Source organism: Pseudophryne corroboree, chromosome 6 (genome assembly GCF_028390025.1).
Source record: "Pseudophryne corroboree isolate aPseCor3 chromosome 6, aPseCor3.hap2, whole genome shotgun sequence".
In the NCBI taxonomy this organism is placed as follows: Eukaryota; Metazoa; Chordata; class Amphibia; order Anura; family Myobatrachidae; genus Pseudophryne; species Pseudophryne corroboree.
Window position 1 is genome coordinate 502776294 of NC_086449.1, and position 576716 is coordinate 503353009.

Consider the following 576716-nt stretch of genomic DNA (forward strand, 5'->3'; position numbering starts at 1 on the left):
AGGAAGTCAGTCAGGAGGAGAAGTCATGGAGAACATGCAGAAGGAATGATTCTTGGGATGGCAATCTTTAACTTGCAAGTATACATTTTATGTTAGCAATTGAAACTGTTTGTGAAACTTATGTCATGTTGTTTTATGTTATGTAACGAAGGAAGCATATATAATTATAATTAGTATATATATCACTACTGTGTATATCTTATTCTGTACGATTTGATCTGCCTGTAAATAAAGAATCATATAAAAAGAGCGGTAATATTCAAGCTTGAACTCTCTTTAAGGAATCTTAACTTCATAATTTCATAAGTCATATATATATATATAAGGACTGCATATATTTATCAGCCAATTAATTTGTAAGCCTGACATAATATATTTGCAGATATATATGATAACGCATATTAATTTAAATATATCCATATATTAATAACCATATATGTTATATTGAATATTAATATTCATAAATATGATTCCATAAAGCAATACTCAACAGATTTGAAATGGTTCCTGATAGAAAGCATCAGATTTATCCTTAGAAATAATTATTTTGTCTTTAACGGGATCTATTATTTGCAGAAGGTGGGTACAGCGATGGGCACCAGGTTCGCCCCGAGTTACGCCAACCTCTTCATGGCCTACTGGGAAGATCTTACAGTATGGCAGGATGGTGTGCTCGGGGCGGGCCTGGTGCTCTGGCGTCGTTATATAGATGACCTCCTTTTTGTTTGGGATAGGAGTCTTGATGAACTTGACTCTTTTTGTGAGCTCCTTAATTCCAATGACTTTAATATTAATCTTGTCATAACCAAAAGTACTAAAGAAATAATTTTTTTAGATCTGTGCATCTATGTGAACGAACAGGGCTTGCAGACTCGACTGTACCGTAAACCCACGGATTCAAATAGCCTTATTCAAAAAACTAGTCAACATCATGCAAATTGGCTAGATGGTATTCCATATAGCCAATTTATACGTTCAAAACGTAACTGCACAGAAGTGGAGATATATGATAAGGAGACAAATGAGATGATGGATCGTTTCCTAGAGAAAGGTTATGATAAAAAATCTCTTATAGAGACACGTGAAAGGGTTGATCTCTTAGACAGAGCAGATTTAATCGCGAATAGAGAGAGTAAACAGAAAAGTAAAGGGGATAACATAAAGTGGGCTTTTGTATCTGAATATAATTCTCAATTCAAGGAAATTGAGAATGTCTTCAGGAGACATTGGAAAATCCTGAAAAAAGACCCCATTTTGGGGAACGATTTACCTGCCAAACCTATATTTATTTATAGGAAATCACGTTCACTTAAAGATAGATTAGTTCATAGTTCTATCGAACCAGTAAAAAGAAGCAGTATAAGAACTAAAGGCTTTCATCGTTGTGCTATGTGCAACATGTGCAGGGCAACAACGGGCATAAGTAAAATAAAAGACTTTGAGGTAAATAAAAACAAACACACAATACATGAGTTCATAACGTGTAACTCGAAGAATGTGATTTATGCAATAGAATGCAAATGTGGGCTTGTTTATGTGGGTAAAACCACTCGTAACCTTAAAGTGAGACTTTCTGAACACTTATATAACATCAAAAAAGGTTTGGAATTTCACTCTCTTTCGGCCCATTTTAAGAGGGTACATGGTTGTAATCCAAATGGTATAAAATCCTTTTGGGGTATCCAATTGATAAACCCAACCTGGCGCAACAAGGATATTGATATATTCCTTGCAAAATCCGAAATGCGCTGGATATACAAATTGGGCACATTAGCACCAGCGGGTTTGAATAGCGATTTTGAACTAAAATGGTTCCTAAAGTTTTAATGTATTTCCTGAGACTCTATGAGGAGCTTTTATCTACATCTCTTCTACCTTTGTTTTATGAAATTGACGCACAGGCATATATACATGTTGGTACAAGCATTAATATGTGTATATACGTATATGCATTTTTACTGTAATTATTCTTATATTATGTATTTTTTATGTTTATGTTCTATGCTGGATATGTCTATATGGGCCTCTTGATCATGATCTGCATTATGGCAACATATTCCGAAAGGAAAAAAGCAATCTTTGGGATAAAAATCGCTGCATTGCAGAGTTACTTCCTGTTGCTGGAACGCAAACAGGAAGCTCGGGAGGTAGCTATGGAACGCATTACGCGTCACTTACGGTGATGTACTTCCGTTTTCGGCATCCGGATTGGCGCCGCTCCACAGCTGTTCTCGATCAGCACACTACACTGTGGTGAGTATATAAGGTGGGATAGGTGCCCTCCTTGCCCCATGCTTCTGAGGAAGGATTGTATAATCCGAAAACGCGTTTAAGCAGGACAAAGGGGACTCTGGGACAATTGGACCTTGCAGCCACAACAGATCCAGGAGTCTCTTCATTGATCTTCCCAGCACTGGGTGTGACATCTGATTCTCTGAGGGGCTCCAAGTACATCTGGACTGACGTGATTGTTGGGGACTTTAGCCAGGGAACTGGTGATATATGCTTTTATGTTATTTCTTTATGTGAGTGCAATGTTATATTAAATATTTATTCTTTATACAAACAGAATTGCACTATATTGCTCTCTTTAAGTTTTAGTCATATAAAGATTGATCTCTTGTCGACCGTATGAGGATAATAAAGACTGATTGATCATCGTGATAAATCTATGAGGGTGATAACCGCTGATTCATCTGTATCCATGTGAGTGGGACCAATAAACAAGCCTTTTTTTCTATGGTGCCATCTCTTATTTGCACTATTGGATTCTCCTTTAATTTTAGGATTAATGATCTACATCAGGATGGATTTCTGATTTGATTTGATAGTGATATTTACTGTCAGTTACCATTGTGTAAGCAATTAACTGCATCTTTCTAAACGGTAGCGCCACGTGTGGCCATTCCATCTATTCCACTGCTTTTTCATGTAGCCTACAAATGCTGGACAACTTAATTTTTTACAGTAATATATCTATTAGCAGGCCCGGCGCATACCGCTCAGCAAAGGGATGCAGTGCAAGTAGGCACCAGGGGGGAGAGGCGCTCTACCCGCTCTGCATCCCTGTGCTGAGTTCCCCTGCCCTGCTGATGCCGGCTGCTGCGCCTGTCAAACTCTATGACAGGCAGCGGCGCTGGCATCATGAAGCCTCCTCTCCTCCTACCCTGACACAGACTCAAAGTGTGCTGGGCGGATCTAAAAGGGGGTGGGGCTTCACAGGAATAAGGGGCGGAGCTACATGGGACCAGGCTGCAGCCTGCATCACAGGAGGATGAGTTTCCAGACTTTTTTATGTAAGTGGCTGGAGAGAGAGTGTGTGTGTGACTGTGTGTATGTACAGTGGGGGTCATTCCGACCCGATCGCATGCTGCACTTCTTCGCAGCCGTACAATCGGGTCGGAACTGCGCAGCGATGCCGCGAACGAAGAAAGCAGTCGCAGCGGCGACCGCAAGATGATTGACAGGAGGAAGGCGTTCCGGGCCGTCGACTGACCGTTTTCTGGGAGTGGTTCGGCGAACGCAGGTGTGTCCAGGCGTTTGGAGGGTGGATGTCTGACGTCAATTCCGGGACCTGCATCGATGGATCGATCGCACAGGGTAAGTAACTATTCCCATGGTCTAGTTCTACACAAACCTTTTTTTGCATAGCAGGGCTGCGCAAGCGATCGCAGCCCTGCTATGCAAAAATACACTTCCCCATAGGCAGCGTCGAGTTGATCGCATGGGCAGCAAAAAGTTGCTATGTGCGATCAACTCGGAATGACCCCCTGTATGTACGTGTGTGTGTGTGTGTATGTATGTGGTGTATGTGTGACTGTGCAGCATGTGTGTAAGCGTTACTGCTTCAGGGGTCGTTGCGTCTTGTATAAGCGTCACTGGTATAGGGGGCATTACGTGTGCAAGCGTTACTGGTACAAGGGGGCGTTACGTGTGCAAGCGTCACTGGTACAGGGGGTGTTACGTGTGCAAGCGTCATTGGTACAGGGGGCGTTGCATGTGTAAGCATCACTGGTATAGGGGGAATTACGTGTGCAAGCGTCACTGGTATAGGTGGCGTTACGTGTGCAAGCGTCACTGGTACAAGGGGCGTTACGTGTGTAAGCTTCACTGGTACAAGGGGCGTTACGTGTGTAAGCGTCACTGGTATAAGGGGCGTTACATGTGTAAGCGTCACTGCTGCAGGGGGTGTTATGTGTGTAAGCATCACTGGTACAGGGGGCGTTTCGCGTGTAAGCGTCACTGGTACAGGGGGCGTTGCGTGTGTAAGCGTCACTGGTACAGGGGGCTTTACGTGTGCAAGCGTCACTGCTACAGGGTGCGTTACGTGTGTAAGCGTCAATGCTGTAGAGGGCGTTACGCGTGTAAGCATCACTGCGTCTTGTATAAACGTCACTGGTACAGGGGGCGTTACGCGTGTAAGCGTCACTGCAGGGTGCTTTACATCTGTAAGCGTCACTGCTTCAGGGGGTGTTACGTGTGTAAGCGTCACTGCATCTTGTATAAGCGTCACTGGTACGAGGGGCCTTACGTGTGTAAGTCCCACTACTACAGGGAGCATTATGTGTATAAGCATTATGTGCGCTGTCCCTTTGTAAAGTACGGGAGGGCTCAAATTTATAGTTTGCAGGGGGGAGCCGAACACCCTAGCACCGGCCCTGTCTATTAGCTACATGAACATGCCTCTCCCAACTTTAAAGTAGGTACATATTAAAACAGCCCCACCTCATTATAACTATTGTACATTGTTTCCATTATAATATGCAGATAACCGTCTTCGACGAAGCAAACCGCTATATATGAATAATTTCAAGAACACAAATGCTATTCAGTTGCACGTTTGATCTGCTCGGGTACTGGAGGTGCCCTGAGCCCCAGCGAGTCGGCAGGTTCCGGGAGAGCGATCCTCACCCCCCTCCGAGCTGCTGAGCTTCGTCACTCTCCGGAATTTCTCGAGAGCTTTCGGCTTCTTCCGGGACTAGAGCGAGTGAGAGGTGACTGAGCAATTACTCGCCGCACCTTGTCCTAGAGGCTGGCAGCCGGGTGACTGACAACTGTGTCCCCACAGTACAGGTAATGGACGCCGCTCACCCGTAAGCCGCGGGACTCGCACTACCTGTGTCTCCTGCGGGAGGGGGGAGGCAGAGTGATGCGGGGGAGAGAGATCGCATGAAATTAGCATCTGAAAGTTTGCGCTGAAGTCGGTAGTGCTTTTCGCCGTAGCTGCGGGAAGGTACAACGGCTGCAGGCTGATCGGTAACCGGTGTACGTGCATGACTGCCTTAATGGCAGCTTGTGGCTCGCTAGGATCGCATAATGGCCAGCGGCACCGCTGATAGGTGATAATGGGCTTGTTACTGCTACACGCTCCATGTACTTACTGCTTGCTATAAAGTGATGGCATCCCCCTAGGGAGAGAGCTGGTCAGGCTCGTCTCAGTGTGACCCGCTTATGGCTCCTATTGTTCCAGCTCTGTGTCCTAGCCTGGCATCTGGGGTTGGCAACTAAAAACTTCAGTACTAACGAGTTGCTACATCAGAGATAGAGCCGGTGCTGTCTGTGTTTGGGAAGCAATCCGGCTGCTTTTTATTTTTTCGAAGTATGTTTGTGTTGTTTATTATTATTATTATTATTATTATTTGTATTACAGCAGAAGCTCTTACATAGCACTTACTGTAGTTTCTGCCCCACTGTAGTTTACATATAATTCTCTCACACAAACACACACACACATACATATTAGTAATCAAACAATATGAATATTTAATAGAAATATTTTTCTAAACTGAAAGCAATTACCATGTATGTGAGATGTGTACTATAGACTATAGAAATGCTGGATGCTATAGGAAGTATACTCTAGTGTACAGTAGTCTGGTCATGTGTTAGTACAGGAGTGATACACTTTGTATTACTGCCACAACTAGCAATGGCCACTTACTGTATTGGTAGCAAGCTGTGCTTTTGATCTAGCGCTCTATTAACCTTTGGCTACTTAGTCCATATTTTTCTTTTTTTTTTGGTTTTCTTTTTGTAGAACATCAAAACATTATGAAGGGAAGGGCTGATCCTGCTGTTGTTTCCTCCTTGTGATTTTGATTTATTTAATCTTTGTTACCAAAGAAGCAAGTAATGTTGTGGGACAGCGCATGCCTGTCTGATCTAGGCAGTGTGTCTGTGAGTGTGTTCACTGACTTATTAAGCAGTCATGTCAGTATATATCAGAGGAAAACTAGAGCTGTCTCTTTAGAAAGGAGATTAGTGCTGTGTGAAAAGCCAAGTTACCATCAGACTCTCTGGCACCAAACAGTGAAGCTTATTGCTGGGTGCCCAGGTGTGTTCAGCCTAGTATGTTACTTGTCAATAATATGTGCTGCTCTTCAGTTGAGTCCTTTTTAATAATGGTGTTATTAGTTGCACATGCGGACAGCTGGACATCTCATAGTTTTATTGTCGCATATTAACTCTGTATATTTCTTTTAGGTTGGAAACTCCATCTGCCTGTCTGTACTTGTAAAGCGCTCATTTCATGTCCTGAACATCTGGAGATCTTTGTGATAGCCACGAGAGAACATGGCGAGCGGTGGTTACAGGTCACATGCCCCGTCTTCGACTAACACCACTGACTTCCTGGAAGAGTGGAAAGCCAAAAGGGAGAAGATGAGAGCAAAGTTGTATGGAGCAGAGTTGGCAGCAGCAGCAGCAGCAGGGACTGCTGGGGGAACTGACATTGCCAATAAACCTAGCAATGAGATGAACAATAATAATAGTAGCAGTAATCCATCAAACAGCAATAACCAAGCATGTGCTTCCTCAACGGTACTTAAAGTCACCGCCTCTAGGAGACCCGATGAAGACCAGCAAGTTAATTCATCTGTTAGCCAGCAAAACAAAAGCCCGGGCCCTGTACAAGATGGTGTAGCAGGAGGAGAAACACTGGATGAATCGTTACCACTTGCATCACAAGACAGCCCAAGCAAGGCAAAAGAAAAAGGGAAAAACTCCAGTGGCCCAAGTGCCAGAAAGGGTAAAGGGCAGATTGAGAAGAGAAAGCTTCGGGAAAAGAGAAGGTCTACAGGAGTGGTCAATATTCCCTCAGCAGAAGTAAGTCAGGATGTCTAACACTTAGGGGGATATTCAATTGTTTGAAAAGTCGGTTGGGTATCTGTTTTTTCCTGTCTATTAGAAACCCAACTGGCTTTTCAAACATTTGATTTCCCCCTTAGTACTTAATTTCTCTTAGCGATTGATTTATATTTTTACCCTCAATTTTTACATATTCCTAAGCACACCAATAACTAGTTACTTGCCTTCCATTAGATAAAGCTGACACATTCCGTACAAACATCAGTGCAAACAAATGCACGCAGCCTGAATAAAGCTGGCCATACATTAGAACGACTCGCAAACGAGCGATGTCGCTAAATATTTCCCTTGATCTCCCCGGTATTCCCGGACCCACAATATAGATGCATACACATAAGATAGATCTTTTAAGATCTTCCAAAAGATCTGAAGAGTAGTTACATCCAGGAGCATGCTGTCGTTGATGATAGCTTCAGATCTTACGTGCAGCAGGTACATCAGGATGACCCGCATCTGATGCAAGTCGTATCGCAATTACCCTTCAACCTACTGGCAGTCCCGGAAACACAAGTGACACACAAAGTGCTAACGACCCGTCGTTAAACAATCGATTGTGTGGCTCACAAAAATATAAGTCCAGGGAAATTCCACTAAAAATCGCACAATGCATCGTATGTGCATAAAACATGGTATGATGTGCATACGATTACGAGGGATAATTTGGACTGCACGTATGATCTGAGGATGCGACATTTAACCCACTGGAACGCGCATCACATCGTAATCGTACCCAGAACATGCACAGTATGCTTCGAATGAGGTGTCAAATCGTACATTCGTATGCGATATCGACCTAGTGTATGGCCAGCATTAGATCCGATGAAACGACAAACGACCTGCGGGACCGCGCATCAGATCATTATCGTTTGTGAAAACAACACAATTTCAAATGAAAATGACAATCGGCTCCTAACTGTCATTTTTCAAACCCAGCCTGCGACATGGCAGTTAGGAGCTGATTGGCTGGTACTTTATCACAGTGAAATTATCACTTTTCTAAGCTTAGTACATCCCGCCCTTATTGTTCTAATGCGTTATAATCATGCAGTTGTCCCTAAAATAATTCTGATGTATGGCCAGCTTAAATCTCCAATAGGAGAGCAGTTGTGTGTGCTATAAGTTAAAATATAGGGCTGTCCTTGTGTAATTTCTGGTATTGAGGCATATATTTGATAGAAATAGAGTTATTACTACCACCTTTCTATGCAGTTGTCCCTAAAGCAGCAGCCAGTGTGGTGGCCAGAAAAGTAGACAGATACACTGTCGCTCAAGTCTCAGCGATTAGCCGCTCTCGACACATTATATCTTGGGCAACTCTGCTGCGATGAGCAGACAGCTGCAGAGAGAGTTACAGGAGGAGCTCCATAGTGATCCAGTCATACCAGCGACCAGTCATACGGTCCCTCGTGTGTTTATTCGCATAAATAACACAAATGAAAGAGACAAAATTACTTTGCTAGATTACACTGATATGTGACATTTGTATATCTGTGTGCGAGTCTGAATCTATGTAAGAAGTGCTCCGACGCAGCGACTGCAGCTTTTTCTCACGCCAAGATCTGTTGTGCTTTATCTGTGACTTTGTAAATGTTTAAAACTTATTTCTGTCCAGTTAAAGTTGTAGCCAAGCGTCTGTTCTACACTGATTGATGTGTTGTTATGTTTGCTATGCTAATAAGATGCACAATTTAAAAAAAGCTATGGTATGCTAATCCTCTCGTAGTATAGTATGATGTACAGATGCTTGGTGTATAAAGACACATCTATGTATGCATTTGTGTATGTAGGCTTAATAAATACAGTCTGCCCCCAGGTCTACTAGCACTGTTACTGAAAAAGATTTTTCCTAGTTTTTAATTCAACAAATTATTCCACACACATTGTCCCCCACTGGGAAAAATGCACACACATTGTCCCCCACTGGGAAAAATGCACACACATTGTCCCCCACTGGGAAAAATGCACACACATTGTCCCCCATAGGGAAAAATGCACACGCATTGTCCCCCACAGGCAAACAATGCACATGCTTTGAGACCTGCAGAATACTGAGTGACCTCATCTATTTGTCGAAGAGAGCTGCAGAGAGAGTTGCAGGAGGAGCTCCATAGTGATCCAGTCAGACCAGCGACCAGTCATACGGTCCCTCGCTTGCCCTCAACCTGCTGTGGCATCAGCATGCAGCAGCAACCTCAGTGACTCAGTCACTGGTTGCATCTGTACTGTGTTTGGGCGAGACCACGTGTGGCTGTGTAACCTATGAAGTCATGCTGACTCCTATAGATCATGTCCAGCCTGGGCCACTTCTGAGCCACTTGGAAGAGAAAAGTGCTGCCTGGGCCAGAAATTTGCATCATGGCAGGCTCCGCCACGGTAGCTGTAATGTGGTCACGGACTCTGGAGGAAGCAGTGGTGTAACAGCCAGCCAGAGTTGTCCCGGTAGGTGCACTGTGTCCCCTATGGGGTGGCTCCCCTGTTTGGCCACTACGCTGGAATGGCCCTCGAGCCAGCCCTGTATAAATATAAAATACAGGTAGATAGATGTAGAGAGCGTTAGCAGCTATTTTTAGGGTCAGAGTCGGTTAAACTGCATGATTGACATGGTAACTGTTGACATTAACAATTCTGACCATGTCCACATTTTGTACCACATGGTTTTCATAAGTTCATTACAATTTTTGTAATAAAATGTTTGTACTCCGTTAAGTAACAACCATTAATGGAGCAATGATGATGGTTCCATTCATGAACAAATTGGTTAACATTTGCCAGTTGTGGTGTCCCATCCCAGTATATGGGACACTGAGCCTGAAAACATCCTTGTTAAGAAATCATAGATGCTATGCATGAAAAGTGCTACCTAACTGGCTTGTATAAAAATGTTTTTTGTTTTGCCCTTTCCCTATAGTCACATGTGTTATTGTGCAATCCACTTATAATTAAGAACAGTTTGTGCCAGCGAAAGAAATACCTTCTAATTGCTGTATCTGAGTGGCTAATTGATTTTTTTTTCTATACAAGAACCAGTTCACAGTGCAGCATCTGTCAAAAATCTGGCAAAGTGTTTATTACTACGACAATGTTTTCTTTGAGGAGTTACAAGCAAAATGCTGCTAACTTACTTTGCTCAATCCTGATTGTAATATCTGTTCTAACAAGATTTGCATAGGTTTATAGTTTCAATACAATTTTCTTTTAGGAACAATACACCAGCTTATTTACTAAGGTTCCTTCTTTCTCTATCGTCCTAGTGGATGCTGGGGTTCCTGAAAGGACCATGGGGAATAGCGGCTCCGCAGGAGACAGGGCACAAAAAGTAAAGCTTTTTCAGATCAGGTGGTGTGCACTGGCTCCTCCCCCTATGACCCTCCTCCAGACTCCAGTTAGATTTTTGTGCCCGGCCGAGAAGGGTGCAATCTAGGTGGCTCTCCTAAAGAGCTGCTTAGACAAAGTTTAGCTAGGTTTTTTATTTTACAGTGATTCCTGCTGGCAACAGGATCACTGCAGCGAGGGACTGAGGGGAGAAGGAGTCAACTCACCTGCGTGCAGGATGGATTGGCTTCTTGGCTACTGGACATCAAGCTCCAGAGGGACGATCACAGGTACAGCCTGGATGGTCACCGGAGCCGCGCCGCCGGCCCCCTTGCAGATGCTGAAGTCAGAAGAGGTCCAGAATCGGCGGCTGAAGACTCCTGCAGTCTTCTAAAGGTAGCGCACAGCACTGCAGCTGTGCGCCATTTTCCTCTCAGCACACTTCACACGGCAGTCACTGAGGGTGCAGGGCGCTGGGAGGGGGGCGCCCTGGGAGGCAAATGAATACCTATAAAGGCTAAAAATACCTCACATATAGCCCCTAGAGGCTATATGGAGATATTTAACCCCTGCCTGATTTTTCTAAATAGCGGGAGACGAGCCCGCCAGAAAAGGGGCGGGGCCTATCTCCTCAGCACACGGCGCCATTTCCTCTCACAGCTCCGCTGGTCAGGACGGCTCCCAAGTCTCTCCCCTGCACTGCACTACAGAAACAGGGTAAAACAGAGAGGGGGGGGCAAATTTATGGCGATATTTTGATATAACAAAGCAGCTATAAGGGAGCACTTATTATAAGGCTATCCCTGATATATATATAGCGCTTTTGGTGTGTGCTGGCAAACTCTCCCTCTGTCTCCCCAAAGGGCTAGTGGGTCCTGTCTTCGTTAGGAGCATTCCCTGTGTGTCTGCTGTGTGTCGGTACGTGTGTGTCGACATGTATGAGGACGATATTGGTGTGGAGGCGGAGCAATTGCCAAATATGAGGATGTCACCCCCTAGGGAGTCGACACCAGAATGGATGCCTTTATTTATGGAACTACGGGATAGTGTCAACACGCTAAAGCAGTCGTTTGACGACATGAGGCGGCCGGACAATCAATTAGTGCCTGTCCAGGCGACTCAAACACCGTCAGGGGCTGTGAAACGCCCTTTGCCTCAGTCGGTCGACACAGACCCAGACGCAGGCACTGACTCCAGTGGTGACGGTGACGATTCAACCGTATTTTCCAGTAGGGCCACACGTTATATGATTTTGGCAATGAAGGAGGCGTTACATTTAGCTGATACTACAGGTACCACTAAACAGGGTATTATGTGGGGTATGAAAAAACTACCTATAGTTTTTCCTGAATCAGAAGAATTAAATGACGTGTGTAATGAAGCGTGGGTTGCCCCTGATAAAAAGCTGATAATTTCAAAGAAATTATTGGCATTATACCCTTTCCCGCCAGAGGTTAGGGAGCGCTGGGAAACACCTCCTAGGGTGGACAAGGCGCTAACACGCTTATCTAAACAAGTGGCGTTACCCTCTCCTGAGACGGCCGCACTTAAAGATCCATCAGATAGGCGGATGGAAAATATCCAAAAAAGTATATACACACATGCAGGTGTTATACTACGACCAGCTGTAGCGACTGCCTGGATGGGCAGTGCTGGGGTAGTTTGGTCAGAGTCCCTGATTGAAAATATTGATACCCTGGACAGGGACAATATTTTACTGTCGTTAGAACAAATAAAGGATGCATTTCTTTATATGCGTGATGCACAGAGGGATATCTGCACACTGGCATCACGGGTAAGTGCTATGTCCATTTCGGCCAGAAGAGCTTTATGGACGCGACAGTGGACAGGCGATGCGGATTCAAAACGGCATATGGAAGTTTTGCCGTATAAAGGGGAGGAGTTATTTGGAGTCGGTCTATCAGATTTGGTGGCCACGGCTACAGCCGGGAAATCCACCTTTCTACCTCAAGTCACTCCCCAACAGAAAAAGGCACCGACTTTTCAACCGCAGCCCTTTCGTTCCTTTAAAAATAAGAGAGCAAAGGGCTATTCATATCTGCCACGAGGCAGAGGTCGAGGGAAGAGACAGCAACACGCAGCTCCTTCCCAGGAACAGAAGCCCTCCCCGGCTTCTACAAAAGCCTCAGCATGACGCTGGGGCTTCTCAAGCGGACTCGGGGACGGTGGGCGGTCGTCTCAAAAATTACAGCGCGCAGTGGGCTCACTCGCAGGTAGATCCCTGGATCCTGCAGATAATATCTCAAGGGTACAGGTTGGAATTAGAGACAGATCCACCTCGCCGTTTCCTGAAGTCTGCTTTACCAACGTCCCCCTCCGAAAGGGAGACGGTTTTGGAAGCCATTCACAAGCTGTACTCTCAGCAGGTGATAGTCAAGGTACCTCTTCTACAACAAGGGAAGGGGTATTATTCCACTCTTTTTGTGGTACCGAAGCCGGATGGCTCGGTAAGGCCTATTCTAAATCTGAAGTCCTTGAACCTGTACATAAAGAAGTTCAAGTTCAAGATGGAGTCACTCAGAGCAGTGATAGCGAACCTGGAAGAGGGGGACTTTATGGTATCCTTGGACATCAAGGATGCGTATCTCCACGTTCCAATTTACCCCTCACACCAGGGGTACCTCAGGTTCGTTGTACAAAACTGTCACTATCAGTTTCAGACGCTGCCGTTCGGATTGTCCACGGCACCTCGGATCTTTACAAAGGTAATGGCCGAGATGATGATTCTTCTTCGAAGAAAAGGCATATTAATTATCCCATACTTGGACGATCTCCTAATAAGGGCGAGGTCCAGAGAACAGCTAGAGATGGGATTAGCACTGTCTCAAGAAGTGCTAAAACAGCACGGGTGGATTCTGAATATTCCAAAATCCCAGTTAATGCCGACAACTCGTCTGCTGTTCCTAGGGATGATTCTGGACACGGTTCAGAAAAAGGTTTTTCTCCCGGAGGAAAAAGCCAAGGAGTTATCCGACCTTGTCAGGAACCTCCTAAAACCAGGAAAGGTGTCTGTACATCAATGCACAAGAGTCCTGGGAAAAATGGTGGCTTCTTACGAAGCAATTCCATTCGGCAGATTCCACGCAAGAATTTTCCAAAGGGATCTGTTGGACAAATGGTCAGGGTCGCATCTTCAGATGCACCTACGGATAACCCTGTCTCCAAGGACAAGGGTGTCTCTTCTGTGGTGGTTGCAGAGTCCTCATCTATTGGAGGGCCGCAGATTCGGCATACAGGATTGGATCCTGGTGACCACGGACGCCAGCCTGAGAGGCTGGGGAGCAGTCACACAAGGAAGAAACTTCCAGGGAGTATGGACGAGCCTGGAAACGTCTCTTCACATAAACATTCTGGAACTAAGAGCAATATACAATGCTCTAAGCCAGGCAGAACCTCTGCTTCAGGGAAAACCGGTGTTGATCCAGTCGGACAACATCACGGCAGTCGCCCATGTGAACAGACAGGGCGGCACAAGAAGCAGGAGTGCAATGGCAGAAGCTGCAAGGATTCTTCGCTGGGCAGAGAATCATGTGATAGCACTGTCAGCAGTGTTCATCCCGGGAGTGGACAACTGGGAAGCAGACTTCCTCAGCAGACACGATCTTCACCCGGGAGAGTGGGGACTTCATCCAGAAGTCTTCCACATGCTGGTAACCCGTTGGGAAAGACCAATGGTGGACATGATGGCGTCTCGCCTCAACAAAAAACTGGACAGGTAATGCGCCAGGTCAAGAGATCCGCAGGCAATAGCTGTGGACGCGCTGGTAACGCCTTGGGTGTACCAGTCGGTGTATGTGTTTCCTCCTCTGCCTCTCATACCAAAAGTATTGAGAATTATACGGCAAAGAGGCGTAAGAACGATACTAGTGGTTCCGGATTGGCCAAGAAGGACTTGGTACCCGGAATTTCAAGAGATGATCACGGAAGATCCGTGGCCTCTACCTCTAAGGAGGGACTTGCTTCAGCAGGGTCCCTGTCTGTTTCAAGACTTACCGCGGCTGCGTTTGACGGCATGGCGGTTGAACGCGGGATCCTAAAGGAAAAAGGCATGCCGGAAGAAGTCATTCCTACTTTGATTAAAGCAAGGAAGGAAGTAACCGTGCAACATTATCACCGAATTTGGCGAAAATATGTTGCGTGGTGCGAAGATCGGAGTGCTCCGACGGAGGAATTTCAACTGGGTCGATTCCTACATTTCCTGCAATCAGGATTGTCTATGGGTCTCAAATTGGGATCTATTAAGGTTCAAATTTCGGCCCTGTCGATTTTCTTTCAAAAAGAATTGGCTTCAGTCCCTGAAGTCCAGACCTTTGTTAAGGGAGTGCTGCATATACAGCCTCCTGTGGTGCCTCCAGTGGCACCGTGGGATCTCAATGTGGTTTTGGACTTTCTAAAATCTCATTGGTTTGAACCACTAAATAAGGTGGATTTGAAATATCTCACTTGGAAAGTGACCATGCTTCTAGCCCTGGCTTCTGCCAGGAGAGTATCAGAATTGGCAGCTTTATCTTACAAAAGCCCATATCTGATTTTCCATTCGGACAGGGCAGAACTGCGGACTCGTCCGCATTTTCTCCCTAAGGTGGTGTCAGCATTTCATCTGAACCAGCCTATTGTAGTGCCTGCGGCTACAAGTGACTTGGAGGACTCCAAGTTACTGGACGTTGTCAGAGCATTAAAAATATATATTGCAAGGACAGCTGGAGTCAGAAAATCTGACTCGTTGTTTATATTGTATGCACCCAACAAGATGGGTGCTCCTGCGTCTAAGCAGACGATTGCTCGTTGGATCTGTAGCACAATCCAACTTGCACATTCTGTGGCAGGCCTGCCACAGCCTAAATCTGTAAAGGCCCACTCCACAAGGAAGGTGGGCTCATCTTGGGCGGCTGCCCGAGGGGTCTCGGCATTACAACTTTGCCGAGCAGCTACGTGGTCAGGGGAGAACACGTTTGTAAAATTTTACAAATTTGATACTCTGGCTAAGGAGGACCTGGAGTTCTCTCATTCGGTGCTGCAGAGTCATCCGCACTCTCCCGCCCGTTTGGGAGCTTTGGTATAATCCCCATGGTCCTTTCAGGAACCCCAGCATCCACTAGGACGATAGAGAAAATAAGATTTTACTTACCGATAAATCTATTTCTCGGAGTCCGTAGTGGATGCTGGGCGCCCATCCCAAGTGCGGATTATCTGCATAAATTGTACATAGTTATTGTTAACTAATTCGGGTTATTGTTGAAGGAAGCCATCTTTCAGAGACTCCGCTGTTATCATACTGTTAACAGGGTTTAGATCACAGGTTGTACGGTGTGATTGGTGTGGTTGGTATGAGTCTTACCCGGGATTCAAAATCCTCCCTTATTGTGTACGCTCGTCCGGGCACAGTACCTAACTGGAGTCTGGAGGAGGGTCATAGGGGGAGGAGCCAGTGCACACCACCTGATCTGAAAAAGCTTTACTTTTTGTGCCCTGTCTCCTGCGGAGCCGCTATTCCCCATGGTCCTTTCAGGAACCCCAGCATCCACTACGGACTCCGAGAAATAGATTTATCGGTAAGTAAAATCTTATTTTTAGTTGAATAACACCACTTACGTTACTGAGATAAATCCTATATTGTCCAAGCCATGATATATTACATAATAATGCTCTACGGCAGTGTTTCCCAAACTTTTTTGTATCGCGGCACCCTAGAGTATCAGAATTATTTTTCACAGCACCCCCCTAGACCAAAAGTTTCTAACTGAGAAATTTAGAAAGAAATATTACAGTAAATGAAGTAAATTGTGTTTATATGTCATCCTTAGGGTCAGTTGTGGGATGAGGGACAAGATTTGCTTCTGTTTGTCCGCATATTTTATGATTGGCAGACACCAGCACTGGTTTTGCCTATTACATTGAACATAAATAATTTGAAGTGGTCCTGGACCACCAACCCAGGACACCCCTGTAAGTGTCCTGAGGCACCCCAGGGAGCCACGTCACACAGTTTGAGAACCACTGCTCTGGTGCCATTTAACCTTCTTTTACAATGAGCAAGAAGCAAGTTCAATATCTCTTTTTATGATTCAGTAGGAGAGAGCAGTTTGACCAACGGTGTTTCTGTTTACTGTTCTTATCCTATTTTGTTATTGTAAAACTTTAAGAGAATTAAGTTTTATGTAAAAAAATAAAATAAAAATCACATAGCCAAAACATGAATTATTGGGATTTCAGTGTGTGTACAGTTTTACTGCAGCAGTGTGTTCTGAGGCTCGTCGCCACTCCTTTGTGTATGCAGGACAATTGTGATCGTGCACGTTGGGCTGTTCTTTCCCTCAGGCAATCCTTTGCAGATTAAACATTTTGTCACGCTTGGACACCAAGCACAGTAGAGGATATTAAAGATCTTTGTTAACTGGTGAATGCAGAGGCTTTTGTATGATGTAATGCAACATTCACATTATTCATGAAATGCTTGAGCCGTACATTTGTGTCTTTACTTTCCTATATAGACATAGTTACAGTGATACAAACTATTATTGTGTAGTTCTAATTTCTGGAGTTTTTTTTTTTTGGACATGTGGAGCAATCAAGTAGACTGAGAAGTCATTAGCTTTCAGGTAAGGGCAGGCTAGGAAAAACAATGGTTGCGTGTCTTGGGTGCATGCAGCAAATATAGTGTTCATTCTAGCACCTTGTTCTTGTCACAACCCATGCAGTTCCTCTTTCCTGCTTGGGGTGTAGCCTTCTGCTCTGGTGCTTCTAGCACACAATGGTCTGTATCTCAGCACGGAGTGTGTGCTAGAAGCAGCGGAGCAGAGAGTGACACCCAGGCAGGAAATAGGAACTGCATGGGTTGTGACATGTGCAGGGTGCTAGAATGGGTATCCGGATGATAGGTTTATAGTTAAAAGGTTGATAACAAATGGTCAACAGCATATGGTCGACTTGGTCAACAGGTTCAAATGTCCGACATGACAATGGTCGACACAGCATATGGTCAACATGAGGTTTTTTTTTTTCCATTTGTTTAATTTGTTTTCAACTTTTTCATACTTTACCATCTATGTGGACTACGATTGGGAATAGTAACCTTGCCGGAAACATGGTGAGCGAACGCTGTACACTAACTGGGGTCCCACGTGCTGCAAGGTAAAATTTGACACCAAAAATCATGAAAAACTCATGGCGACTGTTTCTCTGTCAGCCTTTTGAACCTGCTGACCATGTTGACCTTGTGCATGGCGACCATTTGGTGTCGATCTTTTGACTGTCGACCCATTATACCAGGGGTAGGCAACCTGTGGCTCTCCAGCTGCTGTGGAACTACACATCCCAGCATGCCGTACCACAGGTTTGCTGTTAGAATGTTCTAAAATTGTGGCAGGGCATGCTGGGATGTGTAGTTCCACAGCAGCTGGAGAGCTGCAAGTTGCCTACCCCTGCATTATACCATAACCAGTAGAATGAACACTCACAAATTTCTAGATGGAGCATGCTTGTTTATCCACTTGCCTGACATGGGTGGTCATTCCGAGTTGTTCGCTCGTTGGCGATTTTCGCTATGCTGCGATTTGCTGCTAAATGCGCATGCGCATGGTACGCAGCGCGCATGCGTTAAGTTATTTAACTAAAAACTTAGCAGTTTTGCTGGTGTTCGTACAACGTTTTTCAGTCGCACTGCTGATCGGTAAATGATTGACAGGAAAGAGGCGTTTCTAGGAGGTAACTGAGCGTTTTCCGGGAGTGTGCTAAAAAAACCGCAGGCGTGTCAGGGAAAAACGTGGGAGTGTCTGGAGAAACGGAGGAGTGGCTGGCCGAACGCAGGGCGTGTTTGTGACGTCAAACCAGGAACTAAACGGACTGAGCTGATCGCAATCTGTGAATAGGTCTGGAGCTACTCAGAAACTGCAAAGAATTATTTAGTAGCAGTTCTGCTAATCTTTCGTTCGCTATTCTGCTAAGCTAAGATACACTCCCAGAGGGTGGCGGCCTAGCGTGTGCAATGCTGCTAAAAGCAGCTAGCGAGCGAACAACTCGGAATGAGGGCCCCGGTCGCATCAGATACGACCACACCAGCAAATGCCTTATCTGACCTGGTTGCACAGGATGGGACTGGAAGGACCCTCTACCTCCCTGCACCCTCCCCCAGTGTTTGCCGTTCTGCCGATCACTGCTGGTCGGTCAGCATGGCAGGACCCCCCACCCGGCGGCTGCAGACAAAAGCAGCCGCTTAGGAAGTGTAAATGAACTCCCCTAAACCCCCCCCCCCCCCCCTTTCCTCTGTGTACCTGGTGGCTGTCCGAGCTATCAAAACAAAAGTTGATATGGTATTGATGTTCCTGATGTTCCGATGGTGCCGACCGATGTTCTGATGTTTGAAAAACAAAAACCCAACTATTTCTTTCCAAATATAAAAATAAAATAATTTATTTTAATTTTTTTTTTAACTAAAGTCATTTTGGATAAGTTGAAATATATGTTCTTCGCCAAATTCACTCATAAAAAAAGCACAACAATTTCTGAATGTTTATGGGAAAGAAAATCTGTCAGTTAAGTGGTTAATAGACGTAAAGGCTCTGGAGTGTGCCATATTAACGCCACCCACTAACATATAAATTTATGGCGTAGCTAGAGGTTGTCTTCACAATGGGTACCCACCATGCTGTTTGTCTAAGATAAACTAGCTTTTTGTCCTCAGATAAACATAACATAAATTATTTCATTGTTTTGTCTATTGACTGTACTAATTGATTTCTAAGGGATGCAGTCGTCTATATTGTGTATACATTGTATTTATAGGCCTAGGCATAAGCGTTAGTTGTGTATTTTGCACTAAATTCTACATGTCTTTGCATTGTAGAGCGCCAGTGTTACTCCACCCTCCTACCTCTATATCAGTGAGTTGTCCCGTTCACTGTTCTGTACAGCAATTAGTAAGACGTGTGATTACCAATTGCTTGTAATTTAGGAAGTTTAATATAGACCAAGTGACAGGATAGAGCAATTTATAATTTATTGGAAATGTGATTAAACAGACATGCGGAGGCCATGTACTGATGCAGTAGGCCTGCACTCTGTGCATTCAGATTATAATCAAAAAGAGAAGAATCTGAAATTGCTAGCCTTTCTGTAAAGCTGGGTACACGCTAAAAATAATGCTCCGACGTGGATCAGAACGATATGTCATACACATTGTATAGTGTGTACCCCCAATTCCTCATTCCCGACCATCCAATGAATCCATTGTTTCCACAGCTGACGCAGTGCAGTTACATGCAGCATGTAATGATACATTCAGATCGTATAGTTTGTACGGTGGTGCAGTGTATTGTTGCATTGCTTTGCTGCGTCACTGGGTAACGGGTGTGGGATGATAGATGGACAGTGTCTAATTAGACAGTCAATAGGTAGACACCACATGTTAGACAGACATTAGGTTGACAGTGTCAAAAGGTCGACATGAAAAAGGTAGACAGTACAAAAGGTCAACATGAAAATGGTTGACATAAAAAAGGTATATTCAATTTTTTGGGATTTTTGTTGGTTTGTGTGTATAGTTTTGTCATCTGGGACCCCCAATTGTAGAAAGGCATCCCCTCGCCACACTTCGTGCTCAAGGCTTATAACCAACTCTATGCCGACATGGATAGAGAATTTATGAAATAATCCAAAAATATGTAAAAAAATTTTTAAACGGTCTACCTTTTTTGTCGACCTTTTGACCTTGTTGAGGTTTTGACCCTGTTGACCTAATTGTCTGTCTAACATATGGTGTCTATTTATTGACTGTCTAACTAGACCAGTGATGGCTAACCTTGACACTCCAGCTGTTGTTGAACTACACATCCCAGCATGCCCTGCATCAGTTTTAGCATGGCCAAATAGCAAAACTGTAGCAGGGCATGCTGGGATGTGTAGTTCAACAACAGCTGGAGTGTCAAGGTTAGCCATTACTGAACTAGACACTATCTATCATCCGGATACCCTGGGTGACACCTTTGGAAGATGTGTACCCAGTTTAATAGTGTTCCCAGCAGAATGGTGACAGGGCGCTGACATGCAGGCGGGGCCTCTCTGCGCACGCGCAGAGAGGTGTGGCTGTCCAAGGAGGTCCCCAATTTGTCACTCTTGAGGGTGTGCCCAGCACTTACGAAAATGCTGGGCTTCCCCCAAACTCTCCCCTCTTTGTGAATAGATGCCGCACATATTTGCACGTATCTATTCACCTGTCAGCGATCGGAAACAGCATCTTTTTCCACCTGCGGGACACTGCGGCTCACGGGTGGGGACGGTATCAGGCAGGCTGTTTTAGCAGGTCACCGTGATTAGGGCAGGTTGCATTTGGGCAATTTAAAATCGGGCAGGACATTGCGCTCTGGTAAAACAGCCAAACGTGAACACTAGCTTAAGACAACTTCTCTCTGGAACGATGCCACTTAAACAGTAACGTAACGTGTTACTTTAGTGATCTTTTTCTCCCTTCAGTATGTAAATTGTACTGATACATTACTTTTTATAGAACTGATTGTAGCAGAAGTGATAGAAGCCTTGTCTGCAATACTCTCGTGTAATTAACCTGCTCTGTGTATTTCTCAAATAAACAAAACCAAAATACCTAAATGTATTTATTTGTTTGGTACAGGCACTGCCCTAATTGTTTTATTTTGTGTTTTTTATATAAATAAGATATTTCTCTAACGTCCTAGTGGATGCTGGGGACTCCGAAAGGACCATGGGGAATAGCGGCTCCGCAGGAGACTGGGCACAAAAGTAAAAAGCTTTAGGACTACCTGGTGTGCACTGGCTCCTCCCCCTATGACCCTCCTCCAAGCCTCAGTTAGATTTTTGTGCCCGAACGAGACGGGTGCAGGCTAAGGGGCTCTCCTGAGCTGCTTAGTGTAAAAGTTTAAAGTAGGTTTTTTATTTTCAGTGAGACCTGCTGGCAACAGGCTCACTGCACCGAGGGACTAAGGGGAGAAGAAGCGAACTCACCTGCGTGCAGAGTGGATTGGGCTTCTTAGGCTACTGGACATTAGCTCCAGAGGGACGATCACAGGCCCAGCCATGGATGGGTCCCAGAGCCGCGCCGCCGGCCCCCTTACAGAGCCAGAAGACTGAAGAGGTCCGGAAAATCGGCGGCAGAAGACGTCCTGTCTTCAATAAGGTAGCGCACAGCACCGCAGCTGTGCGCCATTGCTCTCAGCACACTTCACACTCCGGTCACTGAGGGTGCAGGGCGCTGGGGGGGGGCGCCCTGAGACGCAATAAAAACACCTTTTTTGGCAAAAAATACACCACATATAGCTCCTGGGCTATATGGATGCATTTAACCCCTGCCAATTTTTCCATAAAAAAGCGGGAGAAAGGCCGCCGAGAAGGGGGCGGAGCCTATCTCCTCAGCACACTGGCGCCATTTTTTCCTCACAGCTCCGTTGGAGGAAGGCTCCCTGACTCTCCCCTGCAGTCCTGCACTACAGAAACAGGGTAAAACAAGAGAGGGGGGGCACTAAATTGGCATATAAATATATACAGCAGCTATATTAGGGAAAAACACTTATATAAGGTTATCCCTATATATATATATATATATAGCGCTCTGGTGTGTGCTGGCAAACTCTCCCTCCCCAAAGGGCTAGTGGGGTCCTGTCCTCTATCAGAGCATTCCCTGTGTGTGTGCTGTGTGTCGGTACGTTGTGTCGACATGTATGAGGAGGAAAATGGTGTGGAGGCGGAGCAATTGCCTGTGTTAGTGATGTCACCCCCTAGGGAGTCGACACCTGACTGGATGGTCTTATGGAAAGAATTACGTGATAGTGTCAGCACTTTACAAAAGACTGTTGACGACATGAGACAGCCGGCAAATCAGTTAATACCTGTACAGGCGTCTCAAACACCGTCAGGGGCTCTAAAGCGCCCGTTACCTCAGGTCGATACAGACACAGACACGGACACTGACTCCAGTGTCGACGGTGAGGAAACAAACGTATTTTCCAGTAGGGCCACACGTTACATGATCACGGCAATGAAGGAGGTTTTGAACATTTCTGATACTACAAGTACCACAAAAAAGGGTATTATGTGGGGTGTGAAAAAACTACCCGTAGTTTTTCCCGAATCAGATGAATTAAATGAGGTGTGTGATGAAGCGTGGGTTTCCCCCGATAAAAAACTGCTAATTTCTAAAAAGTTATTGGCATTATACCCTTTCCCGCCAGAGGTTAGGGAACGTTGGGAAACACCCCCTAGGGTAGATAAGGCGCTCACACGCTTAACAAAACAAGTGGCGTTACCGTCTCCTGATACGGCCGCCCTCAAGGAACCAGCTGATAGGAAGCTGGAAAATATCCTAAAAAGTATATACACACATACTGGTATTATACGGCGACCAGCAATCGCCTCAGCCTGGATGTGCAGTGCTGGGGTGGCTTGGTCGGATTCCCTGACTGAAAATATTGATACCCTGGACAGGGACAATATATTATTGACTATAGAGCATTTAAAGGATGCATTTCTATATATGCGAGATGCACAGAGGGATATTTGCACTCTGGCATCAAGAGTAAGTGCGATGTCCATTTCTGCCAGAAGAGGATTATGGACGCGACAGTGGTCAGGGGATGCGGATTCCAAACGGCATATGGAAGTAGTGCCGTATAAAGGGGAGGAGTTATTTGGGGTCGGTCTATCGGACCTGGTGGCCACGGCAACGGCTGGGAAATCCACCTTTTTACCCCAAGTCACCTCGCAGCAGAAAAAGATACCGTCTTTTCAGGCTCAGTCCTTTCGTCCCCATAAGGGCAAGCGGGCAAAAGGCCACTCATATCTGCCCCGGGGCAGAGGAAGGGGAAAAAGACTGCAGCAGACAGCCTCTTCCCACGAGCAGAAGCCCTCCCCCGCTTCTGCCAAGTCCTCAGCATGACGCTGGGGCCTTACAAGCGGACTCAGGCACGGTGGGGGCCCGTCTCAAGAATTTCAGCGCGCAGTGGGCTCACTCGCAAGTGGACCCCTGGATCCTGCAGGTAGTATCTCAGGGGTACAAATTGGAATTCGAGACGTCTCCCCCTCGCCGGTTCCTGAAGTCTGCTTTACCAACGTCTCCCCCCGACAGGGAGGCGGTATTGGAAGCCATTCACAAGCTGTATTCCCAGCAGGTGATAATCAAGGTACCCCTCCTACAACAGGGAAAGGGGTATTATTCCACGCTGTTTGTGGTACCGAAGCCGGACGGCTCGGTGAGACCCATTTTAAATCTGAAATCCTTGAACACTTACATAAAAAGGTTCAAGTTCAAGATGGAGTCACTCAGAGCAGTGATAGCGAACCTGGAAGAAGGGGACTATATGGTGTCGCTGGACATCAAGGATGCTTACCTCCATGTCCCAATTTGCCCTTCTCACCAAGGGTACCTCAGGTTTGTGGTACAGAACTGTCACTATCAGTTTCAGACACTGCCGTTTGGATTGTCCACGGCACCCCGGGTCTTTACCAAGGTAATGGCCGAAATGATGATTCTTCTTCGAAGAAAAGGCGTCTTAATTATCCCTTACTTGGACGATCTCCTGATAAGGGCAAGGTCCAGAGAACAGTTAGAGGTCGGAGTAGCACTATCTCAAGTAGTACTACGACAGCACGGATGGATTCTAAATATTCCAAAATCGCAGCTGATTCCGACGACACGTCTGCTGTTCCTAGGGATGATTCTGGACACAGTACAGAAAAAGGTGTTTCTCCCGGAAGAGAAAGCCAGGGAGTTATCCGACCTAGTCAGGAACCTCCTAAGACCAGGCCAAGTGTCAGTACATCAATGCACAAGGGTCCTGGGAAAGATGGTGGCTTCTTACGAAGCGATTCCATTCGGCAGATTCCACGCAAGAACTTTTCAGTGGGATCTGCTGGACAAATGGTCCGGATCGCATCTTCAAATGCATCAGCGGATAACCCTGTCTCCAAGGACAAGGGTGTCTCTCCTGTGGTGGTTACAGAGTGCTCATCTCCTAGAGGGCCGCAGATTCGGCATTCAGGATTGGGTCCTGGTGACCACGGATGCCAGCCTGAGAGGCTGGGGAGCAGTCACACAAGGAAGAAATTTCCAGGGCTTGTGGTCAAGCATGGAAACGTCACTTCACATAAATATCCTGGAACTAAGGGCCATTTACAATGCCCTAAGTCAGGCAAGACCTCTGCTTCAGGGTCAGCCGGTGTTGATACAGTCGGACAACATCACGGCAGTCGCCCACGTAAACAGACAGGGCGGCACAAGAAGCAGGAGGGCAATGATGGAAGTGGCAAGGATTCTTCGCTGGGCGGAAAATCATGTGATAGCACTGTCAGCAGTGTTCATTCCGGGAGTGGACAACTGGGAAGCAGACTTCCTCAGCAGACACGATCTTCACCCGGGGGAGTGGGGACTTCACCCAGAAGTCTTCCACATGATTGTGAACCGTTGGGAAAAACCAAAGGTGGACATGATGGAGTTCCGCCTCAACAAAAAACTGGACAGATATTGCGCCAGGTCAAGGGACACTCAGGCAATAGCTGTGGACGCTCTGGTAACACCGTGGGTGTACCAGTCGGTGTATGTGTTCCCTCCTCTTCCTCTCATACCAAAAGTACTGAGAATCATAAGAAGGAGAGGAGTAAAGACTATACTCGTGGCTCCGGATTGGCCAAGAAGGACTTGGTACCCGGAAATTCAAGAGATGCTCACGGAAGACCCGTGGCCTCTACCTCTAAGAAAGGACCTGCTCCAGCAGGGACCATGTCTGTTCCAAGACTTACCGCGGCTGCGTTTGACGGCATGGCGGTTGAACGCCGGATCCTGAAGGAAAAAGGCATTCCGGATGAAGTCATCCCTACCCTGATCAAAGCCAGGAAGGATGTAACCGTACAACATTATCACCGTATTTGGCGTAAATATGTTGCGTGGTGCGAGGCCAGGAAGGCCCTTACAGAGGAATTTCAACTGGGTCGATTCCTGCATTTCCTGCAAACAGGACTGTCTATGGGCCTCAAATTAGGGTCCATTAAGGTTCAAATTTCGGCCCTGTCAATATTCTTCCAAAAAGAACTAGCTTCTGTTCCTGAAGTTCAGACGTTTGTCAAGGGAGTACTGCATATACAGCCTCCTTTTGTGCCTCCAGTGGCACCTTGGGATCTCAATGTAGTTTTGGGATTCCTAAAATCACATTGGTTTGAACCACTCACCACTGTGGACTTAAAATATCTCACATGGAAAGTGGTAATGCTGTTAGCCCTGGCTTCAGCCAGGCGTGTATCAGAATTGGCGGCTTTATCCTATAAAAGCCCTTACCTAATTTTTCATACGGACAGGGCAGAATTGAGGACTCGTCCTCAATTTCTCCCTAAGGTGGTTTCAGCATTTCACTTAAACCAGCCTATTGTGGTGCCTGCGGCTACTAGGGACTTGGAGGATTCCAAGTTGCTGGACGTAGTCAGGGCCCTGAAAATATATGTTTCCAGGACGGCTGGAGTCAGAAAATCTGACTCGCTGTTTATCCTGTATGCACCCAACAAGCTGGGTGCTCCTGCTTCTAAGCAGACGATTGCTCGTTGGATTTGTAATACAATTCAGCTTGCACATTCTGTGGCAGGCTTGCCACAGCCAAAATCTGTAAAAGCCCATTCCACACGGAAAGTGGGCTCATCTTGGGCGGCTGCCCGAGGGGTCTCGGCTTTACAACTTTGCCGAGCAGCTACTTGGTCAGGGGCAAACACGTTTGCTAAATTCTACAAATTTGATACCCTGGCTGAGGAGGACCTGGAGTTCTCTCATTCGGTGCTGCAGAGTCATCCGCACTCTCCCGCCCGTTTGGGAGCTTTGGTATAATCCCCATGGTCCTTTCGGAGTCCCCAGCATCCACTAGGACGTTAGAGAAAATAAGAATTTACTTACCGATAATTCTATTTCTCATAGTCCGTAGTGGATGCTGGGCGCCCATCCCAAGTGCGGATTGTCTGCATTACTTGTACATAGTTATTGTTACAAAAATCGGGTTATTGTTGTTGTGAGCCATCTTTTCAGAGGCTCCTTCTGTTATCATGCTGTTAACTGGGTTCAGATCACAGTTGTACGGTGTGATTGGTGTGGCTGGTATGAGTCTTACCCGGGATTCAAAATCCTTCCTTATTGTGTACGCTCGTCCGGGCACAGTATCCTAACTGAGGCTTGGAGGAGGGTCATAGGGGGAGGAGCCAGTGCACACCAGGTAGTCCTAAAGCTTTTTACTTTTGTGCCCAGTCTCCTGCGGAGCCGCTATTCCCCATGGTCCTTTCGGAGTCCCCAGCATCCACTACGGACTATGAGAAATAGAATTATCGGTAAGTAAATTCTTATTTTCTCGGCTCTGCAATTGTGACCTCTGCAGATGGAAACAATATGAGATCTCTACTGTGATTGATCAGCCATCATTTGACTGCCCTGCTCTACACACAAATTTGCTATTAAGTGCCTATTAGCATTTTTCTTAAATGCACAAAGTAAAAAACTAAATCTCAGAATTGCTTACTGTATGTTATTATTAACGGCTAAAACTGAACATTAAAGCCAACTAGGAGTAAAATGGAAGAAGGTGAGAAATCAACGGGCTGGGCAGCTTTCCACGCGGAGCTGCTGCTTTTAGAAACCTCTTTGATGTGTGGACAATGCTTACATGAACAAGATGCATATTCCATGTTGCATCCTAAGTAGTACAGGTGCTGTAAAACCTAAATATGTGTATTGGTCGCTGCTTAACATTATTTGCATGTACAATACTCATGCAGTTGGTGGCAAATGCTCTATTCAAATGAACTAAGGATAAACCTTATTATGGTCTTACATTTCCTTAGATTTCTGGTTAGCTCTGGTTAATCAGAAGTTACTTAATGCTGACGGGTCTGTGAGGGCCCATCCCATAACGTTAATGTGGCCACACATGCCTGAGTAGCCCATCATTACTGGTGTCCAGTTTTTCTATACCTGTAGATGGGCACATCAGATGTCATCTATCTGTTCAGGCTGAGTAGCTACAGTAGCTCACTCTCTACTGAAGCCAATTGATGTGATTGGAAGCTAACTGCATACACAGGCTAATAGTGGTCACCTGGTAGCCATTTACCTGCATGCCTGATTATGCTTCAAACTATTTTGTACGCAGATTTTTTTAAAGCACACATGCTGTTACCAATACTGTGCCAATTGGGAGGCATTGGTTGTGATATCAAGGGTCACACAGACATGTTGGTAAAAATATATCCTTCAGTAAACTCCTACCCCCCTTCCCACTCTAAATATGTATGCGTTGTTACAATTCTGTGGTCAGCTGAAACTTTATAGTCGGGGCTACTATTCAGTTTGGACTTGCTTCCTCATTGCTTGAAGATACTTGCATGTAACTTAAGGGAATAGTTGCAAATAAACTATTCTTAACGTGATTCTATGAAACAGAATTCTGATGATGTTTGTTTGCAGTATCTACACAGTAAAGGCTTCATGTATTCTGTCAAAGTAGTATGGGTTGCTGTGCACAAGGAGATGACTCAGTATAAGCATTACACCCTTCTAGTGTACACACACTTTAAAAGCTTATAAGATGTGACTAAGACAAATAGTAATTGAATTCTAATTTATAATTTTTGTTGATTAACCATAAATGTTTTGGCCCGACATCATTTTTAGCAATGTGTTGTGGATACGGTGATGTAGAGTGTGCTGGAGAATGTAAAGTGTTTTCCATGGTAAGATGTTTTTATGCTTGTGATCAGTGATCATGAAGAGATATGAGAAACATTTTGGTGATGTAATTGAAGATTTTTTTGTTTTGTTTCTTGCCTGATTATTTTGCCTTCATTATCCTCATTTATTTGTAAGGTACTCCAAATCTCCACAGTGCCAGACTGTCTGTTACAAATCATACTGAATACAATCATACATAAAACAATAATAAGTACAGAGATTAATTTTGCCTTTAAAGTAAACTGGTGGTTTAAATCCAATGGAACAATTTCCAAAAATCTGCACTTATGGCAAATCAAAACTATTAAACTTGCTCTTTGGCATGGGTGGGTCCTTCTACCCTCTGTCTCAGGTTTGGGAATACATAGCAACCCTGTCTGTACTTGTTTTCATTTTATGTATTATAAGCACTCTTGGCAACTTGGAGGCTATTACATTTGGCGCGTTAAGCCTCACGAGAGAGGACATACTGTAGCTACTTCAGTTGGAGTTATTGGAGTCCAGTGGCATAGCAATGCATGAGGATAAGCGAAAAAAAATAAAATAAATAGGTGCCCCAGGTGTTTCAGAATACAAGTAACTTCTAAAGATATTTGCATTTGGCATTAATATTTACCCATTACATTAATACTCAACACACACATATGCAGTACAGAAACAGTTGATGTCTCAGTTATCATCCACTGCTACTCTAGTGCTGTCCATGGATATTAATAATATTATAAAACACAGTAAAAAGAGTGACAGAGAAAGCAGTTGAGTATATAGAAATACAGAAAGGGCGGATTGATAAAAGTACAGATGTGCAACAAAACATGAACTACAGTATGTGAAACTAGTATAAGGTGAATGAGAGAAAAATGGTGATATACAGAAAGGGGGTCAGTATATAGATAAGGAAATAAGTATGTTTATAAACAAAGTAGGGGTACACAGAAAAAAGTGTAGAAATGGATTGGACCTTTACAAAGAGATGGATGTAATGTGTGTATCTCAAGTGAAGGTGGCTACATGGGCAGGTTTAGTTATAAAGAAAAATAACTGTGATAAGGTATTGTATTGTAGTTCAATAACAGGAATGCCTGGGATCAGATGCAGATGGACAACAATGAGCTGTTCTTGGGTAGAGCATAAGGGGAGAGTTTTAGAAACCCATGATAATGCCTGGGAGGGAGAGGGGTCCCAACCTGCAAGCCCCTGAGTGTTGGTGGGATTGTGTTCTCTCTATCCATGAGTGCTCGGTCCTGCTTCCACCATACGTGTGGGGCCTCGGAAATGCGGCACTGGCCAATTCTCCGCTGTTAAGTGCCATTTTGTATATTTCTTAAGCAGGTACACTTACCCTGCACCTCCCGTGGTTTGCCAGTGGTAGCACCTGGAGTGGACATGCGCTTGGAGCTTGGTGTCACATGCATATAGGCAAGCATCAGATGCATGTAGGGCAAGATACAGTGAAGTAATAGGTTCTCTTGATAGACTGAAAGCTGGGTGAGGGAGTAATAGAATAAGGATTTCTGGTGGTTTTCTTTTTTTTTTTTTTTTAAGGAGAATTATTCCTGTTTTTTAATGTAAATAAAGACTTGTGTTTTTTGGTGGAAATGAAATCTACAATACATTTATAAAATTCTCCATATAATTAAGTGTATATCGTATTTTTATTTTTACTTAATTTTATTTAAAACAAGCTGGGGAGAGATGAGAATCTCCTGAAAGCATAGTGCCAGGGGAAAGGGAATGGTATCAGGGGCATTGATGCAGAAGAAAGGTAAAATTAATGTAATACCAATGGATCTCTGTCTAATATTGTCATTTTTCACCTTTTTACCATTTTTACCTGTATTATCACCTTTAGTTTGTACTATCTCCATGCTTTAGCTCCGTTTCTTCTCGTTCTTCCGATGTGAGTGGCACCATGCTTTCAGCACTATATACTGTATATACGCTGGTGTAAAAGCTATTTCACTGAGGAATCTGAGGTTTTTATTTATGTATTTATTTTTTTCCGGGGTGGGTAAGGGGGTAAATCATAAATGCCAATAAAGCATTCAGTTTTTCCCCCTAGGCCTTTTACTTATATTATATCATATCATATTATATATTTGCTTATGATATGTAGAATTACAATAACAAGTTTTAAAGTAGGATTTGTCCCAAGATATGCGAGTGTGACAGACTGTTCTTAGTAATGGAGAGGCTACAATATCGGTCACAATACCGATGCCGGGATCCTGAACCCTGAATTTTACGCCAGTCGGCATGCCGACCAACAGGGACTATTCACTGTGTTTGCTGCGTGGCACAGTGATCGGTCACACAAACCCAACCCAAATTAAATGCCATTACAACTCCCAGGCCATAATATTGCATTTGCCTGATCTTTCTATATGACTTTTTTGTATTTAGCAACTGCAACATTTGTGAATTGAGCTCCTTGTCCTCTCTTTCTAGAGCTGGTTTGCTTCGACTTATTCTAGATCCAGATCCTCTTAAAATCAGTCTGACCAGATTTGTCTCAAAACAGCTTCCTTCGTTTTTTCTTTCTTTTTTCTTTATTTTGTCATTATGAAGCTTTTTTAGTTCTTATATTTAATATATGAATATAATGACCTTGCATTAATGTCAGAAGATATATATCTGTAACTGCATTGATCTGAAACAAAGTAAACTTGTCATTTTGGGGTTCATTTGATAAAGTATTATGCATAGTGAGTCCCCTAAACTTACTCATCTACGAAATGGGAGGTGATGCTTGATGAGCATGACTTCACCCAGCTATAAGCATCAACCTGCAGGCACAAAGTGTGACCATCGCCAGCTTTACATTATTAACCTTTGACCTTATTTAGCTCATTATTTGGCAGTCAGTATTGTATTTATACTTTACTGCATCTAAAACTTGTAGATCTCAGAAACAAGACCTTTATGCCTGACCAGTAGCTGTTATTTAACAATTTGTTTTGCTTCCTCCTAGATGTACTGTATAAAGTTTACCTTCTTTAATAACATGTTTAAAATTAGGGTGAATATTTACAAGGTGTTTATTGCACCCAGATTTCCCATTAAAAATGCTTGGAAACCATCTACTTTTATTTTTCTTCTATACTTAATAGACCTTTGTGGTCCTTGTTAAGCTATTTTTTTGCTTCTGCCAAAGTATGTATTTATGCCTGCCCTTAACTAGGAGAACCGTCACTAAGTTGCCAAGCTCTGTGATGCTTTATTAAAGAAGTTATTATATTTGTTCACCACTTTCTTTCATAGTTTTTTACAAAACCTTGACATTATTTAAGTTTTACTTATTTTCTTGTCATTACATATAGTATTTTGGGATATAGTAACCTGGGAGGGTGAGCAGACATTTGACATAGCTCACATGACTGCAGCTACATCACACGGGTGTGGTTCATCAAATCGACAGTGTATAGGTCGACAATGTTTAGGTCGACCACTATAGGTCGACAGTCACTAGGTCGACATGGATGGAAGGTCGACAGGGTTTCTAGGTCGACATGTGCTAGGTCGACAGGTCTAAAGGTCGACATGAGGTTTTTTTTTTTGTGTCGTTTTCTTCGTAGAGTGACCGGGATCCCAAATTAGTGCACCGCGTCCCCTCGCATGGCTCTCTTTGCTCGCCATGCTTCGGGGATGGTGCCTTCGCTCCACTACCGCTTCGCTCGGCACACTTTACCGTTCCAATCGTAGTCCACGTGGATCGTTAAGTATGAAGAAATTCAAAAAAAGAAAATAAATTTGAAAAACTCATGTCGACCTTTAGACCTGTCGACCTAGCACATGTCGACCTAGAAACCCTGTCGACCTTCCATCCATGTCGACCTAGTGACTGTCGACCTATAGTGGTCGACCTAAACATTGTCGACCTAGACACTGTCGATCTTCAGACCGGATCCCACATCACACACCTGTTGCCATAGAATGGATGTAACATTAACACTGTATCATGGTGCATAATCAATTATAGGGCATCTCATTGTCTGCATAATCAATGAATTGGCTCACATGGTGAGAAGCTCTAAACAATGTGAGAAAGCTTGACTAGCTATAAATATTTATTTGCGAATATAAAAAAAATAACTGCATGTTTTTTTTCCCCCCTTCTATAATATTTGTAAAATATTAGGTTTCTACTTAATCTTCAAGACTGTGTGCCTCTGACTAATTGACACATGAGATTGTTAGTCTGACGTGTACCTTTTCTTTGGGTCACACGTTGAAAATTATTTCCCTTTAACCAAATCCCTTTTCGTCCCATAAATTTTATTTTCTAATTTTCTTTTATTTACCTTTTTATGTTTATATTAATGACATTAAACTATTCAATACATGGTATAAAGTCTCTGTCCACTGCTTTTCTGCATTGTAGCTGCTGAGCAGACTCTGATATGTACTGTATAGAGTGACCTTTAGTGGAATTATAATGCCTGACATTCCTGAGTCCGCACCTGTGTTTGTCTAGTCTGTTCATAAACATTACATGTAGGCGTTTGGCTTCTCAGTGCACATAGAAGAAAGCAGCAGCACATGCCTTATTGTTATATTACAGTAACTCCACACATTCCACTGCAGCACCGCTCTCATATGACCCTTTGTAAGAAGCTGCTCTTGAAATTGATATATATTAAATATACTCATTGTTTTCAGCATCATCATTTGTTGGTTATGTTTTTTCTTTCAGTTCTTTTTAGTAGCGAATAGTATGTGGTATAAATATCTTTTTCAATGGTGAATACAGATTTGATTCTTTATACTTTTGATAGGGTAGTTTATCAGTTTATTACCCATTGTTGTCAGATAAACTTGTGGTATACAACTTCGCTATGTATGTATGTATGTATGTATATATGTATGTATGTATGGAGTACCTGATCTCTAAAGGAAAGATTCCTATTGGCTATATTAATGAGGTTTCCTCAGTGTATGAAACACTGGCAGTAGGGATCCCGATGGCCAGAATCCCGACACATCCTGGTAAGTATTTTCTCCCTACCTGGTAAGTATAAGCTCCCCACCCCTGCAGCCTAACCCAAATCCTTCTACTAGTGCCTAACCCCAGCCCCTTTACTTACCTTTGGGATGTGTCTAGATTCTGGCCATTGGGATCCCGCTGTCGGTCTCCTGACTGTCAGGCTCCTGACTGCTGATATTTTGACTGCATGTCATTTCGGACACAATCTGTCAGGTGAATATTTTTAAATATGGTATTTTGCATAGAAAAGGTCCTTATTCTGAAGACTTTTGACCAATTAGGTTTAATTAAGCATACAGTGCTCACTGCAGCTGTGCAAAGAGGAACATTAGTAATAGTTTATAGTTCATATATCCAATCTGAAGGAATCACGTCCACATTACCTCCCTGCAAGGCTTAAAAGTAAAATGGATGGAAAAGGGGCTAAGGCTATAGTTACTTTATTGATTGGAAGATAGATCGGCAAGTACTGTTTCTCAAATCTAGTCCTCGGAGACACAAACAATGCATGTTTTCCATATTTCCTTGCTGGAATACTGGTGCAGTCATTAGTGATGGACACATTTTTAAAAGAGCAAAAGATGTTACTAATTATTTCAATTGAGAATTTGTAAAGAGAGCTGGAAAACACATCCTGGGTGTCCCGAGGACTGGATTTGAGCAGATGGGAGATGTACATTCTTGATGCTGAAAGTGGAACATGACACTAGCCGCATTTGTTGGTTAGACTTTGGGAATGTTCTAGAATTGTCCACACATGTTCACTCAGACCCTTTCTCACACATGTTCACTTAGACCCTTACTAAGACCTTCATTCACTCACCAGTCATCCCCAGATTAGACAACTGTAATCTCCTCGTTGGCCTCCCTTACAAACACCTCTTTCCACTTCAGTCTGTCCTCAATGCTGATGCCCGGATCATCTGCCTCTCCGAATGTACTACATCCACCTCTCCTCTCGGGATGTAGTTATGTGACCAGCGGTCAGGAGACCGCCGGTCATAACACCTTCCCCTACATCCCACCCCCTGAGAATCCCGATAGTCGGCATGCCGACTAGCAGTGACTGTTCCCACTCGTGAGTGTCCACACCCATAGTGTGGGAATAGAACCTGTTGTCGCCACCGAGCCCGTAAGGGGCTTATTGCGCTTGCCCCCCCTCACCGGCATTCCGCTGCCCAGGATACCGGCTGAGGTATGCTGACTGGCGGTCTGCTGACAGCCGGTCACGCATACCCAACCCCTCCTCTCTTACAAGCACTACACTGGCTCCCCTTTGCCTTCCGAATCTAATTCAAGCTTCTTATATGCACTTACAAAGCCTTTACCCATTCCTCACCCATTTACATATCTGACCTTATCTCCTTTTACACTCTCACCCACCCTCTTCTCTCCACAAATATATGCCACCTCTCCTGCCAACTAATTACTTCCTCATATTCCTGCCTCCAAGATTTTGTCCGTGTTGCTCCCTATCTCTGGAATTCCCTACCTCTCCCTATCCGACTCTCCTCCTCTCTACAAAACTTCAAAAGGGCTCTCAAAACCCACTTCTTCATCAAAACCAGCTATGTCTCATCCAAACCTCTGCTCCATACTCACTTCTACCCCATGTGTGTCACCACTGTCTGTCTGCCCCGCCCCTTTAGAATGTAAGCTCTCTCTCTCCCCTCATGTGCTTTAGACTATTTTCTACCCCATATTCCCTTCAACTGCACCTAACACTCAGTTTCTACCAGCATGTGGATTATTTACTTGTCCTATTCCCTGATTCAACAATCTTTATCTACCAAGTACTTTTCCACATTATCTTGTACTGTAAGTCATTGTTTTCCTTTTTGGCCTATTTATTTATGTACTTCTTTGTTAGGTGATGCGGAACCCTTGTGGTGCCATATAAATAAACAATAATCAAAATAATAATAATATTAGATAACGTAGTAATACGCTGCACACAGACATTTCCATTTGTATGTTTTTCTCCAAATTATAACCGTGATAGATTAAAGTAGACATTTGGAGCATTAAAAAGGTTCTGTAGCCTGATATGGCAGATATTTTGCTACACGTATACTACATGTTTATTTCTGTATCCAGTGAGGTTCTGACACTACATATGTTTTGGTTCCAAAGCAGAACATACAAACAGTCCAAAGCATTCATCACTGTGACTGAGCTGAATATGCTGTTTGAACTTCTTATCACTTTCAATCACATAACAGTTCAACAAGTTTCCCCTCTGAAATCAACAGCATGATTTGCAGCTAATGTGAGCCAGACTGGCTCTTCAATCTTTCATGGGTTACAAGGGTTCAACCAAAGGCTCATAATTTTGATAGGACCACATTTTTTCAACTCTTAATACATGACTGGTTATATAAAAATGTACTAAACTTTCCCTGTCATTATTTTAATTTTCACAATATACAACAGTTTCTTTCTTGTTTTGGCTGAGCATGGCAAATGCTTAGAACACAAAGCATATTTTCATTTGAGAAACATTTCGCTCTTACATTGAACAAGCATATGAGGTCAGTTATGGTGCCCATACACTTATGAGATAATCGGTGCTATCCTTCGATTTCGATCACATCTGTGAGAGAAATCGAAGGATTGTATGCACATTTTAGGTAACTTGAGACGCGATGCGCGGGCACGCCGCTCGAATATCGCGTCTCAAGATATTATGTGCTGCACTTAATATTTCTCGCATCGCAGTGCGATCGCATGTGATTTTAAACCCACATGAGCTATATTGCACTGCGATGTGCGACGGGCACCCGCCGGGAGCGGCCAGAGGCCGCTCCCACTCAGCAGTGACTTGCCCATCACGTGATTACCATGCAATCTATCGCATGATCGCATGGTAATCACTTTGGCAGTTCAGGTGCGATTTCATCGCACCTGAACTGCCGGTGCGATGTCCCGCGATGTCGCGTCGCAGGGCATCGCACAAGTGTATGGGCAGCATTACACTTATCTCATGAGAAAAGCTATCCCATTGCCATGGGTGTGTCTAGCCATTCTGCTTCCTGATATGGCAATAGATGTCATCCATTATACTACCTTACATATTTGTACATGAGATGTGAGCACTATTAATGTAATCTTTAACAATTGGTAAATCTACCTGCAAGGTAGATAAATATCAGACTGATGCAGAGTTAGCCTTTTTACATCAAGTAAATTATTAAAATGCATTTCCTTCATTTTGCTTCCGTCTAGACTTGCTACAAATTGCTACAGGTTGCTTCATTAATGGCACAGTAAATGTGCCCTGCCTGTGCCATCCCAAGCATTCCCTGCAGTAACTTTGGAAATGGGGAAGTGAAGCTGTTTACAGTGCTTGTGAATTTCTCGGTAATCTACATTGTAAGCTTTTCACCTGTTGCATATTGTTGACCTTTGGCTTGATCTATCAACCATTTAATGTAGTCATACTGTGTATCAGTAACTTTTAGAAAATGTATTATTTTTATCTGTTTGTTCAGAGCAATGTGTATTTATAGATTTTAAGACTAGATGGGCTGAAGGTTGTTGAGTAGAACAAGTACACTGGACATTAACTTTTTCAACCTTAGTTTATTAGTATTACACACACTGGATTTACAGCATATGTTGCAGTATGTATCAGTACATGCACAGATCACCGCACCAGACATGGGGGCATACAGTATGTAACAAAGCTTGCAGAGAGATAAAGTGGAGAGAGATAGGGGGTAATTCCAAGTTGATCGCAGCAGGAAATTTTTTAGCAGTTGAGCAAAACCATGTGCACTGCAGGGGGGGCAGATATAACATTTGCAGAGAGAGTTAGATTTGGTTGGGTTATTTTATTTCTGTGCAGGGTAAATACTGGCTGCTTTATTTTTACACTGCAAATTAGATTGCAGATTGAACACACCACACCCAAATCTATCTCTCTCTGCACATGTTATATCTGCCTCCCCTGCAGTGCACATGGTTTTGCCCAATTGCTAACAGAATTCCTGCTGCGATCAACTTGGAATTACCCCCATAATACGCTCCTGTCAGTTTATAGGCTGTGTTTGAAAAATTACAGTTGGATCCCTCGTCTACAACACGTTTAGGCACCATCCCTCTTTCTCTCCTGGCCAATCACCCCACATGGCTTCTACCTGATCTGCAAGTGGCACTTCCATCATGTTCTCTGTGGCTTCGCGCTGCAGTCTTTCGCTGAACTACGTGAGAGACATCTCCTTCCATAATCCTGTTTTTACCAATACCTACAAATTTGGAATTTCATTACCTTATCTCTTACATTCCCTGACTCTCTCCGTAACATCACGGCTATGGAATGCCTCTGTATTTTCCGTCCCATGGACAGAGACATTATTTCCCAACTTTACCACTATATTTTAATCCTGGACCACCTGCCTCTGGCCACGCAGGATCTCTCCTGGGGATCAGACCTAGGTATTCCTCTGAGGGAGGAAACCAAGGAGGCAATTTGTCTAAACATATCATAATACTCCATTAGTGTCTCCATCAAGGAGAATTGGATATAAAGTGTATACCCACTGGTGCCTCATCCCAGAACAATTGCACCAAATAAATCCTAATGTCTAATTTTTGCTGGTATCACTGTGGACATTTGGTGGACTTGTCCAAAAAATTAAGCCCTTTTGAAAGATGGTTCAATCACTCATCACCTCTGTAGCCCCTTTGAGCCCCTCTCACCCCAGATTCGCTGCTATTGTTTGCCCTGGTCTGCCAGTTACCTAAGCATGTCCACAATTTGATTTTGCACACATCTTATGCTGCAAAGTACCAAATTGTTATATCCTGGAAACAATCTATGGTACTTTATGGCTCTCCAAGCTTTGCTACATGTGCCCCTTGGTAACCTTTTAAAAGAGGTCTGAAATTCAGTGTGATTGTCCTTGTATTACAAGGGAATTAAATAGATATAGTTAATTTTCTAGCCAGGAGTCTAAACTTAGATCACCTGTGACTAGAATTGCCAGATCACCCCTTTAGTAAAGGACTCATATGAATTACACAGGTTCTGTGTATAAGCAGAACTCTGGGAGGCAACGGAGTCAGCTGCCGCCGGGCTCCTGCTTTGAAGGGGGCAACTCTCCTTCTGTTCCATGTGTTCAGCTACATTAATCAATTAAGTTCATTGACAGCAGCCAGTACCTTTTCCGTAGCTGACTTCCCCACTAGTCACTACACCTTACAAATCACACCCTCTTTATTATAGATACACAGGAAGCAGACACCTTACTGATGAAGCTATTTGCTCCTATAAAGGAAGCATGAGAATTCTAACTATATGACGTTATTTCTCTGACAATTACAAGTAACTTCATATAGTTAGAATTCTCATACTTCCTATGCAATAGCAGATATCTCCATCAGTAAGGTGCATGCTTCCAGTGTAATAGGTTGTGGGTTCTAATCCTGGGTATGACACTTGCAAATTAATTGTCAGAGAAATGATCAGCATTGAGATCTATGTAGTGTGTGGCTGGACCCCTACATAGATCTGCCTAGTTGCAACGGTCTTAAAGTAGCTTCATGTAGTTAGAAGGCTTTCTATGTAGGAGCAAATATATATATATATATGCTTTGGACTGGCTCGGAGATAACAATTACTATACAGACTCCACTCTAGACTCACAATTCTGCGCTCCTCTATCGCTCAGTTACATACTGCATGCCAGACCTTCCAAATTGCCCTTAAGTATCACTAATAATTTATTACTATTTCCCATTATACAGTCGTGGAGAATGGCAAGGAAGCCTCTCAAGCTTCAATATTTCTACTCGCTTTCGCTACCTACTACCCTACTCACTTTCGCTAGTCGGCAACCTGGAGTTTCAGGAGGGGAGGGCCTTGAGACCCTTCACTGCCTGGTATTCTTCTGGTATCCGTAATCTACGCGACTTGCTTAATGCTTCCCACCTCTGATTGTCCTTTGCAGAAGCAAGGGATAAATATGGTTTACACCCTCGATAGGAGTTTTCCTACTTCCAGGCAGTCCACTATCTCAAAACTGTTTTGCCTAACTTGACAGCCTATGATTTTCTAGATCCCCTTCTCATACTTCTCCGCTCTGGCTTCTATTCTATCTCGACTATTTATGCACGTATACGCATAGAACTTGACCCTACTATGGATCTTCCAGAACTGTCCCAATGGTCCTCCCGCATTCCATCGGTCACTCCTGACTCCCTCTTAAATCATTTTCAGCTGACTCTGAAACTCATTCCAGCTAGCTCGTACCAAGAAATGGCCTATAAAATGCTCCATAGAGCCTTTATCTCACCTAATCGTCGATGTTTAATGGGCATCTCGGAAGAAGCGAGATGCACCAAATGTTTAACTGATGGGGCGGATCTTTGGCATTGTTTTTGGGATTGTGGTTTAGTTAAAAAGTTTTGGCATGAGGTACACCAATATGGAACTACGACGCTCGGCGTGTCTTTCCGATGCACTATGTCTTGGGCTCTGTTTGGATATTTAGCAGACCAGACAGACATCCCAAGGACCAACAAAAAGCTTCTTGTGATACTGTCATCGGCTAGCAGAAAAGCTATTTTACAACAGTGGATTCATGATTCTACTCCCACTCTCTCAATGGTAACATCCAGACTATTCTTTTTGTTTACCATGGATTGGCTGGAGGCTTCCATCCACAAAGAAAAGCTCACTCCAACTCTATTCCAGTGTTGGGATAACTATATTCGGACATTTCCCATAACCACTAGACAAGCACTTCACAACTGCTTCCAGTCTACTTCATGGTATTTACTTCACTCTATAGATCATCCTAACCCCTTAAGTCTTTGATTACCACACCTTTCTATCTCCTCTTTTAGCGCTTTCTTTTCTTTCTCTCTTTATTCTCCTGTATTACCGGGCTGATTGGGAAACTGATCTCTTAGATTTGTGAATATCTGTATGGATGGATCGACGGCCCGTGACCTCTAGCGGCATTAACTACTTTACATGTTTTCAGTATTTTCTTTTTTTTCTTCTTTTATTTTGTTTTAGTTATTGTGTCTATATCTGGAGAATTAGATATAATATATTGGCGTCAGCGGAAGAAGTCTGTTTTACATATGTTTTCTTCTAGCCATTCTGCATTATGCTCATAAAGGTTATTCTCCGCTATTACTTGTTACACACACGATTTTTTCCATTAGCATGTTTAAATGTTTTATTTGAGGAAAATTTTGAAAATGGGTTCTGGTTTCTCCTTGTTCAGCTATGAGTTTGATTATTCGATTTCTTGCGGCCCTTTGGCAGGGTGGCAATATACCTACACTATAATATCTTATTGTTTCACTACTCAATGTACCAAATTGCTGTTTATGCATTTTCTTCTTTGTACTGTGAGAAATTGGAATAAAAATATTTTGAAAAAAAAAAAACACATTTGTGATATTGTTTCTCCTACACTCAACACATTATTGTTTGGCGGCTAGTTGAATTTAAATAAAGGGCTGTGTAGCAGTAGTTACACGGCGTCCCCCCTAATTTTTATCCAGCACTGGAGTTTTCAGTCTAGTACTACAAAATCGCACACAGAATATAGACATTCTGCATAATCATTTTAATCAGCAGAAACTGCTTGTGCATCTTATTCACAAAGTGAATTGAAAAGAAAAATTAATAAGGAGTATACATGGTATAAACACAGTCTCACATGCACCACATCCTGTTACAATCTCTGCCTCAATAATGTTTCTCTACAGATCAGTCACTTTAAGTTGGGTTCCGTTGCATAATTTAGGCAGAGTCAAATTCTACAAAAGCATGATCGGAACACCAATTTTCAATGCGCCAAGTATCAAGCGTCTAGTTTTTCCTTTATTGCTCTTCTTCCTGATGTCACATCGAAATTATACATACCTCCGTTTCTTTCTAGGTCAGTAAGCTACACAATAGTGAAAACGCGATCCAAATTCATCCAGTAGTTTTTGCGTGGTGCCAGAATGAACAGAGAAAAATTCTGATTTTTTTTTTTTGTCTCCTTAATTCGTAAACGGTCTCTAAAAGTATCTTTCTCAAAAACAAAACAAAAAACCATGTACAGATTAATGTTTCTATTTGGAGCTTAATTATTTTTTAAAATGACTAACTTACCGCTTGTTACATGCATACACGTGTCTCTTACTAATGAGCTTGTTCCCTTAAGCTCATACTCCTATAGTTTAGTTTTCTAAACAGCATTGTAAAAAATTAATGATTGGTCTGGACAAGAATCTTACCTTTATACCATGCAGGTTGTGCAATAAGTGATTAGCACTGATGTTTAGGAGTAGTCTGTGGCCATGCTTTTGTATGCAATGCAGTATGTTATCTTTTTTGCAATGTATTTGAGATTGGAAAAAAATAAGAGTATCCTCAAAAGACTATCTTAAACCACAATGAACAAGCAGATTGAGAGCTTTACCTGATGATCAAGTTACCCATGCAGGGATTCAGACAGCCAATGTTGTTTATACCCCTTTTCCACTTACGAGCACGGGTCGCAGCCGGGAGCCTGACACGGGAGCTGCCCCCTGCTGCGACCCGTGCTCGGCCCCTTTCCCATCAGCAGTCACAACCCGGCATATGCCGGGTTGGTGACGCTTCTAGTGACGCGGCAGGGGCGGCGCAGGGAGATCACATGATCTCCCAGCGCCGCCCTTCCATACAGTGTAAATGGGAGCCGTGTCGCATCGACACGGCTCCCGTTTACACTACAACCCTACCCGTATCAGTCCCGTGTCCTACCCAGGTAAATAGCCGGGTAGGATTCACGGGTCACTTGATCCGGGTTTACCCTTTTCCACTTGCAAAAAACACGGGTAAATGCGCGCCCCCGTGCATTTACCCGTGTTTTTTGAGCTAGTGGAAAAGGGGTATAAGTCTGAACTTGTGACGTTCATTACATAAAACCTAAAATCCATGGTTGCAGGCTAGAGACTCCCCATCCCTCCATGTTTATCATGACTTGTTAGTAGGGATGATAGCATATTGTTGCAAGTGAGTTACCCCAGGTACATATTATGCAATATGTCATTCGATATTTTGTTCCAACATGGATCGTAACAATATATCCTACACCTTAGTGAATACGGGCGATTACACGATCCTGCAGGCCATCCCATCAGGCATGCTGCACGCCCAGTGGTACGACCCAGAGTATAATGGCATGCATTTTAAATGTGAGGAGCAACCATACTTCTAGACCGAATTGTGTAATGTATACAGTGGCACAAGTAATATTACATTGTGTGGCCCATTGGCTGGGATATATATCGTTCTGATGTGTACTCGGCCTTAGGATTTCAAACCACTCAGTGTGACACTTGAGCCACCATTGTCCCTACCTTGCACAGTTTGGGTATACATACTACTATTGTGGACATTATTGGAAGTTTCACCAGCTATTCTGAATATATTTAAGTGCAGTGTTTCAGTTTCCACAGGTAACTCTGTTATGGGAGGTTATCTTTTATATGTTTCAGGGGTCAATTTATTTTCTTTTAAGTAGGGCATTGTGTCTTACATTGTGCTACTTTTATGCTTATTTTCTTAGTTCTTCAATGTTGAGCATGGGATATGGTTAAGGCTATGGAAAAGTATAACTGTAGCAGAGTACTATCCAGGAAAGGAAAATACAGACAGGTGTCTGCATTATACATGATTAGATTGTACTACTCATGAATAATACATTTGTCACTCTATTCTGTGTGCGGTTTTGATATGCATTTTGCTCGTAACTCGCTCTAAAAGCTTTAGTGACAACTTTTTTTTTCTCTGACGTCCTAGTGGATGCTGGGACTTCCGTAAGGACCATGGGGAATAGCGGCTCCGCAGGAGACTGGGCACAAAAAGTAAAAGCTTTAGACTAGCTGGTGTGCACTGGCTCCCCCCCCTATGACCCTCCTCCAAGCCCCAGTTAGATTTTTGTGCCCGAACGAGAAGGGTGCATGCTAGGTGGCTCTCCTGAGCTGCTTAGAAGTAAAAGTTTAAATAGGTTTTTTATTTTCAGTGAGTCCTGCTGGCAACAGGCTCACTGCATCGTGGGACTAAGGGGAGAAGAAGCGAACTCACCTGCGTGCAGAGTGGATTGGGCTTCTTGGCTACTGGACATTAGCTCCAGAGGGACGATCACAGGTTCAGCCTGGATGGGTCCCGGAGCCGCGCCGCCGGCCCCCTTACAGAGCCAGAAGAGCGAAGAGGTCCGGAGAAATCGGCGGCAGAAGACGGTCCTGTCTTCAGATAAGGTAGCGCACAGCACTGCAGCTGTGCGCCATTGCTCTCAGCACACTTCACACTCCGGTCACTGAGGGTGCAGGGCGCTGGGGGGGAGCGCCCTGAGACGCAATAAAACATGTTTAAACCTTATATGGCTAAAGAAATACATCACATATAGCTCCTGGGCTATATGGATGCATTTCACCCCTGCCAGTTTTCCTAAAAAAAAGCGGGAGAAAAGGCCGCCGTGAAGGGGGCGGAGCCTATCTCCTCAGCACACAAGCGCCATTTTCCCTCACAGTTCCGCTGGAAGGAAGGCTCCCAGACTCTCCCCTGCAGTCCTGCTACAGAATCAGGGTAAAACAAGAGAGGGGGGGCACTATTGGCAGCTAATATAAAACAGCAGCTATAAAGGGAGTAACACTTACATAAGGTTATCCCTGTATATATATAGCGCTCTGGTGTGTGCTGGCAAACTCTCCCTCTGTCTCCCCAAAGGGCTCGTGGGGTCCTGTCCTCTTTCAGAGCATTCCCTGTGTGTGTGCTGGGTGTCGGTACGATTGTGTCGACATGTATGAGGAGGAAAATGATGTGGAAGCAGAGCAATTGCCTGTGTTAGTGATGTCACCCCCTAGGGAGTCGACACCTGACTGGATGGTCGTATTTAAAGAATTACGTGACAGTGTCAGCACTTTGCAAAAAACTGTTGACGACATGAGACAGCCGGCAAATCAATTAGTGCCTGTTCAGGCGTCTCAGACACCGTCGGGGGCGCTAAAATGCCCGTTACCTCAGATGGTCGACACAGACCCAGACACGGATACTGAATCCAGTGTCGACGGTGAGGAGACAAACGTAATGTCCAGTAGGGCCACACGTTACATGATCACGGCAATGAAGGAGGCATTGAATATTTCTGACACTACAAGTACCACAAAAAAGGGTATTTTCTCTAACGTCCTAGTGGATGCTGGGAACTCCGTAAGGACCATGGGGAATAGCGGCTCCGCAGGAGACAGGGCACATCTAAAGAAAGCTTTAGGATCACCTGGTGTGCACTGGCTCCTCCCCCTATGACCCTCCTCCAAGCCTCAGTTAGATTTTCTGTGCCCGACGAGAAGGGTGCACACTAGGGGCTCTCCTGAGCTCTTTGTGAAAGTTTTAGTTTAGGTTTATTATTTTCAGTGAGACCTGCTGGCAACAGGCTCACTGCATCGAGGGACTAAGGGGAGAAGAAGCGAACTCACCTGCGTGCAGAGTGGATTGGGCTTCTTAGGCTACTGGACATTAGCTCCAGAGGGACGATCACAGGTTCAGCCTGGATGGGTCACCGGAGCCGCGCCGCCGGCCCCCTTACAGAGCCAGAAGAGCGAAGAGGTCCGGAAAAATCGGCGGCAGAAGACTTTCCTGTCTTCAGATAAAGGTAGGCGCACAGCACCGCAGCTGTGCGCCATTGCTCTCAGCACACTTCACACTCCGGTCACTGAGGGTGCAGGGCGCTGGGGGGGCAGCGCCCTGAGACGCAATAAATCGATAGAAAACCTTTTATGGCTAAAATAAATGCATCACATATAACTCCTGGGCTATATGGATGCATTTAACCCCTGCCAAAACATACAAGAAAACGGATGATAAGGACGCCGAGAAAGGGGCGGAGCCTATCTCCTCAGCACACTGGCGCCATTTTCCCTCACAGCTCAGTTGGAGGGAAGCTCCCTGGCTCTCCCCTGCAGTCACTACACTACAGAAAGGGGTTAAAAAAGAGAGGGGGGCACAAATTAGGCGCAGTATAAACAATACAGCAGCTATAAAGGGAAAAACACTTATATAAGGTTATCCCTGTATATATATAGCGCTCTGGTGTGTGCTGGCAAACTCTCCCTCTGTCTCCCCAAAGGGCTAGTGGGGTCCTGTCCTCTATCAGAGCATTCCCTGTGTGTGTGCTGTGTGTCGGTACGTTTGTGTCGACATGTATGAGGAGAAAAATGATGAGGAGACGGAGTAGAGTGTCTGTAATAGTGTTGTCACCCCCTGGGGGGTCGACACCTGAGTGGATGTACTGTTGAAATTGCGTGACAGTGTCAGCTTTGTATAAAAGACAGTGGTTGACATGAGACAGCCGGCTACTCAGCTTGTGCATGTCCAGACGTCTCATACATGGGCTCTAAAGCGCCCGTTACCTCAGATACAGACGCCGACACGGATACTGACTCCTGTGTCGACGGTGAAGAGACAACCGTGATTTCCAATAGGGCCACACATTGCATGATTGAGGCAATGGAAAAAGTTTACACTCTTCTGATAATATAAATACCACCAAAAAAAAAAAAAAGGGGTATTATGTTTGGTGAGGAAAAACTTCCTGTAGTTTTCCTGAATCTGAGAAATAAAATGAGGTGTGTGATGATGCGTGGGTTTCCCCCCGATAACAATTGATAATTTCTAAAAAGTTATTGGCAGTATACCTTTTCCCGCCAGAGGTTAGGGTGCGTTGGGAAACACCCCCTAGGGGGGATAAGGCGCTCACACGCTTGTAAGAACAAGGGCTCTACCCTCTCTGGAGATGGCCGCCCTTAGGTATCCTGCTGATAGAAAGCAGGAGGGTATCCTAAAATGTATTTACACACATACTGGTGTTATACTGCGACCAGCAATCGCCTCAGCCTGGATGTGCAGTGCTGGGTTGGCGTGGTCGGATTCCCTGACTGGAAATTTGATATCCTAGATAAGGACAGTATATTATTGCCTATAGAGCAATTAAAAGATGCATTTCTATATATGCATGATGCACAGCGGAATATTTGCCGACTGGCATCAAGTATAAGTGCGTTGTCCAATTATACCAGTAAAGTGGTCAGGTGATGCGGATTCCAAACGGCATTTGGAAGTATTGCCTTAACAAAAAAGGGGATGTACCCCAGGTCGCCTCTCAAAATAAGACGCCGTATTATCAGGCGCAGTCCTGGTTGGCAAGCGGACAAAAGGGTTCCTCTTTTCTGCTCGTGACAGAGGGAGAGGAAAATGGCTGCAGAGATCAGCCAGTTCCAAGGAACAGAAACTCTTTTCCGCCTCTGCCAAGCCCTCAGTATGACGCTAGGGCTTTACAAGTTCAGGCACGGTGGGGTCCCGTTCTCAATGAATTTCAGTGCGCAGTGGGCTCACTCGCAAGTAGACCCCTGGATCCTTCAGGTAATATTTCAGGGGTACAAATTGGAATTCGAGACGTATCCCCCTCGCCGTTTCCAAAGGTCTGTTTTACCGACGTCTCCCGCTGACAGGGAGGCAGTTTTGGAAACCATTCACAAGCTGTATTCCCAGCAGGTGATAATCAAGATACCCCTCCTGCAACAGGGAACGGGGTATTATTCCACACTATTGTGGTACCGAAGCCAGACGGCTCGGTGAGACCGATTTTAAAATCTAAAATCTAAAATCTTTGAACACTTGCATACAGAGGTTCAAATTCAAAATTGAGTCACTCAGAGCAGTGATTGCAAACCTGGAAGAAGGGGACTACATGATGTCTCGGGACATCAAGGATGCTTACCTTCATGTCAAAATTTACCCTTCTCACCAAGGGTATTTCAGGTTATGGTACAGAACTGTCACTATCAGTTCGGACGCTGCCGTAGGGATGGTCCACGGCACCCCGGGTCTTTACCAAGGTAATGGCCGAAATGATATCCCTTCGAAGGAAGGAAATTTTAGTTATCCCTTACTTGGACGATTCCCTGATAAGGGTAAGATCCAGGGAACACTTGGAAGTCGGTGTAGCACTATCTCAGGTAGTGTTGCGGCAGCACGATTGGATTCTCAATATTCCAAAATCGCAGCTGGTTCCGACGACTTGTCTTCTGTTCCTAGGGATGATCCTGGACACAGTCCAGAAAGAAGGTGTTTCTCCCGGAGGAGAAAGCCAGGGAGTTATCCGAGCTAGTCAGGAACCTCCTAAAACCGAACCAAGTCTCAGTGCATCAATGCACAAGGGTTCTGGGTAAAAATGGTGGCTTCCTACGAAGCAATCCCATTCGGCAGATTCCACGCAAGACTTTCCAGTGGAACCTACTGGACAAATGGTCCGGGTCGCATCTTCAGATGCTTCAGCGGATAACCCTGTCACCGGGGACAAGGGTATCCCTCCTGTGGTGGTTGCAGAGTGCTCATCTTCTAGAGGGCCGCAGATTCGGGACTGGGTCCTGGTGGCCACGGATGCCAGCCTGCGAGGCTGGGGAGCAGTCACACAGGGAAGGAATTTCCAGGGCTTATGGTCAAGCCTGGAGACATCTCTTCATATAAACATTCTGGAACTAAGGGCCATTTACAATGCCCTAAGTCAAGCGAAACCCCTGCTTCAGGGTCAGGCGGTATTGATCCAATCGGACAACATCACGTCAGTCGCCCACGTAAACAGACAGGGCGGCACGGGAAGCAGGGGGGCAATGGCAGAAGCTGCAAGGATGCTTCGCTGGGCGGAAGATCATGTGATAGCACTGTCAGCAGTGTTCATTCCGGGAGTGGACAACTGGGAAGCAGACCTCCTCAGCAGACACGATCTACACCCGGGAGAGTGGGGACTTCATCCAGAAGTCTTCCACATGATTGTGAACCGTTGGAAAAAACCAAAGGTGGATATGATGGCGTCCCGCCTCAACAAAAAACTGGACAGGTATTGCGCCAGGTCAAGAGACCCTCAGGCAATAGCTGTGGACGCTCTGGTAACACCGTGGGTGTTCCAGTCAGTGTATGTGTTCCCTCCTCTGCCTCTCATACCAAAAGTACTGAGAATTATACGGCAAAGGGGAGTAAGAACGATACTCGTGGCTCCGGATTGGCCAAGAAGAACTTGGTATCCGGAACTTCAAGAGATGCTCACGGACGGACCGTGGCCTCTACCTCTAAGAAAGGACCTGCTCCAGCAGGGGCCTTGTTTGTTCCAAGACTTACCGCGGCTGCGTTTGACGGCTTGGTGGTTGAACGCCGGATCCTGAAGGAAAAAGGCATTCCAGATGAAGTCATCCCTACCCTGGTCAAGGCCAGGAAGGACGTAACCGCAAAACATTATCACCGCATTTGGCGAAAATATGTTGCGTGGTGGGAGGCCAAGAAGGCCCCTACAGAGGAATTTCAACTGGGTCGTTTCCTCCATTTCCTGCAAACAGGACTGTCTATGGGCCTAAAATTAGGGTCCATTAAGGTTCAATTTTCGGCCCTGTCGATTTTCTTCCAAAAGGAACTGGCTTCAGTGCCTGAAGTTCAGACATTTGTAAAAGGGGTACTGCATATACAGCCTCCTTTTGTGCCTCCAGTGGCACCTTGGGATCTCAATGTTGTGTTGAGTTTCCTAAAGTCACATTGGTTTGAACCACTCACCACTGTGGACTTAAAATATCTCACATGGAAGGTGACGATGCTGTTAGCCCTGGCTTCAGCCAGGCGTGTGTCAAAATTGGCGGCTTTATCATATAAAAGCCCTTATTTAATATTTCATTCTGACAGGGCAGAATTGAGGACTTGTCCTCAATTTCTACCTAAGGTGGTTTCTGCATTTCACATGAAGCAACCTATTGTGGTACCTGCGGCTACTAAGGACTTGGAGGATTCCAAGTTGCTTGACGTGGTCAGGGCCCTGTAAATATATGTTTCCAGGACGGCTGGAGTCAGAAAATCTGACTCGCTGTTTATCCTGTATGCACCCAACAAACTGGGTGCTCCTGCTTCTAAGCAGACGATTGCTCGTTGGATTTGTAGTACAATTCAGCTTGCACATTCTGTGGCAGGCCTGCCACAGCCAAAAATCTTAAAATGCCCACTCCACAAGGAAGGTGGGCTCATCTTGGGCAGCTGCCCGAGGGGTCTCGGCTTTACAACTTTGCCGAGCAGTTACTTGGTCAGGAGCAAATACGTTTGTAAAATTCTACAAATTTGATACCCTGGCTGAGGAGGACCTGGAGTTCTCTCATTCGGTGCTGCAGAGTCATCCGCACTCTCCCGCCCGTTTGGGAGCTTTGGTATAATCCCCATGGTCCTTACGGAGTTCCCAGCATCCACTAGGACGTTAGAGAAAATAAGAATTTACTTACCGATAATTCTATTTCTCGTAGTCCGTAGTGGATGCTGGGCGCCCATCCCAAGTGCGGATTGTCTGCAATACTGGTACATAATTATTGTTACCAAAAAATTCGGGTTATTGTTGTAGTGAGCCATCTTTTATAGAGGCTTCTCTATTATCATGCTGTTAACTGGGTTCAGATCACAAGTTGTACAGTGTGATTGGTGTGGCTGGTATGAGTCTTACCCGGGATTCAAAATCCTTCCTTATTGTGTACGCTCGTCCGGGCACAGTATCCTAACTGAGGCTTGGAGGAGGGTCATAGGGGGAGGAGCCAGTGCACACCAGGTGATCCTAAAGCTTTCTTTAGATGTGCCCTGTCTCCTGCGGAGCCGCTATTCCCCATGGTCCTTACGGAGTTCCCAGCATCCACTACGGACTACGAGAAATAGAATTATCGGTAAGTAAATTCTTATTATGTGGGGTGTGAAAAAACTACCAGTAGTTTTTCCTGAATCAGATGAATTAAATGAGGTGTGTGATAAAGCGTGGTTTTCCCCCGATAAAAAACTGCTGATTTCTAATAAATTATTGGCACTATACCCTTTCCCGCCAGAGGTTAGGGCGCGTTGGGAAACACCCCCTAGGGTAGATAAGGCGCTCACACGCTTATCAAAACAAGTGGCGTTACCGTCTCCCGATACGGCCGCCCTTAAGGAACCAGCTGATAGAAGGCTGGAAAATATCCTAAAAGGTATATACACACATACTGGTGTTATACTGCGACCAGCAATCGCCTCAGCCTGGATGTGCAGTGCTGGAGTGGCTTGGTCGGATTCCCTGACTGAAAATATTGATACCCTGGATAGGGACAGTATATTATTAACTATAGAGCATTTAAAGGATGCATTACTATATATGCGAGATGCACAGAGGGATATTTGCACCCTGGCATCTAGAGTGAGTGCGATGTCCATTTCTGCCAGAAGAGCGTTATGGACGCGACAGTGGTCAGGTGATGCGGATTCCAAACGACATATGGAAGTATTGCCGTATAAAGGGGAGGAGTTATTTGGGGTCGGTCTATCAAACCTGGTGGCCACAGCAACGGCTGGAAAATCCACCTTTTTACCCCAGGTCACCTCTCAGCAGAAAAAGACACCGTCTTTTCAAACTCAGTCCTTTCGTTCCCATAAGGGCAAGCGGGCAAAAGGCCACTCATTTCTGCCCCGGGGCAGAGGAAGGGGAAAAAGACTGCACCAGGCAGCCTCTTCCCAGGAGCAGAAGCCCTCCCCCGCTTCTGCCAAGTCTTCAGCATGACGCTGGGGCCTTACAAGCGGACTCAGGCACGGTGGGGGGCCGTCTCAAGAATTTCAGCGCGCAGTGGGCTCACTCGCAAGTGGACCCCTGGATCCTGCAGGTAGTATCACAGGGGAACAAATTGGAATTCGAGACGTCTCCCCCTCGCCGGTTCCTGAAGTCTGCTCTACCAACGTCTCCCTCCGACAGGGAGGCGGTAGTGGAAGCTATTCACAAGCTGTATTCCCAGCAGGTGATAATCAAGGTACCCCTCCTACAACAGGGAAAGGGGTATTATTCCAAGCTGTTTGTGGTACCGAAGCCAGACGGCTCGGTGAGACCTATTTTAAATCTAAAATCCTTGAACACTTACATAAAAAGGTTCAAATTCAAGATGGAGTCACTCAGAGCAGTGATAGCGAACCTGGAAGAAGGGGACTATATGGTGTCTCTGGACATCAAAGATGCTTATCTCCATGTCCCAATCTACCCTTCTCACCAAGGGTACCTCAGGTTTGTGGTACAAAGCTGTCATCAGTTTCAGACGCTGCCGTTTGGATTGTCCACGGCACCACGGGTCTTTACCAAGGTAATGGCCGAAATGATGATTCTTCTTCGAAGAAAAGGCGTCTTAATTATCCCTTACTTGGACGATCTCCTGATAAGGGCAAGGTCCAGGGAACAGTTAGAGGTCGGAGTAGCACTATCTCAGGTAGTGCTACGTCAGCACGGGTGGATCCTAAATATCCCAAAATCACAGCTGATTCCAACAACACGTCTACTGTTCCTGGGGATGATTCTGGACACAGTCCAGAAAAAGGTTTTTCTCCCGGAGGAGAAGGCCAGGGAGTTATCCGAGCTAGTCAGGAAACTCCTAAAACCAGGCCAAGTGTCAGTGCATCAATGCACGAGAGTCCTGGGAAAAATGGTGGCTTCTTACGAAGCGATTCCATTCGGAAAATTCCATGCAAGAACTTTTCAGTGGGATCTGCTGGACAAATGGTCCGGATCGCATCTTCAGATGCATCAGCGGATAACCCTATCTCCAAGGACAAGGGTGTCTCTCCTGTGGTGGTTACAGAGTGCTCATCTTCTAGAGGGCCGCAGATTCGGCATTCAGGATTGGATGCTGGTGACCACCGATGCCAGCCTGAGAGGCTGGGAAGCAGTCACACAGGGAAGAAATTTCCAGGGCTTGTGGTCAAGCATGGAAACGTCTCTTCACATAAATATCCTGGAACTAAGGGCCATTTACAATGCCCTAAGTCAAGCAAGGCCTCTGCTTCAGGGTCAGTCGGTATTGATCCAATCGGACAACATCACGGCAGTCGCCCACGTCAACAGACAGGGCGGCACAAGAAGCAGGAGGGCAATGGCAGAAGCTGCAAGGATTCTTCGCTGGGCGGAAAATCATGTGGTGGCACTGTCAGCAGTGTTCATTCCGGGAGTGGACAACTGGGAAGCAGACTTCCTCAGCAGACACGACCTCCACCCGGGGGAGTGGGGACTTCACCCAGAAGTCTTTCAAGTGATTGTAAACCGTTGGGAAAAACCAAAGGTGGACATGATGGCGTCCCGTCTCAACAAAAAACTGGACAGATATTGCGCCAGGTCAAGGGACCCTCAGGCAATAGCGGTGGACGCTCTGGTAACACCGTGGGTGTACCAGTCGGTGTATGTGTTCCCTCCTCTGCCTCTCATTCCAAAAGTACTGAGAATCATAAGAAGGAGAGGAGTGAAGACTATACTCGTGGCTCCGGATTGGCCAAGAAGAACTTGGTACCCGGAACTGCAAGAGATGCTCACGGAGGACCCGTGGCCTCTACCTCTAAGAAAGGACCTGCTCCAGCAGGGACCTTGTCTGTTCCAAGACTTACCGCGGCTGCGTTTGACGGCATGGCGGTTGAACGCCGGATCCTGATGGAAAAAGGCATTCCAGATGAAGTCATCCCTACCCTGATCAAAGCCAGGAAGGATGTAACTGCGAAACATTATCACCGCATTTGGCGAAAATATGTTTCCTGGTGTGAGGCTAAGAAGGCCCCCCCAGAGGAATTTCAACTGGGTCGTTTCCTGCATTTCCTGCAAGCAGGACTGTCTATGGGCCTAAAATTAGGATCCATTAAGGTTCAAATTTCGGCCCTGTCGATCTTCTTCCAGAAAGAACTGGCTTCATTGCCTGAAGTTCAGACGTTTGTCAAGGGGGTACTGCATATACAACCTCCTTTTGTGCCACCAGTGGCACCTTGGGATCTCAATGTAGTTTTAGGGTTCCTAAAATCACATTGGTTTGAACCACTCACCACTGTGGAATTAAAATATCTCACATGGAAGGTGGTCATGCTGTTAGCTCTGGCGTCAGCCAGGCGTGTCTCAGAAATGGCGGCTTTGTCATATAAAAGCCCTTACCTAATTTTTCATTCAGACAGGGCAGAATTGAGGACTCGTCCTCAATTTCTCCCTAAGGTGGTTTCAGCGTTTCACATGAACCAACCTATTGTGGTGCCTGCGGCTACTAGGGACTTGGAGGACTCCAAGTTGTTGGACGTAGTCAGGGCCCTGAAAATATATGTTTCCAGGACGGCTGGAGTCAGAAAATCTGACTCGCTGTTTATCCTGTATGCACCCAACAAGCTGGGTGCTCCTGCTTCTAAGCAGACGATTGCTCGTTGGATTTGTAGTACAATTCAGCTTGCACATTCTGTGGCAGGACTGCCACAGCCAAAATCTGTTAAAGCCCATTCCACAAGAAAAGTGGGCTCATCTTGGGCGGCTGCCCGAGGGGTCTCGGCTTTACAACTTTGCCGAGCAGCTACTTGGTCAGGGGCAAACACGTTTGCAAAATTTTACAAATTCGATACCCTGGCTGAGGAGGACCTGGAGTTCTCTCATTCGGTGCTGCAGAGTCATCCGCACTCTCCCGCCCGTTTGGGAGCTTTGGTATAATCCCCATGGTCCTTACGGAAGTCCCAGCATCCACTAGGACGTCCGAGAAAATAAGAATTTACTTACCGATAATTCTATTTCTCATAGTCCGTAGTGGATGCTGGGCGCCCATCCCAAGTGCGGATTGTCTGCAATACTTGTATATAGTTATTGTTACAAAAAAATCGGGTTGTTTATTGTTGTGAGCCATCTTTTCAGAGGCTCCTACGTTTATCATACTGTTAACTGGGTTCAGATCACAGGTTGTACAGTGTGATTGGTGTGGTATGAGTCTTACCCGGGATTCAAAATCCTTCCTTATTATGTACGCTCGTCCGGGCACAGTATCCTAACTGAGGCTTGGAGGAGGGTCATAGGGGGAGGAGCCAGTGCACACCAGCTAGTCTAAAGCTTTTACTTTTTGTGCCCAGTCTCCTGCGGAGCCGCTATTCCCCATGGTCCTTACGGAAGTCCCAGCATCCACTACGGACTATGAGAAATAGAATTATCGGTAAGTAAATTCTTATTTTTTCTCCCATGTGATAAGCACTGGGTTGTTTCTTGTAATTCCCTACTAAAGTAGATAATTTTATATTCTTTTTGGTATATTTAAAAATGTGTTACTGTAGGTCATTCCAACTTCGTCTTCCCAAATCAGGCTCCATTGCGCACAAAATAGGGGTGCATTACTGTGGGTGCATACCCAGCACTCTCTGAGATGCTGGGCTGCCTCCTACACTCTCCCTGATCTGTGACTAGATGCCGGCATCTGTTCACATTCTGCTCTGCTATATTCACTCACTGCTCTGCTATCAGCAGTGACAGTGCCCCCCCCCCCACCCCCACCCCCACCCCCAACCTTTCCCACCACACTAATGTTGCACACAGGTGAGACAGTTGGACCGTCCCAAACAAAGGCATAGTTGGCAGGTACAGGTTGTAAAACCTGTAGTCTCTAAACTGCAAAAAGAGATGCTTTATACAGTAATATGCAATCCTCATGAACTAATTTGATAAATTACAATGTTTCTTAACCTCTGGGCTAAACACAGAACATACTGAGCGGCTGAATTCAGTAAAAAGGAAAAAAATTGTAGAACATAGATAAGGAGCAAGAATTTATTACATTTATCTGTCACATCGTTAATAAGGTTAAAAAAAGACAAAAGTCCATAGAGTTCAATGCTTCATAAATTGTAATTGCGTTGATAATGTTGTTAATATTTACATTAGTTAAGGCACATAAAAGCATAAGGTTAATGTGCCTATACATTGTGAAGGGGTGGCACTTGCTATACCGGCTGTTGGGATCCTGGCGCTCACCATACTGACGCAGGAATCCCGACCGCCAGTATACCGACAAGTATTCTCCCTCTTGGGGTATCCATGATACCCCTGGAGGGAGAATAAATAGCATGGCGAGCACAGTGAGCCCGCAAGGGGCTCTTTTGCGCTCGTCCCGCTGCCGGCATTCCGGCGGTTGGGATCCCGGTGGCGGTATGCTAGGCGCCGGGATCCCGAGCGCTGGGGTAACATACCACACCCATTGTGAAGGGTGTGGTATGCGTGATGGTCATCATACCGATGCTGGTATCTTGGCAGCAGAATGCCGGCAGTGGGGCGGGGAAGCGCAGCAAGCTCCTTGCAGGCTCGCTGCGCCCGCCATGCTGTGGGCTCTGCGGCGACCTGAGGTCGTCGCGGGTTCTATTCCCATTCTGTGGGTGTCGAGTGGTAATAGCCCCTATTGGTCGGCATTGTGAGGGGAGGTATTGTGACTGCCGGTTACATAACTACATCCCATTGTGAAAGTATATCATTTTTACCACTTAGGGGTCTATTCATGCAGCAGTGAAAAGCCCTGTTTTGCGTTAAACAGGGCTTTTCTCTGCCTACTGCAATTCACAGAGCCGGTTACCGTGGAGAAGTCTCTGACTTCTCCAGCGGTACCCCCGCTCTGTGCCTGAATTGCATCACCATACCTTTGTATGGTGAGTGCGATTCATGAAGGTGCGGAAAGCTCTGCTTTCCGCTTCTCCATGGAGTTCAAGTTCGCCATCTCAGGACGGCGTAACCTGAACTGTAGTGCGGAGACATCAGGGAAGCTCAATGCTTCCCTGATCGCTGCTCTGCACCTCGCACTGGCTCCGCCCCCCGACCTCCCAGCAACCACTGCGGCCTGCCGGAAGGTCAACACCCTGCGCATGCGCAAAGGGACCCGCCGCTGGACCCCGCGCATCGCTGGGAAGGACCGCTGGAGATGACCTCACCGCAGGAGCCCCAGACACCGCAGCGCATCGTCGGAAGGGTGAGTATACATAAATTGCTACTTATCACAGCTATACATCGCATCGAAGCGATGCGATGTATAGTGATAAGTAGCAATTCTATTTTCGTTTTCTGTATGAATAGACCCCTGAGTATTAAATAATCTTTCTCAGCATTTTCAGCTAATCTGTCTTCTTTTTAACTTTATTTTAAAGACACAATTTACCAAACTATACTATACTTAGAATGGAGTGCATACGGTATGTTTTTTACTGCATAAATTAAGGATGTTTTTACAGATCTGCATAGAAACATGGATTTATGTGTATTGAATGAAGTATGCCCATTTACTGTGTCACTCTTACTTAAAAATAAAGTAATACCGACACCTACATGTAAGGAAGTTCTTTTTTTTTTTTTAACTTGTAGGCGAATCACCATATATGCCTGTTTCTTTTCTACCACAACGGCAGTTCTAGAAATATTTTTCCTGTACTACCAAAAACTGTTAATGACCCTTAAGACAATTGTCAGATGGGCCTCTTAAAGATTAATGAGACACTTGGCCTTTTTATCATTCTTCCTCTTGTGAGAGACTATTTTGTCTCTCTTAAAAGTTTAAAGAGTTGTGGCAGAAAATACAATTTAATAACCTTTATTTTAAAGCACAACATAGTGCCATACTTCAAGATGATGAGGATACAAATAAATGGGATGTAGTTATGTGACCGGCAGTCTCCTGATCGCCGGTCACAATACCTCCCCCTGCATCCCGACCACACACAATACTGACAGTCGGCATGCCGACTGAAAGGGACTATTCCCACTCGTGAATGGTGGGGGGCTTGGTGTATTGTGCTGTAAATTTTGGTGCAAGAGGTGGGACATGAGCTTGGGCTGCTTTGACAGTCTAGAGTCATCGGGACTGGCTCCAACACAAAGGGGGCAGTGACGTGATGGAAGGTGACCAGTATTATTGTGTCTAGGGGCTGCAGGACTCTTCAATTCACTCCTGGTAAATATTCTTGCACGTGAACTTGCTTGTACTGGAAATAATTTCCTTAATTAAGATGAGACTCTTTTCTGTGCAAGCTCTTTCTTTTAGTATGCTTGCTGAAGTCAAGAGTGCTCTGGAGCAGGTTTTCATTCAGGATGTGTCTGTACATTGCTGCATTCATTTTTCCCTTTTTCTTGACTAGTTTCCCAGCTTCTGCCACTGAAAAACATCTCCACAGCTGCAGAGATGGTTGTCCTTTTGGAAGGTTCTCCTCTCTCCACAGAGGAATGCTGTAGCTCTGACAGAGTGACCATTGGGTTCTTCGTCACCTCCCTGACTAGGGTCCTTCTCCCCCAATTGCTCAGTTTAGATGGCCGGCCAGCTCTAGGAAGAGTCCTAGTGGTTCCAAACTTCTTCCATTTCCGGATGATAGAGGCCACTGTGCTCATTGGGACCTTCAAAGCAGCAGATTTTTTTTCTGTACCCTTCCCCAGATTTGTGCCTTGAGACAATCCTGTCTCGGAGGTCTACAGATAATTGCTTTGACTTTATGCTTGGTTTGTGCTCAGACATGCACTGTCAAGTGTGGGACCTTATATAGACAGGTATGTGCTTTTCCAAATCATGTCCAAGCAATGGAATTTACCACAGATGGACTCCAATTAAGCTGTAGGAACATCTCAAGGTTGATCAGTGGCAGTAGGATCCACCTGAGCTCAAGTTTGATCTTCATGGCAAAGGCTGTGAATACTTATGTACATGTGATTTCTTAGTTTTTTATTTTTAAGTAGTGATGAGCGGGTTCGGTTCCTCGGAATCCGAACCCCCCCGAACTTCACCTTTTTTACATGGGTCCGAGGCAGACTCAGATCCTCCACCTTGCTCGGTTAACCCGAGCGCGCCCGAACGTCATCATCCCGCTGTCGGATTTTCGCGAGATTCGGATTCTATATAAGGAGCCGCGCGTCGCCGACATTTTTCACTCGTGCATTGGAAATGATAGTGAGAGGACGTGGCTGGCGTTCTCTCACTTTGTTTCAGGGGGCTGCAGTGCAAATATCTTTATTCTGGGGACCAGCAGTATTATAGGAGGAGTACAGTGCAGAGTTTTGCTGACCAGTGACCACCAGTATTATACGTTGTCTCCCTGAAAAACGCTCCATATCTGTGCTCAGTGTGCTGCATATATCTGTGCTCACACTGCTTTATTGTGGGGACTGGGGACCAGCAGTATTATATAGGAGGAGTACAGTGCAGAGTTTTGCTGACCAGTGACCACCAGTATACGTTGTCCGCTTGAAAAACGCTCCATATCTGTGCTCAGTGTGCTGCATATATCTGTGCTCACACTGCTTTATTGTGGGGACTGGGGACCAGCAGTATTATATAGGAGGAGTACAGTGCAGAGTTTTGCTGACCAGTGACCACCAGTATTATACGTTGTCTGCCTGAAAAACGCTCCATATCTGTGCTCAGTGTGCTGCATATATCTGTGCTCACACTGCTTTATTGTGGGGACTGGGGACCAGCAGTATTATATAGGAGGAGGAGTACAGTGCAGAGTTTTGCTGACCAGTGACCACCAGTATTATACGTTGTCTGCCTGAAAAACGCTCCATATCTGTGCTCAGTGTGCTGCATATATCTGTGCTCACACTGCTTTATTGTGGGGACTGGGGACCAGCAGTATTATATAGGAGGAGTACAGTGCAGAGTTTTGCTGACCAGTGACCACCAGTATTATACGTTCTCTGCCTGAAAAACGCTCCATATCTGTGCTCAGTGTGCTGCATATATTTGTGCTCACACTGCTTTATTGTGGGGACTGGGGACCAGCAGTATTATATAGGAGGAGTACAGTGCAGAGTTTTGCTGACCAGTGACCACCAGTATTATACGTTCTCTGCCTGCAAAACGCTCCATATCTGTGCTCAGTGTGCTGCATATATCTGTGCTCACACTGCTTTATTGTGGGGACTTGGGGACTAGCAGTATTATATAGGAGGAGAACAGTGCAGAGTTTTGCTGACCAGTGACCACCAGTATTATACGTTCTCTGCCTGAAAAACACTCCATATCTGTGCTGCATTGTAGTATATAGTAGGAGTACAGTGCATAATTTTGCTGACCACCAGTATATAATATATAGGAGTACGGTACAGAAGGCCACTGCTCTACCTACCTCTGTGTCGTCAAGTATACTATCCATCCATACCTGTGGTGCATTTCAGTTTTGCACAGTTTGCTGACCACCAGTATATAATATATAGCAGTACGGTACAGTAGGCCACTGCTCTACCTACCTCTGTGTCGTCAAGTATACTATCCATCCATACCTGTGGTGCATTTCAGTTGTGCGCAGTATATATAGTAGTAGGCCATTGCTATTGATACTGGCATATAATTCCACACATTAAAAAATGGACAACAAAAATGTGGAAGGTAAAATAGGGAAAGATCAAGATCCACTTCCACCTCGTGCTGAAGCTGCTACCACTAGTCATGGTCGAGACGATGAAATGCCATCAACGTCGTCTGCCAAGGCCGATGCCCAATGTCATAGTAGAGGGCATGTAAAATCCAAAACACAAAAGTTCAGTAAAATGACCCAAAAATCAAAATTAAAAGCGTCTGAGGAGAAGCGTAAACTTGCCAATATGCCATTTACGACACGGAGTGGCAAGGAACGGCTGAGGCCCTGGCCTATGTTCATGGCTAGTGGTTCAGCTTCACATGAGGATGGAAGCACTCATCCTCTCGCTAGAAAAATGAAAAGACTTAAGCTGGCAAAAGCACAGCAAAGAACTGTGTGTTCTTCTAAATCACAAATCCCCAAGGAGAGTCCAATTGTGTCGGGTGCGATGCCTGACCTTCCCAACACTGGACGGGAAGAGGTGGCGCCTTCCACCATTTGCACGCCCCCTGCAAGTGCTGGAAGGAGCACCCGCAGTCCAGTTCCTGATAGTCAAATTGAAGATGTCACTGTTGAAGTACACCAGGCTGAGGATATGGGTGTTGCTGGCGCTGAGGAGGAAATTGACAAGGAGGATTTTGATGGTGAGGTGGTTTGTTTAAGTCAGGCACCCGGGGAGACACCTGTTGTCCGTGGGACGAATATGGCCATTGACATGCCTGGTCAAATTACAAAAAAAATCACCTCTTCGGTGTGGAATTATTTTAACACAAATGCGGACAACAGGTGTCAAGCCGTGTGTTGCCTTTGTCAAGCTGTAATAAGTAGGGGTAAGGACGTTAACCACCTCGGAACATCCTCCCTTATACGTCACCTGCAGCGCATTCATCATAAGTCAGTGACAAGTTCAAAAACTTTGGATGACAGTGGAAGCAGTCCACTGACCACTAAATCCCTTCCTCTTGTAACCAAGCTCCTGCAAACCACACCACCAACTCCCTCAGTGTCAATTTCCTCCTTACACAGGAAAGCCAATAGTCCTGCAGGCCATGTCACTGTCAAGTCTGACTAGTCCTCTCCTGCCTAGGATTCCTCCGATGCATCCTTGAGTGTAACGCCTCCTGCTGCTGGCGCTGCTGTTGTTGCTGCTGCGAGTCGATCGTCATCCCAAAGGGGAAGTCGGGAGACCACTTGTACTACTTCCAATAAGCAATTGACTGTCCAACAGTCCTTTGCGAGGAAGATGAAATATCACAGCAGTCATTCTGCTGCAAAGCGGATAACTCAGGCCTTGGCAGCCTGGGCGGTGAGAAACGTGTTATCCACCGTTAATTCACAGGCAACTACAGACTTGATGATGTACTGTGTCCCCGGTACCAAATACCATCTAGGTTCCATTTTTCTAGGCAGGCGATACCGAAAATGTACACCGACCTCAGAAAAAGAGTCACCAGTGTCCTAAAAAATGCAGTTGTACCCAATGTCCACTTAACCACGGACATGTGGACAAGTGGAGCAGGGCAGACTCAGGACTATATGACTGTGACAGGCCACTGGGTAGATGTATTGCCTCCCGCAGCAAGAACAGCAGCGGCGGCACCAGTAACAGCATCTTGCAAACGCCAACTCGTTCCTAGGCAGGCTACGCTTTGTATCACCGCTTTCCAGAAGAGGCACACAGCTGACAACCTCTTACGGAAACTGAGGAACATCATCGCAGAATGGCTTACCCCAAATGGACTCTCCTGGGGATTTGTGACATTGGACAACGCCAGCAATATTGTGCGTGCATTACATCTGGGCAAATTCCAGCACGTCCCATGTTTTGCACATACATTGAATTTGGTGGTGCAGAATTATTTGAAAAACGACAGGGGCGTGCAAGAGATGCTATCGGTGGCCCGAAGAATTGCGGGCCACTTTCGGCATTCAGCCACCGCGTGCCGAAGACTGGAGCACCAGCAAACAGTCTTGAACCTGCCCTGCCATCATCTGAAGCAAGAGGTGGTAACGAGGTGGAATTCAACCCTCTATATGCTTCAGAGGATGGAGGAGCAGCAAAAGGCCATTCAAGCCTATACATTTACCTACGATATAGGCAAAGGAGGGGGAATGCACCGGAGAATGATTTCAACGTTGTGCAAGGTTCTGCAACCCTTTGAACTTGCCACACGTGAAGTCAGTTCAGACACTGCCAGCCTGAGTCAGGTCATTCCCCTCATCAGCCTTTTGCAGAAGAAGCTGGAGAGATTGAAGGAGGAGCTAAAACAGAGCGATTCCGCTAGGCATGTGGGACTTGTGGATGGAGCCCTTAATTCGCTTAACCAGGATTCACGGGTGGTCAATCTGTTGAAATCAGAGCACTACATTTTGGCCACCGTGCTCGATCCTAGATTTAAAACCTACGTTGTATCTCTCTTTCCGGCAGACACAAGTCTGCAGAGGTTCAAAGACCTGCTGGTGAGAAAATTGTCAAGTCAAGCGGAACGTGTCCCGTCAACAGCTCCTCCTTCACATTCTCCTGCAACTGGGGGAGCGAGGAAAAGGCTAAGAATTCCGAGCCCACCCGCTGGCGGTGATGCAGGGCAGTCTGGAGCGAGTGCTGACATCTGGTCCGGACTGAAGGACCTGCCAACGATTACTGACATGTCGTCTACTGTCACCGCATATGATTCTCTCACCATTGAAAGAATGGTGGAGGATTATATGAGTGACCGCATCCAAGTAGGCACGTCAGACAGTCCGTACGTATACTGGCAGGAAAAAGAGGCAATTTGGAGGCCCTTGCAGAAACTGCCTTTATTTTACCTAAGTTGCCCACCCTCCAGTGTGTACTCCGAAAGAGTGTTTAGTGCAGCCGAGATGGTGGATTCCAGTGGGGACGAATTAATAATCTGTGAGGAGGGGGGTGTACACAGTGAAAGGGGTGAGGAATCGGACGATGAGGAGGAGGTGAACATCTTGCCTCTGTAGAGCCAGTTTGTGCAAGGAGAGACTGATTGCTTCTTTTTTGGTGGGGGCCCAAACCAACCAGTCATTTCAGTCACAGTCGTGTGGCAGACCCTGTCGCTGAAATGATGGGTTTGTTAAAGTGTGCATGTCCTGTTTATACAACATAAGAGTGGGTGGGAGGGCCCAAGGACAATTCCATCTTGCACCTCTTTTTTCTTTCATTTTTCTTTGCATCATGTGCTGTTTGGGGACTATTTTTTTGAAGTGCCATCCTGCCTGACACTGCAGTGCCACTCCTAGATGGGCCAGGTGTTTGTGTTGGCCACTTGTGTCGCTTAGCTTAGCCATCCAGCGACCTTGGTGCACCTCTTTTTTTCTTTGCATCATGTGCTGTTTGGAGACTATTTTTTTGAAGTGCCATCCTGTCTGACACTGCAGTGCCACTTCTAGATGGGCCAGGTGTTTGTGTCGGTCGCTTAGCTTAGTCATCCAGCGACCTCGGTGCAAATTTTAGGACTAAAAATAATATTGTGAGGTGTTCAGTGTTCAGAATAGACTGAAAATGAGTGGAAATTATGGTTATTGAGGTTAATAATATTATTGACCCCCAAATATTATTGACCCCCAAATTCTATGATTTAAGCTGTTTTTGAGGGTTTTTTGTAAAAAAACACCCGAATCCAAAACACACCCGAATCCGACAAATTTTCAGGGAGGTTTTGCCAAAACGTGTCCGAATCCAAAACACGGCCGCAGAACCGAATCCAAAACCAAAACACAAAACCCGAAAAACGTCCGGTGCACATCACTATTTTTAATACATTTGCAAAAAAATTGTCATTGTCATTATGGTGTACTGTGTGTAGAATATGGAGGGGGAAAAATTAATTAAACATTTTTATTTATTTTTTTTATTTATTCCAGTTTGGAATAAGGCTGTAACATAACAATGCACTGTATGTTGGCTTTATGTTGAACACTATGGGCACCATGATCAAATTGCATGTAATGCTGAATTTTAAATAGAAAATAAATTACCACATCTTCTGCAGGGTATAGACTTAAACATAAATTCTGACACTATTTAATGTATAATTACTTTTTATGTTGAATTTCGCAGATTGAAAACAATAGTTTAGGCACCCTTAAAGTACATTTGTCATATTTTATTTTAATTTTATTAATTACATTTTTTTATGGCATTTAAACTTGATGACTTAAAGTGTTAAGCTTTAAATTAAGCCAGGTAAAGACCGTTCCAGAGTTTAGTAAATACATTGACCCTTCTAATCTCTCAGGATGGAGTGCTTTTTTTGTCCTAGCCATTTTGTAATATGTTGGGGTAATGTTTAAATGTTTATCAGACCTACAGTATTATAGTAGAGCTAAGATCAAGTTTAGGGCTATGCCACCACTTTCATTATTACTTAAGGGAAAAATAATTTGTTGCATCGAATACCCCTTTCACACCACACAAATGACACAGGTCGGTGTGCGGTGTGAAAGGGCTATTGTTGAAATCCCGGGTCCCCTGACCCGGTAATTCAACCCGAGAATAAAGCAGTGTTATTCCTGGGTTGAATATCGGGTCAGTGGCAGCATGAACGGGGTCCCGAATCTATGCGACCCGTGACCCGTTCACTACAATAGGGAGAGGCGGCACGGAGACGAGTTCATCTTCCAGCGCCGCCTCCGCCACGCTGCCGGCACCCCCCCCTGTCGCTATGGCAACTGGCTTAGCATATTGCTGGGTCGGGAAACCAGCTATTAGGGTCCAATGCCGGATCCCACCCGGGAAGGACCCGTTTCCAATTCCCAGGTGGAATCTAGCATTGGCGGTGTGAAAGGGGTATAACCAGTGTTTTATAATAACATATATAACTAGATATGCGATTAAATGAATAGTTTCTGATTTTGTAGCATATCCATTACATGCACATAGGCCACGTGCACTTACCGTGCTTACAGTGTTTATGTTTATGGACTGACGCCAGCATTTTCAGCAGTATGATGCATCTACAACTGTTTCCAGTATAGTTGGGAGCTAGCTATTGTTTCACGTCTTTCTGGTTTTTTTCCCATGAATAATAAATGCATTTATTTATTTTACTGTAATAGTGTTATTTGGATGTAATTAGTTCACATTTTATAACTGAAAAACACATTTCTTATTTAAATTATCTTCATTATTAAAAATAAGAATTTACTTACCGATAATTCTATTTCTCGTAGTCCGTAGTGGATGCTGGGACTTCCGTAAGGACCATGGGGAATAGCGGCTCCGCAGGAGACTGGGCACAAAAGTAAAAGCTTTAGACTAGCTGGTGTGCACTGGCTCCTCCCCCTATGACCCTCCTCCAAGCCTCAGTTAGGATACTGTGCCCGGACGAGCGTACATAATAAAAGAAGAAGATAGATATACACACTCCAACGCTAAGGAGAGTACCACATTCACAAAATATATTCAGAACACTTCATGCAAAAAACTTATCACCAGTGTGGATAATAGGTCAATCGGTAATACTTAACGTTAGGGAAGTAATCCGCACAAATGTAGAATGGTCTTAATCCGTAGATTTCCACAGTTTACCATTTAAAAAGAACAAAAAATATATAATAGTGCAGATTATTTAAAACAAGATTCAAATTTTATTACAGGAATCCACTTACAAACATGAGGTTTGGTTTGAGCCTGATATTATTCCTGTAGTGGCAATTTCAGCATCTAGTAGTTGCATCGATTCCAGGTATACTTTGGATCCTTTTATGTGCTACTGATAAGAAGACCGAATCTCGGAGCTGCGGGAGCTGGCGTACGGCGGGGTTTCCGGTGGGTGTTCCCTTCGCATTACCAGGAAGTGACGTCACTGGTTGCTAGGTAACCTCGGGCGTCCCTGCCACCGCTGTTAGCCCGCTGCTCCTGTGTGATGGCTTCACTGTAGTTGTCTGCAGTTCCAGACTCTGACTCACAGCAAGTCCAGTTATCGGTTTCAATGAGTTTTAGCAGTATTACAAGGGAAAGGCAGAAGCAAATCCAAAATCCAAAATAAACCTTGAATCCAGGACACCTATGCGTACATAATAAGGAAGGATTTTGAATCCCGGGTAAGACTCATACCAGCCACACCAACCACACCAATCACACCGCACAACCTGTGATCTGAACCCAGTTAACAGTATGATAAACGTAGGAGCCTCTGAAAAGATGGCTCACAACAATAAACAACCCGATTTTTTTGTAACAATAACTATATACAAGTACTGCAGACAATCCGCACTTGGGATGGGCGCCCAGCATCCACTACGGACTACGAGAAATAGAATTATCGGTAAGTAAATTCTTATTTTCTCTGACGTCCTAGTGGATGCTGGGACTTCCGTAAGGACCATGGGGATTATACCAAAGCTCCCAAACGGGCGGGAGAGTGCGGATGACTCTGCAGCACCGAATGAGAGAACTCAAGGTCCTCCTCAGCCAGGGTATCAAATTAGTAGAATTTAGCAAACGTGTTTGCCCCTGACCAAGTAGCTGCTCGGCAAAGTTGTAAAGCCGAGACCCCTCGGGCAGCCGCCCAAGATGAGCCCACCTTCCTTGTGGAATGGGCTTTAACAGATTTTGGCTGTGGCAGGCCTGCCACAGAATGTGCAAGCTGAATTGTATTACAAATCCAACGAGCAATCGTCTGCTTAGAAGCAGGAGCACCCAGCTTGTTGGGTGCATACAGTATAAACAGCGAGTCAGATTTTCTGACTCCAGCCGTCCTGGAAACATATATTTTCAGGGCCCTGACTACGTCCAGCAACTTGGAGTCCTCCAAGTCCCTAGTAGCCGCAGGTACCACAATAGGTTGGTTCATGTGAAACGCTGAAACCACCTTAGGGAGAAATTTAGGACGAGTCCTGAATTCCGCCCTATCCGAATGAAATATCAGGTAAGGGCTTTTATAGGATAAAGCCGCCAATTCTGATACGCGCCTGGCTGAAGCCAGGGCTAACAGCATTACCACTTTCCATGTGAGATATTTTAAATCCACTGTGGCAAGTGGTTCGAACCAATGTGATTTTAGGAATCCCAAAACCACATTGAGATCCCAGGGTGCCACTGGAGGCACAAAGGGAGGCTGTATATGCAGTACCCCCTTTACAAAAGTCTGGACTTCAGGAACTGAAGCCAGTTCCTTCTGGAAGAAGATCGACAGGGCCGAAATTTGAACCTTAATGGATCCTAATTTTAGGCCCATAGACAATCCTGCTTGCAGGAAATGCAGGAAACGACCCAGTTGAAATTCCTCTGTAGGGGCCTTCTTGGCCTCACACCACGCAACATATTTCCGCCAAATGCGGTGATAATGTTTTGCGGTTACATCCTTCCTGGCTTTGATCAGGGTAGGGATGACTTCATCTGGAATGCCTTTTTCCTTCAGGATCCGGCGTTCAACCACCATGCCGTCAAACGCAGCCGCGGTAAGTCTTGGAACAGGCAAGGTCCCTGCTGAATCAGGTCCTTTCTTAGAGGTAGAGGCCACGGGTCCTCCGTGAGCATCTCTTGCAGCTCCGGGTACCAAGTTCTTCTTGGCCAATCCGGAGCCACGAGTATAGTTCTTACTCCTCTCCTTCTTATGATTCTCAGTACTTTTGGTATGAGAGGCAGAGGAGGGAACACATACACCGACTGGAACACCCACGGTGTTACCAGAGCGTCCACCTCTATTGCCTGAGGGTCCCTTGACCTGGCGCAATATCTGTCCAGTTTCTTGTTGAGACGGGACGCCATCATGTCCACCTTTGGTTTTTCCCAACGGTTTACAATCACTTGGAAGACTTCAGGATGAAGTCCCCACTCCCCCGGGTGGAGGTCGTGTCTGCTGAGGAAGTCTGCTTCCCAGTTGTCCACTCCCGGATGCTCCCCAGCCTCTCAGGCTGGCATCCGTGGTCACCAGCATCCAATCCTGAATGCCGAATCTGCGGCCCTCTAGAAGATGAGCCCTCTGTAACCACCACAGGAGAGACACCCTTGTCCTTGGAGATAGGGTTATCCGCTGATGCATCTAAAGATGCGATCCGGACCATTTGTCCAGCAGATCCCACTGAAAAGCATGGAATCTTCCGAATGGAATCGCTTCGTAAGAAGCCACCATTTTTCCCAGGACTCTCGTGCATTGATGCACTGACACTTGTCCTGGTTTTTGGAGGTTCCTGACTAGCTCGGATAACTCCCTGGCCTTCTCCTCCGGGAGAAAAACCTTTTTCTGGACTGTGTCCAGAATCATCCCTAGGAACAGTAGACGTGTTGTTGGAATCAGCTGTGATTTTGGGATATTTAGAATCCACCCGTGCTGACGTAGCACTACTTGAGATAGTGCTACTCCGACCTCTAACTGTTCCCTGGACCTTGCCCTTATCAGGAGATCGTCCAAGTAAGGGATAATTAATACGCCTTCTCTTCGAAGAAGAATCATCATTTCGGCCATTACCTTGGTAAAGACCCGTGGTGCCGTGGACAATCCAAACGGCAGCGTCTGAAACTGATAATGACAGTTTTGTATCACAAACCTGAGGTACCCTTGGTGAGAAGGGTAGATTGGGACATGGAGATAAGCATCTTTGATGTCTAGAGATACCATATAGTCCCCTTCTTCCAGGTTCGCTATCACTGCTCTGAGTGACTCCATCTTGAATTTGAACCTTTTTATGTAAGTGTTCAAAGATTTTAGATTTAAAATTGGTCTCACCGAGCCGTCCGGCTTCGGTACCACAAACAGCGTGGAATAATACCCCTTTCCCTGTTGTAGGAGGGGTACCTTGATTATCACCTGCTGGGAATACAGCTTGTGAATAGCTTCCAATACTGCCTCCCTGTCGGAGGGAGACGTTGGTAGAGCAGACTTCAGGAACCGGCGAGGGGGAGACGTCTCGAATTCCAATTTGTACCCCTGTGATACTACCTGCAGGATCCAGGGGTCCACTTGCGAGTGAGCCCACTGCGCGCTGAATTTCTTGAGACGACCCCCCACCGTGCCTGAGTCCGCATGTAGAGCCCCCAGCGTCATGCTGAAGACTTGGCAGAAGCGGGGGAGGGCTTCTGCTCCTGGGAAGAGGCTGCCTGGTGTAGTCTTTTTCCCCTTCCTCTGCCCCGGGGCAGAAATGAGCGGCCTTTTTCCCGCTTGCCCTTATAGGGACGAAAGGACTGAGTTTGAAAAGACTGTGTCTTTTTCTGCTGAGAGGTGACCTGGGGTAAAAAGGTGGATTTTCCAGCCGTTGCCGTGGCCACCAGGTCCGATAGACCGACCCCAAATAACTCCTCCCCTTTATACGGCAATACTTCCATATGTCGTTTGGAATCCGCATCACCTGACCACTGTCGCGTCCATAACGTTCTTCTGGCAGAAATGGACATCGCACTCACTCTAGATGCCAGGGTGCAAATATCCCTCTGTGCATCTCGCATATATAGTAATGCATCCTTTAAATGCTCTATAGTTAATAATATACTGTCCCTATCCAGGGTATCAATATTTTCAGTCAGGGAATCCGACCAAGCCACTCCAGCGCTGCACATCCAGGCTGAGGCGATTGCTGGTCGCAGTATAACACCGGTATGTGTGTATATACCTTTTAGGATATTTTTCAGCCTTCTATCAGCTGGTTCCTTGAGGGCGGCCGTATCAGGAGACGGTAACGCCACTTGTTTTGATAAGCGTGTGAGCGCCTTATCTACCCTATGGGGTGTTTCCCAACGTGCCCTAACCTCTGGCGGGAAAGGGTATAGTGCCAATAATTTATTAGAAATCAGCAGTTTTTTATCGGGGGAAACCCACGCTTTATCACACACCTCATTTAATTCATCTGATTCAGGAAAAACTACTGGTAGTTTTTTCACACCCTACATAATACCCTTTTTTGTGGTACTTGTAGTGTCAGAAATGTTCAATGCCTCCTTCATTGCCGTGATCATGTAACGTGTGGCCCTACTGGACATTACGTTTTTCTCCTCACCGTCGACACTGGATTCAGTATCCGTGTCTGGGTCTGTGTCGATCATCTGAGGTAACGGGCGTTTTAGCGCTCCTGACGGTGTCTGAGACGCCTGAACAGGCACTAATTGGTTTGCCGGCTGTCTCATGTCGTCAACAGTATTTTGCAAAGTGCTGACATTGTCACGTAATTCTTTAAATACGACCATCCAATCAGGTGTCGACTCCCTAGGGGGTGACATCACTAACACAGGCAATTGCTCTGCTTCCACATCATTTTCCTCCTCATACATGTCGACACAATCGTACCGACACCCAGCACACACACAGGGAATGCTCTGATAGAGGACAGGACCCCACGAGCCCTTTGGGGAGACAGAGGGAGAGTTTGCCAGCACACACCAGAGCGCTATATATATATACAGGGATAACCTTTATATTAGTGTTTCTCCCTTTATAGCTGCTGTTTTATATTTGCTGCCAATAGTGCCCCCCCTCTCTTGTTTTACCCTGATTCTTGTAGCAGGACTGCAGGGGAGAGTCAGGGAGCCGTCCTTCCAGCGGAGGCTGTGAAAGAAAATGGCGCTTGTGTGCTGAGGAGAAAGGCTCCGCCCCCTTCACGGCGGCCTTTTCTCCCGCTTTTTTCAGGAAAACTGGCAGGGGTTAAATGCATCCATATAGCCCAGGAGCTATATGTGATGCATTTCTTTAGCCATATAAGGTTTTTATAGTGTTTTATTGCGTCTCAGGGCGCTCCCCCCCAGCGCCCTGCACCCTCAGTGACCGGAGTGTGAAGTGTGCTGAGAGCAATGGCGCACAGCTGCAGTGCTGTGCGCTACCTTATTTGAAGACAGGAACGTCTTCTGCCGCCGCTTTCTCCGGACCTCTTCGCTCTTCTGGCTCTGTAAGGGGGCCGGCGGCGCGGCTCCGGGACCCATCCAGGCTGAACCTGTGATCGTCCCTCTGGAGCTTATGTCCAGTAGCCAAGAAGCCCAATCCACTCTGCACGCAGGTGAGTTCGCTTCTTCTCCCCTTAGTCCCACGATGCAGTGAGCCTGTTGCCAGCAGGACTCACTGAAAATAAAAAACCTATTTAAAACTTTTACTTCTAAGCAGCTCAGGAGAGCCACCTAGCCTGCACCCTTCTCGTTCGGGCACAAAAATCTAACTGAGGCTTGGAGGAGGGTCATAGGGGGAGGAGCCAGTGCACACCAGCTAGTCTAAAGCTTTTACTTTTGTGCCCAGTCTCCTGCGGAGCCGCTATTCCCCATGGTCCTTACGGAAGTCCCAGCATCCACTAGGACGTCAGAGAAAGGTCATTAGTTTTATATTACAGGGGGAGATTTATCAAAGCTTGGAGATAGGTAAAATGGAGAGAGCTAAAGTACTAGACAATCAGCTTCTGTCACTTTACAGGCTGTGTGTTTGAAAAATTATAGAAGCTGATTCTCTCTCCAAGCTTTGATAAATATCCCCATACCGTGATATTTTAGTGAAAGTGTTTTTCTTTCTGTCTTTTTTTTTTTTTTTCCTTTTTCTTTCTTTCTCCATACTGACAGCATTTGATAAGGGCACAGAATTATCTGACTTCAATGTTGATTTTAGTGAAGTGAAAGTTTTTGCCCTCCTTTTTGTTTTGGTTCTGCATTTGTATTCTGCTTGGGCATGGTACAGGAGTGGAATAATAAATGCACAGTGAATGGAGTCCTTGAGTCTTTAGAATAGTCATTTCTTATTTGTCTCAGCCTTCCAAGAAGTAGGGGCCCTCGCTTCCAGGATCTAACATGATTATTCCAGATTAACTCAAAAATATGGTCATTTAACTTGATATTTGAATATATGCAGTTTTAAAATAAAATAACTTTTTAAAGATTTGACGCAGCAAACGTGTTTGTTTTTCTTCAAATATAGTTTTGGATTGAACATCCATAATTAAGATTTTGAAAATTAAGTATTTCACATCAAATGAATTGTTAAAATAATTTTACTCATCGTTAAAATAATTTTACTCATCTATTCTGATCAGAATTAACTCAAATGTTTGCAACATGTTAATTGACATGATTATCTTAACCGTAAAGATTTTTGTATTCTGTACAGGATAAGAGAGATTTTCAGTCCTACATATTCTAGCACTACACTGATGTTCAATGACCACTACTACACCTGATGAATCTGTGATTCTTCTGTATCCTGTCTGTATACAGTAAATTGTATTCCAGTGTTACTTTTTTAAGCAGACCTAGGACCACAGTAAGAGCAGGTCCTTCAAAGAGTATGAATATTATTACACATCTTGGTTTTCTTATGATCCATCTAAAGCAGGATTGCTTCAGTGTTCAGGATGATTTGATTGATCAGACAATGTCACAGAGGCGTGTGCTCTCACCATACCTAGAAGAAACTCCACAGTGTACACATAGATTTGTAGAAAGGAACATATCCTTCAGATATATGTTGTAGTGTTACAATGCATGTGGCATTTTCTTTTCGGTCTATTTTTTATGTATCTCGACATCTGTATCTGGCTTGTTTGGCACTTACATTTTTCTGAGTTTTTATTTTTATGTAGTAACTTGAATGCATAAAATATAGTGAATTATAGAAAAAGTTCTTACTTTACCATTGTCACTGGCATTCTTGGCATACTGTGTTATTCCAGGAAATAATGTTTAAGTTGATGATGATGATGGGGTTTTTTCTCACCGGCACATTGCTTATGCAGGGGTGTATCTAGGGGTCTAAGGAAAGGCGCTCGTGCTGAAAAAGTAGCATGGCCACATAATAGTAACCCCCGATTCATATTACGCGACACACTAGTGCCCCTTACTCTCAGTACACCGCACAGTAGTGTGCATTATTCATGTTACACCACACAGTAGTGCCCCTTACTCACATTACACCCCACAGTAGTGTGCATTATTCATGCTAAGCCACGCAGTAGTGCCCCTCACTCACATTACACCGTACAGTAGTATGCATTATTCATGTTACGCCACACAGTAGTACCCCTTACTCACATTACACCGCACAGTAGTGTGCATTATTCATGTTACACCACACAGTAGTGCCCCATACTCATATTACACCGCACAGTAGTGTGCATTATTCATGTTACACCACACAGTAGTGCCCCATACTCACATTACACCGCACAGTAGTGTGCATTATTCATGTTACGCCACACAGTAGTACCCCTTACTCACATTACACCGTACAGTAGTATGCATTATTCATGTTACGCCACACAGTAGTACCCCTTACTCACATTACACTGCACAGTAGTGTGCATTATTCATGTTACACCACACAGTAGTGCCCCTTACTCACATTACACCGCACAGTAGTGTGCATTATTCATGTTACACCACACAGTAGTGCCCCTTACTCACATTACACCGCACAGTAGTGTGCATTATTCATGTTACACCACACAGTAGTGCCCCATACTCACATTACACCGCACAGTAGTGTGCATTATTCATGTTACGCCACACAGTAGTACCCCTTACTCACATTACACCGTACAGTAGTGTGCATTATTCATGTTATGCCACACAGTAGTGCCCCATACTCATATTACACCGCACAGTAGTGTGCATTATTCATGTTACGCCACACAGTAGTACCCCTTACTCACATTATCTGCACAGTAGTGTGCATTATTCATGTTACGCCACACAGTAGTACCCCTTACTAACATTACCCGCACAGTGTGTGCATTATTCATGTTACGCCACACAGTAGTACCCCTTACTCACATTACACCGCACAGTAGTGTGCATTATTCATGTTATGCCACACAGCAGTGCCCCTTACTCACATTACACCGCACAGTAGTGTGCATTATTCATGTTACACCACACAGTAGTGCCCCTTACTCATATTACACCGCACAGTCGTGTGCATTATTCATGTCATGCCACAAAGTAGTACCCCTTATACAGGTTATGACATTCGCTAGAGCCCCTTTTTAACATTAACAAATATATATATATATGTGTGTATAAACAATTCCAAGAGCACTTCATTGATACAGATGAATAAATCTTTTGATTCAGATATGTATGCTGTCTCTACTACTTCTGAATTGCTCATTATCCATAAAAAACAATTTCCTTAGGGCTTCAGAAATATCCACATAACAGGTTTATTACCTGGTTTTAGTTTATATATAGCTTCTATAAAAATATATGTATGAATATTCTGGTCTCTGATCAGTGATGTTAACTATAATATGTCTTAATGTTGAATTAATCTCTCTTCTAAGATTTATTTGTCCTGAATACAGAATCATATAGGAGGTACAGTACCTCCTGATACAGCGTGCCACTGTTTAATGCAAGGCAAAATATTACTGTTTAGTTTTCGGCATTTGACTTAGAGAACTGTAGACGGTTGTCCCCTACACAGACTGCTATCACCATAAAACCTTGGCAAGCAGAGTTTACAGATTTTAATTGCTGTCAGTGATTATGAATAAGAACTTTGAGCCAGCAGGTTTTGGCTCACATAAATGAAGTGATTGAGTGGCTTTCATCACAAGAGCACGAATGGGATTGCACTGTAAATTTGTGTTACAGATTTCAAACACTGGAGAGACCATTATGCAATGTGTAGTGTCCATGGTGAGCCCAGCATTTAAAGTTCCTTGTTATCATCATTTATCTGTAACATACCACAACGCTCTACAAAGCTGGACATTAAGGAAAAGAGGGTGTAAAACATGTATAAAACAGCAGGTGGGTGCAAGTAGCATATGCACATTCATCTGTCACATATATGCACCTATGTTTTTAATGAAAGTACTATCACAAATCCAGGATTTCTTTGTTTGGGAGAAACCCCAGTAATCTCATTTGAGAAAGGATTGGCTTTGGGTGTAATAAAATACAGCTTGGCTCTCAAACAGTATTGTGCAATGTTAGAGCAGTTGTAATATATTGGATTTCAGTGACGTAAAGCCTGTGTAAATAGCATGTCAAAATACTAGCATAAACTAGATACACTCACTCATAGGGACTCGTTCTGAGATGGGATCAAAGCAAAAAACAAGTCACTTCCACCTGTAGAAACCAAGCTGTAATACAAGGTGTGCAAATATACTACTTTATTTTTTTGCATGCAGGGTAAATACTGGCCGCTTAATGGGAATCTGGTCAGTATCCCGGCAGTTGAAATTCCGACGCCGGAATCCCGTCACTGCACAGAATGCCGGCGCCGGCATCCTAACTAGGAATACAATCCTAGGAGTCTCTGCCGGTCCATAACGGAGGTGGTGGTGGTGGGGGGGTGTTAGGTTTAGGCTGCGGGGAGCGGGGGGTTAGGGTTAGGCACTCCCGGGGAGGGTAAAGGTTAGGCTGGGGGAGGGGGGGAGTGATAAGTTTAGGCTGCAGGAAGGGAGGGTTAGGAGGGCATTAGGAATTCCCAACAGCAGGATGCCACAGTCGTTATTTTGCCTACCGTCATATCGAACCCAACCCATTTATGCATGTAGCCCACAAGTGCTGGTCAGCTTTATTTTTACACTACAATCACTCCTTTCTCAAATCTAAATCTCTCACATATTAAGGGGTGTAGTTATGTGGCCAGAGGTCAGGAGACCGCCGGTCACAATAGCGACGCCTGCATCCTGAACCCCCAAAATCCCGACAGTTGGCATGCCGACTAACGGGGACTATTCCCACTCATGGGTGTCCGTGAACCCATAGAGTGGGAATAGACTTGCTATCGAAACCCCCTCCGCCCACCCGCATTGTTCTCGTGTGTCCTATTGCATTACTGTATGACTAAGATGCATTATCGCGGGAACAATGCAAATAAAAGATGCTTTGCGCTACTGAGTCACACTGCACTCACGCATTATGTGTAACATGACTTGTAACACATGGAGCAAAGATGTAAGAGGAAACATCTCTATGGCAGTTTAAGACTGCACAGCATGAACAGATCTCTAACTTCTTCTCTATAGACCATATAGATGGAACTCATGGAACAGAGTTGGAAAATCAGTTCTCTCATGAGCAGGGTCCTCCCCACCTTTTCTTTTTATGTCTGCATTTATTTTGTCTACCTCCTATGAATTTTTTTTATATATTTTTCTCACCACTGCCCAACACTACTGGGCACTAATGTTACCTTTACACATCAGTGAAAATGACTAACCAGAACTTCTGGGTGCTGCATGATTTCGTTTGGTCAGGCCACGGTTTGAAATTATCATCATGAGTATTCACAGTGCCATCCTTATAGTGCTCTACTAGCTTTGATGTGAGCTCGCACTTTGGTGGTCATTCCGAGTTGTTCGCTCGCTAGCTGCTTTTAGCAGCATTGCACATGCTAGGCCGCCGCCCTCTGGGAGTGTATCTTAGCTTAGCAGAATAGCGACTCCTGCGTTTTTTAGCACACTCCCTAAAAAAATGGCCAGTTGTCGCCCAGAAACACCCACTTCCTGTCAATCACACTACGATCACTCGAGCGTTGAAAAAACGTCGCTTGAGCTTGTGCAAATCTCCAAAGTTTTGTGTTAAATTACTTAGCGCATGTGCACTGCGTACCATGCTCATGCGCATTTTCCACCTAATCGCTGCGTTGCGAACAATTCGGAATGACCCCCTTTGTTCTGTGTCTGGTGAATGCTGCATAAGGTAACACGGACGCACTCTTTTAATCTCGGGAGATTCACTTACTGTTGACTGCAAGTGTTGCGCATTGCTTGCACACAGATTGGACAACAAAGCTGCACATAAGTTTTTTTTTTAGCATCCTCTCTCTCCTTGTGTTGTTTTGACTCCCTCTTCTCTTGCAGGCACTGTAGCTACCAAACTAACTAACTATGGATTCCTTGTTAGACTCACTTTGCTGGGAAATTAATTTGAAAGAAAGGAAGTAGACAAAGTACACAGTTATGTGCAATAAGAGCAACTATCTTGGGAGTGTTTATCAGAACCTCTATATGATATAAAACAAAAGGAAAATTAAATGAAGGAATAGGATAATGATTATTATAGGAAACTAGCCAATAAACAAAACAGAACGGAAATGAACAGTGAGCTGTAAAACAGCGGTGTGTACGTAGCACAGCTATCAGCTTTCCAAACTGCATAGAATGTCTGCCTGATTACACAGGTTAATAATACTTAGTAATGTTAAATTATAAATATATTAACCATTCGTAGAACACTATCCTGATCACGTCCAAAACGCTCGTTCTCCATTTCATAATATGTTATGTTTCTTATTACGCAAAAAGTTTCCATGGAATGTGCTTTTTCAGTCCTTACCACACAGTGCAATTATGTGTTTCTGTTTATTTCTTAACAGTTTCTTATATAGCGCAGCAAATTCCGTTGTGCTTTACAATTGGACACAATGATAAAACAAAACTGGGTAATAAACAGTCATAGGGGTAGGAGGGCCCTGCTCGCAAGCTTACAATCTATAGGTCTATTTTACATGCTGCTTAAGTTAATATGTACAAAATATTTATCGTTAAATTGCACTAAAACTACATTTTCATATATTGTAACACTGATCAATATTCTAGGCATATTTTTTTGCTATAGCTCCCCTCTGTCTATAAGGCGCATTCTTGTGGTTGAGACTAAGGGGTCTATTTACTAAGCCTTGGATGGAGATGAAGTCACTGGAGATAAAGGGGAACATTTACTAAGCAGTGATAAGAGTGGATAAGTGAGCCAGTGGAGAAATTTTCCCATCAACCAATCAGCAGCTCTGTATCATTTTATAGTATGCAAATTATAGATGTTACTTCAGTGCTGATTGGTTGCCATGGGCAACTTCTCCACTGGCTCACTTCTCCGCTCTTATCACTGCTTAGTAAATGTACCCCAAAGTACCAGCCAGTCACCTCCTAACTGTCATTTTTCAAACACAGCCTTTGACATGGGGGGCGTGGCCTGGAGTAGCTGGGGACAGGCAGCATTTTTCCGGCTCTCCCGCTGATATCCTGAAAATATCCTGCTAGAAGCTGTTTTCTCCCTCCAAACACCTTGTGTTTCTGCTGGACCCTCTCCCGCTGCTGCGGAGCTCCTTGGAGTGTCGAAATCTCGGGATCTCCACGTGTGCGTCCTAGAGATCGGCCGGCCGGCCCGGCCTCATCACAGAGTCCCGTTGCCTCTGTTTCTGGTTCCAGCGGCTGCAGTGCGGTGTGCGATACTCACCTGTTACTATCTCCCATTCTTCGGCTGTGTCTCCGGGGATCCTCCGTGCGTCTTCTGCTGTCTGTCTCGCTCCCGGTGCCTGCGGGTGTGTGTGACGCCGACGGCCGCCATTTTGCTGCTAACTTCTCCTCTGACGGCCCTCTGGATATTACTCCTGCTCTGCACATTCTGATGGTGAGGGTGACGCCGGCTGCCTGTTTCTTTGCTCCTGTTTAGCGGGTCTGCTGCTACTAGCTGGCTGCTTTATCCGGGTTCCCTACTGGATGTGACTTGGTGGTGTGTCAGCCGCCGCCATTTTGGTTTATACCTGATGCCCTGAGATTCCTGCAGTCTGTACCATTTGTGGCCATCCCAGCTGGTGCTCGGCTTTGTCTATTGTGCCCACTCTTCTGTCTTGGCGTCTACGTGCCTTTACGATGGCTGGCTCTTTGCGGCACATACTCCAGGCTATTCATGCCTCTACAGAGAGACTTGTTATTCAGCTTACCAAAATGGTGGATGTATCCCCCAGCTCCATGGTTGCCTTCCTTGCGCTTCCTGCATCGAAATATTCTCCGGCTGTCTCCTATTCCGACACTGTGGATTCTATTGTACAGGATGCTGATCTAATCCCTGTATGCCCTGACTCTCTTGCAGTCCAGCCGAAAACCCGTTTGGATATTCTGTTATCCTCCGTTGGAATTTGCTTCTAATATCCTCTTTTGTCTACCTTCTGACTGCCTCGACTATACTGTGTCCTTTACAGTTATTGGTTTTATCTCTCCTGCTGCTATGTGGAGACTGTGTAGCGTGACATACTATGGCTGGATGGAGCTAACGGTGCCCTCTCCGAAAATCCATCCTCTCTCTCTTTGGTTCGCGCCAGGTCTGGGGGATCTGACTTTTGCATTCACTGGACATTCCCCTACTGATTGTTGTCTGTGCTGGACCAGGTTTTTCCTTTTCGACTTATCCTATCAGGGTGCTGAGCCTTGGCCGGACTAATGTAACACTGTATCACCATTTTTTGCTAAGCTTTGCTGGTGGGGATGGTTTCCATCTCCTTGTATTTTATTTTTTTATTTTTCACACGACTGTGCTATAGTGATGTTTTATGTGCAGCGGGAGGGTTGGGTCTCTGATATGGTTGAATCTCCTCCTATCTATGCTATGTATAAGTTTATATACTGCTCAGCACGCTACGTGGGAGGAAAGTTATGTTCTTCTGCGGGAGAGCCGGATTTAGCCTAGCTTAAGGTCATTCGTTTATTGCTCCTATTAGTTTCGAATGGGGGGGGGGGGGGGGGGGGGTTTGCTAGTTAGTGTAGTTAGAGAGGGGGATGGGGGTTTAGGGATCCAAGTATACCTGAGTTGGGGGTAGGCTATACAGGGTGGGGGGTTATAGGGGTGGTTTGTTTTTGTGGGTTTTGTTTTCTTTTTGTGGCTGTTTGGCAGACATTTTAGATCCTATTGGATTATACTTAACGATGATGTGTCTTCACGGTGACATGTGTAGGGACTAGATACTCCCCATTTTATTCTGTGAATAAATTGTGTGGGCCCACATGGCGCCTGTGGGCCTCTGCGTACTATGGTGTGGGGAGTCAATCTACTTATGCTGAATCGTATGCCATGTGTCATCTTGATCTGCAGTTTTTTGATGTATATTCTATATTCTGCCACGAATACCTGCACATGCTACAGCATTTTCAATTTGTTCTGTATTTGTATTTTTACAAAATTTAAAATCTCAATAAAAAGTTATTGAATTTAAAAAAACACAGCCTGTGACATAGCAGTTAGGAGCTGATTGGCTCGTGCTTTATCTCCAGTTACTTTATCTCCATCCAAGGCTTAGTAAATAGACCTCTACTAGGCCATATTGATAGGGAGATTCCCCAGAACTATGTGCTGAGCGGTCTAACACAGACCGCTCAGCACACATCTCTCCCCCCGCTCAGCACAGTGTTATGTGCTGAGCGAGGTAGGGGGAAGGACACGGGGGGCCGCTCATTTCACCCAGCGGTGAAATGAGCGACCTGCTAGATTGTGCCTGCATTCAGGCGAATCTAGCACCGGCAATAGCGATGCGCGGGACGCCAGCACCCCTACACACGAAGCGATGGTCAGCTAATTTCTAAGCAATCTGGTCAGATTGCTTAGAAATTAGCTGAACAATGCTCCATGTGTACCCCCCTTAATCTTCTTCCCTGAGAAATGCAATCTGGTATTGTTACCATTAAATTAAAGGGAGCAGTGCTGAAACTTTGCACCGCTGACATGCATTTAGTAGGAGCAACTAAGGAAATACATTCCAGTTAGTGTGTTTAAAGTGTACAAACATATACTATCAACAATTAAAAAAGTTTGTTTCCACTAAAACCTACTTTAATTCTGCCCAGATACATGTGAAACATGAGTTGGTTATGTTGATTCCTAAAGAAATATAGAATGTGTATGTCATTGAAACGTTATCCGGTCGGGATTCCAGCAGTCAAAATACCTATGCCAGAATGCTGACACCAGCATCCTGAATAGGGTCACAAGCCTGGCACCTGAATCCAGGCAGCCGGGTTCCCGAAAGAGCGTGTGTCGGGACACATGACAGATAAAGGGTCGGTTAGGTTTAGGCTGCGGGGGGAAGGTTAGGGTTAGGCTGCGGGTAGAGGAGGGTTAGGGTTAGGCTGTGATGGAGGGAGGCTTCGGTTTAGGCTGAGGGTTGGGGAGGTTAGGGTTAGGCTGTGGGAAGGGGAGGGTTAGGGGGCCATTGGGAGAAAGTATGCTTACCTTCTCCCTGTCGGGATACTCAATAGTGGGATACTGTGGTCGATATTCTGACTACCGGCTATTCCATCCAACCCGTACTTCCTTCACTTTCCAATGATAAAATTTTTTTACTTTACAACATTAATTATGTGATGTAGAAATAATACTCCTATAGCTTAATCGTTGTTCAGCATACACAATTCTTTCTAGCCCAAAGACTTTTTGTCAGTCTTTTAAGGGTCTATGAACTTGATTAACCCTCTGTGATAATAGGAAAGCTGAGTAAACAAAGCAAGCTGACAGGAAGCATGCCCTTGAAGCATCTACTATATGTTTTCGTCATCAAAACACTTTTCTCTGACGTCCTAGTGGATGCTGGGAACTCCGTAAGGACCATGGGGAATAGCGGCTCCGCAGGAGACAGGGCACATCTAAAGAAAGCTTTAGGATCACCTGGTGTGCACTGGCTCCTCCCCCTATGACCCTCCTCCAAGCCTCAGTTAGATTTTCTGTGCCCGACGAGAAGGGTGCACACTAGGGGCTCTCCTGAGCTCTTTGTGAAAGTTTTAGTTTAGGTTTATTATTTACAGTGAGACCTGCTGGCAACAGGCTCACTGCATCGAGGGACTAAGGGGAGAAGAAGCGAACTCACCTGCGTGCAGAGTGGATTGGGCTTCTTAGGCTACTGGACATTAGCTCCAGAGGGACGATCACAGGTTCAGCCTGGATGGGTCACCGGAGCCGCGCCGCCGGCCCCCTTACAGAGCCAGAAGAGCGAAGAGGTCCGGAAAAATCGTCGGCAGAAGACTTTCCTGTCTTCAGATAAAGGTAGGCGCACAGCACCGCAGCTGTGCGCCATTGCTCTCAGCACACTTCACACTCCGGTCACTGAGGGTGCAGGGCGCTGGGGGGGCAGCGCCCTGAGACGCAATAAATCGATAGAAAACCTTTTATGGCTAAAATAAATGCATCACATATAACTCCTGGGCTATATGGATGCATTTAACCCCTGCCAAAACATACAAGAAAACGGATGATAAGGACGCCGAGAAAGGGGCGGAGCCTATCTCCTCAGCACACTGGCGCCATTTTCCCTCACAGCTCAGTTGGAGGGAAGCTCCCTGGCTCTCCCCTGCAGTCACTACACTACAGAAAGGGGTTAAAAAAGAGAGGGGGGCACAAATTAGGCGCAGTATAAACAATACAGCAGCTATAAAGGGAAAAACACTTATATAAGGTTATCCCTGTATATATATAGCGCTCTGGTGTGTGCTGGCAAACTCTCCCTCTGTCTCCCCAAAGGGCTAGTGGGGTCCTGTCCTCTATCAGAGCATTCCCTGTGTGTGTGCTGTGTGTCGGTACGTTTGTGTCGACATGTATGAGGAGAAAAATGATGAGGAGACGGAGTAGAGTGTCTGTAATAGTGTTGTCACCCCCTGGGGGGTCGACACCTGAGTGGATGTACTGTTGAAATTGCGTGACAGTGTCAGCTTTGTATAAAAGACAGTGGTTGACATGAGACAGCCGGCTACTCAGCTTGTGCATGTCCAGACGTCTCATACAGGGGCTCTAAAGCGCCCGTTACCTCAGATACAGACGCCGACACGGATACTGACTCCTGTGTCGACGGTGAAGAGACAACCGTGATTTCCAATAGGGCCACACATTGCATGATTGAGGCAATGGAAAAAGTTTACACTCTTCTGATAATATAAATACCACCAAAAAAAGGGGTATTATGTTTGGTGAGGAAAAACTTCCTGTAGTTTTCCTGAATCTGAGAAATAAAATGAGGTGTGTGATGATGCGTGGGTTTCCCCCCGATAACAATTGATAATTTCTAAAAAGTTATTGGCAGTATACCTTTTCCCGCCAGAGGTTAGGGTGCGTTGGGAAACACCCCCTAAGGGGGATAAGGCGCTCACACGCTTGTAAGAACAAGGGCTCTACCCTCTCTGGAGATGACCGCCCTTAGGGATCCTGCTGATAGAAAGCAGGAGGGTATCCTAAAATGTATTTACACACATACTGGTGTTATACTGCGACCAGCAATCGCCTCAGCCTGGATGTGCAGTGCTGGGTTGGCGTGGTCGGATTCCCTGACTGGAAATTTGATATCCTAGATAAGGACAGTATATTATTGCCTATAGAGCAATTAAAAGATGCATTTCTATATATGCATGATGCACAGCGGAATATTTGCCGACTGGCATCAAGTATAAGTGCGTTGTCCAATTATACCAGTAAAGTGGTCAGGTGATGCGGATTCCAAACGGCATTTGGAAGTATTGCCTTAAAAAAGGTAGCCTCTCAAAATAAGACGCCGTATTATCAGGCGCAGTCCTGGTTGGCAAGCGGACAAAAGGGTTCCTCTTTTCTGCTCGTGACAGAGGGAGAGGAAAATGGCTGCAGAGATCAGCCAGTTCCCAGGAACAGAAACCCTTTTCCGCCTCTGCCAAGCTCTCAGTATGACGCTAGGGCTTTACAAGTTCAGGCACGGTGGGGGCCCGTTCTCAATGAATTTCAGTGCGCAGTGGGCTCACTCGCAAGTAGACCCCTGGATCCTTCAGGTAATATTTCAGGGGTACAAATTGGAATTCGAGACGTATTCCCCTCGCCGTTTCCAAAAGTCTGTTTTACCGACGTCTCCCGCTGACAGGGAGGCAGTTTTGGAAACCATTCACAAGCTGTATTCCCAGCAGGTGATAATTAAGGTACCCCTCCTGCAACAGGGAACGGGGTATTATTCCACACTATTGTGGTACCGAAGCCAGACGGCTCGGTGAAACCGATTTTAAAATCTAAAATCTAAAATTTTTGAACACTTACATACAGAGGTTCAAATTCAAAATTGAGTCACTCAGAGCAGTGATTGCAAACCTGGAAGAAGGGGACTACATGATGTCTCGGGACATCAAGGATGCTTACCTTCATGTCAAAATTTACCCTTCTCACCAAGGGTATCTCAGGTTATGGTACAGAACTGTCACTATCAGTTCAGACGCTGCCGTAGGGATGGTCCACGGCACCCCGGGTCTTTATTGAAGTAATGACCGTAATGATGATATTCCTTCGAAGGAAGGGAATTTTAGTTATCCTTTACTTGGACGATTCCCTGATAAGGGTGAGATCCAGGGAACAGTTGGAGATCGGTGTAGCACTACCTCAGGTAGTGTTGCGGCAGCACGATTGGATTCTCAATATTCCAAAATCGCAGCTGGTTCCGACGACTTGTCTTCTGTTCCTAGGGATGATCCTGGACACAGTCCAGAAAGAAGGTATTTCTCCCGGAGGAGAAAGCCAGGGAGTTATCCGAGCTAGTCAGGAACCTCCTAAAACCGAACCAAGTCTCAGTGCATCAATGCACAAGGGTTCTGGGTAAAAAAATGGTGGCTTCCTACGAAGCAATCCCATTCGGCAGATTCCACGCAAGACTTTCCAGTGGAACCTACTGGAAAAATGGTCCGGGTCGCATCTTCAGATGCTTCAGCGGATAACCCTGTCACCAGGGACAAGGGTATCCCTCCTGTGGTGGTTGCAGAGTGCTCATCTTCTAGAGGGCCGCAGATTCGGCATGCGGGACTGGGTCCTGGTGGCCACGGATGCCAGCCTGCGAGGCTGGGGAGCAGTCACACAGGGAAGGAATATCCAGGGCTTATGGTCAAGCCTGGAGACATCACTTCACATAAATATCCTGAAGCTAAGGGCCATTTACAATGCTCTAAGCTTAGCAAGACCTCTGCTTCAAGGTCAGCCGGTGTTGATCCAGTCGGACAACATTACGGCAGTCACCCACGTAAACAGACAGGGTGCCACAAGAAGCAGGAGGGCAATGGCAGAAGCTGCAAGGATTCTTCGCGGGGCGAAAAACCATGTGATAGCACTGTCAGCAGTTTTCATTCCGGGAGTGGACAACTGGGAAGCAGTTTTCCTCAGCACGACCTCCACCCGGGAGAGTAAGGACTTCACCAGAAGTCTTCCACATGATTATAAACCGTTGGGAAAAACTCGACAGGTATTGCGCCACGTCAAGGGACCCTCAGGCAATAGCTGTAGATGCTCTGGTAACACCGTGGGTGTACCAATCAGTGTATGGGTTCCCTCCTCTGCCTCTCATACCCAAGGTACTGAGATTGATAAGATGGAGAGGAGTAAGCACTATATTAGTGGCTCCGGATTGGCCAAGAAGGCATTGGTAACCGGAACTTCAAGAGATGCTCACGGAGGATCCGTAGCCTCTACCTCTAAGAAGGGACCTGCTCCAGCAAGGACCTTGTCTGTTCCAAGACTTACCGCGGCTGCGTTGACGGCATGGCGGTTGAACGCCGGATCCTGAAGGAAAAAGGCATTCCGGATGAAGCCATCCCTATCCTGATCAAAGCCAGGAAGGATGTAACCGCAAAACATTATCACCGCATTTGGCAAAAATATGTTGCGTGGTGCGAGGCCAGTAAGGCTCGACGGAGGAAATTCAACTGGGTCGATTCCTACATTTCCTGCAAACAGGAGTATCTATGGGCCTGAAATTGGGGTCCATTAAGGTTCAAATTTCGGCTCTGTCAATTTTCTTCCAAAAAAGAACTAGCTTCAGTCCCTGAAGTTCAGACATTTGTTAAAGGGGTACTGCATATACAGCCTCCTTTTGTGCCTTTAGTGGCACTTTTGGGATCTCCAGGTGGTTTTTGGGTTCCAAAAGTCACATTGTTTTGACACACTTAAATCTGTGGAGTTAAAATATCTCACAGAAAAAGTGGTCATGCTGTTGGCTCTGGCCTGGGCCAGGCGCGTGTCAGAATTGGTGGCTTTATCCTGTAAAAGCCCTTATCTGATTTTCCATTCGGACAGGGCGGAATTTGAGGACTCGTCCTCAGTTTCTCCCTAAGGTGGTTTCAGCGTCTCACCTGAACCAAACCTATTGTGGTGCCTGCGGCTACTAGGGACTTGGAGGACTCCAAGTTGCTAGACGTTGTCAGGACCCGGAAAATATATGTTTCCAGGACGGCTGGAGTCAGGAAATCTGACTCGCTGTTTATCCTCTATGCACCCAACTAGCTGGGTGCTCCTGCTTCTAAGCAGACTATTGCTCGTTGGATTTGTAGTACAATTCAGCTTGCACATTCTGTGGCAGGCCTGCCACAGCCTAAAATCTGTAAATGCCCACTCCACAAGGAAGGTGGGCTCATCTTGGGCAGCTGCCGAGGGGTCTCGGCTTTACAACTTTGCCGAGCAGTTACTTGGTCAGGAGCAAATACGTTTGTAAAATTCTACAAATTTGATACCCTGGCTGAGGAGGACCGGGAGTTCTCTCATTGGGGGCTGCAGAGTCATCCGCACTCTCCCGCCCGTTTGGGAGCTTTGGTATAGTCCCCATGGTCCTTACGGAGTTCCCAGCATCCACTAGGACGTCAGAGAAAATAAGAATTTACTTACCGATAATTCTATTTCTCGTAGTCCGTAGTGGATGCTGGGCGCCCATCCCAAGTGCGGATTGTCTGCAATACTGGTACATAATTATTGTTACCAAAAAATTCGGGTTATTGTTGTAGTGAGCCATCTTTTCGAGAGGCTTCTCTATTATCATGCTGTTAACTGGGTTCAGATCACAAGTTGTACAGTGTGATTGGTGTGGCTGGTATGAGTCTTACCCGGGATTCAAAATCCTTCCTTATTGTGTACGCTCGTCCGGGCACAGTATCCTAACTGAGGCTTGGAGGAGGGTCATAGGGGGAGGAGCCAGTGCACACCAGGTGATCCTAAAGCTTTCTTTAGATGTGCCCTGTCTCCTGCGGAGCCGCTATTCCCCATGGTCCTTACGGAGTTCCCAGCATCCACTACGGACTACGAGAAATAGAATTATCGGTAAGTAAATTCTTATTTTTACCCCCTTGTTTGCATAAAAATGATGAAGTGTCCTGCAAATCATTCTGAGTACATTACCATCTTATTTCAGGCTCTATAGTGACAGCAATGAGTTTCTCCCTGGGGCCTGTTTGATGCCCAGCATTTTTCTTACACAGCCCGGCGCTGTCCAGCAGGGGTAGCCGAGGTGCTCACTGTGCGGGGCCAATCCTGCATGTCTCTCCCACCACTACCTGTAACAGAGTTTCCTGTGTATCTTTCCCACTGACACCAGCCACTCATACCAATTTTCCACTACTGATGCGGGTCGCAGCCGTGAGCCTGACACGGGAGCTACTCGACCCGCATCAGAGCCCCCTTTCCCACTGCACTCACCCAACCCGACAATATGCGCTCTGGTGACGCGGCAGGGGCGGCGCTGGGAGATCACATGATCTCCCAGCGCCGCCCTTCCATACACTTTGAATGGGAGCCGTGTTGCATCGACATGGCTTTCGTTTACACCACAACCTTACCCGGGTCATTCCCGTGTCCTACCCAGGTAGCTACCCGGGTAGGATTCCTGGGTCAATTGATCCGGGTTTATCCTGAGGGAGCCGTTTCCACTAGCAAAAAACACTGGTAAATGCGCGCCCCCTTGCATTTACCCGTGTTTTTTGAGCTAGTGGAAAAGTCTCCTGTGTGTCTTTCCCACAGCTTGTCACTGATTATCTATGTGTCCCTGCCTCTGCTGCCTATCATTGAGACTCTTGAGTGTATCTTCAATCCACCAGTTCCGCCCCCCCCCCTTCTCGATTTAGGCAACGAAGAAAAAAACATGGTAGTTTAGGGATTAGATTGTGTCAGTGTGTTCAGTGGTGTGTGCCCAGATCTGCTGACTGTTTGCATAGACTAGTAAAAGTGCAATTAACTTATCTTTAGTTTTCTGTTATTTGATAGTCAGACCTAGTAGAGTGTGGAAAGAACACATCACAGACATAAATGAATATGTGAATGTCCTGTAGTCATGTGATTTTTTTTTTTTTGTACCTTTTTTATTTTTTGTATATTGATAACTTGTCTGCGTTGCAGTTATTAGGGGCACATGTACTAAGCAGTGATAAGGATGGAGAATTGAGCCAGTGGAGAAGTTGCCCATGGCAACCAATCAGCATTGACGTAACATTTCTAATTTGCAAACTATACAATTATACGGAGCAGCTCATTGGTTGCCATGGGAATTTTTTTCCACTGGCTCACTTCTCCACTTTTATCACTGCTTAGTAGTAAATGTCCCCTTTAGTCTCATATTTCTCATCCTTCTTTTATGTCATTATTTGTATATATTGATGGTATTGTGTTAAACTACACTACAGGGGGCTACACACGTGGAGATGCTTCTGAGCGATCTGTCACAGACCGCTCAGCACACATTGATGTGTGCTGAGGGGGGGGGGGGGATGACGATCACTTCACACAGCTGTGAAGTGAGCAATGTTCTAGATTGTGCCTGCATGCAGGCCAATCTAGTACCGGCAATAGCGATGCATGGGGCCGTGCATCGCTATCGCTGTGGGGCATACACACGGAGAGATCCGTGTTTATTTTCTACGCACTGCATGCAGGCACAATCTAGCACATGCAAAAACAGGGGTTATACCAAGGTATATTTAGGCGCTTATGACGTGAGATGCTTTACTTAGCATCTGCGTCAAAACACAGGGGAAGTCACTCCCACAATAGACATTAAAAACAACAACAGAAGAGAGAAAGATGCTTTGAATAAACTGCCGTGCGCCACAAGAGCAGCCTTCTGGTCTCAAACTGGAGAAAGATAAGAGTGTCACTAGGCAATCTATGTAGATACCGTCACAAAAAGTTCCCAATTGAGTCCACGGCGCTCATACAACAAAAGAAGAAAAGAAAAGAACAACCATAGTGTACTCTATTTTTCCCACATATAATCCAATGAAGTATATAAGTAATTACTCGTACCCCACGGATTGGTCTACCGTTTTACAGGCAGACAAACACACTTTTCATAGGAGCTGGATATCACCAGTCTGGACTCTCTTCTATCAGGATCTCCTTACAGATTATATCCATACCAAAAAAAAGAAAAAATTTCTGATAGTGCAACAGCGTTTTATTACTTTAAAATAAACTTTAAAACAAAATTCTGGGGGATATGAAATGGTCTCTCACCAATAGAAATGGTCTACCACAAGAGCAGACAAAAACAGCATAGGTTGGATGTCAAACACAGGCGTCCCTGGAGCCAGCTGTCCAAATCACATGGAAAGGTATCCACACCGTCTCCCCTCCTACAGTCCTCCTGCCGACGCGTTTCAACACGTATTGTGTCTTTATCAAGGCATCTTGATATATTATATACAAACAAATATAAAACCACAGCTCTTGCCACCTCAGAAGCGGGGTGCAATGTCTGCACTCACCACTCATAGGGTGGGGTGCATGTAGCCCATGGCCACCTACTTAAATATATACAAACAGAAAATTCAGCACTCACCATAGCAAGCTCACTTATCCTCACAACATCAGTAAATAAATGATGGGGGTTTAGTTAGTGAATTGGCCAATTCACTGGTGTAGGACCTGCATGAAGGTGGGGTACCTTGGCGATCGGTTTGCAGGCTTCCGTGCATTGGCCAATTCACTAACTAAACCCCCATCATTTATTTATTGATGTTATGAGGATAAGTGAGCTTGCTATGGTGAGTGCTGAATTTTCTCTTTGTATATATGTATATTATATTATATATCTATATAATATATTTATATATACACATAATAAATAATATATACGTCACTATCTCAGTAGGGGACCCAAAAATGTGATTTTGTTTAAAGGATACTCAACCTGTGTGTGTGTGTGTGTGTGTATATATGTATGCTTTTATATATATATATATATATATATATATATATATATATATATAGTGTTCACTCCAGGAGTGTAAAGGGGCATGGCGCCAGGGTCGCGGCCACGCAAATTAGAGGGCGTGGCCACTCCTACGTCATTTAAGGGGCGGTGCGGCCCACAGATGCTACTATAGAGAGCGTCTGTGGCCGGCGACGTCACTGTTGGGGGCGTGCCCAGCACCTCCGTCGGTGCTGGGCTTCCCCCAGCTCTCTCCCAATGCGTGAATGGATGCCGATCGCATGCGCACGGCATCTATACACGCCGGGAGGGCAGGAAGCGGGCGGCTGTTCTAGCAGGGCGCCGCAAAATGGGCAGGGCGGGTTTTGCCTGCTAAAAAACGGGCAGGGCGCGGCGCCCTGCTAAAACAGCCTAGGGTGAACACTAATATATATATATATATATATATATAATACATATACACTAGCTTGAGTACCCGGCGTTGCCTGGGATTTTAAGAATGTCTGTTTACAAAAATAAATATTAAACACAGTATAAATAACATTGTAGATAGCTGAATACCCGTGCTTCGCTACGAGATCAGGATGGTAAATTAGAATGATAGTTGTTTGTTAATTTACATGGGTTGGAGATCTAGTATATAGGCATATCTTGCCTCCCTGATGCACTTTGTGTAGTAGCCGGACCCCTTTTGGTCCCCCAAGGGACCCTGCTCTTCCCACTATACAACTCTCGTCTGTGGCTTCCTGCTGCCTCCATTCCCCTCCTCACATCATGTCCGTGCCCCTGTGAAATTATAGGTTTATTTACAGTTTCTTATATAGCATAGCACGTTATGTATCTCCTGATATACTCTGTGCTGCTGGGGGACCGTGCTACTTCCACTATATAACTCGGTGTGTGGGTTTGTGCTACCTGCATTCCCCTCCTCACATCATGTCACTGCCCCTGTCACATGCAGCCCTGTCCTCACTGACATATCATGCATTTCCTGATATAGTCTGTGCTACTGGCCCACCCATAGGGGTGCTAGTGGTGTGTTACCCCCACAGTGTTTGTTCCCAGAGTGTAAGTAATATGTGTAGCAAGGTTGGTGTAAAATACTCCAGGCATTCCAGAGTTATGTGGTCTGCTGAATAACTCTGTGCTGCTGCCTCACCCCTAGGGGTTCTAGGGGTGTCTTACCACCACAGTGTTTGTTCCCACCTTGTAAGTCATATGTGTACCAAGTTTGTTGTGAATTGGTCTAGCATTCTGGAGTTATGCTGTCTCCTGAAAAACTCTGTGCTGCTGTCCCACCCCTAGGGGTGTCTAAACCCCACAGAGTTTGTTCACAGATTGTAAGTCAGATGTGTACCAAGTTTGGTGTAAATTGCTCCAGGCCTTCAACAGTTTTGCTGTCTGCTGACATACTCTGTGCTGCTGTCCCATCCCTAGGGTGCTAGGGGTGTCTTCCTCCCACAGTGTTTGTTGCCAGATTGTAAGGCATATGTGTACCAATTTTTGAGTACATTGCTCCAGCATTTCCGGAGTTATAGTGTCTCCTGATATACTCTGTGCTGCTGTCTGCCCCCCTAGGGGTGGTAGTAATTTCAAATTGTTTTAGTTGCCGCCGCTATGTTTTAATACGCTTATCTGTAAAATTTCACGATCTTCACTTGTAAACTGTGGATTTGTATAGAAAGACAGAAGGACAAATTTTCATTTTTATATATTAGATAGACAGATAGATAGATATATGTGTGTATATATACACACCAGATTCTTGGCTAGTCACTGGAGGAGCACATTAGCAGCGATTATGGGTCGAACCCACTTTTGGAACTCTACTTTGACCAGATTGTCCAAGTATCTGATTGAACTCTCTATATAATAACTCAAATAAGAAGCCAGGTTTGTTAAGGTATATATACTGAACCAAACGTCTGTTTAATTGGCTTAAAGTGTCTGCATTAGCTTTACATCTACAAGTGGTGACCAAATCATTGTTCATCTGAAGATACACCCCTGATGAAGTCTTGATAAGAGACAAAATGCGTTGGATTTTTCTTACAGTTATGATCACTGATCTTCATAGCAAGAAGTGGGGAGAAGGATTCTGCACACGGATCCCCTCCTCTCTAGAAACGCCGCTGGTCCCGGGAAATGGTGCAGCTGCCATTTTCCTGGAGTTTTGTGCATTTGCAGTAGGGAAAGTCGTCGGGAAAGTGGCCACCTTGCCATTTTCCCAGAGACCTGCACACCGGGATCCGGTCTGAAGTTTGACACGGTCTAGGTCGACAATGTGTAGGTCGACCACTATAGGTTGACAGTCACTAGGTCGACAGGGTTGGAAGGTTGACAGGGTTTCTAGGTCGACGTGTGCTAGGTCGACAGGTCAAAAGGTCGACATGAGTTTTTCTTTCTTTTTTTGATCTTTATCATACTTAATGATCCACGTGGACTACGATTGGAACGGTAAAGCGGCAGCGGAGCGAGGCACCTTGCCCGAAGCATGGCGAGGGGACACTGTGCACTAATTGGGGTTCCCGGTCACTCTACGAAGAAAACGAAAAAAAAAAAAAAACTCATGTCAACCTTTTGACCTGTCGATCTAGCACCTGTCGACCTTCCAACCCTGTCGACCTATAGTGGTCGACCTAAACATTGTCGACCTAGACACTGTCGATCTAATGATCCACACCCCTGCACACCATCTAGTTGCTCTAGTCGCTGCTGCCGCCTGCTAGAAAGGACGGGGCACGGACGGAGACTACACATTGGCCACCTTCTTTTTTAATACTCCCTTGCAGGGGCATATATACTAATCCTTAGATATAGATAGTGGAGAGAGAAAAAGTACCAGCAGTTGCGCTTCTTACTGCCATGGTAAAGTCTGTATTTGAAAAATGACACTTGGGAGCTGGTTGGTTCGTAGTTTATCTCTCTCCAATTTATCTCTCTCTAAAGCTTAAGCTCGGTACACACTAGACGATATAGTGGACAATGTGCCCAATTCGGACACAACGTTCACAATATCGTCTAATGTGTATGCCTATGTAAATCAGAGATGATAGTTGATGCAAAATGAACAGACTTTTTTTTAACTCTGATATCATACTACTTCTTAAATGTTTTTATAGAACTTGTAAATGTTGTAATCCTGATTAAATCTTCATAATAAAATGAAAACAAATACTTGTATAACTTGTTTAATGTTGACTTTTCCTCAAAATGTATATTTATTTACTTTCCACACACCATATAAAAGTATTTGTGTGTTATGTTTTTAAGGCTACTTAATTGCCTAAGCATGTTTGCTCAGCTATTTCTTTAGTCAGCAATGCTTGGAAATGCTGTGATCTGCTCTTTAGAGATGATTATGATTATAAACAAGATACCTCCAAATTCAATCAGGATCTACCACATTTTTTCTCCCAATACAATAATTCTTCCTCAAAAATTAAGAATATCATTTCTAGTAATTTTTCCATTTTACTAACTGATCCAATTTTAAAAACAGAAATTGGTGAAAAACCTTCCATCATCTTTAAACGCTCTGCTAGTCTGCAACAACAACTTGCCCCCAGTTTTTTTGTAGACAAAAGAACAACGAGTCAATCAAATACCTCTCTGAATGTCTCACAATGGTTAACTAAGACGAAGGGGTGCTTTAAATGCGGCTCCAATCAGTGTATAACTTGCAACTTCATACAGAATAAAATTAAAACCTTTTCTTCAACAGATAACATTTGCTTTAGTATCAATTCCTATATCAATTGTAATAGCGATTTTGTTATATATCTATTAACCTGTAGTTGTCAACTTATGTATGTGGGGCGTACAACCCGAAAATTAAAAATCAGATTTTTGGAGCATAGGCGTAACATACTTAAGGGACATCTCTTGCATAGTGTGTCTAGACACTTTGCCGAATATCATCACAAAAATCCACAGGATATTATTCTCATGGGGATAGAAGTCATTCCATCTACCCCAAGAGGAGGTGATAGGTACAGGAAGCTCTGCCAGCGTGAAAATTTTTGGATCCATAAATTGAGGACTCTTGTCCCCAATGGTCTGAATGAGACTATAGAATTCAACCCCTAAGGTCTGAATAGTTATAAATATAGATAGAGGCCATATTGCTCCTGTCTTAAATACACGATTAATTTATAATATTTCATTTTTAATGTATTTCATTTAGCAAGGCATAAATATAAACAACAATGTTAGACTAATAATACAACACTCAATTTTATCCTATGGTCTCACCACCTCTTTTTCTTCTTAGATCATTACTCATCTTCTTTTTTGTATTTTCTAATTTTATGGACACATATATAAATATAATACAATTTAATTATGGGGAAATAATTAATCCACCATTAGGAAAATTAAGATATTAGGAGCATACAAATAAAATAAAATTAATAATAAAAATCAATTTATATTGGGGTAGGTAATTACCTGGTAATTTAGGTAAAATAAACTTTTTTGGTCTCACTATAATTTTCTGCTATTAAAATTTATATATATTTTTTTTACTCTTATTCTCTATTTTAGAAATCATTAATATAGATCATATAAAAGCAACTGGAGGGGAATAATATAACCTACCATCGGTATATATAGGATATCTATTTAAAATTATTTTGTCATATTGTAGCTACCTATGTTACTATTATAAACATCTAAGGATACTATAGGTCCCATAATATATAACTGCAGCAATCAATTACTGTTGCATCTGTCATTCGACCTTTTCAGCTGTTTTCAGTTTTCACATCTAACTGGTATGTGGTTGTAAAACATAACATATATTCTGTCCCGTTTTCTTTTATATTTCTTTTACTGTCTAATTACTCAATTATAGTATCATTTTTATTACAAAAGGTATCAAAAAAAATATATTATTTTGAGTTTCTATATTATGGAGAGCTGACTATAAACTTTTCTTTTACTAATTATCTATGTATGATATATTATTATCACCTGATTCTAATTATTCGATCACCATAAAAGTAAAGAGACATCAAGGAGGAGATATTCCTTTGAAAAAGTCACGTGATCGTGACGAAACGCGTTAGGCTCCTCCCAATAGCTGACTGCTGACCCATTCTTGCTGTGGCTGCACACCACGGTTCACGGATCACCCCGGCTAGCGCTTCTCATCAAGCGCCTCATCTCGCTGCTGGCGGCGGCTGCCGCATATGGACATTACAGCTGCAGAGAGAGAATCTCTACCACTCTACCTGGAAGCCTAAGCCGATACCTATGCACATCGGGTATAACAGCCTGTTGGTAGCATTTAACGGCGTGGAACGGCTCACTCCCTCTTGCACATTGGTGGGCATAATAAAGGATCTGCACCAGCCCACGGGAGACTCCAGGAATCAGTCTCTCATCCAGAGACACTTGAAAGCGTATACAAACAGTCCCGTCTGGATTAATTTGCTACAGCTGTTTTTTCTTATACAAAAAAGGGCCTCAGTGGATCGCACCGGGGACGCCCGGTTCTGACAACCCAGGAGAGGTAATTCGTTCATTTACTAAATTAAATAACTCATTGCCGGGACTCTCCATATATCTCTAAGTACATGCTGCCTCTGTACTTATAGAGAACGTGCAGCCATAATTTGTTGTGAACATTTACTTTTCAGTAACTAATGACTTGATTGTTACACACTTGTCTATTTAATTTTTCATCTCTCATGAGATTATTGATTATTTAAACATCGTCATCTGTTACATAGTATTTTAGGGTCAGCTCAGAGTATTCTTATACTTATTATCTTTTAAGATATTGTATTTACACTATATTGTTACTTATTATCTTTTAGGATATCATACTTACATCATATTGGTATTTTAAATAAAATATTTTTATTTTTTGTTCATGGATTTGTCAGCTCTCCATTTATAGGATTATTTATACATTGTTTATTAGCATCATAAGCGCAGCCAATCTTTCTTCTTTGGCCTTTAGCAATTATTAAAGCATATACACAGTGCTTTATTGGCAGCGCTCTTGATGCTATTATCAAACTTTAAATTATTTCTGATTAGGCGCTTTTAGCAGATTTTGTTTAGTTTTGTAATAACTTGTTTAATGTTGACTTTTCCTCAAAATGTATATTTATTTACTTTCCACACACCATATAAAAGTATTTGTGTGTTATGTTTTTAAGGCTACTTAATTGCCTAAGCATGTTTGCTCAGCTATTTCTTTAGTCAGCAATGCTTGGAAATGCTGTGATCTGCTCTTTAGAGATGAAAATGTCATCAAACATAATGAAATCTAATTCCTTTTGCTATCCTCCTGTGTGTGAAGTGTAAAACAGCCAGACGATGTTAGAACTTTCAGATGAAAGGCTTTTAATACAGAAATAATAAGACTAATAATTATAGTATACTACTGTAGTATGAAATAAAATGTAACTAAATTGTCTAGCGTCCTTTTCTAAATTAAGCATTAGTCGCCCCTCCATGAGCTGCCATTATTATAAATTAAAGTTAATTTGAGCCAACACTTGCCATCCAGCTGTTAGCAAGTTGCTTGTAATAGAAGTGAGCGTAGCCATCGGATAGATATTATTTAATTCGTTTTGTGTGTATATTCTTCCATGAATGCCTACATTACATGGCCAAAACTATGTGGACACTCAAACATCTCCCCCATACGTGTTTGTTGAACAGCTTTCATTCCATTCCATTTCCAATGAACGGTTCTTTTGCTGACGTTGCTTTCAGTTGCAATTTGTAACTTTGTTGGAAATGTTGCAACCAGTGTCAGATGATTTTGTGCGCTTTACTGTAGCACTCAGTGGTTCAGTTCTGTAACTTTGTTATTTATTACCGTAATTTTTCTATGACTTTGCGGCTGACCTGTTACTGTTCCCAGATGTTTCCACTTAAAACAGCTTTTACAGTTGAATGGGGCAGTTCTAGCAGGCCAGATGTGACAAACTGACAAAATTGACATCCTATGACAGTGCCACGCTGAAAGTCACTAAGCTCTTCAGTCAAAACCAAACTATTGCTAAAGTTTGACTTTGGAGATTGCATGGCTGTGTGCGTGATTTTCTGTACCTTTTAGCGATGGCTGTGGATGAAATGACTAAGCACACTAATTAGTTGTGGAGTCCACTTACTTTTGGCCATGTAGTGTATCTTATACTTTTAGTTCAAATGGAGCCTTTAAAACAGGTATCTATACGATTGTGTCCTCCCACCCACACCAGTCTTATTCATAACTTATGATTTCAGTTTACAGCACTGCCAAACTTTAGTCAGATCGTACAAGTCTTTTAGGCAGTAAAAACCATCCCTTCATTTATTATTTATTACCAGTTTTTTATATAGTGCACACATATTCTGCAGCGCTTTACAGAGAGAGTATTTGGCCATTCACATCAGTTCCTTCCCCAGTGGAGCTTACAATCTATATTCCCTACCCACATGTACATGCACACACATTCACGCTAGGGTTAATTTTGTTAATCCAGTATATTTTTGTATTGGGTTAGTAAATCGTAGTACCAATAGGAGGAAACCCATGCAAGTACAGGGAGAATATACAAACTCTGCACAGTTAGAGCCATGGTGGGAATCGAACCCATGACCTCAGTGCTGTGAGGCAGTAATGCTAACCATTACACCATCCGTACTGCCCGAATTGAAGCTATTTTCTCTATCGTCCTTGTGGATGCTGGGGTTCCTGAAAGGACCATGGGGAATAGCGGCTCCGCAGGAGACAGGGCACAAAAAGTAAAGCTTTCCGATCAGGTGGTGTGCACTGGCTCCTCCCCCTATGACCCTCCTCCAGACTCCAGTTAGATTTTTGTGCCCGGCCGAGAAGGGTGCAATCTAGGTGGCTCTCCTAAAGAGCTGCTTAGAGAAAGTTTAGCTTAGGTTTTTTATTTTACAGTGAGTCCTGCTGGCAACAGGATCACTGCAACGAGGGACGTAGGGGAGAAGGAGTGAACTCACCTGCGTGCAGGATGGATTGGCTTCTTGGCTACTGGACATCAGCTCCAGAGGGACGATCACAGGTACAGCCTGGATGGTCACCGGAGCCGCGCCGCCGGCCCCCTTGCAGATGCTGAAGTAAGAAGAGGTCCAGAATCGGCGGCTGAAGACTCCTGCAGTCTTCTAAAGGTAGCGCACAGCACTGCAGCTGTGCGCCATTTTCCTCTCAGCACACTTCACACGGCAGTCACTGAGGGTGCAGGGCGCTGGGAGGGGGGCGCCCTGGGAGGCAAATGAAAACCTTTTTTGGCGAAAAATACCTCACATATAGCCCCCAGAGGCTATATGGAGATATTTAACCCCTGCCAAGATTCACTAAATAGCGGGAGACGAGCCCGCCGAAAAAGGGGCGGGGCCTATCTCCTCAGCACACAGCGCCATTTTCTCTCACAGAAAGCCTGGAGAGAAGGCTCCCAGGCTCTCCACTGCACTACAGAAACAGGGTTAAAACAGAGAGGGGGGGCACTGATTTTGGCGATATTGAGATATATATAAAGATGCTATAAGGGAAAACACTTATATAAGGTTGTCCCTATATAATTATAGCGTTTTGGTGTGTGCTGGCAAACTCTCCCTCTGTCTCCCCAAAGGGCTAGTGTGGGTCCTGTCCTCTGTCAGAGCATTCCCGGTGTGTGTGCTGTGTGTCGGTACGTGTGTGTCGACATGTATGAGGACGATGTTGGTGAGGAGGCGGAGAAATTGCCTGTAATGGTGATGTCACTCTCTAGGGAGTCGACACCGGAATGGATGGCTTATTTAGGGAATTACGTGAGAATGTCAACACGCTGCAAGGTCGGTTGACGACGTGAGACGACCGACAAACTATTAGTACCGGTCCAGACGTCTCAGAAACACCGTCAGAGGCGTTAAAAACGCCCATTTACCTCAGTCGGTCGACACAGACACAGACACGGACACTGAATCCAGTGTCGACGGTGAATAAACAAACGTATTTCTCATTAGGGCCACACGTTAAGGGCAATGAAGGAGGTGTTGCATATTTCTGATACTACAAGTACCACAAAAAAGGGTATTATGTGGGAGTGAAAAAACTACCTGTAGTTTTTCCTGAATCAGATAAAATAAAATGAAGTGTGTGATGATGCGTGGGGTTACCCCGATAGCAAATATTGGCGTTATACCCTTTCCCGCCAGAAATTAGGGCGCGTTGGGAAACACCCCTTAGGGTGATAAGGCGCTCACACGCTTATCAAGTGGCGTTACCGTCTCCAGATACGGCCGCCCTCAAGGAGCCAGCTGATAGGAAGCTGGAAAGATATCCTAAAAAGTATATACACACATACGGTGGTTATACTGCGACCAGCGATCGCCATCAGCCTGGAGATGCAGTGCTGGGTTGGCTTGGTCGGATTCCCTGACTGAAAATATTTTATTCATATAGAGCATTTAATAGGATGCATTCTATATATATGTACGTGAGATGCACAGAGGGATATTTGCTCTCTGGCATCAAGATAAGTACGTTGTCCATATCACCCAGAAGATGTCATGGACACGACAGTGGTCAGGTGATACAGATCCCATACGGCACATGGAAGTATTGCCGTATAAAGGGAAGGAGTTAGTTGGGGTCGGTCCATCGGACCTGGGGACCACGGCAACAGCTGGGAAATCCAACCTTTTTACCCCAAGTTACATCTCAGCTGAAAAAGACACCGTCTTTTCAGCCTCAATCCTTCCTTTCCCATGAGGGCATGCAGGCAAAAGGCCAGTCATATCTGCCCAGACATAGAGGTAAGGGAAGTAGACTGCAGCAGGCAGCCCCTTCCCAGGAAAAGAAGCCCTCCACCGCGTCTGCCAAGTCCTCAGCATGACGCTGGGGCCATGCAAGCGGACTCAAGGTGGGGGGGTAGTCTCAAGAGTCTCAGCGCGCAGTGGGATCACTCGCAGGTTGACCCCTAGATAGTACAAGTATTATCCCAGGGGTACAGATTGGAGAGTCGAGACATCTTCTCCTCGCAGGTTTCTGAAGTCTGCTTTACCAACGGCTCCCTCCGACAGGGAGGCAGCATTGGAAACAATTCACAAGCTGTATATCCAGCAGGTGATAAATCAAAGTACCCCTCCTACAACAAGGAAAAGGGTATTATTTTTCCACACTATATTGTGGTACTGACGCCAGACGGCTTGGTGAGACATAGTCTAAACTGAAATCTTTGAACACTTGCATAAAAGGTTCAAATCGAGATGGAGTCACTCAGAGCAGTGATAGCGAACCGGAAAAAAGGGGACTATATGGTGTCCCTGGACATCAAGGATTACCTCCATGTCCAAATTTGCCCTTCTCAACAAGGGTACCTCTGGTTCGTGGTACAGAACTGTCAATATCAGTTTCAGACGATGCCGTTTGAATTATCCACGGCACCCCGGGCCTTTTACCAAGGTAATGGCCGAAAAGATGTTTCTTCAAAGAAAAAAGGCATCTAAATTATCCCTTACTTGGACGATATCCTGAAAAGGGCAAGTTCCAGAGAACAGTTGGAGGTCGGAAGAGCACTATCTAAAGTAGTTCTACGACAGCACGACTGGATTCTAAATATTCCAAGAATCGCAGCTGTTTTCCGACGATACGTCTGCTGTTCCTAGGAATGATTCTGGGCATAGTCCAGAAAAAGGTGTTCCTCCGGGAGGAAAAAGCCAAGGAGTTATTCGACCTAGTCAGAAACCTCCTAAAACCAGGCCAAGTATCAGTGCATCAATGCACAGGAGTCCTGGGAAAAATGGTGGCTTCTTACGAAGCGATTCCATTCGGCAGATCTCAGGGGATTTGCTGGACGAATGGTCCAGATCGCATTTTCAGATGCATCAGCGGATAATCCTGTCTCCAAGGACAAGGGTGTCTCTTCTGTGGGGGCTGCAGAGTGCTCATCTTTTAGAGGGCAGCACACTCAGCATTCAGGACTGTGTTCTGGGGACCACGGATACCAGCCTGAGAGGCTGGGGAGTAGTCACACAGGGAAAAAATTTCCAAGGAAGTGTGGTCAAGTCTGGAGACTTCTCTCCACATGAATATACTGGAGCTAAGGGCAATTTACAATGCTCTGAGCCTAGGAAGACTCCTGCTTCAAAGTCAACCGGTGCTGATCCAGTAGGACATCATCATGGCGGTCGCCCACGTTATCAGACGGGGCGACACAAGAAGCAGGAGGGCAATGACAGCAAGGATTCTTCGCTGGGCGGAAAATCATGTGATAACACTGTCAGCAGTGTTCATTCCGGGAGTGGGCAACTGGGAAGATTTCCTCAGCATAAATGAATTCCACCCGGAAAAGTGGAAACTTAATCTGGAAGTTTCCACATGATTGTAAACCGTTGGGAAAGACCAAAGGTGGTTATGATGGCGTCCCACCTGAAGCGCCAGGTCAAGAGACACTCAGGCAATAGCTGGGACGCTCTGGTAACACCGTCGGTGTACCAGTCGGTGTATGTGTTCCATCCTCTGCTTTTCATACCCAATGTATTGAAAATGATAGGAAGGAGAGGAGTAAGAACTATACTCGTGGCTCCGGTTTGGCCAAGAAGGACTTGGTTCCCGGAACTTCAAGAGATACTAAGAAGGGTCTTGATTCGGCAAGAACCGTGTCTGTTCCGGGACTTACCGCAGCTGCGTTGACGCCAAGGCGGGTGAACGCCGGATCCTAAGGGAAGAGGCATTCCGGAAGAGGTCATCCCTACCCTGGTCAGAGCCAGGAAGGAGGTGACCGCACAACATTATCACCACTTAGGTGAAAATATGTGCCAGGGTGTGAGTCCAGGAAGGCTCCACGGAAGAATTTCAACTAGGTTAATTTCTACATTTCCTGCAAACAGGAGTGTCTATGGGTCTCAAATTGGGTCCATTAAGGTTCAAATTTCGGCCTGTTGATTTTCTTCCAGAAAGAAATTGGCTTCAGTTCCTGAAGTCCAGAAGTTGTTAAGGGAGTACTGCATATACAGCCCCTTTGATGTCTCCAGTGGCACTGGGCGATCTCAAAGTAGTTTTGGGATTCCTAAAAAATCACATTGGTTTAAACAACTCAAATCTGTGGATTTGATATATCTCACATGGAAAATGACCATGCTGTTGGTCCTGGCCTCGGCCAGGCGAGTGTCAGAATTGGCGGCTTTATCTCACAAAGCCATATCTGATTGTCCATTCGGACAGAGCAAAGCTGCGGACTCGTCCCCAGTTTCTCCTTAAGGTGGTGTCAGCGTTTCACCTGAACCGGCTTATTGTGGTACCTGCGGCTACTAGGGACTTGGAGGACTCCAAGTTGCTGGATGTTATCAGGGCCCTGAAAATATAGTTTCCAGGTTGGCTGGAGTCAGGAAATCTGACTTGCTGTTTATCCTGTATGCACCCAACAATGCTGGGTGCTTCTGCTTCTAAGCAGTCGATTGCTCGTGGGATTGGTAGCACAATTCAACTTGCACATTCTGTGGCAGGCCTGCCACAGTCTAAATCTGTTAAGGCCCATTCCACAAGGAAGGTGGGCTCATCTTGGGCGGCTGCCCGAGGGGTCTCGGCATTACAACTTTGCCGAGCAGCTACGTGGTCGGGGGAGAACACGTTTGTAAAATTCTACAAATTTGATACCCTGGCAAAAGAGGACCTGGAGTTCTCTCATTCGGTGCTGCAGAGTCATCCGCACTCTCCCGCCCGTTTGGGAGCTTTGGTATAATCCCCATGGTCCTTTCAGGAACCCCAGCATCCACAAGGACGATAGAGAAAATAAGAATTTACTTACCGATAATTCTATTTCTCGGAGTCCGTAGTGGATGCTGGGCGCCCATCCCAAGTGCGGATTATCTGCAATACTTGTACATAGTTATTGCTAACTAAATCGGGTTATTGTTGTTGTGAGCCATCTTTTCAGAGGCTCCGCTGTTATCATACTGTTAACTGGGTTCAGATCACAGGTTGTACAGTGTGATTGGTGTGGCTGGTATGAGTCTTACCCGGGATTCAAAATTCCTCCCTTATTGTGTACGCTCGTCCGGGCACAGTACCTAACTCGAGTCTGGAGGAGGGTCATAGGGGGAGGAGCCAGTGCACACCACCTGATCGGAAAGCTTTACTTTTTGTGCCCTGTCTCCTGCGGAGCCGCTATTCCCCATGGTCCTTTCAGGAACCCCAGCATCCACTACGGACTCCGAGAAATAGAATTATCGGTAAGTAAATTCTTATTTTTATTAATTGACCTTTTTTTTTATTCAATAATATATTAAATACTAGCTAACTTGAAAACAAATCCAGGAACTGTGTGCGACTAAATATCGTCCAAGGATTTTATATGTTTGAAAGTGAAAAGATTACAGTTCTTTTTAATTGTGTATATATATATATATATATATATATATAGGTATGAAAGCATTTTCTCCTGATACCCATATGTCAAGCTAGACAGCAAAGAGTAAGTGAGTTGTATGGCGAATTGTAAGCCTGAGAACAGTTATACCCCAAGATTGGTTGAACGGTGCCACCTTTTAGAATGTTAGGTCTCCCTTCTGATGTTTCGATTGTGGCTAATTATGCTAGTTGACAGCTATAGTATCAGACGGGTGGGGTTTTAGTTTTATATTAGTTGCTGCTATTTAGCAGCGCTGCCTGATGTTTTCTGGAAATCTCCCAGTACACAGGAAAGTGCTGCCTCACAGCTTTAGATTGTATTGTTTTTACCTTTTTATCAGCATCTTGTTCTGAGTCTTTGTTCCTGCAATTTCCAGCTGGAATTATAGTGTGTGTTATACTTTGGTGCACATTGCCTTCCCTGCTATGTGTCACTGTCACTACAAGGTGTTTGTTTCCTTCTTTCTACTCTCCCATTTCCTTCTTTTTCTTTTGTGTCTGTCTTTGCCTCTCTGGGTCTTTCCCCAGCTTCTCATCGGTCTTTCCTGAATTCTCTTCCCTTTTCTTCTCTCATGGCTTCCCTTAAGCTGGGTAAACACCTGTGCGATTTCACGGCTGACCAGGCAACATGACGGCTGACCAGCCGTCATGCTGCCCGAGCGGCCGATTCAGGTAAGTATACACACTTACCGATTGGCTGCTCGATATGTCGTTCTGACATCATAGCTGAACGGGCATTTGAATTTGCCTATCCAGCTTTGACTTCAGTTCCCGCAGCAAGAGTATGGCTGGTTGGCGGATCACCTGAACACATAGCCAGATGTGCCAATATCTCTACAGACATATTAGCCATCGTCTGTGCTGAACATCAGACGCAATATGTCTGTGAACGAAGCAGTTCACAGACATATTGGGTGTACACACCCACCAACCATCCTGCGATGCCATTTGCTTGAACGGCTAATATATCACACAGTGTGTACACAGCTTTACTTCCATCCTTCCCTCTTTTTTTCTTTCAGGCTGTAGGGGTAATTCAGACCTGATCTTAGCAGCAAATTTGTTAGCAGTTGGGCAAAACCATGTGCACTGCTTGGGGGGCAGATAGAACATGTGCAGAGAGAGTAGATTTGGGTGGGGTGTGTTCAAACTGAAATGTAAATTGCTGTGTAAAAATAAAGCAGGCAGTATTTACTCTGCACAGAAACAAAATAACCCACCCAAATCTAACTCTCTCTGCAAATGTTATATCTGCCCCCCCCCCCCCCCCCCCCCCCCTGCAGTGCACATGGGGCCTAATTCAGACCTGATCGCTCTATAGCTATTTTTTGCAGGGCTGCGATCAGATAGTCGCCACCTATAGGGAAGTGTATTTTTCCTTTGCAAGTGTACGAATGCTTGTGCAGCCGAGCGGTACAAAAAAGTTTTGTGCAGTTTCTGAGTAGCCCAGATCTTACTCAGCTGCTGCGATCACTTCAGCCTGTCCGGGACCGGAATTGACGTCCGACACCCTCCCTGCAAACACTTGCACCTGCCTGCGTTTTTCCAAACACTCCCAGAAAACGGTCAGTTGCCACCCACAAACGCCCTCTTTCTGTCAATCTCCTTGCGATCGTCTGTGCGAATGGATTCTTCATAAAATCCATCACACAGCAACGATCCGCTTTGTACCCGTGCGATGCGCCTGTACATTGCGGTGCACATGCATGCGCAGTTCTGACCTGATCGCAGCGCAGCAAAAAAACCTAGCGTGCGATCAGGTCTGAATGACTCCCATGGTTTTGCCCAACTGCTTACAGATTTGCTGCTACGATCATGTCTGAATTACCCCCATAGTTCTTTCCTTACCCATTTTTACCGTACTCATTTTTCATGCTTTACTTTTTATTGTGGCTCACACTTCTGCTCATGGCTGGGTCATTATATTTGTGTGTACTACATTAGCTCCACCGACTGCAAGCTCTTGTCCACCTTGTCCCTGTTTCATACACAATTTTGTTGAGTGGGCACTTAAACCTATACATTTATATGGTTATTGTGCTTTAGATGGATGGCTTAGCAATGACGTTAGTGTGGTTTTAATGCAGATTTCTCTAACGTCCTAGTGGATGCTGGGGACTCCGAAAGGACCATGGGAATAGCGGCTCCGCAGGAGACTGGGCACAAAGTAAAAGCTTTAGGACTAGCTGGTGTGCACTGGCTCCTCCCCCTATGACCCTCCTCCAAGCCTCAGTTAGATTTTGTGCCCGAACGAGAAGGGTGCAATCTAGGTGGCTCTCCTGAGCTGCTTAGAGTAAAAGTTTAAATAGGTTTTTTATTTTCAGTAAGACCTGCTGGCAACAGGCTCACTGCATCGAGGGACTTAGGGGAGAGAAACGAACTCACCTGCGTGCAGAGTGGATTGGGTTTCTTAGGCTACTGGACATTAGCTCCAGAGGGACGATCACAGGCCCAGCCATGGATGGGTCCCCCTTACAGATGCTGAAGCAAGAAGAGGTCCATAAATCGGCGGCAGAAGACTTTCCTGTCTTCATAAGGTAGCGCACAGCACTGCAGCTGTGCGCCATTGCTCTCAGCACACTTCACACTCCGGTCACTGAGGGTGCAGGACGCTGGGGGGGGGCGTCCTGGGAAGCAATGAATTTACCTTAGTTGGCGAAAAATACATCACATATAGCTCCTGGGCTATATGGATGTATTTAACCCCTGCCAGTTTTCCAGTAAAAAGCGGGAGAAGAGCCCGCCGTGAAGGGGGCAGGGCCTATCTCCTCAGCACACAGCGCCATTTTTCCCACACAGCTCCGCTGGTAGGAAGGCTCCCAGAATCTCCCCTGCATCCTGCAACTACAGAAACAGGGTAAAAAAGAGAGGGGGGCACTTATTTGGCAAAATAACAGATATAAGCAGCTATAAGGGATAGACACTTATTGTAAGGTTGTCCCTATACATATATAGCGCTCTGGTGTGTGCTGGCAAACTCTCCCTCTGTCTCCCCAAAGGGCTAAGTGGGTCCTGTCCTCTATCAGAGCATTCCCTGTGTGTGTGCTGGGTGTCTGTACGTGTGTGTCGACATGTATGAGGAGGAAAATGATGTGGAGGCGGAGCAGAGTGTCTGTAACAGTGATGTCACCCCCTAGGGGGTCGACACCTGAGTGGATGTACTGTTGAAAATTACGTGACAGTGTCAGCTCTATATAAAAAAACAGTGGTTGACATGAGACAGCCGGCTACTCAGCTTGTGCCTGTCCAGACGTCTCATAGGCCGTCAGGCAGATGGCAGATACAGACGCCGACACGGATACTGACTCCTGTGTCGACGGTGAAGAGACAACCGTGATTTCCAGTAGGGCCACACGTTACATGATTGAGACAATGGAAAATGTTTTATACATTTCTGATAATACGAGTACCACCAAAAAAGGGGTATTATGTTCGGTGAGGGAAAAACTACCTGTAGTTTTCCTGAATCTGAGAAATAAAATGTGTGCTGATGCGTGGGTTTCCCCCCGATAACAATTAATAATTTCTTAAAAAGTATTGGCTGCATACCCTTTCCCGCCAGAGGTTAGGATGCATTGGGAAACACCCCCTAGGGGGGATAAGGCGCTCACACGCTTGTAAGAACACCTCTCATGAGATGGCCGCCCTTAAGGATCCTGCTGATAGAAAGCAGGAGGGTATCCAAAAAAAGGTATTTACACACATACTGGTGTTATACTGCGACCAGCTATCGCCTCAGCCTGGAGGTGCAGTGCTGGGTTGGCATGGTCGGATTCCCTGACTGGAAATATTGATATCCTAGATAAGGATAGTATATTATTGCCTATAGAGCATTTAAAAGATGCATTTCTATATATGCATGATGCACAGCGGAATAATTGCCGACTGGCATCAAGTATAAGTGCGTTGTCCAATTCTACCAGTAAAATGGTCAGGTGATGCGGATTCCAAACGTCATTTGGAAGTATTGCCTTTGAAAGGGGACATTTGGGGTCGGTCTTTTAGATCTGGTGGCCACGGCAACAGCTGGGAAATCCACGTTTGTACCCCAGGTCGCCTCTCAAAATAAGACGCCGTATTATCAGGCGCAGTCCTTTGTTGGCAAGCGGACAAAAGGTTCCTCTTTTCTGCTCGTGACAGAGGGAGAGGAAAAAGGCTGCAGAGATCAGCCAGTTCCCAGGAACAGAAACCCTTTCCAGCCTCTGCCAAGCCCTCAGTATGACGCTAGGGCTTTACAAGCTCAGGCACGGTGGGGGCCCGTTCTCAATGAATTTCAGTGCGCAGTGGGCTCACTCGCAAGTAGACCCCTGGATCCTTCAGGTAATATCTCAGGGGTACATATTGGAATTCGAGACGTCTCCCCCTCGCCGTTTCCAAAAGTCGACTTTTCCGACGTCTCCCTCTGACAGGGAGGCAGTTTTGGAAGCCATTCACAAGCTGTATTCCCAGCAGGTGATAATCAAGGTACCCCTCCTGCAACAGGGAACGGGGTATTATTCCACACTATTGTGGTACCGAAGCCAGACGGCTCGGTGAGACCGATTCTAAAATCTAAAATCTTTGAACACTTACATACAGAGGTTCAAATTCAAGATTGAGTCACTCAGAGCAGTGATTGCGAACCTGGAAGAAGGGGACTACATGATGTCTCGGGACATCAAGGATGCTTACCTTCATGTCAAAATTTACCCTTCTCACCAAGGGTACCTCAGGTTTATGGTACAGAACTGTCACTATCAGTTCAGACGCTGCCGTAGGGATGGTCCACGGCACCCCGGGTCTTTACCAAGGTAATGGCCGAAATGATGATGTTCCTTCGAAGGAAGGGAATTTTAGTTATCCCTTACTTGGACGATTCCCTGATAAGGGTAAGATCCAGGGAACAGTTGGAGGTCGGTGTAGCACTATCTCAGATAGTGTTGCGGCAGCACGATTGGATTCTCAATATTCCAAAATCGCAGCTGGTTCTGTCGACGTGTCTTCTGTTCCTAGGGATGATCCTGGACACAGTCCAGAAAAAGGTGTTTCTCCCGGAGGAGAAAGCCAGGGAGTTATCCGAGCTAGTCAGGAACCTCCTCAAACCGAGCCAAGTCTCAGTGCATCAATGCACAAGGGTTCTGGGTAAAATGGGGGCTTCCTACGAAGCAATCCCATTTGGCAGATTCCACGCAAGAACTTTCCAGTGGGACCTGCTGGACAAATGGTCCGGGTCGCATCTTCAGATGCATCAGCGGATAACCCTGTCACCAAGGACAAGGGTGTCCCTCCTGTGGTGGTTGCAGAGTGCTCATCTTCTAGAGGGCCGCAGATTCGGCATTCAGGACTGGGTCCTGGTAACCACGGATGCCAGCCTGCGAGGCTGGGGAGCAGTCACACAGGGAAGGAATATCCAGGACTTATGGTCAAGCCTGGAGACATCACTTCACATAAATATCCTGAAGCTAAGGGACATTTACAATGCTCTAAGCTTAGCAAGACCTTTGCTTCAAGGACAGCCGGTGTTGATCCAGTCGGACAACATCACGGCAGTCACCCACGTAAACAGACAGGGTGGCACAAGAAGCAGAAGGGCAATGACAGAAGCTGCAAGGATTTTTCGCTGGGCGGAAAATCATGGGATAGCACTGTCAGCAGTATTCATTCCGGGAGTGGACAACTGGGAAGCAGACTTCCTCAGCACGACCTCCACCCGGGGAGAGTGGGGACTTCACCCAGAAGTCTTCCACAAGATTATAAACCGTTGGGAAAAACTCGACAGGTATTGCGCCAGGTCCAGGGACCCTCAGGCAATAGCTGTAGACGCTCTGGTAACACCGTGGGTGTACCAGTCAGGGTATGTGTTTCCTCCTCTGCCTCTCATACCCAAGGTACTGAGATTGATAAGATGGTGAGGAGTAAGCACTATATTCGTGGCTCCGGATTGGCCAAGAAGGACTTGGTAACCGGAACTTCAAGAGATGCTCACGGAGGATCCGTGGCCTCTACCTCTAAGAAGGGACCTGCTCCAGCAAGGACCCTGTCTGTTCCAAGACTTACCGCGGCTGCGTTTGACGGCATGGCGGTTGAACGCCGGATCCTGAAGGAAAAAGGGCATTCCGGATGAAGTCATCCCTATCCTGATCAAAGCCAGGAAGGATGTAACCGCAAAAACATTATCACCGCAATTGGCGAAAATATGTTGCGTGGTGCGAGGCCAGTAAGGCCCGACGGTGGAAATTCGACTGGGTCGATTCCTACATTTCCTGCAAACAGGAGTGTCTATGGGCCTGAAATTGGCGTCCATTAAGGTTCAAATTTCGGCCCTGTCAATTTTCTTCCAAAAAGAACTAGCTTCAGTCCCTGAAGTTCAGACGTTTGTAAAAGGGGTACTGCATATACAGCCTCCTTTTGTGCCTCCAGTGGCACTTGGGATCTCAATGTAGTTTTTTTTTGGATTCCAAAAGTCACATTGGTTTGAACCACTTAAATCTGTGGAGTTAAAATATCTCACATGGAAAATGGTCATGCTGTTGGCCCTGGCCTGGGCCAGGCGCGTGTCAGAATTGGCGGCTTTATCCTGTAAAAGCCCTTATCTGATTTTCCATTCGGACAGGGCGGAATTGAGGACTCGTCCTCAATTTCTCCCTAAGGTGTTTTCAGCATTTCACTTAAACCAACCTATTGTGGTGCCTGCGGCTACTAGGGACTTGGAGGATTCCAAGTTGCTGGACGTAGTCAGGGCCCTGAAAATATATGTTTCCAGGACGGCTGGAGTCAGAAAATCTGACTCGCTGTTTATCCTGTATGCACCCAACAAGCTGGGTGCTCCTGCTTCTAAGCAGACGATTGCTCGTTGGATTTGCAGTACAATTCAGCTTGCACATTCTGTGGCAGGCCTGCCACAGCCAAAATCTGTAAAAGCCCATTCCACACGGAAAGTGGGCTCATCTTGGGCGGCTGCCCGAGGGGTCTCGGCTTTACAACTTTGCCGAGCAGCTACTTGGTCAGGGGCAAACACGTTTGCTAAATTCTACAAATTTTATATCCTGGCTGAGGAGGACCTGGAGTTCTCTCATTCGGTGCTGCAGAGTCATCCGCACTCTCCCGCCCGTTTGGGAGCTTTGGTATAATCCCCATGGTCCTTTCGGAGTCCCCAGCATCCACTAGGACGTTAGAGAAAATAAGAATTTACTTACCGATAATTCTATTTCTCATAGTCCGTAGTGGATGCTGGGCGCCCATCCCAAGTGCGGATTGTCTGCATTACTTGTACATAGTTATTGTTACAAAAATCGGGTTATTGTAGTTGTGAGCCATCTTTTCAGAGGCTCCTTCTGTTATCATGCTGTTAACTGGGTTCAGATCACAAGTTTTACGGTGTGATTGGTGTGGCTGGTAATGAGTCTTACCCGGGATTCAAAATCCTTCCTTATTGTGTACGCTCGTCCGGGCACAGTATCCTAACTGAGGCTTGGAGGAGGGTCATAGGGGGAGGAGCCAGTGCACACCAGCTAGTCCTAAAGCTTTTACTTTGTGCCCAGTCTCCTGCGGAGCCGCTATTCCCATGGTCCTTTCGGAGTCCCCAGCATCCACTACGGACTATGAGAAATAGAATTATCGGTAAGTAAATTCTTATTTTCTGTAATTTTTCTCCTTTTCAATGTGTGACACCTTCAGTATGTGAACATATCATGGATGACAAATTTTTCAATTGATTGGAGGTGTAGGACAAAATTAAGTAGGATACTAATACTGTCCTATAATTCCAAAGTGTTGGTGGTCAAATGTTCATTGTTTGTTTGATTAGGAATCCATCATGGCTCAGTTTAGATGTAATAAAAAAGAAGAATATACAGAGAATATGAATTGCAAATCCAAAAGGAGTAATCCCCACCAAAAGACGACGGGTATGTGATAACCACTTTGCATGCAAACACTTGGAGCCTGAACACTTGGGGCAGTTTCTCAACCAACAACATCATGGTAATTTACAGTGGGCTAAGTGATACCTCGTGGCTATCCAATAGTACAAAGTCAGCCCAACGCCAGCACTTATCAGATATATATTTTTTGGACCTGCTGTGGTCCCCCCAAAAATCCCAGATAATTACCCTGTTTTCATGCTTCAAAAACAAGGTCGGTGAATTCATCATGGATTCTGTGGGGGAGATCCAATTGTTTTTGGGCATCTTTTTTGATACCCAAACAACAGTCAGTATTTACTTGTTTTAGGGCACCCATGCATATCGCGCATGTCGTGGTCAAACAGTAGTCAGTATTTACTTGTTTTAGGGCACCCATGCATATCGCGCATGTCGTGGTCAAACAGTAGTCAGTATTTACTTGTTTTAGGGCACCCATGCATATTGCGCTTGTCGTGGTCAAACAGTAGTCAGTATTTACTTGTTTTAGGGCACCCATGCATATCGCGCATGTCGTGGTCAAACAGAAAGGGCTTAGCTACATAAAACGGTTAAACCTTTGTAATGTTCCGCTTTGTGCAGACGCTTTGTGCGTTGGGCCTATTCACTATAGAATTCTTAAGTGTGGAAATCGCTATTTGGTGATTTCTGCACTTCTGCGTATGCACACATGCAGCTGTGCGCATTGCGAGGACTTTCTTTCCGTACACTTTGTTGTAACATGAACATAAAAGTGCATTACCTCTACAGTCATTTGGATCGATTTCCACATTGTCTTGTTGATGTAAGCAACGAACAGGGCGAGCGATTTCACCAGGAAATAATGACCATGGAAGAACGGAACCGTGGGTGATGGGGTGCGCATATGATGGTGGTCTACTATTGGAGCATCCACCTCAATTGCCCAGGAACATCTCATTGCAGGAAATCACAGAAATGTGATTTGAGTGACATGTCTCAATGAATTAACTTCTGTATTGTTGTTCGTTTTCTAGGCTTCTTGGAATTGATCTTCGTACCTTCATTTGATTGGCATTCATTACATGTATAATACAGTATGTATAAATATATACATTTGTACGGATATATGTCATATCTTGATAAGCAGACCTTATGGGGGAAAAAACTAATGTCATTTTCTCTAACGTCCTAAGTGGATGCTGGGGACTCCGTAAGGACCATGGGGAATAGCGGCTCCGCAGGAGACTGGGCACATCTAAAGAAAGCTTTAGGACTAACTGGTGTGCACTGGCTCCTCCCCGTATGACCCTCCTCCAAGCCTCAGTTAGATTTCTGTGCCCGACGAGAAGGGTGCACACTAGGGGCTCTCCTGAGCTTCTTAGTGAAAGTTTTAGTTTAGGTTTGTTATTTTCAGTGAGACCTGCTGGCAACAGGCTCACTGCATCGAGGGACTAAGGGGAGAAGAAGCGAACTCACCTGCGTGAAGAGTGGATTGGGCTTCTTGGCTACTGGACATTAGCTCCAGAGGGACGATCACAGGTCCAGCCTGGATGGGTCCCGGAGCCGCGCCGCCGGCCCCCTTACAGAGCCAGAAGAGCGAAGAGGTCCGGAAAAATCGGCGGCAGAAGACGTTCCTGTCTTCAATAAGGTAGCGCACAGCACTGCAGCTGTGCGCCATTGCTCTCAGCACACTTCATACTCCGGTCACTGAGGGTGCAGGGCGCTGGGGGGGGCGCCCTGAGACGCAATAAAACATGACAGAAATACCTTACATGGCAAAAAATACATCACATATAGCTCCTGGGCTATATGGATGCATTTAACCCCTGCCAGAATATACAAAAAACCGGGAGATAAGGCCGCCGAAAAGGGGGCGGAGCCTATCTCCTCAGCACACTGGCGCCATTTTCCCTCACAGCTCAGTTGGAGGGAAGCTCCCTCGCTCTTCCCTGCAGTCACTACACTACAGAAAGGGTTAAAAAAAGAGAGGGGGGCACTAATTAGGCGCAGTATTAAAACATACAGCAGCTATAAGGGGAAAAACACTTATATAAGGTTATCCCTGTATATATATAGCGCTCTGGTGTGTGCTGGCATACTCTCCCTCTGTCTCCCCAAAGGGCTAGTGGGGTCCTGTCCTCTATCAGAGCATTCCCTGTGTGTGTGCTGTGTGTCGGTACGTTTGTGTCGACATGTATGAGGAGAAAAATGATGTGGAGACGGAGCAGAGTGTCTGTAACAGTGATGTCACCCCCTAGGGGGTCGACACCTGAGTGGATGTACTGTTGAAAATTACGTGACAGTGTCAGCTCTATATAAAAAAACAGTGGTTGACATGAGACAGCCGGCTACTCAGCTTGTGCCTGTCCAGACGTCTCATAGGCCGTCAGGGGCTCTAAAGCGGCCGTTACCTCAGATGGCAGATACAGACGCCGACACGGATACTGACTCCTGTGTCGACGGTGAAGAGACAACCGTGATTTCCAGTAGGGCCACACGTTACATGATTGAGACAATGGAAAATGTTTTTATACATTTCTGATAATACGAGTACCACCAAAAAGGGGTATTATGTTCGGTGAGGGAAAAACTACCTGTAGTTTTCCTGAATCTGAGAAATAAAATGAGGTGTGTGATGATGCGTGGGTTTCCCCCCGATAACAATTGATAATTTCTTAAAAAGTATTGGCTGCATACCCTTTCCCGCCAGAGGTTAGGGTGCGTTGGGAAACACCCCCTAGGGGAAAAAAGGCGCTCACACGCTTGTAAGAACAAGGGCTCTACCCTCTCATGAGATGGCCGCCCTTAAGGATCCTGCTGATAGAAAGCAGGAGGGTATCCAAAAAGGTATTTACACACATACTGGTGTTATACTGCGACCAGCTATCGCCTCAGCCTGGAGGTGCAGTGCTGGGTTGGCATGGTCGGATTCCCTGACTGGAAATATTGATATCCTAGATAAGGATAGTATATTATTGCCTATAGAGCATTTAAAAGATGCATTTCTATATATGCATGATGCACAGCGGAATAATTGCCGACTGGCATCAAGTATAAGTGCGTTGTCCAATTCTACCAGTAAAATGGTCAGGTGATGCGGATTCCAAACGGCATTTGGAAGTATTGCCTTTGAAAGGGGACATTTGGGGTCGGTCTTTTAGACCTGGTGGCCACGGCAACAGCTGGGAAATCCACGTTTGTACCCCAGGTCGCCTCTCAAAATAAGACGCCGTATTATCAGGCGCAGTCCTTTGTTGGCAAGCGGACAAAAGGTTCCTCTTTTCTGCTCGTGACAGAGGGAGAGAAAAAAGGCTGCAGAGATCAGCCAGTTCCCAGGAACAGAAACCCTTTCCCGCCTCTGCCAAGCCCTCAGTATGACGCTAGGGCTTTACAAGCTCAGGCACGGTGGGGGCCCGTTCTCAATGAATTTCAGTGCGCAGTGGGCTCACTCGCAAGTAGGCCCCTGGATCCTTCAGGTAATATCTCAGGGATACATATTGGAATTCGAGACGTCTCCCCCTCGCCGTTTCCAAAAGTCGGCTTTACCGACGTCTCCCTCTGACAGGGAGGCAGTTTTGGAAGCCATTCACAAGCTGTATTCCCAGCAGGTGATAATCAAGGTACCCCTCCTGCAACAGGGAACGGGGTATTATTCCACACTATTGTGGTACCGAAGCCAGACGGCTCAGTGAGACCGATTCTAAATCTAAAATCTAAAATCTTTGAACACTTACATACAGAGGTTCAAATTCAAGATTGAGTCACTCAGAGCAGTGATTGCGAACCTGGAAGAAGGGGACTACATGATGTCTCGGGACATCAAGGATGCTTACCTTCATGTCAAAATTTACCCTTCTCACCAAGGGTACCTCAGGTTATGGTACAGAACTGTCACTATCAGTTCAGACGCTGCCGTAGGGATGGTCCACGGCACCCCGGGTCTTTACCAAGGTAATGGACGAAATGATATCCCTTCGAAAGAAGGTAATTTTAGTTATCCCTTACTTGGACGATTCCCTGATAAGGGTAAGATCCAGGGAACAGTTGGAGGTCGGTGTAGCACTATCTCAGGTAGTGTTGCGGCAGCACGATTGGATTCTCAATATTCCAAAATCGCAGCTGGTTCCGACGACTTGTCTTCTGTTTCCTAGGGATGATCCTGGACACAGTCCAGAAAAAAGGTGTTTCTCCCAGATGAGAAAGCCAGGGAGTTATCCGAGCTAATCAGGAACCTCCTAAAACCGAACCAAGTCTCAGTGCATCAATGCACAAGGGTTCTGGGTAAAAATGGTGGCTTCCTACGAAGCAATCCCATTCGTTAGATTCCACGCAAGAACTTTCCAGTGGAACCTACTGGACAAATGGTCCGGGTCGCATTTTCAGATGCATCAGCGGATAACCCTGTCACCAAGGACAAGGGTATCCATCCTGTGGTGGTTGCAGAGTGCTCATCTTCTAGAGGGCCGCAGATTCGGCATTCAGGACTGGGTCCTGGTGACCACGGATGCCAGCCTGCGAGGCTGGGGAGCAGTCACACAGGGAAGGAATATCCAGGGCTTAGGGTCAAGCCTGGATACATCACTTCACATAAATATCCTGAAGCTAAGGGCCATTTACAATGCTCTAAGCTTAGCGAGACCTCTGCTTCAAGGTCAGCCGGTGTTGATCCAGTCGGACAACATCATGGCAGTCACCCACGTAAACAGACAGGGTGGCACAAGAAGCAGGAGGGCAATGGCAGAAGCTGCAAGGATTCTTCGCTGGGCGGAAAATCATGTGATAGCACTGTCAACAGTATTCATTCCGGGAGTGGACAACTGGGAAGCAGACTTCCTCAGCACGACCTCCACCCGGGAGAGTGGGGACTTCACCCAGAAGTCGTCCACATGATTAAAAAACTCGACAGGTATTGCGCCAGGTCAAGAGACCCTCAGGCAATAGTTGTAGACGCTCTGGTAACACCGTGGGTGTACCAGTCAGTGTATGTGTTCCCTCCTCTGCCTCTCATACCCAAGGTACTGAGATTGATAAGATGGAGAGGAGAAAGCACTATATTCGTGGCTCCGGATTGGCCAAGAAGGACTTGGTAACCGGAACTTCAAGAGAGGCTCACGGAGGATCCGTGGCCTCTACCTCTAAGAAGGGACCTGCTCCAGCAAGGACCCTGTCTGTTCCAAGACTTACCGCGGCTGCGTTTGACGGCATGGCGGTTGAACACCGGATCCTGAAGGAAAAAAGGCATTCCGGATGAAGTCATCCCTATCCTGATCAAAAGCCAGGAAGGATGTAACCGCAAAAACATTATCACCACAATTGGCGAAAATATGTTGCGTAGTGCGAGGCCAGTAAGGCCCGACGGAGGAAATTCAACTGGGTCGATTCCTACATTTCCTGAAAACAGGAGTGTCTATGGGCCTGAAATTGGGGTCCATTAAGGTTCAGCCCTGTCAATTTTCTTCCAAAAAAGAACTAGCTTCAGTCCCTGAAGTTTAGACGTTTGTAAAAGGGGTACTGCATATACAGCCTCCTTTTGTGCCTCCAGTGGCAATTTGGGATCTCAATGTAGTTTGGGTTCCAAAAGTCACATTGGTTTGAACCACTTAAATCTGTGGAGTTAAAATATCTCACAGGGAAAGTGGTCATACTGTTGGCCCTGGCCTGGGCCAGGCGCGTGTCAGAATTGGCGGCTTTATCCTGTAAAAGCCCTTATCTGATTTTCCATTCGGACAGGGCGGAATTGAGGACTCGTCCTCAGTTTCTCCCTAAGGTGGTTCCAGCGTTTTCACCTGAACCAACCTATTGTGGGGCCTGCGGCTACTAGGGACTTGGAGGAATCCAAGTTGCTGGATGTTGTCAGGGCCCTGAAAATATGTTTCCAGGACGGCTGGAGTCAGGAAATCTGACTCGCTGTTTATCCTGTATGCACCCAACATGCTGGGTGCTCCTGCTTCTAAGCAGACTATTGCTCGTTGGATTTGTAGTACAATTCAGCTTGCACATTCTGTGGCAGGCCTGCCACAGCTAAAATCTGTAAAAGCCCGTTCCACAAGGAAAGTGGGCTCATCTTGGGCGGCTGCCCGAGGGGTCTCGGCTTTACAACTTTGCCGAGCAGCTACTTGGTCAGGGGCAAACACGTTTGCTAAATTCTACAAATTTGATACCCAGGCTGAGGAGGACCTTGAGTTCTCTCATTTGGTGCTGCAGAGTCATCCGCACTCTCCCGCCCGTTTGGGAGCTTTGGTATAATCCGCATGGTCCTTACGGAGTTCCCAGCATCCACTAGGGCGTCAGAGAAAATAAGAATTTACTTACCGATAATTCTATTTCTCGTAGTCCGTAGTGGATGCTGGGCGCCCATCCCAAGTGCGGATTGTCTGCAATACTTGTACATAGTTATTGTTACAAAAATCGGGTTATTATTGTTGGGAGCCATCTTTTCAGAGGCTCCTCTGTTATCATACTGTTAACTGGGTTCAGATCACAAGTTATACGGTGTGATTGGTGTGGCTGGTATGAGTCTTACCCGGGATTCAAAATCCTTCCTTATTGTGTACGCTCGTCCGGGCACAGTATCCTAACTGAGGCTTGGAGGAGGGTCATAGGGGGAGGAGCCAGTGCACACCAGTTAGTCCTAAAGCTTTCTTTAGATGTGCCCAGTCTCCTGCGGAGCCGCTATTCCCCATGGTCCTTACGGAGTCCCCAGCATCCACTACGGACTATGAGAAATAGAATTATCGGTAAGTAAATTCTTATTTTCAGAATCTACGACCCCAAAATACCCCAAAAAGTGTCTAGCCTCTCTGTCACCAAAAGTTGTGTTCCCCAGTATAATAGCCACTGCCCAGGAAGTCCCGCAGCTTACAGCCACCCAGGTTCAGGATGTGGTGTGCTGGTGCTGGGTCTAGAGAGAAAACATCACACTGCTGTGGGCGGGAAGCAGCATTCAAAGCTTGCCCCTGTGTCTGCCCACAGAGTACAGGAGGCTTTGCAGGGGGGAAAACAAAGTACCAATACCGTCTTGTATCCGGAGTTCAGCATGGTGCTGCAAGTAAGGGCAGGTCGCAATTAGCAGCTTACAGATTGTGCAGGGCACTGCGCCCTGTTAAAACATGCTAGTGTGAATGCTAACTAAATGTAAACAGCTGAAATTCTGTATTATCTCAAGGTGACACATGGAAATTTAGAAATTAATGAGTATATTATGGCATATACAGGGTTACTGGCAGCACAAATATTGAGGGTGCTAAAATGCCCAGAGAGCTGTCTCCTATGGATAATGGGATTTATATGTTGCAGACGTCATATGTGCCAATTTCCCCATGGCTTTAGCAACCGTTCAGTAATTGGATAAGCAGTGAAGGGTTTTAATGGTTGCTATGATTTTAACAGTCTGGTGACTTTTGCCGCTGTTAGTTAATACCTGCATTCATGACATTTTATGTGATGTTATATATGATTATAATATAAAAAAGATCCTAGTAGTTTTTTGTTTTAACCTCCAGTCTGTATACCATGCTTTGTACTATGAGTGAGACAAGGAGGAAGGTCAACTTAGTGGTTGCTTCTTTTTACCTTGTTGCATCATGGAATTGTTGAGGAGCATAGCCGGATGTGTTCGTCTGACACTGGAGTGTTTGTTTTTTGAATCCTTTTATCAAGGTATTTTGGCTTGCTTTAGTGGAAGGAGCCGCTGTACAGTATACTCGATTTGCTATTGATCTACCCGGCAATTGATAATAGGCCAAATGTCCATGCAGGGAGCTGACACCAAAATCAAACACACCGGGTGTGTTTGATTTTGTGGTAGAGGTGAACATTAATGTTTACATTTTGGATGAATGCATTTTGTATTGTCTTTTGTCCGTTCTTATATCCACCACCATGCTAACACAAAATAATATTAATTCTGTTGTCAAAGTGGGATACGGTCGTTAGGTCGACATGTACTAGGTCGACAGGTCAAAAGGTCGACATAAGTTTTTTTAAAAAAAAATAATCAAATTTTTTGGATTTTTCCATACTTGACGATCCACGTGGACTACGATTGGAACGGTAACCTTGCCTGAAGCATTGCGAGCGAAGCGAGCCATGCGAGAGGACACGGTGCACTAATTGGGGACACGGTACACTAATTGGGGTTCCCCATCACTTTACGAAGAAAACGACACCAACATTTTTAAAAAAACCTCATGTTGACCTTTTCACCTTTCGACCTACTACCTTCAGCGGTCGACCTAATGACTGTCGACCTAAGTTGAGTCGACCCAACGACCCATACCAGTCAAAATATGACCTAATTGAAACTCTAACTGCATGTTGTCATGTGTCTTTTTTTTTTTTTATTAGTTATGATATACCTGTGGTTAATCATATTATTATAGGCTATGTGACACTTCAACCATTAGGGTTTTATTCAGTAATAAATGTCAAATACAGACATATTCTGTTAGTATTTGTTCCTACAGTCACTATGAGAGCCTCTAGTCCACTTAATGAGGAGAGGAATGCAAGAGACTGTGTCGGGAGGAACTGGGGCTTTATAGATTTCATACAGTATATTTTAAGTATAGTGTTCCAAACTATGAGCAAATCTCCTTCTATGGACAATGTCCCAAGATTTTATAGATAACAGATCTACTACCTTTCCTCCTTTTAATACATTTTTACCTATATAGTGGAGGTCTCCCTCCTATTCTGCTGGAATGTCTGTGCTATCAATTAAATTTTTTAACTATTGATGTGACTGAGTGCATAAAGATTGCAACAGGATGAATTGGAGGACACTGAGCATTGGGCAATGGATATACAGTAGAATGTTATTTTTTACATACAAATCAGAACATGAGAAAAGGATATTTTATATAAAGTTTACTTTAAATTACAAATTATACTTTGTAAGATGTTGGCCATAGAGGTGACTAATAATAATACGTCGTGTAAAGTTAATTTTTTTTTCTTCATTATAATCATCAACTTCATTCAAGTAGAAGAGCTTTGCAGTAAAGCTGGGTATCATCTGAGATTTGCTAATCTGCCCGATGCTTGTATAGTTGTGTATGCAGGAACATTAGCTGATAATCTGTTTAAAGTTATTCTGCAATGGTGACACTCAAACCTGGTCACCAGCAGGTGTACAGGTGTATTTCCTACTTTCACATTTTAAAGATCATCAGGTGTCCTGGAAAACATGAGTTGAACCATTTCTAGTGTACGGGGGTCTCACCAATCAGATAAACGATCTGAGGATTGGATAATTTATCTGATCTGCCAAGGGATCGGCATAGTGTTTACCTAGCTTTAGTCAGATGTCTTTTGTGGCATCAAGTTGATAAAATTGATAGTTTCTCTTGAATGTACAGGGTGTTAAAGTAACTGATGCTACTCAGCGCCGTTCTAGAAAATGATCTATAAGTCAGATTTTAGCTAAACTTGCAGGATATATAAATGAACGTATGCAGAAGAGACTTGTGAGTGAAAACAGAAACAATTTTTTCAGCGCTATTAAGAATCTCATCTAAGAAATTGGTAGTACTTTATTATGGAATGTTGTAACATTCTTTTCTTCCATAGTAGCATCAGTTTTTTTTTTGTTTTTTTATGAACACGCTGTACATCAGAATATTTTTTATCATAGTGAAAGTTTGTAATAGGTTTGATTTATCAGTGATAGAACATAGGCTAAATAGGTTATGAAAATAACCCAATTAAATTATAAAGAAGTTAATATCTGTGATTTTAAATTAAGACAGTGTTAAATTCTATAATACAGGTTGAGTATCCCATATCCAAATATTCCAAAATACGGAATATTCCGAAATACAGACTTTTTTGAGTGAGAGTGAGATAGTGAAACCTTTGTTTTCTGATGGCTCAATGTACACAAACTTTGTTTATATACACAAACTTATTAAAAATATTGTATTAAATGACCTTCAGGCTGTGTGTATAAGGTGTATATGAAACATAAATGAATTGTGTGGATGTAGACACACTTTGTTTAATGCACAACGTTATAAAAAATACTGGCTAAAATGACCTTCAGGCTGTGTGTATAAGGTGTATATGTAACATAAATGCATTCTATGCTAAGACTTAGGTCCCATCACCATGATATGTCATTATGGTATGCAATTATTCCAAAATACGGAAAAATCCCATATCCAAAATACCTCTGGTCCCAAGCATTTTGGATAAGGGATACTCAACCTGTAATGTAATACCTCAAATAAATGATTAGTTTGTTGCTGGATTCCTGTTTTTTTCCCTATTTTTTCTAGAATTGATATCTTGAACTGGTATCTGTAGTCTGGAAAGTATGGTGAAGCCTCGGAATTGTTAGTTGGCTCTATCTCTGTCTGACAGATATTCTCCTATGTGGAGCTCTTGTTTCCTCTCTTTCAAGAGAATTTTGTCTCCATGTAAGGAAGAATGTGAGCTGGATCCGTGGCATTCTGATTGTGCTTGTGAAAACATTCTTCCTAAACCTCTGTTGCTCACTCAGCCTTCTCTTTTACACACACACCATCATTATGGCTTTTGAAAGTTTCCGAAAAATGGAAAGTGGACTTTAATACATAAGATTGGGCACATTCGTGACTGCTGACTCCTGCGGATTTGTTATGCAGTTCCATAAATAGATTGTTTGTAATGACCTAACTAATTGTGACTCCACTTTTTCCTCTGGGGTTGAATAACTGAATAATTTCTGTTCATCTATATCAAAGAACTCATGTTAAATAGTGTGCCTGAAAATAAAGTTATCTGTGCTGTTACTTGACTAGCTGTAATACCTGGTTTTGCTGGCGTTTTATTTATTTTTTTCTTTTTCTCTGCACCTCTTTTCTCCCCGCCCCCCCCCTCAATTCTCTTTCTCTGTCCTCAACACTTTCCCCCCCTCTCCCCTTCTGCATCCCCCATTGTCTTCTTTAGTGTCAGCACTAAAAGGTGGAATAGCTTTTCCCCTCCCAATAGCCATAATTCATCTGTTGCTTTTGGATCCCGTGGCAACACATGGCACCATGGTAAGCATTGCTGTATTAGTGCTGGGGTCTCAGATTTGATTCCCACCAAATCCCTTTATGTGTGGAGTTTGTTTGTTCTCCAAATGTTCTACCTGCTTTTCTTGTGTGTACTTTGGTCTCCTACTGCAAAGTCTAAAAACAAGTTGGTAGGTTGGCTTCAGACAGAAATGGACCCAGTAAATTTAAACTGTAAGATCCAGTGGGGCAGGGACCAATTTTTCTTATCATATGATCCAGATAAAACCAACTGATGTTGAGGATCTTAGTACATACCTAATTAAAAGTACAGTGGAAGTAAAAATGTAAGGCTTTATTAACAGAAGGCAATATTAATTTTGGAAAAATAAGAAATATTATTGATAAAAACTTTTCTACTGCATACATCTTTATTACATAGGAGCACAAGTAGGGCTTCGTGTTGGAAAGATACTTTGAAATGTTGCATGATACAGAGCACCTGCAGATTTAGGAATGCAGTCTGGGCCACTGCCAAGAATTTCCCACCTGCAACACAGTAGCCGGGTCTTTGCATGACACAGCCACGGATGCTTTTTGCCTGCTTTACATTCCTCTGTCTTCTAAAGCGTGTGAAATGAACTGGTTTATATTTAGAAATACACTAAATCAGTGATTATATTAATGTAAAAAGAGTGCAGAAAGTTGTCTCAATCAGGCCAGCCTTCTGTTTTCAGAAAATCATGAAGATTGTAAGTATTAAAAGTAGCAGAAACTGCTGATCATTATAGCTCAGGATAGCGTCGGAGCAGGACAATTTTCCAGCATGACGTTAACCCAAGGTGGTTGGGGCTGCTGGCACCAAGAATAAGCACTGCCTGGAGCGTCCTTTTAGAATGCTCCAGTGTGGTTCTATGGGCGACAGGGTGCGTGCCCTACTTGCGTTTCAGCAATCCTGCTTGGCAGTTGCTGTATGGAGTGACTGTGCCTCGTCCTCGGTTCTGCGCTTCATACACCACTAGTTATGGTTTCGAAACTAGACTGAGAGACTTATTTAGTTTGCAAGTTATTTTATTATTTTTTCACACTAAACTTGAATTAAAAACTTAAATATCAGATATGATGCTATGAGAAAACCATAGTGTACCATATACTGATTGGCCAAATTATTATAATGACTAGGCAATTTTATGCAAATCAGCTATCATACAGATAATGCTGACATAGGATGTCTGAATCTGCATAAGAAGGTATTGAAGTGTATACGTCATGAAATAATGGGTAAAAAACAAGACATTCTGACACACTTTGAATGTTGAATGATTCTTGGTACTCACAGCAACGGTGTGAGCATTAGCAAAACGGGATGTAGTTGGAATCTCGGCAGACGGAATCTTGACGTCAAAATACCGACGCCGGAATCCCAACCACCAGAATACCGGCAGCGCAGCCACAGCTATCCCATTCCGCCACGTGGCAAGCGTAGCCGGCATTCTGACGGTCGGGATTCTGGCGTCAGTATTTTGACCGCCGGGATTCCGACCGCCGGGATTCTGTACCCAATCCAGCATAACCGCTACACTGGTGAGTTGTTTCAGGAGGGCGATTGTTAAAGTGTACACAGAGTGGATCAGCAAACAAAAGAACTGGCCTGTGGTCATAAACGGCAACAGGATGCTAGAGCAGAACGGAGAGTGGGCAGACTTGTTCAGCCCCGCAGACAGGCAATAGTGCTTTACATTACAGATGATCGGAATTAGGGACCAATTCAGATGGCCTCGTAATGACCATTTGCACATTATATGTGCTACAGAAGCGTAAGGTCTGTCCGTGCGCCATTGCTATTTGCTGCGAACAGGGTGACACACTTTCGGTTTGTTCAGGAACACAGGAATTGGACAGTAAATATTTGCAAAGGGCCATGTAGTCTGCTGAATCATGTTTCTATGACACCATTTAGACGGTAGAGTGTGGATAGGAGACAACAGCACAAAAGCATGGATCCTCCTGCATCATCATGACTCTTCAGGCTAGTGGAAACAACATAATGGTATGGGGCATGTTTTTATGACCAGCCAAAGTTATTTAAATATTCTTGCCGACCAAGTGCACTCAGTGATGCTGATGGTTTTTCTCAATGAAGATGGATGCTTCCAGCAGGACAGTGCTCCATGTCATAGGGCTCACATTGTGCATAAATGGTTTAAGGAGCATGGCAAAGACTTTGCTCTGCTGCAGTGGCCTCCTCAATGCCTAGTTCTTAATCCCATTGAACTTTAATGGGATGAGGTCAAAAGGAGGATCTGACAAATTCATCCCCCGCCATCAAACCTTCAGGAACTCAAAGATGCAGTTCATCGTGTTTGGGCTATTCCCAAATGGTAGTAGAATCCATACCTAGAAGGATTCAAACTGAATTAAGGACAAAACGTAACCCAACAAATTACTAAACAGGTGGGCATAATAATTTGGCCTCTCAGTATACAGTATGTCCCTGTTTTATATAGTGTTTGTTTTCCCCACTGTCCTGCACTGCAGGGTACATTGGCACATTTTACATCAACATCCATAATAATAATAATAATAATAATAATAATAATAATCCCTACTACTTAATTTTACTCTCTGCAGTTTGCCTATGTTTAATTACTGTAGAAGGAAATAATAACTTTCTCTGGAGAATAGGGTTATCACTGCTTTATATATAGACCCTTAGATCATTTCTATGAAGATTAGGGAAAGAGGTATTGGCAGCAAATGTTGTACAATTTCCATGTACTGTAGTTCCACACTGTATAGAGTACAGTATATCCAGTAGCGGATCTTGCCACGGGCAAGCAGGACTTTTGCCCGGGGCACCGCCTTTTGGAGGGCGCCGGCGTTATCCGAAGGGCGCCGCACCATGGCAAGATCCGCTGCTGCTGTGCCGTGTGCCCTCCGCGGCCGCTTCCCCCCTCCGTGAAGGGAACTAGACGCGTAGGAGAGGACCTTTACTGTGCGGTGCGCAATGACGTCATTGCGCACCGCACAGCAAAGGTCCTCTCCACGAAGGGAACTAGACGCGCACCGCACATAATTTTATCCGCGCTACTGCTGTACAGGGGGCGTAACTGACCACGCCCCCTGTATGAAGCCACGCCCTATTGCCCGCCCGTGTCGCTCAAATCCCTCGAGCCGGCCCTGAGTATATCTTACCTTTTCATGTGCAAGGACACGTAGAAATGAAGCAATTGTACATATTCTTGTTTAATCATCTATATTCAAACATTTTCATGCAGAAATGCATTGATGGGGATTGCACATTATTAAACATTTCTTGTATGTTTTATAATCAGACAAAACTACAGCAGCATGCAATGTATAACATCCCCTGACACAGATAACAACAGTATTGCTTACTAAGAGCACAAAGCTTTGACCGTATAAGGATACTGCTTAACCACCAAATCTGAGGAACATTCTTCCAATAGATATGCAAGGAATGCTTTTTCACTTCCTAAAATCTTCTGTATATGACTACCACATGCTTTGTAATTCGAGACAGAACATAAAGTTTGTGGTACATTTAATATCAGGTAATCTCATTTCACATTCTTCTAGTGTCAAAACACATGCAATTGAATGCATATTTATACTTTCATTATTCTCTGTCTTGCAGCAGTGTCTTATACCTCAGTGATCCCGCCATGTCCTATTACCTGTCCCGTATCATGACACTGCCACTGTAGTTAGTAACATCTGGAAGTAGCCGCAGTGCATAAGCACGTGCACACGCATTGCGGCAACGACTAGCTTCACCTATTTCCACTTGCGACCCATCAATGCAATGTGTATGGATCGTGGGAGCAGATATATGCACACGCACGCTGGTGTACGCACGCATGGTGACAACCTAGTTGTGTCCGCAATGATTGTGCCTACATCTCTAGGGCCTGGTTCAGAGATGTACTCAAATGCATTCACAGTTGTGAATTTGTACACAGATGCTTTGCGAAAATATGCAAATGATGCAGCCGCCGGAATATATATTGAGATGTTCACTGACGGCGCCTCAAATCCGCCGCTTGTGTACGAAGACGCAGCTATCGGATGCTCACACTTAATCTGAGTAACACTATGGTGGCGCATACTAGATGGTGGAGGCTTTTTGACTGCATACTAGATTGCAGTCTAAGGCAGTTACATGCCCCCAAAATGGTCACGATACACCTCCCTTTCGGTAGCCTCCCCCTGTTACCATCCACAAAAGGTGCCTGTCAATCACTTTGCGAATGAATAGTCACTGTGACCGTCATTGCAAGACTATGGCGGTCGGTACATGCTCAATGCAACACCACATGCGCAGTGGCACGATTTTGTATGCTCCACTGTGTACAGAATCAACAGAGTCCATCTCTGAATTAGGTCCATAATCATTTCAATTCAGTAGGTCACTGTCTCCCACAAGATGAGCTCACTCATCATCTGAACTAATCTGTGCTGCAGGTCCACATGTCCTGTTAGCCACACATAGGCCCTCATTCCGAGTTGTTCGCTCGCTAGCTGCTTTTAGCAGCATTGCACACGCTAAGCCGCCGCCCTCTGGGAGTGTATTTTAGCATAGCAGAATTGCGAACGAAAGATTAGCAGAATTGTGAATAGAAATTTCTTAGCAGTTTCTGAGTAGCTCCAGACTTACTTCTACACTGCGATCAGTTCAGTCAGTTTCGTTCCTGGTTTGACGTCACAAACACACCCAGCGTTCGCCCAGACACTCCCTCGTTTCTCCAGCCACTCCCGCGTTTTTCCCAGAAACGCCTGCGTTTTTCCGCACACTCCCATAAAACGTCCAGTTTCCGCCCAGAAACACCCACTTCCTGTCAATCACACTCCGATCACCAGAACGATGAAAAATCTTCGTTAGGCCGTGAGTAAAATACCAAACTTTTGTGCTAATTTACTTGGCGCAGGCGCACTGCGAACATTGCGCATGCGCAGTTTGCGACTAATCGCTCCGTTGCGAAAAAATCGAGCGAGCAACTCGGAATGAGGGCCATTGTGTTAGCCCTTGCAAATTCTATACAAGATATATATGGATGAGCACATCTGGTATTGATAACAATTATGTATTGGTTGGCTTTCAGCATACCTGCAAATATACCTAGTATGACCATTTTCTCTGGACATCTATGTGGCACAGTGACACCTTATTTACATTTGTCATTATGTATCACTGAATTTGAAGCACGCATGAAGACCGCCATTTACGGCTCTTTCTTCTACTGTCTGTTACTTATTCTCGGACCTTGACCTTTTAGTTGAATGAAAACCAGCTACAGCGATTGTGCCGCCTAATAATTCATCGCAAATTCACTGTGTGACAGTAGACTGCACTGGAATAGCAAACCATGCTATTTTCAATTGCTTTTTATTGCGGAATTTTCTGAAATGTTTTCAGATGATTCAGAAATCTTAAAGCTTTCAAAATTGGTCTGCTGATTTCAAGATTTGAAAAAAGTATATCTTTTTAATGACAACATGTATGACCTATAGTATTTTCATTCTAACCTTCATTTGTTAAGCTGACAGCTTCTTAGTGTAGGAAATTTTCTCTTGCATTTTTTTGTTTTCTGTTTTTTTGCTTTGAGCCTTTGTCTATGATATTTATTTATTAACAGTTTCTTATATACTGTAGCGCAGCATTTACCGTTGCACTTTACAATTAGAACAACAGTAATAGAACAAAACTGGGTAAAAACAGACAGAGGTAGGAATATGTGATATTTTTTTTTTCTTTTGGACTTGCTGGGAATATAGGCCCTCATTCCAAGTTGATCGCTCGCTAGCTGCTTTTTTTTTTAATTCGACAATTTTTATTGTAGATTTTTGTTTCATTTACAATACAAAAAACAAAACATAACCTAAAACTTCAAGCATTGCTGATGACAACAGTATCATGCAACCTATATCTCACCGTGCAATAGTAAATAAACATAATCGGACGTTATCTGTAAATAGACCTATAAGACATACCACTGCAATCCTATAGATAAAAATAGAATAAAAATAAAAAAAGAAATAAAAAATATACAACGAATTCCAATGTCATTATGTGGATCTGTCGTTATTCAAAAACTGTTGTATACATTCATATCCGGTAAAGAAAGTAGTAACTTGGGTGAGAAACATAGTAAATAACATAATCATGCAAACAGTACAAATTCCTAGCCTCTACAGGTAGCATCGGGAAAAATTATGCAGAAGCTAATCTCGCATCTGCAGATGTAGCAATGTGAGCACCTCTAACATATGGAGATGCCAACCACCTATCCCATATCGCATAATATTTGGTAATGACTTTCCTGGACATGTAGACAAATTTTTCATGTGCCACCGTAGTATTCACTAGGGCAATCCAGGAATCAATATCTGGGCCAGTAGGTGCCATCCACGACCAGGCTATAGATACCTGTGCAAGAGCACACAGGTTGATAACATAACGCCTGGAGGGGGCATCCAGCAACTCCTCATCCACCACCGCCAGTATACACACAGGGGGGGTCAGTACATCAACAGGTATACCAGTGGAAACCATAATCTTAAGTACTTCCCGCCAGAAGGCCTGAACCACCCCACAGGACCAAATCATATGCCAGAAAGTGCCCCCATCCAGAGTACATTTGGGACATCTAGAATCCATTCTTCCTCCGAATCTCATTAACCTCTCAGGAGTAATATAGACTCTGTGTAAAACAAAAAGATGCACCTGTTGGTAACGGACCGCTGTGGTCGCCAGTCTAGAGGCACCCAGTGCATCCTCCCAGGTGTCAGTAGATATGGGCCCTAGATCACTTTCCCATCTAGATTTAAGAGAGAGAAGGGCCTCACCATGATAAGCACGTAGTAGAGCCGAGTAAAATATGGAAATAGTGCAATTTTGGAAATTAACAAATAGTTCCCGAACTGGCGTGTCCCGGAGCACCAAGGGGGTGTCCGCAAATTGAGTTTGGCAAGCATGGCGGAGTTGTAGATATCGATAAAAATAGAAGGTAGGAATATTATAATCCTCCTGCAATTGTTGGAAAGACTTAAATATACCCATATGATATAATTGCCCAAGAGACTGCACTCCCCGGCGGTTCCAGACCTCCCGTATCTGTAACGAAGCAAGCTCGTTAAGAGTATGTGCATAAGCCATAGGCGTTTCCGGGTCCCAACCCTCTCCCTGGAGTAATCTATGCGTCTGTCTCCATACCATAATTGCTTGTTTGACAACGGGGAGGTTAAGTAGCGATACATTGTCACTCAACAGTAGTTGTAATGGGGTGCAATTCTGATCAGTTACATAGAGAATTCGGGAGATCAATTCATCTCTAGCAGGATCATGTAACCACTTACTGATATGTACCATTTGTGCCGCTAGATAATATAAACTGAATTTAGGGAGGGCCAGGCCCCCAGAGTTGCGTGGGCGTGTAAGGGTGTCTAATTTTATTCTGACCCGGCGGTTAGACCATACAATAGAGGAAAGAAGACTATCTATTTTCCGAAAGGTTTTTAATGGGAGATAAACAGGGGAGTGTTGTAGCGCATACAGCAACTTAGGCAGGGCCACCATTTTCACTAAATTAATTCTACCTGTTATAGTTAGAGGTAAAGTCCCCCACACCGCAATACGGGAATGTAAATAATCCATATGAGGTTTTATATTCAAGGAAAAGTATTGAGAAGGATTATTTGTGACCCAGATTCCCAAGTACTTAAATGAGTCCACCCAGCGGAGAGGGAGGGCCACGGGCGGGACATCAGGACAGACGCCACGGAAGGGCAGTATGCAGGACTTATCCCAGTTAATGGACAGGCCAGAGTACCCACCATAGGCGTCAATAACACGCAGCACGTGTGGCATGGTATTGCAGTAGTCTGATATAAACAGCAGAATATCATCCGCGTATAGAGCAATTTTGTCCATGACGGTGCCCACCCGGAACCCCCCCACCTGCAAGTCAGAACGCACCAGACACGCTAAGGGCAGCCCTGCCGTGTACCCCTAGCTAGAGGAAATGCAGAGGAGATAAATCCGTTTATCGAGACCCTGGCTAATGGGGCGGAGTATAGTAGCTTGACCCACCGTATAAAGCGTGGTCCAATGCCAAAGCGGGCCATAGACCCCCACAAGAACGCCCACTCCACTGAATCAAAAGCTTTGGCAGCGTCAAGAGACACTATAACAGAAGTGTCGGCGTCCCTGCGAGGGCCCTGTAAGTGTGTGAACAAGCGCCTAAGGTTAGTTAGAGTGGACCGCCACGGCACGAAACCGGTCTGATCAGGGTGGATAATTTGGGTGATAACAGAGTTTAGTCTGAGTGCCAGGATCTTGGCTAAGACCTTGACATCAGTAGAAAGTAACGAGATAGGTCTATACGAATCTACCCGCTCCGGATCCTTATCTGGTTTTAAAAGCACTATTATCAGAGCCTCTGACATAGAATCTGGCAGTGAACCGAATTCCAACAAGTCATTGAACAGAGTAAGCAATTTGGGGCCATAGAAGTCAATATGTTTTTTATAGAGCTCAATAGGAATTCCGTCTAGCCCTGGTGCCTTGCCTCCAGGAAACGATTTAACGGCTGTTTCAATCTCCGTCAATGACAAGGGGGAATCCAGGAATTCAACCGCCACATTAGAGAGCGAAGGCAAAGGTATACCGGCAAGATAATTATGTATTTCTGTGAAATCAGCCGATAATCTCGTACTATACAGACTTTTATAATAAGCAACAAATTGGTCTGCAATTTCAGGGGTTTTCACATAAGCTACACCATCATCCCCGCATATCGCAAGGACAGTATTAGAAGATTTATCTGTCGCCGCTAAATGTGCTAAATAAGTACCAGGCCTGTCGCCTGTGGCATAGTATGAGTGTTAGGCATAGAGCAAACGGTATTTGGCTTTATCAGGCAGACAGTTCCTCCATTTGGATTGCGCAAGCAACCATGCGTCCTTGGAGGATACCAATCCATCATGTAAATATTGGAGTTCTAGGGACCTACAGGACGTTTCAAGCTCCAATTCTTGGCGTTTGTAGCCAGTTTTTAAAGTAGCAACTTGTCTAATTATGGAACCCCGTATAAAGGCTTTTTAATGCGTCCCAAAGGATTGTTGGGCTAGAAGTACCCCCGTTCAGCTCCAGGAACTCCCACCATGCATGCTCAAGCTCCGCACCTGTACCCATCTGTGAAAGCCAGAATGCGTTAAATTTCCAAAATAATTGCCCCCGGGTACCCCCAGTATCCAAATTCAATAGTAATGGTGAGTGGTCAGAGATACCTCTAGTTGCATACTGGACATCCACAATTTTAGGAAGTAAACAGGGGGAGACCAGGGCCATATCAATCCTAGAAAAGGAGTAATAAGTAGGCGAGAAACAGGAAAACTGGCGGGCAGCTGGATGCCGTGCCCTCCAGACGTCCACCAAACCCATACCCTCCACTAACAGTGCAAATCCACCCGGACGTGGACGAGGCACAGTAGTATTGGTGATGAATCTATCCACACTGAGATCCATAACATTATTAAAGTCCCCCATGCAGACAGTGGGAATGTTAGGGTAAAGGGTCATAAAATCAGCGGCCTTGCGTAGAATCTCCGGAGAGTATGGTGGAGGAATGTAGACAGCTAACAATAATAAAGACATAGAATTTATCTGACATTTAAGAAAAAAATATCTACCCCACTGATCCACCTGAATCTGACCCAAGACAAACGGGACAGACCTGCGAATCAGGATGGAGACACCTCTGGAATGAGAGGTATGTGTGGAGTGGTATGACCACCCGACCCAAGGCCTTTTAAGAGATAAAACATTGGCTCCCTCCAGGTGCGTCTCCATAAGACAAATAATATCTGCGGAATACTGCCTAATTTGCCTAATCACTAAGTCCCTTTTAATTTTATCATTAAGGCCCCGCACATTCCAGGATAAAATTTTTAAACTAAGTGATGCCATAATATATAATAGCGCCAAGTGCTAAATGTGCCCAAAACATTGAAGCTATATGAAAAAGATAGAAAAGCCACCCATTGAAAAAGGTTTCTCTGAACATATCGCAACAGCAATTCTTAAAAAACATCAACAAACTAAATCCCCTGTCCCCCCCCCCATACAACCCCCCACCCTGTATACCGGCCTGAACTGTGGCATACCTAATCCCTAAAAACCTCCCAACAACTAAAAAACTAGTAAAGAGGACAAAAGATACAGTGGCCAAAGGCCGGCATTGCTCCCCCGCCCAGGCCTAACCCCCCCAGGGCCAAACAGGCACCCAATACCGGAAAACACAGGGGCCCAATATCAAGTGTAACATTTAGTATACTAACAAAGTTTATATCGTCCCCCTAGAAGGAAAGAATCAATAGACATCAATACAGCAACTGTATACATATATACTTAATGTCAAATTGTAGCCCGGTCAGTGACCAGCATCAGCATTCAGTCATTTGCCAGAGCGCGCCCTGCCGGGAACTGCCGATCAAGCCACGTCGCCGCCTCCCGCGGGGTCGAGAAGAATTTCGTCTCTCCTCCCGCGACCACCCGCAATTTTGAGGGAAATAGCATAGCATAAGGGATATTAAGTTCCCGGAGGCGTCTCTTAATTGGAAGAAATTGGGCTCTCTCCTTCTGAATATCAACCGCAAAATCAGGAAAAACCGAGATCCGGGTACCATTCCATTTAAGTGGGCCTTTGGTACGTGCCAGGGTAAGAACCATGTCCCGATCTTTGAAGTGAAGGAATTTAGCAATAAATGTACGGGGAGGAGCCCCCGGCGGTAGTGGCCGCATAGGGATTCTATGTGCTCGTTCCACCGCGAAGTGTGATGTAAATGCCTCCGTTCCAAAGAAATCTGTAAGCCACTTCTCCAGAAACTGCTCAGGTGCAACACCCTCCTCCTTCTCAGGCAAGCCCACGAATCGAATGTTATTCCTTCTCAGACGCCCCTCCATATCGGTTAATTTTTTCTGCACTTCCGTCATCTGGGATTCAAGGGTAGTGGTGCGTTGTCCAAGTGGAGCCACAGTATCCTCAACAGTAGAAATGTGGGTTTCCGCTTCCCCCACTCTCTCTCTAACTCGTTGTAGATCCTGATGGATTATAGATAGATCGGATTGCACTTGAGTGATTTTGTCAGCTAGCCTGCCTTCACTGGCATTAACTGCGTCCAGTACCCTTTGGATAGCATCCTCTGAAGCCTCAGGGGGATTGGAGCCAGCACTCGTAGCCGGAGAGGGGGGAGAGGAACCATCCTGTGACCCCTACCCCCGTCCTCTTATTTTGCGCTGGGGGATTTCTAGCGTATTTTTCAAGCTTGGCCGCAGCCTGTTGATTCTACCCCATAGTAATTTATATAATCACCCCTAGAGGGAGTTACAGCACTAAATGTGAAAGTTATGGTAAAACAAGCAGGCAGGCCTCCAGTCGGTGTTATATCAACAAATCAGGAAACACACAGTGGTGGGCAGCAGCCTCCAGCTGGATATATATAATGAAAAGAGAAAGTCACAGTGATATAATCCAAGTAGTGAATATGCAGCCTTTGCACAGGCACACAGGGGTCACCCTACAGAGGATCACCCCAGACTCTAAAGCAGAACAGTAGGCTTTGGAGGGTTGCCCCAATTCAGTAGCTCCAGCAGGGGTTCCAGAGGTTGCAGCTGGGAGCACCAGGGAGGCTTATTGGTGTAGTCCCCCCCCTCACCACCCTATTATGAGGAACAGGAGGATAGAGGTAGCAGGAGCGTGGCCTCTCTGGCAGGAGGCAGCAGACACAAGGGGGAGCAGGGGGCACACTCAGCCCAGCGGATTGAAGTGTTCATCCAGCGCGACCGCTCTGGCCGCGCCTCCCTGCCACCGACCGGAAGTAGCGCGGCCATCCGCGGCCTTAGCAGGGGGGTCCGGAGCCGTCCTCACAGCAGCGGGTCTGGGCGGCAGCAGGAGGCGGGAGGCAAGGAGCACACACAGCGCGACCGCTCCGGCCGCGTTCCCCAGCCGCCGACCGGAAGTAGCGCGGGCGGCCGCAGCAGGGGAGTCCAGAGCCCTCCTCACAGCAGCGGGTCCAGGCGGCAGCAGGAGGGGGGAGGCAAGGAGCACACACAGTCGCGGATCTCTCCCCGGCAGCCCGGCAGAGGAAGCAGATGCAGCGCTCAGCGTCCCACGTGGCACGGCAGCACCCAGGCCGGAATCGTCCCACCGGCCAGTCACCCCCACAGGAGAGCAGATCGGGCAATAAACACTCTGGAGCGTGCACCCAGTAGCAAGGCAAGTCCGGGTCACCTTTTAACCCCGGGGGGGAGCTTGCAGGATAAATTTACAGGAGGTTCGGGCAGGAGAGCTCAGCACAGTACGTGCTACTCCATGCCCATCGTAGCCACGCCCCCGCTCGCTAGCTGCTTTTAGCAGCAGTGCAAACGCTAGGCCGCCGCCCTCTGGGAGTGTATCTTAGTTTAGCAGAACTGCTCAAAAATCTTTTCATGCAGTTTCTGAGCAGCTCCAAACCTACTCCTACCTTGCGATCATTGCAGACAGTTTAGTTCCTGCTTTGATGTCGCAAACACGCCCTGCGTTCGGCCAGCCACTCCCCAGGCATGCCTGCGTTTTTACCTGACACGCCTGCATTTTTTAGCACACTCCCGGAAAACGGCCAGTTACCACCCAGAAACACCCACTTCCTGTCAATCACTCACCGATCAACGGAACGACAGAAAAGCGTCGCTCGACCTTGTGTAAAACTGCATCGTTTTGTGTGAAAGTACTTGGCGCGTGCGTACTGCGGCCCGTACGCATGCGCAGAAATGCCGATTTTTAGCCTGATCGCTGTGCTGCGAACAACGGCAGCTAGCGATCAACTCGGAATGAGGGCCATAAGCTAATGTGAAAGAAGCACCAGTAAAGGGGTAAACTAAAGATATGTTTGTCCCAGGTTTCTGGCCTATGTATTTTTAACCCCCAAGAAATGTCTGTTTCTGCTCGACAGACTTGATGAGAGTTTTGACTTTTAGTAAAAGCTGGATGTGGGTCCTGGGAATGTGGTTGTGAGAGAGAAGGGAGAACTCCACCCATATGAGGCACATTTTGGGTCTTTAGGCCTTCAGCCTGAGAGGGTGTAGTATGGCTGACCGGCGGTCTCCGGACCGCCGGTCAGCTTACCGACGCCGGGATCCCGGCAGCATACTGACGGCGGGATCCCGGTGGGGAGGGGCGAGTGCAGCAAGCCCCTTGCGGGCTCGCTGCGCTCGCCACGCTGCGGGCTCGGTGGCGACCTGCGGTCGCCACAGGTTCTGTTCCCACTCTATGGGTGTCGTGGACACCCAAAAGTGGAAATAGTCCCTGTTGGTCGGCATGCCGACCATCGGGAAAGTGATCCGTCGGGCTCGTGGAGGAGGTCATGTGACTGTCGGTCAGCTGACCGGCGGTCACATGAATACCACCCGCCTGAGAGCATGCTTATTAATGCCTGCACCTGTAGAAGGCTGATATTAGGTGGAGAAACAGTCAGCAGGCCTGTTATGAGACCCTGTGATTTACGGACTGTAAGTACTGTGCATGTGCCTGTTTTTGTTAGGGCCATTGGGTCCTACCACCCTGAGAGAGGGAATCTATTATGTCTTAGTTAGTGCTTAGATGGGCTAGGATTTATGTTTGTTTTGTTTTATGTACCGCACAATAAAACTAGCCACCTCTCGATTGCATGAAAACCCTGGACTGGTGTGCTGTTTACCTGGCTGCTGTGTGTTTGGAGGTGCCCATCTACCCCAGGAGAGGGCACCACTACCCTGATCTTCTTACACTACTTACTGTGTCGGTTGTGGAAATTTCATACATTATTTCAACTCAATATAGATAGACAGATACTGATTCTCAAACAGAATGATAAGTAGCCAGATCGTTTTTCAATGTGCCCACACACAAATGCTGAATGAAACAAAAAATCAGTTTCTGGTGAATTATAAAAATATACAGTGTATGTGGAAAACTGCTTATCCGAGTGTGATACATGTTACTGGCGGTCACATGACCGACAGCGGCATCCCGACAATGAGAATGGCGACAGGGGACGGTTGCCATTCAAATGTCCATTTAAATGTACGAAAATACTATGAAAAATTTCCAGTGAGATGGCAGCACTGGCTTGTAATGGTAGCTGCGAGTTGAAGGAAGGCTTTGCCTAGAAAGATCGTCATGAGGTATCCCAATTTACAAGGAAAACAATGTACTTTTTCAATCATATTTTTGGCAAAATCGTTATGCAAACAGTAATTGGAGTTTCTAGAGTATCAAAATATTGAATTAGAACGAATCAGAATGTTTTGGTGTACGAGCTACGACACAAGCAAACTGTTGTCCTAAAGGATGGACATTGGGTCTAAGTGACTAAACCATTTTTTTGGTAACTTCTACTTTACCAGTGTCCTCACTGGGATACAGTATCCGGTCTCTAGGTCGACCACACTTAGGTCGACAGTCATTAGGTCGACAGGGTTTCTAGGGTGACATGGTCACTAGGTCGACATGTACTAGACCGACATGAGTTTTTCACGGTAACCTGTGGCGAGCACAGCAGTAGCAGAGCAAGGCACCTTGACCGAAGCATGATGAGTGAACACGGTGCACTAATTGGTGTTCCCGGTCACTCTACCAATAAAACGACACCAATAAAATGTAAAAATATAATGTCGACCTTTGTCATGTCGACCTTGCTCATGTCTGCTTAATGCTTGTGTCGACTTATTTTGGGTGTCGACTTAGTTACTGTCGACCTAAACATTATCAACCTAAGTGTGGTCGACCCTATGAACCACACCCCTGGGATACACCAAAAACATGCATTGGGTCATAAAGGGTTAAATCCAAAGAGAACATGTAGTGGGCCCTTCACAGCTGGTCCAATAGGACATCTACTCAGGTCATAATAATCTGTCACCATCACTTAAGGAGTCCTGGTTAATCTATGCAGCATCGGGTTCGTTTTTGCTTTTGGGCAGCAGTACAGTATTTGTAGCCCAGGAATTGTTGGATTGTACAATGATGCCTTGTACTTTTCATGGCACCCAATAGGGACATCACCTAATAAGGTTAGCAGTTACAGTTTCAACTTGGAGAGCAACAAGGTAGGTACTCCCAAGATGACCCATGAACTGAGACTGTTGAACCTCCAACACTACACTCGTCTGTCTGTGTTGCATATCATTTTAGTCAGCAGAAGCTGCTTGTGCACCCTACTACATTACATTACATTACATTGCATCTATATCTATATTACTGTACATTGCATCTAAGACGCATTTTCGCTGAAATAAAATGCAAAAAAGACAATTGTCACTAACGAGTCACATGCACTCACATGTTATGTGTAACACAATTTGTAGCGCCTGGAGCAAAGATGTAAGAGGACACATCTGTAAGTGATTAACTCTAGACATTTGGCAGTTAAGGGGTTTGCATTGTCTGATGTATTTTTCTTATTTCTCTTCCATTTTTCTTACAAATTATAACCAATCTAGCAAAACCAATGTCATAGCAAGGAGGTTTTATCAAAGAGATAAATGATCGGGCGCTTATATGTGTTGTTTCTCTAAGCTGCTGCTATTAATTTGGGGAAGTCACACCCAAAATAACCTACAAACAAAGAAAACCAGATAGCAGCGCTAATGTGAAAATTGATAACATAGAAGGATTGAGTACTGAATTAGTATCATTTAATCAACCATAAAAACAATTCATTAACACAAACATCCATAAAATATAAAATCAGACTATGCTAAAACGAGGTCATATGAATAGCTGCCTTTTTAGTGTGTAGTCCGTTCCTGTATAGTATAGACCGGATAGCAGAAGGGTGAATAGTCGACACCGGACTGACAGCACAGTCATAGGTTTAAAAGTTATTTACCACATTTGGCCGCTGGAGGTAAGAGTCCCTTGAAGTATAATTGTGGGTCCTCACTGCATCGCGGTGTCCTCTTTAGATAGAGAGGAGTAGTGGTGGTCCTGTTGTTTTAACAGTCGACGCAGCAGTTCTGCTTGAACAAATGTCCAGTCCTGGTCCGGGCACACTTAGGCAGTAGATTTTTAAAGGTGGAAACCCCTGTAGATTCCTTCCTGACGCGTTTCGCTGCAGGTCCTGCAGCTTTATCAAAGGTGATTTTATATTTCATGGATGTTTGTGTTAATGAATTGTTTTTATGGTTGATTAAATGATACTAATTCAGTACTCAATCCTTCTATAAAACCAATGTCATATCTGGAATCTGCACCACAACGTTACCCCAAAATTGCTCTAATATTATTAGCAATCAAATGAGTGTAGATCAGCGTAATCAGGGATTGTATCCTACTTCATATGGCCCCATCATTGTCCTTTCTATCATGATGATGCTTAGACTATTGATAATGTATGTCTGCACCCTTTTTCTAGTGGTTTCAGTATGAATTGTCTGACCCATTGATCCAAATGATTGAGCTTGCAATGCTCCCAGAGGTGCTTAACATACTCCAGGTTAGGGAATTGTATTACTTCTAAATTTCCCTTCATAAACAAAATATAACGGCATCCTCTGTTCATACATGGGAGAGAATTCAGTTGATTCTTGTGGCACTTCCTAACAGGTGAAGAGAAACTGCTTCAGAGATCGGTCCCAGTCCATTCCCCTTTATTCCCTTCCTTTGCAAGCTGTTGGAGGGTCCAGCTGACCTTCTTGTACATTACGGGTGGTAGGAAATGGTGCAGAGAGTTCTGGTTCCAAAACTATTCCATTGGTCAGGCATGTCTAAACTGCAGCCCTCCAGCTGTTGTGAAACTACATATCCCAGTATGCCCTGACAGTTTTGCTGTCAGAGAATGCTAAAGCTGTTTTTCTAAACGTTGTTAGTGAAAACCACTAGTGGGTTTATCACTAAAAGAAAGGCTTAGTGTGTGGCGCACTCTTTTGAAATATTAATACAGTATTAATACAATATTAAAACATTTACAACAACTCTATAGACTGGATTTATTTATGTGATGATATATAACATTAATAAGTTGCTATACTATTGTGGTTTTCTTAAAAGCTGATTATTATTGTTGCAGCTTATTGTTCTAGATCTCATATGACACTATAGTTTTTTAAAACATTTTGGAAGTACATCAGATAGGGAGAAAAAACGTAAGATAGAGCCCCTGGTGTGTGGAAACGGATTCCCTTTCTACTAATATTTCATTTACTTTAACCCTATTGTAGAATTATTATCATCATAGTATTTTGATTTTAGGGTTAATATTTTATTACCTTGCACTCTCAGGCTATCAGATGATTTGTTTTGCCTGGCTATAGAGATTTATTTTAAAAGATTGAATAAAAGTTATGTTTTAATATTGTATTAATACTGTATTAATATTTCAAAAGAGTGCGCCACACACTAAGCCTTTCTTTTAGTGATAAACCCACTAGTGGTTTTCACTAACAACGTTTAGAAAAACACTGTATTCTAGCTTAGTGGCGCACCTCCAACCTAGTTCTAATTTGACCAGGGCCCTCTTTCCCTTAGCACTTACTATAGTTCATCTATTGGTTGGTTACTCACAATTACTTCTGTGAATTTTTGCAAAAATACCTGTGCATTATCCTTCAGACATTTTGTCTTTCCTTCAAAAAATGCTAAAGCTGTGTCAGGGCATGCTGGGATGTGTAGTTTCTCAATAGCTGGAGGGCCGCAGTTTGGACCTGCCTGCCATAGGTTGTTATTAGTTCACTCTGAAAGTGTGGCCTGTCACTACTTCCTTGGGAAATCCTACCTAATGTGGACCCAGTGCCAATAATTACGTAATTGAGCGATTATCGTCTCACTGTGCATGTGCCACGGTCACACTGCACACTCACCTAAGTACCTAGCAAAGCCACTTACAGTGAGAATTTCTTTGCAAAGGGATTAACAGTCTGGGACCATGTGGGTTAGTCAACGGTGAATGGTGCAAAAAGTGAGGTGTGTCGCAACTGTTTTCAGGGTGTGTATCAGTTTACATCTGATATGCCATGAAAAAGTATGTCAGCGTCACCTTAAGTGTGGCCATTCTATGCAACCATATGGTTACTCATGGTCGATTATCGAAGGATCTGCAAGGCTGCCAGTGGGTGTCTCAGTACCTTTCCAGACAGCTGTGGCATTAGCATATTTTAGCACAGTAGCTGTATAAAAGCATTGTATTGGCGACCACATCGTAATCAGGTCCTGTGTGTCCCTCATGGTTTACACTACATACTAGGTGCATGTGTGTGTATGTGTATATATATGTATATATATATACATATACACACACACACACACACACACACACACACACACACACACACACAAACTGCATCATGGTACTATGTTGCATAATTGATACTGGTAAGCTTACGCCTGCCTAGTATGTCTGTGATCTTTCAAGAATCCTGTACTATTGACTGTAACCCACATAAAGGCTTCCTCAATAATAGTCAAATAGTTGGAGTACTGCAGGTGCCATTTGTAAAAACACATGTTTCTACATCTCAAGAAATTCCCAACTTGTAGAAATTGCTCTGATGGTTCGGGGGTGGTCATTTCTTTCAGTCTGTGCAACAATAGCATCTTATTTCACACTGTTTTCTCCCCCAGTTGGTGACCCACCTGCTAGGTTTTTCTCTGTGAACTAGCCTTGTAGGAGCTAAGGGCCTGATTCAGAGATGGACGGCATTGCACTGTTGCTGCTATGATTTTCAAAACCAGCAGGAGGCATCTGTATTAGAAATATCCCCACTGCATGCCTTTGTGATCCGCTTCTGCGTCTGAATGCGAAGCATCGGATCGCTCTGCATGAACCTCTGTCCTCTTAGTAACTGTATGGCCGGTATTTTCTTGATGCCGGAGTATAAGACCAGGCCTCACTCCCCATTGATGGCCTCTTCCCGCCTCCAGATGGCTACAGTTGGTCACTCACCTGATGCGTGCTGCCTCACTGCGTCCGATGACGCAGCACCGATCTCCACATGCGCAGTACAGGTCCTGCTCATGTGCAGTAAAACTAACATGAATATGCATGAAAATCAGAAGACTGTCCATCTCTGAATCAGGCCGTGACCCCTGTATATCTCTTAACAGTCTTCGTTACTCGTTGGTAGGCTCAGATGTTTGTGGAGGGCAGATATCCATGTGAGATGGAAGTGGAATGGGAACATCAGGCCATCTGGGCTTAGCTGCTGGTTAAAGCTTCAAAAATCAGCGGACCTGTCCTTGTGCTAGATCATTCTCCAGGAAGGTTGTTCATGGCTCTGACCACTAACATCCCTTGATAGTGAACTAAGGAACTAATTCAGCAAGCCTCGCAGCAGGGCGGAAATCGCTGTTTACCGATTTTCGCACTTCTGTGCATGTGTGCGATAGCAGTTTAAGAGCCGGCGGGGGACAGTGACGGGTGTTCAGTGCTCCGTTTTGTGGGTGTCGATGCAATGTTTGGGAGGCGCGGCCCTGACAACGCAGGTGTGTCCGGACCATTTGCGGCTGCGTAGGCAGGGTGCAACCCTAAACATGCGAGTGCCTTGTTGTATAGCAATGTGCTCACATGTTAGTGGGGGGGTGGGGGGGGGGGGGTGAGGACTTGCCCTGTGCTGGGTTTCCCCCTACATGTTAGTGTAAAGGCTTGTAGTTGTGTAATTTGTCACACAACTACAACCCATGCTGAATCGGGCCCTAGTTCAAGTTTCACACAGGCCGGTCTACAGCCAAGGCAATCTTTGCTTTTGGTAGAATTTGGGATAGAGGCACCAGGTGGATTTTCACATCAGTTAAGGACTATCCAGTCTCTTAGATTCTGTGGCTCTCAATCTCTATTTAGTATCTCCATCCAGTACAGCTTATAAAGTGGTTGTATGTGTTTCCAAGTGCAATAAGCATATGCGTTTTTATATATTTGTAGTTATTACCCTGATCTATTTCAATAAATATGCATTAGAGGACAAGATGACAATTTATATAATTTAAAAGCAAATGTCTTTTTGTGCCAGTTTTGCAAATTTTTATTATAAAAATAGTATTCTAGCTTTCATTTTGCAGTTGTATAATTGCTGATTTTTTTCAGAAGATATTAGTCATTGTTTAATCATTTGGAGTTTAAGGAAATGATGTTCTGGGTAAAGTTTGCTTTGGCAAAGAGATTTTTAAACTTGCTGCTAGGTTCTCACCAATTCCATATCCCGTGTGACCTAACATGTCAATGACTTGAGAAACTGCAGTAGTAGTTTACTACATGTTCACAGCGCAGCTGCTGTCATTAAGTCTAAAGGTTCACAATCTCTTTTTTAATGTGTAATTATTCTGTTCTGGTTCATTGTACTAAAGAACCTTATTACTTGTTGTAAGAAACTGATGACCTATCCTGTAGCCAGTACACAGTTTTCTCATCCTCATCTACAGTAGGTATGCATAAGTACAAATACCATTAAAGTAGACCAGTCAGTGTGATCACAAACTGTCTCTAACATTATAGTCATATATTCGGTGTTTATTCTTTGAGTTGTATACACTGGTTGGGGCTGCATTACCGGCGGCCGGGATCTCGGGCAGCAGAATGGCGATGAAGGTGGGGGGAGGGAGGAGGAGCGCGCTTACCACAGGTTCTATTCCCACTCTATGGGTGTTGTGGACACCCATGAGTGGAAATAGTCCTTTCTAGTCGGCATTGTGTGGCTTCGGGATTCAGGGGGAGTTATATTGCCCGCCGGTCTCCTGACCGTCATTCACATGACTACATTTAATCTAGTATCCTATCAATGGGGGTAATTCCAAGTTGATCGCAGCAGATTTTTGATAGCAGTTGGGCAAAACCATGTGCACGGCAGGGGGGGCAGATATAACATGTGCAGAGAGAGTTAGATTTGGGTGGGGTGTGTTCAATCTGCAATCTAATTTGCAGTGTAAAAATAAAGCAGCCAGTATTTACCCTGCACAGAAATAAATTAACCCACCCAAATCTAACTCTCTGCATATGTTAAATCTGCCTCCCCTGCAGTGCACATGGTTTTGCCCAATTGCTATCAAAAATCCTGCTGCGATCAACTTGGAATTACCCCCAATATTCTAATAATTTTTAAAAAGGAAAATAGTCACTTCTGTTAACATCTACAAAACTGAAAGAATATCAACTGTTTTAAAGGTAATGTCTTCTCATGCAAATTAGTTTATTATGAACTACCACCACTGTTACGTCCTGTTTTTCTCAATACATACAGTATACATTTGAGAAAGGGACACATGGCAGCCATACTGTAATATATAAATGTTTTACTGTGCTTGGGACCAGAAAGGAAGTATGGGGTAAATTTGTTTCCTGAGCAAGACCCAGGTCACATTGCTCAAAGGTCTAATGTACTCCCACCCTCAAATGTATGGTCATCCTAACTGTTTGGTTCCACTACAGACAATTTGAGTGGACATCCCTTTTAATGATATTTGATGGATAGCCAGATTTCGCTGCCAACAAATTTGTGTGAAATGACCCTATTACCACTTAGTTGATACCTCTTACAGTAAGCTTTTCTAACCCAGCTCGATGATACAGTGCAGTAGATGCATGCCAAGCATACTTGCCTACCTGACCCTCTCCATGAGGGAGAACATTCTCTGTTCCTGGACTTTCCTGGTAATGTATGATTGCCATCACCTGTGGTGAAACACCTTACTTATCAATTAACTAGCTCACCACAGGTGATGGCAATCATACATTACCAGGAAAGTCCAGGAGCAGAGCATTTTCTCCCTCATGGAGAGGGTCAGGTAGGCAAGTATGATGCCAAGTGTGATATGTATACATTCATGTTTCAACCCATTCATTGCTAAGAATAAGTGAATCTCCAGGTCCGAATGATGGGGATAATTACTTAAAATGCCTTATAGCTACTGTCGCTTGGACTTTATAGGGAGTGAAGTTTGAGTACCTCCTCACACTTGTAAGGTGATAAAGCCATTAATCGCCAACCCTTCCTAACAAAACACTGCATACGTTTTTTTACAAGCCAGTAAATTTGGGAAAGAAGCATTAAAAGTGCTCTGTATCCACCATCTTGGCATCTACAAACTTAGGTGTACCCTTGTTTGATACACTTACCCCCTCTGATGTCTGGATCTTCAGTGTCGGTATACCACTGTCAATCATGTGATCGCCGGAATACCAACCACCGGGATTTCATATGTATTCCAATAAGGGGCATATGAAGTAATACATTGAAATAAAGGGGCATGTGAATTATACCCCTTTGCCACTGATATGAAAATCCCGGGTTTTTTCACATGGATGCGCACCTGCCTGGGATTTCTGTCAGTGGAAACAGCTACAAGGCATAAATCCTGGGTAAAGTGACCTTGGATTTTTACTCTGGTCACAAGCATGGTTTTTAGCGGGTCTTTCCTGAGCTGCAGTGGAAAGAGGTCTTACCCGGGATTATCGGGCTTGGAATTTCCAAAAAGCCGCTGATTGGTCTCACCTGGGCGCTGGTATCTGATGTCAATGCCCAGGGACCAGAAGAGATGCTGGGAGAGGCTGTTTTCATGGGTCGCTGTTGGGAGAGCTGGGCACATGACAGAGCACAGAGAGGTAGCTGGAGAGGCTGGTTTCACATGCTGGCTGCTGTTAGGAGAGCTGGACACACACAGGCTACATTTTGGGCGCTCGTGACAGAGAGGGCCACAAGGGCAATTTTTTTATAACAACACATGTTTTATTGTGCTTTCCCCAGGTTTTCCCTTATTCAGTGGAAACCGTGTCAACCCGGGAATACAGTGCAGTGGAAACAGGGACATTGGAGAGAGAGACCCGGTTTAAGGGCGGGTAAAAAATCAGGGTCAGACCAAGGATTTTGGTGAAAAAACAGTATTAGAAAGATGGCATATGAGTTTATTTGTAGCCATTTTTAAATGACAGCTTCCATTTGTTTTTTTTATACATTTGGCAGCACAATTCAGAATCCATCCAGAACTTTATCTGCGTGGAGGTTTTATTTTTATAATTATTGCCCATGTTTGTGTGATTTTCCTCTCACTTTCTAAAAAACATACTGGGAGGTTAATTAGCTTCTGACAAAAAGGACCTTTGTTTGTTTTAAGTAGTTTAGGGGTATATTCAATTAGGGTTGGATCCATTCCGACATGCATTTGATCCGACAACCCCTATTCTATCCCATCTCAATTCGACTTTAAAAAGGTTGAATTGAGATGAGGGACTGGAGAGGGGGGAGAACAGCGGGGACAGCAGCGCTGCAGAAGGATGTCTCACAGCCGCCTGACCTCACGGCAGTGTCCATTCCGCTCCAGCAAGCGTGACCTCACTTGCTGGAGCCGGGTGGACGCTGCTATGAGCGGCGCGATTGTGAGACATCCTGCTGCAGCGCTGTGCTGTAGTGCTGCTGTCCCCCGTCTCCCCCTCCCCACCCCCCTCCTCTTCTGGGTCTCGCATCTCAGTCCGACATTTTTTTATGTCGGACTGAGATGGACGGAAACGGGGCCAAATCCTGTAGAATTTGGCCCCATTTCACTCAAAAGTACGTGAATCGGCAGCTTTACCGCCGATTCACGTACTATTCGACAAGTCGAATTCCACGACTTGTCAAATAAAAACTGATGGGATTGAATAGGTCGAATCACTATTCGACCTTAAAAAGTCGAAAACTGCCGTTTTTTCGACAGACGGCAGTTTTCGAACCTAATTGAATATACCCCTTAGTTTGTAAACTCGGGATTGGACTGATTATATATTCAGTATACAGCAGTGCAAATCTTGCTTGGCACTTTAAAAGTAATAACAACAACAATGCTATCTAAATTATATGAATAAATTATATGAGCTTCCTGCTGAAATTATGTTAAAAACTACTTTATCCACTTCTCATAAAACGTTTTATCCACCCCTCAATTATCCACTTCTCATCATAAGATGTTCTATCCACCCAACAACTGTAGAATGATGTGTTTCTGATACAGGGAAATAAAATAACACAAGTCAGTTATGTTTGCTATAACGTCCTTAGAATGCCAGCTTGTGAGGTAATCTACCAATGGGTAATGTATGCAAATCATTAGCTATTTTATACACAAGAAAAACAATCACTCAGTCTCTGAGTTTTTACAATGTAATGCAAAACAGAGAAGGAATATTATATAACGTGCTTGTAGGGCTCAACTTTTTCTTAAGATTGATTAAATAATAAACAGTTGTCTCATCTGTAAATGTTTTCTGTACATAATATGGCAGTATCTGGTAAAATGATATGTCTCATCCCGTGCTGCTCTCCTTGTATGTTAATAAATGGCACTTCACTATAAATGTCCTTATTGTATATTGCTCTGCAATTAAAGGTGCACAAGCGTGCAGGAATGACAAGTTTCAATGGGTATGTCTAGTCTTACTCTTCAATACAATTTATGGATGGTACTGTTGTGTACGGGTGTAGTAGGGTATGCCGGCGGCCAGCATACCAGCGTTGGAATCCCGACCACCGGCATACCGACAGCTGGGCGAGCGCAAATGAGCCCCTTGCGGGCTCGCTGCGCTCACCACGCTGCGGGCACGGTGGCGCGCTGCGCGATCTATTCTCCCTCCAGGGGGGTCGTGGACCCCCAGGAGGGTGAAAAGGTGTCTGTATGCCGGCTGTCAGGATTCCGGCGGACAGCAAACTGAAGACCATCCATTATGTACAGATGTGTCCTCACTTACTGGGAATACTTACGTCGTTCAGCACAAGACACACTGGGCCTAATTCATACCCTCCAAATGTACCTTTTTGGCAGGTACAGTACATTTTGTTTATGGTCTGTGCCGATTTTTGACTCTCCATATCCACGCCCCTTTCATAATTTGTACCGATTTTTATGTGTAACATTTTGGAGGGTATGCTAATTCAGACCTGATCGCAGCAGCATAATCTTTATTTAATGGGCAAAACCATGTGCACGGCAGGGGAGGCAGATATAACATGTGCAGAGAGAGTTAGATTTGGGTGGGGTGTGTTCAATCTGCAATCTAATTTGCAGTGTAAAAATAAAGCAGCCAGTATTTACCCTGCACAGAAATAAATTAACCCACCCAAATCTAACTCTCTGCATATGTTAAATCTGCCTCCCCTGCAGTGCACATGGTTTTGCCCAATTGCTATCAAAAATCCTGCTGCGATCAACTTGGAATTACCCCCAATATTCTAATAATTTTTAAAAAGGAAAATAGTCACTTCTGTTAACATCTACAAAACTGAAAGAATATCAACTGTTTTAAAGGTAATGTCTTCTCATGCAAATTAGTTTATTATGAACTACCACCACTGTTACGTCCTGTTTTTCTCAATACATACAGTATACATTTGAGAAAGGGACACATGGCAGCCATACTGTAATATATAAATGTTTTACTGTGCTTGGGACCAGAAAGGAAGTATGGGGTAAATTTGTTTCCTGAGCAAGACCCAGGTCACATTGCTCAAAGGTCTAATGTACTCCCACCCTCAAATGTATGGTCATCCTAACTGTTTGGTTCCACTACAGACAATTTGAGTGGACATCCCTTTTAATGATATTTGATGGATAGCCAGATTTCGCTGCCAACAAATTTGTGTGAAATGACCCTATTACCACTTAGTTGATACCTCTTACAGTAAGCTTTTCTAACCCAGCTCGATGATACAGTGCAGTAGATGCATGCCAAGCATACTTGCCTACCTGACCCTCTCCATGAGGGAGAACATTCTCTGTTCCTGGACTTTCCTGGTAATGTATGATTGCCATCACCTGTGGTGAAACACCTTACTTATCAATTAACTAGCTCACCACAGGTGATGGCAATCATACATTACCAGGAAAGTCCAGGAGCAGAGCATTTTCTCCCTCATGGAGAGGGTCAGGTAGGCAAGTATGATGCCAAGTGTGATATGTATACATTCATGTTTCAACCCATTCATTGCTAAGAATAAGTGAATCTCCAGGTCCGAATGATGGGGATAATTACTTAAAATGCCTTATAGCTACTGTCGCTTGGACTTTATAGGGAGTGAAGTTTGAGTACCTCCTCACACTTGTAAGGTGATAAAGCCATTAATCGCCAACCCTTCCTAACAAAACACTGCATACGTTTTTTTACAAGCCAGTAAATTTGGGAAAGAAGCATTAAAAGTGCTCTGTATCCACCATCTTGGCATCTACAAACTTAGGTGTACCCTTGTTTGATACACTTACCCCCTCTGATGTCTGGATCTTCAGTGTCGGTATACCACTGTCAATCATGTGATCGCCGGAATACCAACCACCGGGATTTCATATGTATTCCAATAAGGGGCATATGAAGTAATACATTGAAATAAAGGGGCATGTGAATTATACCCCTTTGCCACTGATATGAAAATCCCGGGTTTTTTCACATGGATGCGCACCTGCCTGGGATTTCTGTCAGTGGAAACAGCTACAAGGCATAAATCCTGGGTAAAGTGACCTTGGATTTTTACTCTGGTCACAAGCATGGTTTTTAGCGGGTCTTTCCTGAGCTGCAGTGGAAAGAGGTCTTACCCGGGATTATCGGGCTTGGAATTTCCAAAAAGCCGCTGATTGGTCTCACCTGGGCGCTGGTATCTGATGTCAATGCCCAGGGACCAGAAGAGATGCTGGGAGAGGCTGTTTTCATGGGTCGCTGTTGGGAGAGCTGGGCACATGACAGAGCACAGAGAGGTAGCTGGAGAGGCTGGTTTCACATGCTGGCTGCTGTTAGGAGAGCTGGACACACACAGGCTACATTTTGGGCGCTCGTGACAGAGAGGGCCACAAGGGCAATTTTTTTATAACAACACATGTTTTATTGTGCTTTCCCCAGGTTTTCCCTTATTCAGTGGAAACCGTGTCAACCCGGGAATACAGTGCAGTGGAAACAGGGACATTGGAGAGAGAGACCCGGTTTAAGGGCGGGTAAAAAATCAGGGTCAGACCAAGGATTTTGGTGAAAAAACAGTATTAGAAAGATGGCATATGAGTTTATTTGTAGCCATTTTTAAATGACAGCTTCCATTTGTTTTTTTTATACATTTGGCAGCACAATTCAGAATCCATCCAGAACTTTATCTGCGTGGAGGTTTTATTTTTATAATTATTGCCCATGTTTGTGTGATTTTCCTCTCACTTTCTAAAAAACATACTGGGAGGTTAATTAGCTTCTGACAAAAAGGACCTTTGTTTGTTTTAAGTAGTTTAGGGGTATATTCAATTAGGGTTGGATCCATTCCGACATGCATTTGATCCGACAACCCCTATTCTATCCCATCTCAATTCGACTTTAAAAAGGTTGAATTGAGATGAGGGACTGGAGAGGGGGGAGAACAGCGGGGACAGCAGCGCTGCAGAAGGATGTCTCACAGCCGCCTGACCTCACGGCAGTGTCCATTCCGCTCCAGCAAGCGTGACCTCACTTGCTGGAGCCGGGTGGACGCTGCTATGAGCGGCGCGATTGTGAGACATCCTGCTGCAGCGCTGTGCTGTAGTGCTGCTGTCCCCCGTCTCCCCCTCCCCACCCCCCTCCTCTTCTGGGTCTCGCATCTCAGTCCGACATTTTTTTATGTCGGACTGAGATGGACGGAAACGGGGCCAAATCCTGTAGAATTTGGCCCCATTTCACTCAAAAGTACGTGAATCGGCAGCTTTACCGCCGATTCACGTACTATTCGACAAGTCGAATTCCACGACTTGTCAAATAAAAACTGATGGGATTGAATAGGTCGAATCACTATTCGACCTTAAAAAGTCGAAAACTGCCGTTTTTTCGACAGACGGCAGTTTTCGAACCTAATTGAATATACCCCTTAGTTTGTAAACTCGGGATTGGACTGATTATATATTCAGTATACAGCAGTGCAAATCTTGCTTGGCACTTTAAAAGTAATAACAACAACAATGCTATCTAAATTATATGAATAAATTATATGAGCTTCCTGCTGAAATTATGTTAAAAACTACTTTATCCACTTCTCATAAAACGTTTTATCCACCCCTCAATTATCCACTTCTCATCATAAGATGTTCTATCCACCCAACAACTGTAGAATGATGTGTTTCTGATACAGGGAAATAAAATAACACAAGTCAGTTATGTTTGCTATAACGTCCTTAGAATGCCAGCTTGTGAGGTAATCTACCAATGGGTAATGTATGCAAATCATTAGCTATTTTATACACAAGAAAAACAATCACTCAGTCTCTGAGTTTTTACAATGTAATGCAAAACAGAGAAGGAATATTATATAACGTGCTTGTAGGGCTCAACTTTTTCTTAAGATTGATTAAATAATAAACAGTTGTCTCATCTGTAAATGTTTTCTGTACATAATATGGCAGTATCTGGTAAAATGATATGTCTCATCCCGTGCTGCTCTCCTTGTATGTTAATAAATGGCACTTCACTATAAATGTCCTTATTGTATATTGCTCTGCAATTAAAGGTGCACAAGCGTGCAGGAATGACAAGTTTCAATGGGTATGTCTAGTCTTACTCTTCAATACAATTTATGGATGGTACTGTTGTGTACGGGTGTAGTAGGGTATGCCGGCGGCCAGCATACCAGCGTTGGAATCCCGACCACCGGCATACCGACAGCTGGGCGAGCGCAAATGAGCCCCTTGCGGGCTCGCTGCGCTCACCACGCTGCGGGCACGGTGGCGCGCTGCGCGATCTATTCTCCCTCCAGGGGGGTCGTGGACCCCCAGGAGGGTGAAAAGGTGTCTGTATGCCGGCTGTCAGGATTCCGGCGGACAGCAAACTGAAGACCATCCATTATGTACAGATGTGTCCTCACTTACTGGGAATACTTACGTCGTTCAGCACAAGACACACTGGGCCTAATTCATACCCTCCAAATGTACCTTTTTGGCAGGTACAGTACATTTTGTTTATGGTCTGTGCCGATTTTTGACTCTCCATATCCACGCCCCTTTCATAATTTGTACCGATTTTTATGTGTAACATTTTGGAGGGTATGCTAATTCAGACCTGATCGCAGCAGCATAATCTTTATTTAATGGGCAAAACCATGTGCACGGCAGGGGAGGCAGATATAACATGTGCAGAGAGAGTTAGATTTGGGTGGGGTGTGTTCAATCTGCAATCTAATTTGCAGTGTAAAAATAAAGCAGCCAGTATTTACCCTGCACAGAAATAAATTAACCCACCCAAATCTAACTCTCTGCATATGTTAAATCTGCCTCCCCTGCAGTGCACATGGTTTTGCCCAATTGCTATCAAAAATCCTGCTGCGATCAACTTGGAATTACCCCCAATATTCTAATAATTTTTAAAAAGGAAAATAGTCACTTCTGTTAACATCTACAAAACTGAAAGAATATCAACTGTTTTAAAGGTAATGTCTTCTCATGCAAATTAGTTTATTATGAACTACCACCACTGTTACGTCCTGTTTTTCTCAATACATACAGTATACATTTGAGAAAGGGACACATGGCAGCCATACTGTAATATATAAATGTTTTACTGTGCTTGGGACCAGAAAGGAAGTATGGGGTAAATTTGTTTCCTGAGCAAGACCCAGGTCACATTGCTCAAAGGTCTAATGTACTCCCACCCTCAAATGTATGGTCATCCTAACTGTTTGGTTCCACTACAGACAATTTGAGTGGACATCCCTTTTAATGATATTTGATGGATAGCCAGATTTCGCTGCCAACAAATTTGTGTGAAATGACCCTATTACCACTTAGTTGATACCTCTTACAGTAAGCTTTTCTAACCCAGCTCGATGATACAGTGCAGTAGATGCATGCCAAGCATACTTGCCTACCTGACCCTCTCCATGAGGGAGAACATTCTCTGTTCCTGGACTTTCCTGGTAATGTATGATTGCCATCACCTGTGGTGAAACACCTTACTTATCAATTAACTAGCTCACCACAGGTGATGGCAATCATACATTACCAGGAAAGTCCAGGAGCAGAGCATTTTCTCCCTCATGGAGAGGGTCAGGTAGGCAAGTATGATGCCAAGTGTGATATGTATACATTCATGTTTCAACCCATTCATTGCTAAGAATAAGTGAATCTCCAGGTCCGAATGATGGGGATAATTACTTAAAATGCCTTATAGCTACTGTCGCTTGGACTTTATAGGGAGTGAAGTTTGAGTACCTCCTCACACTTGTAAGGTGATAAAGCCATTAATCGCCAACCCTTCCTAACAAAACACTGCATACGTTTTTTTACAAGCCAGTAAATTTGGGAAAGAAGCATTAAAAGTGCTCTGTATCCACCATCTTGGCATCTACAAACTTAGGTGTACCCTTGTTTGATACACTTACCCCCTCTGATGTCTGGATCTTCAGTGTCGGTATACCACTGTCAATCATGTGATCGCCGGAATACCAACCACCGGGATTTCATATGTATTCCAATAAGGGGCATATGAAGTAATACATTGAAATAAAGGGGCATGTGAATTATACCCCTTTGCCACTGATATGAAAATCCCGGGTTTTTTCACATGGATGCGCACCTGCCTGGGATTTCTGTCAGTGGAAACAGCTACAAGGCATAAATCCTGGGTAAAGTGACCTTGGATTTTTACTCTGGTCACAAGCATGGTTTTTAGCGGGTCTTTCCTGAGCTGCAGTGGAAAGAGGTCTTACCCGGGATTATCGGGCTTGGAATTTCCAAAAAGCCGCTGATTGGTCTCACCTGGGCGCTGGTATCTGATGTCAATGCCCAGGGACCAGAAGAGATGCTGGGAGAGGCTGTTTTCATGGGTCGCTGTTGGGAGAGCTGGGCACATGACAGAGCACAGAGAGGTAGCTGGAGAGGCTGGTTTCACATGCTGGCTGCTGTTAGGAGAGCTGGACACACACAGGCTACATTTTGGGCGCTCGTGACAGAGAGGGCCACAAGGGCAATTTTTTTATAACAACACATGTTTTATTGTGCTTTCCCCAGGTTTTCCCTTATTCAGTGGAAACCGTGTCAACCCGGGAATACAGTGCAGTGGAAACAGGGACATTGGAGAGAGAGACCCGGTTTAAGGGCGGGTAAAAAATCAGGGTCAGACCAAGGATTTTGGTGAAAAAACAGTATTAGAAAGATGGCATATGAGTTTATTTGTAGCCATTTTTAAATGACAGCTTCCATTTGTTTTTTTTATACATTTGGCAGCACAATTCAGAATCCATCCAGAACTTTATCTGCGTGGAGGTTTTATTTTTATAATTATTGCCCATGTTTGTGTGATTTTCCTCTCACTTTCTAAAAAACATACTGGGAGGTTAATTAGCTTCTGACAAAAAGGACCTTTGTTTGTTTTAAGTAGTTTAGGGGTATATTCAATTAGGGTTGGATCCATTCCGACATGCATTTGATCCGACAACCCCTATTCTATCCCATCTCAATTCGACTTTAAAAAGGTTGAATTGAGATGAGGGACTGGAGAGGGGGGAGAACAGCGGGGACAGCAGCGCTGCAGAAGGATGTCTCACAGCCGCCTGACCTCACGGCAGTGTCCATTCCGCTCCAGCAAGCGTGACCTCACTTGCTGGAGCCGGGTGGACGCTGCTATGAGCGGCGCGATTGTGAGACATCCTGCTGCAGCGCTGTGCTGTAGTGCTGCTGTCCCCCGTCTCCCCCTCCCCACCCCCCTCCTCTTCTGGGTCTCGCATCTCAGTCCGACATTTTTTTATGTCGGACTGAGATGGACGGAAACGGGGCCAAATCCTGTAGAATTTGGCCCCATTTCACTCAAAAGTACGTGAATCGGCAGCTTTACCGCCGATTCACGTACTATTCGACAAGTCGAATTCCACGACTTGTCAAATAAAAACTGATGGGATTGAATAGGTCGAATCACTATTCGACCTTAAAAAGTCGAAAACTGCCGTTTTTTCGACAGACGGCAGTTTTCGAACCTAATTGAATATACCCCTTAGTTTGTTAACTCGGGATTGGACTGATTATATATTCAGTATACAGCAGTGCAAATCTTGCTTGGCACTTTAAAAGTAATAACAACAACAATGCTATCTAAATTATATGAATAAATTATATGAGCTTCCTGCTGAAATTATGTTAAAAACTACTTTATCCACTTCTCATAAAACGTTTTATCCACCCCTCAATTATCCACTTCTCATCATAAGATGTTCTATCCACCCAACAACTGTAGAATGATGTGTTTCTGATACAGGGAAATAAAATAACACAAGTCAGTTATGTTTGCTATAACGTCCTTAGAATGCCAGCTTGTGAGGTAATCTACCAATGGGTAATGTATGCAAATCATTAGCTATTTTATACACAAGAAAAACAATCACTCAGTCTCTGAGTTTTTACAATGTAATGCAAAACAGAGAAGGAATATTATATAACGTGCTTGTAGGGCTCAACTTTTTCTTAAGATTGATTAAATAATAAACAGTTGTCTCATCTGTAAATGTTTTCTGTACATAATATGGCAGTATCTGGTAAAATGATATGTCTCATCCCGTGCTGCTCTCCTTGTATGTTAATAAATGGCACTTCACTATAAATGTCCTTATTGTATATTGCTCTGCAATTAAAGGTGCACAAGCGTGCAGGAATGACAAGTTTCAATGGGTATGTCTAGTCTTACTCTTCAATACAATTTATGGATGGTACTGTTGTGTACGGGTGTAGTAGGGTATGCCGGCGGCCAGCATACCAGCGTTGGAATCCCGACCACCGGCATACCGACAGCTGGGCGAGCGCAAATGAGCCCCTTGCGGGCTCGCTGCGCTCACCACGCTGCGGGCACGGTGGCGCGCTGCGCGATCTATTCTCCCTCCAGGGGGGTCGTGGACCCCCAGGAGGGTGAAAAGGTGTCTGTATGCCGGCTGTCAGGATTCCGGCGGACAGCAAACTGAAGACCATCCATTATGTACAGATGTGTCCTCACTTACTGGGAATACTTACGTCGTTCAGCACAAGACACACTGGGCCTAATTCATACCCTCCAAATGTACCTTTTTGGCAGGTACAGTACATTTTGTTTATGGTCTGTGCCGATTTTTGACTCTCCATATCCACGCCCCTTTCATAATTTGTACCGATTTTTATGTGTAACATTTTGGAGGGTATGCTAATTCAGACCTGATCGCAGCAGCATAATCTTTATTTAATGGGCAAAACCATGTGCACGGCAGGGGAGGCAGATATAACATGTGCAGAGAGAGTTAGATTTGGGTGGGGTGTGTTCAATCTGCAATCTAATTTGCAGTGTAAAAATAAAGCAGCCAGTATTTACCCTGCACAGAAATAAATTAACCCACCCAAATCTAACTCTCTGCATATGTTAAATCTGCCTCCCCTGCAGTGCACATGGTTTTGCCCAATTGCTATCAAAAATCCTGCTGCGATCAACTTGGAATTACCCCCAATATTCTAATAATTTTTAAAAAGGAAAATGGTCACTTCTGTTAACATATACAAAACTGAAAGAATATCAACTGTTTTAAAGGTAATGTCTTCTCATGCAAATTAGTTTATTATGAACTACCACCACTGTTACGTCCTGTTTTTCTCAATACATACAGTATACATTTGAGAAAGGGACACATGGCAGCCATACTGTAATATATAAATGTTTTACTGTGCTTGGGACCAGAAAGGAAGTATGGGGTAAATTTGTTTCCTGAGCAAGACCCAGGTCACATTGCTCAAAGGTCTAATGTACTCCCACCCTCAAATGTATGGTCATCCTTAACTGTTTGGTTCCACTACAGACAATTTGAGTGGACATCCCTTTTAATGATATTTGATGGAAAGCCAGATTTCGCTGCCAACAAATTTGTGTGAAATGACCCTATTACCACTCAGTTGATACCTCTTACAGTAGGCTTTTCTAACCCAGCTCGATGATACAGTGCAGTAGATGCATGCCAAGTGTGATATGTATACATTCATGTTTCAACCCATTCATTGCTAAGAATAAGTGAATCTCCAGGTCCGAATGATGGGGATAATTACTTAAAATTCACCTCACCTCTCTTGCCTTATAGCTACTGTCGCTTGGACTTTATAGGGAGTGAAGTTTGAGTACCTCATAACACTTGTAAGGTGATAAAGCCATTAATCGCCAACCCTGCCTAACAAAACACTGCATACGTTTTTTTACAAGCCAGGAAATTTGGGAAAGAAGCATTAAAAGTGCTCTGTATCCACCATCTTGGCATCTACAAACTTAGGTGTACCCTTGTTTGATACACTTACCCCCTCTGATATCTGGATCTTCAGTGTCGGTATACCACTGTCAATCATGTGATCGCCGGAATACCAACCACCGGGATTTCATATGTATTCCAATAAGGGGCATGTGAAGTAATACATTGAGATAAAGGGGCATGTGAATTATACCCCTTTTCCACTGATATGAAAATCCCGGGTTTTTTCACATGGATGCGCACCTGCCTGGGATTTCTGTCAGTGGAAACAGCTACAAGGCATAAATCCTGGGTAAAGTGACCTTGGATTTTTACTCTGGTCACAAGCATGGTTTTTAGCGGGTCTTTCCTGAGCTGCAGTGGAAAGAGGTCTTACCCGGGATTATCGGGCTTGGAATTTCCAAAAAGCCGCTGATTGGTCTCACCTGGACGCTGGTATCTGATGTCAATGCTCAGGGACCAGAAGAGATGCTGGGAGAGGCTGTTTTCATGGGTCGCTGTTGGGAGAGCTGGGCACATGACAGAGCACAGAGAGGTAGCTGGAGAGGCTGGTTTCACATGCTGGCTGCTGTTAGGAGAGCTGGACACACACAGGCTACATTTTGGGCGCTCGTGACAGAGGACAGAGAGGGCCACAAGGGCAATTTTTTTATAACAACACATGTTTTATTGTGCTTTCCCCAGGTTTTCCCTTATTCAGTGGAAACCATGTCAACCCGGGAATACAGTGCACTGGAAACAGGGACATTGGAGAGAGAGACCCGGTTTAAGGGCGGGTAAAAAAACCAGGGTCAGACCAAGGATTTTGGTGAAAAAACAGTATTAGAAAGATGGCATATGAGTTTATTTGTAGCCATTTTTAAATGACAGCTTCCATTTGTTTTTTTTATATATTTGGCAGCACAATTCAGAATCCATCCAGAACTTTATCTGCGTGGAGGTTTTATTTTTATAATTATTGCCCATGTTTGTGTGGTTTTCCTCTCACTTTCTAAAAAACATGCTGGGAGGTAAATTGGCTTCTGACAAAAAGGACCTTTGTTTGTTTTAAGTAGTTTAGGGGTATATTCAATTAGGGTCGGATCCATTCCGACATGCATTTGATCCGACTACCCCTATTCTATCCCATCTCAATTCGACTTTAAAAAGGTTGAATTGAGATGAGGGACAGGAGAGGGGGGAGAACAGCGGGGACAGCAGCGCTGCAGAAGGATGTCTCACAGCCGCCTGACCTCACGGCAGTGTCCATTCCGCTCCAGCAAGCGTGACCTCACTTGCTGGAGCCGGGTGGACGCTGCTATGAGCGGCGCGACTGTGAGACATCCTGCTGCAGTGCTGTGCTGTAGCGCTGCTGTCCCCCGTCTCCCCCCCCACCCCCCTCCTCCTCTGGGTCCCACATCTCAGTCCGACATTTTTTTATGTCAGACTGAGATGGTCGGAAAGGGGGCCAAATCCTGTAGAATTTGGACCCATTTCACTCAAAAGTACGTGAATCGGCAGCTATACCGCCGATTCACGTACTATTCGACAAGTCGAATTCCACGACTTGTCAAATAAAAACTGATGGGATTGAATAGGTCGAATCACTATTCGACCTTAAAAAGTCGAAAACTGCAGTTTCTCTAACGTCCTAGTGGATGCTGGGACTCCGTCAGGACCATGGGGATAGCGGGCTCCGCAGGAGACAGGGCACATCTAAATAAAGCTTTTAGGATCACATGGTGCGTACTGGCTCCTCCCCCTATGACCCTCCTCCAAGCCTCAGTTAGGTTTTTGTGCCCGTCCGAGAAGGGTGCAATCTAGGTGGCTCTCCTAAAGAGCTGCTTAGAAAAAGTTTTTTTAGGTTTAAATCTCAGTGAATCCTGCTGGCAACAGGATCACTGCATCGAGGGACTTAGGGGAGAGATTTCCAACTCACCTGCGTGCAGGATGGATTGGAGTCTTAGGCTACTGGACACTTAGCTCCAGAGGGAGTCGGAACACAGGTCCTCCTGGGGTTAGTCCCGGAGCCGCGCCGCCGATCCCCCTTACAGACGCTGAAGACGGAGGTCCGGAAAGCAGGCGGCAGAAGACTCCTCAGTCTTCATGAAGGTAGCGCACAGCACTGCAGCTGTGCGCCATTGTTGCTACACGTCTCACTGATTCAGTCACGGAGGGTGCAGGGCGCTGCTGGGGGCGCCCTGGGCAGCAATATTAAATACCTTTAGTGGCAAAATAAATACATCACATATAGCCATTAAGGCTATATGTATGTATTTAACCCAGGCCAGTTTTCTTAAAACCCGGGAGAAAAGCCCGCCGAAAAAGGGGCGGAGCTTATTCTCCTCAGCACTCAGCGCCATTTTCCTGCTCAGCTCCGCTGGTGAGGAAGGCTCCCAGGACTCTCCCCTGCACTGCACTACAGAAACAGGGTAACAAAGAGAAGGGGGGCATAATTTGGCGATATTGATATATTAAAAGCGCTTATATCAAAAACAACACCTTCTAGGGTTGTTTATATACATTTATAGCGCTTTTGGTGTGTGCTGGCAAACTCTCCCTCTGTCTCCCCAAAGGGCTAAGAGGGTCCTGTCTTCGATTAGAGCATTCCCTGTGTGGCTGCTGTGTGTCGGTACGTGTGTGTCGACATGTATGAGGACGATGTTGGTGTGGAGGCAGAGCAATTGCCGGTAATGGTGATGTCACCCCCTAGGGAGTCGACACCGGAATGGATGGCTTTAGTTATGGAATTACGTGATAATGTTAGCACATTACAAAAGTCAGTTGACGAAATGAGACGGCCGGAAAACCAGTTAGTACCGGCTCAGGCGTCTCAGACACCATCAGGGGCTGTAAAACGTCCCTTACCTCAGTCAGTCGACACGGGTACCGACACAGATGAATCTAGTGTCGACGGTGAAGAAACAAACGTATTTTCCAATAGGGCCACACGTTATATGATCACGGCAATGAAGGAGGCTTTGCAGATCTCTGATACTGCTGGTACCTCAAAAAGGGGTATTATGTGGGGGGTGAAAAAACTACCTGTAGCTTTTCCAGAATCAGAGGAATTGAATGACGTGTGTGACGAAGCGTGGGTTAACCCAGATAGGAAACTGCTAATTTCCAAGAAGTTATTGGCATTATACCCTTTCCCACCAGAGGTTAGGGCGCGCTGGGAAACACCCCCTAGGGTGGATAAGGCGCTCACACGTTTATCAAAGCAAGTGGCGTTGCCGTCTCCTGATACGGCCGCCCTCAAGGATCCAGCAGATAGGAGGCTGGAAACTACACTGAAGAGTATATACACACATACTGGTGTTATACTGCGACCGGCAGTAGCCTCAGCCTGGATGTGCAGTGCTGGGGTAGTGTGGTTGGATTCTCTGACTGAAAATATTGATACCCTGGATAGGGACAGTATTTTATTGACTCTAGAGCAATTAAAGGATGCTTTTCTTTATATGCGAGATGCTCAGAGGGATATTTGTACTCTAGCATCAAGAGTAAGCGCGATGTCCATATCTGCCAGAAGAAGTTTATGGACGCGACAGTGGTCAGGTGATGCGGATTCCAAAAGGCATATGGAAGTATTGCCATATAAAGGAGAGGAATTATTTGGGGTCGGTCTTTCGGACCTGGTGGCCACGGCAACTGCCGGCAAATCCACTTTTTTACCTCAGACCCCCTCCCAACAGAAAAAGACACCGTCTTTTCAGCCGCAGTCCTTTCGCTCCTATAAAAACAAGCGACCAAAAGGACAGTCTTATCTGCCGCGAGGCAGAGGAAAGGGTAAGAGAGGGCAGCAAGCAGCCCCTGCCCAGGACCAGAAGCCCGCCCCGGGTTCTACAAAGCCATCAGCATGACGCTGGGGCTTTACAAGCGGACTCAGGAGCGGTGGGGGGTCGACTCAAGATTTTCAGCAATCAGTGGGCTCGCTCACAAGTGGACCCGTGGATCCTGCAGATAATATCTCAGGGTTACATGTTGGAGTTCGAAAGGTCTCCCCCTCGCCGGTTCCTAAAGTCTGCTTTACCAACGTCTCCCTCAGAAAGGACGTCGGTTTTGGAAGCCATTCACAAGCTGTATTCTCAGCAGGTGATAGTCAAGGTACCCCTCCTACAACAGGGAAAGGGGTATTATTCCACACTATTTGTGGTACCGAAGCCGGACGGTTCGGTAAGACCTATTCTAAACCTGAAATCCTTGAACCTGTACATACAGAAATTCAAGTTCAAGATGGAGTCACTCAGAGCAGTGATAGCGAATCTGGAAGAAGGGGACTTCATGGTGTCCCTGGACATAAAGGATGCTTATCTGCATGTCCCAATTTACCCCTCACACCAAGGGTATCTCAGGTTCGTGATACAAGACTGTCATTATCAGTTTCAAACGCTGCCGTTTGGTTTGTCCACGGCCCCTCGGGTCTTTACCAAGGTAATGACCGAAATGATGGTTCTTCTACGAAGAAAAGGCGTATTAATTATCCCTTACTTGGACGATCTCCTGATAAGGGCAAAGTCCAGAGAACAGCTGGAAGTCGGTGTAGCACTAACCCAGGTAGTGCTTCAGCAACACGGGTGGATTCTGAATCTTCCAAAATCTCAATTGACCCCGACAACTCGTCTGCTGTTCCTGGGAATGATTCTGGACACGGTTCAGAAAAAGGTGTTTCTCCCGGAGGAGAAAGCAAGGGAGTTATCCGAACTTGTCAGGAACCTCCTAAAACCAGGAACTGTGTCAGTACATCAATGCACAAGAGTCCTGGGAAAGATGGTGGCTTCTTACGAAGCGATTCCATTCGGCAGATTCCATGCACGGACATTTCAGTGGGATCTGCTGGACAAATGGTCCGGATCGCATCTGCACATGCATCAGCGGATAACACTGTCACCAAGAACAAGGTTGTCTCTCCTGTGGTGGTTGCAGAGTGCCTATCTGTTAGAGGGCCGCAGATTCGGCATACAGGACTGGGTCCTGGTGACTACGGATGCCAGCCTACGAGGCTGGGGAGCAGTCACACAGGGAAGAAACTTCCAGGGCGTGTGGTCAAACCTGGAGACGTCCCTTCACATAAATATACTGAAGCTAAGAGCGATCTACAATGCTCTAAGCCTGGCAAAATCGCTGCTTCAGGGTCAGCCGGTGTTGATCCAGTCGGACAACATCACGGCAGTCGCCCACGTAAACCGACAAGGCGGCACGAGAAGCAGAAGAGCAATGACAGAAGCTGCAAGGATTCTGCGCTGGGCGGAGAATCATGTCATAGCACTGTCAGCAGTGTTCATCCCGGGAGTGGACAACTGGGAAGCAGACTTCCTCAGCAGACACGACCTTCACCCGGGAGAGTGGGGACTTCATCCAGAAGTCTTCCACATGATTGTGAACCGTTGGGAAAGACCAAAGGTGGACATGATGGCGTCTCGCCTCAACAAAAAATTGGACAGATATTGCGCCAGGTCAAGAGACCCTCAGGCAATAGCTGTGGACGCTCTGGTAACACCGTGGGTGTACCAGTCAGTGTATGTGTTCCCTCCTCTGCCTCTCATACCAAAGGTACTGAGAATTATACGGAAAAGAGGAGTAAGAACAATACTGGTGGCTCCGGACTGGCCAAGAAGAACTTGGTATCCGGAACTTCAAGAGATGCTCACGGAGGATCCATGGCCTCTACCTCTAAGAAGGGATCTGCTTCAGCAGGGACCTTGTATGTTCCAAGACTTACCGCGTCTGCGTTTGACGGCATGACGGTTGAACGCCGGATTCTAAAAGAAAAGGGCATTCCAGAGGAAGTTATTCCTACCTTGATTAAGGCTAGAAAGGAAGTGACTGTACAACATTATCACCGCATTTGGCGAAAATATGTTGCGTGGTGTGAGGCCAGGAAGGCTCCAACGGAAGAATTTCAATTGGGTCGATTCTTACATTTCCTGCAAGCAGGATTGTCTATGGGCCTAAAATTGGGGTCCATTAAAGTTCAAATTTCGGCCTTATCAATCTTCTTCCAGAAGGAATTGGCATCAGTGCCTGAAGTACAAACTTTTGTCAAAGGTGTACTACATATACAACCCCCAATAGTGCCTCCAGTGGCACCGTGGGATTTGAACGTAGTTTTGAATTTTCTCAAATCTCATTGGTTTGAGCCTCTAAAATCGGTAGATTTAAAATACCTTACATGGAAGGTAACCATGCTATTGGCCCTGGCTTCAGCCAGGAGAGTTTCAGAGTTGGCGGCTTTATCATACAAAAGCCCATATCTGATTTTCCATTCGGACAGGGCAGAACTGCGGACACGTCCTCATTTTCTCCCTAAGGTGGTTTCGGCTTTTCACTTGAACCAGCCTATTGTGGTGCCTGCGGCTACTAGCGACTTGGAGGACTCCAAGTTACTGGACGTTGTCAGAGCATTAAAAATATATATTTCAAGGACAGCTGGAGTCAGAAAATCTGACTCGTTGTTTATATTGTATGCACCCAACAAGATGGGTGCTCCTGCGTCTAAACAGACGATTGCACGTTGGATCTGTAGCACAATCCAACTTGCACATTCTGTGGCAGGCCTGCCACAGCCTAAATCTGTAAAGGCCCACTCCACAAGGAAAGTGGGCTCATCTTGGGCGGCTGCCCGAGGGGTCTCGGCATTACAACTTTGCCGAGCAGCTACGTGGTCAGGGGAGAACACGTTTGTAAAATTTTACAAATTTGATACTCTGGCTAAGGAGGACCTGGAGTTCTCTCATTCGGTGCTGCAGAGTCATCCGTACTCTCCCGCCCGTTTGGGAGCTTTGGTATAATCCCCATGGTCCTGACGGAGTCCCAGCATCCACTAGGACGTTAGAGAAAATAAGAATTTACTTACCGATAATTCTATTTCTCATTGTCCGTAGTGGATGCTGGGCGCCCATCCCAAGTGCGGATTGTCTGCAATACTTGTACATAGTTATTGTTACAAAGATCGGGTTATTACTATTGTTGTGAGCCATCTTTTCAGAGGCTACTTCGTTTTTTGTTATCATACTGTTAACTGGGTTCAGATCACAAGTTGTACGGTGTGATTGGTGTGGCTGGTATGAGTCTTACCCGGGATTCAAGATCCTTCCTTATTGTGTACGCTCGTCCGGGCACAGTACCTAACTGAGGCTTGGAGGAGGGTCATAGGGGGAGGAGCCAGTACGCACCATGTGATCCTAAAAGCTTTATTTAGATGTGCCCTGTCTCCTGCGGAGCCCGCTATCCCCATGGTCCTGACGGAGTCCCAGCATCCACTACGGACTATGAGAAATAGAATTATCGGTAAGTAAATTCTTATTTTTTTCGACAGACGGCAGTTTTCGAACCTAATTGAATATACCCCTTAGTTTGTAAACTCTGGATTGGACTGATTATATATTCAGTATACAGCAATGCAAATCTTGCTTGGCACTTTAAAAGTAATAACAACAACAATGCTATCTAAATTATATGAATAAATTATATGAGCTTCCTGCTGAAATTATGTTAAAAACTACTTTATCCACTTCCCATAAAACGTTTTATCCACCCCTCAATTATCCACTTCTCATCATAAGATGTTCTATCCACCCCACAACTGTAGAATGATGTGTTTCTGATACAGGGAAATAAAATAACACAAGTCAGTTATGTTTGCTATAACGTCCTTAGAATGCCAGCTTGTGAGGTAATCTACCAATGGGTAATGTATGCAAATCATTAGCTATTTTATACACAAGAAAAACAATCACTCAGTCTCTGAGTTTTTACAATGTAATGCAAAACAGAGAAGGAATATTATATAACGTGCTTGTAGGGCTCAACTTTTTCTTAAGATTGATTAAATAATAAACAGTTGTCTCATCTGTAAATATTTTCTGTACATAATATGGCAGTATCTGGTAAAATGATATGTCTCATCCCGTGCTGCTCTCCTTGTATGTTAATAAATGGCACTTCACTATAAATGTCCTTATTGTATATTGCTCTGCAATTAAAGGTGCACAAGCGTGCAGGAATGACACGTTTCAATGGGTATGTCTAGTCTTACTCTTCAATACAATTTATGGATGGTACTGTTGTGTACGGGTGTAGTAGGGTATGCCGGCGGCCAGCATACCGGTGTTGGAATCCCGACCACCGGCATACCGACAGCTGGGCGAGCGCAAATGAGCCCCTTGCGGGCTCGCTGCGCTCACCACGCTGCGGGCACGGTGGCGCGCTGCGTGATCTATTCTCCCTCCAGGGGGGTCGTGGACCCCCAGGAGGGTGAAAAGGTGTCTGTATGCCGGCTGTCAGGATTCCGGCGGACAGCAAACTGAAGACCATCCGTTATGTACAGATGTGTCCTCACTTACTGGGAATACTTACGTCATTCAGCACAAGACACTCTGGGCCTAATTCATACCCTCCAACTGTACCTTTTTGGCAGGTACAGTACCTTTTGTTTATGGTCTGTACCGATTTTTGACTCTCCATATCCACGCCCCTTTCATAATTTGTACCGCTTTTTATGTGTAACATTTTGGAGGATATGCTAATTCAGACCTGATCGCAGCAGCATAATCTTTCTTTAATGGGCAAAACCATGTGCACTGGAGGGGAGGCAGATATAACGTGCAGAGAGAGTTGATTTGGGTGGGTTATGTTTCTGTGCAGGGTAAATACTGGCTGCTTTATTTTTACACTGCAATTTAGGTTTCAGTTTGAACACACCCCACCCAAACCTAACTCTCTCTGCACTTGTTATATCTGCCCCACCTGTAGTGCACATGGTTTTGTCCATTAGAGAAAAATATTGCTGCTGCGATCAGGTCTGAATTAAGCGATCCGAGAGGAGTAACGTACCCTCTTTTCTCTATCGTCCTAAGTGGATGCTGGGGTTCCTGAAAGGACCATGGGGGATAGCGGCTCCGCAGGAGACAGGGCACAAAAGTAAAGCTTTTACAGGTCAGGTGGTGTGTACTGGCTCCTCCCCCTATGACCCTCCTCCAGACTCCAGTTAGATTTTTGTGCCCGGCCGAGAAGGGTGCAATTCTAGGTGGCTCTCATAAAGAGCTGCTTAGAGAGTTTAGCTTAGGTTTTTTATTTTACAGTGATTCCTGCTGGCAACAGGATCACTGCAACGAGGGACAGAGGGGAGAAGAAGTGAACTCACCTGCGTGCAGGATGGATTGGCTTCTTGGCTACTGGACATGAAGCTCCAGAGGGACGATCACAGGTACAGCCTGGATGGTCACCGGAGCCACGCCGCCGGCCCCCTCACAGATGCTGAAGCAAGAAGAGGTCCAGAATCGGCGGCTGAAGACTCCTGCAGTCTTCTTAAGGTAGCGCACAGCACTGCAGCTGTGCGCCATTTTCCTCTCAGCACACTTCACACGGCAGTCACTGAGGGTGCAGGGCGCTGGGGGGGGGCGCCCTGGGAGGCAAATGTAAACCTTTAAAAAGGCTAAAAATACCTCACATATAGCCCCAGAGGCTATATGGAGATATTTACCCCTGCCTAAATGTACTAAATAGCGGGAGACGAGCCCGCCGGAAAAGGGGCGGGGCCTATCTCCTCAGCACACGGCGCCATTTCCTCTCACAGCTCCGCTGGTCAGGAAGGCTCCCAGGTCTCTCCCCTGCACTGCACTACAGAAACAGGGTATAACAGAGAGGGGGGGCAAAATAAATGGCAATATATTAATATAAAAGCAGCTATAAGGGAGCACTTAATCATAAGGCTATCCCTGTCATATATAGCGCTTTTTGGTGTGTGCTGGCAGACTCTCCCTCTGTCTCCCCAAAGGGCTAGTGGGTCCTGTCTTCGTATAGAGCATTCCTTGTGTGTCTGCTGTGTGTCGGTACGTGTGTGTCGACATGTATGAGGACGTTATTGGTGTGGAGGCGGAGCAATTGCCAAATATGAGGATGTCACCTTCTAGGGGGTCGACACCAGAATGGATGCCTTTATTTGTGGAATTACGGGATAGCGTCAACTCGCTTAAGCAGTCGTTTGCCGACATGAGGCGGCCGGACACTCACTTAGTGCCTGTCCAGGCGCCTCAAACACCGTCAGGGGCTGTAAAACGCCCCTTGCCTCAGTCGGTCGACACAGACCCAGACACAGGCACTGATTCCGGTAGTGAAGGTGACGAATCAACCGTATTTTCCAAAAGGGCCACACGTTATATGATTTTGGCAATAAAGGAGATGTTACATTTAGCTGATACTACAGGTACCACTAAACAGGGTATTATGTGGGGTGTGAAAAAACTACCAGTAGTTTTTACCGAATCAGAAGAATTAAATGACGTGTGTGATGAAGCGTGGGGTGCCCCGATAAAAAACTGCTAATTTCAAAGAAGTTATTGGCTTTATACCCTTTCCCGCCAGAGGTTAGGGAGCGCTGGGAAACACCTCCTAGGGTGGACAAAGCGCTAACACGCTTATCAAAACAAGTGGCGTTACCCTCTCCTGAGACGGCCGCACTTAAAGATCCATCAGATAGGAGGATGGAAAATATCCAAAAAGGTATATACACACATGCAGGTGTTATACTACGACCAGCTATTGCGACTGCCTGGATGTGCAGTGCTGGGGTAGTTTGGTCAGAGTCCCTGATCGAAAATATTGATACCCTGGACAGGGACAATATTTTACTGTCGTTAGAACAAATAAAGGATGCATTTCTTTATATGCGTGATGCACAGAGAGATATCTGCACACTGGCATCACGGGTAAGTGCTATGTCCATTTCGGCCAGAAGAGCTTTATGGACACGACAGTGGACAGGCGATGCGTAGAGGAGTTATTTGGGGTCGGTCTATCGGATTTGGTGGCCACGGCTACGGCCGGGAAATCCACCTTTCTACCTCAAGTCACTCCCCAACAGAAAAAGGCACCGACCTTTCAACCGCAGCCTTTTCGTTCCTTTAAAAATAAGAGAGCAAAGGGCTATTCATATCTGCCACGAGGCAGAGGACGAGGGAAGAGACAGCAACAGGCAGCTCCTTCCCAGGAACAGAAGCCCTCCCCGGCTTCTACAAAAGCCTCAGCATGACGCTGGGGCTTCGCAAGCGGACTCGGGGGCGGTAGGCGGTCGTCTCAAGAATTACAGCGCGCAGTGGGCTCACTCGCAGGTAAATCCCTGGATCCTGCAGATAATATCTCAGGGGTACAGGTTGAAATTAGAGACAGAGCCACCTCGCCGTTTCCTGAAGTCTGCTTTACCAACGTCCCCCTCAGAAAGGGAGACGGTTTTGGAAGCCATTCACAAGCTGTATTCTCAGCAGGTGATAGTCAAGGTACCTCTTCTACAACAAGGGAAGGGGTATTATTCCACTCTTTTTGTGGTACCGAAGCCGGATGGCTCGGTAAGGCCTATTCTAAATCTGAAGTCCTTGAACCTGTACATAAAGAAGTTCAAGTTCAAGATGGAGTCACTCAGAGCAGTGATAGCGAACCTGGAAGAAGGGGACTTTATGGTATCCTTGGACATCAAGGATGCGTATCTCCACGTTCCAATTACCCCTCACACCAGGGGTACCTCAGGTTCGTTGTACAAAACTGTCACTATCAGTTTCAGACGCTGCCGTTTGGTTTGTCCACGGCACCTCGGGTCTTTACAAAGGTAATGGCCGAGATAATATTTCTTCTTCGAAGAAAAGGCGTATTAATTATCCCATACTTGGACGATCTCCTAATAAGGGCAAGGTCCAGAGAACAGCTAGAGATGGGTTTAGCACTATCTCAAGAGGTGCTAAAGCAGCACGGATGGATTCTGAATATTCCAAAATCCCAATTAATGCCGACAACTCGTCTGCTGTTCCTGGGGATGATTCTGGACACAGTTCAGAAAAGGTTTTTCTTCCCGAAGAAAAAGCCAAGGAGTTATCTGACCTGGTCAGGAACCTCCTAAAACCAGGAAAGGTGTCTGTACATCAATGCACAAGAGTCCTGGGAAAAAAAATGGTAGCTTCTTACGAAGCAATCCCTTTCGGCAGATTCCATGCAAAGGGATCTGTTGGACAAATGGTCAGGGTCGCATCTTCAGATGCACCTGCGGATAACCCTGTCGCCGAGGACAAGGGTATCCCTTCTGTGGTGGTTGCAGGAGGCTCATCTATTGGAGGGCCGCAGATTCGGCATGCAGGATTGGATCCTGGTGACCACGGGTGCCAGCCAGAGAGGCTGGGGAGCAGTCACACAGGGAAGAAATTTCCAGGGAGTGTGGTCGAGCCTGAAAAAGTCTCTTCACATAAGCATTCTGGAACTAAGAGCAATCTACAATGCTCTAAGCCAGGCGGAACCTCTGCTTCAAGGAAGACCGGTGTTGATCCAGTCGGACAACATCACGGCAGTCGCCCATGTAAACAGACAGGGCGGCACAAGAAGCAGGAGGGCAATGGCAGAAGCTGCCAGGATCCTTCGCTGGGCGGAGAATCACGTGATAGCACTGTCAGCAGTATTCATCCCGGGCGTGGACAACTGGGAAGCAGACTTCCTCAGCAGACACGACCTTCACCCGGGAGAGTGGAGACTTCATCCAGAAGTTTTCCACATGCTATTAAACCGTTGGGTAAAACCAATGGTGGACATGATGGCGTCTCGCCTCAACAAAACACTGGACAGGTATTGCGCCAGGTCAAGAGATCCGCAGGCAATAGCTGTGGACGCGCTGGTAACACCTTGGGTGTACCAGTCGGTATATGTGTTTCCTCCTCTGCCTCTCATACCAAAGGTATTGAGGATTATACGGCAAAGTGGAGTAAGACTAGTGGCTCCGGATTGGCCAAGAAGGACTTGGTACCCGGAACTTCAAGAGATGGTCACGGACGATCCGTGGCCTCTACTTCTGAGAAGGGACCTGCTTCAGCAGGGTACTTGTCTTTTTCAAGACTTACCGCGGCTGCGTTTGACGGCATGGCGTTTGAATGCCAGATCCTAAAAGGAAAAGGCATTCCAGAAGAAGTCATTCCTACCTTGATAAAGGCAAGGAAGGAAGTCACCGCGAAGCATTATCGCCGTATTTGGCGAAAATATGTTGCGTGGTGCGAGCAGCGGAGTGCTCCGATGGAGGAATTTCAACTGGGTCGTTTTCCTACATTTCCTGCAATCAGGATTGTCTATGGGTCTCAAATTGGGATCTATTAAGGTTCAAATTTCGGCCCTATCAATATTCTTCCAAAAAGAATTGGCCTCAGTCCCTGAGGTCCAGATTTTTATCAAAGGAGTACTGCATATACAGCCTCCTGTGGTGCCTAAGGTGGCACCGTGGGATCTAAATGTAGTTTTAGATTTCCTCAAATCAAATTGGTTTGAACCACTAAAGAAGGTGGATTTGAAATATCTCACATGGAAAGGGACTATGTTACTGGCCCTGGCTTCGGCCGGGAGAGTATCTGAACTGGCGGCTTTGTTTTATAAAAGCCCTTATTTAATTTTCCATTCGACATAGGGCAGAGCTGCGGACGCGTCCGCATTTTCTCCCTAAGGTGGTATCAGCGTTTCACCTGAACCAGCCTATTGTAGTGCCTGCGGCTACAGACGACTTGAAGGACTCCAAGTTGTTGGACGTTGTCAGAGCCTTAAAAATATACATTTAAAGGACGGCTGGAGTCAGAAAATCTGACTCGCTGTTTATACTGTATGCACCCAACAAGTTGGGTGCACCTGCTTCTAAGCAGTCGATTGCTCGTTGGATTTGTAACAAAATTCAACTTGTACATTCTGTGGCAGGCCTGCCACAGCCTAAATCTGTTAAGGCCCATTCCGCAAGGAAGGTGGGCTCATCTTGGGCGGCTGCCCGAGGGGTCTCGGCATTACTACTCTGCCGAGCAGCTACGTGGTCAGGGGAGAACACGTTTGTAAATTTTTACAAATTTGATACCCTGGCAAAGGAGGACCTGGAGTTCTCTCATTCGGTGCTGCAGAGTCATCCGCACTCTCCCGCCCGTTTGGGAGCTTTGGTATAATCCCCATGGTCCTTTCAGGAACCCCAGCATCCACTTAGGACGATAGAGAAAATAAGAATTTACTTACCGATAATTCTATTTCTCGGAGTCCGTAGTGGATGCTGGGCGCCCATCCCAAGTGCGGATTATCTGCAATACTTGTACATAGTTATTGTTAACTAATTCGGGTTATTGTTTAGGAAGCCATCTTTCAGAGGCTCCTCTGTTATCATACTGTTAACTGGGTTTAGATCACAAGTTGTACGGTGTGATTGGTGTGGCTGGTATGAGTCTTACCCGGGATTCAAAATCCTCCCTTATTGTGTACGCTCGTCCGGGCACAGTACCTAACTGGAGTCTGGAGGAGGGTCATAGGGGGAGGAGCCAGTACACACCACCTGACCTGTAAAAGCTTTACTTTTGTGCCCTGTCTCCTGCGGAGCCGCTATCCCCCATGGTCCTTTCAGGAACCCCAGCATCCACTACGGACTCCGAGAAATAGAATTATCGGTAAGTAAATTCTTATTTTTCTTTACATTTTGTGTCTTATTTGCATCGCATATGCGACATAAATTCACGCACTGGTGGCATGATTCAGGTTTGTAAGCAAAGTAAAACACATAACTGGGCTAAACCATGTTGCACTGCAGGTGGGGCAAATGTAAAATGTGCACATAGATTTAAATTTGGGTGGGGTGTGTTCAAACTGAAATCTAAATTGCAATGTACAGTAAAAATAAAGCTGTACATCAACTGTGGGCTACATGCAAAAACCGCTAGTATTTACCCTGCACAGAAACACTATAATCAACCCAAATCTAAATCTCTCCGCACGTTACATCTGCCCCATCTGCAGTGTAGCATGGTTTTGCACAGTTGTGTACTTCTTTGCTTTGTATGCTCATCTGTATCAGACCCAGGAGTAAATGTACTAAGGTGGGAGATTTTTAGAACTGGTGATGTTGCCCATGGCAACCAATCAGATTCTACTTACCATTTATCTAGCTGCTTCTAGCAGATAATAGATATAATCTGATTGGTTGCTATGGGCAACATCACCAGTTCTAAAAATCTCCCACCTTAGTAAATTTACCCCCCAGTGTACCAGAGATGCTAAAATGCGACTTAAAGTGCCCAGGAATTGATTTTACACACATACAAAGTCACAAATGAAGCAAAACGGAACCTGGTGTGACGAAAAGCCGCTGCTGCTCACATGGGAGCCCTTACTACACACACTTCTCTCCAAGTTGTGTATAATAATGTGATAGTAGTTCTCAGAGCACCTTGATATATGCATAAACTAGGCATTTGAGTAAATGTTGGGGAAGTTGGGAGCCAGTGTTCATGTTAGCACCTAGTTCATATTAGAAGTAGGAAAGTTATTTAGCATATACTTTTAGCAAAACAGACACTTAACCTGACACTTATTGTTTTGCAGTTAACATATAACTTCTCACTGCAAGAGTGGGTTTGCTCTATACATGTTCCTTCAAGTTGCGAAGAAAGGGCAACGAGAGAGGTATAAAAATTTTACTTCTCTCAGTACTTAGAGACTTACAGTATCACAGCGATACTGAATATCATAACAGAGTGAAGTATGAATAAATCAGTCACTAGAGGGGTCTTGCCATAACAGACTTCCTGGTGACCTGTGTCCCTTTATAGCCCGGTGCTGTGGGGATACATAATTTGCACATATGAGTGGTCACAGAAACGCGATCAGCCGCTGTGCAGACTGCACATGTGCAAGCATAAAAAGCCGCGCTTAACAAGAGCAATATAGGAGTAGTGTCCGGAGCAGGCAGGACTTCAGGCAGACATAACACATAATGCCATCCTCTGTTAGCAAAATCACATCAAATGTTATGCACCACTGGAAATATCTCTAATTTTCACACGGAATGTATTTTAAGCATTCTTCAAAGTTTCTCTGGGTCTGCGACTGTCCCAGGGTTATCAGTTGAGTCAGTGAGCAACTGTTTAGAGTTACCTGAAAGTGGAACTATCCATTAAAGCACTCCATGCCCACAGGCTCCATGTCCACCTACAATTATATTGCTAAGCTTTTGTTAGAAAAAAAAATGTTTTTCCTAGATTATTGTTACATGTATTTAAATGGAATGTATTTAATTCAAATTAGAACAATTAATGACCTCTTTTATCATATTTGTTTATACTTCTGTAGAGCCCTGATGATTATGATGAGGATGAAGCAGGACAGAAAGAAAGGAAGAGAGAAGACACGGTTACCCAGCAAAACACAGTACAGAATGAATCCTTAACCCCAAGTGAATATTTGCAACCGGTGAGAATGTTTTTCTTTCTTCCTTACCACAGTGGTATTTGCACTATTTTATTTAACCTAAGGTATGAATAAGTTTGTGTTGTACAAAATGTTATCACAGTGCCTTTGTAAACTCGATATTGTGGAGTGATTTTCTTCCCACTGCGCATGCGTGTAAGGCACACTGTACATGTGCCACTATGGTCTTCTGACATCAGCTATTGCACATGCGTGTAAGGCACACTGCGTATATGTGCCACTATGGTCTTGTGACATCAGCTACTGCGCATGCGTGTAAGGCACACTGTACATGTGCCACTATGGTCTTCTGACATCAGCTACTGCACATGCGTGTAAGGCACACTGCGTATATGTGCCACTATGGTCTTGTGACATCAGCTACTGCACATGCGTGTAAGGCACACTGTACATGTGCCACTATGGTCTTCTGACATCAGCTACTGCACATGCGTGTAAGGCACACTGTACATGTGCCACTATGGTCTTCTGACATCAGCTACTGCACATGCGTGTAAGGCACACTGCGTATATGTGCCACTATGGTCTTGTGACATCAGCCGAAGCCAATGTGTGTAAGTCACACTGTACATGTACCACTATAGTCTTGTGACATCAGCTACTGCGCATGCGTGTACACTGTACATGTACCACTATAGTCTTGTGACATCAGCCACACCTAGGGCTACCACCACATCCCTTTAATTCTGGACACATATTAATTACACAGGTTCTGTGGCTGATTAAAACCAGGTGAAATGGAGTCTTGAAGTCAGCCAGCCACAGAACCTGTGTAATGAATGTGTCCAGAATTAAAGGGATGAGGTGGCAACCCTAGCCACAGCCAGTGCCTATAAATCACACTGCACATATGCCACTATGGTCTTGTGACATCACCACTGCGCATGTGTGTAAGGCACACTGTACATGTGACACTACGGTCTTGTGACATCAGCCACTGCGCATGTGTGTAAGGCACACTGTACATGTGACACTACGGTCTTGTGACATCAGCCACTGCGCATGCGTGTAAGGCACACTGTACATGTGCCACTATGGTTTTGTGACATCAGCCACAGTGAGGATTAGACGCAAAGTGATTGACAGTCAGGCACCGCTTGTGGGAGGTAATGGGGAGTGGTGGCTGAAAAGCAGGCATGTCCTTCCAGCGGCCATGCTGCGTGAGAAGAGGGTTGTAGGCCCTACACACATGCCGATTTGTTTGAAAGATATGAACGATCTCGTTCATATCTTTCAGTGTGGAGGCTCCAGCGATGAACGATGCGCGGCCCCGCGCTCGTTCATCGCTGGTCCCCCGTCGGCTGTGCATGCAGGCCAATATGGACGATCTCGTCCATATTTGCCTGCACTTCAATGGAGCCGCGTGACGGGGGGAGTGAAGAAACTTCACTCCTCCCGTCACTGCCCCCCCGCCGCCGGGTCGCCCGTCGGCCGTATCGTCCGTCGGGCACCTCGGTGGCGAATCGGCATGTCTGTAGGGCCCATTACTCTGAAGGTCGATGTTAGTCCGATGTGCTTCCGATTGTTGCATCTTTGTCAGTAGTCAGCGGGGTAGAGATGCCATTTATGGACGCCTCTATACAACTCCCTGTAGCTGCAGCATTAGCACAACCGCTGTATACAGATTGGCAAATGCAACGTTGTATTACATCTCTGAATCCAGAAGCAAAGAATCCAGAGTATTCACCAAATATCTCCGTTCCTTATATTAACAACATACCACCATATTAATGTCACATGGATATTGGATACAAGTAAATGGTGCTATTTGTAACAATGTATTTTTAATTCACTAAACCCCCACAAACAAGAAAAAGTTTCCTCTTCAGTGATTGTGTTCTCCATCTGAGCAGGAGTCATAGTGAGCGGAATACAGTTTCTGAACCCTGTTTAGAAGCAATGGCTGTACCCTAGCAGAGGCACAGGTTTGTGCTTGTTTCTTCAATATCACTCATACAGCTATGAGTCACAATTCCAACCTCCTCTAAGTACAATGTATCCCTTCACCAAATAGCTTTTTGTTTGTGTAGAAGCCAGAAAGATGTTCTGAAGGTCACGCAAAGTTTTCATTGGAACGCAAACCAAAAGATTTAGCTTTGATGTTCAGACAATTGCTCCTATCCAATTTCTTCTTGGTTGGGAGTCTAAACAAGTATGTGTAAAGGCTCTCCTACTTAAATAGTTTTATCTTAACTGTGAAAGTGACAAGGAAGTTTAATACTCAGAAATGTAAGGATACACTGTGTGTTCATCAATGCACCTCACTGATAGGTTGCAGTGCCCAATGCTGCTCTGCATATTTCTATATACATTGTACAAAGTAGTTGTTCTGATGGATCACTAAAGTGCTGACACCATGAACAGTTTGCTGGATCAATGCTTTGACAGACTGGACTGTTTGTGCAGTCAGCAGGTATCAGCCAGGCATATAGCGAGCAGTCTTTTACAGAGATACCAGGAAATCATACCCAAATCATTTTTGGGGGCATCTCACCCATTGTGCTTCCAATTAGGTTGCAGTAAATGTTGAAATTTTGGCATACTCCTATGTATTACATGGGGATTAGTGAGCTCAATATGAAGTGCCATAAAAATACCATGGGAATGGTGAAAGTGCTAGCACATCGGGGATACGAACTTTGCCAGTCCCCCCCTCACAGAGGTAAGAAAATGAGCAATATTGGGCTATTACTCAGGGATTTGGGCAACTGCCCATTACAACCGTACATAGCTGAGAACTGAATACCCCCTTTTATGTTGTGATCGAGTAGAACACACTACAGTATGTGCAAACAGGCAGGATATTTGGTACATGGGGGGTGTATACACCAGAACAAATACTCATATATCCTTATATTTTTCGAAGCACGTTATTTTGTTTTTAAAAGTAGATTGTTTATATTTGGTACATTTCATTTTAGCAGATTTTAAGCCTAATTTTTTTTAGGGATTTCAAATGTCTAGTGCAGTATGCTGGCACTATATAAATAAATGTTATTGTTAATAAATGTTAGGTGATATGTTAAATGGCTGTGTATTAACAATATTGCCTGGTATGGCTAGTTGAGAATCCGAGATGTGTTTTTAATTGTAAATGAATGGCATGTCAGGAATGCAGAGATCTAATGTAGTTAGTTAGAAAACAGAAGACTTGCATGCCTCCTACCTCCCAAAAGCCTTGTGCTCTTAGCTTATTGCCAAGAATGTGGAAAAATTAAACCATTTCCCGGCAAACTGTCTACATTAGTCCTTTTTCCTGTGTATAGATTATTGAAGCATATGCGGAGAAAATGTCATGAAGCTCAAAGTATAGATACACATTGTAACGCTGGAGCCTACAATAATCAACAGATTAGCAGTTATATCAACATTGCCTGTGCAGGATACGTTTGTGGTAATGTAGCCTGGGGTCTATGCAGCATAACACTGTAAACAGTTCATGCTTCACACTGACACATGCAAAAGAACAGTCTACAATGTATACATACTGTATATACTGTATATACCCATAGTCTCAGTGCTGAATTCATGCTGAATGGTCACTAGACATTATACATACAAAATGAGTTACTAATGATATGCAAATATATTTGTATTACATTTTCACTGCAAGTGGCACAAACACCAGTTTCCCAACTTTAGCTAAAACAAATGTGTCTATACTAACTGCTCTATTAATCCAAGTTCTATTCTTATTGGTTTTTTATGTTTTTCTTTAGTTGTTGTGAAACTTGTGAATGTTGTTTTGCTTTGTAGACTGATTAATTATCCACAACAATTGATCTTAGAATATAAAATCTTAAAACGCAGCCTAGTGATACATTACTTTCCGGAAGACGATTGAACAATATTTAACTAATGCAGTTAATTAATAAACATTTAATAAATGCAGTTTATTAAATGTTTGTGTTATGCTTTTATAGTGTTCATTCTAGCACCTTGCACCCCTCACAAACCGTGCAGTTCCTCCTTTCTGCCTGGCCCTGGAGTGTCGCTGTCTGCTCTGGGTCTTCTAGCAGACTACAGTCTGTATCTCAGGACTGAGATATAGATCAGCATGTGCTAGAAGCATCCGGAGCACAGAGCGACACCACAGGCTGGAAAGAGGAACTGCACAAATTATGAGAGGTGCAGGGTGCTAGAATAAACACTACTTTTATATCTTCATTTTGTTGCATATAAATTCATTACAATGTGTTAATATTATTATACAGTACTCTATTCTCCTTCATTCATTATAAATAGTAACCGTTGAAGGTACGAGTTGTGACAAGAGCAGCTATAAGTTACACATAGGGGGAGACATCCATTTTAATGGCTAAACGAACATCTACGAGCAGAGCATAGAATTCATTCCCGGGCCCCCGCAGGTAAGGAGGTGTGGCCTATTCATGGATAGTTATGGCCATGCTCCCTTCAAGAAAAGTTTTGAAAATACTTCAAAGCATGGTTGACCTGCAGGGGGTGGGGGTGGGGGGCACGATAAGTCCAACCACTCATCCCCTCCTCCAGCCAGGGGAGACTGCTGCACTCAGTGGCAGCAGCCTCCTGGAACCTTCTTCAGCCCAACACACAGCAGTGTGTGCTGGGCTGCTGCCAGCTGATTGGTCAGGGGGCAGGGGTGTGTAGACCCGGGCCCCCTGCTGGGCTCCTCCAAGAAGCCCAGGTCCGGGAAATTAGTACCTGCTCCCCCCACCCCTTACCCTGCGCACATGGACGTAGCTACCATAGGTGCAGGGAGTGCAGCTGCTATGGGGCCATGGCTGCCTCTGGGGCCCTGCACTCTCCTTGCCCTGCACTCTCCCTCCCTCCGGAGCCGGCGTGCGGGCGGCTTTTCTTGCAGGGACATCCCCGGACCACAGCCCTGCCTCCTCCCTGTTCAAGTCAGTGAGGAGAGAGAACAGAGCAAGGCCGGGTGGTCCTGCATAGTAGCCAGCATGCCGGCTCCACCCGCTGTCTGTCCACCATCGGATCGGGGGAAACAGGTTGAGGGACTGAGCCCTACGTAAGTAGTCTGTGGCCGGGGGGAGGGGGGCCTCCAAAGGTGTAGCTACGCCCCTGTCTGCACACCACAGTCTAGGAGAAGACAGCCTTATAATCTTCTAGGAATCAGTACATTTATGTGACTGTGATGTCGCTGGAGCTTAGTAAATTGTTATGAAGTTTAGTAAATTGTTATTTATAGATAAATTTTGCTACAAAATGCATGTTTCCACTCTTTGTGGATGATAGACGCACTTAAATGAATACAAAAATTATTTATACAGACATGAACTGGGGCGCCGACACGGCTTCGACCTGGGTTTTTGAAAACTGCTTCAACCTGTGTCTCAGCTAGAGATCCCCTTTCACGCAACACCTTGGACCCAGGAAAATCACGGGTCAAACCATTTCACACTGAACCCTTGTTTGCCCTGGCATTCAGTGTTAGTCAATGAAAGGGTACACTTTCTTTTGCTTCCAAGCTCCTCAAACAGCCAATCAAAGTATTTACAGTGCAACCCGGATCTAGAACTCCGGGTTGCACCGTTCACACTACAGGCAACCAGGGTCGGTCTCGGGAATAAACCTGACATTAATCAGGGTCATGGACCCAGGACATCCAGTCACACACAGCCAAGATCTGGGTCAAGCTGCAAGCCTGGCAATATCCTGGGTAGAAAGGATATGTCTGAAAGGGGTGTTATTGTTGTCCAGAATGATGATACACAAAAAATGCACTGACCAGTCTAGCTCAAGTTACATTGTGTCAAATTATGTTTTTGTTTTTTTTTTAACTTTCATTGGCAGTTTTAGATAAGAAACCATTTTAGGTTTAGTGGACTTATAAAATGCTGTAACTATCCATTGGCAATGTATCACGCTACATTTTCATGTGAAAAGGGTATGTTTTAATTTTAACACACATATTCTAATAAAACTTGGAATGTAAATCCGGATCTCATGGTTTTAAAAACGAAGATAATTTTCTTACATCTGTAGCTTGTTTTCCTGTATTTTTTTGTTATGCAATAATTATACACAGTCATATAAGAGGAGTGGACGAATAGTAGCTCTAAAGTCACAAACACACACTCATACACTGCTTGAAAAAGCAGTGATGATATTCGAAGCATTGGGGGTGATTCAGATCTGATCGCTGTGCTCCTGGTGTTGCTGACCTGCGATCGGATAGTCGCCGCCTAAGGAGGATAGTCGCCGCCTAAGGAGGAGTGGAAATTCGCCCGTGCAAGTGTGCGATCGCATGTGGGCAGCTGCAAATCTGTTCGCAACCTGATTCAGTGTGTGCAGTCTCTGTGCAGCCCAGGACTTACTCCTCCAGTGCGATGAGAACAGACTGATCGGGGCCAGAGCTAACGTCAGACACCCTCCCTGAAAACGCTTGGGAACGCCTGCGTCTTTCTGGACACTCCCGGTAAACAGTCAGTTATCACCCACAAATGGCCTCTTCCTGTCAATCACCTTGCGAATGCCCGTGCAAATTAAATTTTCACACCATCCTGTCACTGACCGGCGATGCCCTTTGTTGTTGTCCGACACACATGCGCATTGCGGGGCATGCACAGTTATGACCCGATCTCCCGCTGTGCGAAAACACACAGCAGCGAGGAGGTCTGAATCAGGTCCATTGTTTTTTTTTCACCTATAAGCCTTTGAGTACATGCTGAGTACCTGCTGTGCCGTCTTTTTGTATCTGCAGCTCCATGAGGGCTAACAGAGGTCAGCATACCCATGCAAACAAATCTCAATCCTATTATTTAAACAAATCACTGAGCCGTAGTTGTAGACAAGATATGTCTCAGAAGCAGAATTAACAATTTTCATGTCCAATAAGGCATAGTAATACATCCCAGCCCAACAGCCATTTTGGTGTGTGAATCACCTTCTTCAAGGGTCTGCTCCTTCAGTGTGAATCAATTATATTCTGATCACAGTAGCTACAGCAGGTTTGCCAAGTGAGAGGTCGTAATAGCACAGCTGTTTAAAACGCACTAAAACAATTAATATGAACAAAGAGCAAATGAGATATAAAATAAATATTGAAAATTACATCTCCAGATGTTTTTAGCTTTTTTTACTCACTGACAGTTAATGATTGTTTTACACAGTGCTTTCATGATGTCCTTATGTTGGAGCTTTTAAGTAGGCTTGGGCACATGCTCACAGAACTCCCATCCTTGTCTTTACAATCACCCCATGATCACCCTGCAATCAACCACCTGTATCCATGCTTTGTCATAGGGTTGTTGCTTGTGGTGCCAGATATGATGTGCTGGCCAGTCTTCAGCTGGGTGCAATATCCTTACCTCTGTGAGTTGTGGCCTACCAGCCAGGACCCCACCACCTCATCTGACTGCTTCCATGGCAAAGCTCCAGCTCCATTGTCATGCCAGTACAGCTTTGCCTGTTCACTGCTGCTTGTTATCTTCTCACGGTGGAGGATGAAAGCGCGGTTCCTGGAACATGTGGCCTGCTATTCCAGACACAGCCACATTTTGCTGACCCCAGCCACCACGGACTGCCTCACACCCGCTTCTGGCCTCCACCTGCCTAGTCTACCTGCCTGTCGATGCAGCTGCCCAGTGTCCTCTCCTGACCTCTATCTGTTGGTCTGATCCTCAAAGCGGCCTTTAGCACCGAGATTTGGCCTAGACCAGCCCAAACCCAGACACACTCCTGAGAACACCAGGACCAGGCCTACACAAGTTTCAGGCTTCCCTCTACAGCTAAAAACACAGGGACTACCTTTGGGTTCCCCCCTCCAGGTGTGTGGGAATCTGAGGGAGGAGAATACCAAGGCTGTCCTCTGAGCAAGATGGGAAAATGCCGGGACCAGTCTCAGCAGGGACATTTCTGCCGGGTGCAAGTGGACTCCCCAACTTCTCACACCCACCTGGATTGCTCCCATAAGAGCAGGGCACATAAATATAATTTTATTAACATACACTGCTCAAAAAAATAAAGGGAACACTTAAACAACACATCCTAGATCTGAATGAATGAAATATTCTTATTAAATACTTTGTTCTTTACATAGTTGAATGTGCTGACAACAAAATCACACACAAATTATCAATGGAAATCAAATTTATTAATCCATGGAGGTCTGGATTTGGAGTCACCCTCAAAATTAAAGTGGAAAAACACACTACAGGCTGATCCAACTTTGATGTAATATCCTTAAAACAAGTCAAAATGAGGCTCAGTAGTGTGTGTGGCCTCCAAGTGCCTGTATGACCTCCCTACAACGCCTGGGCATGCTCCTGATGAGGTGGCGGATGGTCTCCTGAGGGATCTCCTCCCAGACCTGGACTAAAGCATCCGCCAACTCCTGTACAGCCTGTGGTGCAATGTGGCGTTGGTGGATGGAGCGAGACATGATGTCCCAGATGTGCTCAATTGGATTCAGGTCTGGGGAACGGGCGGGCCAGTCCATAGCATCAATTTCTTCGTCTTGCAGGAACTGATGACACACTCCAGCCACATGAGGTCTAGCATTGTCTTGCATTAGGAGGAACCAAGGGCCAACAGCACCAGCATATGGTCTCACAAGGGGTCTGAGGATCTCATCTCGGTACCTAATGGCAGTCAGTCTACCTCTGGCGAGCACATGGAGGGCTGTGCGGCCCCCCAAAGAAATGCCACCCTACACCATTACTGACCCACTGCCAAACCGGTCATGCTGGAGGATGTTGCAGGCAGCAGAACATTCTCCTTGGCGTCTCCAGACTCTGTCACGTCTGTCGCATGTGCTCAGTGAGAACCTGCTTTCATCTGTGAAGAGCACAGGGCACCAGTGGCGAATTTGCCAATCTTGGTGTTCTCTGGCAAATGCCAAACGTTCTGCACGGTGTTGGGCTGTAAGCACAAACCCCACAGGTGGACGTCGGGCCCTCATACAACCCTCATGGAGTCTGTTTCTGATCGTTTGAGTAGACACATGCACATTTGCGGCTTGCTGGAGGTCATTTTGCAGGGCTCTGGCAGTGCTCCTCCTGTTCCTCCTTGCACAAAGGCGGAGGTAGCGGTCCTGCTGCTGGGTTGTTGCCCTGCTACGGCCTCCTCCACGTCTCCTGATGTACTGGCCTGTCTCCTGGTAGCGCCTCCATGCTCTGGACACTACGCTGACAGACACAGCAAACCTTCTTGCCACAGCTCGCATTGATGTGCCATCCTGGATGACCTGCACTACCTGAGCCTCTTGTGTGGGTTGTAGACTCTGTCTCATGCTACCACTAGAGTGAAAGCACCGCCAGCTTTCAAAAGTGACCAAAACATCAGCCAGAAAGCATAGGAGCTGAGAAGTGGTCTTTGGTCACCACCTGCAGATCAACTCCTTTATTGGGGGTGTCTTGCTAATTGCCTATAATTTCCACCTGTTGTCTATTCCATTTGCACAACAGCATGTGAAATTGATTGTCAATCAGTGTTGCTTCCTAAGTGGACAGTTTGATTTCACAGAAGTGTGATTGACTTGGAGTTACATTGTGTTGTTTAAGTGTTCCCTTTATTTTTTTGAGCAGTGTATATTTGTGGTATCCCAGTCTTCATCCTTATGTCTGTTACGTGTGTTTTTGCCATTGCATGGTCTCTTCTTATTGCTGCATAATAGACTCAACCTCAACTGTTCTTTTTCCATTCTCTGTAATTCCCTACTGCATGTTACACTTCAGTGCATTGCTCATCATGCCCACTGTAACCTATAGTATTGTAGTGCACTCTAGACAGCTGCCTCGTCTAGGAACTCTCAAGGGCAGGATGAGCTACCCATTGAAGTGGTGCTGAAGGTGGTATCCTGTTGCATGCTCCGGAGCCAACTGTAACCAACTATAGGCGATACTGAGACGTACACAACACAGTCACATCTCCACTTACAGACCATAGCTGGGTGGTAACAGAGGGTTCATACATAGGTTGAGTTCATTATTACCAGCTATTTATATAGTACATACACATTCCACAGCGCTTTGCAGAAAATGTTTGGCCATTCACATTAGTCCCTGACCCAGTAGAGCTTACAACTAGAGATGAGCGGGTTCGGTTCCTCGGAATCCGAACCCGCCCGAACTTCATGTTTTTTTTCACGGGTCCGAGCGACTCGGATCTTCCCGCCTTGCTCGGTTAACCCGAGCGCGCCCGAACGTCATCATGACGCTGTCGGATTCTCGCGAGGCTCGGATTCTATCGCGAGACTCGGATTCTATATAAGAAGCCGCGCGTCGCCGCCATTTTCACACGTGCATTGAGATTCATAGGGAGAGGACGTGGCTGGCGTCCTCTCCATTTAGATTAGAAGAGAGAGAGTGAGATTGATTTTAAACAGAGACACTTGATTTACTGGAGCTTAGGAGTACTGTAGAGAGTGCAGAGTTTAGTAGTGACTGACCACAGTGACCACCAGACAGTGCAGTTTTATTTAATATAATCCGTTCTCTGCCTGAAAAAAACGATACACAGTGACTCAGTCACATACCATATCTGTGTGCACTGCTCAGCCCAGTGTGCTGCATCATCTATGTATATATCTGACTGTGCTCACACAGCTTATAATTGTGGGGGAGACTGGGGAGCAGTGCCAGTTATAGGTTATAGCAGGAGCCAGGAGTACATATTATTAAAATTAAACAGTGCACACTTTTGCTGCAGGAGTGCCACTGCCAGTGTGACTGACCAGTGACCTGACCACACTGACCACCAGTATAGTTAGTAGTATACTATATTGTGATTGCCTGAAAAAGTTAAACACTCGTCGTGTGACTTGTGTGGTGTTTTTTTTTTTATTCTATAAAAAACTCATTCTGCTGACAGACAGTGTCCAGCAGGTCCGTCATTATATAATATATACCTGTCCGGCTGCAGTAGTGATATATATATATTTTTTATATCATTATTTATCATCCAGTCGCAGCAGACACAGTACGGTAGTTCACGGCTGTAGCTACCTCTGTGTCGGCACTCGGCAGTCCATCCATAATTGTATACCACCTACCCGTGTTTTTTTTTTCTTTCTTCTTTATACATACATACTACATCTCATTATCAACCAGTCTATATTAGCAGCAGACACAGTACTGTAGTCCACGGCTGTAGCTACCTCTGTGTCGGCACTCGGCAGTCCGTCCATAATTGTATACCACCTACCCGTGGTTTTTTTTTCTTTCTTCTTTATACATACATACTACATCTCTTTATCAACCAGTCTATATTAGCAGCAGACACAGTACAGTAGTCCACGGCTGTAGCTACCTCTGTGTCGGCACTCGGCAGTCCATCCATAATTGTATACCACCTACCCGTGGTTTTTTTTTCTTTCTTCTTTATACATACATACTACATCTCTTTATCAACCAGTCTATATTAGCAGCAGACACAGTACAGTAGTCCACGGCTGTAGCTACCTCTGTGTCGGCACTCGGCAGTCCGTCCATAATTGTATACCACCTACCCGTGGTTTTTTTTTCTTTCTTCTTTATACATACATACTACATCTCTTTATCAACCAGTCTATATTAGCAGCAGACACAGTACAGTAGTCCACGGCTGTAGCTACCTCTGTGTCGGCACTCGGCAGTCCATCCATAATTGTATACCACCTACCCGTGGTTTTTTTTTCTTTCTTCTTTATACATACATACTACATCTCTTTATCAACCAGTCTATATTAGCAGCAGACACAGTACAGTAGTCCACGGCTGTAGCTACCTCTGTGTCGGCACTCGGCAGTCCGTCCATAATTGTATACCACCTACCCGTGTTTTTTTTTTCTTTCTTCTTTATACATACATACTACATCTCTTTATTAACCAGTCTATATTAGCAGCAGACACAGTACAGTAGTCCACGGCTGTAGCTACCTCTGTGTCGGCACTCGGCAGTCCATCCATAATTGTATACTAGTATCCATCCATCTCCATTGTTTACCTGAGGTGCCTTTTAGTTGTGCCTATTAAAATATGGAGAACAAAAATGTTGAGGTTCCAAAATTAGGGAAAGATCAAGATCCACTTCCACCTCGTGCTGAAGCTGCTGCCACTAGTCATGGCCGAGACGATGAAATGCCAGCAACGTCGTCTGCCAAGGCCGATGCCCAATGTCATAGTACAGAGCATGTCAAATCCAAAACACCAAATATCAGTAAAAAAAGGACTCCAAAACCTAAAATAAAATTGTCGGAGGAGAAGCGTAAACTTGCAATATGCCATTTACCACACGGAGTGGCAAGGAACGGCTGAGGCCCTGGCCTATGTTCATGGCTAGTGGTTCAGCTTCACATGAGGATGGAAGCACTTAGCCTCTCGCTAGAAAAATGAAAAGACTCAAGCTGGCAAAAGCAGTAGCACCGCAAAGAACTGTGCGTTCTTCGAAATCCCAAATCCACAAGGAGAGTCCGACTCCAATTGTGTCGGTTGCGATGCCTGACCTTCCCAACACTGGACGTGAAGAGCATGCGCCTTCCACCATTTGCACGCCCCCTGCAAGTGATGGAAGGAGCACCCGCAGTCCAGTTCCTGATAGTCAGATTGAAGATGTCAGTGTTGAAGTACACCAGGATGAGGAGGATATGGGTGTTGCTGGCGCTGGGGAGGAAATTGACCAGGAGGATTCTGATGGTGAGGTGGTTTGTTTAAGTCAGGCACCCGGGGAGACACCTGTTGTCCGTGGGAGGAATATGGCCGTTGACATGCCTGGTGAAAATACCAAAAAAATCAGCTCTTCGGTGTGGAAGTATTTCACCAGAAATGCGGACAACAGGTGTCAAGCCGTGTGTTCCCTTTGTCAAGCTGTAATAAGTAGGGGTAAGGACGTTAACCACCTCGGAACATCCTCCCTTATTCGTCACCTGCAGCGCATTCATAATAAGTCAGTGACAAGTTCAAAAACTTGGGCCGACAGCGGAAGCAGTCCACTGACCAGTAAATCCCTTCCTCTTGTAACCAAGCTCACGCAAACCACCCCACCAACTCCCTCAGTGTCAATTTCCTCCTTCCCCAGGAATGCCAATAGTCCTGCAGGCCATGTCACTGGCAATTCTGATGATTCCTCTCCTGCCTGGGATTCCTCCGATGCATCCTTGCGTGTAACGCCTACTGCTGCTGGCGCTGCTGTTGTTGCTGCTGGGAGTCGATGGTCATCCCAGAGGGGAAGTCGTAAGACCACTTGTACTACTTCCACCAAGCAATTGACTGTCCAACAGTCCTTTGCGAGGAAGATGAAATATCACAGCAGTCATCCTACTGCAAAGCGGATAACTGAGGCCTTGACATCCTGGGTGGTGAGAAACGTGGTTCCGGTATCCATCATTACTGCAGAGCCAACTAGAGACTTGTTGGAGGTACTGTGTCCCCGGTACCAAATACCATCTAGGTTCCATTTCTCTAGGCAGGCGATACCGAAAATGTACACAGACCTCAGAAAAAGAGTCACCAGTGTCCTAAAAAATGCAGCTGTACCCAATGTCCACTTAACCACGGACATGTGGACAAGTGGAGCAGGGCAGGGTCAGGACTATATGACTGTGACAGCCCACTGGGTAGATGTATGGACTCCCGCCGCAAGAACAGCAGCGGCGGCACCAGTAGCAGCATCTCGCAAACGCCAACTCTTTCCTAGGCAGGCTACGCTTTGTATCACCGGTTTCCAGAATACGCACACAGCTGAAAACCTCTTACGGCAACTGAGGAAGATCATCGCGGAATGGCTTACCCCAATTGGACTCTCCTGTGGATTTGTGGCAGCGGACAACGCCAGCAATATTGTGTGTGCATTAAATCTGGGCAAATTCCAGCACGTCCCATGTTTTGCACATACCTTGAATTTGGTGGTGCAGAATTTTTTAAAAAACGACAGGGGCGTGCAAGAGATGCTGTCGGTGGCCAGAAGAATTGCTGGACACTTTCGGCGTACAGGCACCACGTACAGAAAACTGGAGCACCACCAAAAACTACTGAACCTGCCCTGCCATCATCTGAAGCAAGAAGTGGTAACGAGGTGGAATTCAACCCTCTATATGCTTCAGAGGTTGGAGGAGCAGCAAAAGGCCATTCAAGCCTATACAATTGAGCACGATATAGGAGGTGGAATGCACCTGTCTCAAGCGCAGTGGAGAATGATTTCAACGTTGTGCAAGGTTCTGATGCCCTTTGAACTTGCCACACGTGAAGTCAGTTCAGACACTGCCAGCCTGAGTCAGGTCATTCCCCTCATCAGGCTTTTGCAGAAGAAGCTGGAGACATTGAAGGAGGAGCTAACACGGAGCGATTCCGCTAGGCATGTGGGACTTGTGGATGGAGCCCTTAATTCGCTTAACAAGGATTCACGGGTGGTCAATCTGTTGAAATCCGAGCACTACATTTTGGCCACCGTGCTCGATCCTAGATTTAAAGCCTACCTTGGATCTCTCTTTCCGGCAGACACAAGTCTGCTGGGGTTGAAAGACCTGCTGGTGAGAAAATTGTCAAGTCAAGCGGAACGCGACCTGTCAACAACATCTCCTCCTTCACATTCTCCCGCAACTGGGGGTGCGAGGAAAAGGCTCAGAATTCCGAGCCCACCCGCTGGCGGTGATGCAGGGCAGTCTGGAGCGACTGCTGATGCTGACATCTGGTCCGGACTGAAGGACCTGACAACGATTACGGACATGTCGTCTACTGTCACTGCATATGATTCTCTCACCATTGAAAGAATGGTGGAGGATTATATGAGTGACCGCATCCAAGTAGGCACGTCACACAGTCCGTACTTATACTGGCAGGAAAAAGAGGAAATTTGGAGGCCCTTGCACAAACTGGCTTTATTCTACCTAAGTTGCCCTCCCACAAGTGTGTACTCCGAAAGAGTGTTTAGTGCCGCCGCTCACCTTGTCAGCAATCGGCGTACGAGGTTACATCCAGAAAATGTGGAGAAGATGATGTTCATTAAAATGAATTATAATCAATTCCTCCGTGGAGACATTCACCAGCAGCAATTGCCTCCACAAAGTACACAGGGTGCTGAGATGGTGGATTCCAGTGGGGACGAATTGATAATCTGTGAGGAGGGGGATGTACACGGTGATATATCGGAGGATGATGATGAGGTGGACATCTTGCCTCTGTAGAGCCAGTTTGTGCAAGGAGAGATTAATTGCTTCTTTTTTGGGGGGGGTCCAAACCAACCCGTCATATCAGTCACAGTCGTGTGGCAGACCCTGTCACTGAAATGATGGGTTGGTTAAAGTGTGCGTGTCCTGTTTATACAACATAAGGGTGGGTGGGAGGGCCCAAGGACAATTCCATCTTGCACCTCTTTTTTCTTTTCTTTTTCTTTGCGTCATGTGCTGTTTGGGGAGGGTTTTTTGGAAGGGCCATCCTGCGTGACACTGCAGTGCCACTCCTAGATGGGCCCGGTGTTTGTGTCGGCCACTAGGGTCGCTTATCTTACTCACACAGTCAGCTACCTCATTGCGCCTCTTTTTTTCTTTGCGTCATGTGCTGTTTGGGGAGGTTTTTTTGGAAGGGACATCCTGCGTGACACTGCAGTGCCACTCCTAGATGGGCCCGGTGTTTGTGTCGGCCACTAGGGTCGCTTATCTTACTCACACAGTCAGCTACCTCATTGCGCCTCTTTTTTTCTTTGCGTCATGTGCTGTTTGGGGAGGGTTTTTTGGAAGGGACATCCTGCGTGACACTGCAGTGCCACTCCTAGATGGGCCCGGTGTTTGTGTCGGCCACTAGGGTCGCTTATCTTACTCACACAGTCAGCTACCTCATTGCGCCTCTTTTTTTCTTTGCGTCATGTGCTGTTTGGGGAGGGTTTTTTGGAAGGGACATCCTGCGTGACACTGCAGTGCCACTCCTAGATGGGCCCGGTGTTTGTGTCGGCCACTAGGGTCGCTTATCTTACTCACACAGTCAGCTACCTCATTGCGCCTCTTTTTTTCTTTGCGTCATGTGCTGTTTGGGGAGGGTTTTTTGGAAGGGACATCCTGCGTGACACTGCAGTGCCACTCCTAGATGGGCCCGGTGTTTGTGTCGGCCACTAGGGTCGCTTATCTTACTCACACAGCTACCTCATTGCGCCTCTTTTTTTCTTTGCGTCATGTGCTGTTTGGGGAGGGTTTTTTGGAAGGGCCATCCTGCGTGACACTGCAGTGCCACTCCTAGATGGGCCCGGTGTTTGTGTCGGCCACTAGGGTCGCTTATCTTACTCACACAGCTACCTCATTGCGCCTCTTTTTTTCTTTGCGTCATGTGCTGTTTGGGGAGGGTTTTTTGGAAGGGCCATCCTGCGTGACACTGCAGTGCCACTCCTAGATGGGCACGGTGTTTGTGTCGGCCACTAGGGTCGCTTAGCTTAGTCATCCAGCGACCTAGGTGCAAATTTTAGGACTAAAAATAATATTGTGAGGTGTGAGGTATTCAGAATAGACTGAAAATGAGTGGAAATTATGGTTTTTGAGGTTAATAATACTTTGGGATCAAAATGACCCCCAAATTCTATGATTTAAGCTGTTTTTTAGGGTTTTTTGAAAAAAAACACCCGAATCCAAAACACACCCGAATCCGACAAAAAAAATTCGGTGAGGTTTTGCCAAAACGCGGTCGAACCCAAAACACGGCCGCGGAACCGAACCCAAAACCAAAACACAAAACCCGAAAAATTTCAGGCGCTCATCTCTACTTACAACCACTGTTGTCGCTATGGGGGTGCAGACCGCACCCTGGTTTCAACTTTCCAAGGGGTGACATCAAAATGCCGGCACCTCCTCAGTGACTGGGAGCCAGGTGCTGCACTGTGACATTATTGTGCATTGCCCAGCTCCTGTCGTCGAGGAGTAGCCGGTAGTGCAGGTATCACAGAGAATGCTTGGCACCCTCCCGGAATGATGAAAATAAGGATATGCAGAAAAACCTCACCCCCTCCTGCTTGAGGCCACAACATTCTTCCAATGTCATGCCCCTAATTTGGTTGCGTGCTCTCATGTGGTGGATCCTGGTGTATATTGAAGTGTGGGAGGCAACCAGAGTACCACGCAAGCACATGGAGAATATACAAACTCCACACAGTTAGGCCCATGGTTCAATCGAAGCCAAAACCTCAGTGCTGTGAGACAGTAGTGCTAACCATTTCACTAACTGTGCTGCTTAAACTCACAATATAAACACTCAGTTTCTCACAGAACTCTATAACCAAATACAAAATGCAAGTAGTGTATGTAAATCAATAGTTTCCATTGGGCACTTGAATTCATACCCTACAATAGCATAAACCCCTGACAACAGTAACCTTACAATAACCTGAAATGGTTTAGTGCATCTGCAAATTATATTTATTAAAACCTCAATAGTCACACAGCCTTACTGCTAACAAATCACAGAACAAATATAATTATACCTAATTTCGCAATCTCATTTGAAAACATTCATGTTACAAATGCTATGAGTAGCTGTATTGTACCACAATACATCAAGTTCTTCATATCATAATACACATTAAATATACTGGGGACAATGCAGAGATGAAAGCAAGTTGATTGTAATTTCTTCTGCATTAAGTCTATGGAACTATGGGGCTTATTTAATAATCATATTCTTGTTATCACTCGTTAGTTACTAATCTTAAATGCTGCTCCAACTAATGGGCTCCGGTCAATTTTTCAACACATGATAACTAGAATATCACTTGTTATTAACTATTGCGTGAATTTGCTTATATGCAGATTTGAAGACACATCTATATGCATACTACCCCTGTCTGTTTTCATAGCTGTCTTTACTGTAAGTGCACACTTGCACCAGCCCTATCCTTGGTGAAATGGTTATGACAATATGTAATTATGTGTGTGCACTACTCTGCATAGCCTACACTTTTGTCATATCCCCAATGAACTCAGCCTATGTATGAACCCTCTGTTACCACCCAGCTATGGTCTGTAAGTGGAGATGTGACTGTGTATCGCCTATAGTTGGTTACAGTTGGCTCCAGAGCATGTATGAAAACATGCACGATATAGCCACAAAATTGGTTCCCAGAAACTGTTGCAAACTCCCTGTAGTCTCATGTTCTGTTCCCATATTATGGTACCGTCTAGATCCGCTTCCAGGAGAGGACCTTTCCCATAATGCACTGGGTAAACTTAATGAACTATTTGTAATAGTAACCTGTGGTGAGCGTACAATTAAACCCATATTATACTCAGCCTTGTATGGAATCCGTCATCTAGGTGGGCAGAGTGAGAAGATGAGTGTTCCTGCATCTTCTGACACTCGCGTATGTACCCATACATATTGCCTTCCACAAGAAATGGAAAGAGGATAGTGGGATAAGCACAGAGGGAAGTGATTGCTATTGTTTTCTTCACATATTGTACTAACTTGAAACTTGGAAATATGTAACTACAAACTACTGTACTTATTTAGAAATTTTCATTTAAACAGACATTCTTTGTTCTATCTTTATTTTGATGGGAAATGAGGAGGCATAAAGGAATTTTAATTTGTAAACGTTAGTGTCTTTAAAACAACTGTTTAATATAGAATCTTTCCAAAGCTATGTTGCTCAATGGTTGTTGTTCTCGTTAATAGTTGCTGGTCAATTAAGGCACATTCCTAAAAGCTTAAAAACTTAACCGTGAGAGCATGCATGTACTAATACTTTGCATTTACAAGATGTGTGTGGATGGAAACTGTCTTATTATATGTACCTTGCATAAAGCTTACAACCAGCCTGGAGCAATCAGTACATGTGTTTTGCTGGTTATGTATTATTATTACCCCCTGGCACTTTGTATGTGGTATGTGGTGCATGAGCAGACAGCGCACCTTCCCTTTGATTCATTCCTCTACCCTTGCTACTGTAGCTTATTGCTGTGGGCAAGTAGGGCCTATGGGATACCTGCTTATTCATGTTTATTAGAAAAGTTGTTTTTCCTAGTGTGGACACAGGTGGTGTTACGCAGTGGTTGTGCGCCAGAATATCTTTATATGTTCTTTTTATTAAATTACTCCTCTGGTACTTTGCTTTGTTGCAAAACTATAATGATGATGATAATGATGACAAAAATAAAAATAAAAAATAAAAATAATAATAATGGAAAATCGTGTACATCTCCTTCACTAATACAGAGTACCTGGGTTATTAAATGAATATGAAATGTATATAGTGGCATAACTCCTGGAGGCCATGGATGCATTTTCCACTGGACACAGGCTGTCAGGGGGGCACCGAGGTGGGAGGAGGAAGCTGCAGTCGTATCTTTACTAGAGATGTGCACGTTCATATTTACACAGCTTTACTCAGTCTTAACATGGTATCTTATTGGCTATCTAGCTGTGACATGTTTTGGATAGCCAATAAGAAAAATCTGGATAAATCCGAGTGAATCCGAACCTGCAATTATGCAGTCTATACCATGTAAACGTCACTAGACTTCACCTCTTATAGGCCGATAACACTGAAAGATATGAATGATATTGTTCATCGATGGTGCATACACACTGAAAGATATGAACGATCTCGTTCATATCTTTCGGTGTGTATGCACCAACGATGAACTATGCGTGGCCCCGCGCTCGTTCACCGTTGGTGCCGGATCGTTTATGCATGCATGTCAATATGGACAATCTCATCCATATTAGCATGCAGGGCTATGGGGCTGGGTGACGGGGGGAGTGAAGAAACTTCACTCCCCCCCCCCCCCCCCTTCCCTGCCGCAGAGTCGTCCGTCAGCCATATCGGCCATCAGGCACCTCGGCGGGCAGTCAGCCAGTCTGTAGGGCCCATTAGCTTTAGATAGGAAGTGTGAGGGGAGCTTGGTCGATGTAACAGGGTTGCTAGAAGGCACAGGCCCTAGGTGTACTTTGAACTCCATAAAGCATTACTCAGAGCATTGCTTTTCTCTGACGTCCTAGTGGATGCTGGGGACTCCGTAAGGACCATGGGGAATAGACGGCTCCGCAGGAGACTGGGCACATCTAAAGAAAGCTTTAGGTCTATCTGGTGTGCACTGGCTCCTCCCCCTATGACCCTCCTCCAAGCCTCAGTTAGATTTCTGTGCCCGGCCGAGCTGGATGCACACTAGGGGCTCTCCTGAGCTCCTAGAAAGAAAGTATAGTTTAGGTTTTTTATTTTACAGTGAGACCTGCTGGCAACAGGCTCACTGCACCGAGGGACTAAGGGGAGAAGAAGCGAACCTACCTAAGTGGTGATAGCTTGGGCTTCTTAGGCTACTGGAAACCATTAGCTCCAGAGGGATCGCACACAGGACCCGACCTCGTCGTCCGTTCCCGGAGCCGCGCCGCCGTCCCCCTTACAGAGCCAGAAGCAAGAAGGTCCGGAAAAATCGGCGGCTGAAGACTTCTGTCTTCTCCAAGGTAGCGCACAGCACTGCAGCTGTGCGCCATTGCTCCTCATGCACACCACACACTTCGGTCACTGATGGGTGCAGGGCGCTGGGGGGGGGGGGGCGCCCTGAGCAGCAATATTAACACCTTGGCTGGCAAAACTGACACCATATATAGCCCCAGAGGCTATATAGGTGTATATTACCCCTGCCAGAATAACACAAAAAGCGGGAGAAAGCCCGCCAAAAAAGGGGCGGAACCATCTCCCTCAGCACACTGGCGCCATTTTCCCTCACAGCTCCGCTGGAAGGATCGCTCCCTGGCTCTCCCCTGCAGTCCTGCACTGCAGAAAGGGTAAAAAAGAGAGGGGGGGCACAAATTTAGGCGCAGTATAATATATATATACAGCTATAAGGGAAAACACTCTTTATAGGTGATATCCCTGTGGTATATAGCGCTCTGGTGTGTCCTGGCATACTCTCCCTCTGTCTCCCCAAAGGGCTTTGTGGGGTCCTGTCCTCTGTCAGAGCATTCCCTGTGTGTGTGCTGTGTGTCGGTACCGCTGTGTCGAGATGTATGATGAGGAAAATGATGTGGAGGCAGGGCAAATGCCTGTAAATGTGTTGTCACCCCCTGAGGGGCCGACACCTGTGTGGATGGACTTATGGAAGGAATTACGTGACCGTGTCAGCTCCTTACATAAAAGGTTTGACGACATAGGACAGCCGGCTACTCAGCTTGTGACTGTTCCAGCGTCTCAAATGTCATCAGGGGCTTTAAAACGCCCGCTACCTCAGATGGCAGATACAGATGTCGACACGGATACCGACTCCAGTGTCGACGACGATGAGACTAGTGTACCCTCCAATAGGTCCACCCGTTACATGATTGAGGCAATGAAAAATGTATTACACATTTCTGATAGTACCCCAGGTACCACAAAAAAGGGTATTATGTTCGGTGAGAAAAAACTACCAGTAGTTTTTCCTGCATCTGAGGAATTAAATGAGGTGTGTGAGGAAGCCTGGACTTCCCCCGATAAGAAATTGATAATTTCTAAACGGTTATTGGCAGCGTACCCTTTCCCGCCAGAGGATAGGTCACGTTGGGAAACGTCCCCTAGGGTAGATAAAGCGCTTACACGTTTATCTAAACAGGTGGCACTACCGTCTCCGGATACGGCCGCCCTAAAGGATCCTGCTGATAGAAAGCAGGAGGCTACCCTAAAAGCTATATATACACACACGGGCATTATATTGCGACCAGCAATTGCATCAGCATGGATGTGCAGTGCTGCTGCTGCGTGGTCAGATTCCCTGTCGGATAATATTGATACCCTGGATAGGGACACTATTTTGCTGACAGTAGAGCATATAAAGGACGCTGTCTTATACATTCGTGATGCACAGAGGGATATATGCCGGCTGGCATCAAAAATAAGCGCAATGTCCATTGCCGCCAGAAGGGGGTTATGGACTCGGCAGTCGATGCCGATTCAAAAAGGCACATGGAAGTTTTGCCTTATAAGGGGGTGGAACTGTTTGGGGATGGTCTTTCAGACCTCGTTTCCACAGCTACGGCTGGGAAATCGACATTTTTGCCACAGGCTACCCCACAGCAAAAGAAGGCACCGTATTATCAAGTACAGTCCTTTCGGCCCCATAAACACAAGAGGGCGCGAGGCGCATCCTTTCTGCCGAGAGGCAAAGGTAGAGGGAAAAAGCTGCAGCATACAGCCAGTTCCCAAGAGCAAAAGTCCTCCCCCGCGTCCGGTAAGTCCACAGCATGACGCTGGGGCTTCACAGGCGGATCCGGGTACGGTGGGGGCCCGTCTCAGGAATTTCAGCACACAGTGGGCTCTCTCACAGGTGGATCCCTGGGCCCTTCAAGTAGTATCTCAGGGGTACGGGCTGGAATTCGAGACGTCTCTCCCCCCCGCCGTTTTCTAAAATCTGCCTTACCAGCAACTCCCTCTGCCAGGGAGGCAGTGTTGGTGGCTATCCAAAAACTGTATTCACAGCAAGTGATTGTCAAGGTACCCCTCCTTCAGCAAGGGAAGGGTTACTATTCCACAATGTTTGTGGTACCGAAACCGGACGGTTCGGTGAGACCCATCTTAAATTTAAAATCCTTGAACACTTATATCAAAAGGTTCAAGTTCAAGATGGAATCGCTCAGGGCGGTTATTGCGAGCCTGGACGAGGGGGATTACATGGTCTCCCTGGACATCAAGGATGCGTACCTGCATGTCCCCATTTACCCTCCTCACCAGGAGTACCTCAGATTTGTGGTACAGGACTGTCACTATCAGTTCCAGACGCTGCCGTTTGGGTTATCCACGGCACCGAGGGTCTTTACCAAAGTAGTGGCCGAAATGATGATACTCCTTCGCAAGAAGGGAGTTTTAATTATCCCGTACTTGGACGATCTCCTGATAAATTGGGGTCCATTAAGGTCCAGATTTCGGCCCTGTCGATTTTCTTCCAGAAAGAACTGGCTTCACTGCCTGGAGTTCAGACATTTGTAAAGGGAGTGCTACATATTCAGCCCCCTTTTGTGCCTCCTGTGGCACCTTGGGATCTCAACGTGGTGTTGAGTTTCCTAAAATCACATTGGTTTGAGCCACTTAAAACTGTGGATTTGAAATATCTCACGTGGAAAGTGGTCATGTTATTGGCCTTGGCTTCGGCCAGGCGTGTGTCAGAATGGGCGGCTTTGTCAGGTAAAAGCCCTTATCTGATTTTCCATATGGATAGGGCAGAGTTGAGGACTCGTCCTCAGTTTCTCCCGAAGGTGGTATCAGCGTTTCACTTGAACCAGCCTATTGTGGTGCCTGCGGCTACTAGGAACTTGGAGGATTCCACGTTACTGGACGTAGTCAGGGCCCTGAAAATTTATGTTTCCAAGACGGCTGGAGTCAGGAAAACTGACTCGCTGTTTATCCTGTATGCACCCAACAAAATAGGTGCTCCTGCTTCTAAGCAGACTATTGCTCGCTGAATTTGTAGCACAATTCAGCTGGAGCATTCTGCGGCTGGATTGCCGCATCCTAAATCAGTAAAAGCCCATTCCACGAGGAAAGTGGGCTCATCTTGGGCGGCTGCCCGAGGGGTCTCGGCTTTACAACTTTGCCGAGCTGCAACTTGGTCAGGGGCAAACACGTTTGCTAAATTCTACAAATTTGATACCCTGGCTGAGGAGGACCTTGAGTTCTCTCATTCGGTGCTGCAGAGTCATCCGCACTCTCCCGCCCGTTTGGGAGCTTTGGTATAATCCCCATGGTCCTTTCGGAGTTCCCAGCATCCACTAGGACGTTAGAGAAAATAAGATTTTACTCACCGGTAAATCTATTTCTCGTAGTCCGTAGTGGATGCTGGGCGCCCATCCCAAGTGCGGATTGTCTGCAATACTTGTGTATAGTTATTGTTAACTAAAGGGTTATTGTTATGAGCCATCTGTTGAGAGGCTCAGTTATGTTTCATACTGTTAACTGGATATGGTATCACGAGTTATACGGTGTGATTGGTGTGGCTGGTATGAGTCTTACCCGGGATTCAAAATCCTTCCTTATTGTGTCAGCTCTACCGGGCACAGTATCCTAACTGAGGCTTGGAGGAAGGTCATAGTGGGAGGAGCCAGTGCACACCAGGTAGTCTAAAAGCTTTCTTTTAGTTGTGCCCAGTCTCCTGCGGAGCCGCTATTCCCCATGGTCCTTTCGGAGTTCCCAGCATCCACTACGGACTACGAGAAATAGATTTACTGGTGAGTAAAATCTTATTTTTTGGTTTGCTAACAAATCTGAATAACCCCCTTTGCCCACTACGCACTTTAACTGCTGTAACTGTCGATTGCCACAGTTGTCACCCTTGTTAATGGGCACTTGAATTCTACATCAGTATATCACTATATATACATTCATGTTTCTAACACCTTGGCAGATGTAAAGCAAACCTTTAAAAATTTGACAGTATGATAATGGTTTTGCATAGAGATGTGTTTCACACCACAATGATTCCAAATCAGTTTGACTGCAGTCTTCGTTGACTGTGTGCTGTTGGCTGACCCTACACCCTCCATTTTATTTCTTAATCTATAGCATTCTATGGACATCTATTTCACTTCTGCTATCATGACACTCTGCCTGTCACATGCAGTCCCCTTATTACTATATTATCACCTGTGTGGACAAGTTTGCTGAAATAATCTTTGCTGCCATATACATTAAGATCATCTGGTTAGCTGTAGGTAATGTTGCCCTGCCTTCTTTAAAACTGGGACACAACCAATAATAGCTTCATTACCTTAAATATTACATTTTGCACGTTATTTAATATTACAAATAAATGCAGACCAGAGTGTATTACAAACACATACTGTAGATAAGTTTGCATCAGCATTTATATTTATTCTGCCTGTTCAGCTTCTTGTGTCAAATTGTGTAAAATCAGATTTCAGCAATGTCTGATAAAAATTCTAGTCAAGTAGGACAATAAACAATTACTATTTTTTTTTCTATTAGCGATTAATGGAATAATAAAAAAACTTTACTTGCATTTACATTAAATATGTAATTGATACTGTAGTTATCCTTTAAAGATGTGTGGTGTTGAATTTGATGTTATCCACAGTAGTTTGGTGCAAGCTGATTTGATTTTTTTTATTTGGTGTATTGTCTGCCTTTTTATAGTTTAGTTTATTTGCCTTTCCTTGAAGTGGTTACAAAAGTCACTTAAAAAGATTAAAACCAGGGTCCATAGCACATGGGTGTTCTTTTTAGTATGGGTGAGTAGGTTCGCTGCTGAAAAATACTGCCTGGTAATCTTTGTGCTGGAAATCAGAGGACAGGTAGAACTGCAGTTTTGATTGCTAACAAATAATACATTTTACACATCATTTCTATATGATCTGAGAACACAGATTAAAAAAAACAAAATAAAATGGGGTTGTTACAAAATGGAAGAAAATAATATACTGCTTGTATAGTAGCACACACAGATTTGTGTTATCACATTCCTCTCCATGCTGCATGTGTTATTGCTATGCCTGTCAATAGCACTGGTAGCTTAATATAGAGCTCAATTAAGTCCTTTGTTCTGGAGGACTAGTGGACAATTACAAAAACACACAGACACTTGGGTATTTTGGTAATATTTTATTTGATGTACAGTATTATAATTTATAATGGTCAAAAATAAAATAGTACAATTTTATTTGTAGTACAAATAAAATTAGTGGTGTTGGAATGCAAACATAGAGAAAAACATGGGTTCAGCACAGGACTGAGCAAAGCCTCAGTGGTGAAGGGGTTAAGAATTGCTTGTTTGCATGAGCCCCAACACTGCAATGTACTGGAATATTGACATACAAAGGTTCTGCTCCTTTTAAATGCTACTGTTTGTGGTGTGCTTTACTGCCTCAAATTTCAGTGGTAAAATAGATGAGTCAGCTAGTCACTTTAAATTAAATATATTTGGAGTAATAGGTTTTTGAATTGCATTAATATTTTCCATCTGATTTATATGCTGATGCGAACATACTTTTAATTTTGGCTAAACAAAATTACTTTTCAGCTCTTCTCTGAACCCACATAAATTTAATTCTAACTTATAATGTACCGCAGTACAGGCTATTGATGTTTAACATGAATCTCTGTCTCTTTTCTTTAGGAAACTGTAAGAAATGTGCCAAACAGATATAAAAGGTAAGAAAATGATTTTGAATGGACTCAAGTACTATCATATCAGTCGGATTTTATTAAAATTAATTGCAAAGCTCCTACGTATTTTGCAGAATTTGTGTATTTTGTAATAGTAACATATCGTTACTATCGTTACTGGGGCAGGGACTGATGTGAATGGCCAAAAATGTTCTCTGTAAAGCGCTGCAGAATATGTGTGCGCTATATAAATCACTGGTAATAATAATAATAATAATATCGTGCAAATGCTAGCTATCCCCATTCCAGTGCCTAAAGACCAGAGACACCCTCATTTGAAGGATAAATGGTCTAAAGTCAACAGTCTTAAATTCTATCTTTGGGGATACATTTTCTGTTTTATGTTGTACTCTTTTAAAGCTGGGTGGTCATGAAAGTAACAGCATAAGTATAACCTTCAGTTAAAGGAAGGTGTGAATGGGTCCACTAAGCTGGAACTGAACATAATGTACTTGATTGTATTACTTGAATTCTTTATTGTGGATAAAACAGAAATGTCATACCATATGAAATAAACCAAATCATAGCAGAAATAGTTTTTTTTTTTCTATCAATAGCAATGTATTGTTTTGCATTAAAATGTCTTGCTACTGTGAAGTTCGGTTGACAGGTAAGCATTTTATTGCACTTCTAGATTTTGGTAATATGAAGGCATACAAACAAAAGAAACCACCATCTTCTAAACCTGCTGAGTTCTGAAAGTCATTAGGCAAATAATTATTCAAAAAAGAGGGTAAATATGAAAGGGAATGATATAGGTGACACAAGCCCACACAGAGTACCCAGACTTTGTTAAAGTGGTCTTGTCTGTTGTGCAGTGAGGGTCTCTTCTGTTCAGATAAACTGTGTTTCTTGGATAAGTGCATATGGAGCTAATTTAACAATCTCTGCAAGTTAGCCCTGCTAACTTTAATTTCTTATCACCACATATCAATAAGAAATATTTTATCATGGAAATTTACTAAAACTGTCTTGCTAGGACAAGGGCTCTGAAAAGAACTGATAAGGCTAATAAGCTTCCAAGTTCAGACCCAGTTGAGAAACTGGCCACGTGTTGGCTGTGCTTTCGGGGATTATCACAGTGGGATCCAAAGGAAATATATGAACATATGTAGCTACAATTTGCCACTTCCATTTAAAGAGGGTGTTAGCTGACTGGTACAAGCCCTGAGGGGAAATACTTTCCGAGCTTGGTAATTTTTGCAAATTCCATTGTCAGGGACCTGGTTGTAATCAGGGCCGGTTCTAGACCTTGTGGCACCCAAGGTGAAAGTTTCCTTTGGTGCCCCCCCCCCCCCCCCTTGACAGGAAAAGTAGAGTTAGTGTGCACAAAAATAGGGGTGTAGCGTCATAGTGAATTAGCGTGACCACAGAATAGAACCGATTCGCATTACACCGCACAGCAATGTCCGTCAGCCACATTACACCACACAGTAGTGTACGTTAGTCACATTACACCACACCGTAGTGTCTGTCAGTCACGTTACACCACCAGGTGTGCCCCCAGTAGATTTTCCCCCTGTAGATATGCCTCCTGTAGATTTGCCCCCAGTAGATGTGCTCCCTGTGGTTAGGCCCCCTAGTAGCGCCCCTTACATACACAAATAAATAAAATAACACACAACACTCACCAGCACCGCTCCTGCTTCCTGACTGCTGCAGCCGTCATGACGTCTCTCCCATAGCTCCGCACAGACACTAGAGGTAAATTAGGACCTCTATCATCTGACAATGGTGCCAGCTGCAGCAGGCACCCACGGCGCCTGCTGCAGCCTGGCTTGTCCGTGCCTAGGACCGCTCCTGTTTGTAATGTGGGTCATACATCAGACCAACTTCCTTCAGGAGTCCAACTGATCAATTGTCCAACTTGTCTGGCCAACTAAAACGCAACTTGTCTGGCCAACTAAAACGCGGCCCTACACACCTAACCAACTTTTTATCAGACCAGCCAACTACTCAACTTTTTTTATGAGAGCTGCCAACTTCTCTCTACTTATGATGTCACAGAAGTAGGTGAACAGTGTCTGCCTACTTCTGCATGTTTTGAACTAATAAATATATATTTTCTTTTAATTCAATAAAACTGGGGTATTTGTATTAATTAGGCTTTTACTGGTCCAGTGCTATAATTGTTAGATTTTACGTATGGCAGTTACACTTCTAATCTGTCACCCGGGAAATGCTGAAGCATTATAATTCCTAAATTTTAGTGTAATCTGTGTAATTATGTGTGAATTGTTTAACAGCAGAACACTTTAGGTCAGTATGTGTTTGGATTGTTTCAAAATAGAACACTGTAAATAAATAAATAAATAAATAGTGTTTCACTGTAGAAACAAAACTGTATCAAATGATGTATCCAAATGGGATAATTCAGTGTGGCAAGGTATTGCTACTGTCTCGGGCATAAACATAATACATCAAATATCTATAATATGTCAGTCTCTGTATTAGAAATTAATTGTAATCTTATATCTCAGTACACTATGGGGTCTATTCAATTGATCCGACAAGTCAGAAAACAGCTTTTTCTGACTTTTATAGGTCTAATCTGGATTTGACCTGTTCAAGTTCGTCGCCGTTTTTCCGACAAGTCTTCTCGGAACACACGTGGATCAGCAGATTAGCCGCAGATCCACGATTTTTTTTCTGATTTGCGGGCATTTCCGACAGGTTTTTGGCCCATTTCCGACAATGCCAATCCGACTTTAAAAAAAGTCAGATTGGCAATGTCGGAAACTGGCAAAAACCTGTCGGAAATGCCCGCAAATTGAATACTGAATTGTCGGATCCTCACCGTCAGAGAGGATCCGACAATAATTGAATAGATGCCTATGGGCCACTTTTTTCCCATTATCAAATTATAATTCTAAATCCCAGGAAATGAACACCCCTTTATCACCCCTATAGCTGGCCCTGTAACTGGGACATTCTGAGCACCAGGGAAGGGAAGAAGTGGGAGATCACTTGTCATAAACTCCTCGCACATCTAGTCTGCACCCCTTTCATCTGCAGTCTTGCTACCATAGCATGCACCAGTGTGTTTTTCTTGCTGCTTCTAGGGGGATACCCGTCATGGAGCGCAGTAAGGAGGTCCCTTTCCTTGGCAGTTTGAAATGGAATGGAGCATGGTGAGGAGGTCCCTGCAACTGGAGCTTGTAGCAGGTCCCTTGTGGCCAGAGGATCATCCAGTATAGGCATCATCCCGTCTCTCTCTTTCTCATAATTTCTTATCCTGTACCTTTCTTTCCCAAGCTCTCATTTAGTCTCTCTGCCCCCCTCTCTAATCCTGCCTCTTTCTGACTATCTCTTATACACTCTCTCTCTCCCTATTGTATTCTCTCTCCTTCTCTTATACCGTCTCTCTTCTCCATTCTCTCTTAATTTTTTTTATCCCGTCTAGCACTCTTCCACACTCCCCCCACCATCTTTCTATTCTTCCATGTCTCTGCCCCGTTTCTCCCTCTTACCTTTTTTTCCCTCTCCCATGTCGCTTTACCCCTCTTTTCCCATGTCTCTGTCTCCCCTGCCTATCTCTTTCTATCTGCCCCATGTGTCTTTATGGAACAGCTGCAGTGAGCCGGCCAGGGGGGTGTCTGCAGGATAACCCTGGGTGTACAGTGGCTGTACCTGAGCAGAGCTTAGACTGGCAATGTCCCTGCTGCTATTGTTGCTCCTGGTTATAGAGCAGCGGATGCCGCCATTGCTCTTCCTGGCAGCTTTCTCCACTTCTCACCTGGCCCGCCTTGCTGGAACTGATTCTCTGAGACTCCTGATCACCAGGGCTGTACTGCGGGGAGAGGAGTCAGCGGTGACCAACTGCAGTGTACCGGGCACCTCTCTCTGCACTTGTCTCACCTGGAAGAGAGACTTCCTGGCTACTGTGTCCAGGATGCTCCATTGGTAAGTCATGTCATGCCGGTGAGACTGCGAGAAGCCCACCAGCTCTGCTGCTAGTAGCACCATCTCTGCCTCCGTCATAGATGCCGGGGTGACAGGGACAGCCCAGCAGCAATAAAAAACCACTGCAGTTGCCCCTGATCCTCCTCCAGGTCCTGCATTACAGCTGCCACCGGGGGTCCTGCATTACTACCGCCACTGACAGGGAAATGTGGTGACGGGTAGCCCAGCAGCAGTAATGGACTGCGATAGCTGCTCCCGATCCTCCTCTAGACTCCTGCACCACTGTCAGGGAACCACCATTGCTGATCTTGGGCTGACGGGCAGCCTGGCAGTGATGGTCACAAAGATGGTGACAGAAGTAGGCAGACACTGCAGACCAGTATCTGCCTACTTATTGTTCAGTTGGGGGTAAAGTTTCCCTACACCTGAAGGATCAGTTAGGGGAAATCAAACATGTTTGATTATCCCAACTAGTTGGACCCACCGTTTTTTGGCTGTTTGACAACGTGACAGCAAACGGCTGATTATCATTTGCTCCCACACACTGCCAAATTATCATTCCAACCAGCCATCTTAAAATACTCCAATCTCTAAATGCTTTCCGTAACTCTATCAAGATCAGCACTCACTTGAACCTGCATGACATGTAACCGACACAGAGTTTATCAAAAAACAACCACTTGGTGTCTACAGAAATAATTATACTTCCCAGTATACTCGCAATGCTTGAAGTGTATCTAAAAAAAAAAAGCATGACCTAATGAAGAAAGATAGTCTTAGGCATTTTTGTTTTGCTTTTGGTTGATAAAAAAAAAAAGATAAGTCTACCAATTACCAATGTCAGATTGGCTACCAAGAATTGTACAAAGTTTCAGAGTTTTACATGGTATTTTAATGCCTACCTGGGTTGTCGTCGCACCCCCCCCCCCCATCACCTTCATCTGCTGGCACACTTACTTGTACAGATGCTATTTGGTTTTATGGCCCTTTGACCAGACAGAGCATGCTTGACTGTCTGTAGTGAGGAAACATTAAAACATATTATATCTGTGCAGGGGTGCATCAGAGAAAAATAATAAAATAATATGGGATTCAAATAATCCTGCATCTCTTTACCAACAAATAGGCAGGAGATGTGCATATTTTATATGGTGGTCTTCAAAAGTTATAATATTACCTAATTTGTTCCTTCTTCCTAAAATAAATGTTGTCATGGCTGGAGGGATCTGTGGGTCAGGGTCCGGGGTCCCGTTATGTTTTTTACCTCTTCATGGAATTGGAGGAGTTGACAAGAACCTTATTTGATAAGAATTTTATTTTACCACCTTATTTCTTTCAAGCGTTTTCCACACACTGCTGTCTAAGGCCTACTGTTATGTGTTTTTCCCTTTTAAAACCATGGGATTTGGGAAAATCTATATATTTTTTTCTCCATAAGACATTATCCAAAGAGAAACCCAAATTTGAAATCCTATCACACAAGCAGAGCTGGCCCAAACACATACAGACCCGTAAAGGCACGACCACACACTCTCAATCATTCATACGATGGTAAACAAAGTGGTAACAGTCTTTTTAGATAAACAATAATCTTAGATATTGCATGAATTATTCAATATCCATTCAATAATTAGATGATAATAATTTTTACTTAGCAATTTATGAACAGAAAATAATTAAAGTACAAATACAATAAGATACAATGAAAGCATTTATCCTTATGTCTTCCAGCAGTTCAAAGTCTTTCTATGAGCTGAGCCCACTTGAGCTCTGATATTTATACTAATCTTATCAGATGATGTCATCAATACTCATCTGTATATCCATTGGAAATTAATCTTGATATAATGTGTGAAAGTCTTTGCACGTGTCTTACTTCACTTGGCATATATCCATTTTTCCCCAAGAGACCTTGAAAGTGTTCATTTCGTAACTTCATAAGTTTCAAGGATGTAATGCGATATCATGCATTATTTCTAGATTCCCTTATTCCTTAATATCTGTTCTCTTATTACCACATTTATTTTTACTGTTAATATGAATTTAATATGTTTATATCTAATACATAGTGCATAAAACGTATCGAAGCATATCTTTAAGCTTTAACATCAATTATATCTATATGTAGAAAAACACATTTTTATATTTTGTGTAAAACGTTCATACAAGTTCAGTTTTCTTGAAAGTGAGACTGATTCTCTTATCAGTCTCTTAGTTCTGTTCAGCCTGTTTCAGTCGCAGCTATCTTTCTCTTTGGCAAGTCTCTAAGAAAGTACTTTTTTTACACAGTATCTCATTATTCTTTATGTAGAACACACATATAACTACATTCTAATATTTCTATAGTTGCTGCAGTACACAAGCACTACACTTCTGTATCTTCAAACATAGTTAGCATGTATCACTATTTCTCTATCGTCCTAGTGGATGCTGGGGTTCCTGAAAGGACCATGGGGAATAGCGGCTCCGCAGGAGACAGGGCACAAAAAGTAAAGCTTTCCGATCAGGTGGTGTGCACTGGCTCCTCCCCCTATGACCCTCCTCCAAGCCTCAGTTAGATTTTTGTGCCCGGCCGAGAAGGGTGCAATCTAGGTGGCTCTCCTAAAGAGCTGCTTAGAGAAAGTTTAGCTTAGGTTTTTTATTTTACAGTGAGTCCTGCTGGCAACAGGATCACTGCAACGAGGGACTTAGGGGAGAAGAAGTGAACTCACCTGCGTGCAGGATGGATTGGCTTCTTGGCTACTGGACATCAGCTCCAGAGGGACGATCACAGGTACAGCCTGGATGGTCACCGGAGCCTCGCCGCCGGCCCCCTTGCAGATGCTGAAACATGAAGAGGTCCAGAATCGGCGGCAGAAGACTCCTCAGTCTTCTAAAGGTAGCGCACAGCACTGCAGCTGTGCGCCATTTTCCTCTCAGCACACTTCACACGGCAGTCACTGAGGGTGCAGGGCGCTGGGAGGGGAGCGCCCTGGGAGGCAAATGAAAACCTATTTGGCTAAAAAATACCTCACATATAGCCTCCGGGGGCTATATGGAGATATTTAACCCCTGCCAGAATACACTAAAGAGCGGGAGACGAGCCCGCCGGAAAAGGGGCGGGGCCTATCTCCTCAGCACACAGCGCCATTTTCCTTACACAGCTCCGCTGGTCAGGACGGCTCCCAGGTCTCTCCCCTGCACTGCACTACAGAAACAGGGTAAAACAAGAGAGGGGGGGCAAAATAGTGGCAAAAATTATATTATAAAAGCAGCTATACAGGGAGCACTTATTATAAGGCTATCCCTGTCATATATAGCGCTTTTGGTGTGTGCTGGCAAACTCTCCCTCTGTCTCCCCAAAGGGCTAGTGGGGTCCTGTCTTCGTTAAGAGCATTCCCTGTGTGTCTGCTGTGTGTCGGTACGTGTGTGTCGACATGTATGAGGACGATATTGGTGTGGAGGCGGAGCAATTGCCAAATATGGGGATGTCACCTCCTAGGGGGTCGACACCAGAATGGATGCCTTTATTTATGGAATTACGGGATAGTGTCAACACGCTAAAGCAGTCGTTTGACGACATGAGACGGCCGGACAATCAGTTAGTGCCTGTCCAGGCGCCTCAAACACCGTCAGGGGCTGTAAAACGCCCTTTGCCTCAGTCGGTCGACACAGACCCAGACACAGGCACTGATTCCAGTGGCGACGGTGACGAATCAACCGTATTTTCCAGTAGGGCCACACGTTATATGATTTTGGCAATGAAGGAGGCGTTACATTTAGCTGATACTACAGGTACCACTAAACAGGGTATTATGTGGGGTGTGAAAAAACTACCTATAGTTTTTCCTGAATCAGAAGAACTAAATGATGTATGTGATGAAGCGTGGGTTGCCCCCGATAAAAAGATGCTAATTTCAAAGAAGTTATTAGCTTTATACCCTTTCCCGTCAGAGGTTAGGGCGCGCTGGGAAACACCTCCTAGGGTGGACAAGGCGCTCACACGCTTATCTAAACAAGTGGCGTTACCCTCTCCTGAGACGGCCGCACTTAAAGATCCAGCAGATAGGAGGATGGAAAATATCCAAAAAAGTATATACACACATACAGGTGTTATACTACGACCAGCTATAGCGACAGCCTGGATGTGCAGTGCTGGAGTAGCTTGGTCAGAGTCCCTGATTGAAAATATTGATACCCTGGATAGGGACAATGTTTTACTGTCTTTAGAGCAAATAAAGGATGCATTTCTTTATATGCGTGATGCACAGAGGGATATCTGCACACTGGCATCACGGGTAAGTGCTATGTCCATTTCGGCCAGAAGAAGTTTATGGACGCGACAGTGGTCAGGCGATGCGGACTCAAAACGGCATATGGAAGTTTTGCCGTATAAAGGGGAGGAGTTATTTGGAGTCGGTCTATCAGATTTGGTGGCCACGGCTACAGCCGGGAAATCCACCTTTTTACCTCAAGCTACTCCCCAACAGAAAAAGACACCGACTTTTCAACCGCAGCCCTTTCGTTCCTTTAAAAACAAGAGAGCAAAGGGATATTCATATCTGCCATGAGGCAGAGGAAGGGGGAAGAGACACCAACAGGCAGCTCCTTCCCAGGAACAGAAGCCCTCCCCCGCTTCTACAAAAGCCTCAGCATGACGCTGGGGCTTCTCAAGCGGACTCGGGGGCGGTGGGCGGTCGTCTCAAGAATTTCAGCGCGCAGTGGGCTCACTCGCAGGTAGATCCCTGGATCCTGCAGATAATATCTCAGGGGTACAGGTTGGAACTAGAGACAGATCCGCCTCGCCGTTTCCTGAAGTCTGCTTTACCAACGTCCCCCTCCGAAAGGGAGACGGTTTTGGAAGCCATTCACAAGCTGTACTCTCAGCAGGTGATAGTCAAGGTACCTCTTCTACAACAGGGAAAGGGGTATTATTCCACTCTATTTGTGGTACCGAAGCCGGACGGCTCGGTAAGACCTATTCTAAATCTGAAGTCCTTGAACCTGTACATAAAGAAGTTCAAGTTCAAAATGGAGTCACTCAGAGCAGTGATAGCGAACCTGGAAGAAGGGGACTTTATGGTGTCCTTGGACATCAAGGATGCGTACCTCCACGTTCCAATTTACCCCTCACACCAGGGGTACCTCAGGTTCGTTGTACAAAACTGTCACTATCAGTTTCAGACGCTGCCGTTCGGATTGTCCACGGCACCTCGGGTCTTTACAAAGGTAATGGCCGAGATGATGATTCTTCTTCGAAGAAAAGGCGTATTAATTATCCCATACTTGGACGATCTCCTAATAAGGGCAAGGTCCAGAGAACAGCTAGAGAGGGGATTAGCACTGTCTCAAGAAGTGCTAAAACAGCACGGCTGGATTCTGAATATTCCAAAATCCCAGTTAATGCCGACAACTCGTCTGCTGTTCCTAGGGATGATTCTGGACACGGTTCAGAAAAAGGTTTTTCTCCCGGAGGAAAAAGCCAAGGAGTTATCCGAGCTTGTCAGGAACCTCCTAAAACCAGGAAAGGTGTCTGTACATCAATGCACAAGAGTCCTGGGAAAAATGGTGGCTTCTTACGAAGCAATTCCATTCGGCAGATTCCATGCACGAATTTTCCAGAGGGATCTGTTGGACAAATGGTCAGGGTCGCATCTTCAGTTGCACCAGCGGATAACCCTGTCTCCAAGGACAAGGGTATCTCTTCTGTGGTGGTTGCAGAGTGCTCATCTATTGGAGGGCCGCAGATTCGGCATACAGGATTGGATCCTGGTGACCACGGACGCCAGCCTGAGAGGCTGGGGAGCAGTCACACAAGGAAGAAACTTCCAGGGAGTGTGGACGAGCCTGGAAACGTCTCTTCACATAAACATTCTGGAACTAAGAGCAATCTACAATGCTCTAAGCCAGGCAGAACCTCTGCTTCAAGGAAAACCGGTGTTGATCCAGTCGGACAACATCACGGCAGTCGCCCATGTAAACAGACAGGGCGGCACAAGAAGCAGGAGTGCAATGGCAGAAGCTGCAAGGATTCTTCGCTGGGCAGAGAATCATGTGATAGCACTGTCAGCAGTGTTCATCCCGGGAGTGGACAACTGGGAAGCAGACTTCCTCAGCAGACACGACCTTCACCCGGGAGAGTGGGGACTTCATCCGGAAGTCTTCCACATGCTGGTAACCCGTTGGGAAAGACCAATGGTGGACATGATGGCGTCTCGCCTCAACAAAAAACTGGACAGGTATTGCGCCAGGTCAAGAGATCCGCAGGCAATAACTGTGGACGCGCTGGTAACGCCTTGGGTGTACCAGTCGGTGTATGTGTTTCCTCCTCTGCCTCTCATACCAAAAGTATTGAGAATTATACGGCAAAGAGGCGTAAGAACGATACTAGTGGTTCCGGATTGGCCAAGAAGGACTTGGTACCCGGAACTTCAAGAGATGATCACGGAAGATCCGTGGCCTCTACCTCTAAGGAGGGACTTGCTTCAGCAGGGTCCCTGTCTGTTTCAAGACTTACCGCGGCTGCGTTTGACGGCATGGCGGTTGAACGCCGGATCCTAAAGGAAAAAGGCATGCCGGAAGAAGTCATTCCTACTTTGATTAAAGCAAGGAAGGAAGTAACCGTGCAACACTATCACCGCATTTGGCGAAGATATGTTGCATGGTGCGAGGATCGGAGTGCTCCGACGGAGGAATTTCAACTGGGTCGATTCCTACATTTCCTGCAATCAGGATTGTCTATGGGTCTCAAATTGGGATCTATTAAGGTTCAAATTTCGGCCCTGTCGATTTTCTTTCAAAAAGAATTGGCTTCAGTTCCTGAAGTCCAGACTTTTGTTAAGGGAGTGCTGCATATACAGCCTCCTGTGGTGCCTCCAGTGGCACCGTGGGATCTCAATGTGGTTTTGGAATTTCTAAAATCTCATTGGTTTGAACCACTAAAAAAGGTGGATTTAAAATATCTCACATGGAAAGTGACCATGTTACTAGCCCTGGCTTCGGCCAGGAGAGTGTCAGAACTGGCAGCTTTATCTTACAAAAGCCCATATCTGATTTTCCATTCGGACAGGGCAGAACTGCGGACTCGTCCGCATTTTCTCCCTAAGGTGGTGTCAGCATTTCATCTGAACCAGCCTATTGTAGTGCCTGCGGCTACAAGTGACTTGGAGGACTCCAAGTTACTGGACGTTGTCAGAGCATTAAAAATATATATTGCAAGGACAGCTGGAGTCAGAAAATCTGACTCGTTGTTTATATTGTATGCACCCAACAAGATGGGTGCTCCTGCGTCTAAGCAGACGATTGCTCGTTGGATCTGTAGCACAATCCAACTTGCACATTCTGTGGCAGGCCTGCCACAGCCTAAATCTGTAAAGGCCCACTCCACAAGGAAGGTGGGCTCATCTTGGGCGGCTGCCCGAGGGGTCTCGGCATTACAACTTTGCCGAGCAGCTACGTGGTCAGGGGAGAACACGTTTGTAAAATTTTACAAATTTGATACTCTGGCTAAGGAGGACCTGGAGTTCTCTCATTCGGTGCTGCAGAGTCATCCGCACTCTCCCGCCCGTTTGGGAGCTTTGGTATAATCCCCATGGTCCTTTCAGGAACCCCAGCATCCACTAGGACGATAGAGAAAATAAGAATTTACTTACCGATAATTCTATTTCTCGGAGTCCGTAGTGGATGCTGGGCGCCCATCCCAAGTGCGGATTATCTGCAATAATTGTACATAGTTATTGTTAACTAATTCGGGTTATTGTTTAGGAAGCCATCTTTCAGAGGCTCCTCTGTTATCATACTGTTAACTGGGTTTGATCACAAGTTGTACGGTGTGATTGGTGTGGCTGGTATGAGTCTTACCCGGGATTCAAAATTCCTCCCTTATTGTGTACGCTCGTCCGGGCACAGTACCTAACTGAGGCTTGGAGGAGGGTCATAGGGGGAGGAGCCAGTGCACACCACCTGATCGGAAAGCTTTACTTTTTGTGCCCTGTCTCCTGCGGAGCCGCTATTCCCCATGGTCCTTTCAGGAACCCCAGCATCCACTACGGACTCCGAGAAATAGAATTATCGGTAAGTAAATTCTTATTTTAAGTAAAAGACATACTAATGATAATTATGGTTAATTAATCTTCAAAGTCCATTTAACATTTGTTGTATGTGTATAAATAAGTAGAGACTTATTTCTGCTTTATCAGGAGAAGATTAGCATGTCATGTAGTAATAAGAGTCGCAATTCAAAACTTCCCATAAACCATTATCTCTTACCTGATCTGAGCAGCTCAGTACTTTATCTGACACTATTTCCAGGTAGATCAGTGAGAGAAATAAGAAATGTCAAAATTGATCAAGTAGCTAGCCATATTAACTTGTGGAATTCCCATGTAATATGATATTTCCCTGACACCCATAGAAACCTAATATAGTTTTATAGAGGGACATGTAGACTGAAAAGTATAAACATGCTCAGTAACACCATGTCTCTGTACACAGTATCACTATTTCTCTAGCATCCATAAGGGATATTGGGGACACATTAGTACGATGAGTATAGACGGGGTCCAAAGAAGCCAGTGCACTTAAAATTTCTCTCACTGGGTGTGCTGGCTCCTCCCCTCTATGCCCCTTCCTACAGGCAGTTTAGAAAAAAAAGTGCCCTCAGGAGATGCACACTTTGCTAGCTCCAGAGTTTTTCTTCAATTTCTTTCAAATTTTTATTTATTTCGGTATGATGTCTGGGCAACAGGGGTTGTTTGTTCAGCGGGGCACTGCACCTTGGCTGTCACAACCGCAGCATGCTGCACACCCCTAACAGATGCCTGAAGGTGTACATCAGTGGTGAGTACACACCGGGGACCCCGCTAGGGGGGTCCCCCGATTCATGGTGCAGCTATCACACAGGTGAGGCATACGGGTCCTTCCTGGGGGGGATCCGCTATTGCCCCTGTGTTAACTGGCTAGCGGTGGGCTTAACTGAGCATTTATGTGAAGTTTTAAGCATGTTTGGAGACATTGCCAGTATAAAATCTTCAGAATCTCCGGCGCCATTAAGGGGGACGGAGCTACATCAGAGCGGGCTCAGCGGCATTTTGGTACCTTCCTCTGCAGATACAGCAGCAACAGCCTCATACAGCTCTTCCAGACGCTGACACACGCTGGATCACTGGTACAGGGTATAGCTTGGGGGAGAGCCGCTGAAATTGTGCACATTACACATTCCTAAGGGAAAATTGGGTTTTAAAACAAACAGTGTTTCACTGAACTAAACACTGATAGCCTGACTGGGGCTCTCTGGCGTGGATGTGCTAGTGCCTTCTTTTCATCTGTGTCTCCTCTCACATACAGTGGGGCAGGCTTGCATTGTAACTGTCTGTGTTGTATGTGTATTGTTGTGTGTTACGTTTCACCATGGCAAAACACAAGTTATGCAGTGTCTGTAACACCAGGTTCTCCCCACTCTCATCTGGTTCCATTTCATGTGAGCAGTGTAGTCAATCCTCACAAACCGCTGAGGAGAATGTGGGGGAGGGTCACAAGCCTTCCTGGCTGGGTGCTATAAATACTATGATGTCTGATATGTCATCTCAGCTCACTGCAAATGCCCACAAAACACAAGAACTGCAACAAGCAGTAGCAGATCTGTCTGCCAGGGTTGATGTTCCCCATCTCCCCCTCTCTAATGCAGGTCCACAAAAATGTGCTTTACCTGCACTTCTATCAGATTCTGATGATATACAGGATGATGGGGATGGTGTGGATCCCTTAGGTGGGGATTCCACTCCTACACTGGGTATTGAACCCCTCATTTTAGCTATAAGGGATGTGCTAAAGCTCCCCCTAGCGGACACTGCAAATCTGAGAGTATAAAGGATTGGGAAGAATCTCCAGCTATAGACGTCTCGGTCTCTCGCCTCTCTAAGAAAGCGGTACTCCCGGCTCCAGGCTCCTTTACGGTAAAGGACCCAGGGGATAGCAAAATTGAGGCCACCCTCAAATCTATCTACATTGCTGCAGGTGTATCTCAAAGACCGGTCATTGCAGGTTGCTGGATGATACATGCAATTCACTCCTGGGCTTCTCAAATTCATGAGGGTCTCTCAGGTGACATGACCCTAGCTACTACGGTGACTTTCCTAAAACACATTCAGGACACGGCAAGAGTCCTCTGTGACTCCCTAAAAGAGATTGGCAATATTAATGCTAGGACCACTGCTATGGCTGTGTCTGCACGCAGAGCCATATGGTTGCTTCAGTGTGTTGCAGACACTGATTCCAAACGCAATGTGGAATCTCTTCCCTTTACAGGTATATGGCTCTTCGGAGGTGAATTGGACGCATGGATCTTCAAAGTTACTGCTGGGAAATCCACATTTCTTCCCTCGGGGGCTCCACCTGCTAGACATGCCTACCCGGGACCATTTAATCAGTCCTTTCGGTCCACCAGATTTTGATCTAGGGCCAGAGGTGCATCATATGCAGCCAGAGGCACCAGGGGTAAATCTAAGAAACCAGCCGTTGCCGGCTCTCAAGAACAGAGCACAAGTTCAGCTTCCGCAAAGACCTCAGCATGACGGTGCCCACCCACCCCGGGAGAATCTCGACTATCACCCCGGGCCAGGATTTCACTCCTGTGGTAGCTGCAATCTTCCAATCTCCAGGAAGGTGGACGCTTCGGGATTCAGGATTGGATTCTCCTCATGACGGATGCGAGTCTGAGAGGATGGGGGGGCTGTCACCCAAGGGGTGCAGTTCCAGGGCAGGTGGTCTGCCCAACAGGCCCTACTTCCGATCAGCATTCTGGAACTTCGGGCTATCTACAATGCCCTGATTCAGGCCTCCCTTCTGCTCCGGGATCAGGCAATCCAGGTACAGTCGGACAACGCCACAGCTGTGGTGTGCATCAATCGACAAGGAGGGACAAAAAGCAGGGCCTGCATGTGAGAAGTATCAAGAATACTCCTGTGGGTGGAAAGAAATGCAATAGCACTGTCCGCACTCTTCATTCTGGGGGTTAACAACTGGGATGCGGACTTCCTGAGTTGACACGATCTCCACCCAGGGGAGTGGGGCCTACATCCTCAAGTGTTTCAACAGATGATGGACCAGTGGGGTTGCCCCCAGATCGACATGATGGCATCTCGCCTCAACAAGAAACTTTGCTCCTATTGCTCGCGAACCAGAGACCCTCAAGTGTGCGCAGTGGATGCACTGACGTTGCCTTGGCCTTACCAGCTCTACATATTTCCTCCAATTCCATTGATCCCAAAGGTGCTCAAGAGGATCCGGCATCAAGGAGTACAAGCATTTCTGATTACGCGGATTGTCTGGACATATCTGTCGAAGACCTTTGGCCTCTACCACTCAGAAGAGATCTTCTTCAACAATGACCGTTTGTCTACTTGGACTTACGGCAGCTTTGTTTGACGGCATGGAAGTTGAGTGGAACATCCAAGCTCACAAGGGACTTTCCAAAAAGGTAATTGCCACTATGGTGCAAGCCAGAAAACCTGTAACATCAAAACACTATCATAATATCTGGCGGGGATACGTCTCCTGGTGCGAGGAATGCACATATCCATCTGCCGAATTTCACTTGGGAAGATTTCTTTGTTTCCTGCAGGCTGGAGTGGATCAAGGCTTGCGTGTGGGATCCATTAAGGATCAGATTTCGGCTCTTTCAATCTTCTTCCAAAAGAAATTGGCTATATTGCCTGAAGTTCAGACTTTTTTGGAAGGGGTGCTTCACATCCAACCTCCGTTTATGCCGCCTTTGGCACCTTGGGATTTGGATGTGGTATTACGATTTCTACAGTCCTCCTGGTTTGAACCTCTGATGACGGTAAAAGACAAGTACCTCACTTGAAAGACGGTAATGTTACTGGCCCTTGCTTCTGCTAGACGTGTCTCAGAATTGGGGGCCTTATCGTATAAAAGTCCGTATTTGGTCTTTTACGAGGACAGAGCGGAGCTCCAGACTAGACAGCAGTTCCTGCAAAAGTTGTCTCTTCGTTTAATCTGTATCAACCTATTGTGTTTCCATCCTGTTCTGACGCTTCTGCTGCTCCGGAGGCATTGAAGATCTATGTCAAGCTTACAGCTCTGATCAGAAAGACTGATTCCTTGTTTGTTCTCTATTACGCGCAGAAAAAGGGTTGCCCTGCTTCAAAGCAGTCCATTGCTCGTTGGATTCGGCTTACTATGTGTCGGCAGCCTTACCTGTTCCTAAGTCTCTAAAGGCCCACCCTACTAGATCAGTGGGCTCTTCCTGGGCAGCTGCCTGTGGAGTCTGTGCCTTACAACTATGCCGAGCTACTACCTGGTCGGGGAAGAACACCTTTGTGATGTTCTACAAGTTTGATACCCTGACCAAAGAGGATACCCAGTTTGGGCAGGCGGTGCTGCAGATGTCTTCGTACGTTCCCGCCCATTCTGGAAGCTTTGGGACATCCCCATCGTACTAATGTGTCCCCAATATCCCTTATGGATGCTAGAGAAAATAGGATTTTAAATACCTACTGGTAAATCCTTTTCTCGTAGTCCATAAGGGATATTGGGTGCCCGCCTCTGTGCGGTGACTTTCTGCAGGTTCTCTGTTATGTGTTACCTGTTCAGCTGTTGCTGTTTATGTTGCCTGCTGTTGCTGGCCCAGTTATGTTATGGTATGCTAGTGTATAAATCTCATCACACTTCTCGTTGTTTTGTTCCTTCTCTCAAGTATGTAATTTCTCCTTCGGGCACTGTTTTACCCATAACTGCCAGTAGGCGGGGGCATAGAGGGGAGGAGCCAGCACACCCAGTGGAAGAAATGTAAAGTGCCCTGGCTCCTTTGGACCCCGTCTATACCCATCGTACTAATTTCTCCACAAAATCCCTTATGGACTACGAGAAAAGGATTTACCGGTAGGTATTTAAAATCCTATTATTAAGGAGTCACGAGGGTTCTGATACAGATGACATATATTTTCAAGGGACAGTAGAAATTTGGGAGAAGATGTATTAAACCTTCTAAAGAATGGAGAAGTTGCTAATAGCAACCAATCAGATTTTACTTATAGAATGTACTTGATAAATGCTAGATAGAAACTTATTGGTTGCAGTTGACATTTTCTCTGTTTGTCCACTCTTTAGAAGGTTTGCTGTATTTCCCTCATAGACATGTTATATGAGAGAGCATTGCATGGCAGTACATCTAGACTGTACTTACAGATAGATCCACGGTTATCTTAGCTTCTTTGCTGCACCTAGGCACACCATGGTTTATTTACATAAACCCTTCATCTATTGTTCTCAGCAGCAATACAATACAGAGAACAATACAGCAGGGGATTAAGTCCGACTGCCCTGTCTCAATTAATCCTATTAAAGGCCAAGATAAACATGGACTCATTTGTATAATAAAAGTGGAAATGCAGGTCTCCATAATTCCATTGGAGTTGCTGCTATCTTTCTACAGGATGTGTACAAAGGTGCCAATTCCACAAAATGTAAAAAGACTGTAAAAAAAACTTCACAAATTGCTTTATTTATTTTTTTACAAAGTGTTTAGCAGTGCTGCCTTACAGTGCTTGGGGTCTTGTGTTTGATTCCCTCCAAGGTTCCTTCTGTGTAGAATCTGTAGATTCTCCATGTGTTTGCGTGAGTTTATTTTGGGCACACTATTTTCCACCCACAAAATCCAAAGACATAGTGATATATAACTTTGTATGGGGTAGTGACTAGAATAGACTGTAAGCTGCAATGGTGCAGGCATGAATGTGGATGATGTACTAAGTCTTGAAAAGTGATAAAGTGGAGAGTAACAAATTACCAGCCAACCAATTCCTAACTGCCATGTTACAGGCTGTGTTTGAAAACTGACAGGGGCTGATTGGCTGATAATTTATCACTCTCCACATTATCGCTTTTGAGGCTTAGTACATCTGACCCTAAGAACTCAGTGTGCCCATAATAGCTGACTCACCCTCTACAGTATTTTAAAGTGCTTTCAGTTCTAATGGTAGAAAGGCACTTTATAAATAATAAATTATCATGATTATTGTTATTATAAGAACAACAAAAATACCCCTATAGGTGGGCACCGAATGACTTAAACTCAGCAACTTTTACAGGAGCCTTTAAACCCTCATTCTAATTGTACACAAACCTAATAAAAAAGAAAAAAAAAAGCATCAAGTCATTCTATAGAAATAAAATTATATAATCTAAAATACTTTGTGAATCTTCATACAGGTTGAGTATCCCATATCCAAATATTCCGAAATACGGAATATTCCAAAATACGGACTTTTTTGAGTGAGAGTGAGATAGTGAAACCTTTGTTTTCTGATGGCTCAATGTACACAAACTTTGTTTAATACACAAAGTTATTAAAAATATTGTATTAAATGACCTTTAGGCTATGTGTATAAGGTGTATATGAAACATAAATGAATTGTGTGAATGTACACACACTTTGTTTAATGCACAAAGTTATAAAAAATATTGGCTAAAATTACCTTCAGGCTGTGTGTATAAGGAGTATATGTAACATAAATGCATTCTGTGCTTAGATTTAGGTCCCATCACCATAATATCTCATTATGGTATGCAATTAATTCCAAAATACGGAAAAATCCCATATCCAAAATACCTCTGGTCCCAAGCATTTTGGATAAGGGATACTCAACCTGTATTAAACCATGTAATATAGCAAGCGTTTCGAACTTAACACATTTACAAAGCCATTTCTAAAAACAAGTGTTTCAACAAATACTGCTTAGAGCAAAAAAAGTAAAATAGTATCAATTTATACAGCAGTATAGAAAATAAAAAAAATACAATGCTGACATCTCAAGAAGTCCATGTAATTACCAGTGATACTGTGAATGGCTTATATGAAAAAAAATAAAAATAAACACTGCATATCCATCTTATCATGTATGTGTGAGCAAGCACTCAAAGTTGCATTATGGTGTGTATTTTGTTCAGCTTGTTGTAGGGTCTCTTAGTATATCCTATGTAACAAAAGGCTAACACCGCTCCTCACCTCTATGGGGAGATTTCAAGTGTTTTGCACATCGGCGGCTAGATGGTGATCAAAAGAGCAATTCAAGTGTTGCTCCATTTGGGTGCGCACAGTCGCCAGCACTGACATAATATTGTTATGTTCCGTCATTTTGACAGGCTGGTAACTAGTCAAGAATAAGACTAATTGAAAGCATCTTAAAACTGATTGAGAGGTGTGCATTGTTTTTCCTATGTTTCTATGAAACACCAATATCTAGCATTACAAATATTTTTAACTAGGCAATGAACAATATAAATTTGCCCTTGGGATTAGAATATACCCCTGTTGCAATGTTGGCCTTTTTCAAACAACATGATTTATCATTTGAACTATACAGATTTCTTATTCGAAATTTTTTTCTGAACAATATTAGTCAAAACAAGAAATTGTGGCCGAAGCAAAATGACAGTTTAGAGCAATATGCCAAAAAATATTTTTTTATGTTTCAAATAACAAAACTGATGGCTTTAGAATGGAAAAATATATGAAATGGGGGTTATGGAATGTGAACAAAAATGTGCCGTTACTTTTTTTGACAATTTGTTCTTGCTTTAGCTATTATTTTGCTTAAGCCTGTTCCCATTTTATTTTTAAAAAGACTGACTTCACAAACAAAAAAAAAACCTGCACATTTTTGGCACTTGTTGCATTCATTTAATATCATCATTTTACTATAAAAATGTAAAAATACCCAATAGAAAGGAACATGTCTAAATATGGAAAAATGCAGTTTCCTAAATTCCTGTTCTGATAATGTGTTTGGATGCCTGACGCTTACTGCAGCAGAACAGTATTTTTATACAGCATTGCCTGCCAAGCTGTGTTGTTGATTAGAAGCGAGCCAGTCCACACTTGTTTCCTTATGTTACAAACAATGTAGAGTGCCCAAAAGTTTGAAGATTGTTTGAAGAAGGTGTTAGTACGTAATGGTGATAAGTAAAATATGACTTAATTCACTAACAAGAAGTTGAATAATCATGCCCTGAAATTAATTGGTTAAATATACTGATCTTCTGTTTTTAATAAAAAAAAACCAAAACATGAAATGTAGTTTTGTTTTAGCGTTCCCTCTGATTTTTAGTTTAAACATTTTATTGTGGGAATCTTATTTTACTATCCTTTACAGAGCCATAACGATGAACTGTTGCTTTCCATGTAAAGCCATGTCAAGCACGGAATATAATTTAATGTCAAATATCCATAAAAACACATATGTTCACAGTTAGGATACATGTTTAATACCATGGATCTATCACCACTGATAGATGAATGGTGATAAAATAACATTACTTGTGTAGGTGGCAAGTAAAAGCTACTATTGGAATATAAAATAAACAAAAGGGGGGACATTAATAATAGAGGCAAACCTTTGACAAATAATTGTAAGCCTGCTTACCTTGCCAAGGTGCTTGTCTAGCCGTAATTGGTGCCAAGATTGAGATGCAGATCACCATGTTTAATTTGCAGTGCCACAACTTATGCCGTGACCAACTTGCAGAGCCATAACTCATGCCGTGACCAACTTGCAGAGCCATAACTCATGCCATGACCAACTTGCAGAGCCATAACTCATGCCATGACCAACTTGCAGAGCCATAACTCGTGCCATGACCAACTTGCAGAGCCATAACTCATGCCATGACCAACTTGCAGAGCCATAACTCGTGCCATGACCAACTTGCAGAGCCATAACTCGTGCCATGACCAACTTGCAGAGCCATAACTCATGCCATGACCGCCTTGCAGAGCTATAACTCATGCCATGACTAATCTGGAGCCAAATTTACTTTCATACTGCACTCACCGCTCCTATTTTGCATCCTCTGCTCCCCTCACCATTTCTATCAGCATTGGCTGATAGCACTGTTTATGCCCTGCTCATATTGTAGCTCACTGTAGGACATTGTAAAATATGGTGTGTGTAGTGTCTGGTATAATAGATGCTTTGAAATTGAAATTAAATTTCTTCCCATCATGTTGTTGGAATTGTGCTACAGGATTATTACATTTAGTCCCAGGGTCCCATGTAACTGGGACTTTTACCTGTATCATGAGCTATTTATGCAGTGTAGGAAATATTGCAATATCATATGCTCTGTATGCTTATTTCATCAATGAAGTGTTACCACTACTTACCACTCCAGTTTAACATTATGCAATGTAACCAACTACAGTACCCACCCCCAGAAGCCCCAAGACCCCTGATGCTCACCTTCCTGTACCACTGTTCGTCAGTGAATAGCTAAACTCTGTCCAACGTTTTGCTTGTTTTTCTTTTCAAAAAGATGGCCCTACAGTATTTCTTTTGGATGGATGTACACCAATGTAAGGTTTATGCAAGGTCAAAGCTGGAGTTAGGACAGTGCAGAGTTATGTATTTGACCAACATAGCCAGCGGTGACCAACATAGCCAGCGGTGGCTCCTGCCTTTACTCGCCAGGGGGGTCTGTATTTATCCACAATCCAGAGCATGCACCCATTAACAAGCCAGACGGCTTCTAAGGATGGCATCGCCTGCTGAAACATAATCTTATAAATGTTTAGTGCTGTGTAATTGAGAGCCTCCTAACCTATGTTATCACGGTGTGGTATGGGAATTTCACATTATCTAACTGTGAATCTTCAGTTAGGGTAGTTAAGGCGGCTGTGAGAACCATTGGTCATTCTTTGCCAAAGCTGGAGGACATTTTTGCTTACAGGAGCTTAGTAAAAGCTAATAAGATTATTGCTGATCTAAACCACCCATGTTACTCCCTTTTTATTTGTTGCCTTCTAAGAAACATTATAGATGCCTTACCAGCAGGTTGTGAAATAGTTTCTTATAAGATAGATCCTTCTGATCCCTCTCTGGGGAGTTCTGCATTAGGAAGCCCATAGGTTTCTATAGGATGGTGTTGCCTATTGGGTGCAAGCTATGAAACGTTTCGCTTTCTGGTGCTTGATACATATGGGTAATGCAGTAAACTACATTTTACCCTTAGTACATCCTGCCCCTAATTCAGAATCATCAACTCGGATCTTATGCTAACCACCCCTAAAAAATGTGCAATACCCGCTTATGTCTAGTCTCAGGCAACTGATGGAATGCAATCATATTTTCAGGTGGAGAAGGTTCTGAAAATAAATGCCTTTTATATTTTAAATAATCATTGAATTGTATGGTCTAGAAAACAATACAGACTGCAGTCAATAATACAGTAAATTCATAATTGACAGGCAAGATGTGACGGGCTTTTCTAACCCCCTAAATACATGCCTCATACGAGAACCTATATCTATTTGTAGGAAAAGGAGAGTGCATTTTATTATTTTGCCTTCACAAGCCACATCACACCTTTAGCTTTGCCTGATGACATTTCTTTTTTTCTCTTTTTTTCTTTTTTGGAGGGGTGTTATTAGCTATTTTAGACAGAGAGTGAAAGATTATGATAGAAATTTCACAGGAAAAGGCCTGAAAAACCGGAAGGGAAAGCGCCATGTGGAGTAATGTTGTTATATAAAAACCAGTCGTGCCAGATTGTGAGGAATCTAGGGGAAGAATTGTGAAGGTAGCCAGAAATTTTCTCCATTGCTGCGACGAACCAAATTTTATTTATAAGTTGCTGTCACGAGGGGGGTCAAGGCATTTCCACTGTTTGGCTACAAGACAATGGGCTGCATTTAAAATATGAGTAGAGAGTTTGTCCGTGGGACTATCAAGGCCCTCTATTGGTCAATCTAGGAGAAACGCCCAAGGGTATTTAACTATAGGGGTCTGAAGAACCCCGTACAAGATGTGGGAAACCTCGTCCCAGAACTTTACTATCTTGGGGTATGTCCACCAAATGTGTAAGAATGTTCCCTCCTCTCTGCACCCTCTCCAACATCAGTTCATAGCAGAGCTATACATCTTACGTAAGCGGGTAGGTACCAAGTACCATCTGTAATAAACCTTTTATAGGCATTTTCTTTGATTAGAGAAGAGATGAATGCTTTAGAAACACTTTCACAGATAGTAGTCCATGTGTCTTCATCAGGAGAGGGACCCAGATCTTTTTCCCATTGAATCTCATGGTTCGGGGTAGCAGGGGCGTTAACTTGCAGTAAATAATTTTAGAGCATTGAAATAATACCCTTGCGAATGGGGCAGTTTAGACATAGGGACTCAACATCCGTCAAAAATCTGTTTATCGAGTTAATTGGGAGTGAATTAAAGAAGTGGTGAATTTGGATGTATGTGAAGCAGTTAATGGCAGGTAAAGTATGTCTATTCTGTAAGAGATCCAGAGAGGCGCAGCCATTGGAGTCTAACAGATCTTGTGTGACTCTAATGCCCCCTTCATACCATGGATGAAAACGTCTGTAGTTGAAGCCTGGAGGAAATGCCGGGTTGTGCCAAAGGGGAGTGATGGGGGAAGGGAAGGAAGTAGTTGCAAAATGAATCTTGCAGAAGTCCCAGATTGAACATGTAAAAGCTATAACTGGGTGTGTACAAGCTAGAGCAGGTCTGTCTGAGCAAGCTAACCCAATGACAGAGGACATTGAGAAAACTTTGCAGTAATTAGCCTCTAATGTGACCCATCGAGGAGCTTAAGAAAAGGTGAACCAAGCTATTGCTTGGCTGAGGTGAGATGCATTGTAGTATAACTGTATATCAGGTAACCCCGTTCCACTGTTCGAAGTAGGGCGGTGAAGGTTTGTAAAGCTGATGCGGGGCGTTTTGCCACACAAATTGAGTTTACCATCTGTGCAATTGTAGTAGGGATGCTCTAGGCACCTGGATAGGGAGAGTCTGAAAGAGATAAAGTAACATCGGTAAAATGTTCATTTTAACTGTTACAATCCTGCCTAACCATGAGACAATGAGGCCTCTCCCTCAAAATAAATCTAATTTGATAGTCTTAAATAGAGGAACACAGTTGGCAGTGTACAAGGAGCTATAGTGATATGTTATTTAAGTTCTCAGGTATTTAATTTTGGAAGCTCGCCATGTCATGATATACTCGTGGTGTAATAGTTTTAAAGTTAGCGGGGACAGATTAAGGGCCATCACCTCTGATTTAGAGAGATTTATTTTATATCCAGACAGAGCACCATATGCTTCCAGGGACCTAAAGAGGTTAGGTATTAGAGGATTTAAGGTAAGGATGATGTCATCCGCAAATAGAGATTTTATATTCAAAACAACACGGTACTTAGGTACCTCCTAGCGCCAATTCAAAACAAGCTCAAAATTTAATATTTAATCTGTCTGCAGCTCTCTGTTATCAAAGGGACCACTCTACCCTCAAGAAAAAAAAGAAATACAAAACAGAACACAGATAGCGCTGACAGCCAATAATTTTGGTGTTATCCTTTAAAAGATATTATCTCTTTGTAAACGTTATCTGATGATAGTGTAAATTTACTAAAATCACAATACATGCATATATAATCCCTACAACCACCTCATTATAAACACAAAGATTCCTTTCAGTAATCCTATAGCTCTCTTCCAATAAGATACTTTGTATTTACTTAGCCTGCTGAAATGTATAAAACACCTGGCACTTATTTATAAGTAAATACAAAGTATCTTATTGGAATAGAGCTATAGGATTACTGAAAGGAATCTTGGTGTTTCTATTTATCCTTGTTGAGAAAAACTCCTTTAATATCTGCGGCAAGGCGAATATGTGCTGCTAGAATTTCGATAACCAGGGCAAAGATCAGGGGCGACAAGGGGCACCCCTGTCTTGTGCCGTTGGTTATGTAGAGTGGAGAGGAAAGAATCCCATTCACAGAGATCCTAGCTGAGGGGGAAGAATACAAGGCCTGGATGCCACAAAGAAAGCTACCCGTTAGACCGAAGGCCTGCAGAGTATAATTCATAAAGGGCCAACTGATCCGGTCGAAGGCCTTTTCTGCGTCCAGGGACAACACAGTGGCAGGGGTGCGAGAACTATTAAGAGAATGGATAAGACTAATTATCCGCCTAGTGTTGTCCCTGGCTTGGCGACCAGGTATGAAGCCTACCTGATCAATGTGGATCAGACCGGGTAAGACACTATTTAAGCGGTTTGCGAGAATCTTCGCGTATATCTTAATGTCCATGTTCAAGAGTAAAATTTGCCTGTAATGAGCACAGTCGGAGGGGTCCTTGCCATCTTTAGGAATAACCATAATCCTGGCCTCTAAGGCTTTTTTGAAGAAGCATCCCCTCGACATCACATCGTTGAACACCTCCAGCAGTTAAGGGGAGATTATAGCGTTAAATGTCTTTTAATAATTGGCAGTAAAGCCATCCGGGACGGGGGCTTTATTAGTCTTAAAGTTTTTAATCACAGTGGAAATCTCTTGAACCAGGATCTTAGAACAGAGAGAGTCAATGTCGGTGGCAGATAGTTTGCGGAGATTGCAACAAGGCAAAAAGGCCTGTATAGCGTCAATAGTAGGAGGGGGAGCAACACTAGATACGAGAAGTTGTATAAGTGTGCGTAGAACTTCCTGAACTCCTTTGCAATACTGGTGGAATTGTGAACAGGCTTATCCGATCGCGATTTGATCAATAAGACGTTGTTCTGTGACCGTTTAGCACTGTGTCTGGATGCTAATAACCTATCTGCTTTATTGCTTTTTTTCGTAAAATGTTTGGTTAAGCGATCGAAGAGAGGTTTCTGCATTAGCTGTAAGTAAAAGGTTAAGTTCACCTCTGGCTTCCGAGAGCTTGCGATAGTCATCGGCGGACCCCAAGGTTTTATGGAGCATTTCTAGTTGGGCCACAGTATCCATGAGGTCACAAAGTCGTTTGGACCTGGTTTTCCTGGCGAATGCTGCAGACTTAATCAGGGATCCACGTATCACTGCCTTGTGGGCATCCCAAAGTGTTTGAGGTGAAATACTTGGGTGAGCATTAAGGGCAAAATAAGTTTTAATATCAGAGTCAATTTGAGTATGGAGGGAAGGGTTCAAGAGTAGTTTGTTGTCTAAATGCCAGGTGTAGGAGCGAGTGGAAGGGTAGGGTGATTTGATGTCTACTGTGAAAGGACAGTGATTGGACCATGTACTAGGATGAATGGTAACATCTAAAATCAATTGCGCAGATTCGGCACTTAGGAAAACCATGTCCAATCTCGTATAAACGTCATGAACCGGAGAGTTAAAGGTGTAGTCCTTGCCGGAGGGTTCCTTCATCCGCCAGGCGTCAAATAGAAGATGTTGAGAGAGAAAAGATTATAAGGCAAGGGAGTTATTGTGTATCAAGCTAGATGACAAGCGTGGGGCAGGTTTAGACCTATCTAGATGGGAGCCCAAGGTAGTGTTAGTCTCCCGCCACGACTACTCTACCTCTCCGATGTTGGGACAGAGTTGAGCTTAGGGCCTGGAAAAAGGTTGTACTGAATTAGGGGCAATAACGTTAAGAAACATAAATAAGGTGCCATTTAGTTAACCTACAAGAATGCGTTATAACCATACTTGCCTACCTGACCCTCTCCATGAGGGAGAAAATGCTCTGTTCCTGGAATTTCCTGGTAATGTATGATTGCCATCACCTGTGGCGAAAAACCTTTCTTATCAATTAACTAGCTCACCACAGGTGATGGCAATCATACATTACCAGAAAAGTCCAGGAACAGAGCATTTTCTCCCTCATGGAGAGGGTCAGGTAGGCAAGTATGGTTATAACGCCCCTCTGGATCCTCCAATATAGTGGAGGGAACAAAAGTGAGATGTTCGGAGAATAGGATAGCCACCCATTTCTTTTACGGGATGGGTCACACGCATGAAATGTGAGGGGAAAGTGTTTGGAGTTGAGCTCAGAATGACTGGAACCAGCGAAATGGGTTTCCTAGAGGAATATAACATCACCTTGAAGGCGGCGGAGGGTGCGATAGAGTGGAACGCCTCTTAGGTGAATTCAAACTTTTAACGGTGAAAGTCAAAAATGTAATAGCCATAACATGTTATTTGGAGAATTAAGCATGTATCGAAAATGTGAGAGAACCCAGACATTGGCCTCGTAAAAAGAAGAAAGAAGAAGAAAGGGAGCAGAAGGAGAAAAAGAAAAGCAGAAGAGAAGAAAGGGAGAGAGGGGGAAGGGGAAATGTGTGGACTGGGAGAATTCCCAGCCCCGTTGTCAGACCCATGGAAAGGATTGGCTAGCCCAGGGTGTCGGAAGCTGGTCATGGCGACCACATGGGGTGCGAGGTCAGAGATCCAAGAGAGGGAGAACTAAACCAAGTAAGAATATGAGTTAAGACCCGGCTGCAACAAAGATGGAGCAAAGCTAGAGAAAGACAATGTAAGAGGCATGGGAGAGGCATCAGCAGTATACTAATATATAAGGAGACAAGTAGAACATAAGGCATAACATGGAGACAATTGGTCATATATGACATGTACATATGCAATTAAACCAAGGTAAAGGCGGCAACGAATAACTAGTGCTACCTAAAACATATACGAATTAGAAAATTAATGAAGAATAATAACAATAACATGGTGCACACTAGAAGCATGAGAACATAGCATAGTGGTACGATTAGGGTCTCGACCCAAAAAGATTCCACCATATGGGAAGGAGTCCAGGGAGAAGACCAGAGTCGGAGACAGGGTAAGGTACATAGAGGGAGCGAGAAACTCAGGTCACCGCGGAAGGAGTAGAGCGTGGGCTGACTGTTTGCATTCTTTTCTCTGTGCTCTTTGAGGTAAGGGTGTTGAACCGGCATCCTTGGATATACTTGTCGTGGCAGCCAGTGACCTGGGCACCACTATGGGGGACCCACCAAGTATTACTCACAGACTCCTGCGGAGGGGGGGGAGGAGGGGGAGAGATATAGATGTTGCAGCAGCAGATGCTGTGTTGTGTGTATGTGTCTCTTACACTGAGGTGAGAGAGTAGCCTGGGGGCCACAGTGGGGGTACTACTAGTCCAGATGGAGAGCCACTGTGGTCGTCCGCTGTACTGGAATGCAGGGAGGTGGTATCCACAAGATGGCCACCGCTGCACTGAGGAGCAGGGCCGGCAGCTATGGAGAGGCACAAGCGCTGGGCGGGTATGATGGAGCTGCGGCCACCGCAGAGTGCACGTGTCTGGTGGTCCCAGCGGCGGCAGTCTCGGCGGGCGGTAGGAGTCTCTCTTCCGTGGCTTCCTCTGGTCGGAGGTCCGCGGCGGGTGCAGCCGGAAATCTAGGTCCCGGCTTCAGGTGGACGAACAGGCCGCAACCCGCGGGATCAGCTAGCACGGTCCCCAGCTCCGCAGCGCTGCCCGAGGGGTTAGGGAGGTGAGAAGGGCGTCCCCTGGGCAGTAACAGCTCCCTGGGAGTGCGGGGGAAAGCTGTAATGAGTGCCCTGTGCAGGAGCTCCAGAGGGACACGTCTTTCCCTCAGCTAGGACAGGCCACGCCCGCGCCTGATGACATTTCTTAATATATACAATAGAAGAAGTAATGAGATAAGGCAATCTACAGTCACCCATATACTACTTTGCAATGATAAATAGTAATTGTGAAGTAAGACTGGCAAGTAATATTGTTGTACTTAAGTTTTTATTGCCAATTTCTTTATTTATACCCAACACAAGCCAGAGTTAAACAACATTGACCCCATCATATTCAATCATCACGTCTATGAAGAAGACCAATGTTCTGTCTGAAGCTTTTGAACACCCAGTCTCACTAGGAGAATCTATTTTGCCAGTTGGCATAGTTACATTAACAATAGTAGAAATCTTGCAGTTGTTTTTTGCTTTTCAGATTACAGTTGCTTTAAACAAAATGTTGTATAAACACTGTTATAACCACTAAACTCATTTTTTTTATGGGAACATTGTTAAATGTTATTGTCAGATTAATAAATGCATTATGTAGCAGAAAAATATAAATACAGTAAATATGAAACAATATCTTCGTCTCTTAGCAAGGTATTTTAAGATGTTTTTCCATTAGTAGTGCTTCTATTGTGAGAGATAAAGTATTAGCTAATCAGCTTCTGCCTTATATTTTACAGGCTTTGTTTGAAAAATGATAGTTAGGAACTGATTGGTTGGTACTTTGGGGTCTATTCACGAAGCAGTGAAAAGAGTGGAGAAGATGCCCATGGCAACCAATCAGTGCTTACGTAACACTTATAAAGTGCCTTCTATAAAATTTTACGAAGCAGCTGATTGGTTGCCTTGGGCAACTTCTCCACTGGCACACTTCTCCACACTTTTCACTGCTTCATGAATATACCCTTTATCTTTCACAGTTTTATCTCTCTCCAAGCTTTGATACATACCCCCCTATATTTCATGATTATATGAATTTGAAAGTCATGAGAAATATATGCAATGCATAGTGTAATCATTTAAAGACAAATGCTAATAGGCATACTTATATAAATATCTTATTACAGTTATATTCTAAACATGTATTGGTTGAATTGCAATTATATATGTTTCTGATTTCTCTCTTATATACCGTATTATAAATTGCAAGTTATTATTTCTGTACAAAATGCATCTTAAGCTGGCCATACAGTACACTGAGCAACTTTTCTGATCAACTAAAATGACCATGAAGTTGGCTCAATAAACTATTAACATTTTCATCAGATCTGCCATATATTCTGACTCGAAAAGTCATGTGTCACAAGTTGTTTCTCCCCATACACTGGGCATATTATCATATGACCGCTGGCTGAATGAAAATAAAGGGCTCCACCTCCTAGTAGTGGGCAAAGATTACATTTATATATATATATATATATATATACTTTCTAATATGTATGGGGTCTCTTTATACCCTGCTGTAAATATGCCATGTGCACATGAATAAATCATCCTTATGGAACAGTGTCCATCTGCAGATTACTGTATGTGTTGGCTTTTACATGCCCTCCTGCATCTCTTACTAAAAATGTGGTAATTGTATATAGTTGTATATAGTCCAATAAAGGAAGCTTAGCCGTGACCTACAGTATTGCTGGTGGTGTTTCTGCATTACATACTGTACCATTGAAGTCATAGAAAAACCATGTGCCATAGCACAATAAAAATAGAATCTGGCAATACGAAAACCGTTAAAATGAAAAAAAGAATTAGCCCCTCCCCCACGTTTTTAATCAGAGTTGCCCAAGTGCATGCAACATATAGTAAATTGGTAAGGTGACTAATTCTCCCAATGACACTAAACTGGTTGTGGGGGAAAAAAAGCGCACTGGGCTACCCTAATACAGGTACTATATATAGATAAACCGGAATACAGAGAAATAATAATAAGATAAATACTACCCTTTTTATGGGAAAAACAAATTACAACGTTGGCAAGTAGAAAAGGCCGGCGGTGCTCCCTAAAGTTGTGAAGAACAAATCACATAATATGCAAAGGAGGAAAAGACAACTCTTTTTTATGGGGCACTCTTACAAATAATCTAAAACTTAACTTTTATTTATAGAAATTGGACTCACATTAACATATAACATATATTCACAATTGAAATAATTTGAGGTGTTACTGACTAAGCCTCTAGAGATACTTCCTAACACTGCCTTCTGACTGTATCAATTATTGTGTCCTAATTGTAACAGTAGATATATAAGTATCAGTATCTGGTCAATCTCCTGCCAATGGTTAGTTATAAAGAAACCAATCAGATGTCTATTAAACAATTGTCTTTGATGTATAAAAGCAATTGATGGTTCCCAAAGTTGCATGTAAGGCAATTAAAGTGGCTAACGAGACACACTTCTAAATAACCATGTACAGTAAGGACGAATTTATCAGCCAATCACAAGTGTGTATTTATTTGACCAAATAAAAATATGACACAATATAAGTATAGAAAGAAAAATATAGAAAAATGTCAGAAGGAAGATAGGGAGAAATAGGTGACTAGATGCCGGGTTTCTGCTTTTGGGAATCTGCTAAAAAGCATTGAATTTCCAATGAGAGAACCACCTGGAGCATATGCACCAATCCCAAGACCTGTATCTGCTGTTAACTTATACTGCCCAATTAAGGGCAAAGTTAATGAGAGTGCAGGGGAGAGGTCCCTAATCAATATATTGCACCTGTATAGCTTAATTCGTATAGGCCCATTGAAAAATAATAATAATAATAATATTGATTATGATAATAACCACAATGTTATAATTGTTATCTCTGTATGACCAATCGGTCACAATTAAAACTATAACATCCAAAGAAAACACTCCAAAATCAGAGGAAACGAAAAAATTCCTCCTATCAAAATTGCGGATACAAATAATAAATATTAATTGATACAATTGACCAGAGGGTCTCTAAGAAATACAGATTTCATATGCAATAACATCCAGGATTTCTACTGTCCTCAATCATATCTATTGACATCGAATTAAAGATGAGATGATCCTTTGGGCGTTTATGCAAAATGAAAAAAAGCGTGCTTCTGCTGTCGGTATCTCAATAAATGAGTTAAGCCGATGAGAGAGCACTGAAGTGAGAAAAAAGAAGAAAATTCATATAACTGGTACAAAATATATCCTTAAGAGTGTGTTCATTGATTGTATAATAACGTAACATGTAACCAAGTGTCTAGCACATTTCCCTCATGTATTCTGTTAATATTTGTAATAAACACAACATTAATTTTCCAAAAGGGTTGGGGTCATTTGAATAGAAAAGACTGTATTGAACTTGGTACATGTGCAGTGGTAATATCAAAATTGCATCATATTTGCAAGCAGTGGTAATATCAAAATTGCATCATATTTGCAAAAATAAGAGAATTGCATCCTATTTGCATACAGCGTCTAGTATGCACGTCACCAAAAATCACAACTAGGAATAGGAGATTAAACTTCCCTAACCTCTATATACTCTATATATCGATATCCATTTTCCATTTTATTGTTAGATCTAAAACTCCATTAAATTATGTGCTATTTACTGCTATTAGAAGTGAAATAAGAAATAATTAAACTTATCTGCTGCAGATTTGCCAGAATCGTTTTTTCTTCAAATGCACCTGATACGGTACTCCCGGGTTAAATGATAAATGTGCTCCCACAATCCAGCTCCCTAAAATGGGGTAACGGAGGCTATTTGTCTGCGAGTCTCCCCCTTTACATCAAGCGCTTTTGCAGGAGCCGCCGGAGTGAGTTATTAGACAGGTCTAGTAACCGTGATTCTCCGCTCACGGTCAGTCAGTCAGAGCGGCGTATGAAGCCGCTACTGACAGCGTGTGGCTCAAAGCTGATTCCCGAGTTCATACTCGGAAACGGCAGTAGCTGGGTCCCAGGTCCGTACTCAGAGGCAGCGGTAGCAGTAAGGGTGACGTGCACATACGCTGTGTGTCCGTATCCGACGTGCACGTTTCACCTGGGCGGCTTCGTCAGGAATTGTAGTGTCCTACCTACTGGCCGGGATATTAACCTGTACAGGTGTATTTCTCTTGGCCAATCGCTGAGTACATCAAATCTACTTAATTAGTTGCTAACCAGATTGAATTATGGGACATGTAGTTTCTATCATCAGCGGATTCATTGAGTGAGTATACATATACCCAGACAGCCAGCAAAAACGCAATTAAAAATAGAAAATAAAATAATATATATATATACACAAACAAGGGACAAAAATAATAATAGTTCAAGGACATAACGGACATATATCCATCTCTAATAATTATATAAATAAATAAGCCATGATGTAAATAACCAAAAATCAGAAAATAAAAATAGAAAATAGTACTAAAATATAAAAATAATAATAATAAGTGGTAATAAATAATAATAATCAATAATTATAAATGTTAATTAATAACCAATCAACAGTAATCAAACAAATTATTACTTAAATAAGATAAGTTACAAAATCAGTTAGTATAAACCAGATATAAGCATAACTAAATAAATTAGAACAGTAAACATCTATTCATTTTTTCATTTCTGCACATGTCAATAATAATGATTATTTACTATAATCACAAGAAGTTAGAGCAACAAAAAGGAGAGAGAGGGGGGAGAGAGGTAAAAAAAAGGGGGGGGGTGGAAAGAGAGAAGAAAAAATATGAAATTTGACTAAAGTGTGAGAAAAAATGTGTGTATATATATATGTATATATAAATAAATAAAAAACATGAAAAATTAATTAAACAGTGTATCGATAATGAGATGAATGCTTTATGAGTAAATAACTCGTGCTAGCTGAAAGGGTAATACACCAATTATTATAACAAGTGACTGATTATAAATTAAAAACATAAAAGTGAAGTGCATAAATAAATTATAATTGTACTAGAGAAATAAATTAAATATACCACTAAGAAAAAATATATAAAAATAGAGTAATAGAAATTATTCAGAGGAATGCTCCAAAATTTTGATTTTCATTAAGCCCATCCGGACTCAATGTTCCCAGTCTAAAAATCCATCTGCTCTCTTGTTGTAGGAGAGTCTTGTTAAGATTACCTCCCCTAATTCCCAGATGGATTTTCTCAAGTCCAAAAACTGTCAGGTTCTTACTACTACCTCCATGCTTGTTATGCATGTGTCTCGCTACAGGGGAAAGTTTTTTCATTTTATTCAAATCAGTCGTAATGTTTCTTATATTTCCAATGTGCTCCAAGACCCTCTGTTTAAGTGCTCTTGATGTCATTCCCACGTACTTCACAACTTAACAAGACTCCTACAACAAGAGAGCAGATGGATTTTTAGACTGGGAACATTGAGTCCGGATGGGCTTAATGAAAATCAAAATTTTGGAGCATTCCTCTGAATAATTTCTATTTCTATTACTCTATTTTTATATATTTTTTCTTAGTGGTATATTTAATTTATTTCTATAGTACAATTATAATTTATTTATGCACTTCACTTTTATGTTTTTAATTTATAATCAGTCACTTGTTATAATAATTGGTGTATTACCCTTTCAGCTAGCACGAGTTATTTACTCATAAAGCATTCAACTTATTATCGATACACTGTTTAATTAATTTTTCATGTTTTTTATTTATTTATATATACATTTTTTCTCACACTTTAGTCAAATTTCATATTTTTTCTTCTCTCTTTCCACTCCCCCCCTTTTCTCCCCCCCCCTTTTTTTTACCTCTCTCCCCCCTCTCTCCATTTTGTTGCTCTAACTTCTTGTGATTATAGTAAATAATCATTATTATTGACATGTGCAGAAATGAAAAAATGAATAGATGTTTACTGTTCTAATTTATTTAGTTATGCTTATATCTGGTTTATACTAACTGATTTTGTAACTTATCTTATTTAAGTAATACATTTGTTTGATTAATGTTGATTAGTTATTAATTAACATTTATAATTATTGATTATTATTATTTATTACCACTTATTATTATTTTTTTTATATTTTAGTACTATTTTTATTTTCTGATTTTTGGTTATTTACATCACGGCTTATTTATTTATATAATTATTAGATATGGATATGTCCGTTATGTCCTTGAACTATTATTATTTTTGTCCCTTGTTTGTGTATATATATATTTTTTTATTTTCTATTTTTAATTGCGTTGTTGCTGGCTGTCTGGGTATATGTATACTCACTCAATGAATCCGCTGATGATAGAAACTACATGTCCCATAATTCAATCTTGTTAGGAACTAATTAAGTAGATTTGATGTACTCAGCGATTGGCCAAGAGAAATACACCTGTACAGGTAAATATCCCGGCCAGTAGGTAGGACACTACAATTCCTGACGAAGCCGCCTAGGTGAAACGTGCACGTCGGATACGGACACACAGCGTATGTGCATGTCACCCTTACTGCTACCGCTGCCTCTGAGTACGGACCCGGGACCCAGCTACTGCCGTTTCCGAGTATGAACTCGGGAATCAGCTTTGAGCCGCACGCTGTCAGTAGCGGCTTCATACGCCGCTCTGACTGACTGACCGTGAGTGGAGAATCACGGTTACTAGACCTGTCTAATAACTCACTCCGGTGGCTCCTGCATTAGCGCTTGATGTAAAGGGGGAGACTCGCAGACAAATAGCCTCCGTTACCCCATTTTAGGGAGCTGGATTGTGGGAGCACATTTATCATTTAACCCAGGAGTACCATATCAGGTGCATTTGAAGAAAAACCGATTCTGGCAAATCTGCAGCAGATAAGTTTAATTATTTCTTATTTCACTTCTAATAGCAGTAAATAGCACATAATTTAATGGAGTTTTAGATCTAGCAATAACATGGAAAATGGATATCGATATATAGAGTATATAGAGGTTAGGGAAGTTTAATCTCCTATTCCTAGTTGTGATTTTTGGTGACGTGCATACTAGACGCTGTATGCAAATAGGATGCAATTCTCTTATTTTTGCAAATATGCAATTTTGATATTACCACTGCTTGCAAATATGATGCAATTTTGATATTACCACTGCACATGTACCAAGTTTAATACAGTCTTTTCTATTCAAATGACCCCAACCCTTTTGGAAAATTAATGTTGTGTTTTTTTTTTTTTAAATCTGTTTATTATGATTTTCATAGAGTACAATGTAAGACAGAAACAGATAGCAATTATTTGATGAATAAAGCATAGAAACAACATAGGTGTGTACATCAATCAATGTCAGGAGTCAAATCCATAATATCGTCAGAGTTGTGGGGTAGATGTGATTCATCAATAAGAACACATTGCACTGGAGTCAAATAGTACTCCAAGAATCAAACCTCAGGAAATCCTTCCTTGAAGTAGAACATTAGAAACATTATATCAAACACAAGTCCATAAGAAAAGGGGGAGATAGAAGAATAGTAGAGAGAAAGTAGGGAGGGGGGGGGGGGAGAGGATAGGGAAACACATAAGGGTAAGTAGGGGAAAAGGATCAGGATGCTTTTTATCCATAAAGACTATGTATGGTAGCAATTGATACTTCAATATCAGGACGGAGAGTACTAAATTTCAACTCTAGGGCTTATCCTAAGGTACGGAAAATAGTTTTATAACATGGACTCTTCCAATATCTTCCTGTGTAGGAACCATTCAGTGTGCTCAAATACCTTAAATATTTGGGCCTGTGTGGTCTGATCCCGCGAATCAATGTAAAGGCCCCATTTTTTGTAAAAAGTTTTGACACCTGACTCTATATTTACTTGAGCCGATTTCCTGTCGTAATATAAGATCTGTAACAACTTACTATGAACTTCTACCAATGTAGGGGAAGAAGACGATAACCAGTGGGATAAAATAATTTTCTTTGATACTGTTACTAAGATAGTGAGAAATGGAATAATTCGCTGTTTCCCAGGCCCTAAATCCCATTCCGAAAAATTTGCCCATAAACAAGAAAGGGGCGTTGCTGATACACGTATATTCAATAGCTAATTAATGTAGGCTAATAATTTGTGCCAGAAACGTCGGATCAGACCACACTCCCAAAACATGTGATAGAAGGAAGCTATTCGAACATGACATTTGAGGCATTCCCCCGTTTCCGAGGGGTTAAATCGAGCATGTTGGGTTGGGGAGATATAGGCTCTCTGCAAAGTACGGAGGTGAAGCCAGGGCTTTTAGGGCAGAGACATAATGATCACTAAGTTGATGGTGACTAGTCAGGCCAGGTATATCCTTACACCATTGGGTAAATAGTTTGTCCCATCTACCCTCTGTTGTGCGAGAAGTCAGGATGGTATAAATCTGTCTAATGCGTGTTGGTCCGGCTTTGTGAATATTAAGTGTGACTAACAATGGGTGAGAGGAAGGGGACGAGTCATGTGGTATGCTGCGCATACGAGTTATTGAGTCTAAATAATGTCGGGTCTGGAGATACATGAAAAAATGAGAGTGAGGCAGGTCATATTTCTCTCGGAGTGATGAGAATGGATATATAGAGCCCCCCGGGTCAAACACTTTGGAAGAGTTAGACAGACCCTTCTCTTTCCAGACCCGGTAATTGGAGTTAATGAGAGATGGGGGAAAGGCGGGGTTGCCCCATAGCGGAATACATACAGACACCTCAGGGTTACATTTAAATTTCTTGTGTAGGGTGCGCCAGTTGTAATAAATATCATGAAAAAGAGGATTGTTAAGGATGTGAGTTGGGATCAGGGAGGGTTTGGACAGAAGCAATGCTCCCGGGGAGTAGGGAGTAAATAAGGCCTCATCTAGAGCAGAGTCTGTGAAGAGTTCCCTGTCAAACAGCCAGTCAGCAGCACATCGGAATAGAGTCGCCATAGAGTAGGACATATAATCAGGTACTCCAAAGCCTCCTGCGGTCTTAGGGGCCATTAGTTTATCCAAAGCGATAAATGCTTTTTTCCCCTTCCACAGGAATTTTGACATGATTTTTCGTAAATATTGGATGTCTTGAGTCTTGAGGCGGATCGGGAGCATCTGCATAAGATAAAATAATTTCGGGAAGACTATGCTTTGCAAGACGGCTATCCTCCCCAACAGTGACAGAGGCAGCAATTTCCAGCTATCTAGCAACGAGGTGACACGTGTTAAGGCAGGGGTGTAGTTCTCCTCATATAGTCTGGAGAGATTCGCCGGGATTTGAATCCCCAGGTAGGTAAGCTTTGTGTGGGAAATTTTAAAGGAAAGAGATGGGAGGAGTTTGGAAATGTTATGAGCAGAAGGGCCCAGGGGTAGAAGCTCTGATTTGGCCACATTAATTCTATATCCCGCCCTAGTTCCGAATGCTTGTATCAATCCAAGGATCTCCGGGATGGAGGTCGATGGATCAGAAACGAATAATAGCATGTCATCGGCAAAAAGAGCAAGACGGAGGTCAATGTCTCCAATTTTGATTCCCTTAAAAACTCTCGATTGGCGTAAGGCTATCGCTAGGGGCTCCAGTGCTATTGCAAATAGTAAGGGCGATAAGGGGCAGCCCTGTCTAGTACCGCGTTGAATCTCAAATGATGAGGACAGTACCCCATTACAGGAAATCTGGGTTTGTGGAGCAGTATAAAGTAGTTTTAGAAGATTCACAAAGTCGTTAGGAAAACCAAAGTGCAGGAGAGTAGAGAAAAGATGGTCCCAATCCACGAGGTCAAACGCTTTCTCAGCGTCAAGGGAGAGAATAACTGGGGGAGGGGAAAGAGGAGTGAAAGAAGGAGAAGAAAACGAGGAAGCAGCATAAATGGCAGTTAAAACTCTCCGCACATTGATCTCTGAGTGTCTACCCCAGATGAATCCAGTTTGATCCTTGTGTATAATTTGGGGGAGTAATAATTTAATTCGATTTGCTAATATTTTAGTGAGTAACTTATAATCAAGATTTAACAATGAGATCGGGCGATATGATCCAGGCTGGGACAAATCTCTACCCGGTTTAGGAAGGACTTTAAGGACAGCAGTATTAAAATGTCTGGGAAGAGTGTCAGAAGACAAAATCGCATTTAGTACAGACACCAGAGTGTCCCCTATGCGGGGTAAAAGAATTTTATAAAAATCGGCACTAAAGCCATCAGGGCCCGGTGCTTTATCCCTGCCAAATTGACCAATGACACTCTGGACTTCTTCCAATGAGAACGGATCAAGCAATGATTGTACCATGGAGGGTTGAAGTTGGGGGATAGGAAGAGTGTCCCAAAATTCCTTGGGCCATGGTGGAGGGGTGGGTTCCGTGGAAGGGGAGGGATGTGGTGTGGAGGAGTATAAATCTTTATAGAAAGATTTCATTATCTCAGAGATTTCTTGGTTATTTGTAGTTAATACGCCAGTGGTGGTGCGTAAAGGATGGGTGACCATGGGAGGGCGGGAACCAGTAAGAAGAGTCGTTAACAATTTTCCAGTTCTATTGCCAAACTTATAAAACCTGTGATTCACTGAAAAGGAGAACCTATTACCCATGGAAGACATAAATTCATCGAAATGTGTTTTGGCCTCCATATAAAGAAGACGGTTGTGTGGAGTAGGAGAGGATTTGTATTGCTGATAGGCTGTCGACAGGGGCCTCTGGAACTCTAGGTACTTAGAGGCATATTTCTTGTTAGTGGCGGAGACATAGGATATTATATCACCTCGGAGAACCGACTTTGCGGTCATCCAAAATAATATAGGATCTTCATCTAAATGGGATGAATTATTAGTCTTATAAGATTCCCAAGAAGATTCCAGTCTTTGTTGAAATTTCAGGGAGTTGGCGAGATATGTAGGGAATCTCCACAATTTGGGAGAAGAGGGAGCGTCTGGAAAGTGAAGGGTCGCTGTGACTAGAGCATGGTCTGACAGAGATATTGTCTCAATTTGAGAGTTGGATATATGTGGTAGAAGAGAATGGGATAATAAAATGTAGTCTATCCTAGACAATGTATGATGGGCCGCAGAGAGGCAGGTGTATTCTTTGTCTGTGGGGTGTAAGGCTCTCCAAATATCTACTACCTGCAGTCTTTCAGCCAGTAGGGGTACCCCGAATTTGGGCAATGAAAGAGGTCTTGCTGGTGGGTGTGATCTGTCTAGGTAGGAGGAGGAGATAAGGTTGAAATCCCCACTGAGTATCAAGGGATCTGTGAGGAGGGGAGTCAGTTTGGCCAGTAAGGACTGAAAAAATTTCTTAGAATAGACGTTAGGTGCATATACATTACACATTGAATAAACTCTACCATGTATCTTAGCAGATAGTATCACATAACGACCCTCAGGGTCAGCCATAGTGGACAGAACTTCCGCCGGGATAGAACGTTTGATCAATATAGCAACACCTCTGGCTTTAGAATTGAAAGAGGTAAACCCCAATACCCGCCAATTCAAAGCATTTAGTTTTGCCGTCTCCTCTGAAGTCAGGTGTGTTTCCTGGAGGAACGCCAGGTCTACCCGTTGTTTATTAAGATAGAGGAGTACTTTCCGTCTCTTTGCTGGGGAATTAAAGCCCCCAACATTCCAGGATCCTACCGTCAGGTCAGCCATATGTCAGAGGAAAAGGCAAAACAGATGCGTTCTTTACCACCTTCACAAGAAACAGCGACATAATCACAACCTGATGGATGTGGGGTGGGGAAGTGGGGGGTGGAAAGAGACAAAACAAGAGAAGAAAAAGGGAGATAGGAGGCAATCGTGAGTAACAGGCCGCACAATCGTAGAAGTACAATTTTAAAAATCACTAATATGCCAGTGGCCAGTGACCTCCGGTCAGCAAGCATGAGCGAGCACTAGTGATGGTGTACCCGCGCCCGAGTATACAGTGACGGGCACTAATAGGAAAGGAGGATCCCCTCCCCACCGCCATAATTCTATTATCTATACCCACCCAGCATCCCACAAAAAATAAGCAGGGTAACAGCATACTCCTAAAAACAACAGCTCCTGGGCAGAATGTAGTGAGTCGAGTAATGTAAAGAATCTATGGGAAAGATTACAAATAAGCAAACATAACCACGGAAGTCCATGATAATGGGGGAGTCCCCAGCATATGCAAGTAACATGATAAACAGTTATAGAATATTTTTTTTTTTTTCCTTGTTTTGTATATATGAAAACATATCGAAGATATAATGAAGCCGAATCAAGTATAGAGCGGCAGCAGTCACTATGATGCAAGAGATCATTTGCAAAAAGAAGCAGCACAGTTCACGTAGAAGATATGATGAAATCGCAGGGGGAAAACCTGTATATTATAATCCAGCAGCCGCTGAAGGGAGGTCTGTAATATCTGTGGCGTCTTCTCTAGAGATATTACGGAGGTAGGCCACTGCGTCTGCGGGTGATAGAAAATCTTTGTGGGAGGTACCCTCATAAATGCGTAAGCGTGCGGGGTAGAGTAATCCAAACTTGCGGCCCTCGGACACAAGTTGAGTGCAAATAGGTGAAAACGCTTTACGGGCCCGGGTCAGTTCCACCGAATAGTCCTGGAATATGAAAAGCTTGTTACCCTCCCATTGGATATCTTTCATTTTGCGGGATGCAGACCAGAATGCCATTTTATGAAGATAGTTCAGACAGCGAAACAGTGTCACCCGTGGACGCGGTCTGGCGGGGGTGGGGACAGGGCCCACACGATGGACCCTCTCAATAACTAGATCGCTGCAGTCTCGTTCTATGCCCAAAAGTGTAGGCAGGGTGACACGTACAAAATGAGCTAGTGCTGTGCCCTTAAGTGACTCTGGCAAACCCACCAATCTGATATTATTTCTTCTTGAGCGATTTTCCAAATCATCTAGCTTATTCCATATTTGATAATTCTCTGTGGTAAGAGATTTTACTGAGTGATGCAGTCCCTCAATATCATGAGTTGCTGCTTGCAGCTGGGATTCAGTGTGAGAGACTCTCTGCTGTAAGTGCTGCAGCTGTGTAGTAATATCAGTGACAGCCTGTGATAACAGAGGGGCCATGGTTGCCTTTATTGCTGCCACTACATCTCCATACGTTACAGGGGCTTCAGGGTCACGGCATACCTGTGATCCTGTGATGTCTGTCCCCTCGGCCGCGACTTTTTTGGAGGATGGGGAGGTGACTTCAGGGCCGGCGCCAGGCGCCATGTTGGTTCCCGCGCGGCGCTTTTCCAGCCTCGCATTTACGCCTGCAGGAGCCTGGGTAGCCGCAGCCATGGGCGTCACATAGCGGTCCATGCTGACCGCAGAGTTTGCAGAGGGTATGCCGGGTGATGTAGAGGCTGTAACAGCCTTGTAAAGGTTTATTGCGGTGGGCGGCGGGACGGAGCTCCTGCAGCGTGCGGCTCACTCCATGGGTCCCGGAACCGGAAGTCAATTAATGTTGTGTTTATTACAAATATTAACAGAATACATGAGGGAAATGTGCTAGACACTTGGTTACATGTTACGTTATTATACAATCCATGAACACACTCTTAAGGATATATTTTGTACCAGTTATATGAATTTTCTTCTTTTTTCTCACTTCAGTGCTCTCTCATCGGCTTAACTCATTTATTGAGATACCGACAGCAGAAGCACGCTTTTTTTCATTTTGCATAAACGCCCAAAGGATCCTCTCATCTTTAATTCGATGTCAATAGAAATGATTGAGGACAGTAGAAATCCTGGATGTTATTGCATATGAAATCTGTATTTCTTAGAGACCCTCTGGTCAATTGTATCAAATAATATTTATTATTTGTATCCGCAATTTTGATAGGAGGAATTTTTTCGTTTCCTCTGATTTTGGAGTGTTTTCTTTGGATGTTATAGTTTTAATTGTGACCGATTGGTCATACAGAGATAACAATTATAACATTGTGGCTATTATCATAATCAATATTATTATTATTATTATTTTTCAATGGGCCTATAAGAATTAAGCTATACAGGTGCAATATATTGATTAGGGACCTCTCCCCTGCACTCTCATTAACTTTGCCCTTAATTGGGCAGTATAAGTTAACAGCAGATACAGGTCTTGGGATTGGTGCATATGCTCCAGGTGGTTCTCTCATTGGAAATTCGATGCTTTTTAGCAGATTCCCAAAAGCAGAAACCCGGCATCTAGTCACCTATTTCTCCCTATCTTCCTTCTGACATTTTTCTATATTTTTCTTTCTATACTTATATTGTGTCATATTTTTATTTGGTCAAATAAATACACACTTGTGATTGGCTGATAAATTCGGCCTTACTGTACATGGTTATTTAGAAGTGTGTCTCGTTAGCCACTTTAATTGCCTTACATGCAACTTTGGGAACTATCAATTGCTATAATACATCAAAGACAATTGTTTAATAGACATCTGATTGGTTTCTTTATAACTAACCATTGGCAGGAGATTGACCAGATACTGATACTTATATATCTACTGTTACAATTAGGACACAATAATTGATACAGTCAGAAGGCAGTGTTAGGAAGTATCTCTAGAGGCTTAGTCAGTAACACCTCAAATTATTTCAATTGTGAATATATGTTATATGTTAGTATGTTAATGTGAGTCCAATTTCTATAAATAAAAGTTAAGTTTTAGATTATTTGTAAGAGTGCCCCATAAAAAAGAGTTGTCTTTTCCTTCTTTGCATATTATGTAATTCTCCCAATGCCCAACAAGATGTTGCCTATAGGGTATATTGATTTCTGATCCTTTCTGACGTAAAGGAGCACACAGTTCAGTATTTAATTTGAGGCCAAATCCAACAGGTTTTGGCCGTTTCCGACAATGTCAGTCCAATTTTTTTTAAAGTCGGATTGACATTGTCGAGAACGGACCAAAAACCTGTCTGATTTGACCGCAAATCCGACAAAACACTTGGATTCACAGCTAATCCGCAGATCCACGTGTTTTCCGACAAGTCGGAAAAACGGCAGCCCTATTGAATAAGTCAAATCATGATTCGACCTAAAAAAGTTGGAAACTCCCGTCTTTCCAACTAGACGGCAGTTCCGTCTAGAGTTGAATAGATCCCTAGGTGTATTTGTGCTTATATGGCATGTCATAATTGGTATTGCATTTGTAATGTTCCTTACATGTTTACAATGAAAGTATGTTCTTGATTGAGTGTAAAAGAAATATAAATCAAACTTACTGTTTCATAGCACAAACAATGCACCCGATGATGACGTCTTAAATCGTTATTCCAGCAATGATCGGACAACATGCAATCGATACACAAGAGACACAGTTTCTTCTGTCATTTCTGGGCAGGGTAGTTCCTTGGAAAAAAAGATTGAAGAGCTGGAAAGGGTAAGAGATTTTTTCAACCAGCTTTACTGCCTGCATTTTAGGATGCACCACTGGGATACAAAATATATTCACATTTGTTGTGTGCTTAACAGGAGCTAGCAAAAGAGAGGCAAGAAAATCTAAGGTTAGTGAAGATAATGCAAGACAAAGAAGAATTAATTAGCAAAATGAAGGAGGAAATCGACTTACTAAACAGAGTAAGTATGTTTGGTATTAACAAAATAAATACTATGGTCTTGAAACTAATAACATAATAGCAGCTACTTTGTGTTTATTCCATTTATAATATAAACAAGTTATACCATTAGTCTTTATGTCTACTAGAGACCACGCAAGACACATGCAGCTATAGGTAATATCCTTCAAGTTACAGAGGTGTGGGAATTTTGTGCGAGTGTGTCTGTTTTTTAAAGCAGCAATCATTTGCAAGGCAAACCAGGTTGGTTTTGCCTTGTAAATGATTGCTGCTTTAAAAAAAATGGACAAACTCGCACAAAATATCCACACCTCTGGAACTCGGTGGCTGTTACATTTAGCCGATGCTTGCTAGTGGACTTGCTAGTTGTACATATATTTTATCACCTGTTACCTACAGTACAAGTGTAGGATTGAATTGAATGCAAATTTTTAGGTGAGTCTAGTCACTATAACACCTGGATATAAATACAGCAATGGTGTCATGGGCTGTAGTAAATATGCCCTGTGCTTCTGTGGGCTATTGTATACCTTCTAGCAAGTTCTAGGCAGAACTGCTTATGGGAATGTTCTTCCTATGCTAAAGCTCTTGGCACTTGGTACTTGAACAGGAAGTACTTTATAATAAGCCATAAAAAACGTTCCATGTAGCACACAAACAGCTGTTTTACTGTATGTCATTGTAGAACATAGGGGTTTTTTTTTTTAAAGGAGACCAAAGGGTGGGTGTGAAGTAGACAGTCCATGAGTGGTCAGACATTTGTCAGAGCTATATTTTTGGACACCCAAAAATGTTGACATAGTTCTCTGGAAAAATATTAGAGGAAGCAGTAATTGTTCTGTAAAAAAAAAAAAAAAGGAGACCTCTTAAATCTGCATGGTGGTTTTTAAATGGTTGGCAATAAATGGCATCATTGATCTTCTGATACATCTCAAGATCTTGTGGTCATTGACTTCTGAGGGTTGGAAGGAGGGACCTAGAACAGTTTCCTGGCACCTTGGCACCATGTGCTGCTTTCTCCTACATATTTTTTTGCATCACGTATTTAATTCTGCTTTCATTGTACAGTGCTGCAGGCATTGTGTGGCATTCTATAAATAAAAGATAAAAATTAATTTAAAGTTCAGAATCTAGGGCCAGCCTGCAGGACAGGGGAGGTTACAGTTAGAAGGAAAGAGGCTGTAATTTGGCTGTAAAATGGGAGGATTATAGTTTGGCCGTAGAAGAAGTAATATTATTCTTAATACGCAAGTTGAGCAAGGTAAGGTTAGGAATTGAGGCACAGAAAAGGTTTTGGAAGTTAATGCATTTTCTAGCAATTATAACTATAATAATGAACTATAATCCACAAACTATGATGTCTTGATAGCTTGTTATGGCATTGTAAATTGTGTTGCTAAATCCAGATGTCCAAATAAATATATATATATATATATATATATATATATATATATATACATATACATACAGTGGGGATTGAAAGTTTGGTCACCTCAGGCAAAAATTCATTTTAATGTGCAGGGTGCCCAAACTTTTGCAGACGCCATTTTTTGTTTTCTGATCTTTTGAAAGGGTAAATGATGGAAATAAAATCAAACTTTTTTTTGACATGTTATAAGAATGTCTAATCTGCAATTTGATGCCTTTTGGAGATTTTTCCAACTTTCCTTGGCTTCTTTTGCACATTAAAATTAATTTTTGCCTGGGGTGCCAAAACTTTCAATCCCCACTGTGTATATATATTTATATATATATATATATATATATATATAGTCACAAACACATATATTCATTCGCTCAGTTCATATAAGGAGAGCTGTCATAAAGTATGTCTAGAACTGTGGCTCTCAATCCTCAAGTTTTCCGAACAAGTTATGAGGATTTCTGTCTATAGAAATAGGTGGGATAATTACTTACTTGCCAAAATAACTCACTTGTGCATGCTTAGTGAAATCTAAAAAAATGTGGTATTTGAGAGGATTTCATATCATCCAGCATTGCAGAGCAGGAAACCGGTACAGAACAGGAAAGTGGTTGTGGCCACGGGTAAAGGGGTCATGTGCCCGCTAAATATAACTCTATGGAACTGCAGAGAAGCTGAACCCGGTACAAAGCCTCTTTTGGTCAGTACAGACCATAAATAATGGTACTGGAGTTGAGAATCCCTAGTTTAGAGCATAAATAAATTGTAATAGGCACAGTAAAGCAGAAATATTTTTAACAGAGTGTTTTAAAGGCATTAGCAAATTTGTTACTAGGTGGAACTAATTTAAATAACATGTCTCTGTATTTGTATATTGGAATCAGTATAAATTCTCGAGCGCAGCATGTCCCCTCGCGGGATTGCTGCACTTGTCACGCTTCGGGCCCGGTGGTGACCTTTCGCGGCCACAAGGTTCTATTCCCCCTCGGTTGGTGGCATGGACCACCACCCAAGAGGGATTTCTGGCCGGCGGTATTTTAATGGCTGTCGGGATTTCGGCGTCAGGATTTCAACTGCTGGGATCCCGACAATCGGGAATATAACTGCATACCTGTATACCTTGTCATAACATGGAAAAATATTTTAGTTACCTTTTTTTTCTGGGGTAGAAAAAAATAAGTACCCAGCATACTCCCACGTTTCCCTATTATCCGTTATAATTGCTTATTCTGTGACTTTTGTACACCAGGGCACATTTATCAGTAATTCTAAACAGTAACTTTGTTTTTTTCAATACGTATCCTTATCATTCACTTCTTAATGCTGTTATTTGACCCCTATGTTCCCTTCCTACAAACCTGAATATGTTTTATATTTTATATTCCCTGATGCATATTATTGTCTGTGTGTAATTTTAAATAAGGTTTTGTTTTACAATCAATTTTATGCTATGGTTTTACAAAGAATCTTTTTATTGAATGTCTCTTCTCATTTTGTTTCTAAGGATTTGGATGATATAGAAGATGAAAATAAGCAGCTAAAGCAAGAAAATAAGACCCTTCTGAAAGTTGTTGGCCAGCTAACAAGATAGAAGATATAGTGAATTTTCACTGTAGAATAAAACACTACTGATTTTGTTTTTCTCTTGAGAGGCGGGTGGGTAGTATAGGGGAAATTAGTTACGGGAATAAGGGGCTGTTAAGGTAACCTCTTCGATGAAGGGGCTGTACCCAATATTTTGAAAAAGATTTCATAGAACATTTAAGATTGTGTATTTATTATTATAGATTATGTCCTTGAGAAATAAGAAATTACACCAGATTTTGAAGGTCTATAGCTATTTGTGGTAAACATGATTCTCTACTGTAATGAAAATTATAATTTGACAGTTTAAGAATTCAAGCGCATTTGTAACGCTTCTGTGCAATTTATCTGGTCCATCTTTGGGTAATCTTTCATACTTTCCTCCGTTGTCTGTGTGTGGTGAAAGAACAGTCCCTAAATATGTATGTTTTGTTTAAATATATATGCAAGTCAAACATGCCCAAGGAAGTATTACAGCCAGACAGAACTGTCCTTGCCCTTGTTAAACCAGTTTCTGGAGAAATCCCCGGAGGACAAAGGGTAAAGCAAGAGGAATGTAAACCTAGTCACTGCAAAGGAATGTCTCATGTCTGGTGAGACCTAATCTTTACATGTAGAGTTGTTAAGACTTTCTCTTTTTCATATCCATCCTCAATGCCACTATTACAGTACCCATACCGGGGATTATCTTAGTAACTGACATTTACATAGATCTTGCCAAGTGTAATATACAGAATTGCTCTCGTTTGTGATTTGTCACATATATACGCACACGCACATATATGTAGATATAATATGCACGCATCTATAGGAAAGTGAATATAGGAATTTAGCAAGAATTACAATACACACATACTGTATGTGGGCCAATCCAGTAATTAAAAATGCTGCATATTACTTCACAAGGGACATGGACATGATTGAGGCATAGCGGGCTCCTTTTTAGCAGTTTCCTAGTAGTCAGTGCTGTTGAACCTTGTCTTGGTCGACCCACATTGTTTCTTTTTACTGTATTGTTGGAGAGACACCTATTTAGATGTTGTCGTAAAATACTATAATATGCTAAGGTAGGCCAAAGTTGATGACTCTTTTGACTTCATGAACTTGTGGCCTTATTGGTTTCTCCTGCTTTAAAAATGACTGAATTAAATATTGAATTAAACATTGATTGCGGGAGGTAGTGCATTTACAATGTTGATGATGTAATATTGTTGTGGGCTACAGCAATCTGAATATTAAATAGGTAAATTAATTCCGCCCACAGTATGTCAGCCTCTTTGTCCTCTCTGTTGTGCATTGTGAGAAAAAAATATTTTCTGTTTTTGTGTGTGCATTGAAATAACCTGTAATATACTTTTTTCACAACACATTCCAAAATTTGCTATAGAAAAATGCCATCAAGAATTTGATGTTCTACTTATTTTAGGCTCATCTTTTACCCAGATTGTTTAATACAACCAAGCAATAGAAATGTACAAATGCATATTTAGGAGCTGACGTTCCCAGTGAAATTGCAGGTAGCAATACATGTTTCTTCTTTTGGTTTGTTCATATTTCTGAGTTTACTTCACTTGCTAAAACCCATATATTATATTTATTCCTTGCAGTAGGCTGAATTGGATGTAGTTTACGTGACCGTTCACTATACCAACGCTGGGATCCCGAGCGATTGCAAGCCCGACAGTCGGCGTGCCAACTAACAGGGACTATTCCCACTCGTGAGTGTCCACGACAACCATAGAGTGGGAATAGAACCTGTGGTGAGCACAGCGAGCCCGCAAAAGGCTTTGTTGCGCTCGCCCCCCGGGCTGACAATCTAAACCTCGGGATTCCAGCATTGGTATGGTGACTGGCAGGATCCCAAACACCTGTCACCCATACCCAACTCTGCTTAATGAGGCATACATATGGTGGCATACAGATTTAGGGAAAGCAATGTTTTTTCATTTATGAAGACACTTTAAAGTTTTACATGATGAAAGTTGAATGTATATTTAGATTTTTGATATATTTTGACATTATTTTCACTTCCTGTTTACCCCGAATAAGGTAATATTGTCAGAAAAGGGAATACAGACACTTGTAACTTAGACCCGGCTCTGTAGTAATATGCACCTAAAGTACTTTATCATTACTGTATTTAAATATTTTAGTTAGCACTTTTCATTTTGTGTATTGGTATACTGTACAGTGTTAAATTGTATATAGGATAATTTGGCTGATATGTTTATAACCTTGATTAAGTAATATTTGTGTATAACCTTTTCACAGTTAAAGTGCACCCAGCGTCTTCAATCATGTCTAAATTTTGGAAGAGGTGACACAAAATAAAGATTTAGATGTATGTACTGACTGTATCCCGTGCTTGCCTACTCCCCCAGAATTTCCATGAGGTTGACATTTTGGGCGCTCTCCTGTACTTCTGATAGAGTAGACAAGCCTCCCAGATCTGCTTCCTTCTCCAAAAAAGTAAATGGGTTGGTGGGTCTAACGCCACAATTTGTGATGGACCCATTCATCTTGGCCTTGCCCCCTGCTGCACAGTGCTGCAAGTCACTCCATTGTACAGTGGGGTAGGGTGCAGTAGAGCAGCAGGAAATGCAATTCTTGGTGCACACCCCCTGCACCTACCACTTGGGCGTGCCACTTCTGTAAAAAGCTAACAAGTATGTTGGGTAATGCCTGCTTATTATCCAAAGTAAGGAATCATCCACTTGATGCTCCCCAACTAATATTCAACCCTTTTTAAAACGGTGTTGCTGAAACAATTAGTAACGCTGGTCAGCAGATTGTTTTATAATGGCAAAAGCACCAAACTCCTCTGCTTGTGTATTGAAAGCATTTAGGTATCCATTTTGCTGCATTTTTATTTAATCAATTGAAGTAGTTTGTTTCCTTTTTAATGCAGAAGGATTGGCATCAGTGAGCAAGGTATCAGTTTTGTGACAAAACTGCATAGCAAGATTATTATCTATGTAACCCGTCAACAAGACGTACTTCCTATACATTGATCTTTTTTTTCTCTTTGTTTTCCTTGATGGATCAACACATGGCATTGGGGTATATTCAATTAAAGTCGAAACCTGCCGTCTTGTCGGAAAGACGGCAGGTTTCGACTTTTTCAGGTCAGAAGGGGTTCGGACCTATTCAATCCCACCCAGATTTTTCCGACAAGTCGGGCCTTTCGACTTGTCGGAAAACACGTGGATCAGCGGAATAGCCGCCGATCCGCGTGCTTATGTTGTAAACAGGACCAAATTTGTCAGTTTTTGGTCCCGTTACTGACAATCTCAATACAACTTTAAAAAAGTCAGATTGAGGAGATGAGACGGGGGAGCGGAGGAGCAGGGCACAGGTACCTCTATAGTAGGGCGTTCCCTCCGGCCAGGCGGCTCACTCCCGGCAGCGCACCCCGGCCGCCACTGACAGCGCACCCCGGCCGCCACTGACAGCGCACCGAGGCCACCACTGACAGCGCACCCCGGCCGGCATTGACCGCAGCAGCTGGACGGGACACTGGGAACGGCCAAATCCGACAGTCAGATTTGGCTCAAACACGACAGCCTGATTTGGCCGCTCATTGAATAGGACTTGTCGGATCCATTACGACAAATGCCTGTCGGAATGGATCCGACTTTAATTGAATTTACCCCATTGTCATTGAAGGCAATGCACACATAGTTGTGCGTATCACCTGTTTTCTGCAGATGGATAACATATCTGTAACTAGGGTGATCTACACAGTGATGTTGGAAAATCTAACAAAAGACCAATCTCACAGGCAATTATTTATTAGGTATCCCACAATAATTGTAATCAGAGTTAAAATGTAAATATGTTAATAGAGGCATAGGAAGTACAGTAGTAATATGATGTGTGCAGCACATGCAGTTATACATATCCTAACTTCTGCAAGAGGCTGGGAATGTTTACTCTTTATTTTATCAAGTAATCATTTCTTAATGTCAAATTTATCTGTAATCTTATTTACCTTGCATTTTATTGCAACTTTCTGTGATGTTATAAAAAAAGTTTTATTTATACAGTATTTCTATGGAAATTCCACAGTTGTATAAATAAAAAAAAATGAACGGAAATGAATCTGGTTAAAGTTTAGTCATTATATTCATTTAGTCATTATTCATAGGGAGTGAATTCCAATCTTGAGGTTTACAAAATATGGTGTCTGCTTTTATTTTGACTACATAAACCATTTTCTTCTACATATGGTGTCTGCTTTTATTTTGACTACGTAAACCATTTTATTCTACATATTTGATCACTTTTAAAACTAAACGCATTATTTCCTTTTTACCGTTTTCACTTTCAAGTTTGAAGTGAACACTGGTCAACCAAAACAGAATAGTGCCGTTTTTAATTCTGAATTCAAATGTGATTAGAATTTTTCCATCAGGCACAGTGTGTTTATTTTTACATTCTAGTGTTCTTTATGGCCTGTCACACACACACAGACATTAGAAAACAATGGCCTAAACGTGAATCTTTTATTCCTGGGCAGAAAACTGTGTTAAATATATCCCTTTAGTGGATCCTGAAAAAGTGTATTTGCCTCCACTGCACATTAAACTAGAACTGATTCAACAATTTGCAAAAGCAATTGATAAAAACTATACTGCATTTATGCATTTGAAATCTGAATTTCCAAACTAAGTGATCCAAAACTGAAAGAAGTTATTTTTATAGGGCCACAAATAAGATCAGTAATGGATGTTGACAATTTTCATGAACTGTTAAATCTACTGGTAAAAGCAGCCTGTTTGTCATTCAGAAATACTGTATCGGTTCTTGTTTTCTTGGAAATCAAAGCAGAAAACTATTGTTATATAGGGGTGTATTCAATACCTGTTGGAAACTGCCGTCTTGTCGGAAATATGGCAGTTTCTGACAGGTTTAAGTTGGAAGGGGTTCCGACCTATTCAATGCTGGCTGATTTTTGGCTGGCTGAAACCACGTGGATTGTCGGAATCCACATTGGCTGTTGGAAGTGCGGCCAAACCCAACAGGTTTTAGCCCCGTTTCCGACAATGACAAAGTTGGATTGCCATTGTCTGGAACGGGCCAAACCTGTCGGGGTTGGCCCGGTATTGAATACTGACCTGTCAGGTCCTTTCCGTTGGAAAGGATTCGACAGGTATTGAATATAACCCATAGTGAGTGATCTAGTGAATTCATACAGAGCTATGGGATGTAACATGCCTTTAAAACGTCACTTCTTGGACTCCCACCTAGGGGTATATTTACTAAAGTGCAGGTTTATAGAAGTGGAGATATTGCCTATAGCAACCAATCAGATTCTACTTATTTATCTAGCACCTTCTAGAAGATAAGAGCTAGAATCTGATTGGTTGCTATGGGCAATGTATCCACTTCTATAAACCCGCACCTTAGTAAATATTCCCCCTAGACTTGATCCCAGAAAATCTTCGGGCTGTCGGTGATGAGCATGGTGAGAGTTTCCATCAGCAGATTTCTACGATGGATAAGCAGTACCAAGGCAAATGGAGTTCCAGTATGCTGGCTGACTATTGCTGGACCATGAAGAGAGACATCCCACAGGCAAAATATGCCCGAAAATGATCATCTACAACTTTTTAGGTCAGCCAGAATGAAGTGTATATTTATTGTGTAGATATTTATTGTGTAGTACGGAAGTACTAATTTAATAAAACTTTAACTGTATGTCACAAAACGATGCCTGATGGAAAAATCTGAATGCACATTCCAATTCATCATGAAAAATACATTTAGATTCAGTTTATATAGTTCTTGTGAGAGACCAATGTTATTGTTTCCACATTTTTCTATATAAAATATATTGTTATTGCTTTATGGATTGTATCACTTCTACAGTTTCATGCGGCCCTAGTGAAATATTGACATTATACACTGAAATTTGCACATTCTCTTGTGAAAGTGGTTGGTTTTTCATTTATTGCATGGCTTACAGCACAGTATTGACTAATGAAATCCTTCAAGTGAAATCATATTCATGTTTTAAATTCTATTCTATATTTTGCTATCATGTTATGGAGTTTAAAAAAAAAGTAGTACTCAAGTCAAAATATGGCAATTTTATTTTTAGATAATCATTTTGTTTTGTTGGGGAGATGTATGAAGCAGTGAAAAAGTTGCTCATGGCAACCAATTGGCATTGAGATCATATAATAAGTATAAAATCACTGCGCTAAACTATGTTCAGCAGCTCAGTTAAAAATACAGTGACTAAAAAGATAGCAATGGAGCGCTTTCAATATGGTAAACAAAATGACCTGTAAGGGAAAAAAAAAGGGAGGTTTAAAACTATGTTTACAGCCCTTTTCAGTTTTGATAAGGGAGCCCGTTCAAACAACGCTGCCTGGGTTCCTTCATATGCCAGGGGTGTGAGAGCCGCAGTGTATAAGAGGTACTGCTGGGAGCTAAATAACTGTCCTCATCGCTGCCTACCTGTACCGCTTCTCACTGCTCTCCGTCCTTCTCGAGTCTCCAGCTGGTTCCCTCGCCGCCCCTCAGTTTACCAGTTGGCGCCTAGCAGATGACGTCACGGGTTTGAGTCCGGGATCTCTGTTTGGCACGGAGATCACATCAAGTGCATTCTATAAAATTAAAAGTAGAAGATGATTGGTTGCCACGGGCAACTTCTCCACCGGCAGAATTCACTTTTCACTGCTTCATACATCTCCCCTGTTGTTTTTTAAAGCACCTAATACAGAAATGGATTTCAGTATTGAAAATGTTTATAATATTTTGAATCCTTTTCAGTATAGCATAAAGCAGGGTCACCAGATGTATCTGAGATATCTATTTAAAAGTTAGGTCTAAGTAAAGTACATGTTTTAATAAACAGAAGTGAAGTTATACCTGTACAGAATTTGTGTCCATACTGTATGCTTTAATGAATGTCTCTACAATGACAAGTTAAAAATAATACACATAGGTTGTTTATGGCAGTAAACATCAAATTAAATAATAAAGTAATTTTTGTCTAAAAATATTGTTGTTCTTGTCCTGTCTTAAAGTGCCCCAGGTCCCCCATCAGGCTTTATCCAGCCTTGGGACTAAGGGGTCTATTTACTAAGCCTTGGATGGAGATAAAGTAGCTGGAGATAAAGTACCAGCCAATCCGCTCCTAACTGTCATTTTTCAAACACAGGGGTAGATGTATTAACCTGGAGAAGGCATAAGGAAGTGATAAACCAGTGATAAAGCAGTGTTAAGTGCAAGGTGATAACGCACCAGCCAATCAGCTCCTAACTGTTAATTTACATGTGGGAGCTGATTGGCTGGAGTGTTTATCACCTTGCACATATCACTGGTTTATCACTTCCTTATGCCTTCTCCAGGTTAATACATCTTCCCCACAGCCTGTAACATGACAGTTAGGAGCCGATTGGCTAGTGCTTTATCTCCAGTGACTTTATCTCCATCCAAGGCTTAGTAAATAGAACCCTAACCCCATTATTAGCCTTATAATTTAGTGGTGTGTCCATTATTTCAAAGCAAAAACCTAGCTACCTTAAAGTGCATGCCAAGCTGCTTCTGTAGCTACCAATCTCAATATCCACATCACAGCTTTTTGGGTGAACTTCTCATGTACTGTACCTAGTTACGCTAAGAATACTGTGGCCACCAAACATAGATTTCTGATTCCTGGTACAGCTGGATTACCAGAATTGATATGAATGTGGCTTTATAACTGGCTTAGGTGGTACGGTGCTTAGTTTAGCTGTGTATAATAATATACAGAAATAAAGCAGTATAACAATATATAGTAATAAAGCAATCTAGTGTACATACGGTGCAAAATTTGAACATCACTACTTCAACACTTGAAATCATAGGCTTAAATGGTACAGAAATATGATATCTACCCACCACTTAAAGGTAGTTCTTTTATAATGAAATAAAAACCTGTATACTTTGTACAGGTGTGGTACGCGTGACTGGTGGTCAGGAGACCGTCTCTGGGATCCCAAAGGGGGTGGTGAATGCAGCAAGCCCTTTGCAGGCTTGCTGCATTCGCCAAGCTGCGGGCTCGGTGGCGACCTATGGTTGCCACGGGTTCTATTCCTACTCTATGGGTGTCGTGGACACCAGCAAGTGGGACTAGTCCCTGTTGGTCGGCATGCCGATCGCCGGGATTGTGAGGAGGCGGGATGTAGGGTGAGGTTATGTGACTGTCGGTCTCCTGACCACCGGTCACATAACTACATCCTCTTTTGTACACATGAAGCTATTTAAGATGAGATGTTGCCCATAGCAACCAATCAGATTCTACTTCTCATTTATCTTGCACCTTCTAGAAGATAATACCTGGAATCTGATTGAATGCTATGGGCAAAATCCCATCTTAAATAGAACTCCCATCTTAGTAAATTTACCCCAAAGTAGTAGTGGCCAACTTTCTTTTAAAAGTAGTAGTATGTCTATAGAATCTTTCTGTTGCATCCATAAGGGATATTGGGGACAGATTAGTACGATGGGGTATAGACGGGTCCAAAGTAGCAAGTGCACTTTAAATTTCTTCAACTGGATGTGCTGGCTCCTCCCCTCTATGCCCCCTCCTACAGGTCAGTTTAGAAAAAGTGCCCTCAGGAGAGGATGCACACTCTGCAAGCTCCAGAGTTTTTCTTCAATTTCTTTTAAAGTTTTATTTCTTTCGGCATGCTTTTTGGGCAGCAGCATACCTGCACCATGGGAGTTAGGGAGGGGGAAGGCGGTCACCGGCCTCATGAGGTGCAGAGTCGCTTCCCCGCTGCAGGACCACCATCCTGAGGGTCTGTTTGTTCAGCGGGGCATGGCGCCTTGGCTGTCACAGCATGCCGTACACCCCCAACGCTGCCTGAAAGTGATCGTCGGTGGAGAGTACTCACCGGGAACCCCACTAGGGGGGTCCCCCGGTTCACTCTGTGGCTGAAGCTTGGGTGAGATGTACGGCTACCTTCTGGGGGGGACATGCTGTGAGCCCCTGCGTGAGACTGGCTAAAATACATTGTACAAACATAGGGAGACATGGCCAGTATAAATATAAAACAGTAGATCCGGCGCCATGGTGGGGGGGCAGAGCTACATGTGAGTGGGCTCGGCGGCATTTTGGCACCTTCCTCTGCATAGCAGTAGCCTCAATAGCTCCTCCATAACAGTCCCTGGATCACTGGTACCGGGTGTAGAGGGGGAGAGATGCTATAGTGTGCACAAGTAACATCCCTCTGAGGGATTTTCCATAATACAGTCTCATTGTTTTTTACATATATAAAATGCTGACAGCCTCACTGGGGCTGTCCACCGTTGGGTGCGTTGGTGTCCTCTCTTTTGTGTCTCCTCTCACATGCAATAGGACAGACTTGTATTGTATTTCAGGCTGTGTTGCATGTGTATTTTACCTGTTTTTCTTATTCAATATGGTAAAGCAGAAGTAATGCAGTGTTTGTAATGCTAGATTTTCCCCTAGTTCATCTGGCACAATATCATGTGAGCAGTGTAGTCAGTCATCTCAGAATGCTGATAACAATGTGTGGGAGAGTCCAGAGCCCTCCTGGTTGGGTGCTATCAAAACTATGATGTCTGATATGTCATCTCAGCGCACTGCAAATGCAAATAAAACTCAGGAACTGCAACAAGCAGTGGCAAGTCTGCTAAACATCCCCCTCTGTCTGCAACAGGTGCACAAAAATGTGCTCTACCCGCACCCTATCAGATACTGATGATATACAGGATGATATGGACCCCATAAGTGGGGATTCCACTCCTACCCAGGGTATTGAACCCCTCATATTGGCTATTCGGGATGTGCTAAAGCTCCCCCTGGAGGCTGCTAATACTCCGCAGTCATTTTTCCTTTCACAAGACAAACTGACAGTCACAATTCCTGATTCCAAGGAATTGGATTGCTTAATTCAAATATCCTGGAAAAATCCAGATAAAAAATATCAGGTGTCCAAACGGTTTCTGCATACATTCCCCTTTGCCCCTGAAGGCAGAAAATTCTGGGAAGACTCTCCAGCAGTGGATGTCTCAGTCTCTTGCCTTTCTAAAAAGGCGGTACTTCCTGCCACTCTAAAATCTATCTACACTGCTGCAGGTGTAGCTCAAAGACCGGTCATTGCTGGTTGCTGGATGACACATGCAATTTATTCCTGGGCTTCTCAAATTCAGGAAGGTCTTTCGGGTGATATGACCTTAGATACTACTGTAACTTTTCTAAAACACATTCAGGACACAGCAACAGTACTCTGTGACTCCCTTAAAGAGATTGCCAATATAAATGCTAGGACCTTTGCTATGGCTGTGTCTGCGCACAAAGCCATATGGTTGCGTCAGTGGATTGCTGACGCTGACTCCAAACGTAATGTGGAATCTCTTCCCTATACAGGTGAATGGCTATTTGGAGGTGAATTGGATGCATGGATCTCCAAAGTTACTGCTGGGAAATACACGTTTCTCCCTTTAGGAGCTCCGCCTGCTAGACGTACTTACCCGGGACCATCTACTCAGTCCTTTCAGTCCAGGGGGGCTTCCAACACAGCTAGAGGCACCAGAGGTACGCCTAAGAAACCAGCCATTGCTGGATCTCAGGATCAGAGCACCAATTCTGCTTTTGTAAAGATTTCAGCATGACGGTGCCCTCCCACCCTGAGGGGATCTCGTGGTGTGAGCTCGGTTACGTCACTACAGCCTCATCTGGGATGGTTCCTGCCAAGATGCTTGGGAAAGGGACCTTATTTCTCATGGTTACAAGCTGGAGTTTAATGGTGCTCCTCCCCAACAGTTTTTCAAATCCAGCTTACCAGCTTTGGAAAATATGTGAGGTACGCTACTACTGGCCATCAACAAGTTGGTCCAGTCCCAGGTCATTGTTCCAGTACCCCTACAACAACAAGGACAAGGTTACTACTCCAGTCGGTTCGTAGTACCAAAACCAGACCGGTCTGTGAGACCCATTCTGAATCTGAAGTCCGTGAATCCTTACCTGAACGTTTTCAAATTCAAGATGGAATCTTTGAGAGCGGAGATCGCAGGCCTCGAACAACAGGGATCGGGCGATCCAGGTTCAACCGGACAACGCCACGGCTGTGGTGTACATCAGTCGACAAGGAGGGACTGAAGGGCCTGCATGCAAGAAGTGTCAAGAATACTCTGGGCAGAAATAAATAGTGTCCCTGGGTATCATGGACGCTTACCTCCATATCCCAATTTGGCCTCCTCATCAGGCCTATCTGCGGTTCGCCCTACTGAACAATCACTACCAGTTTCAGGCATTACCCTTTGGCCTGTCTACAGCTCAGAGGGTGTTTCCGAAGATGATGGCAGAAATGTTTCAGCTCCGGGTCCAGCGGGCCAACATAATTCCATACCTGGACGATCTCCTGATAAAAGCAAGTTCCAGGGAGCTTCTATTGCTCCATATAGATCGCACTATCCAGCTTCTGTCTCACCACGGGTGGGTCTTCAACCCGCAGAAGTCCCATCTAGAACCATCTCAGTGGCTCCTGTTTCTGGGGACGCTACTGGATACTGTAGCACAGAAAGTGTTCCTCCCAGAAGAAAAAGTTAGAACTCTTCAAGAAATGATTTGCATGGTCCTCCGACCTGCTCGTGTCTCCATTCATCTTTGCATAAATTGTGGGAAAGATGGTAGCCTCGTACGAGGCGAATCAGTTCAGAAGGTTTCATGCCAGATCGTTCCAATTGGACATCCTGAATAAGTGGTCCGGTTCCCATCTTCAGGTGCACCGGATGATTTGGCTGTCACCCCAAGCCAGGATTTTCCTGTGGTGGCTACAGTCTTCCAACCTGCTGGAAGGTCGACGCTTTGGGACTCAGGATTGGATCCTCCTCGCAACAGATGTGAGTCTGAGAGGATGGGGAGCTGTCACCCAGGGGGCACAATGTAAGAAAATGAAGTAATAACTTAACCAGCGCTTTTCCAATTGGTTCTCATACACCGTCCCGTATTTCAAATGGGAATATGAAAATGGAAAAAAAGTGCATATAGTGTAACACAATTTTAATGCAATTTTTTTCCATTTTCATATTCCCATTTGAAATACGGGACGGTGTATGAGAACCAATTGGAAAAGCGCTGGTTAAGTTATTACTTCATTTTCTTACATTTTGCACTATTGGTGAGGGGTTAAGAATACCTCTAGAAGTAATTCATTGATTAGCTGCTATAAGCGCACGGGTCTCCTCCTTTAATTATTGTTTTACCCATGGGGCACAGTTCCAGGGCAGATGGTCTGCCGAGGAGGCCCTCCTTCCGATCAACATCCTGGAACTTCAGGCCATTTACAATGCCCTGATTCATGCCTCCACACTACGCCGGGATCGGGCGATCCAGGTTCAACCGGACAACGCCACGGCTGTGGTGTACATCAGTCGACAAGGAGGGACAAAATGAAGGGCCTGCATGCAAGAAGTGTCAAGAATAGTCCTCTGGGCAGAAATAAATGCAAGAGCACTGTCCGCGATCTTCATTCTGGGAGTGGACAACTGGGAATCGGACTTCCTGAGTCGCCACGACCTCCACCCGGGGGAGTGGGGACTACACCCCCAGGTGTTTTAACAGATCATCAACAGGTGGGGTTGCCCACAGATCGACTTGATGGCCTCTTGCCTCAACAAGAAGCTTCACTGGTATTGCTCATGAACCAGGGACGCTCAAGCGGCCTTACCAGCTGGTCTACCTGTTTCCTCTGATTCCGTTGATCCCAAGGGTGCTCAAGTGGATCAGGCATCAAAGAGTAAGAGCAATCTTGATTGCCCCGGATTGGCCCCAAAGAGCGTGGCATGCGGCTCTTCTGGATATGTCCGTAAAGGACCCTTGGCCTCTACCACTAAGAAGGGATCTTCTTCAACAAGGACCGCTCGTCTACCCGGACTTACGGCAGCTTTGTTTGATGGCATGGAAGTTGAGCGGAACATCCTACCTCACAAAGGGCTTTCCAAGAAGGTCATTGCCACTATGGTGCAAGCCAGAAAACCTGTGATGTCAAAACACTATCATCATATCTGGCGGAGATATGTCTCCTGGTGCGAGGAATGCACATATCCCTCTGCGGAATTCCACTTGGGAAGGTTCCTACATTTCCTGCAGGCTGGAGTGGATCAAAGCTTACGTCTGGGATCCATTTCAGCTCTTTATCTCTTCTTCCAGAAGATGTTGTCTCTCTTGCCGGAAGTTCAGACCTTCTTGCAAGGGGTGCTTCACATACAACCTCTATTCGTACCGCCTATGGCACCTTGGGATCTGGATGTAGTGTTACGCTTCCTACAGTCCTGGTTTGAACCTCTGACGACAGTAGAAGATAAGTACCTCACGTGGAAAACGGTGATGTTACTGGCCCTGGCATCTGCTAGGTGTGTCTCAGAATTGGGGGCCTTGTCGTGCAAAAGTCCGTACTTGGTCTTTTAGGAGAACAGAGCTTTTCACTTCAATCAACCTATTATGATTCCATTCAGTTCTGACACTTCTGCTCCTCCGGAGTCATTGGATGCAGTGCGAGCCTTGAATGTCTTTGTCTAGAGGATGGCTCGGATCAGGAAGACGGATTCCTTGTTCGTGCTCTATGATGCGCGGCAAAAGGGTTGCCCTGCTTCAAAGCAGTCCATTGCTCATTGGATTAGGCTTATTATCCAACAGGCCTATGCGTCGGCAGCCTTACCTGTTCCTAAGTCTCTGAAGGTCCACTCTACTAGATCGGTAGGCTCCTCCTGGGTGGCTGCCCAGGGGAGTCTCGGCCTTGCAACTATGCCAAGCTACTACCTGGTCGGGGAAGAACACCTTTGTGAAGTTCTACAAGTTTGATACCCTGGCCAAAGAGGATACCCAGTTTGGGCAGGCGGTGCTGCAGATGTCTCCACTTGTTCCTGCCTGTTCTGGAAGCTTTGGGACATCCCCATCGTACTAATGTGTCCCCAATATCCCTTATGGATGCTAGAGAAAATAGGATTTTAAATACCTACCGGTAAATCCTTTTCTCGTAGTCCGTAAGGGATATTGGGTGCCCGCCTCTGTGCGGTGACTTTCTGCAGGTTCTCTGTTCTGTGCTTCCTGTTCAGCTATTGCTGTTAATGTTGCCAGGTGTTGCTGGCTAAGTTATAAATCTCCCCACACCTTTTGTTATGATCCTTCTCTCAAGTGTGTCATTCGCCTTCGGGCACTGTTTTCCCTATAACTGACCTGTAGGAGGAGGCATAGAGGGGAGGAGCCAGCACACCCAGTTGAATAAATTTAAAGTGCACTGGCTCCTTTGGACCCGTCTATACCCCATCGTACTAATCTGTCCCCAATATCCCTTATGGACTACAAGAAAAGGATTTACCAGTAGGTATTTAAAATCCTATTTTTTCATATCTTCTCTGCATATCATGACAGCAAGAAAGAGCTATTGGTAAAATAAAATGATTATGATTGTGTACAAGCGGTATTTTCCTATTCAGGAATGTGGATTGATACATTGTCTAAATTTCTTTTAGTAGGAATAGGGTCACTTTTTTAATGTATTTATACAGTACAAGAGCAATTGCTTGCCATTTTCTCTAATAAGGGTTTATGTAAACAGGTGTTTCGTCTTTTTCTGATTCATTTTTATCAATGCAGATCTACGTATGTTTTTTTTTTCTCCTGTTCTTTCTATGTTTTGTTATTTATGCCATTGTAGTATTGCTGTTGTTGACATCTTCATAAGGTGTAGCATGCTGCAACTTTTATCTGTCACTTGTTTTTTAATGTCTGCTGAGCTGTGAACAGATGAAGAAATGTATAATATGTTGTGTTTTTTTGTTTTTGTTTTTTTAAATCCATTTCTTTTTCTAAGAGTTACCATAACCTACCATGGGAAATATTGGTTAATTAATATCCATTTCTAATAATATTAAACTAATAAAGTGTAACAGTGTATAACTTTAAGTTTAGTTTTTCCGCTTGCCCAGTTGTATTTCAGTTGTATGACATCTGATTAAAAAATTAAATGCACTGCTCTAAGTAACTGACTTTTTTATATGGTGCAATAATTGTGTATATTTTAATTATGTTTATACAATAATTTATGTCCATAGCACCACTTCCTTAAAAGTACAGAACTTTTGGTAATTTTCCCTCAGATGTTTTGTGGCAGCACTATGAATTTATTTCAGTTTTTTACAGGTAAAGAGAAGGGTGTAAAAATATATCAACTGTACCTTACACTTGTCGAATCTTATCTGTGTAACTGTATAACAACAATATGAGAATTGTAGTGACTTTATTTTTTTACTATATTTCCTCTGACTTCTGTTTTCTCATTTCCTTAATCATGAGTCTTTCAGTTCTTGTATGATGTACACAAACTAGTGCATGTGCAATGTTACCTGTTACACATCAATAAAACATTTACACCATTTCTGTTTTGTCCCCTTTTTTTAATGTTCTAGCCTACAATAATAAAATGTCAGTGACCCTTAATTGATTTTTTATGTACATAATAATTGTATAATTGTCAAATTGGCATATTATAACTTTATAACACATCAGTTATAGACTAAAGATGCTTTACATTACATTTTCAAATGTGAGAGGATTGGTTTAAGTCCTTAACCCTGTACTCCAGTCATGGCTGCAACTGCACACAGGCAGGGCCGGATGAAGAGCCACATGGGCCTGAGGCTGAAAATATTCAAGGGTCTATTGTGAGAAACAGGGGAGGTGTGATTAGTGCTGTGTGGGTGTGGCCAGAGCCATATGGGCGTGTACACCCCCTACTCTATCAGCTCTAATGTCTCCCTAAATATGTAAAAATATAAAAAAATAGCAAATTATAAATGCAATCTCAATAGTTATGGTTTATGGTTGACTATGTGGCCAGCTGGTGGCTAGTGATCATCATACTGCCATGATGTGGAGGTCTGGAGCTGTAGCTCCATTCGCCCCATTGTTAATCTGGCCCTGCACACAGGAATGAAGGAAACAGGAAGTCACATTATTGCATCTTTCCGGTAGGCTTTAGTAATACAGCCTTCACATGAGACAGTGGGGAGCAGTCTTCAGAATGGTAAGGAACGTTGTTAAGCAGTCTTTTATCAATGCAACATTGTCACGGTCATGAGTCTGTATGAATTTGTATAATTTGTTTTTGTGAGTTTGTGATAATGTTAATCTGTGTAACTTTATTTACTTAACATTTGCTACTGTAAATTTTTGCTAATTTTTATACAGTAAATCACCTTGATGTACCATGACTTTTATGGAAAAGAGGACGAGATGCTTAGACGATTGTATTAATATTAGGTAAAGTATAATTGCATGTGAAAGGCAGTGTTCTAAGATGAAAACTTGGATCTGAATAATATAATGAGATTCTCACCTGTGGAGCTCAGGACTGTGGTAGCGCTTTTTTCTTCTTCAGGGTCCATTGTCTCCACAGGGTTAACACTGGGGTATGCTTGGTGGAGACCAGGATCAGGCACCAAACAGCAAAGCTTTTGAGCCTCCCAGGATGCACTAGGTCCCTCTCTCCTCATACCCCTTGCACAGCTCTAACTCTTCAGTTTTTGTTTGGTGCCAGCAGGATCTGGTCACCAGTGAACAGTGGGGCTGCATCATGCAACCTAAGCTTTTATTATTGGTTGGCAGTCCAAAGAACGACAGCGCTGATGCTCCATCACCCCCACCAGCGCCATGACAACAGCCACGTCTGTGATTTTGGCAGGACCCTGGACCCTTCTGCTAGCAGAGGCACACGGGCACCCCGACTGCACCCGGAATCATAGGGGACAGGTAAGGCAGGATCCATGATCACAGCAGTCGTATGTCGCCAGTCCTGGGAGATGGACCGGTGGCGATGACGTGCTCCCAGACCATTGCGTGACATTGAGATCCACTAAACCACCATAGCTTAATGTTACTGGCGCTGGGGCCAAAATTACAGGCCAGGGAACCGGTTGTGGAGGTCAGCAAGGGGAGGTCAGTGCTTCCCCGCGTCCCCTCCCCCAGCCCAGGGCTCCATTCTGCTGAGGTCTTCCCGCTCTGGGCTCCTCCTCCTTCAACCTCCTTCCTCACAGATATGCTGGGCAGCCATTTCAAGAGCTCTGCAGGTCTCTGGGAATGGTTTTGGTCTCCCTGTATACCTCTACTTGGAGTCACGATACATACAGCGCTGCATCCTACCAGCTCTAATCTAATAGCGGAGTAGTTGATATCAGTGTCCACTGCAGTTAAATTGTATTTCTGCATTGTATGTGACATGCTAGTTCTGCTGTCTGTACTTCTCTCTTTCTCTGTACATTATATTGCTATTCCTGTCCTTTCTTATTACACTAACCCTTGAATACTGGTGCGTATAGGGTTTACTCTGCCACACATTGCATAGAAACATAGAATTTGACGGCAGATAAGAACCACTTGGCCCATCTAGTCTGCCAGTTTATTGTATTTGTGCAGGCTCATTGTCACATACGTTTCTTAGTTACACACTGCACATTACCATATTGTGTGTACACTCTTTGCAGTTATGTCTAACAAAGGCAAGGCAGCTAAACAGACTGGGCCACCTATTCTTCTGTTATGTAGGACCTGTAACACGGAGGTTGTATCTCAGGATTTATTACAGGATGATCGGTGTACTGCTTGTTTTGTGCCCTCAGGCACATCAGCTCCACCAGTTCCTGCACAATATCCTCTATGGGCCTCTCTCTAACATGCTGGCTAAAATTTCTGACCATATTGCAACCCCACCGGTGGCTGGCCTTATGGGTCTCCCACAGACATTACAGCATGTTTGTCAGCCTATATCAGCCCCTCCCATTCCTCCTCCATGGTTGGACTTATTCTATAACTCTGTACAGAGTCTGGCTGCTTCATCGGCTGCATTTCAGAATATATTGCATGGCCAGGTGACACTGCCTACACCTACTGCCACTAAGCGTGTTATGCCATCTTCACAGTCTACACCACTCTCAGATTTTGAGGAATCTTCTGCTGCAGCAGATCAGGCTGAGGTGTCTGATGTGGCTGCCTAAGTTAGGGCGGTTTAATCCTAGCTACAGCTAGCAGATACTGAACTGGACCCAAAATCTAAGGATCCTCTGTGTAAACGACAGAAGGTGGTAGTAGCTGAGTTTACACACTCAGATCATTCTCTGAGGCTATGAATGAGGCATGGAAAACCCCTAGCAAGAAGTTTACTGTTCCAAAAAGACTGAGCTCCTTTTATCTGTTACCCTCGGCTGATTTGTACAAAATGGGAAACTCCACCAACTGTGAATGTTTAATTAAAAGTTCCATTCTCCCTATTCCAGCAGTGTTCTCACTTTGGGACCTTCCAGATAGACAATTGGACGTGTGTTTTAAATCTTTATATTCACTTACAGATGCCACAGCTATGGCCTGGGTGGCTAAAGCCATTGAAAACTGGGCAGATGCCCTTGAAAACAGCTTCACACCTGAAGCTACCATGGAATAAGTGTCACTGATTGCCAACATCAGAAATGTCGCTTATTATATTGGGGAAGCAGCTGTGGATACTGCTGTACTGTCTTTTAAGGCTTGGGCTGCTTATGTATCAGCACGCAGTATTGTTTGGCTTAGTTCATAGAAGGCAGACTCTGACGCTAACAATGCCCTGGAAGCACTTCCATACATAGGTGAATTTCTGTTTGGGCCAGAATTGGACAAGATTGTTAACAACCTGGCAACATATAAAACAGCTTGCTTGCCTTTAGTCTCCTCTACGCTGCATCGGATTTCATCCTTTCGGTATTTTCTCCCTCAGTGCAAAGCCAGGGGTCAGCCCTTCCCTAGTCAGTCTCACTACACAAAGGCTGCTAAGCCTAAACAAGCTTGAGCAGCTAAGCGCCCAACTACCAAACCAGAGGAAAACCTTATGTCTGACGGGGCGGGCCTCCCCCTGTGGGACCCCAGGATGGGAGGCTGACTTCTTCAGTTCACTCATGCGTGGCATCAGATCACAGCAGACGCCTGGGTTCAAGAAATGGTCTCTTACGGGTACACTCTCTCCTTCCTGAAGTGTACACCCAAACAATACTTTCCTACCAGTCCTCCAGCAGACCTCCAATAAAGCCAAGGCTGTGAAGATGGTCATTCACTCCTTATTGCAATCAGGTGTGATTATCCCTGTCCCACTGTCTCAACAGGGCCAGAGGGTCTATTCTGCACTCTTTTTTTGGTACAGGAACCCAATAGGTCTCACCATCCCATCCTCAATCTAAAGTTACTGAACAGATACCTCAAGGTGCCCAGGTTTCGAATGGAAACTCTTTGTTCCATTGTCCTGGCTATGCGGCTTGGGGACTTTATGGTCTCCCTGGATATACAGGATGCACACCTCCATGTACCTATAGCACCCTGTCATCAACAATATCTTTGATTTTCTGTCCTCCATCAGCATTTATAGTTCCAGGCCCTACCCTTCGGTCATTCAGCCCCAATGGTATTCACCAAACAGATGGCAGTGATGGCTGCTCATCTTCGACAATAGGGAATACGTTTACTCCCTTACCTGTATGACCTCCTTCTTCTGACTCATTCTCCAGAGGTACTCCACCATCATCTACACGTGACAATGTCATTCTTCAGAATCACAGTTGGCTAATCAACTTGGCCAAGTCCTCTCTCATCCCGTCTCAGAGGATGTTCCATCTCGGAGCTCTGCTGGATGCTCATGTGCAATGCATCTTTCTTCCTCAGGACAAGATTCAACTTACTTCAGAGTCGCAGGGTCTCTGTTCTCTCGGTAATGCAGACCCTGGGCTTCAAGGTATCCACCTTCGACATGGATATGGCACATGGATTCGACGTGGATATGGCAAATTCCTCCCCAAGCTTCTTCAATGCCTAATACTCGCCAGGTGGAATGGACAAACCCAGCAGATCAAGACTCAAACAATGATTCTTCCTCAGGAAGTCTGAACAACCCTTTCCTGGTGGCTGCACACTCCCAACTTGGACAAGGGTTGCCCGTTCTGGATTACGCACTGGGTTCTCATCAATGATGCCAACCTCCACAGACAGGGAGCTGTCACAGGCAGTCACACCTTTCAGGACTGCTGGTCCCAACGGAAAAGGATCTTCCGAACGTCCTGGAACTTTGGCCAGTTTACCATGCCCTTCAGATGGCTGAAGACCTTCTTCACAAGTACAGTCTGAAGACGCCACAACAGTGGCTTATATCAATCGGCAGGGAGGCACTCGCAGTGCCGCAGCAATGCAGGAAGTAGCACAGATTCTTGCCTGGGCTGAAAAGCATCTTCCGGCCATCTCCACGATCTTCATCCTGGAAGTCCTTAACTGGGAAGAAGACTTCCTCAGTCGACTGAATGTGCTCATCGAAGAGTGGTCTCTACATGCAGACTTCTTTCAGATTCTGGTGCCACAAGGTTATATTGGAACCTATTGTGGTACCGGCCTTCCATGAACCTGGCCTTTCACAAGCAGAAGCTTTGTTGGACGTGGTCCGTACTCTGAAGATCTACGTGCATCGTACTAGTTCCATTAGGAAAGCTGATTCCTTATTCATTCTCTATGGCTTCCACAAGCGGGGCTGGCCGGCCAATAAACAAACGTTGGCCCATTGGCTCTGCATGACCTTCTTACACGCAGGCTGATCTTCCTGTACCAAGTACAGTCTTTGCTCACTCTACTCGCTCTGTGGGTCCTTCATGGGCAGCACGCCGTGGAGCGTCTGCTGAACAATTATTCAAGGCTACTACATGGTCTTCTGGCCACACGTTTCTAAGGTTCTAAGCCTTTGATACGTTTGCCTCTCAGGATGCAACCTTTGGCCGCAGTGTCCTCCTTTCAGCTTAGGAGCGTTCCCTCCCTATTACAGCTGCTTTGGGACATCCCAAGTGTTAACCCTGTGGTGACCATGGATCCTAAAGAAGAAAAGAAAGATTTATGATAAAACTTACCCTTGTTAACTATTTTTCTTTGAAATCCATGGGATCCACAGGGCGCCCACCCTGACGCACCTAGCTTCAATGGTTTACTTTTTCGGGTCACCAGTTCCCTTCTGCTACCATTCTTCCTTCTTTCATCTCCAGCTCCTGCTTTGGGCTTGTTTATTAAAACTGAAGAACCTGAGCTGTGGGCAGGGTATGAGGGGAGAGGGACCCAGTCCCTCTATGGAGGCTCAAAAGCTTTGCTGTTTGGTGCCTGATTCTGGTTTCCACTAAGCATACCCCAGTGCTAACCCTGTGGATCCCATGGACCTCGAAGAAAAAGTTACCAAGGGTAAGTTTTACCATAACTGTTATTATCTGTAGCAAGTCTGGTATGCCTTCATCATTGTTTAGATAACTGGAGACTATAGGGGAGCTGTACTAAGCCTTAGAGAGTGATAAAGAACCAGCCGATCAGGTCATAACTGCCATGTCACAGACTGTGTTTTAAAAATGACAGGAGCAGATTGGCTTGTAGTTTATCACTTTCCACTTTATCACTTTTTAAGGCATACTACATCTGGCCTTATGGGCTGGATTCTTAGTTAGGCACAAGTAAAAGTCCATGTGGATTTCAGCATACTGCTTATGCACCATATGAGGAAATTGGTTTCTGCGCATGCACCAGATCAGGCATACACACATACCTGTAAATGGGAATTGCTAGTGGATACAGATTCATCAGTCAATGGACCACAGTTTCCAAGAAATGGGCATCTCTGGGCAGTAACTGGGTTGCATCCATCACATGGAACTGCTCCATCTCGCAGTGACATGGGTGTGGAAGCCAACTGTCTTGCTCGATCACAGCGTGCAGACAGAGATGGGAGACCCCTGTTTCAGTTGGATCTTTTGCACCCGGCATGGGGTTTGGTGCAAGTCCAGATACTAATGACTGGTATGGATGAAAAAAAACAGTGGGTGTGATAGTCTTCCACATGCAGTCGCAAAGCTCTCCGTACATATGAGCAGATATATAAGGAAGTAAGGCTGCTACAGCCGAACAGAAGAATAGCTGCATCTGACTCAGAATAAGGCCCTACAGATGTGTCCTCATACGCCTAGACTCAATGCACCATGCAACGTGAGAGCTGTACGGAGTTACTTTTTCATGTGAATGTGCATCTTAATCACAATGCGATAGAAGAGCTTCACAAGACTGTATGGATGAATGTGCGACACTTATATCTGTGTGCGACTTAATCTGTTTACTAAGAATCAACGAACTTGGTGTTAAAAAAGCCACAGTCGCTGCATTGCAGTGATTTGTACACTGTTTCAGACTCCGTTGCATATAGATACTCAAGTGTTGTATATATCAAATTAATCCGTGTAGTCTAGTGAAGTGGATTAGTCAGATCGCAGTTGTGGTTAAGACGCACATTCATGTGTAAAAGTCGCAATGGAACTGGGCTACTGAGAAAGGATGTTTGGTGTGACTGCAGCAATAGCATATAAAGACACATCTGTATATGTGGTGGCTGTAATTTTGTTGTAGAATGGTATTCTGATTAGGGCAGAGTAGTCATAGGAGAAAGTAGCTGTATTAGTGAAAATGAGAAGTGTGTCAGGTTGAGTGTGGATGGGGGGACCATGCCACAAATTGAGGCTAAAGGAAAAAAGGGTGTTTTCAGAAAGATGGAGCAGGCAAGATCAAGGAAGTGTCCATCACACTGGGGAGAGGAAGGGGGTCATTCTGACCTGATCGCATGCTGCCATTTTTCGCAGCGCAGTGATCAGGTCACTACTGCGCATGCGTATGCACCGCAATGCGCAGGCACGTCGTACGGGTACAAAGTGGATCGTTGCTGAGCGATGGATTTAGGGGCAAATTCAGTATGAATCACAAGTAGCGATTCGTACGGAATTTTTGCTGAGGGGCCGCGGGCGCCTGCAATTTCTGTAGGGGGTCACAGAAATTACGATGGCCTCTGCCTGTCAATCAGGCAGAGGCGGGAGAGGGCGGCAACGCTCCGTTTTCTGGGTGGAAACGGAGCGTTGCGGGGGCATGCCAGCCCAAATGGTGGGCTGGTACGCGCAAACGGGCTTGTCAGGGGTGCGACAGCAGCAGCTGCGTGACATCACACGCAGCCGCTGCGACAACAAAAATGGCGCTGGTACTCCTCCGTCCGTAGCTAAGCTAAGCTGCGCCGGCAGGCGTCATCCTTAATTTCTGCTAACAAGCAGAAATTGCGTGCTGTTCGCAATTTCTGCTTGAAGCAGGGGGGAGACGCCGGTCAGCATTCTGGGTGGCCTTGCCCAGCGCTGGTCGGCCCCCCGCATGCGTGCTAATGCTTGCCCAGCGCTGGTCGGCCCCCAGCATGCGTGCTAATGGTTAGCAAATTCTGCTGATTAGCAGAATTTGTTAACCTTGCTGAATTAGCCTCACAATGAAGAATCCATTCGCACAGTCGATCGCAAGGAGACTGACAGGAAGAAGGCGTTTATGGGTGTCAACTGACTGTTTTCTGGGAGTGTTTGGAAAAATGCAGGCGTGTCCAAACGTTTGCAGGGCGGGTGTCTGGCGTCAATTCCAGGACTAAACAGGCTGAAGTGATTGCAGGGGCTGAGTAAGTTCAGACCTACTCAGAAATTGCACAAAATGTTTTTGCAGAGCTTAGCTGCACAGGCGTTCGCACTTGCAAAGCTAAAATACACTCCCCCATAGGCGGCGACTATCTGATCGCAGCGCTGCAAAAAGTAGCTAGCGAGAGATCAACTCGAAATGACCCCCAAAATCCACTAAAAGAGCAAAAGGAAGTGAAATAAGTTTTGTAACAGCAGACACAATGGAGCTGTAAATTAATTTTGAAGACACCTTTAGGCTCATTCAGGTGCGGTCACAAAGCAGCTATTGCGCTAGGTGCACATTGGTCGATGTTTTCTTAGTGCGCATGCATCTGAGCCGCAGTGTGCACTACAGTGATTGAATTGCTATAGCAGTCGCAACAAGGACAGCGTTTGGGGATGGTAACAGGAAGTGGTCAGCCAAACGCAGGCATGTCATGGTCATTTAGATGGAGTTTCTGGGCATGTATAAACTAGCAGTTGCAATCTTACTTGCTACTGGAGAATCCTCAGCGTCCCTGGGAGAGCAGCTCAGCCTGCGCATCTACAGGGCACTCAGGGGGTAATTAAGACCTGGTCGCACACAGGCTATTTTTTGCACTGCTGCGACCAGGTAATCGTCGCCCACAGGGGGAAGGGGGAAGGGCTTTGCAGGGGTGCAATGGGCTGTGCAGTAAGCTGCACAAACAAAAGTCTGTGGTTTCTGCACATCCTAGGACTTACTCACCCGCTGCGATGATCCAGGAAGCAGCTGACATCAGGGACCCTCCTCTGCAATGGCTGAGCACGCCTGAGTTTCTTCTGACACTAATGGAAAAAAGGCGACCCGGCACTGGTCATAACAAAGTAAAAATTTAGGGGGTCATTCCGAGTTGTTCGCTCGCAAGCTGCTTTTAGCAGCTTTGCACACGCTAAGCCGCTGCCTACTGGGAGTGAATCTTAGCTTATCAAAATTGCGAACGAAAGATTAGCAGAATTGCGAATAGACACTTCTTAGCAGTTTCTGAGTAGCTCCAGACTTACTCGGCATCTGCGATCAGTTCAGTCAGTTTCGTTCCTGGTTTGACGTCACAAACACACCCAGCGTTCGCCCAGACACTCCTCCGTTTCTCCAGCCACTCCCGCGTTTTCCCCAGAAACGGTAGCGTTTTTCCGCACACACCCATAAAACGGCCTGTTTCCGCCCAGAAACACCCACTTCCTGTCAATCACATTACGATCACCAGAACGAAGAAAAAACCGTGAGTAAAATTCCTAACTGCATAGCAAATTTACTTGGCGCAGTCGCACTGCGGACATTGCGCATGCGCATTCGCGACTAATCGCTCCGTTGCGGAAAAAAAATAACGAGCGAACAACTCGGAATGACCCCCTTAATCTTTTATAAATTCATAAACTATATTAGAGCCTCCTCGGATTTTACTTGTCAGTCAGGTCTTAGCGGTCGTTGAAGCAGGAATGTAGATGAAATCCCTCACCATTGTGCTTTAGTAGTTAAAGGATATACCAATAATCTTCAGCTAACAACATGGCTCCCTTCTTAACAAGGATCCCGAGTTTGTTGTTCTGCTGCTGTTAGTAGTGGAAATGTTTGTCTTAGGTTGGTAAACTCCTCCGTCGGGATTAGAAGCATAAGAGCTGTGAAACTACTTTTGTTTCTCTGACGTCCTAGTGGATGCTGGGGACTCCGTAAGGACCATGGGGAATAGCGGCTCCGCAGGAGACTGGGCACAAAAGTAAAGCTTTAGAACTACCTCGTGTGCACTGGCTCCTCCCCCTATGACCCTCCTCCAAGCCTCAGTTAGATTTTTGTGCCCGAACGAGAAGGGTGCACACTAGGTGGCTCTCCTGAGCTGCTTAGTGAAAAGTTTAGTTTTAGGTTTTTTATGTTCAGTGAGACCTGCTGGCAACAGGCTCACTGCATCGAGGGACTAAGGGGAGAAGAAGCGAACTCACCTGCGTGCAGAGTGGATTGGGCTTCTTAGGCTACTGGACATTAGCTCCAGAGGGACCGATCACAGGCCCAGCCATGGATAGGTCCCAGAGCCGCGCCGCCGGCCCCCTTACAGAGCCAGAAGACAGAAGAGGTCCGGAAAATCGGCGGCAGAAGACGTCCTGTCTTCAACAAGGTAGCACACAGCACTGCAGCTGTGCGCCATTGCTCTCAGCACACTTCACACTCCGGTCACTGAGGGTGCAGGGCGCTGGGGGGGGGGCGCCCTGAGACGCAATAAAAACACCTTGGATGGCAAAAAATGCATCACATATAGCTCCTGGGCTATATGGATGAATTTAACCCCTGCCAGAATACACAGAAAAACGGGAGATAAGGCCGCCGAGAAGGGGGCGGAGCCTATCTCCTCAGCACACTGGCGCCATTTTCCTCACAGCTCCGTTGGAGGGAAGCTCCCTGGCTCTCCCCTGCAGTCACTACACTACAGAAAGGGTTAAAAAAGAGAGGGGGGCACTAATTACGCGCAGTATTAAAAATACAGCAGCTATAAGGGGAAAAACACTTATATAAGGTTATCCCTGTATATATATAGCGCTCTGGTGTGTGCTGGCAAACTCTCCCTCTGTCTCCCCAAAGGGCTAGTGGGGTCCTGTCCTCTATCAGAGCATTCCCTGTGTGTGTGCTGTGTGTCGGTACGTTTGTGTCGACATGTATGAGGAGAAAAATTATGTGGAGACGGAGCAGATTGCCTGTAATAGTGATGTCACCCCCTAGGGGCTCGACACCTGAGTGGATGAACTGTTGGAAGGAATTACGTGACAGTGTCAGCTCTGTATAAAAGACAGTGGTTGACATGAGACAGCCGGCTACTCAGCTTGTGCCTGTCCAGACGTCTCATAGGCCGTCAGGGGCTCTAAAGCGCCCGTTACCTCAGATGGCAGATATAGACGCCGACACGGATACTGACTCCAGTGTCGACGGTGAAGAGACAAATGTGACTTCCAGTAGGGCCACACGTTACATGATTGAGGCAATGAAAAATGTTTTACACATTTCTGATAATACGAGTACCACCAAAAAGGGGTATTATGTTCGGTGAGGAAAAACTGCCTGTAGTTTTCCTGAATCTGAGAAATTAAATGAGGTGTGTGATGATGCGTGGGTTTCCCCCGATAACAACTGATAATTTCTAAAATGTTATTGGCATTATATCCTTTCCCGCCAGAGGTTAGGGTGCGTTGGGAAACACCCCCTAGGGTGGATAAAGCGCTCACACGCTTGTAAGAACAAGGGCTCTACCCTCTCCTGAGATGGCCGCCCTTAAGGATCCTGCTGATAGAAAGCAGGAGGGTATCCTAAAATGTATTTACACACATACTGGTGTTATACTGCGACCAGCAATCGCCTCAGCCTGGATGTGCAGTGCTGGGTTGGCGTGGTCGGATTCCCTGACTGAAAATATTGATACCCTAGATAGGGACAGTATATTATTGCCTATAGAGCATTTAAAAGATGCATTTCTATATATGCGTAATGCACAGCGGAATATTTGCCGACTGGCATCAAGTCTAAGTGCGTTGTCCATTTCTGCCAGTAGAGGGTTATGGACATGACAGTGGTCAGGTGATGCGGATTCCAAACGGCATTTGGAAGTATTGCCTTATTAAGGGGAGGAGTTATTTGGGGTCGGTCTTTCAGACCTGGTGGCCACGGCAACAGCTGGGAAATCCACGTTTGTACCCCAGGTCGCCTCTCAACATAAGAAGACGCCGTATTATCAGGCGCAGTCTTTTCGTGGGCAAGCGGGCAAAAGGTTCCTCATTTCTGCCCCGTGACAGAGGGAGAGGAAAAAGGCTGCAGAAATCAGCCAGTTCCCAGGAACAGAAGCCCTCTCCCGCCTCTGCCAAGCCCTCAGTATGACGCTGGGGCTTTACAAGCAGAATCAGGCACGGTGGGGGCCCGTCTCAATGAATTTCAGCGCGCAGTGGGCTCACTCGCAAGTAGACCCCTGGATCCTTCAGGTGATATCTCAGGGGTACAAATTGGAATTCGAGACGTCTCCCCCTCGCCGTTTCCTAAAGTCGGCTTTACCGATGTCTCCTTCTGACAGGGAGGCAGTTTTGGAAGCCATTCACAAGCTGTATTCCCAGCAGGTGATAATCAAGGTACCCCTCCTGCAACAGGGAACGGGGTATTATTCCACACTGTTGTGGTACCGAAGCCGGACGGCTCGGTGAGACCGATTCTAAATCTAAAATCTTGAACACTTACATACGGAGGTTCAAATTCAAGATTGAGTCACTCAGAGCAGTGATTGCGAACCTGGAAGAAGGGGACTACATGATGTCTCGGGACATCAAGGATGCTTACCTTCATGTCCCAATTTACCCTTCTCACCAAGGGTACCTCAGGTTTATGGTACAGAACTGTCACTATCAGTTTCAGACGCTGCCGTATGGATGGTCCACGGCACCCCGGGTCTTTACCAAGGTAATGGCCGAAATGATGATACTCCTTCGAAGGAAGGGAATTTTAGTTATCCCTTACTTGGACGATTCCCTGATAAGGGTAAGATCCAGGGAACAGTTGGAGGTCGGTGTAGCACTATCTCAGGTAGTGTTGCGGCAGCACGATTGGATTCTCAATATTCCAAAATCGCAGCTGATTCCGACGACTCGTCGTCTGTTCCTAGGGATGATCCTGGACACAGTCCAGAAAAAGGTATTTCTCCCGGAGGAGAAAGTCAGGGAGTTATCCGAGCTAGTCGGGAACCTCCTATAACCGAGCCAAGTCTCAGTACATCAATGAAAGGGTTCTGGGAAAAATGGTGGCTTCCTACGAAGCAATCCCATTCGGCAGATTCCACGCAAGAACTTTCCAGTGGGACCTGCTGGACAAATGGTCCGGGTCGCATCTTCAGATGCATCAGCGGATAACCCTGTCACCAAGCACAAGGGTGTCTCTCCTGTGGTGGTTGCAGAGTGCTCATCTTCTAGAGGGCCGCAGATTCGACATTCAGGACTGGGTCCTGGTGACCACGGATGCCAGCCTGCGAGGCTGGGGAGCAGTCACACAGGGAAGGAATTTCCAGAGCTTATGGTCAAGCCTGGAGACATCACTTCACATAAATATCCTGGAGCTAAGGGCCATTTACAATGCTCTAAGCTCAGCAAGACCTCTGCTTCAAGGTCACCCGGAGTTGATCCATTCGGACAACATCACGGCAGTCACCCACGTAAACAGACAGGGTGACACAAGAAGCAGGAGGGCAATGGCAGAAGCTGCAAGGATTCTTCGCTGGGCGGAAAATCATGTGATAGCACTGTCAGCAAGTGGGGACTTCACCCAGAAGTCTTCCACATGTTTATAAAACTCGACAAGTATTGCGCCGGGTCAAGGGACCCTCCGGCAATAGCTGTAGACGCTCTGGTAACACAGCGGGTGTACCAGTCAGTGTATGTGTTCCCTCCTCTGCCTCTCATACCCAAGGTACTGAGAATTATAAGATGGAGAGGAGTAAGCACTATATTCGGGCTCCGGATTGGCCAAGAAGGACTTGGTAACCGGAACTTCAAGAGATGCTCACGGAGGATCCGTGGCCTCTACCTCTAAGAAGGGACCTGCTCCAGCAAGGACCCTGTCTGTTCCAAGACTTACCGCGACTGCGTTTGACGGCATGGCGGTTGAACGCCGGATCCTGAAGGAGAAAGGCATTCCGGATGAAGTCATTCCTATCCTGATCAAAGCCAGGAAAGATATAACCACAAAACATTATCACCGCATTTGGCGAAAATATGTTGCGTGGTGCGAGGCCAGTAAGGCCCCGACGGAGGAATTTTCAACTAGGTCGATTCCTACATTTCCTGCAAACAGGAGTGTCTATGGGCCTGAAATGGGGGTCCATTAAGGTTCAAATTTCGGCCCTGTCAATTTTCTTCCAAAAAGAACTAGCTTCAGTCCCTGAAGTTCAGACGTTTGTGAAAGGGGTACTGTATATACAGCCTCCTTTTGTGCCTCCAGTGGCACCTTGGGATCTAAATGTAGTTTTTGGGTTCCAAAAGTCACATTGGTTTGAACCACTTAAATATGTGGAGTTAAAATATCTCACATGGAAAGTGGTCATGCTGTTGGCCCTGGCCTGGGCCAGGTGCGTGTCAGAATTGGCGGCTTTATCCTGTAAAAGCCCTCATCTGATTTTCCATTCGGACAGGGCGGAATTGAGGACTTGTCCTCAGTTTCTCCCTAAGGTGGTTTTCAGCGTTTCACCTGAATCAACCTATTGTGGTGCCTGCGGCTACTAGGGACTTGGAGGACTCCAAGTTGCTAGACGTTGTCAGGGCCCTGGATATATAGGTTTCCAGGATGGCTGGAGTCAGAAAATCTGACTCGTTGTTTATTCTGTATGCACCCAACAAGCTGGGTGCTCCTGCTTCTAAGCAGACTATTGCTCGTTGGATTTGTAGTACAATTCAGCTTGCACATTCTGTGGCAGGCCTGCCACAGACAAAATCTGTAAAAGCCCATTCCACAAGGAAGGTGGGCTCATCTTGGGCGGCTGCCCGAGGGGTCTCGGCTTTACAACTTTGCCGAGCAGCTACTTGGTCAGGAGCAAATACGTTTGTAAAATTCTACAAATTTGATACCCTGGCTGAGGAGGACCTGGAGTTCTCTCATTTGGTGCTGCAGAGTCATCCGCACTCTCCCGCCCGTTTGGGAGCTTTGGTATAATCCCCATGGTCCTTACGGAGTCCCCAGCATCCACTAGGACGTCAGAGAAAATAAGAATTTACTTACCGATAATTCTATTTCTCGTAGTCCGTAGTGGATGCTGGGCGCCCATCCCAAGTGCGGATTGTCTGCAATACTGGTACATAGTTATTGTTACCAAAAAAATCGGGTTATTGCTGTAGTGAGCCATCTTTTCTAGAGGCTCCTCTGTTATCATGCTGTTAACTGGGTTTAGATCACAAGTTATATGGTGTGATTGGTGTGGCTGGTATGAGTCTTACCCGGGATTCAAAATCCTTCCTTATTGTGTACGCTCGTCCGGGCACAGTATCCTAACTGAGGCTTGGAGGAGGGTCATAGGGGGAGGAGCCAGTGCACACCAGGTAGTTCTAAAGCTTTTACTTTTGTGCCCAGTCTCCTGCGGAGCCGCTATTCCCCATGGTCCTTACGGAGTCCCCAGCATCCACTACGGACTACGAGAAATAGAATTATCGGTAAGTAAATTCTTATTTTTACAGGAGTCTTGGCAAGAGACAGGGAGAAGATGTATCAAGCCTTCTGCAAAGGACAAGTGGAGATGTTGCCCAATGCAGCTTCAATGTCTCATTTTGTAAAAGGTACTAGATAAATAATGTAGTAGCTAGAAGCGAATTGGTTGATATTGGCAACTTCTTTCGTCTGCTTTATAAAGGTTGATACATCTCCCCTTGAAGTGTAAATTAATCGACACTTAGTAAGAAGACAAACATTTGTGAATGGTGAAGGCAGTGGGAATACTGTACAGCCATTACGTTCCCCATTCCTGTTCTGTATGCAGGGATGTCAGTACATGCACAGTGAAGCGTGGTTTGGCCTTACTGTACATGTGCTGGCCCCAATCATGCTCTGTATAACAAAGGGCCTAATTCAGACCTGATCTCTAGCAGGTGATTTTTGCAGTGCTGCGATCAGATAGTCGCCGCCTACAGGGGGAGTTGTATTTTATCTGTGCAAGTGTGCGAAAGCATGTGTAGCAGAGCTGTACAAACAGATTATGTGCAGTATCTGCGCAGCCCAGGACTTACTCAGCCGCTGCGATCACTTCAGCCTGTCCGGGACGGGAATTGATGTCAGGAACCCTCCCTGCAAATGCATGGACACGCCTGCATTTTTCCAGACACTCCCTGAAAACAGTCACTTGACACACACAAACGCCTTCTTCCTGTCAATCTCCTTGCGAACGCCCGTGCGAACGGATCCGTCGCACAAACCCATCGCTGAGCGGTGATCCGTTTTGTACCCGTGCGACGTGCCTGCGTATTGCGGTGCATACGCACGTACAGTTTGGATCTGATCGCCCGCTGTGCGAAAATGCAAACATCTTCTGAATGGCCAACCAGAAGATATTGTGTGCGATCCAGTGCAGTGTATAAAGGATGGAACGATATGTCGCTCCATCATTCATTACATTGTGTAGTGTATACCGGCAATCTCTGCTAGTCAGGGGTGTCTTAAGTGAGGAGTGTGCAGACTCTGGGTGGGCCCCCTCCTCTCCATGGCGCTGTAGGCTCCGACATTGCGCCGGAGCCTACTGCGCATGCGCAGGTCTCCGGAAACATGGCGCACACCATGTTCTGGAGACAAAATTTAAAGTGCGCATGCACAGCGGCCATTTTGGAGTGGATTTTGTGCTCGACGGAGGCGGCTGCAGCGTCCAACGCTAGACTCTGGAGAGATGAGTACTAAAATATGGGTGCAATGTGTGCGGTGTGGGGCCCCCTCTGGACCCAGTGGCCCGTGTGCACCACACACATTGCACCCATTATAGAAACGCCAATTCCTCTAGTCCAAGGCAAAGGGAAATCTTAACCATTTAGCCCTATTATCTTTCTTTTTTTTGTCCAGCATTTTTATTGCAGCATTTAAAGTGGCAATTTTTCTAAAAGCAAAAATGCTGCAAAAAAATAATTAAAATCTCTAAGAATTGAAAGTGCGCACACATACACAATGAAGCAGAGCTTAAGTGGATTAAGGCAATACTGAGTTTAGACATACAGGGGTATATTTACTAAGGTCCCGATTTTGACCGAGATGCCGTTTTTTCTTCAAAGTGTCATTTCGGTAATTTACTAAGCAAAAATCTCGGCAGTGATGAGGGCATTCGTAATATTTTGGAAGTCCTAGGAAAAAATCACGAATCAATACACCATCGGTCAAATACGCCTGCAATTTGGTAGAAATCGGTAATTTACTAAAAAGTGCAAATCACAAACACTGCCGACAATAGCCAAACACTGCCGTGCAGAAATACAATTCGTGAAAAAGTGCTAAAAAAAAAACAGACCTGCTTTTTTTATCCCGTGTTTGGATAGGAATGCAGGGATCCATGAGATCCGTGCATGTTTATCAGTGGGAAGGGGATGGGAAAGTGTTTATTTAAAAAAATAAAAATTGCGTGGGGTCCCCCCTCCTAAGCCAAACCAGCCTCGGGCTCTTTGAGCCGGTCCTGGTTGCAAAAATATGGGGGGAAAAATGATAGAGGTTCCCCCATATTTAAACAACCAGCACCGGGCTTTGCGCCTGGTTCCAAAAATACGGGGGACAAAAAGCGTAGGGGTCCCCCGTATTTCTGAAACCAGCACCAGGCTCCACTAGCCAGATACATAATGCCACAGCCGGGGGACACTTTTATATAGCTCCCGGCGGCCCTGGCATTACATAACCAACTAGTCACCCCTGGCCGGGGTACCCTGGAGGAGTGGGGACCCCTTCAATCAAGGGGTCCCCCCCTCCAGCCACCCAAGGACCAGGGGTGAAGCCCGATGCTGCCCCCCCCCATCCAAGGCTGCGGATGGGAGGCTGATAGCCGTTTGGAAAAAAAATGAATATTGTTTTTAGTAGCAGTACTACAAGTCCCAGCAAGCCTCCCCCGCAAGCTGGTACTTGGAGAATCACAAGTACCAGCATGCGGAGGAAAACCGGGCCCGCTGGTACCTGTAGTACTACTACTAAAAAAATACCCCAATAAAAACATAAGACACACCTTGAAAGTATAACTTTAATACATACATACACACCTCCATATACACATACTTACCTTATGTTCACACGAGGGTCGGTCCTCTTCTCCATGTAGAATCCATGGTGTACCTGTGGAAAAAATTATACTCACATACTCCAGTGTAGAAGCCTCTTCTTCTTGTAATCCATTTGTAATCCAGGTACTTGTCAAAATAAAAAAACGGACACCCGACCTCGCACTGAAAGGGGCCCCATGTTTTCACATGGGACCCCTTTCCCCGAATGCCAGGAACCCCCTCTGACTTATGTCTAAGAGGGTTTCTTCAGCCAATCAGGGAGCGCCACGTTGTGGCACCCTCCTCATTGGCTGTGTGCTCCTGTACTGTATGACAGGCGGCACACGGCAGTGTTACAATGTAGCGCATATGCGCTCCATTGTAACCAATGGTGGGAACTTTGTGGTCAGCGGTGAGGTTACTTTCGGTCACCCGCTGACCACAAAGTTCCCACCATTGGTTATAATGGAGCGCATAGGCGCTACATTGTAACACTGCCGTGTGCCGCCTGTCATACAGTACAGGAGCACACAGCCGATCAGGAGGATGCCACAACGTGGCGTTCCCTGATTGGCTGATGGAACCCACTTAGACATAAGTCAGAGGGGGTTCTTGGCATTCGGGGAAAGGGGTCCCATGTGAAAACATGGGGCCCCTTTCAGTGCGAGGTCGGGTGTCCGTTTTTTTATTTTGACAAGTACCTGGATTACAACTGGATTAAAAGAAGAAGAGGCTTCTACACTGGATTTTGTGAGTATAATTTTTTCAACAGGTACACCATGGATTCTACATGGAGAAGAGGACCGACCCTCGTGTGAACATAAGGTAAGTATGTGTATATGGAGGTGTGTATGTATGCATTAAAGTTATACTTTCAAGGTGTGTGTCTTATGTTTTTATTGGGGTATTTTTTTAGTAGTAGTACTACAGGTACCAGCGGGCCCGGTTTTCCTCCGCATGCTGGTACTTGTGGTTCTCCAAGTACCAGCTTGCGGGGGAGGCTTGCTGGGACTTGTAGTACTGCTACTAAAAACAATATTCTTTTTTTTCCCAAACGGCTATCAGCCTCCCATCCGCAGCCCTTGGATGGGGGGGACAGCCTCGGGCTTCACCCCTGGTCCTTGGGTGGCTGGAGGGGGGGACCCCTTGATTGAAGGGGTCCCCACTCCTCCAGGGTACCCCGGCCAGGGGTGACTAGTTGGTTATGTAATGCCAGGGCCGCCGGGAGCTATATAAAAGTGTCCCCCGGCTGTGGCATTATGTATCTGGCTAGTGGAGCCCGGTGCTGGTTTCAGAAATACGGGGGACCCCTACGCTTTTTGTCCCCCGTATTTTTGGAACCAGGACCAGGCGCAGAGCCCGGTGCTGGTTGTTTAAATATGGGGGAACCTCTATCATTTTTCCCCCCATATTTTTGCAACCAGGACCGGCTCAAAGAGCCCGAGGCTGGTTTTGCTTAGGAGGGGGGACCCCACGCATTTTTTTTTTTTAAATTTAACACTGATTTTTTTTTTTAAAAAAGTGCACAATGAAGCCCAGCACGGATCTCTCAGATCCGGCCGAGATTCATTGTATTAAAGTCGGCAGTGTTTTACAAGTCACTCACGTAAAACACTGCCTAAAAAAACGAATGACATCGACATCGGTAAAAGCGAAAATGCAGAATACGGCAGCTTAGTAAATTAGTCGTACTAAATTCAAAAAGTTGCATATTTACACTTTCGATGTCATTCGTGATTGAACTTTGACCTCAAATGGGAAAATACGAACTTTAGTAAATATACCCCACAGAGCTTTATTCAGAGTTATACACTTACAGAATCGCTATGTGCATCTGGAAGAAAAGTTGCGCTTGTTGCAAATGCAGGCCTAGAGCGACGGCTTCTTTCCCTTGCCTGCGGCTCGCTCCCTCTGGAGGTGTATGGGTTTGATTCAGCTTGAATTCAGCTGTAGGGGTGGCTTTAAAAAAAAAGAAAAGCTAATGGCTGTTCAATAGCCCCATTCGGCGTGGCAGAATCCGCATGACTCGTCCGTCCAGTGTGTTTTTCTCACACAAACTGTATGTCTAATTTACATGTATAAAACAATTAGAAGCCAGTTTGTACCTTGTATATGATTGCCCCTTTAAACAAAAAAATATCCACGTTCGTCTGGCATCCCGCACGGCCACCGAACTGGGACTTCATTACATGCTGCCCCTTGTTTGTTTTTATAACTAATACCTGCACAGTTAAAGCTGCAGCCCAGCATCTCCAGTACATGCTGAGCTGTGCTTTGCTGCATCAGCCATGCGAATAAGATGCACAATGTAAAGAAAAAGATGCTGAGCTGCATCTCTCTGAGTAACTCACCGGGCGCCTCGCGCTGTACGGCGTATAGACGCTTGTGTACGAGGACACATCTGTATTGGAGAAATGATTGCTAGAATCAGTATGTATACTGGAATGTCAACATGATCAAAATGTCCACAGTGAACATGGCAACATAGTACAAGGTTAATGTTATGCTGCAGTTAGGCTGGTACACACTTGGCAGACCAACCGACCCGCCTACCAAGCGACCCATTTATATTTCTGGCAAGACATCACAACTATTGTGATGTCACTGTTGGTGGTTTCTGCGGCCAGCATATGGATCAGTCAGTGTGTCACCGCACAAACATGCATCTGCCGTGCTACAGCGCCAATCTGATATGCCTGCGAATTACGCTGTACACACAAGCCTATGCATTAGCAATATATTGTTCCTCGGCTGTACGAATGATATATTGCATAGCAGTGGCGTGCGGTGAGGTAAATGCCTGGGGAGGCACTGGCTAAACTGAGCAGCAGCACATGTATGTACACAGCGATGGGGGAGTTATTTCCCAGAACAGCCAGAGGTGACATGTTTCCTAGTAGCTATGACAGGAGGGGTTGTAGTAGGGGCCTTATTCAGCATTGTTGCAGTTTAGCTAAAATAGCAAAACTGCAACTGCTATCACTCCCATGCTGGGGGCCGCCCAGCACAGGTCAAGGCCACCCAGCATGCTAATGGCGGGCAGCGATGCGATCGCATTCAATTGTGAATGCATCTCTGAATAAGTGAAGCCACCCTGCTTTCCCTCCAAAACCCTGCAAAGGTAGTCATGCCGCCGCCATTTTCCACATCACAGCTGCCAAGTGTGATGGCACACGCCCGCCCTTGCAATGCCGCATCGCCACCCCCGTAAAAACATTGCCTGGCCTGCGCAGAACGGTCCCTGAGCATGCGCACTGTGCCAAAAAAGTGGCCAAATGCAATCGCATAGCACCAGCGTGTGATGCTGAATGAGGCCCTAGGCCCCGGAATGACATCCACAGTACACGCCTACAACGGAGACATAAACATGATCTGTGCCTGCAGTCAACCCCACTCAGGATATTTAATAATAAAGGAACCATTCTGTCAAATGTATCCCAAGGGGTAGCTGCATAATACTGGATTGCTGCTCCCCATATGTCTGTGCGGGATGTAGTCAGGATCCCGGCGGTCGGGATTCTGGTGGTCAGAATGCCGATGCCAGGATCCCGACAGCCAGAATGCCGGCAGCGCCGCCACAGCTATTCCCACTTGTGGGTGTCCATGACACCAAGCCCGCAGTGCGTGTCGCTCACCCCCCCCCCCCCCCGGCATTCTGGTGATCGGCACCGAACCACCGAACCTGTCGCTGCGGGGCAAATGTCCTCACTGACTGCACAGCGGGAATTCCCCAGCTACTAGTCACACTCTCCATAACCAGCACAGCTACTGCTACAGAACATGAGGCCCTGTACTCACCTGGCAGCAGCACACTATGGGGGTGATTCAGACCTCATCGCTGGGCTGCAAAGTTTGCTGTCCTGTGTTCGGATAGTCACCGCCTCCAGGTAGAGTGTAAATTCGCTGTGCAAGTGTGCGATCCCATGTGTACGCTGAGCTGCAAAAATCCACTTTGTGCTGTCTCTGTGCAGCCCAGGACTTACTCCTACAGTGCCATGAGAACAGGCTGATCGGGGCCGGAGCTGACTTCAGACACCCTCCCTGAGAACGCTTGTGCACGCCTGCGTTTTACCGAACACTCCCTGGAAACGGTCAGTTACCACACACAAACGTCCTGTCAATCACCTTGCGAACGCCCATGTGACCGGATTTTTCGAACCATCCCATCACTGACTGGCGATGTCTGTTGTTGTCTGACGCCTGTGCGCAATGCGGTGCATACGCATGCACAGTTAGGACCTGATTGCCCATAGTGCGAAAAAGCACAGCTGTGATCAGGTCTGAATGACCCCCTATATCCGCATCCTGAGCCAGCAGGTCCACCACTTTGCCCTTCCCGTCATCACTCCACTGAGCACCGCGGTCACTCTGCTGTCCACTAGCACAAGAGTGCAAGCAGAGGGACACCCGCAGCTGCAGGGAGCTGTCAGCGGCCGGAGAGGGGGTCACCTATGGAGTACGTGACAATAAACAATAAGGAAGTGTTCCGTGCGCAACAGCAGCTAGTAATGCTTAAACTCCTGTGAGACTTCTTCCAACCCCTCACCACAAGTGCACAGAATATGTAAAAAATGGAGAGTAAGACTTAACCAGCGCTTATGTTTAAACGTCCACCTCTGACGTATTTCTTATATGCTCATCCTCATGGTAGATCATATGGAAGAAAAAAGATGTATATAGCATAACACCATTTATTTAAACATAAAAGCGAAAAACAATTAAAAGCAGCACAAATCCTGGAGTATTAACAGGTGCAGTGGGTAATTACCAGATGTTCCAGAACTGTGATTAAACAGTTCTAAATAGGCATGAAGATATAACTGAAGGGATTCCGGATTTCCCCCAGTAGTCGGTTCAAAGTTGTTGCAGCCGAATCTCCACTCCACTGTAAACCTGTAGTTAACTCCCTGGATCTCACCAACGCGTTTCCACCCCGGGCTGGGGTCTTTTTCAAGGTGCAAGAATGTGCGATGCAGCTCCCTTCACAAATACCTATATTTAACTAACCAGGGCACCAATCATAGTCCAGCAGGTCTAGCTGGACCCTATACACAAATTATCTAAAGTTCCGTGGTCCTCTGCTGGACCTGTACGTCATTTCCCCCGTTGCCCTGGTAACCCGTTTTACTAAATATTCACTGCGTCCGGCCGCGTCCTCGTTGCCATAGAGACCCGTCACTCCTAATCCGGAAGTGCGTCTCTCAGCGGTATACATCATTCCGCTCTCATGCGTCGGCCAGACAGCGTCCCGGTTACCATGGTGATCAGTGTCTCTATCACCATCAATGTAATTCCGTGCCGGACATTCGTTTCTCTATGGAATTAAAACATCTTATTCAATTATACAAGAAATTAATATATTCAGCGTACTTAAACCATATAGTATCTATTAAAATATCATAATGAGTAAAAAAACCTTTATTGTGATAATCCAAACCACCAATAAGAATCCCAAAGTAAATAGCCCAATGAACCCATCTATAAAAACCATTTGACCTCAAAATCCTGGTTTAGACCCCCCGGTTTTAAAGTCCCTAGATCGTAAATAGCTTTCATTTCGGCCTTGGCTAACTGGGACGCGACATCTTTTCGTCTCCAGTGTCCTTTTATATGTTTAAACCCGCAGAATTGTTTAATGCCGGAGGTATTACTTTGATGTTGTAATCTGAAATGCTCAGATAGAGCATGGGTCGTGAGACCTTTTCTCAAATGTTCACTAACACGGACCTTTAGGGGTCTAAAGGTCCTGCCTATGTACCATAGACCACACTTGCACTCAATGGCATAGATAACGTTAGAAATATTACAAGTCACAAAATCTCCTATTTTGTACTCATGACCATTAATGGATATCTCCGTAATCTTACTGTTCGTACTTGGTATCCCACGGCATCCCAGACACAAACCACACCGAAAAAATCCCTTCGATTTAATCGTACACATTGCTTTCTTCAAAGGCTGGGGACTTTTCACAAGACTAGTTTTTAAATTAGGCGCCTTTTTGAAAATACATTTTGGTTTGGATGGGATCTCCCCTCCAATAATGGGGTCCTTTTTTAATATCCCCCAATGCTTCCTTAATGATTTTTCTATATTCCTATACTGACTGGTAAAGGATGTGACAAATGCCCAATCGTACTTCGTTCCCCCCTTCTCTTTTTCTTTTGGTATGAGTAATTGATCCCTATCGATAAGGGCTACCTTACTTTTCACATTATCAATCTTCTCTTTCGGGTAACCTGATGCTGTAAATCTGGCTGCCATGTCCTCTGCTTGCATCTCATATGTCTGAATCTCTGTGCAATTACGCTTTAAACGTCGGAACTGGCCTTCTGGAATTGAGCCTAGCCAGTCCGGATGATGGCAGCTCGTGGCCCCTATGTACATACCGGAATCCGTAGGTTTCTTAAAATTCATGGTTTGTGCTTTCCCATTCTCGATAAACACCGTGATATCTAGGAAATTAATCCTAGACTCATTTTTCTCAAATGTGAAAAATATATTTAGAGTGTTAGTATTAAGATATGTAAAAAATTGATCTAAAAGCTCCTCTCCCCCTCTCCAAATAAAAAAGACATTGTCTATATATCTTTTCCAGGTCACCAGGTTCGCCCCAAAGGGACAGTGGTTCCAGATGTTATCCTCCTCCCACTGTCCCATAAAGAGATTGGCATAACTTGGGGCGAACCTGGTGCCCATGGCTGTGCCGATGTTTTGCAGATAAAATGAATTATTAAAAGAGAAATAATTATTCTCTAAAATAAATAAAACACCCTTCCGAATAAAATCCTGTAATCCTGCATCCAGTTCACTTCTTTCTAGAGCTGTTGTCAGGGATTTTATACCTGCTTGATGTTCTATAATTGTGTAGAGGGACCGGACATCGGCCGTAACTAACAAAAATCCCTCTTCCCATTGTGTTTCTGCAATTACCTTTAAAAAATCTTTAGTATCTTTCAGATGTGCTCTGTTTTTAAAAACCAAAGGTTGTAAATAAAAATCAATAAATTCCGAAAGATTGGAGGTAATTGAACCTATCCCTGATACAATAGGGCGGCCTGGAGGCCTCACTGGGTCTTTATGAACCTTGGGTAAAATATACAGGACTGGAATGATTGGTTCTTCTATACATAGAAATTTCTTCTCTCTTTCTGTGAGGATACCTTTTATGGTGGAATCCTCCACCATTTTGAACAATGTTTTTTGTATGTTATTTGTAGGATCTGACTTCAGTTTCTTGTATGTTAGGCCCTCTTCGAGTTGTCTTAAAACTTCTCTTTCGTTATCCTCTCTTGTCATAATGACCACGCCTCCCCCCTTATCCGCAGGTTTTATCACCAGATCGTCATTATCTCTTAGGTTCCTCAACGCTTCCCGTTCTTTAAAGGTAAGGTTTGGTTTGGAGACCTTCATTTCCATTTCCTGTATATCGTCAGATACTAGTTTTAAAAAAGTTTCAATAAAATTCCCCCGTACATGAGTGGGGTTAAACATTGATTTGGGTTTAAAAGGGGTGTCAGGGGTGGCTGCATTTTCAGAGCTGTCTTCTCCTTTCATGATAAAAAACTTCTTAATACTAATCTTTCTTATAAATTTGTGCAAATCTACAAAAGTGGTGAACTTGTTTAAAGGAAGTGCTGGTGCATACTTAAGGCCCTTTTCTAAAAGGGAGATCTCTTCCTTAGCCAGAATATGGTTGCTTAAATTAAAAATTTTCATTCTAGACTGCCCTGGTTCAATGGGCAGAGAAACAGGCTTGGCTGGATTTCTTCTTATCCTTCTCTTTCTCTGTTTATGTTTCCCCTTACTCTTCCCTCCCCGGGTCCCTCTCTTCCTTATCTTATATGTCCCTGTCTTCTCCCCCTGTATAAAAAAGAGGGGGACTGAGGACATTCCTCCAAAGGTCTGAATCTATTATATCCCTGCCCTTTATTCGGGGTATAGTCTCTCCCCCATCTTCTATTATTATACCCTTGGTTTTCATACCACCTTCCTCTGGTCTGGTCAGTTCTAAATCTTGTTTCTCTCTGGTCCCTAACTCGCCACTCCCTCTCTTCCTCCCTGAATTCCCTGGGTCCTGGACTACTTCTCGGTTGTGGCAGTCTTACTCTTTTCCCCATATATCTCTGAGAATTAAATCGGTGGGGTTTTGTTTCTTGATACATTCTCTTTCCATTATCTAGATGGACTGAAGTCCTTCTATTTCTATTCTGGACTGGAGATCTACCCGGAGAGTGTGTGTATATCTCTTCTTCCCTACAGTCTGGCTCTTCTTCTTGATTATCCTTCTGTTTACTTGAAGACTCCCATTTTCTGTCCCTATTAAACTTTCTCACTTTCTTATCTATCAGGAGTTTCTCATTTTTCTTCAGACTATTCTCTATCCTTTTTTCCAATTCCTGATATTCTTGAAGTTCTTTAAAAGGGTTAATGAGGGTACGATAATTGTTGATATCTTCCTCTAGTTTTACTAATTCCTGTTTTCTATCATTGATAATCAAATTCATCAATGACATTGAACACGTTTTTAGTATCCTGTTCCATTCCAATGTGAACCCATCATTAGTTGACGCAAAAGTTGCCTCTTTCTGTATTTGCAATCCCCTTGGAATAATTTGGTGGGAGAGGTACCTCTCAAGGGTTACCATCTCCCACCAGATCCTGTTTTCCCTGAGGAGGACTGTCTCAATGTTTCTTCATTAGTCCTTCCAGATTTTCATCCTGCAAGACTATAGAGTTTCCTTCCTCTCTGAAAACATAATCAAACATAGATTTCCGATTCTCCCTAATACTAAACATTTTCTGCAGCACAAATCACTCCCAAAAGAAGAATGGAATACGTGACAATAAACAATAAGGAAGTGTTCCGTGCGCAACAGCAGCTAGTAATGCTTAAACTCCTGTGAGACTTCTTCCAACCCCTCACCACAAGTGCACAGAATATGTAAAAAATGGAGAGTAAGACTTAACCAGCGCTTATGTTTAAACGTCCACCTATGACGTATTTCTTATATGCTCATCCTCATGGTAGATCATATGGAAGAAAAAAGATGTATATAGCATAACACCATTTATTTAAACATAAAAGCGAAAAACAATTAAAAAGCAGCACAAATCCTGGAGTATTAACAGGTGCAGTGGGTAATTACCAGATGTTCCAGAACTGTGATTAAACAGTTCTAAATAGGCATGAAGATATAACTGAAGGGATTCCGGATTTCCCCCAGTAGTCGGTTCAAAGTTGTTGCAGCCGAATCTCCACTCCACTGTAAACCTGTAGTTAACTCCCTGGATTTCACCAACGCGTTTCCACCCCGGGCTGGGGTCTTTTTCAAGGTGCAAGAATGTGCGATGCAGCTCCCTTCACAAATACCTATATTTAACTAACCAGGGCACCAATCATAGTCCAGCAGGTCCAGCTGGACACTATACACAAATTATCTAAAGTTCCGTGGTCCTCTGCTGGACCTGTACGTCATTTCCCCCGTTGCCCTGGTAACCCGTTTTACTAAATATTCACTGCGTCCGGCCGCGTCCTCGTTGCCATAGAGACCCGTCACTCCTAATCCGGAAGTGCGTCTCTCAGCGGTATACATCATTCCGCTCTCATGCGTCGGCCAGACAGCGTCCCGGTTACCATGGTGATCAGTGTCTCTATCACCATCAATGTAATTCCGTGCCGGACATTCGTTTCTCTACGGAATTAAAACATCTTATTCAATTATACAAGAAATTAATATATTCAGCGTACTTAAACCATATAGTATCTATTAAAATATCATAATGAGTAAAAAAACCTTTATTGTGATAATCCAAACCACCAATAAGAATCCCAAAGTAAATAGCCCAATGAAAATTGTGTCTGGGATGCCGTGGGATACCAAGTACGAACAGTAAGATTACGGAGATATCCATTAATGGTCATGAGTACAAAATAGGAGATTTTGTGACTTGTAATACTTCTAACGTTATCTATGCCATTGAGTGCAAGTGTGGTCTATGGTACATAGGCAGGACCTCTAGACCCCTAAAGGTCCGTGTTAGTGAACATTTGAGAAATATAAGAAAAGGTCTCACGACCCATGCTCTATCTGAGCATTTCAGATTACAACATCAAAGTAATACCTCCGGCATTAAACAATTCTGCGGGTTTAAACATATAAAAGGACACTGGAGACGAAAAGATGTCGCGTCCCAGTTAGCCAAGGCCGAAATGAAAGCTATTTACGATCTAGGGACTTTAAAACCGGGGGGTCTAAACCAGGATTTTGAGGTCAAATGGTTTTTATAGATGGGTTCATTGGGCTATTTACTTTGGGATTCTTATTGGTGGTTTGGATTATCACAATAAAGGTTTTTTTACTCATTATGATATTTTAATAGATACTATATGGTTTAAGTACGCTGAATATATTAATTTCTTGTATAATTGAATAAGATGTTTTAATTCCATAGAGAAACGAATGTCCGGCACGGAATTACATTGATGGTGATAGAGACACTGATCACCATGGTAACCGGGACGCTGTCTGGCCGACGCATGAGAGCGGAATGATGTATACCGCTGAGAGACGCACTTCCGGATTAGGAGTGACGGGTCTCTATGGCAACGAGGACGCGGCCGGACGCAGTGAATATTTAGTAAAACGGGTTACCAGGGCAACGGGGGAAATGACGTACAGGTCCAGCAGAGGACCACGGAACTTTAGATAATTTGTGTATAGGGTCCAGCTGGACCTGCTGGACTATGATTGGTGCCCTGGTTAGTTAAATATAGGTATTTGTGAAGGGAGCTGCATCGCACATTCTTGCACCTTGAAAAAGACCCCAGCCCGGGGTGGAAACGCGTTGGTGAGATCCAGGGAGTTAACTACAGGTTTACAGTGGAGTGGAGATTCGGCTGCAACAACTTTGAACCGACTACTCGGGGAAATCCGGAATCCCTTCAGTTATATCTTCATGCCTATTTAGAACTGTTTAATCACAGTTCTGGAACATCTGGTAATTACCCACTGCACCTGTTAATACTCCAGGATTTGTGCTGCTTTTAATTGTTTTTCGCTTTTATGTTTAAATAAATGGTGTTATGCTATATACATCTTTTTTCTTCCATATGATCTACCATGAGGATGAGCATATAAGAAATACGTCAGAGGTGGACGTTTAAACATAAGCGCTGGTTAAGTTTTACTCTCCATTTTTTACATATTCTGGTCACCTATGGAGGTTCGGAAGCTAGGGCAGTCAAGCATCTGCAAGTCTAACTGAACTGGAGGTAAGGAGCTGCGGAAGCTCTGTGGTTGTGCTGAGCCCGCAGGCAGGAGCGGCAGGTGACAGAATATCATGCTCCCTCCTGAAAGGAATGCTGGTCATTTCTGCACTTTGATCATTTGTGTCCCCAATTGCAGGGTCCAGAGTAGTAAGCAGGGGCAGATTGGGAACTAAAAGTGTCCCTGGAAATTTTTGGGGCAGTGGCCTTAAGTGTGTGGCACCTGGCGAGGGTGATGGGGAGACACAGTAGGTGATGTCAGGGATAGACAGAGGGTGACAGGGAGAAGAGACGAAGAGAGGCAGTGGGAGATGTGGAGAATGTGACAAGCAGTCGGTGACAGTGTAAAACAGTAGGGAAAGGTTAAAAGGTTGAGGCAGTGGGTGACAGGGAGAGACAGTCAGTGTTTGGGAGAGGCAGAGGGTGATGTCTGGGAGACAGAGGGGAGAGATAGTGGGAGACAAAAGGTGACAGGAGAGTGTGACGGGGAGACGCAGTGGGTGATACCAGGGAGAGGTGACAGGGACAATGACAGATTGTTCCTGTCACCTCACACATGACACAGCAATACATATAGTAATATACATGACAGTGAGAGTGCATGGAGAATATAAGTGATATACAGGGGGGCAATTGGCTGAATTGCGATGGGAGGACACTGGGCTGGATCGGAAAGGGGGGCAGTGAGATGGTGATTGGAGGGGGGAGCACACTAGGCTGGAGAACGGGGACTCTGAGCTGAATGAGGGAGGGGGGACACTGTGACTGGACTGGCTGGGGGTTTCTAGGAGTGGGGGTAGTGAGATGGCTGCAGTGGGCTGGTAGAGGATGGAAGGGAGGGAGACACAGGCATGGGGAGTCAGTAATGGTGGGGGACAGGGACACTGGACTAAACACTGACCTGGTGTTGTTGCTGGTTCCGCATGCTAGCTGCAGCACCGCGCTCTTACATAGCAGCGAGCAGCCCCTCAGATGCCTGGCAGTGCTGTTCAGTGCGGCCCTTTTCAGTGGGAGCCTGAGGAAATGAGACTGTTATGCCCAGCCCCGGCGTCTGTCTCATGCAGCCTCCATCAGCGAGAGGCTGACCTGTGAGGACTGTAGGCGGGGCCCCTCTCTGGCTCTGACTCCGTGGCCGGCTCCCGATCAGCGCTGGCCGAGGCATGGCAGATGATTTCAGCGGCCACCACATGGACTGACCTCCCGGGTAAACTTCTAGTAAAGTCTACTCCTGCCAATCCACCCCTGGTAATAAGAGTATTCTATGTACTAAATATGTATTCTGCCCGGGGAAGGGGGGGATCTCACTCTCTGCCCATCCGTTCCAGCCCACGCCCTGCCACTGGCCAATGATTGACAGGGGTGTGCCTTGATGTGGGCTGCAGGCACAGCCCCCTGTCAATGAGGCAGTTGTGCTGGTGCCACTTTTCATTCGTTTTTCAATGGGCTTTTCCAGCCCATGACTTGGCCCTGTCCCCTGCCCGCCTCCCTGATTCAGACACTTTTTATTGTCAGTGGCATAGAGATGCATTCTCAGGTTAAAAATGATTAAAATAATACAAAGTAGAATCTGTGTTATTAGTATCTTTTTTGTATTATTTGAATCATTATGACAGGGTAGGCACTGCCTCCCCTGATTGCACTTCCCTGTAATGCATAGTGGGGGTCATTCCGACCCGATCGCTCGCTGCAGTTTGTCGCAGCACAGAGATCGGGTCGGAACGGCGCTTGGCAGTCGTCGTTACCTAGCGATCACCTCTGAGACAGAGGCGGTCGCTGGGTGGGAGAGGGCTGGATGGCGGCGTTAAGGGCGGGCCGCTTCGGCTGCGTGACGTCTCACGCAGCCGCTTGCGGGCAGCGTAGGACAACTCCCGGCCAGCTGCAGGAGCTGCGCTGGCCGGGAGTTACTCCAGAAATACAAAAGCATCATCGCTGTGCGATGCTTTTGTATTTGTGTGGGGGGGAAAGTGGCACTGGCATGATCAGGGAAGATGATCATGGCTGTGCTAAATTTAGCACAGCTACGATCAACTCGGAATGACCCCCAGTGTGTACCCAGTATAAGGGTTAGGGCTCTAACACTAGAAACATGCTGCTTTGACTTGCTGACTGTGCAAGTTGACACATCACAGGCCGACACAACGTCCATGTCATCATTCTGAATGTTGACACAATGGCCCTCATTCCGAGTTGTTCGCTCGCTAGCTGCTTTTAGTAGCATTGCACACGCTAGGCCGCCGCCCTCTGGGAGTGTATCTTAGCTTAGCAGAATTGCAAACGAAAGATTATTAGATTTGCGAATAGAAATTTCATTGCAGTTTCTGAGTAGCTCGGGACTTACTCTGCCACTGCGATCAGTTCAGTCAGTTTCGTTCCTGGTTTGACGTCACAAACACACCCAGCGTTCGCCCAGACACTCCCCCGTTTCTCCAGCCACTCCCGCATTTTTCCCAGAAACGGCAGCGTTTTTCCGCATACACCCATAAAACAGCAAGTTTCCGCCCAGAAACACCCACTTCCTGTCAATCACACTCCGATCACCAGAACGATGAAAAATCCTCGTTATGCCGTGAGTAAAATACCTAACTTTTGAGTAAAATAACTAAGCGCATGCGCTCTGCGAACCTTGCGCATGCGCAGTAAGCGACTAATCGCAATATAGCGAAACTCGGCAACGAGCGAACAACTCGGAATGAGGGCCAATATACAGTATCACACTAGAATCTGATTGTTGCTATGGGCAGCATCTCCACTTTTCCTTGTTAGAAGGTTTAGTAAATTTACCACTTAGTGTATCAGTCATTACACTTGTACTTTGTGATTTGAAAACAGCAGAAATATTGGATGAGCCCATAAATTGTCTGTGTGTAGGTAATATGTGCCCTTTAATGGAATCTGGTAAGTACAGAGAGAGATAGTATAGAAACAGGTTTTGTGAGGTTATAAGGGACATTGGGGCAGATGTATTAAGCCTGGATAAAGGGATAAAGAAGTGATAAACCAGTGATATGTGCAAGGTGATAACGCACCAGCCAGTCATTACGGATTTGAAAAATGACAGGATCTGATTGGCAGGTGCGTTATCACCTTGCACTAATCACTGCTTTATAACGTCTCCAGGCTTAATACATCTGCCCACCTGGGGCTAATTCAGTTGTGGTTGGAGTAGCTATCGCAAAGAAGCAGCAGTGATAGCTCTGTATGTCAATGCAGCAGGAGGCATCTATTACATATAGACGCCTCCTGCTGCAATAGTGATCCAAACTGCATCCTAGGATGCAGCACCAGATCACTGCGACACCACTGGATAGCTTACGGCACTCACTGAGTTTGGCAAGCCGCTCGTCGCAGATTCTCGTAAGTGGCAAGAAAATCTCTGTCCAGAGACGGAGATCATGGCATCTTCACTACCCCTAAATGGCATGATACGCCTCCGTTTTCACAAACGTAGTCCGTTGCTGCCCCAAGCGGCATCAGACTGTCAATCACTGACAGTCTGCTGCACATACTGCGTCCTGTATCGCAGGACCCATTTGCACACCTGAACATCGGTACTTTGTGCATCAGAACGCAGATTAATTAATTAAAAATCAATGATCATTTCTGAAAACTATTTTGAGATCTTTTTCAGAAGAAAATATAAGCCTGTAAACAATTAATCTGATGTAATCTTATTCATTATCACCAATGTATTGGTTATTGTTTAAACCAATGGTTCGTAAACTTTTTTAAATCACGGCATCCTAGAGTATTAGAATATTTTTCATAGCATCCCTAGGCCAAAAGTTTCTTATTGAGAAATTTAGAGTGAAATATTACGTTAAGTAAATTAAATGTATGAAATGTCATCCTTAGGTTCAGTTGCATGGTGAGGGACAAGATTTGCTTCTGTTTGTCAACATACAGTATTTTATGATTGACAGCCACGGTCACTGGTTTTGCCTATTACGTTGATCATAAATCAATCACCCTGCAGGTGTCTAAACTACTCCCAGAAAATGTATAATTCATAGTAGTCTAGCAGTAAAACAATGTATTACTAAAATTAACTACAAAAGTTACCACTTCTGAATCAGATTTTTTAGTATTAGTCTGGTGTGGTGAGTAAATTCATACATAGAAAAGGGATCAGTACGAATTACCGCCAGACGGAATCCCGGGATCACAACCTGCACATTCCCGACAGGGGGGCGAGCGCAACGCAGCCCCTTGCGGGCTCGTTGCGCTCGCACGCTGCGGGCACGGTGCCTCGTTACGCTCAGCACACTAATTTATTCTCCCTCTATGGGTGTCGTGGACACCCACAGAGGGAGAATATGTCGGGATTGTGCCGGTCGGGATCCCGGTGTCGGTATTCCGACCGCCGGGATTCCGTCTGGCAGGATCTTGACCGCATACCATAGAAAATTATCTTAAAGCAAGTACTGTAAGTGTTTTAGAAATGGGATTAGCAATTGTGTGTAGCAGCCTAGCCTCAAATTGTACAAAAAATGAAACTGATATTACCTGATCTTATCTCTACTACTAAGCTAGTAAAGATGCTTGGTAATCTTATAGTTATATAAGACTTACTGAATAATGTCACGCATAGGTAAACTACTATTTACACATTATGTCTAATGATTCATGTTGGTGCAAGGCAGAATTGTCTTCCAAACTCTTCTGCCAACGCCCATAGAGCTGTATCCTGCATGTGCTAAGCCTGCACAAACAAGACCAACGCATTCTAAAAAGCTTCCTGTTTGTTGGCTATCAGGACCTTAAATCTATAACTGTGAACAAAGTTAAAAAGTGCTGTATTAAGGATCTTATTCCATTTTCCCGTTAAACCTATTACTATCAAAACATGCATTGTGTGTCTGTTAGGCTCATGCTAATGAGGAAATGTACAACAGTGTCAAATGCTGAAAGAATATAGAAGACTGAAATGCAAAATAGTAGAATGATTATGCCAAATGACAGAACGCCCCACCATCACCCCTTTACCCCTATCTCTACCACAGCACACACTTTAAACTCCTGAAAACTATAACATACATGTGTTCTATGCTTTGTCTAATTTGCTATAGATATAATGCAAACTCATGTTCTATGTTACAGTATCAGACATTTTCTGTAAAATTAAGTTTAAAGAGGCTTATTTGTAGCATTAGTGATTATTGGACCGGTATAAGAAGGTAAGAAAACCCTCTCAAATTTCTCTTTAAATTCAGTAGTATTTTAAATGTTGTTTACTTGTTGTGACTTTACTCAGCCCATGGACCAGATTCACTATGAGATTAGTTTTAAGACGAGGGACATTGCCATTCTGCCACCCAGTGCAGCCTCTGAAATAGGAACCTTTCTTCCATGTGCCAACAAGTGGACGACTAATGGTCCCAATACATCTGAGGTTTAATAGGGCAATGCCTGGCTCCCCCGACAGCCAGGTCCTGGGATCAGGAATATTAAACATGCTTAAATATCCCAGTTACCTGGTCCTGACCGAAAATGGTCGAGAATCGTCTCATAAATGTATGGTAGTCATAAATCCGGGTTGATTTGATTCTATTATATCTCTCCAGCTTCATGTTAAGATAATAAAGCCCAATACAGGTAAGAAAATTTATATCCGTGCAACACGCCCATGCTTTTCATCACTATGGGGGCATACCAATCATTCTGGGAGCCCCAAGCCCCAGTCACTCATGGGCAGCCTTGAGGCAGGGGTGCTGCTGCTGGAGTGTGAACTCTAGCTGCGCAGTCGGCAGCTCGGCTCCTTTTCGCACCATGTAGCATGACCCCATGATGTTGGTGTTGAACATCCAGCAACCCTCGTTATGGTGGTGCCATGGTGCTATGGTGGTAGCACAGTATGGTGTTCTGCTGAGTCATTTAGTCATTTCTTGGTGGTACACCGTACAGCCTTACTTTCACTACTGAGTATATTACCATTATTAGTAGACAAAAGGAGGTGCAGTTAAAATACCGTCTGTCAGGATCTTGGTGATCAGGAGATCGATGCTGGAATTCTGACAGCCGGTAAAATTCCGCTGGATGGAATCCTGACAACCGCAGGTTATTCCCAGTTGATTGGTGAGTCCACGCCACCAAATGAATGGGAATATAACCTGTGGCGAGTGAAGCGAGCCACCGGGCCTGAAGCATGGCGAGCGCACTTGGTGACTTGCAGCCGGGATTCTGACAGACCTGATGCCGCTGCCTGTATACTGACCACCAGCATCCCGTCTGCCATTCAAACATATGAATTCCCACACAAGCAATTGTTTAAGCCAGTGGCTCCGAAAAAAAGGTACTCAGGGAGCAATAACAGTCCAGGTTTGCAGTATATCCATGCTTGGCCCATAGGTGACTTAATTAGTACCTCAGTAAATATGATTTAACCATCTGTGCTGAGCCATAGATATCTTTAAAACCAGGACTGTTAAGCAGGATACACACTGGAGTGATGTCACTCCAAAACTCCATTTTAGAGCGACAAATTGTTTACGCCACTAGCGTCCTGTGTTGTGTTATTAAAGAACAGAATATGGGGCCTAATTCAGACCTGGCGGGCAGATATAACATGTGAAGAGAGAGTTAGATTTGGGTGGGGTGTTTTCAATCTGCAGTCTGAATTGCAGTGTAAAAATAAAGCAGCCAGTATTTACCCTGCACAGGAACAAAATAACCCACCCAAATCTAACTCTCTCTGCAAATGTTATATCTGCCCCCCCTGCAGTGCACATGGGGGGTAATTCCAAGTTGATCGCAGCAGGATTTTTGTTAGCAATTGGGCAAAACCATGTGCACTGCAGGGGAGGCAGATATAACATGTGTAGAGAGAGTTAGATTTGGGTGGGGTGTGTTCAATCTGCAATCTAATTTGCAGTGTAAAAATAAAGCAGCCAGTATTTACCCTGCACAGAAATAAAATAACCCACCCAAATCTAACTCTCTCTGCAAATGTTATATCTGCCTCCCCTGCAGTGCACATGGTTTTGCCCAATTGCTATCAAAATCCTGCTGCGCTCAACTCAGAATTACCCCCATGGTTTTGCCCAACTGCTAACAGATCTGCAGCAGCGATCAGGTCTGAATTAGGCCCACGGTCATTCATTCTTCATGAAAGTCGCCCCAATGTAGAGGCAATTCGGGCTGACGGTAATTCGTTCCTATGTCGGAACGAATCCCCATCACGCCAGTTTGTACCCAGCTTTAGTGCTACTTGAGGAATTAGTTTGGGAACCACTGGTTTAAGCAAATTTTAAGAAATACAAAAGCAACTATTGTTGGGATCAGGAAGTCTGTATATACCAGGGGAGGGCAAAATTCAACCCTTGGGCCTGCCTGGCAATCAGAACCGACCCACCAGCTCCCTTTCCCCCACAACCAGCATGCAATTCTCTGACCACCCTCCAACAGGATGTGAATGGTCACCCTAAATTCCCACCACAACAGATCTCTCTCACCACATCTGAGTTGCCAGCTCCCAACTCCTTCCCCAAGCACTGCCCTTGAATAGCAAGTTCAGGGAGAAGTTGCAGCTGAGCTGCTAAGTAAGTACACCAATCAAGTGCATTCAGTTCTTCTCTCCTTCTGGGGATAGTTTTAACTTCCCCTGGTGGAAGGTCTTTTGCTTCCTTCTTTTTCTACCCATGCAAGCCACCAGACCAGAATCAAGTAATTGTGGTGTTCTAAGCAGCTGCCACCAATGTGGAAGGCTCAGGTGCAATAGAGCCAATAGTTTACTTCTCTTGACCATATTTGTAGTGGTTTGTCTTTATGCATCTTTCTGTTTTTCTTTATAGCTTTGATATGATTTTCTGAATGGTGCAGGAATGAGGAGTACGGATGCAGTGAAGTACTGACATTTTGGGGTAATGGGATTGAGGGGGGCAGGGACTTGTAGAGAAATATGTTAAAAAGTTTGGGTTTTCAATTATACAGGACAATTTTTGGTGTGTGGCAAAGGTGGGGAATATCAGGAATGAAGTGTCATCTTAAATTAATGGCTGGTGTGAAAAGAATTTAGGCGCATGCAGTTTTGTCTTGATTTGAAGGGATTAGTGTTAATTACATGAAGGTGGAAGAGGTCTGATTGTGGGAACTGGTGCTTCAAATGGGGTGGGCACAATACCATCACTGATCACATGCAACCCACCAGGCAATAGGTACTGGCCTCGACATTTCACCAAAAGCTGCTTTCATTACTGCATATCTGATAATATCTTCTGCGGATTTCCTATCATTATACTGAACCATATAGCATCTACAGTATAAAAGCTCCTCCCTGGTTACAGTGTGCATATAACACACCTATTGCCTGTAGTTCTCTGCCAACCTGTGTGTGTACCGACATATCACCAGGACATGGACAATAAGGAAGGTTTTTGTTTCCTTACACCCACACCCATCATTTACACAGTGGAATAAATCCACTTAAAACCCTTTTTGTTACTGAATAGTTAAATATTGCAGTCTTTTTCTTCCACATATTTGTGATCTGTTCTTACAGAACAATAATAATTCCCATTGGTTAGATCAGCATGATCCTAATCCTAATCACACACATAAATTGGATAACGGCCCGTGTTATTTGCTGTAATTCCTTCACAACTACTTTTGTGGATAACAGGGTGGATACATTCTGTTTTGGTACAGTGCTCCCAACATGTAGATTTTTTTAATCTAACAAAGTAGCATTATAATCAATGTTTATGAGAATTTGAATATGTAACATCCTGTTATTTCCTTAGCGTTCACACAAAAAAAAAGTTAACAAAGGCAAAATGTAATGTGGAGAACAGATTTGTGTTAATGATAATTTCATTTTATTTACCATGGTAGCACAATGTATCCTAATGTACATTAGGGTATCATATTTGCATTGCATCTGATTACCTGAGTCCATTTCCATGGTGTCTGAAAAGCAACAGACGCTAAAGAATTACATGACTGACTGACGTCATCTCTCTGACTCCACCCAGTAACAGTGATTTATTGTGTCTTGGTCAATGCTTTGATTTACTGGAAATGATGTCACAGAAAACAAACTATACAATGGAGCCCATTTATCAAGCCTTGGAGAGTGATAAATTGCACGGTGATAAAGTACCAGCCAATCAGCTCCTAACTGCCATGTTACAGGCTGTGTTTAAAAAATAACAGGAGCTGATTGGTGGGTACTTTATTACCGTGTTATTTATAACTCTCCATGGCTTGATAATATGCAAAAATAAAATGTGAGGCAGCACAACATAACATGTACTGAACAGTCAATGTGGTGTGCATGATGTGTCTGGCAGTTTGCAGTCAGTAGTGTTAGCTGTGTATGACATGTTTGGGCATTACTTCTGTATTTGCTGGAGGGACATTTTTTTGTTTCTTAATACAAGATCTGGTGTGACTGCCAAGGAATGACAATGCAATTCTTCCTACTTATGATTTATTTGTGGTCTACCTCTGCCACCTAATGGAAAATATATTTAGTGCAGTTCACATTGTGAAACTGTATAGAAAGTCTCACGCTATATTGGTAGTACATTTCTTTCTGTAAAAATAAATACACCTGAATGCATGTTGTGTGGATAAGGCTGCATTTCCTAAAATTAGTTTTGGTTGATATTTTATATAATGTCAGTGTATTTTGTATTGCTAAGTGACTTATATAGCGCAGCAAATTCTGTTGCGCTTTACAATTGGAAACAACAATGATAAAACAAAACTGGGTAATAACAGTCACAGGGGTAGGAAGGTCCTGCTCGCAAGCTTACAATCTATAGGGATGGGGTCGTATTTATTAAACTGAGTTTGTGAAAATGGATGCAAAACGGAAGCATCCCCTGGATGTACTAAGGGGGAGATTTGCTGTTTTTTGCCTTTTTCCAAACACAATAGCAGCTCCCATAGGTTTCTATGGGTCTTGCTATATTGTGAGATTTACCAAGCTTGGTGCTGGTAGCTAACTCCATATTTAAATGGCGTTAGCCATATACAGGTAACATATTTTCTAATTTACCAGTAACGGTCGCTATCACATGTGCTGCCTGGTGACCGTGCATAAGTAGTAGACTGCTGGGGCTCCCACAGCACGAAGTAAAGTTATCACATCAGTAATCACTGATCAGGGGCGTATCTAGCTATTGGCCAGGATGGCACTCGCCAGGGGCGCTGGCCAAGGAAGGGGCGCCGCCTGGAAGTGCCACACGTGGCCAAGGATGGATTAATGCTCAGCACTGCTCGCCATTTGCCACCCGCATTGCCCGCCTATGTATGCATCATTGCAGCACTGCCCACTGTAAGGTATAAAAGTAGCACTGTACCTGACTCCTTCTCTGCCAGACACACTTCTACTAATATACTTTGATTACAATGGGCAGCGCTGCAGCTGTCACTCCTCCGTATGCTCTGCCCCCTCTCCGTCTCCTGCCGTGTCTTCAGGGACTTCCGCCATGTGCAGGAGGGACTTTCCATAGGAGCACAGGAGCCATTTGCAGCAGCTAGGATCAGAGTCTCCGTTTGACCCGCACTGATATTGAGGCACGGGGATTGTGAGCTGAGTCCTCTCTCTCTCTCTCTCTCTCTCTCACTCGGGGCTGCAGTCCATGACAGTTTTACTTTCTCCTCTTTCTCCCTGTCACCCTCCGGCTATCTTTCTCTGTTCTTCCAATGGCCAGATAATTTAGAAAGTAATAGAGGCAATAAGAAGTTCCCCATTTGTGCCACTTTCTCTCTCCACATCTGTGCCTCTTCTACACACCGTTATCTGTTCTCTTACCCCCTTCCGTTATCAGTGCATCTTCCCTTACTCCTTTATCTGTGCCTCATCTACACACCATTATCTGTTCTCTTGCCCCGTTCCATTATAAGTGCGTCTTCTCTTACTCCTTTATCTGTGCCTCTTCCACCTCCACCCCTCCATTATCTATACTTGTACCCCCCTCCATTTATATGTGCATCTGCCACCCCTCCATTATATGTGACTCTGTCCCTTCTACATTTATCTGTGCCTCTGCCTCCTCAGTTATCGGTGTCTCTGCCCCCCTCATCTTATGTCCCCCCTCTCCATCTGTGCCTCTACACCTCACCATATCTGTGTCTTTACGCCTCAAACCTCCCCTCCTCTCCGCCTCTCCCCCAATTGGGTACAGGCTACTGCTGATCGGGGACAGGCTGCTGCTGCTGATCATGAAAGGGGTGTCCTGGAGAATGATTCAGTTCTTGGTACAGTGCCACTGAAAAGGTTTGGTCCCTCTGAGTGCAATGTCACTACATATAATATACACACTAGTATAATGGCTGGACCTATTCATGTCTCTGCCCCCTTCATCACAAATCTCCAATACTTACCTAATTCCAGGCATTCCAGGTGTGATTAAGGGAACTACTGTGTCATGTAATGTGAGTAAGGGGCACTTCAATGCTGTGTAATGTGAATAGCAGGGACTACTGTGTGGAATAACGCAGAATAGCGGACACTACTTTGTGGTGTAATATGTATAAGGTTGCACTATTGTGTTGCGTAATTTGAATTGATACTAATGTGTGGACACGCCCTATCCCCATGAGGCCACACTACTTTATGTTTGGCGCCGCACCATACTTATTTAGAATATAGGAGGGGAGGGTGGGGGGGTGCCAGTCCCTTACTTTGCCAGGGGTGCTTAGTCCTCTATATACGCCAATGTCACTGATTACTTTACACACCGCAGGTATGAGCTTCAATCTGATCCCCTGTCCCTGCATGTGTTTCTTCGTACATCCTGGCAGAAATTATTTCTTCTTGCTGCGAATAGTAACAAACTAACAATTAGACATTTTTGGGTCTAAAAAATTACAATAAATGGGCCCCTAAATGAGAGTTCTTCCACTGAAATTGGTATACGATATAGGGCCTAATTCAGACCTGATCGCTCACTAGCTATTTTTGCAGCACTGCGATCAGATAGTCGCCGCCTATAGGGGAGTGTATTTTTGCTTTGCAAGTGTGCGATCGCATGTGCAGCCGAGCACTAAAAAATAGTTTTGTGCAGTTTCTGGGTTGCCCAGAATTTACTCAGCTGCTGCGATCACTTCAGCCTGTCCAGGGCCTGAATTGATGTCAGACACCCGCCCTGCAAACACTTGGACACGTCTGCGTTTTACCAAACACTCCCAGAAAACGATCAGTTACCACCCACAAACGCCCTCTTCCTGTCAATCTCCTTGCGATCGGCTGTGCGAATGGATTCTTCGTAAAAACCCATCGCACAGCAACGATCCGCTTTGCACCCGTACGACACGCCTGCGCATTGCGGTGCATATGCATGTGCAGTTCTGACCTGATCGCAGCGCAGCGAAAAAATCTAGTGTGCGATCAGGTCTGAATGACCCCCCTGTAATCTAAAGGAGATTCAGAAATGAACAAAAGATACAGATGCTTCTTTGTACAATGGACCAGGCGCAAAAATACCCAGAAGGGTTTTCTTTATCTAGTACTGAATAATTCTGTATGGCTCAGCAAGCTTCGATACACACTCTGTATATACTCTCATGCCTAGGAAATTAAATGATCAAACTGTAGTTTTATTTAGCCATTTCTCTTCACATGCTAATCCCAGTCCCCCTGGTATATTACTACAATTACGGATGTAAATGCTATATGACATAGCACATGATTTTTAATCACTACAGAAAAATAACTGAATGGACACAGCAATGCAAAGCGTTAGAAACTGTCATTTATATATTAAATTGACTGGTCAATAATTTGGTGATGTGAAACTGCACAAGCTCTTTGAAAACATTTAGATGATAAAGTAGAGTCTAGCTTCATGATTCACCCAAAGTGGAGGTCAGAGGAAAGTTATGCCGCTTTATTTTATGCAGGTCAGGTGCAAATCTGGTTTTTCAGTAAGGACTGCAATCACCTTTTTATACAAGGTTACAGTAATGCGTTCTGCTGATTTTTTTTCAGCAAATCTCATTTACTCTGGGTTTTGCATGTTAAGTTTTGGAACATTTATTTTTTCTAAATAAGATTCACACATGACCATTATGTAAAGTATTATTGGATAGGACTGAAGCTCGTTCCTCTTCCTTAATGGCAATTTTGAACAAAGTTTAAAAGCAAGATGAAGCCTAGGAGTTATGTAAGTTATGTTTCTCATGATAATGCCATGCTTGCTGAATACATTAATAAAAGCTATGTTTTAAATACAGGTTGAGTCTCCCTTATCCAAAATGCTTGGGACCAGAGGTATTTTGGATATGGGATTTTTCCGTATTTTGGAATAATTGCATACCATAATGAGATATCATGGTGATGGGACCTAAATCTAAGCACAGAATGCATTTATATTACATATACACCTTATACACACAGCCTGAAGGTAATTTTAGCCAATATTCTTTATAACTTTGTGCATTAAACAAAGTGTGTCTACATTCACAGAATTCATTTATGTTTCATATACACCTTATACACACAGCCTGAAGGTCATTTAATACAATATTTTTAATAACTTTGTGTATTAAACAAAGTTTGTGTGCATTGAGCCATCAAAAAACAAAGGTTTCACTATCTCACTCTCACTCAAAAAAGTCCGTATTTCGGAATATTCCGTATTTCGGAATATTTGGATATGGGATACTCAACCTGTATATACAAATACAAGGGTGCCAGACAAAGATTTTTTTTCTTTTGCATTTATGCATTTTTAGTAATTGAATTCATTATCCTGATTCACTTAAGTAATTTAGTTTGGTTCTTACATACATACATACATGCATACATACATACATACATACATACATACAATGAATTACCTGTTCATAAATGGGTTCTTATTCTGCTGGGAGCCCCTTTTGCAAGGAGCCAATGTTTGGCTATTCATTTAGACACAGAGAAAAAGAAAATGCACGTGCACACTAAGAACAATAACAGTCAGAACAATTATAATAAACGGCAATTTAACTTGGAGTAAAATTGAGGTCTTTAGCATAATATTTGACCAAATAATATTGTCCCATGACCAAGTGACCTCATCAGGTGCGTCCCTAATATTCCTAATATTCCTAAGGTCCAGGTACAGAACAGAACATGGGACCCTCCAGGCCAGCACAACCCAAGTGCCCCAAGGCATCACACTACTGATAGGTAGAAGTTTATGTGTAAAAAGGTGTTACATTAATAAGAAGTAGCAACTCTGAACTAAAAGTGTTACTTAGGTGGGAAGTAGTAATCAAAGGGTTGAAAAGTGTTACATTAGTGAAAAGCAGTATAGGTACTTAAAAATGTTACAGTGCCTTGCTGAAGTATTCACCCCCCTTTGCATTTTTCACGTTTTGTTGCCTCATAACCTGGAATTAAAATGGATTGTTTGAAGGTTTGCATCATATCATTCACAGAACATGCCTACAACTTAGAATATTTTTTTTTTATTGTAAAGCAAACAACAATTAGGACAAAATAACTGAAAACTTCAGCGTGCAGAACTATTCACCCCCCTAAAGTCAGTACTTTGTAGAGCCACCTTTTGTGGCAATTACAGCTGCAAGTCACTTTGGATAAGTCTCTTTGAGCTTGCCACATCTTGCCACTGGGATTTTTGCCCATTCCTCAAGGCAAAACTGCTCTAGCTCCTTCATGTTGAATGGTTTCCGCTTGTGAACAGCAATCTTCAAGTCTGACCACAGATTCTCAATTGGATTGAGATCTGGGCTTTGACTAGGCCATTCCACCATATTTAAATGTTTCCCCTTAAACCACTCAAGTGTTGCTGTAGCAGTATGCTTCGGGTCATTATTCTGCTGGAAGGTAAACCTCTGTCCCAGTCTCCAATCACAGGCAGACTGAAACAGGTTTTGCTCAAGAATATCCCTGTATTTAGCTCCATCCATCTTTCCCTCGACCCAAAACAGTTTACCAGTCCCTGCTGCTGAAAAACATCCCCACAGCATGATGCTGCCACCACCATGTTTCACTGTGTGGATGGTGTTCTTGGGGTGATGGGATGTGTTGGGTGTGCACCAGACATAGCGTTTTCCTTGGTGGCCAAAAAGTTTAATTAATGTCTCATCTGACCAGAGCACCTTCATACATTTGGGGAGTCGTCCTCATGCCTTTGTGCAAACTCAAAACGGGCCTACTTATTTTTAACACTAAGTAATGGCTTTTTTTCTGGCTACTCTGCCATAAAGCCCAACTCTATGGAGTGTACGGTTTATTGTGGTCACATGCGCAGATACACCAGTCTCTGCTGTGGAATTCTGCATCTCCTTCAGGGTTACCTTTGGTCTCTGCTTCCTCTTGATTAATGCCCTCCTTGCCCGGTCTGTGAGTTTTGGTGGCCGGCCCTCTCTTGGCAGGTTTGTTGTGGTACCATTTTCTTTCCATTTGGAGATGATGGATTTGATGGGGATCATCAAAGGTTTGGATATTTTTTTATTACCCAACCCTGACTTGTACTTCTCAACAACGTTGTCCCTGACTTGTTTGGAGAGCTCCTTGGTCTTCATAGTGTGATGCCTCTTGCTTAGTGGTGTTGCAGCCTCTGGGGCTTTTCAGAAAAGGTGTGTTTATGCTGACAGATCATGTGACACTTAGATTGCACACAGCTGGACTTCATTTCACTAATTATGTGACTTCTGAAGGTAATTGGTTGCACCAGAAGTTTTGAGGGGCTACATATTCACATGCCAATTTTCACATTTTTATTTCTAAAAAATATTTTTTATATAAATTTTTCTAATTTCACTTCACCAACTTAGACTATTTTGTGCAGATCCATCACATAAAATTCAGATTAAAAAAATAATTAAATTATAGGTTGTAATGTAACAAAATAGGTAAAAAGCCTAGGGGGTGAATACTTTAGCAAGGCACTGTAGCTTTAGCTTAAGTGTTACATTAATAATGCCCACAAGTATCCCAATCACACCAACCCAGGTGTCCCATGTCCCAAACCCATTCCTAATATTGACATATATTATAGAAATGTATCCAGGACTTACCATTCGTACTGCCTATTCCAACATGTAGTCTGCAAATGCAAGCACCCTATACTAATTAAAAACACCCAAGGGCAGATTGGAAGGGTGCTAATCCAAGCTGATGAAGTCTTTGCCTTCAAGTGTACACAATATAGAGTATATAGGAGGGCTGGACTGCACCCCTATATATTCATTTATATACCCTATTGTCCATTTCAGTTTCCAGAGCTCCTGCTGTACCATTTCCAGACCAATTAGTAGCACAATTTGCCACACAGCTAGGAATTCCAAACCATCCTAATATCATGGGGATCACTAATCCTGCTGTGTATTCTTAAATCGGTATACTATATACATCATCCTTGTATTTGAGCTAAACTGAAGTACTGTAGCTTTTATTATTTCACTTCTGTATGGTCAGACTCAGGCAAAGGCTTCCTCCTTATGGGAATAAAACACTGCTATGATGCACAGTTCTGTTTTTTAGTTGCCTTCCAGAAATCTTTCGATGAACCAAGTTGGGTTTCTTCTGCAGTGGCCAGTTTGCTGAGGATTCATCAAGATACTCATTTTGTGTAACACTCGCAGTCCAATTCCAGACCTTTGCCCTGATGTTGACTTGGAATAACAAAGCCCCGAAGACCACCTTTAGGCAGGGATTTTAGGTAACAATGAAGTTGAGCTTGCTTTGTGAGATCTACCTGCTATTCTGGATGGCCATATGCTACTCTGCACCAAGGTGCACATTTGCCTCTTTCAATGGGCTCAGGAAATCAAGCAATCTGGAGAACTACTTTCGGGTTCACATTTAGCTTTATGGATCCAGCAACACGTCCTGATGATACCATGTAACTGTGGCCCTCCTCAGTTGCTTTTAGAGGAATGAGAGAACCAGCTGAAAAACCATCTCTATTTATATTGTGGGTTTACGTGTCATACATCAGTTTCTTAGCATTACTCAAAAGATTCAGTGGTCACTTATCTCGGTGATCCATGGATCAGCCAAACTTCCAAAATATAAGCAAAAAACTACCAGCACAGGTGTGGCCATGTTGGATTTTGATACTTCATCAACCTGAGCATTCCACTCCTGATCACCTGATCATCTGCACCAATAAGCCTATTTAAACCTGCATCTGGGGCCACATATTGCCAGAACGACACATGCCTTCCAAGGATCATTTTTGTCTTTTAGTATTTTCACTGTTCCTGTTTACTGCTGTGACCTCTGTGTTCCCTGTGCATTCCAGTACCTGCACCTGTGTGCTCCAGCTGCTATATCTGAGTGCCATTTATACCATCCTCCACCGGTATTCCCTGCTGCCGCTGTTATACCAGAGTACTTGCAAATAATCATCAGCTTCTGAGAGCACCATCAGCCACTGTTATCACTTTGTGCCTATCATCATTCCTGGTCTCTGGTGTCAGCAGATCCTAGGCTTACTATCTGTTTTGGACTTCTGCCTACACTACCCAAACCATCGGTCGCCATGCAGGCCATTGGTCACACACTATACAGCTGGTTGGTGACCGATCCTCCTGCTCTGAGTGTTTGCATCTGGGGCTGGTTCTGAGAGTCATAAGTTATGGTTTCAGGGCTGTGCAACAGGGTGATCAGCAGTCCTGAGTTCCACATTCCAAGTCTTTAGTTTCTGAGTTCCAGTTCTGGGTTCCAGTTCCAGGCTTTAGTCAAAGTGAGCTTCCAGGCTGCTGGCTATTGCAGTTGTCAGTTCTGAGTTCATTTCTCCCAAAAATCCATAAATATCAAACCAATCCCCCAGGGTACCCCATTGTATCAGGGATAAACTCTGTAACATCAAACCTTTCGAAGCACACTTATTTTTTTCTTCAAACCATAGTATCACAACAAAAAAGGTATTTGAAGGATAACACAAGCATATTACAGAAACTGGAAACCCTATAATGGAACGAAAACTATACATTGTGCACCACTAATGTAAAATCGCTTTACACATGCATCGCACACGACATTGGCTGTTCCCACACCAGGCATTACCTATCAACCAGTACAGAGTTGTCCAATCAACAAATAAACTTCATTATGGCAAACATTGAGTTCGTTTTAACACATAATTATTTTTGATATCAGCGAACATTCTGTCTACAGAAATGTGGAACTGCCATGGGGACACCTGGCACCCAGCTATGCTAATCTATTTATCTACAAGTGGGAAACAATCATATTTGGACGAATAACACATATAAAAAACATCTCATATGCTGGCATCGATACATCAATGATGTATTCTTCATTTGGGGAAGATCAGACGACCAACTGAAAGTATTCAAAACATCTAAAAACTCAATCAATTTAGAATTCACTACCACTCAAGCAAAACTGAGATAGTGTTTCTTGACCTAGAAATCTACATAAGGAACAACACAATTCAAACAAGAACTCATATCAAACCAGTTAATGGAAACACTATACTCCCCAGTGCAAGCAATTAAAGAAATTGGATCTCCAACATTCCCAAAGGACAGTTTCAAAGAATAAAATGAAACTGCACCGATCAGGACACCTACATTTCACAAAGTAATGAAATGATGGAGAATTTAGTCAAAAAAGGTTACAAGAAAGAAAAATTGCAAACCCAATCAACGAAGTGACACAAATGGAAATAACTGAAATGTTGAATTATAAGGAAAAAACAAAAGAACAAGTTCTAAACATCCCTTTCATAACACAATTTAACAGCAATACAAGAACTATAGAAAATATGGTCCAAAAGCATTGGCACATGCTACAATTAGATTAAGTTTTGAAGCTATTAATCACAGAACAACCACAGATCATTAATCAGCGGGCGAAAAACCTTAAGCAAGAACTAGTATCCAGCATTTTACCAGTAAAGGATGTCCCTACAACATCATCAGCAAAAAAAGGATGCTACAAATGTCTAAATTGCAAATCGTGCAAAAACAATAAAGAACAATCAACTAAAGCCATTACCAATTTTAAATCAAATGCTACAGTTAAAATGTACACCATAAAGGACAATTTAACATGTGACACAGAGGAGGTGATCTACCTAGCCGAATGTTCATGTGATCTCCAATACGTGGGAAAATGAAAAGGAAAGCAAAGAAAAGATTTGTTGAGCATATATATATATATAATATAAAGAGAGGCTTAACCACACACCGCCTATCAAATTACTTCTTGGATACACATAACAAAAATCCCATAGGATTAAAATGTACAATAATACAGAAGGTCAAAAGGAATTGGAGAGGAGGAGACATTGGGACAGATGTATTAACCTGGAGAAGGCATAAGGAAGTGATAAACCAGTGATAAATGCAAGGTGATAAAAACACCAGCCAATCAGCTCCAATATGTAAATTACAAGTTGGGAGCTGATTGGCTGGTGCATTATCACCTTGCGCTTAACACTGCTTAATCACTGGTTTATCACTTCCTTATGCCCTCTACAGGTTAATACATCTACCCTAATGTTGAAAGGAAACAAGGGGGAGAGCGACCATAGAATGGTCGTCACCCAGAGAAGGCTTACTTGGTGGCGCACTCTTTTTTGTATATAAATCTGAAATATTATAAGATTAAAACTTGTCCGATCTTATATACTTTACCGAAGGTTCATAAAACCTTGGTACAACCCCCTGGACGGCCCATCATAGCAGCGGAAGGCTCTTTGCTACAGCCGTTGGCCAAATTTGTGGATAGTATCCTCCAACCCATTGTGGTCGAAAGCATGAGCTATATAAAAGACACAGGTGACTTCCTTCAACAATTGAAAAATGTTGATTGTAAGCACACATCATGCTTTTTGGCCACAATGGATGTGAATTCATTGTACACAGTTATTCCACACGACGGTGGACTGGAAACAGTGCGAGCTGCACTGATATCGCACCCCACCTGTACTGTACCAACTGAATGTATTATTGAACTCACTGAATTGGTCTTACGTTCTAATCATTTCTTATATAAAGACATGTACTTTGTACAATTAGCAGGGACGGCGATGGGGTCCAATTTGGCCCCATCGTATGCCAACCTATACATGACGAACTATGAAACAACCCAGATCTTCCCACAATATGGTCATCAAATTTTATTTTACCGTTGTTTTATCGATGATGTTTTTTTACTTTGGCTCGGTACTGAGTCATCATTTCACACAATGGTAAATAATCTTAACCAGTTGGACAGTCCTATAAAGTTTACTTCCAGTATCTCTGGTTCTGAAATTAATTTTCTAGATGTACACATCAGCAAGGTTGGGGATTCTTTTGTTACCTCTGTCTATAGAAAACCAACCGACAGAAATCTGACGCTACATGCGACCAGCCATCATCCCCCTGCACTAAAGGAGAACTTGCCAGTGTCCCAATTTCTAAGAGTATTAAGAATTAATTCAGACAGAACCAATATTGAAATTCAACTTCAAGAGGTCAAAGAGCGTTTCGTAGAACGTGGATACACACATAAGACACTTTCCCAGTGTTTATCCCGAGCCCGTGATATTTTTGCAGGGACACAGCCTAAGAATAAGGATAGACTGGACAATCGTCTAGTCTTTGCGACACGATATGATAACCATTCAGGGCACCTCAACAAGGTACTTAAGAAACACTGGCCTATCGTTAGCACTGATCCTGCATTACCTTTCTCACGTATGAACCCTCCCATGTTGGCTTACCGCAGAGGACCGAATTTAAAGCAAATGCTCATGAGACCTGTATTATATCCAAATGCCCCTATGTCCACTACTCAGTTGTTGCAGCAAAAACCAGGCTGTTTCTCCTGTGGGAGCTGCACGACGTGTCGCTCTATGATGGTGGGGCCCACTTTTTCCCATCCTCATAACGGCTCTACCATTAAACTTAAATATCATCTCCATTGTAGATTAGACTTCGTCATCTACATTCTAAAATTCCCATGTGGATTGTTTTATGTTGGGTTAACGACCCGTAATTTTAGGGATCGAATGGCGAATCACCGCTCATCTATATATGTGGCATTGAATAGCGGTAAATCAGATAAGCCGGTGGCTCGCCATTTCATTGAAGCCCGTCATCAGGTTGCTAGTTTAAAGTGCAAAATCATTGATTGGGTGCCTCCGAGTGTTACCGGTGGAGACCGGACCAAGAGGCTGAAACAAAGGGAGTGCTTTTGGATCAGCCGCTTGGATACGGTATCACCAAGAGGATTAAATGAAAATAACCCCTATGGGGTGTTCCTGTAGAAACTTGTGTTATATGTGTTTTGTTGTTTTCTTATGTATTATGTTTTTTTATGTATTATGTCTGTTAGCCCATTCTTCCAGGTCCCGGATGGCATGAATTTAAACAATTACTATTATGTTAGGATTATTTATTAGACTTTAGGTAACGATTGCATGATATCAGAATATAACTCCTGAGCCACTCAGTTTTGTGCAGGCCAGTTGGGCCAAGTGTATAATGGAGCACCGCGGTGCAGCTATATATAGTCACATGTAAGTTTTCTAAAATGCCCCATCTAGATGAGTAAGTGGTGTCGGTGGAAGGTAGAGCGGGGATATAATGAGCCTGACTTTAAACGCCTAACTAAGTTTAACTCACAGAGAGAACATACAGTTAACACCCTGCTGTAAGAGACACTGCCGGGGTTTGGAGAGCATTGCGTTCCACCCCTGGCGAGTGGAACGCATGATGCGATCCAATATGACACCACTAGGGCTTGAGTGACGGGCAGAGGAGTGTCCGCCTTGTAAAAGATACACCGCGTCCACTTCCGGGGTTTGGAACGCATAGCGTTCCACTTCCGGAACGCATAACGCGGCCGAACTAGGAATCATCAGTGCACGAATGACGGGCCGAATACAGTGCCCGCCCTGTGAACCACCTATTTTGCGGTGAGTGTATGTAGCCACTGTATATCTGTGCATAGAGTAGATTGTGGAGTCATTTGCCCTAGTGGACGTACTTCCGGTCCAGGGGTATATATACATCCGGGGCAAGGCTATACACAGCATGCTTCCTGGGAGCACATGGCAGGTTCCAGCATTCGGTAAGCTCTGTTTTTTGTGCATATGTTGTGGTGAGTCGTGAGATTTGCACACTCTGAAAAGTAAACATTGTTTCAGTAGGTTGGGCTGAGCAGCTGCAGTGAACAACTATGACCCCAGGATACACTACACCTTGATTGTGATCGCTATAGGTATTAGCATATTGATCCTGTCTGCGACTTGTTTGAAATTGTGGAGTCTTTGAGTCGTTTAATAGTCTTTATTTTATACATGCAGTTGCTATAGGACTACCCACGATGCTGGCATTTCTCCGGCCCTGGACACTGCCACTCCGTTCTTAAGCCCCGTTGTAAGTGACCGCGGGTTCCCGTGTGAGTTTTTATTACAGTAGTGTTTCCACCATTGGGTCAAATGGTATAGTGAGGCACTTTTTGGTTGATAAGTATAACTTATGCTCCAGGGACGAAGGTGGCTTTCTTGAACACTTTGGTGACTAATCACACTTTGGTTGAAGGTGTTTTATTGAGCATCATAAGAATTAGATTGACTGTACACTATAGTCACTATGTGAATGGGGTAATTGAAGCCCAGTTCATATAGTTTTTCTGCCATCATCAAGGGGCCTGGGAGGCTGAGTCTTCTCTCATCTTTGTATTCTTTTTAGGCATTGTTTAATGATTGCATATCATGGAATAAAAGATATCGTACTGCCTTTCTTGAAAAAGATCCTGTGGAAGGATCGAAACGTCGATTTATGAGGCAACAATAAAGAACAGTTGATATTAACTAAAGAATTTGAATATATTTGTGAGAGTGCGCCCGCCACCTCTGTGGACATCTATAGATTCAGCGGACTTCGTTCTGTTGGGATAGCACCCACCCTGAAAATTTGATGCGAGTACAGGACTTTTCTTGTATATATATAATATAAAGAGAGGCTTAACCACACACCGCCTATCAAATTACTTCTTGGATACACATAACAAAAATCCCATAGGATTAAAATGTACAATAATACAGAAGGTCAAAAGGAATTGGAGAGGAGGAGACATTGGGACAGATGTATTAACCTGGAGAAGGCATAAGGAAGTGATAAACCAGTGATAAATGCAAGGTGATAAAAACACCAGCCAATCAGCTCCAATATGTAAATTACAAGTTGGGAGCTGATTGGCTGGTGCATTATCACCTTGCGCTTAACACTGCTTAATCACTGGTTTATCACTTCCTTATGCCCTCTACAGGTTAATACATCTACCCTAATGTTGAAAGGAAACAAGGGGGAGAGCGACCATAGAATGGTCGTCACCCAGAGAAGGCTTACTTGGTGGCGCACTCTTTTTTGTATATAAATCTGAAATATTATAAGATTAAAACTTAGCATTTATTATGATTATTTAAGATAAAGGGTCAAACAAATATACAAACAAAACAGGTCAGCCAAAATTGACTTTTAGTGACACAGAGTCATAACATGGCTTTTACGCGGTACGTATTCATCATATCATGTAAGTAAATGAGGTCTTACGGTAGATAGATTCATAACATAGCCACGTATCTACTAATGTGACAAAAATAAAATCAAAAATTTATTTTAATAATTTCATAGTTTAAACAGTTCATCATTGACTATATAGCAAGAATAACCCAACCAAGGTTACTTCTAGCATGCAATGATTAGAGAAATGTGAAACAAAAAGTGAAAATATTGATTTAATCATTAATACGGGTAGCCAAAAGGTGTCAGGAGATTTCTCTCAGTAAATAATTGAATCTCATTCTGAAAGCATATACCCGATAAGCGGCAACTGTCCAATCTACTGACGTATATCCCCTTTAGTGGGAGGAGATAGTAGTCCTCCAAGAGGGCAGGAATGGTATAGGTGCACACTTCAAAATCCTGTAGCAATTAGAATCGCATCTAGTGCATCAAAGGATAGTCAGTGGAAAATCAAATTACGATCCGTATCCTGATTACTTGAATAATCTGATAAATCGCACCTAATGTATCAGAAGCTCATCAGTGGAAAAACAACAACATTGGCCTCTCCCCTTCATGCATAATAGCAGCTGATATTCATATACATGTTCCTTTTCAAGTAGCCGACAATTGACATAGCAGAAGACAGAGACATGAAGTTCATATAATGCAATAATATCCCATGATGACATGCACATGTAAATAAATTCATTAAATATAAGGCATCAAGATCACAGTCCCATAACCATTTCATCTACCATTGTAACATTATATATTGGAGAGGACTATCAGGCCGATAGCTGTCTCATATTCAGAACCCACATGTAGCAGTGTTTTGTATGAAACAAAATAATATTGTGTCTGACGATGACAACAATGTATCATAATGTGGTGTACCCTGTTACAAAGCAGTGAGCTGCTACATCATGTAGGTGATTTGTAAGAGAAAGAATAAGCACGTCCCGGCACTGACAGACTGGTTCCCCTTTCTGCTGTCGTCTCATATGCAAATAAATGCAGTGAATGAGGCCGATGAGAGTTCGGGTCACATCTGATGCCGGGATGGAAGAAAGAAGTGCGAGTTGCTTCTGCTGTCCCGAAAGGAGCCCCTACTTCCCTGTTGTGATACATTGTTGTCATCGTCAGACACAATATTATTTTGTTTCATGCAAAACACTGCTACATGTGGGTTCTGAATATGAGACAGCTATCGGCCTGATAGTCCTCTCCAATATATAATGTTACAATGGTAGATGAAATGGTTATGGGACTGTGATCTTGATGCCTTATATTTAATGAATTTATTTACATGTGCATGTCATCATGGGATATTATTGCATTATATGAACTTCATGTCTCTGTCTTCTGCTATGTCAATTGTCGGCTACTTGAAAAGGAACATGTATATGAATATCAGCTGCTATTATGCATGAAGGGGAGAGGCCAATGTTGTTGTTTTTCCACTGATGAGCTTCTGATACATTAGGTGCGATTTATCAGATTATTCAAGTAATCAGGATACGGATCGTAATTTGATTTTCCACTGACTATCCTTTGATGCACTAGATGCGATTCTAATTGCTACAGGATTTTGAAGTGTGCACCTATACCATTCCTGCCCTCTTGGAGGACTACTATCTCCTCCCACTAAAGGGGATATACGTCAGTAGATTGGACAGTTGCCGCTTATCGGGTATATGCTTTCAGAATGAGATTCAATTATTTACTGAGAGAAATCTCCTGACACCTTTTGGCTACCCGTATTAATGATTAAATCAATATGTTTAAACTACGAAATTATTAAAAGAAATTTTTGATTTTATTTTTGTCACATTAGTAGATACGTGGCTATGTTATGAATCTATCTACCGTAAGACCTCATTTACTTACATGATATGATGAATACGTACCGCGTAAAAGCCATGTTATGATTCTGTGTCACTAAAAGTCAATTTTGGCTGACCTGTTTTGTTTGTATATTTGTTTGACCCTTTATCTTAAATAATCATAATAAATGCTAAGTTTTAATCTTATAATATTTCAGATTTATATACAAAAAAGAGTGCGCCACCAAGTAAGCCTTCTCTGGGTGACGACCATTCTATGGTCGCTCTCCCCCTTGTTTCCTTTCAAGATTGCATTTTGCTTACTGGTGCACCTCCAGCCCTTTTCAATTATATATAGGGTATTCTACCTGTTTAATGGTTTTTCTTAAAATAGGCTGGTTCTTATTTAGGTTAATATACATTTTTTCATTAATATTGCTGAATAGACTGTGCATGGCCCTTTGAGACTGTGTGTCTCTTCCTTCTTCTTGAATATCTACCCTAATGTCACAGAAATAAAAAAGACTGAAAGCAGATGGATCTTTGAACTTAAAAACACTTTAACCATGCAGTCATAATATAGATATTGAACTTAACGCATTTTTATAATTTTACATTAACCTAACTTACTTATTTTGCAACATAGAGCATGGCACTTTGAACTTTATATTCTTATTTAAATTTTATAACTTATTTTTATTAAAATTAAAAATGTGGACATAAACATGTGATTCCCACTGAATTCAGGCACTTCCGGACTGGAAGTTCTGGGTTTTTATCCTGAAACAATAAAGTATTTCCCTATAAATACTGGACCTCTTAGGAATCGTTGTCATCCTTGAAATCAGTCACCAGGTTGGGCCAGTGATGGTCAGTAACAACCTAAGGACTTTTTTCATCCCTGGCTGCCACAGTCGCTCCAAAGGAGCTGCAAACATAATTGTTTTTAACAAAACTTCTTTTTTCAGGTACCATGCTTAACATACTTAGCGCTCTTTTTTAGAATTAACTCACTTATTGAACCAAATGAACTGCTATTAGATACAAGTAGCACGGACAACATTTTTAACCCTTCTGAGTTCATTGTTTTTAGTCCCTATCCTGAGTTTTTAGTTCAAACTTCAGTTTCCGTACTATATTGTACTGAGTCCCAGTAGTGGTTCCGGCTCTGCTAGCCTGGATTCAAGTTATTGGGTTGAAGGTTGTCAAGTCCATGTGTTCAAGATCTGTATCCTAGCACAACTCCAACTCAGCTGACTCCTTCCAATACCACTAGTATTTCCTGGTTGCTTGTTTCTACTCCATTGGCAACAGTTACATAAAGACTCTACATTTCACCTCAAGTCAGTTACGCCCAAGGGTCCTATGATGGATCTACAGAAAAGCCACTCTGTGATATTGCAGTTCTTTATATACTTAGTATTTGCACTACCAGTAACAGAGTTGTGGAGTCTAGCTCACCAATGGTTTTCATGAGGAACCTCTGCAAGGATATTTGTGGAAGTGGAATTTTTATGGCGAAGCCTCATTTCAACAGCTGCCCCAATCAGTTGTCATATGACTGCTGTAAGACTACAGCTACACCTGGCCTCATAGGTGTTGGGGAAGAATGCTTTGTGCTGCCTCCTCTTCTATTGCTGGCAGGATCGTGTAGTAGATATACGTTATGTGACTGCGCTCATTCATACAGGAAAAACTTGGAGTTCAGCTGTACCTTGAGGTATCCAACCTCCTGAGATATATTTGATTTGTGATAGTAAGCACAACTCCTGGAGATGTGGACTGACGGTGAGATGTTACAGGATAAAGGACAGTGAGATATCAGAGGAGATGTGGACTGACAGTGAGATGTCAGAGGATAAAGGAGGATTGAGTGGCTTGTTTATAAAGGAATTACTTTATTGGTATATGCTGATATCAATATAAGTTTGTAGTCATTGATTCATCAGGTAAGTCAACGCACTACCCTTTTGATGTATACCCTCAGTATTGGTATACCAGTGATTCTGTAGTGTGTATGTCAGGTTTACTTTCCAGTTAACCTTTACCATAGGATATATAGCTATGTGCCCCAAGGTGTTTGTAGTTACTTAAGGAGTGTCCCAGGGTTAGTTTGTGGCATCCCACTGTCTAGCCCTGCAATATGCTGAAGTGTGCTACCTGCTAATGGGGAGATGGTGGGCTTGTTGTACTCACCGCCTGTGCGTATGCGATGCACCTACGTCTCAGCTTCCACCTCTCTGTTGCTGCTTGGTCTCCGTTCCCGGCCACCGGTCTCCAGGTGTGCCCCACTGAGTCTCGCTGTCCAGACGTGCAGCCGCTGCTGCGCTCTGTTGCTGGGAGGATGTTTTCCCTTACACCACTTCCTGGTACCGGGTCACGTGCCGCAGAGTCCGCGATGTCAGTTTGCGATGCAGATTTTTCTTGCCTCTCCAGCCGGGAGGGGGGCTCGTTGAAGTGTCCTTTGTGCTATAATTCGAGTGGTCCAACGTGTTTCAGCACTAGTTGTGCCTTTTTTTCGATGCATATACCAATAAAGTTAGGTAGAATCTTAAAGTTGTTTCCCCTTGAATGCCTTATGCTGTTCAACCATAACTATTGATGGTGAACTCACAGTGGAGGAAAAATTATTGACGAATAACTTACAGTAACATAGATGCAGCTTCACAGAGAATCCCATATGGGACAAAATTGTTCCAACTCCAATGGTAGTGGCATCAACCTCAATAAAGAAGGGCGATGATAGTTCTTGTTATCTCAGAAAAAAAAGACTTGTTTGAGGTAATCAAAAGCCTATTTCTCTTCTAAGGTCCAAAATTTGGAGTGGGGACGATTTTCAGGTCATGGAGGTGACCCTAGGAGGAACTACTGTAGAGTAGTTTTTGATGAACTGTTTGTAGTAGTTACTGTAGTAAAAAAATAATTGTGAAGCAATGGAAAAGAAAGCTTAGGGAGGTGGCTGAAGTGTTAACATTGTTATTGGTCTTACTGTTTTTTTACTTGAATAAACAAGGGTGTAGTCTGAAATTCAATATGGGCATTCTAATTTTTGCTGCCATTGATCACAGTGAGCGTAAGGGCACCAGATGCCAATGCGAGACTGAGATCAGACACTATTGCAGCTATGATGCAATTTCCATCCCTCCCAGAATCAAGACAAGTAAACAGGGGGAAGATTTTCTGAATTTGTTACAAGGATAATTAAATAGTGGATTTTGTTGTTTTTGGTTGAGAGTCTGTAGAGTAATGTCTTATACCCGACTTGAACACTGTTGCAAGAATATTACCTTATTTACACAATATTTACACAATTTACAGATTCTTCTGGAGATTGAGCAGGAGTATAGAAACAAGATGGTACCACCAGTTACTGTATCAATTGTACAATACAGGTTGAGTATCCCTTATCCAAAATTCAAAATCCCACATTTCTGGGTCACCTATTGAAATAGTGATATATATATATATATATATATATAAATATACAGTATAGATATATATACATATATATATATATATATATATATATATATATGTATACAGTATATATATATATATATATATGTATATACATATTACATATGTTTATATACAAGCAGAAAGTTCAGCACTCACCAGAGCAAGCTCACCTATCCTCACAACATCAATAAATAAATGATGGGGGTTTAATTAGTGAATTGGCCAATGAACGGAAGCCTGCAAACCGCTCGCTAAGGTACCCCACCTTCATGCAGGTCCTACACTATCACAGAGTCTTAAAAATTAAAACCTGGCAACTGTATCACACATAATATAACTGCAAACATGCCCACTAAGTTTAAGGTATGCCTGCTTTTAAAGGCATACTAGTCACCTGACACTGGCTGATCAATTGATCAGCCAGTGTCAGGTGACTAGTATGCCTTTAAAAGCCATAAGATTTGTGGCAGGCATACATTAAACCTAGTGGGCACATTTTCAGTTATATTATGTGTGATACAGTTGCCAGGTTTTTATTTTTGAGACTTTGTGATAGTGTAGGACCTGCAAGAAGGTGGGGTACCTTGGCATCATTACCCATCATTTATTTATTGATGTTGTGAGGATAGGTGAGCTTGCTATGGTGAGTGCTGAACTTTCTGCTTGTATGTATTTGGGTTGGTGGCCATGGGCTGCATGCACCCCACCCTATGAGTGGTGAGTGCAGACACTGCACCCCGCTTCTGGGGTGGCGAGTGCTGTTTTTTTCTAGATTTGTATATATATATATATATATATATATATATAAGAGAACAAAATAAGGCTCTAGAGGCCTGTGTGTGTCCTGAAGACGGGGTCTAGAGCCCCGAAACGTTGATAAAGCACCCGCTTGTTTCACATCGTCATGGTCTCCTGAGTGCCGCCTTATTTTGATTCTCTTGCATATACGGACTTTCAGCCCGGAGGGAGGGCACCGGAACACTTTTTCATTCAGCTGTATATGTGTGAGTGCCGGACCAGTTCTCTCTCTCTCTCTCTCTCTCTCTATATATATATATATATATATATATATATATATATATATACAAACAGAAAGTTCAGCACTCACCAAAGCAAGCTCACTTATTTTCACAACATCAATAAATAAATGATGGGGGTTTAGTTAGTGAATTGGCCAATGCACGGAAGCCTGCAAACCGCTCGCCAAGGTACCCCATCTATATATGTCATTATGTGTGTAGGGGACACACAAATGTGGGATTTTGGATAAGGGATACCCAGCCTATGCTACAAAGAGAAATGAGGTCCTCCAGCCAGGAAGGCAACTCCCTCAAAACAAATTAATCTTTAACATGCTCAGTAAGACCTTGCCACAAAGCAGCTATAAGAGCCTTGTTATTCCAACACAGAACTATATATTGTGAAGAAATAGACATAGCATTCAGTGAAAAAAAGTATATTATGAATGTGACAAAATGCTATTTATTGAAGGCTGCTTATATCATAAATATGTCTGTTCTAACACATATTGTAATTTGAAGATAATTACATAAAGCATAGAGGTGTAAATACATTCACAAATCATATGTCAAAATAATTTACATTGTACCAGGAAGCTACTGAGACATTTACTGTATTAGCTGCATACCACGTGGTGTTCCTCTTAGCCCATCATTATGCTACAGTAGTTCCATTATTTGGAATTTTTCTTTTGCTGACTGGCAGAACCCCATGGACTTAGATAAGGTGGCAATTTTGTTGGCATTCAAGTTTCCCTTGGCCATTCTAACTCTCGGGAGGCCTTGCAGTCTGGTCCTCACAGCTTCCAGGTTTGAAAATAGTTGACTTGTTGCAGTCGTATACTAGATCCTCTCAGCTGTTCTCTTCCACAGTATATACAAAGATTTTCTCAATATACTGCATAAAACTTATCTCTCTCTACACATGGGGTTCCTTATTGGTCTCTCTACTCACACATGCTTAAATGTGGTGAACCACAGGCAGATCTCTTCCATTGTTGATTGATCTGCCCATTAATTTGTAGATTTTGGATGCAAGTTCATGATTATTCAGAAGAGCACTTGGTAAGTTAACTGCCCCTTACCACTGCATTGGCACTTTTTGGCATCTTGCATTGGGAAACTAGAGTCTCCAGGGGCAGCAGACGGTAATTACTAGCAGTTAGTGCATCAGCTTGTAAATCTATCCTACAGGTACCCTGAGTCCCAATTATGTTCCTTTTCAAAACAAAACTTTCTTACCTTTTCTTTATGTAATGCGTGGTGGTAATGATGGATAGGGAGAAAAAAAGCTGAGTTCTTTGAAATGTTTGAAAGCTACATGGCGACTTTGTCTGCAACCAGTCAATCCCAGGTCCAAAGATGCCTTTGTAGTACTTCTTAGTATCTATTGTGAATGGTGTCGGGTAATCCGCCTTTTAAATTGTAAACTTGGGTGGGTTTGGGGTGAGCCAGTCTTGTTTATTAATTGTGGTTTTTTTTTTATTATTCTGTAATTGTTATTGTGGGCCCAACAATGCACAATGCATTCTGTATACTTGTCACGTCTGTGTTCTGGTTGCTACTATTTATCTTGATATATTGTTATGCCTAGCTAAACCATATGCAACCTGTATGTGTTGTTCTGCATTATTATGTTAAGTTCTTACTACGCACCTCATTGTATGGTTTTCTTACCACTGAGTCATGATGGGACCTTCCATGTATGTTGATTCTGCTACAATTAGTGTTGTACTATAGGCCTAATTCATGTTTGCATGCAAATGCAATTGCGATTCTCTAGGCTACGGAGCTGCTAATGGGCCTATTTCAGACCTGATCGCAGTAACAACATTTTTCTCTAATGGGGAAAATCATGTGTACTGTAGGTAGGTAGGGCAGATATAACATTTGCAGAGAGAGTTAGATTTGGGTGGAACATATTGTTTCTGTGCAGAGTAAATCCTGGCTGCTTTATTTTTACACTGCAATTTAGATTTCAGTTTGAACACATCCCACCCAAATCTAACTCTCTCTGCACATGTTATATCTGCCCCCCTGCAGTGCAATATGGTTTTGCCCATTAGAGAAAAATGTTGCTGCTGAGAGCAGATGTGAATTAGGCCCAGTGTTAGCAAGAGAAAGCTTCCGCCCAGGAATGAAAAGAGATGCCCATCTAATGACCAACCAACATCAACTTCTTAAGAGTGGATATCCATCCAGGTTGTATTCTGGTCTTACAGCTTCTTCAGAGCAGTGCAGGCTAGTGAAGTCTATCCACATGGACATTTTCAACTGCTCTACTCTGTGTGCTGCCTACAGAAGATAACCATGATGGCAGATTGATGTTAAGCAGGGATCCAAGTAACTTGTGTCAGAAGGGCATACTGAAAGAAAATAGACATAACCAGATAAAGGAGTCTTAGGATGAGTACAAACATATCAGGCCAATTTGTTGTTTTCGGGCAAATTGGAACCACAAATCAGGCATATCATTAAGTATAAATGCCTCATTTTGCACTCCCATGGGTCGTATGGGATATCTTCCAGTCAGGATGTACGGCCAACCAGATGATATTGTGTACGATACAGCAAGGCATCCTACATTGCACCGTTGTCCCCTGCATTGTGTAAGTTTGTACGCACTGCATTATGCAGGGTCCCGTCACTTGTCAGATCAGCCTGGTACACATTGTTCTAGTGTGTACTCATCCTTACATTTTTTAAGGCTCTAACTCTTTTCGTAGAAATCTCCTTGAAAGCTTGTAAGCATACTGTATGGCTTACACTGTTATCAGTGTTACGTAACAAATATTATGTTAAATAAAAAACATGAAAGAAAGCTATTGTGTAACTATAACAAGAGTCTGTAGAAATATCAATTGATACTACAGAATTGATTTTTTATTTCATGCCATGCATATTTCCCAATGAGAAGGCTGTCAACATAAGAAATAGTACTTTACTCAACGATAAAACTGTAAGTGTGAAAACATAAAACAGTAAGTATGATTTAAGCTGTGAGAGAAACATTAAACATACTTAATTAGCATTTATGTAATGGAAATAAAATAATAGCTTTTAAACATGCTGCAAAGTAAGAATGTTTTTACAAATAGAGGTTAGTTATTTTTATCAATTAACAAATTCAAAGTGAATAAACATGAGAAATCTAAATCAAATTAATATTTGATGTGACCACACTTTGCCTTCAAAACAGCATCAATTCTTCTAGGTACACTTGCATACAGATTTTGAAGGAACTCGGCAGGGAGGTTGTTCCAAACATCTTGGAGAACAACTAACCCCAGATCTTCTGTGGATGTAGGCTTGCCCAAATCCTTCTGTATTTCATGTAATTCCAGACAGACTTGATGATGTTGAGATCTGTGGGGGCCACTTCATCACTTCCAGGACTTCTTGTTCTTCTTTACGCTGAAGATTTATTATTTATTTATTTATTTACAGTTTCTTATGTAGTGCAGCATATTCCGTTGCACTTTACATTTGGAAACAACAGTGATAAGACAAACTGGGTAGTAACAGACAGACATAGAGGTACAGTAGGAAGGCCTTGCTTGAAAACTTACAATCTATAGGGAAACAGAAGGATACACAAGGATAGGCACTATCTATAGCATAGTGGTCCCGCCAGATTTTGAAAATAGTTCTTAATCACATTGGGTGTATGTTTGGGTTTGTTGTCCTGCTGCAGAATAAATTTGGAGCCAGTAAGATGCCTCCCTGATGGTATTGCATGATGGATAAGTACCTGCCTGTATTTCTCAGCATTGACACACAAAGAAACGGGCAATGTTGAGGTCTGTAGATAGTAAAACAAACAAATACAGGGAATACCTCTTTATAGTTTCAAAGAAAATAATTTTTCTTATAAAAATCAAGATAAAAATAAGGATAAAGGTAAAGATAAAAACTGCTGATCAGTCAACTATAATTGCTGCTCCCAACAGGTAATCTGGGGCAGAAATTGCTTTAAATGCATGTAATTTTATTAAAATTGTTATCATAATATTGTGCTCTCAAGTATAAAATTATTATGTCTAAATTATTTATTGAGGTCTGTAGATGCAGTGGTCAGCCAAGGTAACTTAAGCCCCATACCCACTTGATGAGAAAATGAAAGATCTCGCTCAGAAGGGTCGATCTGAGCGAGATCTTTCACAATCTCGTCCAGTGTGCACTCTCAATGTCGTTAACGATGCGTGTTCCTGTGCATCTTTAATGACCCCCTCCCCTGTCTGAACATGTACAGATGAGGGAAGTCCTCGTTAATGACAGCAGGTGCAGCATGCCCCCCCCCCCCCCCGCCATCGCTGCCTTCCTTGCCGGCATACACACTTGCTGATGCCGGCACCCTGCCAGGTCCCCGCTGCTGCCAATATCGGCATCGGCGGGGATCGCCTAATGTGTACTTGGCTTTAGTGCTTTAAAGGAAGAAACGTAATGCTTACTTCCCTTCAAAATCGGAAGATGTCCAGCAGTACCATTAGCTCAGAACTGTCAAAAACCAGTGGGGCCAAGGTACACCCATCTACTGTTCGAAGAAGTGTGGCCAGAAGTGGTCTTCATGGAAGAATTGCAGCCAAAAAGCCAACACTGCAACTTGGAAACAAGGCCAAGTGACTCAACTATGCACAAAAACATAGGAACTGGGTTGCAGAAAAATTGCAGCAGGTGCTCTGGACTGATATGTCAAAATTTGAAATATTTGGCTGTAGCAGAAGGCAGTTTGTTTGCTGAAGGGCTGGAGAGTGGTACAGTAATGTAGGCAGCAGTGAAGCATGATGGATGTTTCTTGAAACTTTGGGGCTGAATTTTAGCAAATGGAGTTCGAGATTTGGTCATGATTAATGGTTCCTCAATGCTGAGAAATACAGGCAGGTACTTATCCATCTAACAAACCATCAGGGAGGCATCTTACTAGCTCCAAATTTAATCTGCAGCAGACAATGTCATTAAGAATTATCTTCAGCTTAAAGAAGTACAAGGAGCCCTAGAAGTGATGATATGGTTGTCATAGATATCAAGATCATCAAGTCTTTCTGGGAATAGATGAAGAGACAGAATAATTTGAGCAAGCCTACATCCACAGATCTGTGGTTACTGTAGTTCTCCAAGATGTGTGGAACAACGTTCTTGCCGAGTTCTTTCAAAAACTGTGTGCAAGTGTACCTAGAAGAATTAATGCTGTTTTGAAGGCAAAGGGTGGTTACACCAAATATTGATTTGCTTTAGATTTATCTTCTGTTCATTCACTTTGCATTTTGTTAATTGATAAAAATAACTATTAACATTTCTATTTTTTAAAGCATTCCTTCTTTGCAGTATTTTTTCCACACCTGCTTAACATTTTTGCACAGTACTATTTATATGTATATATATGCATGCTGTGTAAATACTGGCTGCTTTTGCATGTAGCTAACAAATGCTGGACAGCTTTATTTTTACACTGCAATTTAGATTTAAGTTTGGCCATTCCCATCTCAAATCTAAGTACAGTAGCTCTGCACAGTTTACATCTGCCCCTGGCCTTTTTTGCTTTTCTCCAACAGAATCAGTCCCTTAGTGTGAAAAATAGACAAAATCAACAATATATTTGGTCTACTGTATTTCAAATATTATGAAGCATAAATATTATGTTTTGATGGTGCAACCTAGAGTCTTGTGAGTTCACAGGCAGGTGAGCTTTGTAGGTGAGTAGAGATGTCTGTAATAGTAACAATACTGTAATCCAAGTAGTGGGACCAGTCTAGGATCCTGTGGTCTGTTCTGTGTTTGTAATGTTTTTCACAGTCTAGGAAGCAAGACTTGGTTTGTGCGGTTCTGTGCGTCAGACTTAGATTTAGTATTATGTACCTCCAGTATCAGAGACATTGGGATATTGGCCTGGAGGCTTATCCTATCTTTGCAACTATATGCAACTGAGATCCCTGAATTATTTACCCCCGTGTAATTTTCAAATCTTGTTGCTGATGTCATTCCGTGTGCTGGGGATACAAGTGATCAAGACTTTACCCTGGCAAACCATGCATCTACAGTACAAACCTCTCATTTCCCAGCTGTACTTTCATTAGGGACCCTGGCAATGAGCAATTCTGCTCTGGCAATGACCAACAGAACACATCTCACAAGCATTCCCTACTAGCAGATCCACCTGCTTTCCTTACTTCATAACAAGTTACGGTCTCTCTATGCTCTCACTACTGTGTTCACTGCCTTTGGCACACAGGGGGGCAGCAGAAACAGGGGATCTATTGCTACCTTACAGTATCTCTTACTTTTCAAATCACACATTTTTGCTGATTAAAAACATTTAAATTGCAATCAGTTGTCTATACAGTTTAAAGGCCCATATAGACGGGAGAAATGTGTGCTGAGCGAACCGCTCACCACATGATCTCTCCCACCGCTCAGCACAGCGCGATGTGTGCTGAGCGATGCGGGGGAGGACAGGGGGCCGCTCATTTCACCCAGCGGGTGAAATGAGCGACGTGATAGATTGCCCTGCATGCAGGCCAATCTAGTACCGGCGATAGCGATGTGCGTGGCCACGCATCGCTATCGCTGTGGGGGCTACACACGAGTGATCTGTGCTTAAAATCTAAGCAATTTAGTCAGATTGCTTAGATTTTAAGCATGGATCTCTCCGTGAGTACCCCCCTTAAGAATCTATGCCATTCACACTGGGATAACAAAATAATTTGTGTATGAGAATTTAAGCTTATCAATGTAGTGGGAAGAATTTGTGGACTTTTATATTTCTGGACAGCTTTATGTTTAACAGGGTTGGCTGTTTTAAACCACCATGGTTTAAACCAAATGTTTAAACAAAAACAAATAAACATTGTGTTCTTTTAGTGTGCTGTGACTACAGAAAGCATATTATAAGGACATCCTCACATTCTTGTTGCTTGTGGTCTTCAAGCATCTTCAGCTACTGTATTGTAGAAAGATTTTTTTGGGCTTTTGGTTTAGTTCATTTGAAGCTTTGAAACAAAGTATGAACTGAAGAGGCCTCTAAACTAGTGTTTTTATTCAAATTGTTTCATGCCAGTGGCATGCCCGGTGCTAATGCTTAACTCCGTGTGTGTGTGTGTGTGTGTGTGTGTGTGTGTGTGTGTGTGTGTGTGTGTGTGTGTGTGTGTGTGTGTTTTTTTCTGAAAAATGCTTTTGAATTTTCCATTTTGTATTACTATTTAGATATATTTTAATTATAAGTAATAAGTAGGGCTAATGCTTAACATTAACTTATTTTCAATTTCATCTACCTGAGTGTACTTTGTATGTTTCGATATGTTTAGTCTATCTACATATATTCAGATGTAATAGGAATAGTAAGAGTAAAAAATGGTATTATTGAAAGATATAAAATAAATCATGCATACAAATAATATCAAAGCCTAATCATTTTGGATTGTTAATGCTAGAAAGCATTAAGGCATGGTTGATCAAGGTTTATAATACATTGCAATGTTTCACAGTATTAATTTCATATGCTGGATGTATTTTTTTTTACATTAAAACATTAATGCTAATTAAAAACTTGTTTAAACAAACACAAAAAAAAGTTTAAACTAAAAAAGGTGTTTGTTTTTTTACAACCCTGGTGTTTAACCACTTTAATGACATAGGGCAGTGGTTTCCAAACTTTTTTGAATCACGGCGCCCTAGAGTATCAGAATTATTTTCACGGCACCCCTAGGCCAAAAATTTCTTATTGAGAAATTTAGAAAGAAATATTAAATTAAGTAGATTGTGTTTATATGTCATCCTTAGGCTCAATTGTGTGGTGAGGGACAAGATTTGCTTCTGTTTGTCCCCATATTTTATGACTGACAGCTACTAGCACTAGTTTTGCCTATTATATTGACCATAAATAATTTGAATTGGTCCTGGACCACCAATCCAAGGCACCCCTGCAACTGTCCCGAGGCACCCCAGGGAGCCACGGCACACAGTTTGGGAACCACTGATTCAGATCTGAATGCAGCAGCAAATTTGTTAGCTAATGGGAAAAACCATGGCCCTCATTCCGAGTTGTTCTCTCTGTAATTTTCTTCGCATCGCAGCGATTTTCCGCTAATTGCGCATGCGCAATGTTCGCACTGCAACTGCGCCAAGTAAATTTGCTATGGAGATTGGTATTTTACTCACGGCATTACAAGATTTTTTTCTTCGTTCTGGAGATCGGAGTGTGATTGACAGGAAGTGGGTGTTTCTGGGCGGAAACTGGCCGTTTTCTGGGAGTGTGCGGAAAAACGCAGGGCTGTCAGGGGAAAACGCGGGAGTGTCTGGAGAAACAGGGGTGTGGCTGGGCGTGTGTGTGACGTCAAACCAGGAATGAAACCGACTGAACTGATCGCTATTTGTGAGTAGGTCTGGAGCTACTCAGAAACTGCTAAGAAATTTCTATTCACAATTCTGCTAATCTTTCATTCGCTATTCTGCTAAGCTAAGATACACTCCCAGAGGGTGGCGGCTTAGCGTGTGCAATGCTGCTAAAAGCAGCTAGCGAGCGAATAACTCGGAATCACCCCCATAGTCACATGTGATGCAACCATATCTGCTGTGTCCCCGGTAATTTCAGACAAGAATGGGTGCAGAATCGGTATTCACCTTCTCCTCTGGACCCCTGGGAGTGACGTCATGGTCTGTGGCCTCCGTAAACACTGCTGAAATCGCAACTCAGAATCCCATGGCACTCTGAGGGGTATATTTACTACAGTGTGGGGTTTTAGAAATGAAGCTGTTGCCTATAGCAACCAATCAGATTCTACTTAACATTTATGTAGCACCTTCTAGAAGATAATACTGTAGCTAGAATCTGATTGGTTGCTATTGACAACATCTCCACTTCTAAAAACACACACTTTAGTAAGTATACCCCTGAGACTCTAGGTCCAAAAATGGAAAGTGCAAAAAGCGGAACTTAGTCCCCCTTCGAGCACTGTGAGGCTGACCTCTGCAAGTGCAGAGATCAGTTACATCAGTCCTCCTTGATAAACAGTCCTCTGCACTCTGCTTTAGGAGGGAATTGGGGGTGAGGGTGGAGGGTGATCCTTTGCCACTGGGGAGTGAGTGAGTGGGAGTGACATTTACACTAGAGGGAGACAATTATACACGTACATATATATGTGTAAACTGATGCCTTCTGTCATTCCTCATACCAACTTTTATTGAGGTTGTGCTTTATTGGTGTTTATATTTGGGACTTTTGTTCAAATTATGTATGTACCCATTTCCCCAGTATACAGTACTGTATGTGTTGAGTTATGTACATTTTCAAGCATACTTTTTCCACCACATCAGTTAAGGTATTCTAGATAAATTTCTAATATGATCAAGAGGATTGATGGCTTGTAAGGGGCATGTGAGGAAGTATGATGGAATATGAAGCATGTTAGGAGGCTGATGGTATGTGGTTAGATACATTACTCTCTATACTTGAGAGGAATCTCCATAATCTTCAGCAAATGTTCATTTAGGGCAATAATCTCCAGAGGCATTTTGTGCAAAAGTGTAAACACTTACATAGAAGACCAATATCCTTCTCTTCCTACTTTACCTCCCCTTTCTATAAAATCAATAATTTTCTACTAAAATACTGCCAAGGTTAACCTAATTTGTGGCTTAACCACTTGTCTGGCATGGTTGCCTCAGATGCGACCACACCAGACTGTGCTTTCGTCTGATGTAACCTGTCAGAAAGCTCACTGTGCAGCTGCAGGAATAGAATCTTCCTGTAGTTGCTTTTTTCAGAGAGATCTCCAGTCCTTATGCTTTCTGGTTCCTTCCCCCCTTCAGTGCCTGATGTGCTGCCAATCAGGTGATCAGTCAGCCCGGCAACACTCGCCACCCAGCAGCTGCACACATTAGTCCCCAGTATTCCCAACTGGGCATGGCCAAGCCTCCACATGCTTGGCCTTCCCCATAGTATTGGGATCCGATTTTCTGCCACACATAAGTAAGTGCAATTACTGTACAGGCCTGGTGGCCTTCTGTATCATCTCCCAACTACACAGTACACAGAGTATACTAAAGCTGTAAACAGTGACTGTAAATATAGTAATATGGAGCATACATAATACAATAAAGAAAGCCAGTTTACATCAACATAAATCAAAGTCATAGTGAATTATTGTTCCAGATGGAACTGAGTTCTTTGGATACACAGAGTTAAAGAAAGCAGTATAAACAGCATATCAATTCAAACTTCTTTATGCATATATTAATAAGCAGTAAATTATCAAATGAACTTAGCTACAAATTTCTTTGTACAATATGTTCAAATGGTTATGGTACCCAGGGCCTTGTACTCACTTCCAGGCTGGATAGAATCAGGTCCTGCTGTCAACAGGTTGGCTGGCTGTGTTGCAGATTCACACCAATGGGCAAACAGTATGTAATAGTGTCCAAGTTTGCTGGAGCTGCAGGATGCAGGCCGATCTCGGATGTTTTTAAAGCGGCAATCATTTACAAGGCAAAAGCAGTCTAAGGCCATTTGGATAACACTGTTCTAGTACAGGGATCTAATGCTAACTGTATTTCAAAATATGGTGAGATATTAAAAAATAGTGTGTTAAGAAAAGACAGTGGGGTAAATTTACTAAGGTGGGAGATTTTTAGAACTGTGATGTTGCCCATAGCAACCAATCAGATTGTATCTATTATCTTCTAGAAGCAGCTAGACAAATGTTAAGTAGAATCTGATTGGTTGCTATGGGCAACATCACCAGTTCTAAAAAACTCCCACCTTAGTATATTTACCCCAGTGTGTGAGAACAAAACTATTAAAATGTATCCGGCTGTTGTCTTTATGCTATAAACCCCCTTTTATCACTCTATAAGAGGCTATATTGCCTTCATTTCTGAAATCTGTGCTTTATTTAGTCACAATTGTATCACCTCAGTGAAATCCTATCAGGTTGCAACAAAATATATATTTTAGTGTGACACTATGTCAACACTAGTTTCCTCTGTGCCACACTTATGCTGTTAGAAAGTGTCCTTTTACACATATATTATTAATATATATATTCTGATGGTCTGATGATCAGTTCCATTTAAACAGTGTCACTGTTTTATTGCAGATTAATGTTATTATTAATTAAATTCTAGATAGGTCTCCACATGTTTCTGTATAATATGCTCTCATGGACAAAGGTCATAATTATCTTGGGAGTCACTGTTATTGAGGATATATTATTTATACCTTCTGCAACCCGTGTTATGACTTATGGGAGTTAGGTATTGGTGATATAATCACATTCACTGATAACCCCCTAACCATGTCTACTATCAGTGTTGGTTTATAGCTTATAATATTTAGTGGGGGCTATACTCTCATGAAATAATTCTGATTATCACCCTGAAGCCGCATCCGCTGGCTACCTGTGTGTATTATCCCATATAGTCACACACTATATTAATATAGCTAACATTTTTTAAACTGTGTTCGCAAATGACACTGTGGAGTCACACCGCTTATATGAACACAGCAGGGTATGACCTGTGATGTCACAGTAGTTGAATGTTATGGATACACAGTGGTATACTACCTGTGTTGTCATAGAACTTTTATGTTATGCACCGTGGGGTGCAGCAGACGAGAAAAATTTTTTTTAAAAACTTTTTTACTTTTTTGAAGTGTTTTAAACTCTTTTTACTTTTTTTTACTTTTTAACGCTAGAGCCAGGAGGACACTGGACAGGTGCGTCATCAGCACTGGAGCGGATGGACACTGGACAGGTGCGTCATCAGCACTGAAGCGGATGGACACTGGATAGGTGCATCATAAAAAGTGGAGCGGATGGACACTGGACAGGTGCGTCATAAAAAGTGGAGCGGATGGACACTGGACAGGTGCGTCATAAAAAGTGGAGCGGATGGACACTGGACAGGTGCGTCATCAGCACTGGAGCAGATGGACACTGGACAGGTGCATTGGCAGCACTGGATAAGATGGACACTGGAAAGGTGTATCGACAGCACTGGAGTGGATGGACACTGGACAGGTGCATCGGCAGCACTGGAGTAGATGGATACTGGACAGGTGCATCAGCAGCACTGGAGCAGAAGGACACAGAACAGCCACTTAATGGACACAGCACAGTCATTTCTGGATGGTTACAGCACAGCTACTTAATAAATACATCCCAGCCACTTTGGATGGACACAGCACAGCCACTTGTACAGTATATAGAGTCTGGACACAGCACAGACACTTGTATGGATGGACACAGCTCAGCCACTTGTCTGGAGTCTGGACACAACACATCCACTTGAACCAGCAGAGTACAGGGCAGCACACAGCAGCGTGCCTGACAACAGAGTGAAATGGCACTGAGTCACTGCCATGGGTCTCTTATATGGGCCAATATTTACTAATATTCGTGTTTGAATCGGTTTGTGTAGTGTTTAAACTCGTTTTGTATTGGGTGCATTTTCATGCAACTTTTTGAATCCATATACGCAAAGTTACGAAGCAGTCGACTTTATGCTTTTCGAGTTTTCCGATGTCGATGCCAGACGGGTTTTTTTGGCACATTTTACGGCCGTCATTGTCGTTTGCGTACGTGTTTTTGTTGGATTAGCAGTTTTTTTACCTAAGTTAAACGCGGCAGGGTTTTTTTTTCCCGCGGCCGCATTTTCACTTTCAGTTTCGATTTTCATCCCCGTTCGTGATTGGTTGTGTTTCAGATGGTAGGAGTGTCTGTGCGCAACCATATAAATACGCCCCAAACCGTCCGCACCTCGTGGGTATAGTTAGTGGTGAGGAGGAGGAGGGAGGTTGTGCTGTGGAGGTAGGTGATTTTGTGGTTTGTTGAGGAGTGTTGGTAGCGATTTCTGTGTGGTATTGTGTTTGAAAGTCGTCTTGTCATTCTTGTTGTTTTGTATTTTGTGGTTTTGTCTCATTTTTAGTCCAAGTTATTTTTCTTTATAGTCCCTTGTCAGTGTTTGTGTGGGTGGGTGTGTGTGTGGGTGTGAGTTGTGTAGTGGTAGTGGAGGAGTGTGTTGTTTTTTTTGTTTTGTTCCTGTGTTAACTGTGTACACACACAATTATGTGTGACTCAGAGGTGGAGGGTGTGAGTGAGGGGGAGGAAGTCGGTCAGGTGGAGGAGGTGAGTGTTAGTGAGGTTAGTGAGGTGGAGGAGGTGGGTGAGGTTGCTGCAGCAGCCTCAAGTGACAGTGACAGTCAGAGTGCTCCGCAGCCACGCACCACTAATAAGACTGGGCGGAATGTTAAGTTTAGTTTTGCAGAAAATGTGGCATTGGTGCGTGAGCTGATGAAGTATCAGAGGCAGCTATTTGGCCCTGAGTCTGCCAAGGTGCCAACACGGAGGAAGACGGTGTTGTGGTCGAAAGTAGTTGCTGCTGTCAATAGTGAGGGGGTGGTGAAGCGGACGGAGGACACATGCCGCAAACGGTACTATGACATAAAGCGACGTGTCAAGTCCAAAATGGCCAAGGAGGCCAAGTCTGCACGGAAAACCGGTGGTGGCCAGCCCTATATAGCAAGTTATCTGGAGTATGAGGAGCCCATGCGGAGTGTAATACCTCCTGAAGTTGTCTGTGCAACCCATGTCCGGGATTCAGAAAGGCCAAGGAAGAATGGTGAGCATGTTTTTATTTTTTTTATTTTTTTTTGTGTTAAAATGTTTAATTTGGTAATCTGTGTCATGTGACATTGCATATTACTCCCATCTTCAAGTGTGTGTCTGCAAAATCATTGTTTTGGGTCAAGTATTAGCTAAAAGCCAATGTAACATCTTACTTTATTGTATGTCATGTGTTTTTCAGACAGATATTTTGCATGTGTAGTTTGGACTTGGTGTGTCTCTGATTTGTGTTGCAATAATGTGTTCCTTTTGGGTTTTTAAAAAAAAAAAAACCATTATGACTATGTTTTATATATGTGTTCCATGTTTTTTTTTAAGTTCACAAATTCGTTGTCATGTTAGAGGCTGGGGTACTGGAAAGTTGTTTTTAAACCACTTACATGTGTAATGTCATCTTTAGAGTTTTTTTTTTTATTTGGCTTGTATTTGTACCGTGACACCATACTGCATATTTTTGTGGGCAAAAATTATTTTTTTACATTTTAGGGACATATACTGGTAATGTGTCTTTGGAGTGCCACATCACAGAGCAAATTAGATATTGCATCTGTATTATTTTATAAATCAATACAAAATGATTTTTTGTTTTGTTTTTTAATAAAAAACACCTTTCCTTGAACTTGTGGCCTATGTCAGTGTCCTGTACATGTTTGGCTGTCTTGATGTTGCCATAGTGCATTTGTGTTTTGGTTGTTTTTTGTGTTTAAATTTTGGCTTTCTGGTCCTTATGTTTGTTTGAATTCAAAACCAAGCATTTCTAAATTTAAAACTGTTTATAAACATAATGGGTGGATGTATACACAATAGCATGATTTATGAATATATCTCATTTTATACAGTGTCTGAAAAAAGCAGTACTACTCGTCGGCCACTAAATCCTAACACATCTGATGATGATGACGCTGCGGAAGCAGGTAAAGTGTCCATTGTAGTATAGTGTAAAGGAATGGCCATAACAAAATTGCACTTTCATTAAAAGGTCTATCAAAAGAAGTATGGAGCAGCAGAAGTGGCTCTTCTGGAAGATATCACCACCAGAAACCTGTGGCGGAAAAGAAAGCAAGGTCGTCTGTCCCGGCACAAACACAGCAGGCTACCCCGCCACGAAGATTATCGTCCGTATGTTCGGTGCCCCCACTTAAAATTATGGACACACCTCCAAGACGTCAGCCACACTCCCCTCATCTTGATTGTAAGTATCAAACTGGAATCAAAGTGAAAAATGTCAGAACATAATCATAATCAGTCATAACCGCATTAAGTCAAAACACTTCCAAAACAAAAATACTTACCGCAGTAAGTAAAAGCTGAAATGGATTCCAAACTAAATGTCCTTGTCCACATCCAGTAAAGATATGTATGTCCACTTGAGTCATACAGTATGACATTGGGGATAAGATGCTGCAACAAAAAAACATGTTTTTTTTTTGTGACAAGTTTTTTTTGTTCTGAAACTCTCATGTGTGCTTGAGGTTACATTGCAAAATACATCCAAAAACATTACTATGTTTGTTGGAACAAAGCTATAAGGTAACACATTATGTATTCCAATGTTTTTTAATGGTGGAGTATGTGTGCGCTCCAATAAAACTAAAGTGTTTGCTTTCACAATTAAGTAACCAGACACATTTGCCACAAACAGGCATATGTATGCATTTAAGCTATGAGTGATGATGTTGCTAGGCAGAATAGTTGTAAGCAATAGTGAATGACATGTGTTCCATGTGTAGTGCTTTTTAATCATTTCACAAACATATGGATAGCTAACGTAGATATGTTTCATATTTCAGCTTCAAGTCCTGGGACCAGCATCCCTCCGCAACAACACCAACACAGTGACATGGAGGAGACAAACATCTTAGAAATGCTGCCATTAATGCAAGAAATGAGCCCCCCAGCACCTGTGAGTACACCACCACAGCAAACCACACCACCACAACACAGCCCACCAACACCAGGAACACAAGGCCCTGATCTGGTGTTTTGGACCATTTGGGCTAGACAGCAGGCCACTAATGAAGATTGCCTGCGTAAGCAGACACAAATGTTTGCAAGCCTACCATCTCACCTCAGAAGAATCTCAAGAAATCTGAGTCGACAAAATGAGCAAACAACCAGAATAGGCAATACCATGGAAGTCATGCGTACAGACATTACACAGGTCATGGGCAACTTACAGCGCATAATGGAAGAACAGCACAGACTAATGGAAGAACAGCACAGACAACAGCAAAGTTATATGAACATTTTTCAAAACAGTCAAAAGATTAATGAAAGTTTAATCAGAATAGTAGACAATCAAAATGCTGCTACACGTGAACTCAATGCCACCCTCACTAACCTGAATGAAACTCTCAGATGCATGCACCAACAGCAAACAAGCAGCAGTTCTGGTACGACTACTCCAAATATCACGCCAGTCTCATCACCACCAAGACGGTCCACCAGAGCACGCCAACATGACAGTGCTAAAGGCAAAGGCCAGGACAAGCAGCCACCCAAAAAAATAAAAAAAAAACAAGTTAGACATTTGTGATAATTAACACAAAATAGTTTGCAAGTGTTTTTGATGGTGTTCAAAATATCACACTTAGCTCCTTGACCCTTTTTTTAACATCATTAATTATAAGTGGGCCAAAATAATAGAAGAAAATATTACGCACATTTATTCCTTTTCTTTTTTTTAGGGCATTGGAGGAGGAAAAAGTTGATGTAGCCACACATACATGTTAGCAGGAAGTAAACTGACCACTTGATTTTTTTCTAATCATTACTCTTTCTAGATTCCAATCATTCTCTTTGCCTGCAGATACAATAATTGCCAGCCAGGCTGAATGTCTTTAGCAAGAAGTAAACTGACCACTTGATTTTTTTCTAATCATTACTCTTTCTAGATTCCAATCATTCTCTTTGCCTGCAGATAATCCAAATTACAATGTTAGTCATACATATCTTAGCTATCTTATCTAAACAACATTACAAGATGAACTCAATTGAGTGGCGTAAAAAGCTTGTAATATGTTGCCTTTGTTTTGTTTATAAAACATTGTCCAAATGAATGTCAGTATTGTTGGGACATGTTTGTGTGTGTTTAAAATTATTAAGCATGTTTTGACACATGATGCATAAACAAACAAATATGTACTTTTACCCTTTAAAAAAAAAAATGTACAATAATGTATATGTGTAAAAAAAACTGTGTATTTACTTACACATCATGAAGTTTACAGCATCAAACATGAGTAAAAAAAATATTCAAGATTACAGTAAGTTTGTGAGTCTTAAATATGATGGTGCATCACACATAGGGACGCATGTTTTCCTCAAGGCAAACATATTATATGTTGAGGAGTGTTTTTGGGAACACAGGTTCTCAAACTCGCCCATCAGGAACCCACACAGTGCATGTTTTGCAGGTCTACTCACAGAATCACAAGTGACATAATTAGCTCCACATGTGAACCTTTTAACATATGTCTGTGGGTAATTCATACACCTGTGCTTCTACTGTGTTACTTGAAAAACATGCACTGTGTGTGGTCCTGAGGGCCGAGTTTGTGAACCTGTGCATTAGGACATTACACACAATGATAAAGTAAAATACTAAATGGTTGATGTTGGCTTGTAAGAAATTAGCACTGCAAGATTTCGAACACTTATCCAGACTTAATGCATGCCACTCATAATCTGTTGTTTTGTTATTAAAAAAACACACAATACACATGCAACTTATTTTAAGCATATAGCGAGGGTATGTTTGTATGTGTCAAGGAGACAGACACATTCAGAGTAATGGATTTTGGCAAAAAACACAAAACATCTATTTATGAAGACACAACAAATGAAATAAGCAAACCAAGCTTACCTTAGAAATAGTGATTTATGATCTGTTGCCTAACCTGCCTCCCTACATCAGTACTCCAAGTATCACCAGATGTCTCTAATTCCTCTGCTTGCTGGCTGCTTTCTTCCTCATCCTCAACATGTGGCAGATGTTGTTGCAAACACATGTTATGAAGAAAGAAGCAGCAGAACACAATTTGAGTCACCTTGGAGGGACTATACAACAAAAGTCCACCAGACTTATCCAGACACCGAAACCTAGATTTCAGCACACCAAAACATCTTTCTATCACATTCCGCATGGACTTATGTGCATTATTGTAATTGTGTTCAGCAGGGGTATCAGGTCGGGACAATGGAGTTAGAAGCCAAGAGTAACAGCCATATCCTCCATCACCTAAAAGACAGATATAGTAACATGAATCATGTTAAGATACAGCAACACATAAGTAACACACTGTGGGGCAGATGTATTAACCTGTAGAAGGCATAAGGAAGTGAAAAACAAGTGATATGAGCAAGGTAAAAAAGGCAGCAGACAATCTGTTCCTAAATGTTGATTTACATATTGGAGCAGATTGGCAGGTGCCTTTATCACCTTGCACTGATCACTGGTTTCTCACTTCCTTATGCCTTCTACAGGTTAATACATCTGCCCCTGTATTTGGACCAAGTATACGCAGGCCTCCACATATCAAATTACATACCCAGCAGCCATCCATCTGGCATTTGTCCATCCTCAAACTTATCAAAGAGGGATGACTGACTGAGGATGAAGGAGTCATGGCAGCCCCCAGGGTAACCAGCAACAACACTCATTATTTTGAGATTTGCATCACAAACCACCTGCACATTTATGGAGTGTTGAAAATGGCGGTTAGTATATATGTGCTGCCTGCCCCTAGGTGGTCTCAGCTGAATGTGTGTGCAATCTATGGCTCCAAGCACATTGGGCATGCCAGCCAGCTCATAGAAATCTACCCTGACGGCATGCCACTGAGACTCCTGGGTAGGGAAGCAGATTGAGGCCTCGATGTGGGGCTGCAAAACAGCCAAAACCTGTGTGAACATTTTAACGAACAATAAACTTGATATTTTAGGACAGAACTGCCCACCGAGAAATTACAACAAACACAAAACAGAAGAGGTAGTTAGGTATACATCACCTGTATTAAGATTTGTGAAAATGAGGGCTGTGAGATTCCTATGACATCCCCAGACACAGCCTGAAAGCTGCCAGTAGCCATAAAGTGCAACACAGCCAGGAGTTTGTGCAGGCCTGAGACAGGGCGAGAGCATGCTGTCTCAGGGTCTAGGCCCAGTTTGACAAGGTCATACAGACGGAAAATGTTGTTACGATTTAGACAAAACATCTGTATGACCTTATCATCGGACAATGCGTTCAAGTTTAAACGCCCCCTAAAAAAACGAGGTCTGCGCAGCCTCCGCAGAACCGATACAACCTGCTGACCATGTTCATTTTCTTGGCCCTGGTTACTTACAGGCTGATGTCTGAGTCGGAGGAATCCCACAGCACACAAAAGATCACTGGCCCACAGTCCTGCTGCCATTTCTGAGTGTAGGTGGAGTGAAATGGGCCTAACATCCTTTTATAGGCATCCTAATTCAGGTGTGAGTGATTTTTTATTGCCAACACATGTAAACACGACTGAAAAAAGCAGGTCTATTTTTTTTCTGGCTTTTTTAACGAATCGCAAAAAAATACGACCGCATTTGAGCCCTCAGAGACTAACACCCAAATACGAATGAATAGTGAATTCCCGTATTCTATGAAATAACAGCCGCGTTTGACCGATGGTCTATTCATTCGTATTTCGGGACGTTGTCAGTCAAACCATTACGAATAGACCAGACACTGCCGAGACTGGTGCTTAGTGAATTCCCGGATTGGGACTTAGAAAAAAAAACACAAATCGGACAAACTCGAATTTTTAGTAAATATTGGCCATGGAATCCCAAACCCACTAGAATCCAATGTCGGGATGATGACATTTTGCCTTGATTTGGAGCCTGGCAAGAAAACCCAAGCCGCAGCTCGGATTGACTCGGTGGTCTCGGATTCCAAGGAATCGGAACCACTCATCCCTAGAATAGATATTACAGTACTTGGGCATATTCATTTATATCATTTGTTCTATTGAGAGACATTTTGTTTATGATTTTGTAAAATTGAATCTTCTATACTAGGACAGCTGCAATTTTATTATGGAGCAGATTTACCAAATATGTTTTGACAAATCTTTAGTGTTTCAGCACGTAAGCTTCCCAGTCGCTTCTCTCATGGGATGGTTAAACTAATCAGTCTGGGAACAGCAAATCCCAATTTCATTGATGGACATTTGCCAAACCCAGACTGTAAATATTTTCAATTATTATTATTGTTCTTTTTTTCAAGACAAGTACCAAGAAATCATTTTATTTGTATGCAGTTTTTAAAACAAAACAAAGTCCTCTTACATAAGCAAATAAGAAAGTCTGTTCCCTACATTTTGTAACTAAAAACTGATGAATCATTTGCTGTTCTTAAAAGTTGGAATTGAAGAGAGACACATTGTGAAATGCAATCATGTGATAGATTTAAATCAGACAGTATAACAGAATCAGAGCAATATGTAACAGGCATATATTGTAAATTTGCTGTCATTTGCAAACTAATGGCTATCGTTGGCTGTTTAGGAGCTTATTCTGAGTTTGAAGAATCCAGTGATCTTGTCGGATCTAGTGATTTTCAGTGTCAGCGCATGCGCAAAAGTACTTAAAAGTTATTCTGCAGATGCATCCCGTGGTGCGGTGCACATTTATGCAGGAGCGACTGAGTTGTATATCTGGTGGCCAGAATGTGGAATGTATTGGGCATTTCTGGGGGGGGGAGGGGGGGGTGACTGGGAAGAGACCATGCATATGGACAGAACTGTTCCATCTTATGGGCATCATGAGAGTTTTGTGGGCGTATAGTCAAGACACTAGATGAGAAAGATGCTGCAGATCCACCCAACCTTAGGGGCTAAAAATATAGTGTTTACTATGACTTTGACTGTCAATTTAAATATGCCACCGGTGCCCGTCAGTTTTTAAGTCCCTATCCCGTTGCAAACCTGCTGGCAAACAATAATTCTGACTCGGGTTTCAAGCATTGCATAGATCAGAAGGATCTATGCAGTCCATTATGCAACAATATGTACAAATATTGCAAAAATGTAAATAAAATGGTGTTGGGCTCCCAAATTGATATGCAGCCCTAGGCCTCTAGGCCTCTTAGCCTAGGCTAATAGTGAAAATAGGGGTTGAGGGTGGGGGTATGGCATGGGTTCACCTCTATTTTTCACTAACCAGTGCTAGGCTGAATTATTCAGGGCTTGTGACACTAATGCAGGGATACATGCAGCATGGTGTCTCCCTGCCATAGTGTCAACCAGCCCTAGACTGATCAGCCCAGGACTGGAATCCTTAAGAAAGTTAAGACTCCTAAAAATGGGGTGTCCCCCCCCCCCCCCCCACCTAAGGAATTCCAGCCCTGGGGGGTGGATGGGAGTATAACTATGTATTAATATTATTAATCATACTGTTCTTTACAAGTGGACTACTAGTCCCAGCAAGGCTGTTAGTGCATGATGCCACTTAAACAACCACAATTGCCAACATACTCAGGCATCAAGGGACCACTGGCACCTGTAGTCCAACTGTAAAAAATATATCAAAAGACAAGTAAAACATTGAATGTTGTAAATTTTTATTAAATAAACACATCAGACCCTTTGTCATCAGTCAATGAAGCATTCACATGTTTTGGCAAAACAGCAAACTGTCGTGCATCCCCAGTGCAAGTGAAATGTCACTCACGGATGTCATAGAGTTAGGCCACACCTTTGATAAACCACACTTCGGTTCACCATCGATAGTGGCAATGTGACCTCAATCAGTGGTGAACCAAAGTGTGGTTTAATGATGGTTTAGGCTTTAATAAACTACATGATTGCAAAATCAATATAAATATACTCCCAGGGATTAAAGACCATGATGTGTTAAGAATCGCATTTTGAATATGATGCAACTGAACCCACCACTGATCGCATGCATAGTGGCATTTATTACTGCTGTATGCATGTAGCTATAAGCAAAGGACAACTCTCCTGATAAGTTTGTGACCTGGTAGTGCTTCTGTGCATGCACCAGTGACTTGCAGGCAGATGAGGCAGAGCCTGTCTTGTCATACTAACGTATACGCCAGAGTTTTGACTGTATAAAGTATATGAAAAATACAGAGAATACATTAGAAATATCTTCTTTGTATTATTCAAATAATTTTTATGGCACATTTCCAGCAGTATATCCTGCTGCACCTGTGTATAATGCCCATATGATCCCTTTGGCTCATATATTGGCTGTAAATCTGGCTCTGGTACTAGCCAGACCCTCCTCACTGCACGTTAGGGGAGGATTGGGATGGAAAACCAGCCGGGAAATTTATGGAAGCAGCCCTAATGGGGGTGTGGTTTGATGAGGGTGTGTGGCCTATTAAGGGTGAATGATCCCTCCTCATAGGGCCTCATTATACACAGTTGCGGCCTACCTTGTGTCTTGCTGCAGCTGTGACTGAGCCCAGGGGCACATTGGGAACTAAAAGTGGCCTTGTGACCCGACCCAACATGGGCAGCATAATAGGTATAACATACCATTTAGCCATGGGAGCATCACTGGATTTGGTTGCTGTACTGCAGAGGTGGAATAACAGAATGAAGGAAGACAGTGTTGTGGTTTGCCTGTTGTGTGTGTGTGTGTGTGTGTGTGTGTGTGTGTGTTGGGGGGCACATTACAACACACAAAACAGACCCCACAGACACGTCAGCCTACCAGGAATCTTCCTGGTGAGCCCTATGGCCAATCCGCCCCTGCCACACGTCCCTGGCATGCGCGACCTGCAAGAACATTGTATAGAGAAGCCCATAGGCTTCTTTTAGGCAATGCCATCTAAGTATTGCTTTCTGGAGCTTGGCACATATGGGGGGTGCGGCCAAACCTCGGAAAACAGTATACTCAGAGATTTTATCGCATTTTTATCATTTGTTGCAAAATCTTTTTCATCACACTAGCTCCATAGGAAAGAAACATGGTGCTTTTTAGGGGAGGGCTGTTTGTCTTGGGGAGGGGGGGGGGTGAGGTGTTTTGTCTTACAGACTCATCTAGAAATGCACCAGCCCTGCTATAGCCGTTCTGCAGTGGTTTGCGCTATGACTGTGGGTTTCTATGTTTTAGTAGAAAACAGAGAAATATGTCCGTTATTGGGACAGCTTGAGAAAATCACTTCATTTTAATACTGAAGCAATCATGGATAATATGCAACACTGGTTTGAGACAGATGTCCAAAACACTTCAAACTGTGTTACTACATTGAGTCTGAATTCCTGAATACAGATGTAATTCAAATTAAAATTCTCAATCAGGAATGCAGAGGGATGCTTTCTTTTAATTAAAGAGCATTCTTTTCCAGACTCTCGCAAGTTTCACTGAAAGAAGCTACTGGAAACCCAGATCAAGGCATGCAGCAACACAGAAAAGGTTAGCATTTAAACTTTACTTAAGGAAATTAAGATTATGAAATTTCAGTCTTGTGTCGTGGGGCTCATATGTCAGGAAGAAGCTCGGAAGTGGCGAGGGAGCTATAGTGCTGCTTAATATACCAAATAATTCCCTGCCTTATCTTCAGATGGTAACTCAGGCATGCAAGTAACAAATAAAGTAGAAAATAGACTCTTATTTACCGATAACATTTCTCTCCTAAAAACAATATGCAGTGTCAATAGGAAGCATTCATGGCTTATTCTTTGTCAGGAAAAGGTAAAATGAATAATATGAAAAACTGAATTCACATATTGTCAATAGAAGGCAGTATCAAGATAGTTAGATATATGGTTCATTTAAATGTCATTATTTCTATAAAATGTTTCTTTAGCAAACAAGAAAGAACTCTATTTACTGTATATTCTCAAAACGATGGTTTTCGTCTAATACCAATTTAATATACAGTGCGTATTGTACTTTTGATGATGTGGTTTTCTTTTTGTTACAGAGCTAAAATCAGTGCTTTTTCATATGATAAAGGTACCATTACTCAGAAAATGTGCTGGCACTTATCTACAGTAACAAGGCAATACAAGATACATACTGTACGAGCGTATACTATAGTATCTACCATCTTGTATGTTGGACAAGGCTACTGATGATTATTTTATTATTTTTGAAATTATTGAAATTATTTCTTCCTGTGTAAGAAATGAAGACCTAATTTAGAGATGTATATAAACCTGATGTTTACGTAGATCTCCGATGATTTTTCATCTGCAGATATGCAGGATTTGCATTGCGTATGCGCAGATCTGTGAGTGCGATGATGGTTGTAGTGCAATGTAAGTCGCAGCGCTGTTTTGGTCAGGGATGGGCTGCATTCTCGAAAATGGGTGCCTGCCTGATTAACTGACCTCAGCAGCGGAGTGGTCATTCTGAGTAGCCTTACACTTACTTAGATGGCCGATGTTGTTACCAAGGGCCGCAATGGTGCTGGTGCTATACACTATTGAGTACACTCAGAAAAAAACATTGGCTTACAGTTTCTTCCAGTAATAAACATGTCATAAAAATACATGTATCCTAAGAATAAACTAAAGCCATAACAGCTATTTACTAAGCAGCAGTTTAGTATAGAGTTTGGAAAGCTGCCATACATCAGGTGTAAAAAGAAGAAAAAATTGCTGCGCCTATGTCTACCAATTATACATTAAACAATGTTAGTATCCTCAACCTGAAATCAACAGTGTCACATGTACGTTTGCCTCTATAAGGAGTTGTGTGCTACTCCTGCAGCTATATGGATCAAGAAAAAAAGGAAAATAGAGGCGCTCATTTCATTTTGACACTGAGGTCCTAGTTCTTACACAACCAAAGAGTCAGATATAAATATAAAATAAATATTTATTATCAGAATGAGTCAATATAAAACACACTTTGTTTAGCACAAGTTCATATATAAAATATAAGGCGTGATACCTATCCTCACTGAATTGCCACGTGTATTAAATTTAGAGCTCACATAAATTGCATATATTGTTTCAACAGACAATGAGAGCAATGATGCAGACTGAATGGCTAACAGCAGTCCAAATGTAGCGACTATTGCAACACTGTTGCCAAGACTGCTGAATGAAGCTGTTTAGCTGTTGAATGAAACCCAGTTGCTGGATATGAATAAGAATGCTGAGGGCAATTATAGGCTCTTAAATATTGGGCTGTATTGTGAATCGCCTCAGAGTTCCAGAAGCTGGTACATAAATGGAAATAGAGTGTTGAATTACCTCTCCAATAGGGCTAAAGGACCCGAGCGTCCTCGGGTGAGTCTAAAATGCCCAATAGGTTGTAGAGTTGGAGGGTTTGTCCGTGCAGGCCGGGATCCTACTGTTGTAAGCTTAATTCCCCAGGGCGTGCACCGCCCGCTGCAGTGTGTGGGGAAAGATAGGTGTGCGGCTGATTGAATGGAAGCCGCTACAGGGATCCAGCATTTTATGAATGTCCTCAGACATGTAAGCTGTTCGGGTTGGTTTTGTAGTTATTGTAGGAAGGATGGTTATTACTATTCTATTTCTCTTAAGAAACATTGCATCTGTTTTAGTTTAGAGCAGCAACAATCACCACTGAAGACCAATGCTCCAACCAAGACAAAGTCCACTAAAAACAAAACAAAAATCTTACTTAGTGGACAATACTGTTACCTTTAGCCATCACAGGCTAAAATTGTCCCTGGTGTCTGTATTATTACAATGAATATTTCCCATCGTCAGGGACAAGCTAGACCCCGAAACACCGTTGGACCAATAAAGTATGATCTTTTAACTGTATTTCAAGTCTGTGGAGTGCCGCTATATTCCAGTTCCATATTGGGCCATTGCTTTGAGCTATGGAGTGCACCGCAGCAAATATTGGGCATATGGTTATATATACACTGCTCAAAAAAATAAAGGGAACACTAAAATAACACATCCTAGATCTGAATGAATTAAATATTCTTATGAAATACTTTGTTCTTTACATAGTTGAATGTGCTGACAACAAAATCACACAAAAATTATCAATGGAAATTAAATGTATTAACCCATGGAGGTCTGGATTTGGAGTCACCCTCAAAATTAAAGTGGAAAAACACACTACATGCTGATCCAACTTTGATGTAATGTCCTTAAAACAAGTCAAAATGAGGCTCAGTAGTGTGTGTGGCCTCCACGTGCCTGCATGACCTCCCTACAACCCACACAAGTGGCTCAGGTAGTGCAGCTCATCCAGGATGGCACATCAATGCGAGCTGTGGCAAGAAGGTTTGCTGTGTCTGTCAGCGTAGTGTCCAGAGCATGGAGGCGCTACTAGGAGACAGGCCAGTACATCAGGAGACATGGAGGAGGCCGTAGGAGGGCAACAACCCAGCAGCAGGACCGCTACCTCTGCCTTTGTGCATGGAGGAACAGGAGGAGCACTGCCAGAGCCCTGCAAAATGACCTCCAGCAAGCCACAAATGTGCATGTGTCTACTCAAATGATCAGAAACAGACTCCATGAGGATGGTATGAGGGCCCGACGTCCACAGGTGGGGGTTGTGCTTACAGCCCAACACCGTGCAGGACTTTTGGCATTTGCCAGAGAACACCAAGATTGGCAAATTCGCCACTGGCGCCCTGTGCTCTTCGCAGATGAAAGCAGGTTCTCACTGAGCACATGTGACAGACGTGACAGAGTCTGGAGACGCCAAGGAGAATGTTCTGCTGCCTGCAACTTCCTCCAGCATGACCAGTTTGGCAGTGGGTCAGTAATGGTGTGGGGTGGCATTTTCGCCAGAGGTAGCCTGACTGCCATTAGGTACCGAGATGAGATCCTCAGACCCCTTGTGAGACCATATGCTGGTGCGGTTGGCCCTGGGTTCCTCCTAATGCAAGACAATGCTAGACCTCATGTGGCTGGAGTGTGTCAGCAGTTGCTGCAAGACGAAGGCATTGATGCTATGGACTGGCCCGCCCGTTCCCCAGACCTGAATCCAATTGAGCACATCTGGGACATCATGTCTCGCTCCATCCACCAACGCTACGTTGCACCACAGACTGTCCAGGAGTTGGCGGATGCTTTAGTCCAAGTCTGGGAGGAGATCCCTCAGGAGACCATCCGCCACCTCATCAGGAGCATGCCCAGGCATTGTAGGGAGGTCATACAGGCACGTGGAGGCCACACACACTACTGAGCCTCATTTTGACTTGTTTTAAGGACATTACATCAAAGTTGGATCAGCCTATAGTGTGTTTTTCCACTTTAATTTTGAGGGTGACTCCAAATCCAGACCTCCATGGGTTAATAAATTTGATTTCCATTGATAATTTTTGTGTGATTTTGTTGTCAGCATATTCAACTATGTAAAGAACAAAGTATTTATTAAGAATATTTCATTCATTCAGATCTAGGATGTGTTATTTTAGTGTTCCCTTTATTTTTTTGAGCAGTGTATATATAACCATATGCCCAATATTTGCTGCGGTGCACTCCATAGCTCAAAGCAATGGCCCAATATGGAACTGGAATATAGCGGCACTCCACAGACTTGAAATACAGTTAAAAGATCATACTTTATTGGTCCAACGGTGTTTCGGGGTCTAGCTTGTCCCTGACGATGGGACTAGACCCCGAAACACTGTTGGACCAATAAAGTATGATCTTTTAACTTTATTTCAAGTCTGTGGAGTGCCACTATATTCCAGTTCTATATATATATATATATATATATATATATATATATTATGCATACATATGGTGGGATGTAATGGAGTGCTGTTTGTGTCTCTCTCTCTATATATACAGTATATATGTATGTGTGTGTGTGTCTCTCTCTCTCTCTATGGGCGGGATGTAATGAAGTGCGATATCGCTGGAGGTGTGGGATGCCGGCCGATCTCGGACGTTTTTTTAAAGGGGCAGTCACTTACAAGGCGTTTTGCCTTGTAAGTGATCGCCCCTTTAAAAAAAGTCCGGCAACCCACACCACCGGCGATATCGCACTTCATTACATCCCGCCCATAGAGAGAGAGAGAGAGAGAGAGAGACAAACAAATATATATATATATATATATATATAGGGAGACACAAACACACACACACATATATATATATATATATATATTGACAAGGATCACACACACGGGTAATCAGATGAACATTTCCGGTGTTTATTTGGAACAGCAGGTCAGCACATAGCAAGTTACATCCATATGCAGTTGGTATTACAGACAGTAGCATACAGGCACTTTCAGCATAGCAGACTCTTGATAGGTTCCAGTGGTCCCTAGTTTAACCCACAAAGCCCGGCCTATCACTTGGGCAGCTATTTCACCGTCAAGAGCAAGGTGACTCTGCTCTGTAAACCCTTATATCAGGAAATCCCAGGTGCTGCTTATCACACACCTGGGATTCTGCTACTGCTTCCAAAACCTGGTCTGGATTCTCCACATTACTTTCACATAGAAACATGCTATCTATTTTCTGGCCACTTGTCAGAGAATATGAATATATATATACCACTTCCATATACAATGCATCCCTTACTTCTGCTCTAGATTCTGTTGCTCCACCAACCACTTTTCACCCTTGCAAATTAACACCTCAACCCTGGCACTCCAAATGCACCAGATATCTGCAAAAATGCTCACATACTGCTGAGCGACACTGGAGGAAATCACACTCTAAGGCAGACTTCCTCCTTTTCAAACTTATGCTCTCATCCTTCAGTGCTGCCCTTTCCCTTGCTAAACAATCATACTTCAAGAACCTCATCTCCTCCCAGTCTTCCAACCCCCAGAGCCTCTTTGCCACTCTCAACTCACTCCTCTGCCCACCTCCACCTCGTCTCCCTTCCTCGCTCTCTGCTCTTGACTTTGCCACTTACTTCACATCCAAAATTGACTCCATATGTCAGGACATCACATCACACCAGACCATCAACAACCAGCCTCCTCCCATCCCTTACCACCCCTCCCCATCCCTCTCACCAACTCTGACATCTTTCTCCCATACATCTGGTGAGGAAGTCATGGCCCTCATTCGTTCCTGCCCCCTCACCACCTCCACACTTGACCCTATCCCCTTCTGCCTTCTCCGCTACCCTTCTCCTTCAGCCTGTTCTCATCTTTCCCACCTTCTCAATCTCTCCCTCTCATCAGGCACTGTCCCCTCTGCCTTCAAGCATGCACTCATCTCTTCTATTCTTAAAAAACCTGCCCTTGATCCAAACACTCTCTCCAACTACCAACCCATCTCTCTCCTCCCTTTTGCCTCCAAACTCCTTGAGCGTATTGTCTACAACTGCCTTACTTCCTTTCTTTCCACACACTCACTGCTTGACCCATTCCAGTCTGGCTTCTGTCCTCTCCACTCCAGTGAAACGTCCCTTACAAAGGTATGCAATGACCTCCGTGCTGCTAAATCTAAGGAACACTACTCTCTACTTATTCTTCCTGATCTCTCTGCTGCTTTTGACACTGTGGACCACCTTCTTCTACTGCAAATCCTTCACTCCATTGGTCTGCATGATACTGCCTTCTCTTGGCTGTCTTCCTACCACTCTAACCGTTCATTCTCTGTCTCCTTTCATGACTCCACCTCCCCCACACTTCCACTAACTGTAGGTGTACCCCAAGGTTCTGTCCTTGGTCCACAACTTTTCTCTCTCTATACATCCTCACTAGGTAAGCTCATAAATTCTTTTAGTTTTCAATATAACCTCTATGCTGATGACACTCAAATTTATCTTTCCTCTCCAGACCACTCCTCTGCTCTCCTCACTCGTATCTCCAACTGTCTCTCTGCTATCTCTGTTTGGATGTCCCAGCGCTTTCTTAAACTTAACATGTCTAAGACCGAGCTGATCATCTTCCCTCCCTCCCGCATAACCTCACCTCCTACAATCTCATTATCTATTGATGGCACTACTGTCTCCTCTAGCCCCCAAGTGCGATGCCTTGGAGTAATCCTTGACTCCTCCCTCTCCTTCAAACCATACATTCAGCACCCCTCGCACACCTGCCATTTTCATCTAAAAAATATTTCCAGGATCAGACCCTTTCTGACCCAGGATGCTACTAAGACTCTTATCCAATCACTGGTCATCTCTAGACTAGACTACTGTAATCTCCTCCTGACTGGCACTCCTGACAAATACCTCTCTCCACTCCAATCTATCCTCAATGCTGCTTCCCAGCTCATTTTCCTCACCAAACGCACTACGTCCACCTCTCCTCTCTTACTAGACCTTCACTGGCTTCCCTTCCCTTTCAGAATCCATTTAAAGCTTCTAACACTCACTTACAAAGCCCTCACCTACTCCTCTCCCATCTACATCTCTGACCTTATCTCTCTTTACACTCCCACCCATCCTCTTCACTCTGCTAATGCACACCGATTCTCCTGCCTACTCATTACTTCCTCCCACTCCTACCTCCAAGATTTTTAATGTGCTGCTCCACTTCTCTGGAATTCCCTAACTCTCCCCCTCAGACATTCCACCTCTCTACAAAACTTCAAATGGCTCTCAAGACCCACTTCTTCATCAAACCCAGCCAAATCTCATCCTAACCCTCTGTTCCACGCTTTCTATGTACCCCATCTGTGTCACCCCTGTCTGTCTACCCCTCCCCTTTAGAATGTAATCTCTCATGAGTAGGGCCCTCTTCCCTCATGTGCTTATTCTTTTTCTTACTTTAATAATCTTCAACTGCACCAAATCCAGCAGTCTTCTGCCACCCAGGGGCGGATTGGGAACAAAAAGCGGCCCTGGAAAAATTTGTACTAGTGGCCCCACATGGGCAGCACCAGAGGTGTAAGTTCTAGCCATGGGTCATGGCAGCAGCACCCTCCCTCCAAGACTTTCCAGATAGTGGGCATGTCCAGCATCAAGGGGGAAGTTAAAAAGAAATAAAATAAAATATTATGAGCACATTATATGACACTCCTTCAGAATTTAGGAAACTATATCATTCTTTAGAAAGATATATTTTCTTGCTTATTACACCAACCGTATCCCAATCACTATTCACTCAATCTTCTATGTCAGCCAAGCAGGCAGAGAGCATACACTAGATCATCTGCAATCACAGGCTAAGTGGCAAAGTAATTTTCACATATGCAAATTATTTTGCATCTTATTCATTATGTCTATAAAAAGGACCACATGTCCTCAAACCAAACAGGCCCCACGGGTGTGTCGGCCCACCGGAAATCTTCCCTGTAAACCCTATGCCCAATCCGCCTCTGCTGCCACCTGATACTTATTCCAGTGTCATCTGCTGATGTAGCTATGTTTATTTACCCTGTACTTGTCAACTGTAAGTTGCTGTTTTCCTGTTTTGATTTATGTGCATATGTACTCTGTAATTAGGCGCCGCGGAACCCTTGTGGCGCCATATAAATAAAGGATAATAATAATAATAATATATACAGACACACACACACACATAGCAAGAGACTTACATTTACACACATATACAAATAAATAGATATATACACACTATATATATATATATATATATATACACACACACACACACACACACACACACACACACACACACACACACACACACATATATTAGTATATATGGAGGGGTCTTGCCTGAGCCACGGAGAGAAGTGGCTTGGTGCAGAACAGCACAAACGCCGGCACCCACCACCCAGGTGATGAAGTAACAGAGGCAGTGCTGAGAGAAATATCTTGTACAGGGCCGCTAATGAATCAAGCAACAGCGGATTCTATGTGTCCGCCCCCTTTTTCTCAATGTCCCACGCAGCTGATACAGACACTCGCTGGTATCCCATTGGACAGCCGCCGGCATTCTGGCAATGCTCTGTGGTGCTGTCTGTATGATGGCTGTCAGAGAGTTGATGGTTATAGCGCTGCAGATTGGAACAGCAATTAAGGTCCGTTCTGTGGTGGATTACGGGGGGCCCTGTCAGGGAGGCGGGCCCAGGGTACTTACCCTCTGGGGCCCCCATTTTAATCCGGCTCTGGGGTGATCAGGCGAGCCGACACTTTAAAAATGTTAATGTGTGTGACTGGCTCCTCCCCCTCTATATCCCTCCCCAGACCAGTTTTAGACACTATCATTCTCACAAACGTATTTAAGTTACAATAGTGATTTTGGAAACCTTCTGCTAAGGAAAATAGTACTGCATTCAGATCGCAATGCCGAGTTGCACCTGGTTTTGGAAACGGGTCCTTCCCGGGTGCGACCCAGCATTAGACCCTTTCACACTGGCTTCCCGACACAACAATATGCTGGGTTGGGTTGTCATCGCAGGTGGGGGCAGAGGCGGCACTGACAACATCGGGGGCAGGGCAGAGACGGTGTCTGGAAATCGGATAACTCCTCTAAAGTCTGAATGGGTCTCGGGTCACCCGGGTTGAAATACAGGGTCAGGCATCCCTGGAAAGTGGACCTTACCCCTTTTACACTGCACCTCGACCTGCGCCGACCTGGCAATATATTTGTGCGGTGCGAAAGGGGTATAAGTGTATTCCATTTTATCTGGTATATTGTATCCAGGAGTGTTGACTTGGGGTTTACTGCTTCTATTAATTACAAAGCATTGTACCAGAACCATTGCAGTCAGGAGAGTTCTCTCATGGAAAGATGGCTGAAGATAGCTTTAAATGAACCATCAAGTAATGAAACTGAGTGGTCTATTAGATTATTATTTGTGGGTCTTACAGTGCAGCACTTATAGCTACTGAATACTGAGCAAAACAAATTAGGTTTGAAATAAAATAAATGGTTGAATCTTCTACTGTTATGCTATATTATTTTTATACCTAGACAAAGAACCACAAACTACCATTAATCTTCAGTAAACGTAGGGGTGTTTTTTTTTTGCATTGTTTCTTAGCTTTTTTTATTTTTTTTTTCATTTTTTTTCATTTGTATTGATGGATTAAACAGTAGTGCTTCAATAGTTATCCTTGTGATTTGTTTCCCTCTCTCTCATAGGTTTGACTCTGCAAACAGTAGGTGTCTTTGGGCCTGAGTCAGCGGTGGACACAGTTTTGATTCTTTCCCAAATGACTGATGTTTTGTGTTAGGAGCTGATTGACTGGTACTTTTTCCTTCATCCACTTTATCTCTCTCCCAAGGCTTAGTACATTGGTCCCTAGTGTTGTATATTGAAGTACATACTGTAATCATAGACAGTTTAACATCTTCTTGTGAATACAACATTTGCACTTCAAATTAATGATCTAGCAACAGTTTTAACATTAACGAAATAAAATAAATTAACTCCTTCAATCTTTTGTGGCAAGTTACGATATCCTAAAACAAATATAAATTTATTTCAATAGATTATAGTGTTCACTTATTGTAAGTACATTTTATTAAAAAAATGTATTGCTTTTTATATTATTTAGAAAACAGCAGTGCTCCATACAATGTGGGATTCAAGTTTAGAGATCAGTAACATTTTTGTTAGGATTTCATTTGTAAATGCAGAAATTGTATAATGATTTAAAATATTTATTTTATTTATTAAATAATTTATAACTAAATATTAAAAAAAAAGAAACTAAATGTTTATTAGAAGCCACAGTTAATACCCTTAAGACGTCTACAGTTATTAAACCAGTACCAAATGGATGTAGAGTTTCATAAAAAATAGAACTATTCTCCTATTGAGTTTTCATTCAATGATCTGAACCCTACACAAGTAGGTATTCTATCCTTAAGAAAATGTTACTGAAACTTCAATCACCTGGCTGTATTGTATTGAATGCTCTGTACTTTTTAGTTTTATGTCTTGTATATGTTGTGTTTTAATGTAATTAATTAAAGAGGAAATGAAGATAGTTGAGTTATAAAATAAGCTAATTTACTGTATGTCACACTTTGGGCCTAATTCTGAGTTGATTGCAGCAGCAAATTTGTTAGCAGTTGGGCAAAACCATGTGCACTGCAGGGGGAACAGATATAACATGTGCAGAGAGAGTTAGATTTGGGTGGGGTGTGTTCAAACTGAAATCTAAATTGCAGTGTAAAAACAAAGCAGCCAGTATTTACCCTGCACAGAAACAAAATAACCCACCCAAATATAACTCCCTCTGCAAATGTTATATCTGCCACACCTGCAGTGCACATGGTTTTGCCCAATTGCTAACAAACTTGATGCTGCGATCAACTCAGAATTACCCCCCATTATGTTTCATGAGACCAGGTTGTCCCAGTAACTAATTCTGTTGAGTTGATCGCTCACTAGCAGTTTTTAGCAGCTGTGCAAACGCTATGCCGCCGCCCACTGGGAGTGTATTTTAGCTTAGTTGAAGTGCGAACGATAGGATTGCAGAGCGGCTACAATTTTTTTTTGTGCAGTTTCAGAGTAGCTCAAAACCTACTCAGCGCTTGCGATGACTTCAGACTGGTCAGTTCCTGTTTTGACATCACAAACACGCCCTACGTTCTCCCAGCCACGCCTGCATTTTTCTGAACACTCCCTGAAAACGGTCAGTTGACACCCAGAAACGCCCACTTCATGTCAATCACTCTGCGGACACCAGTGCAATTTAAAAGCTTCGCTAGACCCTGTGTGAAACTACATAGTTCGTTGTAATAGTACGTCACGCATGCGCATTGCGCCGCATACGCATGCGCAGAAGTGCCATTTTTAGCCTCATCGCTGCACAGTGAACGACTGCAGCTAGCGATCAACTCGGAATGACCACCGATGTCAGAGGCATACTGCCATCAGAGTAAAACATGTGCTATCCTATGGAAAAGTCTAAACACTGTTTCCAACTCTTGAGTCAATATCTAGATTCCTATGGATATTGTACTGTAGGTTCTATTTTAGCTGTATTTCAATTCTGGTTATAATATTATCCTCAGATGGCATGAGACTTAGGGCCTAATTCAGACCTAATCGCAACAGCAAAATTGTTCTCTAATGGGAAAAACCATGTACACTGCAGGGAGGGGGGGTGGTGGGGGGATATAACATGTGCAGAGAAATGTAGATTTGGGTGGGTTTATTTTGTTTCTGTGCAGGATAAATACTGGCTGCTTTATTTTTACACTGCAATTTAGATTTCAGTTTGAACACACCCCACCCAAATCTAACTCTCTCTGCACATGCTATATTTGCCCCACCTGCAGGGCACATGGTTTTGCCCATTAGAGAACAATTTTGCTGCTGTGATCAGGTCTGAATTAGGCCCTTAGTCATGTTGCATGCTCATGCTCAATTATTTAATTACATTCCCAAATACTTACTGATAGAACAAGCCTTTTATTAGTGGTCTCAAAAATCAGCACTAATAGTTGCCCTTGACTTTACGGGTTGCCAGGGTAATACTTGTGCCACTAGGTTTGAAAGAGGCCCCCATTTTCTAATTGGTGATGGGCTACCACCCATTATGCCCTTCTGGTACTTCACCGTTATTATCCTTTTTATTGCCATAAATAGTTTCAGAATATTTAGCAGTGCTATACTATTAGAAAATGTTATTCAGCTTCTGCCTCTATGGAGCTTATAATCAGATTTGGACTACTTGGATGAAACCAGTATATATATTGATTGCTCGCTCCCATTCACATTTGCAGGACATTCTTTGGGCAGCACCCACCCTATGGAATGCCCTCCCACACATAATAAATCTCTCCCCTAGCCTTTCCTGAAAACTCACCTCTTCAAGCAAGCCTATCAAATTCCAGAACTGCTGGCATAACCTTCAAAAGCATTCATATCTAATTACATCCAATCAGGACTGTGTTTGCAATCTAGTGGGACTGCTATGCTCTAGATAGCACCTATCCCTGTGTATCCTTCCTATTTCCCTATAGATTGTAAGCTTGCAAGCAGGACCTTCCTACATCTATGGGATGTCTGTTATTACCCAGTTGTCTTAACTGTTGTTTCCCATTGTAAAGCACAAAAGAATATGCTGCGCTATATAAGAAGCTGTAAATAAATATATAATTGGAAATTATAGTACTAGTGGGTCAGAATTAAGCCCCATACACCAGCACCAACAACAATCCTAATCATGGGGCCACCATGCCAGTTACTTAAAACTATTTCAATTTGTTGAAATAGGTTGAGTCTCAAATATTCTGAAATTATTTTTTTTTTTTACATGACTGAGAGAGTGACACCTTTGATTTCTGATGGTACACAAACTTTGTTTCATGCACAAAATAATTAAAAATATTGTATAAAATGACCTTCAGGCTGTGTGTATTAGGTTTATATGAAACATAAATGCATTTTGTGTTTGGTCCAACCCCCAACATATGTCATTATGGTATGCAAATGTTCCAAAATATGGAAAAATCCAAAATACTTCTGTTCCCAAGTATTTTGGATATGGGAGACTCAGGCTATAGCAATATGTTACATTTTCTAAGTAAAGGTGTACTTTTGTCTATAACATATTTACAGATGTAACAACAAACTTACATAAGTGGTATAGGCCACAGCTTCTGTAATGACACAACAAAGGGACAGAAATGTCCGGATCTTTGGAACCTACTTACAGTAATAGCGCTTCCTATTGTATTAAAGGACTGCATTTGAACTAGTGATGACAACTGTTGTCAGTGCTAATAAACTATAAAAAGCATCCTGGAACGTGAAGAAGATTATCTCCAACAGCTGCTTGCTTTCAGATCTGAATCTTCAAAGAGGAGAATGTTTTCTTTCTTTTTTTTCCCTTTTTTTATTTTTAGTAAAGAAGGCAAAAGGAAAAAAAAACCTGTAGAGACATTTTTAAACTGTAATGTAATCAGAACACATAATAGCCTCATACTTATTTTGCATAAATGATAAGCAATTAGTTTGCTTTCTTTGGATCACAATCTGCAAAACTGGAATTCAGAAATGCATTCACATCCCAGTCCTTAACTGACGCTGTCAGTGGCAACAGCCTCATTTTGACACTTGATTCGGGGTTAAATGTACTGAATAAAATAGCTAATTTCTTTTCTTCTGTGTTCTAGAGGTAATCATGCATGCGTTTTAAATTAGCGTGGCAGGATTTTCCCTTTCTCTACAATAACTTCAAATGGCAATTTGAACAAATATACAGTACAGTAGAATTTTTCTGCACACTTCCTTAACATCACTGTCTAGCGTAGCTCATGCAAATTAGGCTAGAAAAGGGCTTCAAAGTAAAAGCAAAGCATTTCTGGTTAGCTGCTAGGAATGTGTAAACATGCTTGAAAATATCTAAGCTGCATGAGTAACTGTGTTTTAATGTGTGGATTTGTGTGCATGACAGAAGGGCTGGCATCCTGTCTTGCATGAAATTATCAGAATTTTAAGGATCCTTTCAATAACGAAATGTAACAAACAAAATTCCTTTTATTTAGGACTTTGAAAAATCAGACATTATTCTTTCTAAGCCTTTAACAGGTGTCTATTGTATGCAGATCTTCAAGAATATTTACAAACATGCACACTTTCTCTTTCTCTCTCTCACCTGAGAATAGTTCATACTCCATGGCATATGGACATATCAAGCACAAAAGTATTTTGTTATGCTAAACTTAGGAAGCCTGACATATTGGAATCTAAGGCATTTAATCTGATTGTTACGCTATAAAAATCACTGAATGACGCTGTTCTTAATTTATCTGTAACTGAATGCTGAAAAGAGAGCAGACTTAGTGAACCAGATAGAAAAAAAGAGAAAAATTAAAAAGAAAAGGTGACTGAAAAGGGGAGGGCAAGAAAAGATAAAAGAAAGGAAAAATGTGCAGTGTAGAGATAAAATGTTTGAATAGTAGACAGAGAAAGACAGAAAGACATGAAGTTAAAAAGGGTGAAAAAATAGAGGAAAAAGTACTTTAACATCCATAGCAATGCCAGTAGGCAGAGACAATTGCTGATGTAGGGTAATTGGTTCCCAGCTGGAGTCGTTGATGTATCTCGTCTGAATCTAGTTTATTTTTTAAGGAAGGGCAGCTATGAAGAATGAGGCAAATTTATTGTGCATCTGTCAATTGTGCCTGATGCAATCCTGCTATTTGACATATTAGTTCCCGTTATTGAAAAAAAAGTATTGATCTACAGTAGGCAAGTAACAGGAGGCCACTCTAGCTCTAGAAGGCTACTAGATTTGGGCAATGCCAAAGGGGTCAGCACATTTTTTAGTTACTGTTCAGAAAAAAGTTAAAATATACCCTTATTATAAATATAGATGTACCAAGCTTTAAACTAACATTTAACATATAACAAATTCATTCATATAACCATACTGACTTTTTAGAGAAACAAATAGTAGTTTCAGGTGTGTTTCCAAAAGAGGTAATATTGACATTTTCTGCAATATAGTTTTCTGCCCCAAGAAGACACCGTGTGAGAAACATAGTAAGCATATCAGATGACTAAACACAGGGGCGTAACCAGAACTTTGTGGGCCCCATAGCAACATATTGAGGGGGCCCCTTTCCTAATGCTTCTTGAGAGACACCTCTCGGTGGCTGTTATTCATTTTATGCTGTATATTAGTGCCCAAGTTAATTTTCTGAGCCATATTAGTGCCTTAGTTAATATTATGCACCATGCTAGTGCCCTAGTTTATTTCAAATGATGCCACGTTACGGTGCCCCAGTTCATATCCTGCCACATTATAGTGCCTCCATTTCATATTGTGCCACATTAAAGTGACCCAGTTCTTATTATGTAACATTATAGTGCTAGGGGAGGATTTAGGGGTCAATTTACCTGTAAGCACAACAGTAATGGTTGATTGGTTTTAATATAATGTTTGGCGATTGGTTGCTTAACATAATAATAATAATAATAATAATAATAATAATAATAATTAATAAAACAAGATATGACATTTTCATTTTTGTTTAATTATATATGCATATTTAATTATATATGTATATTACTAATTAGGACAGCTTACAGAGGCAGTCTGCACATGTCCTACTTATCCGCACCCCACACAAGATGCCATACAGTACAGTACAGTGGAAATATGTTGTAGTTACTGGTACATTTCAGACTGACAGTAATAAAACAAGTGTCCAAGTGCCGCCCTCCAGTAAGTGTTGCCCCTAGTCACATGCCTCATGTGTCTAATGGAAATTTCAACACTTTATAGTGCCCTTCATATTACAATGAGTAGATCAGACTATGCCACATTACAGTGGTCTACAGTTTAAATAATGCCACATCACACTGCCCCCTTACCATTAGAACATCCCTACTCACTCTCTCACTGAATATGTAATGTCACACAATGCAGGCTGGCCAACGGATTGGACCCAATTGCTTAGCAGACAAATCTGGGATATTGATATGCAACTTTATAACCTGATTCTAGTCCCTCCTAAACCTCTGGGCCCCATAGCAATGGCACCCCTTGCACCTAATATAGTAATGCCCAAGACTATACAGTAAACAGAGCATGGGACTGGCTGTGAGGGCATGCTTCCCATTTATTAATTAAGTATGGAGAATAGTATTTTTTGTTTCAATGGCTGTAACTGCCAATCACTTCCAATTCTAATCAAGTAATTGTGTTTTTTTCCTGCAAATGACTGACAGTTGCCTCCAATAACGCCAGAGATGTAGCCAATTCAGGGGTGGATTATGGTCTGCGGGGGCCCCTGGGCAACACACTTGTAGGGGCCCTTATCAATAAAATTATCAAAGTTTATCTATCTATCTATCTATCTATCTATCTATCTATCTATATATCTATATATATATATATAGATACACATAGATGCCAATAAGCCCGGCACACCAATGATAATATGCTGTGGTGCCATCCTGATCACTGGGGCCACTTTCAACCACCCTTTAACAGGTACAAAGTTAAAAATGAAACATTGATTGACGTGTACGACCACACATGTGGTTTATATGCTTACATGTCCTTGTGGCCTTGCCTATGTTGGCAAGACCATACGCCAATTCCATGAAAGGATGGCTTTACATCGTAATGCGATCAAGAAAGCACATGAAAAGGGCACCAGTGATCAGGGCAGCCATCAGGGGGGACTGTGGGGACTGGCCCTTACAGAAAGGGGGGCCCACCCCTGGCTCCTACCGCCAATACCTGTAGAGCTGCACCAGTCTGTGAATCAACAGCAGGCTGATGCGCAGGGAGGACTACTTAGAACAAGCCTTATCTGCGCATCAGCTCTCTGCAAACAGTTCCTGTAGGCCCGCAACACTCCACATATATGTAACGTCACAATGTATGACATCACATAGGGGTGGAGTAGTACGGCAGAAACTTTTTTGGGGGAGGGAGGGGCCCTGTCTGTTTTGCCAGTCCCGGCCCCACAATTTCTGATGGCAGCCCTGCCAGTGATCAGCCATTTGCACGTGATTGTTTGGCTGCTAACCATGAAATGGCTAGTATTAGAGACATTCTTATAGATCATGTTCCCCTTACAAAAAAGGGTGGTAATAGAGACAGGTGTTTACAGCAGAAGGAGTCTAGGTGGATTTACACTTTGGGCACTTTGGCTCCCAGGGGACTGAATGAGAATCTGGGGCTTCACTGCTTTTTATGACTTGTAATAGCCCCACCGAACAGAGTATTCATATAACATTGACTGCGCTTAGTGGCTATAGTAACTTAATTATCTGCAGGTTTTGTATTAGACTGTAGTGTATTAAACGCTATAGACACACTAGTTTTAATTATAGTCTATAGATATCATGACCACAGCTATTTGCTTTTATCGAGTACCCTCTGTCAGCATCACATAGCCTCATAATTCAGTAATTGTATGTGTATATGTGTTTTTTACGTTTTTCAATATGTTTATTTCACAGTCAGCTTCTGTGAACAACAATGTTTTATTTTGCTGGTCTCCATGGTAACTCGCCTATGACGCGGCACGCTGTGACATCAGGGTAAGGCGACGCGGAAGTGTGGCTGAACACGCTGGTGGGCGGTCGCGCTGTGGAGCAGGTGAGTATGGTTTGCACTAATGTCTGTTCTTGTCATGTATAAATGTTTTTTTTTTTAGCTCACTCAGTTTATCTGGCCCTGAGGACAGGGTGCTGTCCCCGAAAGATGTTGGCGTAATAAACTGACACTTCAGTAACTTCTTGTCATCAGTCTGCTTGAGTGCCGCTACCATTGCAAATGTCTATCTATCTATCTATCTATCTATCTATCTATCTATCTATCTATCTATCTATCTATAACTCTGGAAAGATGGCGAGGGACCACAGGAGGGCTAAGTTATAACTACCCCCCACCCCCTTCTCCCCCCATCTGCTCCAGCTTTGTGGTAGATGTTAGGACATATCAGGGGACATATGAGGCTCGAGACCATAGACGTGAGTTAATTACAGGCAACACACTGAAGGGACTGCTGGAGAGATGAGTTGATCTGGCCGGGTCTCCAGTCAGAGAGGGGATGGGCAGACTCTGTCAGGGAATGTAGCTGCACAATGTGAGAGCGCACACTGTCAAGAACGGAACTGTGCTGTGTGGATGAGGTCCAGGCAATGCCATGCCTGGTTGAAGTTGTTGGAGGAGGGGACATCCGGAGTTCTGCTGGTGGCAGATGGATCCCTGAAGCCTTTACTATGCTATCTGAGTAGAGACTAAGAGGCAGCGCCAGGGACCTGAAGGCAGTCAGGAGAAGCGGCCAAGGTGCGGTATTAGTTGTTCAAATGTGTGGGGGCCCCTAATGTGTGGGGTTCCCGGGACGACTGCCCTTGTCGCCCCTCCTTTAATCCGTCCATGAGCCAATTCATTTCTTCCAATTTAAGTGGTTTGTTTATTAATTTCAGAATCTGTCATTTAGTGTAGACTGCTGTTCTCAACGTAGCCTCATATACAGAAATGTAAAAGATCCAGTGTTTTACGTGCACAGCAATCATGTGGGCTATGCAATTTCAGCAGAATCAGCAAGGGGATAGTTTCACGCTTAACACAACTGTAGGTATATAGAACAATTTTATTAATAGAAGAGAACCAATGATAGATTCACAAAGCATGTACTGTATTGCACTTATGGGTATGACCTATATACAGTATTAGCCTTTCAGGAGGTTGAGTAAAATTTTGGTTCTTGAGCCCTAGTCCAAGTTACAAAATGATGATGATGTCAGTAACATATGCTACACACAAAGAGCTTGGCCACATCTTGTAATTTTACATTGCTTGGAGATTGCATCTTTTTATCAGAGGTTCAGATGTTTCAATTGTTTCAGTCTTTTAAAGCCATTGATGTAAGTCAGCTTGTTCCACATTGCTGGTGAGGATAATTTCAACATGACTACTTTACAAATTTACCTCATCATGGCTGGATAGATGTGTTATAAGAAGCATTACTGCAGCTGCATAATTTTGTGTTTAACTGCTTAAATGATACTTGATGACTTCTCCTAACAGCCCTGTTTTGAGTCTGTTTTTCTTTTTACCAGAATCTGCTTCTGTTTTTGCATATTTAAACTACATTATTATTAATACAACAAACCAAAGGATATATCACCATGATGCTGAAACAAGGAACAATTACTTTCAAATAAGGCACAAATATGTCTGTGAACAATGCAGATAACTGACATTTTATGTCCGCCCTGCAGCACAGTCGATGCCCAAAACAGTATATCTGCAGATATACAGTGTATCAGCGCATCTGGATGTGTGTACAGGTGGTCCACTGGCCACCCGTACACCTGCTGCAGGTACTGACATCACAGCTGGTCAGGCAGGCCCACCCAGCTATGATGTCAGGAAGACATATCGAGCAGCTGATTGGTAAGTGTGTATGCTGCAGTTGTGGATATGTCTGGTAAGTGTGTATGTTAGCGATTAACATTAATCAGGACAACAATTAAAATATATGTGAAAGTTAACCCCACCACATTTCCCTTGGACATTAATCATACTGTGCCAAATGTACTGCTTAACTTAGACCAGGCCTATGATTTCTCAGAGATATAGCTTTACTCTGGGGCTTCCCTCTTTTCACAGAAGTGAAAGATAAATTAAAAATTTCTGTTTCTGTGACTTTTCAATATTTTCAACTGGTGCAATTTTTTAATGAAAGCGGTTATAACTGTGCTCCCACACAACGCTGTATGCTGGAATCACTGTATTGTCTTTGACCTACCATTAAGGTTATTCATTCTATACTTTACCAGCTCCTCCTTCTTGATAAAGCTCCCAGGTTGGGAGCACAATATGGGGTGATCCTGGATCCTGCAACTTGGATATGTATCTGAACTATTATAGTTACTTCTACATCCATTGACTCAAGCAAGATTTTTCTTTACTGTTACCTAATCCCACCATGTAATCACAAGTTTTCTCCGAATGTTTCAGCTAATTGCTAGTACATTTGAGGCCAGGAGGGCACTCCTCTCCAAATCTTGGGACTGTTTATGCATGTCCTCACATCTTTATCGCTTCAATATCATTAAAATTCCATTTTTCCACTCACTGCTGTATTCTTGCTGCCGTAAACTCTTCCAGACACGCTTAACTTATCGAGTTTTCAATATGGCATATACTATTTGCCACTTGACATCAAATACTGGTGGAATGGAAAATCTGTTGTTTTTTCTTCTATAATAGAGAAAGTTTGGTTTTGTATATAACATGGAACACATATTATGTGTCACGATCCTGGCGCGGCAATCTCCAGATACACCAATCTGAGAATGCTGCCCATTACACCTTAAATCCTGTGGTAACTGACACCAGCAGAAGTACCAATCACTGCGCCAGCCAGGCTAAGCTACTTTGAGGGACCACACCCAGGGCGAGCTTCTGCTGTCACCCGCACACAAAGTTATTAATACTTAAAGATCAGGTAGCCTGTACCTCTGTTGAGGCTTTGGGTTTGGAAAACACAAATTCCAGAAATAAGATTAAGAATTTTTAATCCAGGTAAAAACTTCAAAGCTTATTGTTACAGGAAAAAAATAAAGTTACAAACAAACCAATCCAGTCTCTTTGGATTCAATAGTTATGGGATGAGGCCTCCCATTGACTTATGGAACATCTGTATCCTTCAATAGCCTCAAGCAGGATGAACACCTTCTAGCCTGTGTTCCTCATATTTAAAACCCAGGCTGCATCGCCGAGCCCACCCCTTTAGGATTCCTTTTAACCCTTTCAAAGAGAGAGTGAACTGAGTCTCATCTTATACTGTGATGTCTCTTAGAATTACTACCAGGCCAAATTGCCTTATCTTTTAATTGTTTGAAGCTCTGAGCTAGTGTTTACAACTGCAGAGTTAAGGCCTGGATAAAACTCCTTTGCAAAGTGGTCAGGAAAGGCTTAACACCTTTCTGGCCATTCTCTGGTCAGGAAGAATTTCACACCTGAGTAGCCAGTGTTTCTCTGACGTTCTGTGGCTATAATGAAATACCAGCAGATCAATTAAGCTTCTACCATTTGACATGCAAAGACAGTTAACTGGTATCATACACTGGTACACTGATACATCGATCAGAATATAGATATCACGTACATTGATATTGACAGGCCTATTCCTACTTGAAATAGACTGGATCATGACATTATGTATTGCTGCTAACTCCCTGATCAAGCTTTCCTCTTTTTGGTCTTCATGGCTAGGTTACTCCTCTCTTCCTTGGCCTATAACTTGTGGGGCAGTTGTTGTTTGAAGTCCAGGCCAGAGCCAATGCCATAACTGTTTTTTCCTTTTGAAAATTTTGATTTGTATTGATACTGTATATTGTGATTGTTTTTTCAGGTTTCGGATGTCCATCATATAAAATGGTCTTGTATTTTGTGACTGCATTCCTCTTTCCACTTAATTTAATTTATTTTTTTTTTCATTTTTTTGTGGCCCCTCCCAGTCTTATTATATTATTATTATTATTATTATTATTATTAAAGTAAATAGTGTATATATATATATATATATATATATATATAGACAGAAAATGTAGGCGGCACTTGGAGGCTTGCACAATGATGGTGAAAAACAGCCAGGTGAGTTTTAGTAAAGTCTTTTTAAGGACTTTAATAATAGGACTTAAGGACTTTAATAAAACTCACCTGGCTGTTTTTCACCATCATTGTGCAAGCCTCCGAGTGCCGCATGCATTTTCTGTCTGTATTGGGGCTCACACCCCCAGGAGGACACCGGAGCAAATACCCCAATGGGGAACCTGAGTGCCGGACTCATCAATGGACTATATATATATATATATATATATTTCCTTACCAAACTTGTAATTTTTATTTATTACCTTTATTCAGTGTTAACCTACCATGTGACTGCAGCTTTGATTAATAGTTAGGGAAGAGTACCAATGGGATCTGATAAAAAATCATTTTAGCTGCAGCAACATTACAGATCCTGCCTCTGTGAATTGCCACCACACAGTCTTGTGAGTCATGCTATGGCTGCTGTATTAGAGAAGCACATTCCTTCTACCATACTAACAGGGATGTATTTGAAATGTCAACAATGAGTAATCTTTGTCACAGCAGATTTGATGTTGAAATTGTTAAAATGTCGATAGACAATGTGTCAACATTCTCAGAATGTCAACAGGTGCAATGTTGGTATTGTCAGAATGTCAACATTAGGGTTAGGCTACAGGATACAGTGTCAACATTCTCAGAATGTCGACAGGTGCAATGTTGGTATTGTCAGAATGTCAACATTAGGGTAAGGCTACAGGGGGAGGTTAGGATTAGGCTGCAGGTGGGATGGTTAGGCTGCAGCAGGCTGCACTTGGAAGGTTAGGGTTAAGCTGTTGGTCGGATGGTTATGGTTTGGCTGTGGGGGGGTTAGTGTTAGGCTGCAGGTGGGATGGTTATGGTTATTCTGCAGGGGCAGGTCAGGGTTATGCTGTGAGTGGGAGGTTCGGCACTAGAGGGAGAGTTTCAGGTAGGGATAGAGATAGGAAACTCACCTGATCAGAGGTCTGAACTGGATGTGATAATTACATGACTGCCAGGACTCCAAGGATGCTCTAGCCGCCTGGAGCAGGTAAGTCACCATTGGGCCACCATTCTAACATGTTATAATTTCATGGTCAATGTCGACAGTGTGACTGTCAATATTTCATACCACAGCCTGTCGACATATTACAAAGAACAGAAAGAGAGCATGGTGGACATCATGTATTTATTTGCCAATAGTAACCAATCATTTTATAGAATATAATTGATAACTGTTAGCTAGAAACTGACAATTTCTCTACTCTACAGAGGGCTTGATACATTTACCCACTATGTATTTTATTGAACTTAATACACAGGTTGGGGCTGGGAGACCAGCGCTGGGGATCCTGGCGGTCAGCATACAGACCGTGGGATACCAGCAGCAGAATACCAGCAGGGGGGGGGGGGAGAGCACTAAAGCCCCTTGCGATGTGTGGGCTATTCCCACTCTATGGGTGTGGTTGACACCCACGAGTGGGAATAGTCCCTTTGGGTCGGCTTTCTGTATGCTGGCCGTTTAATTGTTCAGTATTCCGGCATCAGCATGTTGACCAATAGGATCCCGAGCGGCAGTCACATGACCGCATCCCTAATACACAGCCTTTGATGCATAGCACTGCAAAATACTGGATTTACAGGACTTGATCTTAAAGAAATAAATAGAAATAAGTAGAGATGAGCGGGTTCGGTTCTCCGAGATCCGAACCCCCCCGAACTTCACCTATTTTACACGGTTCCGAGGCAGCCTCGGATCTTCCCGCCTTGCTCGGTTAACCTGAACGCGCCCCAAACGTCATCATCCCGCTGTCGGATTCACGCGAGATTCGTATTCTATATAAAAAGCCGCGCGTCACCGCCATTTTCACTCGTGCATTGGAGATTGAACGGAGAGGACGTGGCTGCGTTCTCTCCCTGAAAAGCTCCGTAATCTGTGCTCAGTGTGATGCAAATATCTGTGCTCAGTGTGCTGCAAATATCTGTGCTCAGTGTGCTTTATTGTGGGGACTGGGGACCACCAGTATAATAGTAGTACAGTAAAGTAGGCCATTGCTGTATCTTGCAGCTCTGTGTCACTGCAAGTATTCATTCCATATCTGTGCTGCATTTTTGTAAGCAGTATATATAGTATTACAGTGCAGCATTTTGGTGACCAACACTATACATATATAGTACAGTACAGTAGGCCATTGCTATTGATATATTACTGGCATATAATTCCACACATTAAAAAATGGAGAACAAAAATGTGGAGGGTAAAATAAGGAAAGATCAAGATCCACTTCCACCTCGTGCTGAAGCTGCTGCCACTAGTCATGGCCGAGACGATGAAATGCCATAAACGTCGTCTGCCAAGGCCGATGCTCAATGTCATAGTAGAGAGCATGTAAAATGCAAAAAACAAAAGTTCAGTAAAATGACCCAAAAATCAAAATTAAAAGCGTCTGAGGAGAAGCGTAAACTTGCCAATATGCCATTTACGACACGGAGTGGCAAGAAACGGCTGAGGCCCTGGCCTATGTTCATTGCTAGTGGTTCAGCTTGACATGAGGATGGAAGCACTCATTCTCCCGCTAGAAAAATGAAAAGACTTAAGCTGGCAAAAGCACAGCAAAGAACTGTGCGTTCTTCTAAATCACAAATCCCCAAGGAAAGTCCAATTGTGTCGGTTGCGATGCCTGACCTTCCCAACACTGGACGGGAAGAGGTGGCACCTTCCACCATTTGCACGCCCCCTGCAAGTGCTGGAAGGAGCACCCACAGTCCAGTTCCTGATAGTCAAATTGAAGATGTCACTGTTGAAGTACACAAGGATGAGGATATGGGTGTTGCTGGCACAGAGGAGGAAATTGATAAGGAGGATTCTGATGGTGAGATGGTTTGTTTTAGTCAGGCACCCGGGGAGACACCTGTTGTCCGTGGGATGAATATGGCCATTGACATGCCTGGTCAAATTACAAAAAAAATCACCTCTTCGGTGTGGAATCATTTTAACAGAAATGCGGACAACAGGTGTCAAGCCGTGTGTTGCCTTTGTCAAGCTGTAATAAGTAGGGGTAAGGACGTTAACCACCTAGGAACATCCTCCCTTATACGTCTCCTGGAGCGCATTCATCAGAAGTCATTGACAAGGTCAAAAGCTTTGGGTGACAGCGGAAGCAGTCCACTGACCACTAAATCCCTTCCTCTTGTACCCAAGCTCCTGCAAACCACACCACCAACTCCCTCAGTGTCAATTTCCTCCTTAGACAGGAACGCCAATAGTCCTGCAGGCCATGTCACTGGCAAGTCTGACGAGTCCTCGTCTAACTGGGATTCCTCCGATGGATCCTTGAGTGTAACGCCTACTGCTGCTGGCGCTGCTGTTGTTGCTGCTGGGAGTCGATTGTCATCCCAGAGGGGAAGTCGGAAGACCACTTGTACTACTTCCAGTAAGCAAATGACTGTCCAACAGTCCTTTGCGAGGAAGATGAAATATCACAGCAGTCATCCTGCTGCAAAGCAGATAACTCAGGTCTTGGCAGCTGTGTTGGTGTTAAACGTGTGTCCGGTATCCACCGTTAATTCACAGGGAATTAAGAGAATTGCTTGAGGTACTGTGTCCCCGGTACCAAATACCATCTAGGTTCCATCTCTCTAGGCAGGCGATACTGAGAATGTACACAGACGTCAGAAAAAGAGTCACCAGTGTCCTAAAAAATGCAGTTGTACCCAATGTCCACTTAACCACAGACATGTGGACAAGTGGAGCAGGGCAGACTCAGGACTATATGACTGTGACAGCCCACTGGGTAGATGTATTGCCTCCTGCAGCAAGAACAGCAGCGGCTGCACCAGTAGCAGCATCTCGCAAACGCCAACTCGTTCCTAGGCAGGCTACGCTTTGTATCACCACTTTCCATAAGAGGCACACAGCTGACAACCTCTTACGGAAACTGAGGAACATCATCGCAGAATGGCTTACCCCAATTGGACTCTACTGGGGATTTGTGACATTGGACAATGCCACCAATATTGGGGGTAATTCCAAGTTGATCGCAGCAGGATTTTTGTTAGCAATTGGGCAAAACCATGTGCACTGCAGGGGAGGCAGATATAACATGTGCAGAGAGAGTTAGATTTGGGTGGGGTGTGTTCAATCTGCAATCTAATTTGCAGTGTAAAAATAAAGCAGCCAGTATTTACCCTGCACAGAAATAAAATAACCCACCCAAATCTAACTCTTTCTGCACATGTTATATCTGCCTCCCCTGCAGTGCACATGGTTTTGCCCAATTGCTATCAAAAATCCTGCTGCGATCAACTTGGAATTACCCCCATTGTGCGTGCATTACATGTGGGCAAATTCCAGTACGTCCCAAGTTTTGCACATACATTGAATTTGGTGGTGCAGAATTTTTTTAAAAACTACAGGGGCGTGCAAGAGATGCTGTCGGTGGCCCGAAGAATTGCGGGCCACTTTTGGCCACCGCGTGCCGAAGACTGAAGCACCAGCAAACACTCCTGAACCTGCCCCGCCATCATCTGAAGCAAGAGGTGGTAACGAGGTGGAATTCAACCCTCTCTATGCTTCAGAGGATGGAGGAGCAGCAAAAGGCCATTCAAGCCTATACATCTGCCTACGATATAGGCAAAGGAGGGGGAATGCACCTGACTCAAGCGCAGTGGAGAATGATTTCAACGTTGTGCAAGGTTCTGCAACCCTTTGAACTTGCCACACGTGAAGTAAGTTCAGACACTGCCAGCCTGAGTCAGGTCATTCCCCTCATCAGGCTTTTGCAGAAGCAGCTGGAGAGATTGAAGGAGGAGCTTAAATGGAGTGATTCCGCTAGGCATGTGGGACTTGTGGATGGAGCCCTTCATTCGCTTAACCAGGATTCACGGGTGGTCAATCTGTTGAAATCAGAGCACTACATTTTGGCCACCGTGCTCGATCCTAGGTTTAAAGCCTACATTGTATCTCTCTTTCCGGCAGACACAAGGCTGCACATGTTCAAAGACCTGCTGGTGAGACACTTGTCAAGTCAAGCGGAATGTGACCCGTCAACAGCTCCTCCTTCACATTCTCCCGCAACTGGGGCTGCGAGGAAAAGGCTAAGAATTCCGAGCCCACCCGCTGGCGGTGATGCTGTGCAGTCTGGAGTGAGTACTGACATTTGGTCCGGACTGAAGGACCTGCCAACAATTACTGCCATGTCGTCTACTGTCACTGCATATGATTCTGTCACCACTGAAAGAATGGTGGAGGATTATATGAGTGACCGCATCCAAGTAGGCACATCAGACAGTCCATACGTATACTGGCAGGAAAAAGATTCAATTTGGAGGCCCTTGCACAAACTGGCTTTATTTTACCTAAGTTGCCCCCCCTCCAGTGTGTACTTCAAAAGAGTGTTTAGTGCAGCCGGTCACCTTGTCAGCAAAAAATGTGGGGAAGATGATGTTCATCAAAATGAATTATAATCAATTCCTCCATGGAGACATTCACCAGCAATTGCCTCCAGAAAGTACACAGGGACCTGAGATGGTGGATTCAAGTGGGGACAAATTAATACTCTGTGAGGAGGGGGATGTACACAGTGAAAGGGGTGATGAATTGGACGATGAGGAGGAGGTGGACATCTTGCCTCTGTAGAGCCAGTTTGTGCAAGGAGAGATTGATTGCTTCTTTTTTGGTGGGGGCCCAAACCAACCAGTCATTTCAGCCACAGTCGTGTGGCAGACCCTGTGGCTGAAATGATGGGTTTGTTAAAGTGTGCATGTCCTGTTTATACAACATAAGGGTGGGTGGGAGGGCCCAAGGACAATTCCATCTTGCGCCTCTTTTTTTTATTTATCTCTGCATCATGTGATGTTTGGGGCTAATTTTTTTAAGTTCCATCCTGTCTGACACTGCAGTGCCACTCCTAGATTGGCCAGGTGTTTGTGCCGCACACTTGGGTCGCTTAGCTTATTCATCCAGCGACCTCAAATTTTAGGACTAAAAATAATATTGTGAGGTGTGAGGTGTTCAGAATAGACTGGAAATGAGTGGAAATTATGGTTATTGAGGTTAATAATACTATGGAATCAAAATTACCCCCAAATTCTATGTTTTAAGCTGTTTTTGAGGGGTTTTTGAAAAAAAACACCTGAATCCGACAAAAAATGTCCAGGGAGGTTTTGCCAAAACGCGTCCGAATCCAAAACCAAAACACAAAACCCGAAAAATTTCTGGTGCACATCTCTAGAAATAAGTTTACACTATACTTATTTGATTGCTGATTATTAATTTTTTAAGGGCAGTGCACATTGAACTTTTACTAGATGATATTTATTATGGTGTGATACAGAATATAGACATTAAAAAGATAGGCAGTCATTAGGTCTACACCATAAGGTCAACAGTCAAAAGGTCGACAGGGTGAAAAGTTCGACAGTTGAGAAAGGTCAACAGGGTCAAAAAGTCGACACCAAAAAAATTGGGGTGTTATTTAGTGTTTTTAAACATTTTTTACCCATATTTGTTGAAATGTATTCCCTGTTTCTCTCGCCATGCTTCAGGTTGGGTAGCTGCGCGGGGTGTTGAAGGAAGACATTTACGAAGGGCGTTGGACCCACCTGAACACTACATTAAGCGGTAACTGCTACATTGCAGTGCTTAATGTCCATTTGCAGCCCTTCATGAACTTCATGTAAAACCACAACGATTGAATATTCCATCAGTATAAGGTACTGTTTCATCTGTCCCATGTTGTTCTGAATTGGTTAGCGGAGCTCTGTTCTAATGAATGGTGTGGCCTCAACGTTTGCCCAATATGAATCCAATCGAGCATTTATGGGACATGATGGAGAGGTCCATTTGCACCCAAGATCCTAAACCTACAAATATCAGGGAGCTGTGGGAAGCTATCTAGATGGCATGGGCTAACATCTCTCCAGAGGTCTTCCATTCACTTGTGGAATCAATGCCACATCAAGTTGCTGCACTTTACAAGGCTATAGGGGATCCTACACAATACTAGGAACCTATCCCATGATTATCTATCTTTATATAAACCCCTCAGGATTTCTGGTAAATTATAAAATAAATTAAATGTATGAAGCTTTTTGGTCTGTACAATACTGTGTCATATGATGTTAAATATGTTTTGGATTCTCTATAGATTGTAAGCTTGCGAGCAGGGCCTCCTACCTCTATGACTGTTTGTTATCACCCAGTTTGTTATATCATTGTTATTTCCAATTGTAAAGCGCAACGGAATTTGCTGCGCTATATAAGAAAATGTTAATATATAAAATAAATAAATAAATACATTTTAATATTGGTTTGTATTTATGATTTCTAATATTATTTTAATTGATCCTATGGTATGTTCACTTTTTAATGGTGACTTTTAATAATCAGTCAGAACAGCTCTAGATCCTAACTATGTTCTGTATGATCCTCAATGGTTGTCATAGCCTATAAATATGACAAAGGCCTCTAAGGCAATAAATGCATTACATTGTAATTTACTGCACATTTCTGATTAAGTATGTGGTTATACTTTTCTGCACAGATAGGTAATGGGGCCTAGGTTAGTCTCAGCCTCAGGACTCCTACAGTTGAGTAATTTCAGTTAGGCCATAATCTATTTTTGAGATTCATCTAATTAACATCTTGCATTCTGCTGCAGAAAAAAAACGAAGCTTTTTGACCCCTCAAGCTACAGTAACTGTAAAATATCAACGGGGAAGGGAATGCTAGAAACAAGTATCTTCATATTGGATTTCCTCCAATATAAATGTATTTTGATTTTCCTAATATTATTGCCAGTGAATAACATTATTTTAAAAGATAACAAAATGTTTGTTTACCCATCTTACACTATTCTTACCATTTCCGCAGCCTTCTGATATAACACTTGCAGATGGATACAGTCACGGCAAAGGCTCCTCTGATATCACAGCTCATGAAATTAGAACTTCAAAGAAGCATTACTTGAGCTTAACTTAGCTGTGTGGAGATATGCATATGTTTTAGATATATAAAACTGTCCCTCTCCAGGCATCAAGCGCTCATAACAGATCAAATTTGTTGGATGTCTTTTGACAATAATGTTTACTATACAGCTGAGATGTTTTAGGAATAATATTGAATAAAAATCTAGCTGTTTCTGGCTTGCCTTGACAAACATAATGTAGTAAAATAATCTTTTAGCTGTATATCATCAGGGCAAGTTTCAATTAAGCGAGATGTGCAGATGAGCACATTGCAGGTAATATTGGGAACAAAACCCAGGCATTATCTGGTCACACCTCTATGAGGCACAAGCAGATATGAGCAAGGTCTTCTTTCAGAATAACTTATGATATTTTAGTGCCCAAGGTGAACCTTAACTTAGGATAAAGAGGGATATCCCTGAAAGTAGTGGAATGGTAATGTATTTTTAAAAATAAAAAAAAATAAAACACCAACTACAGTAACTTGGTATTACATTTTTAGGGCGGAAAGCTATTCCTGCTGGGAGTTTATACCAAATAATTCTGGTGCATACTTTGACTCGTGGGCTGAACTGTAGACGGGATGCAGTTCACAATGTCAACAATGATAATGCCGACACCACAATGTTGAAAGTTATTATGTCGGTATTGTTGAAATATTGGCAGGCAACTTGTCAACCTCAGAATGTCAACATGTTCACAATGTTGACATCTGAAAAATCAACATATGAAAACTTGACAATAGGGTTACGCTACAGAAGTGGAAGGTTAAGGTCAGGGCCGGCAACAGAAATTTTGGATCCCAGTACACTGAATTTTTTTGGGCCCCCCTCTCCAACACTACTCCTAAACCCGACTCCCATCCACACATCCCTCCCCTGCGTGTGCCAATACATGTAACACCTAAGTATCAAATGTTAATGTTACACCACAGACTGGGTAGGGGTAGGACAAATAATGGGCACATTTACGGGCCATCAAACATTCACATATGCTTTGAGGCAGATTCAATAACCATGGTTGTAGCGCGGCAGCTCCCAGGTTTACCACTGAAAGCTATTCAATTACTTTCAAATTTCCATGCGCAGTAAGCCTTCAGCTAACACATGTTAAAATCATAGCTCCTGGTTCCAGAGCTATGGAAGTACCCTGCATCTGGGGATTACTGCATGGGATAGCTGCAGTATTTGAATAGCTTATGGGTAAGCCATGTGGTAAGTCCCATAGTTAATAGAATCTACCCCTCTATTTAACACATACAGTACCTTGGGCTGTACCATTGAATACTAAGCTGCAGCCTTCTCTGCCTAATGGATAAAGAGAAAGGGAAGGGGACAACAGAGAGAGAGGTAGAGAGTGGGGGAAATAAAGCAAGGGGGGGAGAGAGAGAGAGAGAGAGAGAGAGAGAGAGAGAGAGAGAGAGAGGATGGAGAAAAAGATAGAAGTTCCCAGGCTTGCAATGGAATGGCACTGCAGCAGATGGTGGTGCTTGGAGCTCAGCTGCAGACCGAGCCATGTGCTTGTCCCGGTCCGGCCTGCTTCTTCCTACTTCTCTTAGGTGGCTTCAGCAGCAGGTAGGCAGGTATAAGAAAAGCTGGCAATGGTACAGTATCACGGGAAATGATGCAGCTCATGCATCATCGATCCTGTGCAGATTGTTTGTGCTTGGTAATACGCCGACTAGTATGTGCCTGGATTTCTCTGACTCAGGACTCCTCTAAACCACAGGGTTTGTCTCAGGTTTAATCATTTGTATCCCCTGTCTCTGTGCCTGGTTAGGGTTAGTCTCGTGGGGGCGCGTTAGGGTGATGATATGGTTAGGTTGTAGGGGGAGGGTTATGGATTAGGTTTAGGGATAGGTCCAGTGTACTTCCCAGAACACAACTTTCTCAGATAACTATGCCAGAACTGTCACTGGGAGCACGTAAGTCACCGCTGGGCCACTAGGGACAATATGTTGACATTCTGTCATGCCAACATTTCATCAGTGTTGACACGATGAATGTCGACATGCTACATATGTTAACATTATGACCATGTCGATGTTCTCATGTCGACATACCATACCACACACCCCAGTAGACTGTGCTCCCCAACATTTAAAATTATTGTTCTTGGCATACATGGAAAACATGGAATATCAAAGAGCCACTGGATACACTATATATCAGACTGTACCTTGGAATCTAAAGAAAATTGGTACAATTTTCTATTAGGTACTGTAACATGACCCACATTTTAGATTGGTATGTTTTAACAGTGGTAGATACTGTATGTTTTATTATGTGGATGTTTATGGAGAAACCAGAACATAGAAGAAAAAGTACAGTATGCAGGAAGATAGATTTCATTTTTCAATAAAACCTTTATGAAATCAAGGCATTAAATGAGTGAACTTAGAAATGATAACTAACACTTCCTTTTTACGTGAATAGTAGCATTCCGAACAGTTTTTTTTCCCCAGATCGCAGTTGGAGTATAATCATGTTAAGTGACAGCATGCAAAGCATCCGAATGCTTCTTGTAATTGTATTTAACATTCTTTACACTCAGATCACAGCTCTTATAATAAATTGCTTGAACCCCTGAGCTATATACTAAAACAGCTGTGGATGATTTGCACATAACCTTCTACATAACACAAGCATTGCCTCATTCAGTGTGCTGTCAGTGCTTTTGTTTATCTATTGCTGTTCTGAGAACTTGTACATTTCTATTAGAACATAGATTTAAATTGATGCCAAACAAAAATGTGATGTGTAATAAGTTTCTACAAATATGTTTAACCAATGCATTTACTACTGATTCAGCACATTCATTTGTCTTTGCATTGAAGCTGCTGATTACTGTATATCTCAGTCATGAAGTACCAGCAACAATTCTATATATTGACACCATATTAGGCAGTGCTGTGCAGAGAACATTTATCATTCACATTGCTCCATACCCTGTTTATAGCTTACAGTCTAGAGGGCTATTTATCAAGATAATTCTGTCTTTAAAACAACTGTTTCCACATGTTTAAGGGTATAATTAGGATTCAGTAGAATGTAATAAAGAAGTGCTGAAACTGAAAGCAGTCCTCGCAGAAGTCACCTCATAGTTGTCTATCTTGGCTTGTTGGAGCTTGCTTGTGTTGGCTAACACAATATTTATATGACATTAGCCCACTTGCCTCAATGAAGCAGACCTTTTGGAGAGAGGGATTACAAAGTGGTCTGGAGCTGTACTTTTATAAAGTGGTAATGCACATCTTCAATCACTTTTCCTCTTACTGATTACCAGGATGGACTCTTATTAGAGCCCGAGTTCTGACAACTCAACTTGCCTACATTCCCCCTAAAAAAATTTCAGGGTCATATTGATAACATGTTGCCCTACATGTTCCTTGACTCTCAGTGGCATTGTTGTGTTTTTAATAAAGATAGAGATTACAGAAGAAAGGAAACCTTTATTCCTATTGCTGACTGAGATGTGTATTACTGCAGCAAGTTGCTTGTACGATATGCTCTTGATTGTAATTTTTTTTTTAAGTTCACTATGCTACAGCAAAGCCCTGAGTGATCTGCTGTTAATAAGTTATGTGTTTAGAACAGGAGTGAATGGTAGAAGTTTAAGATAAGTAGCTGCTAACTGAAACTTGAAGTTCCAAGCGGACAATCTAATGAGACAGAACTACCAATCATGGAAGTATAAAAAGATGATACTCTCAAAAAGGGAATGTATGTGGAAATACACACAAGGGGAGAGTCCTAATCCATTCCCAAATGACTGGATTGAGAAAGATCAAAAAGCCCGAAGTACCGTACCATCTTCAATTGGATTAATAATGATTGTACTGTGCATATATGCTAATGTGAAAGTGCAAAATAGATTTTGGAGGAGCTCTAGAGAGCAGATATCATTAGACATGTGGGACAGACCTCACAACAATCCCTATGTTGGCAAGATAGTCCTGATTTTTGTTCCCATCATCCCACCCATGGCCCGCACTGATCTGCAGGGAATGTTGGGAGGTCATCTGCTTCTCTGCTGAGCTAAGCAATGTTGAGCAGTCTGGTGGAAGGAACTCCAGAGATTGCTTGAATTTTAAAATATCAATAATAAATTGTACTACTTCAGAAAACTATAACAAGTTAAACTAAGGGCTATGATATGATGGATATGGAGCACATTTGAAAAGACCGCTGTGGTTTTGGAGAAGAAATCAATGACTTCCAGCAGATGTAACCTGTCAACAAAGCTCAATCAGAATATGCCAAATTTGTGGATGGATAGAAGTGGAAAGCAGAGGTCACAAGTAATGACCATGTGCACAGAGCAGAATCAGCATTAATAACTCTAGTTTGGTATAAGAAGTCTAGTCAGCAATGTAAAACTTGAAAATGTTTTGTATGCAAAAATCATATCTTATGTTTTGAAAACTAGAATAAAATAGTTGAAAGAACACAGTAAACACCAGAAATTCAAAGCTGTTATAAAAAAAACAACACAAAAAAACACACCCAAAAAAAAGGAGTGAGCGCAAATGGATCAAGTATAAAATGTATTGAACATTAAGTATAAAAGACTGCACACAGATTTCTAGGTGCCAGTAAAGGAAAACCCATCTGTACTTTGTCCACCATGCACTGTTAATTCTAAGGTGGTACTGGGTGGCAGCAGGGCCGGAGCTACCATTAGGCAGCTTTAGGCAGCTGCCTATGGGCGGGGGACCTGAAGGGGCGGCCAGCAGCCGGCCAATGGCATCAGCAGTATTAGTTATGAGTCACGCTGACTGATTACAATATGCAACAGGCCCCACAGAAGAAGGAGGCATTCTGGCTGGAGAAGAGCAGGGGGAGCACGATCACTCCACTTACCTCCCCTGCGTCTCTTTATAGTGGCGCTGTCTCCCTGTGTGAAAATAGAAACACAGTGGTCTGGTGGCAGGGGTATGTGATCTGCCCTTCAGATCTCCTCCTCCCCTGCTTCTACTGGCCAGGCGCCACACTGCTCCACATTTGACTTACAGGCTCTGCCTCTGCACAGCACATGATCTGTCCTCCCCTGCAGGCCATGAGCGATGTCCCCTCTCCCTGCCCCCTTCCTCAATCCCTGCTTCAGCTCTGTAGTCTGCACAGCAAGTCCTCTCTCCTGCTCTGCACACAGCATGTCCCAACTTGAGTCTCCCCCTCCCCCCTCCTGCTCTACACAGCAAGTCCGCCCTCCCTCTCTCCTGCTCTGCACACAGCCTGCTTGGGGTCCCTCCCTCTCCTGCTCTGCAGAGCAAGTCCACTCCCTCCCCCCCTTTCTCTGCTGCTCTACACACAGACTGTCCCAACTCGAGTCTCCCCCTCCCCCCCTCCTGCTCTGCACACAGCCTGCTCGGGGTCCCTCCCTCTCCTGCTCTGCACAGCAAGTCCACCTCCCCCCCCCCCTCCTCTGCTGCTCTGCACACAGCCTGTCCCAAGTTTACCTCCCCCTACCCTCTCTCAGGCTGTGCACAGAATGGCGTCCCTTGCAGGCTGAAGGTCCCATTTACTAGCCTGTATTAAGGAGTCCCAGCCACCTCCTGCACTGCATGGCCTGTGCTTCCTGGGTCCTGGTCTGGATGCTGCTGCAGCTGATGTTTGAGGGAACACAGAGCCTCCTGCAATGCTGCAAACAGAGGTAAGTACCTGACGGGGCTGTGTACTTATTTATGTTATGTGGGTGAAGTGGAGGGTGTACACTTATATTGCTTGGGGGGTGAGGTGGGTTGAGGGGTGTAATGTATCTGGGGGGTGAGGTTTGGGGGGTATAGTAATTTATCAGTGGGTTTATAGATATATTATCTGGGGAGAGGAATAGGTTGAGGGGTGTAATATATCTGTATGGTTGTATACTTATATTAACTGGTAGGGGAGGTAGATTGGGGGTGTGTAATAATGTACTGTAGAGGGTTGTATACTAATATATTTTGTGGGGGGTGAGATGAGTAGAGGGGTGTAGTATTTTTTTCTGGGGTGTTGTGTAGATTATTTTGTGTAGTGGGGTATTGTAATATACTGGGGCTGCTTACTAACCTCATTTGGCTTTATTGAAGTTACTTAGTTTTATATATATTGTGAGGGTGTAGTACTGCCACATGGGAGGCTGATGAAGGGGAGGGCCCAAAGCGTAATTATGCACCTGGGCCCCCCACTCTCTAGTTCTGACACTGGTAGCAGTAGATTAGCAATGAAGCAATATGTTAGTGGCAGTGAAGAGAAATGTGTGACAGCTCATTATGTTATAGGATGGACAATCATTGATATTAGTGACTCTCAGTCTGTAGCAGTGATGGGAAAGCCGTCCTCTCCCCTGGGTACAAGTCACACTTCCCCACTGAGGTAATCCTGTGTCATAGGCGACATCCAGCATGGTCTGCCAGCCATGCCTCTGCAGCAGGGACAAGATCCACGAGCAATACTCATCTGTGCGACTTTGCTACACTGATGTAGTAATGCCAGACCAGAGCTGCTCGGACATCTGCATAGTGATCCGAGAGCACCTCAACCGCCACCCCAGGGAGCGGGTCTGGTACACACTGTCCACCATGGTCGCCTGCGATGCGCCTGGAAGCCAAGACAGCAGCAGCACCCACTGTGCACACTGCACTCTGCAGATACACTACCGCTCCCCCACACGTCCGCACATTCACTGACCATACACAGGAACAAGCCAACCGGCTGGACAATCACAGTGCCAGTATAGTGTGGTGGAGCTGAACCCTGACACAGATCTATCACCTGCACACTTTTTCACCTAAGGGTGTGTGAGGGGGCAACATAAGTTTTGCCTAGGGTGCCAAATTACCTTGCACCGGCCCTGGGTGGCAGTATCAATGACAGGCGGCTGTAAGCAGATATACTGTACATTTCTTCAGAGGAAATTCCTTGGACCACCAAAATATCAGGATGTAATTAATAGATCTACAAGGTTGATTGTGGCAGCTCTCTCTTTCTGACTTTTGCCACTAGATATGAATGGGGATCAATGCTAGCTACTTTTCACCAATCTTGAAATTTGACACCATATGAAATTACCATATACAAAGAATTTTAATTACATTGATATTATAGATATTATTTTTTGCATATTTAATTTTTTAACTTTTTCCATATTTTATGTGATTTTTGTTTAAACATATGAGCATGGGGGGGCGGGCCTTGCGGGCAGAGGAGACGGACGTGCCGCTGCTGTGCTCCGGAGCTTCACTCCTTCAAATACCTGTGGGGGAGAGGGCTACGGAGATTCAAGGCACACTGCTCGCACTACTCACTGGCCAGTGCAGCACTGGGGACCGGGAGGTAGGAGCGCGGAGTTGGGGAACACAGGAATCGGTTCCCGCAGGTTGCGGTCTACCATCCCATGTGAAGCTGCGGCCTTGCGTATGGAGCTCTGCTCTGAGACTCCTGCTATACACGCCGGCGGGCGTGTGACCAGGCGCGACTTCCCCATGGGTACTCGTGGGGGCTCAGCAGGACGGCGGTGACTGAGGGCTCTTGGCTGAGGGTCTGGATGGCACTGCAGCACTACTCACGGGGGTACAGCTCACTTCATATTAGGGGGAAAGATCATCCTCCTTGTCCCTGTTCGTGCCAGCACTTCTGCTCACTGGTCACCCTGCTGCACCAGGTTGCCAGGAGATCCCTTAACCCTTTCCTTTCCACACATCAAGGAGTGTGTAGTGTGGGGGAGTATTTGTCCGGGGAATACTTGGAAGCCTTTCACAAGTCGGATAGCTGCTGGCTGGTCAAGATATCTGACTGATACTTTGGAATACAATCTCTGTGTTTGAATCCATACACTTCCTATATTTTTCTGTGCTTTGTGTATACTGCTGCAGTGGATATGTATAAATATGAGGCGAGACCCCCGAGGGGCCTTAAGGGTGGTCAGGCAGGCAAGGGCCGTGGAAAAGACACTTCGTCTGAAGCTTCCCTTTCTTCTCCTGGTGGGAGACTGAGAAAAATTGATGGGGACTGATCACCTTATGCTTCTCCTTCGGCCGTCACTGGCTCCTTAACTTCACAAGAGCTTACCACTCTCCTTGCCTCACTTCTGGACCACAAGTTAGCGCCCCTGAAGGATTCCATAGATTCTGCTCTTATCCAGCTCACAAAACACGATCAGCGTCTCTCTGAAGCGAAGCAATGAATTTCGGATTTAGAAGATGAACTTTCGACTGCCAGGGCAGCCTTGACTGACCAGGAGAAGATGGTGATTTCCATGGCTGACAAATTGTAAGATTTAGAAAATAGAAATCGTCAAAATAATATACAGTATCCATTGTCGGCCTATCGGAATCATTCAAACATGCAGCTCTGATGCCACTGGTCTCTGAATGGTTGTTGCAAGAATTCGGTTGTGTACCCGCTGGTTCCTCATTGCTGGTGGACAGAGTACACCGTGTGGGACCTGACAGGCAGGTGTCCTGAGATCGCCCTCGTCTGGTGATCTTGAGGATTCTGAATTATGCTGACAAAGTTCGTCTGTTGGAAACTTTACTAACAGTTCTTTTGGATATAAATATCTGTTTCTTAATATGTGTCGGAGAATGGCTGATGGAGAGATATGATCAAAGTTTTACTGGGTTGTATCTTTTCTTATTCATTCTTCTTCAGATATTTCTACTTAAGTGGTTGAAGTATTTTCCTTACGTAATTACTGCTGGTGTATTACTGAATGTATATTTCTGTTCTATGTTTTCTATGTATTCCTCTTGACCCTCCTCCTCTGGCCCTTCTATATGCTTTTAAGATTTAGGCATTCCGCTGGATTGCCCTTTTGGGTTCTGAAAAAGTTGATGCTGTTTTGTCACTTGTTTATTTGGTTTTTTGTTCTATTTTCTTGGTGTACATATGCAGGTCTAACACAACACCCTAGGTATTTATGTTTTTGTTCATGCCTGCTCGCTAGGACTGGACGGTCACAGCTATGTATAAATATATTGACTATTTTATGGCCTAGGGTGGGCATTGGATAACATGGTCACTTTGGTTGACAGTTCTACGAGGGTACAATCCTCAATGAAGTTTGTCTCATGGAATGTAGAGGAGCTTAACTCCCCTATCAAGAGACGCAAAGTGTTAACATATTTAAAATGTCTCAAGCCAGACATTGCGTTCTTACAAGAGACCCACTGGGATGTGAAATACCCTAATGTACATCGGGGTCCCTGGATTGGTGAATTTAAAACAGCTTCATTCACAGCCAAGCAAAGGGGAGTTTTAATTTTGTTTAGAAAACACTTACCGTATACCATTAGAGATACCTGATCTGATCCAGACGGCCATTTTCTTTTTATTCAAATTTCTCTATTAGGTTCCCTGCACACATTGGTGGCGATATATGCCCCGACGGGCTCCACTAAGCCATTTTTCACCAATTTATATTCAAAATTACAATCTTGGGCAGACAGGGAAATATTGCTGGGTGGTGATTTTAATTGTGTTATATCTAGGGGCTTGGATAGATCCTATGGTCTGGGTGTGGGCGGGGATGACTCCTCTTTGACCTTGTTGATGGACTCATTGAGGCTGTGTGATCCATGGAGATGCCAACATCCGATTTCACGCGAGTATACATTCTATTCCCACTCACACCATACGTCTACACGGATAGATTTTTGGCTACTCTCAGATACATTATATCAGGCCTGGCCAATCTGTGGCTCTCCAGCTGTTGTAAAACTACAAGTCCCATCATGCTTTGCCACAGTTTTGCTATTAGACAAGGCTAAAACTGTGGCAGGGCATGCAGGGATGTGTAGTTTCACAACATCTGGAGAGCCACAGGTTGGCCAGGCCTGCATTATATAATAGAGTAGTTGCTACAGGTATACATCTTATTGCACTTTCTGACCATGCCCCGGTTTGGGTTACCCTTTCTATTAAAGAACCCCTGTCAGCCTCTTACAATTGGAGGTTTCCTGCCTATCTTGCTCAGTCTACTGATTTCCGTAATGACTTGATAACAGCATATTGTAATTATGAGAAGGATAATGTGGGTCATCTTGGCAACATTCATTTGTTTTTTGGGCTGCGGCGAAACAGGTGATTCGACGCCAAATCATGAAATATGTGACCAGGAAACATAAACGGCTTTCGAAGGTGATTGAGGAACATAGTAGATCATTAACAGTCGCAAATGATGCTATGCTATTGTCAGATTCTGCTGAATCTCAACAAGAGTATTTAGATGCTAAACACTGGTATGATGCTCTATGTACCGGACGGGCTCAATTCACACATGATATTCAGCGTAGTAAGTATTATCAAAGCTGCAATAAATCAGGGAAATTGCTTGCTAATTTAGTTCATTCCCACACCACCCCCTCGCGTAGTATTCAGCGTAGTAAGTATTATCAAAGCTGCAATAAATCAGGGAAATTGCTTGCTAATTTAGTTCATTCCCACACCACCCCCTCGCGTTTTCTTCAAATAAACCCTCTGGCTGGTCCCCCAGTCACGGACTCATTAGGTATTTCAAATCAATTTCGGGCTTATTACCAACAATTTTATGATTCTCCAGCTGACTATCCATCAGAAGATTCACAATTTCTTTCTAGAGCAGACCTGCCTGTTCTTACTGATGCAGAAAGGGACTTACTGACTGCACCAGTAACAGACACAGAATTGTCCTTTTTGATTAAATCCTTAACAAAAGGAAAATCCGAATGGCCCATATGGTTTTGGGGCAGAATATTATTAACTACTGCAGGAACATCTATTACCACACCTATTCAAATTATTTAATTCACTACTTACTGGGGAGCAACCTCCCTCAAATTTTACAGAGGCTCAGATCATAGTTTTCCCGAAACCAGGAAAGGACCCCACGCTGGTCCAATATTATAGGCCTATCTCCTTATTAAATCAGGACTTAAAATTATTCCCCAAATTATTGGCATAGCAAATGCAAAACTTTCTCCCTCAGATACTGCATCCAGCCCAGAATGGTTTTGTAAAGGGAAGGACTTCGGTGCATAATGTACATATGTTGGTGGCTGCTTTGCACCGCTATCACCAATTGGGTATTTGGGAAGCTATAATTGTCAGTTGTGACACCGATAAGGCTTTTGATAGAGTTCCTGGTCACATATATTGCGGATACTCCACGCTCTACAGTTTGGCCCGGATTTTGTATGAATATTCAAAATGTTGTATTCACGCCCAGTGGTCCATTTGACAGTTAATGGATTTAATTTAATGGCTTTAGATTTGGGCTGGGTGTGTTAAAACTGAAATTTAAAAATAAAGCAGCCAGTATTTACCCTGCACAGAAACAATATAACCCACCCAAATCTAACTCTCTCTGCAAATGTTATATCTGCCCCCCCCCCCCCCCCCTCCTGCAGTGCAGATGGTTTTGCCCATCTGCTAACAAATTTGCTGCTACGATCAGGTCTCAATTAGGTCCCGTTTCTGGAGCAAACAAAGCAGGCAAATATAGTAAACCTGTCCTCTTTAATTAATGTGAACCAAAAGGCAAATTTGATAAATTTATATACCTTGGATTGCTCCTGTAGAGCCCGGTAAGACGTGTATAGTTTAGGTGATGGTGTCTTGCTAGCCAACGCCACTCTAGCTATCTGCAATTCACTCAGTTACCCTTTTTTATAAGACTCCCAGTAAAAGGTGTGGGGATTAGCAAGTGGAGAATGAGGTTGCCAGTGTGATTGACCAATCAGAATATCATGACGAGGAATGTTGCTATCTTTGCCCAGATGAACCATGCTGGCTACTCAACACTGCACCCGTGTGCAGTGTAAACAGCTTCAACCCAGGAATAAACCAGGTCAGAGCTGTAGTGTGAAAGGGGTCTGTCCCAGATCTGATCCGGATTGGAACCATGTTCCAAATCCTGGGTCAGAACCAGGATTTTGATGTGAAAGGGGTATAAGAAGCATGTAGTGTTTATTGCTCTTTGTGTATTTGATTTTTGTATACAATACAGTACTTAAACACAGATAACTGACAAATACAGTATGTGAAGTGTCAATGGCTTAATAAAATATTACCCAGTAATATTTTGTCTCTGACTAGTTCCACAATTATACCGCTAATCTCCTCAGCACAACATCCAGCCAGTTGTGTATTCTTGCATATATCGTTAGTCATTTAGGGGATTTGCTAAAACAGAATCCCTGCTGTAATTTTTAAATCACAGTAGCTATCGAAAGCAATGGTTCTGTGTGGGCTTCATTATATAACTCTCCTTCATCTTAGTGCCCACACAGAGGAATATACTGTTTGACTGCCAAGAAGCAGAATAGATTCTACCACAGACTGCTTGTTCTATTGGACCTGCTGTGACCATTGCAAACTAATACTGTTCATAATGTTTCTCACTCTGCATAAAAGGCATAGAAAGTATTTCTCTGCTTTTAAAGAATGCCCATGGTATTACTGCTATGTGTGGATACATACAGCAGGTCACCATCTTTGCCTGAAACTTTGCAAAAACAGTCAAGAATTTCTAGGAAGCTTCTGAAAAGAGACGTTTGGGTGAACAACCATTCTTGCAATGATTGCTGTAAAGCAAAAAAAAAAATTGCCACTAAACTATGAGGAATTTATCACGTGTTATTACTTAGTTTAAACCCCCTTTTTTTTCCTTCTCTGTCCTACAGATGTAGCCACCTTTATCTTGAGTGGCCGCGGCGGTTGTCCCGTTCGACCATACGCAGCGTACTGTGGCGTAGCGAGGCGCGCCTAGCCACAGAGAGGCTATCTAATCGCACGGAGACAGACATTTGACGTTTGGCGTTACCTTTACGTGTAATACCTGCGATCAGCCACCAGATGTCGCTTTTTACAATCACCACTGCGCATGCGTGTGGTCTCCCGTAAAATACAATACTGACATACATAATAAGGACTACTTTACTAAGGCGTCTCATTACGCTGCATACAGCAAATACTGTACTCATTACGCTGCATTATTTAATACAGTACTGTACAGTATATACAGTACGACACCGACGCAAATACAGTAGTACAGCATACAGTATATGATCCATCTACAATACTTTATGAATACTGTATGTGAGCGTGCAAGTCCCGCAGACAAAACACAGTACTGTAAAACCAGTAGTGTACACTGTCGCAAATGGATGTGTGTTACAAGTTCACTATTGCCTCTCAAGATTAGGAATTTTCTACAGTGTTATCGTCCTAATCCCGTAGCCATTACAGCATAATCAAAACCAACGGATTTATACATTTGTCTGCGGCGAAGTGGTGAAGTGTTTCGCTTCCTATACTCAGAGTCCAGGGTTCGATTCCTTAAGTACTGTACGAATGCATGTTACTGTAGTTTTTTTCAGACACTTTATTATTTTTTTTATTCACATACTGCAAACCAGGGCATACAGTAGCTGCATGAGCGGTTCTATGCGATCGAGTCCGGTGTACCATAATGTGCAGGTTCTATGCAGGTTAAGGTACTATGCTCCGTACACAGTACACATACAATTCTGTAGCTGGGCAGACTGAATAGAAATGGCTACCACCTATGACTCCTTGCCCCACAGAGGCCCTAGGCTACGGAGCAAGTAATAGTCCAGATTGTACAGACTATGGGGCAATGCTGAATGAGCGTCACAATCCCCTAGCTAAAATACACAGTATGCATATTATGGTACACCGGACTCGATGACATACTGTAGCACACTGGCAAAATGGCCGCCGCCCCTGAACCCTTGTGCAGGTTATGGGGCAATGCTGAAGGAGCGTCACAATCCCCTAGCCAAAATACACAGGGGAGGGATAAGCTACTGTAGGATTGCATACAGTATTACGGTACACCGGACTCAATCGCATAGCACACTGTCAAAACGACCACTACCCATGAACCCCCACCTCCTGAACCCCCACCTCGTGGCAGGCAGCAGTTGGGTATGGAATGAGAAATGGCATAAGCTGTGCAGGCTACGGGGCGATGCTGAAGGAGCGTCACAATCCCCTAGCCAAAATACACAGAGATACTGTAAGCGAGGTCTATGCACATTACAGTACTGTACGTTACACCGGGCTCGGTCGCATAGCAAACTGACAAAACACAAGTTTTACAGTACATACAGTAAAGCAGGCCAAAGCTGCAGGAGAGTTTCTACTGTAAAGGTTCTATGCACCGTACGGTAATGTACACATACCTGTACAATTCTATAGCAGGGCAGACTCAATTGAAATGGCTACCGCCTGTGACTCCTACAGTAGCTCCTAGGAGGCACTCAGCTATGGAGCAAATAACAGCACAGATTTTGCAGGCTACGGGGCAATGCTGAAGGAGCGTCACTATCCCCTAGCTACAATACACAGGGGTGATAGAGATAATCGAGTGGCTGGAGGGGGGTCCCCTTGATTTAAGGGGCCCCCACTCCTCCAGGGTACTCCGGCCAGGTGTGACTAGTTGGGTATTTAATTCCATGGCCGCAGGGACCTGTATAAAAGTCTCCCCCGGCTGTGCATTATCTGTCCAGCTAGTGGAGCCCAGTGCTGATTCAAAAAATATGGGGAACCCCTACGCTTTTTTTGTCCCCCTTATTTTTTGCACCAGGACCAGGCGCAGAGCCCGGTGCTGGTTCTAAAAAGATGGGGGATCCCGTGTCCATTTTTTCCGTATTCCTTCCGGAATTCGACTGCAATTGCATATACAGTACTGTACCCCTTAATGTCACTGCTTACAGTATACAGTATTTAGACATGAGCTTGTGTACAGTATCTGTCATGAGGTGCTTTTTTCACTGACACTATAACTTTTTTCTATTGTGATATACTGTACAGAGGCGGCAAACTAGCCAAACGGGAATAATCAGCTTCTGCAGAATAAAATGAGATGCTACAGTACATGCCTATATTCTGTGAGTGACTGCGGCTCTATGAAATTAAATCAGAAAATTTAAATATGAAATGCATTACTAATGTGTGGCATTACTGTACTGTATGTGTATAAGGTGTACTACAATATTTTCTGGTGTAACATAAGGAAAGGGCACTACTGCATGGTCTAATGCAGTGGTTCTCAAACTTGGTCCTCAGGACCCCACACAGTGCATGTTTTGCAGGTAAACCAGCAAGTGCACAGATGTATTCATTACTAACTGACACATTTTAGAAGGTCCATACAGTAGGTGGAGCTAATTTTTTCACTTGTGATTCTGTGAGACCTGCAAAACCTGCACTGTGTGGGGTCCTGAGGACTGAGTTTGAGAACCTGTGGTCTAATGTAAATAAAGATGAATGTGGTGGGGTGTAATGTGAATAAGGGGCATTACTGTTAGGAGTAATGTGGTACTATGATATGATGTCATGAGAATAAGAGACACCACTGCATGATATAATGTGAATAAAGTTGCAGTACTGTGTTGTGTCATTTCATCTTCGGGTATTATTGTGTTACCATGCCCCTTCCCAGCAAGAACATACTGTACACTGTTTTGGGCTGGCACTAAATGTGCACATTGTTCTTATTTAGATTATAGGGGGTAGGAGCGCCAAAATGGGTGATGGTGCTGGGAAAGGGGTGCAGGGTTAGAGGCGGAACTACGTAGCATCTGTGCAAGAGGGCATCAGCCAAAATCTAGCCTAGGGCATCATGTTGGTCAGGTTTGGCTCTGATAATACTGTATACTGTACTCTTACTGTACTTTGCATTCAATACAGATACTGTTTGCACACAGGTTTTACATGAATCATTGGCAATGCTGCAGGAGTGTCTCATTAGGCAATCTAAAATATACCACGACTATGGGTGGGGATACAGTAGGGAAGTTCTGTCACCATAAGCTGTCTGCTGTGTATAGCATATTTCCATCTGAGATGCATTTGTGTGTTTGTAATAAGAAAAAAACATTTTACTGTACATTTAGTGGATACAGTATTTCTCCCCCATAATGACGTATCATACTGTACAGGTACCCTCATGTACTGTACCGTACCATACTGTAAAATTGAATATTTATTGGAAAAACATCAATATTAATGTAAAAATAAAGTATTACAAAATCCGATTCCATGTACTGCACTGATCAAAATGTACAGTACTCTTATTCAGGACTTATAAAACTGAAAATAACTGTTCATACAGTACACATCAATAACATTACTACTGTATAATATTCTACATTAGTTTATGCAATAATCAGACAAAGGCAATTTTATCATTTTTTTTAATAATGCACCAATTTAAAATTTTAAACAGAAAATACAGAACTACATATTTGTGGCTTGACCATTTCTTTCAACTACAACAGGTAATACTTTATACAGGTGATTTATATAATTATTACAATGTTCAGGTGTGAGTACTTCTAGCCAAAATTTCTTTATCCCATCCACCAGTTGCTGTTTTGTTGTTGGCTTTGCAACACTCCTAACGTACCTCTTCAATTGAGCCCACAAAAAAAAAAAGCGTATAGAAAAAATTAATTACAGTACATTACAGTAAATAGAGAAAATTAAACATACAATATTGTACTGTTTATTAAACAAAATTTTTTTTTACAGTACTAGAGTGCTATCCAAAATTTTACTTGTACACTGTTGAAAGAATACTCACTCTGGTGGTGTGCGTTCCCAATTCATACCTTTCTCTTCCATAAATTTGGCTGAGGCGGAGTGTTTAGGATCATTGTCTTGGAATAGCCTATGGTGAGTTGGGTAATATTTATTCACAAATGGCACCATACATTTCTCTACTATTGTTTCTTGGAAATATTTCTTATCCATGATTCCTACAGAAATCAAAAAATGTTGTTCATTAATAAGCAACTCCTTTTATTGTGCAGTTACACGTACTCTACAGTACAACATGTATTTTTACAGAACACAGGCACAGAATAAAGTATAGTACTGTACTGTACCTTCGAAAAATAATAGGGGACCAGCTCCTAATCGTGATATGCCTCCCCATACATGGATTTTCAATGGATGCTTTGGGCGTGGTTTTAAAGAGATATGGTTACGTTTCCTGAATGACATTCTGGAGAACCGCTCAAGGGCAACAGACGATTCATCTGTGAAAATGACATCATCAAATGTTTCACCACTCTCAATCCATCGCCGTGCCTGTTCCACTCTCTTTTCTTTATTCACATCTCTTATCATTGGAGATATCCTGTGAAGAGCCAAAAATAATGAAATCAGATACAGTTATGAAATTACAGATTTACAGATTACTGTATATACAGTAGACTGTATGTGCAGTATACTGTATTATATACCTACTGTATACATTAAACTGTACATACAGTACATTAAGTTACATACAGAGTAATATATATATACATACTGTACATACACACAAACACACACACACAGTATACAGTATGTAATCATCACAATAAGCCGGCAATGCTTCATTGCTGTCTCTGAGTGCCTATACAGTAGGTATCTCTTTTGGGATAGAATACTGTATATACAGTATATACACACACACATACTGTATATAGTATAAAGTACACACTCTGTATAATGATTTATGGCATTATTATATCACGTATCAAGGGATTATTAACAGTGCATTTACTGTATGGTTTATACTGCTTTCAGTATTTTACCTTGTTGCGCCAAAGGTCCATCCCATTTTCCGTCGCATCCTTCTGATGCTGGTGGCCGATATGTCCAGGTCATACTTGGAATGGAGAATTCGTTTTATTTGCAGAGCAGTACGCTCATCATCCTCACGAGTTAGTTCCTCCACAATTTGTTGCACTCTCCTACAGTACAATACAGTATGAAAAATATGAATTCATGAACAGCACAATCACAGTTACAATTGATGAAGTTTTTATTTTATTTCAAAAAAATTGTTTATGGTATAAAGCAAGTCATTTAAACATTACAGTAGTGTACAGTACGTACCATGTGCATTTTGTAGGAAATACAAATCTGGGCGTTGTTCTCTCGAATGCATGATAGCGCACCGTTTCTAAAGTGACTATAATGCCACTTTCCTTGAGCCATGCATGGATCTCTTTGATGGTTTTATTTTCTTTTTTCATGTTGGCGATTATCTTGCTCATCGTTTTGTTGATAGTTACTGGCATGTTGTCCAACTATAATTCCTGTATGGAGAGAAAACATTTGTGAATACTGTAGTCTAAAATTTACACATCTGAAAATGCATAAGAGTTTTATGATAGAAGTTAATACTGTACATGTTTACTATCCAGTACCTGATGTTCAAATTTAAGTATTGTATACTGTACAGTACTGAAAATACAACTTCAGTGTTATGGACTGCAATTAGTTTCCTGTATGAAACAGATACAGTACAGTAAATAACCCTCCTTGGAAGTGCATGGGCCCTGTGAGACTTACAGTAGTGTACAGCATAAGGGTCGACTGACATGATGTACAAGCATTACATACAGTACATGTCAGTACTGTATGTAAATTCTTCAATTATTGCCTAACAACAATGCTGCTTACTGTATATTAAATACTGTAGGCCTAGAAATGTGCATCTCAATATAGTAGTTAAAAACACAGGGGCCTATGTGGATAAGCGAGTTCTATGCACACAAAAAATGGCCACCGACCGTGAACCCCCAGCACGTGGCAGCGCTCGGATATGTAGTGAGATACAGTATGGCATACATTTCACAGTTCAGGGGGCAATGCTGAAGGAGCGTCACAATCCCCTAGCTCAATTACATTGGGATAAGCGAGGTCTATGCACATTACGGTATACCGAGCTGGATCGCTTAGCAACCTGACAAAATGGCCGCCGACCGTGAACTCCCAGCACGTGGCAGCGCTCGGATATGTAGTGAGATACAATATGGCATACATTTCACAGTTCAGGGGGCAATGCTGAAGGAGCGTCACAATCCCCTAGCTCAATTACATTGGGATAAGCGAGGTCTACTGTATGCACATTACGGTATACCGAGCTGGATCGCTTAGCAACCTGACAAAATGGCCGCCGACCGTGAACTCCCAGCACGTGGCAGCGCTCGGATATGTAGTGAGATACAATATGGCATACATTTCACAGTTCAGGGGGCAATGCTGAAGGAGCGTCACAATCCCCTAGCTTAATGGTCTATGCACATTACGGTATACCGAGCTGGATCGCTTAGCAACCTGACAACATGGCCGCCGACCGTGAACTCCCAGCACGTGGCAGCGCTCGGATATGTAGTGAGAGATGGTATACATTTTAAAATACACCGGGATAAGTTGTACAGGCCATGGAGCAATGCACAGGGACATTCATCATTTACGTACAGTATATAAATAATTGTAAACCGTAAATGAAAGAATTACGCTGTTTGGGTGCATTTAGCGTAAAGAATCGCTCCTGCAGATGTACTTTGATTTATGTGAAACCTGTGTGCATCCTTCCATTGACTGTCTTACAATGGAAATAAAATAATACAGTGCATTATTACAGAAAAAAAAAAAAAAAAAAAAAAGAAAGAAAGCACATCATGTCTCGAACCCTGGACCCCCAGTGAGGGAGGTGGGAGCCTTCACCCCTAGCCCACGACGCCTCATGAGAGATTTCTAATTTCATGTGTGAAAGTACTGCAAACAGCGCCCGGCCCTCGCCCCATTGCTGTTGGTTTATGCCTTAGAGGACTCGGACGCTCGCATTTGTAAAGCACGGTGTTTTCCTCCGCCTCCTGCTAGCCTGTTGCCCTTCCCCCATGGGAGCCTGCACAGATCATGCAGTAGACAGGGAGGGAATGCAGGTCATGTGCAATACACAAACGCCCACTGTAGTACTATTTTGCTCACTTACAGTACCGTACTGTAGGTTGCATTTAGCGTAAAGAATCGCTCCTGCAGATGTACTTTGATTTATGTGAAACCTGTGTGCATCCTTCCATTGGATGTACTGTATTGGAGAGAAAAAAAAAAATGTTAAAGTGAATGTCACGGGAACACATTAAAAATAAGGTTGGCACTTCCTTCCCATTGGTGTTGGTTTACAGTATGCCGTAGTGTACTCGGACGCTCATGTAATTGCATTTCAAAGGCACAGTATTTTCCATCGTCTCCCCCCTACCCCCATCGCCCTTCCCCCCTGGGGGCCTGCACAGGGAAGGAAATTCAGGTCCTGTGCAATGCACAAACGCTGAAGATCTACAGTACTGTTTTGCTTAGTTGGTAGCGCCAGAATACACTCATTTCATTCACGCTGTTTGGGTGCATTTAGCGTAAAGAATCGCTCCTGCAGATGTACTTTGATTTATGTGAAACCTGTGTGCATCCTTCCATTGACTGTCTTACAATGGAAATAAAATAATACAGTGCATTATTACAGAAAAAAAAAAAAAAAGAAAGAAAGCACATCATGTCTCGAACCCTGGACCCCCAGTGAGGGAGGTGGGAGCCTTCACCCCTAGCCCACGACGCCTCATGAGAGATTTCTAATTTCATGTGTGAAAGTACTGCAAACAGCGCCCGGCCCTCGCCCCATTGCTGTTGGTTTATGCCTTAGAGGACTCGGACGCTCGCATTTGTAAAGCACGGTGTTTTCCTCCGCCTCCTGCTAGCCTGTTGCCCTTCCCCCATGGGAGCCTGCACAGATCATGCAGTAGACAGGGAGGGAATGCAGGTCATGTGCAATACACAAACGCCCACTGTAGTACTATTTTGCTCACTTACAGTACCGTACTGTAGGTTGCATTTAGCGTAAAGAATCGCTCCTGCAGATGTACTTTGATTTATGTGAAACCTGTGTGCATCCTTCCATTGGATGTACTGTATTGGAGAGAAAAAAAAAAATGTTAAAGTGAATGTCACGGGAACACATTAAAAATAAGGTTGGCACTTCCTTCCCATTGGTGTTGGTTTACAGTATGCCGTAGTGTACTCGGACGCTCATGTAATTGCATTTCAAAGGCACAGTATTTTCCATCGTCTCCCCCCTACCCCCATCGCCCTTCCCCCCTGGGGGCCTGCACAGGGAAGGAAATTCAGGTCCTGTGCAATGCACAAACGCTGAAGATCTACAGTACTGTTTTGCTTAGTTGGTAGCGCCAGAATACACTCATTTCATTCACGCTGTTTGGGTGCATTTAGCGTAAAGAATCGCTCCTGCAGATGTACTTTGATTTATGTGAAACCTGTGTGCATCCTTCCATTGACTGTCTTACAATGGAAATAAAATAATACAGTGCATTATTACAGAAAAAAAAAAAAAAAAAGAAAGAAAGCACATCATGTCTCGAACCCTGGACCCCCAGTGAGGGAGGTGGGAGCCTTCACCCCTAGCCCACGACGCCTCATGAGAGATTTCTAATTTCATGTGTGAAAGTACTGCAAACAGCGCCCGGCCCTCGCCCCATTGCTGTTGGTTTATGCCTTAGAGGACTCGGACGCTCGCATTTGTAAAGCACGGTGTTTTCCTCCGCCTCCTGCTAGCCTGTTGCCCTTCCCCCATGGGAGCCTGCACAGATCATGCAGTAGACAGGGAGGGAATGCAGGTCATGTGCAATACACAAACGCCCACTGTAGTACTATTTTGCTCACTTACAGTACCGTACTGTAGGTTGCATTTAGCGTAAAGAATCGCTCCTGCAGATGTACTTTGATTTATGTGAAACCTGTGTGCATCCTTCCATTGGATGTACTGTATTGGAGAGAAAAAAAAAATGTTAAAGTGAATGTCACGGGAACACATTAAAAATAAGGTTGGCACTTCCTTCCCATTGGTGTTGGTTTACAGTATGCCGTAGTGTACTCGGACGCTCATGTAATTGCATTTCAAAGGCACAGTATTTTCCATCGTCTCCCCCCTACCCCCATCGCCCTTCCCCCCTGGGGGCCTGCACAGGGAAGGAAATTCAGGTCCTGTGCAATGCACAAACGCTGAAGATCTACAGTACTGTTTTGCTTAGTTGGTAGCGCCAGAATACACTCATTTCATTCACGCTGTTTGGGTGCATTTAGCGTAAAGAATCGCTCCTGCAGATGTACTTTGATTTATGTGAAACCTGTGTGCATTCTTCCATTGACTGTCTTACAATGGAAATAAAATAATACAGTGCATTATTACAGAAAAAAAAAAAAAAAAAAAGAAAAGAAAGAAAGCACATCATGTCTCGAACCCTGGACCCCCAGTGAGGGAGGTGGGAGCCTTCACCCCTAGCCCACGACGCCTCATGAGAGATTTCTAATTTCATGTGTGAAAGTACTGCAAACAGCGCCCGGCCCTCGCCCCATTGCTGTTGGTTTATGCCTTAGAGGACTCGGACGCTCGCATTTGTAAAGCACGGTGTTTTCCTCCGCCTCCTGCTAGTCCTCCATTCCCATTATGCATTAGCGAACTCAGACGCTCATATATTTTATATTTTAAAAAGCACGGTGTTTATACATTGTACTGTACATTATTCCTTTTACACAATTACTGTAGTTGCGTCTCCATACACATACAGTACTGTACTCCATACTTTTTCCACCGCTTCCCGTTACGCCTACAGTATTGCCAGAGCTGTAGATCAATCCGCCGCTATACTGTACGATCGAAAGTACTGGATTAGTGGAGCATTAGCCACACAGTGGTGGAGATGTGTAATGCATGATGAGTATCTAGATCGTCTCAACGCGCCTGCCTGTGATTAAACTCAGCTATCGCCTTAGCGTGGCTAAACGCCCGTCTCGGCGGAGAAACAGTCAAGATAAAGTTGGCTACATCTGTATGATGAGCTGAAAATGAAAGCTTAAACTAGCTCATTAAACTTATCAATATAAAGGATGAAGTTAATACAATTTGCTATGAATTTCTCTGCATGCTGCCACTAAGGTGAATTACACTGCCAGCTGTATTTAATAGACAAACATTCCTCCGGATTCTTCTCACTAGGGTGTATCATCTCACTGAAGTCTTCATCCTGTACCCTTTTATTATTTTTTTATGAACAAGCAATGGTTGATTGCATTTAATTTCTTTCCTCGACATCAAATGCACAGAAGAAATGCATTATTAAATTATTAAGACTGACTTGGGGATGCAAACAAACTTATCTGTACAGGCAGATGTGTCTGAAAAGACAACTGTTTTGATAAATGCATCTCTGGGCGAAAAGGAAGGACTCACACAATATCCATGTGAGTCTATTTCTGATCTTTTTCCTTATTACAATTCTAAAAATCTTCTTTTATTTTATTTCAGCCCCTGCTTGTGAATTCTGCAGATACACATAAGGAGTGCATCCCTGATTCCACTCCTAGAATTGGAGGGAGCTTGTAAATAATTTGTATGAGAATGGTTGAAAATGTTGTGAGGATTAGATGCACTTGCATGCTTACAAAAGAACATTTCATTTTGCAGGACAAGATTATTTAAATGATTGAAGAAGTTGGATTTACAGGAGGTCCTTTCTGTAAAACCCCTGCTGTCCTGTTCATAATTCAGTACAAGGAAAGGCAGGGCAGGTATCGTCTTAGCTTTCTTTGATAGAGATTCCCGGGCAGCTCCGGATGTAGGAATTAATGCAATGGACCCTGATGGGCTCTCCTATCAGTCCTTAAAGAAGGGGCATTTCTAGAGGATCCGTCTGGGCCCCCTCCTCTATAGCCAGCAGGGCTGTAACTCTGGGCACTAGGGTCCCTAGGAACCCTAGCGCTGTCCGGGAGTCTAGCATACATGCGCAGATCTCCGAGAAAATGACGCGTCGGCCATTTTCCCAGTGACTTTCCTACTGCACATGCACACGAAACACCGCTGCTGCTGTGCCAATCTGAAGGGTAAGTATTAAAATAATGGGTGGCAGGGTGTGCGGTGTGGGCCCCCAGAGGCCCGTGTGCTCCACACACACTGCACCCATTATAAATACGCAAGTGCCTCAAAACCAAGATTCATCAGAGCCACTACAGGGTATCTCACTCTATTCAGCCTGACATAGCATTAAGGAAGTGCCAGAAAAGAGGGCTAGGTTTGAAGAGTAAATGGTAATAATAGGTGCCATCACAGAGGACATGGCTATATTATGCTGGGAACATGATCGCATCCTAACAGGTGTAGCCAGACTCTGTGAGCAGGCAAATGCCATTAACTGTTGCACACATTGGCAGCGCTTTAACTTCAGAATACATCCCAATCATAGTTGTGCACACAGTGGGTGCCTGTAATGTCCGGCACCCCCCGCATGCCTGCAGCACAGTGGTCGCATGCTGCTCATGCCAGTTCCTCCTCCCTCCCCCACTGTGACTGCACCCGCTGCACCCACCGCACAGTCATAAGTCAGAACTGACTGTCTGGGACTGACCGGCGGCTGCACTGTGTGGCAGTGTATGTGGTGCACTGAAGTAAAAAGCTCCTCCGAGCTTCGCTCCGCGCCGTGATGTGACATCACTCCTCCCGCCCGCACTCGCGCTCTCTCTCTCCATTGTGTGCCACTGCCACCACAGCCGCACAGTGTTCCTCTCAGGAGCGGTCGAGGACGAGGACCTGGAGGACAAATTCAGCTCAACAGACGGTTCAGCTGAGACTGATAAAGTAACTGCCATGCTCAGCTCAGTCAGTGACTAAAGTAAGTAAACTGCAGTGCTGCAGCTGAACCTGCTCCTGTTTGTATATATACTGTACATGAAGTTGTAAGTGTACTCAGGAAAAAAAAATAAAGAACAGAAATGAAGGGTTATAAAAATATATTAGCTGAGCCAAGCTCTTAGTAGTTTCCTGAGTGGGTTTTAAGGGTATCTGGCACTGCTGGGGCATACCATGTGGCGTAATATGAATATGGCTCATACCATGTAGCATAATGTGAATGTGGCTCATACCATGTAACGTAATGTGAATGTGGCTAATACCGTGTGACATAATATGAATGTGGCTCATACCGTGTGACGTAATATGAATGTGGCTCATACCGTGTGGCATAATGTGAATGTGGATCATACTGTGTGGCGTAATGTGAATGTGGCACATACTGTGTGGCGTAATGTGAATTTGGCTCATACCGTGTGTAGCGTAATGTGAAGTTGGCTCATGCCGTGTGACGTAATGTGAATTTTGTCTCATACCATATGGCGTAATGTGAATTTCCGCTCATGCCATGTGGCATAATGTGTATTTGTCTCATACCGTGTGGCATAATGTGAATTTACGCTCATACCGTGTAGCGTAATATAAATTTTGACTCATGTTGTGTTGCATAATGTGAATTTCAGCTCATACCGTGTGGCATAATATAAATTTCGGATCATGCTGTGTGGCATAATGTGAATTTCAGCTCATACCGTCTGGTGTAATATAAATTTCTGCTCATGCTGTATGTCATAATGTGAATTTACGTTCATACCATGTGACGTAATATCAATTTTGGCTCATGCTGTGTGGCATAACGTGAAATTCATCTCATACAGTGTGGCGTAATGTGAATTTAAGCTCATACCATGTGGCGTAATGTGAATTTACGCTCATGCTGTGTGGCATAATATAAATGTTGACTCATGCTGCCTGACATAACGTGAAATTCTTCTCTCATACCGTGTGGCGTACTATGAATTTAAGCTCATACCGTGTGGCGTAATGTGAATTTACATTCATACCGTGTTGCGTAATATAAATGTTGGCTCATACTGTGTGGTGTAATGTGAATTTACGCTCATACCGTGTGGCGTAATATAAATTTCGTCTTATGCTGTGTGGCATAATGTGAATTTATGCTCATACCGTGTGGCGTAATATAAATTTTGGCTCATGCTGTGTGGCATAATGTGAAATTCAGCTCATACCGTGTGGCGTAATATCAATTTCGGCTCATACTGTGTGACATAATGTGAATTTCAGCTCATACCGTGTGGTGTAATGTGAATTTACGCTCATACCATATGGCATAATGTGAATAAGGGGTAACTGGTGAGCATAGGGACATGTGTGACAAATGCTGGTGTCCTGCGGACGAGGGGTCTGATGGCATAGAAAGAGGCAGATGTGGCTTTAATAGCACATATGTAAATTTTAAACTTTACTTGTGTTATATTAAAACTCAAATGTTCGCCCCCCTAAATCTCCCGTACTTTTCAGAGTGGCCCACTCAAAGTCAGTGTGTTGTTGCTGTGGGGTGCAAGGGATGGGGTGTATGTGTGGAGGGGGGGAATGTACGTATATGCACCTAGGCTCACCACTCTCTAGTTTTGCCACTGGGTCATGGATAGGTTGAGGAAGTGTAAGCAGCAATAGGGTGCAGTGGCAGCTAATACTAAGGGTTATGCCATAGCGGGCAGTCAGTACCAGCTGGTGGTCACACTATTATGTTTTATTTTACTTCTCTGGGGTGTGTTATATTTACTTTATTAGGAACTAGTTAGAAATTAGTTTAATCCATGTGATTTTACTCTGGGAATGTAAAATAGTGCTAGACATGTCCCTGGGTGGTGCTAGGTATGCCCAAAAGGCAGTGCTAGACACGCCCAAAAGGCGGTGCACCCCCTAATAAAATTAGCTGCACATGCCTATGATCCCAATCACCACAAATTGGAACAAACGTCTGCTAGACTCCTGTGAAGAATTTTCCACATAATTTTAAGACATCTGGAAAAAAATATTATAGAAATTTGAGCCTAAAGGGGTCTATTTATCTGTGATTAATTGCGATAATTCCCCATTTTGCTGATGAATGTTTTGGATCATTGGCAAAATCCACCTGTTGGAAAACCTAAATTTTCAGATTCTGACCCAAAACCAGTGATTTTTAACATGTAGGATTCTGACGATCCCTTGACAAATCACCAATCAGCGGACTGCATATCAGCATCTGGGAACAGGGATTTGCCAGGCAGACATATGGCCCTTCGAAGATAATAATTTATGACGTAAAACCCACGCAGCCTTGAGAGTGTGCTGTACTGTAGTTTTCAAAGTAACTGTTAGGGGCACATAAGAACAGCCACTACCAATATTAGTTTGTGAAAGCATTGCCAAAACTCAGCATTGGGTTCTTGGATTCAATTCCCACCAAGACTCTATTGGTGTGGAATTTGTATGTTCTCCATGAGTTTACAAGGGTTTCCGCTGGGTGCCCAGATTTCCTGCCACAAACTTCAAAAATTATAATGATAGGAAAATTGGTTTCTGCTAAAAATGGACCCTAGTATGGTATGGTATGGTATGGTATGGTGTGTTGCATGAGTGAAGTGATAGGGAATTTAGATCGTAAGTTCCAAGGGGGCAGAAATGTAAAGTGCCACTATTGGGATAAAGATGCATAAATTAAGAATGATTATTATTATTGTTAGTATTATTATTAGAACTAGAAATCTGTCTGAGGTAGAGCCCTAACTAGGGTGGTGCAAAATATGCCACTGAACAGGGCACCACAAGGCAGGAGGTGCTATTCTGCAGCACCTGTCAATTTTCTGTTCTACTCAATCTCACTTGTAGCTTCTTCCTGTTAAATTCCCAGGATCACCTGGTCACCCCTATCTCCTCCTCACGTCCCTAAGCACCTTCAGTCGCATACTCCTTTATTCAAGGCACACATTTTAAAATACTCTCCTACTTCACATACAGGAGCAAATAGCTCCATGAATAGATGACTGCAATATGGAAGGTCATGGGAATGAATCCTGGGTATGACAATATTTAGAAGTGTATGCTGTAAATATAGGAGGATGTGACTGAAGGTCCTGGGTATGACTGCTAAGAAATGTGTGATTTAAAATAAAGGTTAATGTAACTAAATAACAAAGAGCTCTCAAATTAAGTGCATTATTGATGGTACTGTATAAGAGGATTAATGTCCAAGCTTATTTTCTTGCGAATGTTCTGTAAGTATGTGTTCTATAAAAGTGTGTGTATGTGTGTGTGTGTGTGTAGATATATATCAGTATATCACATGGGAAGGGGCATCATAGCAAGTGGATTCAGTGAGCTTCAGGGTCCGCCTCATCTGCCAGTTTGAAAAATATAAAAGGTGGGTGCTTTTTCTGGCCTAGGTCACCAAAATATCTAGTTACTCACTAGTCTCAGGAACAACAATAGTATATGACATTTCTGTAACCTTAGTGAGTACAGCCAAACCCTTTGTGATCTCAATGCTGAATTACTTAGAATACTTCACAACAGCTTTTAAAGTTATATTTCAAAATCTATGTTCTGCTTCTTTATAGCGGATTGATAAACATACAATACTGTACTACAAATAATCCTGACAGCTAGAATCCTGAACGAGTAGCCATGCCGGAGAGGTAAGCTGCAGGGGGAGGAAAGAGGTTAGGTTTAGACTGTGGGGGGATTGGTTTAGGTGCCCCCGGGGAGGGTTAGGCTGCAGGGGGCAGGGAGATTTAAGGTTAGGTTATGGAACAGGAGGGTTAAGGTTAGGGCGCTAGAGGGGGAAGGTAAGGATACTTGCCTTACCTGTTGGGATTCTGACCATCAGGATGTTGCAGTCGATATTCTGACCGCCAGCATCCCAACCGCCAAAAAATCAAACCCAACCCATATTCAGGTGATGTTTGTAACTGATAAAGTGCTTCCACCACCTCCCAATCCAATCTAGGCTCTCCCAGCATTGGTATTGAGAGAATTAAGAATGAGAGAGACAATAGTCTGCTAAACCAGTAATTAAAATTTTTAGTCTGACATACCATATCTCTAAAGATGATTGTATAACACCTATCTATATATATTTTTATAAAAGAAGCAGATTCTTAGAGCTTCACTGGCTAATGCTGGTAATTTCCTCTACAGCTATAGCATGTCCCAGTATCCTAAGCTATGCCAAATGCAGTGACTCCACCACAATCAGGTAACAGTAAATCTTTCACTAATCCTCACTCGGACAAGAAACTTAACATCTGATAACACCTCAGGTATGCCAGCAAATATATTATTATGACTTAAGCTGTTTTGTTAAGACCTAAAGAATCAAGCAGTGAAAAGAGTAGAGAAGTGGGGACTGGGTAAAGACTAGATTGGTTTGGACCCTGGAATGCCAGACTGGACCAGCTCCCTGCAGCAATTTCTGCCACTATGGAGCTTCTAGTGCGCAATCCTCATCTGTCCCCATCTGGGGGAAGTATTTGACAACTGTTGCTGAGGCGTCAGGAAAGGAGATATTACTGCCTAGACCTTTCAGGTTTTTACCCCATCCGCGGGCCATATGGGGAGACTCAGTAACGTGCAGGGAGGCAAATGTCTTCACCTGTCATAGACCAGTATACTCCAGAGATTTGACTACAAAAATGATTAGAATAATACAAAGAAGATATTTATAATATTGTCTTTGTATATTTCATATCATTTTTATAGTCAAAGCTCTGGAGTATACTGGTGTAACCCTTCTTTACTCCCTGCGAACTGGTGTGATCGGGTTACTACAAATTCCTACTAAGGCGTGTCTCCACCCAAGCTCTATTGCTATTTTAGACTTGCTTGGGTAAGCCTGTGTGTTACAGGTGTTTATAGGTACACTATAATATGAATTAATCATACACATATATTTACCATTACCGTCTTCTCTTTCAGAAACGAGAGTCAGGATGCCTTCAACCGTGTTCCTGTAAAACGGTAAGTATGTTGCACTCAAGAATACCCAATAGTGAATTCAAGTACCAGCCAATTGTATTTTATCAAGGGTATTTGATAAACAAACATATACATACAATCATATACATATATTGCAACATCTATCCTACTATTAACCGTGCATATACAATAGTACCTGCTTGCATTACAAAAAATTGACCGTGGTAGAAAAAAATGCATATTAGAGTCAATATCTGAATACCCGGGTATTATCGTAACAGGAAGACTGCAGTCAATGTTCTCGTTGGGGTCCTTGACTGGGAGAAATGTATTTTATAACAGGTCCACCCTCTTTTGGGGTATTATGAGTGCCCACCCTAGAGGAGCAGTTGATTGGAATTCCTTTCCCCGAATGGGTCCAACCTCCATAACTCAACGTCGGTGTATAAATTCCTGAATCCGGCCTTCCACTGCCCTTAGTTTGCTACTAATAAGAAGTTACATAAGCTGTACAGCCATGTTTCCTGTGGATGAAGTTCTCTCTTTTCCACTTATCCTAAAATATCCCACCTCGGAGTAACTGTAACTAGTCTGGCAACGGCAACATCAGGTACAATTCTGCAGATACTCTCCTTTCGGCTCCACTACAGTGTATTTAAAAGCTGCCACTCATGTAACTTTTTCTATAAGTTGCATGACAGCTGTTTTGAATACAAATTATGCAGTGCGAGGGGCTTAAGCAGTTGCTACAATTGTGTAATTTAATGCACAGTGGTGTGAGATTTAAAGGTTTCTTTCCAGTATATAGTTCTGGGCTGATCACTTTCTGTGTGATATCAGCTCAACGTTGTTCTCAGCATAACATTTTTTTCCAGTCCTTTCTTATAGTCTATTTAATAGCTCTATAGCTCTGAAAAGTTACATATATACATATAGCTGAATTTAACCTTTACCAGTATATTATGTATTTCTACTTCAGTCTCATACAGCTTATATGATTATATAAAATGGTGGTCCTCTCCTGTGTCTGGCACCCACCACTAAACTGCTCCCATTCCAATGTCTCTATTTACACCCAATATTAATTCACAGGTATATGTAGGCTCTCTTCCTATCACAATCGGGTTACTCTTATATTCTGCTTCCCAACGTTGGGTGAGAGGGCTCCTTATGAGACAGGCATAGTTACCTTCCCCTTCTCTGGTAAATAAGCCTTGGTCCCTCCCCCAGTCCTTATCTATGCCTGAGAGCCTGGGCCAGTAGCTCCGCACCTGACTGTATAACTGGCTGAGGTACCTGTCGCCGGGGATCAACTCTCCTCCTAGGTCCCCTGATCTCTGCTTCCACTCTCAACCAGCCAGCCCGCTACAGTGGAATAGAGCTTACTACAGGGAGGCACGATGCACCAGTGGGTCTCCTCCCGCGGCTCCCAGTTCCCAGCTAAGGTTATGCAAGAGAGATCGGGTAGGTGCCTCCAGCTGCCATGGCGATATTGCCTTCTGTCTAGTGATGGGAAATCTAGTTCACTTTGGTGATTAGTTCATTATGTTCTAGTTCACTGAAAAGATTAGTTCAGAAGATTAGTTCGTGTAATTTATCATTTACCTCACTGACTCTGAGATTGAAAGGAGTGAATGGAGTTAGAATTAGTCTAGACTATTACATACAGAGTAGGTATTTCTAATACTGGCTCATAGTAGGAGTTATAGTCTTGTTTAAATGATCAGATATGCTTAATATGTCAGATTTTTTTATATTTAAGAAAAGCAATAAGTTATATACAGTAGGGACCTTATAGTGACATATTTATCTCTGCAATATTAATCCCATTGTTGGTACTAATTTTTACTTCATAATATGCAAGTGAAAGACCCAAATTCAGAGTAATGTAATGTCACTTTTTTCTGCTTTTAAAATACAGTAATTAAAAGGAAAAAAAATTCCCTTTGCCCCAATGTAACAGACCTTAGAGAGAGAGATAAAGTGGAGATGTTGCAAAGTAACCAATCAGCTTCTGTCATTTATCTTCAACAGTATATAAAGTGACAGAAGCTGATTGGTTGCTATCGGCAACTGCTCTACTTTATGTCACTTGAAGGTTCATAGTACATATCCCCCTATGTCTTGTGTGGAGTAATCAGACCCTACAGGACAGCATGCAGCACTCAACACTGTGTCTTTGGCTGATTGGGAGTGACAGTGTACCTTGTGACCTAATATGCTAGGTGAATTAATCATGGCTATATGCAGTACAGGATCAACTCCATAGCATATGCCTGAGCACAGCAGTGCCACACATGGTAGCTTAGAGGCACTGTACTGACTTGTTATGGCTGTATGAGTCATTGAGTCAGAGATCTACTCAGTGTTCTATATAAATCAGTGAACTGCTTGGAAGGAGAATGAGTCATCAGGACAATGTAGTTCAATCGGCTCCATACAATCAATGCATATGCCTGAGCACATCAGTGCCACACATGATAGCTGAGCGGTACTGTACTGACTCATATGACTGTATGAGTCATTGAGTCAGTGAGCTGATCAGTGATCTGTATGAATCACTGAACTGCTGAGCTACTTGCAAGGAGAATGACTCATGACTCGTCAGGACAATGTAGCTCATGATCAGCTCCACAGAGTGAGTCCACTCCATGTCTGAGCACAGCAGTGCCACCTCTGGCAGCAGAGATGTACTGGCTCATGAGTATTGCTGAGTGAGAGCTGAATAACAACAGTGCTGCTGCTGCAGCAGCACCTACACAACACCCAGCAGAAGATTTAGCAGAGCAGTATTCTCAGGAGCCAGTAGTACCAGAAGCAGCAACAAGTGTTTGGACATCTGGACTAATAGGACAGTGATTGTATCACAGAAAGGGGAGCAGCATGACCACACATGCTCACTCACAGACACACACAGGCTAGGCTAGGCAGTGCCGATGTCTATTTTTTTTTATTAGATCTGTATTGCTGGGCTGTGTTCTTTTAACTTTCATTTTACAGCATCAGATTCAGGAAGTGAAAATCCAGTGAGTGAGACAGTGAGTAGCCTAATGCAGCTGCTGGATCTATTCTGTCTGTGTCTAACTCCTCCTTCCTGATGAACTAATCTTTGCCAGAGCTGCGAACTGAACGAGCTAGTTCACTTTGAAGATTAGTTCATTTTGAAATAATCATTCATGAACTATCCATCACTACTTCTGTCTCCACCTCCTTCCGTCCCTAGTGCTCACACCTGTCTCTTCTGTGTAGTGGAGCCGTCCGTCGTCTTCCCCGGGGAACCGCTGACCCTCCTCGTCTCTACCTCAGCTGCGCCACCAACCTCCAGGCTCCCGTCTCCCTCTCCACCGTGGAGGGCTGACAGATGTTGCCCCAGCACTCACTCACAGGAGCCGGTAAGCCGGCCTCCCGCAGCCGACACCTCCGCCACACCAACAGACCAGCCCTCACCTCTCGGGGACTGCTCATACTTCCACCAGTCTGTTTTTTCATTACCCCCCACGGCCAGCAAGCGGTGCAAGGGACCTATGGAAGATTCTCTCCAGTTCCCTAGTGCCAGGGTATCCCTGCCACAGTCTGTCCCTACACTTCTCAAATTCATAAATACATATATTGATAACAGATATACAGTAATTGGCCCCATACACTAGAACGATAATGCCTGATTTCATCCGATTTCGACCTTTCGGGCCGATAAATCGGATGAAAAGTGCAAATCGGATGTGATTTACATCCGATCCAATCAGATGCGCGGTCCCGTGAGCATCAGATCGGAGCCCCTAGGTCGTTAGTGCTGCACTCGTGATATGTCAGATCCCGCAGGCATGGCTGGGATCGCATACGATACATCATATGCTAAAGGACCGCATACGATGTATCGTATGTGATCCTGCCGCCCGGGAAGCTGCCGGGCGGTTTAAGGGAAATCACATCTGACTTTAGCCTCCAACATGTCACTGTAGTGCATGGGGCCCTTTAGGTGAAAATTTTAGGCACATGCACACATTTCTATTCACCAACAGTTGATCATAACCACGTTTATAGTAATTATGTCATATATTACTTAGACGCTTTCACTTCAAGGCATATTACCAATAGAGGGCTACACTGGAGTATGACAGTAGAGGCTCTGCCTCTCCTGACCACATGTTACTGGGAAGGATGTAATCTCTCCCTTCCCATCTCCCCAGTAACAGCAGTCACAAATACTCCCTTGACAGGGATGGGCCGCACCATCTTAACAGCATTGAAGGCCCTGGGCAAAGCAATGAACTGGGGCCCCTGCCCACCCATTCATGGGGGGGAAAAATGATAACTTACCCATCCTGCTGTTCAGCACTGTCTCCCCACATGCTTCCATACAGTGAATGACTGTCAACACCCTGGCTGCTGAATAGTGCCAACCATCCGCCAATTAGCAAGCTGACAGCCATTTGCTGTCTGGCTGCAGGCTGGAGGCATGTAGTTCATGATGCACTGTGACTGGATAGTTTCAGCCATCCACCAATCAGCAAGCTGACAGCCATTTGCTGCAGGCTGGGAAGCAGGTATGGAATGCTGCTTGGCCACTCTTATTGGGTGCAATCCACAATCAGAGCAGCCAGGAAACATTCTCTACCTGCCTCCCAAGGAACTGTGGAGGCACCGGAACTGTGGAGGCACCATCCCGGGAGGCAGATGCCTTCTGGCCCAGCCTACCCTTGCTCAAAGGCCCCTAGACACTGAAAATGTACTACAAGCTCCACAGTGACAGAGGTTGCTGCAGGGATCTGGTCTGGTCTGGTCTGTCATTTAGGGGTCCAGACCATTCCAGAGAAGTGGACCATTGGAGAAGTTGCCCATAACAACCAATCAGCTTCTACCTATAATTTTATAGAATGTACATAATAAATGCCACCTCAAAGCTGATTGGTTGCTATTGCAACTTCTGCACATTTGCATTCTTTTCACTGCTTGATACATCTTCTAAAAGTGAATGAATGGACCAGTGCAGGTGTGCCATAACAGAGCCCCTACTACAACAATGTGGCCAAGATTTTTTCAAATTTGCTTATCAATGATCTACCCTGTGCCAAATCCAGGGCCATAGCGAGGGCGGTGCAGCTGATACTGTTGCCCTGTGGGAGAAAATATCATTGCTCAAGCCTATTATGTTTTGGCCCATATCCTGCAGATCCAGAGTGTCTGACACGATACATGGTATGCATGTGGAACATGGTCTCTCCGCTATAGCTCCCTTTCTTCTTCCCCGGCTCTGAAGCTAAATGTAGTGGATAGGAAACCAAACATCATAAAGTTTCATTCCCAACTCAGTGAACATTACAGGAGCCTGGCGGTGCTGCTATGAGGAGTGCCCGCTGCCCTGCCAGCCTGAGTGAGCCCATTGCAAGGTAAGATGTTAAATGCTTCACTAAAATACACATTACCTGATTACTGAACTTCTTTCTCCTTCAATACTGGGCCTGTAACTATATAATCTTCCTGGGTACTTAATTAACATGGTACAGAACACTGGAAGACTCAGACTTTTATCTGTAACCTTAAGGACACTTCTTGAAGTGGTGTTGTGTTTGGGGGAGGGTGAGCTTTTTTATTGTTTGATCTGATTCTAAGCAATACAATCCTTATGAGAATTTGCAGTGATAGGTAAAAATGGTTAGCATACATGTCATTTGAGAGTTTGACCCTGTCAACATTCTGGTGTCGACCTGATGACTGATGACCTGCTGTATCATAACACACCCTTTAAAATATGTGACTAGCTCAAACATACACATACTGAAACTTATTATAACTATACCACATTTAAATCAACCAGTGGCATATTAACAGGGTTAGTACCTAAAAACAGTGGTTAGTGGTCCTGGGACTATATTGTGGCATCACTATGTAGTGTGGGCAGAGGTGTAGCTATAATGGGTGCAGTGTGTGCGATGAACATGGGCCCCTGGGTCTAGAGAGGGACCACATGGCACACACTGCACCCATTTCTTCTGTATACTTACTTACCTTTCTGGTGTCCGGGTGTGGGTCCCCTCCTCTCCCAAGTTCCATAGCCGGCAGCCGCAGCAGTGCTGTTAGCGCTCTGTCTGAGTACAGTGCATGCGCAGGTCTCTGGAAAAATGGCCGGCGCGTCATTTTTTCAGAGACTTGCGCATGCGCTATAGACTCTGGCACTCAGATAGAGTCTCTAGTTCTCTGACAGAGCGCTAATAGCGCTGCTCCCAGCTACGGGACGGGAGAGGAGGGGGCCCACACCCAGAGACTGCACACGGGTCCCCTCCCCTTTAGATACGCCCCTGAGTGTGGGCTCGGGACTACATAGTCCTTTGAACTTTTTTTTTGCTTTTTTTGTAACTGAAAAAGCACAAGCATGGCATGTGTAGCAGTGTTAGAAACGTTTCTAAATTGTGAACAAAGTTCTGTCATGTAACTTCACAGCCCTCAAAGATTTTATACTGACTCCATGCTGACACTCTTTCCTGTCCAGGGGGCCCTGTAGCTTTGCATCTTTCATTACCACCAAAGTATAAACGATGACTGAATAGGAGTATAAACCTATCTGTGCCTACATTTAATAGCTGTCCAAAAGCACACCTAAATCCTTACATCTGTAGGCAGGGATGGACTGGGGCCACTTTTTGGCCCTGGCATTTTGTGTGTGGGTGCACACGTGAAAGGGGGCACGCGTGCATGAAAGGGGGCATGCCGCAAGTCAGGGGGGCATGGGCCCATGGCACGCCCCCATCTTCCGTTAAACCAAGCACTTTCTGCAGGGTTGAGAGCCTTAGGGCTGATTCACATGCGGCGGTTTTTACCGGGCGGGAAAAAGCTGGATGGCTTTTTCCCCATGCCGGTATTGTAATTAATATTGTAAGGGGTAGGGTCCTTTCACACGGCACGGCCCCGACCCTGCTGCCAGGTTGCAGCTGGAAATATCCACTGAAAGGTCCGGCTGCCGGGCCAGGGCCACGCCATCTTTGTAGGCAGAGAACCGTGTGTGTGAATGGGAGCTTTCACACACAATGTTTTTTTTCAAGCCAGTCCTGTTGCTGCACATGCGCACAGCATTAAACACGGCTCAAAGCCGTTGTGTGTTAAAGAGGCTGCCGGATGGCAAAAAGCCAGACAAAGTTTGTCTGGCTTTTTGCCATCTGAGCAAAACCGCCTCGTGTGAAACAGTCCTCTTTGATTGCCGGAAGCTGCGCGTACTTCCTCGCTCTCTGTGAACCCAAACTGACCCACCAGACTATCAACCCTTTTGGCATATGCCAGAAGTGGCAGTTGGGCAGTCCAGCCCTGTCTGTAGGGTGCTAATAACACTATACCAGCCCCTTACTTTCTGGCAGCCTGTCACTTGCTCATGTTTTCCATTAGCACTCTCCTGCTGCCTTACTTCTATATTCTTATCAATACCAATGTATCATGCAGTGACTTACATAGTATGAAAATGTCCTTTTTGTCCACAATTTCTCCCAATTGCATACTCAAATGCTTCTTTTATATTTCTGTAGATAGTGATTTGCTGCAAATCATATAACGTATAATACAATACAGTACATACTGTACTGTATAAAATGCCAGATGAAGATAGATTTTATAAGGTCATTTCATTCAGGTCAAAGGGTTTCCTTTGGGATGCATATTTTTCAATGAGATTATAAATGTCAACTTCTATATATTTGAAAAAGTAAAACTCTCTGTAATATCACACAATAGGTGTGACGAACATGTCTAGTGTAGCCTGACCATGCATATATATTTTGTTGTACTGTAGAAAATGACTGAACTAAAAATCAAGTAAAACATGGAAGCCACAACAGGAAATAAAATATTTTTATTGAATATCTGCTGAATATGTCAAGGTTTTTAACAACGATCTGAAAACTGTACTGTGGGAATCACTACACAAAGTGAAACTAAATTGGAACCACTTCATCAAAAATGAAGGTATACACAGCAAACTTTGTTAGCCCGCGGGTCACGAGCAATATGGCAAGAGAAAACACCCGAACATTATTACAAGATACAGTAGAGAAACTCACACATAGAAACACTCAAGCAGGCAGTAAGTATAGACAAAGGCAACTAGGATTTCTACAGCATCAGATTCTAAGACTTTACACAGCTTTGTCCAAAAGGTAGATGTGGCTTTTTTATGGGTTAAACCATAATTTGATCAAATAGCAGGTTCAATAATACCCCTTTCGCACTGAGCAGTTTACTCCGGTTATTGCCGGGGCAAACCGGTGCAGCCCAGGTCCTGGCTCAGCGTGAAAGGCTTGACCCGTGTTGTGCATTCCGGGTCTGTTGCCCGGATCATGGCCAGTGTTAATCTTGTATGCGACCTGGGTAGGCTTAACATAGTAACATCTAAGGTTGAAAAAAAGACAATTGTCCATCGAGTTCAACCTATTTGTGGTTTCCTATGCAGGATTATTTTGGTCTAAATTTTTGACTGATGCTGATGTCAGCCATTGCATTTTATCCCTTTTTGTAGTAACTATAGTGCGTGACTATGCACCATAAGCCTGGATATCCTTATTTATTCGGAATTTATCTAACCCATTCTTAAAGGTGTTGACTGAGTCCGCCATAACAACTCCCTCAGGCAGGGAATTCCAAACACGTATTGTCCTTACCGTGAAAAAGCCTTTGCGCCGTATTGCGCTGAATCTCCTCTCCTCTAACCTGAGCGAGTGTCCACGAGTCCTCTGTGTTGATCTAACCAAAAAACAGGTCCTGAGTTAATGGCGCAACGCGGGTTATTTGACCGGGGTCACGCTAAAATACACTGGTTGGCTGGTCAGGGGTGCTTGCAGATGGTGTCATCATAATGCTGTAGACCAGAGAGCATGGCAGACACGGGTTCAGTGTGAAAGTGGTCTACCCAGGTCTAAGGTGCAGTGTGAAAGGGATATGAAGAAATGGAACACGAGTATATCAGGACTTGGAATCTTGGTATGAAAGGGGTATTTGTCATCTAAATTACTGTCTTACATTAAGTTTAGGCAGTACACTAAAATTCATCAATATTTGTTAATGCACCTTGGGCAGTATGAACCTGCATTATGAGCATATCAGACATTGACGCGATTGGGGCAAAAAATCTAAAAAAGTATGATGAATTTTGGTCAACTTCATTGTTTTAAATATTTATTACCTTACTTTATCAGATTTTGCAGCAAACAGGTCTTAACATCTTTCTACTTTTTCCTTGTGCCTTTTTCCAACCAATGTAACAGTGTAACAGTGCATCTGCTACTACTTGTAGTGAGAAGATTTCTGACTAGATAGATACAGGATCTTCTGTCAGCTTGTACTGGACAATAATATATGACGTTTACAAAAAAAAATTACAAAAAAACCTGTGTCCTTTTTTTTTCCAGACACCCCTCGTCCTTCCAGTTTGTTTAAACTACCCATAGGTATCTTAAGGGTACAATGATCTGTTTTTTTTGTACATCATCCCATCATTAATAACATTTTTTTTTTTTTAAGAAAAGAGATATATCATATCCACGTTTTGTGCATTGAAAGTTAAATACATTTTTATATTGTTGCACTAAGTTTTTTCACCAAATGATATGCTTATAGGATAGTCTACAATGTTTATTTATATATCTATATCTATAGATCATTTATGGACTATATTGCACAGTGCTCAATGCATTGCTGTGTGATCTACCTATTGTATAACCCAAATCCAGCATAGCTCCCAGTTTAAAATTGGTCCGTAGTAACCTCTTTGTGCTATGCTCTCCTGCGGCAGTGCAGTAGAAAGAGATGGCAGTATCGGTACAATATCACTATAGAATTAATTGATTGCTATTCACTGAGAAAACTACGTTTCATCTAAGCACACACGGCAGTCACAGTGATACACAGAGCAGTCATTTAAGACTCTTATGGAATGACTAATAGCTTCATAATAGTGCCATTTACTACATAATAACATTGAAAACATTTAAAAACGCCTCCTGAAAATGAGCATCTAGTATACACAAGAGGGTGCTCCAGTTTGCTAGCACTTGTTCTTTGTTTTATACCACTTTTAAAGGACAAATTAAAACTCATTATACAAATAGTATATATTTATATATATATAAAAAAGGTCACTAGCTGTTTTGGCTTACTTGAAGTGCATTCAGAATTATGGCTAAATTAGTTTAGTCTTTATATATATATATTGGGTCACAATACTGTTTGTTAACTATGAAAACATAGGTGACAGTGTACTCTTAGCACAATGCTATTCAGCAATGTTCAGTATGCCTCATAATCTTTCAGAGTAACCAGATATTCGAGTACAACATACACATATATATGAAATACGTCATGTGACACAACACATATAAACCACAAGATGTACATTATAGCTAAAGCCAAGATTTACAAAAATTAGTGTCTGCTGATTGGTAGTTGCTTTGTGTAGAAGCAAATCTCATGGGATATTAAAAATGTATATATATATATATATATATATATATATATATATATATATATATATTCATTAGCTGTCATAACCCTATTACTCAGATTGCAACCTGACACAATTTTAGCCTTGATTAATTTTAACACAAAAGTATATACAAGCCAATAGTTTGGCATCTAGTGGCCAGATCTCTGAGGGACAATCACATATCTCCTCTGATTGTACCTGTTGCTTCTGACTGAAATTTACCCACTTGAACTGATTTGCTCACATAAGATGTGGAATGTATACCTATCTATTAATTAAATGTACCTGTTCGAGCTCAGATTTAAGTTGTCCTTTAAGATGTCAGTGCAACTCTACTAGTGCCTTATAAGTTGGAATTTCTCCTGGAATGCGGACGATACAATAGTTAACCTGTATTATATTATCAGCTCTTCTATATTTAGTCAATTTACATTTTTAAAATAGAACATCTTATTAAAAACATCAAAATATACACATAATAAGAAACGCTTACAACATACAAATACAGGGACTAGAAATAAATGTTGGCATACTGTTATATACAAGAGTGTGATAATAACAAATCGATTCATGCTCTATCTACACATCATATTGCTTAAAAGAAGAGTAAGAGGGCAGTTGTGTGGCTCACAATATGTTTTCTTTTAGAGGGAAGTAAGGACATTTAAATTTGTGCAAATAAAATGGATAAGTAGGAATGCCCTGGCTTAGGAATGCATGGAAAACATGAAAGGACCCATACTACTGAGGTATTTACATATACTGGCTAAAGAGCACTATGTGGGCAACTGCAGATAGGGTTGTTTTTATTTTTTAACTCCAAGCATTGCATCTACTTCTTCCTCAGGTGTTAAAGTGTGCCACTGTGCAATGGGTCGTCGTGGGTTGGCCAGCATGTCTGACCAGTGCCGGAGCTCCGCACCAGTGCAGTTGTAGCCCACAAACACCTTCCCAATAGCGTCATTTTTTCCAATCTTGTCATAGTCCAAAACAGTAACAACAACTTGCACTTTCTATGAAAGAAGAAAAAAATTATGAGAAAAAACATTACTTTATATATCTGAGGTCAGGAAAAATGAAGCTGAAGACACTGTATAGTGGGTTAATGAATTACTGTAGATAGTATATTGTTAGCAGAACTCATTTTGATCTAGTGCTATGTATGACTTGCGCCAGAAGTGTCTGGGATGTTAGAACTGTTCAACCTCAGTTTCAGGGGGTTGTAGTTTATATATAGGGAGTTTTGTGCTGGCTCTTTCTCGGTCTTACTGTTGTGTAAGCATAATGTTCTCCCATATACAGTATATGACAATGGTAGGCATTGGACAATCTTAGCACTGTTGTCCTGTAGTGATTGCTCAGCAAGAGTGTACTCTTAACATCTGGGTGTTCAGTATTGTGGTTTCAATACTCAGGAGATCGGAAAAAAGTGAAACAACATGGTGTATATCCTCCAATCCCAGTGATGGATGCAGATGCTTATAGTGGAATATTAATGGAGCTTTGGACATTAATCTATCTATCACGATGTCCGTCAGTGTCATAGCAATATTTACTATAATCAGGCCATAAATCCAGAACTATAATAATTTCCAATAAATAAATAAATGGTCCTAATAAATAAATTAAAATAAAGCTTTATTATAAAGATCAAAGACTGTACATATTTGCCATTTCAAACATGGTTGTTTATGCAATATAATACTAATTAAACACAACCTAGGCAAAATGTTTCAGCAACAAATTATATCAAAGTTCTGAAAGAAGACATACTTCATGGTCTGCTGACGACTTCCTTCACCTTCCTCAGCCTGAGGAAGTGGTTTGGAGACCATGAAACATGTTGCTATTTCTGCTGAGGAGACTAAGTATATCTTCTAGAACAGGACACACATTCACTTATATCCCATCTTATAAGTATTTTTTTTAAATTTCATATCATTTCTTTTGCTGAAACATTTTGCCTAGGCTGTGGTTCATTAGTATTATCTTCCATAAACAACCATGTTTGTACTGGCAAATATGTGCCTCCCCCCCCCCCTATATCTACTGTAGGGTTCAGGGCTGCCATCAGAAATTGTAGGGCCCGGGACTCACAAAATGCACAGGGCCCCTCCCTCCCAAAAAAAATTATACTGCTGCACTGCTCCACCCTTATGTGATGTCATACATTGCGATGTTACATATGGTTGGAGTGCTGTGGACCTACAGGAACAGTTTACAGAGAGCTGATGCACAGATATGGTTTGTTTTAAGAAGTCCTCCTTGCGCATCAGCCTACTGCTTATTCACAGACTGGTGCAGCTCTACAGGTATTGGCGCTAGGAGCAAGGGGTGGTCCCCCTTTCTGTAAGGGCCTGGGGCACTAGTCCCCACAGTCCCCCTCTGATGGCTGCCCTGGTAGGGTTGCCACCCATCCACGATTCCTCCAGGCTGTCCAGAAATCAGGAGATCTGGAAGGTGCCCAGAGAGTTGGTAATCCTGGATGAGGTGTGCCCAGATATCCCAATGTGTGGCCACTGTCTACCAAGACAGAACTTACTACTGTACAGTCAGCCCTCTCTATTGCTCGTCCCCCAGACCGTGTCCTTCCTGCTCCTTAGCCCGCCTCCTATGATTCTTCTGGCTGCAGGCATGATTGCACTAGTCAGGGAAACGGAGTGTGCACTGCTCACTTGTGTTCAGGGGTGTAGCCAGAACTTTGTGGGCCCCATAGCAACATTTTGAATGGGCCCCTATCCCAATTCTTCTCTGTAGCAGATGTTAATTTTATGCCCTATAATAGTGCCCTAGTTCATTTTCTGAATCATAGTAGAGCCTTATTTAATGTTATGCCCCATAGTAGTGCCCTAGTTTCTTTTATGAATCGCAGTAGTGCATAAGTTCACCCTATGTCACATTTCAGAGCTGCCAGTACACATTATACTGCACAGTACCCTCAATTCACTTTATGATATATAGTGCTCCCTGTTCATAATATGCCTCATTACAGTGCCCCGGTTCATACTATATAACATTAAAATGCCCTCCAGTTCATATTCTACAATGAGCAGGTCCAGAGGCATACCTAGATATATTGCAGGCTCCAAGGAAAAAGTTTGAAGGGACCCCTGCGTACCACTCAATGGTGAAAAATGTATATAACACATGTAACGAGGGCCCCTCTCAGCTCTGGGCCCCATAGTAGCTGCACTGCCTGCACCTATGGTAGCCACGCCCTTGATTGTGCTTAGTGTTGGAAGTGTGTATTGCTGTAGTTTAAATTATTTGTATGATCAAATATTCTTTACTACTACTGTGTGAGTACAAGAAGGGTGATGTATACTTTATGGGCATTGAAAGGGAAGATGTGTATTAAGGAAGACAACATATACACAAAAACACAAACCACTAAGCACTGATCTTATTTGGCAATTAATTAATAACCCTGGACAGACTACAGATTTCACCAGAAGGATTACTGAAATCTTCAAGTCAATATAGAAAGAAATGAATATACTGTATATGGGAAGTGCTGTCTTTCCGGATATATCTATTGTAAAATAATTAAGAACATTTATACCACAGTTAAAATATTAAAATACACAATCGCCTTTCCCCAAAAACTTCTAAATAACTAAATAAATAAATAAACCTTAAAAAATAGCCTGAATGAATTATTGTTGTCACTGTACTTGGCAAAAAAACAAACAAACAAACAAACAAACAAACATATACAAAGTCAATTGCAACCAATTGGTTACTTATTGCAAATGTGATTCACAGCACTTGTTAGTTGTTCATGAGTTGTTAAATTTGAATCCTTTAGCAATTAGACAGCATATGCACAGACGACAGCAATCATACATATACAGTCCACAGCAATCATTAGTTGATAGTATATTGGGGGTCATTCCGACCCGATTGCTCGCTGTAGTTTATCGCAGCGCAGCGATCAGGTCAGAATTGCGCATGCCCCGGTGCCGCAGTGCGCCGGCGCATGCTAGATAGCCAAAGGCCGTCATTGCCTAGCGATCACCTCTGAGGCAGAGGCGGTCGCTGGGTGGGAGGGGGCTGGAAGGTGGCGCGGTCCGGCCAATGCAGGCGTGGCCGGACCGTGCGGGGAGCGGCCCGCAGCAACTGCGTGATGTCATATGCAGCCGCTGTGGGCTGGGGAGCGACGAGTAGTTTCCGACCAGCACGCTAAAGCTGCACTGGTCGGGAGCTACTCTTGGCCCGCAGCGGCTGCGTATGACATCACGTATGATCCTGCATTGGCAGGACCGTGCCCATGAAATGGCGGCCAAACACCACCATTCCGCCCCCTCCCGCCCAGTGACCGCCTCTGCCTGTCAATCAGGCAGAGGCGATCGCAGCCCAGCTACAGACTTTGGCCATCTGGCATGCGCTGGCGCACTACGGCGCATGCACAGTGGGTACCCGTTCGCTCGGCTGTGATAAAAGCAGCGAGCTAATGGGTCAGAATGACCCCCTTTGTTGTTTATATGATTAGTAAAGGCATTTAATATGCATTGAAAGTCATTATTAAATATCTACTTCCATAATCATTAAGCTCCACATGTATATATGGGCTCATAAGACAGTCCAGCTCTGGAACACACTGGCTTTAAAAAAGTAATTGCCACACAGCTGCTGGTGTATCCTAGTTTGTAGCTTTTAGAAGGAGAATGGTTGTAGCCTGCTTGATAATCTAGATATGCAGGCACTCCAATTAATAACAGCTCCAGTGGTCCCAGCAGAGGTTGACAATCAGTATATCTGGCAATACTACCACTTTGTAATGCGTTTCTCTGCCTCTTCATGTACAGTGACAATACTAATTCACTCAGGCTATTTTTTAAGGTTTATTTAAGTATAAGATTTTTGGGTGAACATTATTGTGTATTGTAACATACAGTATGCACTAATCAAGGAAGATAACTCTGATTAACTTGTCTGGGCAGAAGAGGGAAAGTGGATACTATGTGGGTAATGGAAGGGAACATGTGTACTACGTGAGCATTAGAAGGGAACATGTGTACTATGTGGGCACTAGAAGGGAAGATGTCTACTACTACAGTATGTGGGCACAAGAGGAAAAGATGTCTAAACATGTGGGCACGACGGGAACATGTTAACTACAGTATGTTGGCACTAGAGTGGAAGATGGGTACTATTGGGTACTAGAGGGGAATATGGGTACTATTGAGCACTAGAGGGGCAGATATGTACTATATGTTCAGAAAAACGAAAGATGTGCACTTTGCGGGTATAAGAGGGGAAGATGTGTACTATGAATGCAATAGTAGGGAATGTGTGTACTGTTGGTTCTGGTTTGCCAGAAATAAAATGGTTATAACATTCTGCAGTTTAGGCCATGTCTCCTTGTTACACTGGAATGAGGAAAAGGTGGTAATCCTAACCCTACTCATACCTTTTGCTAGCGGTGCTATTTTCTGCATGATATTGCCTTCAGATTTTGTAAAGTGCATTAACATACTCTTATTGTACTCTGGCAATGCCAGTGTAATCCTCCTTTCCCCCATTCTGCCTCTCTAAGTGCAGAGAAGCACAATGGGGAGATATGTCTCAGTCTCCATATAGAATGAGATGTAGTCTATTGTACTGTGCATGCGCAGTACAGAAAAGCTCATTATACGCTTCCATGTTGAAACTACATCCAATTCTAAATAAGCCCCATAGCATGTAAAGTATAAATTATCCAACACACCTGTATCTCTATCTGTGTTTGCATATGAAGGTGCTGTTTATTGAGTATAATAGCATTTAGATATAAAATGACTTCTTGAGCCAAGGAGCATAATGTTATGCCAGATGAGCCTGAAAATACAGCTTTAAAGTCTTCCCATCTTTAAAGAGCACATGTGATACATGGGTTGGGTATGGGATCCTTGCGGTCGGAATCTCGGCATTCAAAATACCTACGCCGGAATCTCGACCGTCAGAATACCGGCAGGAGGGCGAGTGGAACGAAGCCCCTTGTGGGCTCGATGGCTCGCTTTGCTCGCCACAGGTTCTATTCCCATTCCATGGGTGTCATGGACACCCAGGAGTGGGAATAGAACCTGTGGCGGCGCTACCGGCATTCTGGCGGTCGGGATTCCGGCATCTGTATTTTGACTAGTGATGAGCGAGGTTCGGTTTTACTCGGTTTTACTCGGTTTTACTCGGTTCTCAAAACGGCATCTTATTGGCTATCCAAAACACGTGACATCCGTGAGCCAATAAGATGCCGTTTTGAGAACCGAGTAAAACCGAGTAAAACCGAATCCGCTCATCACTAATTTTGACTGTCGGGATTTCGAACGCCCGGATTCCAACTACATCCCATGATACATACATAAGTATATATATTTATTTCCATGCAACCAGTTAAACTAACTGTCCAATGTGAAAAGTAGCGCATTATTATGTACTCCATATAACATTGGCCAGGGCACGTCTGTAGTGTATAATGATTCATATATATCCTTTACTATGTAAACATATTGTTTATACCTACAGTAGATATTGAGTATTTCTATAATTCTATATTTTTGAGGATCCCATGTTCAAGCACATATATCTTTGAACATAGTGGTAGATAAAAAGGCATACTGATCAGTGACATATAATTGAAAAGCACAAAAAGGATAGCGCGAAGTAGCACACACATTTTATGTTTTTCAGTTTTCATCCACCTTAAGTACGGCTAAAGGCTTAAGTAGGGATGTTAAAAGCCTCTGTAGAATCGTTTACAAGGTGATACAGCACTGAATACAGCTGTTCTGAAATGCAATGAGACAAAAAAATCATGTTTGGATGCTCCAAGGTGACGTTTTAGATTACCTGAATTTGCTCAAATGGTACTTCAAAGCTGAAAGACTCATTGTAGTAAGGATTAAGTGTATTCTTCTTAATAGTCGTCTTCTTTTTCTTCAGTCTCTTGCCATTTTGCATCAGATGAATTTTCACGTAGGGGTCTGAAAAGATTTAAATTTAATTAGGAGTGAGTACACGGAATGCAAAGGTCTATAAAAAGGTATTTAACATTTCTCTGCAGACATCTGGTGTAGTTTGTAGTGTAATAAGGCAGCTGATTACTCAGAATTTTAAACACTGGAAAAAAACACTGTGAATAATGCTGCAGGAAAATGCACAGAGTAGGTTTTGTCCCTTTGTATCCCAGTTTTCACAGTTTTTCGGACTTCAATATCAGTATTTTTTCCATGCAGTGTCCACGCTATTTATTCTCCCTCCAGGGGTGTCATGGAAACCCCAAGAGGGAGAATAGTTGTCGTTATCTCGGCACCGGTACTGTAGCATGCAGTATGTTGGGATCCCGACAGCCGGGATATCGAGTGCCTCCCATTTTATAGACATTGGCACAATAGCAGAAAATAATGTTTTGTTTTTTTCATTTATTTACAAAAAATTGGCAACAAGTTGGAATGAAGTAGTTTTCATACCTTTCTGAATAGCGACAGGTTTTCTGATAACAATGGTACCCCATATGTTTGGGTTGACATTGCATGCTTGCACTTCTAACACCTTTATACAATTACAATTTTTATTTATTTTTAACTTTATTTTTTTCAATAAAGGTGGAGTAAAGGTGACTGTGAATAGGCACAAAATAAAAGTACGGTGCGGAAGGCATACCATTTTGAAAGGCTGATAGAAAGCTCTCCAAACACAAAGGAGGTTAAAAATTTAGTCTAGGGCCTACTTTTGTGATGAGGTAAGTCCTTTTGGGGAGTGTATTTTAGTGAGTTTTATTTATGACTCAATAACAATACTGGGGAAGGGTTATGGCCCCAGGAAGTTTTGTAAATCAAGTCTGCCCAAATTGAGGCCTCTTTTCAGTTAAATCATACCTTTGACAGTTTTTGCTTTTCCTAAACTGTTTTTCCCCCCCTTGTACTGCTGGATGGGTCTTTATTTAAGCATGATATGAAAGAGTATGGGAAACCAGTTGGGCCATGCACCAGGGGCAGGAAGCTGCTTCCTCTCATATTTGACACCAATCCAGGATTGAAGGGCCTGAGCATTGGCTGCTAATCTGTCTGCTCAATATAATATAACACCTGACTGTAAAATGGTAAACCAAACAAACTACTGCATCAAATGGTGATTCAAATATTTATTACTAGTTACTTACATAGTGCACACATATTTTACAGTGCTTTACAGAGAATACTTGGCCATTCACATTAGTCCCTGTCCCAGTGGAGCTTACAATCTATATTCCCTACCACATGTACTGTACACGTGCACACGTTCATGCTAGGGTTAATTTTGTTGGTTGCCAATTAACCTACCAGTATATATTTCTGGAGTGTGGCAGGAGACCGGAGCAAGTACAGGGAGAATATACAAACTCCACACAGTTAGGGCCATGGTGGAAATCAAACCCATGACCTCAGTGCTGTGAGGCAGTAATGCTAACCATTACACCATCCATGCTGCCCTTTCTTAACCATGTTTGAAATGCACACACATTTCATGGATACAGTATGAATCAATATATATATTTTTTTTTTTCTTCAAATTTGTAACTTACAGTACTTACAAAATAAAAGTTACATATAAAAGTTAAAGGGGAAAAGATTGCAAGCAAGAAATTGTTTATATTTCTGAATATGTGCATTGTCAGATTCCCAGGAGGGGTCTTTTAAAAATGTGAAGACTCCTCTGAGACCCCAGGGATGTAACTCACAAGGACAGTGGTTATTACTACTGCTGTCCCTGCAAGTTATTATTAATACATAGCAGGGACATTTTTGTCAAAAGTGAAAAAGTCCATTGCGAGACAGACAGTTAATAATATTGGGACAGCTATGATTACTAATACACAGGCAGAATTATTTAGTAGATCCAATACACTGTCGCTCAGGGTAGTAAAGTGCGTCTACAGTATAAGCTGCCTGCAGACGAAAGGAGTCCCCCCCTTTCTAGAAATTCTTATAGTAACACATGCAGCGCTCCGTAGGAGAGCCTCTGTTAGATATAAAGATTGTGAATATTGTCAGTGTATGCTACTGCACTTGCAATTAAGTATAGGCACAAGTATTATTGCTCAGTGGTCTACTGCCCAAATATAGGGCATAATTCAGACCTGATCGGTGCTGTGCATTTTCGCACAGCAGCAATCAGGTCTGAACTGTGCATGCGCTGGCGCTGCAGTGAACCGGCGCATGCCAGGCAGCCGACGCTGTCTCAGCCCTGCGATCGCCTCTGCCTAATTGACAGGCAGAGGCGGTCGCTGGGCGGGAGGGGGCGGGCCAGTGGGGTTTGGCCACCATTTAGGGGGCGCGGTCAAGGCAACGCAGGCATGCCCGGACCGTTGGGGGGCAGGCCACGGTGGCTGCGTGACATCACACGTAGCCGCTGCGACCCTCACAGTGAGGGGTAGCTCCCTGCCAGCATGTAGGAGCTCATTTGGTAGGGAGCTACTCTTCAAGTACAAAAGCATCACCGCCATGCACATCTACGATTAGCACATCTACGATCAGGTCTGAATTACCCCCATAATCCTGTAATACTCCAAATGGAAAATGTCTCTGAATGATCCACAGGGCGAAAACATCAACACATAAAACCATACAAACAGTTCCTGTTATTTATGTAAATATGACAGCTTTCCTTAATCTCAAATCCTTCCAGTGTCCATGAGATATTTAGTAGATTCATCCCATAGGATTTTTTTTTAAAGTTGTAACTCCAATATGTAAACCACTATTCTGTATAGGTCTGCAGCAACCTCTTTCATTGCCTTAATTTCCCTCTATACTAGTAGATGCATATTACAGAAGAAGGGGCACTCATGTTGAAAAACATTTATTAGTTAAAAGAAAAGTTGGCCATACACTTTAAGACGTTCTGTCCAACCAACCAATATGCTGACTGGAACGAAAATCTGGTAATATATGGGAGCAAATGACAATCACCCTTTTGTCACCAAACCACCGTAAAATGGACAAAAATGGCTGTTTGATTTAACTAATGACAGTTTTTGTCCATTTTTCGGTGTTTGGGAACCCATGGTTGATTGTAATTTGCTCCCATACATTCTTGTTAGACAGAAAATCTTAAGGTGTACTGTATGGCCAGTTTAACTTAAACATTTTTAATCAGTAAATAGAGAACAGTGATTGGTTAATAAGTACACATATTAAACCCAGTTTGAAAAAAAGTATTTAACTATTTTGGTTAGAAAGAGGAAACACTCATATAGTATTTAAATATGTGACAACAGAAGTTAAGACACCCATCCAACAAAGTCCAATACAATGTTATCTACTTCTCTATCCTCTGATCTGGTACACTTGTTATCAACTAAGGATTTTAATCTAAATGTTTTTGAACATGAAGCATCCCATGTTCTTTTTGTTCATATATATTGTTTTTATAGAAGTAAAATAAAATGCACAAGTGAGTTTGAATGTCCTACTCAGAAACTTCAGTACACATAGAATAACGAATATAAGCTATTAACTAATATGAACAAAGAGAGTTGCAATAATTTTCTAAGTAAAGTCTGGTAATAAAATAATCTTTTGAACTAAGAATAAAGCTTAACAAGGGATCAATATTTTTGGTTTTAAGATCGGAATTGGGAGGTGAAATTGAGAAAGGGAATAACAGAACACATTAAAACAGAGGAATGGAGTTTGGAAGGGGGGGGGGTATGGGAACCCCCCATATCTGTTAAATAGATGTAAAGAGTAAGCGTGAGAATATTTTTATAATGTGAATGGTAACCTCAAGTCACATTATAATTAGATGCCCAAGAACCCCAGATTTTACAGAACAATTTTGAGTTTATTACAAAACCCATGATGTATTCTACGTATACCTAATCTATTCTGCACAGTGTACAAAGAGAGTGCATTGGACAATACCTAATCTGCTACAGGCAGGCTGGTGGCAATAACAATAATTTGTTTAAAAAGTCTGTGCTGATAATGGGATCTGAATGTGACCATTAGGATGATAAATTGTAAACATTGGACACAGATAATTAATACAGGGAAGAGTCACATTATTATGACCACCTCCTACATTTGACATCGGCAGAGCATAACCCATAAAGTATGTTACATGTCTGAGCTGGCACGGTGGGTATATAAGGTGTGCGACAGGCCGTCTACACACATATCACTGCTTGCTGTCATGGGTAAGAGGGGCGATTTATCCGAGTTGAAAAAAGGGAGGATTATCAGTTTTCGGGCCAAGGGTGGTAGTATTTCTGAAACAGCGCAGTGTGTGAACTGTTCGCGTGCTGCTGTGGTGAAGGTGTATTGTGACTGGACAAATGGAACCACTGCAAATAACTGGTGTGGAAACTACGGAGCACCATTTGCCATTGATGTGAGAGGTGATCGTCGGCTACGAAGGTGTGTGAGGGCAGACCGACACACTACAGTGTAGCAGATTACTGTCAAAATGTACCTGTGCAAACCTGCCAGCACCTTATTGAGTCATTCCCAGGATGTCTAGCTGCTGTCCGTGGTGCACACAGCGTTTACTCTGGCTATTAGCTGGTGGTCATAATAATGTGACTCGACCGTGTATACAACAATACAACATTTGAAAAGCATCTGATTTTCCTTTTATTCAAATAGAACTAGTGAGAAGGCTCAGCACAAATAAAGTTGTTCAAATTATGTTAGTAGTCTGCTATAAAAAAATAGATTTAGATACTTAATAAAAAAAAGTGTTTGAGCTGAAAGAATTGCTAAAAGTTTTTAATTGGAGTATTTTTCTTGGAGCTTTGCAAATTGTGAGAATGCATGAGCATGCGTGTGTTATGTAGACAGTCAGGCCATCTGCCAGCCAAGGGCCAAAAGAATGAATTGATGTAATATTGGGGGCACTACAGACTGGGATAATTGGTGATGGAAAAGGAGCTAAGGCAGAAATCCAGGAAGTATATTCCCAGACTGAGAGACTAATGGGGACATGTACTAAGCAGTGATAAAAGTGCAGAAGTAAGCCAGTGGAGAAGTTGCCCATTGCAACCAATCAGCATTGATGTAACATTTATAATTGCATCCTATGGAATTATACACATCAGCTGATTGGTTGCCAGGGGCAACTTCTCCACTGGCTCACTTCTCCACTTTTATCACTGCTTAGTACATGTCCCTGTAAATGAGATAACTGGCTGTGGTTTAAGTAATGGAGGGTGGTGATTTCTTGCAACCCAGAAGAGAGATAGAAGTGATGGGTCTTTTAAAGTCTCTGCTTCTATAATTGTCCACCTGATTCTTAATTTATGTGTAAGGATCAGAAAAGTAAAGATGTAAGATATTAAGGTTACACACACATCAAAGATTTTTGTTTTTATGTTCAATATCAGCAAAGGGGTGACACCTATAGAAGTAAAGATTATATAATAAAAAAGTAGTACAACATAGTACATTATTTAGATTAAAAGAACACAGGGCTTTGTATATAGCACATACTTGTTTTATGGTTAGGCATACTTGTTAATGACATACTATTTTAATGAAATAAATATATGTAATGCTGTTGGACTAGTTACAACATTCCTCCTTCATGTTTATTAATGGATATAGTTGAAGAGTGATGTTCGGTAAAGTCCCATGTTGTTGTGTGGGGCAAAAACCGTAATACTAAAATGCAACTACACCAAACTCTTTCATGAACTAACCATTTTGTGTAGCTGCAATGATAACATTGTTGTTATCCTTGTTTCTATGGGGCTGATTTATCACCATCCGCATCCTCAGATACGGATAAGATGTGATAAAATCGGCCAAACTCGCAATGCGATTATTGTATACATTGCACGGATGTATCAATAATTGCATGCAGGGATAGAGCTTGCAAGGACGCTCTGTCCCAGCAAACTCCCTCCTCAGCATTATCGAGGTATTTTATGGAAAAAATACCCTGAGTTCCTGCTGCACATGCGCCGATGACATCACTACCGCTGCTGCATACCCACCCCTGATGCGCCCCCCCCCCGGCCCACAAAGAGACCCCCCATCTGGTAATTATACTTACCAATTCCAGTCGGTGATATGTGCTCCTCCAAGGCTGCCAGGTATCGGATCTTGTGAGCCGCTGTGACCCCCAGTGCTGTAAACTGAGCTGCCGTTTTGCTGCATCACTTTACTTCACTGGGGGTCACCGCAGCACACAGGAGGCCCTGATGACCATCAGCCCACACCGGAGTACCGATCACTTTTTTTTAAAAATGTGATCAGTTTGTGTGTCCATCACACACATAGTTTTCTTTGCCGGGGTGGGGGGGCAGAGAAAGCTGTACAGAAGTAGGGACATCGCAGTGAGAGCTGTGATAACGCTAACTATTTTTCAAAAAATTTTTTGTAAATTTGCCCAGTTCGCATTTCCTATTATAAGTATGGAGAATACAATCTGATAACTAAAAAAAAGTGAATTAAAGGGGTTGGAGCGGTTTTTCACAAAATCTGCTCCAAAAACCCTTTAATACGTTTAAGTGATTTTAAAATAATGTGAAAAGGGTGTGAAAACACCCTTTTAAAAAAAATTGTAAAAAGTATGTGAATAACTATGCCCCTATATATTTTGTGCTTGACATAAATGATGGTATTTCAGATTAAATAACAAACATTGGCAATACTTTGTGATTCAGGCACTATACAACAATATTTTTTTATGGTGTGAAGGTAAAGGATTTTTTTGTTTTTTTCATTATGTACGTTTTACAGACAGAAGGACACATTCAATTAGAAGAAAAAAAACTGAATCAATGCTAGACTTTAAATTGTGTGTTGATTGTTCTGACACTTGGAAGCACACGATTTAAGTTACAAACCCGTATAGATCGCAAGGCTTGTGGAATATGTTGCCCCTCTTGATAACCAGTGTAGCATTAGGGAGTCTATAAAATGCATGACATAAAACATCCCAGCAGACACTCCTCTCCTGAGACTATGGGGGTAATTCCAAGTCGATCGCAGCAGGAAATTTTTTAGCAGTTGGGCAAAACCATGTGCACTGCAAGGGAGGCAGATATAACATGTGCAGAGAGAGTTAGATTTGGGTGTGGTGAGTTCAATCTGCAATCTAAATTGCAGTATAAAAATAAAGCAGCCAGTATTCACCCTGCACAGAAACAAAATAACCCACCCAAATCTAACTCTCTCTGCAAATGTTATATCTGCCACACCTGCAGTGCACATGGTTTTGCCCAACTGCTAAAAAATTTCCTGCTGCGATAAACTTGGAATTTCCCCCTATGCAAGCACAAATACGCAAAGGAACAGATGGCTTACTGCCTTCACAGAAGCCAAGAGAAGGAGAAATGGATGGCTCAGTTTATTTTGAGCCATGTGAAAAAGCTTTCTCTAACGTCCTAGAGGATGCTGGGGACTCCGTAAGGACCATGAGGAAAAGACGGGCTCCGCAGGAGATAGGGCACTTTAAGAAAGACTTTGTATTCTGGGTGTGCACTGGCTCCTCCCTCTATGCCCCTCCTCCAGACCTCAGTTTTACACTGTGCCCAGAGGAGAATGGGTGCACTGCAGGAGCTCTCCTGAGCTTCCTGCTTAGAAAGCATTTTTGTTAGGATTTTTTCTCTTTTTACAGGGAGCACTGCTGGCAACAGGCTCCCTGCATCGAGGGACTGGGGAGAGAGGAGCAGACCTACTTAAATGATAGGCTCTGCTTCCTCGGCTACTGGACAGCATTAGCTCCAGAGGGGGTGAACACAGGTTCGTCCTGGGCGTTCACTCCCAGAGCCGCGCCGCCGTTCTCCTCACAGAGCCAGAAGAAACGAAGACAGAAGACGTCTCAGGCGGCAGAAGCCTTCGGTGCTTCACAGAGGTAATGCACAGCACTGCAGCTGTGCGTCATTGCTCCATACACCTCACACACTCCGGTCACTGTAAGGGTGCAGGGCGCAGGGGGGGGGGGGGGGGGGGCGCCCTGGGCAGCAATAAAAACCTCTTATTTGGCAAAAGAGAGCATATATACAGCTGGACACTGTATATATGCATGAGCCCCTGCCAATTTTACACTTTTAGCGGGACTGAAGCCCGCCGCTGAGGGGGCGGGGCTTCTCCCTCAGCACTCACCAGCGCCATGTTTTTCTCCACAGCACCGCTGAGAGGATGCTCCCCAGACTCTCCCCTGCTTATACCACGGTAGAAGAGAGGGTTTTAAAGAAGAGGGGGGGGGGGGCACATAATTCGGCGCAGATAATAGTAACAGCGATACGGGGTAAACATTACATTGCTGTGTTTTTCCTGGGTCATATTGCGCTGGGGTGTGTGCTGGCATACTCTCTCTCTGTCTCTCCAAAGGGCCTTGTGGAGAAACTGTCTTCAGAAGAGCATTCCCTGAGTGTGGGGTGTGTCGGTACGTGTGTGTTGACATGTCTGAGGTAAAAGGCTCTCCTAAGGAGGAGATGGAGCAAATGTGTGTGTGGTGTCGACGTCGACAACGCTGACGCCTGATTGGATATGTGAAATTAAGGGCTAAGATGAATTATTGCACAAAAGATAAGAGAACAGACAGGGACTCTACCCATGTCTGTCCCTATGTAACAGAGACCTTCAGAGTCTCACAACGCTCACTATCCAAGATAATAGACACTGATATCGACACGGAGTCTGACTCCAGTGTCGACTACGATAATGCAAAGTACAGCCAAAACTGGCAGAAAAGTATTCAATATATGATTATTGTGATAAAAGATGTTTTGCATATCACTGATGACTCATCTGTCCCTGACAGGGTACACATGTTTAAGGGAAAGAAAGCTGAGGTAAATTTCCCTCCTCTCATGAAGAAAAAGAGCGGGAATCTCCAGACAAGAAGCTGCAGCTTCCCAAAAAGAATTCTCAGGGAGTATCCTTTCCCTAATGGGGCCAGGATACGATGGGAATCTTCCCCTAGGGTGTACAAGGCATTGACACGTTTACCCAAAAAAGGTAGCGCTGACTTTACAGCTATCCTCAGGGATCCTGCAGATAGCATGCAGTAAAAGTACTTTGAAGTCCATTTACACACATTCTGGTACACTACTCAGACCGATCGATTTTGTCGGCATGGGTTTATAGCGCTGTAGCAGTATAGACAAATACCTTATCAGCGGAGATTGAAACCCTAGATAAGGATACCATGTTATTGTCCCTAGTATATATATATATATATATATATTTGTATGTAAAAGATGTTGTCTTTTATATATATATATATATATATATATATAAGACATGCCCAAAGAGACGTTAGTCTACTGGGTTCTAGAGTCAACGCTATGTCGATTTCTGCTAGACGTGTCCTGTGGAACATGCAATGGCCAGGCATATGGAGTTGTTGCCTTACAAGGGTGAGGAATTGTTTGGAGAGGGCCTCTTGGATCTCGTCTCCACGGCTAAATCAAATTTTTTGCCATATATTCCCTCACAATCTAAGAAAGCGCCTCATTATCGAATGCAGTCCTTTCGTTCCAATAAAAGCAAGAGAGCACGTGGATCGTCCTTTCTTGCCAGATGTAAGGGCAGAGGGAAAAAGCTGCACAACACAGCTAGTTCACAGGAACAGAAGTCCTCCCCGGCCTCTGCTAAATCCACCGCATGACGCTGGGGCTCCCCTGAAGCTGGAATTCGAAGAAGTGCCTCCTCGCCGGTTTTTCAAATCGGCCCTACCGAAACAACCCCTGGAAAGGGAGATAGTGTTACATGCGATTCACAAATTGTGTATGCAACAAGTGGTGGTAGAGGTTCCCCTGCTTCAAAGAGGGCAGGGGTACTACTCAACTCTGTTTGTGGTTCCGAAACCGGACGGTTCGGTCAGACCCATTTTAAATTTAAAATCCCTGAACCTTTACTTAAAACGGTTCAAGTTCAAGATGGAATCACTCAGGGCGGTCATCGCCAGCCTAGAAGGGGGAGATTTTTTGGTATCTCTAGACATAAAGGATGCATACCTGCATGTCCCCATATATCCTCCTCATCAGGCATACCTGAGATTGGCGGTACAGGATTGTCATTACCAATGTCAGACGTTGCCATTTGGGCTTTCCACGGCCCAGAGAATTTTCACCAAGGTAATGGCGGAAATGATGGTGCTCCTGCGCTAGCAGGGTGTCACAATTATCCCGTACTTGGACGATCTCATAAAAGCGAGATCACGGGTGAAGTTGCTGAGCAGCGTATCACTTTCACTGAATGTGTTACAGCGACACGGCTGGATTCTCGATATTCCAAAGTCGCAGCTGAATCCTACAACTCGTCTGCCCTTCTTGGGCATGATTCTGGACACAGACCAGAAAAGGATTTTTCTTCCGAAGGAAAAATCGCAGGAACTCATGACTCTAGTCATGAACTTGTTGAAACCAAAACAAGTGTCAGTACATCATTGCACTTAAGTTCTGGGAAAGATGGTGGCAACATACGAAGCCATTCCATACGGCAGATTTCATGCAAGGGCCTTCCAATGGGACCTATTGGCCAAATGGTCCGGGTCGTATCTGCAATTGCATCAGCGGATCACCCTGTCCTCCAGGGCCAGAGTATCTCTCCTGTGGTGGCTAAACAGTGCTCACCTTCTAGAGGGTTGCAGGTTCGGCAGTCAGGACTAGATCCTGGTGACCACGGACGCGAGACTCCGAAGTTGGGGAGCAGTCACACAGGGAAGAAATTTCCAAGGACTTTGGTCAAGTCAAGAGACTTGTCTTCACATCAACATCCTGGAACTAAGGGCCATATACAACGCCCTACGTCAAGTGGAGATATTACTTCGCAATCGACCAGTTCTGATCCAGTCAGACAACATCACCGCAGTAGCTCATGTAAACCACCAAGGCGGCACAAGGAGCAGAGTGGCAATGGCGGAAGCCACCAGAGTTCTTCGCTGGCCGGAGAATCATGTAAGCAATCTGTCAGCAGTGTTCATTCTGGGAGTGGACAACTGGGAAGCAGACTTCCTCAGCAGACACGATCTGCATCCGGGAGAGTGGGGACTTCATCAGGAAGTCTTCACGCAGATTGCATGTCGGTGGGGGCTACCCCAAATAGACATGATGGCATCCCGTCTCAACAAAAAGCTACAAAGGTATTGCGCCAGGTCAAGAGACCCTCAGGCGGTACCTGTGGACACCCTAGTGACACCGTGGGTGTTCCAGTCGGTATATGTGTTTCCTCCTCTTCCTCTCATACCCAAGGTGTTGAGGATAATAAGAAAATGAGGAGTGAGAACAATTCTCATTGTTCCAGATTGGCCACAAAGGACCTGGTATCTGGATCTGCAAGAAATGCTCACAGAAGATCCGTGGCCTCTTCCTCTAAGGCAGGACTTGTTACAACAAGGTCCCTGTCTGTTCCAAGACTTACCGCGGCTGCGTTTGACGGCATGGCGGTTGAACGCCGGATCCAAGTGGAAAAAGGTATTCCGGATGAGGTCATTCCTACGCTAATAAAGGCTAGGAAGGACGTGACATCTAAACATTATCACCGAATATAGAGAAAATATGTTTCTTGGTGTGAGGCCAGGAATGCTCCTACGGAAGAATTCCACCTGGGCCGTTTTCTTCACTTCCTACAAGCTGGAGTGAATTTGGGCCTAACATTAGGCTCCATTAAAAGTTCAGATTTCGGCCTTATCCATTTTCTTTCAAAAAGAATTGGCCTCATTACCTGAAGTTGAACCACTTAAGACAGTGGAGTGGAAATATCTCACCTGGAAGGTGGTCATGTTGTTAGCCTTGGCTTCGGCTAGGCGAGTTTCGGAATTGGCGGCTTTATCACATAAAAGCCCCTATCTGGTTTTCCATATGGATACAGCGGAATTGCGGACCCGTCCTCAATTCCTGCCTAAGGGGGTCTCATCCTTTCATATGAACCAACCTATTGTCGTGCCTGTGGCTACACGCGACTTGGAGGATTCCGAGTCCCTTGATGTGGTCAGGGCTTTGAAAATTTATGTGGCCAGAACCGCTAGGATCAGAGAAACAGAAGCACTGTTTGTCCTGTATGCAGCCAACAAAGTTGGAGGCCCTGCTTCAAAGCAGACTAGTGCTCGCTGGATCTGTAACACGATTCAGCAGGCGCATTCTACGGCAGGATTGCCATTACCAAAATCGGTTAAGGCTCATTCCACTAGGAAGGTGGGCTCTTCTTGGGCGGCTGCCCGAGGGGTCTCGGCACTACAACTATGCCGAGCTGCTACTTTGTCGGGGTCAAACACCTTTGCAAAGTTCTATAAGTTTGATACCCTGGCCGAGGAGGACCTCCTGTTTGCTCAATCGGTGCTGCAGAGTCATCCGCACTCTCCCGCCCGTTTGGGAGCTTTGGTATAATCCCCATGGTCCTTACGGAGTCCCCAGCATCCACTAGGACGTTAGAGAAAATAAGATTTTACTTACCGGTAAATCTATTTCTCGTATCCGTAGAGGATGCTGGGCGCCCGTCCCAAGTGTGGACTTCTTCTGCAAGACTTGTCTATAGTCATTGCTTACATAAGGGTTATGTTATAGTTTCATCGGTTTGAACCGAGACTATGTTGTTGTTCATGCTGTTAACTGGGTAGTTTATCACAGGTTATACGGTATGATTGGTGTGGCTGGTATGAATCTTGCCCTTGGATTAACTAAAATCCTTTCCTCATATTGTCCGTCTCCTCTGGGCACAGTTTCCCTAACTGTGGTCTGGAGGAGGGGCATAGAGGGAGGAGCCAGTGCACACCCAGAGTCCAAAGTCTTTCTTAAAGTGCCCTATCTCCTGCAGAGCCCGTCTATTCCCCATGGTCCTTACGGAGTCCCCAGCATCCTCTACGGACTACGAGAAATAGATTTACCGGAAAGTAAATCTTATTTTTTACAGCACAGTCCAATAAATTAGTGTCCAATCTTCTAAAAAAAATATATATCAGAAATGCATCAAATTAAGAAAAAATCTGCAAAGTTACATACAGGTTAGTCTATTCTATCTCACAAAAATATAGTTGTGGAAGTTCCTGTCCTAAGATATATTTTAAAATTAGAGATGAGCAAGACTGGTTCTTTGAGAACTGGAACCACCCTAATATAGCGGATCCGACGGGATCTGAGTCAGGGTTCATGTCTTTCTGCCTGACTCAGATCCTAAAACAAGGGCATCATGTTACCAATCCTGGCATCAGATTCTTGCAGGTATTGGATTGCGTATAAATCCCTCTCCACTGTGTTTGGCACCCTTTGCTTTACTCCAGTGTCATGCTGCGATGTACTCTGCGGTGTGTTCTTCCAGAGACTGTGCTGTGTTTGTAAGAGAGTTGTGCTGTGTCCATCCAGGGGCTGTGCTGTGTCCATCCAGGGGCTGTGCTGTGTCCATCCAGGGGCAGTGCTGTGTCCATCCAGGGGCAGTGCTGTGTCCATCCAGGGGCAGTGCTGTGTCCATCCAACAGCTATAATGTGTCTATCCAGTGGCTGTACGGTGTTGTCCATCCACTCCCAGTCCTATCACACAGCGGTGCAGCACTGATTCCGCAGGCCATACCCCACTGCTAACTTTGCATAAGCACTGTGAAGTAAAAGTCCAAAAAAACCTAAAAAAATAAATACAAATTTGGCATTGATGTACTGTCCCATCCAGTAGCCATGTTCATCCAGCGGTGCTGTGCCCACCCACTGGCTGTGTCCATCCACTCCCTTTCCTGTCACACAGTGGTGCTGCAGGGACTCCATAGGCATAGCCCACTGCTGTCACCTAGCTTAGTCAGCCGGCTAAGGTCTTTGCAACTTTATTGTCTAAACTGGATCACAACAATATTGTGAGCTGTGAGGTCTACAAAAGTACTGGAAACTAATGTTATTGAGGTTAATAATACTGTAGGAACAAAAACAGGCCCAAATTATGTGATTTTAGCTGTTTTTATGATTAAAAAAACAAAACAAAAGACAGATCCAAAACTAACACACGCAAAGGTGATTTTGGCAACACCAAATCCAAAACACAAAGGAGATATAGATCTAAAACTAAAACCAAAACACAGGGGTCGGCGCCCATCTCTAGTTAAAGTAACTTACTTGATACCTGCTACTATTAGAGGAAACTTGCTTCCATGAAAGAAAGATGGCATTACTCTTAAATTACAGAACAGCTTATTAAAAAACAAATATTTAGGATCTGTTGTAGAATTTGGAAGCTTTTGCATCCCAAAAAAATACAAGTGAAATGCGTTCCACAAAAATGTCACATTTCCATATACAGTAAGTGCAACTGTTTCCTATGCTAACTACAAGAAAGATATACGGTATATGCACCTGCCAGGAGTCAGATCATTTGCCAATGCCTGACTACTGTTGGAAAAACATGAACTGATGATGAAGATTGGTGGCCAATGTTGATTGGCTGAGTACATTTTGATCCTTCCCACTGATACTATTACTATTATTAGTGTCACTATTCTGCAGCAGGACAACGACCCCAAACATACAGCCAATGTGATTAAGAACTATCTTGTAAAGTAGAACAAGGAGTCCAGGAAGTGATGGTATGGCCCCCACAGAGCCTTGATTTCAACATCATCAAGTCTGTCTGGGATTACATGAAGAGACAGAAGGACTTGATTGTGGTTAGTTCTCCAAGATGTTTGGAATAGCCTCCCTAGCGAGTTCCTTAAAAAACTGTGTGCAAGTGTACCCAGAAGAATTGATGCTGTTTTGAAGGCAAAGGATAATTTGATTGAACTATTGATTTTATTTAGATTTATCTTCTGTTCATTCACTTTGCATTTTGTTAATTGATAGAGATAAATAATTAACACCTCTATTTTTATAGAGGTGTTAATATATATTAATAAATGGGGATGTAGTTATGTGCCCGATGGTCACATAACCTCCCCCTGCATCCCGAACACTGAAAATACCGACAGTTGGCATGTCGACTAGAAGGGACTATTCCCACTCTTGGGTATACATGACACCCATAGAGTGTGAATAGAACCTGTGGCGAGTGCAACTCGCTACCGAGCCCACAGTGTGACGAGCACAGAGAGCCCACAAGGGGCTTCGTTGCACTCACCCCCACCGCCGGCATTCTGCGTCTGGGATCCCGGCTGCCGGTCATGCGGCCCCAACCCAATATATGCATGTGTATATATATATATATATATATATATATATACATATACATACACATACATACACAGTAGGGTTAGGATTAAAATGCAGACATGGGGATGCCAGCAGTCAGAATCCTGACCGCGGCTTTCCGATGTTGAGAATACCAACAGGGGGAAGAGAAGTATATTTACCTTCCTCCAATGGCACCCTAGCCCTTAATTGCAGCAGCCTAAACCTAGCTCCCCCTTTCCCCCACAGCTTATACCTAACCCTCCCCCTGCAGCTTAACCCTAACTTCACCCTCTGCGACTTACCTGTCAGATGGTCTGGCACACTCTCATTCGGGACCCTGTAGTCGGAATTCCAGCGCAGGGCTTGTGACCCTATTCGAGATGCTGGTGTCGGTATTTTGAGTAGGGTCAGTATTCTAGCATCTGTATTTTGACTGCCAGGATCCTGACTGCTGAGATCCTGACTGAATCCCATACAGTATACTGTATATAATATATATTTTTTTCTTCTGTAGCAAACCAGGCTCATATGCCTCCTTTGAAGAGCTGTATGCATCCTATTATAGGGCCAGATCTAAAATTTAAGCGGTTTAGCAAAGATTCCATCATACTGCACATGAGTAGAAGTACAGTTGTTTGCTTAATTACATCAATGTGTACTTTAAGCACATCTTGATGACTCCAGTCATCACCAACAATTTTATAATGATAATTGGTATTTTAGCGTATAGAAAGGTAAGTACTGTACACCAGTCCTCCTTTGTTATAGAGAGACAAGGGGGGAAATTTACTAAGCTCCCGATTTTGACCGAGATGGTGTTTTTTCTTCAAAGTGTCATCTCGGGAATTTACTAAACTGAAATCACGGCAGTGATGAGGGCATTCGTATTTTTTTAGAAGTCAAAGAAAAAAATTACGACTGAATACACCATCGGTCAAATACGCCTGTTATTTGGTAGAACTCGGTAATTTACTAAAAAGTGTAATTCACAAACACTGCCGGCAATAGCCAAACACTGCCGTGAAAAAATACAATTCGTAGAAAAATGCTAAAATAAAACAGACCTGCTTTTTTTTTACCGTGTTCTGATAGGCATGCACGAATCCATGAGATCCGGGCATGTTTATCAGTGGGAAGGGGTTGGATTGTGTTAAATTTGCTGGAAAATAATGCGTGGGGTCCCCCCCACTAAACAAAACCAGCCTCGGGCTCTTTGAGCCGGTCCTGGTTAACAACATTTTTGGGAAAAAATGACCGGGGTTCCCCCATATTTCATAAACCAGCACCGGGCTCTGCGCCTGGTCCTGGTTCCAAAAATACGGGGGACAAAAAGCGTAGGGGTCCCCCGTATTTTTGAAACCAGCACCGGGCTCCACTAGTCAGGTACATAATGCCACAGCCGGGGGATACTTTTATATTGGTCCCTGTGGCCCTGGCATTACATACCCAACTAGTCACCCCTGGTCGGGGTACCCTGGAGGAGTGGGAACCCCTTAAATCAAGGGCCCTCCCCCCTCCAGCCACCCAAGGGCCAGGGGTGAAGCCCGAGGCTGTCCCCCCCATCCAAGGGCGGCGGATGGGGGGCTGATAGCCTTTTGTGAAAATGTGAATATTGTTTTTAGTAGCAGTACTACAAGTCCCAGCAAGCCTCCCACGCAAGCTAGTACTTGGAGAACCACAAGTACCAGCATGCGGTGGCAAACCGGGCCCGCTGGTACCTGTAGTACTAGTACTAAAAAAAAAACCCCAAAAAACAGGACACACACACACCGTGAAAGTAAAATTTTATTACATACATGCACACCTCCATACATACATACTTACCTACCTATGTTCACACGTGGCTCGGTCCTCTTCTCCATGTAGAATCCTAGGGGTACGTGTGAAAAAAATTATACTCACATAATCCAGGGTATCTTCTTTCCTTTGTATAATCCACGTACTTGGCAAAAAAATAAAACGGAAACCCGACCACGCACTGAAAGGGGTCCCATGTTTACCCATGGGACCCCTTTCCCGACTGCCAGGACCCCCCCTGACTCCTGTCAAAGAGGGTCCCTTCAGCCAATCAGGGAGCGCCACATCGTGGCACTCTCCTGATTGGCTGTGTGCTCCTGTAGTGTCTGTCAGGCAGCACACGGCACAAATACAATGTAGCGCCTATGCGTTCCATTGTATCCAATGGTGGGAACTTTGCGGTCAGCGGTTGACCGAAAGTAACCTCACCGCTGACCGCAAAGTTCCCACCATTGAATACAATGGAGCGCATAGGCGCTACATTGTATCTGTGCCGTGTGCTGCCTGACAGACACTACAGGAGCACACAGCCAATCAGGAGAGTGCCACAACGTGGTGCTCCCTGATTGGCTGAAGGTACCCTCTTTGATAGGAGTCAGGGGTGGTCCTGGCAGTCAGGGAAAGGGGTCCCATGTGTAAACATGGGACCCCTTTCAGTGCGTTGTCGGGTTTCCGTTTTATTTTTTTGCCAAGTACGTGGATTATAAAAAGAAAAGAAGATACCCTGGATTATGTGAGTATCATTTAGTGGAGCCCGGTGCTGGTTTAAAAAATACGGGGGACCCCTATGCTTTTTGTCCCCCGTATTTTTGGAACCAGGACCAGGCGCAGAGCCCGGTGCTGGTTTATGAAATATGGGGGAACCCCAGTCATTTTCCCCCCAAAATTTTGTGAACCAGGACCGGCTCAAAGAGCCCGAGGCTGGTTTTGTTTAGGGGGGGGGGACTCCACGCATTTTTTTTTTGAATTTTAACAATTTTCTTTTTTTCTACGAAAGGTGCACAATGAAGCCCAGCACGGATCTCACAGATCCGGCCGAGATTCATTGTGTTAATGTCGGCAGTGTTTTACAATTCACTCCTGTAAAACACTGCCAAAAAATACGAATGACATCGACATCGGAAAATTCGAAAATGTAGAATACGACAGCTTAGTAAATTAGTCGTAATAAATTCAAAAAGTTGCAAATTTACACTTTCAATGTCATTCGTGTTTGAACTTTAACCTCATTCGGAAAAATATGAATTTTAGTAAATATACCCCCAGGTCTGGTCACACTCTAATAGAGAAACCTATGGAGTGCCCATACTAGCACAAAAAAACAAATATCCATGTATTTACCTTTCTATACACTAAAATACCAATTATCATTATAAAATTGTTGGTGATGACTGGAATCATCAAGATGTGCTTAAAGTATACATTGATGTAATTAAGCAAACAACAGTACTATCACATGGACACACACACACACACACACACACAAGCAGTGTCGGACTGGGGAATGAAGGGCCCACTGGGGGAATGCAGTTGTAGTGGCCCATGCTTAAGGGTGTGGCCAGTCACCACAGAGGTTTGGCTAACTATTGCAGAGTACATGTTCTGTGCCCCTTGGTAATTATATAATAAACCATGTTCTTATGAAGTATAATGTAACATATGTATAATTCATGTGCACTAGGATAGAGACTGGAACCTGATCCCTAGAGGAGGAGGAGGGCCCACAGGTAGTGGGGCCTACCGGTGGTTTCTCCTGTTCCCCTGTGGGCCAGTCCGACTCTGCACACAAGTACAAATGGGCAGCAGCACTGCACACACTGCCCTCTTTATGGATGTAAGAAAAACAACATTGTATATTAAGAAAATCAGTTTCTCCTGGTTTAACATTAAGCTATGTTATTGGCTTATAATAACTACAAAAAGATGATTTGCTTACTAAGATACTGTAGCATGCATTGATGCTAACTTCTCAAATGTCTTCTGTTTTGTCTTTTAGTAGTCCTCCAGTTGTACTCCACACTTGGCTATGGAGAAGTCAATTCATGAAGCATTAATGCATACTGAAACCAGGAGTTTTATATTTAGCAAAATGTGCAAAAATATTTATGGGAGAGTTCCAGTTGGTTAGAAACATAACATTTGTGGCAGATAAGAACCACTATCATCTAGTATTCCCTAAATACATTTACATGCACAGACTTACACACACTAGGATTATTTTTATTTTTTTCTCGGGAGCTAATTAACCTACCAATATATTTTTGGATTATGGGAGAATACCAGAGTACTTGTAGGAGACCCATGCATGCACAGGCAGAATATACAAACTCCACACAGTAAGTACTGTGGTGGGAACCGAACCCATGACCTCAGTGCTATGAGGCAGTAATGCTAACCATTATGGTATCCATACTAGTTGTGATTACATCATGAATTCTACCACGCTAGCTACTGTTTGAAAGTGGGGCTTCGTTTAAATGACTTACATTCTTAGCTGGTAATACATAGCTAATACACAGCAGTTTTGATAGTATTTCCATAACTAAGTTACAACTTCATGATCATAAGTAAGAAAGTATATTACAATGCATAGAGCTTAGTTCTACATGTGTACTTCTGACTTTTGGAGGGAGAAAGCACCTTTAGTGGTATATTTATTATACTTTACTCACCAAAAGTATAATTTCTCATACCAGCAATAGTAAATGATCTTTTCAATGGAATTATTTACATATATATTCTGTGACATGAGACTAAATGTAATAGCCTGTGAGAAGCAGGAAGTGCAGCATTGCAAGTGAGCCTGGCTGGATTTTTAAGGCAGCAATCATTTACACTGCCAAACCACCTGGTTTTGCCTTGAAAATGGCGCTTTAAAAATATGGGTATTCTCACACAAAGTCCCACACTTCCTGCTTTTCACAGGCAGGATCGGATTAAACCTTTGAAGTGCCCAGGGCACTTAAGACAGGGGGGCCCGGTGGAAGAGGGGTATATTAGATTCTACATACTTCCCAACATGGCCCATTTGAGGAGGGACAAAATACTCTCTACCTGGTCTTCCCTTTTAATATATGATTGGCTGTCACCTGTGTTGAACTATTTAATTGATAGAATTGACAGAAAGGTGTTTAAACACAGGTAATTGCAATCATAACTTAAGAATTAAGCCCAGGCACTCCTGGAATGGGTCATGTTAGGATATATGGACTGTGTATATTAAACAAATGGTATCAGATTTAAACTAATAGTTTAATAGTGCCTTGGTACTGTTTATAGCTCCACCTAATTGTAGTGGAACAAAGACAAGTTAAACAACCTTAAAATACACATAGAAAAATAAAACCTCTAATTTATCTTGTTACATGCAAGGATAGTAGCAGCCTCTGTACTACTTACACACTGGGACAGAACTCAGGAGGTCTCTATCTAGACCCTCATTAGATAACAGGTTACACAGGACCCAGACATCCAGGCTGGAGCAGGAGAAGCTAGGATCCCTGTGTCACTTACAATCTCTCTCGACCCTCCTATCTCTCCTCTGGAGTCCAAGATCGTCCGGGATAGCAGACAATCTCAGATGTTTTTTAAAGGGACAATGACTTACAAGGCAAGGTTTTCACTTTTATAGGGGAGGTGGGGAAGCATTTTGTTGCACTTCACTATTTCTGCCACTGAACACTGCCCACCCAAATCTAATCTCTCTGCTCATGTTACATCTGCCCTACCTGCAGTGCAACATGGTTTTTCCCATTAGTGTGCTTTTTTGGTTTGCTAACAACTCTGAATAACCCCCATAGTCAATAATAGTTATGTGAAAGTATAGCAATAGACCAGTCATGCAACAGTGTCTCATAGAAGGGTTCTTAACTGTATTAGGTGTAAAGGTCAGTACTCACCGGCAGATCAGGGGAGAGATGTGTGCTGAGCGATTCGCTCAGCACACATCTCTCCCCCCGCTCAGCACAGCGCGATGTGTGCTGAGCATGCGGGGGGAGACGGGGGGGGGGGGGGTCGGCCACTTCACCCAGCGGGTGAAGTGAGCAACCTGCTAGATTGGCCTAGCGATAGCGATGCGTGGGACTGCGCATCGCTATCGCTGTGAGGGGTACACACGGAGTGATCGCTGCTTAAAATCTAAGCAATCTAGTCAGATTGCTTAGATTTTAAGCAGCGATCGCACCGTGAGTACCTCCCTTTAGGTTCTGATGTGCTGAATGTGGATAACAAAGATGTCACAACAAAGTCAATTAGCAGAAAACATTAAGTATGACTAATGAAATGTCCTCATTTGTTTGTCTCTAAAACTGTTAGGCAACTCTGTTGAGTTAGTTCTATATAAACGAATACAGTAATATCGAAACTATATGTTTGAGTGCACAAAAATAATGTATAGGGGAAAACCATAACTAGCAGAAGAAAATAATTTAGATAGACAGAATCATTTCTATTCCAGATAGCAGCTCACAAGTCATTGTGACATTGCGCTGTAATGAGCCATTTTATATGAAGTGTGCAATATACTAATATGTGTTTGAGTGATTTGGCTCAGAATTTTGTCACATGTGCATAAGTAAGTATGGTGAGAATAAAATAAATGATATGGTATACAATTTGAAATGCTCCTCAGAATAATAAATGTATCAGTAAGGTGTATTAAAGCCATTGCCTGCACACAAAAGTGACACTTACTCTGCATACACTTATTTCCCCTAGTGTTCTGCTATAGAAAGCGTGGACCCTCGCCTAGAATTACATTTAGACAGCGGGTGACAAGAAAATAACTGATTCCTACAAATTATTCAGGTGGAATGAAGAAATCTCACACAAAGATAAACTGACTTATGAACTGCAGAGAGCTCAGAAATCTCTCAATACCGTAATAGTTCTCTTATTGAAATGTATTTCAGTATATGTTTCTCATTGCTGTCAATTTTATATGGATTTTTTAATACAATTTTATATTAATTTTTTAATACAGAAAAACAACAAAATTACTAAATAAAGCAATTTAAATTTTCAATAAAAACTTTAAATTAGTTAATATTCAAGATGCTTGTATGTTTATTATAAGAGTATAAACCATGCTTTCTTTTGAAAGAACTTTCAACACAGTTTATTATGCATGTAGATATTTTTACATATAATTTTAGTTTACTTGTGAAATGATCTCTAATGATTATATTTGATCATGTCTGGATCACGTATGGATATGTTAAACATTTACTATATGTTTTAAACCAAAAAAGCAGATAGACTTTTTATAAACAGGAATTATCACAGACAAGGACCACCTGAAATTCTCTTCTTCTCTCTAACCTATTATACCCAATAATCTGGCTCCACCACCTGCTTGGCATTATCCTAATCAGGAGAGAAAAAAGGAATGCATTACATTATTAAATAAGAAATTCACCCACAATTAAACAATAACACCCCTTACCTGACAGCGTAGCTGTAGCTCTTGTTGCTGTGTGCTGGGCTGCAGTGTGGCCAGGGAGGCTCTTAACATACAATTTTTTCTGTATTTTTTTAAAGGTGCATGGCTGTGTCTCCTGTGATTAGGCCACACCCCCTTAAAAGTACCTGGGCCAAGCCAGGCTGTCTACTGCCCGTTTAGGAAGAGTTCGGGTCTTTGGGCTTTTAGCCTCACAGAAGGCTGATTAGGGCTTTCAGGTGTATGGGTGTGTTAAAAAGGCTGTCAGTCTGCTCATTTCTCTCTCACTGCTTAGGGAAAAGGAGAGACTATGAAATCTCTGTGAGAGAAACCTGCTCTTGAAATCCAGTGAACTGTGCCTGATAAAACTTCTTGTATTATTTTTAGTGTGTTAGAATTATCCTGTGTATAGTTAGTGCTAGATGGCAAGGTATTTATTTTGATATTTATTTCTATTTTTCTGCACAATAAAACTGTCTGAGGCCAGTTGTACCAAACCAATGGACTTGTGTGATCTCTCAGCGGCTGGGTCCTGCCATCTACCCCAGGAGAACTTGTTCCCCTGACCCTGTTACACTACTAATATTATTAGAGCTGCCCATAAATTGTTTAATAGTGCAACAACATGCATAACGTAACGAATGACTCCACACACTGCAAGGTATATGAAAGTTATCTCCATTCACATTCTGATTTTGGTTGAACAATGAATGGGTGAATAGGACAGGTATTATAACCAAACCAATCTATCCAAGCTGTGGGTGATTATCATTCAGTAGCATACATTGAACAATATGTTGGAGGAATGTGCTTTGAGTATTGTCTCCGCTTCTACTGTTCAGCCACTAGGACTCTGGACCGGCGAATGTGTGACCTCTGATCTAGCCAGGTGCACTACTGCAATTGCTTGGTTCTCCATGCTTCTTAATCTCTCCAGCATCCCATAGTGAAGGACATGCCCCTGAATGTCTCCTTACACGGAGACTGTACACCGCAGACAGAGACCCCACTATGCCATTGCATTTGTTGCATATCCTGCTGCCACCATTGTGTATGTACGTGAGTAAGGGGGTGTAGTACACCTACCAGCATTAAACCCATATGTTCTTGGCTGTATCCAGTGATACATCTACCATGTGGACTAACTTCCATTGCATTCCACTGACACCTAATACCATCACATGATCTGCCAATAAAATGACCATTCAAACCATTAGTTGGCAGGCTAGTTTGCACAATTATTATGCAGTGTATGGCCAGCTTACATCAGTGACATCTAAAAAAAAATGCAATAACAGATTATTAGAACAGTTGGTCTCAAACTCGGTCCTGGAACCCCACATAGTTCACATTTTCCAGGTCACCTAGCAGGAACACAGGTGTATTCATTACTCACTAACACATTTTAGAAGATCCACAGGTGGAGTTCATTATTTCACTTGTGATTCTGTGAGGAGACCTGGAAAACATAAACTGTTTGGGGTCCCGAGGACCGAGTTTGAGAACCTGTGTATTAGAAGATATCTGCCCTGAGCACTTAAATTAAAGAAAGAAAAATTCTGCTCTATCCAATCTGATATGCATCTTTATAATACTTTTTGTCTTGTCATAAAAAAAGCAAAATGGTTAAAACAGCATTTACTGGGTCTACACTATGGAGATAGCTTGATAAACGTAAATGATTTTAAGTTAAGTATTTTGCGCTATTAGTGCTAGTAGTTATTTTTTAACTTTCCATTTCTAATTTGAGGATCTATGTTGTCTTTTTGCCCGAGCACCGACAGTAAGAACAACCAGCATTTTTCTGGATAAATACGACAGCAATTCAGACATTTGCAAATATAAATTCTAATTAACATTCTAACCATGATTGCTGAATAGGTCCATAATTATGTGAAGGTACTAATTTGAAAGCCTCTTTTACACTTAGAATTAGAGCAAGATATAAGCCAATTATCTGAAGCTGAGCAATTGCCCTGCTTATCATGAGAATAAAAATAGAAATAGTATTATATAAACAGCAAATTGTCTTTTTTTAGTTGGCTGATTCATTTGGAGATAAATAAAATAGCTCATAAGATGTACTTAGAATTCTATGAATATAACCACTGGAACACAATTGTTGGGTATTTTCAAACACTTCTATCACCATTTCATCAAAGTTATTTCCACTGGGATTTTATTGCAACTACAGTGACTGAGAGAAAATTGCCCAGGGTATTTTGCCAAGTGAATTTAAAAGACTGGATATTTAGACCCTTCAGGAAAAAAGTGAAGAAGGCAGAATATCTTTATATTTCAGATTACAACTGGGATATTGCCATATTTGCGACTCTCCCTGAATGTCATGGAGATTCCCTGAAATAGTGTTAATTCGCGGACTCCCTTTAGAGTCTAGCAATCACCCTGAGGCCAAGATGGGTGGTTGATGACATTGTCACTCTGGGGGTCATTCCGAGTTGTTCGCTCGCAAGCTGCTTTAAGCAGCTTTGCACACGCTAAGCCGCCGCCTACTGGGAGTGAATCTTAGTTTATCAAAATTGCGAACGAAAGATTAGCAGAATTGCGATTAGACACTTCTTAGCAGTTTCTGAGTAGCTCCAGACTTACTCGGCATCTGCGATCAGTTCAGTCAGTTTCGTTCCTGGTTTGACGTCACAAACACACCCAGCGTTCGCCCAGACACTCCTCCGTTTCTCCAGCCACTCCCGCATTTTTCCCAGAAACGGTAGCGTTTTTTCGCACACACCCATAAAACGTCCAGTTTCCGCCCAGAAACACCCACTTCCTGTCAATCACATTACGATCACCAGAACGAAGAAAAAACCTCGTAATGCCGTGAGTAAAATACCAAACTGCATAGCAAATTTACTTGGCGCAGTCGCACTGCGGACATTGCGCATGCGCATTAGCGACTAATTGCTCCGTTGCGAGAAAAAAATAACGAGCGAACAACTCGGAATGACCCCCTCTGTTCTCATGATGTAGGAAACTCTGTAGAGAAAAATAAGGAATATGTGTGCTAAAAGAAAATGGAAACTGCTCTCCAGCACAGATTTCTACATGAGTGGCTGTGTGCCCAAGGATTTGTGATGAGTTACAACTGATTTATGCCTAAGGAAGTGTACTGAATTACCGGATGGCTGTGCTCTATTACAGGGCATGCATGTTGCATTAAGGGATCTGGCCCAAGGATTTGTGCTGCATTACAGGACGTGTAATGAATTGCATGACGCTGATGAAGGTTGGATGGGGGATGATTTAGATGCTAGTAAATTGCAGCATAGTTTTAATGCACAGTCATGCCCATAGTAAAATATCTTGATTTAGTGGGATAATGGGATAAAGGACAAACTTATTGGCCATTTTTGCAGGCTTTTTGTTTACCATAACAATTGTGCAGTACAGTATTGCCTCCTATCACATTTGCACCTAACCCCCACTATCTCCCTGAAATGCTTTTCCAAAAGCAGACTAGTATGTATATTGCTATTAATCAAATATATTTGAGAACCATTTACAACTTGCATAGAATCATTTGCTGCTTTTTTCTGACATCATTCAGATGCAGGGTTGGCAGTAATTGTGCATAAATCGCAGGTACAAAATACGTCCACTAAAAAAGTTGATATTGCAGCTATCTGCAAAGTTGCAACTATTGCAAGACATATGCAAGTTGGCACCACTAGCATTTATGCCAACTTACTCCACATATTTATGGTCTTGAAGGGAATCAAACCCAAGACCTCAGTGTTGTGAAGCAGTAATGCTAACCACTACACCAACCATGCTGCTATAAAACCTCCTGCAAATAATGTATATCCCTGATGCCGGGCAGATGCCCGAAATGTGGGAAGGCATGAAGGACAGAAAAAAATCACACACACACACACACACACACACACACACACACACACACACACACACACACACACACACACACACACACACACACACACCATACTGGCAAATGTCTAGAAGCTTAGAATGGGAACTCTCTGACCAAGATCAATTTATTCTGTTTCTTTATATTCTAAGCTTGTGTCATAAAAGCTTAGAATAGGGCTAATTCTGAGTTGGGAGCAAAGAAAAATATGCAAGTACTGTAAGTGTTCACCTTGGCAAAGCCATGTTGTACTGCAGATGGGGCAGATGTAAAATGTGCAGAGCGATTAAGATTTGAGGGACATGTTCAAACTGAAATCCAAAGGCATTACTACCATTGGTGCAGGGGATGTTGCTGCTACAGGGCATTGACTTCCTGCACCCAGTCATGCAGCAGTATCTGTAAATCTGTCATACTTACAAATCAAAACTAGCTGCTGCTGTGCTACCTGCCATGGTTAGGACATCTTTGGGGAGATGTTTGAATGTTCCAGAAGAGCAGGCGTCACTGCAGCAGAGTCATCTTAAGGGGTGGTGCTGAGCTCCTATCTGCTGCTATGCATGGCAGAGCAAGTGTTGAGGGGTCAAGCTGGATAAGGAAAGGAGGGGCGGGCCAGATGACGGGGGCAGACTGTAAAGGAGGGAGGCAGGCCAGATAAGTAGAGAGAGGGGATGGGCCTGATGAGATGGGCAGGCTGGAAATAAGAGGGAGTGAGCCAGATGAGATGGGGCAGGCTGAAAATGAGAGGGAGTGAGCCAGATGAGATGGGGCAGGCTGGACTAGATGGGTGGGCCAACTGAGTAGCAAGGGGGGTGATGTAAGAGTAGATGGGGTGGAGTTACAGGAGAAGAGAGGGTTTGCTGTAGGGGCTTTGGAAGTAAAGCAGTAGGGGCCCAGGGGGTTTATCAGAATATAGAGAGTTAGCTGTGTGGGGGAGAGCTACAGCAGTAGGGGGCCAGGGGGCTTACGGGAAAAAAGAAGGAGTTAGCTGGAAAGAGAGAGGGACAGCAGCAGAGACCAGGAGGATTACAGGAGAAGAGAGAGAGATAGCTGGGGAGGATAGAAGGAAAGCAGCAGGGGGGTTACTGCTAGAACAGAGAGGGTTAGCTGGGGAGGGAGACAATAAGCTGGAAAAAAGGAGAGCTGAAAGTCCTGGGTGGCAAAACGTGCAGGCGCTGGTGCTCTTGTGCATCAGTAGAGAGTACAACGGGACCAAGTTCAGCATAACAATAAAGAATTGGATCTGACAACAGTACAGAACCTGTTCAGCCAATGGTCTCAAGTTTAGTTCATGTTTGTGACTTTGTGTGAATGTATACAGGTTTTTTTTTAATTAGATCTCACACTGTATGTAAATTACACCTTAATATCTGACCTGCCACTCTGTCAGGCCAGCCCCATCTCTGTTTTTCTAACCTCCCCCCAGCTGCTCTGACCCCGCCATCCCTCCTCCCATCACTCTGGTAGAGTATCTGAGGCCCATATCAAAATTGTGCTGTGGGGCCTACAAAGGTATAGCTAGGCCCCTGTTCAATTCTAAATTGCAGTGTAAAAATAAAGGTGCCCGGCATGTGTGGGCTACATGGACTGGCAATCAGTAATAATGATTTGTTCCCTGGCAGTGTAACATGGCGTGTTCAGGTGCAAAGATACTTGCTATTTTTGCTTTCCTCACAACTTAAAATCAGCTCCACTGTCTGCAACAATTAAATCACATCAGAAAAGCATGTCCAATTTTATATTGTAGTGCAATAGAATTGTTCAGGTGCAGCTTACTTGCCTAGTTAACCTTACAATCTGATGTTTGTTGTCTACACACCAGGGAGACAAATGTAGCTTAACAACAGATATACTTCTTAAAGTATTTTTTACTGAGTTGCCAAGAAAATGTTCCTGTCTACAAATATTTGGTCACCATGTGGAATCTACAGATTATTTTGCTCACTGAAGTGTAGTGAAATACAGATTTGTTATTAGGTACAGTATACTAGTTGTCACGATCCAGGTAACTGGTCACCATTATTTGCCCTTTAGGTGTCTCCTGAGACTGGCTCAGCTTTCCAAGGTGGGATCCCATCTGCATTGCCAGCATATGGTACGCTGATCTCTCTACTTCATATTATCCCCCTGTCATTCTGCAGCGCTGTCACAACAGCTTCACAAGTGGTAACACTAAGCATGGTGCCTCCTGCCCTCCGCAGCCTCCGCTGCCATTATCATTGCTTCCTAAGTGTACTGTTCAAGAATGGCGCTCCCAGCCCTCCGCGGCCTCTGCCGCCATTACCGTTACCTCCTATGTGTGATATTCAGCGTGGCGTCTCTGGCTCTCCACGGCCTCCGCCGCCATTGCTGTGGTTTCTCATGTGGCATACTCCAAGATGGCCTCCGTTGTTCTCTTCGGCCTCTGCCGCCATTGCTGGGTCCGCATGTGGAAATACAAACATACTTTCCCTCCAAAGGCTAACATGGGCGCAGCCATGTTTTTCCAGTCACATGTGGTTGCCTCATCCTATCCGCTGCGCTCTGGACTCTGCTTAATCAGCCAGCCAATCCCTGCTTCCCAGCAGGTATAAGTATCCTGTTCCTGGTCTGGTAAGATGTCAGTGCTTTGGTTGTCAAGCCCTGTGTTACAAGTCTCCTCTGTTGTGGTTATTCAGCTATCGTTCCAGGTATTCCAGCTCCTGAGTTCAGCTCCTCTAGAGACTCGCACCAGCTACCATCTGGCGGTGTAGCCTGACTCTACAAGTTTTCCAGCATTGGTTTCAGCAACTGGCAGTAATCCAGTACCTGCTTCCAGCGGGGTTTCATCTTGCCAGTTATCATCGGTGTCCTATCATCGATCTCAAGCTACTATCGGTGTTCTATCACCGTATCCAAGTCACCATCGGTGTCCTATCATCGATCTCAACCACCATCAGTGTTCTATCACTGTATCCAAGTCACCATCGGTGTCCTATCATCGATCTCAAGCCACCATCGGTGTTCTATCACCATATCCAAGTCACCATCGGTGTCTTACAATCGATCTCAAGTCACCATTATGTCTGATCACTAATTCCAAACCATCATCTATCATCAATCTTCAGTATCACCAGCATTTTTGCAATTGACTTTCCTTTATACTGGTGTTAACCATTATTCAACAGTTCATAAGTATTCATCCTGTCCGGCATTGCACCAGCATCTACAAGTTTATATGGTGTCATTATGTAATTCTGCTGAGCATCGCTGTCTATTGAACTGTGTTTAATAAATCCTCTTAACTTTTTACAAAGTTGTCTTGGTCACGCCTTCGGGCATTTGTTCCAGTGGTAAACTGCATGTCTAAGAACCCAATACAGCCTGCTAAATTCTTCCACACCTCAGCCTCTACAACTGAGGCTTCCTCCAGTCAGCCTCAGCCCCCAGTTGTGACACTAGTGACTGAAAATCCAATAAACACATTTGTACTGTTAAAAATGCAAAGGACAGCTACTGTCAGGGTGACATTGCCTATAGATACACTTGCACGTAATAGGCTAGCTCTTCTTTTTTATCTTCCTTAATTGGCACTGTCCAAATTTTTTATATTTTTAATGACCTGTGTTTGAGGATAGTTAGAGCGGTTTGGGTATGGGATTATGGCGGTCGGAATCACAGCAGTCATAATACAGACACCAGAATCCCGACTGTCAGAATGCCAGCAGGGGGTTGAATGGAACACCCAGGAGTGGGAATAGCTGTGGTGGCGCTGTCGGCATTCTGGCGGTCGGATTCCAGCGTAAGTATTTTGATCGTCGGGATTCCGACCGCCAGGATCTCAACTACCGGTGGAGCAGAGATGTTAAGGACAGAAATACCATAGCATAGAAGAGCCACAGAAGATCCCAAGAGTACCAGGGAAAATTAAGGAAAAGTACTTGGGGAATGTGAAATTAAGTTAATGTACAAAAAATGTCATGATTATATTTCAGCACACTTTGTTGTGAAGCTAAACCAAAAATAAAATCCCCAGGAAATATGGATTCTCCTAGGGCTTGAATCTTCTTTAACCCTAATTTTCCTGATGACATTTTTTTTATTTCATATTTAAAATGAGCAGATTTGCAGCTATTAAAGGCAAAATAAGAAATTAGCAATCAAAAAGTTATCAGAAGTGGTATATAGAAAGAATGAATAGCCGATGAAGTTCTGATTTGATGAAATAATTTTAGCGCTAAGCACTTCAATCAAAGATGTCACATCTTACATAGTTAAAGAAGCAGAACTCAGACTAAAGCAATCTGTTCCTTTGATTACAGTTTCACCTGTACAGCTGGATCAGTAAGTAAAGCAAGCAGATAGAAAGACACAGAAAACATTTGCAATGATATACTGTATGCTTTCACTAAAAATATGTCTCTGCAGTCCTATATTTTTAGTATGGCATTAGGGACATAATACGTCATAACAGAAATGGCTAAGTATTGTCCAAGTTATCATCCGTCCATACATTTATGTTATGATCCCCATGCTTGAATTACATGTTCAATTAAAATTATACAATTCACTAAGTAGAGCCATAAGCCTAAATTTTACTTCATCAGTTCAATATTAGCGTATATGATGTAGCTGCTGTCTGTTTCAATAAATGTTAATCAAGGCGCACAGACTACTTTGGAGATTTGCCAGATGCTAGTATCATGATGTAAAAATCCCAGATGAACATGTTATTCATTATAATCTCTATCAGATGGAAAGTGTAGGTTGCTACTGGAGAGCCATTTTAGCTTCAGTACAGTACATGCTAAAACGTCACAATATTGTGAAGATTCACAATAAATGATAAAGTAAAATAATAATAAGAAACTACAGTAGCAATGTATTTTCAGCAGTGACCTTCATGTTCAGTGTAAAGGAAAACCCTAGCTTTTATAAGGGTCTTCCTTATTGCATAATAAAAAAATAAAAATAAATCACATACTGTAGATTTGGAACTTTAATAAAATTGGACCTACATATTGCAATAAAAAATAGCCACTTTAAAGTATTCATTTAGGAAAGTACTTTTTTATCTAATGGTATTGGGCAGGCAGAACAAAGAAGTAGAGAGGGGAGTGGCGTGGTACAGAGTGGGGAGGGAGTAGGGGAGCAGACTGAGGTGAACCGGCACGTTGGGTCCCTGTACTAGTTGTTAAAAAATTCTACAGTTGCATTCCCTTTGGAAATTCTGTTGCATAGTAACCAAGAAACAAAAAATAGGTCTGTTGCATAGTAACAAAGAAACAAAATTCCATTCTCAATCCAATCAAGTTTTAACATGGTCTCACTGCCCTCTAGTTGCATTACTAAATAAGTTAATACTGTAAACTATACTTACACAGGTTACACTGTACCAGTACAATCTTTTCTCTATCTCCCTTCACATGATCGGTATAGTTTATGCTATATCGACTCAGCATCTAATTGGTATTCTCTTAGGAGACATGACTAGAGGTTTCAATCTGTCGAGGGCCACAGGCAGTAATGGATCTTATTACCTTAAAGACCTATAAGTTGTGATTCACAGGACTACCTACAGTAGTGACATTAACGTTCCCTTCTTAGCTAAAATGAAGGAAAAGTCATTACAAGCCAACTGCAAGCCAAGCTTTCAGGCAATTGCTTATTTCATTCATTCCAAGCAGGATTCAAAGGAAAACATATTGAAAAGGCACCAGTATATGAACTGAATGACTGTACCTGCTGGTAGCAGACGATAAGGGCGAGAATACATTCTAAGCCTCCTGGATCTTTTGGCAACATTCTGTATTATTATTACTGTTAATGCCACAGTGCTCCACAATGCCACACGGTGGGGAAAACAGAGAATACATAAAAAAGGGACATGCAAGGTAGATAAATTAATTGGGTGTAGTGTGATATGTTGATAGTCAAAATGTCGATATTAATTATGTTGACATTCATCATGTGATGAAATGTCAAATGTTAGATTGTTGACATATCATTCCTGGTGGACTAGCGGTGCATTACAGTACCTGCTCCTGACATCTTAGCGCAGCTTCTGGGTCCCGGCGGTCATGTGACTGTTACTTCTTGGTCAGAGCTGTGATCCTGTGGCATTCCAGTATTTCTTCCCTATACCTACCCCTAATCCCTAACCCTCCCTTAAGAGGGATGGATATTTTCACAATGACGTTTGAGATGTATGAAGAGATTGGGCAATAGTTAGCATTACTGTCTCAAAGCACTAAGGTTTTTCTTCCTCCACAAAGTGGCACAGGGGACAATGGGACACAGAGAGGGTGATGAGTATAGCTGGGAGAGGAGAGTCTGGGCCCCAAACAATTAACCATCAGCCAAGGGCTCCTTCTCCTCTATAACCCAGCCCCAAGCCAGACAATTTTTATTTTAGTGCTGGCAAGAAAGGGTACAATTTAGTAGGGGCTGCTTTTAGTTGTACCTTATTTCACTTTTTTTAACATCTATTTGAGTGGCCAGTAAAGTGTTCTATAGGACCCCCTCAATTCCACTTCAATGTCCCCCAGCACTAATGGCCGCAGCACTGGCGACTGTGTCAGTGACTTCAGCCATGACTCCTTCACACACTGGGCCATCTCCCGGAGCCACAGCCTCAGCTGAACACACAAGGGGGCAGGTAAGAGCTGCTTATGCAGGGAGTTGCATAGACATGATTTCCACCACCAACATGGGAAACCACCGGCGGTGCTAGCAGTGGGTGCTCCAGTCTATTCAGCACCACTCATTCTACCACCAGGGAAGCAGAAAACAGGTAATCACCATACTGTGGCCATTTGCCCTGGGGTCCAGGCAAAACAGGGGAGTCCAGCTCTGCCTTTTAGATACTCCCCACTCATTGGGGTGCCTCCTCTCTGCAGACAGCCTGCCACAGGGTGATACCTCCTCTCTCTCCCCTGCACATAGACACGCTGTCCAACTTGAGTGCCTTGTCTTGTCGTTAACCTTTTCTGATCTCACATTCGGGTCGGGCCATTCTGTGGTCTTGCTTAGGTTACCTACCCAAGGTGGTGTGTTGGTCCATATCAACCAGTAGATTGTGGTACAGTCTTTCAGTGTTCCAGAATCTACACCAAAGGAGGTATCTCTGTATTTAGTAAGGGCTCTCCAGATTTACGTGGACAGAATCAGAGATGTCCACAGGTATTATTCTGTTTGTCCTGTATGATTTTCACAAGTGAGGCTGGCCGGCTACTAAAAGATTTTGACCAGGTGGCTCCGATGGACTATCCACCATAACTACTCTGCAGCGGATCTTCCTGCCCCTGCCATGGTGACTGCTCATACCATGGAGTCAGTGAGAGCCTTGTGTGCAGCTCAACATGGGGCTTCTGTGGAGATGCTTCTTTAAGCTGTCATGTGGTCTTCTTCCCATAGTTTCATCTGTTTCTATGTCTTTGATACCTTCACCTCTGCTGACTCAGCCTTTGGTGATGGGTTCATAGAGCAGCTTAGTAGTGTCCCCTCTCATGAAGAGACAGCTTTAGGATATCCCATTATCTTCCCTATGCCCCCTAGTGGAGGAAGAAAAAAAGGGACTTTATGGTCTTACCTAACTAAATCATTTTCTTCGCCTCCATAGGGGGCACATGACACCCACCCTGACACACCTGGCTTGCGGGGGTTAGTTTCTGTGTTACTGGTTCTCTATGCACCTTGCCTCTGTGTGTGTGGTGTATGTGCTGGTCTTTGAGGTCCCTCCCTTTTTCCTTGCTTCTTGTCATGAGCTTTCTAACTTAACTGGCTGGCCAGGGGTTGGGGTATATGTGAGAGGGAGCCCAGGGTTGCTGGGTAATTAAAATTAATTGTTTGGTGTCCAAACTCTCCACTCCAGGCTATATACATCATGCTTCCTGTGCCCCATCATCCTCCCTGTGACCCCTATGGAGTTAACAAGGTAAGAAAATAAATCCTCTTTTTGTTTACAATTCCCACCAAGGCCCTACTAATGAGGAGGTTGAGTGGGGTTTCCACCAGGTACTCTGGTTTCCTCCCACCATCCAAAAACATACTTGTAGTTTAATTGGATTCTGCCAAATATATTAACTCTAGCGTATACGTAACATAGTAACATAGTTCATTAGGTTAAAAAGAGGCAAAAAGCCCATCGGATTCAACTTGTATTTTGTATTAAGCAGTGCACATTATAATTCACCAGCCGAAATAATGGTTTCGTACCTATTGACAACTATATGTCATATCACACCCATATACTTAATGTCAATATATTAAATGCTATAGCCTTGGATACTTTTCTCAGCTAGAAAACTGTCCAATCTGCTTTTAAATGCATTTACAGAGTCCGCCATTATTATCTTCTCTGGCAGGGAGTTTGAAATCCTTATTGTCCTTATGGTGAAGAACCTCTTCCTACGATTTGTGCCCACGTGTCCTATACAGACTTCTATTAATAAACAAATCCCCTGCTAACTCTTTGTATTGACCCTTTACATATTTGAAGATATTAATAATGTCTCCTCTTTTCAAGGAAATACATGTTTAACCTAGTAAGCCTTTCCTCATACTCCAATGTCTCTAACCCTGTTATCAGCTTAGTAGCTGGCCTTTGCACTCTTTCGAGTTCCCCGATATCTTTTTTATAATATGGTTCCCAAAATTGAACACAATATTCCAGGTGCGGATGTACCAATGATTTGTACAGCGGCAGGATTACATCCTTGTCCCTTGTCTCAATACCCCATTTTATGCATGCGAGCACTTTACTTGCCTTCTTTGATGCATTTTGACATTGTTGACTGATATTAAGCCTATTATCTATGAGCACCCCCAAATATTTTTCCGCTACTGCTACCCCTATATTTTCCCCATTTAGTGTGTAGGATGCAAGTCTGTTTTTAATCCCAAAGTTTATAATTTAGCATTTTTCAATAATGAACCTCATTCCCCATTTAGACACTCAGGTTTCAAGTTTAAGTAAGTCATTCTGTAGAGACTCCACATCGCTTTTAGAATTAATTACCTTACACAGGTTGGTATCATCTGCAAAGATTGACACTGTGCTTCCCAGACCTATTCCAAGATCATTAATAAATATGTTGAACAGTAGCGGGCCAAGTACGGACTCTTGTTTCCGTTGACTACTGGTGCCCAGCTGGAGAAGGTCCCATTGACCACTCTTTGTACTCTGTTATCCAGCCAATTACCTATCCATGTACAAATAGTGTATCCTATGCCAAGTTCCCTTAATTTGATGATCAGTCTCCTGATCAAAATCCACTGCATTGCCTTGGTCAAGATTATCGCTCACTTCCTCATAGAAGCTAAGTAAGTTAATTTGACATGATCTGTCCATTACAAACCTGTGCTGACTCTTGCTAATAATCTTATTAACCTGCAGATAATCCTGTATGCTATCCCTCAAAATTCCTTCCAATATTTTACCCACTATAGAGGTTATACTAACTGGTCTGTAGTTCCCAGGATGATTTTTAGATCCCTTTTTAAATAAGGGCACTACTTCCGCTATACGCCAATCCCTCTGTACCATACCTGATTTAATTGAACTATAGAAAATCAAGTATAAGGGTTTTGCTAGCTGTGCTCTAAGCTCCATAACAACCCTCGGGTGAAAACCATCTGGGCCCGGTGATTTATAAATCTTTAAGTTGCTTAACCTCTCCAGGACTACTTCCTCACTTAAACAAGCATCTAGCCAAGAGTCATTACCTTCACTGTCGTTATGTGCTACTATCACCTTATGATCCCCCCTGGTGAATACGGATGAAAAAAACTTGTTCAGTTTATCCGCTTTTATTTTGTCATCATTTATCAAGGCTCCCAGTTCATCTTTAATGGGCCTACGTTCTCCTTTTTTAACCTTTTACCGTTTATGTACTTGTAAAACTTTTTAGGATTGGCTTTACTCTCTATAGCGATTTGCTTTTCATTTACAATTTTAGCTGTGCTTATTCCCTTTTTGCACCTTTTATTGCATTCCTTGTAATACTGGAAAGCCTCCTCCCCTCCAACTGATTTAAATGCTTTGAAAGCACTCCTCTTATTAGCAATTTCTTTTTTTGACCTCCTTATTAAGCCACATTGGTTTGTGTTTAGTACTCCTGCGTTTATTGCCCATGGGAATGAATTTGTGAATATTGCTTTCAAGTAACCATTTTAAAGCATCCCACATTTCCGAAATGTCCTTACCCTGAAATAAGACTTCCCAGTCAATGTCGTTTAGTGCCTGTCTCAGCATATTGAAGTTAGCTTTTCTTAAGTTAAATGTTTTAGTTGTTCCCTTATAGCTATGTTTCTTGAAACTGATGTCGAATGTGATCATATAGTGGTCACTGTTTCCCAAGGTCTCCCCCAACTGTAATGTCTGATATAATGTCTACATTATTGGTAATAACTAGGTCCAGGATATTATTACCTCTGGTAGGATCCTCGACTAATTGAGACAAGTACTGATCCTTTAATGTGTTTAGAAACTTGCTGCTCCTAGCTTTTACACATGAATCGTTATTCCAATTTATATCAGGATAATTGAAATCTCCTATCACTAGGATGTCCCCCATTCCAGCAGCTTTTTCAACTTGCTGTAAGAGATGTTCCTCGTCATGTACGCTAATATCCGGTTGTTTATAGCATGTGCCAATGACCAGGTTTTTTGCTTCAATGCCCCCACTTGTGATTACAACCCATAGCGATTCCACGTTATTTCCCGTCCCCTCGTAAAAAACATCTATTATGTTTCGTTTTAGGGATGGTTTTACATAGAGCCATACCCCCCCTCACCTTTTGGTAGCCCTATCCCTCCTGAAAAGTGAATATCCCTCCAAATTTGCAACCCAGTCGTGGGAGTCGTCCCACCATGTTTCCGTAATACCTATAATATCATATTGATTTTTTGATACAAGACATTCCAATTCCCCCATTTTACATGATAGGCTTCTTGCATTCGCAAGCATACATTTTAGCTTAATATTTCCCTTGCCCAAAATATATTGTATACAAGTGCACTGTCAGCAGCCGCTGGTATAGGGATGGTCAAGTTCCCTTAGATAAATATAACCGTTCAGATCTTTCATATATAATTTTTTTCAGCCAGCGCTGGTTTCTGCACCATTTTTTGTTAGATTTCCCTTGCCCGTTTGTTTTAATGGTATGTTATCCTTATTTACAAGTGCCTTTCTAGAACTACTCCTACTGACTGTTATTCTCTTCCTTCCCTTAGCACCCCCACCATACTTAATACAGCCTATTTTACTACTATCCCCATTTGACCTATTAGGCCTTTCTAAACCCCCCATACCCTGATGAAGGTGTTCCCCCTAATGCTATGGACATCTTTTTCTATATTCCGTACTGTTGAACCACAATCGTCATAGGTTAATAATTTAGGGATACCATGGGCAATACCTTTGTCAGTAATTCCTGTGTCAATACCCCTGTAATTACCCTTGCCGGCTAAAACTTTCACTCCCTCCTTCACCACCCCCATTTTATTCACTACCCCATCATTACTGCTCTCACTGTTTGACCCACAGCTTCTAACTAAACCCTCCCCCCAGGCTCCTAGTTTAAAAGCTCCTCCAACCCTCTAACCATCCTGCCCCCCAGCACCGCAGCCGCCTCCTCATTCAGGTGCAATCCATCGCGACAAAAAAGATGGCGCCTGACTGAGAAGTCCGCCCAGTGTTCCAAGAACACAAACCCCTCCTTCCTACACCAGTCTCTAAGCCACACATTTACCTCCCTAATCTCCCTCTGTCTCCCTGGACTAGCGCGTGGCACTGGTAATATTTCGGAGAATATTACCCTAGATGTCCTTGCCTCAAGTTTCTTGCCTAATTCCCTATAGTCTTTCTTAAGGACATTCCACCTACCACTAACTTTGTTGTTGGTGCCGACATGCACCAAGACCACCGGGTCTTTACCAGCCCCTCCCAACAATCTGTCTACCCGGTCCGTCATGTGCCATACCCAAGCACCTGGGAGACAACAGACCATACGGCGATCTTGGTCCCGGTAGCAGATTTTCCTGTCTGTCTTCCTGATAAAAGAATCCCCTACCACCACTATCTGAGTGGGTACTTCACTATCTTTTTTCCCATCTTTACCGGGGGGACCGCTCCTCCGGTTGCTAGAGGGAACAGGCTCCTCCGGCTCCATCATTTCCTCACTGCCATCCCCAGTCAGGCGAATTTATTGGGGTTTGGCAGATCGGAGATATCCTGTCTCCCCCTCCCCCTCTACTTCTTCTTTCTAACCATGACCCAGCTGTCTACCTGATCTTCTTCCAGAGATCCCTCCTGCAACTCCGCCACCGTTCTATCTAAACTTTGCTTGAGATTGTGAATGTCCCTCAGTCGCATAACAGTCCGCTCTAGATCAGTTACCTGGGCTTCCAGGGCAGCCATTTGCTCACATCTTGTACAGATGTACCCGCACTCGGACTGTTGTTCCAGGTGCGCATACATCATGCACGACACGCACTGAGCGAGATTTTCAATCACGGCCCCACCCATTTCTGCTAAGTGCTAACACCCTGTGCTAACTCCCTATGTGTGTCCATGTGACAGGGAATATTGATTGCTCTACTAGAACATGTATTGATGTAAATGGCCAAATATGTGGAGTATATGCGTGCTATATAAATGACTGTTAATAAAAAAATGTGTTGTTGAGGGCTTTGTAGTTGAGGATGTGTAATTTTATTGGCTTCTGGGAATTTTTGGGACTATTGTAGGGATATTTAAAGTGGTGCAGCAGATGTGGAACATTGATAGAGGACAATAGCAGTCTTAACACAATATTTAATGGATTGAAGTGGGGACAATTTTTTGAAAGTAATACCAGATAGGAGGAGCTTGCAGTCATCGTGTCTTGAAGATATACAGAAAATGTATTACAGGTTGAGTATCCCCTATCCAAATATTCAGAAATACAGAATATTCCGAAATACAGAATTTTTTGAGTGAGAATGAGATAGTGAAACCTTTGCTTTCTGATGGCTCAATGTACACAAACTTTGTTTAATACACAAAGTTATTAAAAATATTGTATTATAAGACCTTCAGGCTGTGGGTATAAAGTGTATATGAAACATAAATGAATTGTGTGAATGTACACACACTTTGTTTAATGCAAAAAGTTATAAAAAATATTGGCTAAAATTACCTTCAGGATGTGTGCATAAGGTGTATATGAAACATAAATGCATTCTGTGCTTAGACTTAGGTCCCATCGCCATGATATCTCATTATGGTATGTAATTATTCCAAAATACAGAAAAATCTGATATCCAAAATACTTTTGGTCCCAAGCATTTTGGATAATGGATACTTAACCTGTATAATATTTAAAAGATGCAGGTGGTATGACTGTGAGATAATGTGAGCAGTAAAGTACAACACTCAATCAAGGGTGACATTAAGTCACTGGGATTGGGAAACTGAAGACGTTGTGGTATTTATCATAGTGATGGAGTTTTGAGTAGAGGAGACGACTCTGGAAGATGATGAGTTCTATTTTGGAAATGTTGAGCTTGGGAAAGTCAGAATGTTGAGAGCTTAAGACCAATTATGGGGAAGTATAAAGTGAGAGGTGAGGAACCAGGGTTGATGGTTTTACTGTACACAAACTGTAATTTGAGGCAAGAGGAAGGTAAAGAAATAAGGGGGACATTTACTGAGCTGTGATAAGAGCGGAGAAGTGAGCCAGTGGAGAAATTGCCCATGGCAACCAATCAGCACTGAAGTAATATCTATAATTTGCATACTATAAAATGATACAGAGCTGCTGATTGGTTGATGGGGCAATTTCTCCACTGGCTCACTTCTCCGCTTTTATCACTCCTTAGTAAATGTCCCCCTAAGGCCGTTTTTGGAGAGAGTGTGTGGGTGAAGCAAGGGATTTTATGGGATAGTGAGATGAGTATGTAGCAAAGGATTACAGGAATGTACCAATAGTGAGGAACAGGTTGAAGAGGTGTGATAAAGGCAAGCAGTGGTGGAAAAAGAGTAGAGAATTTGATAAGCAATAGGGTTAAGGAGGCAGGTTGTTGGACATGATATTTGGTAAATAACAGCTTTTTTAAACTCACCGCGTATAAAACAGAAGTACATGTGGTAAAAATGTGACAACATTTTTAGCCAAATAGTAATGTGTGTCAGTGGTGTTAGTGTGCACATGGCAAACCATTTGCGTAATCTGGACAAGATACATGGTGTCAGCAGTTTTTCGCTTAACAGATCAGTTGTCAACCATTGCCAGAACCTCATTCTTCCACAAGAGAAAGATGCCAAGAATTTAGCTTCTTATCCTTCCAGAAGGTTTACCAACACTAATCCATACTTTGGCATCATCAGCTGGATTTATGTAATAGCCTATGTTCAGGTCTAATGACAGTCGGTGCAGAAAGCTGCAGATATACTACTAGATAAACAGCATTATCATATGCTCATTACACATATCCTTGTTTCCTACGCTGGCTATAATAAAATGGTGAATGTATAAAAAGATTATCTTGCTGAGTTTCAAAGAATTGTCCCGACTGTATGAAAGAATTATTGAAGTTCCATACTCTCAAATGCTCCCTCAGTTTATCACATACAAGAAGCCAGCCTGAATCCTGAGCCCGTAAGAGCTTAGACATTTTTACACATGGCAAAACTTGCTGGTCAGTTTAAATTGAGGCACTATTTAAAAGTTGACTATAAATGCATCTGTTTATAAAAGCATATTATTATTTACTTATAATGTGCTGACATTTTATGCAGCATTTATGCAACAGTACCTGTTCTGCGCATGCACAGCAGGGCAGTATGGATGGTGCAACGGTTAGCATTGCTGTCTCACAACACTGAGGTCATGGGTTCGATTCCCACCATGTTCCTAACTGTGTGGAGTTTGTATATTCTCCCCGTACTTGTGTGGGTTTCCTCCCATAATCCAAAAATATACTGGTAGGTTACCTCACTCTCAACAAAATTAACCCTAGTGTGAATGTGTCTGTGAATATAGATTGTAAGCTCCACTGGGACAGGGACTGATGCGAATGGGCAAATATTCTCTGTAAAGTGCTGCAGATTTTGTGTAGGCTATATAAGTAACTAGTAATAAATAAATAAATAAATAAACGGATGTGCTTCGCCCAGTGGCATGACCAGGAGGTGACACCAAAAATATGGCTCCTCTGCAGTGACAGGAGCCGGAAGCTGCAAGATGCTGGGCACACTCCCAGAATGATGCCATCAGTATCCCCTGTGAGGCCATGCCTCTTTTATGCAAGGCCATGCCCCCTTTTCAGCACGCAGAGGGATCCAGAGTATGCACTGGGTATCACCAGACCCGGTGACACCTCTGGTGTCGCCGCCATTTAGGTAGAGGTAAGAGGCCAGGGATCTACGCCCTGGCCTCTGCGATGGGCAGGTTGTGCACCACCATGGGTTCCACAAGCCACCTGATGTCAAGTGACTAATCCGATACCTGCGTCCTAGGATGCAGGTTAGATCACTACTGCAGCAGGAGGTGTCTGCTTGTAATAGATGCCGCCGGCTGCATTACAATACATCACTATCACTGCTGCTTCCAATGAAGCAACAGTGATAGCAACTCCAACATCATCTGAATCAGGTCCATTGTGAGCATTTCTTCAAACTTGAGCATAGCAATAAAACCAGCTCTGCAGTACCTTGCTAAGTGGCATTTACAGTATTATATTGCACAGTATGCCTGTATAATGTCACATAAGTTTCTACTCAAGCAACTGTCTTTTGCTAGGCTAAGGCCTTATGGTGGTCATTCCGAGTTGATCGCTCGCTAGCAGTTTTTAGCAGCTGTGCAAACGCTATGCCGCCACCCACTGGGAGTGTATTTTAGTTTAGCAGAAGTGCGAACGAATGGATCGCAGGGCAGCTACAAAGTTTTTTTGTGCAGTTTCAGGGTAGCTCAAAACTTACTCAGCACTTGCGATCACTTCAGACTGTTTAGTTCCTGTTTTGACGTCACAAACCCGCCCAGCGTTCGCCCAGCCACGCCTACGTTTTTTTCTGGCACTCCTGCGTTTTTCCGAACACTCTCTGAAAACGGTCAGTTGACACCCAGAAACGCCCACTTCATGTCAATCACACTGTGGCCACCAGTGCGACTGAAATGCTTCGCTAGACCCTGTGCAAAACTACATCGTTCGTTGTGCTCGTACGACGCACGTGCGCATTGCGTCGCATACGCATGCACAGAACAGCCATTTTTTAGCCTCAGCGCTGTGCTGCGAACAACTGCAGCTAGTGATCAACTCGGAATGACCACCTATGTTCTCTTTTTGGGGGGTTCTAAAAAATTTCATATTACATTTTTTTTCTTAATTTGACTCCACTGTGCAGCCCAAGAAGACATGCTCTCTACAGCAGTATTTCATAGCAGTAGCGTTCAAAGATGTGTCCCATAATGTACCCTGTTGGCAAGATCTGAATCAGAGACTATCGGGGTGAAGAATCTGTTGCATTAGATGATGAAAAGGCATGTGTATAATAAACCATACTTTTATTTTGACATAACATAGCTGGAGCCAATGTGATATGTAATTAACATATCAACATAATTAATTTTTCAGGGCAATCGTTAATCATGCAGAGACTCACTGACCTGAATTCAAAACGCTAGTACAAAGCCAAGACTGCATACATAACTGAGCTGGTATCAGAAAACAGAAATAAAGTGCTTCTTGTATGCACAGAAATTATATATACTGTAGTCACATTGGGAGTCATTCTGACCTGATCGCACACTGCCGTTCATCACAGCGCATCGATCAGGTCAGAAGTGCGCATGTGCCAGCGCCGCAGTGCATCGGTGCATGCCAGACAGCCGGTGACTGTTGTAGCCCAGCGATCGCCTCTACCTGATTGACAGACAGAGGCATTTGCTGGGCGGAAGGGGGCGGCACAGCGCATTTGGCCGCCATTTTGTGGGCGCGGTCCGGCCCACACAGGCATGACCAGACCGTATGTGGGGTGGGCCGCAGCGGCTGCGTGACATCACACGCAGTCGCTGCAACCATCACAACAACAAGTAACTCCCTGCCAGCACGCAGGAGCTGCGCTGGTAGGGAGTTACTTTTCAAGTACAAAAGCATCGGCGCTGTGCTATGCTTTTGTACTTGTACGGTGGGACCGGGCCTGACATGCGGGGTGGACTAGCCCTGTGCTGGACGTCCCCCCGCATGTCAGTGTGGATGATCGTAGCTGTGCTAAATTTAGCACAGCTACGATCAGGTCTGAATCACCCCCATTATGCAGGACTCTGGCCCACAGCCAATGCTGTATCCTTTTAGAGCTCGGGCCTCCACAACTGTACAAAGTAATCATGATGTGATCTTAACAGTGTCTTATAATGTAGTAACATTAACCTGCAAACATCTCTGCTAATAATGCTTATTCTTATACAACCATGGACTGTAGTTATAGGTTTTTCACACTTCTTTATTGCACTACTTGTTTGCCTTCATTTTATCTAAACTGTAACTCCAAGGTTTCTCTTCCTCTCTTGTTGTTAACAGTACATCAATATTTCATCTGTATTCTGCTTATTTTATACTTTGATGTATTAAATCTTTTATTTACTAATTTAGTCTGTTAGTCTTTTTTCTAAATAGCTATGCATTTGTTTGACCCCTTCTGAGGTAGCAATCCTGTTACAAATCTTTTTGCCTTCTGCACTTGTAGATAATATTACTTATGAATATTTTAGAAAAATAGGACCAGGACTGATACACCTCTGATTACCAGCACCAGTGCCATGAGTAGACATTTTAGCACTGTGTGCAAGAAACAGCAGTGGCTACCCCACCCATATTAAAAATAGGGCCAGTGCAGTCTGTACTCATGCAACAAAAATATAGGGGCGTTGCTTCATGGGGAAGGGGTGTGGCCACAAAATAATACCAATTCATATTACGCTGTATAGTAATCTCCATTATTCAAATTACTCCGCACAGTAGCGCCACTTACACACATTACACCAGGTAGAGCCCCTTTTACACATTACACCAGGTCAAGCCCCTGCCACACATTATGCCAGGTAGAGCCCCTATCACACAATATACCAGTTAGAGCTGCCTTTTACACAATACGGCAGGTAGAGCCCCCTTTTAGACATTAAGGCAGGTTGAGTTCACTTTTACACCTTACGACAGGTAGTGTCCCCTTTTACACATTACGGCAAGTAGAGCCTCCTCTTACACATTACGTAAGGTAGAGTCCCCTTTTACACATTACTACGGGTAGAGTCCCCTTTTACACATTACCACAGGTAGAGCCCGCTTTTACACATTACGCCAGGTAAAGTCTCCTTTTACACATTACGGTGAGTAGAGTCCCCTTTTTCACATTACCACAGGCAAGGCTTCCTTTTTGCACAATATGGTAGGTAGAGTCCCCTTTTAGACATTACAGCAGGTAGAGTCCCCTTTTACACAGTACGGCAGGTAGAGTCCCCTTTTACATATTACAGCAGGTAGAGTCCCCTTTACACAGTACAGCAGGTAGAGCCCCCTTTTACACAGTACGGCAGGTAGAGTTCCATTTTTACATATTACGTCAGCAGAATCTCCATTTTTAAACATTAGGCAAGCAGAGTCCTCTTTTTACACATTACGGCAGGCAAAGTCCCCCTTTTACACATTACAGCAGCAGAGTCCCCCTTTTTACACATTACGGCAGCAGAGTCCCCTTTTTACACATTATGGCAACAGAGTCCCCCTTTTTACACATTGCAGCAGCAGAGTCCCCTTTTTACACATTATGACTAGGCACCACTCGCACACACCTAGTTACTGCTCTCTGTGTGAATAAAGTGTAGTGTGTGTGTGAGAGCAGGATGTAGTGTGTGTGTTTGTTTGTTTGTTTGTGTGTGTGAGCAAGGTGTTGTGTGTGTGTATTCTATGCAGCCACACACTTTTAATTTACCTTTCCTGGCAGGATGTGGCTAAGGGTGGAACCTCCAGGAAGTTAGTTTCCCCCTGCATGCTTTCCTGTCCCATGGGGTGGGGCAGAGTGGAGGAGGCTAGGGTGGCAAGGGATATGAAGATGAGGATAGCTGAGCCATGCCGAGGACAGGCACACCACTAGCAGAGCATGTATCACAGCAGGTGCCCTGCAATTCAGCCTCTGGCAGTGGCGGCAGCTGCTGAACTTGGTGGGTAGTCTGAGGCTCCAGCAGCATTACCCCCTGCAGCCCACCCCCTCTCCCTTAAAGCCAGTGTGGCTGCAGCCAGTGTTAGATGCTGATCCTGTGCTATTTGCCACACAGCAGATGCAGCCCAGTCCCAGTGCTCACCTGCCACCGTTCCGGACTGCTGCTGGCTGCCTCTCTCACTAGCTGACCCCACAGACATATGTGCCCCCGCCCGCAGCAGAACACACTTGCAAAGCCGGTGGGCACTCGTCAGTGCTGCCACAATGGAACAGAACCAGGGCAGGGCAAACCTGCATTTTCCTGGACACTCCCAACAAATGGTCAGTTACCACCCACAAATGGCCTCCTCCTGTCAATCACCTTGTGAACGCCCATGCATTTGGATTTTTCGCACCATCCCAACGCTGACCGGAGATGCCCTTTGCTGTTGTCCGATGCACGTGCGCATTGCGGTGCATATGCATCACAGTTAGGACCTGATCGCAGGAATCGGGAATAAGTCAGGCCCAAAGTCAGTTGTTGCTAAACTTCCCCCTCTGCCTGCTCCCTGTTTATTGCATAATCTGGGGAGAGTGGTTTATTTGATGCGAGATTATGCTAAAGATGGCAGCAGTGCACAATATTTAAAATTTTTGCCAAATGATATATTAATATGCCTTCTGAATAATTAAAAAAACCAAAAACAAAGATGCATGCTGTCATGGATTGGGTGACTATTAGTGCCTCTTTATAATTATGCTCAGCAGTAGTTTGTGGATTTGACAATGGAGTCAGAAGCCAATAGCAACAGCCATGGCCTAAATAACCTCTTTCGGTGGTAGGGGAACAAATTAGAACAATATAGTAACAATTACTATTAGCTGCTTTATTAGCACATACTGGTATCTTACATAACAACTTTCCCTCTGGCATTTGTCACGCAAGAATTTTTGCAGGCAGGGATGAATTGCTGAGGATGTAGGCATCATTGGTTAAATCAGGATAGCCAGTTACAACACTAATGATTTTAAATTTCTATATATTTTCCAGCCAAATTTCCCAATATTGTGCTCTGATGCTATCTACTGCACATTAATGAAAAAAGTAAGATGTCTCTAAAGGGGGGTACTCACGGAGCGATATTCTAAGCAATCCGACTAGATTGCTTAGAATATCAGCATGATCGCTCCGTGTGTAGCCCCCTCAGCGATAGCGATGCGCAGCCCCGCACATCGCTATCGCTGCTGCTAGATTGGCCTGCATGCAGGCCAATCTAGCGGGTCGCTCACTTCACCCGCTGGGTAAAGTGAGTGGCCCCCCCGTCTCCCCCCGCACGCTCAGCACAGATCGCGCTGTGCTAAGCGGCAGGAGAGATGTGTGCTGAGCGGTTCGCTCAGCACACATCTCTCCTTAATCGGCCCGTGGGTACTGGGCTTAAGTATAAATATGTGCACTATTCAATTTATAAAGCTGCTGAAGGTGCTCTGATTAATCCTCCAGGGTTATCTCAGTCAGGTGGAGATTTGCATTGTGTAGGTAGAGGCACAACATACCATAACCTTGGGCATCCGTTATTGCTACTTCCACACTGCCCTATATGCTTTTGGGTACTTTAAAAGTAATCACTATCAATTTACTACTATTAGAATGGGTTTAGAAGCCAAAATCATTCTAAACTGTTGGAGTTTTGAGGTCTGATTTTGAGTTCCATTTTGAGTTCCATTTTAAATCGAACTTTAGCAAATGAGGGGATTCTATTTTGGGTTATTGGAAAACATCTTTGCTTTTCAGAAATTCAATTTCTATTTAGATGTAAATTAAATTTGGTAATAGAATCAATTTGACATTCAATTTGGTCTTTAGTAAATCTGTTCAACCCAAATCAAATGGAAATCGAATGGAAACAGAATGCCAAATCCCTAGAATCACCAAAATCAAACTTTAGTACATTTCGCTCCTAGAGGCTAATGGGAACCGGGGAGAGGAATGCACCAGAGGTGCATGTAACAAAGCAGAAGGAGGAGGCAGGAAAACAATGTGGTAAAAACCCGGACAGAAATAAACAATGTACTCTGAGTTGCTCTTCCCTGTTGTTCACTCTGGTAGGAGACCAATTCATGTGGAAGATGTATTTTATGTAACTTATATGTGTTTGTAAGTGAAATATATTAATTTATAAAAAATTTATTTCATCAACGGTTTTTGCACTGGATATCAGGGCCATAATTAGTTTGGTGTATGTGCCAACACACAGAATGCAGATGCCCTGTGGGTGGAACCGGTAAATTACCTAGTGCCCACTGCATGCATATAGTAGCGGTGTCCCTGCTATGAATATATATTGCAGCCAGCAGTGACTAGCCTGTGCTAAACCTCCCCTGGCTCCTAGAGTGTCTGCAGCAGAGTGAGGTGTCATGATGCTGTTACATCTCTTCAGAGTCCAGAATCCCAGCTGCAGTGCCCTGCCAAGGAGCTGTTCTGTTGGTCAGACAGGTACTACCAGTGTGTGGGTATAATATGTAAGGGGCAATACTACTATGTGGGAATAATGTGTAAGGGGTTACTACTACTGTGGGAATAATGTGTAAGGGGCACTACTACTATGGGCATAATGTGTAAGGGACTCTACAACTGTGGGTATAATGTGTAAGGGGCACTACTTCTGTGAGCATGTGCAAGGGGAACTACTACTGTTGGCATATGTAAGGGGCACTGCTACTGTTTTGGCATAATGTGTAAGGGGCACTACTATTGTTGGGTATAATGTGTAACAGGCACTAGTGCTATGGATATAATGTGTAAGGGGCACTACTACTGTGGGCATAATATGTAAGGGGCACTACTGCTGTGTAGGCAAAATCAGGGGCATAGCCAGAACACTGTAAACCCAAAACAACATTTGGAAAGGACTGCTGTCCAAAATCTCTCTGTAGCAGTTGTTCATTTTATGCATAATAGTGTCCTATATCATTTTCTGAACCATAAAAGTGTCTTACTTAATGTTAAGCCCCATAGTAGTGTCCTAGTTTATTTTATGAACCATAGTAATGCAATGCTAGTTCACATTATGTCACATTGTAGGGCTACCAGTACACATTATGTAACACAGTACCCCAAATTCACATTATGACTTACAGTGTCCCCAGTTCATATTATGCTGCATTACAGTGCCCTCTGGCATCACATAATGCCAAACTTCCTAATGTGCCATGTTAGAGTGCCCCAGTTAATATTATGTAACATTATAATACCCTCCAGTTAATTTTATACCACATTATCATAAGCAGGTCGAGGGTCATAAGTAGATATACTGTAAACACCAAGGCAATAGTTTATAAGTGCCCCTATGGGCAACCCAATGATGAAAAATAAATATAACACATGTAACTTTGACAGGGAAGAAGGGCTTCTCTAAGCTCTGGGCCCTGTAGCAGCTGTACTATCTGCACCTATTGTATCTACCCCCTTGGACATAATATGTAAGGGGCACTGCTACTCTGCGGGTATAATGTATAAGGGGCACTACTACTGTGGGCATAATGTGTAAGGAGTACTACTACTGTGTGGGCATAATGTGTAAAGAGGAATACTACAGTGGGCATAATGTGTAAGTGGCACTACTACTGTAGGCATAATGTGTAAGAGGCACTACTACTGTGTGATCATAAAGTGTAAGGAGCACTACTACTGTGAGGAATACTACAGTGGGCATAATGTGTAAGGGGCACTACTACTGTAGGCATAATGTGTAAGAGGCACTACTACTGTGTGGTCATAAAGTGTAAGGAGCAATACTACTGTGAGGAATACTACAGTGGGCATAATGTATAAGGGGCACTACTACTGTAGGCATAATGTGTAAGAGGCACTACTACTGTGTGGTCATAATGTGTAAGGAGCACTACTACTGTCATAATGTGTATAAGGGGTACTTCTGTGTGGTGTATTGTGAATAAGGTACACTACTGTGCAGTGTATTGTATACATTTTTTATTGATTAATTTTATATGGTGATTGCATTTATATTATATACTGATTGATGCGATTGATTGCTATTAATTTGTTGTGTGTACATGTGATTTCACTTTATTTCAAAGCCTGATTGATAGTAATAGTGCAAAGTGGTTTTCAGTATTGTCTAGTTGTTTCTCCTGTTTGAAATAGGAGATTCATATAAGTTTATGCTTACACAGGTATAATTGACACTCAGCTGAATTCATTCAAATTTTATCTCTATTAAAGTTTGATTGTTAAAGGTATATATGCACTATTAGCGCCAAGAGACATTTTTAAAGAAATAGTTGTTACACATATGTGTGAAATACATTTCCAGCATAAGTTGATGATGATGATGTCACATATTTGCTCAGGGCAGATTTTTACAGTAGATTTAGGGTTAGGTTTACTAAAGCTTCTAAAAATTAGAAGTGGTGGTGTTGCCCATTGCAACCAATCAGATTCTGTCTATCATTTTCTATGATGCAATAGAAGCTTTAGTAAATCTGCCCCTTATTGTTGAATGTATATTATTAATATGCGTGCTTTTCAAATTACAGACATGGAAAATTTGCATGCATGCTTATATCTGTGCATATATAAAGTGACACCTTTTGCATACAACTATACATCACTTCCACTATATTTAAGATAGTGCTTCTTACAGTATTGAAAATACCAACAGTACCTGACACATTGCATAACTATAGCCCCAGAACCTTATGCTTTGTACTGTATTATTTTACTGCTATAATAAATCCGTATACATTTTGCAGATCTATTTAAGCCTTGGTACTGCTTCGTTTTTTGCTTGGATGGATGCAGATTGCTTTGTACATTGAGCAGATACTGCAAATCTCTTATCTCCTGGTGTGCCAGCAGTGGTTTAATTGTGTGCTCATAAAAGGAACAAAGCACAACAAGCTTCAAGCTTTAACTTTTCTTATGATTCCAGAGAGATTGCTATATTCCTAAGCGTGTCTCTAGCAATTAACTCCTAAACTACGATAAGAAAAATATTCTAAAACATGTATTGTTTTTAGAGATGAACAACGTCTAAGGATCTAATTCTGACTTGATCAAAACAACAACAACACTTTTCTCTAATGGGCAAAACCATGTGCAGTGCAGGTGGGGCAGATGTAACATGTGCAGAGAGAGTTAGATTAGAAATCTAAATTGCAGTGCAAAAATAAAACAGCCAGTATTTACCCTGCACAGAAACAAAATAACCCACCCAAATCTAACACTCTCTGCACATGTTATATCTGCCCCACCTGCAGTGCACATGGTTTTACCCATTAGAGAAAGATTTTGCTTTTGCTGAATTAGGCCCTAAGTTTGAATTTCGATATTAAATTCATAGCACACATATGGCGTAGAATGATATTCTACAATGTGGGGCTGATTCTGAGCCGGTTGGATCTCTGTGCATGGATGATTATATCATGCATAGATTTGTGTCTGTGGACTGAAAAACAGAGGGCGGAGCATCTTCGCACTTGAAGTCACATGGATTCTTACATTAGTCATATGGAAACTTACGTTAGCATAAGACAGTAAATCAGACTTACTCAGCATCACGCAAACATAGCCACATTGCATCTGACTCAGAGTCAGCTCCTGTATGAGTGCATTTAGCATTCTGCATAGTCTATAAACAGAGCTGGGATGATTGTGACAATTCATTCTAATCTGTGGTGTGGTTGGCTTACATGTAATATATTAAGGGGCCTATTTATCGCCATCCGCATCTTGGTAATTTTATTTTATTTAGATCATTCTAAGTCATTTTATTCTGGTTTTGTTCATAAGTACAGTGCCAGATTAAGGTCCTCATGGGTCTGGAGCTAAAAGTTATGAAGGGCCTATTTTGTGCCGCTGCAGGGGGTGTGGCCAGCATAGTTTTTACCTTGACAAAGGGGCAAGTTAGCCCCAAAACGTTGGTCTATGGGGGTGATTGAATTGGGAGCATGGTTTAGAGAGTTAAAAAACCTTGCCCCAATTTTGGATTACAGCAGATATAAGTGTTCCTGATACCTGTGGTACCCAATTTTTAAAAAATGGTTTCTGTGTTTTCAGTACACACACACACACACACACACACACACACACACACACACACACACACCAAACATATACATAGAGTGTGTGTATATACATATATATCCACGGGATACAGTCAATTTGCCGGTGGTCAGGATCCCGGCATTCAGAAACCTAACGTCGAAATACTGTCAGCCGACAATGCCGCTAGCCGGAATCCTGGCGCACCAGGGCTATGGGTGTCCACGACACACATAGAGTGGGAATAGATCCTGTGGCAAGCACATAGTGTTCGTCCCGCTGCCCAGAGCTGGCACAAAGTGCTCAGCAAAGCGATGCAATGCAGGGAGGTGTCTGGCACCAGATTCGCTCTACTTGCTATCGCTAACCTGCTGCTGTCTATATTGTTGCCGGACGACGCTGCGCCAGTCAAACTGTTTGACGGGCAGTGGCGCTGGCAGTGGCACCCTGAGCAGAGAGCTGCTGGTCTCATTCATCCCAGCGCACCCTGCCGTAGTCTGCTACTGCAAGCATAATAGAGGGAAATGCGGCCGGGGACAGCACAGGTGAATGGAGTGAAGCAGCGGGCTGCTGTAGTACTGGGTAGTGGTGGAAGGGTAGCAAGTGGAGGACAGAGGCGCACGCAGGGGAGGGGGAGGTTTCAGGGCACCTAAAAAGTAACCCCCGTGCTGGGCCAATCATCACCACCACAGCCATGGAGTAGATGGCTGAGTTCAGGGGAGCTGCTGCAGCCCACAGGTTCTTCCAGCTCCCTCATATGAGCTGTTGTCCTTTGAGTGACACTGATTCTCTGGCTTCTGACAGCAGATAAGGAATATTTGTTCAGCTCAGCTCTTTAGCCATTTACTGGGAGACTTGACATACAGTATGGGGAGAAGAGAGCTAGTGCCAGGGGGTGTGAGACTGGGTTGCCTAATGACTGAACTATTACCACACTGTATTAGGCCTGTCATATGGGGAACGTGCAACTATTGTGAGGGGAGGAAGGGGTCGGTTAGGGGTTTGTCTGGGCTGATTAATGACTATACAATTACTAGTATCACTATAATGTGCTAGCAGACCTGACGTCAACAGGACCCAGTCAACAGGACCCAGTCGGATATCCAGAATGGACAGCCCCTGCACAGTTGTTGGTCCCGGAGCCACCAGAGCAGCGACAGACGGACCTCCGGAGTCAATGAGATCATTTGAGACCTGATCCGGAGAGGCAGGCCATCCCATTTGGCTAGAATCAGCCTCTGGAGAGGGCGAGAGTGAAAGTTAAGCGTACTCCACCATGTCGAATGCTGACACCATGAGGCCCAGCACCTGCATCGCCGAATGTATCGACACTTGCGGACGAGATAGGAAGCAATGAATCCTGTCCTGAAGTTTCAGGACTTTCTAATGAGACAGGAACAACCGCTGGTTGTGAGTGTCTAATAGTGCTCCCAGATGCACCATGCTCTGAGCAGGGATCAGGGATGACTTCTTCCAGTTGATGAGCCACCCGTGGGCTTGCAGAAACCGGACCGTCACATCTAGATGACGCAGGAGAAGTTCTGGGGAATTTGCCAGGATTAACAAGTCATCCAAATACGGCAGTATCCTGACCCCTTGACGGCGGAGTACCACCGTCATCACCGCCATGACTTTTGTAAAGACTTGCGGAGCCGTTGTTAAACCAAAAGGTAACGCCCGAAACTGGTAATGGCAGTTGCCAATCGCAAATCTCAGGTATTGCTGATGAGACACTGCTATAGGAATATGCAGGTAAGCATCCTGTATATCCAGGGAGACCATGAAGTCCCCAGGTTCCAAGGCCAGAACTATAGAGCGAAGGGTTTCCATCCGGAACTTGGAAACATTCACAAACCTGTTCAATGCCTTGAGGTTGAGAATGGGCTGGGAGGACCCATTCGGTTTCGGGACTAGAAACAACGGAGAATAGTACCCCCGGCCCCTCTGCGCAAGAAGCACCTGTACTACGACTCCTGTATCCAGGAGGGTCTGTACCACCGAATGTAGAGTATTTGCCTTTATCTTGTCCAACGGGACATCTGTCTGGCAAAATCGATGAGGGGGTCGGTTTTTGAACGCTATGGCGTAACCTCGAGTGACGACTTCCCGTATCCAGGCATCTGAAGTGGTCTTCAACCATTCCTGGGTATGTCCTAGAAGCCGGCCCCCCACCCTGGGATCCCCCAGAGGGAGGCCAGTCCCGTCATGCGGCAGGCTTATCTATCTTGGAAGCTGGCTGATGGGCCGCCCAAGCTCTTTTGGGCTTAGGCTTACCAGGTTTGGAAATGCAGGCCTGTTTGTTGTACGCCTGACCTTTTGCTTTACCTGAAGGACGAAAGGAGCGAAAGGAAGTACCTTTAGCCTTCAACACAGAAGGAGCAGTACTTGGCAGACAGGCAGTTTTGGCAGTAGCCAAGTCAGCTACAATCTTATTTAAATCCTCCCCAAACAGAATATCTCCCTTAAAAGGGAGTACCTCCAGGGTTTTTCTAGAGTCCAGATCCACAGACCAGGATCTCAGCCACAATATCCGGCGAGCCAGGATTGACGTAGCAGAGGCCTTGGCTGCCAGGATACCAGCATCAGAAGCCGCCTCTTTAATATAACGAGAAGCTGTGGCAATATAAGACAAGCATTGTCTAGCATGGTCAGAGGAGATTTCAGCATCTAACTCCAAGGCCCATGCTTCAATGGCCTCTGCAGCCCAAGTAGCTGCAATAGTAGGCCTATGTGCAGCACCCGTGAGGGTATAAATCGCTATTAGACAACCCTCCACACGTTTATCCGTAGGCTCTTTTAGAGACGTGATGGTGGTGACCGGTAGAGCTGAGGAAACCACCATCCTAGCCACATGTGAGTCCACTGGAGGAGGCGTTTCCCAATTCTTAGACAGCTCCGGCGTGAGGGGATAGCGATCCAGCATTTTCTTTTGAGGCACAAACTTCGTACCCGGGTTTTCCCAGGGTTCCTGACGTATATCAATTAGGTTGTCAGAGTGAGGTAAAACTTGTTTAATCACCTTCTGACGCTTGAACCTATCTGGTTTCTTAGGAGGAACGGATGGCTCAAGATCATCCGTAATCTGTAAAATTGACTTAATAGCCTCCAAAAGATCAGGAACATCCACATGTAAACCATCCTCCCCATCAGCCGTATCTGAGTCAGAACCTGTGGGGTCAGTGTAAGTGCCGTCTTCATCCGACGAGGTGTCAGTGACAGCAGTGGATTGTGAGGAGACAAGCGCTCGTTTAGAGGACCCCTTGGACGTAGGCGAACGACGGTCAGACTTTTTAGCAGTCAGGGACTGGTTTAACTTCTTTATTTGAGCAGATAAATCGTCTTCCCACAGCGGGTTAGCTGCAGGGACCACAAACGGTTGTACCGGCATTGGGAGTCCCATAGGGGGTATTAGTTTATGAACTAACGTATGCAGAAGCATGGAAAAAGCGGCCCACGGCGGGTCATTATTTGCCCCCATTGCCACCGTCTCACTGGGGGGGCAAGGAGCCCGCAGAACCAGAGCCCAAAGCTGCTATATTCTCCTCATAGGTATCTGCGGCTTCAGCAACACCGGCAGTGTGTTCAGCCCCAGAACCGTTACCCTCAGAAGCAGACATGATATAACTTGCAGTATCAGGTAACACAGTACAATTTGTCGGTATCCGGACTCCAGGTCGACAACAAAAATGTCGACACACCTTAGGTCGACACACTTTAGGTTGACATGGACAAAAGGTCGACAGGAACAAGGTCGACATGGAAAAAGGTCGACATGAGTTTTTTATGTTTTTTTATTTTTTGGAACCTTTTCATACTTAACGATCCACGTGGACTACGATTGGAACGGTAATCTGTGCCGAGCGAAGCGGAGCGGAGCGAAGGCACCATGCCCGAAGCATGGCGAGCGAAGCGGTGCACTAATTGGGGTTCCCGGTCACTCTACGAAGAAAACGACACCAAAAAAACATAAAAAACTCATGTCGACCTTTTTCCATGTCGACCTTGTTCCATGTCGACATTTTGTCCATGTCGACCTTTTGTCCATGTCGACCTAAGGTGTGTCGACCAATTGGTGTCGACCTAAGGTGTGTCGACCTTTTTGTTGTCGACCCTGAGTCCCAGACCCCAATTTGTCAGCAGCACAATACCTCTAGCCCAAACCCCTGCGCAGTGTAGTCAGCACCAGCAGAGATAAAGGAGAGATATGGTGACTAGATCACAAAGAAAAATGCGTAATACAGTATATCTTTGTGAAAATCCTATATTAGATAAAACCTGACACAGCAAGCCCCCTCTGGTTATAGAATATAGGGATAGCAAGTTGAGTGAAAGACACGAAATGGACACCACTCAGCTATCAAATGCACACACAAATAGTCACAGTTTGTACAATGCAGAGGTTATTACTAACAATAATACTGCACTGGACTAGCTTACACAGCTATATAACAATAGATATAACAGTACACAGTAAGAACTGGATGTATATCACAGGGTAATTGTACTAGGAAACCCTGACTAAATGCACTCTTTCTTAACACTGACTAAAAAAGGCAGGTAGAATACTTAAGTGTCTTGTAAAGTCACAGCACTGACAACCAGGCGGCTTTACATAGGAGGATTTGCCCAAGCATTCCCAGGAACAGTGAGCTGAGGGATAATGGCGCCGCAGACACTGCCAGGAAGTGAGGGAGAGACAGATATGCAGCTCCAGGGTGGGAATATTTGCAGAAAATGGCGCCCTGGGGCTGGGGGAGAGGCTTCAGGTCCAAGCTCTATCCCCCTGCTGGCAAAACCACCGGGTACTGCGGGCTCTAATAAAACAGTTTATAGAGAAAACCTGACCTGTCCCATGCCCTGGTGATCTAGTGGGAATGCCTGTACTGCCACAGTGTCCACGCACTGACCGCGCCAGATCGCGATAAAGACCGGCCACGCGATCCCGGAGAGCCCCCGTTGTGTGTGCCTGACAAGAAGAAAACCGGAGCCTCCTGCTGTAGTTACCCGGCAACCAGGGCTCGGGAGTGTACAGCGCCGCTGGGGAGAGCCGGAGCTGCAGCCATGAATGTCCACTGACATGTAACACTGCTGCTGCCCTTGAAGTCTTCACTTTTTTCCTCAGAAAAAAAGCTCTTCTTAGGGCTGCCTGGAGCAGCCCCCCTGTTAAGTGCCAACTACAAAACTGAGATCCTGTGCAGGGAGGCGGGGTGATATAGGAGGCGGCGCTATGCATTCTGGGAACAATCAAAGCTTGGAGCCTGTTGGTGCCTCGGATCAAGATCCTACTCTACATCCCATTGTCCAATCCTTGTGGAGCCCAGTGTACCCCGCAGCAGAAAGAAATGTATTTCCTATCTACTGCAGTACAGCAATCTGCAGGTGCTATGGGCCTATTTGGACAGTGGGCCTGGAGTTGCAGCTCCATCAGCCCCATTGTTAATCCGGCACGGCAAAAGTATCTGCTTTTGTACTTTGTAAGGTGCTGCAGACCCCTTGTGGTGTCATATGAATAAAGGATAATAATAATAATAATAATAATAATAATAATAATAATAGTAATAATAATAATAATAATAATAATAATAATAATAATAAGCAACAGAAAACTGCAATTGAATAGTAATTTGGCAACTACTGAAACTATGGACCAGATTCTGATTTCCATGTAATGCTGAGTTTAGTGTTTGTTTTTTTTGCTACTATACATGCATGAATACAAGGCGTGGTTTTGTTTTGTAAGTGAATGCTCCTTTGAAGAAAACATCTGAGTCCGCCCGGCATCCCGCACCTCTGGCAATCTTGGACTCCATTACATCCTGCCGTAAGTATTGTATCTACTGTACATTTGTTATTTAGAGTAGCCTCTCAGATGCCACAAACTACTTTAAATTATCCCTGATGGATTCTGTCTCACCTAGAACTTACTGTAAATCAGATTTCACATATACCTGTTTTGTTGTATCTCAGGCAAAGCGAATATGCACCACAATATTTGATTATTTTTTAGCATACTCCTGTCATCTTCCCATCCCAGACTGTACTGTTTATTTAATAACATGCTGCCGTGTGCAGAAATCCACTGATACCAGAGATTATAGCCGTACCTTTTTCCTAGACAGGAAATGAAAGCTAACATCAGATCGTTGCTATGGGCTCAGGAACAGTTTTACACATTGTTATTATATTAGCCCTATGTGGAATGGCAGCTTGTGGCAATTTCATTATACACTTTCTTGGTAAAATTTCAGAAACTTCTGAAATCAATAACCTTCTAAATGTAGTAATGTTTCAGTCTATTCGAAAATAATTCTTTAGCAAATAACCCCTGGCCATCAACTAGAACACAAGTTCTCAAACTCGGTCCTCAGGACCCCACACAGTTCATGTTTTCCAGGTCACCTGTGAATATTTAAAATGTGACAGTTGGTGATATACTGTGCACCTGCTGGGTGACCTGGAAAACATGAACTGTGTGGGGTCCTGAGGACCGAGGTTGAGAACCACTGAACTAAAAGAACTGAGGTGGCTCTATAAAGGAGAGGAATCCCTACTAGCAGTGCTTCACCAGACCCTCTCCAAAACTTGGAACAGATGGAGAGACACAGAGAATAACATGGTATTAATTTATATGGCACTCATGTCACTGAGCCACTGGCTTCCTCATTACATACAGGGGTAAATGCAGTGATGTGCGAACAGATGAGGCATAGCCTCTCCTGTCATACTTCAGTATACTGCAGAGTTTTTACTATAAAACTGATAAGAAAAATACAAAGAATATATTAAACAGTAAATATCTTCTTTGTATTATTCTAATCATTTTTATAATCAAAACTCTGCAGTATACTAGAGTATGACAGGTGAGGCTCCTCCTCCCCCTACCCCGACTGCACATCACTGATCAAAGCTCACCACATTTCCAGCAGTATATACTGCTGCACCTTTGTATAATGTCCACAAACTCTTGAATCAGGGGCGTTTTAAGAGAGGAGGTCACCTGCATGCAGCCCCTGTTGCGGGCAACCTCCTCTCCGGCAGCAACTAAACTCTGGCATAATGACAGAGTCCACTGCGCATGGGCAGGACATGGTGCCCGTGTCTTGTTCCCAGGGGCATCTCCAGTGCGCATGTGCAAACCACTCAGAAATGGGCGTGGCGGACATTTTCTGAGTGATTTCTGCCCACAATGGACTCCAGAGTGGTAAGTATAATATATGGGTGCAGTGTGTGCGGTGTGGGCCCCCCTGTGTCCAGGGGCCAGTGTGCATCGCACACACTGCACCCATTACAGAAATGCCTATGTTTTGGGTTCATATATGTGTGTGTGTAAATCTGGCTCTGATACTAACAGTGCCTCCCCTGCCATTTACCTCACCGCACATCACTGGGTAAATGTAACAACCTGTGAGACACAGGCAACAACTGACATGGATGTCTCTTCAGTTGATGCATCTTGACATATGTGCAACCTTAAATTTAGAGTATTGGTGTGGCCAGAACAAAGATGCAACCTTAATCATCATCAACTCCAAAACTCGCACCCAGTTTCTACAGGTGCAAAATTTACATTTGGTACCACCTCACGGGGTCAACATTATTGCACTACAATTGCATATTAGTGACACTGATCTCCATACATCCAACTCTAAATAAAGATCCTATGGGGTTCATTTACTAAAGGTCGATATCCACCTATTTTTATCAATTTAAAAACTATGGAAATCGATCTCAATCAATGTTGGGTTTCAGGGTCTAAAACACTCATATACTCACAGAGTTTTATTTCACATTAATTATAAATAATAATAAGTGTATGTTTTAGCCCAGGAAACTTAATATTGATTTAGAAAACCAACCTTTAGTAAACAAACCCCTAGCTGTGCTCCTCTGTAGTGCACAACATGAGATACACAATTGTACTTACTGTACGTGCATCTCTAAATCAGTTAAATATTTGTATTCTATTACTATATATGTGTTATATAACAATTGGCGTATTAACAGTAATTACTGTTACTCTGCCTTTTGCTATACATATAACTTGGCATATGTTTTGGCATTTGATGGAAATTTCTACTGCATGCATGTCACTGGACATTACTAATACTGTACTTATTACCTGATATATTGGGGAACACGCCAGAAGGGAAACAACTACTACTTATTGGACTTTTTACTACTGATGGGCGTATAAATGGTACTTCTGTATATTATGTTATGCATTGTTTATGGGTCTGGGTATGTTATGTCGACATTCATTATGTCAACATTCATAATATAGTATATATGTAAAAGGAGGAGGTGCTCCCTGAAGTTAAATGTAAAATAAGAATTACAGTTGTAAGGAGTAATTCAAGAGTAGGACATAATTACAGGGACAAAAAAATGTAAAACCCAGAAAAATCACTTTTTGAAACACTTGGGTTCACAATTACAAACTGACATAGAACAAAAAAATCTATCTTAGGCTGCACTGGGATTTACAATAGACTCCCTAGTTAAGGGAACCTGGACATATGAAGTGTCAGGTCAGGGTTATCCTCAGAGCCATTAACATACACGCACAGGGGGCAGCTGCCAGGGCCCCACAATTCTCAGGGATTTCGAGGGTGGTGATCACACAATTATAGCAGTGAGATAGCATTCTGACCTGCCGCCCAGCCTGCAGCCAGACAATGAAAGGCTATCATCATGCTGATTGCTGGATGGCTGACAGACATTCGCTATATGAAAGCATGTAGAGAGATGGTGTGGGACCAAAGAGGGTCATGTTATAATTTTTTTTATTGGTTCCTGTGAGTGGGTGTGTAGTGGCCCCAGTTCATTGCTTTGCTCATGGCCTACATTGCTGTTAAGACGGGCTGGTTATCCCTTGGCGAAGTACATTAGTATTATATAAAAACATGTTGACAATGAAACAATTAAAGGTAAGAAGGATGAAAATATGTGGAGGTGAAATAGGATAATAAAATGGAGAAATAAACACAGTTTAAAATCAAAGGTTTTAACTGCAATGATTTGACTCACAAATATAACATATAGTTTACATATAGTTATAATTACAAATCTTTTTATGCGGGAACAAATAGCTCCATGTGACTGGAGGGGTTCAGTAGGATATCCCGGCGGATGGGACTCTGTCAGTCAGGAGACTACCACCGGGATCCTGACTCCTTCGGTCGCCACAAGGTTCTATACCCGCTCGGGTGGTGGTGTGGACCACCAATCAAGTGAGGATTCCGGGTGGCATTCGGGATTCCGACCGCTGGTATGTCACCAGGTGTCGGGATTCTGGCGTTGGTATCCTGACCGCCAGGATCCCGACAGACGGGAACATGACTGCATACCAACTGTAGTAAGTGAGGCTGAGCATCTAATTCTGGATATGGTATGCTGAGAAATGGGTGTTTTAAATAAAGGGGTATTTAACTGAAGGTGCACCTATCTACTGTACAGTACATATGAGTTTATGAGTTTAGATGCGGAAGCTAATCAAACAAGCCTTGTACCCACACCCAAAACATTGCTAGAATATCAAAAACAAACTTGCAATGGTGAGGAAATATTGGATTCTCACCATTGCTGTTTAGCCATCGGAACCAAAACATTGATGGTCCAGATGAAATATAATTAGATTCCAATTCCTACTTGTTAACCATGTGACAGTTGGGTAAGAAGGCACCATTTTGTGATTTTGTTGCCTAGCTGGTAATGCTGGTAAAGGCTCTGAAAATGTTCTATCTTTTTACTTGTATGTGTCTCCACAACCTCTGTAGGCACTTCTACAATCATCTCTACAATCTCTGCAAGTGAGTCTGATGTCTGGCAATTGCAAATGTCTGTACAATGCTATTTGCATTTAAAAACAACTTGTTAAGGTGATTGTTTCTGCAACATTAAGTAACATTATTTCACATAATCTACAGTAAAATACTGTGTTGTTAAATACTAAAGAATATATGAAGATTTGCTGCCTGTGTTTATATGGAGATACACAGCTATCTGACTACTGTACATATGACACACATCATGTGTAGTGTCGTCAGAACAGTTACAAGCATTGATCTTACTTTCTAAGTAAATAACTGTACCCAAATAATGCCATGAAAATACACCCCACAACATTATAGAACCACCAGAGCCCTTACCTACTGGAAGCAATAATAACTCAGGGCTGTTGTGTACTGTACATGATAGTTTGCTGGGATAATAGTGTAGGATGAGTCATCTGTCCATATTGTCTGCATGCACTGTTTTTAGTCCATTGTCTGGCTCTGTCCACTAATTTTGGAACATAAATTGCCAGATGTGACTATGGCTATAATATATTGATCTGTGGATTATATTCTGTGAAGCTGGGTGTTTGCACTACAGGTTGAAATTTTTAGCCATTTGAAATTCTTCTCCCAGTTTACCTAGAGCTTCCACAATACTGGGACCTTATCTTCCATCCACAATTGCCCTTTGTGGGTGATACTGTATTTCTGCCGGTATGTGCCATGCTGACATCACACATCATGAATAGAGATGTGTACCGGAAATTTTTCGGGTTTTGTGTTTTGGTTTTGGATTCGGTTCCGCGGCCGTGTTTTGGATTCGGACACGTTTTGGCAAAACCTCCCTGAAATTTTTTTGTCGGATTCGGGTGTGTTTTGGATTTGGGTGTTTTTTTCCAAAAACCCTCAAAAACAGCTTAAATCATAGAATTTTGGGGTAAATTTGATCCTATAGTATTATTAACCTCAATAACCACAATTTCCACTAATTTCCAGTCTAATCTGAACACCTCACACCTCACAATACTATTTTTACTCCTAAAATTTGCACCGAGGTTGCTGGATGACTAAGCAAAGTGACCCAAGAGGGCGGCACAAACACCTGGCCCATCTAGGAGTGGCACTGCAGTGTCAGACAGGATGGCACTTAAAAAAATTGGCCCTAAACAGCACATGATGCAAAGAAAAGAGAAAAAGAGGTGCACTGTGGTCACTGGACGGCTAAGCTAAGCGACACAAACACCTCAATATCACAGGAATTATTCGTTCTAATCAATGGTATTATTGGTCCAAATCACTGGAAGAAAATGACAAAATCACTGGAAATATTTGTTCTAATCAATGGTATTATTGGTCCAAATCACTGGAAGAAAATGACAAAATCACTGGAATTATTCGTAAACATTTGTAGAAAGTCACTGCTTTCTGATTACAGAAATGCTCAGATATTCCTGCGAAACCACAATCCCTTCCCAGAGGAAAAAGAAATTGAGAAACCGTTGTTTGAGAACGTTTGTTCTCTTTCCCTTACAAAGGAACAAACCACTTTCCAAGAAGACTGACGTTTTTGGGATTATGGAGACATAATGTTTTTGAATATAAATCCTAAAGCAGGTGCTGTATTAGAGCAAAAGAGTGCAAGAGACCAGGCATGCAGTTTCTGAAATATTATGACAAAATATTACTGTATTTCAATAGCACTCATTCCTAACTCTGCTAAGTACTGTTTGGTATACTGTATCTGGCTTCCATGAGGTAGTTGTCCATTATTTCAGCTTCCATTGACCTTTTTGAAAGCGGTAGAAGTTATCGATTCTTTTTTTTATTTTCCCCTATTTTTAATTTTCTCCTGCATAGCCCAGTAAAATGTTGCAATGTTAAGTATTGACTTGTGCCTTCTGGGGGTCCACTTCTTCACCAAACCCAGCAAAATCTCATCCTAACCCTCTGTTCCACATTCTCTATGTACCCCATCTGTGTCACCCATGTCTGTCTACCCCTCCCCTTTAGATTGTAAGCTCTCACGAGCAGGGCCCTCTTCCCTCATGTGCTTATCCTTTGTCTTACTTTAATAATCTTCAACTGTACCACATCCAGCAGTCTTCTGCCACCTGATACTTATTCCAGTGTCATCTGCTGATGTAACTATGTTTATTTACCCTGTACTTGTCCTATACTGTCCTCAACTGTAAGTTGCTGTTTTCCTGTTTGATTATTTATGTACTCTGTAATTGGGCGCTGCGGAAACCTTGTGGTGCCATATAAATAAAGGATAATAATAATAATAATAATAATAATATAGGGTGTATAATCCCCAGGTGTAGCTCACACATCACACAGTACAGGGTATAGGGTGTATAATCCCCAGGTGTATCTCACACATTGCTCAGTACAGATTACAGGATGTATAATCACCAGGTGTATAACACACATCGCACAGTACAGTACATAGGGTGTATAATCCCCAGGTGTATCTCACACATCGTTCAGTACAGTATATAGGGTGTATAATCCCAGGTGTATCTCACACATCACACAGTACAGTATATAGGGTGTATAATCCCCAGGTGTATCTCACACATCGCTCAGTGCAGATTACAGGATGTATAATCACCAGGTGAATAACACACGTCGCACAGTACAGTATACAGGGTGTATAATTAATTACCAGGTGTATCACACACATCGCACAGTACAGTATATAGGGTGTATAATCACCAGGTGTATCTCACACATCACACAGTACAGTATATAGGGTGTACAATCCCCAGGTGTATCTCACACATCACACAGTACAGTATATAGGGTGTATAATCCCAAAGTGTATCTCACACATCGCTCAGTACAGATTACAGGATGTATAATCACCAGGTGTATAACACACATCGCACAGTATAGTATATAGGGTGTATAATCCCCAGGTGTATCTCACACATCGCTCAGTACAGTATACAGGGTGTATAATCACCAGGTGTATCACAAACGTTGCACAGTACAGTATACACAGTGTATAATCCCCAGGTGTATCTCACACATCGCTTAGTACAAATTACAGGATGTATAAAATCACCAGGTGTATAACACACGTCGCACAGTACAGTATACATACTGGTCACAACAATGCAGCAGATATTGAGCACTGATCAGGATACTAGAAGTGACACAGAGCTGCAAGATACAGCAATGGCCTACTGTACTGTACTATATGTATACTGCTGGTCACCAAAATGATGCACTGTCCTACTATATACTGCTCACAATAATGCAGCACAGAGATAGTATACTTGACACAGAGCTGCAAGATACAGCAATGGCCTACTGTACTGTACTATATGTATACTGCTGGTCACCAAAATTCTGCACTGTCATACTATATACTGCTCACAATAATGTAGCACAGAGATAGTATACTTGACACAGAGCTGCAAGATACAACAATGGACTACTGTACTGTACTAAATGTATACTGCTGGTCACCAAAATGCTGCACTATCCTACTATATACTGCTCACAATAATGCAGCACAGATAGTATACTTGATACAGAGCTGCAAGATACAGCAATGACCTACTGTACTGTACTATATGTATACTGCTGGTCACCAAAATGCTGCACTGTCCTACTATATACTGCTCACAATAATGCAGCACAGAGATAGTATACTTGACACAGAGCTGCAAGATACAGCAATGACCTACTGTACTGTACTATATGTATACTGCTGGTCACCAAAATTCTGCACTGTCCTACTATATACTGCTCACAATAATGCAGCACAGAGATAGTATACTTGACACAGAGCTGCAAGATAAAGCAATAGCCTACTGTACTGTACTATATATGTATACTGCTGGTCACCAAAATGCTGCACTGTCCTACTATATACTGCTCACAATAATGCAGTACAGAGATAGTATACTTGACACAGAGCTGCAAGATACAGAAATGGCCTACTGTACTGTACTACTATAATTATATACTGGTGGTCCCCAGTCCCCACAATGCAGAGAACATAGATATTTTCAGCACACTGAGCACAGATATTTGCAGCACACTGAGCACAGATATTTGCAGCACACTGAGCACAGATTACTGAGCTTTTCAGGGAGAGAACGCAGCCACGTCCTCTCCGTTCAATCTCCAATGCATGAGTGAAAATGGCGGCGACGCGCAGCTTTTTATATAGAATACGAATCTCGCAAGAATCCGACAGCGGGATGATGATGTTCGGGCGCGTTCGGGTTAACCGAGCAAGGCGAGAAGATCCGAGGCTGCCTCGGAACTGTGTAAAATAGGTGAAGTTCGGGAGGGTTTGGATCTCGGAGAACCGAACCCGCTCATCTCTAATCATGAAACAATAGCATTCAAACAGACTTGGTTGCTAAAACATGAATCAAGCACCCCCTATAAATCACCCATCTTTCCTAGTCACACAGGTCTCCTCTTGCAGCATGGCTAGACTAGCATTTTATTACATAATCCTGACCATTATCTAGAACATACTGAGATAAAAGTATCTAAATAAATGCAGGAGTCCTACATATGGGGAAGCCCTTGGTTTCAATAGACTTATTGTTTGTCATTTACCCAGGGGAATTGTTTATGTCATAAACAGTTGTTTTTCAAAGTGGGACCATGTTTACCAGCTGTCAAGATGTATGTGCATCGCAAATGTATAAACATGAGATATGCAGAGAAAAATCTCCTCCAGATTTGCTGCCATAGCGCAGGAAAGAATAAACATACAGTATGGGCAGCCTGATCACGACACCTTTGCTGAGTAAAAAGACAAACAAGAAGTCATAGAACCAAAGCAAAAATAGGAAAATTGTAATGGAAAGATGAGAACTTCAACCAGTTAATATTTGCTTTATTCAATGACAATGGTCATGAACTGACATTTTGAAGTGAGATAGCATGTAGTGGCCTTGTGAATCTCCTATTCATTATACAACCCAGGACTGGTGACAGGTGGTACAAGAGGGACACTGGGCCCTGCAAATCCAAGGGGCCACAGCTGGGCATAGTCCTGGAGGGGCAAGGAAGCTCCCCATTATCAGTAACACCCAAAGATAGAATATCATGCAGCGAGCGTGACTGTTAGCTGGCAGCAGTAGGCACCTGGGGCTATATGAACTTGGTGCTGCCACGAGCCATTCGTGGCTCACAGATTGACAACCAATTTCGATACAGGCACAGTAAGACAAACACAGCTTGCTGCATTATAGCTCCGTGCACTAGCAGCATTTGCTGCCAGACACCGCCAAGCGGAGCCTTCAGTCCGACAGCAGCAGTTAATAGAAGAAATTATCAGATGAAGAGGCCATAACATGGAGACACTGGTACAGTAGAAAGAAGATAAGGTCAGGAGAGTGCTGCAGGTGGTGGGAAGCACAGAGCTAAACGAAGCTCCTCACTGCAACCTCTCCCAGGTTATCAGTAGGTGGTCTTGGCCACTGGTAATTCATCTCCCCCCAGACCACCAGGTGTTAGGCATTAGGGTGCAATCAGGCTTCAGGCTTGTGGTATATGTTAGGAGTGCAGAGAGACCATGCCACAAGTAAATGTGACTCTGGGCAGAAGGCCCAGGTCACTTTATATGCCGTAAGGTAGGCAAGGTATAGACTAAGCCCCTAGTGAGTGGCTGTGCATTTAGTCAAGTCCACTTTTTTAGTAACAGATAGGTAAGGAAGGCCCTACTGTGTGATATAATGTATATAAGGGTTATTGCTGTGTGGTATAATGTGTGTAAGGGGCTCTACTGTGGTGTAATGTGTAAAGGGGACTCTACTTTGAGGCATAATATGAATAATGGACACTACTGTGTGATATAATGTGAATAAGGGGCACTACTGTGCGGTTTAATGTGAATAAGGTTGCACTACTGTGTTGCATAATTGAATTTGGACGCCCCTTCCCTGCATGACCATGCCCCTTTATTTTTTGCTGTCTCTATTTAACATTGGGGGCAGCCTACTGCCTCCACCACCACCAATTCCCATTCCCTATCTCCTTAGGGAAGTGGAGTATTTTTAGCTCCACAGCTGCCGCCTGCATTAAGTACAACTGTGAATCAGTGGAGCCCTTAAGATCCCAGCACCCTTGGCAGCTGCATAAAGCTGCCTAATAATAGAGCCAGCCTTGCCTCTCCTGCTAATAGCACTGTTGACATTAGCCATACCTCCCCACTGTCCCGATTTTCGCGGGACAGTCCCTCCCGCAGGCCACAGTATCCCACGGTGGGGGGGAGGGCAGTTGGAAGGCTCTCTATCACTTGCTGCTCTGCTCAGTTCAGAGCAGAGCAGCGGTGAATAGACGCTGTGCGCATGCGGACAGCGTCTATTCTAGTGAGCCAGAGGGACTGGGGCATGGCCAGCAGCTCACAGAGCACTGCCCGTGCCCCCACTATAATGAAAATTGGAGGTGTGGCTCGCGATCACATCATCCACACGAAGCCACGCACCCTTTCATTAGGCCACGCTAAAAATTTTTTTTAGACGTGTTTATTTTTTTATTGAGGAAAATAATCCATTATCACATATCTGTGAGTGGCAAAAGTATGTGAACCTTTGCTTTCAGTATCTGGTATGTCCTACTTGTGCAGCAATAACTGCATGTAAACATTGCCGGTAATTGTTGATTAGTCCTGAATATGTTGTTGGGTTTCCTCCCATGAACTGCTCACTTCAGATCCTTCCACAACATTTTGATTGGATTAGGGTCAGGAATTTGACTTGGCCATTCCAAAACTTTAACATTTATTTTTCTTTAACCATTCTTTGGTTGAATGACTTGTGTGCTTATGGTTGTTATCTTGCTGCACGTTCTCTTGAGATGCAGCTCAAGGACAGATGTCTTGACACTTTCCTTTAGAAAATTCTGGTATTATTCAGAAATCAATGTCTCATCAATAATAGAAAGTTGTCCTGTGCCAAATGCAGCAAAACAGGCCCAAACCATGATACCACTACCACCACGACCACCGTGTTTCACACATGGTATAAGGTGTTTATGCTGGAATGCAGTGTTCTCCTTTTACCAAACAGAACGCTTCTCATTTAAATAAAAAAGCTATCTTTTAGACTCAACTGTCCACAGGGCATAATTCAGATCTGATCGCAGCAAATTTGTTAGCTAATGGGTAAAACCATGTCCACTGCAGGGGGGGGGGGGGGGGGGGGTCAGATACAACATGTGCAGAGAGAGTTAGATTTGGGTGGGTTATTTTTTTCTGTGCAGGGTAAATTCTGGCTGCTTTATTTTTACACTGCAATTTAGATTTCAGTTTGAACACACCACACCCAAATCTAAAGGGGGGTATACACGGGAAGAATTCTCCCGGAGATGTGTGCTGAGCGATCAAGCACACACCACTCAGCACACATCACTCCCCCGCTCTGCACTGAGCACAATGTTTGCTGAGCAAGGGGGAAGGGGGGGGCAGGGGGGGTGGGGAGAATGCTCATTTCACCCAGCAGTGAAATGAGTAATCTACTAGATTTGGCATGCATGCGTGCCAAATCTAGAGCCAGTGATAGCGATGCAGGACTGCACATCACTGTTGCCGGCACCCCTACACATGGAGCGATGTGTTCTTAATTTCTAAGCAATCTAGTCAGATTGCTTCGAAATTAAGTGAACATCGCTACGTGTGTACCTCCCTTAACTCTCTCTGCACATGTTATATCTGCCCCCCCCCACCCCCCCTGCAGTGCACAAGGTTTTGCCCATTCGCTAACAAATTTGCTGCTGCAAACAGATCTGAATTAGGCCCATTGTTCCAACAGCCTTCTGACTTGTCCAGGTGATCTTTAGCAAACTGCAGACAGGCAGCAATGTTCTTTTTGGAGTGCAGCGGCTTTCTACTTGCTATCCTGCCATGCACACCATTGTTGTTCAGTGTCCTCCTGATAGTGGGTGGACTCATGAATATTAACATTAGCTAATGTAGGAAAGGCTTTCAGTTGCTTAGAGGTTACCTTTGGTTCCTTTGTGACCTTATGAACTATTAGACGCTTTGCTCTTGGTGTGATCTTTGTTGGTTGACCAATCCTGCATAGGGTAATAATGATCTGGAATTTATCTGTTTGTGCAAAATCTGTCTGACTGTTGATTGGTGGAGTCCAGACTCTTAATAGATGGTTTTGTAACCTTTTCTAGCCTGATCAACAACTCTTCTTCTAAGGTCTTCAGAAATCTCCTTTGTTCGTGGCATGATACACTTCCACAAACATGTGTTGTAAACATCAGACTTTGATAGATCCCTGTTCTTTTAAAAAGACAGGTTTTCCACTCACACCTGATTGTCATCCCATAGATTGTAAATACCTCACTCTAATTTCACCTTCAAAATATCTACTAAGCCTAAAGGTTCACATACTTTTGCCACTCACAGATATGTGATATTGGATCATTTTCCTCGGTAAAAATATAAGCACGTCTAATTTTTTTGGTCTAATTTGTTTGATTTGGCTCTCTTTATCTACTTTTAGGACTTGTGTGAAAACCTGAGATAGTTTTAGGCCAAATTTCAGCAAAAATATAAAAAATTCTGAAGGCCTCACAAACTTTGAAGCACCACTGTATAAGACATTATTTTCTCTTGTGTATTTACCCCATTCTCCTAATTTTACATAATACAGAATAATAATAATAATAATAATAATAATAATAATATATAAAATATGTTTTCATCCATTATTGCATTGTGTACAAATTGGACAATGGTTCTTCTGCATTGTGCACTTACAAATGTCTAACTCTTGTATATACTACACTTCTGTCACAGACATTGGTACACTGGGGGTACGCCTGGTACTGTATGCCTTACTTTTTGTGAGTTTTTGAAATCGCAAGATGCATCTGATTGCGTAGGTGGATGCAAGTACACTTTTCGGTGCATGTGTTTTTTCCAACATATGGCAAAGACACACAATCATCGAACTAAAAGAGTCAGTAAAAGTATATAGTAGATGAATAAATAAATAAATAAAATATTAAATAAATAAATACAATTCTCTGGCTAGTTTTGTTTTGTGTTTTATCAGTAAACTTAAAAAGTTTTTAACTTGCATTTATATTAACTCTGTCCAAAAGGCCTTATTTAGGTTTGTTAGCAAACAAAAAAAGTAAACTACTGGGCAAAACCATGTTGCACGGCAGGTGGGGTAGACATGTGCAGAGAGAGTTAGATTTGGGTGTGGTGTGTTCAAACTGAAATCTAAATTAAAGTGTAAAAATAAAACAGCCAGTATTTACCCTGCACAGAAACAAATTAACCCACCCAAATCTAACTCTCTTTGGACATGTTATATCTGCCCCACCTGCAGTGCCAGGACTGCCGACAGGGGAAGGGGGGTCAAAGGGGACACCTGTACCAGGCCCAAAGGATAAGAGAGGCCCCAAGGATACACCACTTAGTGCCTGGAAGAGATGTGAGCCATCTTGTCCAAACAGGGCAGCGAGCTGTGGGCGGTGCTGGTGCAGCCTCAGCATGACAGGAGCCTCTCACACACAGTGACTGTGTGGCGTGAGTGTGCGGGTCCAGCTCTGTTGCAGGCAGTTACGGGACATGGCAGCAGCTCCAGGCCAGGATTCCCACGCCCTGCGCCGGCCTCTTCTGGTGGGTGATGAGGGCCCCATGGTACCTGCTGTGCAGTGTTCGAGTCTGGACAGGGCCGACGCTACCACTAGGCAGCTTTAGGCAGCTGCCTAGAGCGCCGGCCGCTGGAGGGCGGCACTTAGAAGCACAACTAGGAGTGAGCGGCCTCCACTTTCCCCCGCAACCCACGGCACTGTTTGGTTTTTTTAAAAATACAGTTCGGTGGGTTCCGGAGGGGTGGAGGAGATTGAGGACAAGTGCAGCATCAGGCAGGCAGCAGGCGCCCGCCCCCGACAGAAGCAGCCGCCCACCTCGTGCTATCTGCAGCGCACTATGCACTCAGAGGCGGCAGCAGCACCAGGAACAGTGCCTACCCGCCAGCAGCAGCCGCCCGCCCACCCGGCCCTCACCAGCTGCTGTGCACTATGGAGCCGCCGGCAGCAACAGCAGCAGTATCTCCCCGCTATGCGCTAGCAGAAGCGCTAACCCGGGCGGCATCATGAGCCGGAAGATGGTGGCAGCAGCGGGGAACAGTACAGCATCCTGGCCAGCGGTAAGATGTTGCCCCCTTGGTGCGATGGTGGGGCACCCGGAGTAGTGGCTGCCTGGAGTCACACCCCGGGGAAGTGGTAGTTGCTAAAGTGTGCACTGAAGGGGGGAGGGGGGTTGGATTTATGTACAGTATCTATGGAGACATTATGTGTATATAGATGTATGGAGACAGTGTATATATGTGTGTATGTATGGAGGCAGTGGATGTATGTATGTATGGAGACAGTGTATGGATGTATGTATGTATGTATGTATGTATGAAGGCAGTGTGTGTATGTATGTATATATGTTTGTACATATGGAGGCAGTGTATGGATGTATGTATGGAGGCTGTGTACGTACGGAGGCAGTGTATGAATGTATATATGTATGTAGGTACGTACGTACGTATGGAGGCAGTGTACCGATGTATTGTATATATGTGTGTATGTATGTACGTACGTACGTACGTACGTACGTACGTACGTACGGAGGCAGTGTATAGATGTACTGTATATATGTATGGAGGTAGTGTATGGCTGTATATACGTGTGTATGTATGGAGGCAGTGTATGGATGTAAGTGCGTACGTACGTACGGAGGCAGTGTGTGTATGAATGTATATATGTATGTACGTACGTATGGAGGCAGTGTATTGCTGTATTGTATATATGTGTGTATGTATGGAGGTAGTGTATGGATGTATGTATGTATGAAGGTAGTGTATGGCTGTATATTTGTGTGTATGTATGAATGTATATGTGTATGGAGGCAGTGTATGGATGTATTGTATATATGTATGGAGGCAGTGTATGGATGTGTATATATATATATATGTGTGTGTGTGTGTATATGTATGGAGGCAGTGTATGGATCTATATATGTGTGTATGTATGGAGGCAGTGTATGGATGTACTGTATATATGTATGGAGGCAGTATGGATGTATATATGTGTTTGTATGTATGGAGGCAGTGTTTGGATGTATATATGTATGCATGTATGTATGTATGTATGTATGGAGGCTGTGTATGAATGTATAGAGGCATTGCATGTTTATATATGTATGGATGGAGGCAGTGTATGGATGCCCCCCCCCCCCCACCGGCGCCCATCTGACAGACGGGATCCCGGCTTCAGTATGGTGACCGGTGGTCTCCCAACCTCCGGTCACCCGATATCAACCCTGTGTGTATGTATGGAGGCAGTGTATGTATGTCTGTATGTATGTATGAGAGGCAGTGTATGTATTAGAGAGGCAGTGTATGTATGTGTGTATGTATGAGAGAGGCAGTGTATGTATATATGTATGTATGAGGGAGGCAGTGTGTGTATGTATGTATGTATGTATGTATGTATGAGAGAGGCAGTGTATGTATGTATGTATGTATGTATGTATGTATGTATGAGAGAGGTAGTGTATGTATGTATGTATGTATGTATGAGAGAGGCAGTGTATGTATGTATGTATGTATGTATGTATGAGAGAGGCAGTGTATGTATGTATGCATGTATGTATGTATGTGAGAGGCAGTGTATGTATGAGAGAGTCAGTGAATATGTATGTATGTATGTATGTATGTATGTATGTATGAGAGAGGCTATGTATGTATGTATGTATGTATGTATGTATAAGAGACAGAATAAAATAGAAACAGAGATGTGTGTGCGTGTGTGTGGCAGAAATAAAGGAAGATAATATATATGTGAAAGAGAGCGAGAATGAGAAAGACAGAGAAAAAGTAGAGAGTTGTGAAGGAATGAGAGAGTATGAATGTATATATGAGAGTGGCAGTGTATGGATATGTATGTATGTATGAATGTATGTATGAGAGATGAATGAAATAGAAAGAGATAGGCAGCTGGGTAGGGTGCCAGGATCTGGGAAGGTGGTGCCACTGAGTGTAGCTATCAAATAATTAATGATATCTTTGAGAGATAATGCAGTCAGACGGCTGGGAAATGTACAAGATGCCACCTATGAACTTTCACCTTAGTGACTGGGAAAGTGAGTAACTGATGATGTTGGGGGGCAGTAGGCAGACATTTTGCCTAGGGTGCCAAGAAACCTTGCACCGGCTCTGAGTCTGGATGCTGGGGACTACAGCACCGGTAAGTTTCTCCTCAGGGTAAAAGTGGATTGGTGAGGGGATACAGGGCTTTGGGATTGGATTGGGAAGCTGGGAATGCAGTATGGAGTCATTGGGGAGAGAAAGACTGTGGGTTGTGTGGGGGGAAGGAGAGAGGGAGACACAGACTGGTGTTTGTGGGGGAAGAAGGAGAGATAAACATATTTATATATGTGTATAAATAAATAGAAAACAGTCACAGAGGGGGCACTTTCCAGGCTTTATAAATATGCAAGACATCATTTATTGTAATATACTTAACAATATCCAAGAGGTAGGTATAAACATCTCTCAAGCGCTTTTGGCCCATGCTGGGCCTTCATCAGGAGGGACTAAATAGCAGCATCAGAGTGCAAAGTAGAGATTTAGTCTCACAACAGTCCAACAGCAAGGCTGGCCCTGCCTGACTGGCTCTATATATACCCCACACAAGTCAAAACTTGCACCAAATGCAAGCGTATGACATCATCACAATGCAACATAATGAAAAATAACATCTAATGACATACAAACACATAATATACACAATAAATGCACAAAACCACCAAATGCTGCACTGTAGGTTCATGGCAACCTGCTATAGATCATACCTTGTCTGGAAAGTATAACAACAGACCGCAGTCCCGTTGCTGCAGGACGCTCACAACAGCGCACCTTGCATCTGATCTTTGGAACGCACGCATCCCGTGACCGGAAGTGCATTATCCGCCAATGGAATGCAAACAGGAAGAGACTCATGGCTCAATGGTGACGCCACGTTGATCACAGAACATTTATTAAAGATTAAAGTGCACTATAAATGCATGCCTACGCAAGGCGCACTCCAGGCTGTCTGAAAGTAAACCACCTAAGGAGAAACGTATGATCTTTGTCACACAATTTGCAGCAAAAGCACCCAATATTTGGAGTTCCCTCAGGAGATACTGGCCACTATTGAAATCTGAACCTAAACTTAAGGACATGTTTCATCGTCCACCTATAATGGCTTTCAGAGGAGGATGAAGTTTGAAGCAGCTGTTGATGCACCCAGCACAACATACTGCTGGTGGTGACAATACCTGGCTGAATTCACAGAGAAAGGGCTGTGTGAAGTGCCTAGGCTGCGTGACATGCTGCTCTATGCTGGTGGGTGACAAGTTTCCACACCCTATGAGCGGAAAACCAATTAGCACAGAAACAAAAATAGGAATAATTCGTGTGCAATGTCTAATAGCAGCTGGTAATGTCTCAAAGGCTCCTAGAGGTTTCCTTCACCCCTCACCCACAAAGTGCACAACAAATAAAAATGGAGACTGAGACTTAACTAGCGCTTCTTGTTCCTGATGATGTTTGTTTTCCACAGGCTTCCGTCACTCACGGATATAGGTCATAAAATAAATATAAAGTGCATATAGTGAAATAACGTTTTAATTGCATGCACATATACCACACATTAAAAGAACAAAAGGTCAGATATTGCACAATTCCCTTCAAGCAGCATAAGAAAGACAGGCTAATTACCGGATCATTTAGAACTGTGGTTAAGCAGTTCTAAAAGCGCATGGGAGATGGTATAGGGATTTCCGGATAATCCCACCACACACACGTTAGTTCTTACTGGATACCGGTCCTTATGTCAGTCCTTCGGCTTGTTTAGGAGGTAACCTACGCGTTTCCACCCCGGGCTGGGGTCTTTCTCAAGGTTCAAAAAGTCTGAATGCTGACCTCCCCATTCAGACTACTATTTAAATATGCATAGCACCAATAGAAATCCTGATCGCCCAGCTGGACCCTATACATAATCAGAACTACTAGTCCCATGGTCCTCTGCTGCAGGCGTTCCTATCGTTATGGAGACTCCAATCCTCGTCCAGAAATCCCTCAGTGGGCGTGCTTGTTTCCATGGGAACCCGTTTGTTTATCCTTTCTATTCGGGCTCCGGCGTTACATAGCGTAACGTCACTTCCGGCTTCCGTTGTCATGGAGACTGATGTCTCCGTCCATAACTGGCGGCTCCGTTATCCTGCAGCAAAAACATATATCGAATGCAGGTGATCATATCCGCCTCCTGGATATAGCACTGAGGTGGTCCATCAACATAATGTACCATTATAAAATTGTCCAAAGGTCCTCTCTATTTCAAGCATAACGTCACTTCTGGTGACGTCAGAATCATAGTCCATTGAAAATATCCGTCTAAAAAGAACAGTTTGATATTTATAAACAAGAAAAGAGATAATTCATCAGGATAATATTAGTTTAAAACACATTTTGTCAATAAATTATCTAAAAAAATTCCCATATGCCCACTCTAGATTAAAAATTAAATAAAACTTCTTAATGGGGACTGCTGAATTAACCCCTTAAACAGGGTAGGAAAAAGGTTAAAAAAGATTATAAAAACCATTTGACCTCGAAATCAGAATTGATACCTCCTGGTTTCAAGGTACCAAATTCATAGATCAGTTGCATCTCTTTTTTTGCTAATTGTCCTGGAATATTCTTGCATCTCCAGTTACCTTTCACATGTTTAATGCCACAAAAGCGTCTGATAGCTGTACTTTTACTCTGGTGAACAACTCTGAAATGTTCAGATAGTGCATGTGTGTTTAAACCATTTCTAATGTTTCTCAGGTGTTCACCAATACGGACCTTTAATGCTCTCGTGGTGCGGCCTATATACCAAAGGCCGCACGTGCATTCTATTGCATATATTACATTAGAAGAGTTGCATGTAATAAAATCTGTTATTTTCCAGTCCCGTTTATTAATAGTGACCTCCGTAATTTTACTGGCCTTTGACTGGATGCCTCTACATCCTAAGCATAGGCCGCATCGAAAGAAGCCCTTTGATTTTATTGTACTCATGGCTTTTTTCAGAGGGTGGGCACTTTTAACGAGACTGGTTTTTAGGTTCGGTGCCTTTCTAAAAATGCACCTCGGTTTATTCGGGACAAAACCCCCAATTATCGGGTCCTTTTTTAGTATCCCCCAGTGTTTTGCCAAGGTTCTCTCAATATTCTTATATTGGCTATTATATGATGTTATAAAGGCCCATTCAAAGTTGGAGTTGTTTTTCTTCTCAGCAATAGTTTTGGACTGTAACAAAAGATCTCGATCCATTTCCGCTGCTTTATTTCTGGCATTTGCAACCTTTTCTTTATCATAGCCAGATGCCACGAATCTGAGCTGCATTTCCTCAGCCTGTACCTCATATCTCTCTTCCTGGTTACAATTTCTTTTGAGTCGCCTGAATTGGCCCCCAGGAATTGAGCCTAACCAGTCTGGATGGTGGCAACTCTTTGCATTTATGTAGGCTCCAGAATCAGTTGGTTTTTTGAAAGTCATAGTGTTAAACTTTTCATTTTCCACATAAACTGTCACATCAAGAAAGTTAATGGTACTAACACTTCTTTCAAAGGTGAAGAAGATATTTGAATCATTGGTGTTCAGATATGTAAAGAACTCCTCTAGCAAGTTTTCTCCACCTTTCCACACAAAGAAGACATCGTCGATGTAGCGTCTCCACAGCACCAGGTTCGCTCCAAAGGGACAGTGGTTCCAGATAGTTTCCTCCTCCCACTGTCCCATAAAGATGTTAGCGTAACTGGGAGCGAACCTGGTGCCCATCGCCGTGCCCACACATTGGAGATAAAAAGTGCCCTTAAAAGAGAAATAATTATTCTCTAAGATAAAATGAACTCCCTTATATATGAATTCCTGGAGATCACTTTCCAGTCCACTGTTGCTTAAGGCTACTTGTATTGCTTTTAAACCTCCACTATGTTCTATAATAGTATACAATGACCGGACATCTGCCGTGACTAGTATCATTCCTTCTTCCCATTGTAATTCGTTCATCAACCTTAGAAAATCTCTTGAATCTTTCAGGTGTGCCTTGCTCTTCAAAACTAGCGGTTGTAGGAAATAATCAATGAATTCCGACAAATTCGAAGTGATCGAGCCTATCCCCGATACAATTGGACGTCCTGGGGGTTTCACCGGGTCCTTGTGTATCTTTGGTAGGACGTATATGACTGGGATAATAGGCTCTGCAATACAGAGAAATTTCATTTCCCTTTCCTTTAGAGTTCCCTTCTGATGGTACTCCTCCACTAGTTTAATTAAAGCTTTTTGAATTTTCTCCGTTGGATCTGATCTGAGTCTACAGTACGTGATCCCATCACCTACTTGTCTAAGTACCTCATTTTCATAATCCTCTCTTGTCATAATGACAACCCCTCCCCCCTTATCCGTAGGTTTAATCACCAAATCTTCATTGGTTCTCAGGTTCTTTAATGCACCTCGTTCCTTAAATGTCAGATTTGGTCTGGAGACTTCCGTCTCCATTGCCTGAATGTCATCCGACACCAATTTTAAAAAGGTTTCTATAAAGTTACCTTTTACATGCAGTGGATTAAAAACGGATTTGGGTTTAAAGGGGGTATCTGTAGTTAGTGGTATATTTAATGGGGCGCCATCCTCTTTCATTAAGAAGAACTTCTTGATGCAGATTTTTCTTACAAATTTGTGCAAATCTACAAATGTGCCAAATTTGTTTAGCGGAAGTGCAGGTGCATATTTCAGACCTTTTTCTAAGAGGGAAATCTCCTCCCTTGCGAGAGTATGAGTACTTAAATTAAATATCTTAATTTTCGTTTCCATAATAGGTAATGCTTCCTTATCCCCAGATGATGTCCCTACTACATTAGTTCTATTTTTTGTTTTCCTCTTGGATCTCATCTTTTTCCTTTTCAGTCTCCCACCTCTGGTCCCTCTCTTTCTCACCTTGGGTACCTCTGATTCCTCCCCCTGGATAAAAAAGGAGCCGGGGATTGTGGCTGTTCCCCCAGTAATCTAAATCTATTCTCTATATTGGTTCTAATGGGAGTGTCTCTACTTCTTTCAGCTCCTCCATTATAATTTCTATTTCTAGACCAGTCCCTCCTGTTAAAGGTATCAATGTGGTTTTTCGGTCTCCATTCTCTTTCCTCTTCTTCAAAGTCCCTTGGTCTATATTCTCTGTATTGAGGTGTTCTTAATCTCTGGTAATTTCCCCGCCTTGAATAGTTTTTGTAATTTTTACTATTACCACCTCTGCCACCATTTGGTCTTCCCCTTTCGTGTTGGGGATAATTTATTTTTCTCTTGTTGATTGATTGAGAATGTGTGGGGGGTGATCTCTCTAACCTTCTCCCTTCAGCTTCAATGTCCACCTCATCTTCTATATCTTGTTCCTGTTCTCCTGATGACTCACATTTCTTATCCCTATTGAATTTTCTAACTTTTCTTTCTATCAGTGTCTTTTCGTTCTTTTTTAAGCTGTTCTCTATCCTTTTTTCTAGCTCTTTAAATTCCTGTAGATCTTTGAATGGATTGATTAAAATCCTATAATTGGCGATTTCTGCCTCTAATTTTACTAATTCTTGCTTCCTATCCACAATAATTAGATTTATCAAAGATAACGAACATGTATTTAGTATCTTTTTCCACTCTGATGAAAAAGTCTCATTGGAAGAGGAGAATGTTGCATTCTTTTGGATGAGTAGTCCTCTAGGGATAATCTTATGGGAGAGGTACCTTTCCAGTGTAACCATCTCCCACCAGATTCTACTTTCTCTCAAGAGGACCCCCTCCAATTTTTTCATTAATCCTTCCAAATTTTCATCTATGAGGACTGAGGAATCCCCTTCCTCTCTAAATACATAATCAAATGTGGATTTACGGTTATCTCTTATTTTAAACATAATATGCAGCACAATCTATTCACTAAGAAGGAAACAAATGATAGTACAGAAACAAAAATAGGAATAATTCGTGCGCAATGTCTAATAGCAGCTGGTAATGTCTCAAAGGCTCCTAGAGGTTTCCTTCACCCCTCACCCACAAAGTGCACAACAAATAAAAATGGAGACTGAGACTTAACTAGCGCTTCTTGTTCCTGATGATGTTTGTTTTCCACAGGCTTCCGTCACTCACGGATATAGGGGGTTTTGTCCCGAATAAACCGAGGTGCATTTTTAGAAAGGCACCGAACCTAAAAACCAGTCTCGTTAAAAGTGCCCACCCTCTGAAAAAAGCCATGAGTACAATAAAATCAAAGGGCTTCTTTCGATGCGGCCTATGCTTAGGATGTAGAGGCATCCAGTCAAAGGCCAGTAAAATTACGGAGGTCACTATTAATAAACGGGACTGGAAAATAACAGATTTTATTACATGCAACTCTTCTAATGTAATATATGCAATAGAATGCACGTGCGGCCTTTGGTATATAGGCCGCACCACGAGAGCATTAAAGGTCCGTATTGGTGAACACCTGAGAAACATTAGAAATGGTTTAAACACACATGCACTATCTGAACATTTCAGAGTTGTTCACCAGAGTAAAAGTACAGCTATCAGACGCTTTTGTGGCATTAAACATGTGAAAGGTAACTGGAGATGCAAGAATATTCCAGGACAATTAGCAAAAAAAGAGATGCAACTGATCTATGAATTTGGTACCTTGAAACCAGGAGGTATCAATTCTGATTTCGAGGTCAAATGGTTTTTATAATCTTTTTTAACCTTTTTCCTACCCTGTTTAAGGGGTTAATTCAGCAGTCCCCATTAAGAAGTTTTATTTAATTTTTAATTTAGAGTGGGCATATGGGAATTTTTTTAGATAATTTATTGACAAAATGTGTTTTAAACTAATATTATCCTGATGAATTATCTCTTTTCTTGTTTATAAATATCAAACTGTTCTTTTTAGACGGATATTTTCAATGGACTATGATTCTGACGTCACCAGAAGTGACGTTATGCTTGAAATAGAGAGGACCTTTGGACAATTTTATAATGGTACATTATGTTGATGGACCACCTCAGTGCTATATCCAGGAGGCGGATATGATCACCTGCATTCGATATATGTTTTTGCTGCAGGATAACGGAGCCGCCAGTTATGGACGGAGACATCAGTCTCCATGACAACGGAAGCCGGAAGTGACGTTACGCTATGTAACGCCGGAGCCCGAATAGAAAGGATAAACAAACGGGTTCCCATGGAAACAAGCACGCCCACTGAGGGATTTCTGGACGAGGATTGGAGTCTCCATAACGATAGGAACGCCTGCAGCAGAGGACCATGGGACTAGTAGTTCTGATTATGTATAGGGTCCAGCTGGGCGATCAGGATTTCTATTGGTGCTATGCATATTTAAATAGTAGTCTGAATGGGGAGGTCAGCATTCAGACTTTTTGAACCTTGAGAAAGACCCCAGCCTGGGGTGGAAACGCGTAGGTTACCTCCTAAACAAGCCGAAGGACTGACATAAGGACCGGTATCCAGTAAGAACTAACGTGTGTGTGGTGGGATTATCCGGAAATCCCTATACCATCTCCCATGCGCTTTTAGAACTGCTTAACCACAGTTCTAAATGATCCGGTAATTAGCCTGTCTTTCTTATGCTGCTTGAAGGGAATTGTGCAATATCTGACCTTTTGTTCTTTTAATGTGTGGTATATGTGCATGCAATTAAAACGTTATTTCACTATATGCACTTTATATTTATTTTATGACCTATATCCGTGAGTGACGGAAGCCTGTGGAAAACAAACATCATCAGGAACAAGAAGCGCTAGTTAAGTCTCAGTCTCCATTTTTATTTGTTGTGGAAAACCAATTAGCATTCGCTACAGGTTACACTGTCGGTTGGATCACGTAATCTATATGCTGCTGTGCCCATGTGGTCTTCCCTATGTGGGGGTGACCACCTGCATGTTTAGAGAGAGGATGGTGAACCATCAGAGTTCGATACATCAAGCACTACAGTTGGGTTGAACTGATAAACCAGTTGCCCAACAATTTTTGGATGCAGGGCACCGAGTGGCATCGCTTAAATGTAGAATCATAGACTGGGATCCTGTTCCAAAAAGAGGGAGTGATTGGGTGCTTCTGCTAAAAAAACTAGAAGCTAGGTGGATTTATAAATTGGGTTCAGTGGCCCCGACTGGACTCAATGAATCTAATCCACTTAATGTCTTTTTACGGTAAATAAAAAAAAAATTTCAATGGACTTGTTCTGGAATGAGGGTGGAGTAGCCAATATCTTTTGGTTTGATTCTCCCTTGTGGCCGATACACACATATATCACAGAAAACAGAGAATAAGAGTGTATGTTTTTATATATATGTTTTTTGTGGTTATAGACAGTATTGTGTTGTCTTGCGTGATGTACATTGATATTGTGACTGCAGTCTCAGTGACCATATGGTGGATTTGAACCCTTAGGGGCAAGCATAGTGGCTCTGAATTTGTAACCACGAAAATTATTTGTACAAATCAGTAGATTTAAAATTAGGAAATCTGCTGTATGGTGTCATTGACAACAGCCGTTGAATTTGGTTGGGGAATGCTTTTACTGCATGTACTGACTCTAACAAACCTGTGTGTTGTAATGTGGTTTCATGGTATATCTGAGACTATTGCACAGTGTTGTGTATAAAAATGTGTGGTTATCCATTTAGTTATAGTCTGATAAGTGATTTCCTCTATAGAGATCGGTGCTGTGGATTATGATCTATACTCTTTAATTAATGTTCTGTGATCAGCGCGGCGTCACCATTGAGCCGCAAATCTCTTCCTGTTTGCATTCCATTGGCAGACACTGCACTTCCGGTCACAAGACGCTTGCATTGCAAAGACCAGAAGCAAGGTGCGCTGGTGTGAGCATCCCGCGGTCTGTTGTTATACTTTCCAGACAAGGTATGATCTATAGTAACAGGTTGCCATGAATCTACAGTGCAGCATTTGGTGAATTTGTGCATTTATTATGTATATTATATGTTTGTATGTCATTAGATGTTATTTTTCATTATGTCGCATTGTGATGATGTCATACGTTTGCATTTGGTGCCAGTTTTGACTGGTGAGGGGTATATATAGAGCCAGTCAGACAGGGCCAGCCTTGCTGTTGGACTGCTGTGAGACTGAGGGGCTACTTCTGTAAGGATAGCAAATTCTGCTAATCAGTAGAATTTGCTATCCTTTTCCTAGCATGCTGGGGGCGGCCCATTGCTGGAGCCTCCCCCCTCCCTGAAACGGAGCGTTGCCCCCCCCATCCCTATACCGCCTCTGCCAGCTTGATAGGCAGAGGTGATCGCATTTTCTGCGCCCCCACAGAAAGTGCAGATGCATGCGCAGGACGGCGCTGCACATGCACCCGCGGGGCGACCGTAAAAATTCCGGTTGGATCACAATTTGTGATCCAACCTGAATTAGCCCTGAAATCTCTACTTTGTGCTCTGATGCTGCTATTTAGTGCCTCCTGATGAAGGCCCATCATTGGCCATATGCGCTTGAGAGCTGTTTCTACCTACCTCTGTGATATTGTTACGTATATTACAATAAATGATGTCTTGCATATTTATAAAGCTTGAAGAGTGCCCCCTCTGTGACTATTTTCTATAATTGGAATATCTCTGGTATTTGAGTGGACACCCCAGCTGTTGGCTATTATGAAGGTGAAAGTGCGACCTGTCTGCAGATGTGTACAAATAAATATATATATTTATTTATTAACAGTTTCTTATATAGTGCAGCAAATTCCGTTGATATATATATATATATATATATATATAAAATATAATCTGAGATATTAATGTACCGGTCCCCAAGATTTCTGTTGCCTGTCCTCAGGGCCGTCTTTTCATATGGGCTCAATGGGCTCTTGCCCAAGGGCCCCAGAAATATAATGGCCCTAGACTGATAGCTGAGGGTCTCCTCTTTCCAGGGGTACAAGGATTTTTTAAATCGGCCCTGGGGAACTGGAGATATCTGACTTCAAAGCAGTGGTCCCCATCCGAGCCTGTTAATTTATATTCCCAAGAAAAAACAAGTATGGTCCTTTAGAGAGAACAAAGAACCAAAAAAAGCAACTATAGGCCTTTTCCTTTCGAGGAGTGAGGTGCCGGCGGCCGCGGTCCGTGCGACCGGAAGTTCGGGCGCCGGGACCGGAAGTGACGCGCGTTTCACTCCAAGAGCTTGATCACATGATCGCCTGCACCTCACTCCTCGATTCCTGTCCCGTCTATCGGCTAGAGGGTCTCCACAAGAGGTTGGGTAAGACAGTCATCGGCTCCTGGCCGAAAACGGACTCTCCTTGCCCGACCTGCGGCTCCCCCCTGATTTTCCCATAGGGTTCACCATATATTTCCCCATTTATTAGGGGAAACCTGAGGAATTTATTTTGTGGTATATAAATTATTTTCATATCTCCATGAGTATTATACTCAAATTTTCTTTTGGTGCATAACTACTGGGTAAGGGTGGAGAGGGAGTAACCCTCTCATAAGGGACATTTGTAATCTGCAATTATTATATATGCTCTAATTAATACTACTGACAATTACTATACTGCTTACACATTTTCTATTGTCCTGATTATTGTGGAGATTACTAAGCCCATTTGTTGCTTGGGCTCTTTTGGAGCACAATTGTAATAGACTCTTTATTATTCCACCATTGTGGGCACTATTAAGCCCTCCTGCTGCTTAGGCCGTTCAGGAGCACAACTGTTTCTTTTATAATATCAATCTCAAGACTGCACAGTCAGCACTATTGTTTGAAGCCTACCACGATCAGAAATTTATAAGACCATTGTGTTATTACCATACTCATTTCTGACCATATATAATCTAATATCCAATTAATTTGTGATTGATTCTGGGTCCCAATACAATTGGAAAACGGTGCGCCTAGGAGACAATTTCACCTACGGTCAGACCGCACTGAGTATGCCCAAACTCGTCTGATCTTGGAAGCCAAGCACTGCAGAGCCTGGTCAGTACCTGGATGGGGAACCACCAGGGAATTTACTCTCCAACAGTTTAAGCAACTTGGGACTCATTACATCAATCTGATCTCAGGTCAATAGCATTTGTCAGATTATATAGGACTCGAGGGAGTGACCTCATTCATATAAATTCCTGATTAGAGAGGATATGTATGAATTTTCTCCATGTATGAGGGTTCATTTATTTTCGCTCACCTATATTATAATTTTGCCTATAACAGGTACATGGGTACTGGCAAACACTTATGCTCTTTAATTATTAATGCCAGCTCTCGTTTTTTCTTAAGTATATATTAATAAATGTTAATTTTTAATAATTTCATCATTACAATTTTTTCAAGTGTGCTCAGGAAAAGGCCTATAGTTGCTTTTTTTGGTTCTTTGTTCTCTCTAAAGGACCATACTTGTTTTTTCATAGTTGTTATAACTATCCTCCTGGAGCACCACCAACTATTTGCTGAATTTATTATTTGAGTAGGCCTTTATGTTGGTTTAATACATAATACTCCCAATTATTTAACTGAAATTGTGATATCCTGTGCAGATTTATTTCCTTTTTGCAATTTATATTCCCAGCCAGATACAGTATCTTGGGTTCTGTCTGACATAGAATTTTTCCAAAAGCTGAGACTCTCCCCTGTCAGTGGACACTGACAGCTTTTCTCTACTATGCCCATAACCAGAGATATCAGCCTTCCAGCAGCTGCTCCCTGCTCCAGCTCTACACGGCTAATATGCAGTTTCATATTTTCATTGGTGGATTGCTCTGCCTCCTGAACTCTGATCCCCAAGTCACCAGTACCTCCTAAAAGGTGGGACTCACTAGTGTTTTACCCCATTAAATGCTAAGAAATCTATTTCCAGAAACTGGAGATATAGTATCTGCAGTTAATAAAGTTGCCCTCCCACCAGAAAATGATGAATATTAAGCACACTCCACTATCCACCCCTCCCCTACGTATTAAACACCCCCTACCACCCAGGGCCCCTTCATTAAGTCCAATGCTCCCTTCTACAGTTTAGTGTTCTCCCTTCCACCCCATCTGTGCAGTAAAGGAGTAATTAGCAGAAATTACTGCTCCAGGTCCTACATGCTGAGCGGAAGATAGAACACCCTCTACTGCCCGTTGGACTTCAAAGCTGCCGCTGATAGCACCCACTGCTTCTACTGCTGGAGGATGAGTAGGAGCCCCAGTGCATTGCTTTGCCCAGGGGCCTACACTGCTGTTAAGACGGCCCTGCCTGCCCTGTGCAGTGCATTTTGTTTTGCCCATTAGTGTGCTTTTTTTGTTTTGCACCTCTGACTTTGCACTTGCATTTCCTGAGAAATATCATACCATACAGTACAGTGGGGGTAATTCCAAGTTGATCGTAGCAGGAATTTTGTTAGCAGTTGGGCAAAACCATGTGCACTGCAGGGGAGGCAGATGTAACATGTGCAGAAAGAGTTAGATTTGGGTGTTTTTTTTTATTTCTGTGCTGGGTAAATACTGGCTGCTTTATTTTTACACTGCAAATTAGATTGCAGATTGAACACACCACACCCAAATCTAACTCTCTCTGCACATGTTAAATCTGCCTCCCCTGCAGTGCACATGGTTTTGCCCAACTGCTAACAAAATTCCTGCTGCGATCAACTTGGAATTACCCCCAGTATCCCATATCTAGTAAGTTTTGTCCTAGGTATCATGATGCAATGTTACCTGAAGTAATATGCATTGTGTAGATGAAAAAAATTATATTTATGTAGCATAATAACAAATAAATGAACACATAATTACATTGATGTCATGGGAGAACTACACAATATTGTAACATTGCACAGAAAGCTACAAACTTGCAGTTACATAATAGAAAACATAATACAAATGAACCACAATCTAATCACTGTTGCCACAGTACAAAATGCTGTTCATTTACACCTTGCACATTATTTAGACAATACAATGGAACTAAATTAAAATTTACCAGAATCTGCCTCAAATCTTATCGTTTTCAACAGCGTCTTAAATCCCCAGTGCTGAGCTGAAATCTATTGTCTTGATGACTTTGGAGGAAATAAAGACTGTGGTGATTTCTTTCTTTCAAGCTGAATGCTAACCGTTGCTCTGAACAAAGGTTTCTAATAAGCAGAAGACTTTACATACATTATTCAAAGCTAGAAAATGAAGCATTCATATTGTAACTGCAGGATCTGGATTCCTCTCTCATATTATTCGACAACTTCTTTTCTTCGTATTTTTCACTTTTGTTTTTTTTTAACCTTACATACTCCAGTAAAAAGGTATAGCTAATCACTATAGTGATCAGATTATACTTGGTTTTGCACCCCCAAAATAATTTAATTGGAATTAGTGCATTGGTTAAGGAAGATTTCTACCTAAAATGTTCATTTTACAGTTTAAACTGGCACTCAAAAAGAAAAATCACATGTCCCAGAGGCAATCATTACTGAAGAATTTCACCCAAGCTGCATTAAATCATTGCCAATCAACTTTAACAATGTACTATAAGTGAATCCCAGTCCCACAGTGTTACTTACCTGAACCAGTCTCCATAATAACATTCTACTTCTGTCTGCCAAACCCATATGCCAGACATCTGATCCCTTATAGTTAACCTTATGGGATGGTTGTACTGTACATAAGGGATCAGTCCTCCAAAAAGTGACATTTCATTTTAAGTGGAGTATTCTAAGTGTATTGTCTATTTAACTAAAATTGTAATACTTGTTGGAGACCCAAATTTGAATCCCAGAGGGCACAAAATCTGTTGTTAAAAATTGTATGTATAATACTGTACACTGAACACTATATGTACACTACACAAACACACTTATAAGTAATATCAAAGTCATTATTAAAAAAAAATTGCTTTGTTAGGAAAAGTTGCTTTCTACTTTTTTTTAAACTTTTTTTGGAAATATGCTATTTAATATAAAAAAAACTAGCACAGTTTAGTGTTGCATTTGGCCAATATAGCAGAAATAACATAATTTGTCAGATTTACATGTATAATGTCAGCATGTTGCTATAGGACATAATAATATGATTGCCAGTTTAGTGTACTGTATATTTGACATTAACACAAATGATATTTTCTTTTGTACAGTTACATCAGGTACATTTACACGCCTAGAGAATCTTATTTTCAATTGCTTCTATTGCATTCCATAGACTGTCTCCAGAAATGAAACTATAGTGAGTGAAGGGTGTGCCATTGCTAAGGGGCTTGGAGGATTAGGGGGCCTGTCTGCCTCAGCCTACATCAGTATAGGTGTCTTCCAGGTGCTGGGAGACCTCAGCCTATGTGTGCCCACTTAATAGTATTTTATTGAGGCAGAAAGTATTGTATCCTCTAATCTGCCCATAAAGAAGGTATAGTCCATAGGAAGGGTTGAGTATGCATGACCGGCAGGCAGGAGTCAGCCGGTCAGCATACCTCTGCAGGTATCCCAGAAGTGGAATGCCGGTGTGTGTGGGAAGAGGGGGGGGGGGGTGTTTGAGCGCAACACGCCCCTTGCGGGCACACTCACAATGCTGCGGGCTTGAAGATGACCTGCGGTCACCACAGGTTCTATTTCCACTCTATGGGTGTCGTGGACATCCATGAGTGGGAATAGTTCCTGCTAGTCGGCATGCCCACTGTCGGGATGTAGGGGGAGGTATTGTGACCGGTGGTCTCCTGACTGCCGGTCACATAACTACACCCCATAGGAACAAGGTTGTGACAGCTATAGTAGCAGTACCAAGGATTGCATATTTACAGATTCTAAATATGACCACTAATGTAAAATAATGATAACAAGGAAGATTAGAGTTTCATCCTGGAGTAACTCGTTGTTGTAAATGCACAATAAGTAACTACTATTAGCAAATCACGCTGACACTTAGATCAATTGTTCACAATTATATAAATTGGAACATGTATGAGTTAACAGCTGTGCCATTAACAATTTATTAGTCCATTACAGGTGCTTACAAGGGAGGGGCTAATCTAGACAAGAAAAAACAGCACAGAATTCCCCCAACACACTATGATGCACCAGTGAATGAGATTTACATCCTATATGATTGTAGAATGCAGAGATCTCAGTTACATATATTTGTAAATATATGATTAAGCCACCAGCCACTTCACGGCGTCTCTGATATGGTGATCCTAACATTATATGATAATTATGATAATAGAGTAGTGGCCCTTTTTTTGGAATCCATGTTTCAGCTGTATGTGAACAAGTCCAATGGTGGGTGCAAGAGAGTCATCTGAGATAGGCATCCCAACTGCGTCCAAACACCTAACTAAAGCATAGAAGTTGCGATGCATGCCTATGACTCTCCCAGCAGAAACAAATTCTTCATTCTTATTAATACTTACCACCAAGAAATGTGGCATCCATTCACACAAGATGCTACACGGAAACAACTGCTTGCAACTCCAGACACATCGTGCTATGTATGCGTATACCATGTTTTGCTATTCAGGCACATGCGCAGTCAGGTTAACATCAGGAGATGCACCAATTTTAACAAATGTGTCCAATTCAGAATCACCCCCTAAGTGTCTGTAATATCTATAAGAGCTACACTGGGATGCAGGATCCAGGTAGTGCTGTATATATATATAAATATATATATATATATATTTATATGGATAGGGTGTTTAGGGTGACCTGTGGTGTTGTTATTTATACATACAAACAGATGAATTGTAAGATGATAGTTTAAAAAATGGCTGCTTACTATAAAAAAACGATCAAAATGCAATCTTTACAAGATAAAGAAAAGGATCTCATAAAATGAACAAATAAGGTGCTTATCTTTTAGAGGCGAGGTGCAATCAGGATCCCCAACATTGTGATAACTAGAATACACAGCCTCGGTGCTGAGGAAAATCCTTGTGTAAAAATTTTAATTCTGTGTTATATTCTTTTAGCTGCTTGGGTTTTACTGCATTACATTACACAAACATGTTTAGAATTAATGAACGTACTAATAAGAGAAGCAATTTTTAATGAAACAGACAAACTTGAACCCATATCCCAAGTAGATGGCTTAGATGATATGTTTTGGCGTATTGCGAGACTCCTGATCAAATAAGTAAAAGCCTGGTGGGACATAAAAGGGTTTGAGCACTATGTATCTGTGGACAGAATACAGAGAGGTCTCAGATTGTTAAAGCAACCAACATTTGGTAATGAGAACCCTGACTTCATTAAGGAATGGGATCACATATTACACAGTTGCTCCATCAACCTAATAAAACTACTTATCCGGGAGAAAAAAAGGATCCCCTGAAATCTAGAAACTGAAATTAAGAATAAGGAAATGAAATTTGATACTTTAAAAGATAAAGAGGACTTTAAGATAAATTATACAGTTCTCAAAAAGAAAATAGGACATATAGAGGATGAGGTGATCAGAAACATGGAGAGGAAATATAATAGGGACAAAATGGACTACGAGAAGAATAACGTCAAAAGCTGGAGTCGTTTAAAATCCTTGGGACATCGGGAAGAATTACCAAACAATACTGGGAAACAGTACAGGACAAAAAGAAACCTATGAGAAACAAAGTCGGAAGGACACCTACTACACAGCGAGTTCATACATCGAATAGATTTTCATCACCACAACAACAGAATATTAACACAGGGGAGGAAGATTTTTTTATTCTCAAGAACCGGTGCAAGACCAAAAGATTTGACAAAAAAATATCTTGAAGGAAAATAAATATATATATATATATATATATATATATCCAGCAAACTGGCACTCCTGAATTTTAATGGCAACTAGCTGTGTGCTCGTGCTATAATGTAAATGGTTCCACTGTTTCTGAAATAGCAATCCGCACATCACTCCAGCGATGTTTAAAAATCTCTTAATGCTTAAACCATGAAAAACATATCCTTATGGCATGTTGTGATGAGCAGTCTGTCTATCAATCAATGGCTCATTTCTGGACCTATACTGGTTCCGTCATCAGGATTAAGGCAATGCTGCTATGGTGTAACATATCTTTTGGTCTTCAATACTTTTGGACTAGTGTAGATATGTTACAACATAGAAGCATTGCCTTAATACATTTAAATGCAATGTAATGTTGTGCAGAGCATACATGCTAATTTAGGGATTGGCAAAAAATTGGGGTCCCTTGACGTGGGCTGCAAGCTTTAATGTTTTAATCAAAATATGATACATTTTCCCTGTTTTCTTTGCTAGCTATGCACAGATCTGCAGTATATTATTGGTAGTGCCAACAGCAAAATTCTTTCTGTTTTTCTTACCTGTATAAAGTACCTGTATCTAAGAGCTTCTATATACACTGTTGACATACAATTTTATTAATAACCACTTAGGGTAGTGTCCAATGTCTCATATTTCAGTCGCTAGTATTTTCTTATGGTTTTGATCTTAAAATCGTCAAATAACCTCCTGTACAATTAATGTTACAAGATCAATAGAGATAAATTTTTCTTGAATATTCAATAGGTCAAAATAAACTTTTGTAGCAGTGAAACTAATATAAAACACTACATTTAGCACATACTACATGTGATAGCATATACAACTGATTGTAGACTTTCTGGTTAACCAATGTACAATGTTAACCGAAGGAAAACAGAAGGGAAACATCAACACACCAACACTACCACAAATGGTCTGCCTTAATGCCTCAAAAGTATGTAATTCATCTTATGCATATTATCTATTTTTTAAAACCTATGAAAAGTCATCCCTAATCTGCTCTCTACAGTTCTCTCTTATGCAAACTCATGTATGTTTCTTGATGTAATGATTTCTTGTAATTGTCATTGCATGTGTGGGGAAGTTGCTCGGTGAAACAGTTTATTATTGAATACTGACTGGTGTTTACCTCCTTTGAACATTTGCCCATTGTGGTCAGGTGTACTATATCTTTATATTTAGTAAGGTGTAGTCATGGTGTAAAGGACAGAGTATGATTACTGATTAGTAAAAGAAAACTAAACTAAATACTGAGCAACATCCCCAAACAAGTAATTTCAACTTTAAACTTGTCATTTATTTTGTACGCTCTGGACATGGCTACTAATAACAAATGCACAGACAAAATTCTTAAAGCTATGTCTGCAAATGCTAGGAGCTTAGGAGACAAAATTCCAGAACTAATTGCGATAATGACAAGGGATAACCTGGATTTTGTGGCAATTACAGAGTCTTGGTGCAATGAGAATCATGACTGGGACATAGCTATACCAGGATACAATTTATTTAGGAAGGATAGAATAGGAAGAATAGGAGGAGGGGTAGCAATGTATGTGAAAAAAAGCATAAATGCTACTTTAATACAAAATATTGAAGCCAAAACTGAGGCCCTTTGGGTCACCATAGAAACCGGGAAGAAGGACACTATTCGCATTGGGGTGATCTATAGACCACCAGGCCAGGGGCAGGATTTGGACAGGAACCTATTGTTGGACATCTCTAAAATGGTTTTAAAGGGAGAAGTCATAATCATGGGAGACTTTAATTTACCTGATGTAAATTGGGAGGGGTCTTTTGCAAGTTCAGCTATAAGTGGCAAATTTCTACATTCCTTACAGGGAGCATCTCTCAAGCAATTGGTGAGGGAGCCCACTCGCAAAGACTCAATATTAGATCTAATTCTTACAAATGGTGATAGGATATCTGATATATATGTGGGTGAGCACCTGGGATCCAGTGATCATCAAGCAGTATGGTTTAGTATAAAGACAGGATCCAACTCCTGTCATTAACGACCTAACAAAAGGTCTAGAGAGCATGGTGTCAATTTTTGCAGATGATACCAAATTGTGTAAGGCTATAAATACAGAGGAGGATGCCGAGTCTCTTCAGAACGACTTAGTTAAATTAGAAGCATGGGCAGCCAAATGGAGAATGCGCTTCAACACAGACAAGTGTAAGGTAATGCACTATGGTAACAAGAACAAAAATTACACCTACCTACTAAATGGGGTAAAATTAGGGGATTCTGTACTGGAAAAGGACTTAGGTGTCCTCATAGGTAGCAAGCTAAGCAGTAGTACCCAAAGTAGGACTGCAGCAAAGAAGGCTAATAAGATATTAGCATGCATAAAACGGGGTATTGATGCTAGGGACGAGAGTATTATACTCCCGTTATATAAATCACTAGTGAGGCCACACCTTGAATACTGTGTACAATTCTGGGCACCGTACTACAAAAAGGATATCCTGGAGCTTGCAAAGGTACAGAGGAGGGCGACCAAACTAATTAAGGGCATGGAGACGATGGAATACAAGGAAAGGCTTGAAAGACTAGGCATGTTTACATTGGAAAAGTGGAGACTAAGAGGGGATATGATCAACATCTACAAATATATAAGGGGACAATACACAGAGCTTGCGTGGTACCTGTTTTTGGTTAGATCAACACAGAGGACTCGTGGACACTCGCTCAGGTTAGAGGAGAGGAGATTCCGCACAATACAGTGTAAAGGCTTTTTCACGGTAAGGACAATACGTGTTTGGAATTCCCTGCCCGAGGGAGTTGTAATGGCGGAATCTGTCAACACCTTTAAGAATGGGTTAGATAAATTCCTAATGGATAAGGATATCCAGGGGTATGGTGCATAGTCATGCATTATAGTTACTATAAATAGGGATAAAATGCAACGGCTGACAGCAGCATCAGTCAGAAATTTTAGTCAAATCATCATGCATAGGAGACCACAAATAGGTTGAACTCGATGGACAATTGTCTTTTTTCAACCTCAGATACTATGTTACTATGTTACACACAAAAACAAAGGTGTTGGATTTTAGAAATGCTGACTTTGCAAAAATGGGGAGATGTTTAAGTGATTCATTGGCAGACTGGAGGAACTTGGAAGGAGTGCAGGAGAGGTGGAAAAATCTGAAAAGTGCAATACTAAGTGCAACAGACCTTTGTATCAAAATGGTTAGGAAAAGCACCAGGAAAAGGAAGCCAGTGTGGTTCACAAAAGAAGTATCAACTAGTGTGAAAGCAAAAAGATGGCTTTTAGGAAATACAAACAGACTCAAAATAATAACGACAAAGAGGTGTATCTGGACAGACGGAAGGATGCTAAGAAAGTGATCAGACGTGCAAAGGCAGAAGCTGAGGAGAAAATGGCCCAGTCAGTAGATAAAGGGGGCAAAACTTTTTTTTTAAAGTATATAAGTGAAAGGAGAAAATCAAATGGAGGAATAATAAGACTTAAGACAGAGAGTGAACATTTGGTGGAGGGAGACAAGACAATAGCAGATCACCTAAATAATTATTTTTGCTCAGTATTTACTACAGAAGAAGGGATGGGGCCACAGTTAAGTTGCAAGGACATTCATAAAAATAAGGTAGATGAAAATACATTTACAGAGGAGAAGGTCCTAACAGAACTTTCAAAACTAAAAGTGGATAAATCAATGGGACCAGATGGGATACACCCAAGGATACTCAAAGAGCTAAAAGATGTGCTGGTTACACCTTTGACAGAATTATTTAACCAGTTACTAAATACAGGTGCTATTCCAGAGGACTGGAAAAGAGAAAATGTAGTTCCACTGCACAAAAGTGGAAGCAAGGAAGAAGCAAGTAACTACAGACCAGTAAGCCTTACATCAGTAGTAGGGAAAGTAATGGAAAAACTATTAAAATAAAGAGTAGTGGAATATCTTAAATCAAACAACTTACATGATCCAAAACAGCATGGATTTACTGGTAGGAGATCATGCCAAACAAATCTTATTGACTTTTTTGACTCTGTGACGAAAATAATAGATCAAGGGGGAGCTGTAGATGTAGCATATCTAGACTTTAGTAAGGCATTTGACACTGTCCCACATCGCAGACTGCTAAATAAACTTGAAAGCCTGGGTGTGGATTATAAATCAGTTAAATGGATAAGAACCTGGTTGCAGGATAGGAAACAGACATTCGTAGTTAATGGAGTGCAATCTATGGAGGTTACCAGTGGAGTACCCCAGGGATCTGTACTTGGTCCAGTTCTCTTTAATATCTTTGTTGGTGACATTGCAGATGGTATTGAAGGGAAGATATGCCTTTTTGCAGATGATACAAAGATTTGCAACAGGGTAGACACACCGGGAGGGGTAAAACAAATGATTAATGACCTAGGTAGGCTTGAGAAATGGTCAAGAACGTGGCAACTACAGTTTAATGCTAAAAAATGCAAATTCATGCACTTGGGTCTCAAAACCCAAAGGCTAAATATAGTATCAAGGGTACTATAATGGAAACTACTGAGGAGGAAAGAGATTTAGGAGTCACTATTTCAAGTGACTTGAAGGCAGGAAAGCAATGCAACAAAGCAATGAGAAAGGCAAGTCAGATGCTTGGTTGCATAGGGAGAGGAATCAGTAGCAGGAAAAAAGAAGTGATAATGCCACTGTATAGGTCATTGGTACGGCCCCATCTGGAATACTGTGTCCAGTTCTGGAGACCCTATCTCCAGAAGGATATAAATACATTAGCGAGTGTACAAAGAAGGGCAACTAAAATGGTGCATGGCCTACATCACAAAACTTACCCGGAAAGGCTAAAAGATCTTAACATGTATAGTTTGGAGGAGAGAAGGGAAAGGGGGGACATGATAGAAACTTTCAAATATATCAAGGGTCTTAACAAAGTTCAGGAGGGAAACATTCTTCAAAGTAAAAGAAGTATTAGAACTCGAGGGCATACATTGAGACTGGAGGGAGACAGGTTCAGGGGAAATTTAAGGAAAAATTACTTCACAGAAAGGGCAGTGGATAAGTGGAATAGCCTCCCATCAGAGGTGGTAGAGGCTAAGACTGTATGGCAATTTAAACATGCTTGGGACAGGCATATGAATATCCTTACAAAGAATTAAGGTTCAAAAAGGGTTGAGATTGCCTAAATGATAAAATAAAAAAGGGGCAGACTAGATGGGCCAAGTGGTTCTTATCTGCCGTCAAATTCTATGTTTCTATGTTACTTATTTGTAATTTTATCTACTAAATGCAGCTTATGCTAAGAGGTCCTTCATTCTGGAAAAAAAAGACAGCCATGAAGCTTGCTAAGGTTATTTGAGGGTAAAAAAGTAACTATTCGGGTTACTTTGTTTCTTGGCTTGGCTATCACACAAAGTAAAATAGCTACAAAATCATAGCACTTGTTTTGAATACAGGGAAATCAGAAGCCTGAATTTTAACAAATTCTGCTGTAATTTCCAACTTGACATTTCTCGTAGAGAGAAATAGAATAGGTCTGGAAAAAATCAAGACACATGGGGCCAATGTGAATAATTAACTGACTTTGATACACAAAAATAATAATTTGGCATATTCAACTTCAATCATAATATCCAAATTAAAAACATATTTCAATTTCAGCATTTTATTTTAGAATCTGAATTTGGAAGTGATGAAAACAGCATTCCAAGAATAAACACAATGAAAACTGCACAAAACCCACAGCTCTTTCTCTGCAATAAAAGGAATGAGTTGTTCCGTAGGGTGCCTGCATTCATTATTGGACACTGCACTTCAATCTCTGTCTATATTAAAACCTGCAATACACTACACAAAGCTCAACTCCAATTATAATGTAATCGTTAAACACTGATTGCTAATAAGGCAGCACATAACTCTGGATGCCAAGCAACTGGTTGAATGACAAAACATGATTTGTAGATCCACTGGCCCAGAGGGGCAGATTTGATTCAACACAAGCTGCTGTCAACAACTCACATTGTGCATTTATCTGCCAGCTGGGGTGGGTAGATTGTCTTTGCAGCTCCATAGGCTGCACGCATAATTGGCTTTCTACAGTTAATGTGTGGAAGCCAATGGGACCTGTTCTGGCAGCTTCTGCATATAATTGAACCTGCCCCACAGTGCTTTCACCTCCTTCTAAGTTGATTTGTGGATACACAGCTTGTTAAAAAAAAAATACATTAAATTGTATCCACACTTGTTTTAATATTTTCCCTATCCAACCGTCTTGTTACAGAGAAATATGCTATTAAAAAATAATCTAGCCATACTTATAACCACATCCCAGTGCTGACTGTTAACAGCCACAATTCCGGCTAATGATTGCTGCTGGGCGCACTGCAGTTCTCCATGTATTATACTTACTGGGAGTCTGAGAGTCTGAGAGTCTGGAGTGGAATCTGGGAGTAACTGTGATTTAGGTTAGAATATAATCCCCTGATATCTATAGATGATTATAATGTGCTTTCTATCATAGTACATTATAAAACACATTAGCACCTTAAGAGAAATTGGAAAATTACCATCTATGGTGGACCTTTCCCCTGTATGCATGCCTGCGGTCTTGTTAATGGGTAGACCCACCCACTTTGTTGTGATGTCAGTGTAGTCTCTCAAATCATGGTTTCGTCCCTGTGCCGTATTGCTGGACTTCTACACACTCACCCCTGAAGTAGTCCAGCAATATGGCACAGGGACGAAACGCGTTGAGTGATTTGGACATATTTACCTGGTATAATTATTCTCAGTGTATCCTAACTAAATAGGCTTTTTATATTATGTTTTGTGAAGGCTTTTGGCTATAATTTTACATTTTGTTGAACTTCATAAATAATATAATAAATCATTTTAGTGAATTCATGCATCTATATACATGAACTGGTACACATGACAGCTGTCCCAAAGATCTTAATGTATCTGTGTAGCTGCTTTAAGGTGTGGTTGCTGCTAAATTCATTTATAAAAATCTCTAAGATCAGCCTGATTGTGTAGCATTAGGTATGGGCATCAGACTCTTACACACATCACCCATTCCTGAGGCAGCCACAAGGGGATATTTGCTGAGGTCAAGTAAACAATAATACACTATGTATACAAAAGTGATTGGACACCCCAAATCACTTGTCTTGCAGGAAGGAGCTAACCAAGTTTTAAAAGGGGATCATCATAGGCTGTGCAATGTTATGTTTCCAGGGCAAAGCTGAACTGGTATATGGAAAAATTCGGCAACATGGACGGATTGACCAACTCAGAGTCCAGATCTTAATCCCACTGAGAACCTCCGGGACGAATTGAAGAGATGGGTGCGTTCTAAACCGACTCGACTTTCTTTAGTGTCACAGCTGTACTTAAGGCGGAATGGCATAACATCCAGGAACTTGTGGAAAGTTTGCTAAGAAGGGTGTCTGTAGTAATTACTGAACTTGGTGGACTTCCAAAGAACTAATTTCAATAAAATCTCATTGATCTAATTGCTGTCAGTGTCCAATCACTTTGTCTGCATAGTGTATATCCAAGCAACAATTGTAACTTGTAGGTAGTTGATTTAACATGAAAAAAGACCTACTATAAAAAAATAATAAAAAAAATCCAATACTGGCCATATTTTTCAATTATGCTATATTGTAATAGTAATAATAATGCAATGTATTAATCATTTATTTTCATCCTTTAATAAACAGTTCTATATTCCTAAGACATAATGAAGCAAATGCATAGATGTATTGAGCATACATTGCTCAAAAAAATATGCATATATACACCTATATACAGAGCTGTATACATCTTGCGATATGGATGATATGTAGCATCATCATCATCATCATCAGCAGCAGCAGCACTTTCCACCTGCAAAGATGTGTTTTCACTTACATCCAGGTCTGCATAGCTCACATGTAAAAACACCCTATCACGCCTGTATTTCATCTATACCGTTTTTTACGCGGGGGCAGTGCGAAGTCACTCAAGAAAGGTCCTGTGCACAGGCTTACATATCAACTCTGCATTAATCTCAAAGTGAGCATTGTTTTGTGAAATTAAATTCACAAAACAATGAATTAAAAAGCCTTGATGCAATTTGCACTTTAGCAAATATGAAATACGTATAGATGCTGAGAAAATATAACTTATCACTTCATAGAAGAAAACTTGTATTCTTAAATGTACTAATATTTAAAGGATAAGTCAATGTTTAAATAGTATATTTAACAAAAATGGTATACTAAATGCGTAACATACAATGTTCTTGTTTCATTGTGACCATAGAAGTACCTTTCTAGGAACTTCTATGCATCACTGTACCAGTTATCTGAATTCTTTCCAAAATGCAGGTCTAGTGAGTGAGGAGCAGCTTACAACAATATTATCAGGGCACGACATGGAATCATCATCATCATGATTAAATGAGCTTTAATGACAATAATCTAAAAGTCAAGTGAAAGGTCTTGTATACACTCACTTTCTGACCCTTTGGAAGCCATAACTCACATAGTAAGTTTTCTCTATAAACTAAAACAGGAAAGAATGTATTGAATTCAGTACTAACTGGTTACTGATTCATTGGGTAACTTTGGACATTTTGGGTCAAATGCATTAGTTTGAAACTGAGCAGAGAGCTCAGACTTGGAATGTCGTAGTTTTCAGAATCCTTACTGTTGATGTCAGACTGCTATGAGTTCAGTATGGTGTCAAGTATTGAGGAGAGTTTCCATCAATAGTTTTAACTACTTTAAAACATTTAAAAGAAAAGAAAATCCAAAGCAGGAAAAAGGTCAGTTAGTGTCATTACTCATAAGAACATAGAACAAAACACAAAGATTGACCATATATGCGCTAATGGGATGGTAGTCAATTTACCTACAGTCAAAATCCCGAAAGTCAAAATCCCGACAACCATTGACTGATGGTCAAAATACAGACAAGGTCAAAATACCGACATTTAAAATAGACAAGTTCAAAATACCAACATTTAAAATGTCGACAGGTGAAAAAGTCGACTTGAGTTTTTCATGATTTTTTTCAATGAAACCGACTTGTTCATAATTTACCATCCCAGGGGACCTGGAGGGTGAATACTGTATAATAGTGTGCCAAGCACAGCAAGCCATGTGAGTGGCTAATGCACACTTATACAGTGTCCATGTCGACCTATGTGGACATACACACAAAAAATACTGAAAATTGTGTCAACTTTTTGACCTGTCGACATTTTAAATTGTGTCTATATTTTAAATGTTGAAATTTTGACCTTGTTGGTATTTTGACCTTGTCAGTATTTTGACCATCAGTCAATTGTTGTTGGTATTTTGACCATCTGGATTTTGATTGTAGGCATTTCATACTTATCCTGCGCTAATGAATTTACCCAACATACAGCTGAATTTCTTAAAATTCAGTCCTCTGATCCCAAGTTTATGTATCTTTAAGAAATATCCTCCAATGATTTGTAACAGGATCAAAAATAAAAGATATGGGGGCATACAGGGCATCCGGAAAGTATTTACAGCACTTCACTTTTTCCACATTTTATTATGTTACAACCTTATTCCAGGATGGAATAAATTAATTTTCCCCTCAACATTCTACACACAATACCCCATAATGACAATGTGAAAAAATATATATTTTTTTTGAGATTTTTTTGCAAATTTATTAAAAATAAAAAACTAAGAAATCACATGTACATAAGTATTCACAGCCTTTCCTCAATACTTTGTTGATACACCTTCAGCAGCAATTTAAGCCTCAAGTCTTTTTGAATATTATGCCACAAGCTTGGCACACCTATCTTTGGGCAGTTTTGCCCATTCCTCTTTGCATCACCTCTCAAGCTCCATCGGGTTGGATGGGAAGCGTTGATGCACAGCCATTTTCAGATATCTCCAGATATGTTTCATTGAATTCAAGTCTGGGCTGTGTCTGGGCCACTCAAGGACATTCACAGAGTTGTCCTGTAGCCACTCCTTTGATATCTTGGCTGTGTGCTTAGGGTCGTTGTCCTGCTGAAAGATGAACCTCCAGTCTGGGGTCAAGAGCGCTCTGGAGCAGGTTTTCAACCAGGATGTCTCTGCACATTGCTGCATTCATCTTTCCCTCTATCCTGACTAGTCTCCCAGTTCCTGCAGCTGAAAAATATCCCAACAGCATCATGCTGCCACCACAATGATTTACTGTGGGATGGTATTGGTCTGGTGATGAGCTGGGCCTGGTTTCCTCCAAACATGATGTCTGGCATTCACGCCAAAGAGTTCAATCTTTGTCTCATCAGACCAGATAATTTTGTTTCTCATGGTATGAGAGTACTTCAGGTGCATTTTGGCAAACTCGAGGCGGGCTGCCATGTGCTTTTTTACTAAGGAGAGGCTTCCATCTGGCCAGTCTACCATACAGGCCTGATTGGTGGATTGCTGCAGAGATGGTTGTCCTTCTGGAAGGTTATCCTCTCTCCACAGAGGAATGCTGAAGCTCTGACAGAGTGACCATCGGGTGCTCTTCTCCCCGATTGCTCAGTTTAGATGGCCGGCCAGCTCTAGGAAGAGTCCTGGTGGTTCCAAACTTCTTCCATTTATGGATGATGGAGGCCACTGTGCTCATTGGGACCTTCAAAGCAGCAGATATTTTTCAGTACCCTTCCCTAGATTTGTGCCTCGAGACAATCCTGTCTCGGAGGTCTACAGACAATTCCTTTGACTTCATGCTTGGTCTGTGCTCAGACATGCATTATCAAGTCTTGGACTTCATATAGACAGGTATGCACCTTTCCAAATCATGTCCAATCAACTCCACAGGTGGACTCCAATTAAGCTGTAGGAACATCTCAAGGATGATCAGTGGAACAGGATGCACCTGAGCTCAATTTTGAGATTCATGGCAAAGGCTGTAAATACTTATGTACATGTGATTTCTTGTTTTTTTTAAATAAATCTACAAAAATCTAAAAAAAAACTTTTTTCACATTGTCATTATGAGGTATTGTGTCTAGAATTTTGATGGGAAAAAATTATTTACTGTATTCCATTTTGGAATAAGGCTGTAACATAACAAAATGTGGAAAAAGTGAAGTGCTGTGAATACTTTCCAGATGCACTGTATGTAACAGGGTGCGAGTTTGCCAGAGGTGCACGATGCTGGCCGATCTCTGACTTTTTTGAAAGCAGCAATCATTTACAAGGCATGGTTTTGCATTCTGAATGATTGCCGCTTTAAAAAACGTCTGAGATCGGCCAGCATCCCACACCTCTGACAAACTTGGACCCTATTACATATGCCCCTGGTGTAATATAGATATGGTTCTTCAACACATGTACAAACAGATGATATTGGTGTAGTTTTAGACAGTCCCCACAAACTTGCAGAGGATAGAGTGCTCCACCAGTAGACCGTTTAGATCACCCCAATATTTGAAAAAGCGAATGTCACTAAGTGAAATTCTTAAATAAATGCTCACATAAACACCGCAGGTAGAAAGAATACTGTATAAAGGTTCTTTATCTGCCCATCTCAGATTTCATAGGAATGATATTACAACACAGCAATGTCAAAATATATAACTCATGGTGCAGTATACCAAATAAAAAAGACCATAATAATATATTTAAAGACACGCAAGGGGATGATATCTGTACCCGACAGTGTAGTGTTACAATACAGTCTTCAGGCATAAAGATGGACTCAGGCTATTCCTAGCACTGGATAAGAGACGGACCTCTGTACGAGATGTAACACTATGGTGTCTTTCACAAGGTGAATGACGACTGGCGATATGAGCTCACACAAAATTCATACGCACGTGTACCTCAGTGCCAAAATCTAATTAAGTCTAATTAGTTGGACAGCACATGTTATAGTTCATATATTGTTCCATCTGGCAAGTTAAAGTATAATGGGTAAATAAGGGAGGTTTTATGTAATTTCTAAAGCAGTATGTGCTTGCTTCTGGTGTCTATTAAACATTTTTCAGGAAATATACACTAGATAAAACATTATTTATTGAAGATTTGTTTAAATCATATCATCCTTGTGAGTATTCCTGGGTAGTATTTAACTGTTTTTACCCTCCCAGATGAATGATCTACTCATTTGTCAGTCTTATGCATTTCTAATATATATCTCCTAGGGAAATACAGTATGGGTGCAAGAAACATTTTTTTTTACATTACACTACATAGTCAAACTTATGAGGACATAGGAACATTACTAAAATTTGTGCATGTTGAGCATCTCATTCTAAATCTCTAGGCATTAATATGGAGTTATATTCCCCTTTGCTGCTACTACCTTTACTTTTCTGGGATGGGTTTACGCTACATTTTAGAACATGACTGCAGAGATTTGTCTGATTTGTTCATCATACTGACAGAAAATGAAGTGCAAATCATTTCCATTAATCCAGAGTTTAATGGCAATTTTCTTGACACCAATCCAGGCAAAGTTTGTCTTTGCACATGGTGTTCTCATGCCTGATGGGCTGCAGCTTGCCCATAGAAACCAAATCCAATGAACACTTCTTGACATTGCTTCCACAGGTAGTTTAGAACTTGGTAGTAAGTGTTCCTATTCCTAATGAGGACAGATGATATTTATGCACTATGTGTTTGAGCACTTGGCGGTCCTGTTCTATGAGCTTGGGTGGTCTCCCTGTCTGCGTCTGAGCTGTAATTGATCCTAGACATTCCCACTTCACAATAACAGCACTTACAGTTGAATGGGGCAGATCTAGCATGACAGAAGTTTGCCAAATTGACTTGTTGAAAAAAGGACATCCTCTGACAATACCATGTTGAAATTCACTTACTGTAGTTCTTCATTACAACCCATTCTACTGCTATTGATCCATTCTATTGCTATTGTTCATCTATTAAAATGACATGGCTTTATGTTTAAATGTGTGAACCTGTTGTCAATGGGTGTGGCTGAACTGGACAAATACACTAATTAGAAGCAGTGTCTGTCTACATACCTTTAGCCATGTACTCTCTCTATATAACCACACACAGCAATAGCAATAATGAGATTATACTGTCACGGGGAGTTCACTATCAGAATCTTTGTTTCAGAACTACAGAATCTATACACAATCTTGGAAGGTTCTTTAGTCTTCTACCCGTGTACAGAGCTGAATTCTTAACACTTTTGATAGTTATTCAAAGTGGTACAATTTGTGGAAGCTTCACAATCCACTTGTGACCCCATCTGCACCCACAACCACATGTCAAAACTGTACAGGAGAGAGACAACTTCTGGTCTGCTTCTGCATCTTTATAAACCCCTCTGATATTCTCACATACTAGGGTTTCCCATAGACCTCCTCAGTCCACAGCTTGTTGGTGCCTTGAGGTCTGTAGTTCGCATATGTTTGATAAAAAATGATATGATACTCACTGGGACCATTGCATCCTACATATGTATAGATGCAATGACCAGAATCCAAATTACAGTGCTTAAATGAAGGCATGTTTACACAATAGTTGTAGTGTATGTGCCTCACCTGGCAGCTTATAAAATTGTGCAATGGACATAAAATACATACATGTGTACATACATACATACATACATACATACATACATACATAGTTAACTTAACACAATAAAAGTAATATTAAACACAGTTTGGACAAGAAGGGTTGTCCAGCAGGTTAAACCCCTATTTTTAAGATCCTGACACCCAAATTGTATTACAATCATAATTTAAAAAGTGGATTTTTAAAACTGTTTGAATCTTTAGTGCATTGCAGCAATATAAAAGGTTTGCATATAATGATGCCACTATGTTATTATAGTAAAAAAAACTCCGTTTATTCTGCCTCTGTTTAGGGAAGCCTACACACATTGGGGGTCATTCAAGTGCGGTTGTTCTGATTTGCTGTATGCAATCACGGTTATATGCTAATAAGGGCAGAAGCTAACCCATGCAAGAGGATGCACACTGCGATCACATCTTTTGCAGAAACATTACTAACATTGTCACACATCATGTTGCCATGTAGAGCCTGAGTGCCTCTGAAGACGCTCATGCTGAGCTGATCTTTTGGGATGCACATCCCTCTCCAGTAGCAAGTGTAATTGCAGCTGCTAATATATGCCGGCCCAGTTTGCATTACCACTCCCCATTACCACCACCAAATGCTGACTTCCTGTCACTCGCTTTTCGACTAAAATCTTGCTGCAACTGCACTCACGAATCACTCGCTGCACATGCGCACTGCGGCTCATACACATGCACAGTGCATAAACATTGATTGATAAGCGTGCAACCGCCACTTTGCATCCGCATCTGAATGACCCCCATTGATCTCAACTTACAAAATATAAGTAACTTATATTTATATAATGGTAAAAATGAAAGTACAGTTAGTGTTCACTCTGTTGAATGGTTAATAAACAAAACAGAAGCATTCTACGTGTTCTGATTTCTGGCAAAATTATCAGAGCAATTCTAATATAATCAAACCATAAGTAGTTGTTAGATACGCCAGCAGTGCATGCTACGCTTGAGTTCATCTAAAGCGTGGCACTACTAATTGTCAGAAATCATTAATGTTGTAATCATTTACTGGGAAGTTTTCTACTACTGACCTAAAATAAATAAATTATAGTGTATATCTATGCTACACACACACACACACACACACACACACACACACACACACACACACACACACACACACACACACACACACACACACAATTGCTTGTGGGTAGTCTTAGAGTGAAGATCTGGATTATTGTTCACAAATTACTGCACAGTAAAACTACATTAAATATGTGAAGAAACCACCCGCTGTGTATACTTTGTGACTGAGTGTTCGTAGCACTCTGTTCAAGCTGCTCAGGGAACGCTCCTGACACATTCATCAGCTAAAAAGTATTCTATCATTAGGTTAATAGCACTGTAACATGGAAAATTCATTTTAATGACAATTTCAAAATGTTCTTATTCCAGGAAAATGTAGAATATGTAATGTATAATGATGTATGCAATACTCATCTTCATATATTTTTTTATGCAGATTAACAGTTCATTTATCAATACTAATTTTATGAGACATCTCTTTTGTTCAGGTCATTGGTCAGTAAACATTAATACAGACTTCCAAGTCCAAACTATTGCATTTGACATGTCAAGGGCAAGAGATAGACAGAATACAATTAAACATTCCAAGGTCAGGGCTGGCATCAAATAAATCATGCTCATGACTTAGGAAAGCTATTTAAACTAGAGATGAGCGCCTGAAATTTTTCGGGTTTTGTGTTTTGGTTTTGGGTTCGGTTCCGCGGCCGTGTTTTGGGTTCGAACGCGTTTTGGCAAAACCTCACCGAATTTTTTTTGTCGGATTCGGGTGTGTTTTGGATTCGGGTGTTTTTTTCAAAAAACACTAAAAAACAGCTTAAATCATAGAATTTGGGGGTCATTTTGATCCCAAAGTATTATTAACCTCAAAAACCATAATTTACACTCATTTTCAGTCTATTCTGAATACCTCACACCTCACAATATTATTTTTAGTCCTAAAATTTGCACCGAGGTCGCTGTGTGAGTAAGATAAGCGACCCTAGTGGCCGACACAAACACCGGGCCCATCTAGGAGTGGCACTGCAGTGTCACGCAGGATGTCCCTTCCAAAAAACCCTCCCCAAACAGCACATGACGCAAAGAAAAAAAGAGGCGCAATGAGGTAGCTGTGTGAGTAAGATTAGCGACCCTAGTGGCCGACACAAACACCGGGCCCATCTAGGAGTGGCACTGCAGTGTCACGCAGGATGGCCCTTCCAAAAAACCCTCCCCAAACAGCACATGACGCAAAGAAAAAAAGAGGCGCAATGAGGTAGCTGTGTGAGTAAGATTAGCGACCCTAGTGGCCGACACAAACACCGGGCCCATCTAGGAGTGGCACTGCAGTGTCACGCAGGATGTCCCTTCCAAAAAACCCTCCCCAAACAGCACATGACGCAAAGAAAAAAAGAGGCGCAATGAGGTAGCTGACTGTGTGAGTAAGATTAGCGACCCTAGTGGCCGACACAAACACCGGGCCCATCTAGGAGTGGCACTGCAGTGTCACGCAGGATGGCCCTTCCAAAAAACCCTCCCCAATCAGCACATGATGCAAAGAAAAAGAAAAGAAAAAAGAGGTGCAAGATGGAATTGTCCTTGGGCCCTCCCACCCACCCTTATGTTGTATAAACAAAACAGGACATGCACACTTTAACCAACCCATCATTTCAGTGACAGGGTCTGCCACACGACTGTGACTGATATGACGGGTTGGTTTGGACCCCCCCCAAAAAAGAAGCAATTAATCTCTCCTTGCACAAACTGGCTCTACAGAGGCAAGATGTCCACCTCATCTTCACCCTCCGATATATCACCGTGTACATCCCCCTCCTCACAGATTATCAATTCGTCCCCACTGGAATCCACCATCTCAGCTCCCTGTGTACTTTGTGGAGGCAATTGCTGCTGGTCAATGTCTCCACGGAGGAATTGATTATAATTCATTTTAATGAACATCATCTTCTCCACATTTTCTGGATGTAACCTCGTACGCCGATTGCTGACAAGGTGAGCGGCGGCACTAAACACTCTTTCGGAGTACACACTTGTGGGAGGGCAACTTAGGTAGAATAAAGCCAGTTTGTGCAAGGGCCTCCAAATTGCCTCTTTTTCCTGCCAGTATAAGTACGGACTGTGTGACGTGCCTACTTGGATGCGGTCACTCATATAATCCTCCACCATTCTATCAATGTTGAGAGAATCATATGCAGTGACAGTAGACGACATGTCCGTAATCGTTGTCAGGTCCTTCAGTCCGGACCAGATGTCAGCATCAGCAGTCGCTCCAGACTGCCCTGCTTCACCGCCAGCGGGTGGGCTCGGAATTCTGAGCCTTTTCCTCGCACCCCCAGTTGCGGGAGAATGTGAAGGAGGAGATGTTGACAGGTCGCGTTCCGCTTGACTTGACAATTTTGTCACCAGCAGGTCTTTCAACCCCAGCAGACCTGTGTCTGCCGGAAAGAGAGATCCAAGGTAGGCTTTAAATCTAGGATCGAGCACGGTGGCCAAAATGTAGTGCTCTGATTTCAACAGATTGACCACCCGTGAATCCTTGTTAAGCGAATTAAGGGCTGCATCCACAAGTCCCACATGCCTAGCGGAATCGCTCCCTTTTAGCTCCTTCTTCAATGCCTCCAGCTTCTTCTGCAAAAGCCTGATGAGGGGAATTACCTGACTCAGGCTGGCAGTGTCTGAACTGACTTCACGTGTGGCAAGTTCAAAGGGCATCAGAACCTTGCACAACGTTGAAATCATTCTCCACTGCACTTGAGACAGGTGCATTCCACCTACTATATCGTGCTCAATTGTATAGGCTTGAATGGCCTTTTGCTGCTCCTCCAACCTCTGAAGCATATAGAGGGTTGAATTCCACCTCGTTACCACTTCTTGCTTCAGATGATGGCAGGGCAGGTTCAGTAGTTTTTGGTGGTGCTCCAGTCTTCTGTACGTGGTGCCTGTACGCCGAAAGTGTCCCGCAATTTTTCTGGCCACCGACAGCATCTCTTGCACGCCCCTGTCGTTTTTTAAAAAATTCTGCACCACCAAATTCAAGGTATGTGCAAAACATGGGACGTGCTGGAATTTGCCCATATTTAATGCACACACAATATTGCTGGCGTTGTCCGATGCCACAAATCCACAGGAGAGTCCAATTGGGGTAAGCCATTCCGCGATGATCTTCCTCAGTTGCCGTAAGAGGTTTTCAGCTGTGTGCATATTCTGGAAAGCGGTGATACAAAGCGTAGCCTGCCTAGGAAAGAGTTGGCGTTTGCGAGATGCTGCTACTGGTGCCGCCGCTGCTGTTCTTGCGGCGGGAGTCCATACATCTACCCAGTGGGCTGTCACAGTCATATAGTCCTGACCCTGCCCTGCTCCACTTGTCCACATGTCCGTGGTTAAGTGGACATTGGGTACAACTGCATTTTTTAGGACACTGGTGAGTCTTTTTCTGACGTCCGTGTACATTCTCGGTATCGCCTGCCTAGAGAAGTGGAACCTAGATGGTATTTGGTAATGGGGGCACACTGCCTCAATAAATTGTCTAGTTCCCTGTGAACTAACGGCGGATACCGGACGCACGTCTAACACCAACATAGTTGTCAAGGACTCAGTTATCCGCTTTGCAGTAGGATGACTGCTGTGATATTTCATCTTCCTCGCAAAGGACTGTTGAACAGTCAATTGCTTACTGGAAGTAGTACAAGTGGGCTTACGACTTCCCCTCTGGGATGACCATCGACTCCCAGCGGCAACAACAGCAGCGCCAGCAGCAGTAGGCGTTACACGCAAGGATGCATCGGAGGAATCCCAGGCAGGAGAGGACTCGTCAGAATTGCCAGTGACATGGCCTGCAGGACTATTGGCATTCCTGGGGAAGGAGGAAATTGACACTGAGGGAGTTGGTGGGGTGGTTTGCGTGAGCTTGGTTACAAGAGGAAGGGATTTACTGGTCAGTGGACTGCTTCCGCTGTCACCCAAAGTTTTTGAACTTGTCACTGACTTATTATGAATGCGCTGCAGGTGACGTATAAGGGAGGATGTTCCGAGGTGGTTAACGTCCTTACCCCTACTTATTACAGCTTGACAAAGGGAACACACGGCTTGACACCTGTTGTCCGCATTTCTGGTGAAATACCTCCACACCGAAGAGCTGATTTTTTTGGTATTTTCACCTGGCATGTCAACGGCCATATTCCTCCCACGGACAACAGGTGTCTCCCCGGGTGCCTGACTTAAACAAACCACCTCACCATCAGAATCCTCCTGGTCAATTTCCTCCCCAGCGCCAGCAACACCCATATCCTCCTCATCCTGGTGTACTTCAACACTGACATCTTCAATCTGACTATCAGGAACTGGACTGCGGGTGCTCCTTCCAGCACTTGCAGGGGGCGTGCAAATGGTGGAAGGCGCATGCTCTTCACGTCCAGTGTTGGGAAGGTCAGGCATCGCAACCGACACAATTGGACTCTCCTTGTGGATTTGGGATTTCAAAGAACGCACAGTTCTTTGCGGTGCTTTTGCCAGCTTGAGTCTTTTCAGTTTTCTAGCGAGAGGCTGAGTGCTTCCATCCTCATGTGAAGCTGAACCACTAGCCATGAACATAGGCCAGGGCCTCAGCCGTTCCTTGCCACTCCGTGTGGTAAATGGCATATTGGCAAGTTTACGCTTCTCCTCCGACAATTTTATTTTAGGTTTTGGAGTCCTTTTTTTACTGATATTTGGTGTTTTGGTTTTGACATGCTCTGTACTATGCCATTGGGCATCGGCCTTGGCAGACGACGTTGCTGGCATTTCATCGTCTCGGCCATGACTAGTGGCAGCAGCTTCAGCACGAGGTGGAAGTGGATCTTGATCTTTCCCTAATTTTGGAACCTCAACATTTTTGTTCTCCATATTTTAATAGGCACAACTAAAAGGCACCTCAGGTAAACAATGGAGATGGATGGATTGGATACTAGTATACAATTATGGATGGGCTGCCGAGTGCCGACACAGAGGTAGCCACAGCCGTGAACTACCGCACTGTACTGTGTCTGCTGCTAATATATAGACTGGTTGATAAAGAGATAGTATACTCGTAACTAGTATGTATGTATAAAGAAAGAAAAAAAAACCACGGTTAGGTGGTATATACAATTATGGACGGGCTGCCGAGTGCCGACACAGAGGTAGCCACAGCCGTGAACTACCGCACTGTACTGTGTCTGCTGCTAATATATAGACTGGTTGATAAAGAGATAGTATACTCGTAACTAGTATGTATGTATAAAGAAAGAAAAAAAAACCACGGTTAGGTGGTATATACAATTATGGACGGGCTGCCGAGTGCCGACACAGAGGTAGCCACAGCCGTGAACTACCGCACTGTACTGTGTCTGCTGCTAATATATAGACTGGTTGATAAAGAGATAGTATACTTGTAACTAGTATGTATGTATAAAGAAAGAAAAAAAAACCACGGTTAGGTGGTATATACAATTATGGACGGGCTGCCGAGTGCCGACACAGAGGTAGCCACAGCCATGAACTACCGCACTGTACTGTGTCTGCTGCTAATATATAGACTGGTTGATAAAGAGATAGTATACTCGTAACTAGTATGTATGTATAAAGAAAGAAAAAAAAACCACGGTTAGGTGGTATATACAATTATGGACGGGCTGCCGAGTGCCGACACAGAGGTAGCCACAGCCGTGAACTACCGCACTGTACTGTGTCTGCTGCTAATATATAGACTGGTTGATAAAGAGATAGTATACTCGTAACTAGTATGTATGTATAAAGAAAGAAAAAAAAACCACGGTTAGGTGGTATATACAATTATGGACGGGCTGCCGAGTGCCGACACAGAGGTAGCCACAGCCGTGAACTACCGCACTGTACTGTGTCTGCTGCTAATATATAGACTGGTTGATAAAGAGATAGTATACTCGTAACTAGTATGTATGTATAAAGAAAGAAAAAAAAACCACGGTTAGGTGGTATATACAATTATGGACGGGCTGCCGAGTGCCGACACAGAGGTAGCCACAGCCGTGAACTACCGCACTGTACTGTGTCTGCTGCTAATATATAGACTGGTTGATAAAGAGATAGTATACTCGTAACTAGTATGTATGTATAAAGAAAGAAAAAAAAAACCACGGTTAGGTGGTATATACAATTATGGACGGGCTGCCGAGTGCCGACACAGAGGTAGCCACAGCCGTGAACTACCGCACTGTACTGTGTCTGCTGCTAATATAGACTGGTTGATAAAGAGATAGTATACTACTAATATTATATATACTGGTGGTCAGGTCACTGGTCACTAGTCACACTGGCAGTGGCACTCCTGCAGCAAAAGTGTGCACTGTTTTAATATAATATTATGTACTCCTGGCTCCTGCTATAACCTATAACTGGCACTGCAGTAGTGCTCCCCAGTCTCCCCCACAATTATAAGCTGTGTGAGCTGAGCAGTCAGACAGATATATAATATATATTATATAGATGATGCAGCACACTGGCCTGAGCCTGAGCAGTGCACACAGATATGGTATGTGACTGACTGAGTCACTGTGTGTATCGCTTTTTTCAGGCAGAGAACGGATATATTAAATAAACTGCACTGTGTGTCTGGTGGTCACTCACTATATAATATATTATGTACTCCTGGCTCCTGCTATAACCTATAACTGGCACTGCAGTAGTGCTCCCCAGTCTCCCCCACAATTATAAGCTGTGTGAGCTGAGCAGTCAGACAGATATATATAATATTATATATAGATAATAGATGATGCAGCACACTGGCCTGAGCCTGAGCAGTGCACACAGATATGGTATGTGACTGAGTCACTGTGTGCTGTGTATCGCTTTTTTCAGGCAGAGAACGGATTATAAATAAAACTGGTGGTCACTATCAGCAAAACTCTGCACTGTACTGAGTACTCCTAATGCTCCCCAAAATTAGTAAATCAAGTGTCTCTCTAATCTATTCTAAACGGAGAGGACGCCAGCCACGTCCTCTCCCTATCAATCTCAATGCACGTGTGAAAATGGCGGCGACGCGCGGCTCCTTATATAGAATCCGAGTCTCGCGATAGAATCCGAGCCTCGCGAGAATCCGACAGCGTCATGATGACGTTCGGGCGCGCTCGGGTTAACCGAGCAAGGCGGGAAGATCCAAGTCGCTCGGACCCGTGAAAAAAAACATGAAGTTCTGGCGGGTTCGGATTCAGAGAAACCGAACCCGCTCATCTCTAATTTAAACATGCCTGAACTAATAAACTAAGTACTGTCAATCAGTCCATCTCCACTACACCTAAGAAGAAAGGGTCAGCCTGGATAATGTAAGGACACTAATGATTTTCTCTGACAATCGGCACCTAGGCTGGAACAAAAATGATAACAGTGTACAATACTCTGGCATCTGCCAAGCAACACCACTACAGCAGTGAGACCTGGTGTCACTTCTAACAACAGAAAGGTATCAAATCAACTTTTTATGTCATTAAAATAAAAAAGGATTCCCAGGGCAGATATTTTAAATACCATGATGCTGACGCAGAGTTTAATGGTCCAGCATTGCGTGCTTGGAAAACAAATGTGTGTAGTCACCTAAACAAAGATTTGTATGCACCTCTGTGGTCTTGACATCCTTATCCATATGCTTTGGTTCATAACCACCACAATCATCATCATCATCATTATTATCATCATCATCAGTGCACATTTGCATCAACTCTATCCATTGTGTAGAAGATCCATCTGAGAACAAGCAGAATTCCACATACTGTACACACTACTCTGCATAAATTGAAATCCTCCTTGGATTTTGCCTACATGCTAATATCCAATTACAACCTCAGTACATTCCTTCATCCACAAGGGAAAATGCAACTGAGTTGTGTATGTCTCTTCATTGACCGTACTTGCATACACTCACCTCTGCAGCATGTAAAATGCAAATACACACAAGATACATCTGAAAAACTGATTTGCATTAAACTCTGCATCAACACCTATGTACTTTACCCTGTGCACAAAGTAAAGATGAAGATGTCCACACATGCAGTAACATAGATCACAATCTAGTACAGGTTGAGTATCCTTTATCCAAAATTCAAAATCCCACATTTTTGGGTCCCATACTGAGATAATGACATATATATTATATATATTATATGTGTAGATTATATATATACATATATATATATATAAATATATATATATATATGTATATATATATATTTCATTATCTCAGTATGGGACCCAAAAATGTGGGATTTTGAATTTCGGATAAGGGATACTCAACCTGTAAAATATATTGTTCCATGCTCCGTAAAATGCTGCTCCGTGGCCACTAACACACAATGCTCACTGCCTGTAATACTTGGCTAGCAATGCATTATGCCCTCAGGTAATAGACATTTGCTCTTGCTCAGTAATGTAGATGATCCCAATAGCCCTCCACCTATTGCTTACCCATTTTTCTTGATGGGTGTGCTAATTTTATTAATAGTGGAAGTGCCACTCAGCTCTTCACCTAAAATGAACAGGCAGATGGCAGTATAAAACAAAACAACACATGGTTTAGGGGTCCACAATATTGTTTTGGCTCTCAGACTGGTAGCCACAATATTTAGATTTCTGTTTTCTATTTTATCTTGTTGCCATTTTTATATATTTTATTATAGAATAGATGCTCAATTGTTAGGTTTATTTATTTATAAACTTGATTATCCAATTTATGTAATCATTGGAATAACAACAACAGTTTGAATGTATTCTACAGTACATACTCATTTGCTAAAACCTTGGATAGTATGTGCAGCAAAGGCTATGTCATATTAATACATACATTGTTATTGTGTTCAGTTTATAAACTGCATGGAAATGAACCATTCATGCTATGATTACTTCTGCAGTCAGTTTTTGCTGGCTTTTAGGATAATGACTATTGTCTGTGCTGTGCTTTGCAAAATTACTTTCTTTCATTGCAACAGAACATTTCAAACTGTGTCACTGTTTTACAGAATCTGCACGATCTATATATTCTGTTCTTGGCAAAGAACCTTAAATTATTTGTCCTCTCTCTATTTTCTGAGTCATTGGCTTCTATTCCTTGGTTTACAGTTGAAATGTTCGATACACTTGAGTTCCAATCTTAAGCCCTATCAATTTGCATTTTTTTCTGTGATTTTCCTCAGATAACCTATTATTGCGCAAAGCTATATTTTTTTTTATGTCAGAGCAGTATTAAAATGACTTGCAAGTTCATGCAAGCAAAAATGATGCAGCCACTCAGCAATTAAAAACATAGCCCAAAAAAGCGTACCTGCTGCCTAAATAGAATGTAGGACCCACAGTGTATAAATGTTTACACAATAGTAAAGAGCACTTCTCAATTAGGGTAACAATATGCCAAGCAACAGATGAAAACAATTTCTATTGATAAAGTCCTTTCACCAGTTCTCCAATATATCAAAGGTAGAGATAAACTAATTTACATTGTCTTCTTGCTCACCACTCCATTATGTACTTCAACTTTTTACCTCAAATGAAAGCACATTTGGAATGCTTCCCATAGTGTAAAGTCATAAAACATTTATTTGACAATTAAAACACAATACAGCATATGTCACCACAGAATAAAGGTTAATGTGTACCAGAGTTGGCCTGTCAGAAGGCACACCATCACACATGTAGGGTAAAAATGCTTAGTCCTGGGTATATCACCTCCAAGGTGGAACAATGTAGTCCCTCGTCAGGTTCCTGGGAGTAGTTTCACCTTCCTTGTCCACCAACACGTTTCAACTTTGAGTCTTCCTCAGGGTTGAAGACTCAAAGTCGAAAGGCATTGTTGGACAAGGAAGGTGATACTGCTCCCAGTTACCTTTATTCTTTGATGATTTATGCTGAATTGTGTTTTAATTGTTTCATGGTTTTACACTATGAGGAGCATTCCAAATGTGCTTTCTTTGAGGTAAAGAGTATATCATGGAATGGTGAGCGAGAGGACTGTGTAAATTAGATTATCTCTATGCATTGGAGAACTGGTGAAATGATCTGAAAAAATAACTGTATCAATAGAAACTGTTTTCATCTGTTGCTTGGCATATTGCTACCCTTATTGAGATGTGCTGTTTACTATTGAGCACATTTGAAACTGCTGGGGAGGTGACCACTGCATTGTGAACAAGCTGCATGTCACTAGTGAAGCACAGGTAATATTATGTTTGTTGTTGCCTTCATAGTATAAAAAATGCTATCAGTAGTCACTTATAACTTGTGCTAGCCATCGCCTTCAAAAAACATAGAACTTGTGCTAGCCATCACCTTCAAAAAACACAATTTTAAGATTTTTATGTTAATGATTGTCTGTATAGGTGAACATTGTATTGATTATACTGTAAGTACCAGACAAATAAGTACCCCCCTATATTTGTAACATGATACTATAGAAAACCTAATGCAGGATTGAAGTCCATCAGCATACACCATTTTGCACAGCATCCCATTTTCCCTATTATTATTATGGCCAACTTGCACATGCTTTAGTTACTGACCTCTAAAGAGATCTGCAGAACAGTGTGCCGTTTATGTCCCTGAGATATACCCCTGTTACATGTTCACATCTACCCCATCTGTGACACCGCTGTCTATCTGCCCCTCACCTTAAGAATATAATCTCTTACGAGCAGAGCCCTCTCCCCTCATGTGCTTTCCTTCTCTTACTTAGACTATCTTCTACTCCCTACAATGACAGCTAATCTGTTTCTGCCACCGTGATGCTTATTTCAGTGCCATGTCCCCTGATACATTGTTTATATACCATGTACCTGTCCTACATTGCCTTGTATGTTGCTGTTTTCTTGTTTTGCTCATTTGTTTATGTACGTTGTTAGGTGCCGTGGAATTAACAATAATAATAATAATAATAATAATAATAATCATAATCATAATAATTATATAAACTAAGATATATTTTGCAGAGGACAGTAACAAGAAATTGTATTTTTTAGTAGCAAATCAGATATATGATATAAAGATCAAAGTAAAAATGGCTCTCCATAGATGAGGGAAGGCTTGAGTGGTTCACAGCCTTTTCTGTTCTTATATTATATTACTTTGGTGAGTTTACCTTCCAGGAGAGCAATGCAGCTTTTTGCAAAGCAGCTAGGCATGAACTGCACAAATGTTGAGAGAGCTGCTAATATATCTAAATAAACTGAGATCCTATACCTGCTAGAAATTTCACCTTTCTGATGTAGTCTTTTATCTAGGTGTTGACTCTTTTCTGTTAGTATATCAGGTTTCTACTGACTCTTTTCTATGGTTTCCTGCTCACCTTTTTATGTAAGATATCTACAATATTTAGGTGTTCTAGGACTCTTAACCAATTGAGATTTTGAAGTTCTCATGTGGTCCCACCAGTAGGTCATGAAACCTGGGTAAGTATTTTGTTCTTGAGTAATATCAACCCTATGGCCCTACTTCTGATAGATACGGTGGATTTTGAAATAGAGTAAGTGTGTTATATGATAATGGGCTGAAGAGAGAAACTATTAGTAAAGTACTGCTGGTGATATTAAAGCATACTCCCTTTGGTATTTTCCTTATTTATTTTCTTACGTCATTGGATAAAAATTTATTTATTTGGAATGTCTTGCAAGTAATCAATGCAAAATAAATTAAAAACAAATTAAAAAATCTAATCCTTAATTTAATTAATAAAAGGCAATATTTGATTAGTCAAAAACACCTATATAAATCCTACACTAGTCAGATTACATCAGAAGTCACACAATTTATTGAGTGGAGTCTATATACAGTTAATGTGTTTCAATTTATTTAAAAATAAATATATTTGTCTGCAAGAGTTTCTACAGTTTGAAAGTGCACAGACATAAAATGTCATAAAGATCAAAGGACATTGGGCCTAATTCAGACCTAATCATAGCAGTAAATTTGTTAGCAGATGGGCAAAACCATGTGCACTGCAGGTGGGGGGCATATATAACATGTGCAGAGAGAGTAGATTTGGGTGGGGTGTGTTTAATTTGAAAACTAAATTGCAGTGTAAAAATAAAGCAGCCAGTATTTACCCTGCACAGAAGCATAATAACCCACCCAAATCTAACTCTCTCTGCACATGTTATATCTGCCCCCCCCTCCTGCAGTGCACATGGTTTTGCCAATTTGCTAACAAATTTGCTGCTGCGATCAGGTCTGAATTAAGCACATTGAAAACATTTGTACTAGCTGTCAATTTGTTATCTATAGATGATTCTTCTCTTTTATTAGTCAATATATAGATAAATCTTTGTGGAAATCCTGCTGTGATACGTAAAAGGAACCTTGTACTTTGGAGAAGATTCTACTGGAGAAGTTTAAATGAAAAAATAAATAATAAATAAATAAAAATAAAGAAATCAAATAAAATCATAGTCGCGGAGTGGCCCAGTCAAAGGTCAGACCTCCATTTCAAAAATATACTGTTTACCAATGCACCCAGTCCAATCTCACTGAACTGTAACATGTTGATGAATAATTGTTGACATCTGCAGTGTCCAGCTGTGTATCTTTGCTAGAGACTTTACAAAATGGATTGACAGATTTAGGGGGAGATGTACTAAGCAGTGGTAAAAGTAGAGAAGTGAGCCAGTGGAGAATTTGCATACTATAAAGTATACAGAGCAGCTGAGTGGTTGCTATGGGCAACTACTCCACTGGCTCACTTCTCCACTTTTATCACTGCTTAGTACATGCCCCCCTTAATTGCAGTTAAAGGTATTTCTACCAAAGATATGATTGCTAATCTAGTCAATTTTTATTTTTATTTTATTTGTAAAATGAATGTTTTTTTAATTTAGAATAGTATTTGTGCCTGATATTACAGATAATTTAGTTTGGTAAGATGAATGAATGGTAAGACCTCACATAGTAAAGCCATTCTAATTCATGTAAATTAATAAAATGCACTATGTGCCAGAGGGAGTGAAAACAATTTATAGCCACTGAAGTTTGGGGGTATAGAGGAATTGTGTAAAGCTCTCAAATTGAAACAAAAAACCTATAAATAATTAAATACATTTTAGTAACCATATGCTACATTCACAGACATACTGTACATACAGTATGAACAGCTAAATCTATAACTTTTTTGTATTTTATAACTACTTGAAAAAAAACATAAACATATGGTATACAGAGGCGACAGTCTTACTTATGTGAGCTTAGTTAAACTTTTAATTCCATGATTATGTAAAACTTTCAGATATTGCTATGTTAACCTTGGATCTTGAATTGTAATCCAGATAATAAGTACCGATGGGTGATTGCAGTGTACTATCTGTGTTTTGCTCATAATTAACATCACACTATGTGGTTCAGATTTGGCTGACAATTTGTATAGGTCTTTCACAGAGTCTTATCAGCTACCTGGTAATTTGCATAACATTACCCTCTATAATCCTTCATTTGAGCTATGCTTGGATTAAAAACTCTAATTAACTTTCTTTTTTTATAAGTGTTATAGTCTGTTTAAAATATATTTGATGGATCCTGAATTTTAATAAACTAAGTTTACACCTACACTTTGGGAAAAGCATTTTCATCAATAATTTTATCTGTAAACATATACTAACTAAATACAGTATATACTATACATGGTAATTTATCTTCTAGTAATAAAAAACAACAATTTATACAGTAATAGAGGATATATAAACAAATCTTATGAACAAATGTGAGGCAGTTCAATAATGTCTTACCAGTCCTAGTGAATTGCAAATTAACTGTGTAGTCCACAGAGAGCATGTTACTATCATAATCCTTTATAAAAACACAAATGCTTTATGTAGGTCCAGCTGGAATGCAGAATCAAAGCACATATCTCAGCTGGTCAAAACCAACCATTCATAAGCTTTACGTAAATCATATGTGTGGTCTTTTAAAGTTGGCACTGTGTGTGTGTCACAACTAGTTACGACCTTGATGCATACTACTTGTATAGCCTTCATTAAATGACAAGACCTTGTATTTTGGTATTATACTTAAAAACATAAAGTCAATATCTTGAAAAAAAACACACTCATGAAGAGAAAACTGTTAAAATTTTTTGGGTTCTAGGTCCCTGAAGAAATGCATCGGAGAAGACACTAAGGGGGTTATTCAGAGATGGACGCAGATCGCTGCATACGCAGCAAGATCTGCATCCATCTTCTTACATGCTGGGGGCTGGCCAACACAGAGCAAGGCTGCCTAGCATGTGTGGCACCGCCTCATGATGCATCCGCAATTTAATTGCGTATGCATTGAATTAAGGTTGACCCCGTCCAGGGTGGCTGAGTTTGACATCCTCATGCCCTGTTTGGCCCGCCCACTGCTGTCAATCTTGTTGCGGACGCATCCTTCGGGAATGTATCCGCAATGTGAATGTACACGCAGGCGCGATGCGGCCACTGCATGTGCGCAGTTTGCCAATGTACGGCAAACTGCGATGCGGCCACATTAGCGGCCAAGTCTGAACTAGGCCCTAAATCAGATGACACAGAAACACATGTGCAGTCTTTTCTTTCTCTTTCTTTCTGTCATCACCAAACACCCCATTACGTACACTCATGTTTGTACCTCTCAAAATAATAATGAAGTGAGGACATTATTATAGCAATCTCAATTTTTTGTTAGTATCCTGCACACTACATTTGTCTAAAAAATATTGCCAGAAACTATGTTGATAAGAGTCAGTGGTTGAGGTCATTTCAAACAATGAATAGCTCAACCAAAATTGGTTTATTAATCAGGTAGAACAGCAGGATGTAAGACAACTCAGGTAATGCAGCACAAAGCAGGATCATACAATGGGAGACAGATCCAGACAGGAATGAGAGAATGGAGTTGGTGCCTTTGTAGTGTGCAGTGAGACTTGTCATGCTGCTATACAGTATGCGGCACCAGTATCTCTGGGGTAATCTCTCAGTGAGAGAGACAAAGAGAGAGACACTCAGGGCAAAACTGGCAGCTTTATAATGAGTCAAAGAGACTCATTAGTACACTGCTGCGCTGCTCTGTGGGCCGTAACTAAAGGCCCATATAGACGGGCCAATGCGGGAGAGATGTGTGCTGAGCGAACCGCTCAGCACACATCTCTCCTGCCGCTCAGCACAGCACGATCTGTGCTGAGCATGCGGGGGGAAACAGGGGGGCCGCTCATTTCACCCAGCGGGTGAAATGAGCGACTCCCTAGATTGGCCTGCACTGCAGGCCAAACTAGCAGCAGCGATAGCGATGCGCGGGGCTGTGCATCGCTATCGTTGTAGGGGGTACACACGGAGCGATAATGCTCAAATTCTAAGCAATCTAGTCAGATTGCTTAGAATATCTCTCCGTGAGTACACCCCTTAAGAGGCCCCCGGGGATGAGTCCAAATGAAGGTAAGGAAGTGAGGTAGGGGTGCACGCCTCTCATCTTTCTTGGCTCTTTCCAGTTGCTTCTTGAGTGACTGACAGCAGAGGTATAACATGGCAGCTATGCGCTATGTGCTGCCTCAGACACCTGCCCCAAAATCTCTGGCCGCCCAGTCACCGGCCATAACAAACTACCTGAACCCAGGGAGGGTGGTTGTGTTCATTCCGAGGCTGCTCCCTGCAACCTTGCAGGACACAGGAGCAGGGAGACAGAGGACATCAGGAAGCCACCATCTGGTAAATCCTCAGATCACCCCACCCTGTACGCTGCTCCACACGTACTGTCCTACTCCTTAAGGCCCTGACTGTTGGGGACTGAGCTAGCTAGATGATGTTGAGGCCCAGCCCATCTCACAGCCACCCTCTCCCTGTTATAATCACCATGTTACCCTCTTCCTGCCACTCACTATAACCCTGTCACCCTCTCCCTGCCACTCACTCCCTGTCACCCACTATCACCCTGTCACTCTCTCCATCATCCAATATCTCCATGTCATCCTCTCCCTGTCACCCACTCTCATCCTCTCCCTGTCACTCACTAGCTTCATGTTACACTCTCCCTGTCACCCACTATCTCCATGTCACCCTCTACCTGTCACCCACTATCTCCTTGTCACCCTCATTCTATCACTCACTATCTCCCTGTCACCCACTATCTCCATGTCACCCACTGTTTTCCTGTCTCTTTATCTCCTTGTCTTTCACTATATCCCTGTCACCCACTGTCTCCTAGTCACCCACTATCTCCCTGTCATCCTCTCTGTCAGTATTTCCCTATCACCCTCTGCCTTCCGCTATCACCCACTGCCTCTCCATCAAACGCTACCTCTCCATCTCCTTCTGACTTCCTCTGACACCCTATGCCTCTCTCCATCACCCTCTGCCTTCCCCTGTCACCCTTTGATTTCCAATGTCTCTCTCTGCTGTCATCACTGCATCTCCCATAGGGCATTGGAGGGGGGGGGGGGGGGGGCAAGAGCAAATTTTTGCACCTGGACCCAACGCTCAAGTTCTACCACTGACTCAAGGGCACGTCCTATCTATCTGTAAGGCAGAGGAAGAAGAACGTATGGTAAGGTGTATATGCACAGAAGGCACATCTATCTGGGGTTGCAAATGCGTAGCAGCAACATCCATTGCTATGGGGACACAGAACCTACGAGGAGAGGTGCAGAGTGCATTCCTCAACAAAGAGTTAACTTTTAAGACAACAACAGAAAGAGGAAATAATGTTACCTTATCAAATAATCTATGAAAAACAGAATTACATGAACTGTGAATTGCTCAGGTATCCTAATATAATTAGTGTGTGTAAATCTGCTGAAATACTTTTAACTGTGTCCTTAGATATGTAACCCTCATCACTTTTCTCTGTATACTACTTCAGTGCTAGCCTTATGAGGCTTTGCTTCCTTACCACACTGAGATTTGACAGCAACTGCAATACACATCACAGTCATCAAAATTCTATTTGAATGTAAATGAAATAGAATCTACACCAAGTATTGACAGCACACGCATTCTGTGGAAAACAGTAAGGAATAGAATTAAACCACTTTAAAACATAACTTATTGAAAACATGTTTTGCTTCAATTCATGAAAGTAGGTTAGAGAAGATGACTGAAATTAAATATGAAAGCTGTTTATCATCTTCACCAAGAACAGATGTATTTGCCACAGTATTGCCTTGCTACCAAGTAGTACAGATACTGTAGTTGCTGCACAAGCATCTCTTATTTGCATCATACATGTCAAATCCCTTCTGCATACTGTACGTCAGCTTAGTCTTCCACAAAACAAAAAATGGATTTCTGCTAAAAGCACTTTACATGTGAAACAGATTTTATGGCAATGTACTGTAAGTTAGTTTTAGAATTAACATTGAAATAACAATCTGTTCTCTCAAAATGTTTCTTGTATTGGCTTATTAAAAAATGAGAAAACAGAATAGACTAAAATTTACCCCAGGGTATTCTGGGAAAGTACCAGACAAAACCATGTGTACCATGAAGCCAAGCACAGTGGGTCAGAGTATTATATCCTTGCATAAACTATTGTCATTCAGATATGCCAGTACTGTAAACAATAAAGCAAACAGATGACTGCAAATAAAAAAGCTTTACATGAATGCCCAAAGGGCAAGCAAACTCTTTTGTAAATAGCAAGCACACTGGCATGCTGCTGGATGTAGTATTTTCTCTTCAAAGCTAATATAATCTACTGAAACATTTTCTAAAAGCTCTGATAATTTGCGAGATACAGCCCTTACAGTCTCTTTATGTGCTTTTCTCCAGGATGCCAGCATCACATTAAGTGACTTCTTACTGTCTGTATTATGAATCTTGAAGACAGTATTAACTTCCATTTATAGAAATACAGACACACCTTATTACATGTGAGCTCTCAGTCAGCATGAGAAGCTTAGAAAGCACAACAGTGTACACTAGTTCAATTTTCCATATTTTCTATGGACTGATGGAGTTTCCTCAGAATACACTATTGCATGCATCCCTTTGGGGGCCAAGGAATAGAAAACACTTTTAGGAACCTAATTTATACTAATTTGTATTATATTGTTTATTATACTAAATTATACTACAGTGCATCCAGAAAGTATTCACAGTGCTTCACTTTTTCCACATTTTGTTATGTTAAAGCCTTATTCCAATAAATTCATTTTATCCCCTCAAAATTCTATAAACACTACCCAATAATGACAATGTGAAAAAAGTTTTTTTTGTGATTTTTGCAAATGTATTAAAAATAAAAAACTAAGACATCACATGTACATAAGTATTCACAGCCTTTGCCATGAAACTCAAAATTGAGCTCAAGTGCATCCTGTTTCCACTGATCATCCTTGAGATGTTCCTACAGCTTAATTGGAGTCCACTTGTGGTAAATTCAGTTGATTGGACATGATTTGGAAAGGCACACACCTGTCTATATAAGTTCCCACACATGACAGTGCATGTCTGAGCACAAACCAAGCATGAAGTCAAAAGAATTGTCTGTAGACCACCGGGACAGGATTGTCTTGGGGCACAAATCTGGGGAAGGATACTGAAAAATATCTGCAGCTTTGAAGGACCCAATGAGCACAGTAGCCTCCATCATCTATAAATGGAAGAAGTTTGGAACCACCAGGACTCTTCCTAGAGCCAGGGCCGAAACTAGGGGGGGGGGCTAGGGGGGCAGGCGACCTGGGCGCCGGATTGGAGGGGGCGCCGAGACCCCCTAACACCCGCCGCGGCAATTTTATAACTTTGAAACCCCCTTCTCCCGAGTGCCCAGCTCGGGGGGCGGGGTTTCGCGGAATGACGCGATTGCGTCGTGACGTCACGGCGCAAACGCGTCATTCCACGAAACCCCGCCGGAGGAGGGAGAAGGGGGAGCCGCGCAGACCGGACGAGGAGGGAGAGGCGGCTGAAGAGAGCGAGAACCGCTTCAAATGTAAGTCAGCCCCTCTCCCTTCCTCTCTCTCTCTCTCTCTCTCTCCCTCCACCACCTGCCGCAATGTGTAAAATGGGGACCTGTGCCTGCCGCAATGTGTAAAATGGGGACCTGTGCCTGCCGCAATGTGTAAAATGGGGACCTGTGCCTGCCGCAATGTGTAAAATGGGGACACTTTTTCCTGCCGCAATGTGTAAAATGGGGACACTTGCCAGCGTACTGTGTAAAATGGGGACCTGTGCCTGCCGCAATGTGTAAAATGGGGACACTTGCCAGCGTACTGTGTAAAATGGGGACCTGTGCCTGCCGCAATGTGTAAAATGGGGACACTTGCCAGCGTACTGTGTAAAATGGGGACCTGTGCCTGCCGCAATGTGTAAAATGGGGACCTGTGCCTGCCGCAATGTGTAAAATGGGGACACTTTTTCCTGCCGCAATGTGTAAAATGGGGACACTTGCCAGCGTACTGTGTAAAATGGGGACACTTTTTCCTGCCGCAATGTGTAAAATGGGGACCTGTGCCTGCCGCAATGTGTAAAATGGGGACACTTTTTCCTGCCGCAATGTGTAAAATGGGGACACTTGCCAGCGTACTGTGTAAAATGGGGACACGTGCCTGCCGCAATGTGTAAAATGGGGACACTTTTTCCTGCCGCAATGTGTAAAATGGGGACACTTGCCAGCGTACTGTGTAAAATGGGGACACGTGCCTGCCGCAATGTGTAAAATGGGGACACTTTTTCCTGCCGCAATGTGTAAAATGGGGACACCTGTCTGCCACAATGTGTAAAATGGGGTCACCTGTCTGCCGCAATGTGTAAAATGGGGACACTTTTTCCTGCCGCAATGTGTAAAATGGGGACACCTGTCTGCCGCAATGTGTAAAATGGGGTCACCTGTCTGCCGCAATGTGTAAAATGGGGAATGGGGACACTAGCCTGTCGTACTGTGTAAAATGGGGACACTTTTTCCTGGATATGAAATTTATGTTAGAAAAGGCAATTTTTCAGGTAAAAAAGTTCTGAAAGAGATATATATATATATATATATATATATATATAATATTTTTATTCATGTATTTATTTATTTTTATTTTTATTTTTTATTTTTATTTATTTATTGTAAAATTTTTTTTTTTTTTTTGCGGGGTGGGGGGTGGGGGGGGGTGTCAAATGACTACCTTGCCCCAGGTGACAAAAATCCTAGTTTCGGCCCTGCTAGAGCTGATAGGTTATCTAAACTGAGCAATCGGGGGAGAAGGGCCCTAGTCAGGGAAGTGACCAAGAACCCGATGGACACACTGTCAGAGCTACAGCATTCCTCTGTGGAACGTTTCAGAAGGACAACCATCTCTGCAGCAATCCACCAATCAGGCCTGCATGGTAGAGTGGCCAGACGGAAGCCACTCCTTAGTAAAAAGCACATTGCAGCCCACCAGGAGTTTGCCAAAATGCACCTGAAGAACTCTCAGACCATGAGAAACAAAATACTCTGCTCTGATGAGACAAAGTTTGAACTCTTTGGCATGGATGGCAGGCGTCATGTTTGGAGGAAACCAGGCACCACTCATCACCAGGCAAATCCACCCCTACAGTGAAGCATGGTGGTGGCAGCAACATGCTGTGGGGATATTTTTCAGTGGCAGGAGCTGGGAAACTAGTCAGGATAGAGGGAAAGATGAATGCAGCAATGTACCGAGACATCCTGGATGAAAACCTGTTCCAGAGCGCTCTTGACCTCGGACTGGGGCGACGGTTCATCTTTCAGCAGGACAATGACCCTAAGCACACAGCCAAGATATCAAAGGAGTGGCTTCAGGACAACTCTGTGAATGTCCTTGAGTGGCCCAGCCAGACCCCAGACTTAAAACTGATTGAACATCTCTGGAGAGATCTGAAAATGGCTGTGCACCAACATTTCCTATTCAACCTGATGGAGCTTGAAAAGTGCTGCAAAGAGGAATGGGCAAAACTGCCCAAAGATAGGTGTGCCAAGCTTGTAGCATAATTTTCAAAAGGCTTGAGGCTGTAATTTCTGCCAAAGGTGCATCAACAAAGTATTGAGCAAAGGCTGTGAATACTTATGTACATGTTATTTCTTAGTTTTTATTTCAAGTCATTATGGGGTATTGGTGGTCATTCCGAGTTGATCGCAGCCAGCAACTTTTTGCTGCTGCTGCGATCAACTAGTACACGGGGGAGTGTATTTTAGCTTAGCAGGGCTGCAATCATTTGTGCAGCCCTGCTAAGATAAAAAAATGTCAAGCAGAAGAAGACCAGCCCTATACCTACTTAACCTGTGCGACAATCTCTGCAATGCTGGAGCCGGCTTTGACGCCAGACATCCGCCCTCCATTCTGCTGGTCACACCTGCGTTTTCCTTACCACTCCCCGTAAAAACGGTCTCCAATGGTCTGCATCCACCCAGGTATGCCTTCTTCTTGTCAATCTTCTTTGCGGTCGGCTCTGCAACCGCTTCCAACATAGGACGCAAAGCAATGTCGCGTACACGCATTGTGGCCACCACCCATGCGCATTCCAGACCCGTTCACACTGCAGCGATAAACCATTGCGTGTGTACGGGTCGGAATGACCCCCACTGTGTGTAGAATCTTGAGGGAAAAAATTAATTTACTCCAGTTTGGAATAAGGCTGTAACATAACAAAATGTGGAAAAAGTGAAGCACTGTGAATACTTTCCAGATGCACTGTATATTGTGCATTAAGTGACAAACTGATAGGAAAATAAACATTGTGCATTCACCATTTCTACTGGAACAAAAGGGACCAAACTGGGATTCTGAGACACATAGGAATGATACACATTATCCACATACTGTAGAGGGCCTGATGTATACAAATAGGGGTTTATTTGTGAAGTTTTACAAGCTGACACTTCTAATAGTGTTTAGGACTATGCAATAAAGAATCATTATATTTGCACTGTTGTCTCTTTATCCTCATTCTACCATCTGCATGCTGTAATTGAATATGTGATTAGTCAGACGGCATGACCCGACCCATTTCCAATCATATACTATCCAATTTCTATGTTCCTTAGCAAACTGGAGGCATTTCACAGTTTGTAGCAGATAGCAATGGTGTATTGACAGGCCTTCTGCTTCTATAGCCCATACAATGTTATGTGCTGCATTATGTTAATATATAGTGCTCTATTTGCCTGTCTGTGGGACTGAACATGTCAATTCTCTGTTCCACTCAAGCATCCAGTAGCCATTTCTGACCGAAGGCCTTGAGCTGAGACCCAGTTTTTTGTCAAATGGTCCACTCTATACACTTTAACAACTGACACTCTTGAACATTTCACCAGTGCACCCCTGTTGCGAGCACCAACAATCATTACACATTGAAAGTCCATCTGATAATGCCATTTACCCATTATTTCATGAGTAATACATGTCATTAGTTTCTACAAACATCCACCTTTCCATTCTTATACAGATTCACACAACCTAGGTCAGCATTATCTGTAGAATAGGTACACTGCATAAAAGCACCTGATGGTATTAATAATTGCCACTCAGTGTATGGATTTTCAGTGTTGTTCTTTGTCTTTTCATAGAAAACCAAGTCTATTATAAACCTTTTTTACCATTCTTACACTGGATTACTTTTCATGTATCTACATGAATTTGTTCAAGGTTGTAGGACATAACTGGCAGCTAACATCTATCAGCACACAAATTTGTTTTCTTTTTTTCTTTTAACCGCCTTGACATTTTTTTAAACAGCCTTGAGTGAGTACATTAAAACATTCACACAAACTGAGGCTTTAGGATCAGAAAACTCATGCTGAACTCAAACACAAAAACAGTAACAACAACCAAATTGTAACTAACATTCTTTTTAGCTCATTTGAAATGCAAATGTTTTTATGATCTTACATGAATGCTAGCCATTCATCTTTTATTAAGGCTTAATAAAAAAGTGTATGAATACTAACTGATTAGATGTTGTTTGCATGGCTATATTTCTTAAAGGCCAATAAAGGCAGAAGATATGTATGCCAATTTGCATAGTAATATTAAGCATTTTAAAGTATTCTCTGGAGCAGAAATTATTTTAACAGCAGATGGGAAAACATATTTCTGCAGTTGTTATTTCCAAAGTAGTTTGCAAAAACATTTAAATTAAATGCACACAGATATATTATTAATACAATATATTGGCTTAACAAGAATGCAAACATAGTTAACAAATGACCTTAATTTCAAGGTTCAATCCAATGTTTAAAATGCTGTACAGTACCACTGATTATGTTACATAAGTTGAATGCAATTCTCGCAATCAATTTTTGTTCAAGTGAATTTTAATTGAGATGCTTTGGTAAAATTGCAAGTTTTTCATACACACAAAGATGAGACTGCACACTTACATTCTCTGGCTGTATTTTGAGAACAAAGCATAAGATTCTACAATTTGAAATCTTAAAACATATGTCTGGTGCAAAATAGATGGCTGTCATCATCATCAATTTATAAGCTTGAACCAAGCCTATGGCATGTGAAACGTATCTTTAAGAAATAGTAAATTAAGTAAAAATTGGATGCACCTGTAAGGGGTATGGATGACTTCCATCTCCACACTACAATTGTATTGAACATATACAGTATATGAATGCCCCTGATTCACCTTTCAAAGCAAAAGCAGATGACAATTTAAGATGTGTTCCCCTAACAATATGTTATCAAGTGTGCATATACAATACTTATAAAACACATATATTCTAAGACATTTAATTTGTATTTTTAGCCACTATTTCTGTTATTTTCATTCCACTTTATCTCCTTGGAATGGTACCTACTTACAAGTATGATCCCATGTTGAGGTTATGAGGCAACTGTAGGCCAATATTATAAATCAAATAAATGAATGAAGTCCAGTGTTGTAATTAAAAAATACATCTCCAATTATGAAAGTGGGATTTAGATGCTAATAAAATTAAAATCCCAGGCATAAATCTCCTTAATGAAATTGTAAGGGTTTCTTCTTGTAACTGGGGAATAATGTTTGTATTAAGCTAGATCAGTGGTTCTCAAACTTGGTCCTCAGGATCCATAAAATGTGATGGTAATACACCTGTACACCTGCTGGGTGACCTGGAAAACATTAATTATTTTGGGAACTGAGTTTGAGAACCACTGAGGAAATGTGTTGTTCAGGAAGAGCTAGACATACAAGACACAGTTCTAGCATTAGGTTATGGTGGCAGATAAATATGTATTATCTTGTATGTCAGTAAGTAGTCAGTTCTGATGGTGATTTGAGTCAAGGAGAAATCCCTGCTGGAAAACTGAGGAGTGGAGAGAAAATACTAAATTTTGTGCTTGATCAATGTCATCCTGAACACAGCAGCTGTTGTTGAAATCTTCTAATTACTGTCAAAAGTTATTGTTGTGCCTTTGGCATATTGCTTCTGGAATTGGACTTTATTTTACATTATCCAGTTCTAAACCACAAACCTACTTGTGTCATAACAGTCATGAAAATAATACTTGTCTGCTGAGACAAAAGAAAGGGATAATTATCGGAAGTCAGGTTCTGTGTGTATATGCCTACAGCTCGATCGTTATTGTGACTTTTCCAACACAATTGTTTCATATCTTTACATGATGTATATTTGACATTTGCAGAGGGCAATTTAAAGACTGGAGGGCTTAACTACACCAATAAACAATTCATTTTACCCTTTAGGTTTGCACAATGGAGATTCAATTTGTGTCATAGTATTTATTGCTTGTTGGGCTTAAAAATACAGCATTACCTTGAATCGACTTTTAAGTTAAATATACTGCTTTAAAGAGAGTTCCCAAATAATGATAGCATCACTAATGATAAAAGTTCAGTTCTTATTTATCATATGCTTGTTTCAAACTTACAAATTTTATGTGAATATACTAATATTAATCAAAATTAGTTTGAAAAGAAATGTAAAAAATATTTATCAGGTCAAATCCAAGAAAAGTGGGAAATCTAAAATTAGTATATAATGAGTTTTATGATCATACATGTAAAAAAAAATACTGAATGAGCACAAATACAAGGTGTATGGATCATAAAAGATGAGTAAAACTTTAATTTTTTACTGTTCATTTAAAAAAACATTATAGAATCCAAAACAATTTGAGATTCTATGATAAGCTGTTAGGCCATCCCTGCAGGTTGTCAGGAGCTTCATAATCCATATAGGAAACCTTAAGTACTCCCTACACAACTACAATTAGATATTAAGTAAATCCCAATTAGCACTATCTAAATAATAACATTTAGTACAGATATGTAGCACTGATGATCTGAATCCACGTACAAAATATTTTTAATAAGAATTAGTGAAACAAATCTTATTAAATGAAGTTTAAAATGAGAAAATAATCACATCGCTTACCATAATCCAAAAGCATACTGATAGGTTAATTGGATTCTGACAACAAAACAACCCTAGTGTATATAAGAGTGTGTGTGTATGTGTGTATATGTGATAAGGAATATATGGGCAGATTTATTAAGCCTGGAGAGGTGATAAAGGAGTGATAAGTGGAAGGTGATAACGCACCAGCCAATCAGTGCAGGGTTTGAAAAATGACAGTTAGCAGCTGATTGGCTGGTGTGTTATTACCTTCCACTTATACTTCTTTATCACAACTTTATCACTTCTCCATGCCGTATTACCTCTGCCCCATATATTGTAAGCTCCAATGGGGCAGGAATTGATGTGAATGGACAAATATTCTCTATAAAGTGCTGTGGAAAATGTACTCAATATATAAATAACTGCTAATAAAAAATAATAAGTAAATGCAAATTGACCACTAGCATGTTGAACACCAATGTAGCAGCAAATTTGTTTTTAATATCTAAACATGCGAGATCATGTTTACTTGATCTTCTGAAAATGTGGCAGGCATGGCATGGCATACTGAAACATCCTTGCATACTGCTGGGTAGACACAAGTAATCAGGTGTCGCGATAGTTTTTGTAATGTATACTTTACTAATAAAGCTTTATTCATTTTTATCATACAGATCCACTGCTTGAATTTGTGTTCCTCGATATTTCCATGTGTGGATTTTAACTGCAAATGGGATTCTGATTTCTAAACTGGATGCACTGATTGTAATGATACTAATCAATTATGGATATTTTGGCAAATGAGCTCCACTTTGCTGCATTTTAGCTTTCTAAATAGATTAAACACTGCCACCAAGAAATCAAAATGAAACATTACTGATTTGTCCTAAATGTTGGACAATTAAAGGGACATGACTTCACTTTAGCACATGTATGGTTTGGGCAGACCTGGATGCGGTTTGCATAATTTGGGTATTGTACGTGATGTATGCTGCTTGGGTGAAACATGGGAGGGCAAATCTGTTCACTAATTGTACTTTTGAAATTCTGGTATGTTGAATACATCTGTTTGTTAGATACAATTTATAGAAGTGTCTAACGGCTCCCTTACAGGAGATGTCTTCAAGAATTATATTGGTGCGTCAGCATTTCTTTCATCATCCATATGTGGTGGCTCACAATGCCATTATCATTTTAAAATTTACAGCCATGCAAACATGCAAATTCCCATTGCAAATTGGGTGCACTTTTTTGTACAAGTGCCCCCAATTTTATTAAAATATGAATGGATATGCAGGCCAAAATCTCTAGGATTATGCATAGGCAAACACAGGGGGGTTATGGTTGCACAGAAACCCCCATCCTCTTGGCAAGTGATTAAAATTATGACAACAATAGCAATGGTATATAATACAATTACTAGAATTGCTTGCCACATCATGCAGTTTAAGGGACAGAGCAGAGCTGTTGCACATGCCTAGTGTGGCAGCTTCTTCTACCAAGTTTTCTATGTGTGTGGATCTGATAAACAGTGTACTGGACCAGATAGTAGCTACCAGGAAGAAGAGACAGGAGCTTTACTATGAGGAGGGAGAATGTGTGTTTAGATAGTGCAGTACTGGTTCTATTATATTTGTGTATTTATTTCTTATGGTATGATTAACCTTTTCCTGACCACTTATCTTATTTATATGATTTAAATATGTTTGATACAGCCTATACTATAGACAATCTATAGTTTAAAATATTAATACGGTATTTTACACAGTATCCAGTATATATAAAAAGACCATTGTTTACATTAATGTCCATGGTCATTAGTGGGTTTTTCTGCCACTCCCCCAGACTCCTGCGCTTGCTCCAATGTTCTGCAGAGTGGGAGATTGTGGATTGCATTTGGAAACCCCCCTCTAGAAATCCTGTGTTTGCCACTGCTATGGGTACAAAAATGTGCCCTTACTGTTGGGGAGTGTGATGAGAAGCATACAACCCTGATGTTCCTTCTCTATCATGTTTCATTTAAGGCTAAGTGGAGCTGAAAGAATAAAAGTTGGAATTAATGAAGGAGTAGTTCTTGTCAGCTCATTCTTTAATGATTACACCATGCACATTTTGTATAGTATCCAAAATTCTGCAAATGTAAGATGTATAACCTGAAGTGGGTTGCAGCATTAGCTGCATTTGTGCAAAAAATTAAAAAAGAAGAAATACAGCTCCACATTTTGAACTTGGCTGCCTAGTTGTTTCTAGAATGATAATATCCAACATAGGCAAAAATATTGTTTATCTATTGATAGAAGTGTACCATGTATGAAATATAGTGTCAATTCTTTAATGATTATATTATATGAAACATAAAAAATTTAGTAATCCAGTATATTATGGTAATTAATACACAATAAAAAAAATTATATATATATATATATATATATATATAATTTTTAAGTATAGTATATATTGTACAGTATGCAATGTTTTCTGTACTGAGTAGACAATAGACAACTTAATAGACTATAATAGATTTTTCAGCACCATACAAACTGTCAATTCATCAATGTTTTAGTTCAAGAACTTTCTTTAAAAAAAAAAAAACCCAGAAAGTTTACAGTAGCATATTGAACATACTGAGTTAAAGTTATGTTTTAATTTATGGGGTGAAAGAAATAATAAAAAGTTTATGACATTAGTATTCACTTTAAAATGTAACTGCAAAAACATTGACTCATATGTATCTATGTGTCACTTACCTGATAAACCACCAACATCCATCTTCTTGAGGTTCTTTGCTTCGAGAATAACAACTGTTAGCTTGCCAGCCGTGGGTACATAGCGGAGGGAGAAACAGATGTCACCAAGTTTCTCTTGCTGCAAAAATAATTCAACCAGTAAATCAGCGAAACATGTTTGTATTTATTCAGCTTTAATGATAAAATGTAATGTGGTTTATAAGTATATCCATAATGTGCATTTATTGAGAAGTACAGTATAATAGTTGGAAAGCATTGATACTATTTCAATGAATTATTCCAAAGGTATTAAAATTATTACATTATTAAAGTTATTACATTAACATTTCGTTATTAACTTATTTTTTTGGAGCATTCAGATGTCCTAGCAAATGGAAAGAAAAAATACAATATTTAGCATGCTAATTTCTTCAACTACTATAATAACATAGCACAATATTAGACCCAAATGTGACCAAGGGACCTTATGTACAGACTCTAATTCCTATAAAGAACTAACAAAAAAATGTCAATAGCTGTCATTTTTATAGAGTATTACATGGTGAGTGAAGCAATCAGTGAGTGCTCTCATGAGCTAAGCAATGACTAAGCACTTTCCCATATGTACAGGACAACTAAACACTAATAAATAACATTTACATACGGTACACACTATGATATGTCCAGGGGTGGATTAGCCATAGGTCTCACCAGAAAGATTCCCAGTGGGCTGTGTGATGTAGGTGGAAGCAGTATATTAGGGACAAAGCTAGGACTGCCCTTACCTGGACATACCAGAGATATGCTACAAGTGAAATGGGGGCCCTGTCTCCAGTAGTCAGGAGCAGCTTGAGGGATGGGCTGGCAGGGCCTGGGGGAACAGCTGCAGTCACTACCAGCCCACACACTAAAGGCTTGCATAACTCAGCATCAATAATCATACGGGAGGTGCTGCTGCCAGACCAGGCTAGGGCCAACTTAAATCCAGGTCTCATTTTTATGCTGTGTGGCGCTGTGTACATTGTAACCAGTGGCAGCTGATGCCCATAGGCTGCAGCGCAGGCCACACATAGCGTAGGGAGGGGGACAGTTAACACATACAGATATGACCTTTTCTGTCTTTGCCCTCCAAGGAGCAGCATAGTTCATAGTTCATAGTTGTGGGTGAATGTGTGCACATGCGACCACTACTTAGAGTAAGGAAAACACATAGTGATACTCCCGCTACCCATACATGTAGAGGGGAGGCTGTAGGACTTCATTAATGTGGGTTGAGGGAATCTATGCTCCCGCTACTTGTAAATATGATTGCTGCAGCCGGTGGAGTCAGCAAATGCGGGTGCTATGCTATGCACACATCATGGCATCGCTATGATACACTGCTAAAGGCAGCAAAGACTTACAAATACACATCTGTATAAACATACCTGTAATGTATGTAATATACTGTATGTGCTGGCCAGTGATGTGCAGTGAGGATAATGGCTGGCGAGGCACTGACTAGTGTCACAACCAAATTTGGACACACATATGATTTGGTGGTGAGTTTTGACTATAATACAGCAATGATATGAATAATATAAAGATGATATTTATAAGTTACAAATATTTTCTTTGTATTATTCTAATTTTAGAGTATGTCAGGTGTGGCTCTGCCTCCCCTGCCTACCCTGACCAAACATCACTGATGCAGGCTGCCTGAACCCTGGGATCAGCAGCGCTGTGTTTCACAGCTGGTGATGCTGCACTTGAAATGCAGCACTCAGATTCTTCCTGTATAAGCCCACCCCCAGACTCCTTTAAAACTAGCCAATGGGAGTCTGAGGAGGGAGCTTATACAGTAAAGATGAGCTAAGTGCTGCATTCCAAATGTGAAACACAGCACTGTCGAATCCCGGGGTCGGGCAGCAAGCATATATATTACAAACATCATTACAGGTATATTTATACGTGTTAACCTGCCTCCCTCATGCTATGTGTGATCTGTGACGTATCCATGTGCACTGCTGTAAGGAAGTAGAGTGTAAAGAGGAGCATGAAGGCTGTCAAAGTAGAAAGTAAATTGGAGGGGGCCGGGGAGTGGATTGGCTCTTGATGTGGCACATGAGGCTAGTAAGACATGGGGCAGGAGGCTGAAAAGACAGCAGGCTGGACTGAAGTGGCAGGAAGCTGGAGCAACATGGGACAGGAGGCTGGAGAGACATGGGTCAGAACGCTGGAGGGAATATGAGGCAGAAGGTGACACCGAGGGCACATGTTTGGTTGCATGATGATGACATTGGTTATATTCCTACACAAATAGGCATCTTCCAGACCATGAGATCTCCTACATCAATAGTGAATACATACTGAAGTCACTGTCTGCCAAAGGGGGTTCAATTATTCTGCTGGTGTCAAGCACTGCAGTACTTCCCATCAGCAGTTGTAGGTATGTATATGGATGCACATATATGGAAACCTTCCCATACAAATGCTGCATTTGCCCCTGCAGCCCACAGAGGATCTATTAACATTGCGAGGTAAGGCTATCTACAGAGAGGAGGGAGGGGGTTGGGTAGCCAGAGTAAGCATACGCCTGCTACCATACGCTGTGCTTCACAGGTAACTTTAGAGGGCACACCTGTGTTCACCAATTGCTCTGCTAAACAGAGCAGTGGGTGACACTGCTCTGATTAGCAGAGCAAGTGGTGAACACAGGTGTGTCCTCTATGGTTGTTACCTGTGAAGCACAGCGTATGGTAGCACCAGTTTGCACACTACAGCTACCCGTGGAGAACAGCCCGCTGAGGAAGGCAGCGGTAAGTGATGCTTCCTCTGACCAAAATAGAACAGGGCAATTGGTGGAGGTTATTCAGCTCAGGTAGCATGTATCTATGTTCCTGCTACCCGTAGATGTTTCAGTGCAGACGGTGGCAGGTGCAATGAGTAGGAGACTTGGATGCTACGGAGGTTGCACCATGATATGCTGCCTCCCACAGCAACAGCATTATAGGACACATCTGTAGATGCCATGTAGTCAATCTGACTTTGGACGTAGAGTGTTAAGTTCAGATAAGTTAGGATGCCCCCTTCCCTACGGGGCAGCTTTTGTACGCCCCCATGGTTATGAAGTGTCCTTTAGATGAAGGGAAGAGAAAACAGGATTTTTTAGTACTTACCAGTTAAATCTCTTTCTCTGACTTAATCTGGGGGACACTTCGATCCCTCTCTAGTTGGTTGAGTATATGAGAAAGATGTTAATAGTTTTTTTTCCCTTCAACGTATCCTTGATGCTTTTTAAGTTCAAACTGACGAGGGGCTGATGATGAGGAGCTTATATACGGCTAAAAGTTAGCTCATTAAGTGCTGACACCTCTTTTCTCTTTCCCTCACTAACAACATAGTTAATAAGTGTCCCCAGATGAAGTCAAAGAAAGATTTAACAGGAACAGATGTAGCCACACTCATCGAGGCTGCGACTAGCCGCGCCAGCGACTCAGTTGGCATGGTGCACGTGCATGCCAGTGTGTGCATGTTTATATATGCACCTGCACTCCACAGGACTTCTATGGAGCGCCTGCGGGTGCTACTAGTTACAGCTTGGTATACTAAGTTGTGCCCTTGTCACCGTGTCGCAGCCACGATGAACATTGCTACATCTGTATGTACCAAAAATCTTGTTGTAGAACAAAGCAGTTTTGTTATTATACAATCACATTTGCTATCAGAATACACATCACAAAATCACACACTTTCAAAAAAATCTCAGCTACTAGTTTGCAAAAGCAGTGTAAATGTAGCTTACTAAATGTTACCCATGTATCACTTCTGAATTTACATATTGTGCTTCCTACATGCAGTTTTATCATTCTTGTTCTCACCGTGGCACTATTTAGGGGTACAGTAGTTTTGCTAAAGCTTTTTTTTTTTTTTCGCAGACAAGTAAAGGTGCTGCCCATAGCAACCAATCAGATTATGTCTATCATTTTCTAGAATGTAATTAGATAAATGATAGATAAAATCTTATTAGTTGCAATGGGCAACTCCGCCACTTTAACTTTTTAGGGGCTTTAGTAAATCTACCCCTTATTGTAAATTCACATCATTTTCTAAACCTCAAGCACTTTTACAAGGATCAGAAAAGATTTCTTATAATTTTGCAGTATTCGTACAACTTTTTTTACAAGAATTGTAGAAATGAGACTTGCAGGCCCCTCTGGACTATAATGTGTTATGATGTACAAAAAGGCTCTCATGTGGCCTAATTATCTCATAGGTACTGTGTGGATACAGTAGTAGCAACTTTTTCTCTGCCCTGAAAATAAATAATTTATGTAAGTAAATTACTTTGATCATTACATGAAATCTGTAAGGTACTGTTAGAAGGTTCCCAGTGTAGTTCACAAATACAGAATTAATCTTCTCCCTTAGAAGGCTAAACTGACAGTGAGTTCTTCCCTTAGAGCTGCTTGTCATGTATTTCTCATCACTCTTTCAAAGTTAAAGGGATTGTAAGATTTTTACATTTTCTTGGGAAACTTTTTGTGGACCAGAAAGCTCCATTTCAAAATCAATCGAAGGAATGATCTGAATTGATAAATATGAGGCATTCATAAGGTTTTGTGCAGAGTATTGCATATCCTGCCATCAAATGATGCTGTAACTGGAACCTTTTCTTATTTCTAATTCTTATTTCCAATTACTATATATATATCTCCTCCCTCTTCAATTGTCTCAGTCAACTTCTAGCCCAGGTAACCAGAGACATCATTCATCTGATATCTGCAACAGCTCCTGGTCGCAGCTAGCTCTATCTAAACACTTCTCTACTGCTCCCCTTGCAATGTGCAAATTTGTGGTGTCACCTGTCAGACACTGTAGCTCCACATCTTAATGCTACTCTTACCTGCCTTTACAGCCAGGCAGGCAGAAGCTCCACCTCCCAGATGAGGATGGAGCAGCTGCTTGCAGAGAGAATGGGGTCTCACAGAAAGGTTGTCTCTGGGGGCATGTGTCCTGTGCCCCCCTCCTTCAAGAGACCATCCTCGATAATGATATGGGACGAAGAGAAGGAGGTGGCAGTGTACCAGCAGGGGGTGGAGCTACCCATCAAAGAGCAGAGTCCTGATTTCTGCAGTGAAACATGGGAGATAGGAGGAAGGAGCTGCAACAGTCCTCATTCAGTGACAACTATCAATCTGTAAGGTATAAGGGATATTAAGTTATATTGTGTCTGTGTATGTATGTGTCTGTGTAACTATATGTGTGTATGTGTATACACTGGCGGATTCAGATGACTGGTGCACTGCTGACTGGCAGCAGGCAGCAGCAGCACCTATTAAACTTACGGTTGGAGCAGACGCTTTCAGCTCAGGCACTGCCCGTGTTGTCAAGTCCAGATATTGTACAGGAGCCAGTGGCAGCATCACTACAGTAGTGACACTGTGGCACTCTCAGTTGTAACTGCCCCCTACCCACCCTCCATCCTGCCCTGCCTGCATAGTCCACACTCAGGGCCGTTTCTTGGGGCAGGCGAGCAGTGCAACCGCGCTGGGCACCCGCCACAGCACTAACTGTGGCTCCCTGCTTCCCCCTCCTATTTCTCCCCGAATAATCCGCTTGGGGGCGGAGTTTCACGGAATGACGCGGTTGCGCCGTTACGTCACGACGCAACCCCGTCACTCCGCGAAACCCCCCCCCCCGAGCGGAGTACAGAGGGGGATCCAAGTTAGGAAGAGGGAAAGACCGGCGTGAGGAGCGACCGACTGGTGAGGCGGGCCGAAGAGCGGTAATCGCCTCTGTAAGTATTCTCTCTCTCTCTCAATGTGTAAAATGGGGACACCTGCCGTAATGTGTGAAATGGAGACTCTTGTCTGCCGTAGTGTTGGGATTTAATGTGTCAAGGGCATTGCGGTGTTTGCATAATATGGTGCAGGGGGCATTACTGTGTGGGGCTTAATATGGTGGAATTTTTTTTTCCTGTGGTGGTCGTGATCTGTTGGAGCAGGGTCAAAAACTGGATTGTGAGGTAGTCTTTTCAGACGAGGCCATGCCCATTTAAATGAGGCCACACCCATTTAGATGAGGCCACGCCCCCTTGCCGGGTGCACTGACAAGTTTTTTTTTTATCTAGGTGTGTGTGTGTGTGTGGGGCACATTTTTTTATGTCATGGGGGGGGGGGGCGCATTTTTAAATCTCGCACTGGGAGCCAAATTGGCTAGAAACAGCCCTGTCCACACTCCCAGAACTTGCCACCCCAGTAAACTCAGTTTCTGCCTACATTAGCTGTAAATGTCCTGCTGCCAACCAGCAGTGTGCCCTTACAGTCTAAAGTAGGCTTAATACTGGCAGTGACACACACCAGATCAGTAGCCTTGGCTAAAGAATATGTCTTCTTGCATTCCGGCCACATCAGCAGCTGTCACTATGCCTCATCTGGCTGTCCAACGCTGATCACAGCTTCCACAGGAGTTGTGGTGGTGTCCGACCTGTGGGCATGGAGGAGCAGGGGAGACATGGGGACAACAGCTCTCTGGCCAAGATGAGGGACTACAAGATGCTGTGCACCTCTTACTCCTAGACCAGGGGCATTCAGCTATTATCATGAGTGGGCCACTCTGAAATGTAGGGAGATTTATGAAGCAAACATTTTACTTAAAAAAAAAACAAGAAAAGTTTAATTTATTATCCATATGTCACCAGACTCCTCCTCCACAGGACACCCGCCTGTCACACATGTCCCTATGTCCACTAGCCTGTCACAAACATCCCCGTGCCCAGCAGCCTGGCCCACATGTCCCCATGCCCATCAGCCTGTCACAAACATCCCCGTGCCCACTAGCCTGTCACAAATGTCCCCATGCCTAATAGCCTGTCACAAACATCCCCATGCTCACCAGCCTGTCAGACAAGGTGCCGCACTGCTGCATCATGGGCCAGGATGAAGACGACATGGTCTGGCTGGAGGAGGAGGTGGAATAATGGCACGGAGGCCTTCCCTCATCTCTCTCCAGCTCCTCTTCTCTGCCTCCTGAGTGGCTGGGTCTAGCTGGGTGCCAAGGTGGAATCGGTACTGCCTGAATGATATCATGGTCATAGCAGGGTGGATAGGATTAGCCACCCAGCCCCTGAATGCAGTTACTCTGCCTTTCTCCCAGACTGAGCCAGCCAAGCCTGCCATGCTGCTCTGCTGTGGGCCCAGCACCCCGGACCCAACAGTAAGTAAACTTATGTCTCTGCCTGCAGCCACTTCACAGTAGTCCTACACTCTCCCTGTCACCCACTGGCTCTCTCTCTCACCAACTGCTTCTACCATCACTCATTGCCTCTCAGTCTCCCACTATCTGACCCTCTCCCTCTCCCCTGCATCACTATCACCCCATCATCATCTTTCTCCTGTCACACTCTGCCTCTCCTAGGCATCACCCCATGCTTCTCCCTGTCACCCTCTCACTGTCACTTACTGCCTCTCCCCATCACCTTCTCCATGTCACACACTGCCTTTCCCCATCACCCTTTTCTGTCACTCACTGCCTTTCCATCTCCCACTATCTCTTCTCATCATCTCTCTCTCTCTTGTCACCAACTGCCTTAGCCCATCATCCTCTGTGTTACCCACTGTCTTCCCATGTCATCACCCACTTCATCCCCCTGTCACCCATTCCCTGGCATCACCCACTGCCTCTCGCTTTTGCCCTCTGCTGTCACCCTCTGCCTATCTTTGTCACCTACTGCCTCTCTATCTCCCACTATCTCTCTCAATCACCCACTGCCTCACCCTCTGCCTCTCAAATGTGTTACTATTCCCCCATCACCCTCTCTCTCATGTCTCCCTCTGCCTCTCCTCTCCCCATCATATGAATACAGCATTCGCTTTGAGGCCACTTCCCTTGTTGTGAGGCCACACTCACTTTTGCAGTGTCACGAACACCTTTGGTGCATGCAAACAGCCCCCCTCCTCTGTCATGGTGCCCCCCTGTCATTTTGTCTTGGATCTGCCCTTATTTGTGTATACTGTATGTGTCTGAAACTCTGTATTTGAGTCTGTGTATATGTGTCTGTGTAACTTTGTATATATGTGTCTGTAACCACAGGTGGAACTTCCTGAAGCAGAGTGGGTGGGTTTGTGGGCAGGTGATTCTGTATAGGGCCACAGAACTATTTGTATAATATGTCAGACACTGCAATGCTCTCTGTATAACATGGCAGTTACTGCAATGCTCTCATCATTATATGGTAGTCACTTCAACACTCTCAGCATTATATGGCAGGCACTGAAACAAAGCATTATATGGTGGACACTGCAGCACACTCTGTTTTATATGTCAGGCACTGCAACACTCTATAACATGGTGGTTGCTGCAATGCTCTCTGTATTATATTGGCAGTCACTGGGACACTCTCAGCATTATATGGTGGGCACTCTGACACTGCATCATGGGGCGGGCACTGCAACATGCTCTGCATTATGTGTCAGGCACTCTCTGTATAACATGGCAGTCACTGCAATGCTCTTTGCATTACATGTCAGTCAGTGTGACACTGTATTATATGGCGGGGACTGTGATACTGCATTATAAAGCAAGCACTGCAACACTCTGCATTAAATGGTGGGGAATGCAATGCTGCATTATAAAGCGAGCACTGTGACACTCTGAATTATATGCTGGGCACTTAAGGTTCTGTTTTAAATGGTGGTCACTGCAGTGCTCTCTGTATTGTCTGGCAGTCACAAAAATGCTTTTAGTGGTGTATGTCAGTCACTAAATGCTATCATTGTTTTATGGTGGTCATTAAATTGTTGTCAATATTGTCTCGCATCACAAAAGTGCTCTCTGAATTCTCATACGGTCTCTAAAATGCCCTCTGCATTGTCTGGTGATCATAAAGACTGCAGATGTAATGAGCAACTTTTACGCTACTGCGCATTCTTCACTGGCTGAGATATCCCTCTGCATATGCGTCAAATTAGCAGTCTAAGATTGCATGGATACTGCATCCTTGGGTGAACATGAGCAATAAAAGGTTAGCGGAAAATTGTCTGTAACTGGATGGTGAGTCCTGAGTTGCATAATACAACTCATTTTCATAGGACATGGGCATGTAATTTGTTTTATGAGTTGGCATGGGGGAACAACACCTACTGTATCTTGCCCCTGGGTTACTGGGATGTAGTTACGCCACTAGCATTTAGCCCACAAATGTCAGATAGCTTTATTTTTACACTGCGGTCTAGATTTCAGTTTGGACATACACATACCTCTCCCAAATCTAAATTTGTCTGCACATGTTACATCTGCCCCACCTGCAGAGCAGCCTGGTTTTTTCACCAGGGGCCTGATTCAGGTTTTTTAGCAAAGCAAACACAGCACACAACTGGGCAAAATCATGTTGTATTGCTTGTGGGGCAGATGTAACGTGCAAGAGATTAGATTTGGGTGGGTTATATTGTTTGTGTGCAGCGTAAATACTGTCTGCATGTAGCCCACAATGACAGCTTTAGTATTACACTGCAATTTAGATTTAAGTTTGAACACACCCCACCCAAATCTAAATCGCTCTGCCCATGTTACATCATGTGCATAGTTACTTATTTTTTAGGGTTTTACTTGCTTTACTTACAAATCAGAATCAGGCCAAACTCTGCACCTGGAACAAACCATGTTGAAATGCAAGGGCTGCAAATATAAATTTTCTTCTTTTGCATGCAAGGAAAGTACTGGTTGCTTTTGTAAAGAGTACACAAAAACAGGACTGCTTTATTCTTTAGCTGGGTACACACTGGAGCGACCGCTAATCATTCCGACTTTACTGACGATTTCCAAATTGAGTGTACAGTACACACACTGTAATCTTAATCTTGCTAACGACTGAACAATATATTGCATTGTTTGTTTGCACACGATGTATCGTTTCTCCTGTACACAAAAGAACAACCTTCATGCCACTCAATTATTATAGGAAATGGCATGAAGGTGATATTAAATCGGTCCAACATATAATTTGTCAGTTGGTTTGTTGTACACACTGCACAATAGACACCAAATCACTAGCGATGTCGCTAGGTTTGATGTGCAGCACATCAAACTTAACGTCGTCACATGTGACCACAGGAGCATGCATACTTGGTGTGCACACTAAGCGATGTAGGTGATACTGTATGTCATTATGAAACAGCATATAGGGCCCACATTGCTCCATTGTGTGCCCAGCTGTATACTGAATTTCAGCTTGAACATGCCCCTCTTAACTCTCAATCTGTCCCACCAGCAGTGTAACATGGTTTTTGCCAAGGTGCCCATTTGCTCCTTTTATTTTTTTGACCCAAGCTCTGAATCAGATTCCCACTGTGCAACATAGGATAGTAGCACAAAAAAAGACAAAAAAGTGTCGTTTTTTTAAATAAGTATAGAGGTCATCCCACTACTTGCTTCTATATGTCTGTGACATGTATTGAATAGATGCACAATCTATGAAGGATGCAGGCTTCTTGCTCATCTTCAATGTCTGTCCTGCCATTACCAAAGACAGTGCACCAAACCCAAACCTGTTTCCATGACATGACATTATCACCATACACATCGACAAGTTGGCGATGAATTTCAGTGGCTGATGTGTTCTTTAGCTGCAGAAATCTTATCACACTATGTACTTCAATGTTTTACCATGTTTCTGCCAGCCCCACTATCTTACAGCTGATGTTAGGACAATGTGACTAATATGAGGTGCATTCTAATGGCCGTGAGGGGAAGCAGTTGTCTACCTGCTCTGGCCTGGTGAGACACTGGAGTTAAATAGAGAACATTAGACATATGAGATCTATTGCTACCTTCAGGACTGGTGCAAGGTTTCTCGGCACCTTTGGCAAACCGTCAGTCTACTGCCCCCAACCACCACCAATACCCACATGCCTGCCCTTCAGAGAAAAGTGACTTTTAAATTCCACAGCCACCACTTGCATTAAGTACAACAAGGATGTTTCTTTCAGAGACATCCTTAGTTTTGTGATAGGCAGACTCAGTGGCAATGCCCCCCCTCCCTTCCCGATCCTAAGCAGCTGCCTAGAGCTTCCTCATGGTAGAGCCAGACCTGGGTACACTTTATATAAATGACCTACTTCACCAATATTGTGGCTGATTTGATGCGATTATATACAACCATGTTCAAAATCTATTGGAAAGCCTTCACAGAAGAATGGAGGTCATTAATGGGGTGACCAACTTCATGTCAATACCCGTGGTCTTAGAATATGATCAACAAACACAGACAGATGTGTTGTTGAAGTTTCCACATAGTTTTAGGCATGTGGTTTATATATTTACCTGTTGCTTCATGTCGTTGTATGTTTTTCCCAACAATGTACTGTACAATGCTACATACTGTAATATGTCAGTTATTTTTACATAAAAAGTACTAATAATTAATTGATGCATAAGTGCAAAACCTATACATTCTTACTGCTGGAGACATAATATGCATAATGTGATATAAAAATTATTTGGGGGGGGGGGGGGGGGTGAGCCAGATGTGTTGTTCCCTAGCACCTGAGATATATATATATATATATGATATACATATAAAACCAGAAGCCTCAGAAGTCCTCCCCTTCTATTGAGAAATATAATTCATGCACACCTCTAATTTCATATTAACTGAGAAAATGATTCCAGCACTGGTTCTAATTGTAATGAGAAGATACTAGTACAGGTTGAGTATCCCTTATCCAAAATGCTTGGGACCAGAGGTTTTTTGGATATCGGATTTTTCCGTATTTTGGAATAATTGCATACCATAATGAGATATAATGGTGATGGGACCTAAATCTAACTACAGAATGCATTTATGTTACATATACACCCTATACACACAGCCTGAAGGTCATTTTAGCCAATATTTTTTATAACTTTGTACATTAAACAAAGTGTGTGTACATTCACAAAATTCATTTATGTTTCATATACACCTTATACACACAGCCTGAAGGTCATTTAATACAATATTTTTAATAACTTTGTATATTTAACAAAGTTTGTGTACATTGAGTCATCAAAAAACAAAGGTTTCACTATCTCACTCCCACTCAAAAAAGTCCGTATTTCGGAATATTCCGTATTTCGGAATATTTGGATATGGGATACTCAACCTGTAATATACAGTATCTTAATATTCTTCAATTGTTTGTAATAGTGCTAAATTGCAGACAGAATTTTATTGCTTAGATATTTGAAACAGATTAGTTATTAAATGTATTTTACAACCATTACGCAATTGGGCTAACTGGTTAGTCAACTGAAACACAGGGATGCTAGGACACCTTTATTACAATTTGGAAAAATTGCTTGGGGAGGCCTATGTACACCCTTATAGAAAAGTTAAGCACACCATACAGTATAAATACTTAACTTTTATGGTAAAAGAATAAGTGCCCTAAGAAATGCTTGTGTTCTGTTTGTACAGTATTTCTTTGTTTATTTTTTTGTTTCCTATTTATATGGTATACTGTAGGTGTGAGGAATAACAAGATTTTGTCTGCACCAATTTGTAGCTCCTGTTTGTTCTACTGTGACACTTCACACCTGCCTTCATGGTGCCAATGACATTTTATAGATTTTGCAGGAAGTAAAACATAATATACTATAGTAAGATGATTGATAGTTGGAAATATAATGTTCTAATTGTACAGTAGATATTTTAAATTATATGAATCCTTGGATATATTATATTGTATGAATCCTGTACTGACCATACTACTATAACAACTCAATGATGGGTTGGGATTGTTTTGACGGTGGTCGAGATCCCGGAGGTCAGCATACCGACTCCGGGATCCCTACTGCTAGAATGCTGGCAGGGGGGAGGCAAGTGCAACGGAGCCCCTTGCCCATGCCTCAGGTTCTATTCCCACACTATGGGTGTCATGGACACCCATGAGTGGGAATAGTCCCTGTGTGTCAGCATGCTGAACGTCAGGATCCCGGTGTCGGCATCCTCACTGCCGGGATACCGCCAACCGGTCATCTGACCACATCCCCTCAATGCTATAGCAAAAAGGTTTAAATATGAAGACTGAGTAAAAACAACAACAAAGTTTAGGGACTTATGAACAAACATATGATCTAAGACTAAAATGGGGAGGGGGAAGTTTACAAAATAGATAAATCCGAAAAAAAATATTTTCAAGAGGTGTTAATGTATTTGTCTATTAAATATTTAAAAACATCACACATTTCTATTTTGAATTAAGGCCTTATATAATGTAAACCCAAGTCCAAGCCCAACATCTTTAAATTGTTTGGCAAACTTATCAGATTTATAAGATCATTAGATACTTTGCATACAAATACATGAAAGAGGCAGATGAAATGCATCTTTTTAGATGACAAAGATCAATCAGGTAATAGTAATGCGAAATGCATGCTGAAATTCATTTCTTATAGAAGATGTCGACATAGAAAAACCTTAATAGTATTGATTGTTTTAATAAATTAACATCAGATGACCGTAAACAGTTGTATTTTCAAGAGAATCTTAAATATACTAATCTTTCCAGATCTAAACAACTAGCTGTGAAATAATTTACGTCTATATCCTCCATTAAATAAAATCATAAAATTATAAATCTAAGGCCTTATTCAAATTACACTTTAAAAGAAACTCACAAGTAATCTTTTTTGTTTATAAATGGGTATATAAATGTATTTTTTATGGTATATTGGGTCATATGCAGGGAGTAGTAGAGGCTACAGTACTCTGTGATATTATGTTGATTTATTTTCTTACAATACTGTGTAATCTGTCTGGAATCTAATCCCTGTATTCTACAAATTTATCACATTTACTAAAAGATATATTGAAGAAGTTTTTTTTATTCTAGATGTACATCACACCATAAACCCTAACTGAAGGATCAAGTTGATTCAGAACTGTTTAAATAGTGGTGGAGATTTGTCAGATAGGCACCAGTGAGTCATCCTTGATTTGATCTAGATTAAGCGGCCCATACATCAGGCACTTATTGGGGTAATTCCCTGTTCTAATTACTGGGACATGTGATCAGAAATCTAACATGTTGGACAATCTAGATTTGCTGATTCCAGCCCAAAATTAATTAGAATCAGTGAGTCTAGGATTTTTAACTTGCTAGGTTTTGATAATCCCCCATGAAATAACAGATCCTCAGAGTCTGCCAATGGGCATATCAATTGGTATCAGGGAAATGCCCATTAAATGTATTATTTACAGATGATTGGTATGGCCATGGGCACTAGATTTACTCTTAGTTATGCCCACCTTTATATGAGACCTTTATTTGAGATAGTTGGAATCCCTATACCTCTGGTGAGGAGACTATGTTCCGGGTGATGTAGAGCCATTATATTGATATTTTTTTTGTCATTTGTATTGAGGATTATGACACTATGTATAATTTATTTCCTTATAAACATTAACACTTATAATTGAAATTCACTAATTCTTACAGCAAAATATTCATATACTTCCTGTATGTGTCTATAACATTTCCCTTTTCACAATAACATTTACACAAATAATTATTTACATTTTCATAGTGTATATTATAAATAATGGAAAATAACCATTCAGAAATGACAATTTCTGAAAATAAAAAGTAATAATTTATCTTAAGGAGTTTCTAAACACAAGACAGAGATGAGAACAACTGTTTTGATAGAGATTAGTCAGTAGATACATTAGACTATGGTTTTAAAGATAGTTAATAGTGTACAAAGAAATAAAGTTCTACACAAAAAGAAAACAGCATTTGATGCAAAATTAACATTTGTTTCAAAATTTCATTATCTAAAAAAAATATTGTGACAAAGTATTCTATTTTACAAGATAAAGTTGTCAAAAAGTGTTACAATTGATGATGTAGTGAATTATACGAGTAAAGTGGCTTATCTAGAAAAAAAATCAAAATATTGATCTTTATAGTAGACATAAATTGTGTGATTTACAATAAGAAGAACGATACTTATTGATGTTTGAATGATCTCACTGAATACTATGTTTTTCAAAACTAAATTTTTCTTAAGATATTTTAATTGAATTCTAGTGATTTGATATGTAATGCTTTATTGTACAATTAGGCTCTACAGTAGAGCCTAATTTCATTAGAATTATGTAATTATGTTCTATTATAGATTTAATTCTGTTTCATTCCATTAAAATTTATTATCAAGGTTGTTTGAGCATTTTTGCCAGCTCATGAATGAGATGTGTGATGATTACATCTTAACAAAGACTAGGGACTCAATCAGTATATTTTTCTTTATGAATGAAGTCGCAAGAGTGCTGCAGAACATATTGTACTGTACACAGGTTATAAATGAGATATGTGAACTCTAATATGAAATACAAGCTTCCATTTAAATAAGCAACATTTGTATCATATGACTTTGCTTTATCAACCCTTATTATTTAAGTGTGTGTCAGATTATATGGATTGTGCATTTGTATGTTAGTCAAGGATGAAATATACATCTGTTTTACAACATTTAAAGTTACAGTAAACTAAATTTCACATGGGAATGAAAAGTGTTCATGAGTGATTTGTACAGAGGCCATATTGATTTAGTTTCTATTATATTACTATACTATTATTAAGTATTAAAACTTTTATGGGTTCGGAAACATCATAAGTACATTTAAATATTCTTCTGAAATTCGATTATCCTGTTAACACATAAAGTTTGGAAATGCTGAAAACATAGTCAATTATATGCAGCTTATGAACTTATCCAGAAACAGTTATTATTACATTTTTACACTCTCTATATATTTTTATAGTACAGTATATCACTATATTATGGCTTCAAACATGGGTGCTGTTGTGGCTATTTTATGTGAATCATTAGTGCCACTATTGTGTGAAGCCACTTTTGGCAGCTAAGTAAGCTCATACTATATACAGTAAACAATATGTGTCTTAGTACTCCTCTGAAGAAGTTTTTAAAAATGAAATCATCACCAATGGGTGCCTTTTTTTGCAACTAGGGTTTGTTCAGTTCTCAGAGAACTAAAAGTTTTGGTCAACCCGTAGTTTGGAGGAAGACATTTCACCAGGGCCAGATTAGTAATGGTATAGGTAGGAGTACAGCTTCTGTCATCCACATAAAAAATAGGCCCGTCATAATGACAGTATGTTGATGACCAACTGCTCAGATGGCCACATGGTTGGCCATAAATCCTAAGTTTACATTTGTATTTTTATTTTCCTCACAAAATTATGCAATTTTTATGCTTTCATATATTTAGGGAGACATTGGAGACTGATAGTATAAGGGGTGTACAAGCCCACATGGTACTGGCCACACCCACACAACATTAGTCACACCAAATCCACTGCAGTGTTAGTACTGAGATTTTTTATATTTTTATTAAAACTCAGAACTCTGAGACTCAGTAATAATTACAGTGTTAATATTACACTGTATATAATGGCACCTTATTAGTGACTGAAGTACGTTTAAAAAGGGTCCCTGATGGAGCTTAGATAATATTATGTTTCTTGCCTAAGAATCTAAATTTCACATATTCAGATCACATACACACAAGCAGGTCACAATCTCTTTTGTAGGTTGTTTGATTTCTGTGCCATAATACACATGCAATATGCATAAAACATAACAGGATATAGTAATAACAACATTATTTAGCAGGCCACAAATAAAATTGAGTTAATCATGCAAATGTACTTAATCATGCAAATTAAACTGAGAGTTTAGCAATGCTATTATAAAAACTATGCAGAAATAAATGTCACTTGTGTAGGGATGAATTCCACTGTACATGTCATTTTTCAAGACAGCATGTAAAATTACAGAAGCTGATTGGTTGGTAGTTTATCTGTCTCCAATTTATCTCTTTCCAAGTTTTGGTAAATCTACTCCAAAGTGATTAACTGAAGGAGCTACAGTACCGGAAATTTAAGCTTCAACAGAGGACTAGAATAAAATGATACAACTAAATTATTTTGTGAATAGCATTTGTAAAGCATGTCTATTTTACCCACACATTTTTAAAAATGTTGTTAAAGATAAGTGATGTGAAGTGTTCATATGGCATTATCCCTTTGGTGAAACATGAAATGATGTATTTTACTGAAAAGTTTGCCTTTTGTATGGCTGTGAACAACACAGAAACGTCAGTGAAGATCTACACAATTCTTTCCTAAGACCAGAGCACTTCAATTTATTTTCTTAACTATATATGAGAACTGTATTGCTATTTGACAGAAAGCTGACGTGCTTCACAAATAAACACTATAATTTAGGTTTTATGATAATGCTACTTCATCGTCATTACCAGCTGAAAAGACTATGCAATCATCTGTTCTTCACACAACTCTAAAAGGCTATGGTTGAAAACACTTCAGAGCTTAGACACTGCAAAATGCTCTTTCATTTCAAAATGGAGGTCATGATGTCAAATATCACGTGTCTTGGTTCAAGGGAAATGTTAGAACTAAAAAGGGAAACAAAACAAGAAAAAGGTAGGGAGAATTTCTTTGAAATGAAACCAAAAAGGAAAATCTCCCAGGAATGACATTTTAGTGCACTTTGCCTCTTACCACTAATGCCTACAGCTGGCTGCTATGCTCTAATGATTGCATCTCATTCCATTTTGAAATTTGGCTTCCTCTTAGCTTCTGCCTGATCATATTTCTAAATGTCACTCACGTTTATGTGGGCCATTGCACAAAACAAAATTAATTTAACTCAGAACAGAATCTTAATATTATTACTTTTGACAGCATGGAAAACTTATTAACTCTAGCTTGTCAAAAAGCTTTTCCATGAATGAATTAAACATTTAGCGGAAGCATAATATATGCTGAAGCTGTTTTCTTTTATAGATTACGAGATGTTGTAGGACGTTAAACTGCACAGCTCTTCTATAATTACAGTGACATAATGTGGCTATTGTGTGGAGTGGAGAGGTAATCTTTGTTCTATTATAATGAGAAAATCGGAATTCACACTGAGATTGCCTGCATGGAAAATAAGCTGGTTTGAATAGAGTGGCAATAGCATTTATAAGAGAAATCAAGAATGTTTTTTTCATTGTTCTACCATGTGGACTCTAGGAATCTTGAAGTTCTGATATCCCACACTGCATATTTTGCTATCTGCAATCCATGTAAATAAATGCTATGTGCAAGTTTCTTCCAGTAAACACAATGATATGGAAATCACCTGCCCAAGGGTCATTTCTACTTCCTAGGGAATATGCAAATACTTTTCCTTGCTGCAGAACTGTTTAGAAATGCATGTGTTCTTATTTTGTTTCAATTTTGTGGACAATCACATTTTAAAAATGTATAAAGTTATAACAAAACTAGTCTGCTCTCACAATATCCTATTACTACTCACTGCGTATGCATCAGTTTTATATAAATAAATGTTAATTATTAAATGTCAATAAGTTAACAACAATCCCTCATTATCCTTGATAAAACAATTACTAAGTTAAAATGAATTAATTTTATGTCAGTTTCATGAAAGTCAATATTTATCATTGTTTGATTTTTAATTAGGTGGGCAGTGTTTATCCTATAAACAATTTTGGTTATGTATGTGGGTTTGGTTTTTATAGGTAGAATGATGAGAGATTACTTCATTTTAGATATGTATTAATTTATAAAATACATTATATTTGTACATGTAGCACCAACCACAGTGGCAAATACAGGATTTCTAGAGGGGGGATTCCAAACGCAGTCCACAATCTCCCACTCTATGGAACATTGAAGCAAGTGCAGGAGTCTGGGGGAGTGGTAGAAGAGCCTAGTAACAACCCTGTACATTAATGTACACATTGGTCTTTTTATACACTGGATACTTTATAGAATGCAATGGCTACTGTATCTGGCTAGTATACAGTACTTATAGAAAAAAAGGCAACACAAAACTCAATAATGTTATCACTATTAATTTTGGCTTGCTTTGATGAGAGTATTTAAAGATAAAATGGTATATGGTCAGACAACTCACCCCCTCCCGCTTACAAGGATGTAATCTTAACAATGATGTGTGCACATTTTTTTAAAAGAAAAATTTCCCCTGATTAGACAGACCATTGTACAAGCCAGTAGTAGTCAGTGATGACTGTTTTGTCATTCTTCTGATGCTTCATTTTCCCATTATATTTGAAACATGGGGGTGTGGCATGTTGAAGAGACTGGGGTGGCTCTCTACCACACAGAGCACCCTGATTTCCTGCCAGAGCTTTGGGATTCGGCATTTGAAAACAAAGGCAGCCTCTCACAACTTGGCTGGAGGTTATAACTTGTTCATAGACTATGGGGTATATTCAATGGAAGTCGGATCCATTCCGACATTCATTTGTCGGAATGGATCCGACCTGGGCTATTCAATGCATTCTCAATTCATCTTTAAAAAAAGGCGAATTGAAATGCGGGAGCTGAGACAGGGGAGAGCCGCGGGCAGATGGAGGAGAGCAGCCCTACAGCAGCGGCTATATAGCTGCTGCTGTAGCGCTGCTCTCCCCGTATGCCCACGGCTCTCCCTCATCTCTCCCCCGTCTCTGCCTCTCCCCGTCCCCGCATCACAGCTGCCACTCACGGTAGCATCCACCCGGCTCCAGCAAGTGGGTGGATGCGGCTGTGATACATCCTCCAGCTGCTCTCCCCGCCTGCCCGCGGCTCCCCCACCTCTGCTCCCGCATCTCACTTCGACTTTTTTTAAAGTCTAATTGAGATGGTCGAAAAGTGGGGCCCCATTTTCAACACAAGCACGCGGATCGGCAGCTATTCCGCCGATCCACGTGCTTTTCGACAAGTCGAATTCCTCGACTTGTCGAATAATTTGGGGTTAGATTGAATAGGTCGGATTTCCTTCCGACCTAAGAAAGTCAAAAACTGCATTCTTTTCGACAGACGGCAGCTTTCGACTTCAATATACCCCTATGTGTCAGATGTACTAAGCCTTAAAAAAATGATAGAGTGGAGAGTGACAAAGTGCCAGCCAATCAGCTCCCAACTGCCATGTCACAAGCACTGTTTGAAAAATCGCAATTAGGAGCTGGTTGGTTGCTAGTTTATCACTCTCCACTTTAACAAGTTTTCGAGGCTTAGTACATCCGGCCCATTTCTGTAAAGTACACAAAGCTAACTTGAGTAAAAGTACAGTATGTAGCCAGTTCAATAATAATTATGGTGTATTTACAGGTGCTAGTAGACTGTACCAGTCTATGAGTCTGTGAGGGCTTGTAGTTTCACAACAGATGGAGATGTACATGTTACACAGCCTTGTTTTTCATTTGTATGAGACAGATTGGTTTTTCATTATTTAGACCCATGTTTTTTTTTTATTCACCTGTTGGCTCAAGCTATAACATTATTGCAGTCTTTGGCCTTCTTACATTGAACCCCTACTGAACATTAATTTGGTTTATACTAGCAATTACTGTGGCCCCCCATATTTGTTTTTTGGTTCTGATTTCATCCATGTATTTTGGTTTAACAAAACCACCCTGAAGTGCTTTGATTCAGGTTCGGGTTGGTTTAAAATCGATACAAAAAGTGATAATCATTGATAAAAATTGATCAAAAAATGTTGAAATTCAGATTTAAAATATGAATTCTGAACAACGGGAAGATCTGAACTGGGTCTGTGTTTGGATCAGATCTCTTTGGGAGATCCAGCCTAGGTTTTTGTTTGGTTGGGAACCACAAAATTCACGTGGATTCAGATTTATGGAGAACCTTACAGCACATCCTATAGTTTATACACAATTGTAACTAATAATAACAGTACTACTAACATCCAAACAGTATACCCAAGAGAGATGCTGGAATCTTGAAGTATCCAGACTCAAATTAACAAAACATATAAATACCCAGCACTTAAAATCACAGTAGTTTCCTTGTATGACTGAAAAATTATTACAATTTTGAGGACATTAAGGAATGCTGTATATAACATAAAATCTATTAAGATATCTTAAGGCTGATTAAGCACAATGAAACATAAGCATCTAGGTTGTGGTGATTAGGCTTACTGTATATTTAAAATGGCAGTGTTTCAGGACTGTCATGTAGTGTTCAGTGTTAGACTATCATGTCTTCTGTCAGCCTATTAGATGCACAGATTTATTAGGAGAATAAACAAGTTGGTTGAGGAGGGACTCGTACTGTTTTCCAGTTTGGAGTTCCTAACTCCAGACTAGGCTGAGTATTATGTTCTAGAACATTTATTTGTTACCTGCTGTCTGGATTTTTCCCCTCATATTTAAAGTCCTCTTGTTTCCACTTGTGTTCTCTTCGCTGCTATCTGCTGTTTTTCCTCTCTGTTCTGTATTTCCTCTCTCACGATAACTTCCAGTCTGTCCCTGTCACTCTGCTCACTCTCCCTGATGTTTAGCTGAGTGTTCCCATTCCCTATCTGTGGCCAGTATCTTGCAGCCTAGGCTGCAAGATACTTTCCACAGATAGGGGATGGGAGCTGCAGTCCATAGTAGCAGTTATGACCATGGCTCTGACTCAGTCCTCCACTGACAAATACAGTATTTTGTTGAAGCATGGTGGGGGTTTTACTCTTCACATGTACCACATGTCAGTGACTGTACCCTTGGACCAGGAGCACTTTTCTACACAGGCTCCTCTAGTCCTCAGCCTCCTTGCCACCACTGTCCGCTCATCAGGTCCTCCTCCTATGAGATTGCATCAGGCCCATTTTTGGCTAAGTCTTGAGCAGTGACCATTTTGGATGGAGTATTCCTGGCTTCCACTCATTTTCTTTCTTCTGCTGTGTCCCTCATGCTGTTGTAAATGATTTTTTTCAGGTCCCAGATTTAGTACTTCATCAAGTGGTCCAGTCATTCATATTTGATTTGTTGAGCTCCAGGTTTCAATACTCTTGGTCAAGTTGGAAGAGAACTTCATGGCTGTACGGTTTTCTAGGGCACTGATTTTGAGTCTCTTATATCTGGTGGTTTGGGATCTCAAGCACAGCCAGTTACATCTTTTGGCACATTTTCTCAGTAAGATCAGGACTCATACTGCAGAAGAAGTCAGGATTTCCCTTCAGAAGGACAAGGTCTCTTATGCAAACATGGCAATCATGCATGGGGTGTGTACTGGTGTCCTTGGTAAGGTATGAGAGGGTGCTTGTTAGCCTATTCAAAGTTAAGAAAGAAACAAAACAAGTGAATGCAACCTAGAAAGCTGGGGGATTGGAACAGAAGCTGTTCACTTATCTGTCAACTGGTTTAGCGGCATGTTGGTTTTATGCTGCTTGGAATCTCAGCCTACTGAACTATTCTGCTTTTTAATATACAGTATGTACACATGATTTTTGGCATGCTTACAGAGTTAACAGTTGGTGGCTTATGACAAAGATTTTTTCAGATCTGCACCTGGAGAGGTCCCCTTGAGGTGGAAGTTTCTTGAATATCACAAATGGTATTTTCTGTAATGCTTCACCTTCACCAACTTGCAGTGTGACCAGAGCTAGATATGAACGTTATCCTGACTGCTGTGTAACATGTGGCACCAGTTATTCTGCCAAGGATTTCCTTTATACTGGCCTTCCCTCAATTATCATAGGGAGACTTGTTTAAACTTCCTCCTCAGTGTGCATTTTGGTATTAGAAACATGGTTATGTTGGAAACCATTTTACAGTAAGCTGATGTTGATTTTCTCTTGCATGACTTTTCTGCCTATATGGGGGAAGGTGCAAGTTGACTAGTGATGCAAATTACTAATTGTGACTGATTTCCTGGCAGTGGTGCATGTGTGGTTCTTTCACTTCCTGCCCTATGTCGGGTATATGTGTTTCCCTATGGGAGTAGATGCCAGATAAGTTCAGGTTTATACATCATTTGTCCTTCAATGATGCTTGGGTATTGTCTGGGGTGTCAGCTCTGGTACTTTACTGGTAACAATTGAGGGTTGTCTGGTGCTACAGTTCTGTGAAGTGCTACCACTGAGGTTTTTATTAGATTTGTTTACCCAGAGAGATGGGTTTGGTTGTCCATTTTGTGGGAATTTGTGGGAATTTAATGGTGAGGGAGACTCTCCTCCTCCTCTGGTTCCCAGTCCTTAGGGCCAATTGTTTACTGATATGTCTGTAGCAGTTAGTTTCAGAGTTAATCTGGATGGGGGCCAAGACTTGGCATAAGGGATAGTACAGTGAATCTGATGTTGTTGGAACCATTTCCAATTGTGATTGCTGTCAAGCTCTGGGCCTCACAGCTTCATAACTGAAACATTGTTTTGGTGCAATAATATGTGGGTGATACAGGATAATAGTTAGCTGCTACTGTACATCATCTGGTACTCCACTGTCTCAAAGTCAACACTGATTTAGTTTTGTGCCTGGTACATGCCAGGAGTTCATGATGACGTTGCAGATACTATGTCTATATATCAGTGGGGTCATTTTTAAGCACTGACACCGTCTGCTTTTCCCATATTCTTACCATGTCCTTTGCATGTCCAGTAGTTTATTAGGATGGTATAAAGCAGTTGGCACATAAGGCTCTGACTCCTTAAACCTTATGTTTGGCTGCATGGAAGGATTGGGAGTTGTATTTGGCTTGACCTGGTTTACCATTTGTATGGAGTTCCTACAAATGATCCATAGTGATGATGCCTTCACCAGGCATTATCTATTTTTTTAAGTTGCATGGCCATTCTTTATTTCAAAGGTTCTGAAGCACTAGCATGGGGAACATTAGGCATCATCCCATCAATTTGAAGCTATTGAAGGATCCTATAGATAGGTTGAGCATGAGACTTCCAAATGTTTTAAGTATAGTCATTTTAGAATCACTTTTTTGGGTTAGATACGAAATCCTAGCAGTCAGTATCTCAACAGTCAGGACGCCAACAGCAGTATCCAGATGGCCAAAATACAGACACATCCCGGTAAGTATTTAAACCCTATCTCTACCTCAAACTCACCCCTACTACAGACTAAATCTAACTGTCACCTTGGAGCATCAGGATGTAAAGCCCCTCACCAAGTATCAGTTCATGGCTGTTTTTAAGTCTTGAATTGGGGTTCTTGGTTTGAATGTTGCTTATTATAGCATGTATTCTGTTGATTGTGTTGCAGCTTTCTTCTGCAGTAGAAATGGGTTTCTTGGTGACTTCTATCATGCTTGGCTGATGAAAGTCATCCATTCCTATGTGAATCTCCTTGTCCTCAATGCGATGGGTAGCCCAGGATGCATTTAATTTACCATTATTAATGTGGGGGCACAAAGTGCTTTCCTAAGATAATGTGTTTTGCTGTTGGTATCCCAAATTCAACCCCAACTTGCTTTCTATGGTTTTTTATCTGTTAGGATGTATATGATACTGTATGCTTTAGTGTTTCATCCAGAGGACTTTTGTTGCAAGGGGATCCAGTGTGGTTTATTTAATGGGCTGAACATCATTATTTGGCCTGCAAGGCACCAGCTTTCTTTTTGGGTTTGACCTATTTACTTCCTTGGGCTTGACACTGGAACAGTTTTATGGATTTGGTGGTGTCTGCAGTCCAGGGCACCTGCCTCACCCTACCGCACGTCACTGCTGCAGTCACTCAGTGAGGGTGTATGGGTGCTTGAAGTTTCACATAAAGGATAATGTTTTAGGGAAATGTAAAGGTATTGAGTTTATCAAATCTGACTTGGTTGAGGTTGAGTATTGATGGAGAGAAGTTCGAATTGTGGGGGTTCATCACACTGTATGTGTTCTGTGGCTGCCAGTCTGTAATGGTCTATCATTGTGCCCCTTAATGATGTTGGTTTGTGCTGTTCTTAGACCAGTGGAGGGTATAAGATGTAGTTATAGGGTGTTTCCCCTTTGAAGCAAGGTGTTTTGTTCTGCTATATGAGGAGACCTGGGCATTTCCTTGAGGTAGTGCTAGAACTGTGCCAGTTAAATGGAGTCAGGGTTTGTACAACCCTTGTTATGTTGGGGGCATGCACTGCTATATCACAGCACTGGAAACATGGATTTTTTTTACAACTAGGGTATTTATCTATGTGGAATTTGTATATTTTCATTGTGTGTGTGTGTCTGTGCTAGTGAATACAGATACAAAAGTGCTGTATGTTATGTTGATGCTACATGCCAACAATTTATCAATGATAAAGAAATAGCAAAATCCATTAGATTTTTTAGTTTTATCAGAGTTCTTGGACCAATATTTATGATTGTTGCATCTCTGGTGAAAAGGAAACCATGCTGAAGAAAATGCAGAAGTAGAGAGCTCCTGTATAACCTTTTAAAGTAAAAGCTTGATAAGCACTCCCTGTACTACTGTCTGAAAGTATTAAAAAAGCTTCACAATTTTACAGACTTTTGTTTTGCTCTCAAAGTAATTGTACTCCTGCAGACTAGACATAACATTAAGGCTTTGCTTTTAGCTAAAAATGACAATCTCTCTACTTACTCAAAAAAACACTTTAAATAGTATTAAACATTTAGTTACTTTGTCTTTTCAAAGGAAAACACCCTGTACTTTTTAGATATAAAACAAACTGACCAAATATACCATTGTGTCAGTTGAAAAGTTTTGATAAATTCCTCACTCTCTTAAATATATGCATAAAGGGTTTGTTGATTTGTAGACACAAAGGGCTAGGGGTCTAATTCAGACCTGATCGCTCGCTAGGGTTTTTTGCACTGCTGCGAGCCGATAGTCGCCGCCCATATGGGAGTGTATTTTTGCTTTGCAAGTTTGCGATCGCATGTGCAGCCGAGCGGTACAAAAGTTTTGTGCAGTTTCTGAGTAGCCCAGAACTTACTCAGCCTCTGCGATCACTTCAGCCTGTCCGGGCCTGGAATTGTCGTCCGACAACCCGCCCTGAAAACGCTTGGACACGCCTGCATTTTTGCAAACACTCCCAGAAAACGGTCAGTTGCCACCCACAAATGCCTTCTTCCTGTCAATAACTTTGCGATCAGCTGTGCGAATGTATTCTTCGTAAAACCCGTTGCACAGCAACGATACGCTTTGTACCTGTGTGACGTGCCTGCGCATTGCGGTGCATACGCATGCACAGTTTGGACTTGATCGCAGTGTAGCAAAAAAAACCTAGCTTGCGATCAGGTCTGAATGACCCCCTAAGTGAAGCTGTCAGAGGTGCGAGACTTTGGGCAAGTCTGCCTTTATTTTAAATTGAAAATCATTTACACAGCAAAACCGGTTGGTTTTGGCATGTAAATGATTGCCGCTTTAAATATACGGGCTCAAACAAAGTCATGCACTTTGGTAGCTCGCAGGCTATTAAATTTAGACCAACATGTGCATACTAATATCTATCTTACAGTAATA

The 576716-nt window shown here is 43.1% G+C and overlaps 2 protein-coding genes across 11 annotated transcripts in view; one reads left to right on the top strand and one right to left on the bottom strand.

Moving 5' to 3' along the window:
- The first annotated feature begins 4874 nt into the window (after positions 1-4874).
- On the top strand, positions 4875-248519 carry PAWR (pro-apoptotic WT1 regulator). Of its 4 annotated transcripts, none has more exons than XM_063927391.1 (7): positions 4875-5073; positions 6484-7104; positions 171456-171575; positions 197581-197615; positions 240991-241093; positions 241186-241290; positions 244217-248519. In XM_063927391.1, the coding sequence occupies exons 2-7, from the start codon at positions 6574-6576 to the stop codon at positions 244301-244303; spliced, it is 981 nt and encodes a 326-aa protein (XP_063783461.1). In that variant the 5' UTR covers positions 4875-5073; positions 6484-6573; the 3' UTR covers positions 244304-248519. The 4 variants fall into 4 exon arrangements, with proteins under 4 accessions (XP_063783461.1, XP_063783458.1, XP_063783460.1 ...); XM_063927388.1 differs by having other exon boundaries at positions 4876-5073; positions 240946-241093; XM_063927390.1 differs by lacking the exon at positions 4875-5073 and adding an exon at positions 5115-5339 and having other exon boundaries at positions 240946-241093.
- Positions 248520-408232: 159713 nt separating this feature from the next.
- The window catches only part of SYT1 (synaptotagmin 1), a 1004279-nt gene continuing 835795 nt past the window's right edge, over positions 408233-576716 (bottom strand). For all 7 annotated transcript variants that reach the window (XM_063927398.1, XM_063927392.1, XM_063927393.1 and 4 more), the window contains 3 exons: positions 550445-550562; positions 417705-417838; positions 408233-411889 (listed from right to left, as the gene is read on the bottom strand). In XM_063927398.1, the coding sequence (XP_063783468.1) occupies positions 411683-411889; positions 417705-417838; positions 550445-550562 (459 nt within the window). In that variant the 3' untranslated portion in view covers positions 408233-411682. The remainder of the gene's footprint in view (positions 411890-417704; positions 417839-550444; positions 550563-576716) is intronic.

Coding starts and splice junctions, on each gene's coding strand:
- PAWR (XM_063927388.1), top strand. CDS start 6,574: ATGGCGAGCGGTGGTTACAGGTCACATGCCCCGTCTTCGACTAACACC. Junction 171,576..197,580: donor CAAGTGAATATTTGCAACCG/GTGAGAATGTTT, acceptor TCTTTTCTTTAG/GAAACTGTAAGAAATGTGCC. Junction 197,616..240,945: donor GTGCCAAACAGATATAAAAG/GTAAGAAAATGA, acceptor ACTGTTTCATAG/CACAAACAATGCACCCGATG.